The 465,527-nt window shown below is 41.7% G+C and overlaps 1 protein-coding gene across 7 annotated transcripts; it reads left to right on the forward strand.

Annotated features, from left to right (window-relative positions):
* Nucleotides 1–72,132: 72,132 nt before the first annotated feature.
* On the forward strand, nucleotides 72,133–451,781 carry DYNC1I1 (dynein cytoplasmic 1 intermediate chain 1). Of its 7 annotated transcripts, XR_011566171.1 has the most exons (18): nucleotides 72,333–72,497; nucleotides 116,483–116,599; nucleotides 125,829–125,943; nucleotides 128,631–128,772; nucleotides 144,664–144,723; nucleotides 166,833–166,948; nucleotides 296,283–296,372; nucleotides 304,433–304,595; nucleotides 306,933–307,032; nucleotides 316,906–317,031; nucleotides 363,216–363,362; nucleotides 367,764–367,877; nucleotides 370,345–370,478; nucleotides 374,946–375,090; nucleotides 427,784–427,924; nucleotides 432,037–432,162; nucleotides 449,932–450,104; nucleotides 450,845–451,781. XR_011566171.1 is itself a non-coding variant. In XM_070787517.1 (17 exons), exons 2-17 carry the CDS (start codon nucleotides 116,492–116,494, stop codon nucleotides 450,953–450,955), a joined length of 1,938 nt encoding a protein of 645 aa, XP_070643618.1. In that variant the 5' UTR covers nucleotides 72,133–72,151; nucleotides 116,483–116,491; the 3' UTR covers nucleotides 450,956–451,781. The 7 variants fall into 7 exon arrangements, 6 of the variants coding, with proteins under 6 accessions (XP_070643618.1, XP_070643616.1, XP_070643619.1 ...); XM_070787517.1 differs by lacking the exons at nucleotides 72,333–72,497; nucleotides 449,932–450,104 and adding an exon at nucleotides 72,133–72,151; XM_070787515.1 differs by lacking the exon at nucleotides 449,932–450,104 and having other exon boundaries at nucleotides 72,336–72,497.
* Nucleotides 451,782–465,527: the final 13,746 nt, after the last annotated feature.

Below are 465,527 nucleotides of genomic sequence, written 5' to 3' on the forward strand. Positions count from 1 at the left end.
CTTGCCTGGAAAATCCCATGGACAGAGGAGCCTGGTGGGCTACAGTCCATGGAGTCGCAAGAGTCGGACACGACTGAGCGACTAAACCACCACCAGCTAGCTCCCCAGTAAGATGGTATTTGGAGATGGGGTATTTGGAGGTATTTATGGTAGGGCTTCCCAGGTGGTGCTAGGACTAAAAAACCCGCCTGCCAATGCAGCAGATGTAAGAAATGTGGGTTCAATCCCTGGGTTGGGAAGATCCCCTGGAGGAGGGCATGGCCACCCATTCCGGTATTGTTGCCTGGAAAATCCCATGGACAGAGGAATCTGGAGGGCTACAGTCCACATGGTTGCAAAGAGTCAGACACGACTGAAGCGACTTAGCATGCATGCATGTTTGGTTAGATGAAGTCAGAGGCTGGGACGTTAGTTTAATCAGATTAGTGCCCTTTGCAAAAATTAAGTTTTTAATTAACCTTTATTCAAGTGTAGTTGCTTTAAATGTGGTGTTACATTCTACTGCATAGCAAAATGAATCAGCCATATACATACATATATCCCCTCTTTTTTGGAGTTCCTTCTCATTCAGGTCACTACAGTGCGTTAAGTAGAGTTCCCTGATCTATGCAATATGTTCTTATTAATTATCTATTTTATATATAGTATCAATAGTGTATATGTGTCAATCCCAATCTCCCAATTCTTCCCACCTCCTCCCATCCCTCTTTGGTATCCATACATTTGTTCTCTAGTCTGTGTCTCTATTTCTGCTCTGCAAATAAGATCATCTATGTCGTTTGTCTAGATTCCACCTATATGCAATTAATATACAATAGTGCATAAAAATATACAATTATTTTTCTCTTTTAAGAAGAGACACCAGAGAGATAGCTCACTTTTTCTCTCTCTCCTTCCTCTCCATCATATGAGGACACAGAAAGAAGGTGGCCATCTGTAAACCAGGAAGGGAATTCTCACCAGAACTTGACCTGCTGACACCCTGATCTTGTACTTCCAGTCACCCCAACTCTGAAAAAAATAAATTTCCGGTGTTTAAGCCCCCCAATCCATGGCAGCCTAAGTGAATTAATACAGGACTCAAATGATAAAAAAAAAATTGGAATTACTTCCCACCTAAACCTGATACCCTGAAAAGACTGCACCATCTGTGAAGTGGGGAACCAAGAAATGCACTTGTTCCCTAGCAAAGGAAGAAAATAGATACATTTATGTGTTTCTACCTTGGTCCTGGGTTCAGTTCAGTTCAGTTCAGTCGTTCAGTCATGTCTGACTGTTTGTGATCCCATGAAACTCAGCACACCAGGCCTCTCTGTCCATAACCAACTCCTGGAGTTTACCCAAACTCATGTCCATTGAGTCGGTGATGCCCTCCAGCCAGCTCATCCTCTGTCATCCCCTTCTCCTCCTGCCCTCAATCTTTCCCAGCATCAGGATCTCTTCAAATGAGTCAGCCCTTCGCATCAGGTGGCGAAAGTATTGGAGTTTCAGCTTCAACATTAGTCCTTCCAATGAACACCTAGGACTGATCTCCTTTAGCATGGACTGGTTGGATCTCCTTGCAGTCCAAGGGACTCTCAAGAGTCTTCTCCAACACCACAGTTCAAAAGCATCAATTCTTCGGTGCTCAGTTTTCTTTATAGTCCAACTCTCACATCCATACATGACCACTGGAAAAACCATAGCCTTGACTAGACAGACCTTTGTTGGCAAAGTATTATCTGTGCTTTTTAATATGCTGTCTAGGTTGGTCATAACTTTCCTTCTAAGGAGTAAGCATCTTTTAATTTCATGGCTGCAATCACCATCTGCAGTGATTTTGGAGCCCCAAAAAATAAAGTCAGCCACTGTTTCCATTGTTTCCCCATCTATTTGCCTGAAGTGATGGGACCAGATGCCATGATCTTTTTTTTTCTGAATGTTGAGCTTTAAGCCAACTTTTTCACTCTCCTCTTTCACTTTCATCAAGAGGCTTTTGAGTTCCTCTTCACTTTCTGCCATAGGGGTGGTGTCATCTGCATATCTGAGGTTATTGATATTTCTCCCGGCAATCTTGATTCCAGCTTGTGCTTCTTCCAGCCCAGCGTTTCTCATGATGTACTCTGCATATAAGTTAAATAAGCAGGGTTTCAATATACAGCCTTGACGTACTCCTTTTCCTGTTTGGAACCAGTCTGTTGTTCCATGTCCAGTTCTAGCTGTTGCTTCCTGACCTGCATATAGGTTTCTCAAGAGGCAGGTCAGGTGGTCTGGTATTCCCATCTCTTTCAGTTCTGTGTGGAGAAATCAAAACAAAAGCGTTATATCCGATAATTTGATAACCACAGACCTGTGTCTCAAGTAGATTTAGGTTTCAATTTAACCTACTCAAGAAGGTTAAACCCTCACCCCAGGCTGAGGAATTAATATAAAATTGGCTTTGGACCAAAAGTACCCCAAGTTCCTGCCCCAAACCAAACACTCTAAAGAAATGCTCCCACTATATGAAATTCTTATAGGAAAAAAATAGTCATGCTGAAGAAGAGAGCTCATGATAAAAAAAAATTACAAAACACACAAGGAGAGTGAGAGTGAACAAAAATAGCAGAATTATCACCCCAAAAGTTGAGATAATGGAATGATAATCTGAAGCAGAATATAAATTATGTTTAAAATAATTAAGACATGAAAAAATTGAAATTCTAAAAGAGAACAAGGGAATATGAAAAATAGTAATTATGTTAGGTAAAAGAATAAGAAAGAAAAACATGGTGTTTAAAACTAATGAAATAAACAGATTAGACATTTGAAGAACTGGTGAACTGGCAGATCTAACTGAGTATATCAGAAGGACTTGTAGCACTGGGAAATTATGAGAAGGAAAAGGAAACAAAGGTCCCCACACAGCTATGAGGAGTTCCAGAAGGATAGAATAGGGGAAAAGGGGAAGAAGCTCTCTTGAAAGGCTTGAGAATTTTCCAGAAATGATAAAATACATGAATCCATAGAATCAAGAACTGCGTGACTTCCAAAAACCTTAAATAAAAAAGAACTCTACACCTAAATCCATCACAGTGAAGCTGTCAAACCTAAGATCTTAAAAGCAACAATAAACAGAAGACACAACCAAGAAAGGCACAAAAATTACACACAAAAAGTGTCAATATATTATTAATAATGTATTATAATTTTTATAAGGAAAATAACAGAATTCATACAGAAGGAGTGGGATAAAAGATACAGTGATAAAAAGCACATTCATAGACATGTGGATATATCTGAGCATCAGCAATGACAATAGTAACAAATTTAAGGATATAAAACAAAACAGAAATACTAGAAAACTATAAGAAACAAAAAACAAGCTTGAAGGTAAAGCATGTAAGACCATTTTAATTTTCAGAAGAGAGTAAATATTGCTGGGATTTAGGTACTGCTATGTAAATAATTCATGTTAATAGTTTAAAAGTATCACTAAAGGATGAGAAATAGAATCTATGAGTTTTAAACCATGGGCAGTGATAAAAACAAAACAAAACAACCTATTAGTTAACTAGAATCCTGAAAAGAATAAGAAGAAACAAAAAACTAAGCTAAGTAGAATGCATATGGTAGAAATAACCATGTATAATACCCATTTGTATCCATACTCAAAATAAATGTAAATAAATTAAATTCACCAGTTAAAAGAGTGAAAAGTGAAAGTTTCAGTTGCTTAGTCGTGTCCGACTCTTTGTGACCCTATGGACTATAGCCTGCCAAGCTCCTCTGTCCATAGAATTCTCTAGGCAAGAATACTGAAGTGGGTTGCCATTTCCTTCTCCAGGGGATCTTCCAAACTCAGGGATCAAACCTAGGTCTCCTGCTTTGCAAGCAGATTCTTTACCATCTGAACCACCTGGGAAGCACAGAAGACAATAGATTTTATAAAAATCAACTCCATTGCTTATGAGATGCATGTAAAATATGACACAAAGAGCTGAAACTAAGAGGATAAAAAAGTCATTCTAGGAACATGCTAATGAAAAGAAAGTTGGTATCACTGTAATATATCTGACAAGATAGTTTTTAAGTGAAATTTAAAATGTGTTTTTTTATCAGATGAAAAAGCACACTATATAGTGATGAGGAACAAAAACACCAAGAAATAAAAATACTAAACTTAAAAATAATTGATGACAAAATACGAAGTGGGTGGCAGGGAGTGAGATGATTAGATAGCATCACTGACTCAGTGGACATGACTTTGAGCACACTTTGGGAGATAGTCAAGGACAGAGGAGTCTGGCATGCTACAGCCCATGGGGTCACAAAGAGTCAAACATGACTTAGTGGTTACAACAACAACAAACACAATTGATAAAGCTACAACAAAAAGTTGACGTGTGCATAATCATATTGCAAGACCTTAGTACATTTCTTTCTGTAATTTGTGAATCAAGCAAATAAAAAATGCAAAGATTTAGTATATGTTTCAAGAAATTTAAGTGTGCTCTAACAGACTTATATAGAATTCTACATCAAACAGTGAAAGAGCACACACACTTTTTAAATACTTATACATCATTTACAAAAACTGACAGCATAATGGTTTCAAAACAAAACTTTACAAACACCAGTGGATCTAGATTCCCTACATCATGCAGGTATTATTTTTAAATCTCAGTGCAGCAAAATGAAAAGTAAATAGCCAAAAGATGATATTATGAAATTTAAAAACATACTTCTAAATAATTTATGGGTCAGTGAAGAGACTGTCATATCAAAATTTGTGTGTTGGGATTAACACAATTTTTAATGCATTAATTATATATATTAGGGGGAAAAGACTGAAAATTAAGATCAGTCTGTGTAATTTTAGAAGGTAGGGGAAAAAACACAAGTTAGGCAACACAGGAAATATAAGCTTTCCATGCTTTATAAATTTCTGGTAGTGACTTATCTCTAATTGACAACTAAAAGCACCTGGCCCACACCTACACAAATGATTCAACTCTCAAATTAGACTGCCTTCAAATTCTGGTTTTATCATTCATGAGCTGTGTGGCTATGGGGACAATGACTTTCATTGAGCCTCAGTTTTCTCGTCGGTAAAATAGAAATCATAAAACACAGGAAGATCTCATTACCTTGGCATTTACTATCCAAGATTTTATAGGAAAATAAAGCATGTCATAATATGAAAATATTGACTAGTGAGTTACCTCTTCAGTTGACCTCCCCACTCAAGACCTTGGCCCTTCCCATCAATGCAGGTCAACTCTCACCGAGAGTACAAAACTTCTGCACATTCAGATAATGGTAATGACCATTAGGAATTATAATGCAAATGAGTATAAAATAAAAATATAAATGATGCAAATGATGCAAGATGTCACCAAGTCAATGAAACTGGAGAAATATTTGAATTACACACAGAGCTACCAACAAATATTATATTTGGCAGAGTTAAACATATTAACACTCCACACACACAAAACAAATTAATAAGCACAATAATATGATAGGTATTTCACAGAAAAATAGCTTTGATATCAAAGTTCTAAGGAAATTCATGAAAAACTCAAATAATTTTGCAAAAACCAACCCTCTTTACAATCATGCTGAAAATATAAACTGAAGAATATTATATTATGCAGTCATGTAATTTTCTTGGAAAAATATGCCTCTGCCCCTAAAATGTATTTGAATTACTCTTTCTTAGTTTTAAGAATTAGTGTAAAGTTGCAATTATAATGTATACGTGTTTTTGACAAAAGATAAACATCTGTCATAATGTTAATCATTGTTAAGTTAATATTCTAATCATTTTTCCCCTATAATTTACCATGAAAACATAAATTCCATTTCAACTGAGATCTTTTAATTGGTTTTTCCCAGCATCAATTATATTGTGTTAAGAAGGACTTCATGAACCTACAAAGGAGGTTATTATAAACCTTCATTAAAGTAATTTATGTAATTACAATGTGCCTGGACCATAGAAGACATTCAACAAATATTAGCAGTTAACTATCCTGTGCTCAGTCATTAAAAACTTTAAAAGATCTCCATGCAAACTCTCAATGTACCTTTTCAACATTGTTGCCTTATAATTGTCCTTCATAAACTTCAGATCTTGTTCACGTTTAACCGTTCCCCATCTTCCACACATCAACACAGCCCACCTCTTTCTTTACCTCAAATCTCTTTTCCCAAAATCTGCACATCTAGATTTTTCAAGGTTCAGCTTAAACACAACTTCTGGCAAAAGTTCTTTCCTAGCACTCCAATTGGAAATAATCCTTTCTTCCCTTGTATTCTGTATTCTCCTAGTAAAATGTGTAACAATTGGATAGCACTTACCATGTTTTCTCAAAAGAGGTTTTGCAGTCTCTATTAGGATCAATTCCCATCTTTGAGTTATTTTATTTTTCTCATAGCCCCTCAAACTTTGATTGGCACATTATATCCATTCATCTCCCCATTTGTCGACAAACATTTATAGAACTCCAAAAACAGTTTTTAAGTCTTCATTAAGTATTCATTGAGTGAATGAATTCAAGATAGAGCAGTTTATTAAGTGAGCATAATAGGAAATTCTCTTTTGGCACTTGTCTGTGAGATCTCTTCCCAATCTTTTCTAAACTACGAAAGCTTGCAGGATCCTTGGTGTGTGTCATTCCAGAGATGCGCTTGAGGGAATAGCATGTGTTATTCATTACATCACATGTAACCTTTTCGAGTTTACAATCAATCTTGCTTGGAAGCCTGGTGTCATTTAAGAAGTACAGCAGTGTGCTGGAAGGGGAAACAATCTGAGTTGGGTTCAGTCTGTGAATCCAAATACCCTGCTTAAAGGTTCAAACATGGAGAAGGAGGACGTACTGAACACATCATTTTTCCTCCAAGTGATTGAAAAGGACTGGTACACTGAAGCTTTGTTGGGTTTCAATGCACTGGTTTTCTCTCTACCTATTTTTCTCAGGTTGGTCAGGTACTTAAGAGTCTGATTTCATGTTGCCAGCAAATTCCTTTTCCCATGTTTCTGAAAACTATTTGTGATTAAATTACCTACATTGTCTTCCAGACTCTAATGATTCTCTTCCTGCTAAATGTGTTTTTTTCCCCTTTGTATGTATATGTGCACACTCAGTCATATTTGACTCTTCGAGACCCCGTGGACTGTAGCCCACCAGGCTCCTCTGTCCATGGGATTTTTCAGGCAAGAGTACTGGAGCGGGTTGCCTTTTCCTTCTCCAGGGGACCTTCCCGACCCAGGGATTGAACCTACATCTCCTTGGTGTCCTGCATTGCAGGCGGATTCTTTACCACTGACTGTACTCTGTTTTCTCACATCTTTATTTTCTGTTACACTGCTTGCTATCAGTATCCCCATTACTTTTTCTGTTTTTGGAGTCTCTGTGCAATCTCATATTTGTTCACCTATTTGTTTATTCATTTAGCATATAGTTACTGGGCACATTCCAGCATGGAAGAGTTCTCAATCATAGCTGTATATTGCAGTCACCTGGGAAGCTTTGAAAGAATGTCGGTGCCCAGACAGGAGATTCTGAGTTAATTGGTCTGGTGTAACATCCTGGAATCACTATTCTTTACAAGCTTCCCGATGACTCTAGCATGTAGCCATGGTTCACAGACACTGCCTGAAGTGTTGCACTGGGCCTAAAGACACTGTTGATTCTAGACGATCATTTTCTGCTTTGCTCATTCACCAAGACCAATCTCATCTACTCCTGGTTTCAGTAAGCATCTACATGCTGATGACTTTCAAACTCATTTTTCTTATATCTCTCTCTTGAGCTTCAATATAACAGCCAGTTGGACAGCTGAAATAGATATGACATCGATAGCTTATGATTATCTATCATATGTAATTTTTTTCACTATTTCTTTGCCCTCCCCTAAATACACCTGCTCTTCTTCCTGCATTTACGGTGTGTGAAAAGTTGTAAGAATTAGAAATTTCAGCTTCCTCTCCTACTCCTCTCATTCTCTCAGTGACTCTATAATCAATTGTTAACACTTAGTTTCTCAATTTTAATGTCTCTCACAGTTATTCCTATCTTTCTATCTCCACTGCCATCTCCTCTGCCATTGTTTGCCTATATTGGTTTCTCTACAGAGTCTTGCTCCCTTCCGATCTTTCTCAGCACAGCAGCTGGAGAGAATATTTTGAAACACACACCTAATCATGACACTTCCTTGCTTAAAACCCTTCAGGGGTTCCCCTTTGCTTTGGGATGAAAGCCAAATGTCTTTGCCGGGACCACCAGTTCCTTCATGATATGCCCCAGGCTTCCTCTCTGAACTCATGGTTCATTATTCCTTTCCACCTTTATGCTACTATATATTGTTTAGTCGCTAAGTTGTGTCAGACTCTTTGTGACCCCATGTACTATAGCCCACCAGGCTCCTCTGTCCATGGGATTTCCCAGGCAAGTTTCCTGGAGTGGGCAGCCATTTCCTTCTCCAGGGGATCTTCCTGACCCAGGGATTGAACCCACATCTCCCGAATTGGCAGGTGGATTCTTGATCACTAAGCCACCTGGGAGGCCCCTATGCTATTGCATTGGGATAGGGAATTGTTTGTACTTTCCCACATTCGGGTTCTTCTCTGTACCCACCCTAACTGTACTAAAATGTCCTGATTTCTTATCTGATGGAACAAATAGTTCCTAGACTTCCCTGGCTGCAGGGAACTGAGTCTTGATTGCCACTTTTTTCTGTAAGCTTTTATATGTCTAAGGTATAGTTGATTCTACACCAAATATTATTTCCTACCTTCTGTGTTCCAAATGTCATAGAGCTTACATTGTGGACTCAATATTTATGGGATGAAAATAGGTTCTTAGTTATTTTATTCATGGGCTCAGAGAGCTTTGATAATTTATCAAGCATCACAGAAAAAAGTGTGACTGAGGCCATGTGTGAGCAAGGTTTGCTAATTCCAAATCTCGGGTGCTCTTCCCACACTAACATTTGTTGTTCAGTCGCAGAGTCATATCCAACTCTTTGTGACCCCATGGACTGAAGCAACCAGGCTTCCCTGTCCTTCACCATCTCCCAGGATTTACTTGAACTCATGTCCATTGACTTAGTGATGTCATCCAATCATCTTAATCTCTGTCACCGCCCCCCCCCCCCCCCTTTCCTCCTGCCGTCAATCTTTCCCAGCAGCAGGGTCTTAAGTGCCAAAGTATTGAAACTTCAGCTTCACCATCACTCCTTCCAATGAACATTCAGCATTGATTTCCTTTCATTGACTGGTTTGACATCCTAACTGTCCAAGGGACTCTCAAGTGTCTTCTCTAACACCACAATTCGAAAGTATCAACTCTGCTGCTCAGCCTTCTTCATGGTCCAACTCTTACATTCATACATGACTACTGGAAAAACATAGCTTAGACTATGCAGACTTTAATCAGCAATGATGTCTCTATTTTTAATACACTGTGTAGTTTTGTCATAGCTTTTCTTCCAAGGAGTGTCTTTTAATTTCATGGCTGCAGTCACCAGTGATAACTTCTAAACAAAGACGATTTGTGAAGAAACTATAATTCAGTTCAGTTCAGTCACTCAGTCATGCCCAACTCTTTGCGACCCCATGAACCACAGCATGCCAGGCCTCCCTGTCCATCACCAACTCCCAGAGTCCAACCAAATCCATGTCCATTGAGTTGGTGTTGTCATCCAACCATCTTATCCTCTGTCGTCCCCTTCTCCTCCCGCCCTCAATCTTTCCCAGCATCAAGGTCTTTTCAAATGAGTCAGGCCTTTGCATCAGGTGGCCAAAGTTTGGAGATTCAGCTTCAACATCAGTCCTTCCAATGAACACCCAGGACTTATTTTTAGGATGGAATGGTTGGATCTCCTTGCAGTCCAAGGGACTCTCAAGAGTCTTCTCCAATACCACAGTTCAAAAGCATCAGTTCTTCGGTGCTCAGCTTTCTTTATGGTCCAACTTTCACATCCATACATGACTATTGGAAAAACCATAGCCTTAACTAGATGGACCTTTGTTGACAAAGTAATGTCTCTGCTTTTTAATATGCTGTCTAGGTTGGTCATAACTTTCCTTACCAGGAGTAAGTGTCTTTTATTTTCATGGCTGCAATCACCATCTGCAGTGATTTTGGAGCCCCCCAAAATAAAGTCTGACACTATTTCCACTGTTTCCCCATCTATTTCCCATGAAGTGATGGGACCGGATGCCATGATCTTAGTTTCCTGAATGTTGAGCCTTAAGCCAACTTTTCCACTCTCCTCTTTCACTTTCATCAAGAGGCTCTTTAGTTCTTCTTCATTTTCTGCCATAAGGGTGGTGTCATCTGCATATCTGAGGTTATTGATATTTCTCCCGGCAATCTTGATTCCAGCTTGTGCTTCTTCCAACCCAGCATTTCTCATGATCTACTCTGCATATAAGTTAAATAAGCAGGGTGACTACATACAGCCTTGACGGACTCCTTTTCCTATTTGGAACCAGTCTGTTGTTCCATATCCAGTTCTAACTGTTGCTTCCCGACCTGCATACAGGTTTCTCAAGAGGCAGGTCAGGTAGTCTGGTATTCCCATCTCTTTCAGAATTTAAAGGCTTTGGCATAGTCAATAAAGCAGAAATAGATGTTTTTCTGGAACTCTCTTGCCTTTTCAATGATCCAGCAGATGTTGGCAATTTAGATCAAATTGCCTTTTCTAAATTGCCTCTGCCTTTTCTAAAACCAGCTTGAACATCTGGAAGTTCACGGTTCATGTATTGCTGAAGCCTGGCTTGGAGAATTTTGAACATTACTTTACTAACATGTGAGATGAGTGCAATTGTGTGGTAGTTTGAGAATTCTTTGGCATTGCCTTTCTTTGGGATTGGAATGAAAACTGACCTTTTCATGTCCTGTGGCCACTGCTGAGTTTTCCAAATTTGCTGGCATATTGAATGCAGCACTTTCATAGCATCATCTTTTAGGATTTGAAATAGCTCAACTGGAATTCCTGGAGAAGGAAATGGCAACCCACTCCAGTACTCTTGCCTGGAAAATCCCATGGATGGAGGAACCTCATAGGCTACAGTCCATGGGGTCAGATACGACTGAAGCGACTTCACTTTCACTTTTCACTTTCATGCATTAGAGAAGGAAATGTCAACCCACTCCAGTGTTCTTGCCTGGAGAATCCCAGGGATAGAGGAGCCTGATGGGCTGCTGTCTATGGGTCACACAGAGTTGGACATGACTGAAGCGACTTAGAAGCAGCACCAGCAGCAACTGGAATTCCATCACCTCCACCAGCTTTGTTCGTAGTGATGCTTCCTAAGGCCCACTTGACTTCACATTCCAGGTTGTCTGGCTCTAGGTCAGTGATCACAGCATCGTGATTATCTGGGTCATGAAGATCTTTTTTGTATAGTTTTTCTGTGCATTCTTGCCACCTTTTCTTAATATCTTCTGCTTCTGTTAGGTCCCTACCTTTTCTGTCCTTTATTCAGCCCATCTTTGCATGAAATATTCCCTTTGTATCTCTAATTTTCTTGAAGAGATCTCTAGTCTTTTCCATTCTATTGTTTTCCTCTATCTCTTTGCATTGATCACTGAGGAAGGCTTTCTTATCTCTCCTTGCTATTCTTTGGAACTCTGCATTCAAATTGGTATATCTACCTTTTCTTCTTTGCCTCTAGCTTCTCTTCTTTTCTCAGCTATTTGTAAGGCCTCGTCAGACAACCATTTTGCATTCCTTTTTCTTGGGGATGGTCTTGATCACTGCCTCCTGTACAATGTCACAAACCTCCATCCATATTTCTTCAGGCACTCTGTCTATCAGATCTAATCCCTTGAATCTATTTCTCACTTCCACTGTATAATCATAAGGGATTTGATTTAGGTCATACCTGAATGGTCTAGTGGTTTTCTCTACTTTCTTCAATTTAAGTCTGAATTTGGTAATAAGGAGTTCATAATCTGAGCCACAGTCAGCTCCCAGTCTTGTTTTTGCTGACTGTATAGAGCTTCTCCATCTTTGGTTGCAAAGAATATAATCAATCTGATTTCGGTGTTGACCATCTGGTGATGTTCATGTGTAGGGTCTTCTCTTGTGTTGTTGGAAGAGGATGTTTTCTATGACCAGTGTGTTCTCTTGGCAAAACTCTGTTAGCCTTTGCCCTGCTTCATTTTGTACTCCAAGGCCAAATTTGCCAGTTACTCCAGGTATCTCTTGACTTCCCACTTTTGCATTCCAGTCCCCTATAATGAAAAGGACATCTTTGCGGGTGTTAGTTCTAGAAGGTCTTGTAGGTTTTCATATAACCTTTTTTCAGCTTCTTCAGCATTACTGGTTGGGGCATAGACTTGGAGTACTGTGATATTGAATGGTTTGCCTTGGAAACGAACAGAGATCATTCTGTCGTTTTTGAGATTGCATCCAAGTACTGCATTCCAGACTCTTTTGTTGACTTTGATGGCTACTCCATTTTTTCTAAGGGATTCTTGCCCACAGTAGTAGATATAATGGTCATCTGAGTTAAATTCACATTATACATGAATACATGTAGACATATCTCATGGCCTTATAAAAAGGAAATCATTTTGTTTTTCTTTTAGCCAAGTGATATTTGGTTTTCTGATGCTTTCAATAGAAAAAGCTAGCTTTTTTCAGTTGTCTCTTAAACTTATAGAAGGTTGTTCAATCATACTCGAACAAGAGAAACAAATTGAAATGAATAGGGATATAAATTTTCACCTTTCAGATTAGAAAATTGAAGCATTCAATAACATGCTACGTTGGACCTGCTGTGAGGAAGTGGGGCAACCTCATATATTAGTGATGAAATGTAAGGTGGTTGTGATGTGTACAAAGGACAATGTGGGACTATTTGTTAAAATTAAAAATGTGTGAACTTTTGCACCAGCAAATCCACTTCTAACAATTTATTCTACAAATGTATTTACATGTCTGAAAAACACCTTATGTATCAAGATATTAATTATAGTATTATTTGTAATGATAAGATGCATGAATCAACCTCCTGCGTAATAGGAATAAACCTATTAAGAGGTTAAACGAAGTATAGTACATCCATATGGTAGAACACTATAAAGATGCTTTTAAAAATTCTGGAATTTTTATTTTGACATGTTATATTTCTAGGATATGTTGTCTTGCCAATCAATTTTATGCTATCACTTCTTTTTTTTTATTTTATTTTATTTACCTTTATAATATTGTATTGGTTTTGCCATATATCAAAATGAATCTGCCACAGGTATACATGTGTTCCCCATCCTGAACCCTCCTCCCTCCTCCCTCCCCATACCATCCCTCTGGGTCGTCCCAGTGCACCAGCCCCAAGCATCCAGTATCGTGCATTGACCCTGGACTATGACTTCTATAAAAATGGAAGAATATATATTCATACATATGTAAATCTCTGGAAGGATATGCAAGAAACTAAAGACTCATGCCATATTTGAGAAACAGGCATGGGAATTTAGTAGATGGGGGATAAGATTAGAAGGGAGAATTCTTTTTCCTGAATATCCCTTTATCTTTTTATTTTGGAGTTATATAAATATATTACTTATTCAAAACTTTATAACTTCATTGTAAAGAAAATAATAACATCCTAACTAATTCAGAGGCCTGGCATGCTGTGGTTCATGGGGTCGCAAAGAGTCGGACACAACTGAGCGACTGAACTGAACTAATTCATCAAAACAAGGACATGTGTAGATTCTGGCACTAACCATTGATGATGTTCATTGACCTGTCAGACTTCCTCCACTTTCTAGAATTTCCAGTCTGGTGCAGTTCTGAAAGATGGGGGCTGCCGTGCCCCAAAGAAACATTCCTTGACTAAGGTCGCCCCTACAGGGCCAGAGAATCATGTTGGTTTGTTCTCCCTTTAAAGGCTGAACAGTTTACAACATATGCTTGGGGATAGTGACCAAGGATTTCCCTTTGCTCTTGCTAGAAATGAAAGTTTTGATGATTACTGGTGTAAACACTGCAAACAAAGCCACTTTATAGACAGATAGCAGATGGAAATGCCAGTGTTCTGGAGAAAGGAATATCCCTGGATTCTGACCTCTCTGTGTCACTCATACCAAAAGTCCCTAACCTCTTCAAGCCCTAGTTCCCTCGCTTGTGAAACACAGATAATATTACCCTCCTTACAAATCTGCTACTTTTTACAGCTCATGGCTACTATCGGTCAGTGATGGCTAACCTCTGAAACAGTCTCGGGTCCCCCAAACTCACTTCAGTAGGAACTGAGCTCGACAAAAACCATAGCAAATAAAGGCTTTCTAGAGAAAAGAGCCAGAATGGCCAGAACACCTCATTAAGGCCATCTAAGACACCGTTTGGGTGATTATCACCATTGTTATCTGTTATCACCATTGTGTGTCCCATTTTCTGCATCTGGAATGGAGTTTTTATCATAATTATAGTGTTCTTTCTCTGTCAGAGAACAGTCTGGGTATTCCTTGAGGGCGACTGATGTTAGGATTTACTATAAATTGCTATAATATTTTATGTATAGTAAATACAACTATTTATTACAAATCACTATAATGCCTCTACTTGGGAGAATCCAAGCCTAGATCTGACCAAGAATGCGTATCACTTAATTATCCCAGACTTGAACGCTAGATTGCCTTCCTCCAGAAAGAGAGAGTGGTTTTTAAATTTTGCTGTACATAGGAGCATTTCTTAAGATGTATACATGGAAAGAAAGATGAGTATGGATGCTGTGTATGCATTGCACTACTTATTCATTTTCCTGTGTATTATGCAACTTTAGTTTTCCTCAAGAAAGTCATAACACTGATCTCTGAACCTTAACCCTAAACCTCAATCCACATAGTGTGAGCAACAGCCATCAAGTTGATGCTATCTTTAGCTCAAAAAGAAAAATTTAACTCAGACCTGGACCATCCAAGCCCTATATCTTTACACCTCAAATATGAACATATAATCCAGTTCAGCTTAATGATAAGATGGTGTAGTCCAGAAATTTTTTCTCAACTTGGAGCTGTGAGGTTATAAGCATGGAAGTGCCGGGGGTCACCACAGGAAAGAAGCCCATCTAAAATAGAGAGAAGTTAGCAAACACTCTCTTCGAACAACACAAGAGACGACTCTACACATAGACATCACCAGATGGTCAACACCAAAATCGGATTGATTATATTCTTTGCAACCAAAGATGGAGTAGCTCTATACAGTCAGCAAAAACAGACCAGGAGCTGACTGTGGCTCAAATCATGACCTCCTTATTGAAAATTCAGACTGAAATTGAAGAAAATAGGGAAAACTGCTAGACCATGCAGGTTTGACCTAAATCAAATTGCTTGCTATTATACATGGAAGTGATACATAGATTCAAGGGATTAGATCTGATAGAGTGTCTGAAGAACTGTGGACAGAGGTGACATTGTACAGGAGGTGATGATCAAGACCATCCCCAAGAAAACGAAATGCAAAAGGGCAAAATGGCTGTCTGAGCAGGCCTTACAAATAGCTGGGAAAAGAAGAGAAATGAAAAGCAAAGGAGAGGGAGGAGGGAGGAGGGTTCAGGATGGGGAACACATGTATACCTGTGGCGAATTCATTTTGATATTTGGCAAAACTAATACAATTATGTAAAGTTTAAAAATAAAATAAAATAAAAAAAAGCATAACTGACAAAAAAAAAAAAGGGAAGATACCTCCATCTGAATGCAGAGTTCCAAAGAATAGCAAGAGGAGATAAGAAAGCCTTCCTAAATGATCAATGCAAACAAATAGAGAAAAACAATAGAATGGGAAAGACTAGAGAGCTCTTCAAGAAAATTAGAGATACCAAGGGAACATTTCATGCAAAGATGGGCTCAATAAAGGACAGAAATGATATGGACCTAACAGAAGCAGAAGATATTAAAAAGAGGTGGCAAGAATACGAAGAACTATACAAAAAAGATCTTCACGACCCAGATAACCACGATGGTGTGATCACTCACCTAGAGCCAGACATCCTGGAATGTGAAGTCAAGTGGGCCTTAGAAAGCATCACTACGAACAAAGCTAGTGGAGGTGATGGAATTCCAGTTGAGCTATTTCAAATCCTAAAAGATGATGCTGTGAAAGTGCTGCAGTCAATATGTCAGCAAATTTGGAAAACTCAGCAGTGCCACAGGACTGGAAAAGGTCAGTTTTCATTCCAATCCCAAAGAAAGGCAATGCCAAAGAATGTTCAAACTACCGCACAATTGCACTTATCTCCCACACTAGCAAAGTAGTGCTCAAAATTCTCCAAACCAGGCTTCAGCAATACATGAACTAAGAACTTCCAGACGTTCAAGCTCGATTTAGAAAAGGCAGAGGAACCAGATATCAAATTACCAACACCTGTTGGATTTAGAAAAAGCAAGAGAGTTCCAGAAAAATATCTACTTCTGCTTTATTGACTATGCCGAAACTTTTGACTGTGTGGATCACAACAAACTGTGGGAAATTCTTAAAGAGATGGGAATACCACCTTTCCTGTCTCCTGAGAAATCTGTATGCAATTAAAAAGCAACAGTTAAAACTGGACATAGAACTTAGGGACTGTTTCAAAATTGGGAATGGAATATGGCAAGGCTATATATTGTCACCCTGCTTATTTAACTGTTATGCAGAGTACATCATGTGAAATGCCAGGTGGGTGAAGTAGAGGCTGGAATCAAGAGTTCCAGGAGAAATATCAATAATTTCAGATATGCAAATGACACCACCCTGATGGCAGAAAGTGAAGAGGAACTAAAGAGCCTCTTGATGAAGGTGAAAGAGGAGAGTGATAAAGCTGGCTTAAAACTCAACATTCAAAAAATGAAGATCATGGCATCTGGTCCCATCACTTGATGGCAAATAGATGGGGAAACAATGGAAACAGTGACAGAGTTAATTTTCCTGGGCTCCAAAATCACTGCAGATGGTGACTGTAGTCATGAAATTAAAAGACGCTTGCTCCTTGGAAGAAAAGCTATGACCAACCTAGACAGCATATTAAAAAGCAGAGACATTATTTTACCCACAAAGGTTGATCTAATCAAAGCTACGGTTTTTTCCAGTAGTCACGTATGGATGTGAGAGTTGGAGCATGAAGAAAGCTGTGCACTGAAGAACTGGTACTTTTGAACTGTGGTGTTGGAGAAACTCTTGAGAGTTCTTTGGACTGCAAGGAGATCAAGCCAGTCAATCCTAAAGGAAATCAGTCCTGAATATTCATTGGAAGGACTGATGCTGAAGTTGAAGCTCCAATACTTTGGCCACCTGATGCAAAGAGCTGACTCATTTCTGAGTCAGCTGATTCAAGCCAGGAGGAGAAAGGGACAACACAGGATGAGATGGTCCACCACCAACTCGATGGACATGAGTTTGAGCAAGCTCTAGGAGTTTGTAATGGACAGGAAAGGCTGGTATGCTGCTGTCCATGGGGTCGCAAAGAGTCGGACATGACTGAGTGACTGAACTGAATTGAGGGCAGAGAGTGAGAGATCTTGAAATCCAAGAACATCCATGTCCAGCCATGTGAATACAAATTTCTTCCTCTTGTTTCAGTTTCTATGAGTTGGGATTTCTAAACCTCACATTTTTCTAAAAGTTAAAAAAAAAAACCTCAACTAAACACACAGGGTCTTCATCAATGAAAAATTGCTTAATCTTACTTGAAATAGAAGAAATACAACTGCACAAATATACCAGTTTTCACCTATCAGATCTGCAAATGCCCAATATCTGGATAATTCACTGGAATTGTCCAATTTATGGAGAAAAGGAATTCTCAGACTGTTAGTGGGAGTACTGAAATGATACCATCAAGTGAAGGTAATTTGGAAATGTTCACTGAAATTACAAATACACTTACCTTTTAACTCAACAATTTCACTTCTAGGATTTATTCTACAACTATTTTTATAAATTTACAATGAAGAAGCTTTTGTTCATTACTGCATTGTTTGTAATAGGAAAACATCAATATAAATGTCCATCAATAGGGTCTGGATAAATGAAAAATATGGAACAATCATACAGGGGAATAGATAAAGTTGTAAAAGAATTTCCTCTTGGCTAATATGAACGTATCTTCAGCATACATTAAGAGAAAAATTTTAAATGCTAATATTTGTATAATACATATATAAACAGAGAAGAAAGAAAATATATTTTCGTATTTGCTTGTATGTACATGGTTGTCTCAGGAAAAATAAAAATGTAGTTATCCATGGGGAAGGGGCAGTGGAACATGGAATTTAAGGGATAAGATGGGGAAAGAGATTTTTTTTTTCATTGTATACATCTTATTTTACTGTATTTAAATTTTTTTGGAACTACATAAACTCTTCACAAATATTTTCAGTGCATACTTTTTAGAAAGAAAGACACAATAACAACATAGCCGAGATCCAGAATTCTAAATTATATGTGAGATTCCAGTGCAAAATGTCAGTTGCATAAATATAAAGAGCAGTTTTCTTCCATCTTCTAGAATTTCAGCCTTAAAGAGATCCGTGCTACACAGCTGAAAAGAGATAGCCCATGGCAACGGTGGCACCTACAGGACACATCCAGAATTTTTCATTTCGTTTTTCTTTCTTTTTTTGTTTATTCTGAGTCAGTGGACGGGCCTGGATCGAGGTGGTGATTGATTTTTCCATTGCAGCTCCTGAACAAAAGCATTCTGCTAATCCCTGGGCATTTACTGTCAGATGCACCTGGATGCTAATGCTGTCCCTATCATTCACTGTGTAGCTCTAGGCAAAGAGCTGTATCTTTTATATCTTTAAAGACATAGTTTATTCACTTGTAAAATGTCGATTTCCATCTTGTCATGTTGTTGCTTACTAACATTTTAAGTGAATTTGTGTCACTTAAAGAGTGCTGCCCCCCAAGATGGTCTGTGGTTGCTCAATGCTTCTGACAACCCCAGGCCTCTGAACTTGCAACCACAGGAGGTTAGATGCTAAATGAATGCAGCCCACAGGAGAAGAGATGAGGATGCAGTTCTGGAGCCTCCCTGGCCAGCAAAGGAAGGGTGGCTGGAGAGAGGAGATAGAGAAAAGGGGAAGAGTGAGAGAGAGGAAGCAGGTGAGGGCGACGTTTGGGCCCTTTGTTTCCAGGCACACTGGGACCTCTGAGTTTACCCCCGACTTTTCAGTTGTAAAGACAGTGAGTTCCTTTCTCTAAAGCCAGATGGAGGGGCTTACGTTTTTGTTTTGCTTGTAACTGAAAGACCCCTAATCATTCCTAAGGCTGCCTATTAAAAGCTGCTCAACCTCACTCCATTATAAATTTATGAATTTAAAATGAGATAGCATTTCCATCTATTGTATTGACAAAATATAAAAGTTAAGTCGATCACATATTATTTTGGTTAAACTGAGAGGAAATATATTATTGTACTAGTGAGAATGTGAGTTTAATCTTCCCTAAAGCAGGTAAAAGGCATATCTGTTAAACTGCAAATACATATATTCTTTGACCCAGTAATTATGCTATTGTATAACTTGTCCCACAGATACATAGCCTCCCACACAAAATGAGGCAGGGACAAGGTTATTCAGTGCAGCATTGAATAACAGCAAACAATAGGAATTAAACTAAATGTTCCTCCAGGGAGAATCCGTTTCATCCACACATTGGAGGATGCTAAATCTCTTAAAAGGAATAAATTTCTTTAGGAACCGCTTATGAAAAGCACTCCATAATATGTAGCTGTGTAAAATAAAAAGAAAACAAAGAAACAGAAGAATGAATGTGAATAACTGGCATTAAAAATGGGTGGGGGAAAGAATGTGTTTATATTTGGTTGCATATATATTAAAATCTCTAGAAGAATAGACAGAAAAAAGAATGCTATCATAAATGCTACATAGATGGATAAGGAGTTTATTTTCAAATAGGATTTTTTTGTACATCTAAATGTTTGAAACCTATAAATGTACAAGCTATTAAAAAATGAGGTAAATAAAATTTTAGGAGAAAAGAACCCTAACTTACATGTTGGAGATATAGAACTCTAAACCTGTGAGCGGGGGTCCTTAGACTGAATTGTGTGTAGACTGGACTCCATCTTCTAGAATATCTGATTCTTTCCAGCCTGAAGAGATCAAGTTGCAGGGCTGGAAAGCAGCATCCTGTGGTTAACAGTGCCACCTAGAGGACAAGAAGAATATTGCAGTTTGTTTTCTTTGTGCTTTTCTGGAATGAGGAGGGTGGGGAGGGAGGGAACATCAGAATTAGCTGACCAGGGCACAGGGGAGGAGGGTGATTTTTCCCATTAGAGCTGCTAGTTATTGTGAACCTAATTTTTCATACAAGCATATTGAAAGCTTAGACCTTTGGACTCATTACAGATAGTGGCTTTCTCACTCACTGTTTGTTCCTCCCAGCTGCAGGGCTACAGGTAAAGGCACTTACTATCTCAGATCCACAGTATCTATTCTGTAAAACAAGAAATACGCCATACATATGTGTGTGTGTGTGTGTGTGTATATACATGGGGATTGGTGTTCCTCAGTTTACTTTTCAAAAGCTAAATTTTTATAGAATCTGGAAATTGGGGTAGGGGAGCTTCCCTGGTGGCTCAGACAGTAAAATATTCACCTGCGATGCAGGAGACCCAGGTTCAATCCCTGGGTTGGGAAGATCCCCGGGAGAAGGGAATGGCAACCCACTCCAGTATTCTTGCCTGGAGAATCCCATGGACAGAGAAACTTGGTCAGCTACAGTCCATAGGGTCGCACAGAGTCGGATATGACTGACTGACTAACACACACACATCCATGTATGTATCACAGACTAATGCCTCACAGTGTTTTTTAAATTTATTTTATTGAAGTATAGTTGATTTGCTATATCGTGTTAGTTTTTTCTGTACAGCAAAAGTGATTCCGTTATGAGCATCTTTTTTTCACATTCTTTTCTGTTCTGGTGTGTTACAGGATACTGAATATAGTGCTACACAGGACCTTGTTTATCTCCACTACACTTAATAGTCTGTATCTGTTAATCTGAAACCCTCGATCCATTCCCCCCATCGCCTCGCCCCCTTGGCAACCACGAATCTGTCCTCTATATCCGTGAGTCTCTTTCTGTTTTGTAGAAACGTTTATTTGTGTCATAGTTTAGATCCCACCTGTAAGTGATATCATATGGTGTTTGTCTTTCTCTGGCTTACTTCGCTTAGTATGATAATCTCTAGGTCCATCCGATTTGCTGACTTACTTCATTCTTTTGTATGACTGAGTAGTATTCCATGGTGTATCTATACCACATCTTCTTTAGACAACATCTGTTGATGGACATTTAGCTTGTTTCCTTGTCTCGGCTATTGTACATAGTGCTGCTATGAATACAGAGGGGACATGTGTCTTTTTGAACTATCGTTTTTTTCTGGATATATGCTCAGGAGCCTCCCAATGTCTTAAGAGATGTATTTTTCTAGAGAAACTCCAAATCTGGCAAACAACAGCCTGTGATTATTTAATCTTTCAGTTCAGTTCAGTTCAGTTGCTCAGTCATCTCTGACTCTTTGCGACCCCATGAATCACAGCACGCCAGGCCTCCCTGTCCATCACCAACTCCCAGAATTCACTCAAACTCATGTCCATCAAGTCAGTGATGCCATCCAGCCATCTCATCCTCTGTCGTCCCCTTCTCCTCCTGCCCCCAATCCCTCCCAGCATCAGGGTCTTTTCCAATGAGTCAACTCTTCGCATTAGCTGGCCAAAGTATTGGAGTTTCAGCTTCAGCATCAGTCCTTCCAATGAACACCCAGGACTGATCTCCTTTAGGATGGACTGGTTGGATCTCTTTGCAGCCCAAGGGACTCTCAAGAGTCTTCTCCAACACCACAGTTCAAAAGCATCAATTCTTCAGCTCTCAGCTTTCTTCACAGTCCAACTCTCACATCCATACATGACCACTGGAAAAACCATAGCCTTGACTAGATGGACCTTTGTTGGCAAAGTAATGGCTCTGCTTTTCAATATGCTATCTAGGTTGGTCATAACTTTCCTTCCAAGGAGGAAGCATCTTTTAAATTCATGGCTGCAGTCACCATATGCAGTGATTTTGGAGCCCAAAGCTGACACTGTTTCCACTGTTTCCCCATCTATCTGCCATGAAGTGATGGGACCAGACAGTCCTAAATACATGAAATCCATTCTAAGAGGAAGAGAGCTGCTCATCAGAAGGGTCCTCCTCCTCCTCCCAAATCTCCAGCTCACAAGACAAATGTGATGACTCCAGAGAGCAGAGCAGAGCAGCCAGGTTGGCTAAGGAGCTCACTACCTCCAGGTCAGGGAAACCTTGCCCTCCTGTCCTGTGAGAGCCGGACCAGAGACCACTTTGTGCCATTTCCCTTACCGGATGGACATTCTGTTTTGATTCTGTTCTTTCATGCATGCCTTTCGGTTTTTTAGGAACCACAGATTACTGGGCTAGGCGGAGCCCCATCAAGCACTGACCAAGAAGACTGTATATCACCTAGAAATCTTGACCTTGGAGCAGGAGCCACAAGAGTCGCTGTGCTGTCTCCCTCTGGGAAAGGGGTGAGTGCAATTTTATAGCATGTAATTATGGCTTCATTACAGCTACCGCATGGATATTTTTTAAGGTGTGTGTGTGAATAAAAAGTATGTGGATGTTGAGCTGTTAAAGGGGTGGATGACAGCACAGACGTGCAGTGTTCCCCAGCCAGTGCCTAAGCATCTGTCTCCACATAACGCTCTGACCTTTCATGGAACAGCCAGCATCCCCACTCAATCCATGGAATTTGTGGGGGATTTGGGCTCTGTCACATGACTCAGTCCTGTCCAATCAGAGCGCTGAATCAGAGCCTGTTAGAGAAGAGGCCCAAGACAGAAGGGAAGTGGAACAGAAAAGGAGGGGAAAGCAAGCGAGTCAGTGAGCAAGACAGAGAGGAAAAGAGTGAGAGAGAAATCACAGGCCTTGGGACGTTGCCTTTGGATTAAGGCTCACTGGAAAAGCTACATCTACCTCCATATGGTTAGTCTAGAGAAAGCAAACATCTTGCTCAGGCCATGGGACCTGGGCTTTCTACCACTTGCAATCAGAAAAATCTGAAGTCACTCACTTATAATAAAAACACAAAAAATAAAACTGAGGAACCTTTTTTTTTCTCACTCTCAGATTGATTAGAAAAAATCCAAAACACATTGAGTTGGCCAAGCTGTGGGAAATAGACAATTTCATACATGGCTGGCGGGCGCATAAGCTGGTGTGAGCCCTGTAGAGGGCGATTTGAAAATGTCAATAAACTTTGCAGATGCGTGTATTCTCAATACTTTCATATGTATTCACACACATGCAAAATGAAGTTCTGCAAAGCTACTTATTTTAGCATTATTTTTATTGGCAGAAAATCCACATACATACTCATCGCTAGAGACCTGAGTGGATAAATGTAGCTGCTTCCATGTTGTGAGAATACTTTGAGGATTAAAAAAAAAAGAGAGAGAGGAAATTTTATGTATTGATATATAAGATTTCTAAGATCTAGTGTTAATGGAACAATCAAGATGGATAAAAAAATTACAGTGTGCTATCACGCAAAATAAAAAAGGTAGTTTAAAAATATATTTTCTTATATATGAGTAAAATTTATTCTAGAAGTACAAAATAAGCTAGTAACTAGTAACTTTTGGTATGGATTTGATGAAACAGAAGTTTTTCCCACTACATTCTTTTGCACTTTTTTTGTTTGCTTTTTGGCCATTATAAATATATTCAGTCAGTTCAGTTCAGTCGCTCAGTCACGTCCGACACTGTGACCCCACGGACTTACCTGTTCAAAAATCAAATAAATTTAAAACAGAAAAATTCCTAACTAGAGGACATACAGGAGCTACATACAAAACAACAGAAACATATTCTGGATGCTGGCACCAAGCTACATAAATCAGATGCGGCTTCTTGTATCCTTCTAGAACGTCTGAGTCCCTGGCCACCGTGGGAGAGCCATGCGGCGAAACTGGGGAGACATAGTCTATGGATGAGGGCGACACCTACAGGACAAGCTGCGAACTTCTCTTCTGCTTTTCGTTCTGACAGACATTTAGCCGGGCATGGAGGAAGCGCGGTGAGAATGAATTTCCCACTAGAGTTGCTAGATATGAAAGTTGTGCTAATAATGATAGAGGTATTACAAACAAAACTATTTTAATATAAGGTACACAGGGAAGCAGGATGAAAACGAGGGAAGAAGGTAGGCTCCTCTGTTACAAATATTGGCTTTGTCACACCCCAGCTGTGTGACTTCAGGCAAAATGGCTTCACATTTCTGAGCAGTAGAATTCACACTTATGAAATGAGAATACTACTACTTAGCTGACGAGGTTGTTGCCTCCTAACGTTTTAAGCGCGATTGATAGCCAGAAAAACCTTAAGCCCAACAAAGAGTAGCTTGCCATTGTTCAAGGTCCAAGGTCATTCCAAGGTTCCAGGCCCTCGAACCTACTCTTTCAGGAAATGAGATGCCAGACAAATGCAACCGTAGAAGGGGCGCATCACCTAAGGTTACCACCTCAAACGGGGCCATGGAAGATAAGGAGGAGAGAGAGCCTTCCGGGGTGGCAGCATTGAATGACTAACGGACTCAGCTCACTAGGACCGGGGGTCTCAGTTCCAGGTTCAGGGCCCACTGTGGGCAGTTTTCCACTCTCCTCTTTTTCCAAGCGAAGGTTTTACTTTGATTTTCATTATCTCTTCCTATAAGTGTATAACGCGAATTAGAGTTTTCTTTTAATCATAATTTGCTGGACTCCGGAAAACCACATTAGGACTCCAAGACTCAAGAATAATCCTCAAAACCTAGAGATTCTAGGGTGGCAAAGTACCTAGTTTGCTTATGAGCTTGGGGTTGTCTACCTCACCTCCTTCTAAGATGAGGATGAGCATAGCTTTTATTGTGAGTAGCAGAGTTGCATGATTTCAGTATGGACGTCTTGGAAGATACATGCATGGATAGAAGTGTGTATGGTCCTGTGACTCGGGCCTGGGCAAAGAAGCAGGACCTCTGTGTCTACAGTGATGGTTAAGGACAGGCGTATAATAAAACTGGAACCAACGAGAGTCAGACCTAGTCTTTTTGCTGAACTTGAAGCTTGAGGATGAAAACCTGGTGCTGCCTGGGGCCACTACGAGGAGACAGTCTCAGAACAGAGCCAAGCAACTGGAAAATTCAGAGAGCCAGAGCCAGAGAGACTGAGAGAGAAAAGACAGGGGGGCCCAGAGGGGGAGGTAGGTCAGCCTTGATGATATCTTTTGAGTCCTTGCATCAAGACATGTCTCTAGATATACCAACTCACTTTTCTTTTATGTGAGTCTTATTTCTTCTCTGTTGCTTAAACCAGATTGAGTTTTCTACCACTTGAAATTGAGTTCTTAATGAACTTCTGTGAAAATGTTACATCCCTTCATTTACAAAAAAAATACAACAACTACACAGAGATGTGCTTTTCACCTACTATATCGTCAAAAACACAAGCTTTTGATAGCACACGTTTGGACAAGCTGTGGGATTAAAGTTATTCACATACATGTATATGTGTATATACTTGCATGTGTGCTAAATTGCTTCAGTCTTGTCTGACTCTTTGCCACTCTGTGGACTGTAGCCTGGCAGTCTCCTCTGTCCATGGGATTCTCCAGCAGGGAAAACTGGAGTGGGTTGCCATGCTCTCCTCCAGGGGATCTTCCCAACCCAGGATCCAACCTGGGTCTCAAGGCAGGTGGATTCTTTACTGCTGAGCCACCAGAGAAGTCCATATAGATAGATAGATAGATAGATATAGATATGTATGTATGTATATAGATATGTTTGGAGAAGGAAATGGCAACCCACTCCAGTGTTCTTGCCTGGAGAATCCCAGGGACGGGGGAGCCTGGTGGGCTGCCTTCTGTGGGGTCGCACAGAGTCGGACACGACTGAAGCGACTTAGCAGCAGCCGATATGTATGTATGTGTATATATATATATGTATATATATATATAGTTCCTCTGGAGAACCCTAACTAATACATCATCTCTCTTAAAATGTTTCCTTCATCAAATTCTCTTCAGTTAAATCCCTTGAATATGCTACTTGTCTCCTGTGACAGACTTCACTGATACAGTAAGTGGTATAAAAAATGGCTCAAGGAAACAAACCCTCCAAATGGGATTCTGAGATTCCATTGCCCATACCTTTGATAAGCTCACAGATACGCTCTCCCAGGGGGAAGTAGGATAATAGTATCCCTGATATGGAGCAATATCATGGTTACTCAAGATAGCACTGTTGTGGGATGCAGTACAAGTGAATGGCAAGACAAGATCAAATGACTAAAGTGCGTAATTGCTCTGGCAACAATGGTGATTATAATTAGTGGCCTGGATACTCCTGACAGCTTGGAGAGCTTACAAAAGTGGGGAAATTTTTTAAGCCTAGAGACTTGAAACTTCAAGTTGTGGAATGGGAAGAGAATCAGAAAACCTCAATGGTGGCCTTAAAAAAATTATTTTCTAGAGGGCACACACAACCAAAATTTAGGTCCAAAGACTAACTACAGGTGTAAGAGAGAAATAGTACTGGTCAAATGTCCAGTCTCTCTAGGTTATCATATGCCAGTTAGGGCACTAGTTAATGAGTATGGGTGGGATTCTGAGACTTAGAATAGAAATATTTGGAAAACTAGACATGAGACCGAGATTTTTGAACACTGAAATCTCCCCGAATCTTGCTTGCCTGATTAAGCAGCCCAGCTCTTTCTGAAGGGATCTTGACTTTCCTTTCATAAACTTCCTTTGTTGACTTAACTTAGGACAACCACCTCACAAGGGGAATCAGTTCTTCCCCCGCCCAGTCTTACCATCTCTTACTTACTTCTAGATCCATAGTGAGAGTTAAATGCCAGCACAGCCCAAAGAGAGAAGTGCAAGTTATTCTGCAGGAGGTATTGTAATAAATGTTAAATGTAGCTATAGGGCTTACCTGGTGGCTCAGTTGGTAAAGAATCTACCTGCAATGCAGAAGACCTGGATTCAGTCCCTGGGTCAGGAATATCCCCTGGAGGAGGGCTTGGCAACCCACTCCAGTATTCTTGCCTGGAGAATCCCATGGACAGAGAAGCCTGGAGGGAAACAGTCCATAGGGCCTCACAGAGTTGGACACAAATGAAGCAACTTAGCATGCACACATGAATAAGAACCAGGCAGATGGGGGCAGGACTGGGAAGGAGACTCTTGCATACCTTTTTACACTTTCTGATCTTGGCTTCATGTAAAATATTCTCTTTCAAGAAAACAAGGAAAAATGCATATTAGAATTACAGAACTCTAAACACATGGGTGGGTTTACCAACATGAACCATCAGTCACATAAATTGGCTTCTGTCTTCCAGAATTTCTCATCTGTCGCAGCCCTGGGAAATAAGAGCTGACAAATAAGAAAGAGATATTTTGTGGTTGGGCTTCCCTGGTAGCTCAGCTTGTAAAGAATCTGCCTACAATACAGGAGACCCTGGTTCAATTCCTGGGTCAGGAAGATCCCCTGGAGAAGGGATAGGCTACCCACTCCAGTATGCATGGGCTTCCCTGGTGGCTCAGACAGTAAAGAACCCACCTGCAACGTGGGAGACGTGGGAAAATTCCCCTAGAGGAGGGTGTGGCAACCCACCAGTATTCTTATCTGGAGAATCCCATGGACAAGAGGAGCCTGTTGGGTTACAGTCCATGGGGTCACCAAGAGTCGGACACAACAGAGGGACTGAACACAGCACATTCTATGGTCATGGTGGCACTCACAGGACAAACTGAGGATTTTGGTTTGTTGATTTCAGTTTTCTCTGAAAGGCATACATTGGAAAGAAGGAATTTTGAATCACCAATGGAACAGCTAAACAGAAAAGTTTTAATAGTAACCAATGGAATTATTCCAAAGACATACTTACACAGGTCACACCAGATGGGAAGTCAGAGTGATGAGATAAATATAGGTTGCAGAGCCTCATACACTTGGCTTCATATTTTCTCTGTGTTGCCTTCGGTACATGAACTGCAGCCTCTCTGAGCATTAGCTTCTTCACATATTTAGTTTCTTTACATGCACAAACCTGCCCCCTTCTGCAGAGTTAAGTGTAATATTAGAAAGAGTGCATGCAGTATGCTGACTATGGGCCCACCACAGAGTTCTCAGTGGCCAGTGTATTCTTGCATTCTATTATTATATATCCTTCAGTATTATTGCACTCACAAGGCTGGTCTCCCTTTAAGGCTCACCATGTTTCAACCCACCCCGACCTTGATGCATATTCACCTTTTCTCAGCTTTCCATAAGCAAGCACATCACACCAAGCACGATTTAGCTTTCTTGAGTTTCTTAATATCAAACCCACATCGCCCCATCTCCTCACTGCTACTGTACTCTTGATGTGGGGTCATTTTTTAAACTCTTGCTGTGTCTGTTTCATTTTTCTAGAAAAACACTACGAATTATGTTTACACACTTTTTTTTAACCTAACTGACACCAGCACGTATTTATCCACATAATGACATGACATTTTCTCTTCCAAGACCATAATGAAACTGGAGCCTGACCTTTGCTCACCCTCAGGACACAAAGGTTCTTCTGACTCTCTTGTTGACCTTATGTCTATACGCATAGCATCGCATTTTTTAGAGTGGTGCGCTCCTGTATGTGTGTAAGGCTCAAGCAAAACAGAATTTGAGACAAGAGCTGAGAGAAATTCATGACTTATTTTAAACCGTGAATGTATGTTATAGGCTTTGTGATTCAGTAAAAGAATATTTACTAGGGTAACAAACTAGGCAGGAATGATTATTTAAAGAAAATAAATATGGAGTTATGTTTAAACCTAAAATAGAAAGGGTTGATTCCCTGTTCTCATGAGGTTTAGAGCAGCTAGAGAAAACTAGACAGTAAAGTATATGATGATTGTAATCAAAAGTAGTGCAGGATTCAGAAATAATTAAGTAAAAACAAGGGTAGAAAGAATTGTGTTTCCAAACATATGGTGCTGCATGTCATAAATATTGTGGTGAAGCTAATGATCCACGGGGTTCTGAGCTGGTCAGATGACACTCTAATGGGGAATTTCAACAACTGGATGGCAGGAATTACAGAGAGTGACTAGTCATGATTACTGAAAAATCTGTGCTTTTGTGGACACAAACTCAACCATAGAAAAATGGCATCACCAATTTGATGATCATGAATTTGAGTAAGCTTCAGAAGTTGGTGATGTACAGGGAAGCCTGGTGTGCTGCGGTCCATGGGGTCACAGAGTCAGACACAGCTCAGCAACTGAACTGAACTGACAGAAAAATGAAAACATAATATAACAAATATAATAGTAATATATAATATTGCTATTAAATGGTAAAATATTGCTAAAGAATTCAGAAGTCAGACTAGTGAATCGCAAACCTAAATCATAAACCTATCCATAAAATATATGGATGTCACGTTCCTTGATACTGCTAAAGTTAAGAACAAAGAGACGGTTGACAGTCAGACTCCATAAAAGTCACAAGCCAGAGATGGTCATGACTGAAATGGATATTTACAGGATGGATAATTAGATGGCCAGCCCTAAACAGCAGTTTAAGAGCTAAATGGGGAAAGATTATAGAAAAGCAAAACTATACTGATGAAATTAGGATGAAAGTATTAGTTGCTCAGTCATATCCGACTCTTTGTGACCCCGTGAGCTATAGCCCATTAGGGTCCTCTGTCCAAGGAATTCTCCAGGCAAGAATACTGGAGTAGGTTGCCATTTCCTACTCCAGGGTCTCCTGCATTGCAGGCAGATTCTTTACCATCTGAGCCATCAGAGAAGCCCATCTAGAAACTAGGGCAGAATGGGCATAAAACACATATATAAATTGTTGCTCAGATAAGCATAGATGAAATGAAGAGTAGATCATTTTTAAGGCAAGACCTTCTCAGCAAATAATTACAGTTATGGGAGAAACTAAAAGTGGGGCTTCCCATCAGATGACTTGGTTAGGAAGAGAATCTGCCTGCAATGCAGGAGCCGTGGGTTTGATCCCTGGGTCGGGAAGATCCCTGGGTAGAAAATGTCAACCCACTCCAGTATTCTTGCCTGGAAAATCCCATGGGCAGAGGAGCTTGGCAGGCTAGTCCATGAGGTCGCAAAAAAGTGGGATATGACTGAGTAACTAAATAACAACCACAGTGAAAGTACGGCTGGGTGTGATGACATCCCAGTTGAGATGAGCACGGTTAGGACATAGTTACGCCACTAAAGATATGGACATTACTGCAAACCAGAGTAGATTTAGGGAAGTAGAAGGAAAGATGCATATAAGAAATCTACTGGGAAAAAAAACAAGACAAAAGCAAGAATAGAAAGACCCTCTCCCCCACACCTGCTGCACACTTTAGTATGGACATGAAAAGCATTATATCTACCTTACGTACAGGCAACCCCTGAGGCAGAATAATAGACCACAGAAGGACAAGTGGCTGTTATGCATTACCAAACCAAAGAGGCTCTACCATTCCAACAAGGAAGAGAAAGAATGAGCTATCACAATCAGAGACCAGAGAAAAGCTCGGACCCAGGATAAAGAGCAAGCCTAGAGCTCCAAACCAGATGCTTTGCATTGTTTTATCTTCCCAGATTAGACAGTTTTTTCCGGTATAATCTTTTAATATGTAATTGAACTAAAAATGCTAGGTTTACTAGGTACAGGATGACAAATATCAACATTTCAGGAAAAATGGCAAAGTATACATAAAGGCAAAGATAAGATTTAAAAGCTTTGGAAGAAGGGCTTCTCTAGTGGTCCAGGCTTCTCTGGTGTTCCAAGAATCTGCCTTGCAACGCAGGGGATGCCAGTTTGATCTGTGGTCTGAGAAGATCCCACATGCTGCAGGACAACTAAGCCCCTGGGTCACAACTACTGAGCTTGTGGTCTGGAGCCCAGGAGCTGCAGCTTCTGAAGCCTGAGTGCCCCAGAGCCCCTGCTCTGCAGTAAGAGAAGCCGCTGCAGTGGGAAGCCTGTACAGCACAATTAGAGAGTAGCCCCCTCTCATCGCAACTAGAGAAGAGCCCATGCAGCATTGAAGACCCAGCACAGGCAAAAAACAAACAAATAAATGTTTGGAAGAAGCTGATCAATAGGAATTTGGTAAAATGGGATCTAAAATCAGCTAGTTGCCCTATTGGAATTTATGACTTACCCCTTATTACCAAACTCTGAATGAATTATTGGAACAGACGTAATTAAGAAATTAAAAGATACTGGAGAAGATAAAATCAGTTTAGCTGTACATATAATTCTATTGGAGAGGCAAAATTGGTACCATTGTCATTATTCACATTGAGCTGTGAAATGTTACATTTTTATTCCCTGGGATCAAGTGTATTCTTATAAGTTTCATAGAATTTATTCAGTGCTTTTAATATGGGAACTTTTTCTAGAAATGTGCCCATTTCATCTATGTTTTCAAATTCATTGACATAAAATTGTTGTTGAGGTGGCAGTAGTCATGGCATCTCAGTGGTTTCTTTCTGATAATGTTTTGAAAAAATTATAGACTCATGAGAAGTTGCAAAAATAGTACAGAAAGGTCCTGTATCCCCATCACCCAACTTCCCCCAGTAGTAACTTTGTACCATGTGAAAACTAGGAAATTAATATTGGCACAATAATACTGACTAAACACAGACCTTATCTGGATTGCTTTACCCTTTACATGCACTGATTTTTTTTTCTGGGTGTGTATAGTTCTATGAAATTTTATCACTTGTATAGACTCATGCGGCTGCCCTAACAATCAAGATATGGAATTGTTCTGTCATACAAAGGTCCCCACTGTGCTGCACTTTCATACCTTCCGTACACTTTCATACCCTTCCCTACCTTCTGACAGTCACTCATCTATTCTCTGTCTCTATGATTTTATTTCAAAATTGTATAAATGGAACTGCATTGTATGTGAAGTGAAGTGAAGTTGCTCAGTTTTGTCCGACTCTTTGCGACCCCATGGACTGTAGCCTACCAGGCTTCTCCATCCATGGGATTTTCCAGGCAAGAATACTGGAGTGGGTTGCTATTTCCTTCTCCAGGGGATCTTCCCAACCCAGGAATCAAACCTGAGTTTCCTGCATTGCAGGCAGATGCTTTACCCTCTGAGCCACCAGGGAAGCCCTTGTATGTAGCCCTTACATACTGGTTTCTCTTTACTTGGCGTGGTTGATGACATCGAACATCTCTTCATATGCTTACATGCACCTATATCCCCTTTTTGGTTAAGTGTTTCAGACTGGATTTGGTATTTTATTCTTTTGCTTTGCTAACTGTGTTGTTTGTGTTTTTTCTGGTAAACGCAGAGTTCTTTATATCTTTTGGATACAAGTCAGATATGTGATATGCAAATATGCTTTCTCAATCTGTGGCTTATCTTTCTAACCTCTTACCAGAGTTTTTCACAGAGCAAAAGTTTTTAATTTTGGTGAAATCCACTTTATCAATTTTCCTTTTATGGATTATACTTTTGGTGTCGTATTTAAGAACTCTTTACTTAGCCTTCTGTCACAAAAATATTTTCTAAAGGTTTTCCTTAAAAGCATTACAGTTTTACTTTTCACATGTAGGCTTATGTTTCATTTTGAGTCAATTTTTGCATAAGGCATCAGGTTTGCATCAGAGTTCATTTTTCTTTCTATGAAGGGTCAATTGTTACAGCATCATGTGTTAAAAACTCTGTTTTTCCTTCATCACATTGGTTTTTCACCTTTGTCAGAAACCTGTTGGCCATACTCATGAAGGTCTATTTCTGTGTTCTCTATTTTTGTCCGCTTATCTATGCAGCTGCACTTCACTGGACCGGCCATGGGGAGATAACCCACATCCAAGGTCAGAGAAACCCCAATAAGACATTTGGCACTGAGGAAATACCCCACATACAAGGGCAAAGGAGAAGCCCCAGCAAGATGTTAGGAGGGGTGAATTTGTGTTTAGAATCAAACCCCATTCCTGCTAGAGAGGCTTAGAGGGCTCAAACAAACCGTGTGCGCACCAGGACCCAGGGACCCCACAGAGACGAGACAGAACTGTGTTTGAGCGTCTGCTGTGGAGGTGCGGGTCGGTGGTGGTCTGCTGCAGGGACAGGGGCTCTGGGTGCAGCAGACCTGGGTATGGCATAAGCCCTCTTGGAGGAGGTCGCCATTAACCCCACCATAGAGCTGCCAGAGCTTACACAGGACTGGGAAGTAGATTCTCAGAGCGCACAACAGAAACCCTATGCACCAGGACCCAGAAGAAAGGAGCAGTGACCCCACAGGAGACTGCCCCAGACTTGCTTGTGGGTGTCCGGGAGTCTCCGGCGGAGGCATGGGTCGGTGGGTTGTAGGGTTGGGGGCACTGAGTGTAGCAGTACATGCATGGGATCTTTTGAGGAGGTCTCCGTTACCTTCATTCCTTCCACCATAGTTTGAGTGAGTGGGTGAGTGAAGTCGTTCAGTCATGTCTGACTCTTTGCGACCCCATGGACTGGGGCCCACCAGGCTCCTCCGTCCATGAGATTCTCCAGGCAAGAATACTGATGCAGGTTGCCATTTCCTTCTCCAGGGGATCTTCCCAACCCAGGGATCAAACCCAGGTCTCCTGCATTGTATACAGAGGCTTTAACCTCTGAGCCACCAGGGAAGCCACCATAGTTTGGCCCCAGGTAAAGAGCAGGTAGGGAACACGGCTCCACCCATCAACAGAAAATTGGATTAAAGACTTACTGAGCATGGCCCTGCCCATCAGAATAAGACCCAGTCTCCCCCCTCAGTCAGTTTCTCCCACCAGGAACCTTCCATAAGCCTCTTATCCTTCTCCATCAGAGGGCAGACAGACTGAAAACCAAAATCACAGCAAACTAAACAATCTGATCACATGGACCACAGCCTTGTCTAACTCAATGAAATTATGAGCCATGCCATGTAGGGCCACCTAAGATGGATGGGTCATGGTGGAGAGTTCTGGCAAAATGTGGTCTACTGAATGGCAAAGCACTTCAGTATGCCTGCCTTGAGAACCCCATGAACAGTATGAAAAGGCAAAAAGATAGGACACTGAAAGATGAACTCCCCAGATTGGTAGGTGCCCAATATGCTACTGGAGGTCAATGGAGAAATACCTCCAGAAAGAATGAAGGGATGGAGCCAAAGCAAAAACAACACCCAGTTGTGGATGTGACTAGTGATGGAAGCAAGGCCCAATGCTGTAAAGAGCAATATTGCATAGGAACCTGGAATGTTAGGTCCATGAATCAAGGCAAATTGGAAGTGGTCAAACAGAAGATGACAAGGGAGAAAGTCGACATTTTAGGAATCAGTGAATTAAAATGGACTGGAATGGGTGAATTTAACTCTGATGACTTATATCTACTACTGGGGGCAAGAATTCCTTAGAAGAAATGGAGTAGCCATCATGGTCAACAAAAGAGTCTGAAATGCAGTACTTGGATGCAATCTCAAAAACGACAGAATGACAGAATGATCTGTTCATTTCCAAGGCAAAACATTCAATATAGCAGTAATCCAAGTCTATGCCCCAACCAGTAATGCTGAAGAACCTGAAGTTAAAGAGTTCTATGAAGACCTACAAGACGTTCTAGAACTAACACCCAAAAAAAGATGTCATTTTCATTATAGGGAACTGGAATGCAAAAGTAGGAAGTCAAGAAACACCTGGAGTAACAGGCAAATTTGGCCTTGGAATACGGAATGAAGCAAGCCAAAGGCTAATAGAGTTTTGCCAAGAAAATGCACTGGTCATAGCAAACACCCTCTTCCAACAACACAAGAGAAGACTCTACACATGGACATCACCAGATGGTCAACACCAAAATCAGATTGATTATATTCTTTGCAGCCAAAGATGAAGAAGCTCTATACAGTCAACAAAAACAAGACCCAAGAGCTGCTGTGGCTCAGACCATGAACTCCTTATTGCCAAATTCAGACTTAAATTGAAGAAAGTAGGGAAAACCACTAGACCATTCAAGGATGACCTAAATCAAATGCCTAATGATTATACAGTGGAAGTGAGAAATAGATTTAAGGGGCTAGATCTGGTAGACTGATAGCCTGATGAACAATGGATGGAGGTTCATGACATTGTACAGGAGACAGGGAGCAAGACCATCCCCAAGAAAAAGAAATGCAAAAAAGGCAAAACGGCTGTCTGAGAAGGCCTTACAAATAGCAGTGAAAAGAAGAGAAGTGAAAAGCAAAGGAGAAGAGGGAAGATATACCTATTTGAATGCGGAGTTCCAAAGAATAGCAAGGAGAGATAAGAAAGCCTTCCTCCGTGATCAGTGCAAAGGAATAGAGAAAAACAATAGAACAGGAAAGACTAGAGATCGCTTCAAGAAAATTAGAGATACCAAGGGCGGCTGCGACCAGTGCACATAGCGTGGCCGAGAGGAGCCACCCCACGTCTGAGATCAGGGGCAGAAGCCGGGAGGACCCCATGCCCGAGGGGTGGCGGCCAAGAGGAGTTACCGCACGTCCGAGGTCAAGGGCAGCGGCCGAGAGTGCCAGGCTGCAACAGCGCAGGAACGGCCTAGAGGAGCTACCCCACATCCGAGGTCAGGGGCGGCTGCCGGGAGGAGCAACCCCACGTCCAAGGAGCGGTGGCTGCGCGAAGGCCTAGAGGAGCTGTTCCATGTTCAAGATCAGGAGGGGCAGCGGTGAGGAGATATCCCTTGTCCAAGGTAAGGAGCAGTGGCTGTGCTTTGCAGGAGCAGCTGTGAAGAGATACCCCACGTCCAAGGTAAGAGAAACCCAAATAAGATGGTAGGTGTTGCAAGAGGGCATCAGAGGGCAAACACACTGAAACCATATTCACAGAAAACTAGTCAATCTAATCACACTAGGACCATAGCCTTGTCTAACTCAATGAAACTAAGCCATGCCTGTGGGGCCACCCAAGACGGGCGGGTCATGGTGGAGAGATCTGACAGAATGTGGTCCACTGGAGAAGGGAATAGCAAACCACTTCAGTATTCTTGCCTTGAGAACCCCATGAACAGTATGAAAAGGCAAAATTATAGGATACTGAAGAGGAACTCCCCAGGTCAGTAGGTGCCCAATATGCTACTGGAGATCAGTAGAGAAATAACTCCAGAAAGAATGAAGGGATGGAGCCAAAGCAAAAACAATACCTAGTTGTGGATGTGACTGGTGATAAAAGCAAGGTCCGATGCTGTAAAGAGCAATATCGCATAGGAACCTGGAATGTCAGGTCCATGAATCAAGGCAAATTGGAAGTGGTCAAACAAGAGATGGCAAGAGTGAACTTTGACATTCTAGGAATCAGCGAACTGAAATGGACTGGAATGGGTGAATTTAACTCAGATGACCATTATATCTACTACTGCCGGCAAGAATCCCTCAGAAGAAATGGAGTGGCCATCATGGTCAACAAAAGAGTCCAAAATGCAGGATTTGGATGCAATCTCAAAAACGACAGAATGATCTCTGTTCATTTCCAAGGCAAACCATTCAATATCAAAGTAATCCAAGTCTATGCCCCAACCATTAACGCTGAAGAAGCTGAAGTGGAACGGTTCTATGAAGACCTACAAGACCTTTTAGAACTAACACCCCAAAGAGATGTCCTTTTCACTATAGGGGACTGGAATGCAAAAATAGGAAGTCAAGAAACACCTGGAGTAACAGGCAAATTTGGCCTTGGAATACAGAATGAAGCAGGGCAAAGACTAATAGAATTTTGCCAAGAAAATGCACTGGTCATAGCAAACACCCTCTTCCAACAACACAAGAGAAGACTCTACACATGGACATCACCAGATGGTCAACACCGAAATCAGATTGATTATATTCTTTGCAGCCAAAGATGGAGAAGCTCTATACAGTCAGCAAAAACAAGACCAGGAGCTGACTGTGGCTCAGACCATGAACTCCTTATTGCCAAATTCAGACTTAAATTGAAGACAGTAGGGAAAACCACTAGATCATTCAAGTATGACCTGAATCAAATCCCTTATGATTATACAGTGGAAGTGAGAAATAGATTTAAGGGCCTATATCTGATAGATAGAGTGCCTGATGAACTATGGACAGAGGTTCGTGACATTGTACAGGAGACAGGGATCAAGACCATCCCCGTGGAAAAGAAATGCAAAAAAAGCAAAATGGCTGTCTGGGGAGGCCTTACAAATAGCTGTGAAAAGAAGAGAAGCGAAAAGTAAAGGAGAAAAGGAAAGATATTAGCATCTGAATGCAGAGTTCCAAAGAATAGCAAGAAGAGATAAGAAAGCCTTCTTCAGCGATCAATGCAAAGAAATAGAGGGAAGCAACAGAATGGGAAAGACTAGAGATATCTTCAAGAAAATTAGAGATACCAAGGGAACATTAAACGTAAAGATGGGCTCGATAAAGGGCAGAAATGGTATGGACCTAACAGAAGCAGAAGATATTAAGAAGAGATGGCAAGAATACACAGAAGAACTGTACAAAAAAGATCTTCAAGACCAAGATAATCACAATGGTGTGATCACTGACCTAGAGCCAGACATCCTGGAATGTGAAGTCAAGTGGGCCTTAGAAAGCATCACTACGAACAAAGCTAGTGGAGGTGATGAAATTCCAGTTGAGCTCTTTCAAATCCTGAAAGATGATGCTGTGAAAGTGCTGCACTCAATTTGCCAGCAAATTTGGAAAACTCAGCAGTGGCCACAGGACTGGAAAAGGTCAGTTTTCATTCCAATCCCAAAGAAAGGCAATGCCAAAGAATGCTCAAACTACTGCGCAATTGCAGTCATCTCACACGCTAGTAAAGGAATGCTCAAAATTCTCCAAGCTAGGCTTCAGCAATATGTGAACCGTGAACTTCCAGATGTTCAAGCTGGTTTTAGAAAAGGCAGAGGAACCAGAGATCAAATTGCCAACATCCACTGGATCATCGAAAAAGCAAGAGAGTTCCAGAAAAACATCTATTTCTGCTTTATTGACTATGCCAAAGCCTTTGACTGTGTGGATCACAATAAACTGTGGAAAATTCTGAAAGAGATGGGAATACCAGACCACCTGACCTGCCTCTTGAGAAACCTATATGCAGGTCAGAAAGCAACAGTTAGAACTGAACATGGAACAACAAACTGGTTCCAAATAGGAAAAGGAGTCCGTCAAGGCTGTATATTGTCACCCTGCTTATTTAACTTATATGCAGAGCACTTCATGAGAAACGCTGGGCTGGAAGAAGCACAAACTGGAATCAAGATTGCTGGGAGAAATATCAATAACCTCAGATATGCAGATTGACACCACCCTTATGGCAGAAAGTGAAGAGGAACTAAAAAGCCTCTTGATGAAGGTGAAAGTGGAGAGTGAAAAAGTTGGCTTAAAGCTCAACATTCAGGAAACAAAGATCATGGCATCTGGTGGGTCCCATCACTTCATGGGAAATAGACGGGGAAACAGTGGAAATAGTGTCAGAGTTTATTCTGGGGGGCTCCAAAATCACTGCAGTCATGAAATTAAAAGATGCTACTCTTTGGGAGAAGTTATGACCAACTAAATAGCCTATTAAAAAGCAGAAACATTACTTTGCCAACAAAGGTCTGTCTCATCAAGGCTATGGTTTTTCCTGTGGTCATGTATGGATGTGAGAGTTGGACTATAAACAAAGCTGAGCACAGAAGAATTGATGCTTTTGAACTGTGGTGTTGGAGAAGACTCGAGAGTCCCTTGGACAGCAAGGAGATCCAACCAGTCCATTCTAAAGGAAGTCAGTCCTGAATATTCATTAGAAGGACTGATGTTGAATCTGAATCTCCAATACTTTGGCCACCTGATGCAAAGAGCTGACTCATTTGAAAAGACCCTGATCCTGGGCAAGATTAGGGGCAGGAGGAGAATGGGACGACAGAGGATGAGATGGTTGGATGGCATCACTAACTCAATGGACATGAGTTTGAGTAAACTCCGGGAGTTGGTGATGGACAGGGTGGCCTGGCATGCTGCAGTCCATGGGGTCGCCAAGAGTTGGACATGACCAAGCAGCTGAACTGAACTGAATCTAAGTGTTTATACTTCTATAAACCTGTCTTTATTATGCAGTCATACAGTAAGTCTTAAATCAAAGTATTCTGATTTCTGTAAATTTATTCTTCTTTTTCAAAAGCAGCCAACTCCAGTTTATTTACCTTTCCATATGAATTTTATATTAACATGAATTAAAAATGGCAACCCACTCCAGTATTTCTGCCTGAAGGATTCCTTGCCTGAAGGCTCCCAGAGGAGCCTGGTGGGCTACAGTCCATGGGGTCCCAAACAGTTGGACATGACTGAAGTGACTTACCACACACACATATCCTTACAAAGACTATAACAATTTTTATATGAATTGCACCAAACCTGCAGATAAATTTAGGGATATAACTGACATCTTCACTACATTGAGCAAAGTGTTTGTCTTCATTTTACTGGTGCTTCTTTTATTTTATCAACATTTTGTACTTTGCCACATATCAGAAGACTGTGCTCAGTTGTGTCCGACTCTTTGCGACCCCATGGACTGTAGCCTGCCAGAGTCCTCTGTCTATGGGATTCTCCAGGCAAGCATACTGGAGTGGGTTGCCATTTCCTGCTCCAGGGGATCTTCCTGACCCAGGGATTGAACTAGCGTCTCCTGCATTGGCAGGCCGATTCTTCACCATGGCGCCACCTGGGAAGCCCAGCTTTGTAGCATATAGTTTTATAAGTCTTTTTGTGAGACTTGTGCCTGGTGTTTCATTTTTCTGTGAGATTATATAGGTTTTGCATTTTTAATTTTGGTTTCCAATTAATGAATTACCAATATATAGAAATATGATTGAGTTTTGGGTGTTGACGTTATATCCATGGATCCTGCTAAACTCATTTCTGTGTTGTGCTGTGCTAAGTCACGTCAGTCGTGTCTGACTCTTTGTGACCCTGTGGACTGTTGCCCACCAGGCTCCTCTGTCCATGGAATTTTCCAGTCAGGAATACTAGAGTGGGCTGTCCTTTCCTCCTCCAGGGGATTTTGCCAACCCAAGGATCGAACCTGCCCCTCTTACGTCTTGTGCATTGGCGGTGGGTCCCTCACCCCTAGTGTGCCTATGGAGTGTTTTGGGTTTTGTTTTTAATGTAGACTGGGATTCCAGAGAGTATGACCTGTGTGACAAATGCAACCCATTGTCAGGTTTGGAAATAAACTTTCATAAAAACATGCCAAGTTGCTTATGCATTGCTTATGACTGCTTTCAGGCTACAATAGCAAAGTTGAAAAGTTATGACAGAGCCCGTATTGCCTATTTTCAGCTTAAAGACTTTTAACCTAACTGCATATCATTATATTAATACTTAAAATGAGCTTCCTATTAATAGCACGTAGTTTAGTCATAGTTTTTATCCAATCTCTTACTGTGTTATCTAAGTATATATATATAAGACAACATTATCATTTTTCTTTCAATTATCTAGTATTAATAATTTTAAAGACTCATAGATTGATATTTTCTGTATTTACCCATTTCATTGTTCTTTATTACTGATGTTCTCGGGTTTTTGTATTACTATTTTCTTCCTGTTGTAGCAATTTCTTTTTTTATTTTTTAATTGAAAGATAATTGCTTTACAGAATTTTCTTGTTTTCTGTCAAACATCAACATGAATCAGCCGTAGGTGTACATATGTCCCCTTCCTCTTGAACCTCCCTCCCATCTCCCTCCCCTTCCCATCCCTCTAGGTTGATACAGAGCCCCTGTTTGAGTTTCCTGAGACATACAGCAAATTCCCATTAGCTATCTATTTTCCATATGGTAATTCTTTTAATAGAAATACTTGATTCCTTTTATCTGTATTTTAGAACCACAAATCTGGCATCTTCTAGTATTTCATTTAATTTTTTCCAGATAATCAAAATTTATACCCTTTTTAAAAAAAAAGTTAATTGGAGGCTAATTACTTTACAATATTATGGTGGTTTTTGCCATACATTGACATGGATCAGCCGTGGGTGCACATGTGTCTCCCATCCTGAAGCCCCCTCCCACCTCTTTCCCCACCCCATCCCTCTGGGTTGTCCCAGAGCACCAGCTTTGAGTGCCCTGCTTCAGGCATCGAACTTGCTCTGGTCATCTATTTTACATATGGTAATATACATGTTTCAATAGTAGTTCTTTTAGACTAGGTCTGCTGACAACAAATTCTTTTTTTTTTTAATCCAAGAATATCTCTAATTCACCTTTTATCTTGATAGGTATTTGCTAGATATAAAATTATGGGCTGATAGTTATTTTCTTTTAGCAAAAGAATCAGGAAGAAACAAACAATTTGAACAGACTGATCACTAGTAGTGAAATTGAATTTGTAATAAAAATACTCCCAGTATTGAGGAGGAGAGAGAACAACTTGAACTCATATCATTGTTGGTGAGAATGCAAAATGCCATAACCACTCTGGAAAATATTTTAGTGCTGTTTTACAGAGTTTAACACCCTTATCACATAACCCCACAGTCCTACTTCTACATTCACACAAAAGTTAAGCTTTGAATATTTATAGTGTTTATTTATAATCACCCAAAGTGGAGGCAACCTAAATATCCTTCCACTGTGATTGCATAGCCAAATCATGTTATATCTGTGCAACAGGATCCTATCTAGCAATGAAAATGAACAATTATGATGTGAGCATTAAGAGAAATGAAAGAAGCTAACTCAAAAATGATTCCATTTACATGACATTCAGGAAAAGATGAAACCCTGGAGGCAGAAAAATCCGTGGTTGCCGAGGCTGGAGGTGAGAAAGTAAGGTTGACTAGAAAGCAACAGAAGGAAATTTGAGGGGTTGATGAAACTGTTCTACAACTTGATTAAGGTGATGATTACAAGAGTGTAGGCCTTGATCAAAATTCTTAGAACTGCATACTAAAAATGGTGAATTTTACTTCACAGAAATTAAGCCTTCATAAACCTAACTTTTTAAAAAAGTACACACAAAGAATTCTCTTGAGAGGCATTCCTCCTTTCCCACAACCTTGCACCAAGTCTGAGACAGGCAAACTGTTTCATGTTTTCCATCTGTGGAGTGACTTGGATTTTTCATTCACCCTTCCAACTGGGAGTTTACTTCCTTGGGGTCCCAGCTTCATGCAGTGGGATCCTGTCTGAAAATCCATCTTCGGAAGTCCTGAAGGTTTGCTTCTTGCTCTGATGTCCTGTGAGACCACTGGATGGAAAGCCGGGGGTCACCTTAGCTCTGAGATGCCCTGTAAGCAGGCTGCAGTCTCTGAATTCCTCACCTTCTTAGTTACCCTCTCCACTCCTTTGTGTCCTCTGAAATTTTCTGATACTTTCCTGCCTTCGTTTAAAGATTTTCAACTTTCAACTTCAGGAAATTAACTCTCCTGAACGAAATATTCATTTTTAAATAACTGATCTAGAATTTTTAGAGCTTTTTCCTAAGTAATTTTTAAAAACTATTCTGCCGTTGTGCTAAAATAAGTCATTCCACATTATTATTAAGTAGGATATATTTAGGGCTTCCCAGGTGGCTCAGCTGGTAAAGAATCTGCCTGCAATGTGAGAGAACTAGGTTCAATCCCTAGGTTGGGAAGATCCCCTGGAGAAGGGAACAGCTACCCACTCCAGTATTCTGGCCTGGAGAATTCCATGGACTGTATAGTCCACAGGGTCGCAAACAGTCGGACACAACCGAGTGACTTTCACTTTCAATCTCAGTTTTTCAGATGGTGCTGGTGGTACAAAACCCACCTGCCAGTGCAGGAGGCGTGAGAGACCCAGGTTCAATCCTTGGGTAGGGAAGATGCCCTGGAGGAGGGCATGGCAACCCACTCCCGTTTTCCTGCCTGGAGAATCCCATGGCCTGCCCGGCTACAGTCCATAAGATCACACAGACACAGACACAGCAGAAACAATGAACCACGCAGGTGGGATGTGTTCAGTCTGTGTGGTATAATATCAAACAGCTGGAGACTGAAAACCAGTTGGCTCTGCTTGTTACTAGCTAAGTGACCCTGGACAATTTGCTCTCCTTTTTGTGTCTCTTTTATTCCATTTAGAAATGAAGAAAATGAACTAAATGCTATGTCCTCACCACTTAAAAAGTATATACTATTTTGATATTGTGGTATATTAGAAAAACTGCTGGCCTGAAAATCTAGCGTCCTGAATTTTAGATTGGGCTCTGCCGCTTTCTGCTTTTAGACACGTCACTTTACTTCTGAGTCTTTGTTTCTTAATTTATGAAATGAAAGTTCCACAACATTGCAAATCAGCTATACTTTGATACACTGTAAAAAAAAATCACAATATATAGTGTTGTTGTTCATTCGCTAAGTCATGTCTGACTCTTTGTGACCCCGTAACTGCAGCACGTCAGGCTTTCCCTGTCCTTCACTATCTCCCCGAATTTGCTCAGACTCAGTCCGTTGAGTCCATGATGGCATCCAACCATCTCATCCTCTGTTGCCCTCTTTTCCTCCTGCCCTCAATCTCCCAGCATCAGGGTCTTTTCCAATGAGTTGGCTCTTCACATCAGGTGACCAAAGTGTTGGAGCTTCAGCATCAGTTTTTCCAATGAATATTCAGGGTTGATTTCCTTTAGGATTGACTGGTTTGGTCTCCTTGCAGTCCAAGGGACTCTCAAGAGTCTTCTCCAGCACCACAATTTGAAAGCACCACTTTTCGGCATTCAGCCTTCTTTATGGTCCAACTCTCACAATATACAATCTAAATATACACAATTTTTATTTATCAAGCATACCTCCATAAATAATAAAATAAAATTTTAAATAAACTTAAAAATAAATTTAAAAAACAATGAAAGTGGTAATATTTACCTCACAGAATTATTGCGAAACAAAATTAGATATTATTTATAAAAATTCTTGGCATATAAAAGTTGAGTAATAAGTCTTGGGAGGATCCAAGTATATGAAATTAAATGATCTCTAGATTCTTTTTGTGTTCTAAAAGTTTATGATATCATCCAAAGTCAGTTGTTTAAATACATTTTAAAAATTTTTTAAAGGTTTAGCTGCAGTTCTAATCTGAGCTCGCTAGAGGGCTCTGTTGTCAAACAAATAAAGCGCATATTTTCCTGTTGGTAAGGCAATGGCACCCCACTCCAGTACTCTTGCCTGGAAAATCCCATGGATGGAGGAGCCTGGTGGGCTGCAGTCCATGGGGTCGCGAAGAGTCGGATACGACTGAGCGACTTCACTTTGACTTTTCACTTTCATGCATTGGAGAAGGCAATGGCAACCCACTCCAGTGTTGTTGCCTGGAGAATCCTAGGGACGGGGGAGCCTGGTGCGCTGTGGTCTATGGGGTCGCACAGAGTCGGACACAACTGAAGCGACTTAGCAGCAGCAGTGGAAGTTCCGAAACTGAAGTTCTTTTGCACTTTTGAGGCAACATCACTTGATTTCCTAATTATATCCATCTTTTCTTATTCAGGTTCCTGAAGAAGAACCTTCTAATGCTCACCAGCAACTTTGTACTGGGAATAGGTAAGATGCTGTCTCTAACCATAATACAATTGTTTAAAAGGTGGATTTAATTCTCCCTCACTCCATTTCAAAAACTCTTAGCCCCAGATATCACCCTATTCTTTTCCAAACTAAGGTTACTGGTCAAAATAAACAATCAAACAAAAAATAGAGGGGTGGTGGAAGAAGGAAGAAAAGAAAGAAAAGCAAAATTCTAAGGCAGTGTTTTTCTTAAGCACTCTTACCCAAAGAATTCTGTGTATTTCAGGTTGTGCCCACGGCACATACACATATTTAATGGAAATAAGCATTTCCCAAAGCAGTAATTATCTCTACAGAAGAAGATGCATTTGTATATTCTCTATTCTATTCTACGCTATGCTTCTTAATGGTGCTTTGCATGCATGCTCAGTGGTTCGGTTGTTCAGACTCTTGGCTCTCCGCCCCCGACCAGGCTCCCCTGTCCATGGGATTTTCCAGGCAAGAATACTGGAGTGAGTTGCCATTTCCTCAGGGGATCCGTCTGGCTGAGGGATCGAACCCGCATCTCCTGTGTCTTCTGCATTGGCAGGCTAATTCTTCACACTGAGCCACCTGGGAAGCCCTGATGGTGCTCTGACACACTAGTTAATTTCCTGGACCACTAAGGGATGCTGCCAGTGGTTTTAAAAAATCTCCTCAAGAGTATGCAGAAACTAAAAAGAACTGGTTTGGAGTACTGTGTAATATGTACTAATTGACCTCAAAAGACTATGAAGTGACAAGTGAAAGTCACTACGCTTGGCAAACAGTATGTGGTTCCATTTCTACAAAGAATGAGTATGCATATATACTCATTTATTTAAAGAGGTTGGGTAGGGTGCTGTGCTGGACTGTGCCTTTTTTTCCAATCCAGGTTAGAGTTGTCCATAAAGAACTTGCATAAGATTTGGAAAGCAAAAGCAAAACGGCAGCCAATCCTCTGAAGGTCACTGTGGTCAAATATGGTGATGAACTGTGGATCAAAGCTCCCTGTCCATCTGGTCTTTCTGCTCTCTGGCCCTGATGTCTAATATCAGCTCTGAGCTGTTCAGAAGATGCTTGACTGTGGATCCACAGGGAGGAAGTTATGCAGAGGGAATAGCTTCCCATAGCCTCCTCCTGAGCCCACTCTACTGGTTGGACATGCCTGGCTTCACTTTCTCTAAAGTTCCAGGGCTTGGCTTCCCCATCTCTGCTCCAGGCATACTTTCACTTCCTCACTTCCAACACTTTTGTTAGGTTTAATTCCTACAACGGGCTTCCCAAGTGGTGTAGTGGTAAAGAATCTGCCTGCCAATGCAGGAGATGTAGGAGACATGGGTTGGATCCCTGGGTCAGGAAGATCCTGTAGAGGAGGAAATGGCAACCCACTCCAGGATTCTTGCCTGGAAAATTCCATGGTCAGAGGAGCCTGGCGGGCTACAGTCCATGGGGTCACAAAGAGTCAGACTTGACTGAGCACAGACACAGACCCACCTTGTTGACTTAGGATAAAGCCAGATCCATTCTTTGTCGTAAAAGGTTGCTGAACTATTTGTCCCCACTAAAAAAATCTGAATAAAATGCCCAGTAACTTACTTCTACCAAACTTTAGTTAGACTTCTCTCCTTCCCTGGAGCCCTGTAAGTTGGCGCCTCCCCCTGGGGTTAAGCCAGCATTGGAATGTGGATTGTTTGTGCTAAGTTGCTTCAGTTGTGTCTGACTTTTTGTGACCCCATGGATTGTAGCCCATCAAGCTTCTCTGTCCATGGGATTCTGCAGGCATGAATATTAGAGTGGGTTTCCATGCTCTTCTCGAGGAGATCTTTCCCACCCAGGGATTGAACCCGCATCTCTTAAGTCTTCCTGCATTGGCAGGCCGGCTCTTTACCACTAGCACCACCTGGGAAGCCTGGAACGAGGAATAATTCCTCCTTAATGACGTCACCCGTGTAACTGGTCACCCCGCCTGCTCATCTACTCCCCCAGCTCCTGTTCCTTCTGGCCTTGTTTACGCCTCCCCACACAATAGGCCATCTTTCTCCCTGACCACTGAGATGCTCATAGATCTTAGGGTCAGGAGCTCTTGTTCTCCCTATTGCAACATCTCCTTCTCGCTGTTGCAATAGTCTTTGAATCGTCTGCTTCCTGAAGTCCATTTTTTTTTTTATTTGACAGAAGTGTAGAGTGAGAGAGATACATTGCTCTGAATAAGTCAGGAGTGAGGGAAGGAGGCACTGGCTGGGAGTTGCTGGGTCGGGGAATCTTGGAGCAAGGACACTGAGGCCGCATGCTACAGGGGAAAGGCCCTGCTTAGGCTTCTCGTCACTGCTCAGAGGACCCTGCTGTGTGGCTCTGCAGTATAACCTCAGGAATCTTGTACTTAGTGCGACTGGATTCATTTGGAAGGTCCTAAAGGCACTGATTTGCAGCAAGCTGGGTATTTGACTGAAGGATTTGGTCCAGTGGACAGTGACTATTAACAATACCAATAGCTACTAGCTATCGAACACTTAGAATGTGCCAGGAGCTGAACAATGAACTTTACATACCTTATTTCAAATCCATACAACTCTGAAAATTGAGCCTCATTTTCCTTATTTTACACCTGAAAGAACCATGCCTCTGAGGCTGTTAAATGCCTTTGCTGGATGACAGCTAGTGAGTGGGGAGTGACTTTCCTGGATTCCTTATATAAAAATGCCTTTGTCTGCAGTATTTCCATCGGTACTTATGCAAGTTTCTTTAACACTTCAGATGAGAAATGCACCATCACCCACCTTAATAAACCATGCCCCTGGTTAGTGCTCTTGTGCTCGGCAAAAATAAATAATTTGACAGATTCTCAGCTTCTCCTGCAGGTGTCGCCCTTGCCACCAGATAGGTCTTTGAGTTCTTAGAATTCCCCTCTCAGTATTGGAATTGATCAGAAATTTTTGAAGAAGTCAAAAAACTGATCATGCAATTTATGCAGCCTAGATTTCAGGATCATGACTCTTATCCATAGATTTAGAGTTCCCCAGCTCCAATGGATTGGTTGTTCTCTCTTTTATATTTTTATTTTAAAGATAATGCTTGTATTTGTGAATAGATAATAGGTTTGCAAAGATGGGCTCGATAAAGGACAGAAATGGTATGGACCTAACAGAAGCAGAAGATATTAAGAAGAGATGGCAAGAATACACAGAATAACTGTACAAAAAAGATCTTCAAGACCCAGATAATCACAATGGTGTGATCACTGACCTAGAGCCAGACATCCTGGAATGTGAAGTCAAGTGGGCCTTAGAAAGCATCACTACGAACAAAGCTAGTGGAGGTGATGGAATTCCAGTTGAGCTCTTTCAAATCCTGAAAGATGATGCTGTGAAAGTGCTGCACTCAATATGCCAGCAAATTTGCAAAACTCAGCAGTGGCCACAGGACTGGAAAAGGTCAGTTTTCATTCCAATTCCAAAGAAAGGCAATGCCAAAGAATGCTCAAACTACCGCACAATTGCACTCATCTCACACACTAGTAAAGTAATGCTCAAAATTCTCCAAGCCAGGCTTCAGCAATACGTGAACCGTGAACTTCCAGATGTTCAAGCTGGTTTTAGAAAAGACAGAGGAAACAGAGACCAAATTGCCAACACCTGCTGGATCATCGAAAAAGCAAGAGAGTTCCAGAAAAACATCTATTTCTGCTTTATTGACTATGGCAAAGCCTTTGACTGTGTGGATCACAACAAACTGGAAAATTCTACAAGAGAAGGGAATGTCAGACCACCTTACCTGCCTCCTGAGAAATCTGTATGCAGGTCAAGAAGCAACAATTAGAACCAGACATGGAACAACAGACTTGTTTCAAATTGGGAAAGGAGTACATCAAGGCTGTATATTGTCATTCTGCTTATTTAACTTATATGCAGAGTACATCATGAGAAACGCTGGGCTGGAAGAAGCACAAACTGGAATCAAGATTGCCAGGAGAAATATCAATAACCTCAGATATGCAGATGACACCACCCTTATGGCAGAAAGTGAAGAGGAACTAAAAAGCCTCTTGATGAAGGTGAAAGAGGAAAGTGAAAAAGTTGGCTTAAAACTCAACATTCAGAAAACGAAGATCATGGCATTTGGTCCCATCACTTCATGGGAAACAGATGGGGAAACAGTGTCAGACTTTATTTTTGGGGGCTCCATAATCACAGCAGATGGTGATTGCAGCCATGAAATTAAAAGACGCTTACTCCTTGGAAGAAAAGTTATGACCAAACTAGATAGCATGTTCAAAAGCAGAGACATTACTTAGCCAACAAAGGTCCATCTAGTGAAGGCTATGGTTTTTCCAGTGGACATGTATGGATGTGAGAGTTGGACTGTGAAGAAAGCAGAGCACTGAAGAATTGATGGTTTTGAACTGTGGTGTTGGAGAAGACTCTTGAGAGTCTTGGACTGCAAGGAGATCCAACCAGTTCATTCTGAAGGAGATCAGCCCTGGGATTTCTTTGGAAAGAATGATGCTAAAGCTGAAACTCCAGTACTTTGGCCACCTCATGCGAAGAGTTGACTCATTGGAAAAGACTCTGATGCTGGGAGGGACTGGGGGCAAGAGAAGGGGACGACAGAGGATGAGATGGCTGGATGGCATCACTGACTCAATGGACGTGAGTCGGGGTGAACTCTGGGAGTTGGTGATGGACAGGGAGGCCTGGCGTGCTGCGATTCATGGAGTCGCGAAGAGTTGGACACGACTGAGTGACTGAACTGAACTGAACTAAATAAGTTTGCAAGTTCTTAAACTGAAAAGTATAAAAATGTACAGTGAAAAATCTATCTCCCACCACTGTCACCCATCTGCCAAATTTTTATGCCCCAGATAGAAAACTACTATTATTAGCTTCTTGTATATATCCCTCACACAATTTTACACATATGCAAACAAATACAAGTATATATTACTTTACCATTTTGTTTTACACAAATATTATATAAGCTGTTCTGTAACTTCTCCAGATTAATACATCGAATAAGTCTTGTTCACTTTTAAACAACTATAGGATGTTCCATTTAATGGCTGTATTATAATTTAATAAATTCCCTATATTTTAGGCTGATCCAATCTTTTGTCATCTAATAGTAATAGTAATAATAACAATAGCATTACTGTTATTGTTGTTGTCATTATATTAATAGCAAACACTTACTCTAGGTCTGGCACTGTTTCCAACAGTTTACTTCTCTTAACCCATTTAAGCCAAACCACAGCATCTACAAATTGTTTTTGATTATCATATTATAGATGAAGAAACAGAAGCAAGGAAAGGTCAGATGATTGGCCTGAGATTTCCTAGGCACCAAGTGGTGGACCCAGGATAGCGCAGAAAGAGACAAAGGGGGCCACCATACTTGGAGGCTTGGAGTCACTGAGTCTCTAGACGAGGGCAGGCTGCAAAGGGGAAGCAATGAAGAACCGGCCACCACCACACAGGAGAGGCGATGCCCCTGTGGACTGGAGGCTCCCAGCGCTCAGGACCAGCACGCAGTCTGCACATCAATGGGCACAGTTCTGCCAAAGCAGAGGAGGGAAATGAAGACCTTTCTCTTCAGATTCAAAGTGGCATCCTGGGGTTTGGAAAAGAAGAACAAGAAACAAAAATGCCTCAGAAGGCCCAGGAAAATCTGTCTGACCTTATAACACATCAAAAAAAGATATGGATGCTGGTGGAAAATGCCTGCCAGACCGCAGCGGCTCCTCTCACTGAGGACACCCCGCTCACATCGCTACCCCTGCCCTCTAGGCCGTGCTGGGGCCTAAACGGTGTCGCTGTGCGGCTCGGGCTTCTGCTCAGCTGCATCCCACTATCCGCTTTAAGGACTCTGGTGTCTGTCTTGATGACTATCACAGTCTGTTCAGGCCACTGTAACAAAAATACTGTAGACTGGCGGTTTCAACAATAAAGATTTATCTTTCACAGCTCTGGAGGCCGAAAAGTCAAGGACAAGGGGTGGACAGTGTGGTGCTGGCGTGAGCTGGCCTCCCGGTTCACGCACACTTGCTTCTCGCCACCTACTCTTGTGATGGAAGAAGTGAGAGAGTTTCCAGAGGGGTCTTTTAAAGGACACTAATCCCACTCAGGAAGACCTGCACCCTCATGACCTAATCATTGGCTAAGGCCCCACCTGCTAATACCATCATGTTGGGGGTTAGGATTTCAACGTGTGCATTTTGGAGGGACACAAGCATTCAGACCATAACCATGACCCTTCAAGCACCTTGAACCCTTGCCTTCATGATGCCCCCTATGCCACCTAAGTGGGACTTCTGCTTGCACATATAGTGAAAAGTGAAAGTGTCAGTCACTCACTGGTGTGTAGCCCCGTGGACTATAGCCCACCAGGCTCCTCTGTCCATGGTATTCTCCAGGCAAGAAAACTGGAGTGGGCTTCCATGCCCTTCTCCAGGAGATCTTCCTGACCCAGGGATTGTATCTCTGTCTCCTGTATTGCAGGACAGACTCTTTACCATCTGAGCCAACAGGGAAGCCCATATAGTACCTTTGTATACATTAGAATCACAGCTGGATATAATATGAATTGGGGGCCCAGAAAAAGAAAGCTGTTCCTCTTCCTCCCCTTTGGTCTTCATTTTTATGGTGTAAGCATGAGTCCAACTTTGATTCTGGCCACTTTATGTGTGCAGCCTGGCAGCACCTTGACTTGAGCCTGCCCGTCGCACCTAACCAGTTCCTGCCCAGGAACTTTTTACTGATGCTGTGCTGCAGGCAGGTGGTGGGAAACTGCTGGCCCTTCATGCATGGATAACTCATAATTCACTATTACGAGATGAGAGTCAGTGGATAAAGGGTTCTTTCTTTCCCTAGGCATATAGTCCTGAGTTGCATTTTAGGTAGCAGACTGTATTCATTTTCTATTGCTGTTGAAACAAATTGCCACAAGCTTAATGACTTAAAAAAATGAAAGTGTTATTTGACTGAGAGTTGCTCAACCGTGGCCAACTCTTTGCTACTCCACACCAGGCTCCTCTGTCCATGGTGTTCTCCAGGCAAGAATACCAGAGTGGGTAGCCAATTCCTTCTGCAGGGGATCTTCCCAATCCAGGGAACCAACCTTGGTCTCCTGCATTTTAGGCAGATTCTTTACCATCTGAGCCACCAGGGAAGCCGTCTAGTGACTTCAGTTCAGTTCAGTTCAGTTCATTTCAGTCACTCAGTCGTGTCCCACTCTTGGTGACCCCATGAATCACAGCACGCCAGGCCTCCCTGTCCATCACCAACTCCTGGAGTTCACTCAAACTCATGGCCATCGAGTCAGTGATGCCATCCAGCCATCTCATCATCTATCGTCCCTTTCTCCTCCTGCCCCCAATTCATCCCAGCATCAGGGTCTTTTCCAATGAGTCAACTCTTCACATGAGGTGGCCAAAGTATTGGAGTTTCAGCTTCAACATCAGTCCTTCCAATGAACACCCAGGACTGATCTCCTTTAGGATGGATTGGTTGGATCTCCTTGCAGTCCAAAGGACTCTCAAGAGTCTCCTCCAATACCACAGTTCAAAAGCATCAATTCTTTGGCACTCAGCTTTCTTCACAGTCCAACTCTCACATCCATACATGACCACTGGAAAAACCATAGCCTTGACTAGACAGACCTTTGTTGGCAAAGTAATATCTCTGCTGTTCAGTATACTATCTTGGTTGGTCATAACTTTCCTTCCAAGGAGTAAGCGTCTTTTAATTTCATGGCTGCAATCACCATCTGCAGTGATTTTGGAGCCCCCAAAAATAGAGTCTGACACTGTTTCCCCATCTATTTGCCATGAAGTGATGGGACCAGATGCCATGATCTTCGTTTTCTGAATGTTGAGCTTTAAGCCAACTTTTTCACCCTCCTCTCACTTTCATCAAGAGGCTTTTTAGTTCCTCTTCACTTTCTGCCATAAGGGTGGTGTCATCTGCATATCTGAGGTTATTGATATTTCTCCTGGCAATCTTGATTCCAGCTTGTGTTTCTTTCAGCCCAGTGTTTCTCATGATGTACTCTGCATAGAAGTTAAATAAGCAGGGTGACAGTATACAGCCTTGACGTACTCCTTTTCCTATTTGGAACCAGTCTGTTGTTCCATGTCCAGTTCTAACTGTTACTTCCTGACCTGCATATAGGTTTCTAGTGACTTAACACAAATTTTGGTCTTGATCTGTAGGTCACAAGTCTGGTTTGGCTTCATGAGTTTCTCCATTCTGGATTCCACAAAACTAAAATCAAGGTATCTGCTGGTTTAGACTCTTTTCTGGCTGCTCTGAATGCATCTTTTTTTCTAGTTTTTCCTGCTTTGTGAGCATTGACTCTCACTCTAGCCCCCTGGATCATACTCTCCAATAAGCCTTTTTCTCAGGCTCTGTTTTTTTCCTTCTTTCTGGTAAACCAGGCTGACACAGATGCTATTCAGTGTTAGTCTCTTTTTGCTGCTAGCATAATCTCAGAGCCCATTCTGGATACCAGTGCTCCTAGTCACATAGGAGGTAGGTAGGGATGGTGACGCTGTGTAGGACCTTCAGACATTAGTTTAGTTCGTTTTGTCTTTGGCAGTTCTTTGGGGCCCAAAGAAGGCAGGGAATTATTAAAGATAACCCTGCAATCCAGGAGAAAAGGTATATGAATTTATAACGGCAACACAATAGGAAATATATTTTAGAAAAATCATCCTGAGATAGATGATTTAAGAGATCATATTTTTAAATTCTTAAAGATAGGAAAATCACGTCTTGTAATCTTTTAGGTAGAGTTAATCATTGCAGTATGCATGGACTCTGGAGAAATGAGGATTTGGTAGGTACTGTTACCCCAACAGGGATTCCCACGTGGTGCTAGTGGTAAAGAACCTGCCTGCCAACGCAGGAGACGTAAGAGATGCAGGTTCAATCCCTGGGTCAGGAAGATCCCCTGGAGCAGGGAGTGGTAACCCACTGTAGTATTCTTGCCTGGAAAATCCCATGGACAGAGGAGCCTGGTGGGCGACGGTCCACAGAGTCGCAGAGTCAGACATAACTGAAGCGACTTAGCACCCAGGCACACACAAAAGCTTAACCAGCTAATTGTACTTTAAATTCAGAGAGTCATAGACTGACTGGCTGGGATCTGTGGTTTTACTGGAGTTTATTGTCAGATTCTCATGAATTCAGAGACTAATGAGAAGAGAAATATCATGTCTGGTAGAACTTTCCAGTCTTAAGAGAGTGAGTCAATGTAATTCTAAGGCTCAACAACCTTTCTACAGGAAGAAGGGGATAGAAACTATTTGAAACTTCTGATGTTCTCAGAAGGACTTTGGAGGAGGCTGATCATGTAGCCTCTTGAAGGAGGCGTGTTGGAACTGATCTTGATAAGCATTGATGCTGTTGCAACTTTGTGATATATAAGGAACACAGTTCTTTCCCAATAGGGGATGAGCTCAGAGCCAGGGAACATTTGAGTTCAGAATATTGAGAGCCTCTGGATCCTTCAGTAACAGGTGGGAAGAGGCCTGAGAGTAGCCATTCTGAGCATTTGTGTTATATATTGAATTTTCTCAACCCTAATAATATTTCACATCGATGCCAACTTAAAAATCTAGAAGTGGTATTATAACACAGTAACCTCAAGTAGAGAAAACCAAAGAATGAGCTAGGTTGATCCAGCCAGACAATTATATTTGTTACCTTACTCATAAATTAAAATTCTTGGATGTGAAGAAGTAGATGGCAGTTAACTTTTAAGGTTTGTATGAATTGCAATACCTTTTATAGTATGGATGCATATCAAACCACTGCTAATGTCCTTGCCAATGCTAAACTGGGCATGAATAGACAGCAATGGATAGCAACTCTAGCAACTGAACTTTTGCTCATATGACTGGTCAAAGTTGAGAAACAGAAATAGAGATGCTCTATTCCTCTGCAACAAGCCAGCCTTTGGGGGCTTCCCCTGTGGCTCAGTGGTAGAAAATACACCTATAATGCAGGAGACAGGGGTTTGATCCCTGGGTTGGGAAGATCCCCTGGAGAAAAAAGTGGCACGCTACTCCAATATTCTTGCCTGGAGAATCCCATGGACAGAGGAGCCTGGTGGACTACAGTCCATGGGGTCATAAAGAGTCAGACACAACTGAATTGACTTGGCATGCATGCCACTGTGAGGCTCAGATCTCTGATTCTCTCTGTATTGCCATTTGGGATGCTAAAAACGTGTGTCCTGAAGACTGTACTATCTATCATCAGCCACGAATTAAGTAACCTAAGACTTTGACAGTCATCCCATGTAAGAGTAGAAGTGTGACCAAGAGGCCAGCAAAAAAATTCAAGGTGACAGAAGCAGTGGAGTCTTTAAATAGGAAAAGAATAAATCTTCTCTAAAGGCCAGAACCCAACTCTGGGAATGGCAGAAATGAACACTGATGAGGGTTTTTAGAAGGTACTGGAATGCTTCATGAGTGGACTGTGGGTAGCCCTGATGCTTTCTCAGCAGTATCTCCTCAGGGTGCTTAGGAGATGCCTGGTGATTGTACCTCTGGACTGTGGATAAACTGAAGAGAAAAGGAATACAACACTGTTACATAGCTCACAGATTTGACAGAAAGTTAGAGACTTTGGCTCAGATAACAAGCAGGATTCAAGCAAGACTGGAAAGCAGACAGCACATCCAAGGTTATACCCCTGGGTCCCAGTGCAGTGACTGAGCCCTTGCTGACTCCACCACCGTGAATCATCTCTAATGCTCATATCTTCCTCTGCATTCGAAATCCCAGGTAAGGAAGGAAACCTCTGATATTCTGTCATTTTCATAATGGGATAAAGTCTCTATCTCTTAAAATACTCATGTGTTGTGAGTTCTTTTTGTTTTAAACAATATGAATGGAATTTAAGTGCTGGGCGAAGATCACTGGCAAATACCTGTTCCCGCCACCCCGGTGACTGCCCGATACCCCACATGCATTCTTCCTCTTGTAATTGCACTTCACTGGAAAAGTTAGTGAAAGATTGGTGCTATTTCTCACTTACTTTTCAAAAAAAAAATATAACATGTTTGCACATCTATCAGAGCCTGGAATTTTTTTGGAGGGAAGGATTTTTATTAATGATTTAGTTTCTTTATCATCAGTCTACATTGTAGAAATTGTGAATATTTGACTATAGGACTATTTAGGTATCTATTTCTAGTGTAGATTTTTGTGGTATTTTCTAGAAATTTATCCATAGCATCTACATTCTCATATTTATGTGCATAAAATTGTGGATAATATCTTAACATCTTCATGAGATTCACTTTTTTCAGTACTGATATTCTTTTATTTATGCATTCTGTCTTCTTGATTAGCATTGTTAGGTATTTATCAATATTCGACAAACTTTTTCTTTTGGTGATTTTTCAGTATCAGAGGCTTGTTGTTTACTTCATTATTTGCTACCTTATTTTATTATTATTTCCTTGTCTTCTTTGGGTTTATTTTACAAGTTTTTATCTTAATTTCTTGAGACTTCTGGTGTTAGCTATGATACGTCAAGAGCCTGTAAGTCATTACTCTTACCCTTAATCAAGAAACAAGCCGTAGAAGGCATGGACCATACTAACACCCAACTTATACTAATGGGCAATTATACTACCCACCAACCAGCAATGGCAAAAGATGCAATATTTTCAGGTGCAGGTAGAATTCACAAAGGTAGATCATATGTGGGATTTCCTTGGTGGTCCAGTGGCTAAGACTCCACACTCTCAATGCAGGGGGCCCTGGTTCAATCCCTGGTCAGGGAACCAGATCCCGTACGTTACAACTAAGACCCAGTTCAGTTCAGTCGCTCAGTCATGTCCGACTCTTTGCAACGCCATGGACTGCAGCACGCCAGGCCTCCCTGTCCATCACCAACTCCTGGAGTTCACTCAAACTCATGTCCATTGAGTCAGTGATGCCATCCAACCATCTCATCCTCTGTCATCCCCTTCTCCTCCCACCTTCAATCTTTCCCAGCACTGGGCTCTTTTCAAATGAGTCAACTCTTCACATGAGGTGGCCAAAGTACTGGAGCTTCAACTTTAGCATCATTCCCTCCAAAGAAATCCCAGGGCTGATCTCCTTCAGAATGGACTGGTTGGATCTCCTTGCGGTCCAAGGGACTCTCAAGAGTCTTCTCCAACACCACAGTTCAAAAGCATCAATTCTTCGGTGCTCAGCTTTCTTCACAGTCCAACTCTCACATCCACACATGACCACTAGTCCACCTTGACTAGACAGACCTTTGTTGGCAAAGTAGTATCTCTGCTTTTTGATATACTGTCTAGGTTGGTCATAAATTTTCTTCCAAGGAGCAAGCGTCTTTTAATTTCATGATAACTAAGACCCAGTGGCAAATAAATAAACTTAAAAAAAAAAAGGTAGACAATATTCTGGGCCACAAAACAAATCTCAATACATTTTTAAAGGACTGAAATATTTTAGACCATCTTCCAATGTATGGATTATCAAACAATCTAAGTCTAGCCTTCATCATCCAAAAATAGTCTCAAAGTCCAAAAATCCATAGTAACTCTTCATCCAGAAAGAGACAAACTCATAAGTATAGTTCTTAGTTCATTAAAGCATTGCTATTAAGAAGCTAGTTTCCTTTAAATTTTTAAAAAGTTGCACCAACTTTCCTTTAAACTCTGTTAATGCAAGAGAACAAAATAATAATTTAATTCCTGTACATAACTATAATAAATTAAAAGAAAGCTCCAGGAGGCTTAGAGGATGCCTGTTGCTATAGGACTGTATAACAAATAGTTGGTCACCTGGGAAAAGTGCCAAGACCTCAAGTAGGCAGACCTGACTACTAGGAGACAGCCCTGGTATGATAGTAAACTAATTAGAATCTGTGTTATTAATACTAGGTAAAGGCTGAAGTGCAGTCTGTTACTTAGAAGCTTCTTACCCCTGAGGGAGCTGATAGGGAATATACCTGCCTCAGGACTCTGACACCAACATCCAAGACTGAGTTAATAAACTCTCGGTGAGGCCAAAGAGGAGCCCTTCACCTCTATGAGAAGTTAGAAGAGGAATGGTTATGAGGAGCAAGATGAAGGTGAAGCGGGGGCCGTGAACCATCAACCTTGGCTGAGGACAGTAGAACTATCGCCCCAACAAGAAGGGGAGGCCCCGCCTCTTCCACAGATCTGCACTGGGGACTGGTAAAATTTAAACTTGCTGGGCCTCGTCAGTGTGCTGCAGAAAAGCACACAGAAACAGGTGGTGCCTGCTGGAGATGGACGGGACGTTAGATTCTGAAACTGAGGATAAAGGACAACTCCCTGTAGGAAGTAAAAAGAAAGCTAGTCCAGACCTCATCTGACCTGGGATAAGCGGGGTATGCCTCCCGAGGTCACGCTCAACCCCTCCCTCACCTATTTCTAGACCTTGTTGTTGTTGTTTAGTTGCTAAGTCAAGTCTGACTCTCTTGCAACCCCATGGACTGTAGCCCATCAGGCTCTGCTCTCCATGACATTTCCTGGGCAAAAATACTGGAGTGGGTTTCCATTTCCTTCTCCAGGGGATCATCCTGGACCAGGGATCAAACACTCATCTCCTGCTGGATTCTTTACCACTGAGCCACCTCGTAAGTCTTCCCACCTGGGAAGTCTCTAAATCTTGAATAGGGCCTAACACAGAGAAAGAGAGGGAAACTTTTTTAAAAGCAAAATCATGAACAAGAGTTATACTAAGAAGACGTCAGAGTGGCAGTTTGAGTGGATTGAGTTTTGACATGCACTCCATCTGCAATTCTTCACTCAGCATCACCTCATCCAGAGTGGATCTGAAATGAACCCAAATACTTGGCATTCTGCTTTGCTAAAGGAACCAGATTCTGGGAAAGGGTGTCAAAAGGGGAAAAATAACTACTTACTGATTGAGAGAGTATAGAAGGAGTCATATTTTCTCTAAGGATTACTTGGGCTTGGGTTCTTTAGTTGCTCAGTCATGTCTGATTGTTTGCAACCTCATGGACTGTAGCCCACCAGGCTCCTCTCTGTTCGGGAGATTCTCTCCATTCATGAGATTCTCTCCGTTCAGGCAAGTCCTAGAGTGGGCTGCTGTTTCCTTCTCCAGAGAATCTTTCCGACCCAGGGATCGAACCCACATCTCCAGCATTGTCGAGTGGATTCTTCACTGCTGAGCCATGAGGAAAGCCCCTGTCAGCCTAGATAAGAGGTCACAAATACACAAAGTGCCTGTGAAGACAAATAGAGGAGCGTCAAGGAGCCACTTCCAAATCCCCGTACTCATCTGGATTCATGTGCTGTTGAAAGATACAGCCCTAATCTGAAATACAGAATTTTTCTTTACAAACTATGTGTGTGTTTGACAACCAAACAGCAAAGCTGTTTAATAACTGACTTTTACTTCCACGATTAAGGAAACTGTATTGGAGTAATTGCCAGATATCCGACAGCAGATACGGAATACACATACCCTTGAGAGTATATAAGATTGTCTGTTTAAATACCTCCAGTACACGATATGCAACCCTGGGAAAGATCAAAGGCAAAAGGAGAAGGAGGCGGCAGGGGATGAGATGGTTGGATGGCATCGCTGACTCAGTGGACATGAGTTTGAGCAAATTCTGGGAGATAGTGGAGGACAGAGGAGCCTGGTTTGCTGTAGTCCATGGGGTCATGAAGAGTCAGACACGACTTAGCGACTGAACAACAACAACACACCTCCTGTAGGCCTACATTTTACCCTTGGTATTATTATTTCTTCCAAAAGAGTTATTTGATTCTATTTTTGCATATTTAAAAATATCCCATAGTAGAAATTTACCAAAGTCTAAAATTAGTAGTTAAGAGGGTGTGACAGAGACAGCTGATTGTCCCCCTAACTCCAGTCTCCCTTCTCTATACAACAGACTTGTGGATGGGCTCCAGGGACTTTAAAGACTACATTTCCCAGCTGCTCTTTTAGCTCAATGAGGTCACATGACTCAATTCTTGCCAGTGAAGTGTGTGTAGCGGTGACTGGTGCTGTTTCAACATCTGAGCCACAGGACAGTGGATTTGTAGGTCCCTTTCTCACTTCCTGCAAGGCATATGCCTCTCACCCATGACTCAGCTTCCACTCTCGGACGAAGACCTGTTCTGATCAAAGCAACAGGGTGCAGAGAACCCGAGTCTCTGAGTGAGCACCTTGAACAGAGCTACCTATGGCTCTCAGCCTGGAGTGCTCTCTGCATATAATGTGCTCTCTGGATTTAGTGTGAGATGAATACACCTCCATTATCTTTAAACCACAGTACTTTGGAACCGTTTGGTTTTACTGCCTCAGCCTGTGATCAAGCTTTTAACACAGATTTTAATAAAAAGTAGAGTACCATGGCAGGTGAGAATTTTACTTCCCTCTGCTTTTGTATTTTGTAAATTAGTAACCTAAATGATTGACTATATAGTTTTTTTCAATTTAACAAAGACATGGCAATTTGTTTTTAAAACAAAAAACTGAGTAGAGGTGATTAGCACCTCTGTGAACCTTGAGAATAATTCTTATCAAATCATAGAACCATCAAATTTTATAACTTGGGGGAGGGATAAATTAGGAACTTGGATTCATAGATACACACTAGTATATTTAAAGTAGATAAACAATAAGGTCCTATTGCATAGTAGAAGAAATTCTACTCTCTCTCTATATATGAAAAGTTATATATATATTCAATTATATATAAAACTGAATCACTTTGCTATACACCAGAAACTAACACAACATTGTATATCAACTATACTTAAATTCTTTAAAAGATTATATAGCCTGGCCCTGAAAGTGAGAAAAGAAATATAGTGTTGTCAGTGAGGAAGTGACCTGACCAAGATTTCAAAAATTTGCTCAACTACGTGTATTAGAGTGTCATTATCTTTCTATCTGCCCTTACCAAGGGCATATATGTGTCGGGGATACACAAATACACCTGGAAAGGAAAGGCCCCTATATTTAAGAATCTTAAAGGGAAAGATCAAAAGTTTTCATAAAAACAAAGTCAAAGCTTATCACACAAATGAAAACTGAAAAAATAAGTGTAGAGTGAAGTGAAAAGTAGCCCTGTCCTAAGGAGAAGTCGCTCAGTCGTGTCCGATTCTTTGCAACCCCATGGACTGTAGCCCACCAGGCTCCTCCGTCTATGGGATTTTCCAGGCGAGAGTACTGGAGTGGGGTGCCATTGCCTTCTCCAGGGGATCTTCCCCACCCAGGAATCGAACCCAGGTCTCCTGCATTGTAGGTACACGCTTTACCGTCTGAGCCACCAGGGAAGTCCTAAGAGGTCATATTTAATGGTTAATTTCCACTGCTTTTAGAGACTCTGAGCACCTTCTCCACTGGCTTTGCAATGGCTAATCATTCATAACCAGCACTGTGCAATCGGCAGATATAAAATTGATATGCTTTTCTTCCTTCCCACTCACTGCTACAAAAGAGTCCATAAAAATCGTTTGGAGGGCTGACCATGTTTAGGATTCAGAGGATGTCCCATAGTTTTGAACACCATCATTGGCAGGAATAACAAACTTCACCATTGGTGCCTGATTAAAGCCTTCAAAGAGCCAGTGCGCAGCAAGGGGTGGAGTCAGAGGTGGGGAGGGTGACTGCACAAGGTGTTTAGATGTGGTCCTGGGAGGTCAGAGGCCCAGCTAGCCACAGCCCTAACAGGCCGCCTCAGGGACAGGAGCAGGTGGCAGGGAGCAGAACCCTGGGAATCAGGGCAGGGGAGGCCTCTGAGGGTGTGATTGTATTACTCTCCTCTGCTCATTTTACCCAGCCCCTCATATTTATTGTCTTGGATTTAACGGGCTAATTTATACCACCAGCTCCCTGAGTCCTGACTTCTATAGAGACAATTATAAGTAATGTGCACGAATATGTGTGTGTAATTCTAGGGTAGCTCTTAGACACTCCCCTTCTGACACGGAATATTTTTCCTTTTTTTTTTCTCTCTTTTGGTATCTCTTGATATCATTATGTTTTCTCATTGCCTTTCTGTGGAGCTTTCTTCTTTTAACATTAACAGCTGAACAGCTGCTTCTGTTTTGTCTTACCATCCCCCAACATCAGAAATAGAGAATTAAAGGCAAGACAAAAACTAAATATCCACATAGAAATGAAAATCTCTAAGAACACAATTCTAGATAATAAAGAGTTCACAAGATTTAACAATAGAGCTCACTGTAAGTGTGACATTTGCCTAATGCTTCATACATGTTAACTCAGTTAATTCTCAGGGCTGCCCAGTGGATTAGGTACTGTTAATTTCTTCATTTGACCGATGAAGAAACTGAGGCACAGAGAACTTCAGTAGCTGTCCAAGGTCAAAGGAATATTTATCTGATTAGACACCCTGGCCCAAATTCTAATTTTAAGGAGTCTGTGTACAAAATCTAGGCATAGCAGTGCTAATTAAAGCCCCAAGTAAGATACATGGAGACTGTATTGCAAGTGAAACACTCGGGTTCTAACATCAAACATCCTGATTTAGGGTCTTGGTTTTACTCTTTACATGCTGTGAGAATTTGAGCAAGTTACTTAACCGCTTTGAGTCTCAGTTTCCCCAAGCGTCCTCCATGGGGATAGTGATGATGAAATCTAACACATGGTGAAGAGCCTAGCACACAGTAGGAAGCTGTATCGCTGGTGCCCAGCACATAATAAGTGCTTGGAAAATATTTGTTGAATGTCAGCTATCATAATAGAGTAGTGCATGTTGACAAGAGGAGCAAATTGTGATTTATTAAAGCCAAGCCTGACTGCCTGTTTAGTCTTTCAAAAACTGCCTCATTTCTCCAACATTTGAGGTATATGAATGGATTGTAGCAATAAAGCAGAAAACCCACGGATACTGGTTTGATGATGATGTTTCAACCAATAAAAATGGTCCACCTTGCTTCCTTCTCCTGCCACAAATGGCATGCTCATTTATAGGATAGCCAAATGTTTACAGAATAGTTGGCAACTTATGAAAAGTGATTACAATACTGATTTCCTCAGTTTTTTTCCTCCTTAAATAATGTTCATCCATAAATGAATGCCTGATAGAATATTTGTAGAACAAACATCTGTATCTGATTTGAGGAAAATGGCTCAAAATGTAGATTCTGATTCTGACCTTAGACACTGTGGTATGAGATGTTTATGTTGGCTTTCACATAGGGAAAAAAAAAAAAAAAAAAAAGGAAACCTAAAGAGCTGTGAAATTCAAAGGGCCACTAAAGATAGAAAGTGAAAATGTTAGTCACTCAGTCACATTCGACTCTTGGCAGCCTCATGGACTGTAGCCCATCAGGCTCCTCTGTCCATAGAATTCTCCAGGGAAAAACACTGGAGTGGCTTGCCATTTCCTTCTCCAGGGGATCTTCCCAACCCAGGGATCGAACGCAGGTCTCCTGCATTGTAGGCAGATGCTTTACCCTCTGCACTACCAGAGAAGCCCAAAGGATAGGGGAACATTTTTAAATAAATAAGCCAATTAGCATTGATCCAACATACAAAAGTGTTTGAAGTAATAAGTGACAGGGCACTTTACCTTACCCGAGGGCTAGTCTCAGAGTTTACTGACTCCCTGTCTCTATTTTTCCTTTTGTTTTCTTTACTTAGGATTCTTTGAAATCTCTACCAAATTTCCAACTTTTGGGGAAATCTTTCTGTCTCTCTTTTTCCCACTCCACCATAGAGATGAAACATGAAATATATTCTTGTTAGCTTTGTTGAACATAACTTGGATGCCTATTAATTTATTGACCTGAAATGTTTCAAAATATTTTTCTTAAAATGCACATATTAAAAAAATGCACATATTTATTTGTAATTGTATTTCTTTGACTGTAAAGAAAAGCAGATTTTCAGACTCTTATAATGGCTAATCACCCCGCTTAACATGCTCTTATGTGACATTATTCCTATTTGACAAGTTAGAATGTTATGAAACTATTTGAACAGTTCAGCAATTTATCTCCATCAACCTGAGCCTTTAGTGAGGGGGAAAGTTTGACTTAAAAATGATGATGTAATATTAAGAAAGTCAAAGTACCAAAAGACATAGTATAGTTTTAGGCAGCTTATGATATCTTATCTTCTATCATTTTTCATCCATATGGTAAGAATACCTTCATAAGAAAAAATATTTTGAAAAGAGACTGTTAAATATAATTTCACTTTCAAAAGATTGTAAGTTGAATTTTTATAATATACTGAAAAAAATTTATTCACTACTGTTGTTAAATCGCTTCATACAAAGTGAGAAAAGTAAAGCCAAAAAAATGACCCCAAGACCTAATGCCAAATGTACATACAGCTAACTTTTTAAAATATTTATGAATCATCCTTTATCAGCTTCAGGCTATTCAAAATTTGAACACACATGCATGTATATTTGAATAATAGAGAATTCACTTTAAAATATCAGTTGGAAATCTTCCAAAACAGAAATGCTTCAAGTGAACCTTAAGATCTTGTTCTTATAGGAGAACATAAAGGTTTTCAAATGTGTTAACTGTTTTTCACATTAAAAACTTATTAAATGGGAGATGATCTCTTTCTTTTGCTATCTTATACGCTAATTAAAGTTATATTTTTCTGTTAGGCTAGAAATCATCTGGCCAATAATGTGAGTTATATTAGCCTCTGTTTTCAAACTGATCCTCTAACACAGAGGGCAAGGACAGATCAAAGAAATCAGCCACTCCAGACTGGCAGTGGTAGTTTTAATAAGTAAGGGAACTTACATAGGGAGCTTGTCTTGGCGATTGCAAGACAGCGTAGACCTCCGCATCCACCAGGCAGAATCCTTAAAGTTGGTATAGAGCCCTTAACTGGGTTCAGTCACGTATTCAGTCCCAGGGGCCTCACCAGTACATTGCTCTCTCAAGGCTGTGGGAGCACTGAACAGAAGGTACAGTCCAAGGAGAAGGGAGGAGGGAGGAACCTACCATTGCCAGATTGCCTGGCTCCAGCCCTCCTGTCAACAGGCAGTCATGTCCTCTCGATGACCTCCTCCAACATGCCCTCTGCAAAGAATTTAATCTGAATACTTAAATGTAGGAGAGTAAGGACGTGAAGGTCACAAGGGCACCGCTGGTCACAGGGCTCTGTCTTGTCATCCCTACCATATGGGACATCTCCCTGGAGACAGACAAAGGCAGTGTATACTGGTAGTTCCAGGGAAGATGGTAGCATATCATTATAAAGTCCCTTGGGAAGGATTCCTTTAGGGTTCATTGCTTCTCAATGGAGCCAGAGCATCACAAATAACCACCTGAGTGGCAAGTGCTAGAAGTGTGTGCAGGAAGAGAAATACATGACAGTAAGTATTTATACAGGAAGTAAGAGGGCTCAGTCATTTTCATTCATCCTCGCTCCATCCTTAGCCTGACTCCATTTCTAGCAAAATGGTGCAGCCCTTCTGTGTATCCACAGCTTATTGTTTCTAACAACTAAATTGTATATCGTAACCACTGCCTCAAGTGGTAAAGAATCCATCTGCCCATGCAGGAGATGCAGGAGATGTGAGTTTGATCCCTGGGTTGGGAAGATCGCCTGGAGAAGGAAATGGCAACCCACTGCAGTATTCTTTCCTGGAAAATCCCATGGACAGAGGAGCCTGGCAGGCTACAGTCCATAGGGTTGCAGGGAGTTGGACATGACTGAGCACACATGCACAGCTTGCAAACACTGCCAAGTGATAAGACATGGAGTATCTTTGCTGCTGCTAAGTCACTTCAGTTGTGTCCGACTCTGTGCGACCCCATAGATGGCAGCCCACCAGGCTCCCCCGTCCCTGGGATTCTCCAGGCAAGAACACTGGAGTGGGTTGCCATTTCCTTCTCCAATGCAGGAAAGTGAAAAGTGAAAGGAGTGTATCTTTAGGGAATTTCAAAAGGAAGCAGGTTATAACATAAATCTTTATTGCTTTTAAGTGATTTAGTTCTGTTACTAGCCTATCCTTGATATCTAACAGGCTTGGTGGAACACATAAAGCATATTCATCATAGAGCGTTTAGAAAGTAAGCACAAACTCCAAGGAAAAAAATTCCATAATCTTGTCACCCAGAATAGCCATTGTTAACATTTTTGTGTAAACTTTCAATCTTTTTTTCTATGCTCACCCACATAATAATAACAATGTCTAATATTAATTTAGTGTTTACTTGGTGATTACTAAATTCTTTATAAACAGTATCTCATTCAATTCTTATGAAAATTTTAAGAAATGGGCACTATTATGCCCGTTTTACAGGTGAAGATGTTGAGGCTTAAAGAGTTTAAGCCATTTGCACAGAATCACACAGGTAGTGAGTGCATCATTTGCACTTGTTTTAACCCAGGTGTGCCTGACTCCAGAGCCTGTGTTCTTGACTTCAATGTACTATTTCTGAGTTATACATGCCTTTGATACTATAAAATTTCATTTTATAAGTTGTGCTTTATAATTCTTCTTAAAGTATAATGCTGTAATGAAGTAAGCATATGAAGGAAGAGTGAGAAATGTAATATACAAAATTTGTATTCTGAAATACATAAAATATTTAGATTTCACTTCTCAAATAGTCAAATGACATTCAGAGTTGGCACATGAGAGATAACAAATAATGAAGCATCATAAAAAATGCTCAGATTTGCTGGTTAAAGGTACATATAGCGTATCAATGTATATTGATATATTGCATTTATTATGCATGTGTAATTATTTATTTTTTTAAAAAATACAGATGACTCTTTTAGAGTGTTGGGAGATCTATTAGGCTCAATTTTTGCAAGGAGCAATTACAAGAACTATGAAGACATGTTTCTAGGAACTAATCTAAAGACGTAATTTACAGAAAAAAGTGATTTAATTTCTTTTGGCGAGGTAGGTTTATTTGATTCCTAGAAATAGAAATTTGAAATAACATGTAACGAGGTAGAACATAAGGATATAGATACTGATTTCACAGCTGGAAAAAATGAAGATCTATATTTGGACCCTGATGGAATGGAATTTAAAGTGACAGAAATAATTTATGTTTTATAATCACTGTATTTTTCTGTATACATTTAAGTGCTTAAAATGATTCTTTTGAGATCCAAAGACTTCTATTTTTGCTGTATAGATATTTTCATGTTTGCATTTTATTATTGATCATGAAAAACATATCGTATGCATTCTGGCTTAGCATCATCCTGAAAAGAAAAGCTGAAGGAAGGAAATGAAAAGAGAAAGGGTGGGGAGTTGGGGGGGCAGAGACACATGATGGCAAAGGTGAAGGCGGGAAATACGGGTGATTAAACACAATTATATCACAAATACAGGTAATCATTTAGTATAGAGTGTAATGTGCTGCACTTGGAAGTTATTCACAAAGCATTTAGAGAAATCTGAAGCTAGATAGCAGACACCTTTGAAGTCATGTGTCCAAAATTAAGGCAAATTTATGTCTGTATTTATTTATTGCAGAGTCTTTGCAATTACTATATAAAAACATAGGCCGTGTCCCTTAATGAAAAGTGTCCAGAAGAAAAAAAAGTAGACGTTGGAATCCTTGACTTCCCCAGAAGTCACTCTTTAATTTCTAATAAGCCTTCAAACACTAATAATGCACCTGTTTGGGGACATCTATTGTTATTTTCATCTGGCACAAACAGACCAACATCAATCATAGAAAAATATGATTTTCTATAGAAAATACTTAAAACATAGCCTACCTAAAAATACCTAAAATGTATCCTACCTGATACACATCCCATACAAAACTGTGTATAACATTGGGCAGTGCTTTAGTTTCCTCACAGATTTTTATTCGGAGCATGATGTAGAGCCCACGTCATCCTAAACATTTTCAAGCATTTCTTTAGAGGGGGGCACTTTTCATTTTTAATAGCTGATTCTGGTGGTCACCTTTCTTTTCTGTGGTTTTAGAGCCTTTGGACCACTGAGGTGAATATTCAGTTTATTTCTTGCAATGAAAATATAATTAACTGAGGAATAATTTCCAGAGGAGATTTTCTGGCAGACGAGAGGGCATATGGAGTACAGTGGGGCCCTGCCTGTAGTCAGTGCTAATGGATGGCAGGCGCTCAAACGCCAGTCTTGAAGGCTAGTCATGACCCCAGGGTCTGAGGGGTCCCTCGAGTCTGGTAATGTCAAGATTGAATATTGAAGTTAGAGAGTACAAAGCTCTACCTTTGGTATTTTTCATGAAGGCTGGATTAATTATAGCAAACTATAGCTAAGATTTATTGAACGTTTTTCTTGGAGAAGGAAATGGCAACCCACTCCAGTATTCTTGCATGGGAAATCCCATGAACAGAGGAGCCTGGCGGGCTACAGTCCATGGGTTACAAGAGTTGGACATAACTCAGCAGCTAAACAACAAAAATCATATGTTTAGGGACTGTATCAATTGCTTCACATGGATTAACTCATGGAAATATCATAGAATGACAAGTAATATTATTGCCCCTTTTAGGCTTCTAGGAAACTTGGGTCTGAGAGGAGTCTAGTATTAATAACATGCACAAATAGACAAAAACAGTAAATGGTAGATTTAAGTTCCACACCCAGTCTAATTCCAGAACAGGGGAGCTTAGGCACACTCCTATCTCTCTGGAGGCCCTAAAGCACCTCTGAGTGGCTATAGCAAGTTAGCAATTTGCCCAGTATGGTGTGTGTGTCTGTGTTAGTCATTCAGTCGTGTCTGACTCTTTGCAAGCCCATGGAGCCCACCAGCTTCCTCTGTCAATGGAATTCTCCAGGCAAGAATAGTAGAGTGGGTTGCCATTCCCTTCTCCAGGAGATTTTCCCAACCCAGGTATCAAACCCAGGTCTCCTGCATTGCAGGCAGATTCTTTACCATTGTGATGGTCATTTAATCTGTTCTTAAAGACCTTCTTTCAAATTTTGAAGCAATAGCTAGATTAAGAAGTGAAATGGGTTAGTTTATAATTTGTAGGGAGTATGTAGGAAACACTCTGTACTTTCAGCACATTTTTTTGTAAACCTAGAGTGCTCTAAAAATGTAAGATCTATTAATATACATAAGGTTTCTGCCTCTTTCTCTGCTGGTTTCCTAACCTCATTCTCAAGCGCATATCACCGTATGTGAAAATGTACATCTAACTAAACAAAGACACCCAGAACCTCTTTGACAAGACCTTCTACTTCTCAAGAGTTCTCAACTGGAATGCATTTTCTCCTTCTCAATCTCTCATGACAAATGCTTTAAACATCCTGCTTTTCTTAGTCTCCCCGGTATTACAACCAATAGTGTCTTTTCTTTAGATTTTGAGTCTCTGGAATATAGAGACCATTTATTTCTTATTCATTTCCAGCCCCACACCCAATATCTGTACTATGCCTGAGTACATGATAATTAAAATAATTACAACTGCTCTTTATTGAGGGTTTAATTTGTGCCAAGAATGTATTTCAAGTTATTCATGATGAATACCATTGACAAATTTAGGCCTTCTTAATGCTGGCCTGGGCTTCCTTGGTGGCTGAATGGTAAAGAATCTGCCTGCCAATGCAGGAAACGTGGGTTTGATCCCTGAGTCAGGAAGATCTCCTGGAGAAGGAGATGGCAACCCAATTCAGTATTCTTACCTGGGAAATCTGATGGACAGAGGAGGCTGGTGGGCTACAGTCCATGGGGTTGCAAAAAAAGTTAAACACGACTTTGAGACTAAACAACAATCCTGGCCTGGATTCTTACAATGAACTGGGGATTGGCTTCCTTAGCCTTTGCCCGTTCCAGTCCCCTTCACTTAGATACCCTCAGATGATTTTTCCCAAGTGTCATTTCCTGCTCAAATGTCTGTAACGGTGGTACTCCATTGTCTGCTCTTCAGCATCCCTTAAGGTCCACAGCTGCTCCCCTAAGAATCTGTTGTGCTCCACAAAGCTGGCTCACTCGACATTTGTTAAGTACACATAGTGCTTCCTCTTCTTTGGAGCTTGGTTTATGCCTGAAAAATGTTCTCTGTTCTTCATTTATACTGTGAAGCACTTTACCTATCATTTCTAACATTATCCATATTCATAATCCTAATTTCCTCCTACCATCTCCCTCACTCATACCAGTTGGGCTCTTATTTGAGAGCCCACATTGTACTGCTGCTGCTGCTGCTAAGTCGCTTCAGTCGTGTCCGACTCTGTGCGACCCCATAGACGGCAGCCCACCAGGCTCCCCCGTCCCTGGGATTCTCCAGGCAAGAACACTGGAGTGGGTTGCCATTTCCTTCTCCAATGCATGAAAGTGAAAAGTGAAAGTGAAGTCGCTCAGTCGTATCCGACTCTTAGCGACCCCATGGACTGCAGCCCACCAGGCTCCTCCATCCATGGGATTTTCCAGGCAAGAGTACTGGAGTGGGGTGCCATTGCCTTCTCCGCACATTGTACTACTTTGGCCAATTCCTTATTATTTGACTTTAATTATCAATTTACGTTGGGCTTCCCAGGTGGCATAATGGTAAAGAACCTGCCTGCCAATGCAGGAGACCCAAGGGATGCTGGGTTTAATCCCTGGGTTGGGAAGATCCCCTGGAGGAGGAAATGGCAACCCACTCCAGTATTCTTGCCTGGAAAATCCCATGGACAGAGGAGCCTGGCGGGCTACAGTCCATGGGGTCGCAAAGAGTTGGACACGACTGAGCACCTAATACTTGACTGTTTTTTTCCACTTTCAACTGGATTTTAACCTTACTTGTGAAAAGGGATTACATTGTCCTCAATTTTGGGCCATCTGAAACTTCTAACACAGGGCTTTGCAAATAGTGGACATTTCAACAATCCTCATACTGGAAAGACAGTAACCCCAAGTGGGAATGGATAAGCTGTGACATTAGGTGAACAAGGATTCCAATGTCAGGTCAGTCACTCAGTAGCTGTGGAATGTGGGCAAGGTAGTTAACTTCTGAAACTCAAATTTGTTTTCTACAGGCGTGTCATTGTATCTGGTACATAGTGTTATTGAAAAATTTTAAAGGATAATACATGTTGAGTTTGACATTCATTAAATATCTAATACATGGCAGTAGCAAGTATTTGTTTCATAGAATTTTTCTCCTGGAATACCTTCAATTTTTTCTTAACTAAAGATACTCTAACTCTCTTTTTAAGACATATTTGTGCTTGCAATAATTTGCTAGGAAGGCAAAAATTGGATTAAGGAAAGCTGTTTTATATATAGGTCTGATATTTATTTTGCAAATACTGTAGTACTTGTCAATTAAGTAAATCATGAATATTTATTGAGCATCTGTTATTCATCAAACACTATTGTAGTGTTTGGAGATACTGCTGTGAATAAGATACAGTCCTAGCTCTCCACTCTCATTCTAATGTGTACAAAGACTCCACAGATATCTAAGAAACATAATGAAAAGCTTACGTAAAAATGGGGCCAAACCTGCATTGATTAGAATCCCAAACTCCATTTCTGAGTCTTAAAACTCGTCTGTTATGGATGGCAGCTTTGGGGGAGTCCAAGAATGGTTACTCAGATACTTATTCATTTTTTTTCCTTTTTCATGTGTTCTTTTTTTTTTTTTTAATTGAAGTATAGTTGATATATATTTGTTACTGAACCAAACTTGGGTTTGCTTGCCTGCTCACAATAGAGCCAACCGACTGACACCTGGCTGTGATGGGGAAAGTGCAGCATTTATTCGAAGGCACCATACAAGGGGTCTGGGACAGCCAGTGCTCAAAAAGCCTGAAATCCACAATGGGGTCCAGCAGAGTAGTTTTAAAGGCAAGGTGAGGGAGGCAAGCCCCAGGGTAAGGTGATCAGCTTGTGCACAATTCTCTGATTGGTTAATGGTGAGGTAACAGGGCGTGTCAGGGGTTATCCTTAGGTTTAGGGGTTGTCCCTAGGCTCCAGCAGGTTTAGGGAGCTTCATGCTCTCCGTCTTTTGAATAGTTAACTAGTTAACATCTTCCACCTGGGGGTATTTTAAGTCTCTGTAAAAACTCAGGAAATGTGCATCAGATGCTGTTATCTAGGCACGCTCAGAGGAGCTAAAGCAGAGGATACGGGTGAAGGGTCTATCCCTGTGAAGGCCCCATTTGGTTCTGCTTGCTTACACATTATATGTTACAGGTGTACTATGCAGTGATTTCACAATGTTTAAAGGTATTTGCTATATTCTTGTCTTAACCTCCTACCCCTCTAATGCCTCTCCCACCCCTCCCACTGGTAACCACTAACTTATTCTCTGTATTTGTGATTCTGCTTCTTTTTTGTTATATTCAGTAGTTCCTTGTATTTTTTAAGATTCCAGATACAAGTGATTTGTCTTTATCTGACTTATTTCACTTAGCATATGCAGGGTATTTTGTTACCCAGAGTTTTAAAAGCTAAGACTTTATGAAACAATGTTGCCAAGCTGAATATGTGTTTCCTCTTCTGGGCAAAACTAAGACTAAATCTGTAAGTTTTAGGGTGTAGCAGATGGATCTGAGCTCTCTCTGTTTCTATTTAAATTACCTAAAGTAGTTCTCAGGGAGTGAAAGTTGTTCCATGTTGGCTGGCGGACAGGAGCGCCCCAAACACCGACGCTCTTCGATGGCAGCCTCGTAGGTGAGTCCTAGCGGTGCCCTAGGGGTCCCAGGTCCTTGGCCGCTCTGAACCTCTGGCCGGCGCCAGCAGCTCCCTGCGGGCCCGGGTGCGGAGGACCCTCCGGGGGGAGGAGCGCGGAGGGCGTGGGCCGGAGGCGGGGCGAGCCCTGCCTGGGTGCGCGCGGGGAGCTGTCAGTGTCACGCTCGGGAGCGGGAGGAAGTGCCGGGTGCCCGAGGAGCGCGAGCCGAGGGCCGGCGCAGCGTGAGACAGCACATCCTGCGCGCGCCCGGCCCGCCGCCCTCGGGAAACGCTCGGGCGCCGCCGCCGCCGCGCTCGCTAGCCCAGTGCCGCCGCCGCCCGCGTGCAGGTAAACGGGAGCGGGGCGGAGGGTCGCGCTCCCCGGACCGCCGCCCCCGGGGGTCCTCGGCTTTCGCAGCCGCCCGGCAGCGGTGCGGCGCTGCAGCCGCAGCCGGACCTTGGCCTCGTCCCCCTCCCCGGACTCCTGCGTGCTCCGCGGCGCCCGAAAGCGGCCAGAGCCTACCCCCACCCCTCCCCAACCCCCGCGGCAGCCCCGTGCTGCCGCTCTCCCGGCCGAGCGAGGAGGCGAGCGCAGAGGAGAAAGAGTGAGTCGTGGTGTCATCACCTTGTCGCCCACCTTGTGCCCTGGGAGGGGCGTCCCGGGGCGCCCCGCCTCGGTTTTTCTCCCGGGGAGCTGACGGCTAGCAGCAGTGAAATCCGCACCCCCCTGGGCCACCAGCTGACGGGGAGGGGGAGGCTGCAGAGGGAGGTAGGGCGGGATGCTGTTTTGAGTACATTTTCAGCTGTCTGCAAAGCTCTTAGATGCTGTTGCTACCCGCCAAGTGGAAGGAAGGGAATGCACTTCCAGCAAGGCATTAATGAAACACTCGCGCAAGAAGGTGCCCGTTTCTCTCATGGCTGCACACACAAAAAAAGTGTGGCTGGGGGATATGTTTTCGTAAACACCTTTGGGGCCGCGTGGCCCTCCTTCCCCCGCTCCCGCAGCGCTCTGGCCTTAAAAATCCGTGCGTCGTCATCGCAAGGGCAGTGATCCTGGCGGCACTGATGGGAACTGAGAGTGCGGGAGTCTCATGACTTATAACAAGGGTGAACAGAAACCCGGGATCAGGACAGGAAATTACTTAGGAAATTAAAGAACTCAACCAAATACAGGAGATGGAATATATTCGTTATCCTGGACTCTCCCACATCTAGGTAAGGGGCAGAACAAGTAGCCAGCCATTTTCTTGCCTGGAATGCCTCTCAATTGGGCTGTAGACTTGCTGTAGTTAAGGGTTGTGCAAAATTGCTTCCAAATATTCCAGATGAGCAGAAAATATTACTAACATTAAGGCATGGTAGCTGCAGAAGGCAGCATATGGCTAATATTAACAGAGAAAAGGGTGATTGCTTATGTACACATTTTCATCCTGGAAATGACAGAGAAATACGTTGCACAGTATTAGTAAATTTGAAATTTGCATTCAGTGCAAGTTGCAACCTGAGGGTACCAGTGGGAATGTGATTCATAATTCCTCTGATTATTTAGAATGCCAGATTTTCACCAAAAGTTTTGGCATGGAAGAAAATGGACCCAAACTCTGCTCTTCTGACTATGTTTCTTAGTAAAATAAAATCATACACTCCTGTCACCAAGTGATCATTTGTTCTCTTCGTAGGGACCAACTTCCCAATGTTTCTTGAGGTTTGAGGATCCAGTGCTCCAAGAGCCATGTCTTTTAAAAAATCTTCCAGCACCATGATTGGTATTTGTAAATAATGTGCAGGCTTTCTTCAGCCGGATCAGCTCTGGAGCAACTTCTTGGCCCAGGATATCTTCTCTCTCTTCCTTGTCTGGGGCATCAGGCACTGATGCACCTGCTTGCTCTCCTTGGACCTCAAGGTTGCTGAGCTTCTGCTCCTCGGTTCCCTGGAGGCAGAGGGATGGCTCAGCCTCTCCCAACACCCAGCCTTTCCTCCTCTCCTGCTGGAAATATGTCCTGAGGCTTTTGTGGTGTTACAGGTCTGTGTTGTTAAGAATAATCTCCACTAGGGATATGGGCAGAGAAAATAAATGTAACCCACAGGAAAATGGGGAAGAGTTCTTACAGCAGTGGTCCCCGGCCCCTTGTTTCTAATGAACTGAGATGGTAAGAGGAAGTCACCGGGTGTTTCTGTCACCACGTTTTATGTCTAAGAGAGGGCTCTATGAACCTTTTTTCCCCACCCCTCCTACTTCTTCAAACACTCCTTCCAGAGTCTGCATTTAATAAATGAGCCTTTCCCTTGTGTTGAGTCAAGCAGTTCTTGGAGATGAAGCCTGGGTGCTGCTCTGTTCACACTCAGCAAGTCACGTAGAACAGTCTGGTAAAATCCATGCCAAGTTTTTAAACCCAGCCACATCTCTTAGCACAGACAAGTGTGCACAGGCTTTATCAACAGTTACCTCAAAACAAAACAAAACAAAACAAAAAAAAAAACGACTTTACTGGCAGTCCAGTGGTTAAGACTCTGTGCTTCCAATGCAGGGGGCCTTGGTTGGATCCCTGGTTGGGGAACAAGGATCCCACATGCCATGGGGCACAGCAAAAAAAAAAACAACAACAAACCCAGTTACCTCAAGGGGCCATTCACTCTCCCAGATTGAGTGTATCACTTTGTCTGTTACTTAATAGCATCAAATGTAAAGGTCACACACATGCATTGCAAACTTAAGTATATTCTTATTCATTCTTTCACGTGCTTTGCGCCATCAAAGAAAACAAAGTTGTTGATAATACTTTTATGTATAATAAAATAATACTGAGCATTTTAGCAGTGCTTAATACATTCCCTAAATGTATTGCCCTAAATGTATATCACTAAATATATTTAGTGTATTTAGTAAATGTGTTGAGTTAAATGTATTTCACTCCCCATATATTTACGAAAATGTATTGAGTACTTGACCAGGTATTGCATTTTAAACTACTTCTCATGTATGAACACATTTAATCCTCACACATCTGCTAAAGTAGATTTATTTGTAATTCTATTTGGCAGACAAGGGAACTAAGACACAAGGATGTCAAGTAACGTACTGAAAATTGCTCAGCTGAGAAGTTATAGAGCCAGGATTTGAACCTAGGCAGTCTGACTCTAGTCTTCTAGAGGACAGTTTATATTGGTTATTTTTTATATATTGAACTCCAGCTCTTCTGTTATCTCATTTTAATCCCTATATTAATCTTGTGAAGTAGACATTATTTGTGTTTTACAAATGATAAAACTGAGTTAAGTGAGTTGATACACAGCAGAGGTAGGATTCAAATCACTTCTGTTTGACTCTAAAACTAGAACTTATCCATTTTAGCCAGCATTCTCTGTGAGAAATAAAAAAGTTGAGCTTGTCTGTTCTTTTGGGTTTGTTGCCCATTTTCCCTGTGAGCCATTGCTATTTCTTTTACGCCTTAAGTGTAGCTGTGTTTTTTTGCCAAGCTATTGGTATGCCTCTTTGCCAGGCAGATGATAAGGCAAAACCAGCGCAGGACCATAGCTCTTTTCACGTCAGATAATTGCCTTTGCTCTGTCTCCTTAATGAAACTAGCTAATTCCCCATAATACTTTGTGGGTCTCAAATACCATATAAATAGTTGTTTCCTTGATCAGAGATCCCTTTTCCTAGCAATGTTTGCGTCTTCTACATGCCCTAGAAAATGTGAGAAAATAGTTGTTTTGGGAACTTTGTTGGGACAGAGAACTTCTGGAGCTCACTTCTTTTGAGAATTGACTAAAGTAAGTCCTACTGTCTTTCTTTGAAATTTATAAACCATTCCCTGGGTCCACATTAAAAAAAGGAGTCCTCTTGACTGGGAACTCTTCGTTGGTACCCCAGACTTGTTTCCTTTGCTTTTTCTCTGCAGGAACGCTGGCACCAGACTGTCAGTGTGAAGTTTGCATTGTAACATAGACGCCGCTGCCCGGGTGCCACGTGTTTATAAAACATCTCCGAGTCTTTGTTTAGAGGGGGCTTCTGAAGCAGTCACCATGGAGGGCAGGCATATGAGTTTCCAGGTGGTCATTGAACCCAATATAATTGATGCAAAATTTTATGCATTTGTGCTAAAGGCAGTGTTCCAGGGAAAAGTGGGTATTTGTGACTAACGAGATTAAGAATTGCTGGTTCTAGTGCACTGTTTAGGAAGGGGGAGGAGTGGAGGCTGTTCTGCTGAAGTGTGTTGGAAACAAGGCAAAACTATCCTGTCAGAGCCAGCCAAGAAGGAATGTTCTTGGCTCTCAGGACACTGCTGGCATTTCACTACAGAGGCATGCTAGAGTGCCCGCTGCAGGGGCAACACCCACCGATGCACGCTGCAACCAGGTGAGGGCTCCAGGGTCTCTCGCAGCCCTTGCCCTGCTTGCCACTCACTCAGCACTTCCCTTGCACATTCACAGTCCATCGACTCTTCCCAACTTCCTGTAAGGCTGGCATTTCTATCTTCACTTGGCAAACAAGGAATTGGGTGACTGGAAACATTAAGCCACTTGATCAAGGCCACAGCAGGCCAGTTAGTAGAAAGACTGGATTTCAAATGTAGGTTGGTCAGGTTCCAAAGCCAGTTCATCCTCTTCCCAACATAGTTCATTGTTTCTCTATGTGGGATACTAAGAAAGTACTATTTAAGGTAGCTTTTTACTGTGGCAGGACAGAGTTCCTCAAGAACACTCTCACATGCTGATAGGAAAAGCCTGGATGTGTTACTAGAGGGGAACAAGAGAATTAGACTCGGCAGGGCAGAGGATAAGCACATCTCCTTGAGGTGTGCGCATGCCCCAGGTGTTTGATTCTCAATATGGTGTCCAGGTATCTTGCTAAGCACCAAATGAATAACAGTCTCTGGCAAAGACAGCCCAGAGAGTGGATTGGTTGATTTTTCCCAGGCAGCTGCAAGACTTGGCATGTGCACTCCATCACTCAAGTTGTGTCCGACTCTTTGCAATGCTGTGGGCTATAGCCCACCAGGCTCCTCTGTCCACAGGATTCTCCAGGCAAGAATACTGGACTGGGTGGCCTTTTCCTACTCCAGGGAATCTTTCAGAACCCACAGATGGAACTCATGTCTCCTGAGTGTCTCCTGCATTGGCAGGTGGATTTGTTCTGGCTGAGCCACCTGGGAAGCCTAGCTGTGAGACTTTTTTTGTTGCAAAAATGAACTTACTTCAAACTTGAGTTGGAAGCAAAAGTGTTTGAAGCAGTGTAGTGTTCTGGGGCCTACATGATCTAGCAGCTTCGTTGTGATCTGGAGCCCTAACTGGGTCCTTAATCCTGGGAAGACCTCTGCTCACCAGGTGACCTACACGCCCTCTAATTTTCAGTTCCTGTCAATCCTGCAGTCCTTCCCCATCGTTTCATTTTGGGGTACAGAGCAGCTAATGACGTTAGTGTGGTAAGCATGTGAAAGCAGAAATTTATGTTAGAGCCAAGGGCATTCTTTTGATTTATGTATTTATTTTTACCTTATCTGGCTGCACCAAGTCTCGGTTGTGGCACGTGGGACCAGGGAATGACCCGGGTCCCCTACACGGGGAGAGTTGAACGTCAGCCCCTGGACTACCAGGAGGTCCCCCAGTGGCATTCTTTGTGATAAAACTGAGCCGCAGACACTGGAGAGGATGACTGCCTTGGACCAACAGGTTGTCTGGGGAACAGACACCACCAGCGTGCTTCATTACGCTCCAGCCTTCTTTCTCTCCTATAACGTCTATAAAGGTTTTTAAAAATTTTACTGCTCCCCCACCTCCACACATTTTAGGTTGGCATCTAACATTTTCATTGCAAATGTAAAGAATCACTGTGAATGTCATTTCCAGAATATTGTAAACCTTGACCTTTACAAATAAAACGATGACATCATTCTTTGAATCCCAAGTAAAATCTAAATGCTATTCCAACCTCTTTTAAAAAGTACCCGAAGAAGCTCTTCTACAGAAGTGTGCTTTTATACCTTGTGGTCAAGCATCACAGTGAGATTTGGGTTTCCTTTTTTACCCCTGGTAATGGAGGTGGGAGAGGAGACCTTGAATGACTCTTCGACCGCAGGCGTGTTCTCTGGCCGGTCAGTGTTTGGAAAGCCTGCAGACAGAAGGTCGAGATCTGGAGATAGCAATGTTATTAGCTCTCTCCTTTCCTGCACACTCTGTAGAAAGCCTCATGGATGCCAGGGCACATGATGCCAGTTTGAAGAGCACATATTTATTTAGCACAGGTGCTGTGTGGTACAGGTCACTGCGGGGCCAGTGCTGGGAGTCAGGTCCATGGGCTCTGTCTGTGTGGCTCAAGCTCAAAGTGGCAGGGCTGGAAGGAACTGCAGAGCCGCTGTTCCTGTCTCTCGCCCTTAGGCCGGTGGCTGTGTGAATAGTCGTCTTTCCTTTATTGAGTCATTTATAGGAAGAGATCTGCCCTTTCCCCTGTATTTATATTTTACTTTTTATATGTTTTTTTTTGATATGGGCCATTTTTAGAGTCTGTATTGAATTTGTTGCCATATTGCTTCTGTGTTATGCTTTGGTTTTTTGGCCATGAAGCAGGTGGGATTTTAGCTCCCCGACCATGAATGGAACCTGCACCCCCTGCATTGGAAGGTGACATCTTAACCCCGGACCACCAGGGACGTCCCTCCAGTGTGTTTCTTTAGATCAGTGGTTCTCAGCCAAGAGTGACTGTCCTTCCCGAGGGACATTTGGGCAATTTGGCTTTCACCTTTGGGGAGAGAGGGTGGCTGCTGGCATCTGTAGTAGGAAGAAGTCAGGGTGGCTCCTGGCCAGCGTACAATGCACAGAACAGCCAAGCCTGAGAAGCCCTAGTTTAGATGCTCTGTTTTTCTGCTGAAATCTTCCCTCCCCTAAGCTAAGTTCATTTCTTTATCCTTCTACAAGGGAAGAAGAGCATACATAACATCTAAGAGGCAGCATAAGGGAAAGAAAAGAAGAAGCATGATATTCCGTTGACTGCCTCTGAGAGCCTCAGTTTCTCCATCTGTGAAATGGGACTATCAATACCTGGCTTGCAAAATTATTGTAAGGCGTGCAGATAATGAAAGCCCTGGGTGCAGTATGTGGCGCATTCTCAATGTATGGAGGATGCTTTTTGTTATTCAACAGCCATGATATCACTCTCTGGCCTTCTTTTTTCAGGGACTTGTGTGATCTTGCTCTGCTTTGAACCAAAGGTACGCTTTTTAAAAATGAAACATGTATCTGCCTCCTTCCATTTCTAGACTCTAGGCTCCCTGAGGCATCCTTTGTATATTTCAGCCGAGGGTTTTTACACACAGTGGCTCTCAACAAGCTTTATTGACCTGAAATATTAGCCAGAATAAATCCCACTTAATTTTCCTTTTATTATAAGATTTAATTCTTTCCCCTTGGATTATTTGTAGTGTGTTTAGTAAAATATTCACTTCCTAAAATGTAGTTTCTATTGCACAGCTGGGCCCAGTATGAACATGGTCTTGGTAATGCCTCAAATTCTAGAAGCTTTACCTTCCTGAACCAGTATCCCGTTAAACATTTCTGCTGGGGGAATGACAGCCTTGAGGAAGACAGCCTGTCATTTTCTAGAAGTGATGGATAGGGTGGTTTGAGTCTTGTGTTTTCCTTTGTGGGTCCCTTGGTCTAATCCCTTTGATCTGGCTTTGATCTGACACTCTCCTCTGAGCAGAGCAGTCCTTTGGCTCCTTTCTCATGAGAAAGGAGGAATTTTTATTCATTTGTCAGATTTCTATTTTATGTTAATATGTAGAGTGAAGCCAAGAGTATCACATGTATTTTAAATAGTGCTAATGAATAAATGATGGCACACTATTTTATATCCTTTGCCGACATCAGTTTCTCTCATTGGGTATGGATTTTTCCACTCCCAACTTGAAATAGTACCTGTTTCTTTGTTTGACAAGCTGAAGATTTTAGTAATTGAAATGGAATGAAGTCCTCTCCTTTTGAAAGTGGTTTAGATCCTGCAAGGCACATATGGAAGCCTTTAACAGTTGACCAAGTGTTTGAATGCTGCAGTGGGCCCACATGGAGGGGATGATCACAGTACTCTGTTTTGGATTCAGCTTGTGGGATTTTAGGAGTTGGTGTTAGTAGGTGGTGGGTTTGAGTGGCTGAAAGGGTAGAAGGCCCTGTGGGGAATGTGTGTTTTGACAGTGTCCCCTTTTAAAACTGAAATGAGTCTCCTGTTTCACCATCCACCCCATTAGTATCAGAAGAGCAAAGCATTGTGGGAACTGGTATGTATTTTGTGGGAGAAAGAATAACAGAAAACTTCTCTGCTTGTTTCCTTAAAAAGTGTGACTTTGTTCACTTTCAGAAGGTGTAGATTACCGAAAGAGGATCCTCTCTCTTTGAATGTTTTCAGGCTCAGAGGAGAGTGAGAATCTATTTACCTTGGTTAAAATGCCAAACCAAATCTCCCAATGCAAATATGGACCACCCAGAGGCATTGTAAAGGCCAGGTTTGGGGTTTTGAATACAGATTTCCTTGCTTTGTCTTTTAGGCTTTTTAATATTTTTCAAATACTGTTGAAAAGTAATTGGCACATCAAGCAAGGATGAAACCCCATATCTTTTGCCATGAACTTTAAAGGGAGGAATTGTACTCATTTCCCTCGAGAGCCCCTTGTTTCTTAAAATCAAGAAACATGAATTATTAAAATTTGAAGGCCACCAAGTTGAAGATTTTAAAGTGGATAGAAAAGTCGGGTTATAACACAGGTATAGGAGAGGAGGTCCAGGGAATAGTCAACAGAAGCAGAGGCACTACCTCAGGCCAAGGGGGGCTCATAATTTGAGCAGGTTTAGAGATTTTTAACCTTGAGGATCCATATTGATCTAGCCATCTTGCCTGATGGTTGAGGGTGACAAGGACAGTTTCAAGTTTCCAGGGTTTTGTTAAAGCTTTATACGATTTGCCCAGTGAAGTGGTTGCCTCAGGCAATGATGGCTGTGGAAAGTTCACCCCAAGTGGGAATGCAGTTCCCACCAGTCACCTGCAGTCTTGCTGCCAGACTCTTGCCGTCCCAGTGTCCTTACAATAGACAGCGGCCTGCGTCTGAGTCAGAAATCATGGTGGGCAGGCAGTGGGGAACCCGGCATCTTGGATTCCTGAGAGCCCTGACTGGTCATTGAATTGACAGCTGTTGTTTGCCCATCATGATTTCTCTGACACAGAAACAGGCTGTTTGTTGTAAGGATGTCAGGATGGCAAAGTTTGCCTACAAGCAAGCTGTACAACAGGCCAGTATATCCGAGACGAGTCGTTGAGGTGAGGAATGTGACTTTATTTGGAAAGACAACTGACCAATAAAATGGCAGACTAACGTCTCAAAATAACCATCATATCCAGGTCTGGATGCCAGGTTCTTTTATAGAACAGAGATGGAGGTGGGCGGGTGGTGAGAAATCAAAGTGAAAAGGCCATTAATCTTGCAAAATCTCCTGTAATGGCAAGCCAGGGGAGGCAATGGATTAATTTCTTCCTTCTTGTAGTCACCTATAAGTGGACAGAGTCCTGAACAAAGGCTCCTTGGTTTAACATTTGGGCAGAGGGGCAGGGTTCCCCCAGGCAGGTCATTATGTATGGACACAGTATCCTTTTAGTGAACAAAAGCAATGGGAAGCAAAGGTTAAGGAAACAGATCCAACATGGAGTCAAGCTGTTCCCTGTAACGAAAGCATCAACCTTGCAGCAGAAGTCTCCAGCCCATCCAGAAAACATACATATGGTAAGAACATATTGATAGCCCCACTAAGTGGCAGTTGAATGTAGTCCAGCTGCAGGTATTCAGAGGGTTCAGAGGGAGGTTTGAGGCCTCTGAGAACAAACATCGTTTCCCAGGTTTGGGGAGCTGGCAGGTCAGGCATTGGTGGTGAACTGTTTTTGCGATTTTATAGAAGGCCTCCTACTGTCGGGGGAGTGTGTAATTTCCTTGGTTCTGTCTCGTCGCAACAGAAATATGAAGTGATGGATGGACCAGCGTTACAGCCCTCGGACGGGCCGGAGTTTCAGCTCCGTGTTACAGCTCAGTTTTATTTAGAAAGTAAAGGAAAATACATCCTCGAGGTGTGAGGGAATGCCGACCCAAAAGATGTGAAGAGAAGAGAGGCCCTGGCCCAATTTTGGCTCCTCTTTTTGTATGTTTTTTTCTCCTCCTGGGCTTGCCCTGTGTAAACGGGGCTAGCCAGGAGTGCTGCTTGTTTACCTGAATCCTCACTCTGGTCCTCGGACCTTCCTTTGTTCTATTTTTGCAGGCTTTTCCCTGTTTTGTCTTTTAGCCACTGCCATTTTGGACTCCTTTTTTCTATTCTAACTACCTAACACTATCAATCTTTATTTCCTGATTTGATTCACTTTAATCGCACCACAGTGGATGAAGGAAGGCAAAACCTGAAAAATGGAGTTTGCTGGGGATCCCGGAAGAACCAAGCACTCTCCTGGGTTCCACAGTAGCCCTGACTGCTCATTGAATTGACAGCTGCTGTTTGAAGATCATGATTTCTCTGACTCAGTAGCAGGCTGTGGTCCAGTGGTTAAGACTTCGCCTTCCAATGTAGGAGGAGGGGGTTCGATTCCTGGTCACTAAGACCCCACATGCCTCATGGTCAAAAAGAGCAAAACATAAAAAAGAAGCAATATGGTAACAAATTCAATAAAGAATTTAAAAATGATCCACATCAAAAAAAAAAAAAAAAAACACCTAAGAAGCAGGCAGTTGCCTGTTGTAGGGACATCAGGGTGGCAAAAGTCTGGCAACAAGGAATTAGTTTTTGCAGGAACAGAATGGACTTCATCCACATGATCACAACCTTTGTAGATTCTGTTGCTGCTGCCTTTTCACAGAAGTCAGCTGACACAATCCCCTGATAACTCAGGTTCAGTCTTTATAGTGTGAGCCTCAGTTGTTATGACAGCAGTTTCAACAGATACGGGAGTAGCAGCAACAAGGTTTTGTACCTGCTGTCTGTTTTTGCTGGGGTCCTGGTAGACTTAAAGGGCTTCCCTGGTGGCTCAAATGGTAAAGAATCTGCCTGCAATGCAGAAGACCCAGGTTCGATCCCTGGGTAAGGAAGATCCCCTGGAGAAGGGAATGGCAATCCACTCTGGTATTCTTGCCTGGAGAATTCCATGGACAGAGCAGCCTGGCGGGTTACCATCCATAGGGTCACAAAGAGTTGGACATAATTGAGTCACTGAGACTGGTAGACAAAAAAAAAAAAAGGAAAAAAAAAACCCTTTGCTTCCTTAACATTCCAATTATAGTTGATCCCAAAGGCATACCAGCTGCCAGTATAAATCCTAACAGTTTGTCCTTCTGGTAACTGGCATGCTCTTGGTCAGGGTGTGGAGCTCTGCTTGTTGGGCTGATTTAGCTTATGGGAGACTTACCCTCTTAAAAATTCATATTGGGTAATGACAACATAGCCAGCTTGGAAATTCCGTTTTTTGTTTACAGTGTGACCCATCAACAGACAAAATTAGACCAGGATTAGTCAAAGGGGCACTTTGTGAATTAGGATGCAGTGTCACAAAGGTCAATGGCTCACCTTCTTTGGTCAAGGGTAGCAGAGTCGGACGCGACTGAAGCGACTTAGCAGCAGCAGCAGTAACATGCTGCTGCTACTGCTGCTAAGTCGCTTCAGTCGTGTCCGACTCTGTGCGACCCCACAGATGGCAGCCCACCAGGCTCCCCCGCCCCTGGGATTCTCCAGGCAAGAATACTGGAATGGGTTGCCATTTCCTTCTCCAGTGCATGAAAGTGAAAAGTGAAAGTGAAGTCGCTCAGTTGTGCCCGACTCTTGGTGACCGAATGGACTGCAGCCCGCCAGGCTTCTCCGTCCATGGGATTTTCCAGGCAGGAGTACTGGAGTGGGGTGCCGTTGCCTTCTCCAGCGGCAGTAACATAGCAGACTATTTTGTTTTGGATGCAGACTTAGGTGCTGAAAGCAGAATCGTCTCAAAAGAGGTTAGTATGTTTGCAGAGAAATGTTGAGTTACTTCCGAATTGAGATTTTGAGCAGCGTGTGGAGTTTGTAAGTAAATGTCATTTCCTAGGGCTTCCCAGGTGCCACTAGTGGTAACGAACCTGCCTGCCAATGCAGGAGATGTAAGAGACATGGGTTCAATCGCTGGGTCGGGAAGTTTCCCTGGAGAAGGGCATGGCAGCCCACTCCAGTATTCTTGCCTGGAGAATCCCATGGACAGAGGAGAGGAGCCTGGCGGGCTGCAGTCCATGGGGTTGCAAAGAGCTGGACACGACTAAGCGACTTTCGCTTCACTTCCGTACTTCTCATGTTCTTGCTTGAGCATCCCCAGGGCTGGGCTCTCTGTTTCACGTTCAGATAAGGTGAAAGATTTTGAAGCTGGGTGCCCTGGGGCAGGCAGTTCTTGCAGCACTTGGTTTAGTCTCATAAAGGCCTGCTCATGTTTATCTTCCCCAGGAGCTGGTTCAGCGATTGAGCTTTTAGTGAGTTCATAGAGTGGGAAAGCCGATAGAGGAAAAATTAGGAACCTGTACTTTGCAGTAACCAGCCAGGCCTATGGATCCACAAGGTTGTTGTTTAGATGTGGCCTAGGGAATCTGGGGATCAGCTTGGTTTTTTGGAGCTCACTGGATTCCTTCAGTGCTTAGATTATGACCTGAGTAATGTCTGAAGATAATTATAATTTTTCCTTGGAGACTTTATGTCCCTGTTTAGCTAACCGTTATAGCAAATAAGTGGGATTCTTGATGGATGCCTCTTTGGTACTTGAAAAGAGCAAAAGTTTGGCTCTATTCTTACTGTAGAAGGGTCGATTTCCTGGGGAAATGGAGGGTACCTGAGTTTTGGTGGAGCATTTGGAAAAGTAAGAAGGAGTCTCACTGAACCCTCCAAGTTTGCCTGTCCCAGGTGTGTTGTTGTTTGTTCCAAGTAAAGGTGAATAGCCGCTCGTTGTTGGTGTCCCAGCATGGACAGAGGACTGGACGGAGGTCCACACCTGTGAGCCATTTCGAGTCTGATGAAGCTTGTGACAAAGGGTTTTGGGGTATGGAACAGCTGGGAAGTAGGGAATCTTGTTCATCTCAAGTCAGATTGCCATCCCACCCACTGGGTTTCGGGACTGTTAAGACCGGGTGTTACGGGGGCTGGTACAGGGAATGGTTAGCCCCGAGGGAATCGGTCTTCTATTATTGGTATTAGACCTTGCGTCACCTCGGGTTTTAATGGCTGTTGAGACAGTTTAGGAAGAGGTTTGGCTTCCTCTATGAAAATTTTACAGGTTCTGCACCTTTTATGCTTCCAGGGTCAGTGTTAGAGGTAGCCCACAGATTTTCAGGCACCTTGATTAAGTTAGAGGTCTTTTGCTGGAATCTTTTCTCTTCTATATCAAGGACAGGCTGTAAAGAACATCAAGGATCAGGTTCCGCTTGGTCAGGAAATTCTAAGGTGAGGTGTGCACTAGAAGCAAAATGTATTAGCCCTTTTAATTCAGAAAGGAGATCACTACTTGATAGTTTGGAGCTGTGTTAGTAGCTCAGTCGTGTCTGACCCTTTGCGACCCCAAGGACTGTAGCCTCTGACTGTGGGATTCTCCAGGCAAGAATACTGGAGTGAGTTGCCATGGCCTTCTCCAGGAAACCTTCCTGACCCAGGGATCGAATCTGGGTCTCCCGCGTTGCAGGCAGATTCTTTACCATTTGAGCCACCAGGGAATCCTAATAGATTGACTGGAGCTGTATCATGTAGCAAGAAAGGAAAATTTCTCAGTGAAAGGCCCCAGAGTCATTTCTCCTGGTTGTGGAGGAATTTTAATAGACACCCACTATGGGAACTTCTTTTTCACTCAAGGGATGTGTTGTCCTATGACAGTAGGGTTTAAAGTAGAGACTGTAGCTCTGGTATCTGTCACAAGTTGGCAAGGTTTCCCATTACTTCTAATATTTTAAACTGTTTATTTAATTTTGGCTGCACTGGGTCTTTGCTGTGGCTCGCACTCTTTCTCTAGTTGTAGCGCATGGGCTTAGTTGCCCCAAGGCATGTGGGATCTTATTCCCCCAACCAGGGATCGAACCTTCCCCTGCATTGGAAGGTGGCTTCTTAACCACTGGACCACCAGGGAAGTCCCTCCATTAATTTTAATTTTAGTTTCCCCTTGGCTGTTTAAAGGAATTACTGGTGGCAGCTTATCAGAGAATTCCTTGTGGTCCTGTCAACTCTTGAAGGAATTTTTGAGAGCAATCTTTTTTCCAGTGCCCCTGGTGATTACAATTGAGATGTGGATCCTAGACCAGCATTTTGATAATAGACTCTTTAGAAGGGTGCACTGTGGGAGGCCCAGGTATTATTTTTGGTCACTGGTTTTGGATCTGTTGTAGTGTAAAGGCAAATAGTTGGGCAGACTTTTGTTCACTGTCTTATTCCAAACTCCTTTCAAAGTGCTCAGCATTGGTCATGAGTTCAGTCAAACCAGTGGCCTCCCATCCTGTTTTCCGCCTTTTTCAGTTTAGTTCAGTCACTCAGTCATGTCCGACTTTTTGTGACCTTGTAGACTGTAGCAAACCAGGCTTCCTGTCCATCACCAACTCCCAGAACTTGCTCAGACTCATGTCTGTCGAGTCAGTGATGCCATCCAACCATCTCATCCTCTGTCATCCTCTTCTCCTCCTGCCTTCAGTCTTACCCAGCAACAAGGTCTTTTCCAGTGAGTCAGTTCTTCATATCAGGTGGCCAAAGTATTGGAGTTTCAGCTTTAGCATCACTCCTTCCAATGAATATTCAGGACTGATTTCTGTTACGATGGACTGATTGGATCTCCTTGCAGTCCAAGGTATTCTCAAGCATCTTCTCCAAAATCACAGTTCAAAAGCATCAATTCTTCAGTGCTCAGCTTTCTTTATATAGTCCAACTCTCACATCCATACATGACTGCTGGAAAAACCATAGCCTTGATTAGACGGACCTTTGTCAGCAGAGTAATATCTTTGCTTTTTAATATGCTGTCTAGGTTGGTCATAGCTTTTCTTCCAAGGAGCTAGCATCTTTTAATTTCATGGCTGCAATCACCATCTGCAGTGATTTTGGAGCCCAAGAAAAGAAAGTCTCTCATTGTTTCCATTGTTTCCCCATCTATTTGCCGTGGATTGATGGGACAAGATGCCGTGATCTTAGTTTTTTGAATGTTGAGTTTTAAGCCAGCCTTTTCACTCTCCTCTTTCACTTTCATCAAGAGGCTCTTTAGTTCTTCTTCACTTTCTGCCATAAGGGTGGTGTCATCTGCATATCTGAGGTTATTCATATTTCTCCCAGCAGTCTTGATTCCAGCTTGTGCTTCCTCCAGCCCGGCATTCCACATGATGTGCTCTGGATGTAAGTTAAATAAGCAGGGTGACATACATCTTTGATGTACTCCTTCCCCAGTTTGGAACCAGTCCATTATTCCATGTCTGGTTCTAGCTATTGCTTCTTGATCTGCATACAGATTTCTCAGGAGGCAGATAAGGTGGTGTGGTATTCCCATCTCTTGAAGAATTTTCCACAGTTTGTTGTGATCTACCTTTTTATCAATCCACTAATCTCAGGAGATAATCCGTTTACAAGTTGGGCAGTGAGAGCAGGTTGGGTGACGTCATTTATTGTGTGGAACCCAGGATGCCTTAGGAAGAGAACTTCCAGACAAGTTTTACAGTCAGGCACAGCCAGCTACAGATTCATTTTTCTTTTGTTTGCATGTTTGACCAATCATCGTGGGCAAGGAAAACTCTAGGTATGGCTTTTAAAAGATCAGCTGCATTTTGCAGGCTTTTTCTGCTCCATAAGGGGACCGTGTTAAAGATGGAGGATCTTAAATATTGTCAGCAGGTTCCACCATTCCGCTTCTTGCATCGTTTTTAGGCGTCACCAGCTCCTACCAGCTGTTGCATGAGCTCAGGAAGATTTGGCAGCCCTGGTCATAGGTTCCAATGAGGACTTTAAGTTCTTCAGAAAACTTTTGGTTCTCTTCCACAGTTTTAGGAAATTCTCTATCTGTGGTCCTTTAGTTTGGTCTTTGATCAAGGAGTGAAAAGTACCTGAGGAGGATCTCCAGCAGCTTTGGTGGGGTGATTTATTTTAAAAGGTAACTTCCCAGAGTGGAAAGTCAGTTCAGGTAGAGACTTAGAGAGCGTGAGTACTCAGGCAAGCCAGTTAGCGGGGAGCAGCGGGCGTTATGTCAGTCTTACTGTCTTTTGATTTAGGTACCCCTTGCATCTTTAATTTTTTATTAGCCTTTTGTAATGAATTTTTTAATGATGTTATTTTGGAATCTGGCAGCTTTTTGGAAGCTTTTGCATACTGATTGAAGTAGGTCTCACATTCTGTTTGTTAATGTGGGAGCACTTGCTTTCAAATGTACTTCTTAAATGAACTGCTGCTGCTGCTGCTAAGTCGCTTCAGTCATGTCTGACTCTGTGTGACCCCATAGACGGCAGCCCACTTAGGCTCCCCTGTCCCTGGGATTCTCCAGGCAAGAATACTGGAGTGGGTTGCCATTTCCTTCTCCAATACAGTCTTGTCTAATTGGAATATTTCTTCTCATGCCCATTGTGATTTTAGGTTGGTTTTGGTAAGATTTTGCAGGTTTTACAGGTGTATATGTTTCCCAGGACTAGATTCTTAGACATACGAGCAGGTGCGCCTGAAGATGATGGCCCACTCAGCTCTTTGGAACTTAAACATCCCATTTTTGTTTTAAGCTAGGCCTTAAGTTTCTTGGAGCCAAATTAATACTTAAGAAGGATGTCCTGGTAGGCCAGAGATTGTATGGTGTTTTATAAGGTACCTTGATGGATGAAAATTTGCTGGAGTTTGGTGGGTGACTTAGTGTCAGCCTAACCATCCTGCTACCACCTTATCTAGTATGGGAGTCTTAGAGATAGGTAGGAAGCACTGCCTAACAGCTTTTATGATCTCAATCCAGGCTCACTGGTTTTGCAGCTTTTGGTTTCTGAGATTCCATTAGGCGCAGCCTTGAACTACCAGCAAACCTGTGCACACTAACATGGCAGCAGTACCAGAGGCCTGCCTTGTGGACTGGCAGTTCTTGGTGTGAAATTGGGGAGTGAACCAGCTGACCCCAACAGACGGGACAGCAGACCAGGATTCCAAACAAAGGAGGAATTGCAGAGTGAATCACCAGCGGTTCCCAACACGGAACTAGGGATTTTAGTCAAACAGGGAACTGTGGATTGAACCAAGGATAGGGGCTTGTGTTCTGGATGGAACTGTCTGCCAGCCCAAGGTGAACCATTAAGCCCTGGACTAGACAGTCTGCTAGGTTCGGAGCTCTGCACAAAGACAGCAGAGCTGAGAATTGAGAGGAACTTACCACAGAGATGATGAGAAAGACAAGAGAGTGCGAAGGATTTGTGGCTACCGTGCCTTGCTTCTCATCATCCTCAACGCTATGAAAAGTTTCCTCTGACTCTCCCTACTGCCACCAAGATTGCTGAAAAACAGAATTCAGCTGAGTAAATTTTGAAAGATCTTATGTGCTTTATTCAACCATCCATGCATCTGGCTGCCCCTATTTACCTATCTAGGGCTTATCAGGCATTTCTAGATTGACCAGTTTAAGATTCTGCCCTGTGAGGGTTTGAAGCTGTAATTAAGTTGTTCAGTTGCTAAGTCGTGTCAGATTCTTTTGCGACCCCACTGAGTGAAGCCTGCCAGGCTCCTCTGTCCATGAGATTTCCCAGGCAAGAATACGGGAGTGGGTGGCCATTTGCTTCTCCAGGGGGAGCTTCCTGACCCAGGGATTGAACCCGCATCTCCTGCATTAGCAAGTGGATTCTTTTCTGCTGAGCCAGCTGGGAAGCCCCAGCCCTATTTGGTAGTGCTATTATTAAGCCAGTAATTAAGTTTAGGTATCAAGTTTTGGTTTGGTGATGACATGGGCTTAGAACAAGTGACTCCAGGTGGGGCCTCTTGCCTCTGTCTCTCCTTAACACCAGGTGGCTCAGATGGTAAAAAATCCACCACGAGACCCAAGTTTGACCCCTGGTTTGGGAAGACCCCCTGGAGGAGGAAATGGCAGCCCACTGTAGTCTGAGAATTCCAGGGACAGAGAGCTTGGCAGGCTGCAGCCCTTGGGTTGCAAAGAGTCAGACAGAGCTGAGTGACTCTCACTTAACATTGTCAGCACCGCTGTTGCCTGAACAATGGGAAGGGTGATCTGGGCAGTGCACAGACGTGTTTTGTAAATTCTCTGGGGAAAATTCAGAATGAAAGTTGCTTTACCTAGGACACATGTTCTGGCAGTCATATGGCTAACAGTCATATTTAGTGTTTTCTTAGTCTTTACATGTGTTCCAAGAAGAATGTATTCATGACACTTGTTAAAGAACTAGTAAGGCAAGCTTTATTCAGGGGGACTATGCGTCATGGTAATATCAGGACCACTGCAATGGGGTTTTGCAAAGGCGAGAAAGATCATGCCCAACTTTGAATACAACAAGGAAAAGTGGGAATTTCTAGCCATATAACAGTCAATCCTAAAGGAAATCAACCCTGAATATTAATTGGAAGGACTGATGCTGAATCTGGAGCTCCAATACTTTGGCTTCCTTATGCAAAGAGCTGACTCATTGGAAAAGACCCAGATGCTGGGAAAGATTGAGGGCAAGAGGAGAATGGGGCAGCAGAGGATGAGATGGTTGGATGGCATCACTGACTGAATAGACAGGAATTTGAGCAAAGCCCCGGGAGATAGTGAAGGAAAGGGGAGCCTGGCGCACTGCAGTTCATGGGATCGCAAAAAGTTAGTGACTGAACGACAGGAACAAGTAGAATAGGGGTCAGTGTATGGAAAATTACTAAAAGGAAATATCAGGATAATGGTAGGGATTCAAGCTAAACCCACCTAATAGGATTCTTGATAAAAGGCAGGCCGAGGTGATCGGCTATCCCTTGGGAGATGTGGGGCATAAGGCACCCAATCAGATATCAGTCAGGTATTGGTGATCAGCAGCCCACTCCAGTACTCTTACCTGGAAAATCCCGTGGATGAGGGGGCCTGGTAGGCTGCAGTCCATGGGGGTCGATAAGAGTCGGACAAGACTGAAGCTACTTAGCAGCAGCAGCAGCAGCATTGCTGATCAGAGCTGGAAGGTGGGACACTCTGGCCAAACTGACTTATCAGGACTCTTGCTAAAATTGGAGAACATGCCCATGGACAGGACCTAGTTGAAAAACACTCGAGGAACCCAACTAGGGTTTGGTCAAGGAGATCATCTTTGTGATACCCTTCTCAGAGGGCACTCCACTGCAGGCTTGGGTAGGGTGGTGAAGGATAGGTGCTGGAAGTTGCCAACAGCAAATTGAGAAAGGGGGAAAAGTAACCAGAATGCTGGATCACTGGAGTACAGTGTAGGCCGAGGGTTAGGCTGCATCACCATTCAGTAAGAAATAACTCACAAACCTCAGCAGAGTAGCATGAGGAAAGATTTCTCTCACTGTTGTTGCATGTCTCGTAGGGGTCAGTAAGGGGCTCTGCTGACCACATTCACTCAGAGACTGATACTGGCAGAGATTTCATCTTGATGAATGTGCCCCAGTCCCTAACGTGTCGTTAGCAAAGTGGATTCATTGGCTGTGCTTGATGACAAATGGGTTGTTCAGCATAGTCCTGGAGGAGGGGAACAGGAGTGTTTATAATTAATCCAGATGACTGGAAGGGAGGGGCTTGCCCGAGTTCTGCCTACTCATGCTGCTAATCACATTCCTAGGAAGCTCACTCGGAGAAGGCACTGGCACCCCGCTCCAGTACTCTTGCCTGGAAAATCCCATGGACGGAGGAGCCTGGTGGGCTGCAGTCCATGGGGTCGCTAGAGTCAGACACAACTGAGCGACTTCACTTTCACTTTTCACTTTCATGCATTGGAGAAGGAAATGGCAACCCGCTCCAGTGTTCTTGCCTGAAGAATCCCAGGGACGGGGGAGCCTGGTGGGCTGCCGTCTCTAGGGTCGCACAGAGTCGGACATGACTGAAGCGACTTAGCAGCAGCAGCAGTAGCAGTAGGAAGCTCACTGAGACACAGCCACACGTGTAGTGGGTTCAACATCCTACTTTAGGAACACATGAAAGAATGCCCATTTAGAATATAAAGTGCATTTGAATGGTTTTAGCATCATCAGTAATAACAGGGTCCTGGAATGAGTGGGCTTAGAAATCCAGTTACTGATAATAAATAAAATATGTGTAGGGGTAGAGATTATCTTCTTTCAGTAGTTTTTCAGTTGTAGTCAGGAATATCCTTTAGTCCTGATGGAGTGCCACCCATGACCCAGACTTAGTGCTTTGTGGGCACATGAAGATGAACAGGGTATAGACCCAAGGGACTGAGGTCTAATTAGAGGAAAGTAGCGACTTCACTTTCACTTTTCACTTTCATGCATTGGAGAAGGAAATGGCAACCCACTCCAGTGTTCTTGCCTGGAGAATCCCAGGGACGGGGGAGCCTGGTGGCTGCCGTCTATGGGGTCGCACAGAGTAGGACACGACTGAAGTGACTTAGCAGCAGCAGCAGCAGCAGCAAAGTTTAATATCTGTAACAAAGAGTTTTATGTTATCACGTGTGTGTGTGTGTGGTGTGCTCAGTCATGTCCCACTCTGTGACCCTTTGGACTGTAGCCCACCAGGTTCCTCTGGCCTTGGGATTCTCTGGGCAAAAATACTGGAATTGGTTGCTATTTCCTTCTCCAGGGATCTTCCCAACCTAGGTATCAAACCCAAGTCTCTTGCTTATTATCACATGTAGCACATGGTTATTGTCTGAGGTAAAAGGTGATAAATACCTAATAGGAGTATAGCAAGTATAATGAGAGTTCAAACAAGGGAAGCTGTTAATAATTAAGTGAATAATCACTTCTTTTAATCAGGCAAAAGCATTAGTATTACTGTGTTACCTTCATTCTTCCTGTCTTGTTCTTGGGCTCAATTTGACCTCAAGCTAATCGTAACAATGATTAATAGATAGTATAAGAGTGTTACCTCTGGGGCCAGGATTCAAATCTCACTGTCACCACTTACTAGCTCCGTGACCTGGACGAGTTACTTTGTCTCCCTGTTTCTATTTTCATCACCTCTGCAACAGAACTGACGATTATAGTACCCACTTCCTAGTGTTGCGGTGAGATTTGAACGAATACATCCTACTTAATTTTCCATTTTTTACAGGGCTTAAATGTTTCCCTTTGGCTGTTCTGGTGTGTTTAGTACAAACACTGACTTCCTGAAGTGTGCCACTTGTTAAGTGTCTCAGCCCAACACGAATGCTTGATAACTCCTAGGATCCTGGAAGTCTCGCCTTCCTGAGTCAGGCGCACCTTGAGCATTTCTTTCTGTGCCAGTAGATCAGGGTGAGTACAGTGTAAGGGCCAGATGGTCAGTTAGTATTTCCCTGGCCTGTGAGGCAGCCTTAGTCTAGAGACCTCTGGAATCCAGGTGGCCTCTGTTGTGGTCTTGGTTCAGGTCTGCTGAGGACACATTTCCAGGCCCTCACTGTGATTACCTGCACCTCTCCAAAATCATGTTAAATTCAACTCAAATGTGATACAAGTCCACTGTGGCAAAGTCCTGGAGGCATTCTGCTTCTTTGAATTCAGAAAGTTAAAAGGTCTGTGTGTTTGGGAGATCCCTGGGGAAGGGAATGACAACCCACTCCGATATTCTTGGCTGGAAAATTCCACGGATAGAGGAGCCTGGCAGGCTACAGTCCATGGAGCTGCAAAGAGTCAGGCCCGACTCAGCTTGATGAGCTAGAGGCTGGGTCTGATGGATGGGAGGCGTGTGGCTCATCCTGGCCAGTGCACATCCTGCCTCTCCCCTTCCCTTGCTGCTCCTTGAATACAAAGTGGATGAATTTGAGATGCTGCTGCAGAAAGCTTGTGGGCTGTGAGCAGGTGAAGGGGTGGGCCTAGAGACCCTGTCTTTGGTAAATAGGTCTGAGGACACCTATCTATTGTAGCCTAAACTTCTAGGGAAAAAAGGAGAGTTCATATCAATATAATGGAGAGAAACCTTTTTTTTTAATTTAAATTTATTTATTTTAATTGGAGGCTAATTACTTTACAATATTGTATTGGTTTTGCCATACATCAACATGAATCCGCCATGGGTGTACACGTGTTCCCCATCCTGCACCCCCCACCCACCTCCCTCCCTATACCATCCCTCTCGGTCATCCCAGTGCCCCAGCCCCAAGCATCCTGTATCCTGCATTGAACCTGGACTAGCGATTCATTTCTTATATGATATTATACATGTTTCAATGCCATTCTCCCAAATCATCCCACCGTCTCCCTCTCCCTGGAGAGAAACTTAAAAAAAATGTGTGTATTTATTTGGCTGTGTTGGGTCTTAGTTGTAGCCCATGGGCTTAGTTGGCCCGGGGCATGTGGGATCTTAGTTTTCTGGCCAGAGATCCGCCCTGTGTCCCCTGCATGGCAAGGCAGATTCTTAGCCACTGGACCACCAGGGAAGTCCCTGGAGAGAACCTTTGACTGATTCAAGCTCTTCAGAAAACTGGACTGGCTGCTAGTGAGTTCCTAGTGCCCAGGAGAATTTAAGCGTACCATCTCCAGGGCAGATTTTCTGTGAAGGGATTATTACATAATGAAAACTCAGGCCAGAGATTCCTCTAGTGAGCTCTACATTTTTTGTTTTTTCCTCCAAATGTAAGAAGCTCTGATTTTGTACATTTGATGGAGCCTGGCATCACTCTCCTCTCTGGCCAGGTTCTGCCATTCCCTTGGGGCGTGCGCAAATAAGAGAACAGGTGCCAGACTGGAAAAATAAATATGACAGTCTCTGTCTACTTCCTGTCCCACATAACTGTTCAAATCGTAACATCCGTTCATTCCTTGCTTCATTCCACAAACATTCCTTAAGCTCCTGCCAGACACTGGGAATGCTATAGCAGTGTCGGGCCAGGTTGAAAGAAATTTAACAGCTTGTGACAACCGTTAAAAACAAACAAGCGATGCTCGCATCCAACCTCATTCCAAACTGCCCTCACCGTCATGTCCCTGAGGGCTCAGTCTCTTATTTGTTCATTTGTTTGTTCTTTCAGTAATCTTTATGTACCTTGAAGATGTTCAAAGTCTGAACCATCCTGCCAGCCGCAGAGGCTAGACTAATATGTCATTGCAAAGGCGTGTGCCAGAAAACCCCAACTACCTTATTCCCTTTGCAGCCTGAAGAATGGAAAACTACAAGATTTCTTGGGGACTAGTTCCCCCCCGCCCCCCATCGAATGCTGATCTTATGCAAAGCATGTATTACAAATGCTAAGGTGCCTATTTCGGGCACTGTATTTCTCACTTTTTCATTACATACAGCAGAGGTGTGATTATAAGGGAAGCGTTAATTCTCGTTTGCATTACTTAGCACATTTGAGTAGGTTGGATTGGTTTAACATGGAAATGTTTGATTTTTTTTTTTTTCCAAGACCCTCACGTCTTTTAAAAATGAATAATTTCTTTGGAAGTGAGGAAGGACCAAAGGGCAGAAACAGTTGACCTGGGTCATGAACACCTGAGAGTTTTGTACCAAACACACACCTTTCCAGATGATGTCCCATCACACCGTGGTCACTCCCTTTTTTTGAATTGGAGGAAAATTGCTTTACAATGCTGTGTTGGTTTCTGCCATACAGCAACACAAATAATCATGACCGTACATATATATGCATAGTTATGAAGTGTGTGTGTGTGTATATCCCTTCCCCCGTGAGCCTCCCTCCCCAATCCCACCCCCTAGGTCGTCACAGAGCATCAAGCTGAGCTCCCTGTGCTACACGGCAGCGTCCCACTAAGCTTTCTGTTTTACACGTGGTAATGAATATATATGTCAATGCTCCTCTCTCAGTTCGTTCCACCCTCTCCTTTCCCTGCTGTGGCCACAAGTCCGTTCTGCATGTCTGCATCTCCATTCCTTCCCTGCAAATAGGTTCATCAGTACTATTTTCCTAGATTCCATGTGTATGCATTAATACACGATATCTTTCTCTTTCTGACTCACTTCACTCTGGATAACAGGCTCTAGATTCATCCACCTCATTACAACTGATTCAAAATCATTCCTTTTTATGGCTGAGAAGTATTGCATTGCATATATGTACCATAACTTTATGCATTCATCTGTCAATAGCTCTCTAGGCTGCTTCCTAGGTATCTATTGATAGCTAGGGTGAACACTGGGGTACACATGTCTTTTCTCAATTATGGTTTTCTCAGGTATGTGCCCAGTAGTGGGATTGCTGGGTTATATGGTAGTCTTATTCCTGGCTTTTTAAGGAGTCTCCACACTGTTCTCCATAGTTGCCTCCTGTCATTTTACTCATGCTCACTCTCCTTCCACGGGAAACACTTGCCCAGTTCCCAGGCAACCCACGTCTCCGTGTCCTGCTCTCACGGCCCCTCCTTCAGGAAGCCCACTGTGAGCTTGGGTTCCTGCAACTCTCCTCTGTGCCTTAAACATTTATCACACACTTGCCCCACTTCTCCCTTGCCATGGAGCTAGCGTTTTCAGACCCTACCATTTACAGGCTTTTTGAGACAGACTCTATTTTTTTTTTTCAGGTAATTTATTCATCCAACAAATATTTATGGATAGGTTTGTCTTATAATTCATTGTATACATCATGAGCCTGCCCTTTTTCTCTGAAAAGAAATAAAATTGAAAATAGGAAGAGTCAGAAGGATGGCTAACGTATTTGAGTGCTTCATAAATCTATTCCAGACACCAGGGACACAGCTGTCATCACAACAGCCGACGTCTCTCTCTCCAGGACTTTGGTTTGGACTAAGGGACAGATTGTCAACAAGCATTCAAAAAAGATTGTTCCTGCTTATAGAAATTATAAGCAGGAAATTATAATATTCTGTATTTATTATAGAAAAAGATACATTCATAACTTGTTTTCTTCCTTCTCGTATTAGTGTAATGGCAGCTAAGGAAAGTTGACTGCTGGTGGTTAAGCAAGTCTAAAACTAAACTTCCTGGATAGGCATCCTGCCTCTTCCAGTTGGCGTGCTAAAAAGATTAAATGAGTTAACACGTGGAAAAGACTTATAGCACTGCCTGGCACATAGTAAGAGCTCAGTTAGGAATATGTTACTTTCATTATTACTCAACAAGGGCACTATATTAATAAATCCACTGAGAATCTGGAAATAAGACTGTTTTCATTGTTAACCTCTTATATCAATACATTAAGAGATGGACAAATTGTCTCAAAAGCTAAGGGTAGTTTTCCAGGGCAAAAGGCTCTATTTTAACTTTTTCCAGTAGATTGGTACAGCTAAAATATCAGTTGTGTGCTTCGTTAGACATGAAGGTTTAGAGAAAGGAGAGCTACGTGGTGAGTATTGGTATAACCTGTCCAAACACTCCCAGCAGGGAGAGTGTCAGCCTCACAGCTTAGCCCAGTGTTCCCCTCTGGGATTTTTTTCCCCCAGTTTTATTGAGAATAATTGACATACATCACTGTTTAAGTTAAAAGGATACAGCATGATGGTTTGATTTACATATATTGTAAAATGATTGCAATAACTTTAGTTAACATCCATCACCTCATGGGTACAACAAAAAGAAAAAAAAATAAATTTCTCCTTGTGATGAGAGCTTTTAGGATCTACTCGCTTAGCAACTTTCCTGTATAGCAGTGTTAACTATAGTTTGAGCAAACGCTGGGAGACAGTGGAGACCAGAGGAGCCTTGAGGGCTGCAGTCTATGGGGTCGCAAAGAGTCCAGCACAGCTTAGAGACTGAATAACAAGTGTTGACCGTAGTCGTCATATTGTACATTACACCCCCAACACTCGCTTCTCTCGTAACTGGGAGTCTTTTGGCCACTTTCCTCATAATCATTTGTGTAAGCCCCTACAGCATCCAGAGCAGCACTTTGTACTTTATAGGACTTCAGTAAGTCCCAATAAGTTGTATTAACATAAAGATACATTTAGCGTTTTGTGGAGCCAACTACTTGGGTTTCCTGGCTCTTAACAAACTAGAAATTTCGGTTGAGCGGTGTGCTCCTCCCTCCTCTACAAATGTATGGGATCCTGCTTGGATACCCAAAGGATTCTCCCATCCCCTTTGATCCGGTTAATCATCCCCCTTCCTGCCCTCTGCCCTTGACTGACTTCCTGCAGAGGGTCACTGTGCAGCATGGACTAGAGCCCAGAGAGACATGCTCCGATCTGCCGAAGGAATTTGGGGTCGGATGACTGCGTGTGCACACGTGTATGGGTGCATGTTCGTGTGCTGGGAACATGTGCAGGCAGCGCTGGTGGGCATTGCTCTGATCTGCAGTCAGCTGTCATGTTGCAGCTGTGGGGACAGAGATGTAGTCAGGGCCAGCCAGGAACCAGCTAGGCAGACAGATGAGAGTAAAGTCTGAATCTTAGTTTTGAAGGCCGAGATATTAGATTGTTCTTATATAGCCAAAATTCTCTAGCAACTTAGTGATGAGTTCACACAACCCAGTGCAAGTATAAGTTACATACTAGTCTGCAAACATAAATGCCAACTTACTGACTTGCGGGGAGGAATCTAACTTCTTATGGGCTCACTGTGCCCTTGCTTATAGGTTAGTATTCTGCAGTCTCCAGAGAACTTGGGTCCTCAGGCCCTTGGTCTCAAGAGGTCCCAACTGGGTGTGATTGGAACAGTACTAGTCTGTGGGCATTAAAATTTTGTCCTGAAGGCTAAGTCCAGAGGTAACATGGGCATTGAAAAATCAAGTAGTAATTATGCAATACATTCAAAAGCACCAGGAAGGGAGGTGGAATCTAGGTGTGGCAATGATATGGCCATTAAGGATACCTTTGAGAGGGAGGGTCAGGGAGCAGACCTAGGAGAATCCCAAAGCCAATGGAGCCTTGACCCTTCTTACGGAGAATGAGGGTGGGAAGAGAAGAAGCTCACTTAGGCAGTTTTTGAAGCTAAATTTGTTCATTCATCTGTGCTGTGCTTAGTCACTCAGTTGTGTCTGACTCTTTGGGGATTCTCCAGGTAAGAATACTGGAGTGAGTTGCCACGCCCTCCTCCAGGGGATCTTCCTGACCCAGGGATTGAACCCAGGACTCCCGCATTGCAGGTGGATTCTTTACCATCTGAACCACAAGGGAAGCCCCATTCATCTAATAAGTATTTATTGAATGTCTACAACATCTACTCTGTACCATTCACCATTCTAAGTATTGGCAGCACCTGAAGGAACAATACTGACAAGATCTTTGTCTTCATTGGAGCTAGGAGAAGGAGAAAACAATGAAATCTATTTAAATGTGTTACAGAATATGTTAAGTGGTAATATAGATAATAAAAAAATAAAGCAGTGGGAAAGACTTGGGAATGCATGTGCTGCCGGGGTGGGGGTGGGGGGTGCAAGTGGTTTTCTCTTTTAAATAGAGTGATGAGTTAAGATCTCATGAGATGAACTTTGAACTCGGTTTTCAAGAAGCAAATCTTTCAGAATTTTAGAGGAAAAAAAGTGTATCAGGCAGAAGGAATAGTAGATGCAAAGTCCTTGAGGCAGGAGTGTATGTGATGTGTTTGAAGAACAGCAGGGAAGCATGCCTGAAAGTGAGATCAGAGAAATGATGGGGCTGGATTGTGTCTGGTCACGGAAGCCATGCAGGACTTGGGCTTCTCTAACTATGAGATGGAAGCTGGTGAAGAGCTTTATGCAGAGAAATGACATGATTTGACTTGTGTTTTAATGAATTACTGTTGCAGCTGAGAATAGGCCCTGGGTAGACCCAGGGAGACTGTTAAGGAGGCTTTGGCAATAATATGATGGGGGATGATGGCAGGGGAGGTGGGGAAAAGCAGACAGGTTCTGGAAATTCTTGGAAGGTAGAGTCCAGATAATTTGCTAATGAATTGGATGTAGGTTTTGACAAAAAGACAAAGCAAGGATGACTCCAAGATTTTGGATCTGATCTAACTGGAGGGCTGGAGTTGCCTCTACCTGGAGTGCAACAGTTAAAGGTTGGATGTACATGGAGCCAGAGCAGGGGGAGCAGTTGTCATAACCGGGTCTGCGGGGAGCCACCTGGCGCCGTCGTGGTGACCCTCCTAACAGATGCACAGGCACAGTGACGTCAGCTGGTCAGGGCAGCTGTTTACTGGGACACACCGGAGAAAACCTGAAAACTTCATACCCCATCTCCTGTCATTTGAGACTTCATTCTCCTTTCATTGTAGCAGCTTTATGGTGGTTTACCACTAATCTTGGCAGTGGTTTTCCTTTACCTTTGGTCAGTCCTAGCTTTGATGTTTTAGCACCATGTGTCATGAACAGAGGAGCCTGGTGGGCTACAGCCCACAGGGTCTCAGAGTTGGACACGATTAAAGCAACTTAAGCATGCACATACCTTGTGTCATAGTTTTGACTTGGGAGATGTCCTGTCATTTAAGATAAGGTCTAGTTTAACTTCAGAAAGTGGTCATGCTCTATTCCTGTCATTTTCAAATTCTTGGAGACTACCTACCATTATCATCTCCCATACCCCTAAATGTTGTCACCCAAATCCAGGAAGTCACTTTTATGTCTCTACTCTGCTCCACCCAATCACCGCTTTACTCTTATAAGGAGGTGATTGGGTAGCAGAGGTCTAATTGCAGTGATGTCCAATCAGGCAATGGTCAGGAATGGGGGCAGCCTACTAGGCAGTAAAGGAGATGGATGTGTTCATGTAAGTTCCTCCTTACTTTGAATATTTTGTTACTTCTTAGCAAGATCCTGAAAATGCCCATATAATTCTTCCTCCACTTTAATTTTTTTCTGCCAAGATTTATTTTCTTCAGAAGCTCATATATATAAGCCTGTCTCCTATTTTCACTCAAAGAGACAGATGGTTGAAACTGACTCTAGCTTAAATTAAAAAAAAAAAGAAAGACATCTTGAATTTGAAAAATGCACATGGGTATCAGAAGGGGTTTAAGCCTTTAAGAACTGGTTGAGAAATCTGTTCTGAATCCTGCCTCACACCACTGTGTTATCCACTCATGTATAGCATGCTGTGTGCAGGCGAAGCTGGGGGACTCTGCAGCCAAGCTTTTCAGATGGGTATTTGCTTTCTGAAAGGAATATAAAGGTTGTGCTGATGAGACAAATGGCAAACCTCCAGATCCTGAGCTCAGTCAGCATCTGCTCTGACATGGCCCGCAGGAAATATGCCATGGTCCCGCATTTCCGACAGTATTGATTTTCTGCACTCTTAAGGGCACACTAGGGTAACCGGAAAAGCCAGTTAATCTTTGTAAGTACATCCATCTTGATGCGTTTGTGCCCTGAAACATCCATGGGTTTATTTTGTTATCTTTTGCACTTTCTTTCTCTGGTGGAACTTAGATGTTGCTGAGCTGGCTTTGGTCATTCTGTGGCAGTGCGTCCTCACCAGCGCCCTGCAAACGACTGCAGGTTGCGTGTGCACCCAGATATTAATCTCTTGGCCCTCAGGGTATTCAGAGCCTGGGTCAGTCTCCTGTGGTAGCCAACAGCTTTCTCTGTTCCCTCAGCACTCTGTGCAAGTGTCACGTGGGTGGCATGCTGCGCAAAATGTTGGCTGAGAAAAGACAAAGGTGGACACAAGTTTATGAATGAAAGCTTATTAATTCTACAGTTGGTGTAGCCCAGTATGTTTGGATCTCATTTACCTGCAACTGACAATAGACGATGCTGTGTCTGTTTAACAATGAACGTGCGTGTGTCCAAAACCAAGTTCTGTGAAACCATAGCTGTCCTTCCCATGTGCCGTGTGCCTCTTAGCAGTTTTCATCTGTTAATCACAAACATCGCTCCCTGTGACTACTAACGAACTTGATTTTGTTACATACTGGTGGTTTGCAACCCATGTTTAAAAAGCCTGTGTGTAAAACAGATAGCCAGTGGGAGTTTGCTGTATGACGCAGGGAGCCCAAACCCGGTGCTCTGTGACAACCTAGAGGGGTGGGATGGGGTGGAGGGTGGGAGGGAGGTTCAATAGGGAGGGGATAGCCATATATAACTATGGCTGATTCATGCTGATGTATGGCAGAAACCAACACAACACTGAAGAATGATCCTTCAATTAAAAATAAATAAATTAAAATGTTCAGTATAAAAGGCTGTATGTATTACATGCTAAGGATAAACCACTTGGCCTTGCACTTGGTTGAATCCTTTGGTATTTCCTTGCTGCCTACAGAGTTTAGATCTCACTAAAGTATGGAATGGCAACCCACTCCAGTACTCTTGCCTGGAAAATCCCATGGACAGAGGAGCCTGGTGGGCTGCAGTCCATGGGGTTGCTAAGAGTCGGACATGACTGAGCGACTTCACTTTCACTTTTCCCTTTCATGCATTGGAGAAGGAAATGGCAACCCACTCCAGTGTTCTTGCCTAGAGAATCCCAGGGACAGGGGAGCCTGGTGGGCTGCCGTCTATGGGGTCGCACAGAGTTGGACATGACTGAAGCGACTTAGCAGCAGTAGCAGCAAAGTATGGCAGAGCACATCTTTGGTTGTAGGGTGACCATCTTGTCCAGGTTTGCCAGGGCTTTCCTGAAAGCCCTGCATCCAGGGAACTCTGTCAGTCTCTGTGCAAACTGGGACGGTTGGTCACTCGGTCTTTGGGATCTCATCTCTGACTGCACATCCATCCTCATTCTCTTCCTCTTCTTTTGCACTGAGTGTTCCGTTTGTATCCAGTTACTTGTCGCACAGGCTGGCCATTCTCTTCCCTGTCTCCCCGCCCTTGTCCATGCTGTCCTCTGCCTGGGGTGCATTCCTCACCTTCTGTGGTCCTCGGGTCTGATTTCCCTCTGGGATCATTTGTTAAGTCATCAGCTCTGTGGAGCCTTCTTATTGCCTTCTCGTGAGCACAGTCATGCCACAGACTATGCATATTAGTAAGATCTTCAGTGGCCTGATCTCAGATCATCAGGCATTAAATCCCAGCTGTGTTTTGCTCAGCTATCTTACTCTTTGTCTCCTGTAGAACAAAAATGAGAAGGAAAACTACTAAAATAAAGTGGGTAACAATGGCAGAAAAAGAATATAAAGGAAATGGAATAAAACAGTGCAAGTGAGAGGGCCAATAGTATGAGGCGAGGAAAGATGAGAATTGCAGAAAGCTGTGGGCGTAGGCAGTAATTAAGAGCGACTGGAAACTGGGTTTGAACCTTAGCCTTTCACAGGTCAAGTTGTTTGCTTTGATATGAGGATAGAGTGTTATCTAGCAGAGTCCTTCTCAGTGTGAATTTCTGCATCATGATAACTTCAACCCAGATCAATGGTCCTTAAAATTAGGTAGGCTTAATTACAAATTTGTAAGTGTTTTGTAGTTAATTTGGGAGGATATTGAATGAAGTGGTTTTAAGATGTACAGATGTATCCTAGTAACTTATATGTTTAGAAGATTAAAAGCCAATTGACTTTGTGAACATTCATATTGAGAAAAATCTATTTTTGACTTTATTATTTAAGCATTAAAATCTTCCTTCTCATTTTTGTTAGTATGTCTTGATTTTACTTCTTTTAGTATGATTGTTTGAATTTGCTCTCATTTGTGAGTTGCAAGACTCTGGGTAGTTTGGATTTGCCTGCATTCTCTATCAGAATAGAGTAGCCTCGTTAGGCAGCCCTGTTGGGCAGGGCTGTCTTAATTTAACGTTGCTGCACAGATCATCTGGCCCCTTCACAGAATGGGTAGTCAAGGACTCCGAGTCAAAGCTAAACTTAGTCATGTCTGAAGATTTCCTTGCTATCAGTTGTTTTAAAGATCAGCCCCACAGGTTACCTGAGAGTCGTTTATTTTTAGACACATTCATTTATCATCTTAGCAACTCAGAGTAAACAGCTTCGGGTACAATGGATGACTGTGCTTTAAAGCACTGATATTTTTACATCACTTCTAATGAGAAAGCCCAGCTATTGGCATGATGATTTATCCTCAAGGCCTTTTGGGCTTCTAGATTGCTGAAATTTTGGCTGAGATAAGCAATGGAGACTGTGAGTTATAAAGTGAATGGATTTTGCTAAATAATCCTTTCAGAGTCAAAAAACAGAGATTGAGATAAAAAATGTAAACCAGGTGGGAAAGCATGGTATCAATGGGTATATGTGATTTAGGAAAAGATAGTTGAGTGGATGAGGCAATGCTTGGATTGTGTGTTTGATGCACATGTGTCCTAATGGATGAAAAAATCAATTCCTGCCCCCCCACCCCCCACCCCTGCCGCCCATGGGGAATAAAGATTTGTTTCAGAAAAAGGAAGAACTTTTCTGAGTTGTATCGCTGAAAAGCTTAGTGCAGCTGTCCACAAACTTTGGTACCAGGGACCAGTTTCATGGAAGACGATTTTTCCACGGCCTGGGGAGGGGTGGTTTGGGATGCTTCAAGTGAATTACATTTATTGTGCACTTTATTTCTACTATCATGACATCAGCTCCATCTCAGATCATCAGGCATTAAATCCCAGAGGTTGGGGACCCCTGGCTTAGTGCACTCACGCAGTGTACTGATGATTAGAAACTCCCGATAGTGAAACTGGAAAATTCCACGCTTCTATCTAATCATTATTTAGCAGTTCAAGGGACTTGTATTGAACACTCATTGCTGGGCACTAGGAGCATAGAGATAGATTAGATGTGGCCCCTCCTTCAGAGCAGCTGTCGGTGCAACAGGAGAGCATCGTGTGAGCAGAACAGAGGTGCGCATAGGTGGACCGCGTGGTCCGTGTTGCCGCCAGCCATGCGCATGCGCAGGGTGCCCACGGGCCGCCAGAGCGATGCTTGTTCCGTGCTTGAGGCTGTAGGAGACCTTTCTTAAGGGGTGTTTGTGACAGTTGCAGGGGCACAGCAGAGGGACTCAGCCATGGGTACACATGTATCCATTCTCCCCCAAACGTTTACACAGTCTTATGTAAAGTATAGACTTTGTACTTGAGGCTTGTTTGGCTTCTTTACTGATACCTGGTAAAGGCAGATGATACACCTTTCCTATCTGTTTGGACCTGAGGTTAGGTGTTTCAGCAGGAGTCTTTGTATAAGGCCTCACTCCTTTCTTCATTCTAGTGTTCCTTCTAGTGGTCTTCTCCAGATGGCTCCCATCTCCTTTCTTCCGATTCTACTTTCCAGCCCCTTTTCTGCCCTGAGTCTTCGGGACCCAGTACCAAAATACTGCTTTCCAGTTGTCCAAACTGCCCCATTTTAGTTTTCTCCTCTTTCAAGGATGGTCCTTGAAATGCTTATTTCCTAAGGACTCTTGATGTCGTCTGAGTGTTTCCCGAGAGAAGAGGCCCTAAAAACTGAATGAATGATTCCCTTAATTGAAGAGCAGTTCCTTTCCCAAAGAGATGAAGCACGCTGAGTCTTCCAATGGGTAGAATGTACCGCAGCCATCAGAAGTAACTTGAAAATTTCCAGAACTTTTTGGCAGAGATGACAATGGGTTTTGAGTCTTTTAAATTGAAGAGCTCTCATCTCTATTCTGTTAACTAGATGAAAGGGCAGATCCCCTTTGGATTGATTTTTCTCTCTAGCATAATGGGCCTCAATGCTGAGTACTGGAGAACCTCTCCTGTTTAATGCGCTTCAATTGCCCATGCTCGAGTTACAGACGAAGCAGCGCAATTTAGGTAGCTCAGAATCTTAAAGTGGTGAAAGGAAGACTAGAGACAATATGCAGATACAACGATCTTAAATATAGTTCATAAACCCAACAAGAGCGGTTCTAAAGGCATACTGCAGAAATATAGTCAAGAACCAACCCAATATGAATAAAATGAAGAGCCTTGAAAAATCATCACAGATTTTTAACTGTTTGTGTGTACTAAGATATTTCCTCTCCAAACCTATAGTTCTCTATTGACATAAGGCGATCCTTCCTGTGTATTAATAGGTGAAAATCTTGCAGTGCTTGGGACTACCCAGTATTGGCTTGGAGACCTGGCTGGGAATTTCTGAGGCAAAGCCTTTACGAGTCAGCTCTCTCATCCAGGTTATGTTTGCTGCCACCAGGCGGTGATAGGGAGTGATTGCACGATTGGGCTGGGAGTAGACAGATCAGAATCTGCTGTGAGTGCCTTTTGTTTAAGAGCTTTCTTGTGACTGAGAGTGAAATCCTGAATAAGTAAACCGGGACAGGGAAGCATTACTTAATAAAAGTTATCAAGAACAAAGACATCTGGTGATTCCAGTTCTGACTCATCCTCTTAATGGTGGTGCGTTTAGACACATGCAGCTCAGTTTCCCTGTTTATGGGTAAAATATTGGCACTGGATTATATAATTGTTAAAGTTCTTATGTTAAAAATAAGCAAGTGTAATTTTAATTGTTAACACAGAAAAATTAAAGGAATAAAAACTTTTCACATAACAGGGAAGTCTATATTTATTAATAACCATCTTAGTTCACTTCTGTGGCTCAGGTGGTAAAGAGTCTGCCTGAGTGCAGGAGACCCGGGTTCAATCCCTGGGTCAGGAAGATCCCCTGGAGAAGGAAATGGCAACCCACTCCAGTATACTTGCCTGGAAGAAGCCATGGATGGGGGAGCCTGGTGGGCTACCGTCCATGGGGTTGCAAAGAGTTGGACGTGTTTAGGTTATTGCTATGAATTCAGCAGAATTTTAAATAGATGGCTTTCTAGAATCAACTGCGTCTTATCAGAAGTAGGTTAAGGCAGACCGTGCTTTGAGGATCTCTGGGAATCCCAAGATACGTTCAGGTGTCCAGAAGATCAAAACCATTTTCATACTAACGCTGAAGTGTTACTTGTTGTTTTCAGTGTATTGACATTTGCAGTGATGGTGTGAAATTAATGGCAGGGCAGACTTCAGGTAAGGTAGCATGAGTTGCAGAGAAGGCAGTGGTAGCCCACTCCAGTACTTTTGCCTGGAAAATCCCATGGATGGAGGAGCCTGGTAGGCTGCAGTCCATGGGGTCACTAAGAGTCGGGCACTACTGGGCGACTTCACTTTCAGTTTTCACTTTCATGCATTGAAGGAGGAAATGGCAACCCACTCCAGTGCTCTTGCCTGGAGAATCCCAGGGATGGGGGAGCCTGGTGGGCTGCCGTCTGTGGGGTCGTACAGAGTCGGACACGACTGAAGCGACTTAGCAGCAGCAGCAGCAGCATGAGTTGAGACAGGGCAGCAGACTCCTGGCAGTGTTGGCACACCTCGCTGCCACACACTTGCCGCTAAAAAGACAAACAGCTTCACTTAAGAATGTCCTTCACGAAGCAGAAAACAATGCTGGTTACGTTAAATCTTTAAGCTCAAGCACACATCTTTTCTGTGTGACAGATGGGGACATGAAAGGCACTCTGTTGCTCACCAAAGTTCCCTGACTGTCTGGAGAAAAGGATTTGTGCAGCGTTTGAGTTGTGAGCTAAATGAGCTGCTTTTTTGCAAGAAACACTATTTTTTACTTGAAACTATGATTCATAGACAAACTATGGTTGTTTAGGCTTGGTTATTTGGCAGAACTTTTCTCAAAAATCAATGACATGAGCTTGTCACTTCAAGAACACGATTGACAATACTTGTTGTTCATGATAAAATTTGAGCTTCAAGCAAAATTAGAGTTTTGGGAAACTTGTATCTGCCGCTGTGAGCTGGACAGCTTTACCATCCACATGTAAAGACCTTTCTGAAGATTTTGGTAGTGATGGTACCAAATGTCATTTTTGGATGTTGTATAATGAAATGTATCCATATTTGAGAGAAGTCTGCATAATTTCTAAATAACCAGTGCATGATGTTATAAAATCATTCATGGATAAAGTAAATTTAAAGTTTAAAATAGAACAATGGATTTTAATGTAACAGAGTATAAAAAGTTCACTGGTAGGTGTGGCTCATATTCAGATTGGAAATGAACTTTGGGGAACTGCCATTTGTTGATTTTTGGTGTAATATCAAAGAATATCCAAAATTACTTCAAGAGACTATTCAGATACTCCTGTGTATTTTCCAGAATACACAGTTATGTGAGATCAGATTTTCTTCACAACCAAAATAGTGTATCACGACAGATTGAATGCACAAATAGCTGTAGGAATCCAGTTGACTTTTTTTAAGCTAGATATTAAAAAGACAAGTGAAAATATAAAAGAAATACCCTCTTACAGTATTTTTTTTGTCTTGGAAAGTATAGCTATTTTTCCCTAAAAGTTTTATGTTAAGTAAAAAAGCTTGGTGTTATTACAGAATTAATTATTCGGTATTTAAAGTTTTGTCAGTTTTGCTTTTTAACGTGGGTGATGTTAATAGGTGTAACCCACATAACAAAAGCTCTTTGAAGTCACTGATAATTTTTACGAGTCTCAAGGGCTACTGAGACCAAACACTTGAGAACTCATCTCTAAGTAGACCAGCTCTGGGCACCCCTCCCTCTATGAGATGGATTTTATTAAAATGTCCGTTTTCCTAGTATACTGATGGCTGTACAGTTTAGCATATAGCCCTCCCTCCTCTTTCACCAGCAGACTTCCTCTAGGATTTCTCTCACCCTGTTTTGTTGACTGTGGGGTATAGCTGTAAAAATGCTTGTGGTTCCATTCAGCCCTTGGCCTCCCATCCGAGAGGAAGGAGATAGCTGCATTGTATAAGAAGTCAGGCAGGTGAATCAAGGTTGTGAAAGATCAAATTTCTTATGTGTACCAAGTGGCAGATGAAAAGTTCAATAGCTGATAGTGAAGAGCTAACAAGAGCAATTGTTTTCAGGCAGGAAAAGAGAATTTATTTCCAGGTAGTTTTTTTCAGTGAGTCTGGCAACAGCTGGGCAATGATTTAAACCTCCTAGGATTCTGACTTTAAGCTTAAAAATACATTTGCATATGCCAGCATTAGAAATGGAATCTCAAACTGCTGCCAACTTAGACAACCAAAAGGAAATAGAGATCTAAACAGTTCAAAAGCTAAGCCTCGGGAGGTTCTGTTGCTTGGCAGCTGTGTAAACAGAGCTAGACCCTGTGCTTCTCCTCTCTGAGATGCTTGGTTCTAAACAGGACCACACCATCTCGTGACCATATGGGCAGGAGTGGAAATGAAGGGGATGGGTCTCATTGTTGGGTTCAAGAAAAGTCGAACATTTTCCTTTCTGTATGCATGTGTGTGGAGTAAGAAATATGACGGCGAAACAGGGTTAACTGGGAAGACAACGCCAGGTGGGGAGATGACTTTGGTTTTCCCCTAACTGGGGGTCTATGTTTTTTTCTCATGTTTTCTTCCTTTCTTTCTCCCTCCGTTCTTTCTTCCTTGAAACTTAGGACGGTGAGACAATTTTACGACGATGCAACAGGAGTGACCCTCCCTGTAATTAACTTCTTAACCAGAGAAGGAATCATTTCTCCATGCGCCACTCTGTCCTCTGGGGGAAGTGGGTGAGATAGGACAGGGTGCCCACCTGGGACAGCTTGACGTGTAATCCCTATCTACGTTCAACAGAAAAAGCGAGAGGAATTTTACTAGTTAGATTATGTGACCACAGTTAGTTGTTTAAAACATATTTTTCCTTTGAGTCACAGCTCTTTAACCACGTCTTCCGTCTTATAATCCATTTAGGTTGAGAAGCATACTGTACCTTTAGTGCATTTCTGACTGTTAACTTTTTAATACTTATTTTTATTGATGGTGTAATTGACATACATTATGACACCCCACTCCAGTACTCTTGCCTGGAAAATCCCATGGATGAAGGAGCCTGGAAGGCTTTAGTCCATGGGGTCGATGAGGGTTAGACACGACTGAGTGACTTCACTTTCACTTTTCACTTTCATGCATTGAACAAGGAAATGGCAACCCACTCTAGTGTTCTTGCCTGGAGAATCCCAGGGACGGGGGAGCCTGGTGGGCTGCCGTCTATGGGGTCGCACAGAGTCGAACACGACTGAAGTGACTTAGCATAGCATAGCATATGTTAGTTTCAGGTGTAAGACATAATGATTTGCTTTTTGTAGATATTTGTGAAATGTGTACAGTTTCACAATACGAAATTTTGTGATATTCGCCACAGTAAGTCTAGTTTAACATCTGTCACCATACATAGTTAACATCAATTTTTTCCTTGGGTTGAGAACTTCTAAGATCTCCTCTCTTAATAACTTTAAAAGTATTGTTAACCATAGTCACGGTGCTGCTCGTTACATCCCCATGATTTGTTTGTTTTCTCACTGGAAGTCTATACCTTCACTCACTTCACTCACTTCACTCACCCTTATCCCCAGCTCTGGGAGCCATTAGTCTGTTCTCTTTCTGTAAGCTTGATTTGGGCTCTCTCTCTCTCTCTCTTTTTTTTTTTTTGTTAAAGTTTTAATTTTTTGTTTTGGCCATGCAGCATGGCTTATGGGATCTTTAGTTCTCCATCCAGGGATTGAACCATGGCCCCCAGCAGTGCGGGTATGGAGTCCTAACCACTGCACCCACCAGGGGATTCCTCCCCCTCCCAGGTTTTTTAGATTTAGATCATTTGCAGTGAACTTTGATGTTTTTAGTTATTGAATTAATGTAAAGTTAGTGATGGGGTAAAGAGTTCACGTCTAGTCAAGGCTATGAATGTGAGAGTTGGACTGTGAAGAAGGCTGAGCGCCAAAGAATTGATGCTTTTGAACTGTGGTGTTGGAGAAGACTCTTGAGAGCCCCTTGGACTGCAAGGAGATCCAACCAGTCCATTCTAAAGGAGATCAGCCCTGGGTGTTCTTTGGAAGGACTGATACTAAAGCTGAAACTCCAGTACTTTGGCCACCTCATGCGAAGAGTTGACTCATTGGAAAAGACCCTGATGCTGGGATGGATTGGGGGCAGGAGGAGAAGGGGACGACAGAGGATGAGATGGCTAGATGACATCACTGACTCGATGGACGTGAGTCTGGGTGAACTCCGGGAGTTGGTGATGGACAGGGAGGCCTGGCGTGCTGCGATTTATGGGGTCGCAAAGAGTCAGATACGACTGAGTGACTGAACTGAACTGACTGAAAGAGTTTGCATGGTAAAAAATAGAAATACTATTGATAATAGTAGAAAAAGGAGGAGGAGGAAGAAGAGAAACAACTTTTCTTGCATGTTTAATATTTTGCCAGGTATAGTTTTAAGCTCTTATATTGATTCAGCTACTTGAAAGGTAAGGATGGCAGTTTACTGAGCTGAAAGATGGGTGGAAACCCAAGTTGTGAGAACAGAGGTATCTGGGAGGCTAGATGGAGATGTCATAGTGAAACAAGGGGATAAAGGCTGAACCAGGAGACAAGAGAGAAATCGGAAGGAGGGAGTTGAAATTTGAAAAAGTTACAGAGGTTGGGAATTGGGTATGGAATCCAGAGTGAAAACAGAGTAGCTGATTTGAACTTTGAGGTGCCTGTTGTCAGGTAGGAGTAATTTGGCAGATGAGAAAAGAAATACCAGAGATGAAGTGATAGTGAATACCAGTGATAGTAAAACTGGAGACCCTCCAGCAGACCAAACGCTAAGATGCAGAGGAGGTAGGAAGATGAATGGAGCACATGCAAATGAGAGAACGTGGGCGAAAGGAGTGTCACTGATGGCAAGCAAATGCAGAACACGGGCTTTGCTAGGAGGGGAGCTGGGGCGCAGTAATCAGCTGACTCCGCGTGGCTGGAGCTGGGGAGGGGCTGCCGTGAGTGTTCCTAAGCCAGGATGGAGTCGCGCTGTAGTTGGCTGGTGGGTAGGAGAACGGGGGGATGACGAGACGAGAAGGAGACATACACCTTGGGGTGGGTTTGATTTATCTACTTGACTCCTTGCCCTTTGTAAGTAAAAGAAACTGGCTTTTCTATGTGTGTGAAGTAAGTGAGCAATAATTAGCAGCAGGTAGCTCTGACTCTTATTTTCTTAAACTGAGAGCGTCAAACTTGCCTTTGCAGTGACCTGCATTAGCCCCAGGAAGCTCTATAACTCGTGTCCCCTGTGCCTTGCTCCTCGATTTGCTTTGTTTAATGTGCAGGGAGTTTTTAGTGGATGAGACTGGCAAGCCCCCCGGGGAAGCCTATGAAGTTCAGTGCTGACGCTGCATTTCGTGCCACTGTTTAAGCCATTTCACTCTGTGTAAAGGTCCATTCATTTCTGTGCACTTTCTAAAGCCTCAATGAGGTGTTCTCTTGAGATTTCTTATTCTCCCAGGGGTCAGTGCTTAAGTGTCTAGTTTGGAATAGATCCAAAAATCGGTAAGTGGAAGGTATTCTATCTCTGTCTTTTAACACTGTGCTTCTCCTGCCTTTAAAAAGTGAAGTGTTGTTGGAAACATCGCTATGTAGTTGGCTACATACTATACTGTAACAGTATACTATGTAGTACGTAGTATAATTCTTTTAAAATTCCCTTGGTGTTTTTGTTGTTATACTTTTTAAATATTGGCTTTGTGGCTGGTAACAGCAACTTAAATGACCACCATTATCAGACATTATCAGCGTTGCTGCTGCTGCTAAGTCACTTCAGTCGTGTCCGACTCTGTGCGACCCCATAGACAGCAGCCCACCAGGCTCCCCCATCCCTGGGATTCTCCAGGCAAGAACACTGGAGTGGGTTGCCATTTCCTTCTCCAGTGCATGAAAGTGAAAAGTGAAAGTGAAGTCGCTCACTCGTGTCCGACTCTAGCGACCCCATGGACTGCAGCCTACCAGGCTCCTCTGTCCATGGGATTTTCCAGGCAAAAGTACTGGAGTGGGGTGCCATTGCCTTCTCCGTATCAGTGTTAAGAAGACCTTAACCCTTCTTACATAGAGAATACAGTTTACATCCCACTATTGAATGAAGTCCTTCTCAGGAAAATTGCAACAAATACAGGATGTTCCTATTACAAAGTTTGCGCCTTAAGGACCGTGATATATGCCTGAAGTCATGCTGATACTTTTGACAGACTGGGAAAGGCAGAGAAAAGGGAATGTGGAGAGAGGGGAACTTAGGGTGCTTCTGAGACGTTGCCACTGGCTGTTTTCAGCATAGGATGACACGACTATTGCTGTAACTGTGGTTTTTCTGATAAGACATTTCACTTCTGACAGAAAAGTGACAATCGTAAATCGCATTGGCCCCCATTGAGGAAGAATATCTGTAAGTTCTCAGGTGGCTTCTGGGAGCAGGTTCTCATTTTCTCTTGTCAGCATTTTTGGTGTTGAAAATTATTGGCAAACGGTATTTTAGTGGTAACTGTTACTTTTATCAGTTCTATGGCTTTTCTCGGGGGAAAAAAAATATTCGCTCTAACTGCTTGAGTCCGTGTTCTTCCAAGTCGGCCATCAGTTTGGAACCAGAAAGACCTTCTTCCTTCAAGCAGAACGTTTCCTGCCTGCTGGCGTCAGTCACTGCTTCGTTTCCTCAGGTTATATACCTATCCTTCACTACCTCCTGGAGCTTGCTCAGACTCATGTCCACTGAGTCAGCAATGCCATCCAACCATCTCATCCTCTGTTGCCCCCTTCTTCTCCCGCCCTGAATCTTTCCCAGCATCAGGGTCTTTTCCAATGTGTGGGTTTTTCACATCAGATGGCCCAACTGTTGGAGCTTCAGCATCAGTCCTTCCAATGAATATTTAGGGTTGATTTCCTTTAGGATTGACTGGTTTGATATCCTTGCTGTCCAAGGGACTCTCAAGAGTCTTCTCCAACACCACAATTTGAAAGCATCAGTTCTTCGACACTCAGCCTTCTTTATGGTCCAGCTCTCACATCCGTACATGACTACCGGAAAAACCATAGCTTTGACTATACAGATCTTTGTTGGCAAAGTGATGTTTCTGCTTTTTAATACGCTGTCAAAGTTTGTCATAAATTTTCTTTCAAGGAGCAAGCATCTTTCACTTTCAAGGGATAAGAATAGGCATAAGAAAATTTATATCCTGCTTTCATTTTGCCACTTTTCTTTTTCATACGCCTGTTGGTTTCCCAAACCTTATTACACCTAGTGAGCCCACTTTGCTGTTTTTTCAGGTCTTTGCCACTTGCCTCCACAGGTCTGTTCTTACTGACTAAAGCTTGTATTTCTTGACTTGAATTCATCTGCACCTCTCATGCAGAGCCTGCTGGTTCTGTCTTCTGCAGGTCTTTCCAGATCTCTCTCTCCCCTTCCTGTGCTAGTCCCTGACCTCATTCCATATCCAGTTCAAATTCCACTACTCAGAGCTCTCCTCATCTACTCCACCAGATCTATGTCTTGTTCTGCATCCATTGGCGATCAGCAGAGTGGAGTTCAGAGCATGAACATGCTTAAACTGAGGTCCTTCTGTGTATGGACTTTAACTTGAACTCGGGCAAACTCCAAGAGATAGTGAGGGTCTCCAAGAGTCAGACACAACTTAGCAACTGAACAACAACAAATGTATGGACTATACAGGGTTAGGTCTTGCTGAATCTCCTTTATCTGAATTGTGAAAAAGGCACTCGTAATAATATTGGTCTCCTTGGATGATTGTGATTAAACATGATAATACATGTGAAGCGTCTGGCACTCAGTGATCAGTGCACTGACCTCTCAGGGAGCATTTCCAGCCACACCGCATGCTCACAGAGCTGAGATGTGCGGTCCTTGAAGGGAAGAATCTGGCTCTGCAGAGAATGCCTAGCACAGGTTAACTATTCAATGAGCATGTGTTGAAAATAGCAGAGATTGATTATCATGATGATGGTTATTATTATTTCTGCAAATCTTTGCCATCATATTATAAGAAAAAATGTGTGTGGTGGGACAGGAGGAACACAGGACACTCCCAGTGTGTATTTCATCTGAACGTGCCTAAGGGTGACTGCAGATTCTTGATTACCTTCTAAAGAGTGACAGGAAGCTCCAGGATTTTTCACTGCTTGTGGTTTTTTTTTTTTTTTTTTTGCTTGTGTTTTATATGTACATATAATGCACACACACACATATATAAAAATATATGTATATATAAAGTTTATTTATTTGTTTAACTTTGACTGTGCTGGGCTTTCTTGGCGCGGGCTTTTCTTAAGTTGCTAGGAACGTGGGCTACTCTGTAGCTGTTGTGTGCAGGCTTCTCATGGGAGTGGCTTCTCTTGCTGCAGAGCACAGGCCCTTGGGCACGCAGGCCTCAATGGGTGCAGTGTGTGGGTTCTGTAGTTGCCGCTCTCCAGCTCTAGAGCACAGGCTCAGTAGTTCTGACACGACCAAGCTGCACCTAGGCCTGTGGAGTCTTCCCGGATCAGGGATTGAACCCATGTCTCCTGCATTGGCAGGCAGAGTCTTTACTGCTGAGCCACCAGGGAAGCCCCACTGTGTACCTTTTAGGGCGTTTTTTTTCCATCCCTCACTTTGTCATCTATTTAGAAGTATACTATATGTGTGTTTCATCATAGTTGCATACAAGTAGTATGCAAATGGATACTTGTGACATTTATGATTCGTTTTTAAAAAAATTTAGGAGTTTGGGTCGCAGAAAGGTTCTTCATTTCTCCGTGCTTCCATTTTCTTAGTTTCCAATTGGGCGCAGAAAAGAGACATATGAATGATGGATAATTGGTGACAGTCTTCTCCAAATTCATTTTACTTGACATTTCTGGCACCATCGCCCCTAGGATCATCCTCACCGTTAACATGAAAACTCTTGTTCAGATCAATTTTCCCAAGAACTTGTCATAGTGTTATCTCCTAATTCATGTGCTCACAAGCATTTTTTGCTGTGAAAAGGAAAAGTGCCAGAATAAGCAGAATTGCATTCAGTATGCAAATGAAAGTTTTATAGAAATAGGGTTGTACTGGAGATGAGATTAATTGTGACAGTTCAGGAGGAGTTTTACAGGAAAAGATGAACATGTTAGGTCTTCAGTGGCTGTCTTCCCTAATGCATATAATATTAGGCAAAATGAAATCTCCATGTGCCCAAGCTTGGTGGAGGAATGTTTATTGAGTGCATAGAAATTTGAGCAAGGCATGTCTCTAAGAGTTTATGACAGCCCATTTTCTTTTCTCGGTGTGAGGATGAATTGGTCCATTATCATCTAAATTGGAAGTCATGATGATGGTTCTTCTTTGAGTCTCTTGTTGTTTACTTGTTAAGAAACTTGTACAGGAAAATGTGTTATTCTGAATTAAGCTGCTATTATAGAATAGTCTTCCCCATGAAAAGGGAAGATTTTATATAGGGGGAGATCAGATCTAACTTAATTTATTTGATTTTTCAACAGAGGGTAAGGTATACAATCGGTTACTACCCAGAAGTCCTGTTTTCAAGTTTGATTGCCTTTTGAACGATTTCTGCAGTGATCATACAGAAAAGTTATTTGTGTATATTCACTTTTTTTCTTCTTTTGCTCCAAGGAAACCAACATGTCTGACAAAAGTGACTTAAAAGCTGAGCTAGAGCGCAAAAAACAGCGCTTAGCACAGATAAGAGAAGAGAAGAAACGGAAGGAAGAGGAGAGGAAGAAGAAAGAGGTAAGTCCTGGGTGCTGTGCTGTGATCAGGGAAAAGGAAAACCACTCAGTTCCTAGGGGCTGGTCAGATGGATGAAGAGGACCCTGTGAAAGAATGCGTTTACAATACCTGCATAAAATGAGTGGTATTTACATACTTAGAACAGTAAGGTCACTGCCATCTATTGTGTACTGGTCAGGCACCACATAAATGGTCAATAGCATTTGGTCCAGAGACCTCCAAACCCCAGGTTTACCCCAGACTTGAACAGAACCCTGAAAGTGATCTACGATAGTTCTACTGTTAGAAATTCCTTCACCTTTCCGGGTGTCAGTTCCCTGTGCTTAACAGGGAAATAGCGGTGTGTTTATTTTGTTCAGTCATGAGGATGAAAAAAGTTGATCTTATAAAGCACTTAGCAATATCTGGGATATGTTGTTGTTCAGTCCTGTCTGACTCTCTGCGACCCCAGGGACTGCAGCATGCCAGGCCTCCCTGTCCCTCAGTATCTCCTGAAGTGTGCCCAAGTTCATGTCCATTGCGTCGGTGACATCATCCAGCCATCTCATCCTCTGATGTCTTCTTAGCAACTCTGTCCCAGTAACCTGGGACGTAGTTACTACTTAATAAACGTTAGTGTCGAGCAAAGGCTTTTAAAGAAACTACCCAACCTGAACATTTTAGGAGGAAAATAGAAAAGGATGCTAGTGAATTGCCATTATTTCCTCAGTGTATGTATTTTTCAGAGTAGATAAGTATGATGGAATTGGTAAAGGGAAAGCTGCATTTTTCTCCTTTGATGAGGGAGTAGATAGGATAGTAGATACTGCTGTATGATACGTTACATCCAGCAGAGATTTTACTGACCTCCATTCAGGCCCCTCTTTATGCCAACAACACAACAGAAGCCCAGAGGTGAAGTGCAGCTTTTCTGCCTGTCAGACCTGGAATACAGAACTCTTTTTTTTTTTTTTATTAAATTTTTAGACCATTTAATAAGCATACTATAATAGAAAAGCCATCCTTTCTTTTTCTTAATTTCTTTCACTATTATTTCTAAAGAAATTGTGATGTATGTTCTTTTCCTCTTGTAAAATATTTTTTTAAAACTCCTTTATTGAAGCATAGTTGATTTATAATGTTTGCCAATCTCTGCTGTACAGCTCAGGTATACACAAACACACATTCTTTTTTATACTCTTTTCCATTATGATTTATCACAGGATCTGTAATATAGTTCCCTGTGCTAATCATTAGGACCTTGTTGTTTATCCATTCTAAATGTAATCATTTGCATCTACCAATCCCAAACTCCCAGTCCATCCCTCTCCCTCCCGCTCTCCCCCCTTGGCAGCTAGAAGTCGGATCTCTGTGTCCGTGGATTTGTTTCTGTTTGTAGACACGTTCCTTTGTGCCATACTTTAGGTTCCACATGAAGTGGTATCATACGGCATTTGTCGTTCTCTTTCTGACCGACTTCACTGGGTGTGATCATCTCGGCGATGATGAGTGTGATCAACACGTGAGGCCACACGTGTTGCTGCAGATGGCGGTGTTTCACTCTTTTCAGTGATGGAGCAGGAGTCATTGTGTGTGTGGATCACATCTTCTCTCTTCATTCCTCTGGTGATGGATGTTTAGTTGTTCCCATGTCTTGGCTATTTGAATAGCGCTGCTCTGAACATAGGGGTGCATGCATCTTTTTGAATTATAGTTTTGCCCAAATATTTTCCCGGGATTTCTGGATCATGTGGTGAATTCTATTTGTAGTTTTCTGAGGAACCTCCTTATTGTTTTCCATGGCGGCTGCACCTACTTACATTTCCACCAACAGGGTAGGAATGGAATCTGGGACTCTTAGTTCCCAACTAAATGCCTTTCTGCTATATCGTGTGTCTTTCCTATTATCTCAATCCAACAAATAGCTTATTTTTAATTCTCTGATTTGTTGTGGCAGTGTAGAAATAGCCCACATCTTGTACAAAAACCAGATGCCACATATATTTTTGGTAGCTTTCTAAGAAGGAAACTTTGTATAGTGTGGTAGTGCTATGTGTATAGAGATCAGACCTGCTTCCCTACTTTTATTTTAAGGGAAAAAAGAATGTATTTTGAAGACTTAGAAGCTAAGTGCTGTTTCACACTATAAGGCTGGGAGACCGAGGCAAAAAAAAATCTCTAACAATTATTTTCCAGCAAAGTAAAACATAATTGTGTCCCCCTCTGACCTCCTGGCATCTTGCTTCTCTTGGTGCCATTATGCTTTGATTGATGCCATCGTTTATTTGTCCTTGACAGTGAGCATAATGTTTTGCCTTCAGAGATCTCTGCTGTTATATATGCAGTCTTGAGTGAAGCAGAGGTGAGAATTGACAAGGAACGGCTATTCATTTCCATGTGAAGCCAAAAGAAGCATTAAGTTATTATGCTCCCTTTCCTTCAAATGTCAGCACTTATTGTAGTTTTAAAGCACCTGTTATCCTTTACTAATCATCGGTTTCCTTTTAAACTGACATCCTAATATCCAACTTGAATTCCATAGAATTACCACGAAATGCCAAGTGGTATGGGAAATCTGGCTCCAAATTACGCTGTCTGCTTCATCCTTGTCATTTCACACATTTGGGGGGACGAAATTACAGGCAAACAAGACTGATGGAAACAGGCCACCCTTTCTGTTCCTGTACCACATAGCTTTGCCTGGTGGGGATTTAGCTTTTATTCAACAGACAGAGCCTTGGCGGGTTGGGGACAGCACACTGTGGGGGTGATGGTGTGCAGAGCACCTGGACCTGGGGCCTTCCCGGGCCTCCACCTCCTTTTGGAATTAAAGTTTTACATAGCCTTAGTCTCCTTGTTGCTAAACTGACAGGGTGGTTGAAACCTGACTCTGCTCCACGGTAGGTGCGTATGTGAGTCACTCTGCTGCTGCTGCTAAGTCGCATCAGTCGTGTCCGACTCTGTGCGACCCCATAGACGGCAGCCCAACAGGCTCCTCTGTCCCTGGGATTCTCCAGGCAAGAACGCTGGAGTGGGTTGCCATTTCCTTCTCCATGTGAGTCACTTGGTCGTGTCCAGCTCTCGGCGACCCCAGGGATTGTAGCCTGCCAGCCTCCTCTGTCCATCGGATTTTCCAGGCAAGAATTCTGGAGTGGGTTGCCATTTCCTCCTCCAGGGGATCTTCTCGACCCGGGGATTAAGCCTGCATCTCCTGTGTCTCCTGCATTGGCAAGTGGATTCTTTACCTGCCGAGCCATCAGGGAAGTCTATGGCAATAGAGTCCCAGTCTCCCCTCCCCAGAGTTCCTGGTTTGAAGTATCTAAATAGGGTCAGATCTGGGGATCATTGAACTGTATCATCCTGAAGGTCTATCCTGGCTTTCAGCCCTGACCCTTCAAGTCCATCTCCCCTGCAAAAGATCTTTCCTTGGGTCAGATTGTGATGACTTGGTTTGTTCAGGGAGTCCAGTGTTGTATTAATAAGATGCAGGCAGTAGAACTCTGGGTTAACACAGAGGCTTTCAAGCTTCACGTGGCTGGGAAACCTGGTTCCGCCCTTTGCAGGATGGCCTTGAACGGGTCTGGGATCCCTCTGCACTTGGATTCCCCTCTGTAAAATGGAGAGGAGAGTGGGTCCTTCCTCGGAGTTCTTTGAGGATCCAAGGAGGTGGTGCAGGACTCTGAAGACACAGAGGATCTGCTTGGTAAGAAACGGCTGAAACTCTGCTCCTGAAATGGCCCTCACACCGGGCCAGCAGAACCTGCAGACATTCATCAGCATCAATGCTGGGGACTCCATTTTTCAAAAATGCCCCACTGTCGCACAGTCTTACAATCCAAGGCCCCTAGTTTCCTGGGATGACAGCATTTTGTAGTTGAAAGAAACCTGGAAGTAATCTCTTCTGATCTTTCTTTTTCAAATGCTCTTTGGCCCCAGGGGCTGAGCCTCAGAAGTGATCCGACTTTATCTCCAGTGTCAGGAAGGACCCCCCATTCCAGCCAGTTGTCCAAATCAGAAACCCGGGGTCATGCTTTCAGCACCCCTTCTCCAGCTCCCACTGATCAGGGGTCCCAGACAGGCACAATGGCTCTCCCTGTTCCGTTTAATTTCCTTTCTCCCTAAATCCACATTCCAGCCAGCAAGGCTCGGCTTCTTACATTTCACCCCATGGGCCAGGCTCTCTCTTGACAGGAGTTCATGAATATTCTCTCGCCTTGGCTTCCGCTGCTCTGTTAACCACATGTCTTTCAGTTCTCAGCCGGAATGTCTCTTCCTCTAGAAAGCCTTCTCTAATACCTTTCTCTAACCCATGACTGAGTTAGTCCTATGCCCTATCCCTGACCTTACCAAGTTATTTAGCACCATTTACCTATTCATGTATTTTTTTTTCCTCACTAAGCACAAGCTTTGGGGGACAGGGTTGTATTTTTCATCACAGAGTCAATGTCCAGCACAGATCCTGCCACATAGTAGGTCTTCAATAGAGGGGCACTTCCCTGGTGGCTCAGACAGTAAAAGAATCTGCCTGCAATACAGGAGACCCAAGTTCAATTCCTGGGGAAGATCCCCTGGAGAAGGGAATGGCTACCCATTCTAGTATTCCTGCCTGGAGAATTCATGGAGAGAGGAGCCTGGCGGGCTACAGTCCATGGAGTTGCAAAGAATTTGACACAACTGAGTGACTAACATTTTCACTTTTCATATAACTAAGGAGTGAGTGAATGAATGAACAGCTAACCTGGGTAGGGCGGGTCTGAGATGCTGGTCACAGACATTCTTTCCAAGCACCTGCATTTTTTTTCTGTGAATTTCCTTGGAAGCTTCGGATCCTGAGTCTGTGGGATGCTCCAGTTAAGGGTCGTTGTCATTGACTCTCGAGTTTAAGATTTTCTAGTTTTTGTCTTGTTTGTAGACAGTCAGAAATAGCCTTAAGCTTATGTTGGAGGAGGAAATGGCAACCCACTCCAATATTCTTGCCTGGAGAGTCCTGTGGACAGAGGAGCCTGGCAGGCTGCAGTCCACGGGGTTGTGAAGAGTCGGACACGACTGAAGTGACTTAGCATGCATTAAGCTTATGTTTGTTTTTTTCAGCTTTACTTAGGCTTATATTTTGAATAAAACATGTTTAGAATAAAAAGGAAACAAAGTGCTCTTTAATTGCTAATCTGTCAGTGTATTTGCCATGACTGAAAACTAGTGTGAATTGGGACCACCCAGGTTGATTGTCTCCACAGAACCCAGGAAACTGTGTTCATGTATAAAATTACCACTCTCTGTGCCTTTGGATGTCAACTGCTTTCTTGGTTGTGCTATTATGGATGCAATCTGATTTTTAAATAATTATAGTGGCCACCATTTAAGATGCAGAGCCAATTTCATGAAAAATTGGCTTTAAAGCAATGAGGTGTGCTTAATGAGGCCACCCTGAAATTTTGTCCTGTCCTTGGCCTTCTGCTGAATTGCCACAAGGTCAGATGAGATGGTTGGATGGCATCACTGAGTCAATGCACATAACTTGGGCAAATGCCAGGAGATTGTGAGGGACAGGAAAGCCTGGCATGCTGTAGTCCATGGGGTTGCAAAGAGTTGGACAAGACTTAGTGACTGAGCAATGAACTACAGGATGGACTGAGGTTTTCTGACCTGTCCTCGGGTGTTAACAACTCTGCAGCTGTCTTTAGAAAAATGACGAATCCTTCAGCTGACAAATTTTCTTTCTTCAGGTCCCCTCTCTGGGTCTCAACTCTGATGACTCTCACAAACAGAAATACCATTTGCTGGGAGAGACATGGAGCATATTTTAAATTACTACTATGCAAAAACTCCTTATTGAGTCATTAAAATGTATGAGGACTCTGTAGTATGTGCATGGGAAATATCAAAGGTTTCATGATTAGGGCACTTGGTCTAACTGTCTTGGATGAAGAAGCACATTGTTTAGTGTAAGGTGTTAATTGATAGCAGTTAGGGACTGGCTTTATTTCCAATAAGCCCCAGTTACCTAACTTTGCATTTTTCCCGGTCAACTTTGAGTGTCAGAGCTTTCCTAAGCTTCTGCTATGTCTAGATGGACAGTTTATCCTTACTAATATATGTCATCTGTCATTGCATTGTCTGTTGCGTTAAGAAGTAAAAAAAAGGCAGAAGGCAGAGAATGCGTTGTGGCGGTGCCTTGTGTTGTGGGGGAGACACTTTGGAGATGGAGTTCTGGGTGCTGCTTTTGCACACTGTCTGGCCATGCGTGTTGACACGAGGTTTACTCTCTGGTACGTGTCTTGTTCTCGTTCAGTTGCTAAGTCATGTCCAGCTCTTTTGCAACCCAAAGGACTGTAGCCCGCCAGGTTCTTCTGTCCATAGGCTTTCCCAGGCAGGAATACTGATGTGGGTTGCCATTCCTTCTCCAGGGGATCTTCCCAACCCAGGGATCGAACCCATGCTTCCTGCTGGGCAGTCAGATTCTTTACCACTGAGCCTCCAGGGAGGCCCACTCTAATATGTTTCTTGAATGCTTAATGATGAAAGTTAGAATGAAAGAAAAAAAAAACAAATTCTGTGCCTTTCTGCCTAGGGCATACATGACAGAAAGTTATAGATAATATGCCTTCAGTTTATTCAAAAGGAAAAGATTTGATGGTTCTTCTTCTGTTTCACTCTATATGAGCTTCATTGGAACTCGCATTCATTATCCCTGGCACCCTGTTGTCCTTAAATAAATTTTTGTTGAAAGGATGAAGAAAGATTCAATGTTTTTGTTGCTATTGCTAGAATATAGAAATGGCTTTGTTGTGAGCACTGGGTCACTGGGAGCTCAGATGATGCCTTCTCATGGTAGTGTGGGAAAGGAGCTTTCTGAATGAGGTATAGCTGGTGAAAACGCTCCTGAATGGTGTATCATTCTTAGATTCGATGTCTTAGAACATAACAGTTACCAAAGGCAGTTGTTTCATTCATTCAGCATTTTCAAACTGAGCGTCGACTGTGTGGCAAGCCTGGATCTAGATGTGAGGATATAGTTGTGAACAAAATAAATACATATCTGTTCTCAGTGAAGTTGACAGTCCAGTCAGTCATGGCTCACCTCTTCACTGTAAAACCATGCTATGCCATTTTGGCTTCCTGAGACAAATTTTGCTTATCTTGGTTTTTTTTTTAATTTATATTTCAGTAGTGACAGTGGTGATTCCCTTTTCTTTCATTGCCCCACTTTCCCTTCAATCCTTCTTTTAAATTTATGACAGGGGAACATTGATATAGATCATCACTCTGCAAGGTCCTTTTTTAAAATCTTAGATCTGTCTTTGCCTCTGGGCTTCCCAGGTGGTGTAGTGGTAAATAAACAGCCTGCCATTGCAGGGGACGTAAGAAACACGGGTTTGATCCCTGAGTTGGGGAGATCTGCTAGAGGAGGGCCTGGCAACCCTTTCCGGTATTCTTGCCAGGAGAATCCCGTGGACCAAAGAGACTGGCGGGCTCTAAAGACCATAGCGTCTCAAAGACTTAGACACAGCTGAAGTGACTTAGCATCACACATCTTTGCCTCTGTTGTATGCATAAACTTTGGAACTTGCTAGTTTAAATGTTAAAATTGGGAAAGAAAGTGAGCTTTCATATCTTCCAAGATTAAACTGCCATTTCAGAAATCTCATGGATACATGAGAGAGCCTGAATCTTCTACATCCTCATTAGCCCTTATTGATCCCCATCATGTCAGTTTTCCCTCTGATGACAGAGAGCCAACTCATTGGAAAAGACCCTGATGCTGGGAAAGATTGAGGGCAGGAGGAGAAGGGGGTAACAGAGGATGAGATGGATGGCATCACCAACTCAATGGACATGAGTTTGAACAAATTCCAGAAAATATGAAGGACAGGGAAGCCTGGTGTGCTGCAGCTCATGGGTTTGCAAAGAGTCAGACACGACTTAGTGACTGAACAACAAAGACATCACATACCTGAGTGTATTTTAAGCCCGAGGTGAATAAAACAGAAGCACTGAGCCCTCACTGTGTGCAAAGATGCATTCTGTTTCTAGTCGGTGTATGGGTTACCATCTGGGCGTAAGTCAAAGTTGCATGAACGCTTTCTGTTGCATATGCCATGACAGAAATTATGCTTTTCTGCTTTGAAATGTTCTTTGTATTCCTGAAAGAGGTAATGTGTCTGTGAGGGAGCCCAGCTTGCCCCCGGAGAGGAAGGTGTGTCTGATAAGTGGATAATTGGCTTTTGACAGACTCTGAGACAGTCTCACTCCTGGAAACTCACAAAGCCTTGTTGTGAAGTAGCTGCACATCAAATAGGATATGATCGTGTTTCAGATGTGGGGCAAATGCCTTGTCTTAAGTAGTAATTGTGTTCTGAAAAGGAAAGAAACCCGAGCATTTAATTCCCCCCAGAATTCCACCGCCAACCTTCTTTAACCCATATTTTGGCTTGTTGCTATTTTGACTTGTTGCTTTTCCTTTAACTTTCCCACCAAGCATTCTAGTTTCCTCATTTCAAAGAGACAGACTGGGCATCAGAAGCTCATACAAAGTGTGTCTTCCCCAAGAAAGCACATGGGGAAAGAGTATATCTCTCCTGAAGGACTTTTTGTTTTATATTTTTCCATGTGCATAATTTTCTCCTTTGCGTTAATATGTATAACAGAAGCCTATGAAAATCAGAATTATGTAACAATACTTAGATAAGTCTTGTTCACATGCCTTAATAAAAATTTTAGTCTGGTTTATTGAAACCATGGTAAACTTAGAATACTGATACAATAATGTATTTTACAGTTACAGATTTTCATAACTAATCTTACAGCCAGACACCAATAATTCCTTGTTTGCATAATCCCAAATGTGAGGCATGAATATTACAAATGCACACTCATCAAGAACTGATAATATGTCTTCCCAGAAGGGACACGGGTATCTAAATAACTAGACAGATTTATTTTTTTTTTGTTTAAATCCACATCCAAGTTAGAAATATTTTGTCTTGATGGTTTCTTCTGAGACCAAGTGAGAAAAACTCTCCTCTAACATGTGATAGAGGCAGGAAAAAGCCTTCAACCCGAAGAGAAAGTACTGGGTTAGTAGTTATTAAATGGAGCAGTTACATGTTTTTTCATCCTTTATACACACGTTTATATCTATTTAGGGCTTTTGCCTGGTCTTCGCTGCCATTCATTTGCCATTTTCCGTTTCATCCAGAGGCATACATTTAGCTCGGTTACTCACTTTCTCACTGGCATCTGCTTTTTGTAGGCTGACATGCAGCAGAAGAAAGAACCCGTTCCAGATGACTCTGACCTGGATCGCAAACGCCGAGAGACGGAGGCCCTGCTGCAAAGCATCGGGATCTCGCCAGAGCCCCCTCTAGGTACTTTAGAGTGCTTTGTGTTTTAATATAGCCTCAGATTTGACTTGTGTAGGATATACCATGTCCAGCGTTTACTATTCTTTTACATCTCCTTTTGTTTTTATGTTTTAAGAAATGCTTTGGCTTATGGCTCAGGTGTATTTATTTTTGGAATTGTGGGGGCTGGAAGGAGATAGGAGGACAGATTGTAGAGTGGTTAGCAATTGGCTGCTTACTGGCTGATGCTGCAGTCAACCTAACCCACTGCATTACTGTTAGAGTGTCTTACACTTGTTAAATGAGTTACCACTGGTAAATACCAGAAATCACAAGATGAAGAAGAAAAGCTTCATTTCCATTGCTGAATCCCAGCCTCTCTCTGCCAACCTAAATACTGTGAATCTGGTTATGAATTTCATAACCACCCCAGGCACAGAGTTATTCTATGATGAAAATAGAATGCTCGGTGGGAAACTTAAAGGAAAACTTGAAATGGTGGCAGATTAGCAGCTAATTAACATGTTTAAATTTCTTTGACTCTGTTGTGTATCTTGGTTTCATTGCTGATCGGCGTCTTTACTGCAACACCCTTCCTCCAACTCATTCATACCTGGTTACTTGTCCACGATCTCATTTTATTCAGGATTTGGATGTTGAACTATTTCTTTTATTTTTGTTGAAGGTAACTTGGTACATAATATGTTTATTCTGTCATTATACGTCACTCATGTGATAAGTTATTTTATTTTTCTTTATCCATTTGCTTTCCATACATTTCAGAGTAATCCCAGGGTGTCTGTAAAACTACATGATATCCAATATAGTAAAATAAAAGCTTTAAAAATAATACATATAAATAAAGATAGTATCAGATCCCCTTTTATAAATCGTTCGTTTAATTCCATCATTGGCTTTTATATTAACATAAATTTTCATTTATTTCCATAATTACTTAAATTAACAATAAAAATTATCCCATGAACAATAAAATGGCAAGTGTGTGTATCAGTATAAGTAAGTAAAAGGGCAAAATATAATAATCATATAAATTATTAAGTGTTTCTGGGTATCATTCAGTACATACACACTAAACTAAACACCATGAAAAAACATTTTATGCTCAACCTCAGTGTGTACTAATAGTAAGTAAAATCATATGTCTAACAATGATATAATAACCCCCAATAAGACGTTGATTATTTTGTTAGTTTCTTTGTGGTATGGGAGATGTAACCCACAGGATATTTGAGTGATGGGTCTTCTATGAGGAGCTGACAAACCTTTTTATTACTTAGTTGACAAGTAATACATGTTAGACCCTTGGCAATTATATTTTTGCCTCAAAATAGCCTTTGAAGTTCTGCTGCAGTGTGAACACTGGTTAAACACAACCGTAGAATATTTGTTCTCCCCTAACCTGCGTAAAGCCAGCAATTCAACCTTAAGAGCTAAACAGTTTAAATATCCCTAAACCATGACCAAATTCTGAACTATCCTGTCATCCCTGCCAAAGGGCTCTGGCAAAAGTGGAGCCCGTTTTCAACTTTTATCCATCCCTCCGACTTACCCTCTGACTTACTGCAAAGGGTAATCAGTGAATTAATTGTAGAACCACGTGAAAATTCCTAGTTTCTTGACAGATCTGCCATTGTGTTATAGGATTTGGGCAACATAGTTAAACCCTTTACCTTATTAAATAAATAAAAGGAAATTGCACATGATTGAAACCAAATGGGAATCTACACTATGCATTGAAGTTTCTTGCTGCCCATATGGCTTCTCTGGCAAGAGTGATACTGAGATCCCGTTCTCATCTGGCCTGGAGCCACCTTGGCTATTTGGTGCAGCTTCTATCTGAAGGACGTTTGGCTTGTATCTGAAAGATAGAGGGGGAAAATCCATTTGCATTTCCTCTAATTTATTTTCTTTTATTACCCTTGCTTTGAGAGTGCCACTCTGCACTGACCTTGCTCTTTGAACCTGTTTCTCCTGTCTCCAGAATGGCGGTTTGCCTACGTGTACACGGCAGTGCTTTCTAGAGCTGCCAGATGCAAAGAACACAATTCCCAAACACAGTAAACAGTGCAAGGGATGCAACTATTAATTAAGTGTAAAAATAAAGCAGCCTGGCATTGTGCTTTGTTTTGAAAGAGATTTTTAAATTATTGGGTTCAACATTTACCCTTTTCTCTAACTGTCGTTTAGTCTCTCATAGCAAATGCAGCTTATACTCTACAGACAACAGACTTTCCTCCAAGAAATGCAAAACATGCAGCAGACTTTTCTGACTCCCTGTGACCTTCTAAAATTCCTCAGAATCACTTATTTCATAATCATTTAAAGTTTTATAGACACCTCGTTTTATTTTGAATAGGTCACATCTATACTAACAAAATAAAGTGGAGCATTAGAATTATCTGGATAGTTCATGCTAGAGAGGGATTTGCCTTGAATTATCCAGGTAACTGTTTTGATTCTCCATTTTACTTTGTTAAGGTGGACATGGCCTTAGAATCTCTAAGTTAATTCTGTCTAAATTCATTTCAAATTTTAATTTCCGAAGTATGAAAAATTCACTGGACTCTTTTCCTTTTCTTTTCTTTCCTTTTTTTTTTTTAAATCCTTATCCCATCTCAATCTCTCCTGGCCATACAATCACTTTAATTTGAGCCCGTTTGTTTTGATTTATCTGACACTGCTCTTCCCAGTGCAGCCGCTGCATTTTTTAACATGGGATACCTGTTATTTTCATTATTTAGTCCCAACCCCTATGTCTCCCTCCTCGAAATCAGTGAGCACTCCCAGTGAAGCTGGAAGCCAAGACTCAGGCGACCTGGGACCGTTGACAAGGTAAGAATTGTCCCTTCACAAAGGCCGTGGTGGGATGTCAATAATACCTCCCTCCCTCTCCCCTAAAAAAAGGCAAGAAACCAAAAGTCTGAAAAACCACACCATTCCGTTGCATGTTGTTAACTGTGCACTCCTCTTTACGTATCAGTCATTTTTTTATGTTTACATTTTGGTGGCTTGCTATTTTTGGTGACATAGGATTGATTTTGAACCCTTGAAGTGATAAGTATCACTCTTTCGTGAATAGGCTAATTTGACACCATGTGTCTTATTTGACAAAGCACAAGCATATCCATTGGCTTCAGTTTAAAAGAAAGTAGGGAAGGACCAAAGACAAACGGAATATATATCTAGCTTCTCATTATTCTACCTGGGTTTTGGTTTCCATGAGAATCTTTGTAACACTGAGATGTTGTAACCCTAAATTTACTTTTTCAAAAGTCTTGTTTATTTGCTTAATAGAGTTGACAAATTTGAGAACTCGGTCCCCAAAGTGTTTTTATTATCATTATTAATTATTATAATCATCAGGATTAACTGCTTCATTTTTGTCAGTTGCCAAACTTTTATTACACTAGGTATATTCCAAGATTACGTAACGAACTTCTCAAGGCCGATATAGACATTCTCTAATTTGACCACTGAGGGAACGTCCAAAAATGTAGCAGTGTGACGGGAGAAAGGAGATGGCTCATTAATATGCACAGGGTCATGGAAACGTTCTTAATCCAGGTGTCCTCAGCAGTATTCCCATGTGTGGGTGCCCATAGGCAGGCGATAGAGATGAGTGGGGAGTGGGGCCTTTGGCAGCTTGTTAGCTAGCACTCCCTTTATAAATCTCAGATGCTCTCTTCACAGCTCTTGGGCTTGTTGAGCTCAGATGGGAACATGGACCAGTTTTTCCACACTTTTCAATTTTTCATGAGAAGCTAAGACTGCAAATATTTATGCAACAGTCTCATAGACATTAAGTGTTAATGACTTTGTTAAAAGGAGTTGTGGGCTAGATTTGGCTCATGAGTTGGTGATGTCTGACCTCTCTGACTTTTGAAACAATCATAAAGCATTTTAATAAAGCTTCAATAAAAGAAGCAATCATCCACAGCCCCAGCATTCTAACAGATCAGCCTTTGTCTTGTCAGGGTACTTTTCGATCCTTATCTACCTGTGTATATGTCTTGCTACTGTATATGCTCCTGGAGGAAGTGAAGTGAAAGTCGCTCAGTCATGTCCGACTCTTTGCGACCCTATGGACTTATACAGTCCACGGAATTCTCCAGGCCAGAATACTGGAGTGGGTAACCTTTCCCTTCTCCAGGGCATCTTCCTAACCCAGGGATCAAACCCAGGTCTCCCACATTGCAGGCAGATTCTTGACCAGCTGAGCCACAAGGGAATTCCTGGAGGAGAGGTATACAATTTTGCATTTTTCTCTGTTCATTTAACACCTTATTATGAGCATTATCTTCTGATGGTCCTTTGTTTTCAGAAAAGCCTCAGCAATTTTGGTAGAGGAAAACAGAGAAATGAGAATAGGGTTAGCCTATGTTGTAGGATTTTTAGCTTTCTGAAATCAATACATAAGACTAAAATGATTTCACCAATACCTGTCTGTTCATGAATTTCAGACTTGAGTGTTTTGTCTTCATAGGTCTTTTGAAACAGGTTGGACACTGCTTTCAATTTGAGAAGAGCGAACATAGAGGCTTTTGCGGGCACCAGGCTGGTTTGTGTTAACAAATCGCCTTTGTGATTTGGAGTTGCACACGTCTTCTCCTCATCTTTTGCTTTGAACACTTCAAAAGGTCTTTGAGGGTGGGGGAGGAAAAGTAATAATAACACAGCATGTAAGATCTAACATTTATACAAGAGCTGGCACAGTATAATCACGTTCCTTAGGGGGGTCCATTGGCCTATCATTAAGGTAATATTTTTGCCTGTTTCTGCACAGCGATGGCATTGTGTCAGTGATGCTTAATGTCAAGGGGCTCCACTGGCAGTGTTAAATACTATTACCAACTTCATAGTCGACGAGCCCTTTTGAAAACTTCTGGAGAAAGTTGACTGATGCTGTTAGCACTCTGGGGACAGCAGCAGTTATTCAATTGGAGGGAACCTCATTCCTTTCCCCTTCTTACATGATTTTTTAAAATTAACCACTTTGGAAGAGGTGCTATCCACTTCCACATCACACAAACTCCACAAACTCCAACTAGCTTCAGTTCTCTATAGAAACATTCTGGCAAGAGTGGGCAACTGGAAATCAAGGAGTATATCCCTTGCTAAGTGCAGGTTTCATAGCGATGCAAAGAAACTGGCATTGAGGAAATGATTTTTCAGAAGAACTGAGCACAGGCTTGGCTTGAGAAGGCATTAGGAATAGCTTAGTAAACTGTGCCCTTGTTTTGAACTTAGGCACATTCCATGCAAATTTATGTTTTTGTTTCCATAAAGTATATATGCGAGTAAAATTTCAGAAGAATGTTATATTTCAGTTTTTTAAATTCTACTTGGAATGTCTTTTTCTGTAGAAGAAACATCTTTGAAAGCAGTTACTGTTAACTCTAACACTTCGTAAAACACGAGACTGAGAAAAGCACTTGGTAATTCCTAAGAATATAACTCTATAGCCATAAATTTGCATATTTGTGTAGAATTTGGACTTTTTGAAAAATGGAAAATCTTGCAGAAGATAACTTAGGAATCAAAGCAACACATCTGGTCCTACCTAAAGGTGCACATAAATTCTGCCATTCACTTGCCAGACTTTCAAACCAAAACTACAGTTTGCTTTGCAGAGCCAGAATTAGCAAACACTTCTTATATAACCCCTGTAAGTGGTTAATTTGGAAATTGGCATACTTAATATGCCCTATTATAAAGAAAAGGTTAAATAGTGCTTTAAACATATGAAATATAACAAAATTTTCTTTTATTGATTTTTAAGAGCAGTTAAGTACATTTTCTAAACTGAGTGAATAGAGAGTAGACGAATTTAACATTTTTTCAATTATACCAGTGTAATTTTTAAACTTATAGTATCATAATTTGTGTTCCAATTTCTGCTTCTGTAGTTATAGCCTGCTTCTCATTTACAATTTACATTTGTTGTACTTTTCTCTTTCTCATAATTAGTTTTGGTAGAGTCAATTAATCATTGCTTGTTCAAACATACTGAACAAAGAATAAGCTCTTGGGTTTCAAAAAATTAACCTATTAATACAAAATTTGAAAGACTAGTTTTACATATAAATGTAGATGGAAAAAAATCCTAAATATGTTGTTTGCAGCTGGAATCCAATACAGTATTAAAAGGATACAATGTTATGCTTAATTGTGTTGGATTCAAAAATTCAAGGATATTTTAATATAGAAAAATGCTACCTTAATTCAGCATATAAAAAGGTCAAAGAGGGAAAAGTAAATATTGCAGTATATACTGAAATGGTACTTGCAAAATGTAAATATCTAGTCTCATATTTTAAAACTTAGTAAACTAGGAATATAAATGTTTTTCTCAATATGATAAAGAATATTCATTTCAAAGCAAGAGCTTACATCTTTGATACATGAGAGTGAAGCATTAGCATTTTATAGCTCTTAAGGAATGATTTATGTTTAGTTGAATACATGTCTCTCTTCCTCAGGAAATGATAGGTTCCTTGCAAGAAGGGACTAAGTCATATTTGTGGTTGTGTCCATATGATAGGTGTTAAACATTTATTGAAAGAATCAAGTATCATCCTACTTTTTACAGGGCATGGAGGCACAGAGAGAATAAATAATTTTCTCAGGTTCACGCAGGACATAGCTACAATGCTAGGTTTGAACCTGGGCAGGTCAATACAAGTTTCCACAATCTATACCTCAGCCCTACATCATCTCTAACAGCAATCGCTGTGTGATACACAACCTATTCCATAAGGTAATCGTGATTAAACAAATAGTATCTGTAAAGCACCAGGAAAGGAGTCTGACATATATTAAGAATATGTGAGTTTTAGCTATTAGGTTGATGAAGAAGTAATTGTGGTTTCAGACAATGAATTCTAAATCATTAGAACTAGGCTCAAACACATTTTTATTAATCAAAATAGGAACCATTACAATCAATACATTTTTGCCAATGAGAAATGTTTGTTTATTCCTGTAGCATAAAAACCCATGCTTCAGGATTCAAGGAACTCTTGGAAAGCATTTTCTTCCTCCTGCTTGCTGTGGAAGCATTTTGCCTGAAAATGGTTTTTGAGATGCTTCAAGGCAGTGGTTGTTGGTTGGTGAGAGGTCAGGTGAATATGATGGACGAGGCAAAACCTCGTAGCCCCATTCATTGAACTTTTGAAACTGGTTATGCAATGTGTGGTCAGGCATTGTCAAGGAGAAAAACTGGGCTCTTTTTGTTGACCAGTTACAGGTCATTTTGTTGACCAGTTACAGGTCAACTGCAGGCATTGCAGTTTTCGGTACATCTCATTGATTTGCTGAGCACACTTCTCAGATATAACGATTTCGCTGGGATTCAGAAAGCTGTAGTGGTGGGCAGCAGACCACCAAACAGTGACCATGACCTTGTTTTGGTCCAAGTGTGGTTTTCAAAAGTGCTTTGGAGCTTCTTCTTGGTCCAACCACTGAGATGGACATCTGCGATTATAAAATCCACTTTTCATCACATGTCACAACCCAATCAAGAAATGGTTCATTGTTGTATAGAAAAAGAGAACACAGCACTTCAAAACGACGATTTTTTGATTCTTGGTCAGCTCATGAGGCACCCACTTAGCCAGCTTTTTCACCTTTCCAATTTGCTTCAAATGCCTAATGACCATATAATGGTCGGTGTTGAGTTCTTTGGCAGCTTCTCATGTAGTTGTAAGAGGATCACCTTTGGTGATGGCTCTCAGTTGGTCATTGTCAACTGCCAGTGGCCACCCACTACGCTCTTCATCTTCAAGGCTGTCTCTCCTTTGCCAGACTTCTTGAACACTTCTTGAATGCACACTGCACTGTGCATTCATTAGTAGTTCCCACGCTGAACGTGTTCCTGTTGCGAGTTGTGTCTGCTGCTTTATGACCCATTTTGAACTCAAATAAAAACATCGCTCAAATTTGCTTTTTGTCTAACATGATTTCTGTAAGTCTAAAATAAATGTAAAATACACAGTAGGTAGTAAGTCATTAGCAAAAAAAAATAAGGCAAAAAATGCTCATTAAAATGATATATGCTGCTGCTGCTGCTAAGTCGCTTCAGTCGTGTCCGACTCTGTGCGACCCCATAGACGGCAGCCCACCAGGCTCCCCCGTCCCTGGGATTCTCCAGGCAAGAACACTGGAGTGGGCCGCCATTTCCTTCTCCAATGCGTGAAAGGGAAAAGTGAAAGTGAAGTCACTCAGTCGTGTCCAACTCTTAGCGACCCCATGGACTGCAGCCTACCAGGCTCCTCCATCCATGGGATTTTCCAGGCAAGAGTACTGGAGTGGGGTGCCATTGCCTTCTCCAAAATGATATATAACATAACCATATTTATTTAAAGATGTACTCCAGTATCAAATGGCAAAGTTCAGCAATGCAAAGCCGCAATTACTTTTGCACCAACTTAATATCACTGTTTGATTTACCCTAATCCTTAATTCCTAACCTTCAGATATTTGACCAGAAATGAATCTATTTAAGTGATAATAATTCAGCCCACATTTATTCTTATGGACATGGATGGCTTACAAGGGACTTTGCTTTAGGGCTGTTCTCATGTTTGGCTGAGACTCCTTGGGCTTCCCAGTGACAAAGCTAAATTAGAGAACGCATTGGCTTGTGGAAACTAGGAGAGTATTGACATCATAAAGTTTACTGTACCCCAGGGCATGGGCTACACACTGTCCAAAATTTGATTTAAAAGGAATACTTTCAAAGTGATTTCAAAGTTAAAATATGTCTCAATATGATAACATATTGTGCAGTCTCTTACTACATAACCTCCTTAACTAGATAGAAGATGACTGATGTTTGAATTTTGTGACAAGTGGCTTGGGCGGATGGATAGTAATACAGTAATTCAGTTGATTTCTGTCCTCCTTTTGGACCATCTATGGCCTAAATACCATCACTAAGTTTTCTACCTTCCAGTCAGTCAAGGACACTCAAGCACCCCCCCATTTATTTTTAATGATCTCTTATTATAGAAATAATATCAGGTCATTTTATACAATTAGAAAAGATAAATGAGCAAAAGTAGAAAAAATTACATTCCTACGAAGAATATGCATTGGCATTCTTAATACCTTAGTGTATATTCTTTCACACAAGATGTATGTCATCATATATATGATAAATGATGTCATACTGTACAAACTGAAGAACTTGCATTTCTAGTCAAGTATTTCTATTTTTCCATTTCAGTACATTTTCAACTTATCTACTATATATACCATCTTCAGATTTCCCCAGTTGCTCCCAACATAATCCCATTATATTAAAATTGTCTTCTTTCCCAGCTGTCAATACCTATCAGCTAAAACCCTTATGTCCTTGATTTTCTGTACAGAGGTGAGGCCTCTCCCAAGGGGACCTTAGAGAAGCAGAAACAGAAGTGTCTTCTGAAACCCTTAACAGGAGAACAGAAGTATAGAGGAAGTGGATTAGGGTTCTTTGGGGCTTCTAGCGTCACGTGCATAGCAGACCAGAACTGAAACTGATGTCTGCAGATACTCTGCTATTCAATTTGAATGGTAGGCTTCCATATAGTTCATATTGTTTTATATTGAAAAAATACTTGGGGTAAAATTCAGATATTTAATTTTCTAAATAATATTTAAATTCAGATATTTAATAAACTCTACCTTTCCCTGATCCACTTATTGCCTAGTGAACTCATGAATGAGGCATTTAGAATAATTTATTCATGGTCAACTTGTACTGGCCGCACCTGGTCACCACTTTTTTCTCGTGATTTGAGGAGAGGAAAGTGTATTCAGGGGCTCCGTGAGCTTAATGCCCAACACGAAATCCTCAGGACTTTCAACTGCATCCACAATTGGACTCCATTGGATTCTCTGGCACTCTATGAACCTCAACGGATTTTTACCTCTTTTTGGTGAAACCATCCTCATCTTTTAAGGTGCTCTGATAACTCAGAGGCTAAAGGCAAGATGTTAAGGAGGTTTTAGTAAAGGTGAAAAAGTACAACTCAATAATGCCAAACCTAGGGGGGAATTTAGTAAGACTATTAAGATTTTGTATATACAAAATTCATTAAATTATCTTTATGTAAAGAGGAGTTGGCAGGATGCTTGCTACCAGCTAATTGGACTTCAGGGAGACTGAAAATCTCTGATTCAAGGCTATTTAAAAGTCACTGTCTTTACAAATTAAAATAAATTGTGTACTATAGGATTTTTTTTCTTTATGTAGCACATGGACTGACTAGTTAAAAATTGTTGCTATCTTGTCAGGCAGAGAGTACTGTATATAACCATATGGTTATAGTATCAGGGTAAGCATCTATTTTTAGCAGAGTTGCTGAGCTTTCTTCCAGAGAGACAACTTACTGGATAGCAGGTCCTTTATGGAAGATTTGGGGAAAACACATCCTTTTTTTCTGATGGGAAGTCTTGCATTTCTCTGAATCCAGCGCAAATGGACTTCCTGCGTGACTCAGAGTGGCCTGTGTCAGAGCTCCTGGTTAGGGCTTCTCTGTTAGCCAGTGGAGGGAAGATTCTCACCCAGTCAATTAAGAAAGAGGCTTGGTATAAGTATGTGTTGCACTGTTCCAGTTTTATTTCTGACATCAGAAAATCTTTATCATCATCACTGCCAGTCCAAAGTAAGGAAATCATTGAGGCTGGAAAGCAAAACATTAACTCATTATTTAAATGTCATTCTTAATTAATTGACATCACATTAACGATTCTGACAGGCTGAGTGATATGATAGATATTTAAATGTCTTTGTTATTCAATGTATTCCTTTTGGAAGTGGCACTTAGAGAAACAGTTTGGGGATGACACTGACTGGGGATTTTCTCTTGGGCACTATGCTCACATTGGCCCAAACTTTTCTTTGTCGGTTTAGTGACTAGTGATTTGTTTGATATAGAAGACATGTGAAGCAAGAGTCCAGAAAAACTCTGGGAGTCAGAGTACCCTGCCCTTGAGCAATCTTTCTACCTCTTCAAGATAAGCTTTCCTTCTTCAGTATGGAAGTGAGTCTGAAAATTCTTCTGGAACCATGTGATGGCATCATGCCACACAGACTGAGTTCTTCAGAAGTGGCTTGCAGAGATGAAGGAAATCAGGCAGACATGCCCTGATGTATGCTCTCATTTTTTTTACATAAAGAAAGTAAAAACTGTTTCTTAGGGAACCAACTTGCCCTCATACTTAACACCTATCTGCAGAAAATGCAGGTAAAGACCATTCATTTGTTCATTCGTTGATCACATTCATTCAGTAACCAGTTAAGAATCTATCGTACAACACAATAAATGCTAGACCTGCAAGGAAGACAACAATGAAGGAATTCTTCTCTCTTCTAAAGATCCCACTTCGAGTAAATGACATATTTAATTTGAAGCTGTCTGAGGATATGTTTCTATGTAGTTCCAGCTCTCGAATATTTGTACTCATAGAGGTGAGCAGTAATATCATAAAGCATTATTCCCAGGTGCAGTTAATTTGTATATTCTTGTGGGACAAGTGCTTGTGATTCATTACTTAGAGTCTTGATATTTGGTCTTGATATTAGGTACTTGGTAAATTTATTTATTGAGGTAGGGGTGTGTGGGTGTGTGTGTATGTGTGTGCATGTGTATACACACTTATGCACATGCACAGTTTGCAGAAACCTCAATGGGATGGGTGCGGGGTGAGTGAAGAGATGAGGACCCAGGTAAAAGCTGGGTAGTGCAAGGTTGCTGGGCTAGTTGCCAGAAGTGGCCTTTGCTCAAGGGGAGCTGTTGGCAGTGGTCAGAGCACTCAGATACAAAGCAAGGATTTCCTAGCAGAAACAAGGCAGAAACCAGTTACTGGGCTCAGGGCAGAAAGGCAGGTGGGACTCACAGTGTGTTTGTCTTGATGCTGAGGCCCCTGGGCTTGGTAACAGTGCTCCTTATATCCTTCAGACCATCTGTACTTGGTTTTAAAGCTTGATGCAGGGCTACTATTGAGGTCAAGTAGATTGCAGGTTGGCAAAGAGAACTGTGGGATAAGAAGCGCAGTCCCATAGAGAGACAAGCTATTTGTGAATGAGGTTATTGAGGACAAATATATTTAGAGAATAAGGCATTTGAGTTGGGTCTCACATGGTGGCTATGCTTTGGACAAGTAGAGATGGGAGAAAGGGCATTCCAGATCATATAGAGGGAGAGGTGGGGGAGAGGAGACGTGTGGGGCATAGAATGTGTGTGAAGGAGTTTGAAAATACATCAGAATCTGGGAGGCAAGTATGGCCTTGGATTCCTAGTCCTATATTTGGAGCCAGGAAAATATTGAATTTACCTGGAAACTTACTAAAAATACAGATACCTAAGGCATAGATCTGAGTTGAGGTCTGGACCACTGCATTTTTGTAATGCTTTCAAGATTTGAGGATGTGTTTGGGGGAGCCATAGATCTGATAAAAAGGACAGAAAATGTGAATGAGGATTGTGGTGCTAGAGAAGGAAAGAAAAGCCTGACGAGACAAGAAAAGGTTAAATGCTTTTGGTGTTACGGATGGATATGCCCAAAAAGCATGTGGAAAGGAGGAACTTTGAGTTCAAGGATGATGAGGACTTCAGGGTTATCTTTTGAAGAAGATATGTGGGCATCTTGGAGATCATCTGTAGCTATAGAGGTGAGGGGAGAAGAAATTACTCTGGTTGGGCAATGTCTGTCTTTATGGGGATGGAAAGAATAAGGACCCTTCCAGAGGTATAATGAGAAGTGAAAAAGACACCAGAACATTTAGGGTCAGGAACACTAAAAGAAATAACATGCTTATGAAGGAGCCAGTAGTCACCAGAATCATAGAGATCAAGTATGAGAAACAAGAATAAGCCATGGGATGTGATGGGTTAGTGGTCGTCATTTTCATCATCATCATTTTTGTTATTTACCCCTTGTGCTGTTTTATTTCCATAGGGTGAGTTCCTGGGAGTGAAACGAGTTCCAGAGTAATTCTGTGTTTATGATTCTTGCTCCACGCTGGTGTGTTGCTTTCCCAAAGAACTGTACTAATTTAAAACGCCACCGGCAGTAGATGAGAGTGCCTCAGCCACGTTGAATATTAGCATTGCAAATGATGGATTTTTTTCTTTTAAAAAAATTTTTTATTAAATTTTATTTTTAAAATTAAATCTATTTATTTTTAAATGAAACAAAGATGAGTGTTTTTAATGATAAAAGGTACAATTCACTAAGAAGAGAGACATCATAAACCATTAGACACCTAACAATAAAGAAACAAAGATACAGAAAGCAAAATCAGAGGAAATATAAGGGAAAAGAAAATATATAATCACAGTGAGACATAGTAACATTTTTCTGAGAATATCAAGTGCAGAAAAATAAGAATAGGAGCATCTTAAATGATGTCATTAATAATTTAAATATGATAGATTTCTATTTATATTAATCTTACAGCCTACACAAATATATTTAAAATTTTGTATTTCATATGTTATTAGATGTCCATAGGACATTTAGAAAAACTGGCAGAAAGATAAACATTGCTAAATTTAAAAAAATATAATTCTTCTTTTTGTGATTCAGTTATACATATACACATATATTATCTTTGAAATTATTTTCCAATATAGGTTATTACAAGATATTGACTATAGTTCCCTATGCTATACAGTAAATCCTTGTTGCTTGCTGCATATCTATTTTTTTAAATTAGAAATCTAGCATTCTGTTCATACTAAGTCAAACAAGTGGAATCAAAATGGCAAATGATGGTTCTTAATGACTGCCTTCCAAGTATTTATCAGACAACTCTTTCTTATAACCAAAACCAAAAAAAAAAAAGGTAAGAGCAAAGATGCTCTTTAAGGGAAAAATATTAAGACTGTCTACTCTGGAGTCTAAGAAAATGGGAAGAAGACTGGAAACTCCTAACGTGCTCTGAACAGAAAGAAATTAACCACTAATCAGAGAGTGTGGTTATACAACACAGACATCATATCTCTTACTCCTAAGTTATGCTTTCCATGGAGGGCCAGGGATTGTTTTGCATTGTTTGAATTTTTACTTCCTTCTATCTAATAAACTGAGTGAATAAGATTGGGCCAATGAAGAGAGACTTTTGTAGGAAGCTGGATAGTAAAAGGGTGTGATATAAACTTCTGTTTGTCTCTTAATGGGTTCACTGCTAGTTTGAATAATTTTGGTGTCTGTCATATTCTTTTTATTTATAAGAAATATTGAAAAACAGGTTGTTCCACAGATTATTAACTGTTATATGGTAGGCCTTTTTAGATGAGATACCAGAGGCTACACTGTTCAACATGTTTAGTATCCAATAAGTGAGTGATTATTTACCACGGTGTGGGAAGATCCTGTATCTAGAAGTTTGAAACAAGTTGGGAAATGTGACCTTAAAGTCTGTCCAGCTGCCAGTCCAACCGTAGGGCCATGGAGCCATGATGATGCCACATTAGGTTAGAAATCACTAGGTTATTCAATATCTGTGCAAGTAGCAGCTTCCTCATGAAAAAAATCCTCCTGTGGATCCTCAGAGAGTTAACCTAAGAAATCAACCTACAGATGATCAGAGCAGATCAAATACAGCTCTTAAAAATGAGCAAACAAAACCAAGATGGTTTCCCAGACAGGAACAGTAGACAAAATCTAATTGACAGAATTAAAGATTACATTCAGCAAAACGGGTTCTGTTGGTCATCCCAAGAAATTAGGGAAAGTGGAGGCTCTGGCAGCAGTGAGTGGTGGTCTAGTCCTGTTATAAAATGTGGACATGATGGGCATAGGACAGGGAGAAGCTTTAATAGTTAAATATTCATTTTCACTTGTTCTAATTCTAAAGACACTGCTAAAGTCTGACTTCCCAGAAGTCAGTCTTCAAGGAGAAGACTTCTTCAGGCTTGTATAATTGCTCAGCCTGGCATTTGCTGTTCCTGTGACAGATTGGTGACTTGGCATCTAAAATATAACTGATCAGGTCTAGTAGTCTTACTTTAAGGGTTCAATGTGTTCAGGTGAGTTGTAGGTAAATAATAGAACAGCTGTGACCACCTGGGAGCTGCCATACTCTTCCCTTGCCTGAGAAGAGAGAAAAAGGCCCCCAAATTGTCCCATCAGAAACCTGAGCGCAAAGGAGCTGATCCCAGCTCTTATGAGGGAATGCTTCTCACAGTCAGCCAGAGCCAGAGGCCACTCCTCTGTCTGTAGCCAAGGAAGTATCCGTAAAGATAAAAGGTTTGGACCCCAGAGATAAGTGAACAGCAAGGGTGAATCATTGTAATGGATTCGGTCACTTCCATCATTTGAAAGGGATGATGGAACTAGTGTCCAGGGCCAGAAAGAGCTGCTTTCCTTGGACAGAGAACGAGTGCACAGCAGCCGTTTTCACCCCGGCTGTACAGGAGAGCGACTGAGCGACTTCACTTTCACTTTTCACTTTCCTGCATTGGAGAAGGAAATGGCAACCCAACCCAGTGTTCTTGTCTGGAGAATCCCAGGGACGGGGGAGCCTGGTGGGCTGCTGTCTATGGGATCGCACAGAGTTGGACATGACTGAAGCGACATAGCAGCAGCAGTACATGAGAGAGTTTCAAAAAATCTGGATGCCTGGGTCCCACCCCAAACATTCTGATTTCATTGGTTTAAAAGTGGCCTGGGCATTAGGCCAGCGAGTGTGAATCACTTGTTTAGATGCTGATGTATTTGAGGATCAGTGATGCTTTCTGCCTGCCAGCTAGTGGAAGCAATAGTCTAGCCTAGTTAGCTATTCTCTAATGGTGGTTCTAGGATCAGCTGTGAGCATTCCCTGGGAACTTGTTAGAAATACAGATTCTCAGCCCCACCCCAGAACTACTCGAATCAGAATTTCTGGGCTTGAGGATCAGCACCTGTATTTTAACAGTCCCTCCCAGTCATTCTGATCCATGTCAGAGTTTGAAAACCACTGATCTAAGTCCAGACCTTACTACTCGAAGTGTGGTCCACAGCCCAGCAGCATCTACCCTGCTAGGAGCTGTTAGAAATGCCGAATCTCAAGCCACCCCAGACCTACTAAATCAAGACGGGCATTTTAAACGATATTCCCAGGTATCTGTGCATTAAAGTTTAAGGAACACTGGGCCTCCTTGGTGGCTCAGACAGTAAACTTTGAGAAGCACTGGTCTCAGAAACGGGGACCAATTAGTGTTCTCACCAGACTTTAGTTGTCATCTTTCAGTGCCTTTAGGTCAGAGGACACGAGCATAACCGGAACTTACAAGAGGAGTTTAGAAACTGCGTTCTGATACTTCTGCAGGAGGTGCTTAGGTGGGTTCCATTATATAGATGGGGCGTTGTGTCAAAGAAACATTGGTAGTAGATACAGTAGCTATTTCACGTTCACGGTAAATGTGGCCTAGTAAAAACAGCTGCTGCTGCTGCTAAGTCGCTTCAGTCGTGTCCGACTCTGTGCGACCCCATAGACGGCAGCCCAACAGGCTCCCCCGTCCCTGGGATTCTCCAGGCAAGAACACTGGAGTGGGTTGCCATTTCCTTCTCCAATGTGAAAGTGAAAAGTGAAAGTGAAAGTGAAGTCACTCAGTTGTGTCTGACCCTTAGCGCCCCCATGGACTGCAGCCCACCAGGCTCCTCCGTCCATGGGATTTTCCCGGCAGGAGTACTGGAGTGGGTTGCCATTGCCTTCTCCTAGTAAAAACAGCTACTGTTTATCAAATACTTACTTTGTGCTGTATAGGTGTAATTGCATGCAATGCCTATAGAAAACCAGAGAGAATCCATCCATCCATCTGTTCAACTATTATTGTATTATATAAGCATGCACTGTGGGACAAATTGAGAAAGGAGCACTGACATATATATATATATATATATATATATATACACACATATATATACACACACACACTACCATATGTGAAATAGGCAGCTAATGCAAAGCTGCTGTATAACAGAAGGAGCCCAGCCTGGCTCTCTGTGATGACCTAGAGGGGTAGCATGGGGGTGGGGGGGACAGGGCGAGAGAGAGGCTCCAGAGGGAGGGAATATAGAAAGAGAGTTATAACTGATTTGCATTGTTGTATGGCAGCTGTATTTGCATTTTTGTATGCCAATACAACATTATAAAGCAATTATCCTGCAATTAAAAAATCAAGAGAAATAAACATGCATCCCAGGCATGGGCCTAGGCATATTCTTATAATTTAGGGATGTAGCTCTTCCTGCTATTTTGAGACTTAATTCCAGAGTTTAACAGCAAACAGTCATAAATACACTGATGTATAATAAAACCATAGGTAAAGATATCTTATGAAAAAAGCAGGATAAGAGAACGGGATGAAGAGTGGCAAGGAAGTGCTGCTTGCGGGAGGTGGTGAGAGAAGGAAAGCCTCTCTGGGCAGGTGACATTTGAACTGAGACAGAAACTAAGCAAGCAAAAGCATGAGCCACATGGCTCTTTGGGGGAAAAAACATCAAGGGGGACACAGTGAGGGAGAGGCTAGCCCTTAGAGATGGACTGGGGAGAGAGCTGCAGGCCAGGTCATGAATTGTCGCATAAGCCATGGTAAATCCTTACAGACAAGGAAACTGAACAGGCTTCTCAAACTTCAAAATGCCCCCGGATGACCTGGGGCCTTATTAAACTGTAGTCCAGAGTCAATGAGTCTGGGTGAGATCTGAGTCTCGGCATTTCCAGCAAGTCCCTGAGATGCCAATGCTCCTGGTCCGTGAACCACTCTCAGGGTAAGCACGAGGGTGCAGGGGTTGAGAACTGAAGCAGCATGTCCACTATCACAGAGCTGGTAAGTCACAGAGGCAAGATTTGAATCTCAGGTGCCTGACCCCAAAGTCCCCGCTGTCCGTTGGCTGCCTCCCAGGTACTTAAGCCTCACTCACCTGTTAACTATATACCATGCAGGAAATTTAAAGGGCCTACCCGAGAAAGGTCCTTGTGTGCGCTGTTCATGGAAGAGCTCCTTTTATGTGGTGGAGAGATAACAAGGGAAGTTGATAACTATTGGTAACCTTGGTAACCATTGATACTTTGTGCTAGCTCTTGTGAAGTACTTAGAAGACATTAAGACATTCCTGGCATCTTGCGAGACAAATGATATTGCCATTTGTGACCATCTTGGTGTAATACATAAGAAACACCAAAACACCCATGAGCCTCGAAATCTAATGCACTGTAATTGCAGTCACTGACCCAAGGAAGCCAGTTATTCTCCAGGCTCTGCAGTCATGCTCTGCCTGGCCCAGCCTCCCCAGATGCTTCTACTCTGGCCCATTCAAACCCTTGCAGTTGATCGCCATCACTGTGGGGAATGCTTGCTGCTCCCTGGTGTGGCTTGGCTCTGGGGTTCATATGAAGCAGTTTACATGCTCCAGTCAATCATGCTTCAGTATAGAATGAAACGACAATGAAAAGGGGGTGTGTGGGGGTGGTTGAATATTTAGCTCTGGGTTTTCTTCCATGGAAACAACTGTAGCTTCCAGTATCAAGCAGTTGTTCCAAAGGAAGGACGGCTTCTCTTTCTCTTGTCCCTTGATATCCATGGGGTCTTCCTGGCTCCTGGGGGCTGTGGGGGTGACAGAGGGGAGATGTTCTGCGTACATATTGTATATGCTGTTGCCTTGATGAATGACATGGTTTGGTTTGGTTCGTTTCCCTCCCCTTTTGTTAATTCTCTGTGTTCTTCTTCCTTTGTGCTGCGCGATTAGGACCCTGCAGTGGGACACAGACCCCTCAGTGCTGCAGCTGCAGTCAGACTCAGAACTTGGGTATATGTCTGCTCTTTTGTTACTCCTTTTATTATTTCTTTGCTACGGTTGTGTTGAAAGGCCGGAGCCGTTGTTGCTCTTGCCTTTTTCCCCTTTGTTGAATTTCCAGTTTGATAAGTTTATTTCCTTCTGTTAGTTTGCCTTCTGCAGTTACGCTTTGAAGAAAGTCTCTCTTTGTGGAAAACACCACAAAAAGATGGCTTTTGACACCCCTCTTTTAATTCCTAGTATTGCAAAACAGCCCTCCCCCAAATGAAAATTACAAGCATATCACCATGCCTCTGCTTCGAGGTGGGGCGCACAAGTTCTGTGACGACAGATATGTTTAACTTGATCCTCGCCATCTTCCCCTTGACTGACAAGTTACCTTAAGTTAATCTTTGTCTAAAACCAGTATGAAAATGTGTCTTGTTTGTTGCCCTTTCACTTTTTTGGGAACTCACAATTGGCATTTAATTTGAATCCAGTTTGAGGGTATAAAGATTCCTGTTAAAGAAAAAAATAACGGTTTGTTGAATGCCTCGATATTAAGAAATCTCAAAATTATTTGATTATGGATAATGTCTCCTGCATCCTAAAGATCATTTTTTTTTTCAGGTGGAAATGTATGGTAAAAGGTAGCCTCAAAATTGAAAATTCTTCCACAAAGAATAAAATGCACAGGCAATTCCTGGAAACTTAGTTTACTTCTGTTCCAGGGTTAGAGTTAGCTGTATTCATGCAGGAGATGTTTCCAGTGGGTCCTACCTGTGTGCAAGCTTAGGAGCGCCGACTATGTGCTTCTTTTCAACTTGCTTTGGTGAATTCAGATCATCTTGAAATCAGCCATGGTAGGGGTGTTTACACCACAGAAGCTGACAAATGCTTCAAACCAGGGCTTATTCCCTTTCCCTCAAGCAAGTTATTGAACATTTACCAACATGCCACTGGGTACCTCCATATGTGAGTAACAGATTTTATTCCAATATTTTGTAAAGCTATTACTTTTTATTTCTAAATATAACCTGATGAATCCTGATGTGGGCATTTATTATTTATTTGAATTTCTGAGATTTCTGGGCTTGTATCTGTGAGTTTCTATCAATTTTAGTACCTACTGTAGACATGTTAAGGTGAAGGGCTATCTTTATGTTAGGTTAAATGCCATCTGCTGTGTCCCTTTATGCATGCAAAAGTTTTCTGCAGACTCTTAACACTGCTAAGCCAAAGAAATATCCTAACATTTTGGGTAACTGATACACTGTTTTTTTTGACACTACTAAATTATTGGCTGTTGAGTTATAGAGTTCACTGTATGTTTTATTTCCACTTGTATTATTTAAATAACCAAAAAAAAAAATATGGCTTAAATCAAGCAGAAAAACAATGAATACATAATATATTACTGTTCAGGGGAATTTCAGAGAGTAATTCTTCAATATTTCATTGTGGTTTTTATAACAAGGAGGCTAGAACTGGCAGAGACTTTGCCGTATGCACTTAACAGATTTTTTAGACAGATTGTGACATTGGTAAATTATACGTGCTGGTGTGGAACAGTTAGGAATTTTCCTATTTTTATCTGTTTTCCAGACAAAAACTCAGTTAACTATGCAGATGAAAAATTATCCTAGGGAGATGGCATATCTGTGACTTCCACCTTGCCAGCCATATTTTATTTCAGAGTGGACACAGTGAATCAGAGAAAATGGGAAATGAGACTTTTTTGTGGTTTGTCTTAGAGTTTGGAAGGAATGTTCAAAGAATATTTGAGAGAGGAGGTTGTTTCAGTCACGTTACAATTTCAAATACGGATTTAATGAAATTTTCTGTCTTGTAAATAGTCCTGTGCAGGCAGTCTTCCTGTCACACATGTTTTTATGAAGTATTGTTTGTTGTTCAGTTGCTAAGTCGTGTCAACCTCCTTTGTGACCCCATGGATTGTGCAGCCTGCACAGGCTCCTCTGTCCCTGGCATTTCTCAGACAAAAATACTGGAGTAGGGTGCAATTTCCTTCTCCAGGGATTCTTCCCAACCCAGGGATTGAACCCACATCTCTTGCGTCTCCTGCGTTGGCAGGTGGATTCTTCACCACTGAGCCACCAGGGAGGCCCTTTATGAAGTATGTCTCAGGCAACAAGAGTTTTGTCAAGACATGTTCAGTTCCTCTTCTTGATTCTGCGCATAGAGTTGACCATAACACATAACTGGCTCTGTCAGCTGATTCTTTTTTAACAGCTTTATTGAAGTATAATTAACATTAAAGACATGACACACATTTGAAGTATTCAGAATGGCAGATTTTAATGTATACGCACTCGTGAAGTCGTCACTGCAACCAAGGTAATAAGCAGAGTCATCGCCCCTAAAGGTTTTTTCCCACCCCTTTGTCATCTTCGCACCTGCTTCTACCCCTCCTCCCAGACACCTGATCTGCGTTATGTCCCCGTCCCTTAGTTCACATCTCCGAGAATATCATTGTAAATGATATTCCCTTTCACAGTAAATGTGGCCTAGTAAAAACAGCTGCTGCTGTTAAGTGGCTTCAGTCGTGTCCAACTCTGTACGACCCCATAGACGGCAGCCCACCAGGCTCCCCCGTCCCTGGGATTTTGGAGTGGGTTGCCATTTCCTTCTCCAATGCATGAAAGGGAAAAGTGAAAATTATTATCTGGAGACTCATTCATGTAGGTGTGTCTCAGTAATTCATTCCTTGTATTTGCTGGCTAATGTGTTGTATGGATACATCGCAGTTCATTTATTCGGTCACTTTTGATGTGCATTTGGGTTGTTTCCATTACAAATAAAAATGCTATGAACATTTATGTACAAATATTTTTAGCCAATATGTGTGCATTTCTTTTGCATAAGTATCACCAAAGTGGAATGGCTGAAGCATATAATGAATGTATATTTAAACTGCCAAACTGTTTTCAAAAGAGTTTTGCCATAATACGTTCTCACAAGTAGTGTATGAGAGCCTCAGTTCCTCCACATTCTGGACAACGCTTGGTTTCGACTTTTGAAAAATTATTTTTTTACTGTTATTAAAGAAATATAATGGTATCTCATTGTGGTTTTAGTTTGAATTTTCCCAGTGACTAATGGTGCTAGGTTATCTTTTTGTGTGCATATTTGCTATTTGAATATCTTCTCTGATTAAATGTCTGCTTAAATTTTTCTGAACTTATTATTTACGAATTGAGTTGTTGGTTTTCACATTACAAAGGTTTCATGTATTTGGAATACAATCCTTTACCTGAAACACAATGTGTAAATATTTTCTCCCAGTTTGTCACTTGCCTTTTTCATTCTCTTAATAGTGTCTTTAAGAATGGAAACCTTTTTGATTTGACAAATTCCAGCCTTCAACTTTGTTCTTTTATGAGTCATGCTTTTTAGTGACATCAGTTTGTAGTAATTTCTTAAATAGTTGGTAGAATGTAATTCACTTGTGAGACCATTTGAATTTGAAATTTTATTTTGGGAAGTTTAAAAATACAAATTTAATAACTTGAGCAGTAATGGAGCTATTGAGGTTATCTTTTTTTTTTTTTTGAGTGAGCTTTGACAGTTTGTGATCTTTGAAGTAATATGGCCATTTTGTCTCTGTTGGCAAATGTGTTGGCCTAAAATTGTGTATACATTCCTTCATCATCCTTTAATTATTTGCAAACTCTGTAATTACCTCTCTCTTTCCTGATAATTGGCAACTTTTGTCTTGTGTTTTTTCCTTCTGATAAGTATGGCTAGGTGTTCATCGGTTTTATTGATCTTCTCAAATAACCAGCATTTGGTTTCATTGATATTTCTTGTTTTTCTATCTTCTATTTGATTGATTTCTACTCTGATATTAGTTATTGCTTCTCGTTTGCTTAATTTGTATTTAATGTGCTTTGTTTAGTTCTTTAAGTGGAAGCAGAAGTCAGTGACTTGAGAATAATATAGATGTGTAGTGCTGTTTCTAATATAGGAGTTAATGCTGTTAAATGTCCCTTAAGCATTAAGTTCATGTCATCTTGCAGATTCTTACACAGTTGTTGTCATTTTCATTTGGTTAAAAACACTTTCCAATTTCTCTCTTTATTTCATCTTTAACTGATGAGTTGTTTTGAAGTGTATCATTTACATTACACATATTTGGAGATTTTTCAGAGACCTTTCTGTTACTGATTTATAACTTATTTCTACTGTGGTTAGAGAACATACTTTGTATATTATTTGTGTATCATTTTAAACTCCTTAAGACTTATGACTCATTGCATAATCTGTCTTAGTAAAAGTCCTGTGTACCCTTGAAAAGGGTGTGTATTCTGTTCTTATTGGGTAGAATATTCCAGATTTGTCAATTAGATCAAGTTGGATGATTATGATGTTCCAGTCTTTTATATCTTTTATGTCTACGGCTTCTAACAATTATTAGGAGAAGAGTGTTGACGTTCCCAACTACAGTTTTGAGTTTTTCTGTTTCTCTTCGCGATACTATCAGCTCTTATTTCGTGTATTTTGAAATTTTGTTATTAGGTACATAAATGTTTGGGATGCTTATATCTTTTGATGAGTTGATTCATTTATCATTATGAAATGAACTTCTTTATCACTAGTAATACATTTTGCTCTGAAAACTGCTTTGTCTGGTGTTAATAGGGCCACCCTAGCTTCCTTCTGACATATGTTAACATGGTCTATCTTTTCTCATCCTTTTGCTTTTTTAACCTGTTTGTTGCTTTACATTGAAAGTGCATTTCTTATACGTGTCATATAAATGGATCTTGCATTTTTATTATGTTGTGATAATATCTGCCTTTTAGTTGGAGTATTTATATCATGTACATTTAATGTGACTATGGATATGGTTAGATTTAAATCACTGTGATATTAATATCTGCTCTCAGACTGGTTCCAAATAGGAAAAGGAGTTCATCAAGGCTGTATATTGTCACCCTGTTTATTTAACTTACATGCAGTACATCATGAGAAACGCTGGACTGGAAGAAACACAAGCTGGAATCAAGATTGCCAGGAGAAATATCAATAACCTCAGATATGCAGATGACACCACCCTTATGGCAGAAAGTGAAGAGGAACTCAAAAGCCTCTTGATGAAAGTGAAAGTGGAGAGTGAAAAAGTTGGCTTAAAGTTCAAATTCAGAAAACGAAGATCATGGCATCCGGTCCCACCACTTCATGGGAAATAGATGGGGAAACAGTGGAAACAGTGTCAGACTTTATTTTTTGGGGCTCCAAAATCAGTGCAGATGGTGACTGCAGCCATGAAATTAAAAGACGCTTACTCCTTGTAAGGAAAGTTATGGACAACCTAGACAGCATATTCAAAAGCAGAGACATTACTTTGCCAACAAAGGTTCGTCTAGTCAAGGCTATGGTTTTTCCTGTGGTCATGTATGGATGTGAGAGTTGGACTGTGAAGAAGGCTGGGCACCGAAGAATTGATGCTTTTGAATTGTGTTGGAGAAGACTCTTGAGAGTCCCTTGGACTGTAAGGAGATCCACCCAGTCCATTCTGAAGGAGATCAGCCCTGGGATTTCTTTGGAAGGAATGATGCTAAAGCTGAAACTCCAGTACTTTGGCCACCTCATGCAAAGAGTTGACTCATTGGAAAAGACTCTGATGCTGGGAGGGATTGGGGGCAGGAGGAGAAGGGGACGACACAGGATGAGATGGCTGGATGGCATCACTGGCTCGATGGACGTGAGTCTGGGTGAACTCCGGGAGTTGGTGATGGACAGGGAGGCCTGGTGTGCTGTGATTCATGGGGTTGCAAAGAGTTGGACACGACTGAGCGACTGATCTGATCTGATCCTATATATTCTTCTTTCTTGATATTATTTTGAACTTTCTTTTGTATTATTGCATTTTTTATGATTCTATTTTACTACTTCTTGATGTTAACCATATTTCTTCATGTTATTATTTTAGTGGTTGCTTTAGTGTTTAGAATGTACATCTTTGGCTTATCTTATTGTGGTTTTGATATGCCATCATCTGTTGGTTCTGGGTCAGTTTCAACTGATTGACTTATCTCTACCTTATAGTTATGTTTTCCTTCTTGTTTGTATGTATGCTGATTTTTGACTAATATCAGACATTGTGACGGTTGGCTACGTATTGGATATATTGGAATTCCTATAAATCTTGAGGTTTGTTCTGAGATATGGTCAGTTCACTTGAAAACACTCTGATTCTTTCAAATCTTTTTATGGTTTGTTAGTTGGGACTGGAGCAGTGCTCAGTCTGTGACTAATTGATTTTGGTATTGAGGCAAGATCCTTTATATGCATTCTATACAACTTTGATGGTTTCCTGCCTGGGTGGGCGGAAACAGGAACATTTGTGTTCCTGTGTGCATGCCTGAAACTATTACCTCTAATTCCTCCAGGTAGTTTTCCCCTTGGCCTCAGGTAATTTCTTCATTAGTATCCCATGATCATAGGATACTAAGCTGAAACCTCGAGAGATCTTCCCTGCTGCACCACACACAGCCTAAAAGCTCTCAGTTCAGTAAACTTAGGGAGTATAGGACTTGTCTTATGTTTCTCTGCTCTTATGTGTCCCTTTCCTTCATTGCTTAACCTCTGCTGCTGCTGCTAAGTCACTTCAGTCATGTCCAACTCTGTGCGACCCCATAGACGGCAGCCCCCCAGGCTCTCCCGTCCCTGGGATTCTCCAGGCAAGAACACTGGAGTGGGTTGCCATTTCCTTCTCCAATGCATGAAAGTGAAGTCGCTCAGTCGTGTCCGATTCTTAGCGACCCCATGGACTGCAGCCTACCAGGCTCCTCCATCCATGGGATTTTCCAGGCAAGAGTACTGGAGTTGGGTGCCATTGCCTTCTCCACTTAACCTCTAGTATCTTGCAAACTGTTGTTTCATTCAAATTTCTGTCCTTTTCGGGAGTTGTTTCAGATGGAGGATAAATCTGGTCATCTTGACCAGAAGCACCAACATTGTGTCGCTTTTGTATGCTGTTATATTAACTATGTGATCAGCAAAACAGGTCCCAGAATAGAGGAATAAGGGAGAAAAGAATAGCTTCAAGAAAATTGTGAATAAAGAAAAGTTCTTTATTTTTTACCAAGTAACTGCTTATGAAAGCACCCCAAATACTTAAATTTCATAGGCAATTATAATAATTATATATTTATAATTATAATAAAGTATAATTATATAATATAATGAATATTATATTTTAATAATATAAACATTATAATTTAATGTTTTAATGATATAAATTATTGTGATATAATATATAAAATATAATAAATACTATAATATAACTATAATATTTAAGTGAATTGAAGATGGTCAAAGTAAAAAACAAAATAATAGGATAAAAAGAGTAAGTTAAAAGATCATAGGATCTAAAAGTTTATACTGACTGGCAGGTGAGTAAATGCATTGAAATTTGGACAACTTTGAGGGAGGGATTGTGTTTTAAATGTCTCTTTGTTGTCTTATGAAGGGACGTTAGGTCAAATTCCACTGTGAGATTGATGGTCTTTAGGGAGATGTGTTGCGTCAACATAAGGGGTGCAGTGGAGAGAGGGAGGCAGAGATTCTCAGTGAGGAGTAGAAATCGATGAGTAACAAGGGTGTTTTGTTGCCCTTTGCCCTATATTGTTAGGCTTAATATATAGGAATATATAGTGGCTTCTGATTTTATTGAAGCCTCACAATTATATTTCCTCTGTGTCTTAGTGTATTAAACTCTTAGTAGGATTTTTGAGATATTTGGAATCAAAGTGACATGAGAAAAAACTGAGGCTGTGAAGGATTTGGTTGCTCCTTACCTCAAAGAGGAACTTAGAGAGTCCTCCAGTCCTTGGGAGACTTTGTTAGAAGGTGGTGACCTCTTCTCTCAACCTTCTCTTTCACCTCTCTTTTCTGCTGAAAGAGAGAGTGAATATTACTCCTGAATCCACCAGGCACCATCTCAAACTGCTGTGGTGAAACAGAGTGATCCCTCTGTTAAGAACAGAATTTAAACCAGCTCTGTAACGGCACCAGAAAAACACATATCCTTCAAGATGGTGGGAGGTGTTTGAGAAGATCTCACCTGCCAGTTCTAGAGATCTTTTCATGTTTTAAAGTTACTTTTCATTTGCCTAGCAGAATAGTAATAACCTCATTAGCTTTTGATGAAGTACCCTCTTTAGGCTTATTCTCCGTAGTTTGTCAGAAATTACTTTGCATTATGTTTAAATCTCTGAATTAATTTTTAAGGTTTCCCACATGACAGTACCTGGAATTTTCTTGAGAATGATATGGGTTGTATTCTTGATCCAGCTGACAGTCTCTGCCTTTTCAGTAATACCTAATCATACTTTCTAGAGAAACTGGAATATGGAACAGCAGCTTGGGAGGGGTGTGCGTGTGTATCAAAAGGTAATAGTAAAAGGCATTTCAGAATCTTTAAATATACAGCGAATTCTGACCCATGAAAAACTTTGATAAATTGATTTTTAACAGATCCAGTCAAAATTTTGGCACAAGAGAGGGAAAAAGTACTTTGTTTACAAAGTCCTCAAACATTTCTTGAGAAGTTGTTACCTGCTGGTCTTTGTTCTCTGCCCTCAAGAACCCCGAGTAAGCAATTATAGGATATTTTCTGTTCTGTGCTCACAACTGGATTTTCATAAAATAACATTCCTCTTTTATTCCGTTTCAGTAAAATTAATATGGTCAGTTGGGAAGGATGTATCCTTACCCTTTGGTACTCAGTGACTTGAAGATTTCTATAATTTTAATAGCTTTTACATTACAACTTCTACAGAAGGTTGTTCATAAATATTAAGTCAATTAAAGGACAGTCTGTAAAATTTTTATATCATTGTTGTCATTTATATGCAATATTGGAGAGAATACATTTTCATACCTTCTGATCTTATAAATCTAAACTTTCAATTTCCTTTATGAAGTGGCTACTTGATAGATAGCACAGCTCCCACCAGTATTGCCAAGCTCTGTATAACCATGACTATTTTGACTTTTTTCCCATCCTGGGAATTTGCAAGGTTTACTTGTGTGGTGAAGTTGAAGGCAGACCATTTAACTGTGCCTGTTGACTGAACCAGACTTGACATTTGCTTCTGTTGAGGAGAAATAATTTGGCTGCCAAGCCAATATCTCTGCACAGTAAGAAGCAAATATCATGGAAATGAACTAAATACTTCCTGGAATGATTTTTTGAATGTGAACATAGATAGCGGAAGCCGATCCTTCTTGAGGTCAACCATCGAGCTGCTTCCCAGCCCTGGGAGAAGAACACCCACTCTGAACACAGAGGATGCACTGCGTGTGGGGGGCCGCGATGCTGGGTACCCCATCTCCACCTTCCCTCTGTGTGAAGTCCCATTCACAACTCTCAGAGCAAGTCCTGGAGACGTCACGCACCTTATGATACCAGCACACAGTGTTAGGAAAACAAGCTGACTTTTTGTCATTTTTAACAACTTCTTTCATATTTCATGAGTTTCTGTGCTCTTAGTGCTCTCGGCGCTTATCTCCTATGGATGCAGCATTTTCTTATGTGCCTCTAGGTGGGTGGCTGCCAGGACCACATTTTCTCCTTTCTCTTTTTTTCATAGCTTTGGTCTTAAGCTTCAGATAGTTGGAAAACTCCTCACTCATAAACTCACCCACTGAGGTACTCATTTGTATCCCAAAGCAGATCTTTCTCTGGATTCCCCAGTGTCTTCCAGTTGCACTACTTACTTTCTTCCCATAAGGCGTGAAGGCTTGACATAGTCTCCAGTTTATTCCTTTTCTTTCACCCTCTGTACCAAGTGAATTGCCTTAATTCTTTTCCAGCATCACCGTCTACAGCCTATCCTTCCTGTTCCCAGTGGCAGCAGCCCTCAGCGCTTTCTCATCACCCTGGACCTCATCTCCACATTGTCTACACTGAGGGTTGCAGCTCCAGGATTCATGCCTCTGGCTGCCCTCCTTTGAATTAATGCTTCATCTGGGCTCTCTGGTTACTGAAGCCACCCATTGTCTGTTGGAAGGTCCTTTTTCAATCCCCCTTTCCTTTACACTTAGCTTACTAGCCCCACCGCCCCCTCCAGCCTGGTCGCTCATTTGTCCAAGAGGGAGATTCAGACTCTGTTCTTCACATAGGTTGCATGTGTGCTCAGCCCTGTCTGACTCTTTATGACCCTCTGGACTGTAGCCCACCAGCCTCCTCTGTCTAGGGGATTTCCCAGGCAAGAATACTGGAGTGGGTTGCCATTTCCTCCTTGAGGGCATATTCCCAACCCAGGGATTAAACCTGCATCTCCTGTGTCTACTGCATTGGCAGGCAGATTCTCGACCACTGCGCCACTTGGGAAGCCCTCTTCACATAGTTGCTGCATTTTTAAATGTCGCCTTGAAGCTGTCATTTTTTAGTAACTTTCAATAATTCTTCATTGTCTACAATGTAAAGTTCAAGTTCTTTAGCCTGAGATTTAAAGCCCGCAAATTATCTGGCCTTAGTGCTACTCTCTGACCAACCTAGATAGCATACTGAAAAGCAGAGACATCACTTTGCCAACAAAGGTCCGTCTAGTCAAGGCTATGGTTTTTCCAGTGGTCATATATGGATGTGAGAGCTGGATTGTGAAGAAAGCTGAGTGCCGAAGAATTGATGCTTTTGAACTGTGGTGTTGGAGAAGACTCTTGAGAGTCCCTTGGAGATCCAACCAGTCCATCCTAAAGGAGATCAGTCCTAGGTGTTCATTGGAGGGACTGATGCTGAAGCTGAAACTCCAATACTTTGGCCACCTCATGCAAAGAGTTAACTCATTGGAAAAGACTCTGATGCTGGGAGGGATTGGGGGCAGGAGGAGAAGGGGATGACAGAGGATGAGATGGCTGGATGGCATCACCGACTTGATGCACATGAATTTGGGTGAACTCCAGGAGTTGGTGATAGACAGGGAGGCCTGGCGTGCTGCGGTTGATGGAGTCACAAAGAGTCGGACACAACTGAGTAACTGAACTGAACTGAACTGAAGTGCTACTCTCTAAATTTATCTTCTGCTGCTACTCAACTAAGTCTTCTGTTCTGAAAACCTGGTCTCCCAGGCATCAAATGTGAATTCAGTCTTTAGATCTTGGTCTAGGGATCTGCTCCCTAGAACACCACCTCATTCCTTTTTACTTGACTGAGTCTTACGTCTCCTTCAAGACTTACATCAGGCCTTCAGTTCTAAGTGAAACTTGTTTCATTTACCCAAACGCATAGTAATCTGCCTGTTGTACTCTCCTGTCCCACTTATAATGTCAATCGCTCATGTTGGCTCTTATTCTGTTACCTTTCATTCTTATGTGTTTTTTGGGGTGTTTGTTTAGTCTCCTTGTCCTCTGTATTGCTAGGAGCTGGCCTGGTTCTGTGCCTCAGAAATGGTGTGTGGTTGCTGATAATGGTGTTGGCTTAAAGAGTTCCTGTGCCAGTTGTCAAGGACAGTGTAGGTGACCACATACCATTTTTGGACAAAGCAGAAAGTGGCACCATCATCACTCTCACTATCTTAAGGGCCTCTTTTTTGAGAAACCTCAAGGAATTTTACAAGGAGCACTAGGAGACAAGGTCACTGGCAGCACTGTTCGTGTCTGCTGGGGATGAAACACTCACATGCAAACAAGCATGGATGAAAACCCAGCAGGGTTGAGTCTGGAACCAGTGTAGACGTTCTTTCATTCCCTGGCCTTGATCTGCCTTGGCATCTGGCCAAATAGCTCCTTATCTCTGGGAACATCCTCTTGAGTTGTCTGCTTGACTTCCAGGTTTCTTCCCTGCTCCAGAGACTGCCTGTCAGTACAGTGACCCCTTTTATTTTCTGGCTGCTGAGTGCTGCACACTGGCTTCCGATCCAAGACTCTGCCACTTTATCTGCTGCCCACACTCCTGCCACCAGCTTTAACCAGTATATCCTCAACTTTATAATTTCCAGTCCCTGGACACTCTGAGACTGCTACTCGCAGGCCCATTATAGAGAGTCTTCTGTGACTCACAATTTGTAAAGTTTGAACTGTTTCTTAGATGCTTGGTATATTCTTACTGTGGCTTTTCTGTACCTTCACATAGCCTCTTATACTGTGACATTAAAAAAAAAGTCTACTAATATGAGTCTTGTCTACTTTCAGTATTGCTGATGGGTCAGAAACTGAATCATCAACTCTGATGTAAGTGCATCTTTGAAGATTAGCTGATATCATCTGTGAAATTCCTACAGTAGCCTTCTTGCTTAATACTTGTAGCAGTGTGGAACCAGATCTCCAATATTACTGGGTTCCCTTTTGAGTCCAGTAGATAGTATTGTAATATCAGTGCAGTTTCCTTCATTTACCTTGAGTATGAAATGCAGGACATCAGGTTTGCTGCATCTGATTTACTTGGTCTGAAATAAGAGTATCAAAAAGAGTTGAATTGTATCTAACTGATTCAGGAAGAACTTGGTGATGCTAATGATAGGGATGAATGATGTGCTCAGTGTTCTGAAGGCCTTCATGATCCCTGGAAAGCTCTCAAGTGATGAAGTCCCTCCTCTTGAATCTTGTCCTCATATAGTCAGAGTTTGCCAGTGCTTGAGGCCCATGGGCATCAACAGGGATCAATATTCATGGCAAAACCTTCCTCTGCTCCCCTGTACAATCTTGCCACTGAGCATTAAGAAAAATTAAGCATGAGTCAACTGGATATCCAGAACTGGATATCCAATCTAGATATCCAGAAGCATGAAGCTGAGCCCCTACTTCACATATATGCCAAATGGATTCAAAACACACCAGAGACCTAAATGTGAGAGCTAAAACTATACAACTCTTAGGAGAAAGTAGAGTTGTAAACCTTTGTGACCTTGGATTGGGCAGTGGTTTCTTAGATTCACAAAAGGCACTAGCAGCTAATGAGAAAAATAAATGAACGTCATTACAATTTAAAACTTTTGTTCTTCAAAAGGCATCATTAGGAAAGTGAGAAGGCAACCCACAGAATGGGATTAAATATTTACAAATAATACATCTGGTAAGGGCTTCCCAGGTGGTACCACTTGCAAGAATCCATCTGCCAGTGCAGGAAGTGCAGAAGACATGGGTTCCATCCCTGGGTCGGGAGGAAGATCCCCTGGAGGAGGAAATGGCAACCCACTCCAGTATTCTTGCCTTTAGAATCCCATGGACAGAGGAGCCTGACAGGCTGCAGACCATGGGGTTACAAAAGATTGGTCATGACTGAGCAACAGGGCATACAGTTCAGTTCAGTCGCTCAGCCGTATCTGGCTCTGCGACCCCATGGACTGCAGCACGCCAGGCTTCCCTGGCCATCACCAACTCCCAGAGTTTACTCAAAGTCATGTCCATTGAGTCGGTGATGCCATCCAATCATCCCATCCTCCGTCATCTGCTTCTCCCACCCTCAACCTTTCCCAGCATCAGGGTCTTTTCAAATGATTCAGTTCTTCACATCAGGTGGCCAAAGCTGAGTTTCAGCTTCAATATCAGTCCTTTCAGTGAATATTCAGGACTGATTTCCTTTAGGATAGACTGGTTGGATCTCCTTGCTGTCCAAGATACTCTCAAGAGTCTTCTCCAACACCACAGTTCAAAAGCATCAATTCTTTGGTGCTCAGCCTTCTTTATAGTCCAACTCACACATCCATACATGACTACTGGAAAAACCATAGCTTTGATTAGACAGACCTTTGTTGACAAAGTAATGGCTCTGCTTTTTAATATACTGTCTAGGTTGGTCATAACTTTTCTTCCAAGGAGCGAGCGTCTTTTAATTTCATGGCTGCAATCACCATCTGCAGTGATTTTGGAGCCCCAAAAAATAAAGTCTGTCTCTGTTTCCACTGTTTCCCCATCTATCTTCCATGAAGTGATGGGACCAGATGCCACGATCTTTGTTTTCTGAATGTTGAATTTTAAGCCAATTTTTTCACTTTCCTCTTTCACTTTCATCAAGAGGCTTTTTAGTTTCTCTTCACTTTCTGCCATAAGGATGGTGTCATTTGCATATCTAAGTTTATTGATATTTCTCCCAACAACCTTGATTCCAGTTTGTGCTTCTTCCAGCCCAGTGTTTCTCACGATGTACTCTGCGTATAAGTTAAATAAGCAGGGTGACAATATACAGCCTTGACATACTCCTTTCCCAATTTGGAACCAGTCTGTTGTTCCATGTCCAGTTCTAACTGTTGCTTCCTGACCTGTATACAGATTTCTCAAGAAGCAGGTCAGGTGGTCTGGTATTCCCATCTTTTTAAGAATTTTCCACAGTTTGTTGTGATCCACACAGTCAAAGGCTTTGGCATAGTCAATAAAGCAGAAGTAGATGTTTTTCTGGAATTCTCTTGCTTTTTCTATGATCCAACGAATGTTGACAATTTGATCTCTGGTTCCTCTGCCTTTTCTAAATCCAGCTTGAACATATGGAAGTTCATGGTTCACATACTGTTGAAGCCTGGCTTGGAGAATTTTGAGCATTACTTTATTAGCATGTGAGATGAGTGCAATTGTGCAATAGTTTGAGCAATATCCAGAATATATAAAAATCTTTTGCAACTCCACAATAAAAAGACAACCCAGTTTTAAAATGGGATAAGAATTTAAATAGGCATTTCTTGAAAGAAGATATATCGATGGTCAATAAGCACATGAAATAATGCTGAACATTATTATCCATCAGGGAAATTAAAAGCAAAACTCCAGTGAGATACTACTTCACAGAAACTAGGATGGCTATAATGAAAAAGACAGATAATAATAATGGTTGACAGGGATATAGAGAAATTGGAATCTTTGTATACTGCTAATGAGAATGTAAAATGTATAACCACTTTGGAAAACAGTTTGGCAGTTCATCACCAATTTAGACATAGAGTTACTATAAGTGAAAGTGTTAGTCGCTCAGTCATGTTCGACTCTTTGGAATTATCATATAACATAGCAATTCCATATATACCATATACATATACATACAATTCCATATACATACCAATTCAAAGAAAATTCATTTTCAAGGGAATTGAAACCATACACTTACACAAAACCTTGTACATAAATGTTCATAGCAGCATAAGTAATAATAGAAATGGAAGCAACCCAAATGTCCACCACCTGATGAGTGGATTAAAATGAATGTGGTGTATGCATACAATGGGATATTGCTTATAAACAAAACAGGATGACATTCTGATACATGAGATAACGTTGTCATTGTTCCATTGCTCTTTCGTGTCTGACTCTCCGTGACCTCAGGGACTGCAGCACGCCAGGCTCCCCTGTCTTTCACTGTCTCCTGGAGTTTGCTCAGACTCATGTCCATTGAATCAGTGAAGCCATCCAACCATCTCCTCTGTCACCCTCCTCTCCTCCTCCCTTCAGTCTTCCCCAGCATCAGAGTCTTTTCCAATGAGTCAGCTCTCTGCTTCAGGTGGCCACAGTACTGGAGCTTCATCATCAGTCCTTCCGATGAATATTCAGGGTTCATTTCCTTTAGGACTGATTTACATTAACCTACGTGAAAGAAATGAGACACAGAAGGCCACATACTGTGACATTCCATTTATATGAAAGTAAACAGAAGTAGATTAGTGGTTTCCAGGGGCTGGAGGAGGGGAGACTCCTGTATTTCAGTGAATACAAGATTTCTCTGGGAGGTAAGGAGAAGTCTATGCAAGTCCACATGTGAGGTTATGTAAGTTTCTGAATATGCTAAAACCACTCAATTGTGTACTTTAAAGGGAATATTTATAGTATGTAAATTTTATTTCAATAAAAAGATTAAGACAGCCTTGATCTTAATTCTCTGATCAAAGAGCTGTGCTTTTTGATCCATGCCATCCCAAACCAGCCCCCACCACCCACATCTGTGTCATGTCAAAATAATTTTCCTATTTAATTCTTAGAGGCACCTTGACAGTAGTTTCTTGGAAATCTTTTTTTTTTTTTTTTTAGCACTTCCACACTTTTAGCACAACACAACTGCCTCCATACTTCCAGGTCACAGATGCAGTGACTTCAGAAGCTGAAGTTCTCTTGTTCATGGCTTTGAACGGAATATAGGCCTTTTTAAAAACAGGGACAAAACCAAGGTATCCCACTTTGGTAGATAACTCTGTGCTTTGCAAGTATTTCTTCTTTGTACTATTAAAAGTAACGTCTAAAGTACTAACTGCATTTTAAAATATCAGTAAGGTTTCTCTTAAACTCTCCTTCATGTTTGAAATGGGAGAAGAGCCACAGAGTTTATAGCTGTGTGCTTGTTTCTCAGCCTTTTCTTTGGGAGTAAGTCTGCATAACTCCAACTTTCTTCTACTTTCGTAGACATCATAGACCCTGATAAAGTCACACTTTGGGCTTCATCGTGCTTGGATAATGAAACTTTGCAAGTAGCTAGGAAAGTCATGCTACCCTTATGGTGGGTGGATAGGCAAAGACAAGACAAGTGAACCAGAAAGGGAAATGGGCACAATGATTTAGGCAAGGGAGTCATTTTCCTCTTGTGATGCACATGTCTAAGATAAGCAAGCATGCATGTTCAGGCATGTCCAACTCTTTGCAACCCTATGGACTGTAGGCCGTTGGGCTCCACTGCCCATGGAATTTCCCAGGCAAGAATTCTGGAGTGGGTTGCCATTTCCTCTTCCAGGGGATCTTCCTGACCCAGGGATTGAATCCACATCTCCTGCACTGTAGGCAGATTCTTTACCATTGAGTCACCTGAGGGCAAATGGACAAACCTGGGTGGGTTAGACTCTGCTAGTGGTGGACTGGAAATTTCAGCACCCTCAGGCCTGGCAGATAATCTTCTCAAACTTCACATAGTTTCCATTTTTATGCTTTGTCAAGACCCAATTTTTATTTTCTGAAGAAACATTTCAACTCTGGTGCAGTATGGCTTTGCTCAGCCAGCTTGCTCAGCCAAGTCGACAGGACCAGGTGGAGAGGAAGTTTCCAGGGTTGGCAGTGGGGAGTTCAGCCCTCGCCCAGGGAGGTGTGGGCCCATGTCACTTTAGGATCGGGCCAAGTCAGTGAGTAAGGGATCTGTGGTTTCATTGCCCAGCGTCTCTGGGATCCCCTGCCTGACATCATAGTTTTAGATCTAGTGTAGACCCTTGTGTTGATCCTAGAGGGAGAGCGGTGAGTGGTCACGACGAAAGATCTTTTAGTTCTCTGCCCAGGAATTAAACCTGGGTAACCTGGATGGAGGGGTTCCTTGGTGGCTCAGATGGTCAAGAATCTGCCTGGAATGTGGGAGACCTGGCTTCAATCCCTGAGTTGGGAAGATCCCCTGGAGGAGGGCATGGCAACCCACTCCAGGATTCTTGCCTGGAGAATACCCATGGACAGAGGAGCCTGGAGAGCTGCAGTCCATGGAGTTGGAAAGAGGTGAACACAACTGAGTGTCTAAGCACAGCCGAACACAGCACAACCTGGATGGAAACCAAGAATCCTAGCCACTCAACCACCAGGGGCTAGAAGCTAGACGCGAAGTGGCTCTGGCTCTTGCCCCTGTTTGAAAGCAAGAATGTTTCAAGGGGGCAAAAACTAAAAGCAGGTACAAAGTTTATTGCTAGAGACACAGCACAGTGTATGGGAGAGCACACAGGACAACAGCTATCTCACTCAGAAGCAGGGCAGAGATACACACTCAGGGGAAAGGGTGTGGGCATCTTCTCTAATGAGGAGGAGCGCAGGCAGACACTAGGCAGACCACACTCCCAGAGGAGTAGGGGCATCCTGGGTGAGGAGCAGCTAGAGGCTACATAAATCACTCATACAGGAAAGCCCTTCTAGGTCTTTGCTTCCCTTTGGCCAATTATCTTGTTTCTTTCTTCACACCTGACTGGTCCATGGATCCTCCCCAAGATGCATACACAACGTTTTGCTAGGATGGATCCCACTGCAGAGGCCTGAGGGTGCGTGTCCATACTTATTATGGGGCGGGACCCCCTCCCTTTATGACCCCCAAGAAGCCTTTGTTCCTGTGTGCAGACAGGGGAGTCTTCCTTGACCTCAGGAATGGGCCCCTATCTCTTTGCTTTAGCAGAACTCAGCTTTTACCACTAGCTTTGACCTTGGAGTGTCTGGGTGAGGGCAAAGCTTGTATTTTACTTTACTTGACAAATGCCAGGGGTCTGGCCAGAGGCCCACGGGCTCCTGCCTCAGCATCGGGCACTTCATGCTTCGTGTGCTGCCGTCTCCTTCGTCTGACACTTATCCTCTTGCCCCCTCACTCATCTTTGCTCACCTTTGCCTGTCTCAGAGCACTTGACAAGCTTGGTCCAGAGATCCCATCCCTGCTCTGTGGGACTGAAGCCTCATCCTTGAAGATGGAGAGCCCCAAGGGAATCTGGAAACAATGAAGCCTCTGTGTCTACACTCTAATATTTCTGAATCAGTGCTGCTCAGCCTTTAGTCAGAATCGTGATCACTGGCAGGGGTGCCGGAGTGACTGAAACACAGGCTGCTGGACCCTATAATTTAGTATTAATGCCGTGTCCACCACAGCCTAGCTAATTGAATTCTCAGTTTTCCTTTTACATCATGCCTTCCTTCTCCTTTTTCTAGTCTCTTCTTCCTTCTTTCTTCCTCAAACATTTATTCCATGCCAGCTCTGTACCTGACACGGACCTAAGCCCCTGGGCAGTGAGATAAATTAGCCAGGGATAAATAAGGAAGTCTGCAGTCAAGTCAGACATGAAAATAAGGTACCGACAGGCAGCAGGGCTCTGGTGGAAGTGTGGGGGGCAAAGACATGAGCTTTGAAGGAGGGGTGGAGGGACAGCAGCAAAGGTCTCCCAGAGCCCACATGCAACTTAGAGCCTAATTAGAAGGAAAGAAATTATAGTAACATTAATTCTACAATGTGGTTCCCCACCTCCTTTGCTGAGTAGTTTAATTTGTACCCAGAAATAAAAGAATTAGGGGCTGGTAAGACTTTGAACCAAAGTGAGACATACAATGCACTGTATATGTAATTTTAAGGAAAATACTATATATTTCATCTTGTAGACATAGTTATATGATAGTTTTGTCAGAGGATGGAATTGTAGAAGTATTTTAGGGAAGCTGAAAGTCTCTATCACAGGGTTGTATGCACAGGTAGCTTTTGCATCAGCTGAGACATACGGACCCTAAGGCTGGCCCAGGAGAGACCCAGAGGTGCGGACACAGCTGAAGAACACTCCTAAGTGGAAGGTCTTTGCCACGGAAGGGTGCCACCTTCTGGCCAGATGTTCAGGAATGGCTAGAGCTGGGAACAGTTGTGTGGTACTCATACCGTTTCAAGCTGTTTTGAAAACAGTTTTCATGGTAATGATAACTTTTAGTTAGAAGAAAACCAAGTGGACTCTCTCAAGTAGCCAAGACCTACCCAAGTACCTGTGAAAAGAAAGAGTGTGAGGCTTATGTTTTACTGTCAGAGATAATTTTCAAATCTTCTATTTAGAAAATCAACTTTGAGCATTCATAAATCTGCATTCTCTGTTTTTTGAAATAGAAAGCATATTATAATCAGTCAGAAAAATAAAAGTAAAGCCACCTACTATGTAAGTGCCAGGCACTAAATTAAGTACTTTACAAGTATTAGCTACATTTAATCTTCACAGTCATGCAATGACATGTACCCATTTTATAGATGAGAAACATGAGCCCTAGAGGGGTTTGTCACTTGTCTAGAGCTTTTATGCACCATTTGGCTGGTAAGTGACAAAGCGAGGATTTGAACCCAGTTTCTATCTGAACACGTGACTTAACGATTATGATATGCTGCAGATAATCCATGGTGGATTATCAAATTGCAGATCAGCTTCTTGCCCAGAGCCTATGGCTGGGCTATACCCAACAAGGCAGACCTACAGCTTTTGCTTGCGTCTTATTAGCCAGATGCGCTGGAATTCCTGGCTGCAGGTATAAGTATCTCCTCTTGGATTTTGTGGGGACCTTTGGGCCTCACAGATGCCCGTGGAAGTCTAAACCCTAGGGTGACCTTTCCATGCCAGGTGGGACCCTGATTCAAAGGCGTCGGGGTACACTGCCAGCCCATGTTTCCTTTCCATCTCTTTGCCTAGATGAAGATGGACTTCTTTGGGGCCTCAGAAAGATGCTCTAGGCTCTTAAACAGCAGGAGGGGCTTTGCCTCAAGCAGTCCTGTGGTGTCTAGTTCTGTTTTCTTCTTCAGATGCTGCAAGAAAGACCCATTTCAGGAAGAAAAGCACACTTCTCTGACCCAAGGAGGATTTAAAATAATACCTGAATTTCTTACTCTGAAACCTTGAGCTTTTTACCTTGCTTGGTGATTTTGTTTCCAGTATATTTTGTGTGTTCTGGATGAGAAGGTTGCCAGGGAGTGCTGGGTCCCCAGCCTCACCCTCCTGCGCACTATGTGGTCCAGACATCCGAGTGAGTGAGGCCACGTGGCCGAGGCCTGTGTGGAGCTTAGTGGGGCTACAGTCGTGCTCAGTGGGGCTGCAAAGACGACCAGTGCGGCTTTTTCTCTAAACTAGCCTTTATTTGTGTCTACTATGGGCTCATCTTAGGTTTCACCTCAATTATTTTAGTAATTCATAAAAAAGAAGAAATTTGTGTTTGGGAAATTGTACATGGAAATTCCTAGCTATGGTATGCATTTTCTTTCAGTTTATTACTATCTACTGAAAAAATACAGTGAATGTGTACCATTGCTAGTAATAATTCAAAAAATAATATGAGTAAGGTGAGCTGCTATTGATTCTAGAAAGCTAGGAAATATGGATTTTTGGCTAAATGGTTAAGTAACCTTTCTTTCTCTATCAGAGAGACACACATATACTCTATTTCCTGGAAATGTTAAAGCAATATAGTAAAACATGTCCAATCCTGATACTAATCTATGTATTAAAATAACGTTTCAGAAACTATTTTAAAATATAAATGTGTGTAAATTGTTACGTATGTATGTGTATGTAATACATATGTGGCACATGCATTGTAGGTATGTGGCACATATACATTATCTGTAATAATCCTAGTGCTAAGCAATGGTGATGTCTCCATTTTACAGATGAGGAAACTGAGGCATAGAGAGATTGGGTAACTTATGCAAGCTCACGCACATAACTGTCAAGCGGTGGGATAGTCTGTGTGCTTAACCACGAGACTCTACTGCCCCCATGAGGAGATGTTTCCTGGGTGACGCAGGAGGCTCTTTGGATACGAGGGGTAACTCAGAACTGACCGTTAAGAGCCTCAGCTAGGAGTTTGACTTGGTGGCAACAGCACTGCACCAGGGCTCAGACCAGCATCATTTTAGCCCCGGTTCTGCCATTTATGAGTCGCATATGTTTGGGCATGTCTCCTCCTGACTCTCACGTTCCTCATCTATAAAATGGAGATGGTGATAATATGCCCAGACATTTCGTAGAAGGGTCGTGAAGACAGCTGACGTATGTGAAAGACATCTGAAAACACTTCACATGCTCCACAAATATTCAGAAAGGATTTGTCACATGCTCACAGCTCATTTGGCAGTTCTGAACTAAAACTGGACCATTCTCAGCCTAATGCCCTGTTCACTCTTCTGTGGCATGTCAGCGTGCCTTCGAACAAATCCATGCACTGCTCTGTATTAGCTCCTTTTCTGGAGAAATGGGAGATGTTATGCTCCCCCTTGGAATATCATCCTCTCATTACTATCGTAGAGAATATTTTCTCCACTCAGTAGTCCTCTCTTTTCCCTTCAGATTTGAGAAGTGTTAGTTTTCTTTTGTCCCTCTTGCCTAAGAGACTAGAACACTGTATTACAAATGAAAACTTCCTTTAACTGAGAAAAATCAGATTTGCTCAGAGTGGAAGGAGGGCCTCGTTTGAACTGGAGAAGATCCAGTTTTGCAGATAGAAAAGCTGAGGGTCAGTCTGAGGGGGCACGTAACACCACCCAGCAACACAGAGGCAAAGTGGCCAAAACCAAGTGTCCAGACTTCCAGGCCAGGCCCGGTTCTACTTCACGACGCTGCTCCTTGCGCTGAGAAGCTGTGGATGTTTGGGGTTTATTTATTTTAGACATTTGTTTTATGCCTGATAGATCTTCTGCGAGGAATGCCTTCCGTCTCTAAGTCTTTGTACTTCGTTACTTCCAGACGGAGACTGCATAAGCTGGGCGTGTCGAAGATCACCCAAGTGGATTTCCTGCCCAGGGAGGTAGTGTCCTACTCCAAGGAGACCCAGACTCCTCTGGCCACACATCAGTCTGAAGGTGAGTGACGTCTTTTGCTTACTTTCCGTGTGATCTCTGGGGAAATGGCCAGGGAGCCCCATCCCTCTTGTTGATCTTGTATCTTACCGTAAGACATCTTCACAGGACACAAATATAATGACACACCAAAAGCTGAAGTCTCTTTGGGCTCTGGTTTTGGAAACGACAGAGAGGAAGCCCAGTGGTACTCCTCCAGGGGGATCGTGAACTTTCACATGGCTCACTTAGGAAGGTCACACTTTGTCAACACTATGTGAGGCCAGGGAACATCTCCAAGGGAAAATGTAATAGAAACTTCTCCGAATTTTATTGGTAAGAGTGTGTGTACGTTAGACTCATCATTTACAGGTGTCAGCAAACTATAAACCCCACCCACTCCTCAACGTAAAGTGTTTGGGAATCCAGCCACACCCAGGCCCACGTATCGAAACGACTGCTTTCTTGCTGTGTGGTCGAGTTGAGCGCTTATGACCCATATGGTCTAAAGTCTTGACTGTAATCGGCGCTTTTCCGAGAAACTTCTCTGTCCCCTGACTTGCTTTGCCAATTCAGCTGGAAACATACTAAGGGTTTCTTAACACAGTTTAAAGACTTTCCACGCCAGCTCCGTGGAGGGGAATGAGAATTGAGCTTCCCTGCCTCCTTTGTACATTCATCAAGTGGAAAAAGCAAATCCCAGTACGTCGTAAAAATACACTGATAAGAGAAGTTGAAGGTAATCAATGAAAAGGCATCTTAGAAGTGAATAATGACACCAAAGCAAAATTGCTCCAAAGCAGAAGCAGGAGATGTATACACTTAAAATGCGTAAGTGGAGGTTGCATTGATAGAGGATAGCACTGCTGTCGTAGCTGAGCAAATTCTCTTTTGTTATTTTATTGTCTTGTGCAGTGGAGAGGACGTTAGCCTTCTGAGTTCATTGTTGTTGTGTACTAAATACAAAAGCCATGAAAATGAAACATGATTTGCATTGCCTGCTTGGTTTACAGCATGTATCAAATCCGTGAACTTTGGTTTGTGCAAGTTACAGAGCTTTTCAGTTTTGGTTTTCAAACCCATAACATTAACAGACAAGTGAAATCAGGTTCCTTGAAGCAGAGTGCTGCCCACACTACACGCCTTCTGAAAACCTGTCTTGGATAATGCCAGCAGCTGGTGTGGTGACGATTCTTTGGCTGAAGGGCCTCCATTTTTCAGGTGTGATTATGAAATGCATTTTAGAAGCTAACAAGTAGCACCCTCTGGTGGTGAAATATTAAACCAACTATTTCAACGAACCGAAGACGTGTACGTTAAACGTGGCAGAAAATACGAAGTTGGGAAAGATTTTGGGAGTTCACCCAGTCTATCCCTGGGTCTCCAGGCAAATCAGCAAGATCATTAAAAACAACCTCACCTCCCAACCAAAACATTTGTTTGAGTTAATTTGCTGCCAGAGGTATTTGCAGAACTGTAGCCTGAGGTATGTTTATTTAGCCCCAAATTTGACCCATAACATAAAGTTCTACAACTGACATTGGAGAAGGAATGAATTGTTTTTTGGAAATGTGTAGACTTTAGATATTGGAAGTGGTACAGAAATATTTACAAGGGAAGATAAATTAAGGATGAAAAGGCATCGACTCTAAACTTTTAAACTGGAACACATCAAAAGAAGGAGGCTGGGCTTTCCGTTTTATGACTGCAGCGAGGGCTGGGGACCCTTCATTATGCTGTGGTCCAAGCAGCAGGAAAGAAAGAATTTATTCCTCTGCTCTTGGCAGAAGTTCTTTCTGTTTTGTTAACAAGGCTCATAGAGGTTTTTTATGGTGATGGGCATTTCAATGGTTCAAATTCCACAATGTAGATTTAAGCTCAAAGTGAGCTACTGTCCCTGTAGAAGTGAAGCAATCCCTAGCAGGTTTAGATGGGCAGAACTTTGGATTTGAGTTCAGCAATGGTCCGCTCACCTCAGATGATTCTCTGGCTACCTGAGTGGTCCAGACGCTAGCTGACAGGGGTGCCCCACGACCCCCTTTCACCTGCAGTGTGAAGGGAGCCAACAGAGGCAGAATGGGAGGCTCTTCCACGTGGCTGGTTTGAGTTGGCTTCCAGTGTGGGAGTTTGGGCCATGGCACTGGTTTCATGGCGACTGCAGCCGTTCAGGGTCAGGAAACAATGAACTACTGAGTTTTATGACCCAGTGAGGCTCTTGGATGGATAAAATACTTAAAGCTGTGGTGCCCATAAGATCCATTTTAGCTCGTTACTGCCCATGGTGTATGAAGGAATGCTGATTATTTTTTAAGTCATTATGCGACTATGGAAAATTTAACAGTATTTAAACCAGTGATCTCAGAGCGTTGATCTATTCTGCATCTAATGGAGTTCTCATGCATTCAGTTTTTGACGTGTTCTCATTTTACTCTTTAAAATGGAAGGGAAGGTACTGTGGACTTGCCCAGGCTTAAGCCTCTTTTCACCACTATGTACTATAATGAACATTCTCTTAATTTGTGCTCGTAATGATCTGTTATGAGAAACAGTCCAGAGAATGATTTAAAGCAGAAAGATTTAGGAATGTTGTCTGCGTGAACACTGGTTTTTCAATACAAGTTTAGATCTTCCCTCCCTGCTTAGGTCATTAGTTGCAGAGGAAGAAAGCTGCGAATAGGTAATAGTGATTTTGGGAGCAGGATATCTCTGTCCCCAAAACATTTTAGACACATGCTTTTTATTCCCAGGTAATAAGAAAGGGGGGAAAAAATGGTTCCCTTCCAAACTACAGCTGCTTTGTGTTATTAATATTAACCTCTCCCTTGATTGTCCGTGAGGTATTGATGTTAGTTAGGATGCCAGTCTTCTGTGTCTCTACTACAGCAGGAAAAGTGACTGGCCCATCCTAGGCACCTGACAGATGCTTTGAATAACAAGGATGAGACCAGACATCTCAGAAATGCCAAGTTCTGTAGTGACCCCCAGGAGAAGGAGAGCTTCTTAACTTGCTGGGAAAATGTAAGCCCATCTGGAGGGAGGAGGTGGAAACTTACATAAGGTGTTGATTGTTTGAAGCGTTCTTTGATCTTCCTTTTCTCTTTATCATATCTTATAAATGGGAACTTAGTGGCCCTGTATTGGCCGCCTCCTCTCCCTTAGTTTCCTTCTCATGCCTCCTTTCATATATCCAAGAGAGACCAAACCGCTTGCATTTTCCAAGGCATCGTGCAGCCTCAGGCCTCCACACGGCCTGTGCGTACTGTCTCTATGCCTTGAATGCCGTCTTTCCTGTTTACTTTCCTTTTGGATCACAAACAAGGGCCAGCTCTCTAGTAATTCTACTTCTGGTTGACATCTCTTCTTATACCTTGAGGACAGTCTGTCTTCCCCTTATCAAGCCATTATTTAATTTATTTAAAAATATACTTTATTATTACTTAAATATCTTCCTTTTTAGTTTGATCTTCTTGAAGGCAAGGTGTATTTTCTTTTTTAAAAAAAATTTCATTGGAGTATAGTCAATTTACAATGTTGTGTTAGCTTGAGGTGCGCAGCAGAGTAAATCAGTTATACATATACATATATCCACTCTTTTTTAGACTCTTTTCTCATGTAGAATACAAAGTTTTGAGTAGAGTTTCCTGTGGTATACAGTAGGTCCTTACTGGTTGTCTAGTTTGTATATATTCATAGTAGAAGTAGTCAATCCACACTTCTAGCTTATCCCTCACCTCCCTTAACTTCGGTAACCATCAGTTTATTTTTTACATCTGTTACTTTATTTCTATTTTGTAGATAACTTCATTTGTACCCTTTTTTTTTTTAAGATTCCACATATAAGCAGTATCATATGATGTTTGACTTTCTTTATCTGACTTACTTTATTTAGTATGATCATCTCTAGGTTTGTTCATGTTGCTGCAAATGGCATTGTTTTGTTCTTTTTATGGCTGAGTAATATTCTATTATATATATGTGCCACATCTTCTTTATCCATTCCTCTGTTGATGGACATTTAGAAGGTGTGTGTTCTTTACCTCCATGCCCAGTGCAGTGCTTGGCACAAAGGGCTCAACAGATATCAGTGGAAGAAACGAAGGATGAGATAATTCTAGAGGAATAAGAAAGAAGGGAAAATGCTCATTGTATTGGGGAGATTGGAGTATGATGCATGCGTTAAGGCTGCACCGGTTTTGGGGCTTTATTAGGAACAGTCACGAGAGTACAGTTGTGCGAGGAGAAGAGTTCAGTGTTCCTGTTTCCACCAGGCTTCTATTTCATTCCCCAGGCTGGTGTAGGTATTACTGCTGGAAGCATGATACAGTTGTGAGACCTGAAGAAAACCGCCGAGGCAGCCCGTCTTGGCCCAGGATAGAGCAGAGCAGTCGTCAAGTTTTTACTCTGCAGAGATGCTGTTTAAAGTACTTTGAACTTGGAACGGGTGTGTAGGAAGGTGGCTGAGGAAGGCCTTTGTTTCATCTTTGTACTTTGAAAAAGTATATTTTCTTGGCTGTTTGAGGGTAATTTCTAACTTGGCTTCCCATCCTCTCTGGCATATACTCAATATAGATGCTTCAAGTATAGAGATATTTTCCCAGGATAAACTAGTCCAGTACTGCGCAATAAAAATGTAATGAACCATTATGCATTTTAATAATGCTTTGTTTAACCTAGTAGGTTAAAAAATTATTCTAACATGTAATCAACATAAAAATTATCAATGAGATATTATACATTCTTTTTTATATTAAATCTTCAGAATCTGGTTTGTATTTGACACAGCATATCCCAATTCAAACACTAACTTTTCCTTGAAAGTACTTGAACTGTAATAAAGCTTCCATAAAATTTACAGTTGAGAAAGTAGATTCCTGTGCCACTGTTGTTCAAACGCATTTGGAAGCTGTTTAATAATGGGATCAAATGTTTAACTTTCAAGTTAAATTATAAAATGCCGTTTTTCAGTTGCTTTAACCATACCTCACTGCTCAGTAGCTGCAGGGGGCTAGTGGCTCCTGAACTGGCCGGCTCAGGCCTCCCGCGGTCCATCGTGGTGCAGGTCGGGCTCTGAGACCCGCAGCCAGCCTGATCTCCGCTTCACTGTGGCCAGGCAGAGGGGCTGGGGTGAGGAGACCTCCCTGACTTGTGGAGAACTCCTCCAGGTTCATGATGACTTTGTAGACGCTCCTCCTTTTTGTGAGTTCAGCTATATCCAAGAAAATGTTAGCTGACTGGACAGGATCGAAGTTGTACTCGCAGCAGGCTAAGTCCTCAAGTAAGCCTCATCCTGTCATATTAGAGGCAGTTGTAGGAACCCCTCTGGGTTCTCCCTTCATGGTCCGTAGTTGTTCGGTTGCTAAGTCATGTCCAACTCTGTGACCCCATGGACTGCAGCACGCCAGGCTTCCCTGTCCTTCACCATCTCTCGGAATTTGCTCAACATCAGGTCCAGTGAGTCGGTGATGCCATCCGACCATTTCATTTTCTGCTGCCCCCTTCTCCTCCTGCCCTCAATCTTTCCCAGCTTCAGGGTCTTTTCCAGTGAGTCGGCTCTTCGCATCAGGTGGCCCAAGTATTGGAGCTTCAGCTTCAGCATCAGTCCTTTGAATGACTATTCAGGACTGATTTCCTTTAGGATGGACTGGTTGGATCTCCTTGCAGTCCAAGGGACTCTCAAAAATCTTCTCCAGCAACACACTTCAAAAGTATCGGTTCTTTAGTGCTCAGCCTTCTTTATGGTCCAGTCTCACATCTGTACATGACTACTGGATAAACCATAGCTTTGACTGTCTGGACCTTTGTCAACAAAGTGATGTCTCTACTTTTCAATACACTGACTAGATTTGTCATTATTTTCGTCCAAGGAGCAAGCATCTTTTAAATTTCATGGCTGCAGTCACCATCCACAGTGATTTTGAAGCCCAAGAAAATAAAATCTGCCATTGTTTCCATTTTTTCTCCATCTGTTTACCATGAAGTGATGGGACCGGATGCCATGATCTTTGTATTTTTTGAATGTTGAGTTTTAAGCCAGCCTTTTCACCCTCCTCTTTCACCTTCATCGAGAGGCTCTTTAGTTCCCCTTGGCTTTCTGCCATAAAGGTGGTGTCATCTGCATATCTGAAGTCATTGGTATTTGTCCTGTAAGTCTTTATTTCAGCTTGAGCTTCACCCAGCCCGGCATTTAGCATGATGTACTCTGCATACAAGTTAAACAAGCAGGGTGACAATATACAGCTTTGTCACACTCCTTTCCCAGTTTGGAACCAGTCTGTTGTTCCATGTCTGGTTCTAACTATTGCTTCTTTAACTGTATACAGTTTTCTCATGAGGCAGGTAACTTGGTCTGGTATTCCCATTTCTTTAAGAATTTTCCACAGTTTGTTGTGATCCATGCAGTCAGTAATTTAGATGCAAGGATATTCAGTCCTTGTACCCTGTCTTCATGTTGCCCAAAGGACTGCTGAAGACCATGTATGACCTCCTTGTTAGTTATCTACACTTCTGCTGCCCCCTGTCCTTCTTCATGAAGTAATGAGAGATCAGAATTAAGCTTTGTGTTCTTCCCACTGTATAGCACAGGTAACCCTGCTCAATGTTATGTGGCAGCCTGGATGGGAGGGGAGTTTGGGGGAGAATGGACACATGTGTATGTGTGGCTGAGTCCCTTTGCTGTTCACCCAACACAACTATCACAACATTGTTAATTGGCTATACTTTAATACAAAATCAAAAGTTAAAAATAAATAAATGAATTAAAAAAAAAAAAGATTTGAGTTCTAAACTGCAGTGTTGAATTCTAAGTCCTCCTACAAGTTGGTGGGCCCAAGAACATAAGTCTTTGATACAAAGTTGACACGTAAAGACATCTTCCAAAGAATCTAAGTGGGAATACTGATTTGGAACCTAAAGTTCGAAATGGGACAGTTCTTATTTCCTAATTGAAGCCAGTCCTGAAACACCTGGAGGTGGCTTGGGAGAAGACAGGATATGGTGTCATAACCTTGGCTTCCAACTGGATCCCAGTTTCCTGGACCTTAACACGCCTTTTCTGAGCTTACTGTTTAAAGAAGCATGACAAGCCATGGTGGCATCTGGATGCAAATTAAAACTCCCTAGTGAAGGTGACACACGCTCATCTTATTTTTAGCTCTGTTTTTTAGATAAGAACCGACACTCTTCCAGGGAGATGGTGACATCTGCCATGTTTTGCTTCCTTAAAATATGCCTGCTCTTTCTCTTTTGACACTTGGTTGAAGTGTTAGTCCTCTCTCAGAAGAAGCTGTAGAGGCTCCAGGCCCAGTGCTAACAAGATTAGCAACAGAAAGATTCTGTCTTGGGATATTAGTTTTCTTTAGCAATGTTAATCTCATATCTGCTTGGCAAAACTCTTGAAAGACAAAAAAAAGAAAAGAGGGGGGAGGAAGTGCTATCTAAGGAGCACAGATATCTCAGATGATACTATTTAGGTATTATTTTTGTCAAATAGACACATTTTTCTAGTTAAAATTGTTTTTCCTATCTCCCAACCACCTTTCCATCTATTGGTCAGGAGAGCATTCATGATTTATTTGGTTTATATTAGACACTAAAATAGACATTGGATTGGCTTAGCTGCCAGTCAGTCTTGATATTCCAAAGGAGAAACCTCATGCTAAAAGGTAATTTATTTTTAAAAAGCACCTAGTGAGAGCCCCAGAGATGGTACAGTCAAATAATAGTCAAATGAGCTCATTTATTCAGAATATTCCTCCCATTGAAACATAGAAGGGCACCAAATAACAACTAAAAATGAAATCAGAAATGTAATAAAAAGACTAAATGCAGAGCAAGACTTGGTGCCAGTGGGCACTGTCTTATTTACTATACCTCTGATGGAGGAGAGATGCTTGGATGACTCAATGGACATGAATTTGAGCAAACTCCAGTAGATGGTCAAGGACAGGGGAAGAAGTGCTACAGTCCATGGGGTCACAGAGAGTGGACACAGTGACTGAACAACGACAACTATAATCTACAGCTCTACAGAGAGGGGAGAGTCAGTGAGCAAAATAGCCCTAGGGCGCCCTGGGAACTTACATATATGTTGCATTTTGGCCACAGTACTGTACTAAAAAACAAACTGCTGTTTTAAAAGAATGATTTATACATTGGCCGCACCAGGTCTTCCTTGTATGTGGACTTTCCCTAGTTGCGGAGGGTGGGCTTCTTATTGTGGTGGTCTCTCTCGTTGTGGAGAACAGGCTCTAGGTACCCGGGCTTCAGGAGTCGTAGCACACAGGCTTCAGTTGCCCAAAGCATGTGAAATCTTCCCGGACCAGGGATCAAGCCCGTATCCCCTGTATTGGTAGGTGGATTCTTATCCATTGACCCACCAGGGAAGTCTCAAATTGTTGTATTTTAGGAAGATAGTTTGAGAATTTTATTTAAGCATGGGTGAATTACTTTTAGACTGTCAAGAGTTAATATGCTTTGTAGATGCATGGCATTCAGAAGTAAAAGATTTTGCATAAAATAAAAACATTGTCCTTTTAAAGTTGTGATGGCTCCATCCCTTTAGTTTTTCATACAACTGAAGGTATCTTCAGAGCAAGGAAGATAAGAAGCTTAACTAAAGCTAAGGACCTAGAAGCTCAAATTAACACGAAAGCAGCTATGAGATTTTTTTTCCCCTGACTCCAAGGCTTACATGTTCAGGTGGATTTTCTAAGCACATTTAACTAATATCTAAATTATAGACCTAATATCAAGTTAACATGTAATCATAGATCACTAATTGCTTCCCCCAAGTCCATTTACAAATCCAATTTTGTTGATCTCCAAGGCATCCCTTCTCAGAGGTTCTCATGAACCTGGTTACGGACACATCAGTTCCCTGTATCACTGATGCCTGCATAGTGCCTAATATTTGGTGTGGGAATGAATGGATGACCTCACTTAGCTCATAGAGTATCCCCAACTGTTTGCCTTATGAGCTGGATGATGGAAGAAATAAAAGAGAGGTAGGTCTAAGGGTATGAGATTGGAGGAGGTGCCCCAGAATTTATGGTTTCAAATGCAAAAGAACTGTGGTTAATTTAAGCAGAAGAACTATACAAAAAAGATCTTCATGACCCATATAACCACGATGGTGTGATCATTGACCTAGAGCCAGACATCCTGGAATGTGAAGTCAAGTGGGCCTTAGGAAGCATCACTCTGAACAAAGCTAGTGGAGGTGATGGAATTCCAGTTGAGCTATTTCAAATCCTAAAAGACAGTGCTGCGAAAGTGCTGCACTCAATATGCCAGCAAATTTGGAAAACTCAGCAGTGGCCACAGGACTGGAAAAGGTCAGTTTTCATTCCAATCCCAAAGAATGTTCAAACTACTGCACAATTGCACTCATCTCACAAGGCAATGGCACCCCACTCCAGTACTTTTGCCTGGAAAATCCCGTGGACGGAGGAGCCTGGTGGGCTGCAGTCCATGGGGTCGCTAAGAGTCGGACATCACTGAGCGACTTCACTTTCACGCATTGGAGAAGGAAATGGCAACCCACTGCAGTGTTCTTGCCTGGAGAATCCCAGGGACGGGAAGCCTGGTTGGCTGCCGTCTATGGGGTCGCACAGAATTGGACACGACTGAAGTGACACAGCAGCAGCAGCACATGCTAGGAAAGTAATGCCCCAGATTCTCCAAGCCAGGCTTCACCAATACATGAACTGTGAACTTCCAGATGTTCAAGCTGGTTTTAGAAAAGGCAGAGGAACCAGAGATCAAATTGCCAGTATCCATTGGATCATTGAAAAAGCAAGAAAATTCCAGAATAACTTCTACTTCTGCTTTATTGACTATGCCAAAGCCTTTGACTGTGTGGATCACAATAAACTGTGGAAAATTCTGAAAGAGATGGGAATACCAGACCACCTTACCTGCTTCCTGAGAAATGTATATGCAGGTCAAGAAGCAACAGTTAGAACCAGACATGGAATAACAGACTGGTCCCAAATCAGGAAAGGAATACGTCAAGGCTGTATATTGTCACCCTGCTTATTTCACTTATATGCAGAGTACATCATGTGGAATGATGGGCTGGATGAAGCACAAGCTGGAATCAAGATTGCTGGGAGAAATATCAATAACCTCAGATACACAGATGACACCACCCTTATGGCAGAAAGTGAAGAGGAACTAAAAAGCCTCTTGATGAAAGTAAAAGAGGAGAGTGAAAAAGTTGGCCTAAAACTCAACATTCAGAAAAAAAAGATCATGACATTTGGTCCCATCACTTCATGGCAAATAGATGGGGAAACAATGGAAACAGTGATAGACTTTATTTTGGGGGGCTCCAAAATCACTGCAGATGGTGACTGCAGCCATGAAATTAAAAGATGCTTGCTCCTTGGAAGAAAAGCTATGACCAACCTAGACAGCATATTAAAAAGCAGAAACATTACTTTGCCAACAAAGGTCCGTCTAGTCAAAGCTATAGTTTTTCCAATAGTCACGTATGGATGTGAGAGTTGGACTATAAAGAAAGCTGAGTGCTGACAAACTGATGCTTTTGAACTGTGGTGTTGGAGAAGACTCTTGAGAGTCCCTTGGACTGCAAGGAGATCCAACTAGTCCATCCTAAAGGAGATCAGTCCTGAATATTCATTGGAACGACTGATGTTGAAGCTGAAACTCCAATACTTTGGCCACCTTATGTGAAGAACTGACTCATTGGAAAAAGGCCCTGATGCTGGGAAAGATTGAAGGTGGGAGGAGAAGGGGTAACAGAGGATAAGATGGTTGGATGGCATCACCGACTTGATGGACATGAGTTTGAGTAGGCTCTGGTAGTTGGTGATGGACAGCGAGGCCTGATGTGCTGCTGTCCATGGGGTCGCAGAGAGTCAGACACAACTGAGCGAATGAACTGAACTGAATTTAAGCAGGAAAGAGTTTGAGTAGAAGGATAATATGTAAGTCACAGAATCAACATGATGATTGAAAAGACAGACTCAGAAGTCAGGCTAAGAAGCTAATTGTCAAGAAGATAGCCAAAACTTAAAGTATAAAATATTTTCAATAAGTCTACCAGCAGCAAACCTAGGAGAAGCATGCCAGGTAAGGGGAAAAATCCAGAATAAGCGGTTAGTCTAGTGAAAGCAAGTTGATTCCCCACTACACCACAGAAAAATGTGATCAGCCTGTCTGGTTCTTCTTATGAGATATGGTTCAATATTGGGAATTTTGATTGATCTCTGGTTGGGCAGTAGCCAAGGCATCTTGAGTTAGGGCAACTGTGCCCTTGTGTAGCCTTGATGTACATACTTATAGCTATAGATACTGTATGAGTCCACTGAGCAAGACCTTGTGCAGGTGGACACCGAATAACTGGTGTTTAGAAATAGAATATATCAACTATTCAACCTTAGAAGCCTCCTTCACAGTGCATAACTTTAAAAATAATTTGATTGAAGTATAGTTGACTTGCAATGATGTATCAGGTGTACAGCAAAGTGAGTGAGTTATGTATATACGTATATCCACTGTTTTTAGATTTCTTTTCCCATATAGGCCTTTACAGAGTATGGAGCGGTGTTCCCTGTGCTATATGGTAGATCCTTGTTGGTTACACGGTGCATTTTGTATATACACATACAACTTTTTTACAAAAATATATATGTTTATTTGGCTGTGTTGGGTTTTAGGTGCAGCATGTGAGATGTTTGTTGCAGCCCACAGGCTTCCCTAGTTATGGCGCACAGGCTTCTCTCTACTTGTGTGTGTGTTTACTTGCCCTGTGGCATGTGGGACTTTAGTTCCCAGCCCGGGGATCGAACCTGCATCCCCTGCATTGGAAGGTGGACTCCTAAGCACTAGACCACAGGAAAATCCCCGCAGTGGGTAACTTTTGATTGTACATAAGTATTCTGTCACTCTGGGTATAGTCCCACCGTGTGCCTCTTTCCTTAATCTTTTATATTTGTATCCTCTAATTGTGACCTCTCAGTTACTGCTCACGGATTAGTTTTGGATAGAGCCCTTTCTCAAACAATCTATTCTTCCAACTAAAGTGGGCAACGAGATACACGGATCAAAATTCTTTTCCAGGTGAAATTGTAGAGGTTTTTCCTCTGCACTAAACTTCAGGCCTCCACATAAATGGAGGTGTACTGTCAGCAGTCCACGTCTGGCTTTTGCCAGCCTATCACCTAGAAGTTTCCAGAGTCCAGACTCAAAGGTTTTCAGCTAGTCACAGGCCGTTTCTCATTAGGCTGGGAGAGGAGCGAGAGAGCCAAAGGAGCAATGACGTGACAGGGTGGGCAGCTGGCTCACGGAGACTGCTTCTGCAACTCAGTCTAGAGTGCCTGCTGATGAGCTGATGGTGGACCACCTGACTTTACGGCCAGATGGACTAGACAAGGCTCCAGTTCATAATGCCTTGTCCATTTTCCACAGTCACCTGGTGTCTCTACTTGGGTCCACTTGTTGGGAACATGAATGCCTATCTCTCAAAAGGAGAGTATTAACAACAAAATGCAGAGCCTCTACTGGAGCTCTAAGATCTAGGCATCTGTTTTGGATTCCCCTTCAGAGCTCTTTGTCTGCTTTTCCACAGACACGTTGGGCATCATTGGAAATTTTGTTCCACAGAATTTCTAGGTATATAGCTATTAGAAGCAGAAGCCTTTTGAGGCACCTGGTACATGGGTTGAATAAAGTGCATGCAAATTTTGGAGACGTTGCCTGCAAAGGCCAAAATGACCCACCAAGCGTGACAACTGTTCGTATTAGAGAAGGAAGATATTTGCCATAAGCATTGGCGCTTTTGACCACTAGACTCGTAGAAGCTTTCCTGAAGTAGCAGGTCTCTATATTTTCAAATCTTTTGCTCCCATCCTTTAGCCTGCTTTGCATGAGTGCTCAGTTGCTTCACTTGTGTCTGACTTTTTCCAACCCTCTGGATTGTAGCCTGCCAGGTTCTTCTGTCCATGGGATTCTCCAGGCAAGAATACTGGAATGGGTAGCCATGCCCTCCTCCAGGGGATCTTCCCAACCCAGGGATCCAACCTTTGTCTCCTGCAACTCCTGCATTGCAGGTGGATTCTTTACCACCGAGCCACCAGGGAAGCCCATCATCTAGCCTACTTGTGTCTTATCAAAGTATTGAAAGTACCAATCCAGCTTACTCTCCAGGTCCTGCGAGCATGATGCCTTGTATTGAGTGAGATTATCAAGGTCTGTAGATAAAGCCTTGTGTTGAGTGAGATTATCAAGGTCTGTAGATAAAGCCAGCTTTCTGGTTTAGGAAGATGAAGATGTCATAAGATAAAAGAAGATGACGATGCAAAGAGCAAGTGGGTCTTCTTTGGCTGTCAAAAAAAGGCTTGGTATAGAGTGTGGCTGGAGGGGGTACTTCCAGACATCGGCGTTCTCTGCTGTATTCAGTTTTTCATTATTTCCTGATCAGTACTGCCACTGTCATGTAAGTGACTTGGTAAGGCTGGAGATTCAGTGGGCTTTCTCCAGGCACCCACAGAGTTTTACATTTGTGTTGCATTTTGGCAGACATGTATGTAGAAAATTATCACAACCAGAGAAATCCCCCAGGTCTATGCCTTGAGCTAAAATATAGAGATCTAAGCCTGTCATCTCGTCTTTAAGCCCTCCAGTCTCATTAGAAGCAGCCGCCTCACCCTAGCATAGCATCCTTAGATTCTTCATGCTGTTCACACTCTTCAATTTCAATGACAGTTTGATCCCTTAAATCCTTCTTTTCAATGGACACTTCATTAAAGGTCACCACAGAAGAAAAATTATCTAGTTATTTGTTATAGCTGACAGATTCCCATTCCTGAAGTCTGAATTTTCATATTTTTTTTAGCCCCTATGAGGACAAATAACCAGTACCAGTTTCCTGAGTGACTGTCTCCTGATAGAAATTTCTGACCAGTCTGGGTCCATGGTTGCCAACAGTAGAAAGTAACTCTGGTTAACTGAAACAGAAAAGGGGTTTGTTGGAGAGACGCGAGGTACTTGGTAGAATGGGTTTTAACAGGTAGAAAATTAGGTCAGAAACAGGAACAGGGAAGCCCTAACCCCTAGTGTGACTATATGTGAAAATACTGTTTTAAGGAGGTAATGACCAACCTAGACAGCATATTGAAAAGCAGAGACGTTACTTTGCCAACAAAGGTCCGTCTAGTCAAGGCTGTGGTTTTTCCAGTGGTCATGTATGGATGTGAGAGTTGGACTGTGAAGAAAGCTGAGCGCCGAAGAATTGATGCTTTTGAACTGTGGTGTTGGAGAAGACTCTTGAGAGTCCCTTGGACTGCAAGAAGATCCAACCAGTCCATTCTGAAGGAGATCAGCCCTGGGATTTCTTTGGAAGGACTGATGCTAAAGCTGAAATTCCAGTACTTTGGCCACCTCATGCGAAGAGTTGACTCATTGGAAAAGACTCTGATGTTGGGAGGGATTGGGGGCAGGAGGAGAAGGGGGCGACAGAGGATGAGATGGCTGGATGGCATCACCAACTCGATGGACGTGAGTTTGAGTGAACTCCGGGAGATGGTGATGGACAGGGAGGCCTGGCGTGCTGTGATTCATGGGGTTGCAAAGAGTCGGACACGACTGACCAACTGAACTGAACTGAACTGAACTGAAGGGGGCTTCCCTGATAGCTCAGCTGGTAAAGAATCTACCTGCAATGCAAGAAACCTGGGTTCGGTCCCTGGGTTAGGAAGATCCCCCAGAGAAGGGAAAGGCTACCCACTCCAGTATTCTGGCCTGGGTTGCAAAGAGTCAGACACGACTGAATGACTTTCACTTAAGGCTATATGGAGCTTCCCTCGTGGCTCAGACGGTAAAGAATCTGCAGTGCAGCGGACCCGGGTTTGATCCCTGGGTCAAGAAGATCCCCTGGAGAAGGACATGGCTACTCACTCCAGTGTTCTTGCCTGGAGGATCCCATGGACAGAGGAGCCTGGTGGGGCTACAGTCCATGGGGTCACAAAGAGTTGGACACGACTGGATGACTGACACTAACAAGGCTAAATGAGGCCATCAGGGTAAGAATCTTAATTTTATAGGATTGGCGCCTTAAAATTGGAGGAAGGGAAGGGGGGAGATCCATTTCTTTTTTTCTCTCCATGTGTATGCACCAAGGAGGGCCATGAGAGGACACGGGAAGAAGGCTTCTGCAAGCCAGGAAGAGGGCTCTCACAAGAAACTCAACTGTCTAGTAACTTGATCTTGGACTTCCCAGTCTCTAGATCTGTGAGAAAATACATTTCTGTAGTTGATGGCATCTTGCCGTGGCAGCCCTAGCCAACCGTGACAGTGGCGTACAAGCAAGGTGATACCACTGAACTTGGTCAGCTCGATAAGGCGACATGGACCTCCTGGGCTTCCTGTCATTGAGCACTTGCTGTTACGCTCAGGGTTTTAACCCCTATTGTTAACTCCTGCCTTGAAAACTTCTACTTCTTCCTGCACCTTGCTGGCGCTCCCTTGAGATTTATGTATTTATTAAATGTATTTGTTTGGTTGCACTGGGTCTTCGTTGCTGGGCACGGGTTTTCTCTAGTTGTGGCGAGCGGGGGCTCCTCTCTGGCTGCAGTGCATGGGCTTCTCATTGCTGTGGCTTCTCGTTGCAGAGCACGGGCTCTAGGGTCTGCGGGCTCAGTAGCTGTGGTTCACAGGCTTACTTGCCCTGCAGCATGTGGAATTTTCCCGGATCAGTAGTTGAATCCATGTCCCCTCCGTGGACAGGCAGATTCTTAACCACTGGACCTCCAGGGAAGTCCAATGCTCTGCCTTCTATTCAACTGCTGGCCTGGAAGTCCATCTCCAGCCCAAGCCAAGTAGTCCCTTTATCCACCACAGCAGACCCATGGCAGACTGCTCTGCACTGAGTGTCCATGCCTCATATGGTCTGATGGAGGCTTGGGAGCGCTCACTGATCCTCCTCTCCGTTTTTGCCAGCCACGCTCAGCGAGGCCGGTTGTTGCCTTGTGGTGAAGAAGACCTGTTGCGTATTGGTCTCCTAGATTCCCAAATAAAGAATGTGGTTCAAAGGTTCCTGCGCTCACCTGTCTTCTTGGTTTAATACTCCATCCCTCCTAATTCTTTTCCTCCAAAGTAGAAATCCAGATATATCTGAAAACTTTTCTCTTCTTCTCCCTAAATGTTCCTTTTTCTTGCCATTTACCTAAACCCCCATGTTTAACTTCCCTCATAGATTGGGGGGAAGGAGGAGTGATCTATACTTTTTTTTTTTTTTTATTCTAAATGGTAGGGAAAAGAAATTTGGAATGCCTTTTCTCCCTCAGTTAATCCTGACTCTCATCGAACTGTGGGGTTCCAAAATCCGGTTTTTTGAGGAGGGAGCTGAATGTTACCTTTTATTTTCATTCTTCTGCACCAAATTCTAAACTCTCTACTAGCAAATGAGTACCTTAGGTAGACTGATTGAAGATGATTATGTTCAGAAGGAAAAATAGAAAAGTACATTAATACTTTTCAAATATGTCTCTCACTGCTTATCAAAATGAAGAGGGCATTGTTTCTGTTCATCACTCTTCTTTAAAATAATGCAAGGCACGTATGTGATTTTTAAAAATTTAATTAATTTCTTTTCCCTATACCATGAGGCATGTGGGATCTTAGTTTTTTAAAATAATGCAAGTCATATATGCGATTTTAAATTTTTTAATTAATTAATTTCTTTTCCCCACACCATGAGGCATGTGGGATCTTAGTTCTCCAACTAGGGATTAAACCCATGCCCTCTTCAGTGGAAGCGTGGAGTCTTAACCATTGGACTGCCAGGGAAGTCCCTGTTTATCACTTCTGATCAATGATAGAGTCAAAAAATACCAGGATCAAAGAACATTGTGGTGCTTAAAGAACATTCAGTGCTTAACAAGTCTTTTATTCCCTGGAGAAATACATCCGCTACATTGACTAAGTTAAGAAGTATATAAGGTTCCATTTCCAGCATGGCAACATGTGGAGCTCTGTGGATCTGCTTCACAGTAAAGTTAGTGAAAAAAATCATTAAACCCCTCCCTCCAAAAAAAACAAGCTATTTAAAGTCTCTGGAAATGGTACCATGGGCATATAGCAAATGAACAGCAATAACAACAAAAACACTTATTTTTTTAAAACTTATGAAAATTTGGTAAGAACAGGAAAGAGTCTGCAGTGTTTGAACTACAGTTCACTCTCTTCCTCCCTCTTCTCAGTTCATCTTGAAGCAAACCAGAGCTCAAGTGGGTGCAGAAGAGAACACAGAGCTCTCTTCTCCAGCTCCCAGTTGGAGGGCTACTGTATTTTCCTCGGAGGTGCGGGACATTAGCATCTCTGTTTCTGCCCAGATACCTGTTACAGAGCCTAAGTTTCACGCAAGTGCAGGGGAGAGGTGGATATTCTCTTTAGCCCCATCCTGACTTGAAAGGTAAGGAGACAGCATGCTAAACATCCTGAGACCTACGTCACCCTCCAGCTCATGCGTGAAGCAGAGGTTCATTCAGAGAGGCGAGCCACACAGAGCAGAGGCTATGGCAGGACCCCACTCTGCCAGGCACCTAGCTCCAAAAGTGTGGGTGTCGCTCGGAAGTATGCCCGTGTCCCCTCCCTCAGCTCCAGAGCCTCAGCCCAGAGACTCTGCCCAGGGGAATAAGTGGGCCATAAAACAGCTCAGAATCTCTTCCCAAAGAAGCTGACTTCATTTGCCACAGACTGTGGGATATTCAAACCAAGGACTTTCTCAAAACAAGAGAGGTTGTGGGTGAGTGAGTGCTCAGTTGCTTTAGTTGTGTCCGACTCTGTGTGACCCCCATGGACCTCTGTTCTTGAGATCCTCCAGGCAAGAATACTGGAGTGGATTGCCACGCCCTCTCCAGCGGATCTTCCCAACCCAAGGATGGAACCTTTATCTAGGTGCATCCCCTGCCTTGCAGGTGGAATGTTTACCGCTGAGCCACTAGACGCTGTGCTGTGAAACAAATCAGAGGCAACTGGTAGATGCATGTGAGGTGTAAGCTCAGTCATGGCTGGCTAGTTTACTAGACAGAACCAGGGAAGCAGAAGAAGAGCCTTCTTGGGGTCAGACAAACCTCAAAATCTGAACTCGAAAGCTGTTTCTTTAAAGGAGGCTGAGTTTCATTGGATCAGTCCGTGGAGAGTTTGTGCCCCACGGCATTGTTGACAACAATAGAGCAATCAGCCAGCTATTAATGGAAGTTAATAGCTGGGTGTGTCAAGGACAGTGACAGTTAAAGTGACTGCAAGAGACTTGCTCTCCAGAGGTGACTGTCCACATGCCCAGGACTGCACCATCTGAGGAGCAGTATCAGAGCCTTTATACCATGAGGTGAGAGGAGAGAACGGACTTGGCCAAAATAACCCAGTCACTAAACAAATAAGCAAATGACAGTAATCAACCCCTAGGGAAGGGAAAGGCGATCAACCAGCTCCCAGAGTTGCTACCACGTATTATCTAAAATAGCCAGTTTCCAACAACAACAAGAAAATTTGAAGCATACAAAGAAGCTGGGAAGCATGATAGGGAGAAAAGCAGGCAGAAGAAACTGCCTTGTGAAAACAGATTAAAAACATCAGTATTTCATTAAGTGGAGAATATCAATAAAGAAGTCAGTCAGTCAGTTCAGTCGCTCAGTCGTGTCCGACTCTTTGTGACCCCATGAACCGCAGCACGCCAGGCCTCCCTGTCCATCACCAATTTCACTCAGATTCACGTCCATCAAGTCAGTGATGCCATCCAGCCATCTCATCCTCTGTCGTCCCCGTGTCCTTTTAAGGAAAGAGAAATGTATACATATAATTATGACTGATTCATGTTGATGTATGGCATAGACCATCATAACATTATAAAGCAATTATCTGCCCACCTCTCCACCCCCCCACAACTCCCCCAAAAAAGGCAAATGTAAATTCTGGTTTGGAAAGTACAAAAACTGAAAAGAAAGATTCGTTAGAGGGCACAACAGCAAAAATGAAAAATTAGGAGATCGTCAGAGAGATGTGAGATACCATTAGATGACTCAGCATACATGCAATGAGGGTGATAGAAGGAGAGGTGAGAGAGCAAGGAGTAGAAAAAATATTCTAAGAAATAATTGTTGAAACATGTAGATCTGTATAACAATAGCATTGAAAAGGGGAAAGGAATAGACCTATATAGGTGTAAAGTCCTATATTCCATTGAAATTGTTAGTATAAATCTGAAGCAGACTCTGATAAGATATATATGTTAAGGTCTTGCTGAGGGTGGGACACGATGATCAACTTCACTTTCACTTTTCACTTTCACGCATTGGAGAAGGAAGTGGCACACTTCAGTGTTCTTGCCTGGAGAATCCCAGGGACCGGGAAGCCTGGTAGGCTGCCGTCTATGGGGTCTCACAGAGTCGGACACGACTGAAGCGACTTAGCAGCAGCAGCAGCAGCAGCAGCAACCACTAAGGAAATCACTGAAAAAAAACAAATTTAGTGAGAAAGTTATTTAAAATTAAGATGTTCTATTTAAAAATGTCCACTTAATGTAAAAGAAAGCTATTAGTTCAGTTCAGTTCAGTCGCTTAGTGGTGTCCGACTCTTTGTGACCCCATGAATTGCAGCACGCCAGGCCTCCCTGTCCATCACCAACTCCCAGAGTTCACTCAGACTCACGTCCATCGAGTCAGTGATGCCATCCAGCCATCTCATCCTCTGTCGTCCGCTTTTCCTCTTGCCCCCAATCCCTCCCAGCATCAGAGTCTTTTCCAATGAGTCAACTCTTCGCATGAGGTGGCCAAAGTACTGGAGTTTCAGCTTTAGCATCCAGTCCTTCCAAAGAACACCCAGGACTAATCTCCTTTAGAATGGACTGGTTGGGTCTCCTTGCAGTCCAAAGGACTTTCAAGAGTCTTCTCCAACACCACAGTTCAAAAGCATCAATTCTTTGGTGCTCAGCTTTCTTCACAGTCCAACTCTCACATCCATACATGACCACAGGAAAAACCATAGCCTTGACTAGATGGACCTTTGTTGGCAAAGTAATGTCTCTGCTTTCTAATATGCTATCTAGGTTGGTCATAAGTTTCCTTCCAAGGAGTAAGCGTCTTTTAATTTCATGGCTGCAATCACCATCTTCAGTGATTTTGGAGCCCAGAAAAATAAAGTCTGACACTGTTTCCACTGTTTCCCCATCTATTTCCCATGAAGTGGTGGGACCGAATCTTCGTTTTCTGAATGTTGAGCTTTAAGCCAACTTTTTCACTCTCCACTTTCACTTTCATCAAGAGGCTTTTGAGTTCCTCTTCACTTTCTGCCATAAGGGTGGTGTCATCTGCATATCTGAGGTTATTGATATTTCTCCTGGCAATCTTGATTCCAGCTTGTGCTTCTTCCAGCCTAGTGTTTCTCATGATGTACTCTGCATAACAGTTAAATAAGCAGGGTGACAATATACAGGCTTGACGTACTCCTTTTCCTATTTGGAACCAATCTGTTGTTCCATGTCCAGTTCTAACTGTTGCTTCCTGACCTGCATACAGGTTTCTCAAGAGGCAGGTCAGGTGGTCTGGTATTCCCATCTTTTTCAGAATTTTCCACAGTTTACTGTGATCCACACAGTCAAAGGCTTTGGCACAGTCAATAAAGCAGAAATAGATGTTTTTCTGAAACTCTCTTGCTTTTTTGATGATCCAGCGGATGTTGGCAATTTGATTTCTGGTTCCTCTGCCTTTTCTAAAACCAGCTTGAACATCTGGAAGTTCACAGTTCACGTATTGCTGAAGCCTGGCTTGGAGACTTTTGAGCATTACTTTACTAGCGTGTGAGATGAGTGCAATTGTGCGGTAGTTTGAGCATTCTTTGGCATTGCCTTTCTTTGTGATTGGAATGAAAACTGAGCTTTTCCAGTCCTGTGGCCACTGCTGAGTTTTCCAAATTTGCTGGCATATTGAGTGCAGCACTTTCACAGCATCATCTTTCAGGATTTGAAATAGCTCAACGGGAATTCCATCACCTCCACTAGCTTTGTTCGTAGTGATGCTAAGGCCCACTTGACTTCACATTCCAGGATGTCTGGCTCTAGGTCAGTGATCACACCATCGTGATTATCTGAAAGTATGACTTTTGTTGTTGTGTAGTCGCTAAGTCATGTCTGACTCTTTTGCAGCCCCATGGACTGTAATCCACCAGGCTCCTCTGTCCATGGAATCCTCCAGGCAAGAATACTGGAGTGGGTTGCCATGCCCTCCTCTGAGGGATCTTCCTGACCCAGGGATTGAACCCACATCTCCTGCCTTGACGGGCAGAGCCTTTTAACGCTGAACCACCAGGGAAGCCCATAAAAGGATAATAGATGAACAGAAAAAGACAGAAGACATACAGAAAACAAAACTGAAATGTCAGCTATAAATCCCACCATAGTGTATTAGGGAGTGGGCAGGTGGGGATGGGTGTGGGCACTTTGATGAAACCACACCTGCCAGATACGAACCCACAGGGGTCCTGAACAGATGCAGATACTGGACAGCTATATGTGATAGCAGAGTGTAGTAGCGGTTCAGGCAAACAAATTATCATCAAAAGAGAGAATGTAATGGCTTACAAAGAGATGTCCCAGAGTGGACTGTAACACCAGGAGAAAAATACAGTTTGCAATAGAAAAAGGTTTTGGGAAAGTAGTGGGGGAAAAGATAGAGAAAAATCCTACCTAAGGTGGCAGAAAATATAGCATGTGAAAGTAACTTAGTGTCAGGAACCTCTGAAGGGAAGTGATCAGTTCTTTTAAAATGACAGTATGAGGTTATCCAAAATAGAAATGTATTTTATCTTGAGAGTCAACTGAAATCTGTTGTATTGAGAAGGATTCTAAGACTCCATTCTACCTCGTCTCAACTAAGGATGTCTTTCCTGAGCCTGAGATGAGAAGCAAGCATGCCTTTTGTTAGCAAAGTGAAAGTGAAAGTCGCTCAGTTTGTCTGACTCTTTGTGACCCCATGAACTATACAGTCCATGGAATTCTCCAGGCCAGAATACTGTAGTGGGGAGCCTTTCCCTTCTCTAGGGGATCTTTCCAACCCAGGGATCGAACCCAGGTCTCCTGCATTGCAGGCAGATTCTTTACCAGCTGAGCCACAAGGGAAGTGGGGTTCAAATGATCCTAAGGAGTGTCAGGACTGGGGCAATGAGAATCTCAAAGTTGTTATTTATATTCTATTATATAAAGACTCCAGAATAACTCTCTTGAGTACTTTGTTATTTAAAGAAATTCTCTGATTTCCATTGTTTTCCTTTGCTGATTTTCTATAGTCTACAGTAACTAACATTAAAACTCTTAAATGAACAGGAGACATATTTAGGAGAAAGTGAGGAAGTGAAAAAACAATTTCCAGGAAGAGGAACCGCAAAAGTAGAGTAAGGGACCAAAAAGCAGAACAAATAACTGGCCGAGGGCATGGAAGTGGTGGCAGAGAGCTCCACGGGGTCCCCATACATTTCAGACAGGTCGAGGGATTTAGATCTGGGCCATTCTGTTAAGAAGGTGATGGCACCCCACTCCAGTACTCTTGCCTGGAAAATCCCTTGGTTGGAGGAGCCTGGTGGGTTACAGTCCATGGGGTCGTGAAGAGTCGGATACAACTCAGCGACTTTACTTTCACTTTTCACTTTCATGCATTGGAGAGGGAAATGGCAACCCACTCCAGTGTTCTTGCCTGGAGAATCCCAGGGATGGGAAGCCTGGTTGGCTGCCGTCTATGGGGTCACACAGAGTCAGACACAACCGAAGTGACTTAGCAGCATTCCATTGAAGGCATTAGAAATGCAGCTGTGTGACCTGGGCTTCATGGGGGAGGAGGTCCTGTATGCAAGAAATGCCTGCCTGTCCTTTCTTCTGGTTTCCAGGAAGAAAGAGCTTCCCTCAAAACTCCTGATTCTTGTTCCTTTCTTTTCTTCTCGTAATAGAAATAAAATTGTGGGAGGGTTGGTAGGCAATGATTGGCCAACGTTTCTTGATTGGATGGAACTAATTTACCAGTGGTCCTTAGTGGTACTTAACTCTTCTTCTTAAGTAAGAAAAGTGGTCCTTTTCTTACTACTGTCATCCTCAAATCAGTTAGAAGTAATGACATAAATAAGAATATTTGCTGTCACCTGTGAACTATTCCGGGGTATAGAATCTGGGGGAAATGTGCAGCAAGTTACCCCTTGCACAGGAAGTTGAAATGGAATGGATTGCCATTTCCTTCTCCAGGGGATCTTCCCAACCCAGGGATCGAACCCAGGTCTCCTGCACTGCAGGCAGATTCTTTACTGACTGAGGTCCCAGGGAAGCCCTTCCCAGTAGGTTACAATTGCCAATGTATCCTGTATCAGTGTTAATGGTGATAGTTTGGGCTTTGTTTATTTTGTCCTTGATCTTGTTTCTCAATGAATTCATAACTTGGGGCAGGAAAGAGTGGTGCTATTAATGTTAATCTGATCCTTCAAGACCTCAGCATCTTGGTTCATAACCTGGAAATCTAACCCAAGCCTCCCCACATGATACATGAATTCCATCAACTGAGTGCATTTCCTGCCCACAGCTGATGTTTCCTTCAGTATGACGCTCAGTTAGCGTAATACTCCTGGCCGCTTACACCCTCTCACTCACTCCACCCTGCACCCAGCCTCTATCCACAGAGGAGGTACAGTGACTTGTTTCAAGCGAAGTCAGCATACCTGTGTGTGCAAGTTACCTATCCCTCCGCTGTGCCTTCAGTCATATCCGGGTCACACCTAGCTGGGGAGGCCTGTCAGGTCTGGTCTTGCCTCTGAGTGGGCGGGTAATTCTGCCAAATTCAGGAAATCAGTAAGCGTTTTCACTGAGTCTTTATCATTGATGAAAGTATTACTTTGGCCCAGCTTCATTTTTATCTTTGCCTTATTTCCCATTTGGGTGCAATTTATTTCATCTTTTAAGAAGCTCAACAAGTATTAGGAAAATTGTGGCAAGGTATCAGTTCTATAGACATCAAAGTACTAAAAATATTAATAATATTAACAAACTCTAGGTCATTATACAGAAAAAGAGTAACTGGTGTTAAGAGGACAGGTTTACTTTCTGACTGTGAGAAAAGGGCTCATTACAGAAGTGGGTGTCAAGATCAGAGGGAATCAGTAATAAAATCAACTTGATGTTGGGCCCCAAACTCCTTTGATTCCTTCCTGTTTTTTTTTTTTTTAAGTCACTTTTATTTAGAAGATAATTGCTTTACAATGTCATGTTGATTTCTGCTGAACAACCATGTGAGTCAGTCATAAGTATACATATATCCCCTCCCTCTTGAGCCTCTCTCCCACACCTTTTAGGTTATCCCAGAATGGCAACCCACTCCTGTGTTCTTGCCTGGAGAATCCCAGGGACAGGGGATCCTGGTGGGCTGCCATCTCTGGGATCACACAGAGTTGGACATGACTGAAGCGACGCAGCAGCAGCAGCAGCGAGCTGGGTTCCCTGTGCTCTGTGTACAGCAGCTTGCCACTAGCCCGTTTTACACATGGTGGTGTATATACGTCAATGCCGCTCTCTCGATTCATCCTCCTCTCTCCTTCCTCCGCTGTGTGCACAGGTCTGTTCGTCACATCTGCATCTCTATTCCTGCCCTGAAAATAGGTTCACAAGTGCCATTATTCTAAATTCCATATATATAATATATGTTAATATATGATATTTGCTTTTCTCTTTCTGACTTCCTTCACTGTATAACAGGCTCTAGGTTCATCCACCTTAGTTAAACTGACTCAAATTTGTTCCTTTTTGTGGCTGAATAGTATTCCATTGTATATATGTACCACAACTTTTTTATCTGTTTATCTGTTGATGGACATCTAAGTTGCTTCCATGTCCTCGCTATTGTAAATAGTGCTGTTGTGAACATTGGGGGTACGTGTGTCTTTTCGAATTATGATTTTCTCAGGGTGTATGTCCAGTAGTGAGATTGCTGGGTCTTATGGTAGTTTTGTTCCTAGTTTTTAAAGCAGTCTCTATACTGTTCTCCATTGTGGCTGTATCAATTTACATTCATATCAATAGTGCAAGAAGGTTCCCTTTTCTCTACACCCTCTCCAGCATTTATTGTTTGTGTAATTTTTTGATGATGGCCATTCTGACTGTTGTGAAATGATACCTATTATAGTTTTGATTTGTATTCTCCTGTGAAAGTGTAGTTGCTCAGTCATGTTTGACTCTTTGCAACCCTATGGACTGTAGCCTGCAAGGCTCCTCCTTCCGTGGGATTTTCCAGGCAAGAATACTAGAGTGGGTTTCCATTTCCTTCTCCAGGGGATCTTCCTGGGCCAAGGATCCAACTCGGGTCTTCCACATTGCAGGCAGACTCTACCATCTGAGCCACCAGGGAGTTCTGATGTGGACCAGTGTGGTAGGACTAACTGTGCAAATTAGAAAGTGGCTTGTGAGGACGGGGATCCAGGGAGGTTGTTGTGTCTGATGACTTGTTAAAAAAACAAACAACACACAACCCTAATGACTACAATCACAGAGTCCTAATGTGGAATAGGATTTCCTGTAAAATTGTCAGGTTTGATAACAGTTCAGATGATTGTGTTGCAAGAAAACACGTATCTGATAGAGAAGCTTTCCCTTTCATAAAACAGGGTCAGTTGGGGACTATGAGAGAATAGTCAGTCTCATTTAACAGCCCCAAACCTGCAATGTGAAATTTGTTTCCTGCAGTCAGTAGAGCAATTGGCTTTTCTCATTGTGAGTTTGGCGTATTGAAGGCTCAGGATGTTGCTGACACTCTTTTCTTTTTTCTGGTACTGGGGAGAAGGATTGAACTGAAACCTCAAAGAAAGTGATGCTAACTTTTAATCTTCTCTATTTGATTGTTCTCTAGTGTCATTTGGCAGGCCCTGGCAGCCCATTCATACTTCCTAATAAAATATGCATCTGGGAGCAGGCAGATGGTCATGCATGCATGGTATGCTGGATAATATTAGTTCAAGACAAGAAGCAAACTATGATGAAATGTGTGTGACTATAATGAAGTGTGTATGAGTGTGTGCTTTATTAACTGTTCACAGAGGGTTGGATCTGTTCTGTGCGTCACTGGTCTCATAATTCCTGTTGGTTCCATGCGCACACTGGCTGTGGACCCCCTGCTTTGCATGTGACTTCCTGTCTTCATAGATACCATTTAAAATTTCCTTCCAATTCCTATTTTCTCCATGGTAGTCTTTACCAACAATCATCATCCTTCTCTTGAACCACCATTTTGATTTGTTCAGACATCACAAAAGTCCTATCTCCTTTCAGCCCTTTCTTTAAGAGGAAAGAAAGGGCTTTCTCTTTTCATCTTTGTAAGAAGATGAAAATTATTTCAATGAGAGAGATTGATATTGCGGCTGTAGGTCCCAGGAAATATATCTGGGATACCAGTTTCCCCCTCCCAAAATGGGCCGGGACAGTGTTCTGGCCACAACTGAGGGCTTCTTAATAATGACAAGTTTGAGGATGTGCCTATTTTCCCAAGAAAAAGAGGACAGAGAGAGATTTCCTGTTTCTTAAAGCCCCTGAATAGAGAGTATGAGCAGCTGTTTCTTCTTGCCTCAGACCAGGCATAGCAGGAACCTCAGCAGTCATTTTGCAGAACTTAATAGTGTCCCAGGATCTTCAGGTGCTCCAGACAAGCATTGATTTTGGCTACTGCAGGAATCCTTGGGTGGGCTGGTGGTTATGCATCTTCCAGTACCCATTACTGGAAGTGTCAGCCTAGGTAAATTCATGTCCATCTGGGTCCATTTTATCTTATTTTGCTCTAATTTAACCCAGATCTTGAGATCCAAATGCAATGTTGAGTGTGAGTTTAGTGAGGTGTACAGTGAGACAAAAAAGAAGGGCAAAAAAAAAGTTCCCTGTCACTCTTACAGAGACTGAGGAAATGGGACTTTTCCCCTCCCTCTCTATTTTGGTAATCTTTGGCTTGGCATATTTGGGTAAGAAAATGAAAGGTTTGCCTACATAGCTGAAATCTCTCGTCACATTATATCATCTGAAGCCTATTTGTACGTTGGGATCATTTTATTTGGTTTTGGTTAGACATTAAAGTGTTCTGTGGTCTCCTCTTTTTTCAAGGCCTTCTGGCGTTTGGAAAATTGAGTGATTTCATCCCCATCCGGGTTTCCTAGTGAAATCTTGTATTTTTACTCAAATTACTTGATCAATTAGTTATGTCAGTTGCCCAAAATGTGCCTTTTTATTAATAGCACCTTTTATCAGCTCTTTGGAATTAGACATTGCAACCATGGTCTGCGGCTGGCAACATCTTGCAATAATTTATAAATATTACTTTAAAAAATAGCATCACAATTGCTCATTTGTGAACTTTCTGGATGTGTCCCTGAGTGAGAAATTGCATTTGTATTATTATTAGGTCTGACAAACTGGATTAGGTCTTGGCTATTGTTAAGTGGTTCTATCTGCCCTCAAATCTACCGAGAGACACAGCCTTTCTAATGAGTTTAATTAAAGTGCATGCAGCTTATAAAGTTGCCTGTAGCCAAGAAGGATGCCATTCTTCTTGACTGAATGGCATGTGCTCATGTGCCATTTCTGCTCATGTATAATGACGTTTTATTTGGGATATTTGAAACTGCTTCATAGTAACTCCAAGGTAGTTTCCATAGAATGGCATGGTGATGAAATACTAAAATTTAAAAAAAGCCCTTTGCACTTAAGTGAATCATGTTTGCACTAAATAATGTACGCATAAGTGTGTTAAATGTGTTTGTTGAAGCTGTGAGAGACATGGGTTGTGTTTCAACACCAGCAGTATGCTGGCACTGAAAGATTTTTAAGAAATTCAAATCTGGCAACACTTTGAGAGATCTGCTATATGTATTATTCTTTGAAGTATAAAGAATAGGCCATTATGGATTTTCCTCTTAAAGTCCAGTTCATTTGGCCAAGAGGTTTCAGTGATTCTCCTCTAGCAAACAGGAACTACTTATAAAGAAGGTTCTCAGCATCAATTTTAGACATAATGTTAGAAGATTTTCAGTGATAGAACTTAATGTCTTTTTTTGTATATTTAATGTCTTTTAATATAAAGATGTGCATTTTCTTAATATTTTTAAACAAATGAATTGTTAATAAAACTTTGAAGGAGGAATCAGTGAAGCCATCTGATTGAACAGACTCAAACTCTGCTTCTGGAAATTGATGTTTGATGGAAATGACAAGAGAACAGCAGGGAATAGCACTCATCTTGACCCATTTCCCCCCATGTTTAGTCTTTTACAATAGTAAAATACTACTAAGGAACGCAGTCTTTTATATCAGCTCTATTACATATATAACGATATTTTCATGATTCTGTGGAACCCAGCAGGGGCGGCAGCTAGAATTGCAGAGAGGAAGTGGTTCCATGACCATGAGAATCTGCGACTGTGATTGCTTGAAAAGCCAATGAAATGACAGTAGATGTGACAAAGAGTGGTTAGAAGGGTAACAGATGTAAAACCAGCTCACAGGCTGCACACACAGCACCGTCTTCTGTTACTTCTCTGAGCCTCAGTTTTTTCCAGTAAAGAAAGAGTTTGTGCAGTCAGTCACGCTGCACTGTTGGTCAATTCACTAAAGTCAAGATAAAGACACTCCTGAAAATGCCTTGAAGAAATGTGCTTGCTTCCCAAAGGAAAGAGGCTACCTGGTCTGAGGCGGAGGGGCTCACAGGAAGAAGCTTAAAGTCAGGGACCCTCACAAGGATCCTCACAGGGATGTAGTAAATATCAAATGCAATTCATATAAAAATAAAATTCCATGCAAAATGCTTGATACAATAATTGCTATCAGTATTCATAAATCATAACTTAAGAATTATCATTTGCACACATTCTAATTAGATGCCTTCATGTCTCCATGAAATATTTTGCATTGATTCAGTATCACCAAATATCCCTTCATTTCTAGACCCCCTTAATTTTCTCCAGAGCTAGAATGGCATGTTAGTTTAGAATTCTTATTTTTATACACACACCTGGTCTTAGCTTTTCAAAACTAGAATCATTTTAGGTAGCCATGTCACTTTCAAAAATGTCACTGGGTAATAGAAGGAAAGTTAGAAATATTTATTCTTTGTACTTCATTTTTTGTCCTGTAATTTTTATGAAAATACCATCTCTGAAGGAAGATGAACTAGCAGAAGTCGTATTATGAATCCTACTTTTAGGATTGTGTGTGTGTGCGCACGTGTGCACACTTGCAGTTGCTCAGTCGTGTCCGACTGTTTGGGACCCCATGGACTGTAACCCGCATGACTTTCTGTCCATGGGATTCTCCAGGCAAGAATACTGGAGGGGGTTGCCATTTCCTTACCCAGGGGTTGAGGTGACATTAATTAATAATAGTAGCTACCATTAATTGAGCTCCTATTACATGCTAAGTATGACATGCTATCTACATATTTTGTCTACAATCCTCATTCCTCTGACAGACAGATTGCATTATTCTACATTTTATAAGGAAACAGATTCAGAGAGCTTAATTCGAGGACAGATAAACAAGCCAAGATCCACACTCTGTACTTCCTGACTTTAAGCTTCTTCCTGTGAGCCCCTCTGCCTCAGACCAGGTAGCCTCTTTCCTTTGGGAAGCAAGCACATTTCTTCAAGACATTTTCAGGGTTGTCTTATCTTGACTTTAGTGAATTGACCAACAGTGCTGCGTGATTGACTGCACAAACTCTTGCCAAGGAGGCAAAGTTAAAAAAAAAAAAAAAGGACGAGGAAACTCCAGACAGTTGAGGCACCACAGGCAAAAAGATGCCTCAGTCTCATGGAAGAACATATGGAAGAGAGCAGCAGTAATCACAAAGAACAAGTGGGAAACATGCCCGTCATGAGTGATGGTATTTTGTTTCCATGGCAACTAGACATGGAGGATAGAGTCAGGCCCATTTCTATTTGCTCAGTCTGTCTGTGTTGAATGTATATGACAGGGCAGCTTTCAACAAAACATAATTCAAAAAGACAGCCCTGATGATGCCACTCCCCTGGTTAAAAACTTTCCATGACTTCTCACTCCGTGCAGAATGCCTTGTGAGCAGAGGGGCCCTCCAGAGTCTGACCCTCACCTATTTAGGTAGTCTCCACCCTCTACAATTCGTGTTCTGGTCCAGTGGTTCCTAACCCTGGTTGCATGTTACAATCATGTAGGGAACTTTAAAAATATACACATATCTGGGCTTTACCGCCAGGAATTCAGATTTAATTGGTCTTGGATGGGGTCTTAAAATCTCTCTAGGTAATTAGAATTCCAAGTTGGGATTAAGGATCACTGCTGTAATCAAAGGAGATTCTGAAAACTATTGCAGTGTCCTAACTTTTTACTGAGGTTTTTCCCTTCTGAAATGTTTTCTCTCCTCTTCCCTTCCACCTCCTTCTCTGATCAACTACATCTTTTAAAATCTTCCCATCCTGTAAGGTCCCTAACCTGCTTGAAGCTTCTTACTCCCTTCTCCCCCTTTTAGTGGAATGACATCTCTCATTTAAACTAGTTACAAAATATCCCTGAGCCCCTATTACAGCATCTATATGCATGCTGAGGTGCTCAGTTGTGTCTGAATCCTTGCAACCCATTGGACTATAGCCCATCAGGCTCCTCTGTCCATGGGATTCTCCAGGCAAGAATACTGGACTGGGTAGCTATTCCTTTCTCCAACAGCATCTACATCCCCTATCAAAGTCTCACCCTTCTTCATGAGTAGAAACTGGGTTTTACTGATTTCTTTGGAAGTTTTAGTAAAAAATGGAACACATATATTTCAAATGTTATAAAAAAATTTTACACAGATCCTTGGAGAGAAGAGTTAATTTCATTCTCTCATTTCTAATGATGTGTGTTATTGAGTCCAAGACTAGACGTAAGGTCTGTCCCTTAACAATGAGAGTTTGATTTTAGAGTCTGCGAGCCCCCTGATATGGTATTTAGAATGGTGTGTGAACCTGATGCGTGACTCTTGGGAAAGGCTCTTTGTTTTTAATCTGAATATTAGAGGTATCCACCTATGGTCCACTGACTTGTTAAGAGTTAGTGTCCTAGAGAGTAAATCTTCCTGGCAGTGTGCGGTGATGACAGTGGCCCTGTTCCCTGTTCAGTAACATTTCATTTCTCTTTCTGCCATGCCCTAAAGCAGCAGTCCCCAACCTTTTTGACACCAGGAACAGGCTTTGTGGAAGACAGTGTTGCCACAGACCAGGGTGGGGGGATAGTTTGGGGATGATTCAAGCATAAATTTATTGTACACTTCATTTATATCAGCTATACCTCAGATCATCAGGCATGAGTTAGGTCCTGGAGATTGGGGACCGCTGCTCTAAATCTTTAGAATGTCCAACTCCGTTTGGGTTGAATGACTTCATGAAAATATCATTAGTCTCAAGACTAATAAAGCACAGCACCTATCATTTGGATGAGTAATTATTTTTTAAATAAAAAATAAAACCACATTAAAGGTGCTTTTGTTACTGGTCAGAGAATGTGTGAATTTTGAATTTGACTAGATGATGAAAGGATAGTGGTCCTTCTATTGTCCAGCAGTTACTCACAGGAGAAAAGTGCTCATAGTCATGTGTGAGTGTGTGTGTGTGTGTGTGTGTGTGTGTATTTTGCATGAATATTCTGCCAAAATATAATTTTTCTTGGACAAAAATTGCCAAAGGCCTGGTTGTCTGCAAAAGGGATAAAATTCATTTCAGTGGGCCACCTCTGAGTTTCTTATGTTTCATATTTTCTGCTGAAATATTTAGGACTAAAACAACAACAATCAAAACATGACTTAGTAGCTGTTAGAAGTAATTTTTCTATCCCTGGGCACAAAACAGCTAGAAAAGCATCTGTCTTCTCAATTGAACTGATTTGTAATTCTAGAATGTAAGAGGAAAAAACTGGAAGGACCTCCACTTAAATCTGTAATTTTGGTAATTCTGAGGTAATATGATGTAAGGAATTTTGATCGGTGTTCAGTTCAGCATGGGAGATCTCCTTTCAAGGAATGAAAAATGCTTGGGAGAAGTAGCTGGAAGGAACTGCAATTGGAGATTGACCTGAATAAACAGAAACAGAACATGAGAGACAGTAACTAGTCAATGTAATAGAAATTAATAAGCTAAAGATATGGGTTAGCAATATATATATATTCACATATATGTTTATATATATACTTCAAAATAATGATCAGATATGAACATTTGACTTAGCCATGTGAAATACTGATGTACCTTTCTAAGGCTAGCATTAAAGATTAGAATTTCTGGACTTCCCTGGTGGCACAGTGGATAAGAATCTGCCTGCCAGTGCAGGGGACTCAGGTTGAGTCCCTGATCCTGGAAGATTCTGCATGCCACTGGGCAACCAAGCCCGTGCGCCATAACTGCTGAGCCTTCGCTCTAGAGCCGGTGAGCCGCAACCACTGAGCCTGTGTGCTTCAAGCCCGTGCGCTCCAGGGCCGTGAGTTGCAAGTGCTGAGCCTGTGCTCTAGAGCCCATGCACAGCGACCCCGAAACCCTAGAGCCTGTGCTCCACAACAAGAGAAGCCATTGCAAAGAGAAGCCTGTGCACTGCAGTGAAGAGCAGCTCCCGCTGACTGCAACTAGAGGAAAGTCCACACAAAGCAATGAAGGCCCAGGGCGGCCAAAAATAAATACATAAAATTATTTAAAAAGTAAGTTAACCTTTAAAAAAAAATAGAATTTCCATGACCCAGAATTAGCAGGTGATGATTCGCTGATTCACATTTTAAAAAGTTCTCTTTGCTTTATTAAAAAAAAAAAATCTACCCCAGTATTCCGTTCAAAATGCCTCTTAGAGCATGTTTAAATCGTCATTCGGTTAATTCTAGTGGTTCTCAAACTTTAGCATGCATCAGAAGTACCTACAGAATATATTAATACTCAGTCCTTCCCCGCTTCAGAATTTCTGATTCAGAGATTTGAGGGGTGTTCCTCACATCTTGCATCTCTAACAAGTTCTTTGGTGAAGTTGATGCTGTTAGGTTGGGAAATTCTTGTTTATTCAAATTCCACCTGAACACAGCTTTAAGAAACAGATTTATGATGTAACAGAAGGTGCCCCTGCAAAAGATTTTTTTTAGTGGGTGTTAGAGGCTAAATTGTATCACCCCCCAATTTCAGATGTTGAAGTCACCTAACCCCTGGAACCTTACACTGTGGCTGTATTTATTGGAGATAGGGTCTCTAAAGAGGCGGTTAAGTTAAATGAGGTCATGGGGGTGACCCGAATTCAATATGACTTAGTGTCCATATAAGAAGGATAAATTTGGTCACAGACACACACAGAAGGGAGAACATATGAAGATACTAAGAGATGACAGCCATCTGCATAGCAAGAAAAGAGGCCATAAAAAAAAACTAACCCTGCTGACACCATAATCCTAGACTTCCAGCCTCCAGAACTGTGAGGAGGTAAATTTCTGTTGTTTAAGCCACCCAGTCTGATATGGCATCTCTAGCAAGCTAATCCAGATGGTACATTTTGAAAATACAGCTTACTTTACTGTTTAGTATTTGGTCTAAGGGAAAAAAATCAAAGCCTGTAGTAAAGCAAGCAGAGAGAAATGTAGTTGTAAAAGTTCTTAAATTTGTTTCACTTTTTCTTAGTTTCTTAATAATTCTTTATATATTTTGGCACAGTGGGTTATGAAAAGAGAGTGTTGAAAAAATAACTTCCTGGTTTTGGCTACTAAATACTAGCATGTTTTGGAATTCTCTCCTAGAAAGCTAATTTCCAAAGTAACTTACCTGTTTAAAAAATGAATGCAATTTCCTTACAATGTTATTAGTTTCTGCTATATAAGGAAGTGAATCAACTATATGTGTGTATTTATATCCCTTCCCTCTTGAGCCTCCCTCCCATCATACTCATCCTACCCCTCTGAGTCATCACAGAGCGCTGAGATAAGCTCCTGGTGTTACTATATACAGCAGCTTCCCACTGGCTATGTGGGAGTGTATATATGTCAGTCTTACTCTCCCAGTTTGTTGCTTCCCCTCCTGTGACCACGTGTCCATTCTCTATGTCTTCATTTCCATTCTTGCCTGCAAATAGGCTCATCTGTACCATTTCTCTAGATTCCATATATGTGCGTTAATGCCTAATATTTTTTTTTTTCTCTTTCTGACCAAAGTCCCACACCTTTATTCATCCTATGGACTATAATATTAAGAAGTCAGATGAAAACTTTACCTATTACATGAAGATAACAGAAGCACTATATATAAGCGAGTGTGTTAATTAGCACTTGGAGAACGGACTTGTAACATAAGAAAGTGTTGTTCATTTCTCAGTCCTTTTCCCTGGTTTTATAATCAGAGGGAGGGTTGGGGAAGTGTATGATGTCCATTTAGGAGAAATGTCAATGACACTATATGAAAGCATCCTTTGGGTGTCAGACAGTTGTATTTGTAAATGTCTAGTCAATGGCACCCCACTCCAGTACTCTTGCCTGGAAAATCCCATGGGCGGAGGAGCCTGGTAGTCTGCAGTCCATGGGGTCGCTAAGAGTTGGACACGACTGAGCGACTTCACTTTCACTTTTCACTTTCATGCATTGGAGAAGGAAATGGCAACCCACTCCAGTGTTCTTGCCTGGAGAATCCCAGGGACAGCAGGGCCTGGTGGGCTGCTGTCTATGGGGTCGCACAGAGTCGGACACGACTGAAGCGACTTAGCAGCAGCAGCAGCAGTCCTTTAAGACTTTAAAAATGACAAATAGGAAATATGACTCCCGATAACTCACAGAAAGTTCAGTGTAATAAGAAATGTTGTCTGGGCTTTAGAGTCTCATGAACTGGCTTAGCTAAGAACATGAGCCTACTCCTGTTTCTGTCCAGCGTCCATCGTATCACTGGCGCTCCATGAATGTCAGCTTCCAAGCATATAGCGTTAGGTATCAAAGACTGCTGGCAAAACCTAGAGAACCAGGAATTACCGAAGAACAGCACAGCCAGACGCAAAGAGTTGGTTTCTTTGACCTGCCAAAGTTAGTAGTGTCAACAGAGAATATAGTTCATATAGACAGATGTCAAACAAAGCCAAGTGGCAAGAGCAGGAAACGAAACTAAGAAATGAAACAGCAGCGTGCTGACTGGCTTGGGACTTGGAGAACTGGGTTTGGAATCTCTTGAAGCCGTTTGCCCTGGGGAAGGCTGAAATTAAGATTTTTGAAGTGAGATGAAAATTAATTTGGTGCCTCTGTGGGTAACCATTTGCCAAACAAAATAGAATGTCTGATGAAGCCTGGGGTTTTGTCTCCCGCTCCTGCACATAAAGAAATTTGTTCACTCTTTAACATATCAGTATTATGCTAAACACATTGTAATTACCTGCCTGTAATTGCCTCCCTCATCCATCCAGACCCAGCATCCTTGGAGATCCCAAATTTTTAACACTGCAAGCATAGGGTGTACAAGGATGTGTCTTCTTCTAAATCTGGTTAGTGACCATTTCTTTAGAGAGTCTTCCAGGTAATAATAAGGTTCCCCAGGTGGAGCTAGTGGTAAAGAACCCGCCTGCCGATGTAGGAGATATAAGAGATGCAGGTTTGATTCCTGGGTGGGGAAGATGCCCTGGAGAGGGGCATGGCAACCCATTCCAGTATTCATGCCTGGAGAATTCCGTAGACAGAGGAGCCTGGTGGGCTATGGTCCATAGGTTTGCAAAAAGTCTGACATGACTGAAGCAACTTAGCATGTAGCAATGTAAGAGTCCTGACTTATTCTAGTTATGATCTAAGGGATTCGTAATGAAATCAAGGCTGGCTGGCCTTGGAGATGGACTCCAAGTTCAGAGTCAGCTGGAGGGGGAGGCCAGAGACCATCTTTTCCACTCTCTAGTTCTTGGGGCAGTGACTGGCGAGAGTCGCCAGCAGAAGGTATTAAGCCTCCCCGGTCTGTGAGGTCTTGGATGCTGTGCTAATTATAGCAGAAGCTGGGCAGCCACAGAGAAACCAGGGCTGGCACTGGTTCACTATCCAGAGAGGGCTGCTTTCTCCATAGTTATAGACACAGCGTATAACGGGATTTAGATGGGACTAGAGGGAGAAGGCAATGGCACCCCACTCCAGTACTCTTGCCTGGAAAATCCCATGGCAGAGGAGCCTGGTAGGCTGCAGTCCATGGGGTTTCGAAGAGTCGGACACGACTGAGCGACTTCACTTTCGCTTTTCACTTTCATGCACTGGAGAAGGAAATGGCAACCCACTCCAGTGTTCTTGCCTGGAAAATCCCAGGGACGGGGGAGCTTGGTGGGCTGCCGTCTATGGGGTCGCACAGAGTCGGACACGACTGAGGCGACTTAGCAGCAGTAGCAGCAGCAGATGGGACTAGAACAGGAAGACCATTGGCCAAGAATTGCCCAGTGAAGAAGTTGAACTAAAAGGCAGATCGTCATGGGGGAATGTTCCAAATTTCAGAACACCTTGTGGCAAAATATGAGGCAAAGAGGTAAACGGTACGGGGTTATTAGCATCAATAACTGAATAGTATCATCAAATGTCTATTACATGCTTCTTGTATGTCCACTCGTATGCTCAGTATGAGTATTAATTAAAACATTAAATTCCGTGTTTCGTTTAATCCTTCCAGGAACCTTATGAGTTAAATACCATTATTATTTCCATTTTCAAATGAGAGAGCTGACAAAGAGAAAACAAGATGTATGGCAAAACCAATACAATATTGTAAAGTAAAAAAAATATTTAAAAAAAGAAAAAATAAATAAAAGTATAAATAAGCAAAAATAAAAATTATCTAAAATTTTTGCAAATCTTAAAAAAAAAAAAAAAAGAAAGTTGCCTGAAGTTACACAGCAGCTAAACACATGGAACTGGGTTCCCACACAGCTCAGTCTGAATCAGAATCTCATACTTTCCCCACTAAATCATGTGGGCTGTAAACAAACACGGGAAAGGCCAGTGAGAAGTAAGAAAGCAAGCTGCTTATTATTCCATGGTGTTGCTACATGTTGTGGGAGCTACCAACAGCCATAAGTTATTTATACCCACCCTCTAGGAGCCTAGAATGACAATCCATGATCTTTCTCATCAATTCTGTTTGTTCCCTTTAGCCTCTTACAAAAGCTAAAAAGTAAAATTTTCTTTGTTTGTATAAAATGGAAGGGATTATTTTTAAATTTTGAAAACTTGGCACATGTCAAATGTTTGTAAATATTGCTATGTGTACTGACTCTATTGGTATAACATACTGAGAATAATGAAATTACTCAGAAGTTGGATTTTTTAAATACCTGTTTGATGCCAATTGCTTCTAACTTGTAAGAACAAAGTGGAAAGTTTGTAACTTTCTCATGTTACCAATAGAGGTGGATGCACAGGACTTTATCAGTTAAAAAGGGAGGAATATGCCAGAATCGTTGAAATTTTAGGAAAGAAAGGGAAAGCTTTAATTGGGTGAGGAACAGTGGAATTTGAATTATAACCTCTTCAGTGGGCCGTTTATGAGCACACGGTCATTAACATCGATCCCCAGGTTCCTAAGCAGAAACAGGAAAGGCAACAAACCAGAGAAAGTTCTGAGCCCCCTTTGAACTTTATAGAAATGCACTTTATAAATCCTAGGAAAATGAATTTGTGTTATAATTTGTCTAGAGTGACTGAGTTCAAACTCTTCTGAAGGTAGGTAGAGCCTATTCAATATACCCTGTAGAAAACCTCCTTCCCTTCTCCCCCCACAAACTGTATGGACCATTCTGTATTTACTTTTTCCTTGCTCATGATCTCTTCTCCATATCCTTTCCCTATGATCTGGATTAAAACTATTAAGACATACACTTAAAGGGAAAGGAGACCCAACTGGCAGAAAGGAAGAATCTAACCCTTTGTCATGAAATGAAACGAGTACTCATTATCCCTGGGTGTGAGTTAAACAAGATTTTAACTAGCCGTGGACAGTTGTCACTTACCTGGCAGGCAGATCTGCTTTCTATGTGGAGGATTACATTTGTATGTGTTCTTTTTTTTTTTTTTTTTCTAAACACGTTCCAAGCCCTTACAGTTAAACTGATATTTTTTTCCTCCTGTAATAATGATATGCTTTCAGTAGTGTGTCATTTTCTTTACCCTTGTAGAGAGATAACATGCAATTAGGCAGTGATGTCAGCCTATAACATTTTGGTGTAAAGTTTTGGTCACACCAAAATACCAGGCTCCTTAACAAAGCTGGCAGACGTATCTTTTGGCAGCAGCTGCTCACCATGTGATTTAAAACTTCCTGTCAGTATAATTGATGTGTTTTTATTCTTTCCATTTCCTGAAGCCTGATCAGAATTAAAATTGCTGTTGGAATTTCCTGTCAAAGCAACCCATTTATTCACTGAGCTCTGTACTTTGATTGGACATCACCTTCAGCAACCGTCAGGTGGAGAATTACCCTTGCATGCAGGCCTGATGGCCGTGCACACATCTGCAAATGTACACAGATTGTCTGTCATGTGGTAAACTTGTCTTAATGAAAATTCCACATGCAAAATGTGGTTCGAATGTCAAACTAGGCCACCTGCTAGGGGCTCTGGGTTTTGTGTTAATACAGAGGAGCCTGATGGGCTGCAGTCCATGGGGTTGCTAAGAGTTGGACATGACTGAGCGACTTCACTTTCACTCTTCACTTTCATGCCTTGGAGAAGGAAATGGCATCCCACTCCAGTGTTGGTGAATCCCAGGGACAGGGAAGCCTGGTAGGCTGCCGTCTAAGGGGTCGCACAGAGTTGGACACAACTGAAGTGACTTAGCAACAGCATCAGCAGCAGGATGTCCCACAGAGTTTTCTACTGATGGTCTCACTGTTGAATTTGGATTCCTGTTCCAAGACTCTGGTATCTGATCTATACCTGGTGTAGATAACGTGATGGAAGTTTTGAGTTTTCCTAAGCCCATTCTCCTGCCGTGCCTCCTGAGCTATTTACATTTAACATCTTGGGGTGATTGGGTATGGATGATGAGTGGTTCTATACCATACTCTAGGAGGCACTTGTTCACAGATCTGTGGACCAAAACAGCTACAAAAATTCAGGATGTGGGTAAAACAGTAGGCGGTGGAAGGATCTGCATTGTGCTTTGTTCTTGTTTGGTTTTATACCTGAACAAATGCTCCAAAACTTTCTCCTTTTGCAAAGGAGAGAATCCTTGACTTGCCCCAGTCTGAGATTATGCAGAATGAATTATTTATTTACTTCTAATTTATGAGTGTATCTTTTTTTTTTTAATGACTACTTTCAGACTAAGGCTGTTAAAGGGAAAAACTTTCATGAAATTGAAGAAGATGCCTTGAACAATTAAATAATTAAATTCAATGCCTTGAACAATAAAGACTGTTTTTCTTATCCTGGTGATTAGGCTCTAAGATTCCTCCCTGGGAATGGGACTCTCTTTACAAAAATTTTTCCTTATTGAAAACAATCTGGCTACAAATACACACTTTTTTTGTCCTCAAGTAAAGGTAGGCTTTTAAATTCATGAATCTCCAAGCACTTTTAAAATATTTTATTTTCCAAGAATGTCAACTCCACAGGTTGTTTGTTGCTTATTCATATCACTTAGGACAGTGCCTTACAAATTATAGATAATTAATATTCATTACATAAATAAATGAACTCTTTAGACTTATAAAGTATCAAAAGTGATGAAGAAGGGACCGTGTTGTTCCTGGAGGCACAGAGTTCACAAGCATAGTGACCATTTTCTGAAATAGAGATACCAGCCCTGCTGGTACATTAGAATCACAAAGAAAGCTTCGGAAAATGAAAACTTGATGCCTGGGTCCCTCCTTGGGCTATTAAATCAGAATCTTCTGTTGGTTGCTCTTTGGCTAAAATGATGTGATTGTGTGATGTCAGCCTCTCCACACACCAGGCACCACTCTTGAGACTGTGTGTGTGTTGTTGTTGCTGTTGTTGTTGTTTTGCCATACCCAGGGGGCATGTAGAACTTCCCTTACCAGGGATTGAACCCATGCCCTTTGCAGTGGAAGTACAGAGTCTTAACCACTGGACCACCAGGGAAGTCCCCACCCTTGAGATTGAATCCTAGACTTATTCTACTCCAGACTCCTGGATCTGATCTGTTGGTCTCATCAAGCTAGAAATCATTCAGGATGTTTTTCATTTGTAAATCTGAAACTCTAAAACAATACTTGAAAAATGAATGTGGGAACAGCAGTTGGTGGAGAGAGCAAAACCATTCCCTTAGGCTTATTGTGGGGTGAAACAACAAACCAATTGAAAAACCACAGGGAAGCAAGGATAGTTCAACATCCACAAATTAGTCAAAGTGATAAAATGACATTAACAACATGAAGGATTAAAAGTCATATGATCATCTCAATAGATACAAAAAAAAGCACTTGACAAAATTAAATATCCATTTATGATGAAAACTCTCAATAAAGTAGATATAGAGGCAATGTACCTCAACATAATAAAATCCATATATGACAAACCTACATTATGCGATGTTGGTTTATCATCAAGCCAACATCGTACTCAGTGTGAAAAGCTAAAAGCTTTTCGTGTAAGATCAGAAACAAGGCAAGGCTGTTCATGCTTTTCATTTTTATTCAGCATGATATTGAAAGTCCTAGTCAGAGCAGTTCGGCAAGAAAAAAGAATAAAAGACATCTAATTGGAAAGGAAGGAGTAAAATTGTCACTATGTTTTAGATGATGTGATATATATATATAAAACCGTAAAGACACCATTAAAAAAGACTCTATTTGTTAGAAATAACTAATTTACTAAAGTAGCAAGACACAAAATCTATATAGAAAAACCTATTACATTTCTATTCACTAATAGCAAACTATCAGAAAGAAGTGTTAAGAAAATAATCCCATTTACCATTGCATTAAAAGATATAAAATACCTAGGAATAATTTTATCTAAGGACATGAAAAACCTGTATATTGAAAACTATAAGACATGATTGAAAGAAATTGAAGATGGACCTTGAGGGCATTATGCTAAGTGGAATAAGTCAGATGGAAAAAGACAAAACCATATGGCCTCTCTTATATATGGAATGTATTTTTTTTTTTTTTTTAAAGCAAGAAAACCAAGCTCATAGATACAGAGACTAGATTGATGATTGTCAAAGGTGGATGGTCAGGGGTTTGAGATAAATGGGTGAAGAGGGGTCAGAGGTAAGAAGAGAAAAAGTATATTTTCTCTTTTTTCCACAGAATTTATCTCCACCATGAAATGGCTTGATAGTATGTGATTTGGCTCGTGTACAATTTGTATTAAATGTCGACAAGAAAAGCTTGCCACTCAGTTTTTCATATTATTGTCTCATTAAATATTAATCACTTTTAAAACCTAACATCTAATAATCTGAACAAAAAAAACCTCACTCAACATTTAAAATAGCCTAGCAAAAGAAGAACAAATGAAATCACTGGCTAAAAGTTACATGGTAATATTACTGGGATGTGTTCTTGGTATCTGCTCCTGTTTACGATCATATGTAAGGCATATCTCTCTTGATAGTTCACTTCTGCAAGACTAGAAAACAAGTTTATTTTGGCCTGCTTTGTTCCTGTTTTTGAAAAAGTATATCTTAAGAAATACAAAGGTTATTCTTTAAATGCAGTGTAATATGTTTCGATGTCCGCTATCTAGAAATATGGAATATAAATCATGTACACACAAAAGAAAATCAAGATAAGGATACCCTGACATGTGGAGTGTGTAAGGAACCACTACTTCCACCTGAGGTCTTCAGGGTGTTAAAATATTCAGGGCAAAGGGAAGAAAGATTACATCAGCAGTTTTTTTTTTTTTTTTCCTTAGAGCAAATTTTGAATAGTCTATTTTTTCTACGAGTGTCCCTGAGATATTTCCAATTCCTCATTATCATCTGACCTCTCTTCTACCTCTGTATCTCTCTCACTTTCTTATCCCTGCAAGTTCCTGATTTAGAGCAGTTGGCAGAAGTAGCAAGTAGAGGATATATTCATTACCATGGTAAGAGCTCATCTGCATTATATACACAGGGTATATCTGTTCCACAGAGAACATTGCATTCTGTTGCCTTCTCTGGACACAAGCTTGGGAAATCCATCTCCAGACGGTGTCTGAGGCTGCATGGACTGGGAGGGTCCTTCTACTTCGTTTCCAGTACTACTCCATAGCCTGGGTTCAGCACACACTGGAAAGGAACCCAATTTCCCTTCCCCTTTAATTCTTGTTTCCTTCTGATGACATTCTGCTCTCCCTTGCCACAAACCCTTGCAAGACAGCCCATACAAGAACTCTGCCTCCTTCTTGGCTAGGGTAGAAGGCTCTTCAGAAACCACAAAGCCGCATCTCCAGGGAACAGTAGCTTTATTAATATCATCATCACCATCATCATGGACCAGTTACAATACACACATTGCTTTAGAAAGCAAAATAAGGACAACCTGGGGTTTGCTGGAGAAGCTGCCCTTGAGGTTAGACATGTACAGTTAAATTTGGAGTCAAGCTGAGGTCACTGCTAAAGAGATTTGGAGTTGGAGGTCTGTGTGGAAAATGGTTGCCTCGTGGAAGCTATTCACTCACCAATAAAACTCATTTTGAATGATATCAGAGCAGGAAAAATTTAAGGGTTTTAATCCAAAAACAGGCTTGGACTTTTCTTGAAGTCTTGGTTTTATTTGGAAAGGAGGTTCTGTGGTATTTAATCTTTGCCATCCAACCTCTATTTCTAAAAGAAATCCTAGTAAAAATTGAATGAGAAGTTTTATTGGGAAGATATACACCATATATCTTCCATAGGAATTTCGTTGTAAACATGTAGGTACCGAGCTATACATTGTTAAAAGAATGTCCGTTTTTACTTCACTCTGGGTCCCTCTGGACTTCCCTGGTGGATCAGATGGTAAAGAATCTGCCTGAAATGTGGGAGACCTGGGTCCGATCCCTGGGTCAGGAAGATCCCCTGGAGAAGGGAATGGCTACCCACTCCAGTACTCTTGCCTGGAGAATCCCATGGACAGAGGAGCCTGGTGGGCTACAGTCTATGGGGTTGTAAAGAGTCAGACAAAACTGAGTGACTAACACACTTACCTGGGTTCCTCCAGACAAACAGAGTATATTGTATTCCCTGTTTTAAATTGGTATTTAAATTTTAATATTAAGTCTTTACTTTCCTCTTTGGCTGTTTCTTGGAGGTAGAGGAGGGGGGAAAAATGGGACAGAAAACCTGGCACCCTGTCTTTTTAAGCGACCACATCAGCTTGGATGCCAGTGACTGGTGACAGAAAAGCCAGGCTAAGTGTGTTGGAGCCTTCAGGAAAGGCAGTCTGCTGACATGGCAGCAGCTCCATTTCTAGCTGATTTGAGGCCCAGATAACTATCCCTTTCAGCTTAAGTGATGCTCGGCAGTAATTGACCAATACCCAGTTGGGTTGGAGCAGAGTTCTTTTGGAACCTGTTCAGACCAGCTCTGCCTGCCTGTGGGGTGCTGGGCCAAGAGCAGACTAGGTTTCTGGAGCCTGAGGTATTACACAGGCTGTAGCCAGAGGGATGGAAGTTCTCTGAGTGTTTAATCGGGTGTATTGTTGCATCTGTTTGCTGTTTAATTTATCTTTTAAAAGAAGAATTAATAACAAACGAATGAAAGTTATACTATATAGTCTACAGGCTGGAGCAGGATGCATACTAAACATCACTTCTAAAAACCTCTAAGTTCATCAGGTTGGTTCATTTTGAGAATAGTTTGTAATCTTTTCTAGGCAGCCCCCACCCCTCATCAAGCAGTTGCTCTTGAAATATTTTCATTAAGTTGCCTTTGTATGGACCTCATGTGTGCGTGCATCACTTCAATCGAGTCCGACTCTTTGCAACCCTATGGACTGTAGCCCGCCAGGCTCCTCTGTCCGTGGGATTCTCCAGGCAAGAATACTGGAGTGGATTGCCATCTCCTCCTCCAGGGCATTTTCCGGACACAGGGATGGAACCCCAGCCTCTTATGGCTCCTGCATTGGCAGGCGGGTTCTTTACCACTAGCGCCACCTGTTGGACTGAACCCACATCTCCTGAACTGTGGCAGATTCTTTACCACTGAGCCTCCAGGAATCCCCATGAAACTCAAAGTGTTGGTCACTCCACTCTTTGCAATCCCGTAGACAATAGCCCACCAGACTTCTCTGTCCACGGACTTCTCCCGGCAAGAATACTGAAGTAGGTAGCTATGCCCTTCTCCAAGGATCTTCCTGACCCAGGGAAGCTGGCTTTAATTGACAGAAAATGCCATTTTGAAGACATTCCATTCTCTGCAACAGAGTTGCTTACTATTAGTGCTTATTGATGGAGGTTGTGGAGTCTAGAGGAGGGAATGAATGAAGCCTTGCATGGTTATATGAGGGCCACCATCTGCTCCAAGGCTGGTTTAACACCTGCATGCTTTGGGTTAAAAGACCAGTCATTTCTTCATTGTAAAGTTATATGAGAAATTACTGATATATATATTTGGCCTGAGCGAACAACGGGAACTGATTTCTCTGGGGAGCCTTTAGAAGAGTAAGCAGTGAGATCCCAGATTGATCCTCCATGTCTCATGGACCAGTGTATAAAATGTCCAGCTTCCCCAAATCCCCACAAGCTGCCAGATGGTTTGTTTAGAATAAGCAGTCCAATCTTTGGTTTCTTTAGCTGCTGTCTACAAATATTGGTATTTGAGAATGGCCCTAAAGTGACCGAAGAAAGTTGGCGAATTCAGGTGGCTACCTTCTACCCTTCCCCCCAAAAATGGTTGTGTGGAGATTATGAGGCCGGGGAATAATGGCAGGCCAGCTTCTTGTTCTCTCACAGAGCATTTTTCTGCCATTGAGAAGAACTGACATAGTAAGCATGTAGGAAAATACATGGAATATTAAACTAAAATATGTCTGTCTAGGGATCCATTTAGTTCCCCCCAAACAGCTCCTTTCTTTGTGAAGGCCGGTATGTTTATATATATTTTAAATGCCCCATTTGCTACACTGGTTTTAGCTTCTTGTTAGCATCACTTCTTGTTAGCCTGATGTTCTACAGCACAAGGCAGCTGGAGAAATGAAACCTGTGTTGAAGAATTTATGCAGTGTCCTTAGTTCCTTTCATTAAGAGAACCAAGACTAATAAGTGCATATTACAAGTTTGGTGTGGTAAGCAGTATGTTATAGCCATGCTTGACAGGCATCTTGTTTACATTCATATTATATATTGGGGAAACCACTGTGTTTTAGGAAACATGGCATTTTTAAAGTAATATTTATACCATGCCTCCATGCAGGAAAAACTTAGTCCTCTAAAAACATGATATGTTTTAAATCCACTTGTCTCCTCCTCCTGAGGAAATATTCCACGGGCTTTCTCCCCAAAGTAGGTAATTTAACATGCTCTTTATTCAGGCTGTTAGAAAGGACTGCCAAGGAAAAACTCAGCTGCATGCCCTCAGTTTATTCAAACAACGGACCATCTCATTTCAATCTTGTTGAGTTCACATATGGAAATTTTACTCCTCCGTTCCTCTATGGAGAACAGTATGAAAACTGTCTTTCTAGTTGGTTCAATGTTTTTGTTTATTAAAAAGCACTGACTTTCTCCGGGCTGACTCAGGGACCTTCATTCATGTCATGAGCGTCATGAAGTTGTTAACAAACATGAGGTACCCCAGGGGCTCAGCCCCCCTTGTAGGGCACAAAATTAAAGTAGTCCACAGCCATATCTTGGTAGCAAGTATTCTTTGCTCCCTTTGCCCCCACTGGGAGGAAACTCGAAGGGTGGAACATTTAATTAATAGTTAGTGTTTTGGTAGTAAGTCTGTTGAAGGTGAGAAAGGAAAATATATCTGCATTTTCCCATTTTCACACTTCCTGGCTTTGTTCGGGCTCTGTCTTTCCAAAGTGCTTAGCCCTGTTTTGCCTTGATGCTTCAAACCTGCATGGAAAACTTCATTTCAAAAATGAGGGACCTTGCAGATTCTGAAGCATTCCAGTCTATCCCCCAGCACAGAGTGCCAAGGCTAGTTCTGCCTGGTTCTCACTGGAGGGTCTAGCCCATGCCAGGGTCTGGAACCCAGATGGAGTGGAGATGAAGAAAAGATAGCGAACTATGATGAAAGCTGGGACCATATACAAGGAGGCCGACTATAGGAGAGACTTAAAAGTTTAAAGTGTTGTAGCCCATGGAAGACTGGCTCTCTTGTGAATGTTCTGTTGGAACAAGAATTGATATAATATCATTTTATTCCCACCAAAATTACAGTTTCTTGAGTGCTTCCCTTTTCCAGACCTTGATAAGTGTTTTGTATCCCTTATTTGGTTTTATCTTTGCAACAACCTTGTGAGCTAAGGCCGATCACTCATCTTTGATAACTAAGCCTTAGTGAGGTTACCCAGCTTGTCCAAAGGCACAATCAGTAATAACAGAGGCAAAATTTGAATCCCTCTTTGTTTGACTCTAAAGAATGGGACTATGCATACTTGGCAAAGGGCAGTCGGTTGAATGCCCGAATGCAAGGCAATAGTGGGTGCTCCTGTGGGCGAGTTTGGCTTAGGACAGAAAGCAATGGGGGCTTCCCTGGTAGCTCGGCGGGTAAAGAATCCACCTATAAGGCGGGAGACCTGGGTTCGATCCCTGGGTTGTGAAGATCCCCTGGAGGAGGGCATGGCATTCCACTCCAGTATTCTTGCCCGGAGAATCCCATGGACAGAGGGGCCTGGCAGGCTGTAGTCCATGGGGTTGCAAAGAGTCGGACACAACTGAGCGAATAAGCACAGCACAGCACACAGAAAGCAGCGGTCAAATTGCCCAGAGACAAAGGCAGTTGGAGAGTGGTAGCAGCAGCGTTCTGAGGATGTGTTCATAGATCAGCAGCATTTGTGGCTAGAATAAATGATTTTGAATCCAGTTTTGCCTTGCTTTTGGGGACATACATACTATTTGGCTCACAAGGGAGTTCGGTTGGCTCCTTATTTTAAGGTACATATATAGGACTTGGGCTGTGAGTGTCTGTAATAGTATAGTGTCATCAACATCACAGAATCCACATTGCCTCCCTTTCAAAGTCCTGCTAACAAGGACCTAAACAAAGGAGCCAGATGTCAGATTCTTGATCCCCGGGTCCTCTTTCCCTGGAAGATGAAGGCAGCAGGGCTTAATGGCAATTGCTGGATGGACTGTTGGATAGAGGAGGAAGTTATGTTTCAAGAATATACAACAATGAGTGACAAGTGATGTATTTTGCCCAGGAGAGGGGGTATTTTACAAAAAGTAATGACAAATATCCAGCATTAAGAAATTGTTGTTCAGTGGCCATTTCAGTTCAGTCGCTCAGTCATATCTGACTCTTTGCAACCCCATGAACCACAGCATGCCAGGCCTCCCTGTCCATCACCAACTCCCGGAGTTCACTGAGACTCACATGCATCGAGTCAGTGATGCTATCCAGCCATCTCATCCTCTGCCGTCCTGTTCTCCTCCTGCCCCCAATCCCTCCCAGCATCAGAGTCTTTTCCAATGAGTCAGCTCTTCGCATGAGGTGGCCAAAGTATTGGAACTTCAGCATCAGCATCAGTCCTTCCAATGAACACCCAGGACTCATCTCCTTTAGAATGGACAGTTGGATCTCCTTGCAGTCCAAGGAACTCTCAAGAGTCTTCTCCAACACCACAGTTCAAAAGCATCAATTTTTTGGCGCTCAGCTTTCTTCACAGTCCAACTCTCACATCCATACATGACTACTGGAAAAACCATAGCCTCGACTAGATGGATCTTTGTTGGCAAAGTAATGTCTCTGCCTTTGAATATGCTATCTAGGTTGGTCATAACTTTCCTTCCAAGGAGTAAGCGTCTTTTAATTTCATGGCTGCAGTCACCATCTGCAGTGATTTTGGAGCCCAAGTTTAGTGGTTCAGTGGCCAAGACACGTCCAGTTCTCTGTGACCCCATGAACTGCAGCACACAAGGCTTCCCTGTCCTTCACTACCTCCCTGAGTTTGCTGAAACTCATGTATATTGAGTCAGTGATGCCATTTAACAGAGGATGTCTTATCCTCTGTTGCCCCCTGCTCCTCTTGCCCTCAATCTTTCCCAGCATCAGGGTCCTTTCCAATGGGTCAATTCTTTGCATCAGGTGACCAAAGTATCAGAACTTCAGCTTCATCATCAGTCCTTTCAATGAATATTCAGGAATTATTTCCTTTAGGATTAACTGGTTTAACCTCCTTGCAGTCAGTCCAAGGGACTCTCAAGAGTCTTCTCTATCATATTTAGAAAGCATTAATTCTTCAGTATTCATCCTTCTTTATGGTCCAACTCTCACAATCAAACATGACTACTGGAAAAAACATAGCTTTGACTAGACAGACCTTTGTCGGTAAAGTGATATCTCTGCTTTTTAATACACTGTCTAGGTTTGTTGAAGCTTGTCTTCTAAGAAGCAAGCATCTTTTATTTTCATGGCTGCAGTCACCATCCACAGTGATTTTGGAGACCAAGAAGATAAAAACTGTCACTGTTCCCATTTTCCTCTCATCTGTTTGCCACAAAGTGATGGAACTGGATGCCATGATCTTAGTTTTTTGAATGTTGAGTTTTAAACCAGCTTTTTCACTCTGCTTTTTCACCTTCATCCAGAGGCTTTTTAGTTCCTCTTTGTTTGATTAGATTATAATAAACATGGTAGGAGACTGAAAGATGAAGAGATGCATAATCAGTCAATGACAGGCACAGACACATTATTTTTGGATTTAAAAGTTGATTAAATCTAACTAGATTTAGATTCAGGAATATGTATTTTATACACAGAAGAATGCAATGTGATCTTGAATTTTTGGAAAATCACTTTCTTGAAATCCTGAATCCCTGAAAAGACTTTTTAAGTCATATATTATAAAAAGTATTTCAGTCCAAAAAAGGAGCTATCTGCCTACCTATTGAAGCTTTCCATTTTAATCCCTTGGCATGACATTTCCACATTTATTTCCCCAACACTTTTTGTCACATTAGTGTCCAGTTCAATACCTTTCTGAACATTGAAACTTCCTATTGTGTTTGACAAGCTAAAATTTCTTATCATAGTAATCAACACTTTTCATAAGCTAGTTTCAACCTGCATTTTAAGGCTCATTTCTACAGTTTCCCTATAAAAGTAAATAAAACAAAGAGGTCAGTTTGTTGTTTTGACCTTTGTTTAAAATGCTGTTTTCACTTATAACACCTCCTCTATTTTCTTTACCTAGCAGATTGACAATTGGGAGTGTAAAATTGATGGCCTAAGAGTATAAACCATAGCAGGCAGCAAACAGGCGTGAGTTGGCTTGGAAAGTAACTGAACCTCCAGATAGCAGTCCTCCTGAGAGGGGCTGAAGTGAAGGGGTTCATGTGTTGCTTGTGTAGAAACTCTAGGACAGATCTTGGTCCACTGGGTCAGAAATTGGGGTGGAATAAATCAGCACCTTGGATAGCTCCCGGGACTACAAATCTGAGTGCTGATAGGATGCTAAAATTTGAGTTGTAGACCTACTCAGCTGCAGGCCCTTTTTCTTAAAGAAGGCACTCTCTTTTTCTCCCAAGCTTACCACTATAGATTTGGAGATTCATTCTAGTATTGGCCCATCTTCTAGTCTGACTTGTGCCTTACTCATTCACATGGGGTTCCTTTAAGAGTTACCTTCCACTTCATTGCCTGAGTCATTCTCTGGGGACTTTTTATTGGGAGCAGATACTGGAACTAGGCTCCTGGTAAGCCCCTTTGTGTCTAAGCATTTTCCTTTTTATGGATGACATTTCATTATCCTGCCAGCATTGTTCATCAGTTAAGATTTTGCCCGTCTTTGGAGGTTAAGCCCAATCTCGCCTTTGCTTTGACTTCTCCACTGACCAAAACATCCCATGGCGAGAGAAGCCTGGTGGGCTACAGTCCATGGGGTCACAAAGAGTTGGATGTGACTTAGCAACTAAATAGCAACAACTCCTCTGACCAGTGCAATATGAAAGGAACTCTCCTTCATCTGACTAGATCACTTTGTAGCCTGCAATACTCATTTCTATATTAATATATTATCTTTTATAAACTGTCTTTTAATCTTCCTATGTTAATCTGCTTCTTGCTTCCTCTCCTTCCTTGAGCTATAGTTTCCACATTTGTAAGTGGGAAAATTACATATAATAACCATGAAAATTAAGTGAGAAGTAGACACTCGATCACTTGATACAGAGTAATAAGCTCAATTCTTATTGATGCCTTTTCCTGTGTTTTTTTTTTTTTTTTTCTTTTCTTCTCACACAGATGTAGCTCTTCTGTTTTTACTCAAAAGTTCCTGATGGTTTTAAAAGTACTTCCTTTATAGATTTTCCACCATGTGCTGACAGTGGGTCTTTGATCATGGTAAAGGATTTATCTTCTAGTGATATGTCTTTCTTGTTGTTTAGTTGCTTAGTTGTGTCCAGCTCTTTTGCAACCTCATGGTCTGTACTCCACCAAGCTCCTCTGTTGATGGGATTTCCCAGGCAAGAATACTAGAGTGGCTTGCCATTTCTTCCTTCAGGGGATATTCCCAACCCAGGGATTGAACCTGGGTCTCCTGTGTTGGCAGGTGGATTCTTTATCACTGAACCACCACTTCCACTTTTTCCTAAAATGGGCTTTTTTCTTCAGTATAAAACTGAGAGTTAGTGTTGCTATAGTCAACATGTAGGAAACAGACCTTTAAGCTTTGTGCTTATATTTTTGGGGAGCAGGGTAACACTGATCTTTTTGGAAATCAGGGTAAAATCAATTTGTTCTTGCTGCCTTTATTTCTAGAGAGTCACCTTATCAGACCCCCTAATAGAGCACAGTCCACTAGATATCCAAGAAAATAAGATGCCCGCAGCAAACCCAGAGCCCTTAATATACGCAGGGGGCAGTCTTTCCATGACTTGCAAGGGGCTGATTCTCAGAGGCAACTAAGAGGGGGCGGGTGGGAGGAAGTCTCAGTGGAATAAGCCTGAATATTTATGAAAGAAAACCAAAGCATTTTAGCTGGGCTTCCATTCCTTTAAACAATACCAGTCACAGAAATGTGGTTTCATAGTCATTTAAAATACAGTTTACAGAGGAATTAAGCTAAATCACTTAAGCTCTCTGAGCAGCTGGGCTCCCCAGCTTCCTTGCTGAGATCTGCTTGCCGAGCATCTCCTTTGAAATCTGCAGCTCCATCAGAGACAGGGCTGTTGATCTCTGAGCTACTTGCTTTATCTTGTCCAGTCTTCTCAGGTAATGCAAGAACAGTGGAAAATATTTGGATAGAGGCGCATATTCTTGCCCTGTGTCTTAGTGTTTTAAGGGACGCTATTCTCATGAGGTTGAGTGAGGATCTGGAGTGAAGGTCACGTACTTCATATCGTGAGTGCTTACGTAAGCCCTCATGTGATTCCCAGAATGGCTGCACGCATTTTGAGAAGACTTGTCAGGACTTCTGCCTTCCAGGAGAGTAAGCAGGCACTCAAAACCTCCTACAGTTTGCCTGCCTGACTCCCCCTTAATTCCCATGTGTGAGCCCTTGGCTCCAGCTAGTCTGTTCTCTTCACTCAGGTCGACATATATTCCTTTTCCTGTGCCTGTGGTCTTGCTATTCCCTGCTCCTCAAATGCTTTTCCATCTGTTTTATAATTTTCCCAATGCTGCTCCTTCTGTTGCTCCACGCCCAAGACCTATCTCCTCACATGGATTTCCTAGCCTCCTCGAGTCCAGGTTCATGTCCCTACTCTCTGGCTTTCACTATGACTGTGTCAGTTTGGTCCTTGTTCTGTGAATTCGTAACTAGAATGTAGTCTACTTGAGGAAAAACGTGTCATCTTTGACTTTTTGCCCTAGGAAGTGTTTTATACATTCAACACTCAGTAAATATGGTTTAACGGGATTATCAGATGGAGAATTAGAAAATCAGAGGGAAATTGATTCAGTTTTTAAAAAAGCAAGATAAGCTTAGCATGAAGAATAAAACAAGGAATGAAAACAGTCTTGAAAAATCAGATCAGATCAGTCGCTCAGTCGTGTCCGACTCTTTTCGACCCCCATGAATCGCAGCATGCCAGGCCTCTCTGTCCATCACCAACTCCCGGAGTTCACTGAGACTCACGTCTATCGAGTCAGTGATGCCATCCAGCCATCTCATCCTTTGTCGTCCCCTTCTCTTCCTGCCCCCAATCCCTCCCAGCATCAGAGTCTTTTCCAATGAGTCAACTCTTCGAATGAGGTGGCCAAAGTACTGGAGTTTCAGCTTTAGCATCATTCCTTCCAAAGAAATCCCAGGGCTGATCTCCTTCAGAATGGACTGGTTGGATCTCCTTGCAGTCCAAGGGACTCTCAAGAGTCTTCTCCAACACCACAGTTCAAGAGCATCAATTCTTGAAAAATAGGCAAGTAAAAAAATTCAACTAAATGTGATATGGAGATTTTTGTAGTGGTTGAATATACTTTACTTTCTATAATTTATACATTAATAAATACAAAATAGTGTTAGGTCAATTCAGTTAAACAGTCTATGAGGGTTTTGTTTAAGGAAGAAAATCACGAAACAATCTCCAGCCTTGTTAAAGCAGCCACCTGCAGGGTGAGGATGTTTCTGAAACTCTTCTGAAGCTTTAGTATGAATGTATGTGCTTCTGTGTGTAGTTTCATAAAACAGTAAAAGGGTTTGTTTATTAGACTCGCGTGGAGAACTCTAGTTCAGCAAATAAGTTATTTTTCCACATTTCAGCCTAAAAGCAAACATTTAGCACCCCAATAATGATCTATAAGTAGATTTGGCATCTACTACGTGAGAGTGTTAAGTCGCTCAGTCGTGTCCAACTCTTTGCGACCCCATGGACTGTAGCCCACCAGGCTCCTCTACTCATGGGATTTTCTAGGCAAGAGTACTGGAGTGGGGTAGCCATTCCCTTCTCCAGGGGAATCTTCCCGACCCAGGGATCAAACCCGGGTCTCCTACAGTGCAGGTGGATACTTTACCATCTGAGCCACCAGGAAAGCCCAGCGTCTACTATATTATAACCTTCATATCTAATATTTTAAAGCATTAGTAGACACTGCCAGTGAGATAATTGAAAGAGTTCGGGGGAAAATAGCGTAGGCTTTTGTGTCCGAAACCAATCAAAAAAAAAAACAACAAAACCTGACCTGTGGTGTTCCTACAGAAGGAAGTAATATGGCGAATGGTCAAATAACTCCTCAACTCTGATGTTTCTAGCAATTTTCCGGCTGAGCTGGAGGATTTAGGCCAGTGACTTGGCCTCTTTCAGGAGGTGAAAGGTTTGCTCTTGCACCCAGATACAGGAGGAGATACTTGAGGATACTTCAGCAGCCCCAGAATCTAGGATTCCTAGGAGTGAATCTGCTGTCTGTCTTTTGAAGAGTCTGCTTTCTGCAGGGGATGCCCAGTGAGCAGTGCTGGAAAACTAGCATTCTGCATTAGCCCGAGTCACTAGTAAAATGTACCTTGTTAAACGTGACCTTGACCTTTGAAGGAAGGCAGAAGCCTACTTTTAAGACAAGACTGCATTACAAGGCAGGGAGTAGGGGTTGAAGGAAGGTCGATGGGACTGCGAGGACAAAAATAAAACAGCAGGGCTCAGCTCTCCAGTGTCTGTACTGGGGCTGTTCCTGGAAGAGAGAGAAAGGGGATGATGCAAAGAAGGATGAAATGCCAAAGAGACTTGAGATAAAAAACAGTTGTAAATGAAAGGGGGAAGAATGGCAGGGCAAAGGTTCATGAGGAGGAGACGGGGCGGGTAACAAAACCACACAGTGAGCCCACCCGAAAACTGCAGGCTTGTGGGGTGGGGGACTTGAGTTCTAAATATATTCACTTGAATTTTCTAGCAGGATGAGGACGTTTTCCAGCCAGATCGTTGGCTGTCAGAATCTCACTGTTGCAGATTACATGTAAGACAAAGATCTGTTCAGATTTGGTTGGTTACTTATTTATTTAATTGTGGTTACTGCTTAATCACTAAGTCCTGTCCAACTCTTTGTGACCCCATGAACTGTAGTCTGCACAGGCTTCTCTGCCCATGGAATTCTCCAGGCAAGAGTACTGGAGTGGGTTGCCCTGCCCTCCTCCAGGGGATCTTCCCAGCCCAGGGATTGAAGCCACATGTCCTGTGTTGGCAGGTGGACTCTCTACCACTGAGCCACCGGAGAAGCCCATTCACGTCTGCATAATGTTTATCGAGCTTCTTCTGTGGGCCTCCCTGTGCAGGAGCTGGGGGCTCAGAGTGGAGAACACTGACACACTCACATTTTCTGCTGTCCTGGAATGGGACGGAATTTGGATGTTGAGCCGTTTTGGATGCTGAACAAAAGAGGAAGGAGAAAGACCAGGAGTTGGGAGAAGCAGAGGTGCAGCTTTGTATAAATATAAACAAGTCACAGGACTCTCTCACCTGATCTTGTCCCCCAACCCTGGCCCATGGCTTCTAGTTGCCTTGAAATCAAACGTAAGCTCCTCTCCTGCTCCTTCCAAGGCCTGTAGTATCTCAGAGTCCTTGTATCATCTCTCCCTTGCTCACCATCACCCATCTTCACTGGCGTCTGCTCTGTTCCTCTGGATGCACCAAGCCTTTGACCTGATTCAGCACGCCCGACATGCCCTTTCTCCAGCTCATGTTCATCCTTAGTCAGATCTTGTCAGGACAGGTGATCTCGCCCAAGTGTTGAGTAGAGCTGGGACTCAGCCACCAGCTAGATTTATGGGAACCAGACTCAGTAGATAAAGCAGGCAACCAAGACTGGATAGGCCCACAGTTGTCAAAAATCGGGTCTGGGCCGGGGTCTTGAAGCTGGGGAAAGCTCACAGGTTAGAAGTTTGAACTTGTGGTGACCAAGGCAAAGAGAACTGAAGCCAGAAGTGAAACAGGAAAGAACACTCTGAAGAGAATTTGAGCGAGCACCAGAATGGCCTGGGTGAGAAATGGCTACCCACTCAAGTACTCTTGCCTGGAGAATCCCGTGGACAGAGGAGCCTGGCGGGCTACAGTCCATGGGGTCGCAAAGAGTCAGACACAGCTGAGCACGCAGCATGGCCTGGAGGCCTGGTTAGAACCAGTTTGCTGGGCTTAGCTTTAACTTTCCCTCAAGATGCCAGGTGGCACGGATGTTGCTGGCCTAGGGATCTCTCTTTGAGAACTGATTGTCTAAAGAGAGAGTGAAAGTACCCCTAAGAGAAATTAGAAAATATATGTTTATAGCTAATGTGTCCAGGCCTCTGAAACCAGTACAGTCATCTGTAAGGAAGCCTTAGAGGTTTTAAAGGGTAGCCCTCATCTCTAGGACGAATTCCATGAACTGGCAATCCAAGCTATTTTTAAGGCTTCTCATTTAGCACTTAGCATTTGAAAATCCTGTTGTGGAATAAGCAGAAGAAAGGCAATTTTAGGTCGAAAGCGTGACTGGTTTTGCTCTCTACCCCATAGCATGGACACATTTGCCTCTGGGTGACGCTAATTCCGTCCTGTTCAGGCTGTGCCACTCATGGGGCTCAGGTTGGGACGTGGATCTTCCCTCTTCTTGTGAACAGGGCATGGGGCTTCCCTGGTGGCTCAGTGGTAAAGAACCACCTGCTAATTCAGGAGATGTGGGTTCAACCCCTGATCCGGGAACATCCCCTGGAAAAGGAAAGGGCAACCCACTCTAGTGTATTTGCCTGGAGAATGCCATGGATGGAGGAACCTGGTGGGCTACAGCCCATGGGGTCACAAAGGGTCAGACACGACTTGGCAACTGAACAGCAACAAAGAGGGTGCCGTAATGAGACTAGTCTTTTTTTGGTCTTGTGACTGTTCTTCCACCAGAAGGGTCTCCCTCGAGGCAGGTCTCCAGCTGATGGAACTGTCCTTACCAGGTACGCATCTTTCCCCGCACCCTCTCCCCGCCCTCCGCTGGGCCTGTGTGGGGCGAGGGGTCAGCTAGCTTTGGAGGCTGGAGCAGGAGAGACGGCCTTTGTGTCTAGACTTTCATTAGCACCAGCCCTGATCAGAGGCTAACATCCCACAGATGTTGCCCTTCCTCTGCCTTTGGATCGGCTTCTAAAAAGTGGGAGGATCATCCTGAGGGCAGGAGATGTGTGGAGCACGGACTCAGTTGGACTTCCTGTGTGTGAGTGTTGTGGCCATGGCTTGGTTTCACGCATCCTTGGAAATAGCTACTCCCCCGTGTTCACGAAATGGAAACCAACTTTTGTCAAGTGGAAGAGAGGCCATTTCCTTTGACTCATGCTGTATTCCCATTGACAAAGACAGTCTATTAATATGTTTATATGGACCTTTTCGTTTGGTTTTGTCCCCCTGGGGTGAGCTAGCATCTTTGTCATGATTTGCATCTCTGTTTAGGAGTTGGAGCCCACTCATCCTGAGTGGGAATAGCAGATGTTGGTATGGTTGTATGTTCAGGTTCCTAGACCGATATTGCTTGTGAGTTCCTTTTCAGTTGAACCTTGACCTTTATTTTATAAACTGACCTTTGCCTCCAAGATAGGCAGTTATGATATGAAAACTTGAAAGGGAGGGAATTCAGGTACTGAAAAATCTTCATAAAGGATGCCGAGGGTCTTCCCAGGTGGCGCAGTGGTAAAGAATCCTGCCCATGCAGGAGGTGCGGGAGACATGGGTTCGATCCCTGGATGGGAAAGATCCCCAGAGGAGAGCATGGCGACCCACTGCAGTATTCTTGCCTGGGAAACCCCATGGATAGAGGAACCTGGTGGGCTATAGTTCATGGGTCTCAAAAGAGTCAGACATGACTGAGACAAGAGTAACAAAGGGATGCCAGGCGTGGCCAAGGTGCAGAATTAAGGAGACACTGTCCTAGCCGATCTTTGGGGTAATGAATTTGCCTTTCACTCTCTTCACTAGTAAAGGGATGGTTTATTAGTTCAGTGTGCTTCCTGAAATTTCTCACATCAGAGCAACAATATCTGTGTGGTATGCCGGGGTAGAGGGAGATGGTACCCCCATCTTCATCTCAGACTGCGGCGGTCAGTAGCCCCTAACACACCACATTAGCCTACAAGCTCTGATCTTGGGTGAAGTCATACATTGTATCTACGTGCCAGCCGGCCCAAACTATAGATATCAGCCACGGCAGCCCTGCAATGATAGGTAGTAAGGCTGATAGACGCAGCTGACCTGCCACTCCTGGAAGAAAACAAATCAAAGCACATTTCATCTTATGGGTGCCGTGCACCATTTTTTTGTTTCTTTAACCCACCAGGAAGCACTGAGCCAGTTCTAGCAACTGGATAAGATGGGGCTGCAGTTTTTGTTCATGATGTTATTATATCCTTTCATGAGAACTTACCTGGTTATTTATTTTATTCTATTGCTTTTTAGTTTTTTTTATAAGCCACTTGAAATCCTTTTTGTGGGTTGTGGAGAAAAGAGGGAGCAAATAATTGGGAAGAAAAACACTCAAAACACACATCTTGCCCATATTGGGTCAGTTGTATCATTTTTGAATGGGGACAGAGTATTTTCACCTAGGAATAAAATTGGCAACCAAATATGGTGTTAGTCATAATATAAAATCGTGTTCATTTTTAAATGTGATGATCAGTCTGCAAGATGAGAATAGTCACCCTTTTGAAAACAGCATATGGTCAAATTAGTTAATGTTGGACAATCATTTCTAAATGAAGATACCTTACAATTTATGAGCAGCTCTGCTGGTGTGCAGTGTGAGAATGAAATTGGCCTGTGAGATACGGCATTTGCAGTAATTCCTCTTTTCCTTAAATTCCTTGTGAGATCTACTCTGTGTTCTCTCCTCTGGTGCTGCCTGTGTTTCCCTGAGGCACGTGGTTTTGTAGCCAAGAGCAGTCTTGCTCAAGCATCCAGAAGTCTGGTGATCACACCTTTGAAGGGAAACAGAGCAAAGAAAATCACCCATGTACTTCTTTTAAACTCACTTGTTTTCTTTTTCCTCAAAATGAGATTTTTGATTCAAGGGAACATCTTATAGCATTTTGTTTTCTACTTCTTCACCTTCCAAGATACACTGACCCCGAAATAAGTGATCTCACTTATATCCTAAATGAGACACGTGAGTGGACTGTGTTCTGTCATTTCCTTCCAAGTTAGATAATTAAGCTCTTAATCCAGAAAGCATGAGATTCTGGTACAGTCACAAAGAGCACACACACATAATCATAATAGATAACAGAACAGCAGCTATCATTCATTGAACACTCACACCAGAAGCCTAACACATGTATCTCCAGTACAGAGATTCTGACAGGTGTTTACAGATCAGGCATCAGAGAATCAGAAAGGTCTAACTCATATGCATAGTCACATAGCTATAAAGAGTTTCAGTGCTGGAATTTGAACCTAGGTATATCTCCAAAGCTTCCCAGGTGGCTCAGTGGTAAAGAACCCATCTGCCAATTCAGGAGATGCAAGAGATGCAGCTTTAATCCCTGGATTGAGAAGATCCCCTGGAGAAGGATATGGTTACCCACTCCGGTATTCTTGGCTAGGAAATCCCATGGACAAAAGATCCCGGTGGGCTATAGTCCATGGGGTCGCAAAATAGTTGGACGTGACTGAGAGACTAAATACAACAAACATATCTCCAAAGCTTTTATTTTTCTATTTAATTTGTATTTTAACAACCCTGATTATTAATGAGTATGTATTATTTCTATACACTTATGAAAAAGCTACTTTTGTAACTATTTATTGATCATTAGGGGCTTCCCTGATAGCTCAATTGATAAAGAATCTCCCTGCAATGCAGGCGACCCCAGTTCAATTCCTGGGTGGGGAAGATCTGCTGGAGAAGGGATAGGCTACCCACGCCAGTATTCTTGGGCTTCCCTTATGGCTCAGCTGGTAAGGAATCCGCCTGCAATGCAGGAGACCTGGGTTCAGTCCCTGGGTTGGTAAGATCCCCTGGAGAAGGGAAAGGCTACCCACTCCAGAGAATTCCATGGACTGTATACTAAGAGGAGCCACATTCCAGAGGAGCCGGATTCTACCAAATGATCCTTTCATTCCCTGGTGAAGGAAATTATATGAACCGATCTGCTTGAGAAACTTTCAAAATGTTCAGTGTGTATTCTTGAGTGCCTGCTGTCTACCAGGCTCTGGCAACTCGTAGTCTAGTAAGATTAGAACATTCATAGAATAGAATTCCTTTTTGTCAATGAAATGAAATCAGAAATGTTTACTTCTAAAGGCAGTTAAATTAGGTAAGATAAATCCCATTAGAGTCAGAATGTTTTTACTTGTCTGCTTTCCAATTAGGTTAGAATATTTCTTTGCTTAAGTTGGCGTGATGTGTCAGTAAAAAGGACACCCCCCACTCCAGCTCACAGGCAGAGAAATAAACCATGCTTGGTAGTCTGTTCTTAGCGTGTGTTCAGTAACAGAAGAAGCAAGCTCACCAAAATGAAGGGAGATTGATTTGCCTTAGAGTAAGTAGCCAGTCATCCCCACTCTAAGAATCTGTGCCTTGGAACCTTTGAGAACTAATCTGTCTCAGGGATTATACACTCTTTACTACAGCATTGTCTTCGAACTGCCTAATGAAGAACACTTAAAAGTCATACTGGTCCCCATATTGTAAATATTTATTTAAAAAGAAGCAAGCCACAGATGGAAATGCTTCTAACTAAAAATTATTTCCTCAAGTATAAAAACATTTCTCAAAATCAAATATTTCCCATATAAAGTCAGTTAGCTGTGGGCTTTGGGACTTTATTTCTATTGCCAATAAAAGCTTCTGATTGCCCAAAGCTTTTCTTTGCCTTAAATTTGAAACTGGAGTATGTAAGCAGAGCTTAAATATGAGGAGAAAAAAACTGGCTTAAATTATGTGAATTTCAGAAATATCACTCTGTGTTTATTTGTACAGTTTCCTCTAAAGGGGGAACTTTGTTTAATATTTGAGTCTGTTTATTTGTAGAAACGATAGAATAATCAGTAGGCATTTGTGTTCTATTTGAAATATGTTGTTATCCGTTTTCTTATGTATTTTCTTTTCTAAGAGTCTACTTTTCCTGTGTCTTACTGTAGAGTATTTAATACTTGAACATTTAGAAACAGCTGCGATTTCACAATTAACCTTCGACATGCAAATATCAATCGTTTTCTGAGACATGTCTGTACTCTTCCTGTGAACCTTTTCCTCTTGTCTCTTAAACCCAGTTTTACTGCTTTGCCCCGTTTTAGATCCTGCACACTACAGAAAACAACCAGCAGAGGGCGCCGCTGGCTTACTTTTTAAAGGAAACTGCTGGCTGGCTGTTTTCAGTACTCTTAAAAAAAAGACATGGAAATTATTTTTCTTCAGTCCGAGCAATCAGAATGAGAAGACCGTCTTAGATTTGTCAAACTTGTTTCTTCGTGTCTTCTGCCATCTCATCTCCCCCAAAGCATTAATAAAACTGGGCAATTTGTTTCTCTCACACATCTATGGAGCCCTTTGCTGACCCACGCGGTAAGGATGAGCGCAGGGCAACCGATGTGATTATCTAATTTTTCCATCAGCTCCAGGTGCTTATGTGAACATTCTATTCATAGAGAGCCAAAAGAAGGGGAAAATAAAAACCTGTTTACACTTTCACTTTCCAACTAGCCTTGCCAGTTATCCCCTGACCTGGTACAATGACAAGGAAATAATCCGTGCCACCTTGGCCATCGGGGGTGTGGACTTGGGGAGGCGAGGGTGTCAGAGGCTTGGTGGGGAGAAGTCCGTGGGAGGCGAGCAGGATCTTATAGACTCCGAGTTAGTGTTTCTTCTGCGGGCACCCCTTCTGCACTCTGTCCATGCTCCAAAGTGATCTGGGACGGGACCTTTCCACCACCTCCATCCTTTGAGATGAACTGACAGCCCCTCAGTATTTTATAAACTGCTGTGCAAACAGAGTTTCAAGTCAAAAGTTCTAGCCAACTCTCTCCCTAGTCCCCTTCCAAAGAAAACGCTCTACCTAAGCTTTTCCGACCAGGAAATCATAGAACCTCCCACACTGATGTGGGGACCTTCTGTAGAACCTCCTCTGGCCCCAGCCACTCAGGAACTTGAACAAGTTGAGACGTCGTGGTGAAATAGGAAATCTCACACTGCCCTGGCAAACCCCGCTGCTGTGTCCACCTTCATGGTGGCATCGGCGAGTGTCCAAACATCCTGATAAAGTTCTCGGTGAACCCGAACTCTCCTTAATGTGGTTTTTCTTCACCATCTGGGCGCTGGGACTCACCGTCCTTCATAGCTGGTAGGTGCCACTTTTGGCTGGCCCCCTGTCGGCCAGCCTTCCACAGGATGAAAAGTGTCTTCCATTAGCTAATGGCTGTGTTCTCCGAGAAGCATCCTGGCCCGGGGCTGTGGGAGAGCATCAATCAAGTCTCTTAGATGAGGCCTCCTCGGAGGACCAAGGGAAATTTGTATAATCCTGAACTGTAAACATGGGACCAGTGGTTGAGGTTTTGGATTTGCACAACATTTAAAAATGTCTATTTGCGTATCTAAAGTAAACCTTTATTTTAAAGAGTAGCTGAGGCCCAAGAGCCTCTCTGGGTGGCCTTCAGAAGGTCAATTGACCTTTCTGCCTCCATTTCCCTTTTTTCAAATCAAGAAAAACACACACACACAAACCTTACTTTTCTTTTTTGCGGGAGAATCAATCTAAACTAATTCCCAGGGAGCGGTCACTAGACTAATTTAGTTTTCACCAGCCAGATTTTCTTTATGCCTCTGCATACCTTATAGATCATGATACATATCCTCTGCCTTCAGTGTAAGAGTCCACTATGCTAGCTCCCTGGTGTTCCTTTTTGCCTGTGGGTTTGTAGTTTTCCTTTTCGTTATTTCCTTTCTTGGCATCTTCCTCTCTCACCTACTAACCAGGAAGACAGGCTGGGGCATTCTCACCCTTCCTGGTGGAGACTAAACAGCTTCAGGTTCATGAAGGAAATGATGAAGGTGCTGATGCAGAAAGGCAGGAGCAGATGTGTGTGCCTGTCTTCCAGCAGTTGCCTTTTTTTTTTTTTGTCGTGGTTTGTTGCTGTTGGCACTTTTAAAAGTAGTCAGGCTGAAAAAATTCTTTAGGAAAAAGAACGAACTGACTTCCTAGAGGTGAAGCGAAGGTTTCCGAGGCCTTGGGGGACGTTTATGTAGCACTGACTTTTCTCTACGCTCCTGCACATTGCTTATTTGAAATTCCTTATTGTCAGGACAAAGTTTTTGTTTGCCATCTCACCATTCTCATTTTTTTTTTTTTTTTCCTTTAAGCAAATATCATAGATATTTTCATCCGGGGGACAAGCCAAGAATTCCTTGAGTTCAGGTCTTTTCCATCTCAACAGGCAATGTACCAGAATTTAAATCTTGTGAGATCTTCTTAAAGAGACTGCTCTGAGAAACTTTTTACTCTAACCTTCAAAGACGAAATGGTGGGACCCTGAGAAAGCTGTTACTCCTGCATGGAACAGGCAACCCCCAGAAATATTCATGAAATGAAAATTTAATTACACCAGGCTGATTTTTTTTTTCTCAATCATAAACTTAGAATGTCATGATATATTCTTCCATGTTTTTATAAGGCCATACATTCTTATTTAATTAGCAATTCATCCTACCAAAATATATAAATGATTATTTTCTACAAGTTACACCATCCCAAAGAAGTAAAATAAAATCCAGACTTGGAATTTGATTACTGACCCAGTGTCATCGACCTAGAGTTTTTCCCCCAAAGAAAGGGAAAGAGCTAGTTCTGGGTTGTCTAGTTAGAAATAGGTAGCCCTGGTAATGTCAGCTCTAAATGTCATGTGATTTCCATTCTGTTTTTATAAAAAGAAGACATTTTTATAAAACTGTTTTTATAAATATAAAAATTAATTTCCACAAATATAGGGTTAATTAGGCTTTATATTCATATGTCTGGTTTCATATTTGTAGGCATTTAGCAGCTTCTTTGCATAGCCAACACTTCATAGGAAAACATGTAAAACAAAGTAAAAGAAAAACTTATGACAGTTACTAGAAAAGCTGCAGTGGCCATTGTCTTCATTCTGAGGAATAATTGGGCTCCAGGCAAGACTCCGACAGTCCACCGCCTAAGGGACAAACTCTACCGAATGACCTCTTTGCTGCCTTTGGTAGCAAGGTTAAGAATCTGGGTTTGACATTTAAGACTACAAAATCAATATGAAAACTGGCATGTTCTTCTCTTATATAATTTGGGGAAAAGCACTAAGTGAGAACGGGGAAGGTGTAGTTATGTTTTTAACAAGAAGTATTTAGGAGCAACCTTTAGGAATGGAAAGAGCTCTCAATGGCCAAAGCTTCCTGGAAAAATCTGAGCAACAACCGAAAAAAAAATAATAAATCATTGGATTGGATTGGATTCATAACTCAAAGTTGAGTATTAGATTATGACTCAAAGTATAAGATAGGTATTCACAAATCCGTAATGATATAAATAAATGATGGAATAACTAATTAGCATAGGCAAGTCTCTCATACAAAAGGACCCCAAATAATTTATGTAGATAGTACATCTTCAGGGAAGTAGATTGTAGGTCCTCACTCACTGTGGGTTACACATTGTAACTTCCTTCCAAGGAGTAAAGTGTGGAGGTGGATAGGGGCAGGGGTGGGTGGAAAACCTTAATACCAACAGTGATAAATCATATTGATGGCATGTGCCCTAACTGTGGTAATATGGGAATGTCACTTTATTTCTGCGGGCTTCCTCACCCAAACACGATAATCCCGAGGTGGTGGTGGTGTTCAGCCCCTCAGTCGTGTCCGACTCTGCAACTCCATGCACTGCAGCATGCCAGGCTTCTCTGTCCCTCACCATCTCCTGGGGTTTGCTCGAACTCATGTCCATAAAGTAGTAAATCCTGGGGTAAAGTCCCGAGGTAATCATGAGAAAAACTTCAGACAAGTTCCGCATCCTCCAAAAACCATATCAGTATTCCTCAAAACTTTCACGGTTATTAAAACGAAGGAAAGTCTGGGAAACTGTCATGGTCTGAGGGATCCTAAGGAGACTAATGTACATTACTGATGACTAAGTCTAACATGGACTCCTGGATAGGGTCCTGGGGCAGAAAAGGTTGTTCTTGGTAAAAACTAAGGAAATCTGAATAAAGGATGGATGTTGGATAATAGTAATGTATCAAGGTTAGTTGATTAGTTGTGATAACTGGCGCACTGATATAAGAAGCTAAGCATAGGAGAGACTATATGAGGAGTACACAAGAAGACTTTACTGCCTTTGTAACTTTTCTGTAAAACCGAAACTATTCTAAAATGTAAAGTTTTTTTTTAAATAATCCTTATTTTGACATTTTAGCCCTACATCACAATGTAATTATTTTCCTAACTCTTGATTGATTTTTAATTAATTAATTTTAATTGGAGGCTAATTACTTTACAATATTATAGTACAATATTGGCCACATATTGACTTAAATCAGCCACAGGTGCACATGTGTCCCCCGATCCTGAACTCCCCCCTCCCACCTTCCTCCCACCCCATCCCTCTGGGTTGTCCCAGAACACCAGCTTTGAGTGCCCTGCTTCATGCATCGAACTTGCTCTGGTCATCCATTTCACATATGGTAATATACATGTTTCAATGCTATTCTCTCAAATCATTCCACCCTTGCCTTCTCCCACAGAGTCCAAAAGTCTGTTCTTTACATCTGCATCTCTTGCTGACTTGCATATACGGTCATCGTTACTGTCTTTCTAAATTCCATATATATGCATTAATGTACTGTATTGGTGTTTCTCTTTCTGTCTTACTTCACTCTGTATAATAGGTTCTAGCTTCATCCACTTCATTAGAACTGATTCAAATGTATTCTTTTTAATGGCTGAGTAATACTCCATTGTGTATATGTACCACAGCTTTCTTATCCATTCATCTGCTGATGGACATCTAGGTTGCTTCCATGTCCTGGCTATTATAAACAGTGCTGCGATGAACATTGGGGTACACGTGTCTCTTTCCCTTCTGGTTTCCTCAGTGTGTATGCCCAGCAGTGGGATTGCTGGGTCATATGGCAGTTCTATTTCCAGTTTTTTTAAGGAATCTCCACACTGTTCTCCATACTGGCTGTACTAGTTTGCATTCGCACCAACAGTGTAAGAGGGTTCCCTTTTCTCCACATCCTCTCCAGCATTTATTGTTTATAGCTTGGTTGATTTTTAAGAGATGACTTTAAGTTGGGTAAAAGAAAACACGTTCTCCAAGCTTTACTACTTTATGTATTTATAATTGTTAAAGGTGCTGTTTGTGGAGCTGTGAACGTCATGATTGCCTTTGCTTATAAATAGACCTAATATTCTACTTTTGAAAAGCTTTTATTAAGGACCCCACATAGGAGGAAGTTTTTCTCCCCAAAGTTAGGACCACCATAAACACAAACAGGGGAGGGAATTCTGAGTAACTTAGTGGTGAGGGGCCACTTTTGCCTTCAGTCAAGAGTTAGATAATTTTCAGTGGATGGTTTAGAAATAATAATAATCAAACAGTCTCTCTCATTCTCTGTGCACCATCTCGGCTAATCTGATAGCTACCTTCAAAAGCTCAAGTTTATTATAGTCTTTATCGAAACTGCACTGTATTTTCTTATATTAATAAGTACAGTTGTTTTTAAAGGAGAGTAAAGTGTGTTCTTTTCTGAGATGAAGCAATGAATTTTTCATCTGTGCATTGCAACTGTTCATAAGAGATGTAAGATTTATCATGGATATTGATAAACCTGTCAAACAACTTTGAGGCTTTATTATGTCAAAATTATAAATAGCATGTGATTGTAACTGCAGAACGCTCAGGTATATTACAGATCTCTGAACAGGCCATACGTCTGTAGGACAAGAGGGTTTTCTGGGAGAGCTCTTTGCTGTGGTCCAGGGGCCCCCTTTCACATCCATTATTTGTTTTGTTTTCGGGAGCTCCTGCCTTTAACTTTTAAAAATTTAGTGTTCAGCAGCCGTCCGGGACAAGTGTTTCTGCCTACAGGAAGAAACACATGGTCTGGGTTTCATCCTCAAAAATCTTGGGCTTCCTGGTTGTCCTCTTGTCCTCAGTCACCTTCGTCATCTTCCAAAATGAGATCTCAGTAACAGAATGAACAGCAGGTTCACGAGTGTGTTGACTGACCAGCGTGCACGCGGGCGGCCACAGCGCTGATGACGGACGCGTCGTCTTCTGTCTCTAAAACCAGCCTGTCACAGCGTGGTTAAGAGCACTGTGATCCCACGGTTTCTTCCCCTTTCACCCAGCCAACCTGTGGTGCCTCGTTCTTGGAAGGAATAGTTTAGTCGTTTTGAAAGAGCCAGGCTCGTGAGCAAGTGCTGTGCAATTACTGCGTATTATATGTAGCCTTGAGATGAAATAATGTCCCAGTAGATTTTACTTCATGTTTTAAACACACACAGTCATTTAAATTCTTAACTAGAACACACTTGAATTTTCTCCTGTTTAATCATTAAAAAGGCAAAACTTAATTTCATCAAGTGCAATCAAAGAATTTTTCGTAGTAGCAATTAAAAAATATGAAACGGGAATTTCAGTGGCACAAAACTGAACAGCTGCTATGTCATATTTTTAATCTTCATTCAAATCAAATGGCAAATCAAATTTTTCTTCAGGATTTTTTTTCTTTTTTTCCATATCAGATGGTCGAAGGGTAGTTTCAGTGATTCCAAAACCGCCTTAAACATGCTCCAAACCCCCCCCCAAAACAACAACAGCAACAAAAACATGCTCCGGTCTATTTGGAAATGGATTTCGAATGTTACTCCAAAGTGAGTAATCTCTATATTGCTACAAGACACAGAGGCAGAGCTCTTTGGAGAAGAACCGATCAGTTAGCTTGCTTTGGCATGTGAGAAAACTTGCAAGTCCACTGAGCTGTTTAACTAAGGAAACCAAAAACTATCTCGCCTGGCCTGTCGTCTGCACTGGGCTCCATGTGTGGCCTTCACAACATGAGGAGGAGCCACACATGAAGTCCGGGCCCCTCTCGCCGCTTCCCATTTCCGTGCTGGGGGAGAGGGGCTATTTAGGGGATATGCAGACTTCCCTACACTTTCATGTGTACGACAGCGAGCTGGGACATATGTAGCCGATGGATATATAATTAACCAGACGGTCTGGTTTTCACTCCATGCACGGACATGTTCCCTTCAGTTTTCCTCCTTGATTTCTACGTGTGGAAAAGCAACACCCAGCTAAGCCAGGACTCCAGGTTTTAAAAATGCTTAAGTACCTAGCAAAAGTGGAGCTGTTTAATTATTTTATCATTTTGAAAGCCTTCTTCGTTTCCCTATATATATATTTTTTCCAAAGGATAAGAATTGACTAATCGGGTTGTGAGACTGTTATGTCTAAAGAATCCTATTTGAGTTTCTTATTTCTTCTCATTAAACCTCTCTCCTGACTATCATAGCAGGCTTCTCTTAAAGTTTGTCAGTCTCTTGGCTTCAGAGTTTTAATTTCTTCAGGGGCCTTTGATTTTCACACCTTTTTTCTAGATTGAAGGGAGGGGGTTTAGGAGGCAATTGTTCAGTTGCTTAGCTGCTTCTATGCTAGGCAGGACTGTATATAATGTGACTTAAGGGGAGATCTGTGTTTGGGTCAAGACTTCAGCTCACCAGTTTTTAAAAACTACAGTTAACTAAATAATAAGGGAATTGCTTTATTTGAGATTGGGTAGAATTTATTTGACTAGAACTGAATAGGATAAGAACTCTGAGTTATTCAGTATGAAAATCAGATGACTCCTAGGACACTGCTTATCAAGGAATCTGAAAAATTTGCTGATAATAATTTTATTTTTTTAAAAATGAGATCCCCCACATTGACATTGTAAATAGTCAGTGCACCCAGAGGAAGGAAAATGTTGGAAGAAAGCCAGTGACAAAGTACTTGTATTTTGTTTATTTTGCCATCTATGCCTCGTAAGTTTTCTCGTGATGCTTAATGAGACAGTGTAAACCTTGCTTTGTAAACAGAAAAGGACTATCCACTTGTAAAGTGTTATTATTATTACTAAATTATAGGGTGTGTTATATGGAAGAAGACTGTGCCTGAAGAATCATTTTTGTGGGATAACAACATTTTATAGCTTATTTGTGAAAAATTCTCTACACAGTTGAAACAATGGCATGCCATTATGGGGAAGCAATTTAAACTCTCTCATATCTGTTCATCATTTTTGAAATTGCCTTGAACAAGATGCACACATTTGGAAATTGTATAACTTCCTTGTACAAATGCATCTGAGTGAAGGGGGAAATTATAATGAAGTATTACTTACTAAAATATTTAAAAAATTCAGGCAGTGCATGACAGTTCTGTATAGGAATTTAATGTTGGCATAATAGCTACTGGGAATTGGCACCAGAATAGCATGGAAACAATTTTATATGTTCCTCTTGTTAACAGTCTTCACATTGGGCACCACTTCACAGCTATGTTTCCCAAGGGAAAATAAGAGAAACTCATTGGTTTGCATTTTAAGCTACTATTGAGAAAAAACTCCCCGCCCCCGGCATGCTATACTACCAGTTTTGTTAGAAAGGACACACAGACACTGAATGGATGATTTCCAGAGCATCTCCCCAAGTTTCTTGGCATTGCTGTGTTTATCCGGGAGCATCATGGTCGGAGATCAGTCTTCTGTGTTTTGGGTCTTTTGATTGTCCTTATATTGCTTTCGGAGTCCTGATTCACAGTTTAATCTCCAGATCCATGTTCCTTATGATACAGTAGCCACTTCGGCATATTGCGCTACTGAACACGGCAAGTCCAGATTGAGGCACACTGTATGTATAAAATCGGAGAAGGCAATGGCACCCCACTCCAGTACTCTTGCCTGGAAAATCCCATGGATGGAGGAGCCTGGTGGGCTGCAGTCCATGGGGTCACTAAGAGTTGGACACGACTGAGCAACTTCACTTTCACTTTCATGCACTGGAGAAGGAAATGGCAACCCAGTCCAGTGTTCTTGCCTGGAGAATCCCAGGGACAGCAGAGCCTGGTGGGCTGCCGTCTATGGGGTCACACAGAGTCAGACACGACTGAAGGGACTTAGCAGCAGCAGCAGCAACAGTTTGTATAAAATACACTGGGTTTTGAAGACTTGGAGTGAGAAAAGTGGAAACTATCCCAATAATTTTAAAATTGGTTTTATATCGAAATTATAATATGTATTTGGTTAAATAGAATATATTATTAAGAGTGATCTTATCTTTTGTTTTTTTAATTTTTTGTTTTCTTAAATTGGAACATAATGGCCTTACCATGTTATGTAAGTTTCTGCTGTATAGTAACAAACCTTTTGTTTTTAATTTTTTGTTGTTGTTTTTAATTTTTAAAAAATTTTTACCAGAAATACTTAAAATTACATCTGTGGCTCACAGTATATTTCTTTTGGATTGTGCTAGATCAGGGACTAACATCGTTTTTCTGCTTTTAATGAGAATGGAGAAAGAAGAAACATATTAGGTCAGATATTAGAAAAAATTGTGTTCATTATACTTCAGCTCATTTTGATGGAAGACTTAATTTTAACAAGGTATTTAACCCAATGACTCGAAAATATTATCATTGCAACTTGTAGCCAGTGTTAGGAAGTTATTGATGAAATACTTTACTTTTGTGTAGTAAGTGTTTGAAATGGGGTCTATTTTTTTAATTAGGATATATTTTTAATTGGAGGGTCATTGCTTTACAATATTCTGTTGGTTTCTGCCGTGCCTCACCATGAATCAGCTGTAGATATACATATGTCCCCTCCCTCTTGAACCTCCCTCCCACCTCCCACCGCATCCCACCCCTCTAGGTTGTCACAGAGCACCAGGGTTGAGCTCCCTGCATCGCATAGCAAATTCTGACTGGCTATCTGTTTTACATATGGTGGCACATGTTTCCATGCTACTCTCAATTCATCCCACCCTCTCTCCTTCCCCCACTGTAGTTGATTGTAACGCAGCCCTAGCCAAACCCGTGTGACCACTGCAGAAGCTTATCCATCACCAAAGAACAGCCCTTCGATCTCACAGCTAGAATGCCATCAGCTTAGACTTTGACAGCTGAAAATCTCCAACCTCATGCCTGGTGACTTAAGGTTTCTGTTGCTATTCACACAAAATGTCTTTGCTTGTCAAAGACGGATCTCAGTCTTTGCTTTAGTATCTGTGCCCCGTCCCCTCATTCTGAACACATTCATTACCATTAGGGTATTCCGGGTGGCTGCTATGGTTCACGTAAGTGGGGACAAGAACTTGCCAATATGTTATCAATGTTTTGAGCATCAAAACACATGTTTGGATTTTCACCGGAGTGAAAATCGGTGTCTAATCACCCCCTTTCCACCTCCCTTTTGATGAAAATCATCAGAATGTGAGGTGAAAGGAATCTAATGGTTTGTCTGAATGTTTTTCCCAGCCTGTTGGAAATGACTGAGGCATTGGTTCTTGAGCGTTTCCTCTGAGAAAGCAATTCCAAAGGTTTGTGTCAACTTACAGCTTAGTAATGGACTAATACACATTATCCTGTATGCAACTCTAAATTATAGCCTGCCAGCTGTGACTCTGGAAGCTCGGGATAGATTCCTTCCCAAGATTCTAAACTGAAATGGCTTTGAACGTTGCGGGCATGAGTCTGTCTAGCCCTTCTAAAGGCAACATGAATGCTGTAACATTTCTATTGATTTTTAACATTCAGGTCTCAGGAAAATAGAAAATAGCCAAAATTTGACAGGCGCTTTACAAAATGATCTGATCTTTCGTAGATGCTGAGCAGGAGCTGTGTTCGAAGTGACATTTGCGCTTAAACTTGGAACAAACTTCCCTGTTTCTGTTGTATTATTAAATTGTGCCTGTTGTATTATTAAATTGAATTCAATTCAAATTCAAATGATTGGATTTGAAGTCTGCTTTGGATATTATTTTATCTTCTTTAGCTTGTTTAATTATTTAAATATGTATGACTTTGTGCTCACAAAAAGATAGTACAAATTTCCAATTAAGTTATTTAATGTTTAACTTGATGGATAGATTGAAGAAATCTAAATTTAAACAGGAAGCCATATTGCACATGTTTAATGGCAAAGGTAATTCCCAAGGGTATGGTTGAAGAGAGAGACTCTGGCATTACTGCAGGATTTAAAGTTGTCACAATATTGCTGAAAGACAGCTTGCTAATACTTATCATTATGAGCTTTAAAACAATGTACAAACTGAGCAATTTTATTTCTAGGAATTACTCCTGTGGGAAGTAATCAAGACTGAGAGAAAAGGTTTAACTAAATTACAAGAATTCTTATTGCAGCATTATTTAAAATCTGGGGAAAGGGCATATGGGTGTTCTTTGTACTACCTTTATTTTTGTAACTTACATGCTCACTTGAAATAATTTTTCAATAAAAAGATTTTTAAAAAGTCAGCTCTCATGTAAGAGGTCACAGAGGGTAGCTATCCTTATTTACTGTCTTCTGAAGACCAGAACTGATGTCAACTGCTTTTTAAATTTCCTGATCGCAAAGTTAAAAACCTAGAAATATTTATTACTTGGGAGCTATATACATTAAGATGCCTCTATACAGTGAAACATTCTTCAGCTGTTAAAAATGACAGCTTATGATAAAGCAAAGAAAAAAATAAAGCAGGTTACAAAAACATATGTGAATGTGATTTGATACTGATAAAATCAGATCTATTTTATATGCGTGAAGAGGGAAAGCTGAAAGGATTACACTAAAATGTTAAGGGTAGTTAGCTCTAGATGTTAGAATGGTGAGGGTGTTTTAAGAATCTGTTTATTCCTTCTGTTTGAGCAGATACAACAACTTTGCATCATGAACAGGTTTATTTTTAAATATTTATTATTTGTTTGTTTGGCAACATCTTAGTTCCATCCATCGTAGTTCCAGGGTCTTTGTTGTGGCGTAAGGGTCTCTCGCTAGCTGTTCGTGGGCTCAGCTGTCCATCAGGGATCGAACCCATGGCCCCTGCATGGCACGGGGGATTCTTAACCACCGGACCACGAGGGAAGTCCCTGGTCATGGACAGCTTTCTGAAACTCTTTCTGGGGGCATTCAAGTTTTCCTTCTCTCTATATATACATGTTTAAATGAATAAAAGGTACCTAAAATTATAATAAGGACGAAACACAGGTGAGGAATATAAGAAATGACATTGTGATTCAAACCAACGTGTCTGTCTAGCAGTTGTTTCAATAGCCACCTAACAGACCTTGGTCTTTTATGATCATAAAGATCTACCCACCCACCCGCTCCTGACACTCTTTCAGTCTAGATTCTACTTGACATCATTACCCTGTCAAACGACCTTTCGTTGACTGCTCAGTGCAGAGCCAGAAATGGACTAAGCTGTTCAAACTACTTCTTTGATTTGTTATGGTGCTTCGAAATTGTAATCTGTCCTCTTCTATGCTCAAAACATAAGACAGTACTATGAAATTTTTGTAAAACTATTTCCATAAATTCACCTCATGAACAAAGACTGTTGTAGGTTGATAGTTCTGTGTAAAGGTTATTATTATATGTGAATCTTCCTAGGCTAAGAAGCAAAAATGTATTCATTTTTTGAATGATGTCATAGAAGTCTTAAAACATCTAATGCAAATTAATTAACTCTCCAGCCATTTATATTAGTATATACACACACACATATATATGCCTAGCAATTCATCTGATAGATATTTGCTCTGTCTTCAAGAACCTTACAGTCTAGTATAGCAGGTTAAATGGCCACACAGTTCCAGGCAGGACATAATAATAGTCTCATGAAAAGGAAATCTAAGTACTAAAGAGGTATCACAGAAGGAGAGAGAAATGTTAGGAACAGGATCATGGCAGAGGTAGGATTTGTGTTGGGCTGGAAGGACATTAGTGGGTAACTGATAAAATTGAATATGAAGGCTAGATTCGTTTAAAATCTTTATTAATGCTCAGTGTATTGAATTTGATAACTGTCCTGTGGCATGTGCAAGTATATCCCTTCAATTAGGAAAAGACAAGGAGCAGAGGAGAGACAGCACAAAGAGTTAAGTAAATGAGATAAAACAGTAACAGAAGATGGGATCTGGGCAAAGTGCATATAGATGTTCTTTGTACTGCTTTTATTTTTGTAATCTATCTGCTCATTTGCAGTCATTCCCCAATAAAGGTTTTCAAAAGCCAGCTTTCAGATAAGAGGCAGTCTCTGGTAGCCGTCCTTATTTACTGCCTTCTGAAGCCCAGCACTGATGCCAGCTGCCTTTTTATTTCCCCAAGTGTGGTTCATTCTCGTTATTTGTTGACTTCACCAAACCACCGCATAATTTCACCCAACCCAGGATGGAGGGCAGCGGCGTCTGTTTTACAGAACCGAGTCCTGAAATAGCAGGCGGGCTGTGTCTGGGGAGGGGTGGGACCCGCCCGCCCAGCCACATTTGGCTCCTTTGAGCAGTTTGCTATCAGACCCTTCCTTGTGGAAAAAACAACCAGGACAAAGAAACTGGAGAGTCCGGCTTAGAAAACAAAGCCTGCTGCCTCCATTTGAACGCTGTCTTGCCTCCTCCCTTGGGATAGCACACATTTCTTTAAAGACATTCCGCACAGGACGCTCCAGCTCCGGCCCTGTAATCAAGGTTAAATTGGCGCTTCGGCAAAAGCACACGGAGTCCTCATCTCTGGTCTCCAGATTACCTCCTCCAGGTAATTTCTCCATGTGGCTCAGACCCAAGCTGTTCATGTATTTCACTGTTTCAAGCCACTTCTATTCAAGAACACGTATTCCAGGGAGCTACAGATATTAAGAATCCCTCAGCAAGGGATAAGGACTTCCCTGGGGGCTCAGACGGTAAAGCATCTGCCTACAATGCGGGAGACCTGGGTTCAATCCCTGGGTCGGGAAGATCTCCTGGAGAAGGAAATGGCAACCCACTCCAGTATTCTTGCCTGGAAAATCCCATGGATGGAGGAGCCTGGTAGGCTACAGTTCATGGGGTTGCAAAGAGTCGGACACAACTGAGCGACTTCACTTCACTCACTCACTCAGCAAGGGATAAAGGGCTTCCCTGGTGTCTCAGACGGTGAAGAATTCGCCTGCAGTGCAGGAGACCTGGGTTTGATCCCTGGGTTGAGAAGATCCCCTGGAGGAGGGTATGGCAACCCACTCCAGTATTCTTGCCTGGAGAATCCAATGGACAGAGGAGCCTGGTGGGCTATAGCCCATAGGGTTGCAAAGAATCGAACACAGCTGAGCAACTAACACTTTCACATCAGGGATGAGGACAGTGGGAGTGAAAATGTTCCCAGAAAGGCAATCAGCCCCATCATAGCTTGAGGATGGACAGGAGAGGTGGCCAGACAGAGGTGTGTCCAGCCCCTGTCTTTTCCTGTTCCAGGAAGCACAAACACTGAAGTCGATGCTCTTATCCAAGCTGGGAAAGATGGAAAGAGAGGGAGTGGAGGAACGGAAGTCATCCACCAGTCTCTCCTAGTCCCTGCAGCTCCAGGGTGGTCACTTGGTCACTGGGGAAGCTGTGGTCCTGACCAATGGGTTTGCAGCTGTCTTGCACAGCCCGCAAGGAGAGAGCGGGTGTGTGACATCTGAGGCTGGTGCCCATGCAAGGACCTTCATGGAGCAGACAGGCCTCAAGGGTAACACCCACCAGGTTCCAGCAGTGTCTCTGCTGCTTACAGGCTGTGTGGCCGTGGGCAGTTAGGGAGCCTCACTAAGCCCCAGTTTTGGCATCTGTGAAATGGGGATAGTGATAGTCCCCAGCTCCTAGACTTGCTGTGAGAATTCAATGCATCAGACTATGCATATCAAGTATGAAGCAAAAATTGTGGTTATTGCCCTTATTGCTGTGCTTGTCACGAGTGTTAGTATTTACAGCCTGGCTTCTGTCCTTTCTCCGTCCCTTCCTTTCCCAGACTTCCTGGTGTTGCATTGTTTAGTCAATCATCTTATCTGAATCTTTGCAACCCCATGGACTGCAGCACGCCAGGCTTCCCTGTCCTTCACTATCTCCTGGAGTTTGCTCAAACTCATGTCCACTGAGTCAGTGATGCCATCCAACCATCTCATCCTCTGTTGCCCCCTTCTCCTCCTGCCCTCAATCTTTCCCAGCATCAGGGTCTTTTCAAATGAATTAGCTCTTCGCATCAGTGGCCAAAGTATTGGAGTTTCAGATTCAGCATCTGTCTTTCCAATGGATATTTAGGGTTGATTTCTTTTAGGATTGACTGGTTTGATCTCCTTGCAGTCCAAGGGACTCTCAAGAGTCTTCTCCAGCATCACAGTTGAAAAGCATCAATTCTTTCGCACTCAGCCTTCTTTATGGTTCAGCTCTCACATCCATACATGACCACTGGAAAAACTATAGCTTTGACTATACAGACCTTTTTTGGGAAACTGATGTTCCCTAAACACTGTCTAGGTTTGTCATAGATTTTCTTTCAAGGAGCAAATATCTTTTAATTTCATGGGTGCAGTCACCATCCGCAGTGATTTTGGAGCCCAGGAAAAAAAAGTCTGCCACTGTTTCCATTTTTTCCCATCTATTTGCCATAAAGCAATGGGACTGGATTCCACAATCTTAGTTTTCCAAATGTTGAATTTTAAGCCAGCTTGTCCACTCCTGTTTCATAGTTGACTTACTTGTCTTTAGAGAGATTGCTCCTTTGAAGATGAGCGTCTTGCAATTGGATGTGAGTAAAGTGTTTCCTGAAAAACTGTGAATTACTCAGCGAATACATAAAGATGAGCACTCTGGGTGGGTGACTGTCATGTTCTCACACCATGTATATCCTTCTCTTCCACCATTGTCCCAGGCCCCAAGCTCTGGTGATACCCAAGCCACGAATGCCCTTGCCCTTTGCTTGGTGCTGAATGAACTCATGAGTCAAGGCTTGGCTCAGCGTCACCTTCTATGGATGCCCTTCACCTTCACCTTGAGAGCAGAAGACGTCACTCCTGTAGTGCCCTTCTCCTAACTCTTTAATAGCCTGATCATACACAATAATATGTTTTTTTTTTTCTCTTTCTTTTTGGCTGTACTGGATCTATGGGTTTGTTTGGTTTGGTTTTTCTTTCTTTCTGGCTCTACTGGGTCTTCGCACAGGCTCCGTCTAGGTACAGCGAGTGGGGCTCCTCTTTCATTGTGGTCCACGGGCTTCCCGGTGCGGTGGCTTCTCTTGCCGTGGAGCACAGACTCTCGGTGTGCGGGCCTCAGCTGTTGTGGCGCATAGGGTCATTAGTTGCAGCTCACGGACTCTGGAACACAGACTCAGTAGTTGTGGTGCAAGGGCTTAGTTATTCCACGGCACGTGGGGTCTTCCTGGGTCAGGGATCGAGCCCGTGTCCCTGGCATTGCAGGCAGATTTTTCTCCACTGTGCCACCAGGGAAGTCTGACACAATAATATGGTTTTGGTTTTTAACTGTCTCCCCTACTTGACCCTGCATTTCTGGGGGATAAAGATTATTTATCCTAATTGCAATATATGCTTCTTAGTGCCTGTTGAGTTCGGATTGTTTGTTGTTGTTATACATTTTTTGAAAGCAGAATACCCAGAGAGAATAATACTCACATTAGGAGTTTAAAAGTTTGATAGTTTTACTAGGTGAACATACCCAGGCAGCCAACCTCTAGATGAAATATTAGGAAAACTGTGTGTCCTAAGTCCCTTCAGTTGTGTTCAATTCTTTGCCACCCTGTGGACTGTAGCCCACCAGGCTCCTCTGTCCATGGGATTCTCCAGGCAAGAATACTGGCGTGGGTTGCCATGTCCTTCTGCAGGGGATCTTCCCGACCCAGGGGTCGAACCCTCATCTCTTAGGTCTCCTGCACTGGCACGTGGGTTCTTTACCACTGTCACCACCTGTCCAGAGGCAATTAGGGGAAACCTGGAAGTTCACCCCCAGTCTCTATTCCCCAAAGGGTAACTAGTCATCCCGTCCCACTTTCCAACAGCACAAATTAGTTTTGCCTGTTAATGAACGTTCTGAAAATGTCATCGTATGGTACATTCATGGCTGGTGTGGTTAGTTTAACGTTACGTTTGAGATCCAGTCACACTGTTGTGTTTGGTTGTAGTTCATTTACTTTCACAGCTAGGTAGTATTCTGTGTAAACGTACTATTGATGCATTCTACAGCTGACGTTTCACTGGAAAGTAACTATCTTGTGAACGAAATCAAATACTAGGACCTACCTCTTTAGAAACATTTCCCAGTGGAGGGGGTGACAGATTGAACCCCTGAATGCTAGGAAGGCAGCCCTGATTTCTCACCCTGTAAAAAGAGCAGTGACAAAGGGTTCCCGACTTCCTGAGCTGGCAAGGTCTTTCAGAAACAGGACACCTCGGTTTCCCAGTCTGTGAGTTCTTTTTATGTTCTAGCTGATTTCAAAACTGGTAAAAGTCAGATAGAGCACTTTTGGGCAGAATGGCATTCCTAGAATTCTGTTTTGCTGTTAAATATTGACATACAAGTATATGGTTAAATGTGTTCTAATGATGGCGTGGCATTAATTGTAGTTCCTTGTCAATTTAACATGCTGTTGGTGTCTTTATTCACAACATGCTGAAAAGGTATTGGAAGGATTTCATTAGCAGTCTTACAAGTCGTTTGTCAATAAATGATGAAAAGGTTTGGCTGTTTATATTTCAATGTTATCGTTTTAATGGGCAACTGTCTACATGCCATCCACCACAGAAATGCTGTTTCCTTTTTATTTTTTAAGGAAGTGTCTAAGGTGGAGGAAGGTCTGGTTGCTATGGATATCTGAAATTTAATGTTTACATTTAGGAGGTAAGCTGAAACTTTCAGTATTTGGTCTCCACCTGAGTGGCATTCACATTTAGAAATTACAAGATTGTTATTGGCTATCTCGAGCTCGAGGATGTGGCTGAGTACTGGCAGTTAATTAAAACGTGGCTAGCTTTCAATATCAGAATTATGCAGCCTGTTTTTGTAGGATGTCCCTGAAGTCTTCACTCCCCTGCAATGTGTTTTTGATGTAAAAAAAATATTTGAAAAGGAAACATAACACAGGGCAGCTTGTCCTCATTTGCTGTGGAGGCTGGCTGCTCCCTGAGCTCTCCACAGTGGGATGCTGCCCCAGGGGGCTCTGTCCTTCAGTTCTGCTGGCTCTGGGCTGCCAAGCTTTATAGTTTTTTAACTTTTGATTTTGTATGGGGGTGTAACCAGTCAATCCTAAAGAAAACCGACCCTGAATATTCATTGGAAGGAATGATGCTGAAGCGCCAATACTGTGGCCACCTGATGCGAAGAGCTGACTCGTTAGAAAAGACCCTGATGCTGGGAAAGACCAAGGGCAGGAGGAGAAGGGGGCGACAGAGGATGAGATGGTTGGATGGCATCATGATTCAACGGACAGGAATTTGAGCAGACTGCAGGAGATAGTGAAGGACAGGCATGCTGCAGTCCATGGGGTTGCAAAGAGTTGGACATGACAGTGACTGAACAGCAACATAATTGATCAGCAGTGTTGTGGTAGTTTCAGGCAAATAGCAAAGGGACTCGGCCATACGTACACATGGATCATTCTCCCCCAAACTCCCCTCCTGTCCAGGCTGCCACATAACATTGAGCAGAATTCCATGTGCCATACTGTAGGTCCTTGTTGGTTAATCCATTTTAAATATAGCTGTATGTACATGTCCATTCCAAACTCCCTAACTATCCCTTCCCCCATCCTTCCCCACTGGGCTGCCACACTTTAACGTACCCCAGAGAGCTGATAAGAGAACAAAACCTTGGCAGGAAGATGATTTCATGGAATGTTTATTGGGAAGATCTTAGAAAAATTGGTCAGATCAGAGTATTGATACTTTAAGTGGTGGGTGAAATATTTTGTATTCTTTTAATTACTTTTCTTTTTTTTTTCACATTCTGTCAAAACTAATTTTTAAATGTGATAAGTAAAATTACATATTTTGCTATACTTGCATTTCCTTAATTATCAATAAAGTTGAGCAGGCTTATGTTTAAAGATATTTGAGGTTATACTTCTGTGAATTGCTAATCCATATGGTTTTTCTACTTTTCCACTGTTTCTTTAACCTTTTCTTACTAATCAAAGTTCTTAGTTTGAAACTGTTCTTAGTTTCATCTGTTGAAAGTATATTCTCATCTCTTTTTCATGATCACTTTTTTATTTTTTACATTTAGTAAAGTCAAATCTACTAGTCTGTATCTTCCTAGAGTTTAGTTTTTGCATTATATGTAAAACATTTTTAATGAGCTATTTTTAATGGGTTAAAATATGTACCTGTGTTTGCTTTTACTGTTTTCATGGCTGTATTTTTACAAATCTAAATCTTTTTCACTTCTGAGATTTATTTTCAAAAGAGAAGTGAAATTAGAGGTTTGATCTTGCCATTTCTTTTCTTATTCTTTTAAATTTTTTAATTATAGAAGTATTCATGTATACATTCTCAAGGTAGAATCAGAATCTAACAATGCAGAGAGAGAAAAAAAAAAACCCTTGACTGCTTATCTGTTCTGGTTTCCTTTCAGTAGATAATGCTTTAATCAGTTTGGTGCTAGATCAGGGGTCAGCAAACTATAGCCCACGGGCCAATCCAGCTCCCTGCCTATTTTTCTAAATAAAGTTTTATTGGAACACAGTCACTCACATTTGTTTACATGTTCTCTCTCATTGCTTTCACACTATAATAGCCAAGTCATGCATTTGTAGCAGAGACCATGTGACCCACAACGCCCAATTGCCCCATACAGAGTTTACTGACCCCATGCTAGATATTTTTCTTAATAATTTTATGTAATTAGAGTAATATGAATTTTATATGCAGTGTTCATATATACGTATTTTGTTTATTTTTACATAGATGATGTCACATGGTACATTTGTTCTATTCCTCACATTTTTTCATTTAACAATTTACCGTCATGATTGGTCCTCCATATCAAGGCATGATGCTTTATCTCATAGTGTTTATTTACCTGTTGCGTGTTGCCATAGTCGGATGGAGTTAAACTTATTTTATCATCCTTTATTGGTGAGCATGTAGCTTGCTTTCAGTTTTTAATGTTAAAAATAATGCAGCAATAAAACCTGGCAAAAAAAATCTTTATTGTTTTCAACCTGTATTAGAAAATCATATTCACAGTATGGTGGCATATTTTTACAACAGAGAAGTTGCATGATAAATCATGGCTAATATAAAAGAAAGGGAGGGGTGTGAATTATCTTGATCAGGGATTAAAACATGAGAGGGAGTGATACTCAGGACTGATGTTTTATTCTTCCCATTGCTTGGCAGTGCCTACTCTGGGAAAAGGCTTAAGTAGAATTAAAAGTCTTTTTAATTAAAGACATAATAAGAAAGGGATAGTTCAGAAATTTGGGAAGGTCATCTCTTACTGTGTTTATACGACACTGCTGTATTCAGAGTGGATAACCAACAAGACCTATCCCCTGGACCTGTAGCACATGGAACTCCACTCAATGTTATGTGGCAGCCTGGATGGGAGGGGAATTTGGAGAGAATGGACACATGTATGTGTAACAGCTGAGTCCCTTCACTGTTCACCTGTGACGACCGCAACATTACGAACTGTCTGTACCCCAGTACAGGATAAAAAGTTTGAAGTTTTTTTAAAAAAGAAGATTTTGGAAGTATCCTTAAGTAAGGTGTTTGTAAGCTTGCCCTCCCTTGAATTGTAACCTGAGAAAACGTCAAGATTACAGTGCGTGTCTTAGAAATAGAAAACCGTTGATCATCAAGCTTCTAGGAACCTCCACAAGGATAAAATGAGCCCTTTCAGTTTTTAGATGAGGACACCGAGCCTCTCAAAGGGTAAATGATGTATTCAAGATTGTAGTAATAGGTTTCGATCATAACTTAGCCTGTCCACTGGCTCCAACTCCAGTAGCCTAGAATTGAAATGTCTGATTTTCATAACTCAGGAGGAATAAGACTTATAGTAGCACATCATTGGTAAGTTTTATACTTGGTCAGGATATTTGTATTTGTAGGATTTTCATATACATGACTTAAGAATGATAATTCATATGAGAGTAGTTCTGTTTCTAATAAAATGTTAGTTGTCATCCCTTCAGCCATCACAACAAAAAAATAGTCCAAACTGATCAGTGGCCTAAGCTGCTTGGATGTTCTTGTTCCTGAAAAGGTCAGGCCATTTGTTCAGGTACATTAAAGTCTCACTGGAAAAGAAATAGAAGTCTTCAGCTGAAGTCATTTTAGGCACATTGATGTTACTCAAAGGATTAATCCAGTACAGAAACATAACATTTTCTGGACTTGTAAGGAAACCTTTGCCTCTAGTAAAGCAAAAATAAACTGATGCTCATGTGAATTAACATTTTTGGCATCTTAGAAATGACCCCAGCATTTGATAAAACCTGCATTTGCACAAAGAAGCATTTTTTAAGCATGTCATAGTATGTGTGCACAGTAGACACACCATTTGAATCCTTACTCTTACGGAGGTGACATGAAACTGCACTAAAGGTGGTAAAATATTGGGTTTTTTGCTTGTTTTCATTTTATTTTTCCTTCTAGTTTTATTGAGATATAATTGACATAGAGCACTGTATAAGTTTAAGGTGTACAACATAATGATATGACTTACATGCATCATGAAATGTTGACCACAGTAAGTTTGTGAACATCCATCATCTCATACAGATGTAAAGTAAGAGAAAAACTAAAAAAAGTTGAAAAATAAAATTAAAAAAAGTATATAAAAAAATAAGTGTGTGTGTTCAGAGAGAGAGAGAGAGAGAGAGAGAGAGAGAGATATAACTGAATCACTTGTCTGGCAGAAATCAACATAACGTTGTGAATCAACTATACTTCAATACAATAAATTAAAAATGTTTTTAATAAAACTTACTGAATTAGGAGGGGCACATCATCACAAAAGCCAGTTTTCTGTGGTCATCAATTTTTCACCCCTTTATTCTAACAGTTTATTATATTAAAATATTTTTTTCCTCGCGATGAAAAGCACTAGGATTTCCTCTCTTAACCCCTTTACTGCTTTACTGTACAAAATACAGCAGTGTTAATTATATTTATCATGTTGCTCCTTATTCCCCTGGTGCTTATTATCTTACAACTGGAAGTTTGTATGTTTCAGCTGCCTTCATCCAGTCCCCTGCCCCTCCCCTTTGGTAACCACAAATTTGATCTCTTTTTCTGTGAGCTTGTTGGTTGGTTTTGAAGTGTAGCTGACCTACAATACTGTGTTAGTTCCTGTTAACACAACACGGTGCTTCAGTGTTTCTGCGCATTCCGGAACGATCACCACAATAAGTCTAGTTGCCATCTGTCCCCGTACAAACGTGGTGCATGCTGTTGACTATATTTTCCACACTGTGCATTTCATACCCATGAATCATTGACTTCATAACTGGAAATTTGTACCTTGTAATCTCCTTCATCTATTTATCTCGTCTTCCCACCCCTCTCCCCTCTGGCAGCCACCTGTTTGCTCTCTGTATCTGTGACTGTTTCTGTTTTGTTATCTTGTGCATTTGTTTTGTTTTTAGATTTCACATATAAGTGAAGTCATGCAGTGTGTGTCTTTGATTTTTTTCACTTAGCAAACATATGTTTTTTTTAAACCTCACATAATAAAATTGGGCAAATAATTTAATGTTAATGTGACTCTCACCTTTAAGTTTCTCTGGCTGTGGCCTCTCATGGCCTTTTCTCCTGCACTATTCTTAGCTAGATTTATTTTGAGCCTGGTGGTAGTAAAAGAAGTAATGTGAAATGCTCAGTGCTTAGAACCACGTATTTCTTCATTCACAAGTTGTCTGAAGGTCACCATTGGTGCCAGGGAAAGATTGGCCTAGAAAACTAACACAATCTCTTTTCTTTACAGTAGAACACAAGAGATTTTCTCCATTGATAATTGTCTTCTTTAAAGTGCCAGTAGTAATTGCCTGCTTGTCTTGGAATAGAGAGAAAGGGAAATGACTCGAGCAAACTTTGCTGTTTGGTGTCTGGGTTTAGAAACCAGGCGGAGACAGAGAAAACAGACCGAAAACAACCAAGTATGGTCAGCCCCAGCAGCGGGAAGACATGAGACAGTGTTGCACATTTTCTTAGATTCAGAGATGGTCACTAAGTATTTCTAGAGTTCCTGTAAGGTACATTATTAGGTATTAGGACGCACATATTAAATTACAGACAAGAGCTTTGTTTCCTAAATTATAGGCCTTACTAGGAAAAGCAAGGCAAACAAACCATAATCAACATCCAGGGAGGGATTTCTTCCTAGCAGGGTGAGGAGCAAGACTCGTCAGGCTTCCATTATTTAAAACTGTGGCTGAACATACAAAATAATGAAACAGCTCATTGAAAACCAATCAGTTACCTACCCACAAATAAAATCGTTTGATAAATAGTTCTCTTTCTTACACGCACAAATATGTTGTTGTTTTGGCTACATGTAGGCAGAGAATGAAGGCAACCATTCATAGAATAAACCCAAGTTATAGTAGAATAAAATACTGAAACCATAGAATGAAGAACCCCCCCAGAACTAGAAGGGACTTTAAGGTCACTGAGGCAAATGCCAATATCATCAAAAATATTATCCACTTGGTGGATTTTACTCGTAAATTTTTAAAATCCCAGCCTGACTTCCCCCTCTGCTTGAATTCTAAAGCCGCCACCACACAGTGTCACTTGAGAATACACACCCTTTTTAACGTCAGCATAAGAAAAATATAAGAAGGTAAGTATAAATGAAACTACAATTTAAAAAAAAAACCACATAGCGTCTCAAAGTTAAAAAACAGTGAAGCTTTTTGTTTGTTTGCTTTATAAAAAAAAATCTTAGCTGAAGTATATAATATCAAAGATAATATATTCCTCCTCCCCATTAAAGGAGCTAATCAAATGTGACCACATATACTCCAGATTTGCCACCGTGCGTTTCTCCAGTTACTAATAGGCAAGCAAAACGTTAAAGTCGAGAATGGTGTCTGTGCAACAAAAATAGTTATTGTAAGGAGCTAGTTAAGGAGAAACTAATGAAATAAATGTGTCTGTCACATAAAGTAAGGAACCTAACAATTCAAGCATATACGTAGCTGATATGCTGAGAAGGAAAAGGAAATGGTTGGGACACCAACATGCCAAATTGGTAGCTAAGTCATTAGCAAAATTATTTCCCTGGACTTAGCATCAATAGTAGTCACAAATAGCTACAAGCTAAACAGTTCTTCTTAAAAAGAAGATCCTGGAATGTTCATAGACTCTGGGAAGTTGGCATGAAGATCGTGCCCAGGTTTAGAGAGACAACCACAGAGGGATGGGTTTTCATCTGTAGCTGGTTTTCGGGTTAAATGAGGTGTGTTTAAAAAACATACCCAAAGCAAAGGCAAAAACAAATAGAAAAAATAATCTGGAGGGCACAGATATGCAAGCAACAGAAGAAAGCTACCAAAAAAGAGTGCTATGATTAAAAGATTTTGAGCAATAAGAGATGATCTTACACTCAAAATAAGAGTATGATGTGAGAAAAGCACAGAGAATAAGAAATTTAGTTCCATAAGGGAAAAATCTGACATAGCCAGAATATGAAACATTCTACAAGAATGAGAATGTTGATTAAAAGTGAATGCTGTTTTTTAAAAGGTATGTGTGTGGGATGGGGGAATGCAAAGATTGAGGAATTGGGCTTTATTAGGTTAAAAGGTTCTAAAAAGGCACAACAACCAAATTCAGCGTGGGAACTTTACTGAATCCTGGTTCCAAAAGAAGGCAGCTATGAAAGATATTTGAGGGACAGCTAAAGACATGTACTTATAGATAGGGTATGAGACAATATTGGGATGGTATTATTAATTTTCTTGGTGTGGTAATGGTATTATGGTTAATAGGAAAATGTGCTAGTTTTAGGAGATGCCTGTGGAAGTAACTAGGAATGAGGTGTCATCATATCTGAAACATTCTAAATGGCTCAACAAAATATTAGAACAAAAGTACACACAATTTTTTTTATCACATTTTACTTTTTCTTTATGTTGGCAATCCATTTGTCCTTAGAACAAATGGAAAATATGGGAAAACCAAAAAAGAGCATTTGCTTGTAACCATAATTACAAATCATTCCAGGATTGCTAACACGTTGGTGGTGTCTGTGTGTGTGTAGTATTTATAATATGTATTATGCACTAATATGCTTCCCTAGTGGCTTAATCAGTAAAGAATCCACCTGCAATGCGGGAGATTTGGGTTCAGTCGCTGGGTTGGGAAGATTCCCTGGAGAAGGGAATGGCTACCCACTCCAGTATTCTTGCCTGGAGAATTCCATAGACAGAGGAGCCTGGAGGACTATATAGTCCATAGGGTCACAAGAGTCAGACAGGACTTAGTGACTAAGCCACCGCCATCACCACTAATATATTTATAACACATGTACGCCGTAACACACATCCTTTTCTTTTAGTAATGTAAATGTACAATCTTTTCATATTAAAAACATTGACCATATAACATCATTTTGGTGGATGAATGTAACATTGCATTGTATGCATGAACTGTGGTTTATTGTTTCCATCTGCTCCAGCGAGAGGAGTTTTACTTGTCCGCACTCAGGTACCCCTCTTCTTCCTGAGGCTTTCTTTAAGTGTGCTTAACTTAGACCACTTCTGAAGTCCCTCTTGGTGAGATAGTAACAGTCTGTTATGTTTTCTTATCACGTGTGCTGTCAATGACATTTTTCTCTCATTTGTGTTAACCTAGAAGGGCAGAGAACATTTTTATCTCGATGGGTAAATGTTACACATAACAAATTGGCTGTGTGTCTTTGCTCACTGCTACTTAATTTAGCAGGCTAATCTGATAAGCTACCTATTTCTCAAATTCTAACAACATTCATGGTGGTGGGGAACTTGATAAAGTTTCTGAGTCTCCGAAGACAGAAACTGATGGCTTGTGGCTACGTTGCATTTTAGCTAATGCAATAAAGGATTGCTTTTCATAGTGAAAAGATAAAGACTGGGGGGAAAGGGGGTGGTTAGTGTATTAGGGAAAATGCAGAATAATCATATATGACAATGTATGGCTTTGGAATGTAGAATAGTTTTATTGTGGTATCCTCATTTTATATAAGGTCACTTGGCATCAAGTAGACTCAGCTTCAAATAATGACTTTGCTACTTTTTAACCTTGGTCAAGTTACAATTCTCTCTGCCCAGTTTTCTCATCTGTAATAGGAATCATGAGGTGTGTATGGAAATCTCATAGATCTGGTTTAAGGATTTAATGAGTCTGTATTAAAAGCTCTTTGTAAACTATACGCTGGTGGTGATGGGGGAGATGTGGGTTGTGTCAGTAGCAGTAACAGCAAGAAGTAGTAGCAGTAGCATAAATAATAATAGTAGGAGGAGAAATATTAGCAAGGGGTGATCTTACCGACATAGTTATATTTTAACACAAGTTCCTTATGGATAAAAGTCAGATCTTAATCAGATGCATTTATCATGTGTCCTTCCACTATAAATAATTTGCCCATGTTTGGAAGCAGGGCAGGGACGAGGTATTGCTCACAAAATTTTATAATGAAAAGTAATGTTTATTCTGTATTTTATGATCTCTGGAAAGGATTTATTTTATTATAGACTACATAGCAGTTTAATAATAAAGTCTTCTAAATAAAGTATTTCTATTAAATTTAAAGCATTTTTGATCCCTACTCAAGATTCCTAATGTTGCAAAAACTGTTTCTTTAAATTCATATTTGTTTTCCTTGAGTCTTAATTATAAAGGAGAAAATGTACTCCTTTATAAGTAAGTGTTCTGAAAGAGCCATGTGTAAGATGGCTATCTCACACGGTAAATTCAGTTCAGAATACACTTATTTTTTCTTCATTTTAAAAGGTACTTTTGGGAAATAGGTATATTGCCAAAGCATTAAGTTAGCATCATTCTTTTTCTTAACATTATGCATTGAGTATTCTGTAGCCCAAGAGACACATAATACATGAGAAATGAACACATCTGTTTACAGTGAAGGATGTATGGGTGTGAGAGTTGGACCATAAAGAAGGCTGAGTGCCAAACAATTGATGTTTTGAACTGTGGTGCTGAAGAAGACTCTTGAGAGTCCCTTGGACTGCAAGGAACTCAAACCAGTCCATCCTAAAGGAAATCAACCCTGAATATTCATTGGAAGAATTGATGCTGCAGCTGAAGCTCCAATACTTTGGCCACCTGATGCAAAGAGCTGACTCACTGAGAAAGAATTTGGTGCTGGGAAAGATTGAAGGCAAAAGGAAACTGGGGAGGCAGAGGATGAGATGATTAGATAGTATCACCAGCTCAACGGAAACGAATTTGAGCAAACTCCAGGAGACAGTGAAGGACAGGGAAGCCTGACGTGCTGCAGTCCACGTAGTCCCAAACATTCAGGCACGACTTACCAGCTGAGCAGCAACAGTGGGGTAGATGTTTGCTGTGTTGTTTTTAGTGAAGAGTTAGTGGGGTACATGTTTAAAAAAGCACCAGCACATCAAAATATAGAAATATCTGAGGCACAGAAATATATTCTTCTACCACTAGGATTATTTCCTTTTAAATTAGAGTGTTTGGAAAAGCACATAAGCATGACAATATGAAATGCTGAAATACACATGTAGATAGATAATAACTAACCTTGTAAAATTCCACCTCCTCCACAAAATCAGCCCTGTAGAAACAGATGTGGTTCTCATCACTTGTGATCTTCTATAAGTTCAATATATTCATATATATATATAGGTGTATATATGTCGGCTATATATTCAATATATACCTCATTCACAGACTATAGGGACACTATTTGAAAGTAAATTGTCATAGAGCAGAAAGAGTCTTGGTCCATGCCATTTATTAACTTATTCAATAAATATTTAATAAGTGTTAATGTTTACCCTGAGCCAGGCCCTATACTAGGTGCCAAGGACACTCTAGTGAATATGGCAGGCACAGTCCTTGCCCTCAAGGAACTTACATCTTGGTTAGAGGGAAGGGGAGAATTTTAACAACTAGATTAAAACAAGTAGATACAGAATATGTCAGATGATGGTAGGTGTTATGGAGAAGAAAGAACAGAGTAAAGGAGATAGAGATGGAGAAAGCCACGTGGAAGCAGCGTGCTCTTTTGTATATGATTGATTGCAAAAACACATCATTGCTCTGCTGAAGTTAGAACAGAAACTAGGAGGTGGGAACAAAGACAGCCCTGGATCACTGGAGGGAGTGATGCAAAGCAGAGGTGATGCAAAGGCCAGGTGAAGGTAGCGATTTTAGTATCTTTGAAGGACAGCCCAAGTTAACTCACTTCTCAGTATTGTGGTTTCCTCTGTGACCAAAGTGGAAATAACCACACAGTGAAGGATGGTTCGTGAGGATGAAATGAAATCAGTGTGTGCTCTAAGTCCAGCACAGAATGAGTGCTCTGTCAATTTTCCATGCCGCCTTTTGTAAATGTCTGTTCACGTTGATGGATGTGCTTGTCTGTATCATTATAATCTCTCTTCCTTGACAGTCATGTGTTTTTAAAACACTAAGGCCAAAATCATTGCCAAATTTGTACTACAGAAAACACCAAGGCAACTCTGTTATACAGTAAAGATATCTCTGAACCATTTCATGAAGACATGCTTCACTTGACTTTCTCAAACCCTAACCCCCTTAGCCCACCCCAGAGCTTCTGCTGAGATCTTCTCCTGTACTGGCAGGGTTTGAGGGAAGCTATGCTCAAGATAGTTGGATGCTCTGGATAGATAGATATGCCCAAGATGGTTGGATGACATCACTGACTCGATGGACATGAGTTTGAGCAAGCTCTGGGAGTTGGTGATGGACAGGGAAACCTGGCCTCCTGCAGTCCATGGGGTCGCAAAGAGTCGAATGTGACTGAGTGACTGAACTGAACTGATGCTCAAGATAACTCCAGAGCAGCTCCTGTCATCCATCCCTAGGAAACTCATGCCTCCATAAAGGGGTGGACCACATTCTCCATCCCATACTCCTTTAATTCTTGATCTTACTCTCCAGTTTCTTCTTTTCCAGTTTAGGCAGGCACAGGAACTAAGGCTACTGAAGAGTTCTGTATAAAGGAGGAGGAGAAATTTAGGACCAGAATGGAGGTCTACACCTGAGAGGCAGAGAAGAGAGAAAAGAACACAGAAAAAGAATTCTCCAAGCATTATGACAGAGTAGCTGAGAAGCTTTTAGAATAGGAAAGACCAGAAAGCAATTCTAAGTGGCTTACATGGCTGCATTATAAATTCTTTTCATCTCCTCAAGCCTTCAATAAAATCTTCTCCAAAACAGGTCCCTTTATATGGCTTCTTTGGGGCTGTTGTTCTTTAGTTGCTAAGTCATGTGCTACTCTTTTTCGACCCATGAACTACAGCCCACCAGACTCCTCTATCCATGGAATTCTCCAGCAAGAATACTGGAGTGGGTTGCCATGCCCTTCTCCAGGGAATCTTCCCAACCCAGGGATTGAACCTGCATCTCCTGCATTGGCAGGCAGATTCTTTACCACTGAGCCACCAGGGGAGCCCTTCTTTTGGATTAAAGAAAAGGGGTGAGTTCCATTTGAGGTTCAACATCAGGGCAGAAATAAATGAAAAGCCCTGATATAGGGGGAGTAAGAATTCTGCACAGGCAGGCAGCCGGGAGCAGAGATGACCATCCCTTCATACTGCAGAAATTCTCAGAAGTCTCTCAAGGGCATTGAGAGTTTCAAGCCAATGTGTGTGCTAAGCATCTTCAGTCGTGTCGAACTCTTTGCGACCCTATGGACTGTAGCTTCCAGGCCCCTCTGTCCATAGCTATTCTCCAGGCAAGAACACTGGAGTGGGTTGCCATGCCCTTCTCCAGGGGATCTTCCCAACCCAGGAATCAAACCCACATTTCTTCTGTCTCCTGCATAGGCAGGTGGGGTCTTCACCACTGGCGCCCCCTGGGAAGCCCATCAAACCACTAGTATCCTGATCTTTAGGAACAGGGTAACCTCAGTTTACAAGCACATCTGCATGATGCTTGCATAGGGCAGCATTCCAACAGACTAAACTCTCGGGATGCTAACCTAAAAGTCAGGCTGAAACCAAATATCTGAAAGGGCCTTTGTGCCGGCCAGATGATGGATTCAACAGATGAGAGGTGTCATGCCTGTCAGTGTCCTTAGATAGACCAGTGCTCTGTCATTCAGCATATTCTCAAGCTACAATGCTGAGGTCCCAAGGCCACACTCAGAAGTGGCTCAGTGGGGATGGCTTTATTAACTTCAAAAGTTCACTGGTTTGGTCTTAAGTCAACACCTTTGGTTTCTTACAAATGAAAAGGGATGAGTTTGGGGCAGCTGCCTTGGTCAATATGTATCCAGGGCCGTACATCAGATAGGTGTAATATTAAAGCTGACGTTTATTGAGTATCTGGTGTGAGGAAGGCTTGTGCCACGGTTTAACCTGGATTAACTCATCTAGGTCTCACAACAGCTCTTTGAGGGAAGTACTGCTCTTGTTTTTCCTGAATGAGGAGGCATAATTTAGTCCAAGTATAGCTTTTAGGGGGGCTTCCCTGGTTGGTGACTCAGACAGCAAAGAATCTGCCTGCAATGCAGGAGACCTGGGTTTGATCCCTGAGTCGGGAAGATCCCCTGGAAGAGGGCATGGCAACCCACTCCAGTATGCTTGCCTGGAGAATCCCATGGACAGAGGAGCCTGGTGGGCTACGGTCCCTGGGGTCACAAAGAGTCAGACACGACTGAGCGACTAACACTGACAGTGACTGGCAGGTTTTGGGAAACTGGCGCACCTCGAATAAAGAAGAGAGCTGAGGGAGAATGTTGTGAGGAGACTGGGAGTTGAAGAAGCACCCAATTCAGGAGTTGTTTTTTCTGTTTTTAATCTAAGTATAGTTGATTTGTAATAATATATTAGATTCAGGTATATAGCATAGTGATCCAGTATTTTTACAGATTATACTTCATTATAGGTTATTATAAGATAATGGCTATAATTCCCCGTGTTGTTGTTGCTCAGTCACTAAGTCGTGTCCAACCGTTTATAACTTCTTGGACTGTAACACACCAGGCTTCTCTGTCCTGCACTATCTCCCAGAGTTTGCTCAAACTCATGTCCATTGAGTCGGTGGTGCTACCTAATCATCTCATCCTCTGCCGCTCCCTTCTCCTCCTGCCTTCAATCTTTCCCAGCATCAGGGTCTTTTCCAATGAGTTGGCTCTTCACATCAGATGACTGAAGTATTGGAGCTTCAGCATCAGCCCTTGCAATGAATATTCAGGGTTGATTTCCTTTAGGATTGACTGGTTTGATCTCTCTGCAGCCCAGGGGACTCTCAAAAGTCTTCTTCAACACCGCAATTGGAAAGCACCAATTCTTTGGCACTCAGCCTCTTTTATGGTCTGACTCCCACATCTGTACATGACTGCTGGAAAAACCATAGCTTTGACTGCACAGACCTTTGTCATCAAAGTGATGTCTTTGCTTTTTAATATGCTGCCTAGGTTGGTCATAGCTTTCCTTCCAAGGAGTAAGTGTCTTCTAATTTCATGGCTTCAGTCATGTGCTGTACGGTAAATCCTTGGTACTTTTCTGTTTTATATGTAGTAGTTTGTATCTGTTAATCCCATACTCCTATTTGTACCTCCTGCCTCCCCTTTGGTAACCACAAGTTTGTTTTCTGTATCTATGAATCTGTTTCTGTTTTGTGTATATGTTCATTTTTGTGTATATGTTCATTTGTGTTATTTTTCAGATTCCACATATAAATGATAAAATAGTTTTTGTCTTTCTCTGTCTGACATATTTCACCCAGCATAATGTTCTCTAGGCCCATCCATGTTGCTGTAAATGGTAGTATTTCATTCTTTTTCATGGCTGAGTAATAGTCCAGTTTAGCTAGCTATCTATATCTATATGTACACACACGTAGGTAATATATGTATACATATATATAGCTATATACACACACACACACACACACACACGCATATATATATATATATACCACATGCTTTTTGGAAAAGACTCTGATGCCAGGAGGGATTGGGGGCAGGAGGAGAAGGGGACGACAGAGGATGAGATGGCTGGATGGCATCACTGACTCGATGGATGTGAGTCTGAGTGAACTCCGGGAGTTGGTGATGGACAGGGAGGCCTGGCGTGCTGCAATTCATGGGGTCGCAAAGAGTCAGACATGACTGAGCGACTGAACTGAACTGACTGACTGACATCTTTTTTAAATTTTGAATTAATTTTTTTTTGATTTTTAAAAATAGGTAGGTCCTCATTGGTTACATATAATATTTTAAATATAGCCGTGTATACATGTCAATCCAAAACTCCCAATCTCTCTCCCCCCTCTCCCATTCCCCATGGTAAGCATAAGATCCATCTCTTAAGTTTGTAAGTCTATTTCTATTTTGTAATGAAGTTCAGTTGCATCATTTTCTAAAATTCCACATATAATGTTATATGATATTTGTCGTTCTCTACCTGACTGACTTCACTTAGCATGATAATCTCCAGGGCCATTCATGTTGCTCCAAATGGCGTTATTTCACTCTTTTTTCTGATTGAGGCCTATTCCATTGTACATATGAACCACATCTTCTTTGTCCATTCTTCTGTCAGTGGACATTTAGATCGCTTCTGTGTCTTGGCTATTGTAAACAGCATTGCAGTGAACACTGTGGTGCGTGTATCCTTTTGAACCAAGGTTTTTCTTCAGGTATATGCCCATGGGTGGAACCACTGAATCATATAGTAGCTTCAGTTTTAGCTTCTTAAGGAACCTCCATACTGTTCTCCATACTGGTTGTACCAATTTCCATTCCCACTAATAGTGTAGGAGGGTTCCCTCTTCTCCACACCCATTCCAGCATTTATTCTTTGTAGTCAGAATGATGGGTATTCCAACTGGTGTGAGATGCTATCACACTGTAGTTTTTATTTGCATTTCTGTAATAATCAGCATTGTTGAACATCTTTTCATGTGCCTCTTGGCCATCTGTATGTCTTCTCTGGAGAAATGTCTATTTAGGTCTTCTGCCTGTTTTTTTTTTTTTGGGGGGGGGGGGGGTTGTTTGTTTTTTTGAACATTGAACCACATGAATTGTTTTTAAATTTTGGAGATTAATCCCTTGTTGGTCACATCATTTGCACATATTTTCTCCCATTGTTTAATAGCAGATAGCTGTTAATTTTATACAGATGCTAATGTCTGCATCAGACTGATAGGATGATGATGTAATTTCATTTACATCTGTCGAATGTTTTCTTTTGGATCATGAAGTGAAGTGAAGTGGCTCAGTCGTGTCCGACTCTTTGTGACCCCATGGACTGTAGCCTACAAGGCTCCTCTGTCCGTGGAATTTTCCAGGCAAGAGTACAGGAGTGGGTTGCCATTTCTTCTCAGGTCCTAGGTCTTCCTCTGTCTTTGCAAGCCCACTCTGCATGGGAAGGTTTGTAGCCCATTGCAGGCAAGAATGGGAGACGATGATGAAAGGTAGGAGCAACTTGGACTTTGGGGAGAAATAAACAAGGTTTAAATTTGTGCAAAGATCAGCTTGAAGTGAACCAAAAGGAGAATAGGGTCAAGGTAAAAGAATTTGTGTTTGTATGTGTGCTTAAGGCATAAAATGTGGCTCTGGAGTTCCATGTCAGGGTCTGGTCTTATAGTGAGCATGTAACTCTTCTTTGGAATTTTTTTTTTTTTCCTTTGGAATTTATACATTCACTCGTGCAAGTGCACTAGTCTTTAGAACAACTAATGACCCATTACTGCTCTGGACGTGCCTAGACTGTTTCTGGGCTGCCCTGGATGTTTGGCTCTCAGTGGTCATTAACTGAAGCCTGGCTCACAAGAGTGGCTGGTTTTTAATGAGGAATTGCTTTCCTGCAAGAAACATTCTTAAGTTTTGCTGGAAAAGGGAAAAGTAAATCCCAGGGGATTGTTAGAACTGGTAGAGGAGGCCTGTTCACTAGCCTGACTGGATTTCCTTTAAACACCAAGGTGAAAGTCAGTCATGGAGCTCTCACCTGTGAGGATTTAGTAAGGTTTTGTTCTTGTTCTAAGCCAGTGCCAGGAACTAGAATTAGCAGGTAAATGTAAGAGATAGAGATGTATTTTTTTTCTGTTGACTTAAATACCCTTCTCTTTACAAAACCCACATCCATCCTGACCAAAGTGGACCTGAATAGTGGAAGTCGAAATGGACAGAAGTCTTCTGTAAATTCACAGACACGGGGCTTGTTAGTTTTCTTTTGGCCTGGGGATACATAAAGGGCCTTGGACTGGTTTGCCATTAATCTCTCATCTTTCTTCGTTTTTTTCCTAGTTATCTTACCTACAACATACTTTACTGGCGTCTTAGAAATCCTTGATTTTTAGATATGTTCATTTTTAATTCTTTCCTTTTTTTCTCTCCCTTGGCAAATCTTTATCACACTCTTAGGCAACTTGCTGTTTCTTTCATAGAGAGAAGTGTCCCCTAAAGGAAATGGGGTAAATGGTTTAGTAGAAAATGGAAGGAACCTATGAGGCTTTTATATATCTAAAAGGATGCTTATTAAAAGAGCATGAGGGACATATAATGATAAACACTAGTTATCCTTCCAATATGAAGATGTTGCTCCTCAACCTTTTTCAGGCGTTTTGAAAGTTTTGCTTTGGTTCATTTGGAGTTTTTTTTTAATTTTAATTTTTCAAATTATGAGAATATGATAACACATTTATAGGAGACTTGGAAAATACAGAACAAAGTTACATGTAGTTCCACTATATATTACAGTTATTTTTTAAGTAGAAGATTTTTCATTGGGGTTTCAATATCAAAATCTCAAAAATTAGAAGGAGGTAGTAGACCTGAAAATCATTGTGAACCAGTTCAGCATAATTAAGATTTATACAATTTTCACACAACAGTAGGATACAAATTCTATTCACGTTCCCATAGACAGTCTGGATTTTTTGATGTTTGGTTTTGTTTGTCTCCCTACTTGTTGTTTCCATTAACATGAGTAGATTTGCATTAACTCATCCGTATCTGACTCTTTTGACCAAAAAAAATATAATTTCATCTGGGGAAAATCAGTGAAAAAGCTTACTGATGTACCTGTTGAATATGTGCCATTGAATCTTATATAAATAAGTAGCTTGTGTTGCAGAAGATATTAAGAAGAGGTGGCAAGAATACACAGAAGAGCTATACAAAAAAGGTCTTCACGATGGTGTGATCACTGACCTAGAGCCAGACATCCTGGAATTCGAAGTCAAGTGGGCTCTATGAAGCATCACTACAAACAAAGCTAGTGGAGGTGATGGAATTCCAGTTGAGCTATTTCAAATCCTAAAAGATGATGCTTTGAAAGTGCTGGACTCAATATACCAGCAAATTTGGAAAACTCAGCAGTGGCCATAGGACTGGAAAAGGTCAGTTTTCATTCCAGTCCCAAAGAAAGGCAATGCCAAAGAATGCTCAAACTGCACAATTATACTCATCTCACATGGTAGCAAAGTAATGCTCAAAATTCTCCAAGCCAGGCTTCAACAGTTTGTGAACCATGAACTTTCAGATGTTCAAGCTGGATTTAGAAAAGGCAGGGGAACCAGAGATCAAATTGCCAACATCCGCTGGATCATTGAAAAAGCAAGAGAGTTTCAGAAAACATCTACTTCTGCTTTATTGACTATGCCAAAGCCTTTGGCTGTGTGGATCACAACAAACTGTGGAAAATTCTTCAAGAGATGGGAATACCAGACCACTTGACCTTTCTCCTGAGAAATCTATATGCAAGTCAAGAAGCAACAGTTAGAACTGGACATGGAACAACAGATTGGTTCCAAATCAGGAAAGGAGTACATCTAGGCTGTATATTGTCACCCTGCTTATTTAACTTATATGCAGATTACATCATGAGAAATGCTGGACTGGATGAAGCACAAACTGGAATCAAGATTGCCAGGAGAAATATCAATGACCTCAGATATGCAGATGACACCACCCTTATGGCAGAAAGCGAAGAAGAACTAAAGAGTCTCTTGATGAAAGTGAAAGAGGAGAGTGAAGAAGTTGGCTTAAAACTCAGCATTTAGAAAACTAAGATCATGGCATCTGGTCCCATCAGTTCATGGAAAATAGATGCGGAAACAGTAGAAACAATGACAGACTTTATATTTTGGGGCTCCAAAATCACTGCAGATGGTGATTGTAGCCATGAAATTAAAAGATGCTTACTCTTGAAAGGAAAGTTATGACCAACCTAGATAGCATATTAAAAAGCAGAAACATTACTTTGCCAGCAAAGGTCTGTCTAGTCAAAGCTATGGTTTTTCCAGTAGTCATGCATGGATGTGAGAGTTGGAGTATAAAGAAAGCTGAGTGCAGAGTAATTGATGCTTTTGAACTGTGGTGTTGAAGAAGACTCTTGAGAGTCCCTTGGACTGCAAGGAGATCCAACCAGTCCATCCTAAAGGAAATCAGTCCTGAATATTCATTGGAAGGACTGATGCTGAAACTCCAATACTTTGGCCACCTGATGCAAAGAGCTGACTCATTTGAAAAGACCCTGATGCTGGGAAAGATTGAAGGCGGGAGGAAAAGGGGATGACAGAGAACGAGATAGTTGGATGGCATCACTGACTCAATGGACATGAGTTTGAGTAAACTCTGGGAGTTGGTGACAGACAGGGAGGCCTGCTGTGCTGCAGTCCATGGGGTCGCAAAGAGTTGGACACGACTGAGCAACTGAACTGAGCGTATGTTGCCAGTAAGGAATGATGAGCCACAAGTTTTCTTTGTCATTGTCTTGTTCTGACATCTTCCAGTTCTCACTGCAGAGTTTGGCACAACTGAATTAAGAATCAGAATCAACAAGTCAGATTCAGAACAAGAGACAAGTGAAGGGTAAAGGAGCAAGATTGTGGTCAGTTGGGAAGGGTACAAATGCAACCATACTTATTAAATAGAAGCAAAAAATTAGGACCAAGTTCAGCCTAGAAACATCAACAAAAGCAAACTAGTAAAATGCCCAACAATAAAGATCATAACAGTTAACCCAATAGAGAATAATTATGATATAATAAAGGTTCAAATCACCTCTACCTCAGGGTATGTGAAAAATTCTTTACCTGTTGCAAAGCATCACTGTTTTTTCTAGTCTTTCTCTCCCTCAGACTTGTCTCATAACTCTTCAAAATAAAGTGGTCCGTGGAGCTAAGAATGAATGGGGTTGAATAAAATAGTTCAGTGTTTTTTGGTGACAATGATTATACCTTTTAAAGTTTTCATAACTAGCACTTTACTGTTATCATTATTTTCCGCTCAGTAGACAGCACCAGTTCCAGAAGTTTTGTGATATAATTGAAATTGATTTTTTTTTTTTTTTGCTAAGCAGCATATTTGATATTTCTTCAATGAGGTTCCAGCTGTCCTCCCAGCACCCACTCCCAAAATCTGTGGTGAAGAAAACATGACTTCACTCCATCTCATCCCTACAGCAGCCTTGGCTTTCCTCTTCACAAGATTGTTAAGACTTTAAAGGTCATGGGCAGTATTTACAAAGGCTGAGATGTGCTATGGGAGAGGCAATGATGCATGTGTTCTCATAGTTATGATAAAACATGGAGTATTCTAACTGGGGATCAGGTCTTCCCCGGTGGTGCTGTAGTAAAGAACCCGCCTGTCAATGCAGGAGACTTGGGTTCGATCCCTGGGTTGTGAAGATCCCTTGGAGAAGGAAATGTCAACCCACTCCAGTATTCTTGCCTGGAGAACTCCCTAGACAGAGGAGCCTGATGGGCTTCAGTCCACGGGGTCACAAAGAGTTGAACACGAGCCAGCGACTGAGCACGCACAACTGAGGATCGATATGGGATCCTCTGAATTTTGCTTTTGAAAGTTTGCTTGGAACCTAAGGATTGTTTTTCTTTTTCTTTTTCTTTTCCTTTTCCCCACTACCAACACTTGTCTGTTGCAGATTCAAACAATGCATTCAAGATAACCTTTTTATTAGAGGTTAATTTTAACATATCCTTTCTTATGGCACAGTCCTAAGCTCATGCTTTACTCGCTTTCCAAGTGGCTCCAGCTCCCAAAATGAGAAGGGCGCTATTGCCGTGCCAGGGCAGCACGGCCATCTCTTTTCGAGTGGGAGGACAGCACGCCTGCACAGCAGGCTTCCTCTGTGTTGTGGGTTCCTGCTGCAAAGAGCTGCCCCTCCGAGGGCTTCCTGGGGTAAGTGCTTCCATGTTTCTCGCCTTGGAGACGGCCCGGAGTGGAGGTTGGGAAGAACCCCGCCCTGACACTTCTTGTCTGTGTTTGTTTCTCTGTGGTTCTCCACAGCCTCCTGGACCGTGTTCCTTTCAGTCTCCCTCAGAATCATTTATGTTTCATTATTTGCAGATGGGGAAAAAAAAAAAAAGCAAATTGACAAACACGGAAGGATCTCATTATTTCATAAGCCTTTGGTCGCCTATTTGGTTCTGAAAAGTGTGCTCTGAGCTCCAACTGAATGAGTCTCTGATCACAGGGTGTAAGAGTCTTTCTTACTGTTTCCTCCCTCTGTTTCTTATTTCCTTGCATTCCCCATTTCCCTCTTTCCTTGTCTCCTTTCCATCTCCCCCATGCTAGTGGCTTTAAGGCCAATTTGCCCCCAGATCGCCCACTTCTGCTGTTTTCCTCATGATGGAATCTCTTCCTCCTTCCGACTCTCAGGTTTGTTCCCAATCGCTGTTAATGCGTTTATCACTTCTGACATAAGGTGGTAGATTTTTTTAGCTTATATTTTCCTCCCCTTTGCAACTCCCTTCCTTCACTAATGGCGGAGAGTGACAACCAGTGATTAGAGGAGTCTTGAAAATGCCACCAGGAACTCAGCAACGGAGGTGCCTCATCAAGACGAAGACGTGCGTTCAAGCCCGGATCCCCAGATGTCCCCTCCTCCACCCCTTTTATCCCCACTTTACTGGCAAAACCTGAGTAACCTCTTTCTACTGCCTGACCTGAAGGTTCTAGCTGAAAACCTTCTGCAAGCCCAGGGGTGCACACACCCTGCTCAGGGCTTTTACACTCCTCTCCCGCAAGCAGCCTGTTGGGAAGCAAATACTCTGTTATTTCTCTACCAGGCACAAAACCTTTTTGTGTAAACGGAGGTATAAAATTTGTGCATGCTTAGTCGCTCAGTTGTGTCTGACTCTTTGCGACCCCATGGACTGCAGCCCGCCAGGGATACTCCAGGCAAGAATGCTGGAGTGGATTGCCATGCCCTCCTCCAGGGGATCTTCCCAACCCAGGGATCCAGCCCTCCTCTCCTGTGTCTTCTGCATTGGCAGGCGGATTCTTTACCACTCACACCATCTGGGAAGCCCTCTAAAATTTGTAGGTGCTACATAATAAACTTTAAAGAAAAAAAACAAACATTCTGGTATATTTCCACTTTGCAAGCCTGTTTCCTCTTTCCTTGCCTTCCTCCTGGGTCCTTCTTTCAGTCATCACGCTGCCCTTCCTGTCTTCCTTTCTTCTTTTTTGGGCCTTGCTGAGTGGCTTGTGTGTGGCTGAGTTCAGAGCACAAGCTTAGGGAATGATTGATCACATCAGACCTTCCGGATCTGCTTGTCCTGCAGAGCTCAGCTTAAAGCCAGGCCACAAAACTGCTGTGGTCACCATGGGACATAATTGTATTGATGATCACAGCCACTGGCATTTATTAAATACTGTTATGAATTATGGTGGTTGGTCCATGTCTTTACATATGCATGCATTCATTCTGCAATATATATGCATTCATTCTGCAGATATTTGCGTTTACCTTGTACCCAGCTTTTCTAGCTTTGAGGACAGTACAGAGAACAAAACAGATCTCACAGATCTCAAAATGTTAGAATACATTTTCATAATCTCTTGCACAATAGTAGTTTTTACAAGTGATTTCCCAGGTGGCGCAGTGGTTAAGAATCCTGCCAAGCAAGAGACACAGGAGATGCAGGTTCGATCCCTGGGTTGGGAAGATCCCCTGGAGAAGGAAATGGCAACCTACTTCATTATCCTTGCCTGGAAAATCCCATGGACAGAGGAGCCTGGCAGGCTATAGTCTGTGAAGTCGCAAAGAGTTGAACAGGACTTTGTAGCTGAACAACAGCATTATCTCCTGTAGGCTTCCTAGGCAGCTTAGTGATAAAGAATCCACCTGCCAATGCAGGAGACGCATGTTCAATCCCTGGGTCAGGAAGATCCCCTGGAGAAGAAAATAGCAACCCCCTCTCGTATTCTTGCCTGAGAAGTCCAATGGAGAGAGGAGCCTGGTGGGCTGCAGTCCATGGGGTTGCAAAAGAGTGGGACATGACTGAGTGACTGAGCATGCATACGCACTAACGTCTCCTAGAAATAAAATCCCCAAAGTTTTAATGACTGTAAGCACTTTGTTCAGTTATATATATATATATATATATATATATATATATATATATATATATATATATAAAGAAATAGATGCTGCAAAACTAAAGTGAAATATTTTGTTCTCTTTTTATGTTAGTAGAACAGCTTCTTGCAGGATGTGCTTTACTTTCTCTTTTCTCTCCTTCCCCCATTCCCTTGCTCCTACTAAAAAAAAAAAAAAGGGCAAAAAAAGAAAGAAAAGAGAAGCATGTTTGGGTTTTCCCCACCTGGTTATGGTTAGTTCTTTATTTTAAAATCGCTTTCAAAACAGATCAGACATTACACTGTTAAAAACAATTTTCACTGTCGGCATTGAATATCATACTGCGCTTGTAGTAATAACTGATAGATATCTAGAATAATCTTCAATAGGACTGAGACTCTAAAGAACTGTCAATCACAGAGTTTAACTTTAAACACAGATGATTTGAATTCGTATTAGCAGCATGAGGAAGCCAAGAAGATGGAGTAGCGCTGGTTGGAGAAAAGATGATAGGATTACCTCTGCAGTTTGCCTTTCTTGCTGGTTGTTTGAGCCACTAAATCAAGGCAAAGTTTATGAAAAGCCTGTGGCTGGGGTCTCCAACTCTTTATCCCTGCTGAGATTTTCCTATTATAAATCTGCTGTCAGAAATAAGTACTTTACTTGTGACTTAATTCTATGCAGGCACAAACACCTTGGTTCAACACTTAGGCCAGGCCGCCTTCACTGTCTTGAGAGCAGCAGAGATCTCATTAATTTGAGCTGCTGCAAAGGAAAGGGGTTCATGTGCTCTCTGGTCACCCTTCACTTCTCTGGCAATCGCGCTGTGGATGCTGAAAGAAAACATGAACTCCAAGGCAGTCATCGGGCCAGAACCTTGAGGGCTAGCAAGGAGCGGCAGATTGGGGAGTGTAAGGGTTTGTGGATCCCAAAGTATTATCCTTCTAGAGAGAAGCAGTTCCTCTCTTTTAAGATTTTTCATGCCACCTCTTTTTAAAAAATCTGTCGTTTAAAAACATTTCTGTTACTATCATTATTAGCTAATAGGCTGTCCAGTCTGGGAGCCATGTGAGGCTATTCAAATTTTAAGTAATTAAAATCAAATACAATTTTAAATCTGGCTCCTCCATTCATACTAACCTCACTTGAGTGCCTGATTGCCACATGGGGCTCAGGGCTACTGCCTTGAACAGCACAAGAAAGACATTCCCATGGTCCTGGAAATCTCTGTTGGCCATTGCTGGTGTAGAGAGTGTCTCTGAACTGTCTCTTGGTGTTTGGTCACTCAGCACATTTATGCTGATCAGACTTAAAAGGTATAGGCAGTATAAGCTGGATACTAAAATTTCAACATGTTTTCATCTTAGATATTCTGATTTTGTATCTTCCTGTTAAAGATTCACAGAAATTGCTTTCTTGGCTGTCTTAAGTGTCTTTGAATATCTATATATTAGCACCTTGTAACATGTGCTTCCCAGAGGATCCAGTTTACAAGCTGTTGGTTATCAGTCTCTAATGGAGGCAGGAAAGAAATTGAGGGCATGAATTTAGACATTTTTGTATGGATTCAGCTTTAGTGTGACATCCAATCATTCACACTGTTTATATTTTATGAAAAGATTGGTCTGACACAGAATGGAAATTTTTAAACCTGGCCCTTTACCGCACAGAGTTAAGGACCAAAGACGTATGAAAAGTTTCACCTTTGGAAACACAGTCCACCTAAGAATTCCAGACAGGACCAGCTAAAATGAAGGGAACAAAAGCTCAATTCAGAGTAAAAAAAATCTATATATTAAATGTATAATTATTTGGCATGACTGTGAACATGATCTATGGTAGTTTCCTCATTCACTCTTCAATGTGTACTAAGGACGTTAGTGCTCACCGCTCTTCTCTATAAATTTTGGCTCCACTTTTCATATAACCTTGTCTATCTCAGGGAGCTTTGGCCAGAGTGAGGGGAATGAGTACCTGTTATTGAGAGTTACTGTGGTGCTTGTTTATTACACTTGGCCAACTTGGGAAGATTTGTGCTTTAGCTAATAACAGCACTACTCTTTGAAAAGTATTACAGTATTTGATTAAAAACTGAGATACATGACTGTATCTCAGCACAATGGAGACATTTCTATATGATGAGAGCTGATACCTTATAACAGGAGAATTCTTAGCCTTGTCACAGTTCCATCCCTGGGATCCTGGTCATGTTTCAATGCACTCAGATCAAGTACCAGAGTCCACATGGCACATGCATATTGAGTTGCTCAGTAGATCATATATAGTATTAAATGCTTATTTGCTAGCTTGGCTTGACTAAACTCTGAGCTTTCCAAGGAAAAGAGCTGTATTCAGCCACCTTTATCTTCCTTGACTTGCATAGTATATGCTCGATAAGAATAGGCATTTAATTGGCTATTGGAACTACAAGATTCTACTAAAACACACATATTTAGTGACCAAGTCAGTGCTCTGGTTCATTCAGAAAGTGAAAGTGTTAGTCTCTCGGTTGTGTCTGACTCTTTGTGACCTCATGGATTGTAGCCTGCCAGCTCCTCTGTCCATGGAATTCTCCAGGCAAAAATACTGGAGTGGGTTGCAAACCCTCCTCCAGGGGATCTTCCCAACCCAGGGATCAAAGCCAGGTGGCCTGTATTGCAGGCAGATTCTTTACCATGTGAGCCACAGATGATACCAAATTACTAACCTTTTCATTTGCTTCATCTAGTTGTTCTGTAGTCCTAAATGTGTTGAGTTTAAGCTCCATCTAGGTCACTGACTTGTTACGTAATCAGAAAACCTTTATTGTGGGTTGTTACTATTCCTTCCTGGAGGAGGACATGGCAGTCCACTTCAGTATTCCTGTCTGGAGAATCCTATGGACAGAGGGGCCTGGTGGGCTATGGTCCATTGGATCACAAAGAGTTGGACATGACTGAAGTGATTGTGGGAAAAAAAAGAAAATGTTACTCACTCAGTCGTGTCTGACTCTTTGTGACCCCATGGACTGTAGTCTGCCAGGCCCCTCTGTCCATAGGATTCTCTAGGCAAGAATACTGGAGTGGGTTGCCATTCCCTTCTCCAGGGGATCTTCCCCACCTGGAGATCAAACCCAAGTCTTTTGCATCTGCTGCATTGCAGGCGGATTCTCTATTGTCTGAGGCACCAGGAAGCCTTCCCTTAACTTTAAAATGATAATATAGGTTTGCAATAGAGGCAATATAATGAACAAATTATTGTAAATACTATGAGAAAAGGTTAAAGCATTTATTACATGAAATGTTTGTCACCAGAAGGTAGCCAGTGTTCATTAATCCTTTTTGTAAAACTTTCGCATGTCAGAGGAAGTTGGGAGTTGCTGCTTAGATTTTCAGAATTGGTGGCAACTTCCTAAAGCCTTGTTCCTGGAATGTGAATCTCAGGGCAGTCTGTTTGCCCTACCCCACCCCCCCGCCCCGCCACCTCTTTTATTTCTTTGTTGTACATAAGTGCCCCTAAAATCAGTACTCCTTCCCAAATGAATAAATTGTTAAGCTGTTTATTGCCTGCTGCTGCTTTACTCATTGATTCAGGATTTTAGACTTTTTTCATTAGAAGATCCCACCCTTGGGAGCTCCGGTCCCATCTGAGAGTTCTTGAGTAGGGACCCTATCAACACAAGGAAGGAGGGAGCTGAAACCCTGCAAACCTGTAGGTCTTCTCTCTGCCCACTAGCCTTGTACAAGCTGCAGGTGTCAGAATGGGGAAATGACTCTTGCAACATGTAGCTTTCATCTGGGTGCCACAGTCAAGAGCTGGAGGCTCATTTTGAGAAACAACATATTTTTGCTGATCATGGGATTTACTGGAAAGGACACTCATAGGAGTAGGCTCTGAAAGAAGTGAAGTTCTCCTCAAGAGCATACAGCTCATCCTTCTGGCCTTGGTCTTTAAGCCACATTCACACCCACATCAAATATCGCTACTCATGAGCACTTCTACCGGGAGAAAGAAGTATAGGCTGAGTGTTAACCCACTTCATTACAATTGTGGACGGATATCTTCGAAGAGAGAGTGGATCTGGATACCATCAGATCAGATCAGTCGCTCAGTCATGTCCTACTCTTTGCAACCCCATGAATCGCAGCACGCCAGGCTTCCCTGTCCAACACCAACTCCTGGAGTTCACTCAGACTCATGTCCATCGAGTCAGTGATGCCATTCAGCCATCTCATCCTCTGTCGTCCTCTTCTCCTCCTGCCCCCAATCCCTCCCAGCATCAGAGTCTTTTCCAATGAGTCAACTCTTCCCATGAAGTGGCCAAAGTACTGGAGTTTCAGCTTTAGCATCATTCTTTCCAAAGAAATCCCAGGGCTGATCTCCTTCAGAATGGACTGGTTGGATCTCCTTGCAGTCCAAGGGACTCTCAAGAGTCTTCTCCAACACCACAGTTCAAAAGCATCAATTCTTCAGTGCTCAGCCTTCTTCACAGTCCAACTCTCACATCCATACATGACCACAGGAAAAACCATAGCCTTGACTAGATGGACCTTTGTTGGCAAAGTAATGTCTCTGCTTTTCAATATGCTGTCTAGGTTGGTCATAACTTTCCTTCCAAGGAGTAAGCGTCTTTTAATTTCATGGCTGCAGTCACCATCTGCACTGATTTTGGAGCCCAGAAAAATAAAGTCTGACACTGTTTCCACTGTTCCCCCATCTATTTCCCATGAAGTGATGGGACCGGATGCCATGATCTTCATTTTCTGAATGTTGAGCTTTAAGCCAACTTTTTCACTCTCCACTTTCACTTTCATCAAGAGGCTTTTGAGTTCCTCTTCACTTTCTGCCATAAGAGTGGTGTCATCTGCATATCTGAGGTTATTGATATTTCTCCCAGCAATCTTGATTCCAGCTTGTGTTTCTTCCAGTCCAGCGTTTCTCATGATGTACTCTGCATATAAGTTAAATAAGCAGGGTGACAATATACAGCCTTGACGTACTCCTTTTCCTATTTGGAACCAGTCTGTTGTTCCATGTCCAGTTCTAACTGTTATTTCCTGACCTGCATACAAATTTCTCAAGAGGCAGGTCAGGTGGTCTGGTATTCCCATCTCTTTCAGAATTTTCCACAGTTTATTGTGATCCACACAGCCAAAGGCTTTGGCATAGTCAGTAAAGCAAAAATAGATGTTTTTCTGGAACTCTCTTGCTTTTTTCATGATCCAGCGGACATTGGCAATTTGATCTCTGGTTCCTCTGCCTTTTCTAAAACCAGCTTGAACATCAGGAAGTTCACGGTTCACATATTGCTGAAGCCTGGCTTGGAGAATTTTTAGCATTACTTTACTAGCGTGTGAGATGAGTGCAATTGTGCGGTAGTTTGAGCATTCTTTGGCATTGCCTTTCTTTGGGATTGGAATGAAAACTGCCCTTTTCCAGTCCTGTGGCCACTGCTGAGTTTTCCAAATTTGCTGGCATATTGAGTGCAGCACTTTCACAGCATCATCTTTCAGGATTTGGAATAGCTCAACTGGAATTCCATCACCTCCACTAGCTTTGTTCATAGTGATGCTTTCTAAGGCCCACTTGACTTCACATTCCAGGATGTCTGGCTCTAGGTCAGTGATCACACCATCGTGATTATCTGGGTTGTGAAGATCTTTTTTGTACAGTTCTTCTGTGTCTTCTTGCCACCTCTTCTCTGCTACTGTTAGGTCCATACCATTTCTGTCCTTTATCGAGCCCATCTTTGCACGAGATGTTCCTTTGGTATCTCTGATTCATAAACCACAGTTTTTCAGCCTGGACACCACTGGCATTTTGGACGGATTTAGTCTTGGCTGTGGGAGGCTGTCCTGTGGATTGTGGGATGTTTAGGCCAGGGCCTCTGTCTAGTGGGTCCTAGTAGCAACTGCCCTCAGATGTGACAACAGCCAAAAACATCTCCAGACATTGTCAAACATCCCCAGGGGCAGGGGGTGGGGGGCAAAGTCACCCTGGATTCAGAACCACTGCCATATGGAGAGTCTCATAGAATTCCAATGTGTTACCATTTCTTAGTTAAATCCAGTAACTTTCTTCTAGGAGTCTCTGGGAAAATGATTAAGGAATGTATACATTATGTCATAACCAGAAAGTTTGCATAAGCACTCACTTGTACGAGACACAGTTGAGTTCTAACCAAAGCAAGCAAACTCTTCTCTAGACATAAGTTTTCCAAGCTGATCAAATAACAAGTCTTCCCTTGTAGAGAATCTGAAGATAAATCATTTTCAAAATACATGGGTAGAAATTAATATTGACTCTGTCCTAAAATGTACCCTCAAGAACTTGGCTATTAATTCAACATGTAGAAATCTATATTGGGGATCTACAGTGTGCCAGGCGTTTGACCAAGCACTTGCAATCAGAGACAGATAAAACATGATTACCCTCCTTTAGGAGTTTAGAGCATAGTTGAGGCAGATATACAGTCATCAGTTAAAATAATACATGGCTAAGTTGCTCTACACAGAGAAGCAGCAGCTACATCAGAGAATTATTCTAGAGGAGGTGAAGCTGAAGCTGTGTTTTGAAGGATGAATAGGAGTTAACTGGAAGAAAAAGTGAGCAAAGACACCCTCAGAGAAGGAGCAATGCCTGCGAAGATTCAGAGGGATGAAGCCACACAATGGGGAGAACTGTGAGAGGCTCTGAATGCCTGAGCAAGGGAATCCTATCGGGTAGGGATACAAGATGAAGTGAGAGAGTCCAAACCACATCCTGCAGGACTTTTGGTGCTGAACTTGAAGCCATGGTTGAAGATGCACCAGCAGAATTTCAGCAGGGATGGGATGGTTAGGAGGCAGCAGGAGTAATTTGGGAGCAAATTAATTGGGACTGAAATCAAGGCCTGGCAGTGAGGTAATGGGAGGAGGAGCTAGGGGATCTTTCAGAGATTAAGGTCAAATCTATCAACTGATTGGAGATAGGACTTGACATAGAAGCCACATTTCTGATGGAGCCCGTGCTTCTAGCTGAGGTGACTCAGTGGCTTGTTCTCAATCCCAAAGATAAGAGAATCCAAGAAGATGGTAAGTTTGAAGGTGAGAACCATGAGACTACATGACGGGGTGGAACACTCCTCGAGTTCTGAAGTGAGATTCAACCTGGTTTACATCCCAGTTGTTATTTACCAACTGCATGAACTTGCTCCCACTCACTTAACTTCTCTGGCGTGGCTTCCTCCCATGTTAAAGGAGGGCTAGACTATGCAGAAGGCTGAGTGCAGAAGAATTGATGCTTTTGAACTGTGGCGTTGGAGAAGACTCTTGAGAATCCCTTGGACTGCAAGGAGATCCAACCAGTCCATTCTGAAGGAGATCAGCCCTGGGATTTCTTTGGAAGGAATGATGCTAAAGCTGAAACTCCAGTACTTTGGCCACCTCATGCAAAGAATTGACTCACTGGAAAAGACCCTGATGCTGGGAGGGATTGAGGGCAGGAGGAGAAGGGGACGACAGAGGATGAGATGGCTGGATGGCATCACTGACTCGATGGACATGAGTCTGAGTGAACTCCAGGAGTTGGTGTTGGACAGGGAGGCCTGGCGTGCTGCGATTCATGGGATCACAAAGAGTTGGACATGACTGAGCGGCTGAACTAACTAACTAACTAATAATAATACTTACTTGGTAGGTTATTATAAGGTTGAAATGAGATGACTGTTAGGAAGAACCATCCCTAGCCCTTAAAAGTGTCCTTTAACATGAGCGACAATGTGAAGAGTGTCCCTTGGGAGTTCTGCAGCCTAGCATCCCAGGGTCCAGGCAGCCTGACAGAGCTTGTGCTTTCCACCATTCCTATATTCTGTCCCGTGGGGCTGGTGCATGTAGATGCAGTGGTTGGAATACAGCCTGCACGAGAGGAGTGGTGAGATATAAGGACAGTAAACTACTCAAGGGTTAAATCACAAGAGACTGTATACACCAGACTAGGAGATTTGGCATTTCTCTGTGTGAGGAATGAGGAAATACTGGGGTTTTTAGGCAAGGAGATGTGTGTCAGGGTTCACATTCCATAATCACTTCAACAGCCAGCAGCATGGAAGGGCTGCAGTAAGGCCGTAGGGAGAGGGTGGTGGGAATGTTCCCATCAGCCTTCCATGTTCCTGTCTCCCTCCTAAGTGTGTAGAAAACTCAGTTTGCCAGCTTGATTGACTTGCTTCAATGTAAAGGGGAATGAAACAGTGATAGCAACCTGAGGAGCTCCAAGCATGTCAGCTTGGAGCAAAACCATCCTTTTTCTTGGTTTTTCTATGGCTACAGATAACGTGGGGCCAGAAGGTTTCACTTTGCCTTAAAAGGCCAACACTCGACACCACAAAGCAAGGAAGGAAGTGCCTTTGCAAATCAATAGGAGCAGCCAAGCCTGTGGGACGACAGTCGGCTCTGCTCCAGATCCTAAACCCTACTCAGCACCGTCTAGACCTGTCTGAACGATTTGGTCTAATTAGCCTGTCCCCTAAAGAATCTTTGAATTTTAATGGTGTGCTCACAGACTGCCCTCTGCCAAGCGTGGACTCTAGGAGTGAGGGTTTGATGGCCCACGTTGGCTTGGCCAGAAGCCACAGGGTGCTTTGATGACTTTGTGGAATTTAATGATTTCATTCTGAAAGATAAATTGGGATTGGAGGAGGGGAGTAAATCCGTGAGGTGGCCATCTTGACAGGTGAAGCTCGCTGAGAGCATGTCAGATATTCTACGGCCAAAACACCTTGGTCCTTCAAGTCTGATTGGAGCTGGGCTTTTCTCTGGGACAGTCTTGCTGCCGCAACGTGAGGTGCGGGGAGAGCACTGGAGAGAGAGCTGTCAGGTCGGAGTTCTAATCAGAGCTCTGCCGCTAACTGGCTGTGTGAACCTGGAGAGGCTTCAGCTACATGGACGGCCGTAGCGCACCCATTAGATGAAGAGGCTAACCTAGATCATTGGGAGGGAGGAGAAAGAAGTGGGAAAGGAAGAGGTGGAAAAGAAGAAGTTTCCGCTTACCTGGCTTTTTATCTCGTTTTCTGAGCATGCTGCCATGTGGTTTACCCGTATCATCCTCAAATCTCACAATATTCCCACAGCGGTCTTTATGGGTCTTTCCAGCTGTATGTGTTTAGGAGTCTGAGTTTATGTGAAAGCTCTAGGAGTCAAATGGAATGGCAGGAGATGGAGGCAAAACTAGGAGGTGACATTCTAAAACCTTGAGGCCACCTCAGCAGTGTCCAAGGACAGGCGTAGGGATTGTCATGTGTTGTGGAGAGATGGATTTCACTGGAATGCCATGCTGAAATCACGGCAGTTATGATTTTGGTTCTTTCTCCTTGGCTGGTCCATCTGACGACTGGATTAAAGCTAGGGCTGAAGCTGGCGCATGTGCATTGCATGGCTCCCATCTGATACTTATTTTAAATTGGATTCTTTCCCTGTTCTGTCTGCTCCATCAAAACTCACAGCCGTAGCGTAGCTTCCAAGCTGTCTGTCACAAAGTGTCCAGCCTCACCATCATTCCTGTTACTTGCCCCCTTCTCACATGGCTCTTCTTCTCTTACCCTTGAATGCGCGTTCATCCTCTCCTGACTTTACACCTTCCTTCATCCGGTACCTGGACTGACTTAACACCCAAGAGAGGAGTCACTTTTATGGGCTGGACACTGGACAGAGAGCTGGGAGTACAAAGAGAATGTAATTTAATGCCCCCACGTTTTTTGTTCTCTTTTGTCAGTTGCCCATCGTATCTGACTCTTTGTAACCCCATGGACTTGTGCCCTTCAAGAGGGAAGTGTAAGCTTCAGTGGGAGCCCAGAACACCTGAGCTAAATAATACAGATGCTAACACTCTCTTCCCTCTCGCCCATCCTTCATACCCTCACAGGTCATCATACTCTCACCTGTCCTTCAAAGCCGAGCTCATGCCCGCAGTAAGCACTGCCTCAGTCTAAATGCTTAATGATCCATAGTGTATATGCACACTCTACTGTCAACAAGACTTAGAACTTTGATAGCTTGAACCCTTATTTTGGGATCTGTTGTTTGAACTTGTTGTTTAGTCACTCAGTCATTCTGACTCTTTTGCGACCTCATAGACTGTAGCCCACCAGGTTCCCCTGTCCATGGGTTTTTCCAGGCAAGAATACTGGAGTAGGTTACCATTTGTTTCTCCAGGGGATCTTCCCAGTCCAGGGATTGAACCCACGTCTCCTGAATTGGCAGGTGGATTCTTTTTCTGCTGAGTCACCAGGGAAGCCCCATCGTTTGAACTCCTCACCCGCAAATTCTGCCACAACCCAACAATACTTGTCTCTGTGGATCTTCTCAGCCCTTTGTTTCTGTGATGAGAATGTCTCCCTTTTCTTTTCTGGAAGAGCTCCCTTCCAGATGGAATGTCTCCCTTTTCTGTTACATAACCTTCTTCCTACTTTGCACATTTTTATGGCCGAGTGGGCCATTGGGCATCAAAAAGCTGTAATTATTACTACAAATTATCCTGCCTTAATAACTAACACTTAATGGCATTTTATCAGTGACAAAGCATCTCTTTCTCCATTATATTGTTGTTTCAGACAACAACTTTGTTATGTAAGTAGCACAGAAATTAGGATCCCTGCTTTATGGATGAGAAAATAAATCTTCAAGGACCTAACCTATCTTTCTCATTTTTCAATGTTCAGTTATGTCCGACTCTTTGCAACCCCATGGGCAGTAGCCTGCCAGGCTCTTCTGTCTATGGGATTTTCCAGGCAAGAGTCTGGAGTGGGTTGCCATTTCATCGTCCAGGGAAGCTTCCTCACCCAGGGACTGAACTTGTGTCTCTTTTGTCTTCTGCATTGGGAGGCGGGTTTACCACAAGTGCCATATTATGTAACAAATGGTTGTGAATAAGACCATGTTTTCCCTATGCTATCTCTGGGAGGAAAAAGTAGGTAATTTATATGCTGCAAATTTTCTGATGGGAAAACTGTTCTCTTGAGTCATAGCACTGGCTAAGTACCCAAGGATCTTTAAAAAGTCTTCTTTTGACATGAATTAAAGCAACAAGGATTCACAGTGCTTCTTCTCAGCAGAGCTGTGTGACTCAAATAGCAAATGTGTGTGACCCTGCTTAGCTAGGTATTTATCCTGGTGTTTAAGGTTTTTCCATTCCTTCCTCTATTGAACTGCCTGCGATTGCCATCTTTCCATTGTTCTGTACTCGTCCATGCCCTCTCCTCTTCTTGGAATGATACCCTGCATTCCCATCTCTGTGTCCCTCTGAAGATCCAACCACTCCTCATGACCCAGCTGAAAATAAACTCCTTGAAAAAACCTGCCTCCCTTCCCTCTGTCCCTATTCATACTCTCCCTTAAGAAGTTAACGTTACCCCTTGGGGATTCCCTGGAACAGATATCCAAGCATTCTGCCTTCCAATATAGATATTTACATACAGTTGTTATTTCTCTACCCAGATGCCAAGCTCTTGAGTTGAAGCATCTCTGTTGACTTATTTCTGTGGCCTCATACAATGGAGCCAATGCATTGCACATGGTAGCTTCTCAAGAACATGTGTCCAAGGAGTAGAAGCTTGGTATTTAAAGGAGACAGTTAGGTTGGGTAAAGATACCCAGCTGAAACTGAAATAGCTGAGACCAGGCAAAAGAAAAAAAAATCAGGACTGCATACTCTAACCACTGGACTCCAGCTCCCTTTGGGATGGGACAATAATGGTCATTGCTTTTGTTGTCACAGTTTCATGCTCATGCTCACACAGAGCCTTTGAAGTGAAATCTCTCCTAGTACCACTGAGGTGGTTCTGTTTGAAGGGATATTCGGTAGAAAGTTATGAAGTCTCTGGTGAAACGCTGCTCGGTTCAGTCTCTAGAGATTCAGATTCTTTTGACCAACTTGATGTTTCAACAGCTTGAAAAATGAAGGAATGAACCATGTCTGTCTAGACTGACCAGAAAGTAAAAACAAGGGGGCACTTTGAAATCTGTGAATCTGACCACAACTGAGAGTTGTACTTAGTCCAAGTAGCTGGAAAAGTCAGTTTCTTGGATTAGACAAATGCTTCCCTTAAGACTCTCAAACTGCTTGCTTTCTTCTTTCATAATTAATAGAAAATTATTACATTGACAGACAAGGGACTTCATATTTGAGCCAATGGGAAAACTTGACGTTGAAACCAGGGGAAATGATTTAGCCCCAAATAGAGTTGTTAATGCCAGGATAAAAGCAAACAAATGTGCTAATGATCTTCCCTGAGAATTGGACCGTGATGAATTTTGATGTATTTCCAGATGGAAAATAGATCAGTTCTCTCTGGGCTGGGGGTGGACACCAGAAAGAGAAAATGCTGAAATGGAAGTTCAGCAGAAAGCACTCATTTTCATTTTCTGGAGAATCAAAGTGCTAAAGAGATAGAAAAATCCCATTTGAAGGAACCAGACCTGTGGGGTTGTAAGCATCCATGACAAGCTGGAGGCGGTGAGTCCCTGATTCTGTAGCAGAGACTGCCATCATTCTGGGGGTTAAGGAATTACATGGGTGTTGGTTGCAAGATGCAAGGCTGCCTTGCTGTCCTTTTGTGCATTCAGTCATCTCATCCTCCAACAAGTATTCATTGCCCACCTGCCACATACCCTGCTGTTTTCTAGGTGATTTGGGTAGAGCCGAGAAGAGACAGTTGCTGACGCTGTAGAATTTCCATTCTAAGTGGTAGGAGGCAGGCCATACATACATACATGCATATGTGCATTCAATCAGATAGTTATCAGTGCTATGAAGTATATGTTGGAGAAGGGAAGGGCTCCCCACTCCGTTATTCTTGTCTGGGGAATCCCATGGACAGAGGAGCCTGGAGGGCTACAGTCCATGGGGTCACAAAAGAGTTGGACTTGACTGAGCAGTTAACACTGACAGTAATGAAGTATATATATGGCAGAGACAGTTTTGTGGTGTATCTGAAACTGTCAGAACATTGTTAATAGGCTATACTCCAATATAAAATAAAATAAAGTTTTTAAAAAAATCAAAGTAAGGGGAAAGCGAGCACCATGTGCCAGTACGGAATGGGCTGAGGCATGGCAGCACGTTGTATAGGTTGCATCGGGAAGACCTCACAGACGAGCTGACATTTGAACAGGGACTCTTAAAAGAGTCGTGAGAAAGACGCATGACCATTTGGATAATGGATATTCCAGGCAGAGGGGACAGCAGATGGAAAAGCCATGAGACATGTGAGTTCTTGGCAAGATCAAGAAAAGCAAAGTAACTAGCTCAGTTGAAGCAGGGTTGGCAAAGGGCAGAGGAACCCACACGGTACGAGATGGAGCAGGGCGCATCCTGTATTCCTGGCCTCGGGCTGGAGGAGACGAGTTGCTTCAAGTAGACCTCCTGGAAGTAGGTGGGAATGCTTCTGAAACTATAGGCAGATTGTGAAGCAACCATTCACTGTGCTGAAACTATACTGAAGCTGGGCTCAGCACAGGAAGCTGGGGCCTGTGTGAGTGAATATAGGGGGCAGCTTTGTTTTCAACTGTGCTCCAACACAGCTTTGCCCCTTCCACGACCTTCTGTCTCCACTGGCTATGCTTGTTCTTGCCTCCAAACCCGTTGAGACATCTCCATTCTTCCTGCTTAGTTCAGGGAGCTGGGAGACAGTGTGGACACAGATGAAACAGAGGAATTTGGTGCCTCAGAAACCTGCCTTATAATTTAGTAGCTGTCTGACTTGGAGCAAATTATTTAACCTCTTTAGTATCTTAGTTTCCTTAGCAATAGTAATGAAAATGTTCTTTAAGTATCTTAAGCCTTGAAAGAGTCATCATTAACCAAGGAGAGCAACTCTGTAATCAGAGGATGAGAAGACTGAGGCACAAGGGGTTCAGTACGTGGCCCATGGTTACAACTAGATGATAGAATCAGAATTTGAACTTGAGCAGCATGGCAACAGGACTCGTGCACTTAACCCCATACTGCTGCTGCTGCTGCTAAGTCGCTTCAGTCGTGTCCGACTCTGTGCAACCCCATAGATGGCAGCCCACCAGGCTCCCCCATCCCTGGGATTCTCCAGGCAAGAACACTGGAGTGGGTTGCCATTTCCTTCTCCAATGCATGAAAGTGAAAAGTGAAAGTGAAGTCGCTCAGTCGTTCCCAACTCTTAGCAACGCCTTGAACTGTAGCCCACCAGGCTCCTCCATCCATGGGATTTTCCAGGCAGGAGTACTGGAGTGGGGTGCCATTGCCTTCTCCGAACCCCATACTACCTTACAGCTAATGTCCTTGCTAAAAGAGATCATGTACAGAAAATGCAGAGTAACTACAAAGAGTACAGAGCACTTAGTCAGTAGTTATTAGCTCCTGATCATTCATACTTTTCTGGTTGCCAGTGACAGAGAAACCACCCCCAAATTACTGAAGTCAAAAGAACATTTGTTTGCTGTTAACAAATATAAGTCTAGACTCTAGATTCCCCTGGGGCATGCTGACTTCAGTTACTATTCAATTTAGGTTTCTGTTAGTTACCACTCTTGGCCATGCTCTTTCTTTCTTTCTTCTTTGTCAAGTTCCATATAGGGAGCCAGAACAGCTTTAGTTCCCTGTTGGGTATGACACCCAACCCAATGAAGGAAAGGCATCCACTTCCCTGGTGGTTAGAGCAAGCATGGGTCCTGTTTTGGCGAGAACAGTCGCATAGTCCAGTATAAGAGAGCAGCCCACTGCCCTGCGGCAGGGGTGCCCACACATCCTGGATTGTCCAGACTCCCTCATCCATATCTGCCATATCTCCCTTCACCGTATCATGCTTAAACATTCACTGCACCTCCATTTCCTCTGAGAAGTATCCCAATTTGGACAGTAGATTTTATGGTCACTCTACTGATAGTCCAGAGAGAAATACAGAGTTTTCGTGTCATTGGTCACTGCTTCAGATACAGAGTTTCCCCTTGAATCTTAAGAAGGATTTGCTTAGCTGAGAGTGGGGAGGGATGGGTCCGCCAAGGAAGAATAGAAAGGCTGTTGGCCAAAGACTTGACGTGGTGGATTCTGGGTGGTCAAAGTCAAAAATATCCATCACAGGTCCCTTTTCTTCCTTTACAAAGCTTGGTATGATTTAGTAGCAAGTTGAGGGAGTTTAGGGGTTGCAAAACATGAGTTTGAATTTTGGCTCCGTTCTTCCTCTAGTGCTGATCTTATTGATCACCTTCCTTTCAAAACCTCATGTGTAGCAGGGGTCGCCAACCTCTGGCATCTAATGCCTAATGATCTATTATTATTATTACTATGAAATAATAATAGAAATAAACTGCATAATAAATGTAATGCTCTTGAATCATCCTAAAACCATCCCCCACCTCAGTTTGTGGAAAAATTGCCTTCCATGAAACCAGTCCCAGATGCCAAAAAGGTTAGAAACCGCTGAGCTAGAGAGAACTAATTATGTCTGCCTTGGTGAGTTGTTGGGCGGATTAAACAGGCTAATGAAATAAAACCTTTACCACAAAGCTTAACGTATGTGATTCAATAAATGGATAACTGTTGTTTTTCCGTGATGCCTAGTACACATCTGAGCACACATTAGGTAGTGAGCATTTACCTAGTGACCAGGACACAAAACAAAATAAAGGACGGGGAACCTCAGAGTGAGTATAGGGAGTCTCTGGGTAAGTTTAGAGAAGAGATGCTGGCAATGACGACAAGACCTAGCAATCAAGGAAAGGAACCTTAAAACTGGAAATTGAATGAAGAGTTTTGTGATCCAGCTAAAACGTTGGAGAAGCCACTGAGAAAATATGCTTTTCAGAACCCTGGGGGAAATGACATTCTTAACTTTTAAAATAGCCAAGAACATTTTCTGAACACCCATACTGGGGCAAATAAATGTGAATAGTTAATGTATCCCAGTCCCAAGAAGTTCAGAATTTTGGATGGAGAAGAAAGCTCAGAAACACACAGGGATGTACTCTACTTAAAATAGTACATAAAATTTGTTGCTGTTGTTCAGTTGCTAAGTCTCTTTATGACCCCATGGACTGTAGCACACCAGGCTCCCCTGTCCTTCACTATCTCCCAGAGTTTGTTCAAATTCATGTCTATTGAGTTGGTGATGCCATCCAACCATCTCATCCTCTGTCATCCCCTTCTCCTTCTGCCCTCAATCTTTCCCAGCATCGGGGTCTTTTCCAATGAGTTGGCTCCTCACGTCAAGTGGCCAAAGTATTAGAGTTTTAGCTTCAGCATCAGTCCTTCCAGTGAATGTTCAGAGTTGATTTCCTGAATAAAATAGAGAATGATAAATGTCCTACTTTAAAACACGATAGTTCTTTGGGTAATGAAAATTGTTAAGACAGTCTCAACTCAAGTGCTGTGAAGGGTTGAATGAGAAGACATCCCTTCTAACAAGGGTGAACAGGAAGGATTTGGGGAGCTGGGGTCATTTGAATCAGATCTTGAAGTATAGCTGGATTTTACATGCAGGGAAGATACAAAGGTATTCAAAGCCTTGAACATTCCAGACAAAACCCTGCCCTTGTGTTTTTGCTTCTTCTACCTAGAATGCTTTCCTCAGCTACCCACAGAGCTTGTTCCTTGAGTCTTCTTGTCAAATGCCACCTCTCAGTAAGGACCTCCCTAGCTATCTGTGTGTAAAATTGTAATACTCACCACTTGGCCTGTATTGTTGTTCTCTTTAGTGCTCGCAACTCTCTAACCTACTCTATGCTTTCCTTGTTTATCTTGTTTTCTGTCCCTGCCCCTGGAATGCAAGCTCAATGAAGGCAGGATGCCGCATCTGTTCTGCTCACTGCTGTATCTCTGGCACCTGAGATAGTGCCTGACGCATGTTAGGTGCTCGTATTTTGTAAGAAGGAAGGGAGGGAGAGAGTCTGGCTGAGGGAGCCGCAGGAACTGAAGGACAGAGGGACTGTGGTGGTTGTGCAGTGTTGCAGGGTCAGTGACAGAAGTGTGTGCGTGGATGGGGGTGAGAGTGGGTGAGTATGGTGGAGGCAGGTCGGCAGGAAACAGGTGGTTTTGGAGTCAGAAGTCTTCAAGTCTTCTTACCTAGAAGACTTGGAGATGAGGCCGAGGAATCCAACTTGTATTCTGCATGGCACGGGAATTTTCAAGAGCTGGTAGCAAGGGCAGGCATTGAGAGCAGCTAGAGTTAAGAATGCCAGCTAGGAGACCCTGACGGTAAGCCACATGGTGGCCTTTACCAAAGAGAAGGAGGTGGTGAAGTAGGGAGGACAGAGGGAGCGGTGCAAGTGAAGGGGATACAAAGAGGCAGAATTCACCATTTGATCCTGTTAACAAAAAGATTGCAGAAACAGACCCACGGACATAGAGAGCAGACTTGTGGTCGCCAAGGGGATGCGGAGGGGTCAGGGAGGGATGGACTGTGAATGTGGGGTTAGTAGGTACAAGCAATCACGTATAGAATGGATGGACAGCAACGTGCTCCTGCACAGGTAAATATATTCGATGTCCTGGGATAAACCAGAATGGAAAAGAATATGAAAAAGAATGTGTGTATCTGTGCAACTGAGTCACTTCACTTTGCTATACAGAAGAAGTTAACTCAACATTGGAAATCAACTATACTTCAATTAAAAACAAAAAACACCTCCCCCCAAAAAAGACAAAAACAAGATGAGTGCTAGAGAACATGTTGACTTCTGCATGCAGGGATGGACGTGACAACTGCCCTGACACTAAATGTCAGACTCGACAAGCTCAAAGATGGAAGGTACCATTTTTTCCTTAGTTTCTTTACAAGCAAAATAATGTTTCTAAATGGCATCTACGTATTTTACTCTGTCTTCACTAGTTAACGCCGTAACCATTTTAATACCTGGAGGCCTTGGGGTCTGCTTTTTCTGGGACATATCTGTGGTTGCTGCTTAAAGTTAGGTATGATGACATTTCTGTCCTTGCAGCTCAGTTTTCTTTTCCACAAGCCATGCTCCCGTCAGATTCATTTCGATATTTGGCAAAACCAATACAATAAAGTTTAAACATAAAATAAAATTTAAAAAAATAAATAAAGGCATCCAGCTGCAAAAAAAAAAAAAAAAAATACACATGATCATTATAAAACTGCAATCTATGATAAAAAAAAAAAAAGAGGAAGCACAGGTTTGCACGTGACCGAGGAAACACAGGGAAGGGTATGGGATTGTCTAGAATCAAAAGTGGGCTGCAAAACGGCTTTAAGTCTGGAAAAGAAAGCTAGGAGTCCCTTCTCCCCTTCCAAGAAGCAGAGAATTGCATTTTCAAGTATTTTGAATTATTGCCCTGAATGTGTATATGTGTATGTATTTGCACGCACACCTCTATACAAATAAAACTGCCAAGAATAGACATAGAGCCTGTGCCCTGGACGAGTCAAGGAGGCTCTGTTCACACAGAGCACAATGGCAGTGTTCTTTCTGGAGTTGTTCAATGAATGCTTCTGCTTCCAAGACTCCGGAACAGAGGACTGTTTTGAGGGGTGGCTTGGCTCTTTCAAAATCTCTCTCCCTTCTAGGTCCTGCAAGAATTGCAGGTTGCCGTTAGAGATTAATTCACTGGGGTGAGCATTCTCTAGTCTGTTAGTATGAATTAGCTCATCCAGTTGATCATGGCTGAAGACTCCATGACTTCCTGCAGAAGCTTAGTAGATGGAGGCCTGAAAAGTATAAAAGAATCAAGAGAGGAAAGATGGGGGTGGTTTCTGGCAACAAATTGCATGTACAGATGAATCAAGGACTCTTCTGTTCTGAATAGTGCTGGAGAATTCAGTCGAAGTTAGCTAATTATGGGCCTTTAACACTGAGCTCGTCTAGGAAATAGGAGGCCATTGATGGTTTTTAAAGAGGAAAATGTATGGAAATAGAGACCAGTCAAGTTTTCCCAGCCCCAAACATCAAAGGCTGAGGTTATCCCTGGGCTCCTGCCTGGACAGCTCTAGAAGGGAAGTCTCCTCCTGATCTCTGACCTTGTATGCAAGCTGACTAATCCATGTCCACTCAATTCAGCCCATATTTGCTGCACACATTTCGTGTATCAGTACAGTTATAGGTTTCAGAAACAGCTGCTAAAAAGTACTCTTCTCTGGCTTCCTCTCTTGCTTTAAATATTTTCCTTCATTTCCTCCCATTTGCAAGGCCTTGTGTGACATTCCATCAGGAAGTAAACTTTCCAAGTACTGTCATGTTAGAGCCTTAGGAGAGAACTGATGTGGCCTAGAGTGTTAACAGGAGTGCTCTGTATGATGAGAAATGTATGTTTTCTTTGCTCTGGCCAGATTTTTCTAGACCAGAAAGCGAAGGTTTTTTAAATATTAGCATGTAGTATATTTAACAAAGTGCTTACTGAAAATCCCACAAAATATGTCTTTGCTGCATATTTTGAAAGCACCGAGGCGCTCACCTTGGTTTGTGTAAGCATTCAGCGGTGCATGTTATACTTTATTTTGGCTGCCGTGATACGTATCAGGAGGTGGCTCTCTTTGGACTCCCGGTGAAGTTGGCAACCTGTCCACAAAGCCGGTCCAAGGATAGGGTGACTTGAGTGAGTTCTGTACGAGAGCCCTCACTGTCTGCTATGCAAACACATTCTGCATTCACAGGTCAGCTCATCACGCCTACTGGCGGTCAACCATCCCCAGCCAAGTTCTCATCATCTGCTGCTTGGATTAGGGCTATAGCTTACCTTCTGACTGCCTCCCTCATTCCAGGCTCTCCCACTCCCTTCCAGCTCCATACTGCCTCTGTATTCTTAAATAAAATTAAACATTGTCTCTTGCATTTTTAAATGCCTCCAGATTCTCTGCAGGGTCAGGTGGCAGCAACAATTTTCATCAAGGGTCAGGCCACCCCTTAGGTGTATCAGAATGTGCATAAAGAGCTGGCCAAGGAGGAGAGGAGTGAGGTTTCAAAAGCCATATTTGGCGTTTCCAGTGTCTTGGATTCCTTTTGAAAATTTAAATAATACTTTTGGGTTAAATCAGATGTATATTTATTCACATGGAGAAGGAAATGGCAACCCACTCCATTATTCTTGTCTGGGAAATCCCACGGACAGAGGAATCTGGTGGGTTACAGTCCATGGGGTCAGAGGAGTTGGACATGACTCAGCGCTGAAACAACAACAGATGTTTATTCAAAAGGGGGATACTGATCTCCAGAAAGAAGTCCAAACTTGTTCTGTTGTTTAAGGAGCTATATAATGTTGTTTGAACTAGCTTTCCAGAACCATCACCCATCTTGCTTTTGCTAGTGTTTGTTGGTGATGGACAGGGAGGCCTGGCGTGCTGTGATTCATGGGGTCGCAAAGAGTCGGACACGACTGAGCGACTGAACTGAACTGAACTGAACTTGACATTGATGGTACTATCAAGAGTAGGTCTTTGAGGGACTTTTCTTCTGGTTGTGGAGATAAATGCAGAACCGAATTTCAAGTGGTTTCTTGGCTGTGTTATCATGGAGATCCAAGGGAGAACAGTGGAAGGTGTCCATAGGTCTGCTTGGGACGAGGTGTTAAAGCTCTGGAGTTGCATCATGAAGAATTAGTAGTGATCACCTCCTGGACACTGGAGGGAAGACTGGTAGAAAGAAAAAAATGTGTAGTGCTTGTGAGGTGTGTACCTACTGGGGTTTTGGGTGATTGTGTGTTGTTCAGAGTGCAGGTTGAGGTGGAAGAAATAAGAAGTTGTGGGGTTTTATACTGCAATGTATAGGGAACTATAGAATATTTTTGGTGGGGAAAGGATACATAGATGTGTTTTTTTAAAAATAAAAATGAAACTACTAGAAACACAGAGCAAGACTTGTAGTTTTAGAGAGGCCAGTCAAAATACTACTATAATACTCCAGGTGAGAGATGGTAATGGCCTGGATCGGGGCAGTGTAGAAAAGACAGAGGCAGATTTAAGACAGATTTTTGGAGGAAGGATTGAACAAATGTAGAGATGCCTTGTTATAATCTCTGCTGAAAGAGTTAAAGTGAGTACTGTGATATCTAATTGTGAGCCCATATGTGAAAGGTGTGCAGTTGGTGCGGGGAATGGAGAATGTAGTCAAAGGAGCTCTCAGCAGAAGGTGGGGGTTCTGCTTGGAGTATGTGGAGTGTGAACACGTTGGGGGACATTCGCGTTGAAATGTACAACACAGAATCTGGAGCCTAGAGGGGATATCTTGGCAGGAGATACCCATTCATGAGTGATGATGGAAGTGAAATGTGACTCCTTCTGACTCCGTGAACTGTATCCCACCAGCCTCCTCTGTCCATGGGATTCTCCAGGCAAGAATACTGGGGTAGGTAGCCATTCCCTTCTGCAGGAATCTTCCCGACCCAGGGATTAAACCCGGGTCTCCTGCATTGCAGGTGGTTTCTTTACCGTCTGAGCCACCAGTAAAGACAAATGTAAATATTATCCAGAGTGACATCTGACATGAGAAAAGATGAGGCCAAAGACAGAACTGCAAAGAATATCTTCATTAAGGTAAATTATTTTTAATAAATTTTAATTTGAGAGATTAACTCTGGTTTTCTATAGAACATGTAAAATATGTTATAAAAAGAATCCCTATCTGAAATGGCTATACATAGAATTGTATAAAAGTGGCTAGGGCATTTGACATTAAGTTAAGGGCAACACATCTAAAACACAAAGAAACAGGGACTTTCCTGGTTGTCCAGTGGTTAAGCTCCATGCTTCCACTGCAGGGGGCATGGGTTCAATCCCTGGTCAGGGAACTAAGATCCTGCATGCCCTGTGGTATGGCCAAAAAAAAGAAAAAGAAGTAAAACACACAAAAAACAAACAAATGAAGAAAGACCCTTTTTTTTAATCTCTCAAAGCCTTTTCACCAACACTAACATGGTAGTGAGTTTGATTTAGAATTGACTCACTGTTCTTGCCATCATCCCTTTTATCTTTTGGCAGCTAGTGTTCTATTCATTTCTAAGCCACTAATTATTTGATCAATTCCAACATTCACAGTTTTTCACATTAGAATTGATGCTGTGTTACAGTTTAATTAGCAGCAATCAATTTTCTTAGCAGTACATGACTTTGGCCTGTTCGATTCGAAGTCCTACGGTGATTGCTTTGTGCGTCCCCCTTTCGTCAGCAGCAGAGTGCCATTTGGAGTCAAGGAGGATGGAGTGAAATGGCCCACTATGCTCCCTCCTGTCTGTCTCCCCCTGACCAGACTTAGCCGTCTTCCATGAACCTGCAGACCCCTTGTGAAAAGCCAGGAGCAGGGCATCAAGGACTCGGGGCAGGCATTCAGACCCTCTTATCCTGGGGTTTTTGCAGGTCCTGAGAGAGCTGGGGAAAGCAAGAACCCATCGGCCTCATAAAACACAAGCCCTTCTCTTCACAGAGGGCTGCCCCGTGTCACTCAGGGTTCTGGTTGCAAGCAGCAGGCACTGAATCCAGGGGGATTTATTGGAAGAAAATCTGGTGCTGACATCACTTCTAGTAAGATTTATTGGAAGGAAATCTGGTGCTCACAGAATCAACAGGAGGCAAAGGAACAGGCTTGGGAAAGGGGCAAGACCAAGGGAACCCAGACAGACCATGGATCTCTGGAGCAGTCTGGCCAGGATGTCAGACTTGGCTGGCTGCACGCTGCCCCTCATTATCCTCGGTGCCCTCTTGGCTTTGCCTCTTGGCCCCAAAGACAAAGGTCCAGTTAGGAGCATTCGGTCTGACTGCCCAGATCCTGCCAGTGTGCTGGTCACCAGGAAATGGAGAGCAGGAAATGTCTCTCTGGGGCTTCAGGATGAGAAAGTAGGGTCCCAGCAAGGCACCAATGCAGCAGTGCTGCCAGGAAAGCACCCCCTACCACCAGACAGAAAAGGGTCTTGGTGTTGTATTACCAACAATGACAAACGGCTCCTTGCACTTCTGTCCCAAGGTCTCAGATTTGTGAGGTCATCAGAAAGTTAAAGTGTTAGTATTCAGTTGTGTCCAACTCTTTGCGACTCCTCTGTCCATGGGATTCTCCAGGCAAGAGTACTGGAGTGGGTAGCCATTCACTTCTGTAGGAATCTTCCCGACCCAGGGATTGAACCCAGGTCTCTTGCATTGCAGGCAGGTTCTTTACCATCTGAGCCACCAGAGAAGGCCATCAGAGCTGCTCAATAGTCAGACAACTGTAGCATATTCAGACTGGTAACATTGGCTTCATTCTTCACCACCAAGTGGAGGAAACTTACCTTTCCAGAGCTCATATACAGGGTCAGGCCCTGGACTAAGTGTGTTATATTCAATTTCGGTGAATGTGCAAATTACTCGTGTTTAGACCTCAAGGATATCTTAAGGAAGGAGGACAGTAGTTACCAAACTTTTTTCCAACTACAGAGAAAGAAAGCAACAACTGCAGAGGGTAGAATTTAGCTGCTGAATAAAATAATGTCTAAAAGATGCCATTGTTTGAAATTAGTCTCGTAGACTGACAGGTAATTAACTTCTGCCAGTAGTTTAATGTCTCACCGTACCTGGTACAGAGACTGCACATGTGTGGTAATTCTTCCCCCCCTCCAATCACAGAGGAAATGTAGCTGGGTATGAACTCGTGGCACAACTCATATATCCGTAGTCCGTAGCAGTTCTACATAAATCCTTTTCTTTAAAGTTATTTAACTGTTTTGAAAATGGTTTCAACAGAAGTAATTCCAATTGCACCAGAAAGGAAACCAGAATCTTAAAGAAAAATATACTGTCTTTGCTGAGCAAGGCAAACATATCAGTATGCAGAGAGACAAGCCTGTCTCTTGTGTTTTATTTCCTTAACAAATCCACCAAAACACACTTTCTGTCTTTAAAAAGCTGATAGACAAAGAATTCTGTGGCCGTTAAAAATTAATGCCTACAACTGGTTTGTAACCAGTTTAAAACAGTACTGTTTTTTAAAAATTGTTTCTCTTTTATTTACCGTATCTCATTATGGGACTTTGCACATATTATAAACACAATAAATATTTGTTGGGGTTTTTAAAAACTCATTGAAAACATATTCTCTGGGGAAGTGTTTTCTATTTAAAGACTTAGATAACCTGCTATTTCCCCACCTACTTCAAAAATAAACTAACACACTTCTATTACAAACCTACCCCTTTTTATAGCCAGGCCCTTACAGAATAATATATTTCCAAAAAGCTCTAAGTGGCCACTTTCTGTCATGATGTTTCTTTTTAATTCTTTCGGGAGTTAATGTTTAAAAATCCTTGTGTCTGCGAAAGATAGGAGCTTGATGTTGTTTAAAGCCGTCCAGCGCAAAGTCATTTGGTGAAACTGACTTCATTTTAAGAACTAAAAAAACTGAGCCTAAAGACTAGGTGGTTCTCCAAAATTAAAACAAAAGACTTGCTTTTGCTTTGCTTTTTAAAACCTCTTTAAATAATGTGAAAAAAATCCACCAATAAAAGAGCATTGCTTTCAAAAAGAAATAATAGTAGTAATTTTCTTCTTAATGAAAAAAAAAAAAAAAAACAAAACTCGGTGATTCTAATAAAAGCACAATTGTTTTTTTCTATATTCAGTGGAACCAGGACTAAAGTAATTTAGAACTTGAGCTGTTCTCCCCTTTGGGTCTATGGAGGGAGGTGGAAGAACCTATGGGTTACTGGTTTTACTTCTCTGAAATCTTCACTTCTCAGCCCTGGACACCTTTAAGTTTTTGCTCAGCGTGGCCTTTCCTGAGCACGTTTAAAAATTCGCCTCTTCCTCCCCTGATCAGCACGCCCAGTGCCCCTCCCAGCATTCTCTGTCTCCCTCCTAGTTACCTGACTCAGTGTATGTTTCGTTTGTTTATTTGCTTTCAGCTTCTTTCTGCTCATTCACGGAAGCACCATGGCATGAGCACAGATTTTTTTGGGGGGGAGGGTCCCTGTCCTCTGCCTGGCCCATAACGCACTTTGAGTGCTCCCCAAATGTTTGCTGACATACAAGCGCAGGCAACACTTGCTTGTAGATTTCTCTGTATGGATATTTGCAGCTCTCTTGGTGGTTTAAAAAGCAATTTCACATTAGTAATTTTATCTGTTTATTCTTATGATAAATTTGTAAGAAAAGGTTATTATCCCAAGTCAGCAAATGAGGGAAAGGGCCTCAGAGAGTTCCTATGAATTATGCTAAGTGAGGGGCTAGCAAGTGGTAGACTCCAGCTTTGGACTCAGACTGATTGCGTGCCTTGAAATGCCCCTACCACCCTGGTTGTGAATCTGTCTCTCCGAAGGAATATAGCAAGGCCTGTAATAAGTATTGCTGAATCAGGTCTCAGGAGAGGATTCCACAGAGTAAGAATACAGTGTGGATGGATAACATGGGTTGGGAAGATCCCCTGGAGGAGGAAATGGCAACCCACTCCAGTATTCTTGCCTGGAGAATCCCATGGACAGAGGAGCCTGGCAGGCTACAGTCCATGGGGTCCCAAAGAGTTGGACGCAACTAAGCAAGTTCTACCCTCATAGTCTTGATATACATGCCCTGTGTGCTGTGTGTGGTGACCTCTGGAAATTGAAAGAGCTCTCCATGCGATGTCCACCTCCAAGAGCCTCCACACACCCCTGCTTGCACTGCAGCTGAGCAGCACACCTTCTGCACTTCAGGCATCTCTCCACGACATTTCTGTTTCATGACAGCTGTGGGTAGGGAGGCAGTGCACCAACTGGTTAAAGATCAGAGACCCCATTACACACAGAACCAGGTAGAACGTGAAGCTGGACGTGGGTGGAAGACTTGGGGGGAAATTACTCTGTCTCCTCACCTATTAAATTAGGTTGGTGGTACCAAGTTCTGATATATAAATTAGATGATGCAAGTAAAGCATTCATCACTGCTTTAGGTGTGATTATTGTGCAAATAGATGGGGGGGGGGAGTGGAAACAGTGTTAGATTTCATGTTCTTGGGCTCCAAAATCAATGCAGATGGTGATGGCAGCCACGAAATTAAAAATGCTTGCTCCTTGAAAGAAAAGCTATGATAAACCTGGACAGAGTATTAAAAAGCAGAGACATCACTTTGCTGACAAAGGTCCATATAGTCAAAGCTATGGTTTTTCCAGTAGTCATGTATGATGTGAGAGTTGGACCATGAAGAAGGCTGAGCACCAAAGAATTGATGCTTTTGAACTGTGGTGTTGGAGAAGACTCTTGAGAGTCCCTTGGACTGCAAGGAGATCCAACCAGTCCATCCTAAAGGAAATCAGTCCTGAATATTCATTGGAAGGACTGATGCTGAAGCTGAAGCTCCAATACTTCAGCCGCCTGATGCAAAAAGCTAACTCATTGGAAAAGACCCTGATACTGGAAAGGTTGAGGGCAAGAGGAAAAGGGGATGACAGGGGATGAGATGGTTGGATAGCCTCACTGCCTCAGTGGACATGAGTTTGAACAAACTCAAGGAGATGGTGAAGGACAGGGAAGCCTACTGTGCTACAGTCCATGGGGTCACAAAGAGTCAGACAGGACTTAGTGGCTGAACAACCACAATTGTGTATCTCATTATCTCTTCTACTAGATTATAAAACCATAGAAGTTAAGGCACGTCACTGGCTTTATTAGTTTGCCAGGGCTGCCATAACAATGTCCCATAAACTGAGCAGTTTAAACAGTAAATATTGAAAGTCTCACAGTTCTAGAAGCTAGAATTCCAAGACCAAGGTGTTGGCTGGTTGGTTCTGATGGCTGTCAGGGAGAATCTGTTCTGTGCTTTGCTGGCTGACGTTGGCACTTCTCGGCTTGTAGAGGCAGCCCTCTAGTCTTCACCTTCATCTTCAATGGTGTTCTCCCTGTGTGTGAATCTGTGTTTAAATCTCCCCTCGTTTATGAAGACGCTGGTCATGCTGGATCCGGTGCCCTCACTGCTCTGGCACAACCTCATCTTAACTAATATACCTGCAGGGACACTAATTCCAAATAAGATTGACATTCTGAGGTCCTGGAGGTTTGGAAGTCAACATATAAATTTGGGGAGGGGAATATAAATTCAACCATAACATGGGATTTGGGACCTTCATATCTGTTGTATTTTACCTCTATTTAGAATTTCCAGGGAATGGCTCTGGGACCCATTGGACTTGATAAAGGTCTCTAGAAGGTTCAGAGATAGAGCTCCTTTCCAGCTTATTGGTCTTTTGAAAACTGCCTCTCCATCGAAGGTTTACCAGAAGAGAAACTTCCTTCCTGCTAGTGCCTCCTTGGGCTTTGTCTTTGATCTTTGACTCAGGAAATTATAACACGTCAAGGTGAATATTTTGCTCAGGACTTTCCAAGCTGGTTTTTAACAGACAGGTAGTGGTAATATCTTTACATATAAAGATTTAGGTGTATTATTTATAGTTTAACATGTTAAAAGGTTTATTCACCTAAATATCTGGGTAACTCAGTGTACTTATCAAAATTTTAAGTGAATGTCTTTGTCTCACAGGTATGTATTAGTAATAAATGTGTTAAGTGTTAATAATAAATGACAGTTTCCCTCAAAGGCATCTTAGTTTCCTTCTGATAGGTATATAGTGTGATTATAAAGAAATGAGTCTGGTTTCACAATCTACACAGCTGCATGTAGATTGCTATATTCCATTGAAAATTTAAATGAGATATTTCCAGTATCTAAATTGTAATACTGTACTTCACACATCCATATTTTTAAGATGGATATTCCCTCCACAAATCACTTGCTTAATACAGCTGAACTTTTGGAGTTGCTTTTCAGGCTACATTTGTTTGGGCATTTAAACATGCACTATATAATACATTCTCTAAATGGTTGGAGCTGAAAGTTTGAGTTGTTATAAATGTCAGGATTTGTTGTGATGGAAATAGGACTCTAATGTATAGAAAGTCTGCAAATATTTGTTGAATGACTGAATATATGAGTGAGTGAAGGGGTGTGGAGGAAGTGGAGGCATTTCTTTTAAACTCCGCTTGAACCAATGGAATCAGTAACCTGTGGTGAATATGATCCTGAAGAGTGAAGGTAATATATTTAAAAACCATAGAAGTGAGTTTTACTTGTTTATATTGTCTTCTTCTGTAAGTTGGACGTGGTTGTGATACTTTGTCTTGTGCCCCCACCCTCTACCCTGTGAGTGATGTTTTCAAGCACTCTGCAATGGAAGGAATCTCCAAGAAAGGCAGTTTCAGGGGAAAGAGACGCAAGGGATGCACATTTGCATAGGGCAGGAAGGGCACGGGAACATCTGGTGGTGGTGGCTGACTGGTACCATTTGTTAGCACTCATTAAATTCACATTAATGCACGAGCTGCTCTGAATGTGTAAATGCCATTTCAGGTCAGTTGTTTTCTGCCAGGTCAATGGCAATGACTTTGGGGGGCCCTGTCCTGGTTGTTTCCTTGCCAATGGCATTTGACCTGGGGTCAGACCTGTATTTAACCCTTTCCTGTAGGTCAAAACCAAATCAACGGGGTGAGGATGAAACTGGAAATGAGTGGTCTGTACAGCAGGTGTCCCCTGCGGAGAATGTGCCGCAGGTGGAAACAGTTTAAGATCTGTTCCTGGCCCATCTCCAAAGACGCTTCAGAGGTCAGAGATGCAATTCCAAGACATCCATGTGGCGGGGGAGGCCTGGGGATAGATGGAGCAGGTGCTGACTTGGAGCGGTTTCTCAGCAGCGTGGTGGGGGGACTTTCAAAGAGACCCCTTCTGGAGATAATGTATCCATATATTCATGAGCACATATCTCGGGCATCCATCGTGGACTGATTTACTTAGAAGTTGCCCCGAATGATTAGAACTTTACCCTCTGCCCCTACCTCCCACCAGCAACCAGAGATTTTGATTGGAAGGCAAGACTATAATGCATTTTTCTCTTTCTTTGTTCTAGAGGATGAGGATGATGAAGAAATGGTGGAACCTAAAGGGGACCAGGATTCAGAACAGGAAAATGAAGACAAAAAGCAGGAGGTGAAGGAAGGTACGGTGTGGGAGAGAAATCGAGTCATCGTTTTATTGTTATTGTTTTTGTTTTTGTAACCAACAAAAGGGGGTATAGAGGTAAGTAAAAACATTAATATAGGCCTCCAGAATGGAAGTTTTCTGGGATTGTTCAGTACATTACATGTAGCAATATAAACTGAGTCCCTTTAGTTTTTGACCGACAGAAACAAATAAAATACAAGTCATCCACAATCCCCCCAAAATTCCTGTAAAATTATTACTAAATAGCAGTAAAACAAGATACTTGTTATCAGTTGACATGTTACCTAGTTGACTCCATCCTATGTTCCCAGTAATAACAGGAAAGAAAAGAAGCAGATATAATTATTTTGTCAACGAATTCTGAGGTTTATGCATGCGCGCTATGGAGAAACATTAACCATGATCATCACTGTGGTGCATGCATGCTAAGTCGCTTCAGTCCTGTCTGACTCTGTGCGACCCTGTGGACTGTTGCCCACCAGGCTCCTCTGTCCATGGGATTCTCCAGGCAAGATTACGGGAGTGGGCTGCCATGCCCTCCTCCAGGGGATCTTCCTGACCCAGGGATCGAACCAGCGTCTCTTCTGTCTCCTGCGTTGGCAGGCAAACTCTTTACCACGAGCGCCACCTGGGAAGCCCAGTCATCACTATTGACTATGCTATAAGTGTCTTCTCCATGCTCTGCCCAGATCAGCAGCAGCCTCTACTTGCTCCAGTAATAACAATGACTAATATTTAGTAAGGGCTTACTAGGTGTTTGGCTGTGTCCTTAATACTCCAAAGATATTATGCACCCTTTGCAACACCCTTTTGAAGCAATATAAACTGGGTTCCTTATTGTCTCTATCTTATAGATAGAGAAATCGGAAAAGAGAGGTTTAAAAACATACCCTGTATACATAATGTATAGGTACCTGGCCTCTGCTTGGAGCTGATGCCAAAGCCTATACACTTCCCCATGGTGCCCTCCTCCTGTAATAGCACTGGATTTCAAAACACAAGAAAGCAGGAATGTAAAAAGGATAGAAAGGGGTAGGCCAGAAATACTATAGCTGATGTTTCCTTAAAAATCTAATTTTGTGGGCTTTTTGAGATTTTCAGCTTAAGGAGAAAAAGAATTTGAGATCGTCATTCTTACTGAGATACGGAGTATCTGTGAGACTGGACTCTTGCACATTTCCTACTAAGTGTCCCAAGTTTAGAGCAACAAAAGTTTAATTAGAAGCTCAGTTTATTTTATTTTTATATTTATTTATTTTTAATTGATGATGCCTTTACTGTATTGGTTTGCTTTCTGTCATACATCAATTTTTAAATTTTCCATTTGCCTGTAACTGGCACACATGGTTGTCCCCAGGGACTTTGTAAGAGTGGGTATGTACTGGCCATGTGGACTCACCTCACCCTGCCCAGGCGTGAGGTGGCTTTTTACGGCCAAATTCTAGGGTATGGCTGTAGACAGGTAGTAGATTCAGCATCTTTAAGAGTGGCATTCACGGAGGGCCCAAGTTACTTTTTCTGAGAGATTGTAAAAGGATCTGATTGAAGCAATTTCACATTTAAACTCCTGCTAAGAACGTGGCTAGGCTTCCCTGGTGGCTCAGATGGTAAAGAATCTGCCTGCGATGTGGGAGCCCCGGATTCGGTCCCTGGGCTGGGAAGATTCCCTGGAGAAGAGAATACCCACTCTAGTTCCTTGCCTGGAGAATCCCATGGACAAGAAGCTACAGTCCATGGGTCTCAAAGAGTTGGACACGACTAAGTGACCAACACTTTCACTTTCAAGAACATGTGTATATATTTAAGCTGGTGAATAGAATATCATTAACACAGGTGTAGCAAGAGACAAAATAAGTCTGAGTTTACTAAAATACTATTTTTTTTTACCAAAATATCCTTAAGATGTACTGAGTGATAAGGAGCCAGGGTATATTTTTTGTGTCTTGGCACAGATTCCCTCCTGCCCCTCAACCCCAATCTCCAAATTGTCTTCTCTGGCAAAGCACTGCAACCTCCTTCTTAAGTTCTGAGCAAAAACGCCCTCCAGTTTTAACTGGTGCTCATGCTTCATGGAATTGATTAAAGTCCTGTTAAAAGTCCAAAAGAAGTTTGAAAGTACATTTCCTGTTACTGCCATGCTGTGCATCTTAGTCTCTATTAATGGCTTTTCTGCACATTAGCACATGATGGGTTAAAAGCATGTTTATGTTGGCATCAAACTCTTGCTGGCAATTTTTTTTTAAAGCAAGATAGTATTTTGCAAACTTTTAAAAGAATCTCTAGCAGATACGATCATGGCGCCATTCACACAGCTGCATGGTAGGCAGGGCTGTGTCAGCACTTCCATAGGAACCCTGAATTTCAGGGATTTATTACTTAGCCATAAACATTTGCTCTGGGCTGAAACTTGACATACACGGTTTTAAACCAGGGAACACGTTTTTGAGAAATCTGGCCTTTTTTTAGAATTAAAAAAAAAGTGCTGAGGGGAAGATGGGGGAAAAAAAAATCCGTGCTCACTAGCTTTTGACATTTTTACTCATGTGACATCAAAATGCATTAAACAGTAAAGAAATGTGGGTTCAATTTATTACTCTTCCCACTTGTTTTTTCACAAAAGAATTGGGAAAAGCAGCAAGTACCTTTTAGCTTTTAATCAAATTTTAGGAAATTTCTGTATGTGAGAGTCCTAGTATTTTCATGTTTAGAAATTTAAAACAACAGAATCAGAAACTTAGCTCTTGCGATTGCACATTAACTCATAAACCTCACATTAACTTCAGAGAAGGGCATCGTTCTTTATTCAGTTTGATTTTTCTTACTCTTGTTTTTGAACTGATTTCACTGTAAAATTCTCCAAGAACCACCATGCCTACTTAATCTGATTTAATATTTAAGTTATGTGGGTTTACTTACTTATTTTTTAACCTTTTGGATATATTTTGGAAAACTATTTAAAAGATATAATTTCTATATTGAAATTTAAAGCTACCTCATTGGAAAAAGCATTTCTGAAATGGAGATTTTTTAAAATTACTTTTGACCTAAAATGAGGTTGTATAATATTCAATATAAATTGTGGATTTCACTATGGATTTTACATTTTTACAGAGAACAAAAAACCCAGGAACTCTAGACATCAAAAGATATAGTGTATAGTAAATAGAGTAAATCAAAAAGAAACTGAAAAAATACACATTCAGGTCAATAAGAAAAGCATAGCAAATAGAATAGGATCAATATGAGAAACACATAAAAAAGTATTGTCATATCCAAAACCCAGACAAATTAGTATTTTAGTAATAAAAAGAATACAAAATAGACCCTAAAATAAAATTCATACTTAAGTTTTTCAGGCTATGAATTCATAGAAATTGGGCGGTTTTCTAAACTTTGAATTTTATGACTCTAGTGCCTTGTTTTCATACTTCTTATTCAAGCTGAATGTAACTTCAGGTAAAGTTTGGTAAGTTTGAAATTTGTCCTGTTATTTGGATTATATGAAAGTAATATCTACATGGTCTACTTTTCCTGAAGAATCTTTATTTCTTAAGAAAGATCACTTTAAATGCATAAAATATTGTTAGCTCTTGGCAGAAATACTCCATGTTGCAAAAACAAACAGCAAAACCTGCTGTAATAGCCCTTTCTGCTTAACTTGTAAGAAAAATCAAACATTATTGTTGTCCTTGTTTTTCTCTGGTATGCCTGTTGCTATTAAATTAATTCCTGTCTTTTCATGCAGTGAAGATGTTGAAAACAATTCTTTAGGTTCCAGGGATAGGGGAAAACTGAAGAAAGAGACTTCAGAGAGAATTTGAGGTCTATCCTAGAGTCATACTATTCTGGTTCAAATTGTTTATGCTTATATTTAAAATTTTGTGGACTGCATTAATACACTAATTTTCTTCTCGTGAAATACGATGTCTGGAGAGGTTTTATCTCCTGAATACTGATATTGCTTGTGGTTCCTGGATAGTCCATTATGTTTTCATTACATTGTAATAAAACATCAGTTTAAAGATTTTTAAATATGAGAGGTTTGGGGTTTTATCAAACATAACTATGGCTCTATTTAACTCCTAAGTTGAATATTATTTATGACTTTTAAAAAGTACTCATCTGTTATTTTCTGCTAACAAATCATGTCATTTGATCTCTGTTGGACATCAAAGCTTAATATAACATATGTTCTTTGTTTTGGTTCTGTAGCAGTTTAGTTTCAACCCAAACATTGTATTGTCAAACATAATATCTGGAGAGGCTACTGCTTCACCTACCTGAACTTGGCTTCTGCAAATACACTTTGATCAGCCGTTTAGGTTTCTTTTAGAGAAGAAGTTGTATGTCTTTAAAGCTGAGATTAAAATGACAATAAACTACAGGGGAAAAAAATTACAGAAAATTACACAGGAACTATTTTTTATTCAAAGTAATAGACCTGTAAGGAAAGATACAGGTGGAATAAAAGTAACTCCAGAAGATAAACAAAATAGAATAGATATTTTTTATATATAAAAACAGGAATAATGGGGAAAAATTCCTATTTCTCTGTGTAATTTCAAGTGTGTTTCAAGTCATTCATCAGCAGTGACTAAAGTCAAATGAAGCATTTTAAAATAAAACATTCTTCTTGACCTCGTAGTATTCTAGTTTAGCCCTGGGTGTTCTTTGGAAGGAATGATGCTAAAGCTGAAACTCCAGTACTTTGGCCACCTCATGCGAAGAGTTGACTCATTGGAAAAGACTCTGATGCTGGGAGGGATTGGGGGCAGGAGGAGAAGGGGACGACAGAGGATCAGATGGCTGGATGGCATCACCGACTCAATGGACGTGAGTTTGAGTGAACTCCAGGAGTTGGTGATGGACAGGGAGGCCTGGCGTGCTGCAATTCATGGGGTCACAAAGAGTCAAACATGACTGAGCGACTGAATTGAACTGATGCTTATTTATGTAACAGTAGTGACCAAAGATTGAAGGCAAAAGGAGAAGAGGGCAGCAGAGTATGAGATGGTTGGATGGCATCAGCAACTCAATGGACATGAACTTGGGCAGACTCTGGGAGATAGTGAGGAACAGGGAGGCTTGGTGTGCTACAGTCCATCAGGTTGCAAAGAGTTGGAAATGACTGAGCAACTGAACAACAACTGATTGTTGAATGCTCAACTATTTGCTGAGCTTCCCCAGTGGCTCAGCAGTAAAGAATTCACCTGCAGTATAGAAGTTGCAGGAGACACAGGTTCAATCCCTGAGTCAGGAAGATCCCCTGGAGGAGGGCATGGCAACCCACTCCAGTATTCTTGCCTGGAGAATTCCTTGAACAGAGGAGCCTGGCGGGCTATAGTCCATAGGGTCACAAAGAGTCGGACATGACTGAAGCGACTTCAAATGCATGCAACTACTTGCTAGTGTGTTTATTTTTAACTCTTAAAGCAGACTTAAAGTTTAGGTACCATTGCCTCGTTTTATAGATAACACTGCTGCTTAGAGAGCTTTTACTGACTGAAGAGTCCAAGTTAGCAAATGGCATAGTAGCTCTCGGATTCCAGGTTGATTTTGTAGAGTTCTGGTTATTAATGGTTTACACACAGCCTACCTCACTATTTGTCAAACCAGTGTCTGTGTGGTGTTTCTTAGCGGATGTTGATGAAGGTTCTTATAGAGTCCCAGTATACTCAGGCGTATTTGGGGCTCTGGAGATTTCAGCAACAAAGAAATCCTTCTGCCTCTTAGAATCACTGGGGTGAACTGTATTTGGAGATTACCTTCTGCTTAGTGGATGAATCATGTTTTTGTTATAACATCACCTGGAGAGCATTTTATAAGGTGCGAGCAGACTACGTCATGATCATTCATGTTTCTTGTTCAAATACAGACTTTGGAGTCTGTCTAGACCCTCTTTCATTTTGATTTGGGGCAGAGAAGAGTAGGCCAGAATCGGGGAGACATTCTGAACATTACAAGTTTGAGATCTACTTCCATGGCTCTGCAAAAAGACTTCCTGCCCCTTCTTTTATTTCTCTTATCCAGTGGGTCACCAGTTCTTATAAATTGTACAAGAATCTGCTCTCTTTCCATCCTTACTTTCACTGGTTAAGTTTAAACCCCCATTGTTTCATTTCTGAACTATTACCATATCTTCCCAATTGGTCTCCCCATTTTTTTTTCAGGGAATAACTTTTTATGTTGCAGTGTACTTAAGTAACAGTGTTGTGTTAGTTTCAGGTATACAGCAAAGTGATTCCGTTATACATACACATGTATCTATTCTTTTTCAGATTTTTTGCCCATTTAGATTGTTCCATAATATTGAGCATAGCTCCCTGTGCTATACAGTAGGTCCTTGTCCAGGGCAATGGCTTCAAGATACCATTAGTCAAGTCAAATAACTCTTCCATAAAACCTTAGGCTGCAGGTGACTGCACCTAAGTGATCCCTTTGACCATGTAGCCAGGTGGACATTGGTCCTAGTTATGGGGATGGTTGTGGAAGTGTTTGGGAAAGCTTGTGGGTGAGTGATTCCACCCAGGGACCCCCATGGTTTTAATGCACTACCCTCCTCCTGAAGTTTAAACTTTAGGAGCTTCTGATCCTACTGAAGAATAATCAAACACTTATTGAAGTCTCTCTGCACGGAAGTTGAAATGGAGTTCCTGAAGAGCCACAAAGGTTCAGCTGACAGTTTCTGCCCTTAGGGATTTCTCATTCTGGGGGAGTTCCTAGTGCTTTGTTTGTTTATAGGTTTATGTAAACTTTGCTACTGAAGGAATAGTTTCTGTAACCTAATCCTGACTCCGAGGTGAGCTGACTTTCAGACACTGTGGCATATCGCTAGGTATTTAGTCTCTCTTGGCCTCATTTTGTATCTTCAGATTTAGCTTTATATGGTTAATCATGCCGGAAAGTAAGGCATAAAAACAATTGTGAGGTATCTTATAGCATTTATTTGTTTCATGTGTTTGTTTAAAAGCAGACGATATCTTGGGTAAAGGTGGGTTTGCAAGGACTTGCTTTAGTTTTTGAGGGGAATTTATATAACAGTCTATCAACCTTATCAAGCAACTATCTAAAATAAAATGAATTTATCAGTAGAAAGAGCCAAGGTGCTATCTGAATCATATCTGAATCGTATTATGAAGGTGAAAGTGAAGTCGCTCAGTCATGTCCGAGTCTTTGCAACCCCATGGACTGTAGCCTACCAGGCTCCTCCCTCAATGGGATTCTCCAGGCAAGATTACTGGAGTGGGTTGCCATTTTCCTTCTCCAGGGGATCTTCCCAACCCAGGGATCGAACCCCGGTCTCCTGCATTCCAGGCAGACGCTTTAACCTCTGAGCCACCAGGGAAGTGTATTATAGATAGTTCTTAATTATTTGGTATGTGCCGCTTAACCACAGCTTTACAACCTAATATACAAGGCAATGGCACCCCACTCCAGTACTCTTGCCTGGAAAATCCCATGGGTAGAGAAGCCCGGTGGGCTGCAGTCCATGGGGTCGCTAAGAGTTGTACACGACTGAGCGACTTCCCCTTCACTTTTCACTTTCCTGCATTGGAGAAGGAAATGGCAACCCACTCCAGTGTTCTTACCTGGAGAATCCCAGGGACGGCGGAGCCTGGTGGGCTGCCGTCTATGGGGTCGCACAGAGTCGGACACGACTAAAGTGACTTAGCAGCAGCAGCATACATGGTTTTACAGATTTCTCTACTATGTACTATTTGAGCTGTTTTTCAAGTTCAGTTCAAAAGAAAGTAACATTCAGAGGGGATTGTTAAAACACACAATCATCTTCATTTGTAGTATTTTTTCAACTCTTCAAAATAGTAATTAATCCAGATATGATATCTTTTTGTAAAGTTGGCAATGAAGACATCTGCAAAAAACCTTTGGTGTGAATTTAGGAGTAATTTAGAATTAATCTTAACAATGGCTTATTTTACTGTGTCCTATTTCTCTTCTGATAAGCAGTGTCTTTCAAGAGTTGGATTCCTCTTGAAATGTTTTAATTATCCTTTTTTTTTTTCCTTTCCCAATGATCTCTTTTACATAAAAAAGCTCCTCCAAGGGAGCTGACAGAAGAAGAAAAACAGCAGATCCTTCACTCAGAGGAGTTTCTCATCTTTTTTGATCGGACAATACGGGTAATTGAAAGAGCCCTGGCAGAAGACTCCGATATCTTCTTTGACTACAGTGGTCGAGAATTGGAGGAAAAAGACGGGTTAGTTTCTTGTGTGCAGTTAAAATAAAAATACTGTGATAAGTTATCTGTTGCTTCTAAACTCATTTATGTTTTGAGTAGGCAAGTTGCAAGCCTGACAAATCAGAAGAGACTGAAATTCCAGAGCTGATCTTGCTGAACAGCTCTGACTAAGGGCTTTGGTTATGATTTCTGGCTTAGAGTTTCCCTGTAATTATCATGTGCTTCGGTGAAATGCTTTTGAACTTGATATCTGGGGGACAGTCCAGGTGATAGAGACTGGTAGAGTCATGTACATTGTCCTCTGAGAAAACATCCTTATAAGCAGTAAGAGGAGATTTACGTTATATCCAGGAGATGTAGTTTTGATGTCTAAGCAAACAGGAAGCTGAGGAAAATAAACATGAGATCCAGGAGAACCTTAACTGACGTGCAAGGCAACAGAGACTGGCAACTTTTTCCTCTCTTGATACCTAAGCTTATGTATATATGCCTTTTAGGAAACACATGTGCAGGCGTAAATTTACAGATTAAAAAAACTTGCCTATAAACCTATGGCCCCAAACAACTTGCCCTGTGACTTCAACATGTGTATTGTCAACCATCTTCACATGGATAATAGGAGGCACTTTATGAGCTTTGTAAAAAGACAGAACTGATGTTCAGCCACCAATTTCTCTTGGCCAGGAACAATATGAAAAGATGAGATCCCCTGCCGTTTTCATCAGACCTGACATTTTACTACTAAAATTCAAATACATTGTCAAAGGCCAACCTGTCATCACTGAAGATGCTCAAGGCCATGTAAACAGGTTCGAGAAGGAGTTCTGAAAATGTTCTTAACAGTTGATAGTATTGATAGACTGTATCAAAGAGACAGTATTTTGAATATACATGTTATATTTGTTTAATTTTAAAAAGCCATTACTCTCTGGCTCACTTAACATTCTGAGTCCTGTTTCCCTCTGGGTACTGGGCACAGTATTATCTTCGGTGTATGTACCTCTTGGGGCTTCCCAGGTCGCGCTAGTGGTGAAGAACCCACCTGCCAATGCAGGAGATGCAAAGGACGTGGGTTTGATTCCTGGGTGGGGAAGATCCCCTGGAGGAGGAAATGGCAACCTAGTCCAGGATTCTTGCCTGGGAAATCCCATCGACAGAGGAGCCTGGCGGGCCACAGCAGTGGGGTCGCAAAGAGTCAGACACGACTGAGTGACTAACACTGTACTTACTTGTCTGAGTTTGCAAAGGTGGAGCTGAGGAAGAGTTAGCTAGGGGAGAAAAAGTCGTAATAAGTTAGCTCTGTGGAGCCCAAATACTTAGCCTGAGATCAAGTCACCCAATCGGACAAGTGGAGCAGGGTGCAAGGCAATAGAACAGAAAAATAAGGTGAGTGGGGAGGAATTCCTGAACTGAGGCCCGAGGAGCCTAGATAGCTTTTTATGTGGATCCAGTAACTGCTGATGCAGAACAAGTATGACCCAACTTAAACATGCAGTCTTGTGGAGCAAATGTATGATTAGTGCAGAGTTCTTCAGAGGATGGTCTGTGGCCAGTTGACTATCAGCCAAAAAAAAAAAAACACAAAACACTGGCCAAAGTATAATCTTCCCCTGCTGCTGCTGCTGCTAAGTTGCTTCAGTCGTGTCCGACTCTGTGCGATCCCACAGACGGCAGCCCACCAGGCTCCCCTGTCCCTGGGATTCTCCAGGCAAGAACACTGGAGTGGGTTGCCATTTCCTTCTCCAATGCATGAAAGTGAAAAGTGAAAGTGAAGTCACTCAGTCGTGTCCGACTTTTAGCAACCCCATGGACTGCGGCCCGTCTGTGTTAAGTATCTACAGTGTTTGGTGAATCCCTCACCCCGCCCGCCCCTCAGCAGGCCTGTCTCGCAGTAGAACTTTTCACTTGCTATTGCTGTGGTAAAACAGCAATTATAGGTAAAGTGGAACATGCGTATCACTTCTGGTCTAAGGCCAGATAAGTTGACACTGATGTCAAAGAATCTCCCAGTGTGCTGGGAGATTTCTTATAAACTCTGCTTCAAGGCAGAACTTTTTAGGGGAAGGAGAATGCTTTAGAACTGGTCAGGATGGGAACCTGAAACAAATTTGACATTTCACACCAGGCTTGGAACAACATGTGGAAACCTCATCTGGGCCAGGTAAGAGAGAGCTTTGCATGAAGGAGACCACCTTTAGTGGTCGTTTATGATCAGCGTTTGCTCTCTGAGTTGATGCTTTGGCTTCAGAGTATTGTGTGCCATGCTCTTGCCATTTCGTTCTTTCAATATGAGCAGTAGAGATAGAACCCCGTTTTGAAGCATCTTACTTGTCTTTGATCTTTCAACCCTCCTAGGGACGTCCAGGCTGGAGCCAACCTTTCTTTCAATCGTCAGTTCTACGATGAGCATTGGTCCAAGCATCGAGTCGTCACTTGTATGGACTGGTCTCTCCAGGTAAGAATTGTTGTTGGGTCGGGACAAACTGGACTTGTGTTTGCGTGGCATTTGTATTACAATAAGTAAGAGAGAATTGCCTCGCTACTTTGGATGTGTTCACTGACCCACAATTTTCTTGTATGCTATGGTTTTCTTTCTTATCTTGCTGAAGTTTCAGTTTAAATTTGCACTGTGTTATTCATATCCATTGAGTACTTATTCTGTGCCAGGTACCAGCCCAGGAGCCAGGCCATTCTTTCCATGAAACCACTCTCACTAAGGTCGCCAGTGATTTCCTATTTGTCAAATCCTGTGGATATGTTTAAGCCTTCATCTACCCTGACCTCTCTTTGTCACCCAGCTTTGCAAACTTCTAAAAATATTCTCCTTCCACTGAGTTCTACAACTCGACTCTCTTCTAGTTCTTGAACTCCCCTAAGATTTATTTTTTTCCTCTTCTACCCTGTGATCCTCCTGGTCATGCTCTCAGTCTCTCTTCTTCTGGATGCTCTCTCTGTGGGAAGAGATCTCTTCCACTGCTGCTGACTCAACCATCACATGGGCAGCCTTTTTCTATCCCCACCCAAGATCCCTCCTGAATTCCACTTTACACCCCAAAGAGACAGATCCATTCAGGTGTCCCATAGAATGGCAGATGCATCACTAACTCATTTCCACACATCCGAAGTCCTTTTTTGACTACTCTGCTGCTGCTGCTCCTCCTAAGTCGCTTCAGTCATGTCCGACTCTGTGCAACCCCATAGATGGCAGCCCACCAGGCTCCCCCGTCCCGGGGATTCTCCAGGCAAGAACACTAGAGTAGGTTGCCATTTCCTTCTCCAATGCATGAAAATGAAAAGTGAAAGTGAAGTTGCTCAGTCTTGTCCGGTTCTTAGCGACCCCATGGACTGCAGCCCACTAGGCTCCTCTGTCCATGGGATTTTCCAGGCAAGAGTACTGGAGTGGGGTGCCATTGCCTTCTCCGTTTTGCCTACTCTAAACGCTGAATATTCATAGGAAGGACTGATGCTGAAGCTGAAGCTCTAATACTTTGGCCACCTGATGCAAAGAGCTGACTCACTGGAAAAGACCCTGGTGCTGGGAAAGATTGAAGGCGGAGGAGAAGGGGATGACAGAGGACAAGATGGTTGGATAGCATTACCAACTCAACGGACATGAGTTTAGGAGATGGTGTAGGACAGGGAGGCCTGGCATGCTGCGGTTCATGGGGTCACAAAGAGTCGGACATGACTTAGCAACTGAACAAAAACAACAATTCTGTGTTAAAGCCATCACAATTTACCCAATAGCCTAAAAAAACCTTTCATCATTAACATTAAAAACTTCCTCTCCTTTATCTCCCAGACTTACTCTGTCACCCAGACTGTCCATTTCTCTACTCCTATATTCATTATCTTACGCTTGTAGTATTGCCAATCTTCTCATGGTCTTTCTACACCCAAACTTGTCCACCTATAGTTTTCTGTCTAGACATCTAGCCAAATAATCTTTCTAAAATACGGATCTGATCACTTTACTCCCTGGATTAGAACTCCCTGTTGCCTGTAAGAGAAAAAAAAAGAAGGCAAACTAAACTCCCTAGTGTAGCATTCCTAACGAAAGCACTGAACTCCCTGGTATAACGTTCCTAGGGAAAGCAGGCAGATTCACCAAAAGCCAGTTTGCTGAATGGCCAACTCACTTGGTGTGTCACTGACCCAGCAGTGAGAAGTTAAATAATGCACACCGAGGCACACAGTGAACTGTGGTGCGGGCAGGGTATGAACTCACGTGATCTAACTCACGAGCCTGTGTTCTGGGTGATCGTGCCATGTTCCCTCCAGTAATGACAATGAAATAACAGCAGTGAGGGAGCTAGGAATGATAAACACTGGGCACTTATACACAGCACATTTTCTACTTTCTTTTAATCTGTGCTTTTATTGGGAATAGTAATCATGGCTAGCTTCTTTCTCTTTTTTTCAATTTTGGCTTCACTGGGTCTTCACTGTGGTTCCCGGGCTTCTCTAGTCACAATGCTCAGGCTTCTCTTGTTGCAGAGCATGGGCACAGGCTCAGTAGTTGAGGCACACAGGTGTCTTGAGTTACAACATGTGGGCTTAGTTGCTCTCAGGCACGTGGGGTCTTAGTGCTCCAACCAGGGATTGAACCCACATCCCCTGTATCGGAAGGCAGATTCTCAACCACTGAATCACCAGGAAAGTCCCCATGGCTAGCTTTTAATTTGTGCTTCTTATACGCTAAGCACTGTGCCAGCTACTCTGAAGGCATTATTTTATTTCACCCTCGTAACATCAAGCTTCCTGGGCGGTGCTAGTGGTAAAGAACCCGCCTGCCAATGCAGGAGACATAAGAGATGCAGATTTGATCCCTGGGTCAGGAAGATTCCCTGGAGGAGGGCATGGCAACCCACTCCAGTATTCTTGCCTGAGGAATCCCAGGGACAGATAACCCTGGCGGGCTGAAAAGTCAAAGAGGTTCTAAGTGCTGAATGACGTAGGGCTGATAGCAAGCGCTTTCAGGGTTCAGTGGAGATCGGAGTCTGTGCCTCTGGTTGGACAGGGTGTCTTAGAAGACTGGGATTAGAGAAAGGGAGGGGAGAAGAGAGTGTTCCCGGCAGAGCAGTGAAGCGGATGATGTGAAGAGCCTCATGTAATCGTGCTGGGGAACAGAACACTGAAGAGGAATGTAATCCCCCGCAACCAGACTGTCAACAGCCGCAAAGTGGGCGAGTGTTCTCTCCTCTTGACTCTCCTCTTACATCCGAACAAGAGAGCATGCAGGGCACAGTTGTGCAGAGGCCGATGCAGGCAGGGGTGTACCCGGCCGCTTCCTGCCAGCCAGCACGTGGGTGGTCTGTGAGCACGCTTGGTCGTGTGTGCAGAAATCAGATCCAAGGTGGAGGAAACACTTAGTGCGGCTTCTTCGCTTGTTCACAGTCTGGAGATTGCACGGGAACCTTATGGGACACATTCCTCAAGGGCAGCTTTTACTGAGTCCCCGGGTCTGCTGGTAACGCTCCTGGAGGAGGTGGTGGGACCCTCGCCGGTAGGGCTGGTCCCCACCTGGCCTCAGCATGGGGTGGACATCTCCCTGTTGCCCTCGGGTAGATGTGTCTCCACACAGGATCTTGTGTATCGTTCTTGTTGCTGGAAGTGAAACTGGAAAGGGCAGAAGTTCCACCGATTTTCCCCCATTTTTGTGTAATCTGTCATCTGCAGTGTGGGGAAGGGGTTTGAAATTCTGAAGACTGTATTTTATATGGAGCATAAGAAAAAGAAATGAGAATCCTTAGTTCCAGAGTAGCATTGACATATATACACTCCCATGTATGCAATAGGTAGCTAGTGGAAAAGCTGCTGTATAAGACAGGGAGCTCAGCTCCAGGCTCTGCGAGGATAAAGGGGCGGGGTGGGGTTGGAAGGGAGGCTCTAGAAGGAAGGGCTAACTGTATACATAGGACTGATTTATGTTGTTGTATGGCAGAAACCAACACAACATTGTAAAGCCATTATCCTCCAATTAAAAATAAATTTTAAAAAAGGATAATAAAGGAATTTGATGAACACAACACTGAAGAACCCCTAGTTCCTACATCGTAACAATTTAGTGGAGTTCAAAAGACCAAGTTTACATACTTATGGGATGAAGAGACTTTCTGAGTAAATCTATATGGAATCCAGTGATGTTCAGAAAGAGGAAAAGGCCAGAGGCATAGTCTTCGAGTCCAGTAGAGGCGTGTGTACTTACGGGTGCAACAGAATGGAAGGGGGGTGCGGCGGGAGGAAGAAAGCATAAGATTCCTGCATAGCTTCACTTTGAGCTCCTGGATCAAAGGCCTCCTTGGTCTTCTTCTAAACAAGAACACTTTAACTTTGCAATATTTGCAAAATAGCCACCAGTCATTAGTTCCTGAAGGACATTTGGGCACTTGGGGAATTACGTCAACTTTGCTGTTCATCAAATATTGTTTAACAGAGGGAGTCAATAATACTGTCCACATTTAACATGACAGATGTGACAGTTGTATACAAAACCAGATTTATGATCTTCCTCCCACCCTATATATTCCTCTCACATGTGACTTGCATCCTCTAACCTTGGAGTCATTCAGGATGCAAACACAAGTCATCTTTTTTACTGAAGTATAGTTGATTTTCAATGTTGTGTTACTTTCTGATGTACAGCAAAGTTATACATATATGTGTGTGTTCTTTTTTCTGTTATTTTTCATTTTGGTTTCTCACAGGATATTGAATGCAGCTCCCTGTGCTATACAGTAGGATGTTGTTGTTTATTCATTCTACACATAATAGCTTACATCTGTTGGCACCAACTTCCCTCTATTCCTCCCCCACTTCCCCTTCAACCACGCCCCCCTTCAAGTAATCGTTGATAGCTCATTTAATTGCCAAACCCAGTCAAAGTTATGGTAGCAAAAAGACCCCCACTGTCACCAACTCAAATCTACTTACATGTGGAATCGATACCCACTTTATGTCATGCCATCTTCTTCTTGCTTGTATCAGGAAATAGCTTCCTATCTGGTCTTCCTGCCTCAATTCTCTACACTGTTGAATCATTACATACTTTTTCCAGGTTACTATTTGTAATGATTACCTATTTGCTCTCAATGTCACCTTGAGCAAGTCACCTGACTTCTCTTGGCTTAAGTTTCCTCATTCCCAAAATAGTCATCAAACTTCAGTCCCGTGCTTATTGTATTAAATGAGTGAATGTACTTTAAAAACTTAGACTTTAATAAAGTGTCTAGTATAGTAAAGAAGGCAATGGCACCCCACTCCAGCACTCTTGCCTGGAAAATCCCATGGATGGAGGAGCCTGGTGGGCTGCGGTCCATGGGGTCGCAAGGAGTCAGACACGACTGAGTGACTTCCCTTTCACTTTTCACTTTCATGCATTGGAGAAGGAAATGGCAACCCACTCCAGTGTTCTTGCCTGGCGAATCCCAGGGACGGGGTAGCCTGGCAGGCTGCCGTCTATGGGGTCGCACAGAGTCGGACACGACTGAAGCGACTTCGCAGCAGTATAGTAAAAGTGCTCAATAAATGTGGCATAGTAGTGAAAGTAGTGGTCTAATTAGAAATATTAGCAATTGCAGAGTATGACTCCCAGCATAAAGTCTAAAATCATCAGCCTGTATTCAGTGACTTCCGTGGGAATGTCTTGAAGCATCTCCAGCCCTTTAATCTTTTTCATCTCTTCGCCTAACCTGCCTCCCAGCCAGGTGCTATAACCTAAGTGTTTTCTGAATGTGTTCTCCATTGCATTAGTTAAGAAAAATTTACCCCTGGCTACCTTCAGCAGAGAGGGAAATGTATTCTAGTCACTAGGGTACTCAGGGAATCCCCAGAAAAGACAAAGAGCTGGGACCCAGGAGTATAAATCTGGGCAGCTTGAGAGGCTTCACCAGTTGGATGCTGTCATTACCTGACTCATTTGCAACCCAGGGAGTCTGTGCCTCAGTTCAAACTTTACAGTGACCAAGGTAGAGAATGTGATTGCCCGAGCTGGGGTGAATGAATGATCCCTGGGAAGTTTGACGCCTGTGTATTGAGGTAGTTTCCAAGGATTGGGAGAATTATTGTGAACCAGGCCAATATCCAAGAGAAATCTCCTGCATCAATGTTTGTGCCCTTGTCTATACTCTTCTCTTTCTGCTCTCCTAATCACTTTCCCATTGACAGGGCCCTGGCAATCTCATTTCTTCTCAGAAGTCCTTTTCAATATCTCTCCCTGGCATAACCACATTCCAACTGAAGTGGCTATTTTATCCTCTGTGCTTTGACAGAATTCCTTTCCTGTCTCCATCTTAGCTTGCTCTGCTTTTCTATTTGTGTTGTAGTTTTTCATACGCATGACTCACCTTCTACTAAATGGTGAGCACCTATAAAGCAGAGCACGTTACTGTTAATATTCTTGTCCTGTGTTTTGTTTAATGTTTTCTCATTGTGGTAAAAGTCACGTAATGTAACACGTACTATTTTAACCATATTTAACTGTACAGTTCAGTGGCGCTAAGTACATTCACATTGTTGTACAGCTCTCACCATCATCCACCTCCTGAATTTTTCAGCTTCCTAAACTGAAATTCTGTCTCCATTAAACACTAAGTACCTATTGCCCCTCCCCACTCCCCACCCCCAGCTCCTGAAATCTACCAGTGTGCTTTCTGTCTTGTCCCACGTTTTGCTTATCACCAGTGGCTTACATAGGCTTCCCTGGTGGAAGAATCTGCCTGCAATGCAGGAGACTTGGGTTCAATCCCTGGATTGGGAAGATCCCCTGGAGGAGGAAATGGCAACCCATTCCAGTATTCTTGCCTGGAGAATCCCATGGACAGAGGAGCCTGGTGGGTTACAGTCCATGATGTTGCAAAGAGTTGGATATGACTGAGTGACTAATACACTTCAGTGCCTTACATATGCTTGGGGGCCACTTGAGGCATGCCACAGTGTAAGAGACGTGGTCTTGAAACAAATAGACTTCAAGCAGGATCTCACTTTGTCATTTATTAGCAACTTAACTTGGAACAAATTCCTTACCCAGTTTCTTACCTGGGCTGCTTTGTCTGTAGAAATGGGAAAACCCGTTGCTTACTTTAGAGAACTGCAAGAATCAAATGAGTGAACATGTCACCCAGCCCCTTGCTGGATGCATAATGAACACGTAAAGCATGTTGGTTCCTTCCTCGCTAGTAAATGTCAGATTTTATTTTTTTATAAGAACAAACAGCTTGAGAGCAGATCTGGCAATTTCCGAGTAAAATTCCCCTAGGTTAATTATTAGATAATTCAGCCCTGTGAATAATCACAAACTTCCCAGTAGTTGGTATTCTCTTTAAAATAATAATTTTAATATTTAAATAATCATGCAGAGAATGACTACTTTTTGCTGGAAAATAAAATATTGATTAGTCATGTTCAAACAAACATACTAGAGGAGACTTTGAAATCATAAACACTTTCATGACTTGAGTTAATCAGTATCTTTATGCCTTTTGATCCCAGTTATAAAAATTACACCAAGAGCATTTCACTGGTATTTGAAGAAAACTCTCCCTGTTTTCTAAAGGGGTTTTTAAGCCCAATAATTTAAGATTTTTTTTTAAAGTGGGAGCCAGCGATGAGACCCAGATGTGAAGCTGTGGGATATTATTCCAGACGCATCTGGCTGCTCATTGGCCACTGTGGTAGTGGTGTGGATGTTTATAGAGCTGCCTTTTCACATGTGACATAGTTAAACTTCAGATGGACAGTCTGGAGACTTCTGTGTTTATCTGGATGTTAGTTTCTTTGAATGGGCTTTGAATCAAAGGCCTTTCTTAATAGGCCTTTGATTCATCCGCTGAGGAGTGTTTTCTAATAAAGAATGATTACTTCCCCTGGTGGCCGCATACATGTGTCTCATTGCAGGCTTATACTTCCTCTGCACCAACTGGCAAGTTGTAACTCTCTGCAGCTTTCTTAAGCTGGGGGAGTTCAAAGAATGAATAAAACACATAGACTCAGGCTTAATTATTTTTGATAGGAAAAAAAAAAGCTGATGTTCAAATTTTTACTGACAAACTTATGTTACATATATACAGTATAGTGAATAAGAAGGAAAAGAACTAAATTACCCATGAGCAGAGAGTGGTATGATCAGCTATAATCCTGATAATCCTGATAGTATATTTAATGGAGCTGCCTTATGGAAATCCCAGGTAGGAATGACGTTTTCATAAAATGTACTCTAACTCAAAAATACCTGTGGTGAAATTCAACCGATTTATTTCTAATGCTGAACATAGAGTTCATGTATGGTGAGTAGGTATTTCTACTTGCTATAGAGTCCTCTTAGTTATTTTACTACTTGAGTTTCTTTTACTTGAGCTTTTAATTGTTGGCATTATTTAACAAAGGATTAAAGATAGGATCTTGCTGCTGAGCATAGGGTCACTAACATAAAAAAGAGTATTTGTAATTCAGGAGATTTTGGCACAAGTTTCTCGTGCTAGGACTTACTAGGCCTGGATTCCGAGGTCAATAAAACCAAGCCCCTACACAAAGAGCTTACAGTCTAGTCATGGGCATAGACCGGGAAAAGCCATAATACAATTTGACACGTGCCTTCATAGGAGGACATACGTAATGCTAAGGGGGCTGATGAGAGACAATGAGGGGTGGTGAATGATTAGGTAGGATTGTCTGGAGGACTTGATGCCTACATGGAGTCTTAATGAATAAGTTAATAATGTAACCAACACAGGAGAGGCTTTTCAATGAGAGTGAGTGTCAACTCATGGTACAGAGGCTGTACCTATGAACCTCAGAACTAGCCCAGTGAGGCTGGGTCATAGCTAGGGGTTGGGAGGAAAGAGGGTAGGTTGTAAGAGATTAGGCAGAAAAGTAGAAGCTAACAGAAAACGTGTGCTCAGTTGCTCAGTCGTGTCCAACTCCTTGCAACCCCATGGACTGTAGCTCTCCAGGCTCCTCTGTCCATGGGATTTTTCCAGGCAGGAATACTGTAGTGGGTTGCCATTTCCTCCTCCAAGAACAGATCATGAAGGGTCCTAAATGACCTATATTTTATCTTGAAAGTAATGATGAGCCATTAAGCTATTCTAAGCAGAGAAGTGACTTAGTCAAATACATGTTTTGTAAAGTCATATTGACAAAGGATGGAGAGTGGAGTAAGTGAGGGTGGGGCCTGGCAAGCCTAGAAGCAGAAAGTCATTTAAAATGTTGTTGTCTTCATCCAGACAAGAAATTCATTTAGGAGGCTCTGACCTTAAGGATAGAAAGAAGCATACATTTGAAAGGTATTGAGGAAGTACTGAAACAGCACACAGAGAAGAAAGAGGGAGGAGTAAAAATGAACATGAGTGTCTGGCCCAGACAGTCAAAGTCCTAATGTGATGAATGTTGAAACGTTGGAAGAGTAATAGGTTTTTGTAGAAGGCAGCAAGCTCACTTTTCTGTGCATTGCATCTGATGTGTCTATGTACAGCCTTGAGAAATCTGCAGCAGCTGTAAAATATACACCTTAGAGAGAGATCAAGCCCAGAGATAAATATTTGAACATTGTCAGTATATGAATGCTAATTAAAGCTATTGATGAGATCACCAGGGAAGAATGTGTAAACAGAGACCGACAAGAGGACAGAAAACAGCCCCAGCCCCCCATAGGTAATAGAAGGAACTGTAGAGGCTAAAAACAGTGGTTCAGAAGAGTGGGAGAGAAAGGTGTGATGGAAGCCAGCATAGGAGAGAGGAGGAAGCCGCCCAAAGGTCAGATACCGCAGAGGTTCAGCAGTGTGAGTAGTGTGGCGGTTACTGGTGACTATGGCCAGCACATGTGGAATGTTGCGGGTAGAAACCAGATTGCAGTGGGCTGAGACACGAAGTTGGTGCTAAGTTATGTGCTGTGCTGTGCTTATAATCGCTCAGTCGTGTCCAACTCTTTATGATCCCATCAACTGTAGATCAGGCTCCTCTGTCCATGGGATTCTCCAGGTCAAGAATACGGGAGTGGCTTGCCATGCCCTCTTCCAGGGGATCTTCCCAACCCAGGGATCGAACCCATGTCTCCCACATTGCAGGCAGATTCTTTACCATCTGAGCCACCAGGGAAGCCCTAGTATACTGGAGTAGGTAACCTATCCTTTCTTCAGGGGATCTTCCTGACCCGGAAATCAAACCAGAGTCTCCTGCATTGCAGGCAGATTCTTTATCAGCTGAGCTACCAGGAAGCCCCAGTATTAAGTCTGCCACAGATTAAAAAGCAAGTACCATTTCAAGTTGGAATAAGAATCTTTCCCTGTGTTGTCATCTTGGCATAACGCATCTTGTGACTTCTTCCATTTAGTACCCTGAGCTGATGGTCGCTTCCTACAACAACAATGAAGATGCTCCGCATGAACCAGATGGAGTAGCCTTGGTTTGGAACATGAAGTTTAAGAAAACCACACCAGAGTATGTCTTCCACTGTCAGGTAGGAGTCAGCACTGCAAAAATAACTGACATCTCCCGTGAGGCCAAATATAGCTCCTGCTGCCTTGCATCTGTTCCGTGTGGAGAAGAAGCACTGAGTTTAAAAACGGAATTGTTGACAATTTTGGAAAATTCCCCCACAGTAACCTAATGTTTTGGGAAAGTGGCCACCCTCTCCAAACAGTTAGGAAGCCTGGTTGGGGACTGTGTGTCATTTTCTTTCTATTTAAAACAGCGCCATGAGCATGAGTTTATAAAGGCCTCGCACTTAGGAAGAAATCCGGGTGTACCACTTCCTCTGCTTAGCAGGAACATATGTTTGCCCACCCACGTGGACATCCGCAGAGCAAGAGCATTTCAAGTTCCCTCCTCGCTCTGAAATGCGGTTCAGTGCGATTTCGCCAGTTTTAAGTGGACGGGCACCATCTTACTTCACAGATAATAATACTTTGGTAGCCAGTTTAGGGGAAGGTTTATCACCCGCTTTTTTGAATCATTGAGAAATACAGATACTGTTTGTGGTTTGCAGCTAGTTTGGGATGTTTTACTGCTTGTGTCTGCTGACGCATCGGTCCACTCCTCCAGTCGACACAAAACAGGCTGAAAGTATGTAACAACTGCCCTGTTGCCACGGCTCTGCTGAAATAATAGGCCCTGGTAGTGGCCAGCACCAACCCCTGTATTAATGCCCCTCTCCTGTGATTACGCACAGGAAGATGCAAGCAAGCATTCTTGCTCAGAGTCTCAGCTCCTCAGATATTACAAATCTGCCACTCTTGCTCTGAAAACAAATACATCAGTTGAGGAGACTGGGTAAACCTGTTGATATTTGAAAACTTAGTGCCATTTTATATCTAAGAGCTGAGTATCGTTTTGAACTAAAATATGTTTAGACTTCAGAACATTATCAGATATAATTTGAGGAACAAGGACTGCTGGAATAAAGGTCCTAGTAGCTCCAACCTGATTGAGTAACCTCTAACTCTGACCATGTTTTTCTAATTTGCTATCATAAAAACAACAAGAAGTCCTGGTCTGCCTAGTAAATAACCTTTATTTCTTGAACCTTTGAAATGAGAACAGTTTTTTCTTTCTTTTTAAGATTATCAAATTTGTCAGTCTGATATGCTCTTTCTGTAAACATAGAAGCTCAAAATCCTAATTTTATTCAGTTTAAAGAGTTTTTGCTGAATTACCGAGAAAATACTAAAAGGATTATGGGATAAACAGAAGCACATTTAAAAGAAAAAAAAAAAGCACCATTTGAAGTATTTTGAATAGTGTATAAAATCATATACTGAATTTTTTTTAACTTTAAGAAGTGACACACTATATTGTTTTGGTCAGTGTACAAAATGTTTATCATCAAAAAAATGTTTATTATTATATTAACTAGCAGTAGGTCGCCTGTGACAATAACAATTTGAGAATGTGCTTAACATTCACAGCATTGCAGAGTAACAGGTCAGTGGGAACTAATAAGTTGAGTGAAGACACAAATTCCAGAAGAAACCTTCTGGAATTAACTGGAATTTTCAAATTTTGTGTTTTCTGACACAATGGTTAATGCTAGCATTGACTGAGAAGAACATCCTTTCTTTTCGTCTCCTGCTATCTTTGGGATCGTTTATGAAAAGCTTCACTAGAATGCCTTTAACCTTATTTTTACTTGCTTTTTAAATGCTCCAATGTATGTGTTCTAGAAGATATGCTCTTGATTTTTTTTTCAAGTCAGAGTGCTCTTAATATCCTACCAAAAGATACGAAGATATCTCTGTATTCCCCCAAATTCCTGCTACTATCTGCACTTCATCTGGTGACCAGAAACTGGTGGGGGTTCTTAGCTTTACCTACCATTCTTACTGAGAAAGGGGAGACTCCTAGTCCTTTGAAACTTTGGGGTTATGTGATATATGTAAAAGAACAGTCTACTGATTTAACTATTAGTCTAGGGTGTAGTCTAGTCATTTTTGAAAGCTTCCAAGCGAGTTGAATATGCAGCAGTAGTTGAAAACTCCTGCCGTGTAGAGGAGAGAAGAATAAAGGGGGTGATCAGTGATGAGACTAGTTGGCTTCTTCATTTGAATGTATGCCCATCATTCTTTTTTCCCCTTTGACCCAAACTAGAGAGGAATTTCTTGCTTTTGCTCCTCTGATGCCCTGCCACCTGATCCTATTTGAGAAATTTCCTACCCAAATCCCTGCCCCTTCTTACCACGCCCCCCCACCACCTCCCCGCCAACAGACACTTATTCCCTCTGGCTCACTCATTGCTGGGATCTGCTTCTGTGGTGGTCAGAAGAGCAAGAGTTTTTCCAGGAGGGGATTCAGCCATGTTGAACATGACACAGCATGCCCTGGACAGTACCGTTTCTCTTGGGATAGTGACCCATCTTGCCATAGTTGATCTTGAAGTTTGAATCACCACCAAGTAAGTAACAGTGTCTGCAGAAAGAAAACAGAAGTGCTGTGATCCTGAGTATGGCTGAGGTGTTGGGAGACCAAAGCAGGGTTAACTTGGACAGCCAGGGAAGGTGCACATGACTTGGTGGGTGGAGGTGAGGTGGAGGGAAGAAGTAACAGGATAGTTTGGTTGCCGTGAAGTAGCCATGGTAGTTCAGGGGGAATTTGGAGTGGCCACAGAACTAAAAATAGTGACATGTAGAAGTCTTAGCCGCTCAGTTGTGTCTGATGCTTTGCAACCCCGTGGACTGTAGCCCATCGGGCTCCTCTGTCCATAATTCTCCAGGCTAGAATATTGGAGTGGGTAGCCATTCCCTTCTCCATGGGATCTTCCCAACCCAGGGATGAGACATGAGAGAAACCAAACCCTCCTCACTGTCTTTGTTACTCCACTTCTAATCATTAGTGAAGTTGCTCAGTCATGTCCGACTCTTTTCGACCCCGTGGTCTGTAGTCCACCATGCTCCTCTGTCCATGGGAGTTTCCAGGCAAGAGTACTGGAGTGGGGTGCCATTTCCTTCTCTAATCATTAGTAGAGCTTATTTATTACAGCTGGTCCTCTCTAGACACACTCTCACTGAAATTGGGTAGGTTGAACTTGTTTCCACATTCTCCTGTGGTGTTCTAATAATTTCAAAATTAGTTTGCGTAATAAGAAAGGGGGCTGAGGGTAGGGAGGAGCTGCGAGTGCCTTATGATTGTATTTTTTATCAGTTTGGAATAATTGCATTAGCTGGCCATTTCTTGCTGATCTCTGCCGATTCTCCGTGTTTGGGGCAAGTGTATATAGTTGCAAACAAATCCTATGACTCAGAAAAACATCATTTGGGGCACTAGAAAACAAATGCACAAGATGTAGACAGCAGTTCAGTGTTCCTTTGTGAAGACTGACAGGCTTTTATCCTAATGGTAAAAAGATTGCAGGAGGAAGGCTCCTTTCTCTCTGAAAATAGCAAGGCCAAATACCCTCTACTTTCGTGGGCAGTATTCTGTCGTTACTAAACTGAATTTTTAGTATGGGCTCTGGTTCCACATTTTCTATTTTCATTTCAATAAGAGCCATCCGTACTTGGAAAACATCAGTGGACTCTGCGTAGCAGTCAGTCCCTGGTCCCCGCCACGCCATCTGGCAGTGCTCCTGCTGTCTTCTGTAGTGGCTTCCCCACACTGTCATTAGGTTATGCATCTGACCACCCTGCATTGCTTACCCTGGTGTGGTCTTTCTCTTTTAAAACAGAATGAGTAGAATCAGAAATACATATCTTAGAATTAGCTGCATTGAGGAAAGTGGAAAAGCTATATTTAGAGGCTTGGCTTTGTCAGAGGTTTTTATTTTTACTTTTATTTTTTTTCCCAATTTGGTTTCTTTGTCCTTGGCATTCTCTTCTTGAGGATTATCTGACAGTGACCTGAAATTGACATACACCCAAATCGCTCCTGATTTGGGGGTTGGAGGGGGAAGCAGAATGTGAAGTGGGGTTCATACCAACTAACCTCATTTGTGTCCATGTTTAAAATCCTCAACTGACTTTTTCCTCATCTTCTCTTCTCATTAAGGTTCTATAAAGATAACAGGTGAGATTGCAGTGACAGCTTTAGCCGTTCAGCGTCTGGTTCTGCATGAGGTTCTCCCGGGCTGCAGATCTCCCTGGGAGGAGTGATGGGAATGTGGGCTGCTGGTGGGGGGAGTGGACACAGTGGACAGGCAGCTCTGTTCCTGGCTGACCACACTGCCGAGTGACCATGGGGCAGTTGGTGAGGCATTTGTCGTCACGTCATAGAAAGGAGACTTCCTCCAACTCTGCTGGAGCTGTGAGGTTTATTGCAATAAACTTGATTTCTTCTCCCATCAACTTTTGTCCCTTCCCTAGCCCAGACTGTGGCATGTAATCTAAATAACAAAACAGCTATAGATACAAAGATATACATTCATTTAAAAGAATTTCCCAAGGTATTTTATGACCAGAAAAGTGTTAGAATTTGACTTAAGGATTCTTTTCTAATTAAGGGAGGGTAACTTCCTTATGGCCTGACTGATTTTTTTTTTTTTTTTTAATGTCATTTTCTAAGCTTTTCAATGTGGAAAGTAGTTGTTGCTCAGTTGTTGTTCTTTAGTCGCTAAGTCATGTCTGACTCTTTCGTGACCTCATGGATTGTAGCTTTCCAGGCTCCTCTGTCCATGGGATTGCCCAGGCAAGAATACTGGAGTGGGTTGCCATTTCCTCCTTCAGGTGATCTTCCTGACCCAGGGATGGAACCTGCATCTCCTGCATTAGCAAGCGGATTCTTTACCACTGAGCCACCAGGGAAGCCCTGTTACTCTGTAGAGGTCAGAAAAGAGAAGGGATGAATGAAGAGAAAACAACTATATCCCAATAAATTTGAAAAAAAAAAAAAGTTTATTTGACAACTAGGGTTATGTATTCAATATGAATTCCTGGGATGACAAAGTAAGGGCACATATTAGGTGCTTAATGACTGGAGAATGAACTCCATGGATAAGGACGTGCTGACAAATGTAAGACCCAGTTTTCAAAGGCAATGCAGGATGGGGAGACCCCAAAGAGCAAACCAGCATCGTTGGTTGTATAGATTGTGAGATGCATTTCAAAGTACATAATTATGGGTAATTAAGGAATTCATCGGAGAAGGCAGTGGCATCCCACTCCAGTACTCTTGCCTGGAAAATTCCATGGACGGAGGGGCCTGGTGGGTTGCAGTCCATGGGGTCGCTAGGAGTCGGACACGACTGAGCGACTTCACTTTCACTTTTCACTTTCATGCACTGGAGAAGGAAATGGCAACCCACTCCAGTGTTCTTGCCTGGAGAATCCCAGGGACGGGGGGGAGCCTGGTGGGCTGCCGTCTATGGGGTCGCACAGAGTCAGACACGACTGAAGCGACTTAGCAGCAGCAGCAGCAAGGAATTCATGTGACACAAAGGTAGAATTAAACTTTTGCATAAAAGATTCAGGTTATAAGGATCAGACAAGAACAGCAGCAGCACAGCAGTGCTATTTTGTGTCTTTAGGAAAAAGCACATGGTGAGAACTCAGTTGGTTAGAATCCCCCTGCAATGCAGGAGACCCCGGTTCAATTCCTGGGTCAGGAAGATCCACTGGAGAAGGGATAGGCTGTCCACTCCAGTATTCTTGGGCTTCCCTGGTGGTTCAGCTGGTAAAGAATCTCCCTGCAATGTGGGAGACCTGGGTTCGATGCCTAGGTTGGGAAGATCCCCTGGAAAAGGGAAAGGCTACTCACTGCAGTATTCTGGCCTGGAGAAGTCCATGGACTGCATGGAGTTGCAAAGAGTCAGACATGACTGAGTGACTTTCACTTCACTTTCACACGGGAATTTACATGTACTTACTGAAATGAAATGCAGACACTTGGAAACTCTTCTTTCATGCCAATTGAGTATGACTGGTCCGATGAGAGAGGCTTGAGCTAGACACTGATTCTTATTAAATCAAACAGCAGGGACTTTTCTTTTTCTGTTTCAACCCAGGAAGCTGGCAGCAGAGAAACTGCCTTGCCAGCTTTCATTCTTTATCTGCCTGCTTTCTAGAATCTTTGCTAAAAATTAACGTAAGAAGAAGCAAAACTGATCATTAGGATACATCTAGGGAGATTATTAGTTGTCGGCAGGATTATAACAAAGAGATAGTATCAGGGGCTATTCTTCATCTAAAAATAGCATTGAAGGAGCTGTATACTTGACAAGTGACCAAGCGAGCTATTATTACATGCAAGGGATGCTGTAAAAGAGAGTCCATCTTTGAACAACTTATTTTTAAATTGTTTCCTTTGTCTTGCCATGTCATATTGCAGGTGATCAAGCTGACATTTAGTATTATTACAAAGCTACCTAAGATTTATTAATGTTTGCTCTGCCCCATTGATGTGCACATCGGTTGGAGGCATAGAACTCAATGTTGAAGATTTTATTCCGTCCCCTAAATGCCCTTCTCTCTTCTTGCCATGCACTGTGCTAAAACGGTCTGAACTGGGCTTTCTGCAGTTGTGCTTCATCAAGGAATTGCCCAGGAATCATTGGTACTGTGTAGTGAGCTCCTGGAAACAGCATGAGTGGGGTTTCCAGCCTGTAACTCTGCTTGTCCTCCCCACCCTGCCCCCTGGCCGTTCACTGAGGTCCCAAGAGCTTGGTCTCATGGAAATGAGTGTTATCAGGGGTCTGGCTTGAATGCCAATGGACATCTGTTTACCTCTTAGGATTATTGTGAGGATAAAAGAGATAATATGGAGAAGAAAATGGCAACCCACTCCAGTATTCTTGCCTGGAGAATCCCATGGACAGAGGAGCCTGGCGGGCTACAGTCTACGTGGTCTCAAAGAGTTGAATATGACCGAGCACACATACAAAAGAGATAATAGGTGTGTTGGTGTGCTCAGGCTGTCATAATAATGTATCACAGACTGGGTGGCTTAAAAAGCATAAAACAATTTTCTCACAGTTCTGGAGCTGGTAAGTTCAAGATCAAGGTGCCAGCTGTTGTGGTTTCTGCTGAGGACTCTCCCTGACTTACAGGTGACTGCCTTTTAGGTCCATCCTCACGTAGAGAGAGTGTGAGCGAGCTTTTCACATATATTAATACCATGACGAGGGCCTCCCCTTTATGACCTCATTTAAACCTATTACCTCCCAAAGCACCCATCTCCAGATAACATCACTCTGAGTTTTAGGACTCCAACATATGACTTTGAGGAAAACATAATCCCATAGTAATAGGTGAACATGCTTTGAAGAGACAAAAGCATTCTCTTTAAATTTGGTTGTTTCTCTATTACTGCATGATAGGCCATCTCATTGAAGGAAGCTTACACTTTGGTGTTCTTATTTTCCTTACTTGAGTAGTTTACAAAGAAATCTCACCTTACATGTTCATCCATTCACTCATTCCTTTATTCATACATTTACAGGGCACCCACTATGGCCAGATCCTCACAGCAACAATAGGCTAGAGCTGAGAAGAGGCCATCCCCTCTCCACAAGAACTCTTCAGTTGGCCCCAGTCCCCACCATGCCCTGATTCCCATCACCTGGCCGTCTCCTCTCATTAGATCCCCCTGTGTGCTTTTTATATACAAGAGCCAAGTGAAGAGGAAACCTGAGGCAGTTACAAAGTTCCACCTTCCCAGTCATTTAAACTTGTTTCATGACTAAATGATGAGATTACCGAGTCCTAGGAGACGGTTGGGGCTTCCCAGGTGGCTCAGTGGGTAAAGAAACTACCTACAATGCAGGAGATGCCAGAGATATGGGTTCGATTCCCGAGTTGGGAAGATCCCCTAGAGGTGGGCATGGCAACCCACTCCAGTATTCTTGCTTGGAGAATCCCATGGACCGGGGAGCCTGGCAGGCTACAGTCCATAGGTTGCAAAGAGTCAGATATGACTGAAGCGAATGAGCACAGCACAGGAAACAGCTGGGGCTTCCCTGGAGGTTCAGCGGTAAAGAATCTGCCTGCAATGCAGGAGACCTGGGTTTGACCCCTGGGTCGGGAAGATCCCCTGGAAGAGGGCATGGCAACTCACTCTAGTACTGTTGCCTAAAGAATCCCACAGACAGAGGAGCCTGGCAGGCTGCAGTCCATAGGATTGCAAAGAGTTGGACACAATTGAGCAACTGAGCATGCACAGGCAGCAGGCAGTATGTATAAAGGATTCACTGTTAGGCACCAAAGTAACCTGTGAATGTCAGTTATCTACTATTCAGGACTGAAATTCTAAGTATGTAACAATCTGTATGGTACTGTCCAGAGAGCATGGACTAGGGCCCCCTTTGTGTTAGGCATCTCACCTTTAGGTGCTGAAGGGGGAGGTCCTGACTGAAGGATGCACGAGGGAGGGTGCAGGGGTCTAGGAGCAGGGGAGCACTGGGAGGATGTGGGGAAAAGCATTTTTCTAACAAGTACAAAGTTATCTCAGTGTTTTGGTAACTGATACTATTGTGTTGCCACACATGGCTGCGGTAGGATCCCTGCTAGTCTGCTTCCCCCGTATCCACATAGGTACAGATGCCTCGGTTTTCACGGCTCAGTTACTCACACGGATTGCCTCGGGCACAGGCTTCATAAGAGTACCCACTGGTCTCTTCTATAGTTCGTGTGTGTGTGCAGTTGTGTCCAATTCTTTGCAACCCCATGGCCTGTAACCCTCCAGGCTCCTCTGTCCGTGGGATTCTCCTGGCAAGAATATTGGAGTGGGTCGTCATTCCCTCCTCCAGGGAATCTTCACAACACAGGAATTGAACCTGTGTCTCCTGCATTGGCAAGCAGGTTCTTTACCACTAGTAAAGAAGCCCACCGTAGCTCATGTGGCTGCACTGAATTCCGTAGAGATGTGCTGGCCCTTTGCCACGCTGAGCTCACTCTGTAGACCCTGGAGCGAGAGTAAAGACCATGAGGCTGACGCATGTTCTACTTTCATCTGAGACCAGATTAGCATCTCTGTTAGGAGCTGTGTCTCCTGAAGACTTGGGCTCCAGTCCCCCTGGTTGGGGCATCCATTCTCCGTAAATCTCAGATTGTGCTTTTCCTTTATCCTGCAGTATTTTAATATAGGCAGAAGCAGGTTGAAATTCTACCAGGGGGTCTCAAAGGAAAGAGAAGTCTCAGAGAGGCACCCCTCTCCCTCAGAGGTGTGGGGGTGGAGGATCTCACTCAGGAAAGGAAACAGCAGCCAGAGATGGACTGTGGTGAGGCTCCAGACCATGTTAGTGCTCCCTGCCCCCTGCAAGGGTGTTCTGGGCTGCGGCCACCTCTGAGGCGGCGCCTCTGCATTGCTTTGGCATCTTTTTGTTCTAAACACACTCAGTCTGGGCTTCAGCCTATCTGTTTCTAAAGAATAGACATCTTCCCCCTTTATGAGCTTCAGTGAAACCTTCCAGTTTGTGTATGTCTTTAGGTTGTCTCATACTGTTGGATGAAAGGGCTGTAATAAATACAGGTACAGTCATATTTCCCAAGTCACATCAGTATAACTTATTTTGGGCAGTGGCTCCTAGCAAAAAAGGAGGATCTGTCCATTTGTTATATTAAGTTTTGAGCTTATCTAAAAGCATTATTATCAAAGAATTTGTGGAAGGAGAATGAGCATCTTGACTTCCAGGGAAAGTTTTTAAATTATTTTTTTAATTTAAATTTATTTATTTTAATTGGAGGCTAATTACTTTACAATATTGTATTGGTTTTGCCATACATCAACATGAATCTGCCATGGGTATACACACATTCCCCATCCTGAACCCCCCTCAGCCTCCCTCCCCATACCATCCCTCTGGGTCGTCCCAGTGCACCAGCCTCACTCGTCTTTGTTGTGGTATGGGCTACTCTCTCGTCGTGGTACGTAGACTTCTCATTGCAGTGGCTTCTCTTGTTGCAGACCACAGGCACTAGAGGGATTTCAGGAGTTGCAGCTCCTGGGCTCTTGAGCTCAGGCTCAGTAGTTGTGGTACACGGGCTTAGTTGCTCCACAGCATTGGGATCCTCTGAGATCAGGGATAGAACCCACGTCTCCCATATTGACAGGTGGATTCTTGACCTTTGAACCACCAGGGAAGCCCCAGGGAAAGTTCCTTTAGCCTTCGTTGTGACAAGTGGTCCACAGTTTGCTTTTAGCATGCTCATATCTGATTTTGTTTTTATTTATACTTTTTAAATGTGTTCACCAGTAGCCAAAGAATTAAACAAGATGCTGCTTTCTTAGGCAAAGATTTAGCTTAGTTGATTTTTAGTTATGATCTCCTCTTAAATGTACTGAGTTCATATGTTACATCTACAAATCATTATTGCCATAATCACTTTATACTTTTGGTAGTTGCTGCTCTTTAAAGTTGATATGTTTTCTTCTTTTAACTTGTTTAAGAAGTACTTCCAGTATCTATGTACAGAGAGGTGTGTTTCTTAACATAATGTTGACTAGTTAAAATTAATTTTATCCTTTGTATACAACAGAGACCTTTATTTCTTTAAGTTTGTTGTGAATATGATCTTCTGAAAAGAGAAAGGGACAAGAGCAAAAGTATACCCAAGTGCCTGCGTGCACACACCCAAGACTCTCAAATCCTAGTCAAAAGCTATATTTCATAAAAGAGAATTATCGTAATGTTGATGGCTTGCCAAAACCTCAAGCAGTGACAGAATCCACAGAGTGTCCTGGAAGGGTTGCCTTTGCAAAGCCATGCCTCTCCAGATGGTTTGGATTAGAGATGTTTAAAAACACATGGCAGCATTAGTTTGGTTTAGAATTCAGAGTTAATTTGGTAGATAAAATAATGCAAATTTGAAACCCTAGCCTGTGTATCAGAAAAATCATCAAATCTTATGATTGCTCTTAGGGGAGGTTGGCATGTGATGTGTTGATTTTTTAAATGATCTAATTGAAATAATAAAATTAAGCAAGAAGGGATTTTAAAAAGGGATCGAAAATACAAGAGTCTAAGTAAAAACTTTCTTCTCTGCAGAATATTTATTCTTTTAAGCTGTCATATCCAATCAATTTGTATGGGATTCGACAGCCAATTGTCATTTCCTGAGATAAACTACGTAGGGTGGTTGTGTTACAGACGCAGCATGGGGAGGGAAAAATGGGAAAAGTCATTCTGGAGCATGATGGAAGAGGGGCCAAAATGTGCTTAGGGCCCAGAAAGTGTGGCCAGGATCCCCTCACCTTGCTAACAATAGCAGATAAGCAGCTTATACCCAAGGCTTTCCCTTTGGCTTATTCAGCTTTTCTCCCTGAACTTGTTGTTCAGTCATTAAATCATGTTTGACACCTCGCGATCTCATGGACCGCAGCACGCCAGGTCCCCCTGGCCTCCACTGTCGCCTGGAGTTTGCTCAAACTCATGTCCATTGAGTCAGTGATTCTATCCAACCCTCTCATCCTCTGCCACCCACTTCTCCTGTTGTCTTCAATCTTTCCCAGCATCAGGGTCTTTTCTGATGAGTCGGCTCTGCATCAGTTGGCCAAAACGTTGGAGCTTCAGCCCCTGTCCTTCCAGTGAATATCTTTCTGAAGGAAAGTGCTCTTGGTCTACATTTTAGAGAAGTATTTTGCCATGTGTGTGGTTCATAGTCTTAGCGGGGCTCTGTCTGAACGGTGAGGTGGCATGCTGTCTTTGTTCTCTGGCTCAAGAACTATAACACTTTCCCCAGGGCCCCAGAAAGCTCTGTCGCTAAAAGCCCAGCTCCTACTGTCCCCTTCCATATGTCTAAAATCAAGTGTCCCACCCTCTGATCCTGCAGCGGGGCAGCTGGAAAATGACTCTTGGAAGAGAACTTCTATATGGGAACACTATTCACTGAATGATGGCTATTATTGTGTATGCTACCTGCAGCACAAATGAAAGCATTCAGCTATGTTAAAATTGCCACTAGAAGAATGTTCGTCCGAGGGCTCAAAGCCTTTCAGAAAATACAGGACAAAGATGCTACAAAAATGGAGCCTGAAGGTTTTGAACAACAGTTGATGGGCTTCTAAGGGCTTGCCTCTTGAAAGAGGCACAGAGTTTCACTCCTCCAGAAGGGAACACATTTTGAGCATTTTCTCAGTGTAAAAATTAGAATTGCAGCTCTTAAGGTCTGGAAAGAGCTCCACAATCAAGGCAAATGTGCTCCTTTAGCCACAAAGTGTACACACATACAAGAATGTGAGGGGAGCATGGTCAGGTACTGTGAGCAGAGCTTTTGTGGGTTCGTGGAGGTTTCCGTAATTAATTTAATTTAGTTTCAGCAGCAGAGACATTGTATTAGCCAGTCTTAACTACTGATCCAGAGTTCTACATCCACACCCACTTAATATTTGTAACCAGGGATTGTATTTTCGTTTCATCGTCTAGTCATTTTTTTTTTAAATAAATGGAAAGGCAAACCCCAGCTAAGTCCAATTACCATTCTAAGATAGACTAACCATGTTCTGCTGTGTTGTGTGGGGAAAGGATTGTTTTTTGCTTTTCATTTTGTTTTTTGGCTGTTTGTTTCTTATATGAAAGTGTTAGTCACTCAGTCGTGTCTGACTCTTTGAAACCCCATGGACTGTAGCCCACCAGGCTCCTCTGTCCATGGGATTTTCCAGGTGAGAATACTGGAGTGGGTTGCCAGTTTCTTCTTCAGGGCATCTTCCTGACCCAGGTATCTAACCCAGGTCTTCTGCATTGCAGGTAGGTTCTTCACCATCTGAGCCACCAAGGAAGCTCTTTATTTCTCATATGAATTAATATTTTTTCCATAGGACCTATTCATATATAGAACTGTAGAACCTCAGGGTTTGAAGAAACCTTCATGGTTTTCTGGACCAGCTGCCTTTTCGATGCTTGAATTCTCTTGAATGGTTCCCTTTTCCCCTGCCCAGTCATCATCTTGCCTTGTTGAACATGGCTCATGCTCCTGTCCCGGGCAAACTACCCCCTCTCTGGCCAGTTCTGCAGCAGAATAATATTCCATCCTAAAGGACTGCTCATCACAGACAGAATCACCTTGGAATGTCAAAGGGAGCAAGCCCCAGAGTAGGGCAGCACCTTTGGGTTGCTTTGGGAGTAGGAAAGTACAATGCTGTCTGCCCTCCCCCACCCCTTCTCATGTGTCTTTCCATCTTCATCCTCACCTGCTTCCTTTCACATGGTGTCGTCAAAGGCATTGACAACATGTGTCAACCCATTGTCATTGAAACTCTTGAGAAGACTTCCCTTGGAGGAAGGTGCTTAGGGAAGTGCTACCTGTTCCCTCCAACCTGCTTGTACCTGTGTTCTACACCCCTGCTCCTGCCAAGCTGCACTTTTGAGCGATGCCCTCTGCCTGTTTCTTGGCATTTTCTTTAATATCCTTGGTCACATTGTGAGGTGAGGACTTGCTAAATTTCAGAACTGGGTTTCACCTGATTTTCCACTTTGAATAATGAAAGTTGCAGAGACAGGCTGAACACAAAACTCCTGCCTTTGGGACATTACAGTATGTTCTCCCCTTGTATGTGGATATTTGAGCCAGGTTCTATAAAACATCACCAACTTGGAGAAAGAGGAATCTTTATATATATATATGTATATATATATGTGTGTCAGATCCTCTGATATAATATCTGCTGATATGGGGCATTGTTAGTCTTGGTGTTAATGTATTTTCCTTTCTGTATGTGATAACCTGAACTAGTAAACAAATATTGGGGGCCTGACTTCTTTGATGAAGAGTTAAGAAGTTTCTGTTGTTTGTGTATGATGGTTTATAAATGGACATTTATGAAATCCTTGAGGGACTTAGAAACTATTCCCCCACGCTATTCATTTATTAGCAAGGATTATTTTTCACTGAATAAAGGGAAACCAGTCAGCCTCTATTAGTCTGCAATAATATCACAGCAATAATATCACAGCTAGCTAGGTAGGTCTCGTGTTCTAGGAATAGTGTCAAAATAAATGGGAAAGGAGTCCCTTGAGCTTCGCAGACCCATATTATTTCAAAACCAAGTTAAAAGTATTTCCCTCAAAACGCTTATGGATAAGTTTTCCATATCATGGAAACTTCTCCAGAGAGACCCAAGACTATCGAATCCTTCCTAGCAGTGGAATGAATTCAGCCCATAAATACCTTATATCACAGCTCTCACCTTCAAAACTCCTCTAAAGCAAGGAAGGATATAAATGAACAAATAAATCATGTATTGCTATTCTATGTAGTTCCCCCTGAAACCTTTAATGAGTATAGGTGTGACTGCTACTGCTAAGTCACTTCAGTCGTGTCTGACTTTGTGCGACCCCATAGACGGCAGCCCACCAGGCTCCCCCGTCCCTGGGATTCTCCAGGCAAGAACACTGGAGTGGGTTGCCATTTCCTTCTCCAATGTGTGAAAGTGAAGTCGCTCAGTCGTGTCCGACTCTTAGCGACCCCATGGACTGCAGCCTACTAGGCTCCTCCATCCATGGGATTTTCCAGGCAAGAGTACTGGAGTGGGGTGCCATTGCCTTCTCCATAGGTGTAACTAGTTCATATCAATAATGTTTGGGACCATAATTCTGAGACAGCAGAGAGCTGCAAAATACAGTACATTGGGAAGAATGAAAGTGCAGAAATAGGGCAACTCTTTGTGTTTTTATCTATAGAATAAATTTGCCACACCCCTTGATTGATGGCAGGTCAGCTGTTAAGCATCTTACCAGCATATTTTTTAAAAAAGACCAGTGGATTTTTGCCTAGTTCACTTGCATCAAAGTAGGAAAGATGATGCCTTGGAAAACAGGCAGTGTCAGTTAAAACAGTTTGGTATAAAAGCTCAGTAAGACCTGTATTAGAATTTTTTATTCCCAAAGCCTGATTACTTGGAGCCTGAATTGTGTTCCCTCTCTCTCTCTGGCAGTGAGCCTGAGGGGCCACGATCCATTTCACTAGCTGATCTGGTTCAGTGACCACCTGTGTTCCAACAGTGAAGTCAGACCAAGAGGACAGGCAGCTTGCTGGGCTGCTCAGATTCATATCCACTCCAGCCGCTCTATTTATTATTCCACTAGGGAATGCTTTGCCCTTGAAGGCTGATCCGATGAGGGTGGGATGACAGGCAGCAGGTATGCCATGAACAACAAACCCATATTCTTAACATATGTTTAATTTGAGTAACTCTCCTCCTTTAAAATACCTCTTGATTTTAAATCCACATCCTGATTTGCCCACTCTTGTTACCATTTTCTGCTGCATGTTCTGAATTAATCCTTTGAGGTGGTCATTCCCCGGAAAGAAAAAGGGAAAATGAGAACAGAGATGCAAAGTTGGGAATGTGAATGAAAGAGAATGGGAGAAGGCAGAGGGAAGGGGATCATTAAGTAGAATCTGTTTTCATGAGCTAGGCTTTCTTTGAGCTGTAGAAAGCAGGGGATGCAGAGGCAGAAGAGAAATACAAGGAAAGGCACTCGAAAGGTTATCCGTTAATATTTCTACTGAAGAATGGAAATCATTTTTTTTTGCAATGGAGCTCAATTTACAAAGATTATTTTCATTCTCCGTCGTACTTCATCTCAAAGAATTGATATAATCTAAGAAGTGGTTAAAATTATTAAAATAGTTTCCATAGCAGAAAATTAAATGATTTTACTAACTGTCAAAGTCAGTGTTTAAACTCAGATAATTTGAATTTTATTTTATATAGTGATCATGTCACTGGGATGTCTAAACATTCTTTGTGAAAGTAATAATCCCTGATTCTGATTTTTCATCAACAGAAAACTGACTACAGGTTAGAAATATTAGCCAGCATTGGCTGTTATTTGTAAAATCTACAGAGAAGGCTGGTTTTTCTTGAGGAATTCTGAATTAAAACACATTCCTCACCTGGGAATTATTAACCCTTTAAAAAGCCATTCTACTTTTTTCTCAGGTCTGTTTTCAGCTCAGAGGAACATGAAACTTATATACTTGATTTAGAATATTTTAAAGTGCAATAACAATATTTTATGCTATTAAATATATTATAAAGTGTCAGTATGTTACATTGCTTGATGTTACCAAATTCGTTTTCCCTATTTTTGTGTTTTAATTCACCTACCTACCTATCTATCCAATCCAGGTTTTCCTAGGCCACACCAGACTGGTTACATGAGGTCTTGTTTACAGTATAAACTATATTTCTATAATTCTTATCGCATCTGTGATTTAAGATTTCTTGAGTTCTTCAGCATCTCCCATTTTTTTCTGGAAGCTTCTAGAGGAGGTTGCAAGCCTGTGTGTAAATAAGGTTGCGGGGACTGCCTGTGACACTGCAGGCAGCTTGCTGGAACTCCAGCGCTGAGGTCCCACTGCCTTCCCCTACACCCTGACCCCATCAGACCCCTCAGGGATGACCTCGCACCCTCCAAAGTGAGCTTAACAACCACATGCAGGTTCATGGCTGCAGCTGAGCTCCAGAGCCCCGAAGAGCCCAGTGACTTCTAGAACCAAAGCCAGTCAGGTCAGGGCATGTTCCATGAAGAAGGAGACGAAATGATTATCCCCCCAAAGCGTGTATTCTTTGTGTCAAAGAATCCTAGGTAAGGTAAGCTGGTACCCCATGGAGTCTGCAGACTTCCTTATACATAGTCTTTACATTTTACCAGTGACACCCTAATGCCAGGTAGCTCTGGCGGACCCGTCCTGTTAGTCTGCTATTCGTGGCATAACTACCCAAATGGTGAACGCTGCTTAGGTTCAAACCTGACTACCTGCTTGATTTGATTTCGAGTTTGAAATACAGTCATCTTTACTTCAATGCTGGGGCAGTCTGCATATTTATCCAGAACAATTCTGTAGATACTTAGCACGCCTAGCGCCACGCTCAGTGCCAAGGCCACAAGGATGAATATGGTCTGTGCCCTGCCTGTGAGGAGTTGATTGCTCTTCTCCTGGATCACCAGCAAGAAGGTGTGATTTGAGGTCTTCATAATCTACAGAACTGAAATAATTGGTGCATACTTTACCCAGAACACCACGCCCCACCCCACTCCCCATGCTGTCACCCGACTTAAGGTTTAGTGTGAAAGGTTGCAAGTGGAGCTGTGCTAGGGATGGTTAGGTTACTTTGTGGAAAAGGCCTCTGGAAATCTGAGCTGGCTCGCCCGAGGAGGGAGGCGACCTCACATGAAGAATACCTACCTCCTACCTCAGGATCCTGCACATGGTTTGGGGATGGTTGGTGAACCACAGGTATTCCTAAGGCTGGTTCCTATTAGACGGGCAAAGCTAGAAGCCTCGCTTTTCCTCATCCTTGCTGAGGAATGAAACCAATAAAGTCAGTTACTATTTAGACAAGTGAGTGAGGGCTGTTCTTTTGGGAGAGAATGTTCCTGGGGAGGGACTGACCAATAGAGGCCACTGAGGGGCTTTTGGGGGGCTGGGGAGGACACAGCTAGAGAGGAGTGCAAGTCATGCAAAAATCAATGGCAACTCTGTTAACATCATTAAGCTAAGTCTACCTAAATCAAAATCACAAGGAAAACCTTGCCTTTGCATATATATGTATTTTGCATATATGTGTATTTTGCAAGTATATGGATTTTGCATACATATATATGTATATCAATTCCACAAATAAAACATGCAGTTCAAAATCTGGAACAATGACTCTCTACACAGGACTGAATTCTATAGAAGAAAAATTTCTAAGAGAAGTTTATATTGCCAGATGCTTGGCATCCTGTAGTGAAAACATTTTGAATGTGTTTTAAAATAGTCTTCCAGATGTGTGACAACATGTAGCTAGCTATCTAGCCATTGTGTACATTTTGGAAGAAGGGCTCTGTGTGTGTGCAAAACTGTGGTAGTTTATTCAAATTATACAGGAAAATGAAACTCTTTTATTGCCTTCTTGGTCTGATTGCCTTGAAAAAAAGTAGTTTGATTTTTTTTTTAAGGGAACTTTTTGACCAACTTTCTTCAACTCTGCATTTGACTTGGCTAATATAGACACAGAACTTTTCCACAATGCTTTGTACATACCATGTGAAAGGCATTATTGCTACCAAGCTGTAACACTTTCTGACTCTTGTTGAGTTGTGTTCAACTCTTTGCGACCCCATGAACTGCAGCACATCAGGGTTCCCTATCCTTCACCATCTTCCAGAGCTTGCTCAAACTCATGTTCATTGAGTCAGGGATGCTATCCAACCATCTCGTCCTCTGTCATCCGCTGCTCCTCCTGCCTTCAATCTTTCCCAGCATCAGGGTCTTTTCTAATGAGTCAGCTCTTCGCATCAGGTATCCAAAGTATTGGAGCTACAACTTCAGCATCAGTCCTTCCAATTAGTATTCAGGATTGATTTCTGTTAGGACTGACTGGTTTGATCTCCTTACAGTCCAAGAGACTCTCAAGAGTCTTCTCCAACACCACAATTCAAAAGTATCAATTCTTTGGTACTCAGCCTTCTTTATGATCCAACTCTCACATCCATACATAACTACTGGAAACACCATAGTTTTGACTATAGGGACCTTTGTTGGCAAAGTAATGTCCTTGCTTTTTAATGGGCTTTCTAGGTTTGTCATAGCTTTTATTCCAAGGAGAAAGTGTCTTTTAATCTCATGGCTGCAGTCACCATCTGCAGTGATTTTGGAGACCAAGAAAATAAAGTCTGTGATAGTTTCCATTGTTTTCCCATCTATTTGCCATGAAGTGATGGGACTGGATGCCATGATCTTAGTTTTTTAAATGTTGAGTTTTAAGCCAACTTTTTCACTCTCCTCTTTCACCTTCATCAAGAGGCTCTTTAGTTTCACTTCGCTTTCTGCCATAAGGGTGGGGTCATCTGCACATCCGAGGTCATTGATATTTCTCCCAGCAATCGATTCCAGCTTGTGCTTTATCCAGCCCGGCATTTTGCATGATGTACACTGCATATAGGTTAAATAAGCAGTGTGTCGGTGTACAGCCTTGATGTACTCCTTTTCCAATTTGAAACCAGTCCATTTTTCCATGTCTTGTTGTAACTTTCTTCTTAACCTGCATACAGGCTTCGCAGGAGGCAGGTCAGGTGGTCTGGTATTCCCATCTCTTTCAGAATTTTCCACAGTTTATTGTGATCCACACAGTCAAAGGCTTTGGCATAGTCAATAAAGCAGAAATAGATGTCTTTCTGGAACTCTCTTGCTTTTTCGATGATCCAGCGGATGTTGGCAATTTGATCTCTGGTTCCTCTGCCTTTTCTAAAACCAGCTTGAACATCTGGAAGTTCATGGTTCACGTACTGCTGAAGCCTGGCTTGGAGAATTTTGAGCACTATTTTGCTAGCATGTGCTGCTGCTGCTGCTAAGTCACTTCAGTCGTGTCCGACTCTGTGCGACCCCATAGACGGCAGCCCACCAGGCTCCCCCGTCCCTGGGATTCTCTAGGCAAGAACACTGGAGTGGGTTGCCATGTCCTTCTCCAATGCGTGAAAGTGAAAAGTGAAAGTGAAGTCGCTCGGTCGTGTTGGACCCTCAGCGACCCCATGGACTGCAGCCCACCAGGCTCCTCCGTCCATGGGATTTTCCAGGCAGGAGTACTGGAGTGGGGTGCCATTGCCTTCTCCGTGCTAGCATGTGAGGTGAGTGCAATTCTGCAGTAGTTTGAGCATTCTTTGGCATTGCCCTTCTTTGGGATTGGAATGAAAACGCATCTTTTCCAGTCCTGTGGCCACTGCTGAGTTTTCCAAATTTGCTGGTATATTGAGTGTAGCACTTTCACAGTATCATCTTTTAGGATTTGAAATAGCTCAACTGGAATTCCATCACCTCCATTAGCTTTGTTCGTAGTGATGCTTCCTGAGGCCCACTTGACTTCTCACTCCAGGATGTCTGGCTCTAGGTAAGTGACCACACCATCGTGATTATCTGGGTCGTGAAGATCTCTTATGTATAGTTCTGTATATTCTTGTCACCTCTTCTTAATATCTCCTGCTTCTGTTAGGTCCATAACATTTCTGTCCTTTATTGTACCCATCTTTGCATGAAATGTTCCCTTGGTATCTCTGATTTCCTTGAAGAGATCTCTAATCTTTTGCATTGTATTGTTTTTCTCTATTTCTTTGCATTGATAGCTGAGGAAGGCTTTCTTATCTCTTCTTCCTATTCTTTGGAACTCTGCATTCAGATGGGTATATCTTTCCTTTTCTCCTTTGCTTTTCGCTTCGCTTCTTTTCTCAGCTAATTGTAAGGCCTCCTCAGACAACCGATTTTGCTTTTCATTTTCTTGGGGATGGTTTTGATCACCATCTCCTGTACAGTGTTATAAACCTCCATCCATATTTCTTCAGGCACTCTGTCTATCAGATCTAATCCCTTGAATTTATTTGTCACTTCCACTGTATAATATTAAGGGATTTGATTTAGGTCATACCTGAATGGTCTAGAGGTTTTCCCTACTTTCTTCAACTTAAGTCTAAATTTGGCAAGGAGCTCATGATCTGAGTCACAGTCAGCTCCCAGTCTTGCTTTGCTGACTGTATACAGCTTCTCTATCTTGGCTGCAAAGAATATAATCAGTCTGATTTCGGTGTTGACCATCTGGTGATGTCCATGTGTAGAGTTGTCTCTTGTGTTGTTGGAACAGGGTGTTTGCTACGACCAGTGCGTTCTCTTGGCAAAACTGTTAGCCTTTGCCCTGCTTCATTTTGTTCTCCAAGGCCAAACTTACCTGTTATTCCAGGTATCTCTTGACTTCCTACTTTTGCATTCCCACCCGCTATGATCAAAAGGACATCTTTTTTTGGTATTAGTTCTAGATCTTGTAGGTCTTCATAGAACTGTTCAACTTCAGCTTCTTAGGCATTGGTGGCTGGGGCATAGACTTGGATTACTGTGATATTGAATGGTTTGCTTTGGAAACTAACAGAGATCATTCTGTCATTTTTGCACCCAAGTACTCCATTTCAGACTCTTTTGTTGAGAAAGCCTATGAGGGCTTTCTCCATTTCTTCTAAGGGATTCTTGCCTGCAGTAGTAGATAGAATGGTCATCTGAATTAAATTCACCTATTCCCATCCATTTTAGTTCACTGATTCCTAAAATGTAGATGTTTACTCTTGCCATCTCCTGTTTGACAACTTCCAATTTACCTTGATTCATGGACGTTATATCCCTGGTTCCTATGCAATATTGTTCTTTACACCATTGGACTTTACTTTTACCATGAGGCACGTCCACAACTGGGCGTTGTTTCCACTTTGGCTCAGCCACTCCACCCTTCTCCAGTAGCATATTGGGCACCTACTGACCTGGGGAGCTCATCTTTCAGTGTCGTATCTTTTTGTCTTTTCATACTGTTCATTGGAATTCTCAAAGGAAGAATGCTGAAGTGGTTTGCCATTTGCTTCTCCAGTGGACCATGTTTTGTCAGAACTCTCCACCTTATCCATCTGTCTTGGGTGGCCCTACACAGTATGGCTCATAGTTTCACTGAGTTAGACAAGGCTGTGATCCATGTGATCAGTTTGGTTAGTTTTCTGTGATTATGGTTTTCATTTTGTCTGCCCTCTGATGGATGAGGATAAGAAGCTTGTGGAAGTTTCCTAATGGGAGGGACTGGCTGTAGGGAAAACTGGGCCTTGGTCTGGTGGGCATGGCCATGATGAGTAAATCTTTAATCCAGTTTTCTCCTGATGAGAGATGCTGTGTTCCCTCCCTCCCTTACTATGGTGGGAGTAATGGTGGTAATGGCAGCCTCCTTCAAAAGAACTTATGCCAGCATGCTGGGCTCCCAGGACTGTTGTAGTCAGTGCCCACTGACCCTGCAGTAGGCCACTGTCAGCCCACGCCTCCACCAGTGACTCCTGGACACTCATAGGCAAGTCTGGGTCCCTCTCTTGTGGGGTCCCTGCTCCTTTCTCCTGGGTCCTGGTGTATACAAGGTTTTCTTGTGCCCTCTAAGAGTCTGTTTGCCCAGTCCTGTGAAAGTTCTGTAATCAAATCCCACTGGCCTTCAAAATCAAATTCCCTGGGGCTTCGCAGTCCCTCTGCTGGATCCCCAGGTTTGGAAGTCTGTTGTAGATCCTAGAACTTTTACAAAAGTGCGAGAACTTCTTTGGTGTAACTGTTCTCCAGTCTGTGGGTCATCTGCTCAGCAGCTCTGGAGTGGAGCTAATGGCGACCTCCTCCAAAAGGACTTATGCCACATGCCCTGCCTCCCAGGTCTGCTGCAGCCAGAGCCCCTGTCACTGCGGCAGACCACTGCTGACCCATGCCTCCGCAGTAGACACTTAAACACTCAAAGGCAAGTCTGGCTCACTCTCTTGAGGGGGCGTCTGCACCTTTCCCTTGGACCTGGTGCACACTAGATTTCTGACTCTAGAAACAGCTCTTTAGAAATTCAACTTTATTTTGTGCTTGTCTTCTTCATGGTAAATATGTTTACCTGTATACACACACATATATAAATTTTCCTAGTTTCTTTGTATTTTAAACCTTGTGTTTAAGAATATGGAGGTAAATAAGGGAAAGAAAATACAGTAGAGACTGGTTTCCTTTGAACTAGATTTTCCTGTAGAAGTTCACGTTCTTCAGTGAGAGCTATGTGCTGTGTTAAACCTATCTCAGGAGATCTAAATGTGCAAACACACATGCCTTGCTCAGCCACTCAGTCATGTCTGACTCTTTGCGGCCCCGTGGGCTGTGGCTCCTCTGTCCATGGGATTCTCCCATGGCAAGATTACTGAAGTGGACTGCCATTTCCTACTCCAGGGAATCTTCCCCACCCAGGGACCAAACCCACATCTCTTATGTCTCCTGCATTGGCAGGCAGATTCTTTACCACTGTGTCACCTGGGAAGCCCCATGCAAACAGCAAGTGCTAAATATTTAATGACCTGCTGAAACTGCAGGAGAAATTGCTCAGGAGAATTTGCATCTTGGAGTCTTGTGCAATTATTTCCTCTAGGCCACAGAGAGACATTTTGTTTGTCCTTAGGATAGAAAGTGAAAGAAAGTGAAAGTGACGTCACTAGTCGTGTCCGACTCTTTGCGACCCCATGGACTGTAGCCTACCAGGCTCCTCCCTCCATGCGATTCTCCAGGCAAGAATACTGGAGTGGGTTGCCATTTCCTTCTCCAGGGGATCTTCCCAACCCAGGGATTGAACCTGGGTCTCCCACATTCCGGGCAGATGCTTTAACCTCTGAGCCACCAGGGAAGCCCCGTGCTTAAGATAACCCATAAGTAAATCTGTGGACTTCATCCTTCATATAGTTTGATATCTTTGCCATGTTTAAAAAAAGAGAATGCATGGGTATCAGATTCTGAAGTACTGTTTCACATGTCAGTCTAGTTCTCAATACTTATCTATCAACATACTTATGTACAGTATTTGATTTCCAATTATTCTCAATTACTATTTAATACCAGTTATATATAATGCATGGATAGAACTGGGCATTGGGAGATACTGAGTGGTCGTCCCTTTATTAATGCTGCAATTAAGTAAAAAATGACAGGGTTTCTGTAATTGTTTTGACTACGAACTAGTAGAAGTTTGTCCAAGTGATATAGATGAACAGGTATAAAATATCAATTGCTTCAAAACAATGGAAAAACTTCAAAATGAAAATTTGTAATTGTCCATTATGAAGTTCCTATAGATTACCTGCCAAAATCACCATGAAATTTTACCTGCATTGGTGGAAGGAGGGTTGGGTGACACTTGGGGGTAGATTATTATCATATTTTATAATGCTGTGGGGACAAATTTGAAAAAGTTTTGACAGATGGTGTAGATGGTGTCTGAATCTTGATGTGATATTTGGTAACACCTCTAATGTGAGACCAGCTCATTGATCATGACTTAGATTTGAAAGATTTGAAGGATGCATTTTGGAGGGAAAAGATATGTAACATCCTGAGGGTGTTAATAATAACAGAGCTTGAGTTTTTCCTAGTAGAATTCCATATGCTGTGTCCATCTTTATTCATGGCTGAAGATTACCACCTCCTCTTTTTGTTGGTTGATGTGTCTGAAATGGTAATTGGGGAAAGGAATTTAGTATGAAATAGGATACAAGGGAAGTAAAAAGTCTATATTTTTGTCTCTGTGTGACAGTGAGCAATTCATTTAATTTGGTTGGGAAAAATCTGTCACAGAAGATTGTATTCTGTCTACTAGGTGAAAGAGAGTAAGATAGAACCAGAGTGCATTTTTAAAGCCAAAACAGGGTGAAGTACAACTTGAATTTGAATGAGTATGAAGGTTGTGTGTCTAGGAGGGATCAGAAATGTCCAGTATATCTGTGACTGTGACTTTGGCTACTGACAAGCCGTGGAAATGAGTTAACCTTATAAATAATGCAAAATGTTTTGCTTACCATTTTCTCAAAGTATTTGTAAGTTGATCAACTATTTATTGAACACTGTGGTAGGCAGAATAATGCCCACCTACTAATACCAGGAAACTCAGTGTGTTACCTCACATGGCAAAAGAGACTCTGCAGATGTTCTAAATGAAGGATCTTGAGAAGGGGAGATTATCCTGGATTATCTGGATGTGCCCAGTGTAATCACAGAGGTCCTTGTAAATGAAAGAGGGAGGCAGGAGAGTCAGACTTAGAAGGAAATGTGATGATGGAAGCAGAATCAAAGTGATGAGACGTGAGCAAGACTCAACCAGCCATTGCTGCTTTGAAGATGGAAGGTGGCCATGAGCCAAAGAATGAGAAGCTGGAAAGACGGCAAAGAAATTGATTCTCCCCTAGAGCCTCTAGAAAGGAATGTACCTCTGCCCTCCCCATCAGTTTTAGTCTTAACCTCCAGAACTCTCAGGTAATGAATGTGTATTGTTCTAAGATGCTCAGTGTAGGATAATTTGTTACAGCAGCAATGAGACATGAATACAGGGATCTCCTAATCCTCAGAAGTGTCTTAGGCACACCCCTGTGAGTGAGGCTCACAGGTCCAACGTGACCATTTTATTTTGCCTGTGAAAAAGTGAAGCCTGGTAGAATTAACATGATTTTCTCAAAAAATCGTTCTCAATTACCAGTCCATGGATCTTTACATAGCAACATCTGTATCCTATGACTAGGAAGAAACCAATCCCATCCTGCTTCTCTTACCCAAGTTTTGTGTGTTTCCCCAAAGGCTCCTGTCCTCTGACCAGCACAACAACCCATTTAAACCCCAGTCTGACCTTTTATTTGTAAAGGACCTTCTCTAGACTGTCAGCTCTGCTTTTGCATCTTGAAGAGCTGAGACGATCTAAATCATGAAATGCAAAGAAGGTGATCTATTCTCTAGGGCAATGGTTGTTGACCTTAATGAGGAAACTACATCCCAAAGGAGTTGAGTAATGCAACTAACAGTCACAGACTCAGCCAGAACTTAAGTTTCCTGACCCCCTTTTCAGTCTCAGCCCATTTTCCTTACAGATCAAACTCTAGGGTGCCTCGATACTGCTGGCTTTTTAGAATCTGAACTAAGAATCTAGTCTATTTCACTAACCTCCTTCCTGGCCCACGGTGTGGATTACAGAAGGAGACTCACATGGAAAGAAACCCTTTAGAAGTGAAGGGAGCCATGTTAGCTCTCTTGCTGTAGGATTTGGCGAGTCTCACTGTTGGTGTCATATTCAAGTGTGGGACTTGATTTAATAGAGACGGCCAACAACTGTGGATCTAATCAAATGGGGCCAGAAGCACATAACTTCCAGCGTAAGAAGCGTTCTCAAGTTTTGGAGTGGTGCGACAGGGATAAGGCGAGAAGCATTCAAAGGGAGCCGGAAAATCAGGCTTAGAAATCTTGTTTTTCAGGTCTGTTATAGTCACTTTGTGAAGTACTGCAGACAATTCATTATAATTTATCACACTGATACTCTTAGATTGGATGAAGCCCAAATACAACTGAGTTCGATGCAGATTAAATTACTTCTTCCTTAAAAGGAGGGTGGTCTCACCAGGGCAGGATGGAGTTCATTAGCAGCCGGAGAAGCTTTCCTTAACTCTTCATTATCTGGTTTCATATTGTTCCTGCTTCCCCAGGACCATAGGGCACTTCTCCTTTTTCAGGTCTTAGAAAAATACACTGGGTACCGTGTGATCTCTGGGCCACCAATGCCTAAGGTAAAATACTCACCATCACAAGTCCGTAAGCAAAAGTCACATTACCATGAGAACTGCTCCTATTCGTTACATAAAATCATTTGTTTTCCTTTTTAGGGAAAAGGGAGAAAAAAATATTGTCCTGTGTGTGTGGTTTTTTTTGTCCTTGTATATTTTTATTTACACACTCCATTGTGCTAACTGACTGATGTACACATTGAGTGTGCTATGACATGTGTTTGAGAAGTATGATCACATGTCTTCTAGCTAGCCAGCACCCATAGAAGTGAGTGAAGGACAAGGTTCAGACAGAAGTCTGTTGACAGAAGGCTTTGAATGTGCCTCCTGATTCTTTTTCTAGAACTGACAGCTTCAAACTCCATGTAAGCGGCCTTTAATTTGTGCATTCTAAGTCTTGTGAAATAGGGTTTTTGCCTGAGGGACAAAAAAGACAGAAATCTCTGAAGTGCTATAAATTTAATCATTTGATCCCAAAGGAATTTTTATTCATACATTTCTGTTTGTCTCTGAGCTTGTTTATTATTTGTGCTTCTTTGAAAAACTAGCTCAGGTTGAAGTTGGGAATTTGATACCCATTTATCTGTTAGTCTTCGAAGTATACATAAGTGTTATGTTAAGAAGATTTATCTCCACTTAAAATGAACTACCAGGACAGATTTCTGTCCCCTTCCACACTACTCACTCTCAGTTTTTGGGTCTGTAGGTAAACATCAAAGAATCTTCCGTGGGAAAAGCGTTGGTATAGGATGTGGGGGATGGGTGAGACTTGGGATTGCATGACAATCACAAAAATTCAGTTTACCTTTGTCTCTTGCGTTGATCTTTTAGCAAGCACTTAAACTGAGGTTTTTTTCTGTCCTTTTCAGTACTTCAAAGTAGCAGTTTATCAGTAGAACCAGCAAGCTAGACACAGCCCTAAGAGGTCATCTGATTCATCTCCGTGCCTTAGGCATAGGCATATCTAAGTAATTCCAGGCAGATAAAAAGAGACAAAGAAGCTTCTTGGCTGTAGAACCTCACTTCCCATTTGCTCCCTGGAGATCTATACTCACCATCTAGTTTTAATGTGAGAAAGCACCTCTTCCTGCCAAATTCTTTTACTTTCTTGCTAAATTTAGAATAATCCTACTGATTTCATGCACCATCACCGTTGGCAAAAAAAGCACCACAGTAACTCAAAAAACTCATGTCAAAAGCCTGCACGGAGTGGAACACTTTAGGTTTTTATTTTTCTTTTCTTTAACAGTGCCCCTATAATTTCTAGCCTAAGTGGCTTGGTAATGATCTAATGTGGGAGGTCCCGTGACTCTGGGTGGAGTCCCAAATATAGGTTTATTTTATCAGCAGGGGGTTGTCAGGTGACACATGGAAACTGCATTTTCTTCCTCATTTTTGGACCTCCTCTAGCACAAAATCTGAACCCTACACATTCAGAAAGAAATGGCCCACAAAGCACGACATAGATTTATCATGCAATTGTTTTTACACCTCCTTGCCAATACAATCCTTAGAGGAGGAAATGGCAGCCCACTCCAGTATTCTTACCTGATAAATCCCATGGGCGGAGGAGCCTGGTGGGCTGCAGTCCGTGGGGTCACTAAGAGGTGGACACGACTGAGCACACATGTACCTCCCGTGTGTGCACACACATTTCTCTCTGTACTCAGCCAGTACAATAGTTCTGAATCTGGTTGGCCTATTGTTTTTTGGGGGGGAAAAAAAGCCTGCTAACTGAATTCTGTTGAATTTTATAGCTGAAAACCACCATTGTCTTTTTTACGTAGCCGAGGAAGAGTTCATAGACTAAGAAGCTCTTTTTTAAAAATTTTTACATGACTTACTCTAGGAGGGAGTAGGAGGCAAGGAGTGGGGGGGAGGCCTCCCATATTCCTGAATGTTGTTTGCCCCCTTTGAAAGCATTTAGTACTTTTCTAATAGAAAATAAATTTAATTTGTGGCTACTCTCTTAAGTAAGATGGTTTGATGGTAAAAAGTGGAGCAGTCCCAGCCCTAGATTTAGCGGAGTTGTGTGGCTGAATCCCTTAGCGTCACTTTCATGTGGTTGGATGAACCATTCTCAGAAACCCTAAGCATTTTTGGAGATGCTAAACTGGAGACATTCACAATTCTTCCCTCCCTTTTTGCAATTAATCCTTCATGTTTTAACAAGCACTGAAGCTAATGCTGCCTACACTCTTTTCCTGTCAAATTGGAACTCGTTTTCTTCTCTCTCAAATAATCTGTTCTTTCTAGTTCATACTCATATAAATCAAAGGGGTAGATGTCAACACATGCCATATCCAAATATCAATTTCCTTTTTTTAATTAGGCAGGATTTAGACATTTGATTTGAAGAAAGCTCCTGCTTTTTAACTTATAAAACAACCCATATATTCACCTCTTCCTATTTTCTTTTGTCCCTTTTATAAAGCAGAATTGTGCTTTCAGCTCGCACCACACCCCTGTTCTAGTTTAGGCAGAGCAACCTGGGTTTCATATTTCCCAAAAAGGAGACCCTAAATGGTTAGTCAGTGATGGAAAGTCTAGACTGAAGAAGCTTCTTTGACCTAAACACGTTTCATTGAGCATTATTGTCAGAGATGATGGCCTATCCTCACCTTGCTTTATTCACAGTAAAGATTTGGAATAACCAAATTTATAAAAATTGAATGTGAGTGTGGGAGTGTTATAAACCCCTTTCACCAAATGATCTCAAATTATTGAATTTTGTTGTTGTTGTTCAAATGTTTCCTAAGACCAAGAATATCTATATCTAGGGCTAATTACAAGGAAAAAAATCAAACCCAAATTAACGGGCATGCTAGGGAAATACCTGGCTGCCAGTACTCCTCAAAAAAGTTAAGATTATCAAAAACAAGGGAACTCTCACAGACTTAGAAAATGAACTTACAGTTGCTGAGGGGAAAGGACAGATAGGAAGTTTGGTATAGCACATGGAACTCTGCTAAGTGTTATGTGGCAGCCTAGACCGGTGTGGGATTTGGAGAAGAATGGATACATGTATATGTATGGCTGAGTCCCTTCACTGTCCACCTAAAACTATCACAGCGTTCTTAATCTGCTGCTGCTGCTGCTAAGTCGCTTCAGTCGTGTCCCACTCTGTGTGACCCCAGAGACGGCAGCCCACCAGGCTCCCCCGTCCCTGGGACTCTCCAGGCAAGAACACTGGAGTGGGTATACCTCAATACAAAGTAAAAAAGTTCAAAAAAACAAAAACAAGGGAAGTCTGAGCAACTGGCCCAGCCTAGAGACAGCTAAGGAGGCATGGTGTCTAAATGTAATGTGGTGTCCTGAATGGGACTCTGGAACAGGGAAAGGACATTGGGTAAAAACGAAAAACTTCTGGATAAAGTTTGGCCTTCAGTGAAGTGAAGTGAAGGTTGTCTAGTCGTGTCCGACTCTTTGCAACCCCTTGGGTTGTCCCTGGAATTCTCCAGGCCAGAATACTAGAGTGGGTTGCCTTTCCCTTCTCCGTGGGATCTTCCCAACCCAGGAATTGAAACCAGGTCTCTTGGCCTTTAGTATTATTGTTCAAATATTGGTTCAAAGACCCTGATGCTGGGAAAGATTGAGGGCAGAAGGAGAATGGGATGACAGAGATGAGATGGTTCCATGGCATCATGACTCAAGGGACATGAGTTTGAACAAACTGTGGGAGATGGTGAAGGATGGGGAAGCCTGGCATGCTGGAGTCTACGGGGTCACAAAGAGACATGACTGAGCGACTGAACACAGCAAATTGGTTCATTAGTTGTGACAAATGTACACGTACTAATGTAGCAATAGGGAAGAGGTTAACATTAGGGAAAACAACATGTGAGGTGCGTGGGAACTGTACTATCTTTAGAACTTTTCTGCAAATCTAAAACTATTATAAAAACTTTACTAAAAATTAAGAAGAATAATTGTGCTTATTGCTCTACAGAACTCTTAACTTGCTGCGAGGATTGACAAAGGAGCGAGAAACGCTACCTTTTACAAAGTTTCTATGGGAAACAAACTGCTTTTAAGAACAAGAAAGTAGAAATTTCCTAGTTGTTCTGTGATGTAACACACAGGTAGTATCTAGTTTGGCTCTTGGCACTAGGCAGGTTTCCACTGCCCCTGTGTGGTTCACAGTCTGAAGCAGTTACTTTGTAAGAGCAGCTTTGTATTTTAAAGAGCTTGTTACCAGGACTGTCCATCTTACAGTTGGGTAACTTTTAGCTGGAATGTACACACACACAAATTGTGTGGGTGGCGAGGCTTATTTTCACCTTGAATTTTGGGTATGCATCTTGGTTTAAAAAAAAATTCTTTTTTTATTGAAGTATAGTTGATTTACAATGTTTAAGTGCTGCTTCACAGCAAAGTGACTTGGTTATACATATATGTTATTTTTCATTATGGTTTGTCACAAGGTACTGAATATAGTTCCCTGTGCTGTACAATAGGGCCTTGGTGTTTATCCATCCTGTATATAATAGTCTGCATACTATTAATCCCAAACTCCCAGTCCTTGCCTCTCCCAGCCCTCTTGGCAACCTCTGTAAGCCTGTTGTCGTTGCATAGATATGTTCATTCGTGTCGTATTTTGGATTCCACATGTAAGTGATATCATACGGTATTTGTCCTTCTTTATCTGACTTACTGTGATCGTCTCTAGCTCCAGCCATGCTGCTGCAAATACCATTATTCCTTTAAGTGGCTAAGTGATATTCCATTGCGTATGGATATAGAGATAGACATGTGTATGGATGCCCATGTGCGTGCCACATCTTTATCCGTTCATCTGTCAGTGGACATTTAGTTGTTTCCAGTTTTCCTATTGTAAATAGGGCTGCTGTGAACACATGGGTGCATGCGTCTTTACAAATTACAGTTTTGTCTCAATGTATCCCCAGGAGTGGGATTGCTGGATCATATGGCAACCCTATTTTTAGGTCTTTTGAGGAACTTCCATACTGTTCTTCATAATGGCTGCACCAATTTACATTCCCACCAGCAGTGTCAGAAGGTTCCCTTTTCTCCACACTCTCACCAGCGTTTATTATTTGTAGACTTTTAATATGGTATGTATCTTGCAGGTTAAGACTCTTTAAGAGACTCTTTAGTTATAGGTAAGGCTGGAATATACCTCAAAATTTTCACTAATCATTATTTTTGAACTTCTTCCTTAACACAGGCCACCCTTTTATTTCTCTTTTTTAAATTAAAAAAATTTTTTTTTATTAAGTGAAAGATTCAAATCTATAGTGCTTCACGATTTTTAGAAGTTTCACACAGATGATTATGTAGGATCCCATAATAACCCTCTTTTCTCCTACCTGTTTATTACCCTCTCTCCACTGGTAACCATCTGTTTGTTCTCTGTACCTGTGAATCTGCTTCTTTTTTGTTTTATTCACTAGTTTGTTGTATTTTTTAGATTTGACATGTAAGTGAGACAGTATTTGCCTTTCTCTGACTTATTTTCACTTAGCATAATCCTTATCTTTCATTTCTGAAAGGTGACCATTTGACCCAAGATGATCCCAGTTCCTAATGAACTTTGGGTTTTAAAAATGTATGCATGTTTCATATTTCTCGAGTTCAGAAGAATTTCCCCCGGGTTCCTGCATCTGTGTTTCTGGGTAGGAAGTCTCATTTGTTCGTTAAAGCACTTGGGGGCACTCTCCCCTTTTCACAAGAGCTAATAACAGTTCACATAATTATGTAGGGGGATAGACACTCATTTAAGAATAACTGGTTGTACTGAAGTGGCATTTTTTATTTGGCTGCACAGTGACATTGTGTGGTCAGTTGCTCAGTCATGTCCGACTCTTTGCGACCCCATGGACTGTAGCCTGCCAGGCTCCTCTGTCCATGGGATTCTTCAGGCAAGAATACTGGAGTGGGTTGCCACTCCTTTCTCCAGGGGATCTTCCCTACCCAGGGATCGAACCCACCTCTCTCGTCTGCTGCATTGGCAAATGAAGTCTACCACTAGCGCCACCTACATGGCGACAAGAGGAAAACAAAGCATTTCTTCCCAAAGCCGTGACAGTAAGTGCAGAACTTGTCATTAGTGACCCAGTTGGTTTCCAGCTGCTAGCTGACTCCCATGAAATGATTAATTGGTCTCAGTCAATTCTCAGCAAGAAGAAGCCACCTCATGGTAAATATTATCACGACTGGTGCTAATTAGTTCTGTTGTCACCTGTCAAAACTGGTAGACTAGGAGTTGTTGAGTCAGGTGGTCGATTCCTACAGTGAAACTAGAAGTCCAACTGGAAAGGGGTTGGAGGCTCCCCGCCAGAGCCATTGTAGCAGTGAGGGAGCCCCAAAGTCTTCTCTGACCTGTTAGGATGCGTGAGGTGTTCTCTGATCATGAGTCCCACAGCGTGAAGTCAGAAGGCTGGAGATTGTGCATCCCAAAGAGAAAATGCACCTGCATTCACCTGATGCAAGGTTTCACAGTATGTTGACTTCTAAATCAGCCAAGCCACAGTTCAAATCTGGGCTCTGCAGCTTACTATCCATTTGATCTTAAGCCTATGACTTGACTTGCCTGAGTCAGCATTTTCTGATTTGGGGGGGGGGGGGAAGGTAAAATTGCCCATATAATGGGACTGATATAGAGATGTATACAGCATGTTTGGTACTTAGTAGATGCTCAAAAAATTTAGAATACCCCCTACAAGTAAATAATCATGAATCATGTAATCCAGTGTGGCAGTGATAATGTTCATTGTTGATGTTGTTTAGTTGCTAAGTTGTGCCTGACTCTATGTGACCCCATGGACTGGAGCCCACCAGGCTCCTCTTTCATAGGGTTTCCCAGGCAGTAACACTGGAGTGGTTGCTTCCAGACCCAGAGATCAAACCCACATCTCTTATGTCTTCTGCCTTAGCAGGTATATTCTTTACTGCTGAGCACCAGGGAAGCCCAATAATGTTCATTAGCGCACCCTCCAATAATAAACAAGAAAACCCTGGGGTGTTCAGTGTCGGCTTGGAGCATGATGCTGAAAGGAACCTGGGACCTAACCCTTCACTAGCCCTCTTGTTGATCACTTTCTAAGAGCCTCCTTAGAAGGGAAGTGGGAGCAAGGAGAGATGAAAACACTAGCAAGTCAAATTGAAGGAAATTGAGCAGTGACACTTTGGCAGAAGAACTTTTATTGTATCATATGTGCCATTTCCTCCTCCAGGGGATCTTCCCAACTCAGGGCTCGAACCCAGGTCTCCCACATTGTAGACAGACGCTTTACCGTCTGAGCCACCAGGGAAGTCCGTGTGTCTCGCTTGGCCAGACTATGCAAATAGGTGCATGACCCCATGACTGGAAACATTCCAGGCATGGCCTACATGGGTGCAACACGAGACTCATCCCACAGTGACTTTCAGCCCTACTCGACTAATTCATTGCTTTCAGGTTTTCCAAATTTCTCAGTGATGGAAAGAACAGACCTCCCAGCCTCTTCAGTTTCTGATCCAGTAGATCCAGCCTGGGACCCTGAAACCTGTGCTTTTAATTAACTCTCTAAATACTTATTCAGATAAGTTCAAGAACCGTTGATTTAAAACAGTACTGTTCACTTGACTGCACATAGGGATTTCCTGTGGAATTTTTAAAAAATCTTGATGCCTGGGTCTTACCCCCAGAAATTCTGAATGACTTGGTATAGTATGTGACTTGAGCACTGGGGAATTTTAAAAAGGTCCTCAGATGATGCTAAGGTACAGGCAAGTTTGGAGTAACACTGACTTAGAAAATAGCTTGAGGGGTCCATGCACCTGCAATGATAAATAACAATAATCAGATGTGAAGTCACATCACAGGTAAGTAAGTCCTCGCTCAACTCAAAGTGCGAAATACAGTAACATTTAAGGAAAAATCCTATTCCAGCAGACTTGCTGGAAGCAGTGTGAAAATCATCCCGTTGCCCTAGAATTCTATTGTGTTCAGAAGTTCTTGCACTGAAGGGACTGCTAAGTATGATTTAGAGCCTGAATTCTAAATCAGCAGGGTTGCAATATAGTGTGCATGAATAATAATGTGGCATGAATCCAGTTGTGGCTTTTACTGTGGAGCTATCTCTGGTGCTAACAGTTGACTATTTCCTCTTCCTCCTCTTCCTCATTACCCAATGTCAGTAAATGGCAGAACTTGGAACTGCCATCAACAACAGGAGCTATAACCAAGCATGAAGATATGTTACAGTGTCCCAGGAAGGAGGGGAGGATTGTCAAAATAAGGACCCCAAAGAGTTAAAACATGTAGCCAAAGTGCAATAAAAACTTCTAGGAGATAGTTTCTCAACCTATGTTGTCAAGGCAGGACCAAGTGTTATTATCAGAACTGTTTAGGAAAGAGTTGTTGAGCCAGAATGAAAACTCGGCTGGACCACTGGTTTTCTCTGGAAATGTTGGTTCAAATCACAAAGTAGTCATTTCTAACTCTCTATGGGGGCATATTGTTTATCGTCTTTAAACTGCATTGCTTAATTGAAATCTTTTTCAATTAAGGGAATTAAACTTAAATTTAAATATTTTTCATTTGAAAATCTTTTTCAATTCTCTCTGGGAAGAGAGCCAAAGAAAATGCCCTGTTTCTAGGCAGGGCAAGAACTATCATGCTCCTACTATGAACTGAAAATGTGGCTTAGGATGGACCTTAACTTCAATTAGGATGGTTACTATAAAAATAAAACAAACAGAAAAGCAGAAAATAAGTATCAGCAAGGATGGAGAAATTGGAAGCTTGGTACATTACAGGTAAGAATGTAAAATGGTGCAGCTACTATAGAAAACAGGATGGCAGTTCCTTGCAAAATCAAAACTTATTTTTCATCATAATACTTTGTTATTTCAATACCCAAAAAACTGAGTATGCAATTTAGGAGACCTCAAGACCTCTTCCTCAACTGTAGGTATGTGCCATCTCAAGACTGTATATTGGAACTATAAAGGAGTTCGGATGTAAAGAGAAAGGAAAACGCCATTTCTTCATAAACATTCTGTGTCTCTTACTACCAATCACGTAGCCTTTTGTAAACCCTGAAAAATTTCCCTGTAAAGCAAATATTATATAGATATATAGTGGGTATGTGAAGTGTATGTGAAGTGTGGGTCTCTCCCCTCCCCAAAGATCACCTGTTTTCCTTAATCATCTGCATTAGTGTCAACAAATGGCTACAGGTACATATGACTTAGAAAATTAAATCCAGCAACCCATTGAAAGAGACCCTGATGCTGGGAAGGATTGAAGGCATAAGAAGAGGGTGCCAGAAGATAAGATGGTTAGATAGCATCACCGACTCAATGGACCTGAGTTTGAGCAAACCCTGGGAGATGCTGAAGGACAGGGAAGCCTGGTGTGCTGCAGACCATGGGGTCACAAAGAGTTGGACACGACTTAGTGACTGAACACACACACATGATCCAGCAATTCCACTGACGTGTATATACCCAAAGGAATTGAAAGCAGTGTCTTGAAAAGATATTTGTACACCCATATTTAGAGTACCATTTTCCACAATAGCCAAAAAAGTGGAAGCTACCCAAGGATCTATTGACAGATGAATGGAAAAACAAAGTGTGCTATTTGCATATAATGGAACATTATTCAGACTTAAAAAGGAAAGAAATTTTGATATATGCCTCGGTGTGGATACTCTAATACTTGTAATGTTACGTGGGTGTAATAACACCTTTAGGGCATATGCTAAGTGAAATAAACTAATCGCAAAAAGACAAATATCTGTATGATTCCATTTATATGAGATTCCTAGAATAGATTCATAGAAAGTAGAATCCTGATTGCAAAGGACTGAGAGAAGGGTGGGAATGGGGACCTCATGCTTAATAGACAGGAGTTTGAGTCTGGGAAGATAAAAATATTCTGGCGATGGATGATGGTGATGGCTATGTGACAGTGTGAATGTATTTAATGTCCCTGAATGATATACTTAAAAATGGTTAATAAGCTTACATTATGTATATTTCATCGCAATTTTTAAAACAATAATTTTCCACTGTGCAAAAAAAAAAATTAAGGCTTAGAGGATGTACCTGACTAATAGACACCAGAGCAGGAAGTCAGCTCTGGAGACTCCAAGGGTGTCAACCCTCCTTTTCCATCTCCAGCACCTCTCAGGGAGTAGAAACTGAAGAAGCTCTTCACAGGGAAGAGAAGAGAAGAGAATGATTATTTGAGGAAAGAGTGGTCAAAATAGTCCAGACAGTTGTCCTGAAAATAAGAAATAAGGTTGTTAAAGTTCACGAGATTGGAACCATGTCAGCACACCATCTTCTTCGTTGTTGTTGGAAGGGTTTTAATTATGGATTCAGTTTTAGTTTTTAATTTTTATTTTCTTTTTAAATTAAAATATAGTCAATTTACAGTGTTCTGCCAACCTCAGCTGTACAGCAAAGTGACTCAGCTTTACACGTACATACATTCTTTTTGAAGTATTCTTTTCTGTTGTGGTTTGTACCAGGATATTGAGTATAGTCCCCTGTGCTCTCCAGTAGGACCTTGTTGTTCATCCATTCTAAATGTAACAGTTTACATCTGCCAACCCCAGCTCCCAGCCCATCGCTCTCCCTCTCTCTCAGCCCCTTGGCAACCACAAGTCTGTTCTCTGTCTGTGAATCCATTTCTGTTTTGTAGACAGGTTCATGTGTGCCATATTTTAGATTCTACACATAAGTGATATTTTTAAAAATTTCTAATTAAGTTTTATAATTAAAACTTAAAAAAAAATTTAAAAGCGAGATGTAATTCATGCAACATGAAATTCACAATTGTACGGTATAAAATTCGATGTTGTACATTCAGAGTTGTGTCAGCATCACTACTGTCTAACTCCAGAATATTTTTATCACTCCCCGCCCAAAATACACCTAGACCCATTAGTCATTCCCCAGTCTCCCCTCATCCCCATTTCAAAGTACACACTAAGCTACCTTCTGCCTCTATGGATTAGCCTCTTCTGGACATTTCATATGGAAGAATCATACAATATGTGACCTTTTGTGACTTCCTTCACTTAGCGTCTTTTCAGGGTCCATCCATGTTATATCATGTATCAGTACTTCTTCATTTTTATTGAATAATATCGTGTTGTATGGATTCACCACATGTTGTTTATATGTTCCTCAATTGGTGGGCATTTGGGTTGTTTCCATGTTTTGGCTATTATCGATAATGCTGCGATGGACATTTGTATACAATTCGAGTACTTAGGTGTTTTCCGTTATCTTGGGTATAAACCTAGGAGTGGAATTGCTGGGTCAGATGTTAACTCTGTGTTTATTGGTTTCAGGAACTGCCAAACTGATTCCCTCATTTTACATTTCCTGCCAGCATTGTCTTGAGTATTGCAGTTTCTCCATAGCCTCGCCAAGAATTACCATTTTCCTTTGTTTGTTTGTTTTTTCCCCTAGATTTATGGAGGTATAATTGACATGTAAACATTTAAAAATTATAGCTATCCTACTGAGCGACTTCACTTTCATGCATTGGAGAAGGAAATGGCAACCCACTCCAGTGTTCTTGCCTGGAGAATCCCAGGGACGGGGGAGCCTGGTGGGCTGCCGTCTACGGGGTCACACAGAGTCGGACATGACTGAAGCGACTTAGCAGCAGCAGCAGTGGGTGTGAAGTGGCATCTCACTGTGGTTTGCACACACACTTTTGTGTACTCAGCACACAGCTTAGGTCTAGGCACACACAGTGCTGAGAGGCACGAAAATTCCAAGGGATTTGAAGAAAAGTCATTGGAATATTGTTGTTGTTCAGTCACTCAGTCGTGTCCAACTCCTTGCAACCCCATGGACTGCAGCACGTCAGGCTTCCTTATCCTTCACTGTCTCCCAGGGTTTACCCAAACTCATGTCCATCAAGTCGGTGATGCCATCCAACCATCTCATCCTCTGTTGTCCCCTTCTCCTCCTGCCCTCAATCTTTTCCAGCATCAGGGTCTTTTCCAATGAATCGGCTCTTCACATCAGGTGACCAAAGTATTGGAGCTTAAGCACCAGTCCTTCCAATGAATATTCAGGTTTGATTTCCGTTAGGATTGATTGGAATGAGTGGTTTCTAATCTCCCAGAAATCAGATTTTAGAATCAGCTGCTTTTCTTTCTTAAAAAAATGCAAACTGAGTCAGGAAGTAGCAAGCAAGCTAATTCAACTTTTGCTCCCGGACACCCCATTACTAATGGGGTGATGACTTTCAGTAGGTGGTTCCTTTTAGAGTTGAGAAGAATGACGTGTGTGCTGTAGAAGAGCGACTTAGGCATAGGAAAAGAGAGCTCTGAAGGAAGAAAGACCCTTTCCCTTCATCTCAAAGTTAAATGCCCAACTCATGAGTCACTTTCACAACTTCTCCATTGTCAGATGCCCGGTGCTGCATGATTGCCTAGAAGAGGTGTTTTTGACAGCAATGATCTCTGATTACATTTGTTTCCATTAACAAGAGAAATATCTTTGAGGGTTTCTTAGGTACTTTCAGAAATATATACTAGCTCATGAGTAGCCAGAAACATCTGATCTGTCTGCCTCACAAGCCTCTGACAGCTAAGCATTTGATTTTAGGCGAGTGAAATGTCAGCCGCCATTAAACAGCATATGGCAACAATATGGCCATTCCCTCTCCAGGACCAGTTTCTCCCCAGAAGAGATGGTACTTGAAATAAGAGATGCTTTTCAATACAAGGCCCCTGTCCCTCCTGCCCAGGCACGATAGCTGGGGAGTGGGCAGAATGCTACGCACGAAAGGACCCAGGCAGCCAGATCACACGTGAAGCCACGGGGCCCGCCGCCCGACCAGTGGTGACCAAAGGCTGTTTGCCCTGGGCATCTGGGTCTGTGGTTAAGGGAAAGTACCATCCTTAAGCCGGCCTGGATTAACTCTATGAAATAGGAAACAGCCCCCACAGCCACTTAGGGGTTGGGGCCGACTGGAATTGAATGCACTTGGTGTGCAGTGTGAGAAGGGAGATGTGGTGAATGGAGCCCCACCCCACTCCTCTCTGGGGAGTTCCCTTGGTGAATGGGGTGAAATAGGCTGCTTTGTCTCTAAACAGAAGACGAGGTGTGGAACCCTGCGGTAGTGGGTCAGTTCACATGCCAGTGGCCGTGTGGCGATACAAAGAGGGCTACCTTTGCACCAGGTGGCCTGTGGGAGATTAGAAAATCAGCGGGCTCCTCAGGAGCCTCTGGGTGACCACATCTGTGGAGGACACCAGAAACTGTCCATAGTGATGGCCTGACCCTCAGAACATAGTCTTAAAATCTGGTGTGTCTTTGTTTGGGGGAACTATGGCATGTAAATAGTCAAAATGAGATGCTCAACCTGTGGGAAATAGTGATTCCTTGTGTAATGAAGTCTCTATGTTACTTGTATTGGAATATAGTCAGTCAGGCTTACCAGTTTTACATGAAGCTTTTGACATGTGTGCATGTGCGTGCTAAGTTGCTTCGGTTGTGTCTGACTCTTTGTGACTCCATGAACTGTAGCCTGCCAGGCTCCTCTGCCCATGGGGATTCTCCAGGCAAGAGTACTGGAGTGGGTTTCCATGCCGTCCGCCAGGGGATCTTTCTGACTCAGGGGTTGAACCCGCAACTCAATGTCCCCTGCATTGGCAAGCAGATTCTTTACCACTAGCTTTACCACTATCACTGACTTTACCACCTGCTAAGTCACTTCAGTTGTGTCCGACTCTGTGCGACCCCAGAGACGGCAGCCTACCAGGCTGCCCCGTCCCTGGGATTCTCCAGGCAAGAACACTGGAGTGGGTTGCCATTTCCTTCTCCAATGCATGAAAGTGGAAAGTGAAAGTGAAGTTGCTCAGTCGTGTCTGACTCCTAGCGACCCCATGGCCTGCAGCCTTCCAGGCTCCTCCTTCCATGGGATTTTCCAGGCAAGAGTACTGGAGTGGGGTGCCATTGCCTTCTCTGAACTTTACCACCTAGGAGCTGATATTTCTGGGACCCTGATTTGACCATTAAATTGGCTACATCAGTGAAATCACTAGCCTTGTAAAAATGAGAATTCAACTGTAGTGTTGGGAAAACTGTTATTAGATGGTTAGCAATTATCCCCAAATTGGCATCATCTTTATCATTATTTTTCCACTTATGTAAACTACTTGATTTGAATATTTAAAGGCTATATGTTATTTCTTAAAATAATTCCAAGGCTCTAATATTTTAAAGAATAAAATGAAATAAGTAAAAAGTTAGAAACTACAAAAATATGTATATAGATACCAAGAATACCAAGGTTAGGGAAGCTTCTTGTTTCCAATGTGTTTGTCAAAATTGTAATAATCATATAGTGCTTTATTATGACACTGAATAAGTGAACGAATACAAATTTTAAATGCCTAGGAAAGTGATGAAATTTTTAAAATAGCATTCATGTTTTTAATGTTTTTTGTAGACTATGTCTTCAGGAAATGTACTGTTAAAAATGAGAACAACAAAAAGCCACGTGTTTTAGTAGCGTCAATCACTTTTTCTGGAATGCTTTTTAACTCTTTACCCAGTAGATGTAACTGACAGGATGATATCATCCTTTGCTCTTTATGCTGACAGTCAATAAATCGCATGACAGCTGGCAGCAATGACTAGCTGTAAGAACAGCACAAGGTGGCAGGCATTTTTCTAAGACGTTGTTTGGGGTTCAATGCAGACTTTCCAAATTAGAAGAGGAGCTGTCTCTATCAGGGCTGTAACTGGAGGACTCTTTTCCCTTGTTCCTAAAGGAACCTAAACATTTGGATGAAAAATAAAAAATTCAGTCAATCAACCAGATGTTTGCTACCATTATGTCAAACATCAGGCTACTTTGAAACATCTCAAGAAATGAATGAATTCTAAACTTTACATCCAGATAATTGTGATCATACTGCCATAGAGTTTCCATATGAATGTCAAACGTGGCGCAATCTGGAGATCTCCTTTTAGCATTTATACATAATCTGTAATGGGCCTCCCTGGTGGCTCAGGGGTAAAGAACCTGCCTTTAGGAGATGTAGGTTTGATCCCTGGGTCATCCTTTGCTTTTTATGCTGACAGTCAGTAAATTTAGGAAGACCCTTGGAGAAGGAAATGATAGTCCGCTCCAATATTGCCTGGGAAATCCAATGGCCAGAGAGGAGCCTGGCGGACTACAGCCCATGGGGTCGCAAAAGAGTTGGACACAACTGAGCAACTAAGCAAGAGCAACATAGTCTATAACGCATAGAATATTTTTCATAGTTAACACACTAAGCTTAAAAATTAAACGAAATGGATGAATCACATAATTACTCTATCATTTCTAATCTTCCAAATAAAAAATGAAAAGTATGTCTACTCATTTTTCCTCATGGAGGTATTATATAGATTCAGTTCAGTTCAGTCGCTCAGTCGTGTCCAACTCTTTGTGACCCTGTGGACCACAGCACGCTAGGCCTCCCTGTCCATCACCAACTCCTGGAGTCTACTCAAGCTCGTGTCCATTGAGTTGGTGATGCCATCCAACCATCTCATCCTCTGTCATCCCCTTCTCCTCTTGCCGTCAGTCTTTCCCAGCATCAGGGTCTTTTCCAATGAGTCAGCTCTTCGCATTAGGTGGCCAAAGTATTGGAGTTTCAGCTTCAACATCAGTCCTTCCAATGAACACCCAGGACTGATCTCCTTTAGAATGGACTGGTTGGATCTCCTTGCAGTCCAAGGGACTCTCAAGAGTCTTCTCCAACACCACAGTTCAAAAGCATCAATTCTTCAGCGCTCAGCCTTCTTCACAGTCCAACTCTCACATCCATACATGACCACAGGAAAAACCATAGCCTTGACTAGATGGACCTCTGTTGGCAAAGTAATGTCTCTGCTTTTCAATATGCTGTCTAGGTTGGTCATAACTTTCCTTCCAAGGAGTAAGCATCTTTTAATTTCATGGCTGAAGTCACCATCTGATTTTGAAGCCCCAAAAAAAATAAAGTCAGACACTATTTCCAGTGTTTCGCCATCTATTTCCCATGAAGTGATGGGACCAGATGCCATGATCTTCATTTTCTGAATGTTGAGCTTTAAGCCAACTTTTCACTCTCCTCTTTCACTTTTGTCAAGAGGCTCTTTAGTTCTTCTTCACTTTCTGCCATAAGGGTGTTGTCATCTGCATATCTGAGGTTATTGATGTTTCTCCAAACAGTCTTGATTCCAGCTTGTGCTTCATCCAGCCCAGGGTTTTTTATGATATACTCTGCATATAAGTTAAATAAGCAGAGTGACAATATACAGCCTTGATGAACTCCTTTTCCTATTTGGAATCAGTCTGTTGTTCCATGTCCAGTTCTAACTGTTGCTTCCTGACCTGCATACAAATTTCTCAAGAGGCAGATCTGGTGGTCTGGTATTCCCATCTCTTGAAGAATTTTCCACAATTTATTGTGATCCACACAGTCAAAGGCTTTGGCATAGTCTTGTTTTTCTGGAACTCTCTTGCTTTTTTGATGATCCAGCGGATGTTGGCAATTTGCTCTCTGGTTCCTCTGCCTTTTCTAAAACCAGCTTGAACATGTGAAATTTCATGGTTCATGTATTGCTGAAGCCTGGCTTGGAAAAATTTGAGCATTACTTTACTAGCGTGTGAGATGAGTGCAATTGTGTGGGAGTTTGATCATTCTTTGGCATTGCCTTTCTTTGGGATTGGAATGAAAACTGACCTTTTCCAGTCCTGTGGCCACTGCTGAGTTTTCCAAATTTGCTGGCATATTGAGTGCAGCACTTTCACAGCATCATCTTTCAGGATTTGAAATAGCTCAACTGGAATTCCATCACCTCCACTAGCTTTGTTCATAGTGATGCTTCCTAAGGCCCACTTGACTTCACATTCCAGGATGTCTAGCTCTAGGTCAGTGATCACACCATCGTGATTATCTGGGTCGTGAAGATCTTTTTTGTACAGTTTTTCTGTGTATTCTTGCCACCTCTTCTTAATATCTTCTGCTTCTGTTAGGTCCATACCATTTCTGTCCTTTATTAAGCCAATCTTGTAAAGACTAGTTTACAGCAAAACAAAGTAGACTCTAATGGGAGAACTCTGATGCTCCAAGGTATTGTTATTCTTTTTTTTTACATTAATTTGACTTATTTTAAAAACGGAAGTATAATTGGTTTACAATGTTGTGTTAGTTTCTGGTGTACAGCAAGTGATTCAGTTACTCCTGAATGTATGTGTGCATGATCAGTCTTGTCTGACTCTTTGTGACCCCATGGGCTGTAGCCCACCAGGCTCTTCTGTCCATGGGATTCTCCAGGCAAGAAAACTGGAGTGGGTTGCCATTTCCTACCCCAGGGGATCTTCCCGACCCAGGGATTGAACCCGCGTCTCTTCTGTCCCTGCCCTGGCAGGCAGATTCTTTACCATGGAGCCACCTGGGAAGCCCACATGTATAGTTATTCCTTTCATATTCTTTTCCATTATGATGTATTACAGGACATTGGATATCGTTCCCTGGGCTGTAGAGTAGGGCTTGTTGTTTATTTTATATATAGTAGTTTGTATCTGCTAATGCCAAACTCCTTATTTATGTCTCCCTCCACCCCTTTCCCCTTTGGTAACCATAAGTTTGTTTTCTGTGTCTGCGAATCTGTTTCTGCTTCGTAATAATTTGCCTTTTTATCAGATGTAAAGAGTATTCTGAATTGGAGATGGGTGGCTTTTGTGACATTTCCAGCTTTTTTGAAATGTGATGTAGTTAGGACAGCACTGTGTGTTGAATGAGTGAATGAAGAGAGGACACACTAATGGATGGAAAAGTAGGACTTAGAGTTCTCATCTTGTGGGGTTGCCTTCTGGTTGATCACCGACTATGTGTTTCTGTTTTGTGAAAATATCCTTACTGTTTATTTTTCCCTAGTTTAGTCTCTTAACAGACTGCAAGGTTTGGAGCAGTATTTGCTGGGATTTAAGTGAAACATGGAAGCAATCAAGTGGTTTAATTCTGGATTTTTCAAGTTTAATGACATTCCTTTATCTGTATTGATTGGAGCTTTAGCAAATTCAATTGTTGATACCACCTGGATAATTTTAAGTCTTTATGAAGTTTTAAACAAAATGTCTCCAACATAGCTCAAGCAACATAAGAATTTCATCAGTTGAAAACTAAGAATCATTTTGGTGGGATGTGTAAAACAAGAAGCTGACCAGCATTATTTTCTTTTTCTTTAATTCAGTACCATTATTGAGAGTTATTCTTGAACTTTATGAAAACCAGATTGGGGCACCAGCATGTTCTCCATCGACCCGCGTTCAAGAAATTGGAACTGAAAATCATTCAAACTGGGAAAACGTGACATTGAAAAATAGTCTACATTCTTCTACTTCAGAGAATCTGAGACTCTTTCTAAGCCTTAGGCTGATAGTAGATCTGATATATTTTTTAATGGACAGTGAGTTTCCCAGTCAGAAAGAGGTCATCATTTCTTTTTCAGTCATTTCTTCATTTTACTGGCTTATCTGGTACAACCACTGACCCTCTCTGTCTCTTTCTCGCTCTCTCTTTTTCTTTTTCTTTTTTTTTTTTTGCGCAGAAAGCTGTGACTTCTCACTGTTGCCCACAGAAAACAATTCAAACAGTACCCTCCATTCAAGGTTCTCTCTTGCCTGACCCCTCGGCCACATTTCCCACTCTCCACATCTTCCACACAGGCTCCTTCTAAGCCAAACCAGACTGGCTGTTCCCCGGCCTCGGTGCCTCCAGTCTTCTCCATTACCCCATCTCTCGGGGGGTTGCTGTTGCTTTTCCTTTCTACTTGCTGAACGTTCCATATTTACATCAAGAGTGATACATTCCCTTTCATGAGGTCTTTCTAACTTTCCCACCCACTCCACTCCCCTCTTTTTTCCCCCACTCCTAGCTAAAGCAAGCCTTCCTCACCACTCCCATCAAACCCCCACACACGTTCGTATGATCTGTTCACGGCCCCTGTTGCCTTCAGGACTGCAGCTTGTGTATGCAAGTCGTGACCTGCATAAGCATCTCAAACCCAAGGGACAGTGAGGACAAAAATCCACCTTCCTCTCCACTTGCCAAGGCACGTACCTGCCCACATGACCACATAGTGCAGAGAATCACCTTTATTTTTTAAACTCCATACAAAGGCATGGACTAACATGGAGACACTGGCAGCAGTATGTTCCTCACACACATGCTTTTTAATTCCCTTTCCTAGGGCACAAGTTTGTCAAGGGCAGCGACTCCCTTTGTATTCCCATCATGCTGGTACAGTGCCTTCCTTACACAGGATCATCCATTGAATTTAGTTGAAAGGATGAAATGTATTTATTAAAAACAAGCCCTTGTGTGTGTAAGCACAACCGTGTAAAGCAAAACAGGAATCCTTATGGACTTCTCAGCAAATGTGGCACAGCCAAGTTGTCTGATTTTCAAATGTATCATGGCTCTGTCTGAGCTAAGTAATTTCCTATAAAATGTAGTGCCCAGTAGTCTTTTGTGGCACTTTAGAAACCACATTCGTGATGCTCTGACAGGCCATGGCAGAGTTAGATGAAAATCCATTTTTGGCTGTTTGTTAAAATAGGCAAAGAATAACATTAAGAATTGTCTGAAGTGGGCAGGATGAAGGTCAGGAGAATACCCATGGGAGTTGAGGGAATTTGGGGAGGAACCAGTTGGATCAGTCTGAGGTCAGTTCACTTCCTAGAAGTCTACATTAAGCCAAAAAAAAAAAAAGAACCCCGTCGCAAAGTCCTCAAAGGCTTGCCAACGCTGTACAGTGATGAGGACATGCCCCCAGAGTAAAGAACTGCTTTGTGAAGGCTTCAGTGGAGAATTAATATTAATTCTGATGTCGTTGTATTGATAAATGGGAAATTTCCACAAACCCAGCTTTACAGACCACAGAGCAGTGATGTACGTGAGATGGGTCTGACGCCTATTTGATGACATGGCCAGGACTTCAGATTTCAAGCTTCAAGCAGTAAACATTGGTCGATCTCTCCCGGGAAAGTCTGTGTCCGTTACATGATGTTCTACTCACTCTTTGCTGAACAGTTGCTTTGTGATTTCTAGGAGGTTCTGAGTTACTGTGACTAGCGGTTTCCTCTTCAGGATAAAACAAGCCTCCTGAGACCCTTTCACAGCATATCTGTCTCCACTTTCCCTCCACAGTCCTCCGTGATGTCTGTCTGCTTTGCTCGATTCCACCCCAACTTGGTGGTTGGGGGGACTTACTCGGGCCAGATCGTCCTGTGGGATAATCGCAGTCATCGGAGGACGCCTGTCCAGCGGACGCCCTTGTCTGCGGCTGCACACACGGTACGTCCAGTTCTCATCACATCCCAATCAGCCACCCGAGCCCTGAAAGAGGGCGTAACTGACAGAGGTACTTCTGTGGTTAGTGACTCCAACCTGCAAGTATCTGATTTATAGTGATCACATCCTGACGAAAGGAAAGCCGAGTGAACAGTAGATGGAGGAAGCCCTGGGTTTAGAGGCATCTCTTAGTAATCTACAAGTTTGAACACACAGTGGAGAGGAGATGGCACCCCACTCCAGTATTCCTGCCTGGAGAATCCCATGGACAGAGGAGCCTGATGGGCTACAGTCCATGGGGTCACCAAGAGTCGGACACGACTGAGTGACTAACTTTCACTTTTTTAACACACAGAAAGGATCTCTTTTGGGGTCCCCAAAGCAACCAGGGAGGATAGCTTAAAACTAAAAAAGGACAGAGAAAGGAAGAGGCCTACGTGGAACTGTTTTTCCAAAGAAACTCTTCACGTGTATATTACAAGGTGGAAACCCATATTTTCTTTTTTTAAAAAGTTATTTATTTTTAACTGAAGGATAACTGCTTCACAGTGTGGTGTTGGTTTCTGTCGTACATCAGCATGCATCAGCCACAGGTATACATCTGTCCCCTGCCTCTTGAACCTCCCTCCTTCCTCCCACCCCATCCCACCCCTCTAGGTTGTCACAGAGCCCTGGTTTGAGCTCCCTGAGTCATATAGCAGATTCCCACGATCTGTGTTTCACTGGTAGTGTATATGTTTCCATCCTACTCTCTCCGTATTTTCAAACAGACCATGAAGAGTAAGCATTTTCTCTTTAGAGATGGCTTATGGGGCTTTGGCCAACAGGCTGTTTCCATTTGTGATTCAGGGAGTGCTATGGCTTTAAACTCTGGAATGCATGGTGTAAGTCTCAACAGTAACGTCTACAGTGACAATATAATCCATAGGGTTAAAAGTCAACATCTCAAAACCATTACCCATAATTTAGCAGAAGAGGTTCAGTGTAGTGTTCGTAAGACAACTACTCTTGTCATTTCCTTTAAGAGAATGACAGGTGTGTTTAGCAATTGTCAGGAGGAATGAGAAGACAGGCATGTCTCCATCAATCTCTTCTACCGTGACATTCAGGGGAACTGATGTCCTTTCTCCGAAATGCCCAAATTATGCCCATGGATACAGCTCTACTATTGTTTCAATTTCCTTAACGTGGTTGCCTCATTTGTTTCCTCTGCTGGCCTTAAAACCATCTAGCTTTGAAAAAGGACTGCCAGTTGCTTTAGCTGAGACCACGAAGAGGAACACTCTCCCTCTCTCGCAAGATCGACGATGGGAAATGACAAATACCGAGTCAGCCTTAATTCTGATTGACTCGGACCTAAGACACACGCAGGTGAAACTAGTTCTCGGGAATCTTAGAAAATTGCTCTTGCCTACCCCACTTGTTCAAACTAATAACAGAAAATTGTGACGCAGGAGGAGACAGGCCTGATGCAGGTGTTTGCTCAAGAAGCATGAAGCCACTTCTTGGCTCCGTGTGCCTATCTGGTGTGCGTGTGAGCAGACCTTCTGAAATTTCAAGAAGTCATAAATCCAACTATTAGAACATTCAGCACGAAGCTTTTGGGGAGAATCCAAATGCAGGGCTCTTGCAAAGTATTCATCTGTCTTTTCCAAGCAACTTAGGATGTGATCATCACAACAAAAAAAGCTATTATCAAACACTGACACTATCCCTGTTATCACGCAGTTACTTCTGTTAGAAAAGAACAACTCTGTTCTCTTTTGCTGTGTTCTGCTGAATCCACGGCTCAAAGGGCTCGGTTAATTTTGTGACTGTCTTTCAACCTCCACTAATGCCTGGCAGATTGGTACCAGGATCAAAAGTGGTTAAGGAAAAAGAGGCCCACCACAGATTACGAACTAATTTCCTTTCACACCCACCACACATATGCATTTGGGACAACAGGAAATCCTAATTAAAGCAAAAGCCTTCTGCCACACAGCAAGTTTATTCCTAAAATAAATAAAAACAATCTGGCCCCTGTACTGGAAAAATGAGCTGTGCTGGTGCTTTTTTCTTTGCATTGAGTAGAGTGATGCGTGTGTGTGTGTGTGTGTCTGTCTGTGTATAAGTAGGCATGCCCATGTGCCTGCTTCTGTTCTGGTTTTTTTGCATCTCTCTCTTTTCTTTTAAGCTGAGCTTTATTACTCTTGAAAGCACAGGCCAGCAGTACTGATTAAAGCCAGGGAGGGGCTCCCACACACATTCCTTCTCGGGGCATTTGCTCTATGCCTCCTTCTGGAAGCTTTCTTTTCATACTACACCCACCCTGAGGGGTCCTGACCCCTTAGGGTTTCTGGTGATTTGTGCTGATGCTCCATGGTTAAAAGAAATCCCCGCTGGACTCTTCCTGAAAAACACTAGGCGGGCTGGGGGCTTGTAACCATGTTTGGAGCTTGCTTTCTCATTCTCATTATTACCGTCTGCCATTTTCAAGCGAGAATCTGTCTCATCCATTCTTTCATCTGTTTGCCCGTAGAGCTCAGGACGCCACATGACTCACCCTTGAGTTTCATATACCAGAGACTTGGGAGGAAGCATTGTCCACAACCGATCAGTCCTCTCGATAGTTAGAGACCTGATGAGGAGAACATTTCACTTCACATCTCTGCTGTGCTTTCCACTATCCAGGCCCACTGAGGCCGATTCATTCGAAGGTTTATGTAGGAAGACGGTGTGAAAAACACATAGGGACTTGGTTGACTCTCTGTCCAGCAAGGGTAAATGCGGTGATGCAGTTTCCGAAAAAGCAAGTGTAAATCTTAGTAGACATTTGTGCAGGCATATTTCTTTTATCACATGAGGAGTGACAGTTCAGCACTCCCATATTTCTATATCCTGTGAGTCAGAGTATAGGCAGACAGTTGTGTTTCGTTCTCAGAACTTCACTGGCAGGAGAACTCACACAAAATATAGCAAAATAGAAGAGAGTGACCAGGATGGGGAAGGTATTGAAAACCAGATACTCAGACCAGTTGAAGGAACTGGTGATGATTAGTCTGAGAAAGACAAGACTGGGGTGGGGGGAAGGGGATAATACAAGAACAATCCCTTAGTGTTATTTTGGACTTGATGAATATGACGTCAGAAGGTGCTTCACTAAAGATACCTCCTTGAGCTTTCTTTATTCCCATCGGTAGAAGGCAGGATCACCCAAGAATTAATGCTAAAATTGGCTAAGAAAGGTGTTTCAGCAGAGTTTGGACTACATCTTGGGAGAGGCAGATGAATAGCTGCACTTGATGGTTATTACAGTTCCTTCTGACCAGGAGTTTATATGATAATAATAGTTGGGGAACCATCCTTTATATGATATCAACTTTCCAATATTAGAGATTGTTTCATCGTTTTTTTGGCTAGGTCTTATGGACAGTAACTCATCAAGAGAAAGACTGTCAGCTGTTTGCACAGAGAAGCATCAGCTAAGTTGTGGTTTGGCCACTGAAGGCTAAGCTGCCTGAAATCTAACCCAAATTACCGCTAGGTTCTGCTTATGCTAACCTTCCATTTAGTATTTAATGTGCAGCTGCAAATGATTTGAGCTTACCATTTAGGGCTCTACCGAGTGGAATAACCTTCCTGAGTTATGACAAAAGGTTAGAGCATCTTGCTTATGATTCCTGGGATGTTTAAGTGACCTTTCTCAAGGCCCTGGCCAAACGTAAGCCTCCATCCTACCCTAGCAATATTTTGGGGGAAAAAAAAACAAAAAAAAAACTATCATTATCCTAACCTAGATGTTGTAGCAAAAAAAGAACCTAATTTTATCTCACTAGGTTCCTTGTGCCAATAATTTCCACCACCAGTATCTCTCCTTCAAATCAAAAGAAGCATCAGCCTCTTTTTGATGAATTTAACCAGATATTTTGATGAATATTAACCACTTTTTATAAAGAATGTTAACAAATGTTTGGTGCTGTGGCTGTGATGCACTAAACTTGAGATTTAGTAACACTCCTTCCAAAAGTCAATCATTCTACCCTTCTGAGGACTGTCCGTTTCCATCCCTCATGGTGAGCTTAAAAGCCAAACTCCATGCTGGAGCCTCATTTAAGTCACACACATTCACCTGTGTTCTTTAGTCCCACCAGTCCTCATTGGCTCCTGCTTGCTTCAGTTCCATTCCGCTGCCTCTGACCGAGCAAGGTGAAGCTTTCTGAGTATTTCCACTACTCCGTGGTGCTGCCAGAGCTTTGAAAAAGAAATCGGGTTCCAATCAGAAGTGGCCAGTGACCCGAGGCTTCCATTATTGTAGGATTATGTCACTCTTTAATCCTTGTTTCAGAGTAATGTGTCTGACACTCAGATGTAAGCATTTCCTCTTGGACCAGCATCTGATCCTCCACGTTTATGTTTCTGCAGCATCCCGTGTACTGTGTAAATGTTGTTGGGACCCAAAACGCTCATAACCTCATCACCGTCTCCACCGATGGCAAAATGTGTTCTTGGAGCCTGGACATGCTCTCCACTCCACAGGTGGGTTTGTTTTCCCCTACACAGAAGAGCCTCCTGGTTAAAAGAGATACCTGCCTAATGGAATGGAGTTCCTAAAAGCCAAACCCTCACATCCTATAGGAGCTCAAATCAGTGGGTACACTTGAAAGAGTGGGGCCTGTTTTCGGCAGCCTTCTCTGGAAGCCAAAACCCATTTCCTTTACCGCACATCATGTAATTACTGTAATACGTTAATCCTTAGGTCAGTTTCAAGTGAAAATGAAATAATCCATTTCAAAGCATAGTAATTATGGAAGTTGGCTGCGGTAGGAATCCTGCTTACAGCATTGTTAAACAAATGCAGAGCAATCCCGATGGGTGCTTGCTTTGGAGAAAAAGGTATCCCAGCGAAACAGAAATCCAAGCCCTAGCTCACATCTGTAGCCTAGACAACCGCCTCGTGTGTTTGAAGAATTTGTCCAGCCATCTGTTTTCTCCTCTGGAATGTTTGTTAGGGTGGCTCCTGCCATTCCTTGCTCAACAAGCGAGAAGCTGAAAATGAAAAGTTCCAAGGTCTCCAAAGTGCTCCTGATGACAGTAATGGGAGCCAAACGAAGGAGCAAAAGTGGAAGAGGCCATGGGGGGGACAACTAAACGCAACTTTCAGGACATACGTGTGTACACACACACACACACAAGACAACACACATACACGCAAACACACAAAGAGCCGCGTCTTTCCACTTTTCTTTGGGGGGGAATAAAGTACTTCGCTGTCCACCAGGTAAAAACAGAGCAGAGTTTCCTGTTGTAGCCGTTGACAATGTGCGGAAACGTCAAGAAAGGTGTATAAGATAACTAGGAGATAATTCTCAATTTTATTTTTCCTTTCCCCTTTCCTGAACTAACAATGCTAGAATGTCTCCATCAGAAGTTTAGAAGATACTGGAAATTTCAGGAGACGTAAGGAAATGTGGAAACCAAGAAGAACCTCCCAAAAGTCGCCACAAAATAGGAATATAGAGAATAGTAAACCAAAGTTCTTTTTATCATTTTAGTGTCGGGGGAAGAGCTCATAAGTTCCTTACCGTTTAAGTTCCTCTGCTTTTGCCGATCTTTAACATTTATACAAGTTTGGGGAGTTGTGTGTGGGTATTTTACAGCTTTGTCTTAAATTTCTCAGCAATATGTTGTTTTCTTTGAAAAGCCCTGGAGATTACAAACAGATACGAGTAAACCTTCTAATTAGGAATTTTTAATTGCCCATTTTGATGATTGAATGTGTGTGTGTGTGTGTGTGTTTAGGTTACAGCCCCTCACAGGGGGAGCTGCGGGGTCATTTTCATTAATTTTAGGGGGCCCGCAGACGCCTGTCTCTGGCCAGAGATGGAAAAATTTCGGTGGTATGGCTGTGGATGACAAGCAGACAGGGGAGCAGAAGACATTTGCCCTGCTCCCTCTCTGTCCCAAGTGGGTGCCCACGAGGCTGTGCCCTCCCTCTGCTAATTTTGGCAATGGCACGGTTTGTGTTACTGCCGTCACAGCATCCGCTCACTCAGACACTCCCCGCGTCTGGGTCTCGCAGACTGTGAGCCTGTCACATGACCACGTGGTCTGCGTGTTCCAGACTGCTAGCATGTGCTTCCGATTTATAGACTCCATGGCCGCGATGCCTCGGTTTATTTGTTTGCATAAAAGAAACTAAACTTCCAAATATAATAACATGGTCCCTCAGAAATTTTTTTTTTTTTTAATTACTTTAGGTGTACCAGGCAGGCTTTTGGGCATAAATAACCAGAAGTATTCAAGAATGTTAGTTCCACCTAACTACTCTGCACTGTCCTTAAACTCAATTCAGCAGAATGTCTTTTACAATACACTGGAATTCCCGATTCTGAAAATCATTTTAGATAAAATAAAGACCCTCATTATTATTTTAAAGACCAACTTAAACATTGTTTTTTTGCAGACTTAACAGCCTACACACCCAATGTCTGCCCTTCATGAATTCGAGTCCCTACTGAAATCTGGTTCTTATGACCTGAGTGACAACTCTCTGGTTTTAGCCCACGGAGGACACACACTTCTGCTTTGACAAATGTGCTCCGTACATCTGATATTAATACATGCGTATTCTCATGAACAATTGATTTTGGAAATGTTTGTAAATACAAGGGTATTGTGTGTTTTACTAAAGCCTGGGGCTGACAAGTGTAACCATTACAGTATTATCTTTAGTTTCTGCACCATTAGTTTCAAAATTCTCACCTGTCATCTCTGCCTGACTTCAGAAGCAACAGCACACGCTGATGAAATCCAGCCGCTGAAACCAGAGATACACAGAAGCTTGGATGTCAGGGGCAGTAAAGCGTGGTTTCTGGCACAGCCGGGGTCTTTTGTAACGCTGTGTGAAAAGCAAACAGACGATTTAGTCGAATGATTTTTCCGTGCTATCTTTGGCATGGCAAGGAGTTGACAGAGGAAATGTAACCGCGCCGTGTTTTGGTAGGAGAGCATGGAGCTGGTGTACAATAAGTCGAAGCCTGTGGCCGTTACTGGAATGGCTTTCCCCACGGGAGACGTCAATAACTTCGTGGTTGGCAGCGAGGAGGGTACAGTCTACACGGCCTGTCGTCATGGAAGGTGAGTTTCTGTTTTCTTACCCGTGACGTGTTCTTCATTTCCGAAAGTCTGTTATCGCTTGCTGGATTGTAACACTTTGCATTATGGGAAAGGCATTTCTGCAGAAATGCAAATCACAGTCTCATGTCTTCACTGTTTTATAGCATCCGTCTGCTCTGGTCATTAGCCATTTGTAAGCCTTTGGTGGTTCACATTGCCTGGAGGAAAAAAGCCCAAACTTTTTAGCATATCAGAGAAGATTCTTGACTGCCCTGGCCTGCCCTTCCCCAGCTTCAGCCTTCAGGCTCCCCCACGCACCCATCCCCACATTGCTGATCCCACTATGGATCTGTGAGTGAGTTTGTACATCCAGTTTCTCCTGCTGCATCTGGTATTTCTCTCTTCTTGGCCTGATTAATCTCCCCCGCCCTTATTCTTCAAGAGCCAGCACAAAGGTCTTTCCACGAGCCTCTCCTGACTTCCTTGGGTGAAGGAAATCATTTCCTCCTTTATGTTTCCATAGCATTTTCATCCTCTTTACTCATTCGTTCGTTTAAGGGATATTTCCTGAGAACCTACCATACGTCAGGCACCATCACTTTATAAGGAATGCGGTAAGGAACAAAACAGACCTGGAGTTTATATTCTGAGGGTGACTGACAGTAAACTAATAAGCAAATATGTGATTTGAGAAGATGAGTACTTGGAGAAAATTAAAGTAGAATCAATGGGATAGAAGTACAAGCTGTCAGATGGGCTTGTTTTTTTTTTTTACTTATTTTTATATCACTTCTGCATTAGCATTCATCACATTTTTAACTATTTAGGCATCTGCCCTTTTTTTTTTTCCCCTGAACTATTTCCATCTCATTATTGATTTCCTGCTTGGTGCTGGGAACATAGTAAGTGAGGAGTTAAAAATCTATATAAGGAAAAAAGAATGAAAATAACTGCATAATATAGAGAGGTGCCTTAGGGCCCTTCCTCCCAATCAGAGGCCAAAATAGTATGAGATACACGAGGTGGAATGAAGATTCAGAATGAAGATAGGTGATACAAACTCTATCTTGATTGAGAGACTGGCAAATGCTCCTAGGAAAATCTCAGGAAAGAAGTGGAATCCGGTAATTTAGCTAGATTATAAAATTACACACAAGATTTAACGAATGGACTCATATTTTGAAAGTTTCACTGTGTTCACCTTGGTGCGTTATTTCCCTTTCACTTTAGAAGTTCTAATTCAATTGATTTTGCATCTCTTGCACTCAGGCTATTTAGATTGCATGAGGAACCAGGAATTGTTCCAAGTCCTTACTCTAATGTGTTTGTGATTCATTGAAGAATGAATCCATGGCCCAGGTGTATGACTCTCCCATTCACACAATACAAATTATGAAGTTCCTACTTTGCTGCCCACAGAAACCAGTATTTTCCCTCCTCACGTGAATAAAAGATGACTAGGAAGATGTTATATGACTAGGAAGATGTTATAATTCCATGCCCAGCAGTTTTATTTCATAGAGTTGTTCTCTCAGTTGTGTCTGACTCTTTGTGCCCCCATGGACTGTAGCCTGCCATGCTCCTCTGTCCGTGGAATTCTCCAGGTAAGAATACTGGAGTGGATAACCATGTCCTCCTCCAAGGGATCTTCCCGACCCAGAAATAGAAGCCAGGTATCCTACATTGCAGGTAGACTCTTTACCTAGTCTGAGCCACCAAGGAAGCCCTCTCCTCCTTCATTAGTACCTTCATTATAACTATGCATCAAAGTTTTCCAAAAGCAGAGAAAGATCTGATAAAGTTGTTCAGTCTTGGAAATGTTAACTGCACAACTACTCAGCAAAAGGCATTGCTAGACGTTGCTGGGCATGCAGACATCATTTAAGCCTGTTCCTGTCTTCAAGAAACTGATGATGGTGGGAAAGGTAAACACAGAAACATCTGCAAGACAGGTGGAATGCTGTGAATGGAAGGAGAGGAGCACAGAATGCAGAGTGGACCAAACAAAGGCTCACAGGTTTATCTACGTATTTATTAGAACCGACAGGACACAGGTTCAGTTCCCTTAACCCAGGGCCTTAGTTATCTGTGAGGGCTCCAGAACATGTTCACTGATAACTTTTCAGATTTTTTTTTAATTCTCTAATGTGAGTGTTTTCATGATGAATGTTTTTGCTCTGTGGCTCTTTTCCTTTTCAAGCACAATCAGAAGATGCAGTGTTCAAAAGAAGGGGACCTAAGGGGCTTTCCAGGTGGCACTAGCGGTAAAGAACCTGCCTGCCAATGACATAAGAGATGTAGGTCCGATCCCTGGGTTGGGAAGATCCCCTGGAGAAGGGAACGGCAACCTTCTCTAGTAGTCTTGCCTGGAGAATCCCATGGACAGGGGAGCCTGGCGGGCTGTAGTCCATAGGGTCTCAAAGAATCAGACACGCCTGAAGCGACTTAGCATGCACGCAAGGTACAAACCACGTCATTTTACAACAAGCTTGATCTTGCTTTTTACATTGGTCCATCCATCTGAAATATAAAACACAGATCTTAGTAAAGTTATAAAGTCACAGGCATTTGGCTTCATAGTAATCTTAAGTGGGTCATATAGGGCTACAGAGGAGAGGTGTGAAATTTCTGTTTTTCACCTAACATGGAAAAGGTGCAAATCCACTTCCATAAATCAAATAAGGTCCTCATTTTGCACCCTATAAACCCTTTCAGGATGCTGTTACGGGCAAGCGGAACCTCACCTGGGGCCACTTCAAAGATCAGTTCCTCGAGTTCTCTAGAACGAATGTAAATGATCACATGTAGAACGGCTGTTGGCAGTTTTACCAGGCATAATTTTTGAGTGCTTGTTACACTACAGTATTTGGCTAGTGATTTCAAATTTTGCTCAACACGCTGACATTAACTGGTGCCCCAGAAGCTCACATGCTTTGATAACTTAATGCATTTTCATTCTTTGTGATGTAATATTTAGAAGCCGCAAACCCTCTGTGTTTGTCATATTTATAACCTGTGTATACTTATTTTGTATAACCAAAATACAGCATTTTGATTTATTTTCTAATTGGGTGTTATTGCATGCAGACTGTTGTATAAAAATGAGTAATGGAAACAATCCCAGCTTAGTTAAAGAAATGACATATGTCTGTGGATAACTTTCAAACTGTGTATCACCATTTCTTAAATGAGCTTCTCTTGGGGAGAAAGGCAGGAGTTTGTCTGTCTCTTCCTTTGTTTTGTTCAAGAAGTGTTTATTGAACACTTACTACACTATGCAACAAGAAAAACAAGGCACCAGCCCTTACGGAGTTTACACTTAGTGGATTTGTAAATTACTCTCCTCCTTTCAGTGAAAACAGAAGTTCCTCTGTATTACATTTAAGTTATTTTGCCTATGATTTTTATGACAACAATGGTTTCCACGAAGTTTTACATTTTCAGGAGTATCAACCTAATTTAAGAAATTTTCTTGAGGGACTTCCCTGGAGGTCCAGTGGTTAAGGCTTTGTCTTCCAGTGCAAGGGGTGTGGATTTGATCCCTGGTAGGGGAGCTAGGTTCTCAAATGCCTGGTGACCAAAAAACCAAAACAGAAAAAAACAGAAGCAGTGTTGTAACCAATTTAATAAACACTTTAAAAATGGCCCACATCAAAATAATAATAATAATAATAAACTTTAAAGAAAAAACATTTTCTTGAAAGGATAAATACATGTACTCAAGGATATGTGAAGTTTTATAGCCAAAGTGAAGTTGCTCAGTCATGTCCAACTCTTTGTGACCCCGTGGGCTGTAGCCTACCAGGCTCCTCCGTCCATGGAATTTTCCAAGCAAGAGTACTGGAGTGAGTTGCCATTTCTTTTTCCAGGGGATCTTCCCAACCCAGGGATAAAACCCAGGTCTTAAGTCTTCTCTAAAAGGAGTTAAAATGGAAGTTGTGCCAAATGTCATCACAAGAATAGAATCATCTTATTATAACTATGAAAGCTCTGGGAGCTGAGTATATAGTTGTCCTCTGGTGTCTGAATCCATGGGGAATTGGTTCCAGGAACCCTTGCAGGTACCAAAATCTAAGGATGTTCAAGTCCCATCTAAAAATGGCACGGCATAGCTGCCCCTCCATATCACAGGTATCAGGGGATGTGGATGGTTGACTGTGTGTGTGTTCCATCAAAGTATCAATAGCTTCATCAGCAGTGATGGGCTTTGAAATACTCCTGAAAAAGGATTAAGTGATAAAAGTCGGTGTTCAATTCTGAAAATTAAAAAGATGTTATTGCTCCGTGTTGTTTTAAATCACTGAGAGCAGGATAGCATTTATTTCTCTCAACATAACTGTGACAGTGAGTTTCATATCTGGTGGTTTATGCCTGTGTTAAATTATGGAGAAGTAATCATGCAGAGACAAACCTTTTTTTTTTCCCTTAAAAGCAGTCACCAATTTGTGAAGGTCACTGAAACTCTTGTCTTGTGTGGTCTTCACGCAGCAAAGCCGGCATCGGGGAAGTCTTCGAAGGCCACCAAGGGCCGGTGACAGGAATTAACTGCCACATGGCAGTGGGCCCAATCGACTTCTCACACCTGTTTGCCACATCGTCATTTGACTGGACCGTCAAACTGTGGACTACAAAGGTGAGCACACCTTGATTTACTCTCCCAGGCCACACCTAGGCAAGAGGACAGCATTGTCCCCTGCAAGGAATTGTGGGGAGCCTGAAGTCTCTTCTAGGAGACCTGACATTGGGAATTCATACAACTTTCTGGTGAACCCGACCTGCATGTGAGCTAGTTAAGGCTCACTTTCTCAGTCCATTTAATTTAGTTTAACATATATAAGTAATATATGTTACTGGAGAATACTCTCATTGTAAAAATTCATACAATGCAAATAATGATAAAACAAGTCCTTCTTCACCAACACTAAGCCTTCCCATGGCATCCCCTTCATTGACTTTGATCCTAACCTTTTCCCCAGAGGTGTACCCCGTTATCACTTCAGTTTTGAGTATCCAGAGCTTTGCAGTGGTTATATACATCTGTATCTATGGAAATACAGGACTTGAGACGGGTTTCTTGGTTTTGGAGGTTCGAGTTTTGGGATCTTTTTGAGTTTCGATGGTTTTTAAACGAGTAAATGGCACTGTCTTATTTGTACTTTTAAAAAATATTTATTTATGACTGCGCTGGTCTTTATTGCTTTGCATGGGCTTTCTCTGATTGCTGTGAGTGGGGGCTACTCGTCATTGTGGTACATGGGCTTCTCATTTCGGTGTCTTCTCTTGTTGCAGAGCAGTCTATAGGCACGTGGGCTTCAGTAGTTGCGGCACATGGGCCCTAGGGCGCAGGCTCAGTAGTTGTGGCGCATGGATGCTAGGGCTCAGGCTCAGTAGTGTGGCGCATGGGCTCTAGGGCGCAGGCTCAGTAGTTGTGGCGCATGGCCCTAGGGCGCAGGCTCAGTAGTTGTGGCCCATGGGCCCTAGGGCGCAGGCTCAGTAGTTGTGGCCCATGGGCCCTAGGGCGCAGGCTCAGTAGTTGTGGCGCATGGGCCCTAGGGCTCAGGCTCAGTAGTGTGGCTCATGGGCCCTAGGGCGCAGGCTCAGTAGTTGTGGCTCATGGCCCTAGGGTGCAGGCTCAGTAGTTGTGGCACATGGGCCCTAGGGTGCAGGCTCAGTAGTGTGGCTCATGGGCCCTAGGGTGCAGGCTCAGTAGTTGTGGCGCATGGGCCCTAAGGTGCAGGCTCAGTAGTTGTTGTGCATGAGCCCTAGGGCGCAGGCTCAGTAGTTGTGGCGCATGGGCCCTAGGACGCAGGCTCAGTAGTGTGGCTCATGGGTTCACGTGCTCCGGGGCCTGTAGGATCTTCCTGGATGAGGGATCGAACCAGTACCAGCTGATTGGCAGGCAGATTCTTATCCACTGTGCCACCAGGATAGTCCTCTGATTTGTACTTTTAAAGGTAATTCTGATCATGTTTGGGAGCAAGAAGAACTAGGAAAGGCCACTCACCTACAAGAAATGTGCAGGAGTTCAGGGAAGAAATGACAGTGGCTTAGATCGGGAATTTGAAATGGAGAAAAATAGATGGGTTCAAGAATCATTTATGAGGAAAAAGTCACAGAATTTGGCAATTGATTTGATTCAAGGAAGGCGAGAAAGAGAGAGTCAGCAGAAAAGAGCCCAGGTTTAAGACTGGGGCAGCTGGAGATCTGGGGTGGCATTCATTGTGCTGAGCAATGCCCAAAGAAGGGCATGATGGTAAGGGGCAACATACAGGTTGGGTTTAATGGTACCTTGGAGGCACAGTTCACAGCCTTCACTACGCAGTTTGAGAATTGGGACAGAAGAAGAGGGAGAGTTTGGGGCTGCAGGTACAGACTTAATTGCAACAAGAATAACAATGATTATTAAGTCCAAGGAGTGGATCTTAAAAGAAATACTGAAACACAATGCAGAGAAAGAAAATATTTAGGAAATAAATAGGAGTTGTGGAAGTAGAAAAGGAGATTAAAAATTAACCCAAGAAATGGGAAAACATAAAATTGTTTGCAAATGGGGCTTCCAGGATGTTAATGAAAAGAGAACATATCAAGAGGACAGAGTTGGCTCTTAATTGCGTGAAAAACAACCACACTTAGAAATTCACACTAAAACCAAGTTGAGAAACCTTTTTTCAACTATGCTGCTAAGTCGCTTCAGTCGTGTCCGACTCTGTGTGACCCCATAGATGGCAGCCCACCGGGCTCCCCCGTCCCTGGGATTCTCCAGGCAAGAACACTGGAGTGGGTTGCCATTTCCTTCTCCAATGCATGAAAGTGAAAAGTGAAAGGGAAGTTGCTCAGGTGTGTCTGACTCTTCTCGACCCCATGGACTGCAGCCCACCAGGCTCCTTCGTCCATGGGATTGACATAAATCCAGAAGATAGCATTCTCTGTGGTGAGACTGAAAGAAAAAACCATTCTCCTACAATGTCATTGGACATGAAAATAGTACAACACTAGGGAGGGGAATTTGGCAATATCTAAAAATAATGAATACATATTTGCTCATTGATAGAGCAGTTCCCACTTGTAGGATTCTAATGCCAAAGATATACTAGCAATAAATAAGAAAAAGACTTACACAGAGATATTTCTTGATAGAGAAAGGCTACTTTGAATCTCAGAACACTGGGAAAAAAACCCAAAAGTCCATCAGTAGGACACTGAACAAATCACAGATGTAGAAATTCAGATGTAGAAAGAAATGAAGATGTTCTCGTACCCTTATGAAGCGATCTCTAGAATATATTTCTTAAATGAGAAAAGCAAGGTGGAGAAACATGTAAACAGTTTGTTGTCATCATTTACTATTTACTTACGTGTTTTTAACATTTAATTTTTGTTTTGTATTATAGTTGACTTGCCATGTTGCGTTAATTTTAGGAGTCCAGCAAAGTGGTTCAGTTCCTTTTCAGATTGTTTCCCCATATAGTTTACTATAGGATCCTGAGTGGAGCTCCCTGGGCTATGCGGTAGTGTGTGTGCATGTCAGTCCCAATCTCCTGGTGTATCCCTCCCCCACTGTTCCCCTTTGGTAACCATGAGCTGGGTTTTGAAGCCTGTGAGTCTGTTTCTGTATTGTAAATAGGTCCATTCGTATCATTGTTTTAGATTCCACATACGAGTGATATCATATAATGCATGTATTTCTGTCTGATTACTTCACTTAGTATAATAATCTCTAGGTGTGCTGCAAATGGTATTATTCTTTGTCGTGACTGAATAATATTCCATTGTATATTATGTACCACATCCTCTTTGTCCACTCTTCTGTCTGTGATCATTAACGTCGCTTCTATGCTTCGGCTGTTGTAAATAGTACTGCAGTGAACCTTAGGGTACATGTATCTTTAAAAAAAATTTTTTTTGGAGTATAGTTGATTTACAGTGTTATGTTAGTTTCAGATGTATAGCAAAGTGAATCAGTAATTCATACACATATAGCCATACATTTCTTTAGATTATTTTCCCAAATAGATCACTGCAGAGTATTGAGTATAGTTCCCTGTGCTGAACAGTAGATTCTTATTATTATCTAATTTATATATAGTAGTTGTAGTAGTAGTGTATTTATATCTATATTACATATGTAACATTACATATATGTGAAATATAGATATAATGTGACATATATATATATGCAAATCCCAATCTCCCAATTTATCCCTCCCCTACTTATGCCCTGATAACTGTAAGTTTGTGTTCTACATCTGTGACTCTACTTCTGTTTTGTAAAAAATTCATTTTACCCCCCTCCTTTTTTAGATTCCACATATTAGTGACATGTGATATTTGTCTTTCTGTGTCTGACTTACTTCACTCAGTACAACAATATCAAAGTCCGTCCATGTTGCTGCAAATGGCATTATTTCACTCTTTTTTATTGCTGAGTAATATTCTGTTGTATATATATGCCACATCTTCTTTATCCATTCCTCTGTTGATGGATGTTTAGGTTGCTTCCATGTCTTGCCTATTATAAACAGTGCTGTTTATAAACATGGGGTGTATGTATCTTTTCTAATTATGGTTTTGTTTCAATATATGCCCAAGTAGGATTGCTGGATCATATGGTAACTCTGCTTTTAGCTGTTTAAGAAACCCCTATACTGTGTTTTATAATGATTGTACCAATTTACATCCCACCAATAGTAGAGGAGAGTTCCCTTTTCTCCAAACCCTCTCCAGCATTTATTGTGTGTAGACTTCTTGATGATAGCCATTCTGACTAGCATGAGGCAGTATGTCATTGTAGTTTTGATTTGCATTTCTCTAACGGTTAGCAATGTTGAGCATCTTTTCATATGCTTTCGGGACATCTGTTTATCTTCTTGGGAGACATGTCTCTCTATACCTTCAGCCCTTTTCTTGATTGGGTTGTTTGTTTTTATACTGAGCTGCATGAGCTGTTGATGTATTTGGAGGATTAATCCCTTGTTGGTTGCATCATTTGCAAATATTTTCTTCCATTCTGTGGATTGTCTTTTGATTTTGTTTATAGTTTCCTTTGTGGTGCAAAACCTTTTAAGTTTAATTTGGTCCCACTAGTTTATTTTTGGTTTTATTTTCATTACTCTTGGAGGTGGATCCAAAAAGATATTGCTGTGATTTATGTCAATGTTCTCCCTATGTTTTCCTCTGAGGGGAGCTTATTTTGTGTATGGTATTAAAGGATGTTCTAATTTCATTCTTTTACATGTAGTGGACATGTAGTCAACTTTATTCAGCAACACTTATTGAAGAAACTACCTTTTCTCCATTGTATATTCTTGCCTCCTTTGTCAAAGATAAGGTGCCCATAGGTGCATGGGTTTATCCCTAGGCTTTCTGTCTTGTTCCATTGATCTATATTTCTGTTTTTGTACCAATTTCATACTGTTTTGATGACTGTAGCTTTGTAGTATAGTAGAAGCTCTATACAGTCAGCAAAAAGAAGACCAGGAGCTGACTGTGGCTCAGATCATGAACTCCTTGTTGCCAAATTCAGATTTAAATTGAAGAAAGTAGGGAAAACCATTAGACCATTCAGGTATGACCTAAATCAAATCCCTTATGATTATACAATGGAAGTGAGAAATAGATTTAAGGGCCTAGATCTGATAGATAGAGTGCCTGATGAACTATGGAATGAGGTTCATGACATTGTACAGGAGACAGAGATCAAGACCATCCCCATGGAAAAGAAATGCAAAAGGCAAAATGGCTGTCTGGGGAGGCCTTACAAACAGCTGTGAAAAGAAGAGAAGCGAAAAGCAAAGGAGCAAAGGAAAGATATAAGCATCTGCATGCAGAGCTCCAAAGATTAGCAAGAAGAGATAAGAAAGCCTTCTTCAGCGATCAGTGCAAAGAAATAGAGGAAAACAATAGAATGGGAAAGACTAGGGATCTCTTCAAGAAAATCAGAGATACCAAGGGAACATTTCATGCAAAGATGGGCTTGATAAAGGACAGAAATGGTATGGACCTAACAGAAGCAGAAGATATTAAGAAGAGATGGCAAGAATACACAGAGGAACTGTACAAAAAAGATCTTCACAACCCAGATAATCACGATGGTGTGATCACTGACCTAGAGCCAGACATCCTGGAATGTGAAGTCAAGTGGGCCTTAGAAAGCATCACTACAAACAAAGCTAGTGGAGGTGATAGAATTCCAGTTGAGCTATTCCAAATCCTGAAAGATGATGCTGTGAAAGTGCTGCACTCAATATGCCAGCAAATTTGGAAAACTCAGCAATGGCCACAGGACTGGAAAAGGTCAGTTTTCATTCCAATCCCAAAGAAAGGCAATGCCAAAGAATGCTCAAACTACCGCACAATTGCACTCATCTCACATGCTAGTAAAGTAATGCTCAAAATTCTCCAAGCCAGGCTTCAGCAATATGTGAACCGTGAACTTCCTGATGTTCAAGCTGGTTTTAGAAAAGGCAGAGGAACCAGAGATCAAATTGCCAACATCCGCTGGATCATGGAAAAAGCAAGAGAATTCCAGAAAAACATCTATTTCTGCTTTATTGACTGTGCCAAAGCCTTTGACTGTGTGGATCACAATAAACTGTGGAAAATTCTGAAAGAGATGGGAATACCAGACCACCTGATCTGCCTCTTGAGAAATTTGTATGCAGGTCAGGAAGCAACAGTTAGAACTGGACATGGAACAACAGACTGGTTCCAGATAGGAAAAGGAGTTCGTCAAGGCTGTATATTGTCACCCTGTTTATTAAACTTATATGCAGAGTACATCATGAGAAATGCTGGACTGGAAGAAACACAAGCTGGAATCAAGATTGCTGGGAGAAATATCAATAACCTCAGATATGCAGATGACAGCACCCTTATGGCAGAAAGTGAAGAGGAACTAAAAAGCCTCTTGATGAAAGTGAAAGAGGAGACTGAAAAAGTTGGCTTAAAGCTCAACATTCAGAAAACAAAGATCATGGCATCCGGTCCCACCACTTCATGGGAAATAGATGGGGAAACAGTGGAAACAGTGTCAGACTTTTTATTTTTTTGGGCTCCAAAATCACTGTAGATGGTGACTGCAGCCATGAAATTAAAAGACGCTTACTCCTTGGAAGGAAAGTCATGACCAACCTAGATAACATATTCAAAAGCAGAGACATTACTTTGCCAACAAAGGTTCTTCTAGTCAAGGCTATGGTTTTTCCTGTGGTCATGTATGGATGTGAGAGTTGGACTGTGAAGAAGGCTGAGCGCCTAAGAATTGATGCTTTTGAACTGTGGTGTTGGAGAAGACTCTTGAGAGTCCCTTGGACTGCAAGGGGATCCAACCAGTCCATTCTGAAGGAGATCAGCCCTGGGATTTCTTTGGAAGGAATGATGATAAAGCTGAAACTCCAGTACTTTGGCCACCTCATGTGAAGAGTTGACTCATTGGAAAAGACTCTGATGCTGGGAGGGATTGGGGGCAAGAGGAGAAGGGGACGACAGAGGATGAGATGTCTGGATGGCGTCACTGCCTCAATGGACGTGAGCCTGAGTGAACTCCAGGAGTTGGTGATGGACAGGGAGGCCTGGTGTGCTGTGATTCATGGGGTCGCAAAGAGTTGGACACGACTGAGCGACTGATCCGATCTGATCTGATGAAGTCGGGGAGCCTGATTCCTCCAGCTCCTTTTTTCTTTCTCGGGTTTACTTTGGCTATTCAGGATCTTATGTGTTTCTATACAAATTTTAAAATTTTTTTGTCTAGTTCTATGAAAAATACCATTGGTAATTTAATAGGAATTGCATTGAACCTGTAAATTGCCTTCAATAGTATATTCATTTTGATAATATTGATCATTCTAATTTAAGAACATGGTATATCTTTACATGTGTTTGTATCATCTTTGATTTCTTTCATCAACATCTTACAGTTTTCAAAGTACAGGTCTTTTGCTCCTTATGTAGATTTGTTCCTAGGTATTTTATCCTTTTTGGTGCAGTGGTAACTGGGATTGTTGCCTTAATTTCTCCTGGTGATCTTTCATTGTTAGTGTGTAGAAATGCATGAGATTTCTGTGTATTAATTTTGTATCCTGCAACTTTACCAAGTTCATTGATGAGTTTTAGTAGTTCTCTGGTAGCATCTTTAGGATTTTCTTTTTTTTAATTAATTTATTTAATTGGAGGCTAATTACTTCACAATATTGTGGTGGTTTTTGCCATACATGGACATGAATCAGCCACAGGTGTATGTGTCCCCCATCCTGAACTATATGTAGTATCATGTCATCTGCAAACAGTGACAGTTTTACTACTACTTTTTTCAACTTGAATTCTTTTAATTACTTTTTCTTCTCTGATTGCTGTGATTAGAGCTTCCAAATCTATGTTGAATAAAAGTGGCAAGAGTGGACATTCTTGTCTTGTTCCTAGTCCTAGAGTAAATGCTTTCAGCATTTCCTCATAGAGTGTGGTGTTAGCTGTGGGTTTGTCATATATGGCTTTTATTATGTTGATATAGTTTCCTTCTATGTGCACCTTTTAGAGAGTTTTTTTTTTTTTTTATCATAAGTGGATACTGAATTTTGTCAAAAGTTTTTTTCTGCATCTATTGAGATGATCATATGGTTTTTTTTCTTCAGTTTGTTAGTGTGATGCATCACACTGATTTGTAGATGTTGAAAAATTCTTGAATCCCTGGATAAATCCCACTTGATCAAGGTGTATGAGCCTTTTAATGTAGGAATTATGTTTGCTAGTATTGTGTTGAGGATTTTTGCATCTAAGTCCATCAGTGATATTGGCCTGCAGTTTTCTTTTTTTTATATATTTTTGTCTGGTTTTGGTGTCAGGGTGATATTTCATAGAATTAGTCTGGGAGCATTTCTTCCTGTGCGATTTTTTTGGAATAGTTTCAGAACTATAGATGTTACTTCCTCTCTAACTGTGGGTTTCCCCAGTGGCTCAGTGGTAAAAAATCTGCATGCAGTGCAGGAGACACTGCATTGAGACACAGGTTTGATCCTTGGGCCAGGAAGATCCCCTTGGAGGAGAAAATGGTAACCCACTCCAGTATTCTTGCTCGAATGCTATAGACAGAGGAGCCTGGAGGACTTTAGCCCATGGGGTCACAAAGAGTCAGACATGACTGAGCATGCATGCACACACTTCTCTCAATGTTTGATAGAATTTTCCTGTGAATCCATTTGGTTCTGGACTTGTGTTTGTTGGGAATTTTTAAGTCATAGTTTCACTTTCAGTGTTTGTGATTGTTCTGTTAATATTTTCTGTGTCTTCCTGGTTCAGTATTTGTAGACTGTATCTTTCTAAGAATTTGTCTACTTTTTCTAGGTTGTCCGTCTTATTGGCATAGAGTTGCTTGTAGTAGTCTTTAATGATCATTTGCATTTCTGTGATGTCAGTTGTAACTTCTCCTTTTTCATTCCTAGTGGTATTAATTTGAGCCCTCTTTTTTCTTGATGAGTCTAGCTAAAGACCTATCAATTTTATCTTTTCAGAGAACCAACTTTTAGTTTCACTGAGTTTTTTTCTATTGTTTTCTTTATTTCATTCATTTCCGTTCTGATCTTTGATCTCTTTCATTATACTAGCTTTGTGCTTTATTTATTCCTTTTCCAGTTGCTTTAGGTGTAAGGTTTGGCTGTCTATTTGGGACTTCCTCATTGATTTCTTCAGTGACCCATTGGTTGTTTAGTAGCGTGTTGCTTATCCTCCGTGTGTTTGTGGCTTTTACAACTTTTCTTATAGTTGATTCCTAATGTCATATCATTCCCGTCAGAAAAGATGTTTGATATGTTTTCAGTTTTTGTATGTTTATCAAGGCTTGCTTTGTGGCCCGGCGTGTGATCTATCCCAGAGAATGTTTCATATGCACTTGAGAAGAATGTGTATTCTGCTGCTTTTGGATGGAATGCTCTATCAATAGCAGTAAAGCCCCGCTGGTCTGATGTTTCATTTAAGGCTTATGTTTCCTTATTTTCTGTCTGGACGATCTGTCCATTGCTGTAAGTGGGGTGTTAAAGTCCCCCACTATTACTGTGTTACTGTCAATTATCCCTTTAGTGTCTATTGGTGCTTGTCTTATGAACTGAGGTGCTTCTGTGTTGGGTGCATAAATATTTACAATTGTTATGTCTTATTGGATTGATCCGTTGGTCACCATGTAGTGTCCTTCCTTGTCTCTTGTAATAGTCTTTGTTTTGAAGTCTATATTGTCTGTTATGATATTTGATTTCCATTTGCATGGAATATCTTTTCCCATCCCCTCAGTTTCAGTCTGTATGTGTTCCTAGGTCTGAAGTGACTCTCTTGTAGACAGCATATATACTGGTTTTGTTTTTGTATCTTTTCAGCAAGTCTGTGTCTTTTGATTGGAGCATTTCATTCATTTTCATTTAAAGTAAGTATTGATACGTTGCTGCTACTGCTAAGTCGCTTCAGTTGTGTCCGACTCTGTGCGACCCCGTGGATGGCAGCCCACCAGGCTCCCCCATCCCTGGGATTCTCCAGTCAAGGACACTGGAGTGGGTTGCCATTTCCTTCTCCAAAGCAGGAAAGTGAAAAGTGAAAGTGAAGTCGCTCAGTCGTGTCTGACTCCCAGCGACCCCATGGACTGCAGCCCACCAGGCTCCTCCGTCCATGGGACCCTCCAGGCAAGAGTACTGGAGTGGGGTGCCATTGCCTTCTCCGAAGTATTGATATATATGTTTCTGTTGGCATTTTCTTAAATGTTTTGGGTTTGTTCTTGTAGGTCTTTTTTCTTTCTTTCCCCTTTTGTTCTCTTTTGTGATTTGATGAGTATCTTGAATACTGTGTTTGGATTGCTTTTTTATTTTTTCTGTATATGTCTATTATACATTTTTGGCTTGTGGTTACCATAGGTTTTGATATAGCAATCTGTATGTATCCAAGGTTGTTTTATGTTCAGTCAGTTCAGTTCAGTCGCTCAGTAATGTCCCAACTCTTTGTGACCCCATGAATCACAGCACGCCAGGCCTCCCTGTCCATCACCAACTCCCAGAGTTCACTCAAACTCATGTCCATCGAGTTGGTGATGCCATCCAGCCATCTCATCCTCTGTCGTCCCCTTTTCCTCCTGCCCCCAATCCTTCCCAGCATCAGGGTCTTTTCCAATGAGTCAACTTTTCACAGGACATGGCCAAAGCATTAGAGTTTCAGCTTCAGCATCTGTCCCTCCAATGAACACCCAGAACTGATCTCCTTTAGGATGGACTGGTTGGATCTCCTTGCAGTCCAAGGGACTCTCAAGAGTCTTCTCCAACACCACAGTTCACTGGTCTCTTAATTTCAAATGCATTTCAAATATCCCACATTTGTATTCTCCTCTTCTCATGATTGCTGGTTTTGTATATTTGTGTGTGAATGATTTCCTACTTTTATTATATATATTTACCCTAACCAGTGAACTTTTCTGTTAGTAATTTTCTTCTTTCTAGTTGTGGCTTTTTCTTTTCCTCCTAGAGAAGTTCTTTTTGCACTTGTTACAAAGCTGGTCCAGTGGAGCTAGATTCTCTTAACTTTTGCTTGTCTGTAAGGCTATTGGTCTCTCCATCAGATCTGAATGAGAGCCTCGTTAGGTAGAGTATTCTTGGTTGTATGTTCTTCCCTTTTATCACTTGTAATATGTCATGTCCCTCCCTTCTGTCCTGCAGAGTTTCTGCTGATAAATCAGCTGATAATCTTATGGGAGTTCCTTTGTATGTTGTTTGTTGCTTTCAATATTTTTTTCCTTTAATTTTTGTCAGTTTGAGTACTGTTTTTCTCAGCATGTTTCTCCTCGGGTTTATCCTGCATGGGCCTTTTTGCAATGTCTGGATTTGGGTGCCTATTTCCTTTTTTGTGTTAGGAAAGTTTTCAGCTATTATCTCCTCAAATATTTTCTCAGATCCTTTCTCTCTTTTCCTTTTGGGTCCCTTAAGGCAAATATGGTACATTTAATGTTGCCTCAGAGGTCTCTTAGATGTTCTCATTTCTTTTAGTTCTTTTTTCTTTATTCTGTTATGTAGCAGTGATTTCCTCAGTGTGTTTTCCAGGTCACTTATTCGTTCTGCCTCATTTATTCTGCTATTAAACCTTCTAGTGTACTTTTCATTTCTGTTATTGTATTGTTCTCCTCTGTTTGTTCTTTAAAGCTTCTGTTGTTGTTGTTCAGTCACTACGTCATGTCCAGTTCTTTGCGACCCCATGGACTGCAGCACACCAGGCTTCCCCATCCTTCACTATCTTCTAGAGTTTGCTGAAACTCGTGTCCATTGAGTAGGTTATGCTATGTAAGCATCTCAACACCTTCCACCCCTTTCTCTTTTTGCCCTCTATCTTTCCCAGCATCAGGCTGTTTTCCAGTGAGTTGGCTCTTTGCATCAGGTGGCAAAGTATTGGAGCTTAAGCTTCAGCGTCAGTCTTTCCCATGAATATTCAGGGTTGATTTCCTTTAGGATTCACTGATTTGATCTCCTTGCAGTCCAAGGGACTCTCGGGAGTTTTCTCCAGCACCACAGTGTGAAGGCATCAATTCTTTGGCTCTTTATGGAACATTTGTTATATCCTTTTGGTCTGTGTCTCCAATCTGTTTCCAATATCTTAGATCATCTTTACTATCATTACTCTGAATTCTTTTTCAGAAAATTGCGTATCTCAGCTTCACTTAATTGTTCTTTATTTTCTTCATCTGCAGCATATTTCTCTGCTGTCTCATTTTGCCTGACTTTCTGTGTTTGTGGTCTCTGTTTCTCAGGCTTTAGGGTTGTAGTTCTTCGTGCTTCTGATGTTTCTCACCTCCCTTGTGGGTGAGCTTGGTTTAGGGGCCTGTGCAGGCTTCCTGGTGGGAGGGGCTGGTGCCAGCTCAGGAGTAGGTGGAGCTGAGTCTTATCCGTCTGTGGGTAGGACCATGTCAAAGAGTGTGTTTGTGGGTGGCTGCTGGCGCAGATGGCTTTGGGCGGCCTGTCTGCTCATGGGTGGTACTGTGTTCTCACTCTGTTGGTTGTTTGGCCTGTGGCATGCCAGCACTGGAACCTGTGGGCTGTTGAGTGGGGCCAGTTCTCAGCGCCAAAATGGTGACCTCTGGGAGAGCTCACACAGATGAATGTTCCCTGGATCCTCTGCCACCAGTGTCCTTTCCTCCTCAGTGAGCCACAACTGACTTCTGCCTCACCAGTAAATCCTCCAAGACCCATCGGTAGGTCTGGCCCAGGCTTCTGTGGAGTCACTGGTTTGTCCAGGTTTTCTGGTGCACATGGAATCTTGTGTGTGCCCTTCAAGAGTGCAGTCTCTGTTTGCCCCAGTACTCGAGGCCTGCTGACCTTCAGGGGCAAATGCTCTGGGAGCTCCTATTCTCAGTTCCAGACCCCCAGGCTGGGGAGAGTGACATGGGGCTCAGAACTCTCATTCCTATGGGGGAACCACTGCAATGTAATTGTTTTCCAGCCAGGAGGCACTAGTGGTAAAAAATCTGTTTGTCAGTGCAGGAGACCTAAGAGACATGGGTTCAGTACCTGGGTTGGGAAGATCCTCTGGAGGAAGGCATGGCAGTCTACTTTAGTATTCTTGCCTGGAGAATCCTATGGACAGGGGAGCCTGGCAGGCTATGGTCCATAGGATCACAAGGAGTTGGACACGACCGAAGCAACTTAGCACACACTTGGTACATATGGGGTTTGATTATATTGTCAAAGCACACCTCCTACCATCTGTCTCTGGGTGTAGAATATCTCTTTGGGTAAGTTCAGTCTTTTTTGTTGATAGTTGTTCAGCAGTCAATTGTGATTCTGGTGTTTTCAAGAGAGGAGTTGAGCTCAAGTTCTTCTACGTTCAAGTCCTTCTACTCTGCCTTCTTGTCTCCTCTCCTAAATTAAATGTCTACTTAAACATTTTTAAAAGTTTGAAAGATGAACCACGCACACAAAGATTATTATTTATACAGAGGCTGAAGCCTTAAAGGAACAGCCATCCTTTCTTGAATATACCTTGGTAGTACATTTGGCTTGAGAACCATGTAAATATTATTTTACATGGTAATAAATTTCACAATTGGTTCCTTTACATTGAAATAACATGAAATCAACGTTAGTGTGGTTCAAATTGAAGGCAAAACCTTACAATATGGGACAATTCTAAATGACTTTAAAACCCTGTTTTTTTCACTATATATTCCAGAAAAGATATATTTTAAGGATAAAAAAACTACCCCCCGCCAAAAAGAAAATCATTTAACTACTTCCGGTATTCATATTGCTGATGGTTTTGTTGTTTCTGTCTCTGATACTGTTGCATTTGTATCTTGATGTTGATGGCTGTGAGGTTGAGGTCATTGAGAATTCATATAATTAGCAGGGTTGGAAGAAGATACAAGTAAACAAAGTTAAGTAAAAACTGTTGTAATCTTGAGTTTGAGTTGGATGTATCAATAAGTACTCATGGTGTTTGTTACCTTTAAATCTAAAAGAATACATATTCATATGTCTGTCTACCAAAAAGGTTTAGAAACAATGATCAATCCAGTATCAGTGACTCTTCTGGTGTCCATATATTGCTTTCTAAATGCCAGTGGCTCTAAAAATACCCCAGAGATCCTCGAAGAAATTAATGATTCTAGATCTGGAGCAGGAAATGTATAAAATGAGTCTGAAGTATTTCATCATAATAGAAAGTAAGGATGCTAACAAATGCTACAGATTTCTTGTTTAAGAGTTTGGAAAACAAGCTGAATAAGCTTCTGCTGTCTTTAAGAGTAATAGGTTGAGATCATAATGATACTGAAAAATGAAAGAAACCCATTGATTATCATTGGAGAATATTAAGGAAACCACTTTATTATTTTAAAAACTAATAACTAAAGGAAAAAATCAGTCATTTATTCTGAAAGAATCTTATTTTGTCTTTTCTGTATGATCTGTACTTCAGAGTTACTATATACTTGATGAGAGTAGTGTTTATTTGTAGGAATATTATGGGAAAAAGAAATGATAAGATTGGAATATTATCACTTTGCAACCTCTAATGATCTAAGCAATGATTATTGCTGATAACATCTTAAAAATAGAAACCACCTTCATAATTATGGAAGTATATAATACCACTTTTGAAGTAGGTTTGTCCCCCAGATTGAATCTGAATCTTATCAATCTACCAGATCTCTGAATTTAGAGGCAGTAGGAGGTACAGATGCAAAATGTCAAATAATACCACAGGGATGCAATCAGCCAAATCCAGACTGTGGGGAAATCTATAGGAAAACTAATCTCATTTCAACATCAAAATCAAGATAGTTTTTTAAGGGAGAAAAAAAAAAGAAATGGAAGGTGGAAGCTATATGTCAAAACAAAATAGAACAAAACAAAATTTGAGACATTTCAGCCAATCTCCAGATATGGATCCTATATAGATCTTGATACAAGCAAACAACCCATAACAAAATTAGAAAACTACTAGGGAAATATGAATATTGACTGAATATTTGTTGATAATCATGAATTGTTAGTTTAGGTGTCCTAATGACACTGTGATCACTTTAAATGGTTTGACCTTTTAGAGATGCACACATACATATTTATAGAAGAAGTCATATGATATCAGGGATTTATTTAAAAATAATTTGTTGGGAAGGGGATAGCTTGTGAATATTGATGAAGAGGATTAGTCATATATTGATAAATATAGAAGTTGGATATTGGTATTACCGTATTTCTAAATTTTTGAAATTTTCTATAATAAAAAAGTCAAAGGCAGCAGAGGAGGGAGTAATCAAAAGTAACAAGGACTTTAGAGAAGTAATATCAAGACGGCAGTATATCCTTTGTATTTAATACCTCCACTGGTGTGCATGACAAGTAGAGTCCCATTGAAGTACATTGAGAGTGGAACATAGATAACAGTGGATTAATAAGTGCATGGAAAAGGGAAAGTGCTGAAGAAAAATCAAGAAGCTTGGCTATGAGGAGAGGAAGATGGGAAGTGGAAGGTGGGTTTTTTCTTTTTTTCTATTTTCTTTCCTTTTTTTAAAGATTTCAGAGGCTCTTGAGGATATTGCTATTGTGGAAGAGTCAGTAAAGAAAATAAGTAGAAAAAGCCGATAAGTGTAAGGCAGAGAAAGGGTCCCGAAAGTGCTGGAGTGAATGTGATGCACAGCATAGGCAGGGGAAAATTTTAAATTTGATCAGGTGACACTTCTTCTGTTGTAACAGAACAAGATGGGGGCAAATATACGTAAGCCCGTAGGTTTGGTGAATGAAAGCAAAGAGAACTCTCTCTTGGTCCTATTTTCTCAGTGAGGTAGGAGATGAAATATTCTGCTGAGGGGGAAGTGGAGGTGCTGAGGGGAGCAGGTTCCAGCTGGGCACAGAAGAGAACAGAAAGGACTGATTAGGGAAGCAAAGGGGGGCTTGGGTGGTGTGGAGGACCAAGTGGGTGGGAGACCAGGGCGTTTCAGTGGCATCAGTCTTCAGGGCTGTCTTCCTCTGAGAGAATTTGGCAGCACAAATGTGGACATGGGTGAGATATCCAGCTAGATGGAGCCTGGGCTGGAGCTTTGACAGGATTGTTGGAAGGACAACAGCACAAAGGGTTTGGAAATGCGGACAGGACAGTGTTTGATGTTAGACTAAGCTGGAGCAGAAAGAAATGAAAGGAGAAAGGAGACATTCCCTGTAAGAAGTCCCTGTAAGATCAAAGAACGTTACGAAGAGAGTGATTGGGTAAGAGAATTAGTAAATGTTTAGAAATTGATACTTTTGAACTGTGATGTTGGAGAAGACTCTTGAGAGTCCCTTGGATTGCAAAGAGATCAAACCAGTCAATCCTAAAGGAAATCAGTCCTGATTTTTCATTGGAAGGACTGATGCTGAAGCTCCAATCCTTTGGCCACCTGATTCAAAGAACTGACTCATTGGAAAAGACCCTGATGCTGGGAAAGATTGAAGGCAGGAGGAGAAGGGGGTGACAGAGGATGAGATGGTTGGATGGCATCACCAACTCGATAGACTTGAGTTTGAGCAAGCTCTGGGAGTTGGTGGTGGACGGGGAGGCCTGGCGTGCTACAGTCCATGGGATCACTAAGAGACACAACTGAGCTACTGAACTGAAATGAATAGAAAGTGGGATGTTTGGATAGAGCATTTCACAATTAAATTCCAAGTGACTGGGATGACCCAGAGGGATGGAATGGGGAGGGAGGTGGGAGAGGGGTTCAGGATTGGGAACACGTGTACACCCGCATCAGATTTATGTTGATGTATGGCAAAACCAATACAATATTGTAAAGTAATTAGCCTCCAATTAAAATAATAAAAAAAATTCCAAGTGATTTAAAAAAAAAAAAAAAGGTCTAGGATGTGGTCATGTCTATAGCCGCCGTCCAGTGAAGTTGAAGTTCATTGGAAATGATGTAGTCACAGAAACAAAAGATCAAGTCCTAGTGTGCTGTGGGCTTTGAAATGAGCCAGGATAATAAATGGCAAGACAGGCTTAGAAAAGAAGACAGTGATCCCAGTGCTAAAGTCTTTAATGAATTAGGAAGAGAGATCAAAAGAGGTAAAGGATAGCTCAGACAAGTGGCCTGAGCTTGAAAGAAGGCAGGACTGTTTTCTGAAGGGCTGAAGAGCCCTGGAACGGCCCTGGTAAGCAAGGAAGAAGCGGAGTATATCACTGTTCTGAAATAGAATACGCCATGGTGAATATAGCAGGGGAAGTGGTGAGCTTATGAGGCAGGCAGTCAAGGGAGCTTTCAGTGAGAAGGCTGAGAATGGAGGCGCAGGAGTTTACCATGGAACGGGAGACACGAAGGGCACGGGAGCAACATGTGGAAAGGAGGGGGAGCAGTGAGTGGTTGGTTCAGGTGAAGCCAGTACTAATAGCCATCTCTAGAAAATGCTGAGACCACTGGAATGAGGAGGAAAGATGCAAGAGGCGAATTGCAAACAGGATGCTAGTTTTTGCAGATTCTGGTGAGGATAGCATGAAAGGAGAGAGAATTCAAGCACATTACATTGCCCTCCTCCTACCAAGTTTCATCTTTAAACCACAGTCCAGGAAGGCTTCCCATTGAAGCAGAAACGTTGTTGGAGAAGTTTACCTGGTAGACCGCAGACCAGGTTGCCTTCTTGTCAGCTGAATCAACAAATAAGCAGCCATTTCCACCTAAATCATTGAAAGCAGGGATCCTGTTAGGAAACGACGTGCAATGAGACTGGAAAGATAGGTGTATGCTTGATAGTCTAGATTTACTTTTATTTTATGAACAGTGAACCAAAATTTGATTTTATCAATGAATAAGTCATTTTACATATGAATCAAAATTTAATTTTAGGGAATTTTCCAAGGAAGGTGATTTGCAGGGATGGGGGAGGTGGAGCTAACACTTACTGAGGTTGTACTGTGTGCTAAATGTGTTACATACATTAGTCCATTAAGTCCTCACGGAGTTACGCGTAGATAGTGTTATCCCATTTTATAGAAGAAATAGGCATAGGAGAGCTTAAATACCTTGCCTGATGTGCTCAGTGCAAAAGTGGGGAAACTGGGAGTTGAACATAGATTTGTGTGACCACCCCCAAAGCCGTGTTCTTTTCCACACCCACGTACTAAGTCTAGAGCCAGGACATCCAGTTACAAGGCCAGTTAGATCATTCCTGTGAGAGCCAGGATGTTGGCAGTGGCAGAAGCAGTGAGCTTGTGCAGGAGAACCCAAGTCTGAGAAAGTAAAGCACATGTAGTGACCAACTGACTTGAGAAGAGGGGACAGTGCCTGTTCTGGTATTTGTCCCTTAAGCATCTGAGTGAAAGAACAGCAATGAGCAACTGGGACAGGAAGTAGGAGAGGAGAGCAGCAAGCTTCAGTTGGGGTAGAAATTAGCATTCCGTGGCATGCTCCACCTGAGGTGCCTGAAATTTCTCAAAAGTAATGGCAAAAATAGCAACTCAGAGGCCAAGAATGGAGTTAATACTATAGCTATGATGTGCACGCATGCTCAGTCACTAAGTCGTGTCCAATTCTGTGCGACCCCATGGACTGTAGCCCGCCAGGCTCCTCTGTCCATGGGATTACCTGGCAAGAAAACTGGGGTGGGTTGCCATTTTCTCCTCCAGGAGATCTTCCTGACCCAGGGAACGAACACACATCTCCTGTTGCTTCTGCATTGCAGGCGGATTCTGTAGCCGCTGAGCCAGCTGGGAAGCCGCATAGCTATGACAGTGATCAACATATAGTTAGTCATTTCTTCCAAGGGAGAAAATTCTAAATAGAATGGGAATTGTACAAAGGTACAGCTTTAGAGTTGCTGACACTGCAGGATGAGGAGGACAGAGATCAAAAGGGCAAGAGGAGGGTGGTGTGGAGCTCAGTGAGCAATTTCAGTAGAGCCCTGGGGACAGATTGCAGGTGGTTGCAGAATGAGGAGGGAAAAGAAGTGGACCAAAAATATAGACTGTTCTCCCAGCCATTAGGCTGCAAACTGAAGGAGATCCAGTGAGGCTGGCAGGAAAGGCCGAGCCAAGGAAGGATTTGGTCTTTCTGAGGGATTTGAGCACATCTGTGGTCTGAAGAGAAGGAACCAGTGAAACATAGGTCAACAGAAGATGGTTTGAAAAACTGATAAAGATGATGTCAGGTGCCTGTATAGGATCGGGTTGGGGAGACAACAGGACACCCCAAAGACTAGAGGAAAAGGCTTATGGGTAGATTTAGGTGATGGCAGGAGACGGGGAAGCAGAGAATGATGGAAGGTCCCTATTTTCCAGCGAAGTCAGAGGCACTTTCACCTTCTAACAGTGATGGGAACTGGGGTGTGGCAGGGAGAGAGGGAGTTTAGATCAGGTCCTGTGAGAGATGGGAGGGAGCCTCGACTCCAGAGGATATCTGAACTTCACCAATCTGAGGACCAGCTGGCATTAAATATCAAAGATTCATTTCAGTTTTACAAGAACACTAAAATTTTTGGCAAGTTGTCATTGATGAATCTCTTATTCTTGTTCAGTCGCATCTGACTCTTTGTGACCCCATGGACTGCAATGTGCCAGGCTTCTCTGTTCTTCACTATGTCCTGGAGTTTGTTCAGGCTCATGTCCATTGAGTCTGTGATGTCATCCAACCATCTCATCCTCTGTTGTCCCCTTCTCCTCCTGCCCTCAATCTTTCCCAGCATCAGGGTCTTTTCCGATGAGTCAGCTCTTTGCATCAGATGGCCAAAGAATTGGAGATTCAGCTTCAGCATCAGTCCTTCCAATGAATATTCAAGGTTGATTTTCTTTAGGATTGAGTGGTTTGATCTCCTTGCTGTTCAAGGGACTCTCAAGAGTCTTCTGCAGCACTACAGTTCAAAAGCATCAATTCTTTGGCACTCAGCCTTCTTTATGGTCCAACTCTCACATCTGTACATGACTACTGGGGAAACCATAGTTTTGACTATATGGACCTTTGTTGGCAAAGTGATGACTCTTCTTTTTATATGCTGTCTAGGTTTGTCATAGCTTTTCTTCCAAGGAAAAATGTCTTTTAACATCCATAGTGATTTTAGGGCCCAGGAAAATTAAGTCTGTCACTGTTTCCATTGTTTCCCCATCTATTTGTCATGAAGTGATGGGTCCAGATGCCATGATCTTAGTTTTTTGAATGTTGAGTTTTATGCCAGCTTTTTAATTCTCCTCTTTCACCTTCATCAAGAGGCTCTTTAGTTCCTCTTTTCTTTTCTGCCATTAGTCATATCATCTGCATATCTGAGGTTATTGATATTTCTCCCAGCAAACTTGATTCCAGTTTGAGCTTCATCCAGCCTGGCATTTCACATGGTGTACTCTTGCACAGACGATGAATCTCTTAGGTGGTCCTTAAAAACCTCCTGACTCTGACATTCAGAACTGTCCAAAACCTATCCCCAACTTACCATAGCAGGTTGACAGATTCAGGAGTGGAAGATATACCACTTTTCTACAGTTCTAAACAAAGGGTTCTCAAAGTGCAGCCCCTTGATCAGCAAAATCTAAGACTTAATAGAAATTCAAATTCTTTGGGCCAGAACTTTGCATCAAAGGCTCTGAGAGTGAGGCCTGGCAATCTGAATTGTGATAAACCCTCTAAGAGATACTGATGCTACTAAAATTTGAAGAGCTGTGCTTTAAACCAATGTAAAGCTCTGTTTCAAATTCTCTGTTCTTCTGATCTGGGTTAGGTAAGTTCAGTTATTTTCAGGAGTCTCTCCTTTCTCCTCATCCTGTTAGGGACTAGAGAGCTAGGTCATGATTCAGGCAGGAGAATGAAAACCAGTGTCCCACTCTCCAGCCAGGTTTCATGATATAATTAGTACCCTACTTGTTCTCCCCAGAGGTTTGGACTGTGAATATATTTAAAACCGCAGATACATAACCTTTTGTGGTGATGTACTGAAACAGTGGTTATGCTTGATACTCTTGACAACATGGGCTAGAGTCTTTCTCATCTTTGTGATCTTAACACACATAAAATTTACAAGAAATGGCAGAAACATCTCCTAAAATTACTAGTCACTTTTGCAAGACTGTGCCTGAACATAACCTTCTTTATCCTAATAAAAAGAGAAAAGTGAAAATATATTGTTTTAAAAATTCTGGAAAGCAAGGCTTTAAAAAAATTTTCTTGTTGACAATGACCATTTTCAGATAGGTGTAAAGCAGAAAAAAATAAGATGAATAATTGTTCTTTGAGGCTTCTCTGGTGGCTCAGAGGTTAAAGAATCTGCCTTCAGTGTGGGAGACCTGGCTTCGATCCCTGGGTCAGGAGGATCCCTTGGAGAAGCAAATGGCAACCTGCTCCAGTATTCTTGCCTGGAGAATCCCATGGACAGAGGAGCCTGGCGGGCTATAGTCCAAAGGGTCACAAAGAGTCGGACATGACTGAGCAATGAACGCTAACTTCTTTAGTTCCGTCTGATAATAATGGTTACCTTGATAATCTTTAAACTCATTGGATAACTTGGAATCCTTTAATGATTTAACAAAAGTAAAGAAGGTTATGGTCAAGGCTTTTTCAGTTATGAGTTAGTGATACCCTAAGATGCTTAAGTTATCTTATTCTATTTGACTGCTATAACAAAACATCAAAGGCTAGGTGGCTTATAAACAACAGAAATATACTCCTTATAGTTCTGGAAGCTGGAAAGGTCAAGGCTAAGGTACCAGCATGGTCACATTCTAGTGAGGCACCCTTCCTGGTTCATAGCCAATGTCCTCACTGGTGGAGGGGCCCAGGGAGCTCTGTGGAATTCTCTTTAGAAAGGCGCTAATCCCATTCACAAGAACTCCACCCTCATGACCTAAACATCTCCAAAGGCCCCACCTCCTAATACCATCATGTTTGGGGATTAGAATTTCAATGTATGAATTTCAGAAGGATACATTCAGACCATCAGATCAGATCTGTCACTCAGTCATGTCCGACTCTTTGCGACCCCATGAATCGCAGCACGCCAGGCCTCCCTGTCCATCACCAACTCCCGGAGTTCACCCAGACTCACGTCCATCGAGTCAGTGATGACATCCAGCCATCTCATCCTCTGTCGTCCCCTTCTCCTCCTGCCCCCAATCCCTCCCAGCATCAGAGTCTTTTCCAATGAGTCAACTCTTCACATGAGGTGGCCAAAGTACTGGAGTTTCAGCTGTAGCATCATACCTTCCAGATAAATCCCAGGGCTGATCTCCTTCAGAATGGACTGGTTGGATCTCCTTGCATAGCAGATTGCAAATTAAATAATGTAAAGAAAAATCCTGAAGTCATATTTTTAAAGTGGCTTCAATATAATACTATGTGCATAAAAATAAGTATAGCTCATAAAGATAACAAAAAAGAAACAATAGGTTTAAGGGAAAACCAAACAACAGAAAAATTTGCCAAGGCAAACATGCATTTTGTACATTATATCGATTGAGAATTTGCATTTCTAACACAAAGATAATATTAGCAAAGAAAAATCTGTATTCCAAGGGAAAATGTGATGCTGGAATTAGCACCCTGAGTGAAATGAATCTAATTTTGAAGCCTGTAGCAAAGTCCATACCAATTCACTTTGCATAAGTAATGTGATTGCCCAAGAGACAATAGCACTTCCCACACTTTTAGAAAGAAAGAAGCTATGATTTTGAAGATCAAGACTAAAAAATAAAATTGCTCTACACCCAATTTTAGAAATATTATAGTTAAATTAAAAAGTATACTTGGAGGAAAATGCAGTCATTGTCAACTCTGTGATTTGAGAAACTAATACTCCCATCAACTTGACATATGATTTTAGTTAAATTTTGAGGAAAGGCTAAAGAGAGAACGTAATATGGTATATGGCATATTTTTGGAGTTTTGGTCTTCTAAAGAGTGATTTAGCTCACTAACACCAAATAGACACATTGCTTACAGAATCTTGAAATGTGTAAGTGCTTCTTTCTGATTTCATTAGCTTAGTTGACTTACGAAGAAAATAAGTACAGTTGGTCTTTGAACAACATGGAGGTGAGGAGCGCTCACCACTGTCCGTTGAAATTCTGAGTACTGCTTTCTCTGCTTCAAAAAAAGTGGAGGAGGAGGGGTGGAATTTTTGATAAATGACAAATCTAAGGGCAGCAAGCTGAAAATTTGGATAGTTAGGGCTCAAACCCTAGTTCTCTTGATTCCAGATATTGTGACCTCTAATCAAATAGAAACTTTCCCCTACACTTAGTTAAAGATCTATAAAATGAAAATACAGGTGCGATGTTTATTGAAAAAAAATCCATGTATACGTGTACCCACGGAGGTCAAGCCTGTGTTTAAGGGTCAGCTGTAATTGCATGTTAGTGATAGAAGCATTGAGGAGTTTTTGGTGTTTGGCTTTGGAAGGTGGTGGTTGTTGGTCAGAAATTTAAGGCAATATAATTAAAGGCACTTTTTTTTTTTTTTTTTAAAGAATAGGAATGCAACCATTTTCAGTAGTGAGAGGAGCCTTGTTTATCACCTTAATTATCAGTGTTTTTAACCCCTTGTAAGAGAGGTAAAGGAAATAAATTATATGACCCTTGCCTCAGTGGATGAAGAATAGACATGCAGCCATGCATAGCAGATAGTCTTTTTTATGGTCGGTTACCACATAGACAGTATATGGAAGAGTCCAGATGAATAATAAAACAGACAGGTGTGTCCCCCGCCAGGGTGTGGGTGGGGCATGGGAGGTACAGGTCCTCTCCCTGTCCCTGTGGGGGACTGTCATAGCGTCACCCATCCTTTTCTCTCTACACCTGCCATGTCCTTCCCTCCAGTTTATTGGAGGGGGGAGGTGGAGAAGGCAAAATAGAAACACCCACCTTGGATCTTGCTGCTCCTTTCCAATCCTGTTTATCTTCTGCCTATTTTTTTTTTTTAACCAAAGTGAAGTTTTACCTCCTACAGTCTTTCCCGGTGATCACCACCAAGCCTGCTCCTTCCAAATGCCCCAACCTCCTTGCCTGTTCCAGGTCACTTCGCCTTTTCATTTCCTCTCATGACTTTGCTGTTTCAATAACGTTGATTTGTCCCTTGGATAATTCTTCTTTAAATATATCGAAGAGGTTGTTTTTAAGAGAACAGTAAAAGGCTGCATATTTAAAAGTCTATCCTTGATGATCCTTTAAACAATAAAGCATTGCGGGAATAAATTCTGTTTGAGTGCCAACTCTTACCTTTTACTGTATCTTAGCACATTAAATTTCCCATCCATCAGGAAATGTTGGAATTGATGCTTAGACATAAAATATGAGCTCTTGGCTGAATTAAAACATTCATTATTCCACTCAACTTTTCTGTTTGCTGAGGTTTGGGATAATTTTTTTCCTGTGCTGTAGTTTAGTTTAGTGGCTAGACAAGTTATGAGTCTTTGGACTTTTTATCACTGCATGCAGTTTGGAAAGTTTCAGTGGATTCCAGTTAAATATTGGGTTAACATTTATTTTGGTCCTGGTACAGCTTCACAAGGATTTGGGTTCTTGATCCTGTTTGTGTATTCACAAGGTCAGTCGTTTCCTTTAGACTTCAAAGGACTCAGATTTCTTCCACTTGTATTGATATGATAATATTCTCTAAATCCTTTCTGCACAAGAACTTTTGGTCTCTAAAATGCAGTTCCTTTATGCTGACTGGTCTGGTGTATGGCCTGACTTAACCCACGTGCCAGTATGTTGGTATTTGATGTGTATGCTGGGCAGCACCCTGGGGTGCACTCATCCAAAAACCTTTCAGGACACATGTTTGATTGATGGGAGTCACTGACTTCCTCCAGGTGTTATCTGTCTTGTATTGACATTGTATAATTTGTCTTAGCAGTTAACATACATCTCAGTCCCCTAAGCTTTTAACAAAGCAGTGAATCTGACAATGAAATTTTCTAAGTGACTGAAGGGTGAGGACTTTGCTAAAATTTGAAAGATAATCTTCAGTTTTCAAGCAATACTGTGAGATCAATAACTATTACCTATTTCATATTTATGAATACATCCTCTGCCAGTGTTAAAATGTAAAATGACTATCTTAGCTGATTTTCCACACTCTTAGCTACTAGAAAGGAATCATCATCTCAATTTTTCATGAATAAAAGAAGTTGGAAAAAATTTGTTTCTTAGGAAAACCATTGGTTATTACCTTTAAAATAGATTCGTTAAAAATGACTAGGTATTGTGATAAATGTTAAATGTAGCTAAAGGGCTTCCCTGGTGACTCAATCGGTAAAGAATCTGCCTACAATGCAGGAGACTGCTTGCGATGCTGAAGACCCAGATTCAGTCCCTGGGTTGGGAAGATCCCCTGGAGTAAGAAATGGCTACCCATCCCGGTATTCTTGCCTGGAGAATCCCATGGACAATAGAACCTGGTGGACCACACAGTCCATGGGGTCGAAAAGAATTGGACACAACTTAGTGACTAAACCACAACAATTATAGATAATGCGATAATAAAAACAGCTTGGTCTTAGTCACTGAATCTCATTATCATGTGGAGAATTTCTGCCCTTTCCCTGTAAGACCAAGAGCTCTTTGAGTATAGACCCATGTTATTCTGTATATTTTCCCCAGTACCTGGCATAGTGCTTGGCACCTGGTAGGCACATAATAAATCACTGAATTAATACATGGATGAATAAGTCCTGGGTCATTTAAATATGTACATTAAAGAGACACTGTAGCGAATATTTAGTTAGCAGTGGTTTTGAGTAGTAAAATTTGTAACCATAATTTAGAAATATAATTATTAGAAAACTGAGGTTAAGCTTTAAAAATCCTATTAGGAAATATTGAAGAAACTATAATTTGGGGGAAGAAAATCTAAGGCAACCATCCAGGGATCGAGGGCCTCCTGATATTTTTCTTACAAAGTAGGTGATTAGAATTCCTATTAGTTTGCAAGAAGGATCCAAAGAGAGGGCCAACCAGAGTGTGTGTCCTTAACCACCCCTTTCATTCAAACTGGTGAGTATTTAATCAAGTGATCAAAGGAGGACTTTCCCTAACAAGTCTGAAGGTGGCCCCTTGGTTCACTGTTACATGCAGTTTTGCTCTTTCTAAAGATGCCTCTGGGAAAGTCTGACTCTTTTAGGAAGTGATTCTTTCCAGAGGAAGGGGACTCAACTCTTCTCTAAACCAAGTTTATAAGAAAAATCCCTAACTCAGACTGAAACAGTGGAGAGGGGATAGAGAAAGAAATATGCTACAGAGGCTTCTCAAAGTAGGTGACATTCAAGGTGAGGCTCTGGAGAAAGGGAAAGGAATTCAAGCAAAAGGAATGGAGTGTTCAAAATCAGAAACATGGACTAGTTGACACTCCAGCTGTGTGACTTTAGGAGAGGCCCTTGACCTCTTTGTGTGCAGTGTATTCATCTATACAATGGGGATTAAAACACGACCTGTCTCATAGGGTGCTTGTGAAGGTTACATGATTTAGTGTATGTATAAAGCTCTTGGAACAGTGCCAGGCCAGGGTATGAACGAAGTAGAAATCCTTTTATTGCCATTTAACGGTGTTCCTGTTGCTATTGTTGTTGTTTGGAGGTCAAAGTAGAGTTGAACTGGAGCAATGCGCTCAAGGTGGCAGGAAGGGAATAACAAAAGGAAGGCTCTCGAGGCCGAAAGGCATGACGGAAGGCAGTCTGTGATGCCACGCGATGATGATGTGTGCACTTCTGGAGATGACAAAGTGAAGTCGCTCAGTCATGCCCAGCTCTTTGTGACCCCGTGGACTGTAGCCCACCAGGCTCCTCTGTCCACGGGGTTTTCCAGGCAAGAACACCGGAGTGGGTTGCCATTTCCTCCTCCAGCAGATCTTTCCCACCCAGGGATCGAACCTGCGTCTCCCACATCACAGGCAGATCCTTTACCCTCTGAGCCACCGGGGAAGCCAGAGATGACGAGGGCAATGGCTTATGATCAAGTGGGCCCTTACGCCTCTTGCTTGGTGCACTGAGTGAACCTGGGCACTAAGACATCTCACCTTCCCCTCAGGATTCTGAACCACAGGGTCAGCCTAATGTTCTATGTCTACTGCTGCTTCAGAAGATTACCAGTGATACTTGTGTCCCACAGTAGCCCCTGGATTCAGCATAGTGATCTCTCTTATCTCAACACCAGCTGGTTGAATTATTAATGAACACTCACGGTTCCACCACATTAAATAGTAGCATCTTTTCTTTTATTTTTTAATTTATTTTTCTATTGGAGGATAATTGCCTGACAATGTTGTATTGGTTTCTGCCAGACATCAGTATGAATCAGCCACAGGTATATTTATGTTTCCTGGTGGCTCAGACAGTGAAGAATCACTCCAGCAGTGGAGGAGACCTGGGTTCCATCCCTGGGTCTGGAAGATCCCCTGGAGAAGGGAATGGCAGCCCACTCCAGTATTTTTGCCTAGAAAATTCCATGGACATAGGAGCCTTGTGGGCTACAGTCCATGGGGTCACAGAGAGCCGGACACGACTTGAGTGACTCAGCACACACACCCACCTCCCTCTTGAACTTCCCTTCTACCCCCATCCCACCCCACCCTTCTGGGTTGTCACGGAGCACCGGGTTTAGCTCCCTGTGTTACATAGCAGTATGTAGCTGTCGGTTTTACACATGGAAATGTATATGTTTCCATGCAGTAGTAGCAGCTTGATTAACCAGAATGTTTATTTTTGCAACCCTTCATGGGACTCCCCTCCCAGCTCACTCCTACACTGAAATATTCAGTCGAAGCCCTGTTATGATGTTAAAGACTACAGTGGTAATAATAATCATCGTAATAACAAATGACATTCAACTGAACACTTCCACATGACTGGCTTTTGCTAGTGATATCATGTAATGTTAAAATTATTTTTGTAAATATTTTGCCACGTGCCCCGCCCCCGTCTGAGGGGGTTATTACAGAATTGTCTCATCTGACCTTTCTGCTAGCTTTATGTTTGCGTGTTCATCTGTTGTATCTTCAACTGGACTTTTTTTAAAATCAACTTCTAATTGTTTTTAAATTTTTGATCCAAATATATATTCTCTTTCTCATCCTTCTTAGCTCCAAAAAAATCTGTCACTGTCCCTTCTAATCCTCACCCAGAGCACTATAGATTTTTTTTTTTTTTTTTTTTATACCGGTCCCCTATCCCTCATCGAGTCCTGACTTCTACAAGGGGATTTAAATATGGCAAGCCTAGAAAACTGATAATACCTCATTTGTCTTAGATCTAAAGAGAACACCTGGAAGGGTTTTTTTCTTAGTGTATTCTAGTGTCAATTACTTTCACAGTTTCTGGATTGTTTCTTTAACTTGTTTGACTATTTAGGATGTATTGATATGCTCTTTTTTTCGAAGTAGGGTATCACTTTGATGATCTTTATCCTGCTTCTCATATATGTTAGTTGCCAGGATTACAGTATGAATAGAATTTGACCATTAGGACAAATTACTACTACATCAACTCAGGACAATAAAAATTGAGAGATTGTTCTTATTCTTCCAGTACTTTGTAAAGAATAAATAAAAGTTTCGTAGAGGAAAAATAAATATGATCTTTGAAAACGCTCCTTTTTCCTTCCAAAGTAGAGTAACAGGCCCTCCCATAAATTCTGGGGAAGCGACCTCAGTGTTTACTACTGGAAGCTCACCAGTGCTGGGGACGTTTCTGGAGAGGAATGTTGTGGAATTGGCCGTAAAAGTGAAATAGTTTTCTCTCCTGCCCCCTGCTCGCTGGCTTGAACTACACCCAAGTCAAAAGTAAGAAGAAGTCTCTTAAAAGTTGTCTGTTTCCCTCTCACTTAGGACCTTCCTTAGTGATTAAAAACGTAGCTTTTAAACCAAATTTCCCCTTTACCACTCTGCCAGACCCAGCTGCGTTAAGAGCCATAAAGGGCGCCCCCATCCAGGAGGGTTATGTTTGAGCCTCTTGGCTTCTGCCCACCTATGAAACCTAACTTATGCCTGATTGGTTTGCTTTTTCTCTCCCTCAGTCATCCTCCTTTAACAAAATTTAGTTAATGAACCGAGTTTTGCTAGTCCTTTGCTATTAAGACCATTTTTTTTTTTCAATATAGCAATCCATGGGCCATCAAAATGAAATGTCTTTATGTCTGTGAGTGTGTGTGTGATACTGTTTATTCTTATTACAGTATTTTGTGTATATCTAGATCTGTAATGAATTAGAGCAGGCACACACCTCACTAAGAATGCCTTTTCCAGTCTGGAGTCTGTCTGAAAAAACAGTTTCTTAAGAGTAGAGAATGATCATGTCTTCTTTAGCAAGTTTGTGACGAAATTACTACCAATTTCTCTGAGATTGGTCCCTCTTCATACTTACGCCCCCTACATAATCCTCTTAGATAATCTTCCTAAAATAAAATATATCACAATATATAACAGTGTTTGTATTCTGTGGAATCTTAATGGGTGTTTTTTTAAAGCCAGGAGAAGAGGTTCCATGATTTAAAAGCAATACAGAAAAAGTTAAAGTGAACAAGTATTTTTACCCGAGAGGCCTTTTAAACTTATTCTTCAGGAATGGGCTGATTTATGCCATGCAGAGGTCCCCAAACTCATCTGGATATGGAACTCATTTTTACCCAGACACGCAGGAGAACAGTATTCCTTGGAATATACTCTTGGAAACTCTGACAGACACCGCTCCACTTGCTCTCCTAATCACTTCAGACACCTCAACCTGCATTTCATGGTTTTCCACTCTCTTGGACAAGCATGTGCCCATTAGTCCCACGAGTCCTAAATGCAGTCTTTCCAATATGCATTTTCCAGTAGTAATGTTAAACAAGCAAACAAAAAAATCAGTAAGGATTCAGTAAGGGTAAAGATGATGTAGTTTAGTCACTCAGTCATGTCCGACTCTTTGCGTCCCCATGGACTACAGCTTGCCAGGGTCCTCTGTCCATGGGATTTCCCAGACAAGGATGAGGTGATTAGTGAACCTTAATTTCTAGAGAGGAAAGGAGAGAGAGACTTAAAGGAAGAATTAAGTGTCCAGAAATATTATTTAGAGATGGAGGTGTGACAGGCTCTGAAAGCCATGCATGGAGATTTCCATGAAGATAGGTATGATGCCAGCACCACTTGGAATAGTGATTGAATAAATATACCACTTATTTTCTTATAAACAGCTTTTGTGTCCTTTATGGAATCGAAGTCTATGGGTGGGAAACAAGAAAGAAGAGCAACAAGGAAATATGGCTTAAGTCAGAGAAGTTAGACCTGAGGCGTCCTTTACAGACCCACTGTGTGATTCCCTAATATTACAGTGAAGAAAACCACTGTGTAAAGAGGAATGATTTAGATATTCTTTTAGTTCCATAGTTTCCACCTCACATTGATTGTAACTGAGTCAATTAGAAATCAGAGCATTTTTAAAAAGTCTATAATATTTTGGAATGTCCACCTATTTTTATTTGCCATATAGTAATGAACTCAAATGCTGGAATAACTTGCAGTTTTCTCTTGTTTAATGAGGCATCACTCTATTGTCATAAAAATATTTTTACAATAATTTTAGTTGGCACCAAAAAACTCAGCACTTTAATATAATGTAAATGTCTTTATTTGTTGTTTCCCTCTTTTTACTGAGCCACGAGCTTCCTGAGGTCAGTGGCCATGGTTCACATCAATTCTATATTCCCCACAACTTTCAGTCAGAGCAATAAGTGGTTAATGTATAATACAGGCTGATTATCTTACTGACACTTTTATTGACTGTATAAATTAAATAAAGCTGCTAGCAGTTATGGGCTACCCTGGTGGCTCAGAGAGAAAAGAATCTGCCTACAATGAGGGAGACCCAGGTTCAATCCCTGGGTTGGGACGATCCCTTAGAGAAGGGAATGGCAACCCACTCCAGTATTCTTGTCTGGAGAATTTCATGGACAGAGGAGCCTGATGAGCTACAGTTCACGAGGTTGCAAAGAGTAGGACACGTGACAAGTCAGACAGGTTATTAACACACACAGCAGTTGTGTAGCTGATTAATGACAGGGTAAAGTCTGAAGTTGTATATTTGCTACAAATTTATTTTAATCCACTCTACCCCGAACTGGACCTGCAAAGACACCTCTGTCCTCTCTTTATTTAGGCTGTGCTGGGTCTTCATTGCTGAACAGGCTTTTTCTGTAGTTGTGGCGCGCAGGGGCTGCTCTCCACTTGCAGTGCTCAGGCTTCCCGTTGGCATGGCTTCCCGTTGCAGAGCACAGGCTCTAGGCACATGGGCTTCAGTGGTTGCAGCTTGCGGGCTCTGGACACAGGCTCAGTAGTTGCGGTACACAGGATGAGTTGCTCCACCGCACGTGGGATTTTCCCGGCCCAAGGATTGAACCTGTGTCTCCTACATTGGCAGATGGATTCTTTACCACTGAGCCACCAGGGAAACCCCCTCTGTCCGCTGATATCTTTGATTACTACATTATCCACTTATCACCTTTTTTTCTACTCCGTTGTGTGTTTTTTTTTTTTTTTTTTCCTGTTCTGTCCAATCAGTTGCATAAGCATAGAAACTTATGGATGTTTACATATCAACCTACGTGGTATCATCGTAACACATGCAAGAATGTAATAACTGTGGATTTTTGTTTTTCATATTCACCCAAAGTCCACAGTTTAGGGTTCACTCTTAGTGTTGTAGTGTCTGTGGATCTGTACAAACACAACATGTAACCACAATTATAAGATCATACAGAGTAGTTCACTGCCCTAAGTTTATCCTCCCCGTTCATCCCTACCTCCTCCCAGCTCTTGGCGACCACTGATCGCTTCCTGTCTCCATAGTTTTGTCTTCTCCAGAGTGTCCTATACTTGGAATCATAGTATGCAGCCTTCCAGATTAGCTTTTTCACTTGGTAATATGCACTTAAGGTTCCTCTGAGTCTTTTCATGGTTTGAGAGCTCATTTTTTCTTATCAATGAATAACATCACCTCAATATAATATAGTTCGCTAGTTCATCAGGACATCTTGCTTGGTTCCAAGTTCTGGCAGTTGTGAATAAACCTGCTAGAAGTTTTTATATACCGATTTTTTGTATGAGCCTCAGTTTTCACTTCCTTCAGGTGAATACCAATGAGCATCATTGGTGGATCATTTGGTTAGAGTACGTTTAATTTTGTAAAAAACTGCCAAAATGTCTTCACAAACGGCTGCACCATCTTGCATTCCCATCAGCAGTGAATGAGAGACCCTAGAGGCCCCCATCCCTCCCACTAAGAATTAAATCTGCAGCCCTCCAGGACTGTCTGACCAAACTTGCTCTAACAGCAAATGTTTAGGGCAGAGAAACTGCTCTGTATGACGCCACAGTGGTGGATGCTGCCAAGTCGCTTCAGTCGTGTCCCACTCTGTGCAACCCCATAGACGGCAGCCTGCCAGGCTCCCCCGTCCCTGGGATTCTCCAGGCAAGAACACTGGAGTGGGTTGCCATTTCCTTCTCCAATGCATGAAAGTGAAAAGTGAAAGGAAAGTCGCTCAGTCGTGTCAGACTCTTCGCGACCCCATGGACTGCAGTCCACCAGGCTCCTCCACCCATGGGATTTTCCAGGCAAGAGTACTGGAGTGGGGTGCCATTGCCTTCTCCACAGTGGTGGATACATGTCATCAAACATTTGTCACAACCCATAGATTGCACTCTGGGAGATGGTGAAGGACAGGGAAGCCTGACGTGCTGGAGTCTATGGGGTTGCAGAGTCGGACACAACTTAGTGACTGAAACAACAACAGATCGCACAACACCAGGAGGGAACACTAAGATAAACTATAAACTCTGAGTGACAGTGATGCTTCAGTGTAGAGTCGTCGGTTGTAACAAATGTACCATTCTGTGTGTGTGTGCATGCGTGTGCGTGCTCGGTCGTGTCCTATTCTTTGCTACCACGTGGACTGTAGCCCTCCAGGCTCCTCCGTCCATGGGATTTTCCAGGCAAGAATACTGGAGTGACTTGCCATTTCTTTCTCCAGGGGATCTTCCCAGGGATTCAACCTGCATCTCCTGCACTGGCAGGCAGATTCTTACTACTGTCCACCTGGGAAGCCCACCACTCTGTGGGGCACGTTAATAATGGAGGGAGGCCGCAGAGCAGGAGTGCATGGCAACTCTTTGTACCTTCCTGCCAGTTTTTCTGTGAATCTAATACTGCTCTAATAAAGATAAAAACAAAACAAAAACAAAAATCTTGCTCTATGGAAAATCAAAAACTTCAGGGATAAAGTAAAGGTATATTTTTAAAATTAATTTTTATTGATATATAGTTGATTACAATATTGTGTTTGTGCTATATAGCAAAGTGAAACAGTTTATATATGTGTGTGCGTGTGTGTCTGTATTCACTCTTCTTTAGATTTTTTTCCCATGTAGGCCATTACAGAATACTGAGTGGAGTTCCATGTGTATAGAGTAGGTTCTTATCAGTTATCTCTTTTATGTATCAGTCAGATCAGATCAGATCAGTCGCTCAGTAGTGTCCGACTCTTTGCGACCCCATGAATCGCAGCACGCCAGGCCTCCCTGTCCATCACCAACACCCGGAGTACACCCAGACTCACGTCCATCGAGTCGGTGATGCCATCCAGCCATCTCATCCTCTGTCATCCCCTTCTCCTCCTGCCCCAAATCCCTCCCAGCATCAGAGTCTTTTCCAATGAGTCAACTCTTCACAGAGGTGGCCAAAGTATTGGAGTTCCAGCTTTAGCATCAGTCCTTCCAAAGAACACCCAGGACTGATCTCCTTTAGAATGGACTGGTTGGATCCCCTTGCAGTCCAAGGGACTCTCAAGAGTCTTCTCCAACACCACAGTTCAAAAGCATCAGTTCTTCGGTGCTCAGCTTTCTTCACAGTCCAACTCTCACATCCATACATAACCACTGGAAAAACCATAGCCTTGATTGATGGACCTTTGTTGGCAAAGTAATGTGTCTACTTTTGAATATGCTATCTAGGTTGGTCAAAACTTTCCTTCCAAGGAGTAAGCATCTTTTAATTTCATGGCTGCAATCACCATCTGCAGTGATTTTGGAGCCCCCAAAAATAAAGTCTGACACTGTTTCCACTGTTTCCCCATCTATTTCCCATGAAGTGATGGGACCGGATGCCATGATCTTCGTTTTCTGAATGTTGAGCTTTAAGCCAACTTTTTCACTCTCTTCTTTCACTTTCATCAAGAGGCTTTTTAGTTCCTCTTCACTCTCTCCCAAAAGGGTGGTGTCATCTGCATATCTGAGGTTGTTGATATTTCTCCTGGCAATCTTGATTCCAGCTTTTGCTTCCTCCAGCCCAGCATTTCTCATGATGTACTCTGCATAGAAGTTAAATAAGCAGGGTGACAATATACAGCCTTGACAAACTCCTTTTCCTATTTGGAACCAGTCTGTTGTTCCATGTCCAGTTCTAACTGTTGCTTCCTGACCTGCATATAGGTTTCTCAAGAGGCAGGTCAGGTGGTCTGGTATTCCCATCTCTTGAAGAATTTTCCACAGTTTATTATGATCCACACAGTCAAAGGCTTTGGCATAGTCAATAAAGCAGAAATAGATGTTTCTCTGGAACTCTCTTGCTTTTTCCATAATCCAGTGGATGTTGGCAATCTGGTTCCTCTGCCTTTTCTAAATCCAGCTTGAACATCTGGAAGTTTATGGTTCACATATTGCTGAAGCCTGGCTTGGAGAATTTTGAGCATTACTTTACTAGTGTGTGAGATGAGTGCAATTGTGTGGTAGTTTGAGCATTCTTTGGCATTGCCTTTCTTTGGAATTGGATGAAAACTGACCTTTTCCAGTCCTGTGGCCACTGCTGAGTTTTCCAAATTTGCTGGCATATTGAGTGTAGCACTTTCACAGCATCATCTTTCAGGATTTGAAATAGCTCAACGGGAATTCCATCACCTCCACTAGCTTTGTTTGTAGTGACACTTCCTAAGGCCCACTTGACTTCACATTCCAGGATATCTGGCTCTAGGTGAGTGATCACACCATCGTGACTATCTGGGTCATGAAGATCTTTTTTGTACAGTTCTTCTGTGTATTCTTGCCACCTCTTCTTAATATCTTCTGCTTCTTTTAGGTCCATACCATTTCTGTCCTTTACCGAGCCCATCTTTGCGTGAAATGTTCCCTTGGTATCTCTAATTTTCTTGAAGAGATCTCTAGTCTTTCCCATTCTGTTGTTTTCCTCTATTTCTTTGCACTGATCACTGAGGAAGGCTTTCTTATCTCTCCTTGCTATTCTTTGGAACTCTGCATTCAGATGCTTATATCTTTCCTTTTCTCCTTTGCTTTTTGCTTCTCTTCTTTTCACAGCTATTTGTAAGGTCTCCCCAGACAGCCATTTTGCTTTTTGGCATTTCTTTTCCATGGGGATAGTCTTGATCCCTGTCTCCTGTACAGTGTCACAAACCTCAGTCCATAGTTCATCAGGCACTCTATCTATCAGATCTAGGCCCTTAAATCTATTTCTCACTTCCACTGTATAATCATAAGGGATTTGATTTAGGTCAAACCTGAATGGTCTAGTGGTTTTTCCCTACTTTCTTCAATTTAAAGTCTGAATTTGGCAATAAGGAGTTCATGATCTGAGCCACAATCAGCTTCCAGTCTTGTGTTTGCTGACTGTATAGAGCTTCTCCATCTTTGGCTGCAAAGACTATAATCAATCTGATTTCGATGTTGACCATCTGGTGAGGTCCATGTGTAGAGTCTTCTCTTGTGTTGTTGGAAGAAGGCATTTGCTATGACCAGTGTGTTCTCTTGGCAAAACTATATAAGCCTTTGTCCTGCTTCATTCCGTATTCCATGGCCAAATTTGCCTCTTACCCCAGGTGTTTTTTGACTTCCTACTTTTGCATTCCAGTCCCCTATAATGAAAAGGACATATTTTTTGGGTGTGTGTTCTAAAACGTCTTGAATAGTTGTAGGTTTATGGGGCTTCCCTGGTGGCTCAGTGGTAAAGAGTCTGTCTGCAATGCAGGAGACCTGGGTTTGACCCCTGAGTTGGAAAGATCCCCTGGAGGAGGGTAGGGCAATCCACTCCAGTATTGTTGCCGGGAGGAGTTTGCTCAGATTTATTTTCCATTGAGTCGGTAATGATATCCAACCATCTCATCCTCTGTCACCCCCTTCTCCTCCTGCCCTCAATCTTTCCCAGCATCAGGGTCTTTTCCAATGAGTGGGCTTTTCGCATCAGGTGGCGAACGTATTGCAGCTTCAGCTTGAGCATCAGTCCTTCCGGTGAATATTCAGGGTTGATTTCCTTTAGGATGGACTGATTCGTAGCATCATTTATTAAAGAAAGATATATTAAATATAACAAGACTCATGACAACCACAGACAGAGAACCTAAGAAGAAGACAGAAAACAAAGATGGGGGCCTGGGAGGAAGAGACATCGCTGTGTGTGTAGGGGTCCGAGAGGGGATTGCTCAGGTCAGCAGGCCTTCATAAGGATCTCAAGATTGGTTTACCAGGAAGAGAGAGAATCCTTTTTTTCTTAAGTGGTAGGAAGCAGCAGTGTGAACACAAGCTTGAAGGCCAGAAGGGATCCAGTGTGCAGAGGGGATTGTGAATGCAGCCAACTGGCTAGAGCAGAGGGTTTTGATTAGGGGGTGAGGAGTGGTGGTGGGGGGGCACGTTTGGAACACGTGGTCCATTTCAGCGCTGATCTGCCCCAGGGGATCAGATGGTGGTATTCATATCCCGGGACTGTCTAGCTGGAGCCCTGGCTCTGGCTGTGTGGCATGGAGGTACTTTCTCAATGTAGCTATTTGTACCGAGCCTGTCACTAGCTCAGCAGGAGGTAAAAATCACTTGACAGTCTCTCCTGGCTCTCACCCATCCAAAGCCTGAGAGAGTGGGGGTGTCAGAGTGGGTGGGCGCTGGGGGGAGGGCGTGCTTAAGAGCTAAGCATTCAGTGAAGGGGAGTAACGGGCACTGAGAGGCTTGCCCACAGTCCAGAGCCACCCGTGCCAGGCGGACGGGCCCCCACGGTGGGGCCCCTGGGCTGCACGCTCCTCAGGGTTGGCTTTTCACTTTCACCGTATTTGGTTCTGTATGGAAATCTCTCTCGCACTCTCTTGATCTCGTTTTTTGCATGCACACACATATGCATAATTATTACCAAAAAATCACTTTAGAATGTAAACTCTCAGCTATAAGATCCTTCTCCTGAACAAAAAGCTAGAAGTGAGCGCGCTTCTGTTTGTTCCCGATTACATGGGAAACAGGAACCACTCGCCACATGCAGTACCTATTAAACCCATCTGACTTCTAAAGGTGAGAACGATAACATTTTGGATTTCATTTTTGTTTGTCCTCAGAGTCTTGAGTTTGGGCCAAAAACCCAGGCCCTGGATGAATGCGCTTCAGACCTCACTTTTTGTCACGAGGCCAAGTGGACTTGGGAGAGAGGGTGGAGCTGTCTGTTCAGACATGATTCTTAGTTTTGCCCTTTGCCTCTGGAGCCAGGGCCCTGGCCCACATCCAGCCGCACGATGGGAAGATTATGGTATTTTCTAGGTAATTTTAAGGAGCACAAACCCAAAGTAAAGTCAGGTGGTTTCAAGCCTGCACTGAATTTTTCATGTTAAGGATTTGTCCTGATTTGGGTTTTCAGCAGAGCTGTATTTTGAATGATGAAGGGAGCTCTATTCTTCTGGAGACAGGCATGTTTTGGTTGTTTGCTAATGACCTCTGGTTTTGCTTATGGGGAGTTTCGTTAACAAATGGAAATGTAGCAAAATAAAACACTCTCTTCCATACTTTCTTTTTTTTTCCCTCTTCCTTTTTCTCCTTTATTTAAACAATGGGAACACTTGCAATAAACTGTCAAAACCAGGCTATAGATATTAGTTATTGTAGCATCGTTAATACTGTGTAAAAATAAATTAGTCACTTTGGCAATCAAACACATTCTTGTGATCTGCCGTCGGTGCTTTTAAACAGAGCCTTCCCTTCCCCGTTTGATAGATGCTATTGTTAAGAGAAGGGGCTGTGGAGATGCATTCAAAAATTCTTTGAAAATTTTCCAGCCTCAGGAACCCATTATGCAGGAGTTAGCCTTTAAAGGAGACTGAAAATGAGTGGGCTTTCCAGATGGCTCGATGGTAAAGAATCCATCTGCCAATACAGGAGACACAGGAGATGCATGTTCGATTCCTTGGTTGGGAAGATACCCTGGAGTAGGAAATGGCAACCCACTCCAGTATTCTTGCTTGGAAAATTCCAGGGACAGAGGAGCCTGGCAGACTACAGTCCATGGGGTCACAAGAATAGGACTGAGCACACAGGAGAGCCTGGCAGGAGCCTGCCTGCTCTGGAATTGAAAGGTTAACAACCCGGGAGAGGAGGGCTCTGCCTGGGGACCCTAGTTGCGCTGGCTACCCTGCCTGCTTGCCCTCTCACCCCATCCCTACCTCACCCTCCAAGCTTCATTTCAGGGCGGGGAATAGCTCTGTATTCCGGCAAAAGAAACTGAATCAGACAGAACAGTCGTTTCTGGTTCCCGTTCAGTTGGGTCCCTGCAATGGTTTGGCACATTGGTATTGAGGTTGCACAGCGTTTTCCAGTCTCCATCCTCCCTTGTCCCAGTGGTCTCAGACACATGGCAGAACTACTGGTGTGATATAAGGTGAAGCTGAAAATTAAGAAGAGGCTCTGCTGTCCCTGTGTCTTGGAAGACACAGGGTGGGCCTGCCGTTGCTGACTGCGTGTTAAGTCCACGCAGTGTTCGGTCTTGCGCTCTTGGGGGAAATTCCATAAATTCAGAATTTCAGAGAGTGTGTGTGCCCGTGTGGGTGTGCACTGGAAGCCAAGGAAAAAAGAGAGCCTTCTTTCTCTTTTCCTTGGAGAGCTGCATCAGTTTGCTGGAGTCGCCATAACAAAGTATCAGAGATGGGATGGTTATAACAATAGAAATTTATTTCCTTGCAGTTCCGGAGACTGGAAGTCCAAGATCAAGGTACTGATAGGGTTGTCTTCTGAGACCTCGCTCCTTGGTTTGTGGATGGCCATATTACCCCTGTGTCTTCCCCCCGTGCCTGTCCATATCCAAATCTCCTCCTCTTTTAAGGACACCAGTCACATTGGATTAAAGCCCCCCATTATCTCATTTAACCTTAATCACCTCCTCTTTCTGGAGGCTATATCCAAATAGTCACATTCTGAGGTGCTGAGGGTTAAAACTTCAACAGTGACTTTTGGGGCCAACACAGTTTAGCCTGTGATAAAAGCTAAGCTGTTATGGACAAACAGCTTAACAATAATGAGAGTCTCCTGATGTTCTTACACACACACCCACACCCACACCCCTAGTGCCTGAAGAGTTCTAATCCCTCCACAGCTGGCTCCCAGGGGCAGCAGAGCCTTGAAGGACCCATGGTTGGTGAGGGAAAGTTGCAGGAATAGTCGATGCATTATAGCTAATGTGAGAAGTAAGTTTGTTTGCTTGGGGGTGAGGGGAGCAGTGTTGCTTCCTACAGGACTTTCCTACATTTAATTCCTGATTATTGGCATTTGTGAATGGGATTTTGCATAACAGTCATGGACTTACATTAATAGCTTCATCTTTAAATGCCTGAGTTTATAGCATAGAAATTTCTTCCACAGTATAGAAGTAACATCAGTTGTTATCGCTGCAGTTTTTTTAAAATTAATTTTTATTGGCGTGCAGTTGATTTTACAATGTTGTGTTTTGCTGTATATCACAGTGGATCAGTTATACATATATGCAGTCTTTTTTAGATTCTTTTCCCATATAGGTCTTTACAGAGTACTGAGTAGAGGTCCCTGCGCTGTGCAGTATTCCTTACTAGTTACCTATTTTATGTAGAAGGGTGCACATATCAGTCACAGTCTCCCGATTTATTCCTCCCCTCACTGTCTGCCTTGGTAACCATAAGTCTGTTTCCTACATCTGTGACTCTATTTCTGTTTATAAATAAGTTCATCTGTACCACTTTTTGAGATTCCGTATATAAGCGATATCATCATGTGGTATTTTTCTGTGTCTGACCTACTTCACTCAGGATGACAGTCTCTAGGTCCATCCACGTGGCATTATTTTGTTTTCATGGCTGAATAATATTCCATTGTGTATGTGTGTATACACTGCCCCCCCCCCCCCCATATCTTCTTTATCCATTCCTCTGTTGATGAACTATCCAGGTTGCTTCCATGTCTTGGCTATCGTAAATAGTGCGGCAGTGAGCACTGGAGTGTGTCTATCCTTTCGCTAATAGTTTTCTGCCCAGGAGTGGGATTGTTGGATTGTACGGTAGCTCTGTAGAGAAGTAAGTTTGTTGACCCTGAAGCCAAAGACCCATCTCATCATTATTACTGTGTTCAGAATACATTTACAGACTGGTGCGGGATGGCTAGTCCCTGTGGGGTACTGATTTCAATTCAGGATCTTTTACCATCAATACAACATTCTCTTGTTTCTAGGTATCTCTCTTCTTCTCCAGACAAATAAACATAAGAATATGTGAATGTAAAAATATTTCATGAAAAATTATCTCCCTCTCAGTCAGTCTCTCTCTCTCTTCCTCTCTTCCACCACCCTCCACCCCCACACTAATAGAACTGAATGTTTTAAAAAGAATCTCAGGTACATAGTAGTGTTTTAAGTCCACAGATTACTTTTGTTTGTGTTCAATGAGATAAAATTCATCAGACATTTAATTCCCAATGCCCTGTTCTTATGATACACAGGAAGTACCTAACTGGGTTCCCTACCGTCCCAGCCTACATTTCATATCACCTTCCTCCACAAGAACAGTCCTTCATGTTTGCTATGGTGCCCGTTCTGTACAAACGTGCTGACCCCTTTGCCATGATGGGGTGCTCTTCATCAGAGATAATATTTAAGGTAGCACAGTGAAGGAAAAGGTTCGAACCAAAGTAGCATGCTCGAATAAGAGTCTTAGGAGGATGCTGAATCAAGAACCCATCAGGAAAAGCAGAGGTTCAGTCCCGGGGAGACCAAGAAAGACTCCAGAGCCCAAAGAATCAGGGGAAAGTTCAAGGCTCTGCTCAGAGGTGTCAGAAAAAGATGGGCGGCACCCAGATGTTCCCTGCATCAATACCCACTTTCAGTGCATCTCCTCTGCCTCCTGTTTGCCAGGCTTATTGCCAAGTGTGAGATATGAAGCTCCACAAGAAATGGTCTGAAATACCAAGGATGGTACATCAAAGTGGCAAGGGGGTGGTCTTATGGAATAAGGAAAGCAGCCCTCGACACAAACCCTGGTAACACTAGGATCCTCTTAGAGATCTTGGAGATACTCTGGCCACCTGATGCGAAGAGCCGACTCATTAGAAAAGACCCTGATGCTGGGAAAGAGTGAAGGCAGGAGGAGAAGGGGACAGCAGAGGATGCAATGGCTGGATGGCCAACTCGATGCATGTGAGTTTGAGCAAGCTCTGGGAGTTGGTGATGGACAGGGAAGCCTGATGTGCTGCAGTCCATGGGGTTGCACAAGACTGAGCGACTGAACTGAGATATAGGTGGTTTGTGATTGGATGACTTTAACTATCACAAGCATGTCCAAAAATTTGGGTTAGCTTGCCAAACCAATCAAAGAGCCAACATGCCTGCAGTCTACCTGCAGCCATATTTCCTGGCCACTCCTTGACCAACTGTTATTAGTTTTTTGATGCTTCTCTCTCCAAGATCACTGGTGAACCCCCTAACTGTTGAGTGTGATGGCTTCTTTTTAGTCCTCATCTGGCATCATACTGTCTGCCTAGGACTCATTCCTGCAGCCCTCTGTCTTCTTCCTCACCATCTCTTGTGAAAGATTCTTTGCCATGGACTTCAAGCTTTTCCCCTCTTTAAGTTTCAGACCTACATTTTGACCACCAGCTTAACCTGAGTATCATCTCCAGAGACTCAAATGCACCGTGTTTAATATATAAATCAAATCTTCCAGCCCCACTGTGCCGCTGCTTCTGTTTTCTACAGTAGAAAAGCTGAAAACTCCCACATGAATGTTAGACATCTCTGAACCAATGCCCTGTATATTTATCACTACATGTTTAATAAATGAGTAGCTTATTGCATTAAAAAAAAAGTCTTAACTCTATACCCAAGACCATTCATAACATGTCTTTACCCCCGACTCTATCCAAACAAAAATGATTTCCTATTATTCACAGGACAAATCCTCAGATTCCACAGCCTGTCCCCACGTCTCATCTTCCATCTGGGAATTCCTTGCTGATGTTCACGGCCAAGTCTTTTCATGTTATGATTCTCCCCCCACCCACTGCCTGGCTTCCTTACCATCTATCAAAGTCTGTGCATCTTTCTAGGCGGGTCCCATCACCTGTCCCAGATAATACCTTCCTTGACCACATCAGACTAACGGTAACCACCAACACGCCATCTTCCCAATCTCCGAATTCCTCTGGCTCCTAACATCTGTACCACAGAGTTTAGCACCTGGCTACCTACTTGTTCACTTTCTTTAGTATAAACAAACCAGAAAGCCGGTCTCTTTTCCAGAGATTCACAGACATGGTAAATTCCTCCTTGAGTTTTCCCCAAGAATGTGTCTTTGAGGACATTCTTTCATATTTTTTCCTTTCTTCAGATGGGGAAATCTGCATACCTCCCTGTGACATGATGGGTTTTACCCTTTGTCTTAGTTATCAGGAAATATAGAGCTGATTCACTACCAGATTGTGATAATCAGTTTATCTCAGGATCCTATTAGCTCTCTGTTCACCTGGCTCTGTTGTGTGTTTATTCTTACTTTTGTGGTCTGTTTAACTTGTAAGACAACATAAGTCCTTTTGGAACAATATGAGAAAATGGGCTCCCAAGGAAACAATTTTCTCTTATTACTTCATAATTTTCATTTTCCTACCTGGACTCCAAGTCCTTCTGAACAGTCACATCTTGTCTTTCTATTGATTTCCCGAAGTAGGAAGAATATGGTAGGTCCTCAGTAAGTCATTGTTGATGAATTAATACTTTTGAAGAGCTTAAGTGAAATAATGTATTTTGTTAAGGTAGGTAAGGTTATTTTAAACTCCGATGGAAACATCTCCTTAAAAATTACATAATTCTAGCAGAGGGCCCTGAAGCATGTCTATTTCTGCTAGCGTTTTGTTAAAATGTTTAAAGCATCAGAAGAAAAACACAATAAAAATAAAAAGTTAAAGGTTACAGTAACTTGAGCATAACCCTTAACACAGGGAAGATGATGAACAAAATCAGTAGTTTGCGGCCATTAACACTTCCTGGATGAAAGTGCATTTTTCCCCACAACCCCAAAGCCCTGCTGGCTGCCTCTGTAATAAACATGACCTTCAGGTGGTATCTGACTTATTTTTTCTTCATTTATCCTCATTTTCACCCCTTCTTCCCCTCCCTTCCTAACATAAGGTGGCAAATATTAAAATCAGCCTTCTAGAAAACTACCTATGCTAGTCATCAAATTCTTTTCTTCCCTTTTTGTGGGGGGGGCAGAAGGAGGGGGTTCCGTTTTTTAAGCTCACTCAGGGAGAACATTTGAACTGTGAAAGAAACCACAAGAATGTAATCATCAAGTCACAGCCAGACCTAGCCTGTGTTCCTGCTTCCTGTGCATTTACCCCTGACCCCCCCGCCCCCCCAAACAGTCACCCACCAACACATACCTGTTAAATATTTATACAGGCATGTGTGAATAATCCATAGGAGTACAAACACTTTTGAGACTTAAAATTCGCCCTGCTGACTGGTCTTTATCCCTGTGCAAGCAGGGCTTGCTGAATCCTTTCTTGTCTCTTTTAACCAGAGCAGAAGCGTTCGCCCTTTCATTTCAGTGATATGCCGGAGGGCTTGCCTTCCTCATCCTCCTTCTAAGTGCTAATGTTTGAAGAGAGAGTGAGAATGACAAATAACAGATACAACCATGTACATAATCCATGCTTAGTTGCTCAGTCGTGTCCAACTCTTTGTGACCCCATGGACTGTAATAGCCCAGCAGGCTCCTTTGTCCATGGGATTTTCCAGGTAAGAATACTGGAGTGGGTTGCCATTTCCTCCTCCAGGGGATCTTCCTGACTCAGGGCTCGACCCGTATCTCCTGTGTCTCCTGCATGGCAGGCAGATTCTTTACCCACTAAGCCATCTGAGAAGCCCAGATAATTATGAAATTCAAAGATACCTCCACCCTCACCTCCTGATCTAATCTGCATGTTATGTCTGATGTTGGAAGATAAATTAAAACTCCTCATTATCCCCCAGAATAGCTGTGTTTGGATCAAACCAGGGTAGGTCCATCTAGGGCAGCCTCATGTGACCTCTTAGCCTTGCAAATTGTCCAGAGTTCATCATTAATACTAAGTTATTTTCTCATGCCCATCTCCAATGTCCTGAATCACCTCATCTCATGCTTAGCTGGTATTTCCAGTTTGAACAGACGTTAATTTCAACTTGGCTTAGGCAAAATAAAATAGGTCATCAAATCAATAAAGAGGGTAAGCAGGAAGCCTATCAAATGTATTCTGTCTCTGAAATGAATGTTTTGAACTTCTGCTGTGTGGGATTCTCTGTGCCAATTGGAATAAATACACTGTTTCCACCATTAAAATAAATAAAATTGTCAGCTATCCCACTCTTACATATAATATTTTAAAAAATACATTGCATTTAACACCAGGAGATGCAGGGGTGCAGACCCAGAAAAAAACTTGCCTTGACCCTTTGAAAATGTGCCTTTCTTATGTATGTATGTGTGCTGTGCTAGGACACTTCAGTCAAGTCCAACTCTTTGTGACCCCATGGACTGCAGCCCACCAGGCTCCTCTATCCATGGGATTCTCCAGGCAAGAATACTGGAGTGGGTTGCCATGCCCTCCTTTAGGGGAACTTCCCGACCTGGGGATCAAACCCATGTCTCTGATGTCTCCTGCATTGTCAGGCAGGTTCTTAACCACTAGCACCACCTGGGAAGCAAAATTGAATGTACACGATATACACTGAATTGTTGAGCAGGTAGAATGGGATATTTAATTATTTAGGTGAATTTACCATTAGATTTTAAAGCTGGGTATTTGGGTATATGGCTTCTTGAAAAGAAACAAAATTCATCTAAATGTTGTATTTACTAAACGTAGTGTGACCACTAATGTCAGGTTAGCTCTGAGAACTGGCACGTGTTTACCCTGTAGAATTTAGACATAAGAGTGGAGGGAGAGTCAAGATGTACTCTGTGAAGTGAGAGTGAAAGTCACTCAGTCATGTTTGACTCTTTGCAACCACATGGGCTATTCAGTCCATGGAAGTCCCCAGGCCAGAATACTGGAGTGTGTAGCCTTTGCCTTCTCCAGGAGATCTTCCCAACCCAGGGATCGAACCCAGCTCTCCCACTTTGCAGGCAGATTCTTTACCAGCTGAGCCACCAGGGAAGATATAATCTATGGATCTAGGCTTATGTACATGCCTGCACACCTGCTCAGTCATGTCTGACTCTTTGCGACGCTATGGACTGTAGCTCACCAGGCTCCTTTGTCCATGGGGTTCTCCAGGCAAGAGTACTAGAGCAGGTTGTCATTTTCTTCTCCAGGGATCTTCCCTACCCAGGGATTGAAACTTCATCTCTTGTGTCTCCTGAGTTGGCAGACAGACTCTTTACCACTGTTCCACCTGGGAACTCCATCTAGGCTTATACTTTTATCTTTTTAAATCTTTAAGAATTATGTATTTCTAAATTTATATATTTATATTTTTGCGTGCGTGCTAAGTTACTTTGGTCGTATCCGACTCTTTGTAACCTTATGGACTGTAGCCCACCAGATTTCTCTGTCCATGGGATTCTCCAGGCAAGAATACTGCAGTGGGTTGCCATGCCTTCCTCCAGGGGATCTTCCTGACCCAGGAATCAATTCCACATGTCTTATGTCTCCTGTGTTGGCAGGTAGGTTCTTCACCAGTAGTACCACCTGGGAAGCCCATTTTTCTACATATATATGTGTATTTTATAAATATATATACAAATATACATTACATATAAATGTATTTATAATGGGGAGAGAGTTTGTAAGCCAGGCGCTAGAGTTGGATGGAGGTGGACAGTTTAGACCAGAGTGGAGATGTTCCACCACTGAATCTAGCCACTAACAAAATGCCATTGTGCAGTTTAACCCTAAGTAGTAACAAAGAAATACGCAAAGCTGCTTAAGGCTGCAAGCACCGCTATCCTCGCTTGTCTTTCTAACCTTTAAAGGTACAGCTACAACCACACTTCTGGCTGTGTAGGCCCAGTCCGAGGTCATCCCTCTCCACCAGCATGTCCTAAACATCAGTCTCTACCCATTCCCTCCTCCCTCCTGACACAGTCTCTCATCAACCTGAACGTTATCTGTACAGTGAATGTTTCTTTAACTAGCATCATGTTTGGTGTGAAACCACTCACCCGTGGTAGAAATAGAGTCGGGGCAGCAGTAACCAGGGAAGGTCTCTTTTTAAACTAGCTTGCCTCCTTCTATAGTCACAGAGTCTGTATCAGAGAGAAGCCAGCAGTCCAGAGAATGACCACCCGAATGGTACCAAAGAGCCAACCATCAATTGACACTCTCTGCTCTGCCTGTCCCCCAGTCAGGAGGCAGAACTTACCCAAAGCGCCCTAGCAGCTAAGATGAACCCAAACAGTTCAGTTCAGGAGAGCACCCCAGCTTGAGTGTTTTCACAGTAATTCTCTCCAGGCTTCACTAAAACACCCGTTTTAAAGGCGAACCCTTAAGTGCAGCTGATGTGCATAAAAATTGTGCCTGTGTAGGGAGAAATATACTCCTTTATGAACGAGGGAGGCGAAGCTTGTAGGTTTTTTTCCCGTGACTTTAAACACTCAAATACTAGTCAAAACCTGTGAATATGTATACATTCTTTTATATGGATAATTATCCTCTTTATTGGTGGCGCCTCCTGGATTAGAAGGATTTTTCATGCAAATAAGCAGGAGAGGAAGGTAGTGTAACAAAAAACACCTTTTATGTGGCTTATTCAGCAGAACTTCTACATTTATACAGAGGCAAAGGCTTAATTCCTGGATTTCTAGAGCCTTCTTTCTAATTATTTTATATTAACTAATTCAAATTAAAGTCCTCAGATGTACTTTTGGTTGAGGCGACCAAACAACAAGCAGACTCACTCTACTTAACTCTGTTAAGAATAGCTCAGCCAAAGTGTTTATGCCTGACTTTGAATTTCTCACCATGATAGAGGCAGGTAAAGGTAGGATTTGGGTATCAGGAGTATTGTTACAATGTGAGCCACACAAATTAAGATAAATACAGGCTACTTTGTGCTTCAGGAGGACCCAGCATGTAGTTTGCAAATAATGTTTTCCATTTGGTTCAACAGCACCAAACTTCCCAGCACCTTTTTTTGGGCCAACAGAGTTGGTTTTTTGGTTTGGTTTGTGAGTTTGGATTTGTTTGTATAAGGACTTTCTTTTTATGGTAGAGGCATACATTTTTGTGAGCTTCAAGTTTGGGGGTCCTTTAGTTTTTTTTTTTTTTTTTTTAAGTGATATTGTGGTCTCACATTTTTAATGTTTCCTGGAAGAACTGGCTGGCTATTTAATTACTTCACCAGAACTCACATGACAATTTTTGAAGGACATTTTCTTATTACTTATTGTTTAGTATTATGGTGATGATGATTTTTTTCCCCAACAAGATACAGTTTTCAAGGTAAGATTCCTTGTATTTGCTTTCCTTGTATCTCAGAATAAAAATACAGAAATGCTCCTGTTAGTTGTCCACCCCGTCCGACCTACCCATATGATACCCTCTTCCCTACTCCCCACCCTCCCAAAGAAAGGTTCATGGTTTGGGTCGACATTTCTAAGTTGGCTTTGAAAGCTAATCATTTACAGGCAGATGCAACCTCAAGAACCGCAGTGTTTGGAGGTGTTCGGAGGCATTTTAGCACAAAATATTCCTTTTCATCAGCCTTCAAAAAACTAAAGCCCACTGGGACATCTTGAGCTGTCTGATAAGAGGAAAATAAATCATATAGAGGAAAATAAACACTATATTTCCTGGATGTGACTTTGGTACATTTCTGACATCAGAGATAGAAATGCACCTCTCATGAAATCATTTTATACTTAACTGATTGGAAAAATGTGCAGCTCTCCTCATTGTCAGAAGTGTACTTATAAAATCAAAGCTCAATCTAGAGATCAAGTCTTTATTGTAAAACGTTGATGGATGTTGTAACTGTTCATTTTTGAACAGAGTTCACTACCTGCCTCTTGTATGTAAATTTAATATTTTTTAATCCCTTCTCCAACTGGTCAAATAAATCTTTTATTACTTTTATTATTTCATTTTTTTCACTGAAAACTGCCTTCATATATCTTCGTGTATTTTGATGAAATATGAACTCAAAGTAAAAAAATTGCTGAGATATAAATTCCACAGAACATCAAGGAAGATGGCTTTAATTATAATATGTAGTTTTGAATAACTCGTTGTTAAACGTTCACATGCTTTATTCCATTCAGCTCTTACCACAGAACAGTCATAGAATCACAAAGCCAGTGGGAACCCTTGAGGTCAGTTTCTCCAGATTTCCATCTTACAGATGAAAATAAACTCCAAGGATGCTAAGTTGAAATTTCCCAAGGTCCGTAGTTTTTGCACTTTCTCCTACTTCCTTTTCTGTTCCATCCTCCTCGTTTTATCCCCATCTATCAGATAATATAATTCAATTGGAGTCCTTCACCCAAGGCTATATCGGCATTGAGTGAACTTGAACCCGGATCTTTGCTTTTAGCATCATTTTATTCTACTCTCTAATGCATGGCCTGCTTTAATCTCTGCTGGCTAGAGGGCCATTTCCATCCTTTTTCTTAGTTTGCTGGAGAGAAAGATTTCTGTTAGCATCACAAGATGCTAAGGGTCCCTGGAATTGTAAGGGTAACAGCCTTGGGATTATTAATAACTGATTCAGGAAATGAAACGTTCTGACTGTGATATTTTTAACTCTTCCTATAAGTTACATAATGTGTGCTTAGTAAGTTTGGGTTGAATTGAATGGGATAGCAGCCAGGACTGGTAACAGATCTTCTCTTTCTGTGAAGACTGAAGACCTTCACTGTGTTTCATAGATTTCCAGAGAACAGAAAATGTACTTAACAGCTAGAAAAACCAAAGAACCAACTCCAGTGTCGCCACGTACAACCTCGGGAAAGCTACTGACTTTCCTGAACTATCATTTTCTTTTCTGTAAATACTGTCTACCTTTCAGAGATTTGATGTGAATTAAATTAGGCAATATGTATATAGAGTCAGGCACATGCAAACACCCAGTAATTTCCCCTTCCCTGCCCTTCAACTCTGTCTGGGAGGTGACTGGTGGCCTACTTCTCCACTTCGAGAATCAGGGCATTAAAATCATGCTGATCCGTGTCTGGATATTTCAGCATTCTGGGGGCACAGCCCTGGAAACTTGTCTGGTTGTTACAGCTTTATTTCATTGGCACGTGTCACACATACTGTTGGCTGCGTTAAAAGGCAGTTTTCCTTTTTCTTTTTTTCTGACAGGTCACCAATACCAAGCAGGGCATCAGAAAAGAGAACACACAAGTGAAGGGGTTTTTGCCTAGTTTTTTTTTTCAAGGCAAATTTGATTGTCTTGAAAAACACTTTCTACAGTAACACACAGTGGAATGATATTTACTTTGCTAAGTGGCCTAGTATTTTGCAGAGTAAATATCTAAGATCATCAGGCTTCTGTAGCTTTAATACATACAAATAATGTTACAGGTTCCTCCTCAAAAATCATTGGTCAAATTTGCCCCTACACTTTCCACCTTTTCAAAACTTGTAGTGGTTTAAAACTGGTGCTAATGCAATAGCAAGCTATAACAACTTTGTGGATACAAGCATCTATGTTTCAGAATTCAAAAACAGAATCTTTAGGCCCTAATGCTTTTGACGTATTATATGAAAGTGCTAATATTTCATGATATATATGTAAATTAGGAGATGTTTTATATTAAGTGTTTGAGACAGATTTTCAGTGAGGTTTTCAGCTTACCTTTTGAGTCCCAAATAAGATAGAATGAAAGCTCCTTTATTGAAAAAAACTGCACTTAATGTTCAGAACAGCAGTGCTTACTATTATGAGTGCATCAGCCTGTGCCTATGGCATCTGCTGATCTAATCTTAGGAACTACTGGTTCATGGATGCTGGTTCCCTTGGTACCCTATTAATGCCTTCAATCCTGACCAAGGCTTCTTCATCCTGTAAATTTATCAAGGTTAAAACAAATCCTTTGACAATATAAATCCTCTCCCTTGCCCCAAACATGCACAATCTATAATTTAGAATTACTTGCATAGTGACTTTTAGAATGGAAGATTCAGTCTTGGAGGTAGGAGGTGATAAGGGAATATTAGCATTTCACTACAAGACTATTTAATATGAGAAAATTGGCTTTTGGTCAGATGAACTAAAAGTTATTTCCAGATGTTTAAAAGGTAAAATATCCAAGATATACTACAGTTTTGACTAAGTTTATTTAAAAAAAAGGAAGCCACCAAAAGAGAAAAGGAAAGAAACACTAGAGATTAGCAATGTAGTTTGAGAGAATTAACATATGAAATAATATCAGCTTCTTAGAAAATGCCTGGATGGCTTTAAAGCTGGATGGTTTTCTAATTGAGCAAAGCAAGGACTGTAAGTTAGTTATATATTTATTGACTGTCTGTGTTCATCTGTGTCTACCCCTCTGTATACCCAGTTATCCTATTAGCTAGTTTATTAATAAAGGGTCCTGAGAACTGGCTTTTTAAAGCATGTGTAAATCTTTTCTACTGTTTGATTTTAAGAAAAATGTGTTACTCATATTCTCTAACAAATAGTGACTGGCTAGCTATAAAATCAAGAATTTGGGACAGGAATAATCTTCTACTAAGAGAATTTAATACTCAGAAGCGATCAATGAAGGACTACCTACTTTATCTACCCTGCCTTTTTTTTATATATTAATAAAAAAAAAGATGATGTTATCATATTATTTTACGGTATCACTGGATATTCAGATTCTCTGAAGAAGTAAGTTTGAATCATCTAGTCCAAGCAGTGAGAGAGGATGGGAAAAAGCTACATCAATAGCAAATAGGTGAATAATCTTAGGTCCAAATTAGAGTGCAAATATGGGATAGAATAGCTATATTGGCATAAGAGTTATAATGTAGAGGAGTAAAATACAAAACTATAAAAGTAATGTCCATTTAATTCTTTTTGTGGTCACAGTGTTACATGTTTTTTTAGGTACTTCTTAAATTAAAAATAAGACCACACACACCACCCACCCTACACGCAATGTCTCACCTAAAATCTTCTGTTGCTTTAATAGTCTTACAGCTGTATTCATGTCTCAGCAATGCCAAAGCAAGATAATTCATGGAAGGAGAAATCACTTAGTCACTACCTTAAATTTTTGCATTAGGTTCAGGCTATGGGAGTTTTATTGTCCTCTCACTGATTTTTCCCACTTTGAGTTCATGGAGTCCATGAGCACATGGATTTTGGGCTTTTTCTTTTCCCTCACAGTATATCTTGGGAATTTGCTCAGATATTTGGTGCTGATTCCCCACAGATAGGTTCTTTGAACATTTTCTGCAGAAAGGATTTGCTTGTTCATATTGTGTGTTATCATTTTTTGGTCTTACTACTCTGGCCTGTACAGGCATTCGACTGAGCCCATGAAGAGGGTACAGACAGCTGACTGGATGAAGACATTGGGAAAAAAAAACTCCCATTGTTTAGATTTCTGTCAGAGGATATAAGAATACTTAATTTCTTTTATCTCTAGGGCTTTCATTATCATTTAAATTTCATTTTACATTAATTGATCAGGGATTAGTAAAGCCATTATGCAGAAATTAGAATAAGACAAGCCAGATGGAATGAATAATTCATGAAGTCCAATTACGTTTTATTTCTGGTGTACTTTCATACTTGCCTCTGACTTCTGTGCTATTTTGATGTGACAATATTCGCTGGAAATCAGGAGTGCCATTTTAGTTTATTGTATCCCTCCAGAGGGAAAGCATTTGTATGCAGTAGGGGTGTGTTAATGCATTTCCCCCCAAAACACCGATTTTCAGGGCTCTTAGAAATATTGGGTGAGCTAGAAAATGTGATTCGCCTTCCACGGAGGTTGAGGGACAGTGCATTGAGCCTCACCAATCCACCTGATTTGGGTGAACTGATCCTAGATAGAGAGACCAGAATCTCAGAACCGCAAGATGTTTCACGTGCCCGAAGAGCTACAGATCCCTTTAAAATACGTGACCCCATTCCCGCGCAAAGGAACCATTAAAGTATAAATCTGGCCCCGGAGTCGGATTGGAAGCAGAGCTGCAGCCACGGAAAACGGCCGCTAGGTGGCAGGCGTTGCCTTCCGTGCTAAGGGTTCTGGGTCCCCGCGATTGCCCGGGCTTCCAGAGCCTTCCCCCGCGGGTCTGACCCCGGCGAGCAGAGCACGCCTGGGTTCGGCCCCCAACATCTCGCATCGCGTAGCCCGGCGAGCACCCCGAGTTCCCGGGCCGCCCGTTCACCTGTGTGGAATGTCTCCCACGACTGTGTCTGAAGCCGCCTCCCCGCCCGTCCCAGCCCCGAGCCCCTTAAGAGTCCCTCCCCGCCCCCACCCCCGGTATTTATGTATGCCAGTGGACAGTTCTAGTAACTTTAAAGCTGCGGTTCACCTTCCCGAGGACTTTCATCTCGGGAAGTTTTATGACACTTTGTGAATGTGCAAAGTTTTTAATTAGGCTCGCTAGACAGCCCGAGGCAGCGGCAGCGCCACAAAGTCTTCACGGTCTCTCTGCTTTACAGCACAACAAGCCGCTCTACTCCTTTGAAGACAATGCAGACTATGTGTACGATGTCATGTGGTCGCCCGTGCACCCCGCGCTCTTTGCCTGCGTGGATGGGATGGGGCGCTTGGACCTCTGGAACCTCAACAATGACACCGAGGTGAGCGCAGGCGCCGGACCCGGCGGGCTGGGAGGGGGGCGCCGGCGGCTTCTTTCCGTCTCCCCCCCTCTCTGAAACGGCCTTTTTTGGACAGACCCTCTAATTGCAGCTGTGCTGCCGACCCCCCATTCTCCGCTGCTCTGCAGGGAATTGGCAGATGCATTTGGCCCCAAATCATTTAATCTCACTTCATCCCTAAAACCGTGGCAGAATCCTGGACAATTGACGACCCTTCTTTGCAAAGAGCAAAACCATACATGTTCACGCCTTTCACTGCGGGAAAGGACACTGGGGCATATTTGAGAGTGGTGTTGAAATAACTCTATGGGCAAACACTTGGAAAAGTAAGCTTTTGTGGACTCTGACTTGAGATTGGGCTTTTTAAAAGGGCTATTTGCCAGTGTTTGCTGTTTGCACGATTTGTTTTAAATCCGTAAAAGATGATTCTCTGGACTGTTGATGTTTAGATCTAGTGTCCATTTAATTTTTAGAAGGTAAATAATCCTTGTCTAAGAGGCTGAACTCACCACTTTTATAATAGTTTCTATCTATGAACATGTATATTAAATTCAGTAATTTTTAAAAATATTTTAACATGTCACATTTGGAGTACTTCACAAGTGAAATATTTTTCAAAAGGCAATTAACAACAGGGAAACAGTGTTTTTAAAAATCATGCTGTATATATTCATTTTTGTAAAATTATGTCACATGTCTTATTCCTTTTTTCCACTCAAAATTATTGAGGTGCTGATTTTCAGGTACTAGAGTTTGGGGTGGAGTTTAAAAAGAAACCTGAATATTAAAGGTCCTTCAGTTTAATACAGTAAAATGGTCTGGTCATCAGCTGGTCCGTGATTCAGGGTAGCTCTCCATCAATGAGTGGACAGGTAAGAAGAACAAGTGCTGAAAACTGCGTGTCAAGTGGAGAACAAGGGAGAGGTCTTTTGAAGTGTTGTGAACAGGAAACAGCTCAGCGTTTTTAATTAGGAAGCCTACAGCTGGGGGATGTGAGGAGAAGCGGCTGCCCTGATATTTTTTGGGGAGGGGCAGGGAAATATCCTTCAGGTGTTATTACTGAGTCATTGTATCATACAAGATTATATTCACCGAAAACCACTGCCAAATAGTTGGCTTTTACAAATCTTCCCATTGAACTCTGTTTTTGATTTTTCCTTTTGGCTACCAGAACTACATGACAAGGACAAGAGTTATGTAATGAAGCCTCTTTGGAAATGAAGGGAAGCAGTACTGCAGGGCCCATCATTTCAGACACTGAAACGTTTGTAACATTATTGCCTTTCATGGAAAGGTGCCTACTACTCACAATGTGATGGTTTCCCGAAGTCTTTCATCACCATTGATTAAAATCATATTGTTTCTCTTTGGTAGAATAAACTCATTCACTGTAAACAACCAAAAAAACACAGTTTTCAGATTGATTTAGGAAACAACCCCCCCCCCACCACCACACACACACACACACAATTAGAAATCAGATTTACCAGAAGTGAGTTCAGGTGATACTCAACTATTAATATGATGCAGTGGAGTGCCCTACCAACTCCTTAGTAATTCCTCTGTAACTCTTTTTGTTTAGTTTTGTTTTTTTATCTGCTCTTTAGGTAAAATGAAATAATATCTCAGCATTGCCAAATGTGATTTTTTTCCCCCCTTCCCTCTCTCTAGGTATCAAGAGACAACCACATAAGTCTTTTATAGCTAAGCATTTTAAGAAATCATTACTGGGCATGCAAATCATTTAGTTTTGCGGTGAATGTAGTTCTGCTTTTGCAATAATAGTAGATAACATTGAGCCTGATTCAGATCCAGTAATAAACTGAACACTTTTTAAAACCCTCAAATCATTTTTGTCTTCTCTCAAGTTGAACAAGATTTTTCAAATATTTGTTTGATTAGAAATCAGATTTGTTTAAAAAAAAAAAAAACGCAAAAAACCTGAAACCTCAGTGCTTCTTTGTCGGTGTTCAAAATACAGTGCTTTTTAAACCAACTTATTCCAAGTACTCCTATGCAAGGACAGCTTTTACCTTCCCCTACTGCACTGTTACTGATCTCTACGCAGTGTGGTAAATTATGTGTATATATTCTGTGTTTGCAATTAAAATGATTAAAAACCGTGAAAATATATAAGAAACTGAAATACAAGAATAAGAGACAGTTATGGATTATTTTCATTATCGATTCAGCAACTTTTGAAAACTCATTACTTGTCAAATTAATGAAATATTTTTGTCATTTTCTTCATACATTTCATAATTCTTTTAGCCTGTGTTATAGACTGTCAGTTTCTATTTTTTTACCCCCACCATTTATGATATCGATGAAAAGAAGATATTTTTAAATGGTTAAAATAGAAATTGTTCCAGTTTGCTACATTACTTAATTCTAAATAAATATATAAAATTCTTTAATATGTTTTAGGCATAATTTAAAATGTATCGAAAAATCATTTTATTTTGAGTAATCTTTTGTCATCTTTATATTAAGATTAAATACTTTTTATTCAATTTTTGAGATTGTTCAGAGATAAAATCTGATATTAACCAGCGTTATGAAAAGTGGGAGCCTTATGATCTCCCTAAATTATGGAGTTAAAAATTTTAATTCTGAAAACTATATAGCCGATTCTCAGATTTGTTTTCTGAGTAGCACACGAATGATAAAGTGTATTGACAGAATTATGGCCTATTGCAATTCATATTGTTTTGGCCTTTGAAAAGTTTAGTTAAAAATTCAGTCTACAGCACTGCACAGCAGGTCCCTTTATTGTAGAAATTGTGTATTTAAAAAAAAAAAAAACGAGCTGGGACTTTTGTTTTACATTTTTGCTATCAATTGACATACTGTGATTTAAGCAGGTAAAAGAATTTTTATTGATTTCAAGATTAAATTTAAACATAGATTCTTACATATGATGGAGTTTTTATTGCTATTTTAAAGATAGGTGTTGGGTCAATAATCTCATATAAACAGATGGTTTCAATTCCCTTAATAACAGAACGCCAGCGGGGCAGAGGCACAGGCCAGGTCGTGTTTCCACCCTAAGAAGTCATGTGTATTAGACCCAGGTCTTGAAACAGTGGCATGAGATGATGTTGGTGGCCCTCTTTTCACTATATATTTTTTTCCTTTTTGTTTCAACATTTACCTTTTTTGATGGGCTGTTGTCATTTCCTATTCAACATTCTTGTAGAAAGCTCAGAGAGCTGATCTTTCTATCAGTTATAAACTCCCAAACTTCCAGATGTGAGTTCATACAACTCATGATGAAAGAGGGGTAGACCCACTAAAATTCTTTTTTCCAAATAGTAAGGTTCTTATAACAAATCCTGCAGGTTCCATCTCAGCACCTCCAGTTCACTTTAATAATGATTAATATGTGTAATTATCAACGTTGTCAGATTTCAGGTGCTTATTAAAGGAGGTGTATGGCCTTTTCTACAAGTAAGTGCTCCACTCTGTCAGGGTATCGTCGGTTTTCAGAGTTAGCACTTCCTGCACCTTGGTACTGCTGGGAGGAAGGAAAACAGGGCAGAAAGAGGAAAAGAAAACAGGAGAACTTGAGGTTTTGAACTTTTTCTTCTGAGCATCCCTTCCATGATGAGGTTTCAAGGGATCAATACATTTTTTTCCCCTTGAAGACACTTAGTAATATGACTTATTTTTCACCGTACACCCCATCCCCGCCTTTTATAGTATCCTTAATCTTGGTAAATCCTGAAGTCTCCCTCTCTCCATCAATCCATAAATCAGGACCCAATCAAGAAGTCTCACATTTAGCTGCTGTGTGATGTCTGTGTACCCTGCATAATCCGCACAGATACTTAGGTCACTCCCTGCCCACTGACTATGGCAAAAGACTCCCTCTCTTTTCCTTTTTTGTGAAAGTGTCTCTCCTCTCTACCTCTTAATTCAGTGGAGCATATGATTTAAGAACAATGAATCCTTTACCAACTGCACAAGAGACGTACATTACTTCATGCGCACGCAGGCCGCGCTGACTCATCCAGTTAAACGTATCATTGTCAATTCGTATATTTAAGTTCATATTCAGAGATTCTTGGTTTCTGTTGTAACCCCTTTGGCAGGTTCCAACAGCAAGTGTAGCCATTGAGGGGGCGTCTGCCCTGAACCGTGTTCGTTGGGCTCAAGGTGGCAAGGAAGTTGCCGTTGGGGACTCAGAAGGCCGCATTTGGATCTACGACGTCGGAGAGGTACCTGTTATCTGGTTTTGGTGTTTTGATTTAGTGTTTTGGTGTTCAGGCTTCTTTTTTTTTTTGGCTTGTATATCTGGTTTAAATACCTAGTGAAATTTTTGGCAGCACCTTGTGGACTGTGAGAGCCCTCTCGAGTACGTTTGCAAATTTCCATTGACTTCAGTGGGAGTTTGGGGAGACTTCCTTGGGGCCTAATTTGGTCTTCCGACTCCACACACAGGACCCGTTAATTAAGGATCAGGCTACTTTCTGAGTGCTGTAGAATTCCCAGCTATCCTGTGATGAAGCATGGTCCTCTCTCCACCTGCACCCCCACCCACCCCACCCCCCTGCCAATTTCATGAGAAGGAAAAGTTTGCCAAGTTCATCATGCTAACACTGAATTTGGAATTTGTTGTTTATTTTGAAAAGTCAAGCTTTAGTTGGTATGTTCAATTAAAAGCTATATACTATTAGTCTTTAATTAAAAGTAGCCAATTAAATAGCTGAGGTGAGTCAGAACTTTGTACCGTTTTCATGATACTCAAAGTTGTTATATGCAGTGTATACTTCTCGGGTTTATCTTGTTACATGATGTGTAAAATATTTCTGAACATTATGGCACACATCAGAAGAACTACATATTTGATTTCAGATAAATCTCCTTGAATATCCACACTACACTTAATATTACATTACAGAGCAATTTTATGAAAGCAGATCTGTTTATTTTTACTCTCTAGAAAGTGTTGACAAAAATCTTCATTTCTGATGGGGCGAAAGAAGTTTCTTCTTAAAGACAAAATATTGAACTTTCAAGCCAAACAAAATAAGCATGTGTGTAAATTGTGTTAGTGTGATATGAATCTAACATTTGCATTCCGGGGGGGCGCGTGGAATACACCACATTTCTAGGTGTAACATCCTCCGCCTCAGGAGTGTGCTTGGAGTGCCTGGTGGGTGGGCGGAGCTGATCACCGAGAAGGGTTCTTTGTGGTTTCATCCATGAGCTTTCTACGATTTTGGCAGTCCTGGATGGTCTGTTCTACAGTGGAACTTTGGCGATGCTATATGGCAGAGCTGGTTGTGTTACAGGCTGGATGGTGTCTGTGTGTGTACGTGTTGAGAGATGGGAGTTTCCTGTTTGGGGATGTACCACTCTAAGTAGAATGTCTAGAAGGATCTCTCCGTTTCACTGCATACTATTTCAGTAGACTCCCCCTTAACTATTCCTGATGCCACAGGCTGAGTCATTCGAACAGTGGCAAAGGCTCTGTTAATATTCATCCCCAGTGGTGAGAAGGAAATGGTCTGCTGACTACTGACGTAGCTTGGAATCTTTGAGAAAGAATACCCTTCGGAACTGAAAATATTGCCAATATATTCTAAAGCCAAAATATTGCCAATGTTTCCTTCAGTGAATATTTTAGTCAGTGCATCTTTTTCATGGTCTTCATCAAAATAAAACTAAGCAGCAAAAACATGCATTCTACATTGGTTCATTTGTTTAAAAAATTTGAGAGGTAGGAAAGAAGGGAAATATTAAGAAACAAAGAAGTTTCTCTCTTTCCTTTGTTTATAATGGGTATAATTGCAGCAGAGAAAACAGACGTGCTCAGAGATGAAATGGTAGAAAATAGATGAAATTTAAAAACTCCTTTCTCTACCTCCCTTGCTTGTTATACGTAACATTCCTTAACTCTTTTAGGAGTATATACAACATTACTTTATCCAAGAGGACTGGAAAGCATAATAGTTCGACAGTCTGGTTTATTTAAAGTAAGGCATTTTGAAAAATGTGTATGTTGACCACACATAATTCATATATACACATAATTCATATATACATGTAATATACATTCACACACACCACCTTTAGGCAATAAGAAAATACAGCATAACATGTATACAGGATTTACTGCAATAAGTTATAATATAGCCATGGGACAGAATTACTTGAATATGACTCATATTTTGGGAGTATATTTGATTTTGTAAGTTGCTTTGACTGATATGTGGCTGCTAAAACTTCTTCCTACATTGTTGTCATCATTTCTAAATTGTATAGTGTTGTTACACTCATATTTCCTCTATCGCACTAGCAGGTCAGGCTGGTTTTCATTTTGGTATTATTGCCCTTGCTTTTCTAAGTGACATTACAGACTATAGAAATGTCTGCAACTCGAGGCCGGTCTCACCTATTGTCTGGAGTCTAGACGGGCTATAGAAAAATCTCTGTGACATATAATAGGCCCAACTATTTGTAGGGTTGTTTATCCCCACAAATTCACTACCAGGAAAAAAAGGGTTCTACAATTTTATTGAGAGAAGCTATTGTAATCTTCTAGCCCTTTTCTGAAGGACCAAAAATCAGGATAGGCTTATATATTCAAACAGTTCCTTCTGTATTGTTTGATCCTATAAAAAGTCATCTATAGCTCAGAAAAACCCAGACTTTACAACAGAATTTTGCTGAAAGTATATATTTTCCTGAGTATTTTTGTAATGTATTTACAAATTTATCTCATGTGTTTTGGGGGAGAAATAAAGGGGTACTTTTCTGTCCTAATACCCTGTTCTAAGTTTCTGAAGACCAAATCTGTAGAGTTCCATGTACTGAAGGGAAAGATGACTTTCCAACAGCTAAGTTTAGCAGAAGCCCACTTGGGAGAGCTGGTAGATCATGGGAGATACTGCCATGACGGTAATTACTATTGTCTCGTTCACCAACCTGGAACTGACGGAGCGTAACTGTCCATAAATGTCGTTGTATTGGTCACATCCAACTCTTTGTGACCCCATGGAGTGTAGCCTGCCAGGCTCCTCTGTCCTTGGGATTCCCCAGGCAAGAATACTTGAGCAGGTTGCCATTCCCTTCTCCAGAGGATCTTCCCAACCCAGGGATCGAACCCCAGTCTCCCACATTGCAGGCGGATTCTTTACCGTCTGAGCCACCAGGGACGCCCCTTAGAAGAGAAGGGCACCCCGTAAACAGTACCCCGCCAGCCTCTGTAATCACCCACATTGTGGAAGGCCAGACAGAGTGCCTTTACAGCAACCTGGCGCATCTGAAATACAAGGTCAAATCGAATACCGGTGCACTGCTGACAAAGGAGAAGGGGTTTGAGCAGGAAGTGATTTTCAAAGGAAGAAAATATAGAGGAAAAGAAAAAGGATGTCATTGAGGATCAGACTGCCCAGAAACTGTGCTCCCATTATCTGTATTCAAAATTGGTCCTCCAGTCCCCATTAGAACGAAACCCATCACCAGAGTCACGCTGGCCTTTGGATAGAAAACCTGGCCTGTGGAACCTTCTAGGAAGAAGATGAAACACTTTCAGGTAAGCGTTATAATACAATCTGTATATGAGGGTTAATGGTAGTTTTGAGAGGACACTCTGTTGATCCATTTTCTTGGACCTCAGTACATCAGATGGGTGTCTTGTCTGCCAGAGGACATCTCACGCTTGTTCTCCCGTGGTGTTCTTGACCGAATCTTCTGTTAGGCTGTGGAGAAAGCAGGCTCTCTTTCTCTAAGGTCCTGTTTTAGAGCAAGGCTGGCTTTACCTGTGCTGTCGTCTCGCAGGGCCCCATGCAGAGGAACCCTGCTGCTGCTGCTAAGTCGCTTCAGTCGTGTCTGACCCTGTGCAACCCCATAGACAGCAGCCCATCAGGCTCCGCCATCCCTGGGATTTTCCAGGCAAGAACACTGGAGTGGGTTGCCATTTCCTTCTCCAATGCATGAAAGTGAAAAGTGAAAGTGAAGTCGCTCAGTTGTGTCCGACTCTTCGTGACCCCATGGCCTGCAGCCTACCAGGCTCCTCTGTCCATGGGATTTTCCAGGCAAGAGTACTGGAGTGGGGTGCCATTGCCTTCTCCAAGAGGAGCCCTGAGCTTGGTTTAAAGCTCTGCTGTCATCGTCCTGCAGTTGTTCAGACATTTTCCAGCAAGGTGCCTCATGTTTCCAGGTTGCATTGGGTCCCTCAGACTCTGTATTCAGTCTGGTCCAGGAGAGTATTGCTTTCAGTACCCTCACAGTACAAATCAGAAATGAAAAGTTCTGGTCTTGATGTAGACCATTAGGAAAGAGAAATCTTTAGAGAGGTGGCTAAACGTCATACCTGCTGTATGATATTATTACCTACTCTTTGCATGCACGCATGCATGCTCAGTCGGATCTAACTCTTTGCGGCCCCAAGGATTGTAGCCTGGCAGGCTCCTCTGTCCATGGGATTCTCCAGGCAAGAATAATGCAGTGGGTTGCCATTTCCTTCTTGAGGGCATCGTCCCCACACAGGGATTGAACCCGTGTCTCCTGCATTGGCAGGCGGATATTTTTCTCACTGTGCCACCCGAGAAGCCCAGTATTGTTATTACCTATTCCTTAGGACTATTTTAAAATGTTGGATGAGAAGAGCAATATTTCCACATTCTCAGTATCATGATATTTGGGTATTTGGTGGATATTCTAGTTCCCCTCCCCACAACCCTCTTTTGATCACATAATTTTAACTGAGAGTGTAATAAGGGAGCGAGCTCTGTGATACCTACCTTCAGGTGGAGTTGAGAGGGACAGCCTTTCTCTGTCCCCTGAAAGGAGACTTCTGTGACTCCCAGTGGAGACAGCTCCATTCAAGTCCAGGTCGATGTGCCTTCCTGTGGGACCTGACTCTCAACCAGAGGGCACTGCAGAAAGGGACTCGGTGTCACCAGCATTAACAACCGTCTGCCTCATCTCCTGTCCCAGCCGAGGTGCAGCTGCTGCAGGGAGTCCCAGCGCAGTGCCCGCATGATCGTGCCCACCTCTATTATGTACAGTTGTCCTCCATGACTTTTAAGATGATGGCAGAGAGCAGTGGCTCGGATCCAGATTTACTGATGCGATTTATTATGAACTTCTGAAGGGGTAAACAGGGGATTGTGTGTGCGCTCACTGAAATCACCGGATTGAGTCTGTCCATCCTTTTTTTTTTTTTTTCTTGTTACATTTAAATGGCAAAGGCATGAGTAACATCTCAAAGCCTATGAGTAAGGAGGTAAAATATAAAATGCAGTGTTTTCAGGTAGGCCACATGATGCTTTGTTTATACAGCATACGTTTTTGGTTGTTTCATTTTGGCATTGTATCTGGAAAATACACTGTACACATTTATTTTCACAGATAGGGGTCTGTTTTCTTTGCAGAGCAGGTGCTTACCTCCCATTAGCATAAATGGAAGTTATATGAATTCCTGGAAAGAGAAGACCCATTTTATTATTTGGCTATAATTTTTATTCTATTCATGCATCTCAAAAGTTACTTAAATAGACAGTGGTTGCATGTACCACTTAAAATTCGAAGATCTAAATTTTAAAATGAGCCCAGCACTTGAGTAAGTTTGCAAGATTTTGCTCCCCAAACTATGGGACACCATCTGTTTTGGAGCTGTGTGATCCCATTCAATTAATTGAAAGATGAGTAAGATAACAAGTCATAAATTAACTACAAATATAACCTGAACATGTCGAGTGTATTCTTCTTCAGACCTGTTAATCATTGTTGGGTTTTTCAAAAATGATGTGTGAACACACATATTCTTAAGAATTAAAAATAAGAATTACTCACGGCCAAGGCTCTTTACCAAATAGCAAGGTTTTCTATATAGAGAGAGAGAAAGCTGATTTTAACGGCACATGGGCCAGTGAGTGTAGAATTATTCACGTGTCCTGATGATTGATAACCAGCCTCGCTACCTGTCTCTCTCGCCGATGTGTTTTACAGAAAGCCTGCTGCCATTGTTAATGCTTCAGTGCAGTCACACAGATGCAGCTGTCATAAATATCCCCTAACAACTATGCTTGCTGCTTATCTGAATTAGTTAGAATGCTGTTTGCAGCCCCAGTTGTGAAAGAAGCAGTTTATCTTCTACCTCCTATTTATTTCTTTTTCCATTAACCTCTTCTAGGGAAGATTTTGTTTTCAGTTGGGATAAATATGCATAAGTTTCAGATCCCTGATTTTATTCCTACAGTAGTCAAAATGATAAAATTCCAAAATCATCTCGGCTGAAAGTAGAGTTGGAAAAATAAAACAGCAACTGGAAAACTGTAATTTGGGAGATGAGGAGGTCTTATTGCCCTGGCTTTCTCTGTTTAGTACCCCATTTACTCATTATCTAAGGGAATGTGTATTAATCTTTAAATTTTAACCCTGAGCTCTGGCACCATTTCGTGTGCCTTGTTTGCTGTGACTCTTGGAGGCCAAAAGAAAGGCAGTCATCTTATACAAATTGGAACAAATGCAGTAAATTTGACACTTGTCAATATGTTAAAAGGGCCTTAAAAAATCTTGGAAGGGAAAAAGGAGAATATGAAATCAAACGCAGTCGCTAAAGCGTGGTTTTAAACGTTCATCTGAATCTATTTTAAAGCTACAATTAAAAACTGGAATGAAAATTCTACTTGGAATCCCAGTAGGAAAAATGACCTATGCAAGATACTTTAGAATGGTGGTCAAGGTGTAATGCACAGGGGCTATAAAAAGTGCCTGCAGCCGTTCTCACAGACAGCTAGAGCAAGAAGAAAGAGGGATTCCGTGAGCCATTTCCCTTGTACTTTAAATCGCTGTTCAGCATAGTAGCACCTGATAAACTGGACGTGTTGGGAGTTAAAAGAGTGTTTGAGAGACGCAAACTAAATAATACACGTATGGTTTTTAAGTGGATTACACTGAGGCAATAATTGTTCGCTTCGTGGAATGACTTCACGTTTTCCAGTAGGACAGGGCCCACATCCCTTTTCCACAGGAATTTATGCCCTGAATATAAATAATCCCCCTCTGTGGGGAAGGCTGGCATGCAGAAGACAAAATACGAAGTTAAACTGAAATTTGGGGGTTGATGCAAATACGAGTTCCTTAATGAAAAAGAACTGCACTTGAAATGAGTCGATTTAATTATTGTGCTTTATGAAAGCCATTATCCTCTGCCGACGAGGAGCCCGATAGCGTGGCTCAGTTCTGGCAGCATCCGGGAGGGGAGGGAAGGGCTGAGCTAGGCTCAGCTCACCGGAGTCCAGTTATAATTGCCCCGAACACTTGTGTTTCTCATTAAACGAGTGTGGCCATAGGTTTCTGGACTCTAGAAGGTCTTTTAAGTGCTAGCTTATTCTTCCATGGGTTAAACGGTGTTTTTTCCTTCGCTAATGCTAAACACTTCTTTTGGTTTTTCCCTCCATGGAAAAGACTTATGTGATGCCCAAATCCAGATAAAAACTGAAAATCCAGATACTTAGTGTTTTTAACCTGAATGTTTATTAGCCACAAACCTGTGCAGTTAAGTAAAAAGCACAAAGGCATATTTGTATGGACAGATTTGGGGTGCTAATAAATATAATTACATAAAATAAGCTACTTTGAAATAATATATTAGTTCATTTCCTTGTCATAATAAATTATATGTATTTGAAATAAAATCATCTGGTTAAAATATATGATTATAATTTTAGTGTTAACGTGATTTTTTTCTAGGAAAAGTATGTTAAAAAGAAAGTGCTATTTCAATTAATGTTATAAGTATTCATCTTATAGTAAATGTAGTAGCAGTGGGTCTATTTTGATAATCACATATGTTAAAGACCATGATTAAACTAATTCTTATATAAATAGTGTGCTTATTCAGGTAGCATTAGTTTATAAATTTTCAAGCCACTTTTTTTTCTGAATTGATAAGAAAATACTTATGACTTTTATATTTTACGGAGTACTTGACTAAATGAAAAGAAAACCCTAATATCTAATTTTATAAAAACCAAATTAATGTGTGCATAGTAATTTGCAATATTCAATGAGATTAATATATTCCCATTTTGGTGATAAATGGTCTCTGAATATAAACCTTCTGAAACAAGTATTAGTTTGTATAATTAATCATCTTTATGATTCTTCTGTGGTTTCAAACTGTCATCTTCAATAGCCGTTTGGATTCTGAGGCAGTCATTAATTATAGTGTTAATTTTTTTTATGTCTAACAAAATTGTGTTTAGTTATAGAATTTCAAAACTGCTAAATTTTATCTTGAAACATTTCTGCCTAGAACAGTAGCCTCAAATCATGGCATGAAGCTGCTCCAATCTTATGAGTCTAGATTAACACTGGCCTGTACAGAAATGAAGAGTTATTTGTTTCTTCTGTAAGTATGTGTGTTACTATTGGTATATCTGAAATAGAATATGAAATCAAATATCTGCCTATACATGTTTGTGTATAAATATTTATATGCCATGTAGGCTGGACTTGCAAAGTGAGGAAGTGAATGAATCATTGTATTCCACTTTCATGAAAGGTTTGCATGAATTTCTGAGACTGTCAGCTATCAGAACATCTTTTCCATTTTAAAACATGAATTATTTATCATTTAGGGAATATCAGAGCTTAACACTGTAGGAGCAGTTTTGCACTCTTACTGTTTAGGCTGGCAGATAAAACTGATCAGTGGCCCGGAATTCTCTCTGATCTTTGTCCTCACGGTCGGCCAGTACTTTTGCAACATTTAGATAGAACCTTTCATCGGTCTGGCAGCCCTCCTCTGGTTTATCACATTCCTCACTAGAGTTTTTCTGATCTTTAGAGAGCCACATCTACAGGTCCATAGATACTTACCTATTGTCATCTATTTGAACAGGATAACCTGGCCTAGAACAGTGCCTGGCACATACAGGCACTCAATAGTAATAAACAGGTAAATGAATGTTTCACAGGTGAAAGTTGGAGGTTAAGAAAAAGCGTACTTGTGTGAAGTGCTCAGACGGCAGCCTCCAACTTGTCTATAGATTGATGGCCAGGAAAAAATAACTGTATTTGCATGGGGAAAAGGTATGTAGAACATAAACTTAGAAAGAGTGCTTGTTCTTCCTCTCCAATCTCTATTCCAGTTACTCTTCTCTCCTTTGCTTTTAAAAGTGAGCAGTTGGTCACTAGTCATAATAAAAGCCTAACAGTTGACTCAAATAGTTGTTAAACCACTGGAAAAATGCTTCTTTTTCATTATGCTTTTTTTGGACACTATAGATACGGTAAATCATGAACTACATTATACAAATACCTCTTTTATGCCCAAACATTCAGTAGGAGGGAATGACATTTCCTTTATTACCTTGGTAAATGTTTTTAAGGTGTTTAGCAATAAGCCTTCTTTTTTGTCAAAACTGCTTAGATGCAGTGGTTGCTAGGAATTTACTAGAAAAACTATAGTTAATAATATCAGAAAAAGAAAGGATATATGTTTAGTCAGCTACTATGACAGATCAATTTGAGTAATGTATGCGCTTTCACTTCCCCGTCATCCTGGTCTTTTGTGTTATGGAAAAATAGTGGTAATGAAGTTTAAAAAGTTTATTTTCCATTATTGCCCATCAGTCAAACGTCTTTAGCATTTTTTTTCCATCTTTTGAACAGAGAAATAGATGGTTCAAAGTAATAGAAAAATAATGCTTAAGACATTTCTAAAGACGAGGGTGACAAGATTTTAATACGGATGTGAGCAAGGTCATCTTTAAGCCTTAGTGAATTAACTCTTTTTCAGCTGTGTGATTTTTTTTTTTGTTGTTTCCCTTCTCAGGTAAAAACTTCAGAATTTTGTCATGCATCCCATGATGCTAAATTTTAACATGAGTATTTCTAAATGTTCAATTTTGTTTTTTTAAAGAACAGTGTTTAGAATAGTGTTTAAAATGATTTCCTTTGACATTTGCTGGCTTATTGAAATTGATAGAGGCCCATCTTTGTCACTGTTTACTTTGGGCTTTTATGTTCTACCTTTATATCTTTCCTTAATTGGGTGGTAATGGATTTTTTAAAAGTATTGTTCTAACAAACATGCTATAAAAGTCATTTAAAGATTCTAGGAAGAGAACTTCAGCAGAAAGGTCTCAAGCTTCATGAGTGACTGAGGGTTCCCTTAGATGGGATTTTTAGATAAAAGAAATTCTTTCTTAACCAAAAAATAGTCAGATATCATCAGACGCCCATGGGTTAGCATGCTGCTAAATTTCACAGAAATTTTAACTACTGACTGGTAATAGCAAATGCTACAGAGCGGAGACGAATGTAACTTCTACTTTCTGGACTGCTCTAAACCGGCTGTAAATACTTAGTTACCGCAGAGTACGCACTCTAGTATATTTATGTGCTCGGTACACTGCGTTCTGGCTTGGGATTTTGGTTCGTGGTTTCATCCATTGTTACCAGTGATGGTAGACTCTCCAGAGAGTTAAATACAGTGGAGCTTGGTCGTTCCATTCCGACGGCTGTTTCACTGCTTATTACCTCCCACTTTGCTTCCATCTGTGTGTGTGGCAGAGGGAATTGTCCTAAAAAATACAGGCTTCCTCTGAACACAGATGTGTGTTTGTACACCAGTAAGTCCGCAGTCTCCTGAACTGGGGTGACGTTAATAATCGTACTTTTAAAAAAGCTTTTAGAGCTTAGGAGGGTTTAGCAGTTCTATAGAAATCCATGTTCATATCCACAGTTCCTGTAAATGCATTAACAAACAAACAAAAAAATCAACGCTTATTAAAGTGAAAAGGTAATTTGTAAGGTATCATTTTTAAAGAAAACTTTCATTTTTAGGTTAATACAGGAGCTGAATTGTCATGGATCTTTGGAATCCATGGTTAACATAATCAGACTTTTTAAAAAAAATGACTCCGTTTAATTGAAAGATTACAAAGACGCTGATGAACCACATACCCATGGGATATTCATCCCGAAACCTGGAGTCCTGTTCATTTTGTTTGGTTTCTCAGATACATTAAGCATCATAAACTGAAATCATGGAACACTTTTTGTCTTAATTATCCACGCTTTTTTTAAAAAAAAGTAACCTACTTTTATACTAAGCAAGGCCTGAGATATTTTTTACCGTAAAAAATATAGCATTGGGCTGGTAGGAGTTACTGCAGATAATGCAGCTATTTAAAATCAGCTGCTAGGTACTATAAACCCTTTAAAATTACTAACAAATGAGGGAGGCTTGACTGAGGACTGTTCAGAATGGTTAGCCATGTGCTTATAAAAAGGGACACATGAATGATATTTGTGTGTTTAACCCTGGTTATAAAAAGTCATTTGATTTTTATAACAGCATGTTCAGTGGTTACAAGGCCTTACGACTTGAGCTAAAAATGTAGAATTCCACTAAAGAAAGTGCCATAAAAAGGAAATAGCTTGATAAAGCTGTATTGGTCATATGTGGAAAAGATGCATGTGTGTGTATGTGTATGTTTACAAGGAATAATTATACTTTATATTTAATTTTTTAAATTAACAAAGCATCCTCTGATTTTTCTTGTGATCTGAAAGAACCCTTTCCCCACACCCAGTTCATAAACCTTAGCTATTATTAAATGTGTGACTGTCTAGGAAGTAATTTGTGTGGGCTTTTAAGAAAGCAAATGTGATAAAATTTAAGGTGTACTTCCAAAAATACACAGCTCTATATAGGTGAATGGAAGGAAATGGAAGAAAGAAAAAAGGAAGCAACAGCAATTGGAGGAGAGGGAATTAACATTAAGAAGGAAAAATATAGGGCAAACAACCCTTAGTCATGGTTTGTAATGTCCAGACACTGAGCTTAAACTCTTTATATTTGGGGGAGGTCTTATTTAATCTTCACAGTGGCCCTGGGAGTTAGTGGCCAGAATTCTTTTCTCACAAATGAGGAAGGAAAGATCTGAGATGCTAGAGACATAAATTTCCTAAGGACACACAGCAAATTATTAGCAGAGCTGTGAAAGAAATCATATCTGGATGATGTCTGAGGTTGCAAAAAGTCCTTCCTGGCTCCATTCTCAAAAGCGAGTTATGCAATCTGTGGCACAGGGTTAGCCTAGAGAGTTAGCTGGGGGTAAGGCAGGGCAGGATCTGGGGGGGGTGCCCATTCCAGTGTGGGAGGAGGGCAGACCGGTGACAGCCTCCGAACTGGAGGGATGGAGGGGAAGCATGAACAGGATAGATTTTCGTGAGTTTCCCCCACAACTTTTGCTTTTTATTTCTGACCCGTGCATCTTTCAGGAACCTTAGAAGGTTAAAAATCATATTTAGACTCTTTTAGCAGGTGACTGAGAACACATGACCTGCCTGCCCTTCTGCCATGGCATGCTGGCATTTATTCCCTGAAGGGGTGAGGCTCCTGATTGCCCCCCACTGACTGGGGGCAAGTTACGTGGTCTGGAGCAAATCACTGAGCTCCCTGTCCTTCCATTTCCTACCCGTTAGAGGCCTGTTCCTTAAAGTCCTCACATAGCAGACATTCGAAAGAATTCCTAAGGAAAACAGAGCCACAAAAATAATATAGAATTGATATGTATGCCACTCAATATATTAATGTATCATTTTTAGGAATATGTGCAATCTGAGTGTTCAGAGAAAAAGAATGCATGGCTATTCTGTGTTGAGCTCATGGTTCTTCATTAGATTACCTTTCTCATCCTCTCCACATCTCTGCTGATACGTGGGTCAGATGCCATTATCTCTATTACAGTTGAGGCAATGAGAGGTTAGGTGCCTGACCATGGCCACTAAGCAAGCTGAGAGCAGGACAGAAGCTTCCTGTGCAAATCTAAGGTTCGTGTTACCCACTCCGTAAGGCCAAATTGCTACCTCAGAAACTGCCTTTGCCTTAGTTTCCTCAGCTGTAAATATATGGTCATCTCCTTTAAAAGGCATTTACTCTTAGAGCTAAGATTTTGTTATTTCAGGAATCAGCACCCTGAGTGCTTTTGGCATAAAAATGCTTTATACATTTAGCGAAAAGTTAGAAAACAGTCATACAGTTGGGGGTTGGGGGTGGACTAGATATTGGTGAACCCTGATTATGAAGCAGTAGGAAAATCTGAGTCATCTCTGACCTGGGTTGTGGACTTTGGCAGATGAATCTGAAGGCAGAAAATGTTTCCAGATCCACTTTGATTCAGTACAATACTGCTCAATTTTTACAATCTCTTTTTTATGGTGTCCTTTGATATAACTAGGCTATTTGCTTCCCAGTTCTCATGTTTAATTGAAATTACTCATCACCAATAGAAACTTACGAATATTTTTCCTATCAGAAATGTCAGTTGTTTGAAAATTATTCTAAACTAGTGTTTTCCAGTGGGGGGGGAGGGGTGCATTCTATAGTGATGGTCTAGATTTAGCCTTTAATGCCTTGATAGAACTTTGAAGAGATGCTGAAACCATGTCATTAACATGCTATTTGCTTCCCCACTATTTGCGTGACACACAGCACATCCCAGGGAATGTTGCAGTTGTCACTGTAAGAAGGTAAATTTTCAAGTACTTCACTTTCTGAATGTCAGTGAAGTTTAAAAAAAGAAAAAGATGCCAGTATTCCCACATTTTGACCTAAGAAAACATGGTAATTAATATGCATTGTCTTCATATGCCAGAATGATTAACCATTATATCTTCAGTCCTACCCTAGTGTCTGGCATATAGTTAGTACTCAGTCCACGCTGAAATCATTATTAAAAAGACATATATATGCTAGTGAGAAGGGCATGACAGCAGTCTTTTTGACTATGAAACATGACAGAGATTTTTCACTTGCTTAATGATTAAGGCATTACTGGATTAAAAGTCTCCTAGACAGAGTTTCAAATGCGTTTGCGCTCAGGAGAAGAGTTAGGAGCTGCCAAGGGTAAGAAGGACACGATTCTGTCCAGACAGATGCTGTTTAAAATGAAAAGAGTGGTGGTCTTGTTTGTTAGGACACCTGTTTGGTCTTACCTACAATTATTAAAATGGCAGAAATTATTAACTTTGGGTGTGGATACAACCTGTGAATACACATTCACACATTCAAGCTAAGATTATACTTAAAGTGCTTCCTGATAGTGACATTTAATTCTAAAAACGGGGCAATATACAGCTCACCTTCTAAATCTAACATTACGATGATCTTGTTTTTATTGTCAGCTGGGTGAAAAAGTGTAATAGAGTGAGGTAGATAAATTTAAGTTTCTAGAAGCAATTTTGTTTTCATCCTGTGCTAATCAAGCAAAGCAAACTAACATTTCTAGTGAGGAAAATGTTTGGCAAAATAATCGAAAGAAAACTTCTAATATTTTCCCAACCTAAGTGAAAGTTTCACAGATAAAAAAGACAGCGAGCTATGTTAGAATATGGTGAAACATTTTATGAGGGTGAATCTGCATTTTTAAGGACTGTTATTTCCACCACTATGGGAAAAAAGTCACATGTAAGTTCTATGGTAGGGTATATTTTTATCAAAAACTTTTAAATTTGCTGAAACTCATTTTAAATTAATACAGAAATCTGTTACATTTCTATATACTGAAGAAGAAAGTAAAAAAAAAAAAAATCACATTTAAAATCACATCAAAAGTACCTATGAAGAATTTCCTGGCAGTCCAGTGGTTATGACTGTACTTTCACAAGCCCAGGCTGTTGAATTAAGATCCTGCAAGCTGTGCAGTGCGGCCAAAAAAAAAAAAATTATATGTAAATAAAACATATTTATATATAAAATACCTAGGCATAAACTTAACAAAGGAGGTGAAAGATCTATATACTGAAACCTATAAAATATTGATAAAGGAAACTGAAGATGATTCAAAGAAATGGAAAGATATCCTATGCCCTTGGGTTAGAAGATTTAATATTGTTTAAATGGCCATACTATCCAAAGCGATCTATAGATTTAATACAGTCCCTATCAAAATACCCATGACGTTTTTCACAGAACTAGAATGGATAATTGTAAAACTGATATGGGGATCCCCAAAGACCTAGAATTGTCAAAGCAAAACTGAGGAAAAACAAAGCAGGAGACCTCCCTTCCAGACTTCAGGCTATACCGCAAAGCTACAGTAATCAAAACAGCAGATAGTATTGGCACAAAAATAGACATAGGTCAGGGGAACAGAAGAGCAAGTCTAGAAATAAACCCACACATCTACTGTGAATCTATAACAAAGGCAGTAAGAAGAATCAATGGAGAAAAGATGGTCTCTTCAACAAAAGCTGGACAGCATGTACATCAATGACATCAGAATGTTCCCTCATACCATATAAAAAATAAATCCAAAATAGTTTAAAGAATTAAATATATGACACCATAAAACTCCTAGAAGAGAACATAGGCAAAACATTTTCTGACACAAATCGCAGTAATATTTTCTTAGATCAGTCCCCCAAGGCAGTAGAAATAAAAACAAAAATAAACAAATGGGACCTAATGAGACTTAAACTTCTGCACAGCAAGGAATGGGAGAAAATATTTACAAATGCTGTGACTGAGAGAGGTGTAATAGCCAAAGTATACAAACACCTCATATAACTTAGTATCCAAAAAATAAAAAAAAATTTTAAAATGGGGATTTTTCCCCAAAGAAGACAGACAGATGGCTATATAGGCACATTGAAAAAGTGCTCAACATCACTAATTTTAAGAAAAATGCAAATCAAACCACAACTAGATATTATTATCTCACAATGATCAGAATGGGCATCAAAGAGTAAAAATAAAAGCTGAAGAGGGTGTGGAAAAAAGGGAACCTTCCAACAAAGTTGGTGGGAATGTAAATTGGTGTGGAAACTATGGAAAACAGTATAGAGTTTCCTTAAAAAACAAAACTAAAAATAGTTACCATATGATCTAGCAGTCTCACTCCTGGGTATATATCTGGAAAAACATAACTCTAATTGAAAAAGATACATGCACCCCAGTGTTCATAGCAGCACTGTTTACAGTAGCCAAGACAAGGAAGCAATGTACATGTCCATTGACAAATGAATGGATAAAGAAAAAAATGGTATAGATATATAATGGAATATAAAGTGAAAGTGAAGTCGCTCAGTCGTGTCCGACTCTCTGCGAAGTCCATGGCATTCTCCAGGCCAGAATATAACTTAGCTATAAAAAAAGAATGAAATACTGCTGTTTGTAGCAACATGATGGACCAAGAGATTATCATGCTAAGTGAAGTAAGCCAGACAAATACAATATTGCATAATGTGGGAATCTAAAAAATGATAGAAATAAATGTATATACAAAACAGAAACACTCAGACACAGAAAACAAAGTTACCAAAAGGGAAGATAAGGGGGAAGAGGGATATATTAGAAGTATGGGGTTCACAGATAGAAATTACTATATATAAAAATAATTAACAAAAATTTATTGATTAACATGGACAACTATATTCTATACTTTGTAGTAATGGAAAATGGAAAAAAGCCTGAAAAAAAATAATGGCTTTGCTGTACAACTAAAACTAGCACAATTTTTAACTATGCCTCAATTTTAAAAAAACCTCAAAATTTTGGTGAAACCTACTTATATAAATTGAATGCTTTATTATTAGAAATACTAGAATTACTAGTTTGATTTCTTAAATAAAGGAAAAGGACCTCTGAAAAATGCACTTTTAAGAAATTACATGTGCAACTTCAGATGTCATAAATGATAGTTCTGTCCCATACTGGATCTGGTTGCAAAGTCAACCCTTCATGTCTCATAGTGTTTGTTAGAGTTGCTTCTTAACAGTCTTGCCATGACCACCACATGAAACTGTAAACACATGGATCTGGGGGTTTTTGTAGGATATATTTTCTATACATTGCTGTCAATAAAACATTACATACAGCATCATACAGTAACTTAAATTTGTGCCATTTTAACTAATAATAAAGGTAGTTTTCTGTTTAGGAGTCAAACCCCTGGACTATATCACTTTTATTAGTGAGACCTGCTTTCTTCTAATATTTAATGTTATTTGAAGTTACGAGGTATTTCAGATTTAGCTTGATTCTCACCTTCTATGAGACAAATTCATAAGTATGTTATCATAATTGGCGTTTGTCTCCTCCTGAGCTTTTTGTTTTGTGGTTCACTGGGGTGGAGGGTGCTTGGTCAGGAGTTGGAGAAGAGACAGAGAGTAGACCTATGCTTTCATATAAATATGGTGTAACCCATTTCTGCTCGTGCTTTTTGTTAGCTCTTTCATATAATTTATTTTAAGGACTTCATTTCCCCAGTGCAGTATTTTCTAAAATTGAAGAGAAAAATGAAGAATAGTGGAGCACAGGAAAAGAACTCAAAGTAGAGCAAATGAACTGAGCAAAGAGGTAATACTGCCGTTCGAGACTGTTGTGAACTTGTGTCACTGTCTGAACGGAAATGTGGATTCATTTCAGTAACTAGGTAAGTGTTGCACCATTCAGAACTCACTCGTGTGACTAAATCAGAGTTCTTGTTAGTATTGCGTTTCTCAAAATAACAAATGAGAAAGAAGCACCCCAAAAAACGTTGTTTAAGAAAACAAGCACCTGTATATCATTTGCAGAATTATATCCTTGGAACCACCTGAGGACCAGAACATGCACTGAAGGATGTACTTTGCAGGGTGATGATACGACTCTTTAATAAGTTGTCTTGGATAGATTGTATCTGAGAATACCAGCCCCTGTAATAAAAATGTTAAGTTCTAAAAGTTTGGCTTTATACAGTAAGAAATTTTTCAGCTGTAAAAGCGATCTCAGAGTTCAGATCTACTTGCTTGTTTTTGAAAATGCACCCTGATTGGGGTGAGTGTGTTATTGATGTTTATGAAATATGTGGATAGCACATGTGGCACCAGCATCTGTAGATGGGTTACGTCTTGCACGGCAATCCTCTGAGTAAATGGCTCTACAGTCGAAATACATTTTATTCTGTATGAAAATCATTTGGACTTCTACTTGATCCTGCTCCTCACCTTCAAATAATTCTGTTTTATTCCAGACACTTGCATGGTACCGAAACAGCTCATCTTTGGATGCCATGTAGAGAAATCATTACCCTTCAACTCAGCTCACAAAAATTCATGCATGCGCTTTGTGTCAGATGGGATTAATTTTTCTTACTCAATTGTGCGCAGGAGAAGATATATATAGGATTATAAGTCCCTCTTTTTGGTGAGTTTGTATAGAATACTGGCTAAGGATATAAATACCAGATGACATTGGCACAGATATTGGCAAGCTGGGCAACTTTGGCAAGATGAGTTGATCTTTTGGTGCCTCAATTGACCTTCTTCTGCAACACGGAAATACTCTGATTATCCAACATAGGATTGCTGTGAGGAAAGAGGAGAAATCATGTCAAGTACTTACAGCAGAAATTTTGATAAATGTTACTATTATTATTATTCATCGGCTTCATCATAGGATCTTGCTAGAAAAGCCAAAGCATCTTATTACAGTAGTAAGGTTTCTTTGCATATATAAACTATACTTTTGTCATATATACTGGCACATTAGCAACATCTTTTTAAAAAGGATCAGTAACATTGACTTAGACAATACCACCATCGTTTCAAAGTCCTAATAATACAGTTTTTATTTGTCATGTTCGCTGTAATTCTGGTCATCTGACTGCAAGTGCTGTAATGCGGCTACTGTATTAACTGTATAGTTTACAGAAGTTTTTTAATGTTTTATAACTCGCACACATGCTTGTGCTTCTGAGAGTGACAGTATTCTTTTAAATTATCAGTTTAAGAGCAGCATTTCAGAGCTCTGATTCAAGGAAGAATATCTGATTTCCTTTGCATTCCATGGGAATCACCTGTTTCAAGAGGAACGGTCATGCAGGCTTCAAGGCTTTCGGTGTAAAAGCTAGCTTGTTGACCATTTTCCGTTCATTTGCTTTGCAGCTTGCAGTTCCCCACAATGACGAGTGGACCCGATTTGCCAGGACCCTCGTGGAGATTCGTGCTAACAGAGCTGACAGCGAGGAGGAGGGCGCCGTTGAGTTATCTGCCTAGTGGACGTGAGCCGTCCCCACCTGGACCTAGAGCTCAGCATCTGCGGTCAAGTCAGCTTGTATTCGTGTTCATTCAGTATCAGTATTGCCGTGGCCTTTTGAGGGCCATGCTGTGCCAGCTTTGCTCCAAGTATTCCAGGTGTAGCCCACCATACTGTCCACTGACCTGAAATTCACCAGAGCATTTCTGTCTCTATATTTCTGTCTCAAAAATGGGGGTAGCGGGGTGGGAGCCTTTCTGGGTTGAGTTGTTGCCTTTTAACTACTTAGTAGCTGTATTTAATAGCTGGAAACCTCTGGTTAAATTTGTGCTTACACACACTCCTGGCATAGTCCTATTAAATCCATATGAAGCCAGATATGATTAGGTACAGATGTGGTGTGCTTCATGCTATGGTACAGGGCCAGAGACTTGAGATGTGGTGTTTTACACGGCGACTCACATTATGAATGGATTTACTAGAAGAACATTGCTGCTCCTTATTTATTGTGGTGTGCTGCATGGAACATATTTATTTGAAAGCATTAAAATAAACGATCCTAGAGCATGTGCCTAATGAGAGGACTGCATTGTCTCTCTTGCTGTTGAGGTTACGTTCAGTTCCAAATAACAATTACAGTATGCCGGTTCCACTGAGGACAAGAAATCTTTAGAGGTCTGTTGGCAGTGAATGGAATGAATTTTAATGCCTATTATTTCTAGGTACTTTAACAATATTTCAAATATAGCTGATCATTGATACTTGTCATTCAAGCTAACCCAGTCTGACAAAAGTCTGTGGTTCCTAAATATGACACCAATGTTGCCAATAAAATGTTCCAAACCAGGTCTGCACCAGTGTGGATAAACCCTTTGCTTAGGAAAAGCCTGATTAAAATTCTGCTGTGGCCAGGGGGTAAGAGAGATCCATTAGAGCCATGTTAAAGACTGATAATGAATTTACAGGCAGCCAACCTGGCTGGTTTTAAACCAGGACTCTGGTATTATTTTTATGAAGGAACATGTGTGATGTTTCTGGAAAGCTCTTTCTTGTCTCCTCCAGAACCACTCTTTACCCAAAGAATATCTTAAGCATTGGCGTAAGAACGGGTTAAGATGAACCTATACCGAATGCTCCACATTACATAATTTTCTCGTATAAATCGAAAAACAGTGAATACTACTATTGGACTAGGAAACATGTCTATAAACAACTTTATGGGATTTTTTTTCTAAAAAGTCATTTCATGCTTAAGAGAGAATTAAAATAAATAGTGGTTGAGTCATGAAAATTATTTGAAGAGAGGCTTTTGATGTTTTAGGAAGAGAATTTCCACGGTGCTTTGTTGGTAGGGATTCCTTGAACTGTGAGACTTCTACTTTTGAAATAATTGCTTTTTCTCTAAGTGTCATATGGTAGGTATATCAATATTAAAATTCTTTATTAATATATATTAAGTTTTTAAAGATAAAATGAGTGTCTAAAATAGGTTTAAAAACAGTCCACAGTCCAATGAGACAGAAGACCTGTACTCCGAAAACTGTAAGATCCTGATGGAAGAAATTGAAGACATAAACAGATGGTAAGATACACTGATACCATGTTTCTGGATTGGAAGAATCAATATTGACCATATTGGTTCTTTTAATCAATATATAATCAATCAAAATGATTATACTACCCCAGGAAATCTACAGATTTAATGCAATCCCTGTCAAATTACCAATGGCATTTTTCATAGAATGAGAACAAAAAATTTTTTAATTTTTGTATGGAAACACAGAAGACCCCAAATAGCCAAAAGAATCTTGATAAAGCAAAACAGAACTGGAGAGATCAGACTCCTGGAGAAATCAGACTCCCTGACTTCACACTACACTACAAAGCTACGTTCAGCCAAACAGTACAGTACGGAGACAAACCCAGAAATACAGTTCAATGCAACAGCACAGAGTGCCAGAAATAAACTCATGCATCTCTGATCAATTAATCTACGACAGAGGCAAGAATATACAATCGAGAAAAGACAGTCTCATCAATAAGCAACGTTGGGAAAGCTGGACAATCACATGTACAAGAATGAAATCAGAACACTCCCTAAGGCTGTACACAGAAACTCAAAATGGATTAAAGATCTAAATGTAAGGCTGGATACTATAAAACTCTTAGAGGAAAACATAGGCAGAACACTGACATAAATTGCAGTAGTATCTTTTTTTTAAAATCCAGCTACTATTATAATGAAAATAAAAATAAACAAATGGGAACTAACTGAACTTAAAAGCTTCTGCACAGCAAAGGAAACCATAAACCAAATTAAAACACAGACTACAGACTGGGAGAAAATATTTGCAAATGAAGCAACTGATAAGGGATTAATATAACAGCTCATGTAACTCTTACATCAAAAAAAATAAACCAATCAAAAAATAGGCAAAAGATCTAAACAGACATTTCTCCAAAGAAGACATATAGATGATGGTCAAAAATCAATAATCAACATCATTAAGAGAAATGAAAATCATTTCAAAACTGAAAACAACAGTGGGGTATGAGGCATCACATCATGCAGGATGGCCATCATCAAAAAATCCACAAACAATAAATGCTCAAAAAGGTGTGGGGGGGCATGTAAATTAGTACAACCAATAGGGAGAACAGTATGCAGGTTCCTTAAAAAACTAAAAGTAGATTTACCACATGATCTAGCAATCCTACTCCTGGGCGTGCTGCTGCTGCTGCTTCTAAGTCACTTCAGTTGTGTCCGACTCTGTGCGACCCCATAGATGGCAGCCCACCAGGCTCCCCCATCCCTGGGATTCTCCAGGCAAGAACACTGGAGTGGGTTGCCATTTCCTTCTCCAATGCATGAGAGTGAAAAGTGAAAGTGAAGTCGCTCAGTCGTGTCCGACTCTTAGTGACCCCATGGCCTGCAGCCCACCAGGCTCCTCCGTCCATGGGATTTTCCAAGCAAGACTACTGGAGTTGGGTGCCATTGCCTTCTCCAACTCCTGGGCATATATCCAGAGAAAATCATGATTTGAAAAGATACACTCACCTCAGTGTTCATTGCAGCACTGGTTACAATAGCCATGACATGGAAGCAGCCTAAATGTCCATCAACAGAGGAATGCATACAGATGTGGTGCATACACTTATATGTGGAATCTAAAAAAACATGGTATAAGTCAACTTACCTACAAAACAGAAATACAGTTACAGATGCAGAAACAAACTTACAGTCACCAGGGGGTAAGGTGGGGGGGAGGGATAAATCGGGATATTGGGATTGACGTATACACACTATCGATAAAATATTATACATATACACACTATATACAAATAGTTCATGGCAGCACTATAATAGCCAAGACATGGAAGTAACCTAAATGTCCATCAACAGAAGATGAAGTATACACATACAACAGAATATTACTCACCCATTAAAAAGAATGAAATAATGCCAAGAGTAGCACAATGGATGGATCTAGAGATTCCTATACCAAATGAGTAAGTCTGACAGAGAAAGACACATATCATATGCTCTCTCATACGTAGGGTCTAATTTAAAAAAATTAAACAATGACACTTACAAAAACAGATGGAAAACACAAAGGGGAACACGGAGGGGGGAGGAATAAATTAGGAGCTTGGGACGAACATATATACACTACTACTAATATAGATAACCAATAATAACCAATACCTACTGTATAACACAGCATTCTACCCAATATTCTGTGATAACATATGAGAAAAGAATCTAAAACAGGATAAATACATTTATAACTGAATCACTTTGCTATACACCTGAAACACAACATTGTAAATCATCTATAATAAAATTCTTTTTAAAAAGCAATCCAATGAAAAGTACTGGGGAAAAAAGCTTCTCAAACATAAGCTAAAGGATCATGGAACAAATCAGTAACCCATGAGTTGCTACAGACAATCGTCTGAATGAGTCAATGAGTCAGGAATATGAAAACTTCGAAGGCTAGTCATTTGTCATAGGCACATGAAGAATTGTGAGAGCTTACATGCGTGTATGCCTTCCCAGTGGTAAAGAACCCACCTGCCGATGCAGGTTCAATCCCTGGGTTGGGACGATCCCCTGGAGAAGGGAATGGTTACCCACTCCAGTATTCTTGCTTGGAGAATCCCATGGACAGAGAAGCCCAGCGGGCTACAGTCCATGGGGTTAAAAAGAGTGGGACATGACTGAGCACGCACGCATATGCATGTATATCCCACCAAGGTACAGTCTCCAAGAGAGTCTCCCACTTCTTGTGTGACACGGTCCCATGAAGAATCTGGGATGTGTAATGGGGGAATATGGGCAAATTTGGGGGAAATGATACTATGTGGAGTTCAGAACAAGGTTATAAGAAGACATAGCCTCCTAGAGGAGAACATACGCAAAACACTCTCCGACATACATCACAGCAGGATCCTCTGTGACCCACCTCCCAGAATATTGGAAATAAAAGCAAAAGTAAACAAATGGGACCTAATTAAACTTAAAAGCTTCTGCACATCAAAGGAAACTATAAGCAAGGTGAAAAGACAGCCTTCAAAATGGGAAAAAATAATAGCAAATGAAGCAACTGACAGACAACTAATCTCAAAAATATACAAGCAACTCCTACAGCTCAATCCCAGAAAAATAAATGACCCAATCAAAAAATGGGCCAAAGAACTAAATAGACATTTCTCCAAAGAAGACATACAGATGGCTAACAAACACATGAAAATATGCTCAGCATCACTCATTATCAGAGAAATGCAAATCAAAACTACTATGAGGTACCATTTCACACCAGTCAGAATGGCTGCGATCCAAAAATCTACAAGCAATAAATGCTGGAGAGGGTGTGGAGAAAAGGGAACCCTCTTACACTGTTGGTGGGAATGCAAACTAGTACAGCCACTATGGAGAATAGTCTAGAGATTCCTTAAAAAACTGGAAATAGAACTGCCTTTTGATCCAGCAATCCCACTGCTGAGCATACACACTGAGGAAACCAGAATTGAAAGAGACACGTGTATCCCAATGTTCATCGCAGCACTGTTTATAATAGCCAGGACATGGAAGCAACCTAGATGTCCATCAGCAGATGAATGGATAAGAAAGCTGTGGTACATATACACAATGGAGTATTACTCAGCCATTAAAAAGAATACATTTGAATCAGTTCTAATGGGGTGGATGAAATTGGAGCCTATTATACAGAGTGAAGTAAGCCAGAAAGAAAAACACCAATACAGTATACTAACGCATATATATGGAATTTAGAAAGATGGTAACAATAACCCTGTATACGAGACAGCAAAAGAGACACTGATGTACAGAACAGTCTTTTGGATTCTGTGGGAGAGGGAGAGGGTGGGATGATTTGGGAGAATGGCATTGAAATATGCATAATATCATATATGAAACGAGTCCCTAGTCCAGGTTCGATGCACAATACTGGATGCTTGGGGCTGGTGCACTGGGACGACTCAGAGGGACGGTATGGGGAGGGAGGAGGGAGGAGGGTTCAGGATGGGGAACACATGTATACCTGAGGCGGATTCATTTTGATATATGGTAAAACCAATACAATATTGTAAAGTTAAAAAATAAAATTAAAAAAAAGACATAGAGATTCCTTCTGGGTTTCTTGGCACACTCACTCTTCATTCCCAAGCCATTTTGCAACTTACCCTGTCCCCTCTAGGCTGTTCAAAGGCCTAATCTCACCATTGAGGGGCCATGTGGATACATAGAGATACCCAGCCAGTCCACAGCGTGTCAAGTTATCCCAGCTGAGGTCCTAGATAGAATGTGGGAGTCATGAAAATCTGCCTTCAAGATCTCTGTTGCAAAGAGCATAACTGAGAGCTCCAGTTGTTTTGCTCTTAAATCCTCCAGTATGTTTGAGCAAGGCTGTGCTCCCCACAGGCTGCTCCCAGCCAAGACTGAGCATAGCAGGTATAGTGAGGCAGGCCTGTTGCTGGGAGATGCAAGAGTTCTCAGAGATGTGAGTGGCTCAAGGACTCCCTGTCAGCATTGCTAAAACTTTCTTGGAGTTAGCCTGAGTCTAATCTTCCTTCCTTCCCTTCTCTCCGTCTGTCTTAGGGTCAGACTGACATCACTTTCTAATGGCTCTCCCAGCTCTCCTAGCTGGGCACATGTGAGTCCTGATAAGAGAATAAAGACACTATACACTGAAAGGGTTACAAGAATTAGATGTGCCATTAGGGCCAGGGGAGCAGACTGGGTTAGATTTTAAGGAGTCTGGTAAAGGGGCCAGCACGTAAGACTGGGTAGATAAGAATTTATTGACTTTCAGACACTCTTCTGGGATACGTGATTTTATACTCTGGCAAGGACCCCAGGGCATGGGTTGGCTGTTACAGTGGCTCTTTAGAAGTATGAGAAGGCTATAGCCTACACTTGGTGAAAATGTTTGAGTTGCCCTGACTGATGATACAGATAGGAATAAAGAGACGGAGGGAAGTGGGGGGGTTAGAGTGAATGTATTACATAAGACTAGAAGACACATCCAACAATTAAGGTGTCTAAGAGCACCTAGAGCGCACACCCTTCCTCAGAACCATTAGCAATGAGCTAGTGAGAGAGGTACCAGCATCTCTCGGAATTTTAGTCGAGGCCAGCTAGAGCTGATGGAAGGAGAGACAGTCACAGGGCAGGGCTTTTTATATCTGTGGGAAACCTCAAAATGAGATCTCAAAGTAACAGTGGCTAGATGGTGGCAGTTTACCACAGTAGCCAGAGTCATCTTTACCTTAAAGGTCTATGGAAAAGCCCCTGATGCTGGGAAAGACTGAGGGCAAGAAGAGAGGAGAAGAGGGCGACAGAGGATGAGATAGTTGGATAGCATCACTGACTCAATGGACATGAGTTTGAGCAAACTCCCAGAGACAGAAGCCTGGCATGCTGCAGTCCATGGGGTTGCAAAGAGCTGGACACAATTTAGTGACTGAACAACTACAAAGGGTCCCACTACTCTTTTTCACCGAGTTTGTCCTTAAATGATACCACACCGTTTGGGGACTTACCTAGTGGTCCAGTGGCTAAGACTCCACGCTCCCAATGCATGGGGCTCAGGTTTGATTCCTGGTCTGGGAACTAGATCCCACATGCTGGAACTCAAGAACTTGCATGCCGCAATGAAGACTGAAGATCCTGCATATTGCAACTAAGATCCGGTACAGTCAAATAAATAAACAAACTCATTGTCTTGACTGCTATAGCTTTCACTAGGTCTTGAAATCAGGTAGTATGTACTTCAACTGTGTTATGCATTGTGAAAAATTGTTTTATTAGTTTTTCTAGGCCTTTTATGTCTCTACGTGAATTTTACAAGCACTATCAAATTCACAAGAAAAACATATTATTTGGATTTCTATTGGGATTTCATTAATCTACAATATATACAAATTTGAGGGAGTGGGTATCTTAATTTAAAATTTTCTAATATGTGAACAAGGTGTATCTTCCCATTTACTAACCTCCTAGTTTTCAGAATTAAAATTTAATTTTATGTATCAACCTTGTATTTTCCAACTTTGCTAAATACACTTACTAACTTCTAGTAGATTCTGTAATTCTGTTGGTGATTATGTATATAGTCATGCTCTCTGAGAATAATGAAGACTTTACTTCTTTCTTTCCAATTTTATTATTTTTGCCTTATAGCACTAGCTCAGACTTTAAGCTCTACGTTGTACTGAAGAAATGAGAGAGCTGCTGCTGCTGCTAAGTTGCTTCGTTCGTGTCCGACTCTGTGCGACCCCATAGACAGAAGCCCACCAGGCTCCCCCGTTCCTGCGATTCTCCAGGCAAGAACACTGGAGTGGGTTGCCATTTCCTTCTCCAATGCATGAAAGTGAAAAGGGAAAGTGAAGTCGCTCAGTCGTGTCCGACTCTTAGCCACTCCATGGACTATAGCCTACCAGGCTCCTCCATCCATGGGATTTTCCAGGCAAGAGTACTGGAGTGGGGTGCCATTGCGTTCTCCGATGAGAGAGCAGATGTCCTTATCTCTTTTTTAATCTTAGCGTCAAAGAGACTGAGGGCAGGAGGAGAAAGGAGCAACAGAGGATGAGATGGTTGGATAGTGTCATTGATTCAATGGACATGAGTTTGAGAAAATTCAGGGAGATAGTGAAGGAAAGGGAAGCCTGGTGTGCTGCAGTCCATAGGGTCGCAAAGAGTCAGACATGACTTAGCAACTGAACAACAAAACAAAGAGTGTTAATGTTTCACTTTTATCACATGAAGGAAATTCCATTTTATTTTTAGATTGTTAAGAAACTTTATCATGAGCAGATATGGAATTTTTTCATATGCTTCTGTTCTGCATCCATTGATATGGTCTATTTTTTCCCCCACTTATTCTGCTAATGTAGTGAATCACCCTGAGTTGTTATTTTGAATACTAATCCAACCTTGCCATCCTGGGATAAACCTCCTTTGGTCAAATGTATTATCCTTTTAATTTTGTTTCATTCTGCTTGCTAATAATTTTTAAAGGATTTTCTCATAATTGTTCCTTAGGGACACTGGTCTGTAATTTTCTATTCTTGGAATGTTTTTGTCAGGGCTTAGGAACCATGATTATGCTCATATAATGAGCCGAGAAGTGTTCCAGTCTCCTCTATTTTGTGACCGAGTGTAATATTTGTATTATTCCTTCCGTTACTGTTTGGTAGAATTCACTAGTGAAACCGTCTAGCCCCAGTTTTATTTGTGGGAAGGTTTTTGGTAATAAATTATTTATTTAATAGAATAGGGCTATTCAGATGTTCTTTTTTTTTTTTGGTTCTATTTTGGTAAGTTGTAGTTTTCAAGAAATGTGTGCATTTCATCTAATTTGTCAAATGTATTAACATAAACTTGCTCATAGAATTCCCCTTATTAGCTTTTCATGAATCTAAAGTCATAGTGATGTCTCCTTTTTAATTCTTGATGTGTTGGTAATTTGCCTTTTTAAAAACAGTCTTGCCAGTTATCAGTATTATTCATTGTTCAAAGCACCAGCTTTTGGAGTTGCTGATTTTCTCCACTTATTTAGAGTTGCTGATTGTCCACTTATTCTTCTATTTTGCATTGAATATGCTCTTCTTTTCTCTTATTTCCTAAAGTAAAAGCTTAAATCATTGGTTGTAAAACACTTCTTTTCGTCTAATTTAGGCCTTTAAAGTTGTAAAAATCCCTCTAAGTACTGCCTTTACTGTGTCCCACAAATTTTTGATATGTTATGCTTTCATTATCATTCTGTTCAAAATATTTTCTAATTTCCGTTGTGGTGTTATTTGACTCATGACCTTTTTTTAGAAGCATGTTTAATTTCCAAATATTTGGAAAACTTTCCAGGTATCTTTATTTTCATTTCTAGTTTGATTCTGCTTAGTAAGAAAACATACAGAGTAAGAAATACTACTCTGTATTTCCAAGTCCTTTGAAATTTATTAAGATTTATTTTATGGCCTCGGATATGGCCTAGCTTGGTCAATGTTCCATGTACACTTAAAAAAAGTGAATTCTTCATATGTTGAGTATGTGGTTCTGAAAATGCAAAATAGATTAAACTGGCTGAGAGTGTTGTTTCCATCTTCTATAATCTTACTGATTATTTTCTGTGTGTTCTATAAATGACCAAGAAGGAGATATGAAAATATCCACTTACGGCTGTGATTTTTTCTATTTGTCTTTTCGTTCTCTCCATTTTTACTTTTGCATTTTGAAGCTCTGTTACTAGACACACACATTAAGTTTATTGTATCTTCTTGATAAACTGGTTATTTTATTATGAAATCTCCCTTTGGTGTTTCATTTCAACCTGAAGGGCTCCCTTTAGCATTTGTTGTAGGGCAGGTCTGCCAGGAAAAACTCTCAGCTGTTGCTTATCTAGGAATGTCTTACTTTTTCCTTTATCTCTAAGGAATAATTTTGTCAGAAGTTGAATTTTTCATTGACAGTTTTTTTTTCCTCAGCAGTTGCATATCTTATCTCACAGCCTTTTGGTCTCTGTGTTTCCAGATAGGATATCAGATGTTAATCTTTCTTAGGAGCCCATGTATATGATGAGTTGCTTCTCTCTTGTAACTTTCAAGTTTCCTTCATCGGCTTTGGCTTTGACAGTTTGATTATGATGCATTTAGGTGTGAGCCTTTGTAAGTTTTCCTACTTGAATTTCATGGAACTTCTTGAATGGATAGATTGTTTTTCATCAAATCTGGGGGAAATTTTAGCCATTATTTCTTCATGTATTCTTTCTGCTGTGTGTCTCCTCCTGGAATTCTGTGTTTATGTTGGCATGTATGATGGTGTCCCACAGGTCTCTGTCAGATTTTCTCTCAGTTTTACCTTCTGTTCTTCAGACTGCATAATTGCAATTGATTCTTCATGTTTTCTTATTCCTTCTTCCGTCTATTGAAATCTGCTACTGAGCTCCTGTAGTGAAGTGTTCAGGCTTTGCAGGTGGCGCTGGTGGTGAAGAATGCCTCTGCCAATGAAGGAGACATAAGAGATGCAGGTTCTTTCCCCGAGTCGGGACGATATCCTGGAGGAGGGCATGGCAACCCCGGTATTGTCTGGAGAAGCCCATGGACAGAGAAGCCTGGCAGGCTACAGTCCCTAGGATTGCAAAAAGTCAGACATCACTCAAGTGACTGAGCGAGCACACAGTGAAATCTTCACTTCAGTTATTTTGCTTTTTGACCCCAAAATTTCTACTTGGCATTTTATAATATCTATTAACATCTTCTATTTGGTGAGACGTTATTTGGATACTGTCCTTTAGTTATTTAGACATTATAGTTGTTGTTCAGTTGCTAAATTGAGTATATTCATAATAGTTCATTTAAGGTCTATGTCTAGAAAAATCCAGTATCTGGGCTTTCTCAGACATAGTTTCTATTGACTTCTTTTTTTTTTTCCTTGTACACATGCAATACATTATTTCTTTGCACGTGTATTTTTAGTGGTGAACATACACATGCAAAGAATTACACTTAATATTGTAATATATACAGTCATTATAATATTATAACATACAACTCTGGAAATCAGATTTTCTTCCCTCCCCTTCAATTGGAAACACTGGCCTTCTCTTCCTGTGTATACAGGGCCTCAGTGCCAGCAGGAGGTGAGGTCTTCTGGCCTTCTCACGACTTTTCTGAGCATGTGCACAATTCTGAGTACGTGTGTGTTTCTTTCCAGATTCCCAGGGGTCTGTCAGAATTATTCACAGCCCTCAGAGATCTCCTTCCCTAGCCTGTCCTCTCAGATTTTTGGTTAGTCTGTTGTTTATGACCTCAGCCAGCAGCAACTAAGATATTAGCCGTGAATGCTTTTGACAAATGCCCCCTCAGGAAGCAACGTTAGCATTGCACCGGTTCCAAGGTAGGTGCAATAGAGACAGGTATTTTGCCTACCAGGGAGGAGCCAGATAGGTCAGAATAAATCATTAGAATTCTTTGTGAATGAAGTACTTTCTGCTTCCTGTAGTACCAGAAATATGAGCTGTTATTTTCAGAGCTACTGCTGGACTAGAGACGGCAGATGGGACTAGGGTAAATTAAAATGACTCAAAGTTCATGATTCTTTCAGAAAATCAATACTGTTCTTCAGTCAGTGTTCCCTTAGTTGCTACAAGTCTTTGGTTAATTTCCAGAAACTAAGAACAAAAGTTGATTTCGACAGTTTCAGCCTGTTGTTTATTGCTTTTATGGAAGGGCAGAATTTGGAGTTTCTTACTTTGCCATTTTGGCTGATGTCATTCCCACTCTTTTACTTTTAATCTGTTCAAGATTTAATATTTGGAGTATGTTTCTTATAAACATCTTAAAGTTGGGTCCATTTCTCTTTTTTAATCCAGTCTAATGATCTTGGCCTTTTTATTATAGGATTTAGTCCATGTACAATTAATGTACTTTGAGGCATGATTGATTTTTTATTTTGTATTAGTAATTGTTTTTTTGTCCCATTCATTGTTCTTACATTCTTCCTCTTCTGCCTTCTTTTTGAGGGATCAAATAATTCTTAGTACTGTCTTACATTTAATCTAGTGACCTTCATTATTTTTAGTAATTTCACAAGAATGCAATATGCATGTTTAATAACAGACTACCTTGCCTGAAAAATCCCATGGATAGAGGAGACTGATAGGCTACAGTCCACGGGGTTGTAAGAGTCAGACTCAACTTAGCGACTAGACCAGCACCACCACCACCTTCCAATGATGTTATGCTACTTCTTACACACACAGAAATATGCAACAGGATAACCCATTTACCTTCTCTCCATCCTTTGTTCCCTCGTCATGTATTTCACTCCTGTATTTACTGTAAGTCCTGCAATACACTAGTATCTGTGATTCAGTGAATAGTCTTTTATGAATTAAAAGTATTTATAAAGATGATTTTTAAAGGATTTAAAAACTATTGCCTTCCATTTTTCTTTTCTGGTTCTCCTGATTTCTTTCTTGAAATCTGGGCTTTCCATTTACTATTATCTCTCCTCAGCCAATAACATTGTTTTGGCATATCCAATAGTGAGATTATACAAGAGAAAAATTTCTTCAGTTTTTGAGTGTATAAATATGCCTTTATTTTCCCTTCATGTATGAAGCTTTTTTTTTTTTTTTTGGATATAGAATTACAATTTGACAGTGTTTTCTTCATTAAGAATGTTTTCTAGAATCTTGTCTTATCTGAAATATTTTTGCCTAAGCAAAGGTCATAGAGATTTTCTCTTACATTTTCTTATGAATATTTATAGTTTTAACTCATATTTGTGTGCATGATCCATCTTTAATTAATGGCCAGAGAATATAAATCGTATGATTTCAGTTCTCTTCAGTTTATTGAGACTTGTTTTATGGCCTATATTAATGTTGGTAAAGTTTACCATATACTTAAGAAGAATGTATATTCTGCTGTTGTTGAGTGTTCTACAAATGTGAATAAGGTCAATTATTTGATAAATTTGTTTAAGTTTTCTATATACTATATATTTCTGTCTATGAATATCAAGAGAAGTATTTTGAAAATTCAAAGTATGATTGTGCATTTCTTCTATTTCTGTTTATGTCTTGTTAGTTTCTGTTTCATGTATCTGAAGCACTGTCATTAGGTACATATACATTTAGGATTTTGTGTCTCTGTGGTAAATTGACATCTTTATCAGTATGAAATGTCCCTCTTTACCCTTACTACTAGTTCTCTTTCTAAAATATACTTTGGCTGATATCAATATAGCCTACTACACCTTTTTTTAAAATTTGTGATTATATAGTATATCTTTTACTGTCAAGTTACTTTCCATCTATCTGTGTTTTTATATTGCGCTTCTTTAGATAGTATATATATAGTTGGACCTTGTTCCCCCCCCTACCCTTTAATTTCTTCCTTTTAACTGGGGGTTAGGGGGTTAGGCTGTTTGCATTTAATGTAATTATAAATATGTGCTAAGTAACTTCAGTCATGTCTGACTCTGCAATCCTATGAACAGTAGCCCTCTAGGCGCCTCTGTCCATGGGATTCTCCAAGCAAGACTATTGGCGTGGGTTGCCATTCCCTTCTCCAAGGGATCTTTCCAACCCAGGGATTGAACCTGGGTCTCTTACGTCTCCTTGGCAGGCAGGTTCCTTCCCACTAGTGCCACCTGGGAAGTTGAGTCAAATCTACCATCTTGCTCATTTTTATCATCTATTCTTTTTTTTCTTTTCTGTCTTATTTGCATTTTTTAAAGGTTTCCACTAATGTCTTATTAGCTAAATCTGTTTAGCTTTCATTTTTTAGTGTACTCTAGGGTTTACAACATCTTTTACTTATTACACTTTGCCTTCAGATAATAGTATATTACTTCATGTATAGTAGTATAAGCACTTTTTTGACAGTGTATTATCATTTTCCTTTCTTCTTTTTTGTGCTGTTACTGTGCATTTTACTGGTATGGATGCTATAAACTGGGGGCCTCCCTGGTGGCTCAGTAGTAACGAACCCTCCTGCTAATGCAGGAGATGTGGGTTTGATTCCTGCATCAGGAAATCCCCTGGAGAAGGAAATGGCAACCCACTCCAGTATTGTTGCCTGGGAAATCCCATGAACAGAGGAGCCTGGTGGGCTACAGTCTATGGGGTCAAAAGGAGTCATATACAACTTAGTTACTAAGCAACAACAACATATAAACAATAAACCTCACAATACATCATCATTGATTTGCTTTAAAGAGTGAGTTATCTTTTAAGGAATTTTTTTAAATGTAATTATTCATTTATTTTCAGTTCTGAAAAAACTCTTCATTAATTTGTCTAGATACAAAATTTCCATCTGGTATCAGTTGTGTTCTGCCTGATGACCTATCATGAACATCTTTAATGGGCTTCCCTGGTGGCTCACATGGTAAAGAATCTGCTTGCAATGCAGGAGACCTGGGTTCCATCTCTGGGTTGGGAAGATGCCCTGGAGGAGGGATAGGCTACCCACTCCAGTATTCTTGGGCTTCCCTGATAGCTCAGCTAGTAAAGAATCCACCTGCAATGTGGGAGACCTGGGTTCAATCCTTGGCTCAGAAAG

This window comes from Bos indicus, chromosome 4 (assembly GCF_029378745.1).
Source record: "Bos indicus isolate NIAB-ARS_2022 breed Sahiwal x Tharparkar chromosome 4, NIAB-ARS_B.indTharparkar_mat_pri_1.0, whole genome shotgun sequence".
NCBI lineage: Eukaryota > Metazoa > Chordata > Mammalia > Artiodactyla > Bovidae > Bos > Bos indicus.

Coding starts and splice junctions, on each gene's coding strand:
- DYNC1I1 (XM_070787517.1), top strand. CDS start 116,492: ATGTCTGACAAAAGTGACTTAAAAGCTGAGCTAGAGCGCAAAAAACAG. Junction 116,600..125,828: donor AGGAGAGGAAGAAGAAAGAG/GTAAGTCCTGGG, acceptor TGCTTTTTGTAG/GCTGACATGCAGCAGAAGAA. Junction 296,373..304,432: donor AAAGCAGGAGGTGAAGGAAG/GTACGGTGTGGG, acceptor TACATAAAAAAG/CTCCTCCAAGGGAGCTGACA.